General features: G+C 40.4%; 17 protein-coding genes and 2 long non-coding RNA genes across 39 annotated transcripts; 9 read left to right on the forward strand and 10 right to left on the reverse strand.

Annotated features, from left to right (window-relative positions):
* Positions 1–3,655: 3,655 nt before the first annotated feature.
* tpm4a (tropomyosin 4a) lies at positions 3,656–25,879 on the forward strand. Of its 6 annotated transcripts, XM_071487743.1 has the most exons (10): positions 3,656–3,692; positions 3,931–4,170; positions 5,767–5,892; positions 20,266–20,399; positions 20,627–20,744; positions 20,873–20,943; positions 21,047–21,122; positions 22,219–22,281; positions 22,731–22,800; positions 24,489–25,879. In XM_071487743.1, exons 2-10 carry the CDS (start codon positions 4,057–4,059, stop codon positions 24,569–24,571), a joined length of 855 nt encoding a protein of 284 aa, XP_071343844.1. In that variant the 5' UTR covers positions 3,656–3,692; positions 3,931–4,056; the 3' UTR covers positions 24,572–25,879. The 6 variants fall into 6 exon arrangements, with proteins under 6 accessions (XP_071343844.1, XP_071343843.1, XP_071343845.1 ...); XM_071487742.1 differs by lacking the exon at positions 3,656–3,692 and having other exon boundaries at positions 3,841–4,170; XM_071487744.1 differs by lacking the exons at positions 3,656–3,692; positions 24,489–25,879 and adding an exon at positions 23,532–23,768 and having other exon boundaries at positions 3,849–4,170.
* LOC139627093 (small ribosomal subunit protein eS27-like) lies at positions 25,607–27,343 on the reverse strand. The gene is made up of 4 exons (XM_071487749.1): positions 27,154–27,343; positions 26,594–26,702; positions 26,364–26,474; positions 25,607–26,270 (listed from the first exon to the last, which is right to left on the reverse strand). Exons 1-4 carry the CDS (start codon positions 27,157–27,159, stop codon positions 26,242–26,244), a joined length of 255 nt encoding a protein of 84 aa, XP_071343850.1. The 5' UTR covers positions 27,160–27,343; the 3' UTR covers positions 25,607–26,241.
* Positions 27,344–28,095: 752 nt separating this feature from the next.
* On the forward strand, positions 28,096–33,948 carry LOC139627092 (ras-related protein Rab-8A). The gene is made up of 8 exons (XM_071487748.1): positions 28,096–28,289; positions 28,838–28,898; positions 29,641–29,701; positions 30,140–30,217; positions 30,433–30,522; positions 30,639–30,704; positions 31,300–31,350; positions 31,490–33,948. The coding sequence occupies exons 1-8, from the start codon at positions 28,166–28,168 to the stop codon at positions 31,577–31,579; spliced, it is 621 nt and encodes a 206-aa protein (XP_071343849.1). The 5' UTR covers positions 28,096–28,165; the 3' UTR covers positions 31,580–33,948.
* Positions 33,949–36,179: 2,231 nt separating this feature from the next.
* hsh2d (hematopoietic SH2 domain containing) lies at positions 36,180–40,804 on the forward strand. Its single transcript, XM_071487741.1, has 6 exons — positions 36,180–36,218; positions 36,824–36,990; positions 37,561–37,650; positions 37,751–37,916; positions 38,248–38,511; positions 39,016–40,804. The coding sequence occupies exons 2-6, from the start codon at positions 36,863–36,865 to the stop codon at positions 39,445–39,447; spliced, it is 1,080 nt and encodes a 359-aa protein (XP_071343842.1). The 5' UTR covers positions 36,180–36,218; positions 36,824–36,862; the 3' UTR covers positions 39,448–40,804.
* Positions 40,805–43,290: 2,486 nt separating this feature from the next.
* On the forward strand, positions 43,291–50,807 carry tax1bp3 (Tax1 (human T-cell leukemia virus type I) binding protein 3). The gene is made up of 4 exons (XM_071487750.1): positions 43,291–43,473; positions 45,808–45,927; positions 48,327–48,404; positions 48,584–50,807. The coding sequence occupies exons 1-4, from the start codon at positions 43,435–43,437 to the stop codon at positions 48,731–48,733; spliced, it is 387 nt and encodes a 128-aa protein (XP_071343851.1). The 5' UTR covers positions 43,291–43,434; the 3' UTR covers positions 48,734–50,807.
* Positions 50,808–54,369: 3,562 nt separating this feature from the next.
* On the forward strand, positions 54,370–66,661 carry slc1a6 (solute carrier family 1 member 6). Of its 2 annotated transcripts, XM_071487751.1 has the most exons (12): positions 54,370–54,502; positions 54,639–54,707; positions 60,269–60,535; positions 60,720–60,857; positions 61,195–61,402; positions 61,966–62,008; positions 62,207–62,335; positions 62,486–62,670; positions 63,023–63,256; positions 63,495–63,689; positions 64,464–64,598; positions 64,869–66,661. In XM_071487751.1, the coding sequence occupies exons 3-12, from the start codon at positions 60,313–60,315 to the stop codon at positions 65,065–65,067; spliced, it is 1,689 nt and encodes a 562-aa protein (XP_071343852.1). In that variant the 5' UTR covers positions 54,370–54,502; positions 54,639–54,707; positions 60,269–60,312; the 3' UTR covers positions 65,068–66,661. The 2 variants fall into 2 exon arrangements, with proteins under 2 accessions (XP_071343852.1, XP_071343853.1); XM_071487752.1 differs by lacking the exons at positions 54,370–54,502; positions 54,639–54,707 and adding an exon at positions 59,308–59,493.
* Positions 66,662–67,761: 1,100 nt separating this feature from the next.
* Positions 67,762–71,527, reverse strand: ccl44 (chemokine (C-C motif) ligand 44). The gene is made up of 5 exons (XM_071487753.1): positions 71,350–71,527; positions 70,094–70,223; positions 69,191–69,338; positions 68,892–68,958; positions 67,762–68,758 (listed from the first exon to the last, which is right to left on the reverse strand). The coding sequence occupies exons 1-4, from the start codon at positions 71,411–71,413 to the stop codon at positions 68,920–68,922; spliced, it is 381 nt and encodes a 126-aa protein (XP_071343854.1). The 5' UTR covers positions 71,414–71,527; the 3' UTR covers positions 67,762–68,758; positions 68,892–68,919.
* A 6,816-nt stretch (positions 71,528–78,343) lies between these two features.
* On the reverse strand, positions 78,344–81,119 carry pole4 (polymerase (DNA-directed), epsilon 4, accessory subunit). The gene is made up of 4 exons (XM_071487756.1): positions 80,871–81,119; positions 80,002–80,086; positions 79,851–79,892; positions 78,344–78,562 (listed from the first exon to the last, which is right to left on the reverse strand). The coding sequence occupies exons 1-4, from the start codon at positions 81,117–81,119 to the stop codon at positions 78,549–78,551; spliced, it is 390 nt and encodes a 129-aa protein (XP_071343857.1). The 3' UTR covers positions 78,344–78,548.
* A 230-nt stretch (positions 81,120–81,349) lies between these two features.
* Positions 81,350–89,194, forward strand: LOC139627098 (serine/threonine-protein kinase NIM1). 2 transcript variants are annotated; one of them, XM_071487755.1, is made up of 4 exons: positions 81,350–81,457; positions 84,955–85,257; positions 85,826–86,094; positions 86,863–88,196. In XM_071487755.1, exons 1-4 carry the CDS (start codon positions 81,445–81,447, stop codon positions 87,613–87,615), a joined length of 1,338 nt encoding a protein of 445 aa, XP_071343856.1. In that variant the 5' UTR covers positions 81,350–81,444; the 3' UTR covers positions 87,616–88,196. The 2 variants fall into 2 exon arrangements, with proteins under 2 accessions (XP_071343856.1, XP_071343855.1); XM_071487754.1 differs by lacking the exon at positions 81,350–81,457 and adding an exon at positions 82,860–82,981 and having other exon boundaries at positions 86,863–89,194.
* A 4,504-nt stretch (positions 89,195–93,698) lies between these two features.
* Positions 93,699–96,656, reverse strand: ccl25b (chemokine (C-C motif) ligand 25b). The gene is made up of 5 exons (XM_071487758.1): positions 96,506–96,656; positions 96,002–96,094; positions 94,308–94,425; positions 93,957–94,059; positions 93,699–93,839 (listed from the first exon to the last, which is right to left on the reverse strand). Exons 2-4 carry the CDS (start codon positions 96,063–96,065, stop codon positions 93,957–93,959), a joined length of 285 nt encoding a protein of 94 aa, XP_071343859.1. The 5' UTR covers positions 96,066–96,094; positions 96,506–96,656; the 3' UTR covers positions 93,699–93,839.
* Positions 96,657–101,958: 5,302 nt separating this feature from the next.
* Positions 101,959–109,534, forward strand: gclm (glutamate-cysteine ligase, modifier subunit). Its single transcript, XM_071487759.1, has 8 exons — positions 101,959–102,296; positions 104,086–104,148; positions 105,430–105,514; positions 106,061–106,117; positions 106,227–106,429; positions 107,096–107,210; positions 107,940–108,894; positions 109,056–109,534. The coding sequence occupies exons 1-7, from the start codon at positions 102,159–102,161 to the stop codon at positions 108,107–108,109; spliced, it is 831 nt and encodes a 276-aa protein (XP_071343860.1). The 5' UTR covers positions 101,959–102,158; the 3' UTR covers positions 108,110–108,894; positions 109,056–109,534.
* A 965-nt stretch (positions 109,535–110,499) lies between these two features.
* On the forward strand, positions 110,500–117,862 carry dnttip2 (deoxynucleotidyltransferase, terminal, interacting protein 2). Of its 2 annotated transcripts, none has more exons than XM_071487760.1 (7): positions 110,500–110,645; positions 112,062–114,136; positions 115,364–115,502; positions 115,719–115,814; positions 115,931–116,095; positions 116,230–116,339; positions 117,308–117,862. In XM_071487760.1, the coding sequence occupies exons 1-7, from the start codon at positions 110,571–110,573 to the stop codon at positions 117,402–117,404; spliced, it is 2,757 nt and encodes a 918-aa protein (XP_071343861.1). In that variant the 5' UTR covers positions 110,500–110,570; the 3' UTR covers positions 117,405–117,862. The 2 variants fall into 2 exon arrangements, with proteins under 2 accessions (XP_071343861.1, XP_071343862.1); XM_071487761.1 differs by having other exon boundaries at positions 110,539–110,591.
* Positions 117,863–119,590: 1,728 nt separating this feature from the next.
* spata6 (spermatogenesis associated 6) lies at positions 119,591–131,656 on the reverse strand. Of its 2 annotated transcripts, none has more exons than XM_071487773.1 (11): positions 131,438–131,656; positions 130,335–130,472; positions 129,665–129,713; positions 129,495–129,536; positions 129,231–129,355; positions 127,302–127,382; positions 124,218–124,655; positions 122,710–122,812; positions 122,493–122,533; positions 122,249–122,412; positions 119,591–119,886 (listed from the first exon to the last, which is right to left on the reverse strand). In XM_071487773.1, exons 1-11 carry the CDS (start codon positions 131,519–131,521, stop codon positions 119,772–119,774), a joined length of 1,380 nt encoding a protein of 459 aa, XP_071343874.1. In that variant the 5' UTR covers positions 131,522–131,656; the 3' UTR covers positions 119,591–119,771. The 2 variants fall into 2 exon arrangements, with proteins under 2 accessions (XP_071343874.1, XP_071343875.1); XM_071487774.1 differs by lacking the exon at positions 131,438–131,656 and adding an exon at positions 131,296–131,427.
* Positions 131,657–131,911: 255 nt separating this feature from the next.
* agbl4 (AGBL carboxypeptidase 4) lies at positions 131,912–402,180 on the reverse strand. Of its 2 annotated transcripts, XM_071487762.1 has the most exons (13): positions 401,914–402,180; positions 400,536–400,658; positions 377,624–377,748; positions 296,118–296,212; positions 260,765–260,981; positions 225,942–225,981; positions 163,062–163,151; positions 161,545–161,659; positions 160,069–160,180; positions 146,551–146,703; positions 143,066–143,228; positions 132,971–133,064; positions 131,912–132,819 (listed from the first exon to the last, which is right to left on the reverse strand). In XM_071487762.1, the coding sequence occupies exons 1-13, from the start codon at positions 401,957–401,959 to the stop codon at positions 132,720–132,722; spliced, it is 1,473 nt and encodes a 490-aa protein (XP_071343863.1). In that variant the 5' UTR covers positions 401,960–402,180; the 3' UTR covers positions 131,912–132,719. The 2 variants fall into 2 exon arrangements, with proteins under 2 accessions (XP_071343863.1, XP_071343864.1); XM_071487763.1 differs by lacking the exons at positions 400,536–400,658; positions 401,914–402,180 and adding an exon at positions 333,330–333,446 and having other exon boundaries at positions 377,624–377,749.
* Positions 191,575–225,971, reverse strand: bend5 (BEN domain containing 5). 4 transcript variants are annotated; one of them, XM_071487776.1, is made up of 7 exons: positions 225,942–225,971; positions 206,019–206,077; positions 204,723–204,853; positions 203,338–203,818; positions 201,826–201,974; positions 198,254–198,467; positions 191,575–198,009 (listed from the first exon to the last, which is right to left on the reverse strand). In XM_071487776.1, the coding sequence occupies exons 3-7, from the start codon at positions 204,822–204,824 to the stop codon at positions 197,813–197,815; spliced, it is 1,143 nt and encodes a 380-aa protein (XP_071343877.1). In that variant the 5' UTR covers positions 204,825–204,853; positions 206,019–206,077; positions 225,942–225,971; the 3' UTR covers positions 191,575–197,812. The 4 variants fall into 4 exon arrangements, with proteins under 4 accessions (XP_071343877.1, XP_071343876.1, XP_071343879.1 ...); XM_071487775.1 differs by lacking the exon at positions 225,942–225,971 and having other exon boundaries at positions 206,019–209,060; XM_071487778.1 differs by lacking the exons at positions 206,019–206,077; positions 225,942–225,971 and adding an exon at positions 205,796–205,993.
* Positions 401,424–484,678, forward strand: elavl4 (ELAV like neuron-specific RNA binding protein 4). 8 transcript variants are annotated; one of them, XM_071487764.1, is made up of 13 exons: positions 401,424–401,481; positions 401,970–402,101; positions 404,883–405,016; positions 405,310–406,624; positions 407,309–407,449; positions 436,004–436,090; positions 440,093–440,339; positions 441,426–441,485; positions 453,433–453,536; positions 457,495–457,648; positions 471,558–471,783; positions 476,863–476,901; positions 480,003–484,678. In XM_071487764.1, the coding sequence occupies exons 4-13, from the start codon at positions 406,577–406,579 to the stop codon at positions 480,328–480,330; spliced, it is 1,434 nt and encodes a 477-aa protein (XP_071343865.1). In that variant the 5' UTR covers positions 401,424–401,481; positions 401,970–402,101; positions 404,883–405,016; positions 405,310–406,576; the 3' UTR covers positions 480,331–484,678. The 8 variants fall into 8 exon arrangements, with proteins under 8 accessions (XP_071343865.1, XP_071343866.1, XP_071343869.1 ...); XM_071487765.1 differs by lacking the exon at positions 407,309–407,449; XM_071487768.1 differs by lacking the exons at positions 407,309–407,449; positions 441,426–441,485.
* Positions 419,949–421,066, reverse strand: LOC139627108 (uncharacterized). Its single transcript, XR_011692500.1, has 3 exons — positions 420,872–421,066; positions 420,417–420,499; positions 419,949–420,166 (listed from the first exon to the last, which is right to left on the reverse strand). It is a non-coding gene; the product is annotated as an uncharacterized lncRNA (long non-coding RNA).
* A 41,895-nt stretch (positions 484,679–526,573) lies between the features above and the next one.
* Positions 526,574–538,605, reverse strand: LOC139626358 (uncharacterized). The gene is made up of 5 exons (XR_011692238.1): positions 538,580–538,605; positions 537,044–537,136; positions 530,337–530,394; positions 528,592–528,750; positions 526,574–526,983 (listed from the first exon to the last, which is right to left on the reverse strand). It is a non-coding gene; the product is annotated as an uncharacterized lncRNA (long non-coding RNA).
* Positions 538,606–541,946: 3,341 nt separating this feature from the next.
* On the reverse strand, positions 541,947–546,049 carry dmrta2 (DMRT-like family A2). The gene is made up of 2 exons (XM_071487779.1): positions 544,297–546,049; positions 541,947–543,835 (listed from the first exon to the last, which is right to left on the reverse strand). Exons 1-2 carry the CDS (start codon positions 544,754–544,756, stop codon positions 542,943–542,945), a joined length of 1,353 nt encoding a protein of 450 aa, XP_071343880.1. The 5' UTR covers positions 544,757–546,049; the 3' UTR covers positions 541,947–542,942.
* Between the last annotated feature and the right edge of the window lie 10,562 nt (positions 546,050–556,611).

The following is a 556,611-nucleotide window of genomic DNA, read 5'->3' on the forward strand; positions in this document are numbered from 1 at the left end:
ATGAGGTATGTTTCCACCTGAGGCTACAGGAGTTCACACATACATACACACAAAGAAGACTTCGTGTTCTACTGGAAGGACCAAAGTTTCAGCTGTGCAAATAACCATGATGATTCTCCTTTTAGCTGCATTCAGTCCACACCAGTCCACAGAGTCCTCCCTCTCTGCTCCTTCCTCATCTTCTCCACTGTGCCCTGTTCTCCATCATAAATCAAAAACATACACTGTCACTGGCTACTCAACTTGCATTTGCAAAATATCTTCATGTTTCGTCTGGGGCCCTCCACAGCATTTCTGTGGCTGAGCACCAGTAAGAGAAAGCATACTTGGAACATCAGGGGAGGATATTGAAAACACTCAATTACACTCTTGAATTACTTGCTGAGAGGCTGGGTGGAAGATGGCAACGTTCATACAGTGAGAGTGTGCAGCAGACTTAGAATTGCAGCTTCAGAGAGCAGAGCAGAGGCCTGCTGCTGGTGCAGTTCACATTAAGGATCGAGGAGATGAAAAGAAATCAACTGGTTCAGATAGAAATTTAATAACTTCACTATTACATCTACCATTCATATCTGTTGGAGATGCTGTTAGGTCAGCCCACATCTTTTGCTCCATTAAGACATGTATTTCAAATTTCAAATTAGGATTTTATTTTGAAATTTGTACTCATCCAAATCATGGCACATAGTGCCAAATGTCATGAAGCCCTTTGAAGCAAATACAGGAATAAAATTGACCTGGAAAAGTTTGTACTTAAGAGAAAACAATCAGGAAAGAATCATCATGACGGGCATCCTGACTTCATCCAAATCCATAAATATGGTTCAGTATCCCAAAGTCAAGAAAAGCTGAATAAACCACCCTACAGTTTTGTTAATTTGTACTCAGACGTCTCAGCATGACAGTAAATGACATGAAGTTTAATCACGATAATAGTTAATCTAGTCTAGATTATTATCATAGTGCATCACACCACCTTGAAGCTGTTGCTCCTGTTTTCATTGTGTAACAGGGTGAAGCCACAACGACAGTCAAACAACATCAATACATAGCCCTTCCTCCCCACTGAACCACACTGTTGTTCAAGCTGCAGTCACTTTGACGGGCTGCCAGGCACCAACCAACAATTGCTTAAGGACCAAGTTGTTCTGCACAGACCACCTGTCTGACCAGTTAACAGTAGCTGTGATATTTTCTCTTCATCCTGTGTTTTTTCCCTCCTGACTGTCTCTTCCTGTTCCACAGGAGGCGGGGCATTTCAGTTGTGGATCAGTTTTGCAGCTCCTCCACATCCACACTGCAGACAACTGTTGCTTACATCAGCAGCTGAAAACAGCAGAACTACAGAGTTCAGCAGGGTTTCTGCACATTGTACTTATTTAACAGCTTTACCCCTAATAAAACCTGATTTGAGAAATAAGTGGAGCCATTAAATTCATCTTGACTTTTGTTGTTTTTTAAGTTTTTTTTTGAAGGCAAGGGGAACATATGCTTTGAATCGAAGCCTTGTGCTTCATGTTGTATTGACACAGGATGGTGGATCGCTCAGAGGGTCTGGATTCCAATGCTCATAAATTATCTTTGTAAATAATGCTATGTCATTAAATACAGCCTTTACATCAAGAGTAAAGCCAGTAATACTTCAAACCACCTTGGTCATATAATGCCAACAATATGGATTTATTGCAGATGTTTAGTGACAGGTGATACTGTTTGATAATTCCCATTCCTGCCTGAAATTATGGCTTCAGTGGTTATGTAACAGGTAGAAGAGTAGTAGTACTAGTTGTAGTTTGGGCAGTGACACTCAAGTATTATGGCCTGCATACATCAATCCATGTGCCTGAGAAAAAGCACCAAAAAAATAAACTGATAAACATATCATATATAAATTCAATCCAGCTACTTGAAACATAAGTGTTAACTAAGTGGAGCTTTACACATCAAAAATGATGACTTCTCCCATGAAGCCATAGATTATATAATTACATCTGTATTTTACTATTTATCTGTTTATACACCAGCCTTCACTTATAGGTGCTCACAGGAGGAGTTACTATTGTCAACAAATTCATTGATAGACACCTGATTACAGCTTATATTTTATTAATGGTTATAAACCATTTATCAAATGTTTATATACTGCTCATGAACGCTAAGAGAAACTTAAAGGAAAGACAAAAAGAAGAACGTATGGAATATAGTAGCCTTATCTAACCTCTCTGATACTTGATCGAACTTTTTAATAATAACGTAAACTGGGGAAAGTTTTAAATGACATTACTCAAAAATACCTCAAATTACAAAAGACTGTGCTAATAATCGTTGTCTGGCTAAATAACTAAATTAGCATTGGTGAGGTCAGCATAATAGGACATTTCCCACTCCTTAAAGAAAACACATTTTATTATCCATGTTTGCATCAATAAATAAATAATAAAAGTCCTTAACATTTACAGTGGATTATATGTCAAAGTTTATAGTGTATAATATGGCAACCTAAGAGTGTTATATTTAGAAGTTATGTAACAACTTGTGACGCTAGTGACTGTTGGGCCAGTTGATTTCTTTGCATTAAACGGAGCCACAGATTTCCTAGAAACTGATTTAAACATCACTGAAGTCTGTAATAACTTTTTCTATGTTGCAACCTGATTTAGTGAATCATTCAGAAAGGACACCATTACACATAAACTATGAAAAGCATTTTAAAAAGCCAGTCCTGGGGAATAAATGTGTGCGTCCATTAATGTCTTTGCTTGTGTTTCTCATTGTGCGCATACATTCAAGGATCCTCTCCCTTTCTACACATCTCTCTCTCTCTATGGGCGACTGTGGCCACAGCCCTCCATTGTTCACATCGACTCTGACTCTCCATCTGGTTTAATCCAACTCAAATATCAGGTGCACTGGACTCAACTTTCACAGGGTGCTTCATGACTTGTTATAAACTTCTGATACCTTTTTCTTTCTGCTGCCACTGACAATCGCACTTGAAACAACCATGCAGAAACTGTCAGAATTACATCATATAACCATAAAACCAAAACAGCTTAGTGATGGCATGGTAGAGGTAACACAGGTACCATCACGCTACCTCGAAGAGTATTACAGCTTAGTGACATTACTCATTTCATGTAATCCCTACTTGTCTTGTTTGTGTGTGTTTTCCATGGTAGCTACATTTGTGTTTTTCTTTGAAACCACATCGTGGCCTCTGTTTAGGCTTTAACTTTGCAAGAACCAATTCAGTCTCCTTGACATAACATTTGACTTGGGCAGTGCAACACGATCAGCTTTAATGTCAAAATTTCGACTGTGTGATTACAACATGGGAACTCTTTATCGTTCTTTTTCCATCCTTCTTTATCCCCCCTCTACTTTGCATTTCACTCCCTCTCTCTCTCATCCATACTCTCTTTAAAGAGTGTGTGAGATGCTGCATGCCAGCGGGACCCTTTATCCACTGACAGGAGGTTAAATGTGGAAACAAGTCCTGCGCTCCTTTCTCTCCTGTCTGATCTCCTTCTTTCTGTCAAAACAAAGCAACCCAAATAAGGAGATTAGTGAGTGAGTGGGGTGCAGCAGCCAGACCATTCCTCCCAAAGAGCTTGGATGGGTGGTTTGATAGGGTGGAGTGTGTGTCTGAGAGAGTGATAGTCAGGGAGTCAGGATGGAGTGGACACAGAGTGGTGAGTGGAGGGATGAAAGGACAGAGAGAGAAAGGATGGATAGAAGGAGGGTGGGTGAGAACATGGGAGGAGGCGGGGGGGGGGGGGGGGGGTGATCAGGGACTGGAGGCAGGTTCTGTTGCAGTTTAAATAACTACCCATATAGGGCTCAACTCTCCATCTCTGTTCACAGCTCTTTCTGTCTCACTCCCTCTGTCTCTCCCTTTCTGTCTCTCTATCTTTCTCTGTTTCTCTGCAGCTTTGTTGGACTCCAGCTCTCACCAGCACTGAACCTACTGCATCGCAGTGCAACAAGAGACAAGACTTGGGCTTTTGAAGCTGCCTTTTATCATCTCAGAGAGGAAAATACAACCAAGCAACCACCATGGAGGCCATCAAGAAGAAGATGCAGATGCTGAAACTGGACAAAGAGAATGCCATCGACCGAGCGGAGCAGGCGGAGACGGACAAGAAGGCAGCAGAGGATAAATGCAAACAGGTGAGAATGAAAGAGCAGGACAGAAAGACATGGATGGGTCAGTAGTGAGGGCAGTTATAGTGTCAGTGTACAAGTACTGCTTGTGATCAGGCATGAATAAGCCAAATGTCAAATGCAGAGATTAAGATATTGAGCAATAAACAACACAAACACAAACCAAATTTTGATACCTCTTGGCGAAAAGGTTCACAATGACTAGGTGGACGAAATCTATTTTAAAATGAAGAATTTTCTATGTAAAAGAAATACGCGGACCCAGTGTAAGACAAGTATGTTTGCTTTCCCTTTAAGGCTTTCCTCTTTATCCATTTCTTACAACAGTGATGCCGTACCAGACATACCTTTACGGAAACAGTCTATAAACATTTTTCTCATGTATTTATACTACATTCCTCACAGCTAATTTACTGTTTGATTTGAGTAGCATCACAGTTTTGAAGGTTTTTTTGTGACAGTATGCGAAACACAAACACACACACACACCACTCCTTAAAAGGCCAGGCAACAGTCTCGGGATAAACTCTTGAAAAGATAGTCTCCATTTTGTATTAAATAAGCATGTAGTTATTTCAGTTACAGCTAAAATTCATGATCTTGTAGAAAGAACAAATCCAACCAACTTTTCATCAGTATAAGTTATTGCAGTACCAAACTGGAGTAGGTACCACCTGAGTCACCACACCACCCACAAAGCACAAATAACAAATAGTGAAAGAGATCATCAGGAACTGAATTTGGGAACAATAGGTCAGTGTGAAAGCTGTTTACAGTGAGGCCCAAAGAGAGCACAAAGAGAAAACAACACACCCTCATATGGTGCATTCTGGCCAGTTCAGGTGAGAGACCACCCATGGTCAGGATTTGGTCTTTGGGGAAGAAAAAGTGGGGACATCCCTCCCTCCAGGACCAAGAGAGTTAATGGAGCGTCTGTCTGAGCCGTCGTCTGTAGTCACATAAATAGGAGATCGAACACTTACACATACACACGCACAGACACACACATACACAGATTGGGCCCATGGTCCAGGCGCCTGTGTGTTCTGACTGATAGCAGCTGTATTTTTAGACACCAGGAGAGAATGACTGTGTGGAATTCAGTGGGATTATCAGAAGTGCTTCATGGGCTCACAGGGAAACACTGATTAGGGGGAACACTTAACCCCGTGAGTGTGTATGTATGAATGTGTGTGTGTGTGTGTGTGTGAGAGAGAGAAAGAGGAATAGGCTCTGTATACTGGGGTTCTTGTCATGAGAGACTGATAGTAAACCATTACCATTTAAACGTTCCCAAACATCATAAACAAGATTAGACTCCCAAATCAGCCACAGCTGCTTTATCAGTAACCTGAATTTAAACACCTTGGCTTTACCAATGTCCCATTAGACTGAACCATTATTTAAATGCACACTAAAAACACCAAACACACTACAAACACACTGAAAACAAGAAAATACTGAAGGTTTTGGTCCATAGAATAGAATAGGATAGAATAGAATAGGGCTGGGTAGAAACCTATAACATGTAGAATTTGGATAAAGAGACTCTCAGTAGAGACAGTGTGTGGTGTTGTGGACTAACAGTGTCTCATGTTGTAGCTGGAGGAAGAGCTGATGGACCTCCAGAAGAAGATGAAGCAGACGGAGGACGAACTGGACAAATTCTCGGAGGGCCTGAAAGATGCTCAGGAGAAACTGGAACTGTCTGAGAAGAAAGCTGCAGACGTGAGTGAAGAGCCACACACTTGTACTGTATATATATATATATATATATATACATATATATACACATGGGGGGGGGGGGGGGGGGGGGGTCAACTGAGTTTCACTTCACTGGACTGAAACTGTGACATGAAACTGTCAGGAATACAAGGTAATATAACAATAATGCAGTCATGTAGAAATGATTCCTTTTGAATTGGTAGCAAGAGTTTGGATATCAAGGAGAAGCTGCAGCTCTTGTGGTTAATTACTTACTTTTTCCGACTTACACACATACACACACACACACACACACACACACACACATGTTACCATAGCACTACTGCAAACTAGGGCCCATTATTCCACAGCTGGACAATTTCTAAGCCAGTACCAGCTGTGGGTTTACTTTGATCCACTGTGAATGGTTTGGAGCACTTCAGAGACTGGTACATTCCTGTGCAGCCACTCTAGAAAGATGAGCACACGGATAAACTGTAACCACCACCATCATCATCATGATCATCATCATCATCTCTGTTAACTACACTGTCTTCATGCCTTTTGTCCAAATTCCAGTCTGGGTTTTTGTCTTTTAGTTTTTGTACTTTTGTACACATGTAGGCTTTACTAAAATCACAAACAGCATGTCAAAAATGCAGAGGTATTATTTTGCTTCTCAGTCTCTACATATCCCCTGATGATCACCATGGAAAACATTTTACATCTCCTACAGATCCTGGTGCCTTGTGTTGGAATCTAAGCTCATTTAATCTAATATTGTACTTCATTAGTACAATTTTAAGGTACCTGGTTGTTTCATTTCAGAGGGAAATATATATAAAAAGGATCAAAATCAATGCAGCTTAACCAGCTATTTTGTCCTTTTGTTCAAGGCATTCGAGGCATTCTTCTTCCTTGTCAAAACCTGGTGTCTACATTAACCACAATGCAACTAGACTGCTGATAGTTCAGTTGGAGATGCATGTGTGTTTATGTCTGTAAATCAAATCAAATCAAATCAAGTTTTATTTATATAGTGCCAAATTACAAAAAAAGTTATCTCAAGACACTTTCCAATTAGAGGAGCTGAAGAGCTTCTCTTTAAAGTATAAGAGAGATAGAGAAATGCACTAATAGTAGTAACAGTTATAAGCAGTAACAGCAGCAACAATAATGTTAATGTTAATGATAGTAGCAGTTGATGTAGCATTGAGCCTCAAGTGGAGATGAGGAGTGAGCTCCTTCAAACTCCCCACCAACAGATTTTTTTCATTTTCCAACTTGTTGTCTTCAGCCCGAACTGATGCTGACTCAAGTGACACCACTTGAGGCAATGTATCAGATTTCGCCCAGCTATGTTTGGAGCCACGGACAGAGGCCTGAAGGCCTGAACACAGATTCAGATCTTTAAAATCTGTGGAGTTCCACTTTACGTAAACTTCTTAACACAGAACTTTACTTAAACGTTTTAATACAGAACTTTACTTGTAATGGACTTTTTTTACACTGCTGCATTGTAAATTTTACTTTCACCTGTGTAAAAGATCTGATTACTTCTTCCACCACTCTTGTATGGAATCAACTGTGTCTTCTACGTGAGACCAAAACTAATTCTCAAGCTTCTGAGAATATTTGTGTGTACATGTATAATTAATTTCAGTAAATGTAGCAGAACATTAGAAAAGACAGTTCTTCTGAGACTAATCAGCTGCCATCTGGGGAAAAAAGATCATACTTTAGATTGTTGGCAACACCGCAAACCACAGCATTATATATCTGTCAGTGGTAGCTCATCTAGCATTTGAGCATGTGTGCACAGGCATGTGTGTTTACTCATGTGTGTCTGTGTGTGTGCACGTGGGTGAGAGAGAGAGAGAAAGAGAGAGTTTATCAGTGAAATGAAGCTTTAATAGCATCAGATAAAAATCCAGCATCTCATTCCAATGAGATTACTAAACAATCCATGAGCAGAGAAAATGAAAAAAAACTCTCTCAGCTTCCACCAAGATGTGGTATTGTTTGAGTCTTGTGGAGGATATCCCCGGGAAATGCAGTGTTGTACTACACACAAAGAGAAGGGAAGTGTCTGACATACAGACACAGAGTCGAAGGCTGAGACACGCTGGATTATCCTCACACGGTGATTAAATAAACTCTGAGAATAGTTCTGAGAAACCTCACATGCAAAGTGGGTCAAGTGGGCCCCTGGAAAAAAGTAGTTGCTGAAGTTGTGAGGCTTGAGACTGCTTCCAGTCCTGGGTGTGCTGGAGTATGTAAAAAGTTTGGTTAAGAATAGACGTCCCGGACAACATATTTACAGTGAAGTCCCTCGCCTTGACACCAGCATTTCCAGCTAGTGAAGCTGTTCTGATACACGTCCATGAATTCCTCTCCACATGTCACTTATTAGAGGCAGCAGTCAAGTCATTACACATCTGAATTCACACAGAGAGCAGATTTTGGAAACCTGGAGGGGGCTGGGAAAGCAGAACAGTGAGCCAAAGACCCCAACAAGAGAGCAGTTATGATTCACAACAGCCCTACATGGACTAGTAGCGCTGATATTTAGGTCATCACAGTTCACTGCCAGCTCAAGTATTCAGACAAAGCGTCTCTCTTTGGGTCACAATATTAGCACACAGGATATAAAGGATAAAGGTGGCACCATGTAGTCTTAATGCAGATGTTGACAACAGCATTCACCACAGCAACAGTTACCGTTTCAGGGGAAAGCTGGACTGTGGTGGCTGGCTGGGTAGAGAAAGAAGGGGGGGGGGGGCTCTGGTATGCGAGGAATGCAGCCAAGGCAAACAGAAAGCCCCTCCTGTGTCTAATGAAATCAATGTTTCCAGCTTTTCCGGTGCAAGGGGCAAATCAGAGACTCGATCAACAGATGAGCAGCCGGACTGAATTTGAGCTGAACCTGAACTGAGCTGAGCTGAGCTGAGATCTGCTGGCCTGCTCATCCGTCCACCCAACCTGTTTGCTCTCAGGGCTGGACATGTGAATAGAAACAATGAGGGTAAACACAGGCAGGGCTGGCAGAGAAACATGAAAGATGGAGCATAAATCTGATTTACACCCACACAATGCACATCATCTATGGGCAGGCATAAATGATGTTTGTTTGCTTACTCCCCCAAGACAAACTCTGACATAGTTCCTTAAAAATAGAGACATTTATAATGAATATTGCACACTTCAAGATTCATTACAGCAGCTTTCCCCAGAGGTAAATAGACATCAAGTGTCTCACTCAGTGTATGGCCATGTGGTTAGCTTGCTGCATGCTGAGATATGTATATGTTTCATTCATTCACTGATAAAATGTCAAAATCTTGAACACTTGTTTAATTTCTGAAATACCACAGACACAACACTACTCAACACAATGTCCTGACAAACAAGTTCCACTAAAATATGCATCGTTACAATGCTTGAAATAACAATAACAGCACAGCAGAAGTAAACTGACCGGGACAATTAAAAAACCATATAATAATAATAATAATAATAATAATGGCAAGACAACAGATTGAGTAGCTGACAAGCTGTTCAACCATACCTTCCTTATAAAAGCATCCTTCACAGAAGAAAAGCAAACTGTTATTTTAAAAATATGGTCAAGATCACAAAGTTCCCAATAATACCTGATAAGACAGGCTGAACCGTATACGTGAAATGATGCGGAAGAGAGCTAGATTGGTTTTAACATTTCGAAAGTGTTCGAGTCCAACCGAAGAAGAATCCAAGTCAAGTCCCCATTACCTGAGTCCGAGTCCAAGTCATCAAGGTTGAGTCTGAGTCATGGTCTAAGATGGGCTCCAGAGCTGCACTCTGGCAAAGTCAAAGTGCTGAATTACAGCAATGAAATACTACATTCAACACAAATGACACAGCTGTCACCATTTTAAAAGGAGTTTATTAAGTCTGTGACACAACAGCCAAACTAATGCAATTGCAAGCGTGTTAGAAACAAAAAAGTAACAAAAAAGTCAGAGTCTCAGTCTCCAACTTCTGAGTCAGTGCTCGAGTCTGAGTCTGAGTCTGAGTCTGAGTCATGAGTGCTCACGTCCAAGTTGATTCACAAATCCGAATAATCAAAGGACTCGAGTTGGACTCAAGTCTGGACTTGAATACTACAACAGTAGTACATCAGTAGTACTGAAGTGGAGGTGGAGTTTTGTTGCTATAATATTGACATTTTAGATCTTTAAGTCTCAGATAACACTATTTCGTCATTTTGTCAACGTAAACAAATTCCCTAAGATCTGCTTGTTACAGTAGTGTGGCCAATATGCTGTGTTTACTGAGGGAGACTGGACACTTGGAAAATAAACTTTCAGAGTTCTCAAGTATGCACACTATGCAATGGGAAAACTTTCTAAATGACCTGAGTCATAGCTTTGATATTTCTGCAAAAACAGGTACATTGATACCAATACAAATCTGTTTTAAGCTAATCATGTAATATGCTGAGGTAACTCTACACGGTATTTTATATTATCCTCACACTGATTCTCAAACTGTACAATCATGAGCCCTTGTCACAGTTGTGTCCGTCACCAGTTTGCTTAACTACCGCTTGGTTTAATCAAGAAGTCGTCATTTTTAGTCATTAAGAAACACATATTTCCATTATTTAGCTTGGAAAAAGAAAAAAAAAATCTAGAAAAGGCAGAAAAAATGAACAACTCTTGTCTTGCAGCAGCACACAACACGTAGGATTTATTTTGCAACCCCTTGGGCAGCCCTGACTCCCAGGTCTGGAACAGCTGAAACAGTCTCAATGAAATGTTGGAGAGGACAGTAAACATTAATGCCACATCGTCAGCAAGCTGGAAACTTTCAACTTAAAACTGAGAAGAGAAATTTTACAATAACTGAAAGTGACACACACACACACACACACACACGCCCCGCCCTCTCTGACCTCATCGTCCCGACCATCTCTCTCCTCCCCTCACAGCCTGCCGCTCTCAGCTCTCCTCACCGCGCAGCTTTACCAAACCTCCTCCTCAAACTCAGCGCGTCCGGACCAAAGCTGCCACATTCCTGGGGACAACTTTCCACACTGCTCATCAACTTCACATTCCTCCTGAGCAGAAGAAGCACTTGGAGAGCACCTGGACACTCTTACTTCCTGGTTATATAACTTTTGTTGCACTTGAACGAATCTTTTACTTCCCAAAGACTTTTGGCTCCGGACGGACATCGACTTTTCTTTCTTTTAAAATCGACGATCGGTCATTTTTTTTCTTATCATAATATTATTCTGAATAGACCAAACAAGCAGGAGGCAGCAGCCCACGTTTTTTATTTTGTTTTTTTTTTTTTTGCACAACCCCAAAGTAGTCTTAACTGTGTGTGTGTATCTTTTTTTCTACGTGTAGTCTTAAATTAAGTAAGAAAACAGTGCAGAATGGCAGGCATGAACTCTCTGGATGCCGTGAAGAGGAAGATCCAGTGTTTGCAGCAGCAGGCCGACGAGGCAGAGGACCGGGCTCAGGTCCTACAGAGAGAGCTGGACGGTGAACGGGAGCTCCGAGAGAAAGTGAGACAATCAAACCCTCTCTTTTCGCTCTGTCACAACAGCCCCTGTCTTTTCCAGCCTGTTGTTTCACAGGCCGATTAAATGGCGTTAACTTCTTCCTGTCCACCTCTCGGGCTCTAAAAAGTCTTAGGCAGCTCATGTCATTGATTCATTCGCGGGCGTGATTGTGCCACAATGCAAGGCGTTGGTCTGTGATGAAAAAAAAAAAAAAAAAGTTTGGATTCCTGCAGGTCTTTGCGCATGCTCAGTGTTGTCTGAGTTACAGGCCGCTGCAAAACTACTGAGAATAACGTGGACCACGTAGACAGCATTGAACCTATTGCGTAAAATTGATTTTAGCTATTAGTCAGTGACCAAATGACTTCTGATGAATACGAATCGTGTTATTACATATTGATTGGGCTTTATTGTAATTGTAAGTACTTACCAGCTTTTAGAGCTGCCAGCATTTGGATTAATGGGATGATATTTTTATTCTCCGGTCAAATTCACACTCTTTTCACACTCTTAATGACCGGCACTTCAGCATGGATGGATGTGTGCCAGCCGCAGCTGTATGCTTGAGGGTCTAACCACCAGGCCACCGTGCCTCCACAGATGATAGGAAAATAGAGGGCAGAGTTAAAAGTACTGCCTACTCTGTTATTAGGGATTCAAAGGACTTTACTCTAAAAAAAAAAGTGCCCTTTTCAACTGGAGCTGAAACAATTAGTCACTGAATGGATGAATGGGTCAACAGAAAATGTATAGGCAGCAATTTTCTAACTAAAGATTTATTTTAAGCCATAATGGCAAAAAAAAAAAGACTGGTTTCAGCTTCATCTCCAGTTTTCTTAGTCTTCCTTGGTAGTAAGCTGTATATCATTGGGTTTTGGGCTGTTATGGTTTGATAAAACAAGACACGTGAAGACGTCACTGTGGGCTCTGGAATTTTTGATGGGCATTTTTTTTTTTTTTTTTGCTATTTGCTGACAGTTTATAGACCAAACTCTTAATTGGTGGATTAATCAATAATGAATCGATGAATAATCATTAGTCGCAGCCCTCTTATGTTTTTACATGTCAGTACGCAATATCAGCGGCAGTTGCACAACCTGGGCTGTATCACAAGTCATTGCTGAAGTTCCACAAATGTGTGGTTACTCAAACTACACGCATGGATGTGTTGAAAGTGACTCATCTGTTTCTTCTAAGCACTTGCCCATCTTGGTCGCCTGTCTGTCTCTTGACTCTACCCACATCCGAGTTTTACAGCTTCACACAAAAGAAAAGGTAGAGACTGCTGAGGGAAATAAAACGCTTTGCAGTACAGATAGGTAACAGTCTTGACTTGTTTCACATGTTGCTTTATAGCACACGGTGCCATGTCCTTTGCATAGGAGCTGGTTAATGACAGGACAAGTAGAAAGATTCAAGGAGAGTGGGAGGGGAAGGTGTGGCTGTAAAGATATGGCAGCTGAGATGATGAAAGGAGTGGGCCTGCTCTAGGACTAACCCCTTTTGTTACAGACTGCCTATTAGGTAACAAGGCACCTTTTTAATCTGACAACTGGGCGTTCGCTGAGCTTGTGGGTAATCATTCTGATGTCACCTCGAATATTGACATCAGTGGCATTCGTAATCATTATTTTAAAAGAATTACAGTCTATAACTTTGATGTCATAGTTGTCTGTTTGCCACTGAATGACTGGGACACTTGAAGCACAACGACTTTAACATCAAGTGTGGGATGTTCTCTTCTTCTTCACTCTTGTATAAATGTTTGTTTTGTTCAGTGAAATATTTATGTCCGACCTGCGGTCATAAACTAAATCAGGGGCGTTAAAATGAGAATAGTAAATGGGATAGTAAGCTATACACCTCATATTAATATCTGCTGGTAAATGAGGTTAGTGTGCCATTTCCTGTCACTTACAAGGGGGCAGGCATGAGTATAGTAACTGCTCAAGAGTCACAAGTGGTGTCCCTCTCATGAGCTTGTACTTAGACATTATTTCTACAATTAACTTTTAAAATATCCTCCATTTGAACAATATGATGCATCTTACACGATACAAGATTTAACATACATCACCTTTGTATTTTAGCTATTGAGTCACAAATGATAAAACTTTAACCCCTCATTTATCATTTATAAGCAGTATATACCAAATTGTTTATAACACATCGTAATGTGGTTATAAGCAGGTATGGGGACATTTTAATGTTTTTATTGCTGTGCAGTATTTTCAACAACAGTAAATGTCACTCATCATCTCTTTATATGCCGGTCTCCAGTTAAAGAGTTAAAGAGTTAAAGTTGTTGACAACTCCTTCTAGAAGCTTTTATAAAGTCTGTGTAAAGCTACATTACAGTGTGTTATAAACTTATTAAATGTGTCTGCATGTTAATCCTAAATATAGGGGTTTGAAACTGTCCTTTACCTGCAGAGTGGAAATGTTAAATTAAGTTCCTCCATTTCATCCCTGTCAGCTTTAACGTGTAAAAAGCAGTTTCAGCTGTCACACATCATGTGCACTCAGAGTCAAACAGAGCGGTGTGTTTGTGTGGCGGCGTTGCTGTGGTCCCATATGTGAACAATTAGGCCAACCTGGAGTTATTCCTTGGCACAAAAACTCTTTCATAGGATCATGGGGAGATCAAAACAGGAATCTCGCTGAGTATGTTAAGGTAATGAATCATTGTTTGAAAATGAGGAGGTAACAAAAAAAAACAAAACAAAAAACAATTGGCCACATCTCTCACTAAAAACTAAAAGTAATTGCTTTGTGTTATTTCTAATGTGGTTTTGACACCTCTTGAGACGTTACTCAATTGCTCAGTAATGCTTAAAGGTTCTGTCAGATTACACAGACATGACATAGTCTTGAAACACTCATTTGCTGCTTAGATGTGTTTTATTAACGGCCATTATTCTCAATGAGCTGTTCAGTTTTCATAGTGCTCACAGCAGTTATACAGTTATATTGTATGGTGGTTGAAGGTTCAGCATTGAGAGTCAGGCCAAAGATCATTTGTACTTCATTCACGGCCCTGAGAACTGTGTGAGCAACACAGGTCGACCAAATCAGCTGCTTTTTAAATTTGAAAGACTGAGTTTAGATCTGTGATGAACGTGTTTCAATAATTTTAATATTTTGAGACTAAATAAAGGCTTTATTAATAAAAAAGAAAAGACATTAATAAAAGATTTTTTTAAAAAGCTTAGAATTAAAAGCTTCAAAATATCTATTTCCTTTTTTCAAGTTTTAGTTTTTCTAAATATGTCCATGTTGTCATCAGAAAACATAATAGTTTCCATGGTGACATTTAGCATTACCAAATAGCATGCACAAATGCAGTTTGTGGTGTACCGAGACATGTCTAAAAGCAGATTAAAAGGGGAAGTGGGACATTTACCTCCCCCGAAGTATCTGCTTTGGGAAGACTGTCCCTCCCAGGATGTTGTCTGCCGACTGTGGTCCTGCACTTCCTGTGCTTCTACTCCAAGCACTTCCTGTCCCTGAGCTCCAGCCCCGATCAACAGGAAGATTAGTGTGTGGTGGACTTTGTGTTTCTACAGTAGTTAATGGTGACTCCAGTAAGTGGTGTACAACTAAAGAAACACCTTATCTCTCAGTCAGTCTTTTAATGCAAAACTGAGTCTGAAAGACACAATGAAGTTGTTTTTTACATGCATGACAACTGTACTCATTTTACACCACTTACATCTCACACTGAAAGGTAATTGCAGGTAGTAATGTATAAATAATGCTTACCAAGTTGTCAAAATCAACTGAAGGTATCATCCGTTTGCTGATTTATGTGCTCAGTGGGCTTGAAAGTCGAACAGATTCGGTGGAAAGAATTACTTCCTGGTGTCACTGTTTTCTTTGGACTTTCTCCCTGGGAATAGCTCAACTTTCCAGATATAACTGCCACATGTGGACACTTTTTGGCAGTCGCTGGCATTCTGGGGAACACTTCCATGTTACTGGCTTGTGGCTTAGCTGATTATGCAGGCCAAGGTTGCGGGTTGTAGCTCAACCGAGGAGTAGAATATATTTGTACAGTCTGTGCTAGCACAGCTAAATTAGCTATAATGTCATTAAGTAGCATTTAGAGAGTGGAAATGAGCAGCTTTTATATATCATCTAGCAGCGTGTGAACCTTTTCTAAACCAGCACATTTGTTTATGGATGCATGCAAGCTTCAGTGAGACACTTTTAGCATCTCTGCATCTGTTTGCAAGTCAGTGCTAGTACAGCAGAGTGGAAATGGAATTTGTTTAGCGTGAAAGCACCATCTAAACTTTTACTGGAAGGATGTTTACTTGACCTGTCGGTAGTTAAATCACCTGCTCTCTATTTGTCCAGGGACCACACAATTTAACACCTTTTCTGTTTCCCAAAAATATAATTAAGAGTTATGTAAATTCCAACAAAACCAAGAACTTTATGAATCCTAAAAAGTTTAGTTTTTGACAAATGGGTTTCAGTCAGCTCCTTTAGATACTAACCCAAACCCCAACCCTAACCCTATGGCAGTGTTTGAACTCAAGCCCCAAGCCAGTTCAAGATTTGTGTAAAAGTCTAAATAAACACTGTAGAAAAATGACGACAAACTACATTTTACACAGAGAGAGCCCATTGTGACGCTTGTCTGGAAGTTTAATGACCTTTTTTTACATATCATATCTCATAACAGGCTAGCTTATACTGCATGCAGCTGTCTTTGCATGCCAGATCTGTATAGGAAAAGATAATACACACACAGACACACATTCACATTGAGAGTACCGAGCAGCAGTGTCAGGAATAACTTCCCCTGAACCCCAACAGCATTGTGCAGCTCATTAGCCCACTGCCCTGGAATCAGCCAGTAATTAGATTCCTCTTTCACTTGTCCTTGATCCTGTCTCTAATACATATAATACACTCAGGTACTTCTTAAGTCAGTCCCTGTAGACCTGTGCTGTTTTTTCAAGTCACATTGTAGACTGTTTACTGTGTGGAGGCGAACGAACATTAGATAGTCAACCACTGACAGAGAGGTCAGTTAAAAAGCACGTTAGAGCGAGTCCTGTAGTCCGCCATGTTGTAGTGTCGCTCACTGATGCAGCTGAGAATGGCCCATGTTAAAGGAATAGCTCGACATTATTTGGAATACACCTATCTGCTTTCTTGCTGAAAGTTAGATGACAAGACTGATATCACCCTCCTGTCTTTACAGTAAATATGAAGCTACAGGCAGCAGCCAGTTAGCTTAGCTTTGCATAAGCCCTGGAAACACAGGGGAAACAGCGAGCGCCTCTCTGTCCAAAGTGACCTCTAAAGCTCACTAATTAACACATTCCAACTAGTTTGTTTAATGCATAGAAAATGTCCATTTTACACTTTTTGCACAGATGAAATAAGCGAGCTATAATATGTCCATTGGTGAGTCTTAGAGGTGCCGCTGTTTCCTCATGGCTCCAGCCTTCATGCTAACAAGCTGCTGGCTGTGGCTAAAGTTACTAAACTATCCTTGGGGAATCTTATAGCAAGGCACTAACTGGTCTACGGGAACTGTTAAGCAGCCATGAATTAATGTAATACCATTCACCTCTTAGAAAGGTCTGGTGTTACATATTAAACTGGCTTGATAACAGAACAGCTCCCATATCTTTTACCTATATATATGTGTGTGTGCGTGTGTGTGTTTGTGTGCATGTGTGCTCGCTGCCACAATCTTACTGATACTCCAACACAAACCTTCTCCATAGTTTGTTTTACCATATAAGGCGGTGTGCGTCCCTGGCAGCCGGGGAATGCAAAGTGGGTGCTAAAGGAAGGGGCATGGCCAAAGAGACAGAGGGAGAGAATACCAGCTCTGAAAGAAAGAACAATCAAAGGGAGGAAATGAAAGGATGTTGGGCTGCTGACTTCCTGTCACTTTTTTTCAAGATCCTCATTTCACGCTATTATCTATTCTTGTAGTAAAGTCGTTCGACTTAGTGCTTCTCATTCTCTGTGGCTTTTACCTTAACATTACAGTTGCGTGAATTATTTTCTGTGCAAGAGCTCAGAATACTTTTCAAACAGCTTGTGTTGCCACCCTTTTGGCTTTGGTTTAATGATGTTCTGAAACAGAGGGGAGAGTATTTTCAGCTTTACCTTCAGGATTTACAGGAAAACCTCTCGTCTTCTTTGGTCATGGCTCAGTGAATTAGAGGCATGAGAGTATGTACTGTACGCACCCAGTTTTTTTTTTTTAACTTGACACAAGGCTGTGTCTGTCGATAAGGGAATTCCCCCCTGTGACTGTGAAAATCTGGTTCCAGATAAAGCACAGGTTGCGCACATTTGATTGTGAGCATAGACATACTACCACCATAATGGTAGCTCAGACTTTAGTTTTTGTGTTTGTATGTTGCTTAACAACAAACATTTTACTGGGCAGGAAACTAGCTGGTTGCTAGCTGGTAATTATGTGAGTTTGTGTGTGTGTTTGAGGGAGGCCGGGACTGACAGAATAAGAGTGTCTGTTCGTGTGTTTGCAGAGTTTGTGTGTCCGCATCTGGAAGTGCATTACAGCATCTGATGTGCCAGTGTAGATGACCTAAAGCTCATGAATGGCATGTTTGTTTGTGTGCAGACGGTATTCTTCACATCACATTGCTTTACTCAGGACTCAGGAAGTAACTATATCTGTTATTTCAGGCTCCAGTTTAATTCTCTCCAACATTTCTCACCAGCCAGATGTAGTGTCGACAGATGCAGACCTGTGTAGAGGACATCACTGATGAGATTTCAAGCTGTTTCGACCGATTTATGACTTTTTATTCATTCCGTGTTGGGGTTAGGCTTTCCTCTGTCAAGTGCTGGTTGTTTTAAGACACGTCAACTCTAGTTCAACAGACATTTCCTGTCTCATATCAGTGGCCTCCCCTGGCAGCTTTGGGTGCAGTAGGGCAGGACCTGGGAGAGGGTGAAAAAGAACCAAGGGAGGGGGGAGAGAGAGAGAGAGAGAGGTGGAAAGACTGACTGGCCAGTCAGCAGTTTAAGATGACATGGAGAGGACATGGAGAAAATCTTAAAAATTAAAAAGAGGCCGGTGCCAGCTACCAACAAGCAGGAAACCATGCCTTCATTTCCTGAAATATTGAGTCTATGACAGAATGGAATAGTGGACTGGATGGAGGTCTATTTATTCTCAGCAAAAACAGACTTAATAACTCTTTTCCAATGAGCTTTCCGAGCTCTCTGCTTCTCTGTGCAGCGTTATCCTTCCTCCTCAATGCCAGTTCTTTCTCTTTTTGTGACTTTAGTGACTTTATAGCCAAATGTGTAGCAGAATGACTCACCTACCTGTAAAATGACTGTTGATCTGACTTCTGAACGACTAGCTAATGAGTCACTGACCTACTAACTGCTGCCTCGCAACTGTGCACAGAATAATGTCTGTTTGAAGAAATCCTCAGCTGCTTCAGTTTAGGAATAGGGAGTAAACATGCGTGAGTGCTCTGGGTTTGAATGAATGGTTCAGTATTGCAACACTTTGCTCGAAAGTGCAGTTATGTAGTGCTTTCTGGTAGTAAACTTAAGTCTCTTTGTTGTATCTTTTGTATGAAAACTGAGTTGGACTGGTTTTCAGTTTGAATGCAGCTCCCTAGGAGGTGGTGGTTGGATAAACTCCCTGGCCAGCAGAGAGGAAATGCCTGTATAGTTGTCTGTTTGCTTTCTTTTTCCTCTCTCTGCCTTTGTTTATCAAGAGTAGATGAGAAGAACCCCTATTTGTCCTCCCTACTTGCCCCAGTTCTGCATTCAGTCTCCGGAAATTGAGTTTTTGCAAGCATTTCATTGAAATCTGAAATCCAGCGATCTTCAGACATTAAGAAGGATTAAACTCTCCAGCCAGACTCAGCAGTTAGTCCTCGCATTTCATCAGAGACTGTTTATTACAGGTAGGCTCTGCTTCTATAGATCCTCCAAGGACCTCCAGCTGTCTCTGTTTCAGCTATTGATTTGTGAAACACGAGCGACCTCAGTGAGAGCATGGAATTGAATGTGCTTTAGTTTACTAGCAGTCAGACTTGTAGAGTCCTATAGAGGCTTTGCATTGAACGTTTTTTGTAGCTACCTCTTTTCCAACATATCCATTTATATCTTCTGGTAAATGTTTTTAAAAGAATTGGGTACAGTGGGTGTAACATTGTAAAACCCCAACATTACTGTTCTTCTCCATAACTAGTTTCAAATATGATGTAATAACATGTGAGTGTAGATTTTGGTATATTTATTTATGTATTAATACACTTGGGAGAAAGTCGGTATTATATAAAAAGTCTTGTAAATGTTGAGGTGATTGATTAATTTTAGGATGCTCATGAATAAAACACATAATGTTTAACCTCCTGATGGTGGCAGTGATACAGGAAATGCAGACTGTGCAGACGGGCGGACACACCTGATTCCTAGATAAAAGTTTCATTTTCCTCCAGCAGGCTCCTGCAGAGACATTAGCAGCCTTAAAAAAACAAATTAACTATATGTGAATTTAAAACTTAAACTATCCGGAAGCATTTATTTAATTCCTTCAGGTGGACTTTACTTGATGAAACAGTAACACTGTGCTGATTTGTGCACTCAAGTTTGTTTGTGCTGTGCAAACACTTAAAACAAGGCTACGGGTTGTTGTTCATCTTTTCCCAACTTTTGTTCATATTTTATGTCTGACTGTGGACTGCCCTCTTTGTGCCTTTTCTTTCTCTTCCTGTTTTAACAGGGGGATGGGAGGACCAGTTTGGATGATTTAAAGTTCAATGAATGAATGACTAAAATTCTCTCTCCTCCCCTTTTTTTTCTCCTCCCTCTCTCAGGCGGAGGGTGATGTAGCAGCTCTGAACCGTAGGATCCAGCTGGTTGAGGAGGAGTTGGACCGAGCCCAGGAGAGGTTGGCCACGGCACTGCAGAAACTGGAGGAGGCTGAGAAGGCTGCAGATGAGAGCGAGAGGTCAGTATAAACCAGCATCCACCTTGAAATTCTTTGAGTCACATGGTTTAATTCCTTGTAGAGTGGATTTAAATATTGAGTATTGCAATTTGCTACGTGTGGGATCACGTGTTTTACCTTGTTTATTGCAACCATCTGTCTTTGACAAAATAAATAATCTGAAATCTTGTTTGTATGCATGTTTGGAATCAGTGAACTCTGACCTTCTGTGTGTCTTGTCCATTCAGAGGGATGAAGGTGATCGAGAACCGAGCGATGAAGGATGAGGAGAAGATGGAGATTCAGGAGATGCAGCTGAAGGAGGCCAAACACATTGCAGAGGAGGCTGACCGTAAATATGAGGAGGTGAGCAAGGGGCTATTTGGAGAAAAACTGACATCCCTAAATTAGGATGCACTCCACTAGTCAGGCATTTTTTTAGTCCAAAAAGTCCAAAAATGTTTCCCCTCAAGATTTAATGTTTTTCGCCCCAGGTGGCTCGTAAGCTGGTGATCCTGGAGGGAGAGCTGGAGAGAGCTGAGGAGAGAGCCGAGCTCTCAGAATGGTAAACTTAATGAACACCCAGTTGCATAAATATATATAAACACAGATACACACCTGTTTGGCTACCGTTAAAACCATGCATATGTCTATGTTTATCTCTGCAGTAAAGCCAGTGACCTTGAGGAGGAGCTGAAAAATGTGACCAACAACCTTAAGTCCTTAGAAGCCCAGTCTGAGAAGGTAAGAGTGACATGTGAATGATGTGCATGGCAATTCCTGAATTTCCTAACCCAACTACATAGTCACATTTCGAGCTAATATTTCTTTTTTAGCCTCCCTCCTGGGGTTTTTCCACACAGGAAAATGCAGCAGATGCAGCAGAAAATGTAGCAAACTTTAATTTTGTGTCTAGTAATGTTGTGTAGAAGGCTAGCCACAAATTATGAGGAAAAACCACTTGCGTACAAAGTTAGGATGCATTCACTGACTCTGGCAATATTTTGTTCTGCCTAAAGCCAATTTTTCTATTCGTTGTGCATCAGTGGTAAAATATTCTCTTTATCAGAATAGCTACAGTTAAGTCAAATCTTACCTTTGGGCTGCTTTCATTCTCATTCTCTTTCATTCTTCTCAAACACACACAAACAACCTAAATATACACAACAGTATATTCTGAACACCAGGTCTGGCACCCAGCATATACTCATTTCCACTTCCTTGTAGCCTATCATTTGGGCTGTTCTCGAGGCTCAGTGGACAATAATTTGAGTGACTGTGGAGGGACACCACATCACCAAAGTATTGTTTCAATCTACCTTCATTATAGTTGTGTATCATCAGGCCCTACTTACAAACCTAACCTTTTATTTTCTCTTCAGGTTGTTTAGATGAAAACCTGAATGTATCAAGAGTGCAAGACTGGACCTCCTTTAAATACATGTTTGCAGTGTATATGACAAATTAGCCTGAAGACGCTGTTTCCGCATATGCAAAGCAGCAGCTGGTAGAGACCTGCAGTACATTCCTCCCCAGGCGCAGACAGGCAACATGACAGCATGCCAGGCTTGCCACATGACTGCTCTCCTTTGGCGAGTGTGCATTCGCTTTGTTCAGTCAGGCCTGCCATGGTTGACATCACGGCTCAACTTGTTCCCAGGCCAAGCCAACACCTCAACTCTTTCGTGCATCAGCCTCCCTTTTTACATATTCCTGAAAGGGAGTGGTTCTATTATAATAATGATAGTGTGTTGATGGGTGAAAGCATGTGCGAGCTTGTATTTGTATTTCTGCTACTAATTAGATAACATTATTTATCCGCATCTCTGTCTGTCAACAGTACTCGGAAAAAGAGGACAAGTATGAGGAGGAGATCAAAGTTCTGACTGACAAACTGAAGGAGGTGAGATCCTGATTCTAGTGATCCCAGGAAAGATTTCATGAGGAAATGTTGTACTACATGTACTGTATGTTTTTGGAGTGAAACAAGTAAGCAGTACCACACATAAATGAGGGTACTTTTTGATACAGAGGGGTGGGCATTACAATTGAATTGTAGTCTCAAATGTCAAAAAATAATCAACTGCTATCAAGTCCTATTTTGTAACACACTTCAGATTGTTTGTTTTTTTTTTGGTCTCTAAACTGATGACTTTCGCTGCTCATTATTCATTTTTTATCATCAATTATCATATGCATGCATTCAAAACCTAAATGTAAAACATTTTATGATTACTTTGGAAAGTACAGAGAGGCTCTTGAAAACCTGCCCTGAACCAGTTGTGCATGTTGCATTCATTGGTTAGAGCTTGATATGTACTGTGTGACATCCTGTGTCTGTTTTCCTGTCAGGCTGAAACCCGTGCAGAGTTTGCAGAGAGGACAGTGGCCAAACTGGAAAAATCCATCGATGACCTGGAAGGTATGAAACCAGCACTACTCATTTGATTTGCTCCACTTTGCACCAAAATGTACATTTTTTAATAGGTGATGTGAAGACATGAAGGGCCAAAGGTCACATTCATTGTCAATAAATTAGGAGATGTGTTTGTTGATGAACCACAAATAGATAGTTTAGCATAGTTTCTTGTAGGCCAGACTCTAACTCTAATCATAATAGGGCCAACATCTTATTGCACAAAAGCACAATGATATAGTTCACTTTGACATGGATCCCAGAAGGGGTGTCCTATTTCAGTGTCACTGGAAATATTGTCTGTGGAAAGGAAAGGGTTCCCTGCCAAACCTATGGGAAGTCCTTGCCTAAGATAAGCTAAGACCCTTGTTTCTGAAGGACAACTACTCCATGTCAGCCATGTGGCAGAGAGGACAGAATGCGCTCGAATGTTTTTAGGTCTGCATTATTTAGTTGTTGAACCACAGGCAGCTGAGTTTATGGAGCTATTGGAGCAGTTTTATGAGACATTCAGAGCTCTCCCAGCAAAAGAACTGCAAGCATAATTAGAAGTGCATCATTCTTTCTTTTAAGCAATTTCTGCATCTTTAAAAAGCCTGACCTATTTTTTTGTCTTCTCCTTCCTCCCTCTGCTCTTTGCCTCCATCTGTCTCTCATTCTCGTCCTGCTTTCGGCTTGTTTGTGTCGCTGCTGTCCTTGACACCTGCCTGTACTTCCTGTCGACCTCTGACCTCCAGATGAATTGTATGCTCAGAAGCTGAAGTACAAGGCCATTAGTGAGGAGCTGGACCATGCCCTCAATGACATGACATCTCTGTAGATGCTCTAACATCTCTGTTTCTCTCTGCCTCCTACTTCCCTTTTCCTGCCTTCTCTGAATGTTTGGACTCATCGTCTTCTCTCTGTGGATTATATGTGCCTTCTGTCCAGCTTACTATGCAACAAAGTTAATTAAAAAATCATTTTCTTTCCTATTTTGCAGCTTATGTCTCCATTCTTGATGATTCCACACTAGCATATAGCTTGATGTAAAGTAGAATAGTGAAACATTCAATTGATAGCCCCTGCTACATAGTTTACTATACACTCTTTATTTTTGTAATTAGGTAACCAACAGTTTGTTGTTGTACAATTGGTTGTTACTGTGCATTGTCCATCTGATTATCAGTTACACAAGGTGAGCTCTTCTGGTGAGATTTACTTTGGTTTTGGTGTGAATTAATGCAGTTTCCAATAACCTTTGACCCTTGAAAAAAACTCTGGTTTTTAAATGTAATGTCTTTTTGATAGTTTCTGATATTACACAGCCATTTGTGTCCATAAAGTACATACTGATATCAACACCATTCACACAAGGTAACATCTAACACAATGAATGACTCCATGGTGTTCCACACAAGTCCTCTAAGAAGTCCATATACAGTATTTTAACAGTCCCTTAGCAGAGAATAACAGTCAGCAGTTCATGCATGGAAGGCACTGCGGTGTGGTTGAATTTTGCATGTGGCACAACTTAACCAAAGTAGTTATGCAAAACATCTGTCCAGTAAAACGGTGCTCTGTGCAGTTTTTCAAGGGATGCTGTTTGACAAAACTATGAAGGGGAATGAATTAGCATGACAATACGGTTGTGAGAGCGGTATTATTTACTGATGGTCGAGGGTTCACCATGTCACTTTTCTTCCTCTCTCCAGAGAAATTATCACATGCCAAAGAGGAGAATCTGGGCATGCACCAAGTCCTGGACCAGACCCTGCAGGAACTGAACAGCTTATAAATACAGAGAGGAAACTGGAGAGGATGAGATCGTCATGTAACATTCCATTAAATGTTCGACTCCATTCCACATTTCGAGCTGTAAAATCTTTATTCCCCCACATAAAAGGGGGATTAACTTAATGCTTGTCCCTTGATGTTTTTTTTTCTAAGGCACAACTTTGTTTCTTTTTTTTTTTTTTTTTAAAGATGGAAAGTCATTTTGAAACCATCACTTATTTTTTTAATCTCCAGCTGTGATTGCAGAAATAATTTTTGACCACTCATTTAGAAAGAACTGGCAATTAATACACCCAAAGAAACCTCAGATTTGGTCACACAACTACTTAAAACGGCTCAATTTTACATTTTATGTGCACATACATTAAGCCTCTGTCTGATTATATTAATACATAGGCTACAGATGGTATTGGGTTTCTCTGTCTACATTAGTGTGGTTCTGAAGAGCCACCCAGTGGTGATATGAAGTTCATGCTGTAACACCTGAAGAGGCCAAAAGTCACCTAACAGTCGGCTCTAGTGTCTCAGCAGTGTCCTAAATCTGTCTTTATACAGCAAGATTGTCAAATGGACAGGTGACCTTATGGAAAGGTTTCATTCATAAATAAACAAATCAAGGCACATGCTGCTCAGTCTCAGTAGGCTTCTTTACATTTAATTAAAAAGTAATGCCTCCTCTGCCTGATCATCCTGAGGCCGACATGTTGAAGATGCGCAGAAAATTTGCAGCGCATCGTTCTTCTTCTTCTCTTTGTGGTGTGGGGGGTCTGTGCGGAAACTGAGAGCTGCGCATGTACAGTATCTAGGCCATGAGGTGAATATGTAATCTGTAGTACCTTTCCTTAAGCATAACCTGATCATCGACGCCTTCTGCATCATTGCCAACAATATGCCATAATGTAGCCAATATTTACTAGTTTTACAATATATTGTATTACATGAGTGAGCTAAACCCCAAACCACTGGAAGCTCAGTTAAGTTTGTCAACCATGGATACTTATTGTATATAGTAGAATAATGTTAGGTATGTGAGAAGTTGTATTGTTTGATTTTTTTTTTCTTTTTTGGGGGGAGGGGGGGTTTGTTTCATTTACACCACTTCTTCTTTGCCAGGGGAACTCTCAAGACCAAAGAACACACATAAGACAGACAATAAATTCTTAAAATGTTTTATTTTTGTTTGTGATGGTCATCATGGTTTCATCTGGTGCCAGGGCCATGAAGAAGGCCTCACATTTGATTGAGGCCGTTTTGAAATATTTCATTCACCACCCCCCTCTATGTCAATCTAATAAATGTTTTACAGAAATCATGACTCCTTTGAGTTTTTGAGCATTCTGATGACTACGAAACATGTTTCACTAAGTCTGGAGTAGTCTGACAGTAGTCAGAACTACTCCACATCCATCGCTTCATCGTATCATTCTGACATACAGTACATACAATACTATCTAAGCATATGGGAACGTCTGTTGTCAATCTTTACTCGCATAGCTCCTTTCCCCTGCTCTTTCTCAATTCAATCCCACAGGGGACATTAAATGTCACACCACATTATCATAATTTTGGAGGGTGTAATCAGCCACACTTAAAATCATGGAGTGTGAGGCTTGGACTCATTTATGTGTGTCCATATTACTGCCTGTCACAGGTGCACAGGTTCATTTCTCCTCAGGAATATTTCCGTCTGAAGGCGCAGCCTAGATGGTCAAAAAAATGAAACATTTTAGCATCTCCTCGTAAACAAAACGGTCAGGTAGAATCACTCATTTATATGGTTATAGTTTTCTCACCAGCAGTTAATTTGCATTTCCCCCCTCGTGGACGGCAGAGGATTAAAGAGCAGCCAGCACAAGGTACCACTGTCTGGGCATGGCTGAAGATGGTGGTGATCCTGTAGCAGCCTGATATTTAAAGATGAATGTGAACAGCCCACTTAAACACACATCATTAATCCACAGATACAATAGAAAATCAGTGAGGAAATGAATAGTGGTGGGCAGTAGGGGTCCACAGTCCTCACCTATGCATTTAACATCCATGAAGTAAGAATTGGGGCTCTGCACCAGTCTCTTCTTCTTGTGTCTTCTCCTCTCCTCTGTGAAGCTGGGCTGCAACAGATCCTTAGCCAACTACAGTGTGGCCAGTTTGTCATTTTTAATGGTTTAGCCAACTTTATTTTTCTTTGCTTATTCATTAAATGACGATGCAATTATGTTTTTTTTTTATTGTTTTGGTTGTACCCCAATGCCCCCTACAGTCTGATGGATGAATTGCTAGTTAGAGCAGGTACACTGACATGTCCAGGCAAGCCCGGGCATCATCCCTCACTGACAGCAATACCTGTTGTATCTACTGAATGCAAGCAATAATTTATCAACACGTCCAGGCAAAGTCATGCTGTTCACCCCATGTATCATCTGATTATTAAATCTTTCCCCTTCTGTTTCCATAATGTTCAGTTAATCAGTTAATTACACATCATCCCTGCATCTTTCTGTCAGCTATAACTGATCTACCATTTCTAACGTTTCTAATCAGAGAGAAAATAATATTTATAGCGATATAAACATTTTTACTTACAGGCATTTTGACTCAGATCACTCAGGGTTTTCGTCCAAGGCAATAACAATGTAGTAAAGTGCAATTCGTACAAGTGCGCCTCTCTCGACAAAGTCACCGTGTGTTGCTGCTCTGATGACCAAGGTTGATGTTTAAGTGCCGGGGGAAACCGAGGAGGTGGAGACTTTCTCCTTAGGGAGGCACAACAGAAGTGGCTGCACACTGCCCGTGATCAGAACATAATTATATCGCTTCAATAATCACTTTTATAAATATTAGAGAATAGTATAGAATAGCTATTCTCTGAAGGCCAAGTTAAAATATTTCTTATTTTTGTGAAAATGTTTCAGATGTTTTTTTCTGATCAACAGTCCAAAATTATGACATACAACTATGAAACCAGCAAATATTCACATTTTATTTTATTTATTTATTTATTTATTTTTGCGTAAAATAAACTTAAAGGCTTCATCAGCTCACTAGCTGTCATAATTTTTTGCCATCAATTTTCTGCCATTCAACTAATTGGTAAACCTCATCATTTCATCTCTGCCATATAATCCAATGAAGCCCAGGCACAAAATACTTATTTTGTTTTGATAAACTGTTATGAACTTTTTTTTTTTTTTTTTTTTAACAGACATACAATTTCCAGCAAGTAAAACTAACTTCAGCCTGGCCTGGGTGCAGTGATAATATAAGTATCACTGATAATAAATAAGAAATATTTTTGCCCCATTTCGGTTGACTTCCCTACACCGCCCGTAAAAAAAACCACTCAATATTACTCCATATCTAAAGAGAACATCCGTGTCTTCAAAAACGTATTTAGTTTGGCATTAATTAACATCAGTCCTTTTTTCCGGATGACCGTAAACATCAAAACGAGCAAACCTAACGGGGAGCATCGGACTTCCGGAGCCACGACGGCAGCGCAGAGTGGCAGTGGATTTGACCACACGGCGGCTCAGCGCAGTGACGTCGCTGTCTTCACCCCGGGCGGGATTTCCGCAGTAGTAAGCTAGCTAATAACATGGCGAAGACTTACGATTACTTGTTTAAACTTCTTTTAATCGGCGATTCAGGCGTCGGAAAGACCTGCGTGCTATTCAGATTTTCAGAAGATGCCTTCAACTCAACGTTTATCTCCACTATAGGTGAGTAAAAGTCGTAATTGTAGCAGAGTTGCACTGGCCGAGAAGTGACACAGGAGCAGCCCATCCCGTCGTGCTAATTTGTTGCTAACTTTTCTGGCTAGCATTCATGTTGTGCTAGTGGCTAGCCAGGAAGCAGCCCAGCCGGCTTGTCAGAGGTACTTTTCCCAGAACCGTTAGTGATATTTTAACTGTCAGTGATATTTGGAAAATACCTGAATTTATGGTGTCCCCCCGACTAAGCTTTTACGTGAACGTAACATTGATATTGATTATGACAAGCCTCGCTAACAAGCTACAAAGTCTGTCAGTGAGCTAGCGGTAATGGGCAGTGTCATTTTTTTTCGTATGACCAGCTGCCTGTACTTTGCACTCTCCCAGCCAACGTAACAGAAAGTATTAATGAGCTCGTCAGCCAGTCTGTCCCTGTGAGGGCAGGTGGCATTACCCTGTCAGTGGGATGCTGAGTAAAGCTTGGTACCACATCACCCTCAACGTTTTGGTTTTTTTTTTTTTTGCTCTTAATGTGGGTGAATAATGTGTTTTTGCAGGTATTGACTTCAAGATCAGAACAATAGAATTAGATGGGAAGAAGATCAAACTACAGATATGGTAAGAAAGTACAGAAATGCTTTGATTTAACACCTTGACTGAAAGACTCTGAGATTGAAGACAATTAACAGCCGGTTGCCAGTTTATTAAAACTTAAACTAATGCCGTCTCATACAACAGACCTGCTGTAATTCCTACTCTTGTGAGAGTTACAGAGAGAGGTTGCTTTACATTGGGAGAGACAGATGTAGTCTGTCCTGTTTGTAAACTTGGTGAACAATATATTAGAAACACCTCCCAGTATAACACAATACAGTTTAACAGCACTGCAAACTGTAGCTGCTAAAATGACCTCACTAAAGAGGTATTAACGAAAACCAGACACTATAGGGGGTATTGCATCATTGCAATGTTGTATTAGACTGCATTAATTTTAGCTTTTAACTTTTGTACCGCTGTGTTCTCGGCACACACTGGTATAGTAAAGGAATGATTTTAGGAATGTGCTTACTTTTTTTCTTAATACAAATTAGATGAGAAGATCAACATCTGGTCTATATCTGTGATTTCAATACGGCAATAGTCTGTGATATGTTCACCCTTGCACAAAGACTGGAATAAGGGGTAAACAGATGCTGTCAAAGGTGTATTCTTACACTCTAAACCTGACATACATAATCTATGTATACGCGTCTTTAATACTTGTGGAAGGAATAAATGAGCCAAGTGAAAAGGTGGTACTGTGGATAACTTTCGATAGATTCTGAAGGGCCAAGTTAAAAAATATGTGTTTTCTGTGTAGGGATACAGCAGGACAGGAGAGGTTCAGAACCATCACAACAGCCTACTACAGAGGAGCCATGGTAAGTTGCATCGTCAGCCTTGCAACTCATGTAGTAAGTAGTACAGATCATCTCTGCGACCTCAGTATGTGGTGGTTATCTCACGTGTTAGCACTTCTGCTTAAACCTTTACCAGAACCACACCCATCTGGAAAATCAGTGGTGCACTCAGTGTATTATTTTGGTATTTTTATTAGCCTCTCCTTTAGTTCAAGTTTAACTGGATGCCTGTGTGTTTTTTTAATCTCAGAAACCTGATTGATCAATGTTGCCTTTAGTGCTTTAAGTGCATTGCTTTCACTTGAGGCTGTACAATCATATAATCCATCACTAATAAATGTTGATATGACCAGCAGGAAAACACACGTCTCTATGAACTAGTGAGAATTAGTTGGGAATTATTTCACTGTTGTCTGGCTGCTCAGTCTTCTTAAGTCTTCTCCTCTATGCTCTCTCCAGGGCATCATGTTAGTGTATGACATTACCAACGAGAAGTCCTTTGACAACATCAAGAACTGGATACGAAATATAGAAGAGGTAAAATATTTTACATTAGATAATACGTCTGCTTGTGTGTTGGTGTGTATGCTTGCCTTTGTACAAATATTGCTATTCACCTCTTCTGTGAATACATGTCAGTGTTTTATTTTGATATTGATATTTACAAAGAGCTAAAGAGTATACATATATGTAATACATTTCATTACTGTCAATTTTCCTCTTTGTTCACCATGTCAATTTATCATCCACAGCATGCCTCAGCAGATGTGGAGAGGATGGTCCTTGGGAACAAATGTGATGTCAATGACAAGCGACAGGTGTCCAAAGAAAGAGGAGAAAAGGTGTGGTGATAAATTTGAGAAATAACTGTGCTGAGAGCACCAGAACCTTGCCTTCTTAGCCAGTCTGTTTATTATCTTTACTGACACTGATTCTGTCTCTTTTCTCCTGCTGTCAGCTGGCACTGGAGTACGGTATCAAGTTCATGGAGACCAGTGCAAAGGCGAACATCAATGTCGAAAATGTGAGTTGACACTTTTTCTGCTATTGCTCATTCACAGTTGAAAGTCTTGTTACTAAGAGTTGGGCCTTTGGTCATTTGGTCTGCATGTTTAGCAGGAATAGATTTTGAGTAATTCACTGCACAGAATGGATTAGATAAAGTTTTAACCTGTTTATATATAACAGTTCAAGGATAGACTACACAATGGCTGCAGACCATAAAGCAAAATAAAATACATGACCTCAATACACTACCAGAGTGGGACAGTATATTTCTTTAGGACTGTTATAATTTTTATCGTATCCTCGTTAGCTGAAAACTACAATAAGTTAATCAGTCAGTTTCCTGGGTTCCACTTATGACACAAAATACAATAGTCACATTATTACTTTATTACATTAAATTATGGACATAATTAAACTGTGACCACATAATTAGTTCACTGTAAACTCATAGATTGTGTGCTTATCATGTAATTTTTTTGCCCTTGCTATACAATTATTGATTGTGGTTTTGTTCAGTTTAACCCACAATCTTACTTGTCCAAAATTAGTGGTTCCACCTAGATTCACAACCGTTATTATGGTTTAATTTGCTTACCTGTTTTTGTCTGCAGGCCTTCTTAACCCTCGCCAGAGACATCAAAGCAAAAATGGACAAGAAGCTGGTAAGAATGTAGACAAGTGGAAATTTCACTGCTATAAAAACTGGCAGTATTGTATGCAGTGTGTGGTATCTGTATTATGTCATGTAATGGTGCTTTTGCTGTTCTCATATTTGTGGTTTGTCATGCTTGTATATTTTAGGAGGGCAACAACCCGCAGGGCAGCAATCAAGGAGTAAAGATTACTGAACAGCCCAAGAAGAGCAGTTTCTTCCGCTGCACGCTCCTGTGAGGAGATGGGAGCGTTGGCATCCACCTTCGCCTTAACTGTGTCCCCCACTGGACAAAACTGGACAGAGCACACCCTGATCTCTCTCTGTTTTATCCTTCTCCACTTGTCTTCCTCCTCCTCTTTCTGGTTTGTCCTGTGCTTATCTACTAGGAACAACATACGGTTATTCCTACCTTGGTTTACCAGCCTTCCTTTGGCACCTGTGGATCTAACTATTGTGGCCTCTGTTACATGCTAAATATCTTTTTTCTTTTTTCTTAACAGTTGGTCCTTAGTTCTATTGTTTCAACTTAATTCCTAAAATCTTATTGACTTTTAAAGACTGTCTCCTTGTGAGACACAAAGAGTGATCAAACTGCTTTTGTAAGTAATTGTTCCTTGCCTTTGGGGTATTATCTTACAATAATGTCAGATGCCTAGGTTGTTTTTTTCACTTGCTGTCACTCGGTGAAGTCTTATTTATTCAATCCTTATCTCCAAAAGTAGCCCAAAATATACTTCCAGAATATTCTTATTAGTCCAATGGGCTTCCTAATTTTTATATACTTAATCTGTTGAATAATGCGACCTACTGTATGTCTTCAAGGTGTTCAGAGTACAATCCCAGTTTAGTGCATTTTTTTTTTCCTACTATACTACGTGTATACAGACTGGGTGGCTGAGATTTCTATATATCCACATTAGGTAAAAGTAACATGTAAATATTTATCATTGATTATGATTCACCATATGAAACAGTGCAGTGCCAGTGCATTTTGCTCATATCAACAATGGAGTTTACATGTCCTCTGTCCACCTTTTCCACTTATGTCTTTCTCTTGATTTCTTAGGCTGACACATTCCATTCTTTCCTCTTGTGGACACTTTAATGTGCAATTTAGTGTATTTAGAGTCCAGGTTTTGTCTGTCTTAAGTATTCACATGGTTGCAGTAAGGCTGGGTTCCTGACAACAAACATTTGTTTTAAGGGCACATGGTGTAGTTGTTTTCCTCATTTTAGGTGTTGCAATGTATTCTTAGGAAAAATAAGATGTGTTTAGGATTGAGACAGACAATTATTTCATGCACTTGTACAGTTGGACTAGCAATACCTAACTCCTAACACCTGGAGGCAATGCAGTTACACAGCAGTGGCACAGAAGGAATCACCGTGATAAAATCATTGTTTTAAGCATTCATACTTCTTCTTGTTGTCAGTTCCAATGGGGGAACATGTACACAACTGTTTTTTCTGGGCCTTGGATAGGGGCTGTGCTGTAGCAGTATTTATGGAGTGAAACAAAACATAGCACCAAATGACAAAGTGCCCTTTTATGTTCTTATTGATATGCACTTTTCCTTTTGTTCTTTCTGTAAAGAAAAGTTCTTAACATTTATGGACTGTTTGTTGCAAGTCTTAACTGAAAGCAAAGAATATTCATGCACAACTTTTCCTTGTACCCTGTCTGGGATTCCTGAAAACATCTGAGCACTGACATGGCCTATGATTTAAAGATGTTTTTCTCCATTACAACATTCCCATTCATTTATATATTTTTTCATCTTTTTATACATTTGCATCCCTATTGGTGTTTTTGGGAACCCCAGATGCCCCCTACCCCACATTCCCCCAATTATTTTCCTCTTATTCCCTCCCCTCTTCCACCTCTTTCCAGATATCCCTTGTCCTCTTTTGGCCCAGTATCATGGCCGTCTGAACTATGCATTCTGGGTGCGTAGAAAACCTCAAAAAGCTTTGCACATTTGACTTGACAAGCTTTATTTGAGATTAGAAATGTGCATAGGATTCTCACTGTTGTTTTCTGCTGTCACTCCAAATTCCATTGTGTTTGGTTGGGTTGAACTGTTTAGGCTTAAGAATTGGACATTAATTGAAAGGTGGTTAAAATCACCTCAGAAATTTTCCAGTGAGAGCAAATTATTTCTAGTTCTGCTGAAATGAGTCTGCAACTGCATAAATATGAACCTGTGGATTTAAATCATCATCGTTATCTTTGATGGGTTAACTCAAAATTTGCAGCATTATTTTGGTTTAATTGGCTCTCCCAGATGTAAAAAATTTAGTTTTTAGACTTGAGTTTAAATTTAGTGTGTAAAATGAACTTGGTTCTTCTTTTGATTGGAGTCATTTGTAATTCTCTCCCATTTTAAATCTGCCAGTTCTCAGTCAACACATCTTCAGCAGTCTTTAACTAAATTTGGATTTCATTGCTGATTTTCGATGGATTTCATTGGGAATAAATTAAATAATTCAGCAATTGTAAATAAGATCTACAATGATTGTACTGTAGTTTCATAAATCGTATTGATCTACATCTTTTGTAGATAAGTGTACTTTGATGATTTATTAAAAATGAGATTCTTAAAAATGTTTAATCAACTTATTATTTTTGCACCATTTATTATTGGAGACTCATGTGTGGTGTATAAATATGTAATATGATATCGGGTTAATTTATGCATGTGTTTTGATCATGTTTGCAGCTTTTCATTCAGAAATCATAAAATGGGAAAAAAAAAAAAAGTTGTCCGTATATCCCAGTCTCATGAACACGCTATCTCAGGAATGCCTCGATGGAACTTCCTAAAATCTGCCGCAAACATTCACTTGGACTCAAGAATGAACTGATTAGATTTTTATGGTCCAAGGTTAAGGTCTCTGTGACCGCACACAATGTGGTTTTGGCCTTGTGAACACAATATCTCCTTAACGCCTTGAGGAAATTTTTTCAAATTTGGTGAAAACATTCACATGGACTCAAGGGCGAACTGTTTAGATTTTGGTGACTTAAGGTCAAGGTCACAGTGACCTCACAAAACATGATTTTTACCATGTGAATGCAATATCTCAAGAACTTCTCAAAGGAATCAAATTTGGCACAAACGTCCACTTTGACACAAGGATGAACTCGTTCAATTTTGGTGGTCGAAGGTTAAGGTCACTGTGACCTCGCTTAACACTTTTTAGCCATTACTCAAGACGTCACATAGCAATTATGGCAAAATTTGTGGTTAATATGTGGTTAATATTTTTACATGATGTAATTTGAAACTTGTCTGAGTGGCAGACACATACAATCGTGAGGGTGTAATTCTACTTTCTTTTTAAATTGAATTATTGAATTCAGACAATGGAATTGATATAAATGTCCAAACTAACTATTAGCTGTTCCTAGGACTGCGCTCTTCTGGACAGAGACCTCAGATGTTGTACCTGGAATCTGCTGCAGCCACTCTCCCAGTTTGGGGGTCACAGCCCCCAGTTCTCTGATTACCACTGGGACCACCGTTGCCTTTACTCTCCACATCTTTTCTAGCTCATCTTTCAGTCCTTAGTATTTTTCGAGCTTCTCATGTTCCTTCTTCTTGATGTTGCTGTCACTTGGGATTGCTACATATATTACCACTGCTTTCTTCTGTTGTTTGTCAACCAACATGATGTCCGGTTGGTTGCCCTCATGCCAGATCCCTCCACCAAGTTTGATGCAAATTGGTTCAGCTTTTTTGGCCTGTGATATTCAAATGTTTTGCATTTGGCTCAAAAGCAGTGCAAAGATGAAAAAGTAAACATCTTCATACTAAAGGACATCTTGAGAGTATCAGGTATTTCATTAACAACTCCTCTAACTAAATATGTTCTCCTTACATTGCAGTATCAGCTTTTGCTGGCAACTGATAGCATGATGCGTACAACTGACTCTAGTCACATACAGTACAGTCAAAAAATTGTTTTCGTGTGGTGGCGTGTGTATGGTGTTTGAATCAATGCCAGAAAGACTTTGACCTTTATTTAGTTATTTTTCATTTAGACAATCACCAAGTGGGAGGGAAACTTCCCAGCTTGGTTCTTTACTTTCCCTAAAGTGGCCTTCAAGTATTACCAGGAATTTTCAGTGACTCAATTCATCAAATAGTTAATATATCAGCGACAATAAAGATGCCAAAGACCATGAACCTTATTGTTAGGATAGTTCCTGTTTGTGAAAGGGTGACTGACTAGAACAGCAGATGGAAGTCAGACCTGCTTGTGAACATGCAAACATTTATCCAGTATTAATATGGTATTAAATTACCAGACAACCAGCAGCTTTTCTGCTCTTTCTAAAAACCCACATACATCATAGATACATCACTTAACAGAAATATGTTTGATGAACAAACATACTAACAGCCTCAGAAGTTCTAGACTAATCTGGATGCAGTGGTGAAAATGTCCCTGAATTACATAAGTATATACTGTACTTTCTGCATTATAATACAGACCAGTCAGTGGAATAAAGCTGGACAGCTGGCAAATAAAGAAGGTTAACTGCTCTTGTTGAAATATAACCACCCTCCTTTGTACAATGGACTAATATTTGAATAAATGTAATGTTATACAATGACTGAAGAAGGCAGGATTGACGCCTCTCATTTCATCTGAGTAGGCTACACTCATAGATATCACCATCTATCACCATTTGAAGGACAGTTGGATGATTGTTTACCTGCACTATATAAATTTTTTTTTTTTTTGGGATTCTTTCCAAATGTATGACTGCATAATAGGTTACAGCCTGCTTTTGACTCCACCCCGAAACAGATGTTGTCAGGTGAGTGAGCTCTGCTGTGTCATTTTATCACGTTGCTGCCAGACAAGGTGAGTAGTCTTTTCTGCGAGTTTTGTTTAAATTAGGAATTCATTTTTTAGTGATTTAAATGCTCAAACTACAGGAGTAAGATTATCGAATAAAGCTCATTAAAGGAGATTTGGTTCCTTCAAAAATCAAAAAGTATTAGAACACGTTATACTGCTACAAATATTGTGGTTAGATTCAACATCCTGTCTAGGTTGTGTTTTGTATCATAAACTGTCTTCATGATGTTGAAATTTGGAGAAAATTAGTAACGTGTATGTGATAAAAACCACTAGGAACTTATAGGGGTTTCTCTTTCTGAAAAAGTAGAAATGAGGAACAATGTACACAGTACATCACAGGGTATATATATATATATATATATATATATATATATGAAACATTTATAAAGAAGCAGGTTAATGGAGTCTTGCTCTGAGATTTGAAATATTTGGCATTTAAATGCATAATCTACCAGTTACTGCAGCGACATCAGCCTAGATATAGGAACTGGTTTACTGACAGCTCATATCTCTGTATGTGGTGTGTGCCATGTGCAGTATGTATTGAATGTACAAGTATCTTATGTATTTATGGATTCAGTAAACTGTAAATTATGTATTTGTAGGTCTTTGATAATAGAAGATTAAATGAGCTGTTCCTCAGGATGATGGAGTGGAATCAGTCGTTACAAGGACAACATGATGCTTTTACCTGGTTCACAGAGTCCCAGCTCCGGTCTGTGATCAGGAACGGTATAGTCCCAGAGTGGTTTCATGGGATAATTTCCAGGAAGTAAGAGGAATGTAACATCATTTTACTTTTATTTTATGTGAATAAAAATAAGTGAAAATAAGTTAAACTACCCTAAACAAATTCAAAATGGGGAAAAATGTTGAATGTCAAATTTTCAGGAAGTAACATAAAAAAAACTCCTTTAACCAAATGTAAAAAAAAAAAAAAAAAAATCAAAATCACAAGAAGGGAAACATGACTCTTAAATGGTGGACCCCCTTGTAATACTTTATAGCAGCATATTTATAGCTTTAATTAATTCAGCTTTCTCCACACCTGGTGTACACATTCTTACCTTTGTAATATGTTGACTGTTATTAGGCATAGCGTAATGCACAGTGTTTATCAGATCATTCTAGTTAATAGTTGAGTATTTGTTGAAGACTAAGTTGCTTCTTATAGATATTAAAATGCCTGATTCCTACAGTGATTATCAAAGAAAGTTGATTCCAGCTACAGTTTATTCATAATATTTCCCCTGTAAAATTGCCAGATCATTTACAGATGAAAGTGCATGTGTGAAAGGGGCCTTTGTCTGTGGCAATTTGAGCATGTTAATTATTTGTGCAGGACGGCAGAGGAACTGCTCATGTCTAAGCCTCCTGGCTACTTCCTCATCAGAGTCAGTGAGACCAGGATTGGATACACTCTCTCTTATCGGTTGGTATTTGCAGGATTAAAAGAGCTTTGTTTATATATTCTTTACATACTCAGTCTAATAGTTCAAAGACCTTTTCATTCTTGTGTACTGACTCCTCAGTGCTGGGGACCGCTGCAGACATTTCATGATTGATGCATTGGAGGATGGTCATTACATCATAGTGGGGGAGAACAGGCGTCATCGGTTTCTGCAGGATCTTGTGGACTTTCACCGTAGAACTCCCATAATGCCTTTCAGTGAGGTGCTGACTATTGCTTGTGGACAAGTGAGGAAATGTATTTATTACCATACCTGCATATAAATGCCTGAACTGAACAGTCATCCAGTTTATTATAGATCTGTGTGGTTTAAAGGTTATTGTACTGTATTTATTGCACTCACATTTAGCTTATTGTTAAGTTTATAGTTTGAAATAAAACTCAGTTGAGCTGTGTCAGTTATAATACATCATGTGTACGACATACATTTACTGTGCATGCATTCCATTACTTTCCAATACCTCAATATTTGCTTATTTGCTTGCCACTAGCACATCCACACAATCACAAAAAGGATCACGTTCTGTCTCTTTCTCTCTCTGTCTGATCTTATGTAAGTCCTCAAATGACAAGACAGACTACGCAGAACTTCTGTTTCCCCAAAGACTTCCAAAACCTAACGCCAGTTTGCCACAAAACAACTCCCTGCAACTCAACAGGACCCACCCAGAATCGCAAGAGGAGGGTGTCCCACCTGCCCTTCCTTATCGACCGACCAACCTTATCACCTCCACAGTCCAGTCTCCAAGCAGCCAGACAAACAGACTTTACCCGAGTTTAAAAGAAGAATTTCCACATGTCGCCTCCCCACTACCAGCCAAGGTAATAATGACTTTAGTAAACTGTTCTTAAATTCTTAAAGTAAAAGATTCTCAAACATTTTTTTTTTTTTTTATTGAGGTCAGTTTCCTATTAGTAACTAACAAGATGCTGGTTCCAGTTATTTTGAAATATACATATTGGTGTGAAGGGATTTTTCTGAATGATGGCTAGGCTTTACTTCTCTTTTGAAATCACAGAAATGTTATGCATACATTTTCTACAAAGTGAAGATTTGAAGACCCTGAAAACATTTCATCAGTCTTTAACTATGAGAGATTTCTGTATTTTGGTTATTGTCTTATTCTCTTGGTTATTGTTATTGTCTTATTGTTATGTAACTTTAATTTGAATGCTGCTTATTATTTATTTATGATCATTTAATGTTTAAGAGATACACTAAGGATCTGAAACCACATTTTCAGTGGCTTTAACATTCAAATGCAAGGAGTCCTTTTATTTTCTAACAATGTTCTATGCTGTACGTTTCCTGTTTATGACCTCAAGCCTGAGCCACTGACCAGAAAGACATATACAGCTGACAATCCTCCATCCAACCAGCCTCCTGAGGTCCCTGCTCGAAGTTGTGTACCTCCCCTGAAGCAGAACCAAGCTTGTATCAGAACAGTCTCTGCACCTCAGGGTCCCTCCTCAGCCACAGCCACTGAAGTGAAGCCGTCGGTCGTCACCAACCTAAAGAACTTTAAGAAGAAATTCCAAAAGAAGAGAAGCACATCGCAGGAGCATATGTACACAGAGATTAATGCGGAGGCGACTGACAGGGGTGGAAACACAGAAAATGAGTACCACGAGATCACACGGGAGGAGACCTTCAGTAGTCCCAGTCAGTTTTCCTACACTCACAATAATGTGCCGCTGACTGATGAGGCGTTACCTCAAGAGTACCTGCCACCTCCTCCTTTTGCACCGGGCTTCTGATACACATTTGCTCACTTAGAAAAAATAATCTGTAGATGGTAGATTGCTGGATTGTGGATTGCCTGAACCTATGTTACATAGCTGAGTCAAATCAAAGAGGCTGTATAATGGGCTCACCCAGCCCTAAGTGAACACAAGTGCAGGACAGAAAAGAAGCATACAAAAAAGGAGAGGTAATCTGCACACTGAATATCGAAACCTCAGAGAAGTTTAATAATACACAGTAATACATAGTTTCACCCTTCAAAATGTGTGTTCACGTGGACTATATCTCGGCAGGAAGCAGTGAAGTGTGTGCTGGATGCTTGGCAACATCACAGTAACAACAAGACTCCCGGAAGTGACTGGTCCCAGCCAAGAAAGCCGGTCTGGCCTTAGAGGTGTTGAGGTGTTGTTGTCAGATTTTGTTACCCTTGGACAGAGCCTGTCACCCTTTGCCAGTCTTTGTGCTAAGATAAGCTAAGCTAATTGTCTGCTGGCAATATATGTTTACCATACAGACTTGAGAGTGGCATCTTTTCTCAGCAAGGAAACAGCTGTGTTTCCCAAAATGTCAAACTATTCCTTTAAACTTTAGGGAGCTTGCAATGTACAGTGTGCAGTCTACCTCACTTTTTCCTGTCCATACCTGAATCAAAGTTGCTGATGCTTGAATACTGCTGAATATGTAATTTAATGCAGTTGCCTTTTACTCCTCAAAAAGTTATAATAACAATAGTAACAGTTATAAACATTGTTTCATAAGAAGAAGCAACGTGGCAAATACAGGCTTCTAAAGCTTCAGCTGAAGCTAATTTTCTGCTTCCTTCACTGTTCAGGCTTTTAAATTCAGGTTAAAAGTCTGTACATGTCTCCTTTCTTACGTATTAAAACATGATAAAGCTGCAAGAGGAAGTTTTATCAAAGTCCTCACTGGTTTTTATCTCCTATAACGTCACTGGTTTTATGCAGCATATGAAAATCAGAAATGAGATGGTTAATGTCAACTGCTTTGAATACAGGAGACATACACTGTAGCATCAGATGCAGATCTGTTATCAGCAAAGTGACAGGGAAACTGGTGCAGAGAGAAAATGCAGATACTGGTCAAACTTGTCTGACAAGCAGAACCTTTACTTATACACACCTTGTGGATACAGAGTGGGTATTTCCCAAAGTACATCATTTCATTGTTACTGTAAATGGCTGTGTCTTACCTTTGTCATGTACTTATAATAGTTAGATGAGGATTATGAATCACCTAGACAATGTGATGGCTACAATATTTGATATTTATGTCTATGACTTTATAATATATCTATACAAAGCATGTAAAGTTGTTATATGACCGAGTTAATAAAGCACTTTAAAATGTTCAGTCTGTATTGGTTTCCAAGGCCATTATGACTGTTTTGCGGTCCTTTGTTTCATAGCACATTGTTATCACTCATTTCACAGCAGACTGTGGCATTTCATTTTGACAGACAAACCATTTATTCATTCATACTGGGCATTTACATGTTTCCTGTTTCTGCTTTACTTCTGTGCAGTTCCTCTTTTTTCCTCCACTTCTCGCTCTGAACTTTGCATGTTATGGCTTCAGTCAAAATGTAAAAAATGGCTTCAGAGATGTCCTGATAGCTCAAAGGTCTGCCATGCATGCTGTGGTAGCCTGTGATGATGGGGGTTTGAATCCTGCCCAGGGCCTTTATCACATAGAAATCTCTCTCTGTCACAGACATCTTAAAAAACTATTTAAGATCCATATGAATGGATCTTAAATAGTTTTTTCATGTTTTTATTAACAAATGATATGTTGGTCATGTTTTCATTCATTCATTCATTCATTCATGTATTTCATTCAAACATTAATCTTAAGCAATTTCACTCTCTTGAGTCAATGGTTTGGGTCATGGTTGTTAAATCAGTTAGTAGAAAATACTTGTCTCATTATAGACTACCATCTAGTGGCAGGAAACCACATCAGCCACTCTGACAATACTACAGGGTAAAAGTAGCAGTTCCAAGTCTGCAAGTTTTACTAAAACCAGTGCATCACATTATATAATCTGATCATTTCATTTCAATATGTAATCATAACTCTGTATTATAACAATTCAAGTGGGTGTGAAAACTACATTATTTACCACAATATTACAATATAAACTGGCCTAAAATGAAAAGCTACAAGCACTTCAAACTGCAATTAAATACAGTAAATGCCAGTGCTTTCCATCACTAAGCACAAGAGTATTACACTCAAACAGACTTGCATTTGATATTGTACTTAAACAGAAGTAAAAAAAAAAAAAAATAGGCTATTTATTGGAGTCCCTTTGTTGCCAAGAAAAAAATAATATAACCATCTATGAATCATAAAAACAACACTTTCCATAATTATCTCACGATTTTTTAGATATTTAAGTCAGAATCAAGACTTACTAACTCAATATTTGAAATAACTGTGTCGTAATTATGAATGTTTATTTTGATGATTTTTAATTCTTTGACCATTTTTTCCATTTTCTTTTGCGTGGTGGTGATAGGTTTCTATAAAAGCTTGTAATTCTAAAAAATAAAAGCCTGAAAACTAAAGCAAACTGTAACTGTCCATGTGGCTTCACAGTTGTCCAGTTAACAATGTTTATTCAAAGATGACAACATACACAGTATGAATGTAATTTATAAAGTAAAATAAAATATATTCTAAAAAGTACATCTAGACAAAATTAGTCACACTTTTAATGCTTGTGTCATATGGGCTACTCATAACTTAAAGCGTCCGTTATCAATATATCTAAAATATCAAAATTAAATGACAATGTAAAAAGAACAATGTAACAATATGAAAGGGGTCACTCTCAGTGATGAACCTACAGAGAATTATCACCCTAATCTGCTGCTCCCGTCCGCTTTACAAAGCTTTAGATCCATTTTCAACTCAACTGTTTAGCTGTCTGGCCTACAACATTTATAGTTTTGGTTCATTCCCATCACTCTCATGGCAACATTTTCAGCTCTAAATACCTACACAGTGAAAACCGGCTCTGCACCAAACAGCTGACAGACACAGTGAGAGACTAGCCAGTGAACATAGTGGAGCATTTAGCATCTGCAGAGCCAGATATTTGATGTCAATTAACTACCACCTCCACAAAAAAAATGTTTTTCCTCTTGTTACTTGTTACTCTGATGCTTGACCTTTACTGTACAGAATGATGCAGGATCTAAGTTCCTCTGTGCTCACTGAAAATCTGAAAATGTACCTGTAAGCATGATTTGTTTCATCTAATTTAAACTACTTTGGGGCTAATCATTGTCCGGTATGCAACTCACACAAGTGTGATGTGGAAGCTTTAAGCCTAAAAAAAGACTTCTCAGTGGAGATGAAGACATCTTACATCCAGTCATTAAACTTTTAAAACTAAAAATATTTGCACAAATCCATTTTTTTTAAATGAAGAAGGTTTAAGTAGTTAACAGAACTATTTTGTGGAAAACAGACACAGAATATTATAGCAGTGATATAGCAGTTGTGGTATAGTATTTTGTATATATCTTTAAAATAATGTCTGGAGGAAACCTTTAGCTTAAACAAAAAAAAAAAAAAAAAAAAACTATGGCGCCCTCTATATTCTGTCAAGTAGGTTTTATGAACTATGCAGGACCACCAGCCGCTCCCTTTTATGGAAAACACCCAGCCTTGCCCAGTTTCACACTTGGACAGTTTGATTTGTAATGCGCGCATTTACAGAGTCAGCGGGGCCACGGCCGACTCTTAAACACCGCCCGCCCCGGCTGTCCCGGGTATCAAACCGCGCAGAGCCGAGCTGCGGGGAGGCGGAGTGGCATCATGTGGGAGGTAGTTGGTTGGTTTCCAGCCAGGTATCCTCCCGCTGTTCCTCATGTAGACATGTAGGAAGTTGTCCCAACGCCGAAACCCCTAATTCTGTCTTTCACAGCAGCGAGCTTCCAAGTTATTTTTAGCCCAAACACCGAAACAACACAATGGCTTTCGTCCCAGGACAACCAGTGACTGCTGTGGTGGTAAGTTTGGGAGCGGGGCTGCTGCCGTCCAGCGGGAGTCTATTGTTCAGGGAAGGGCGTTAACGAAACGTCGCTACACTGAATTAATTCGGGTTAACTTTGGTTATAATGCGCTGTCTTGTTATCTGTGTGAACATCTTTGTTCAGCCAAAGTTAGCACAGTGGGAACAGCTGACTTCACCAGCAGTCGCATAACAGCTCAGTAAAACGACGGATAACTCGTTAAACATTGCACCAGGAAATGGGGCGTTGAAATGGCATTTAAAACATATCCCTTTGTCGTTAACTGTTCATTAGGAGACATTTAAATGTCTCGACAGCCAAAGTACCCCTACAGATGGACCAACCCCTACAGATGGACGCCACCTTTGCTTCCTGGTGGACTTCCATGCAGAGTTACAAAACACATTGTTGCGCTACTTCCAGATGTTGCAGGAGTTATCAGAGCTGCAAATAGGTTTTAATGATCTCTCTCAAGTATGGTAGATTATGACTGGGAGAGCTGGGATTGTACCAGACCAGTGGGGAGCGGGTTCTGGTCTGGCCTGGTCCAATTTCCCTCTAGAGCTATTAATAATTAATTATTATTAATCAATGTGTTGGTTATTTTTCTGATTAGTTGATCAATGTTTTAGTTTATAAATGTTTTATAGAGCCCAAGATGAAATGATCAGATTGTTTTGGGGTTTTTTTTTTCCAACCAACAGTCTTAAACCCCAAGATATTGAATTTGCAAAAATGTAGAGCAGCAAATTTTCAGTATTAAGAAGTTGGAACTGAGAAGATTTGCCATTTTTGTTTGGTAGTGAAGAATAACTCAATTATCAAATATTGGTTTCAGTCTATTTTCTGATATTCAGCTAATCCATTTTTTAAAATGAATTGGTTTTGCTCATTCTTCGTTTAACTTTATAGCCGGCAAGAGGTCTGGATACATAAACTGAAGTACTACTGTATCAGCTGATCTTTGAAGTAAACAATGGTCATAAACTGTATGGTCTACATTTGTCACAGATTTCATTTTCCTAATTTCCTCTGACTAGAGACGCCTGAATATCAAAGATGACGTTCTATGTCTATTTCTACCCATTAAACCTCCAAATATTCACACTTCATAACACGCTTTAGTTTCCATGACAGATGCTTATTTTACCCTGTTGCATCTTCAGTATCTTACAGTGAGGTCACATCATACAAAGTGAAGTAGTATTAGTATTAGTAGTATAGTATCAGTCCTCATCAAGAAATACACTTAAATATTGATATGTAAGGATTTAGTTTGTCTAATTTTCAGGGTAACAGAGTTATAGAGTCAGGTTTTTAATCCTCTTTTGAATTGTGTTACAGTGCCAGCCAGTACTGACTTACTGACTATCACTCAGTAATAACAGAGCTCCGGACATCTTCAGACTTCATTGTGTCAGCCACACCACCGAGAGACTGTCTGGTTATTCATCATCACGCACACAGGCGGTCTTTGTGTTGAGGAGTGTTATGTCGAGTCCTACTTTCAGAGTCCATCTGGTTTCATGAGCCTGCAGCTGCTTGTCAGTGTCAAGGGCAGAGCTTGTACTATCAAAGACTCTGTGCTCCAGTGTGGACTTCAATTACTGGGGAACAGAATCTTAAATCCACCATTTGTCATGCACTGAAATCTAGTAAAATATGTCTGTAGTGGACATGAGAGCCTCATTGCCTCACAGGATTGTAACTTGGCTATGTACTACAGAGTTATTTTCCTGTTTTCAAATGGCTAGAAAGTAAAATGTCATTAAGAAATAAGATGACAATGTAAATGTTTTACATCTTTTCTCCTTGAACAGTATTTTCAGTAGTGCTGCACTTTTGATGGTATATGATCTTTTATATAAGTCAGTGTGCATGCATCTTTTCAATGAACAGAAATCACTAAGTAACTAATGTTACAGTCTTTAATTGCAGATAAGCTATAAGAACATCCAGAATGATGCATTTCTTGAAAAAACAAAATTTATTTTGTTTTGATCCCAATCAGTAATTTTTGAAAGAGAGTTTTACAGGTGTCATAGTGGACTATTACATAGAACCGGCCCTCTCATACAAACTGGAGAGTTTTTAATGACAATATCAGTAATGTACAGGAACTTGTCTTGGCAACAGTGTAGAGACAATATTGACTCAGTTATGCACCACTGATAGACCAGCGATTTCTGACACATGAGAATGCTGTTCGTAAACAAGAAACTAGTGCCCACTGTTTCCCTGAGCAGAGACTTGTCACTGTTGTGTGTTTTTAAATTGGCTGCGTAGTCCCTGTGAGGAGGAATCTGATTTTGTTTTTCTATTGTCGAACAGCAACGAATTGAGATCCAGAAGTTGCAACAGGGTGAACATCTCATCCTGGGCTTCAGCATTGGAGGAGGGATAGACCAGGACCCTGGGCAGAACCCTTTCTCTGAGGACAAGACTGACAAAGTAAGAGAGTGTGCATGTTTCTGTATCTTTGTTTTATTGTTTATTTTCCGAAAAGTGCTGTACAAATAGACTTTATTTTATTTTTTTCTAGTACAGCTAGGGGTGGGTGATAGGAACAAAGTTAATATTTCTATATTTATTAGGTTATTTTTGATATGTTACAAATTTGGTGCAAGGATTAAATATCACAAAATCACATGGTGAAAAGTTAAACTTGTGTTCTTTCCAGCCAAACATTTTTTTGTGTTATCCCAAACACAGTCCTATAATTAGAAAACTGTCTCATCATACTTAAAGCCACAATATGCAAGTTCTGGAGATCAAACTAACCCTAGCGCAAGCATTAGATTTATAAGCCATGCCCTCCACTCCTCCCACCCCTTCTTCCCCCTGCCCCGTGATGCCCAGCCCTTCACCTATATCCCCGCCGTGTTCCCTATACCCTAATGCAGGTATAGGGAGCTTGAACACCTGTGAGTCAGCCAGCAGCTAATACCAGCTTAAGGCCTTGGTGTGAGAGGAGTAATAGATCAAAAGCATGTTCATTTACTGACTTACAGACATGAGCTCACACCCCTGACTTTGCTCTTCTCTGATTGATTACAAGAGCGACGTTTGCTCAAAAACTTAATATATCTCTGAATATCTCTGCACTGCTGCCAGGCTGTTCAATGAGTCAATGGGTCACAGAGACCTTTAACAGCACCTGTCCACACTAATATATGTTTTGGAGCATACTTCAAGTAAATAATATCAGGACTCACCACTGTAGCTTTAATGCTATTGTGCTGATTGATTTTTTTCATGTTACAATTATATGAAAAGATGATCAAGTCCAACTTTAAATTTGTTATCAAAGGAAAATTGACATATTTGGGACACAATGACAATTCAAGAGGTAATCCAACCGTCTATTAACATGGTAAGGAAGCTGGATGGTAATACTGAATTACTGCCCTGTTTTACATATAGTATAAAGTATGGAAAGTATATTTTTGTTGATAATTAAAACTTATTTTAGTTCACACTGGGCAGAGTCAGCATGGAATGTAACTTTTCCCGGGATCTTTGCTGAATCACAGTGGTACTGGAGCAGTATTTTGATGAGCTGTACCTGAGAAACAGGCCTTGACACATTACCTGTAGCCTGAGGTGGGACCTACCTGACTGAGGTCATAGGAAGGAATACTGCAGGTTTACACAAAACTTACCTGCTGTATCTACACTGTGAGCTGGAGAGGCAGAAATGTGTCAACACATACCAGGCACTATACCACTTATCTACAGAGGAATATTAACTTTATTTTAGGTTTACACACTGGCTTCTGCCTTTTGACGTCTCCTCCTTGTCCTTAAGTATTCTTGATATAGTTCGCAACATAACTTTGCCATGGAGATCTGAGTGTAGATGTCCATATGTCATTTATCTCCTCAATACCACTTATCCTCAAAAGAATGATGGGTTTCTGTCTTATTCTGTTTAAGTGTCTGTTTCCTATAGTGCTGAAATTATTAGTTGGTTGTTCAAGTAGTTGATTAATAATTTTATTAAAAAGTAATTTATCAAGAAAAAGGCCAAACATTTTTTGGTTGCAGCTTCTCAAATGTGAGGCTTTGCTGCTTGTCTCTGTTGTATATCTTTGTAAAATGATTATACTTTGACTGCTGAACAGTTGGTTGAACAAAATAAGCAATTTTATGGCATTAGCCTTTTGGTCTAAAAAATTGTGATGGGCATCACTATTTTGTGGCATTTTATAAACAGAACAATTAATCAATTATTTACAATTGATAAATATAATTGTTAGTTGCAGTCCTAGTTCCACAGATATTGTATTTTGTATTGAATACTAGAAGCCACTTGTAGTGGTGTAATCATTAATATTAATCACTATTAGGCTACCAGGTTACAGCTTGAATGAACTCTCGACAACTGCTACCTGCTGAATTTAGCAAAGTTACTTAGCTTATGAATCGAAGCATGTTTTAATGCCATCATCTTGTCATCATCATTTTTGCTTCTTTGTTATCAGTCAGAGGTTATAGAGGGGATTTGGGTAAAGATAAGTAAATGAAAATTAAACAATTTGTTAATTTCACAATCTTGATAATACTAAGGATGTTGCCAGACATATTCCCTTTAGCATATTGTGATGGTTTTGGCAACTACCAACTGAATAAAACAGAATAGCTGTTACTATAACAGTGAAAGAAGCAGAGGGACTTCAGTATCTCTTCAGTGCTATTTATTTAGTATTTACTTTGTATGTGTTTAATAATATTTTTTCATATGGATGAGGTGTCATCTTCTATATCTTTTTCGTTTGTTTTGGATTGTCTGTATTGGATATACCGTACAGTTGTATATGAAACAGTGAAAGTGTTTGTGTTGTCCAAAGGGTATCTATGTGACCAGGATTACACCAGGAGGACCAGCAGATGTGGCAGGTTTGATGATGGGAGACAAAATAATGCAGGTGCGTAGTGAAATGCACAAATCCACAAGATGGCACTATGTGTACACTAGAGTGTCAGGTTGGGGCTGTGCATCAGGAGCAGTGCTCACCTTGCCCCACTTTTAATCATCATGGTCCTAACTTAAGTCTGAGAAAATGGCTCCACCTTTTCTCAATCAAAATTCTTTTCCTACTCCCAGGTGAACGGCTGGGATATGACCATGGTGACCCATGACCAGGCACGTAAAACACTAACCAAGAAGAAGGAAGATGTGGTGCGCCTACTGGTAACCAGAAAGTCGTTGGAGGATGCTGTCAAACACTCAAAGGGCTGTTACCCTAGAAAGTGACAGGACAATACTAATGCAATCAATAAAGACTGAACACGCTCACGTCCTGAGCTCCCGCAAATTCAGATGATGGTTGCACCGTGGCCTTTAAAACCATGTTAATGCAAAAATACTACATAGACTGCATCAGATAGTCAATTCTTACTCATTCTGATCAATCATCTGTCTCACACTCAAACTCATCTCAAAGTTATCTGCTTTATTTTTTTGTACATCTGTAAAGTGCATCCATATATATATATATATATATAATTGACAGGAGAAGTAAATTATGGGAATATGTGAGGCACCACACACAATATGCCGCATTCCAGAATTATAAGGCTCGGGTTTACGTTATCTTTGTCAAACACTTCTAGTATCCTTTTTTCCTTCAACTGACCAAAGATAGATTTGATGGACTGGAAAAATCATTTGTATCCTTAATGATCAGCATTTCATCCCATTTGAATAATAAAAAAAAAAATACATTTTTCTGTCAATCCTGTCAACATTGCAGCATCAAATGCCAAAGTAAAAACCGGGGCACTATTAAGTGATCTAAAGTATACACTATTTTGTATTGCATACTAATGTCTGTCACACTAATTATCCTTTTACTGACGCATATTTCAGTTCTGTTTATCTTGCTTGTTGTTGATGTATATTACATGTGTGGTAAACTATCACCTGTCTCTGTGTCTGCTACAACCAAGTTCAAATGCATACTTTCTTCCAAGTTCCATATAAAAAATATTCCACAAGCTGGGCCTACTTTCAGGCGAGACCTGTCACAAAATGTTCAGTGTATTCACTGTTAATCACTTTTATCAGGTTCAGCAAGAGGAAGTTGGTAACTTGCTGTTTAACAGTCAAACCCACTAGTTTCACACTGGAATCAGCTACATTCAGATTGTGTCAAGCTGTGAAATGTTTTGAACTTGTTTAATGTCAGTGACCAAAGGTCCAAGTTAAAACTGTAAACCTGAAGCCAGCAGGAATGAATGTTGTTTGCTAACTCTGGAGTGTGCACAGCAACCTTAAATGAATACTTAAAACCACTAAGTTTAATGATACTTATTTGTTTCTATTTTCCATTTAACCATTCAACTGTGGTTTCTGCAACATAACAATGTATTGCCACTGATGCAGTATGTACTTCATAACATTACAGATGACTGATTAACAATATTATGGCTTTGAATTATTACAGTGCAGTGCATTGGTATTACAATGCTAATCTATAACTGGGAGATCTTAGTGACTTTTGTTTTGTTATGCTAGTGGTATAAAATAATTAGTAAGTGTTAAATAGAACAATTTGATCTGTATAAACAGCTTAATCTTATGATCAAAATTGTGAAATTGAAGTTTTCATTCCAAAATTAAATATCCTTTTTTTAGAAATGATTTCTGGTTAAGTAGTAAAGCTATAGGGGGTACCATTATGCTGATATAAAACTAAACTAATGTTAAAAGCACAGTACAGTTACAGTTAAAGTACAGCCTAAAAGATGTCTCATAATGTATTCTAAGGAGTGAAAATATCAAATTGGTGGAGTCGATTTAACACTTTTACAGTATATGACTTTGGAATGAAACCTTTCGATGCTCTACAACTCTGGGTCCCAAACTTTTTGCCTTGTGAGTCCTTTAAATGAAACCATATCCCCTCCTCAGGGATTATGGCCTCAGTGATGACATAAATTATGAACAGATGTTTTCTTCTCGGTTGTTTAAATTCATGGACTTCTAGAGTCCTTTCAAGGTAATTTTGCAGAAGAAAAAGGAAAGATTTGAGAACAGGACATCATTTTGTTTAACTGAAATATATAATTATTGTTGGACCCATTGGGCATTCAACAATAACTACAGTGGTACAGTGGTTTTACTGCAGTGGTACATTCAGAAACAAGTGAAATTTATGACATAATTTACAGTATTTTCTACCTACAGTATTTTCTATTTGCATTATGTCTGTTTGCCTCCAGGTTTTGTACATGTAAACTGCCAGCAGAGCAAAAAACGTTCAGCATTTGACTGTACACAGTGTATCTACAAATGTTTCTCAGATATAAAAAGACTGAAAATGAAATCTGCCTCACTACCTTTTATTGATAAAGCACCAATTTCATATGATTTGAAGTATCTATTTTTTACCCCTCTTCCCTTCACCCTGCAAAGCCTTTTTTTTTTTATCCTGCAGGCCCTTCAAATAGCTTCATGTTGCCTGTTATAAAGTAATCAGCTGACATTTCAAAGCAAAGAATCTATTCCCTGACCTTTCTGTGTTTACCAAGGCATTTTGATACAGAGAGCTGTCTCTACTTTCATCTCTTAAATATGTGTGCATGGAACCAATCACTGGCCTTTGAACTGAGGACGTGGGGAATAAAACAGTCCATAAAAAAACTGGTTGCATATGGCAACTGTTAAAAAAGAGGCTTGTGAGAAAGTTTGATTTTAACGTCCTGTGCTTCTCCATGTTGATTGTGTATTTTTGGAGAATTGTGCCATAATCTTTTTCTTGAAAACATAAGAATAACATACATTTCCCAGTCTTTCACAGCCATGGCTATCAAAGCACTGGACCTGATTATCATATATTGTCTTCCTCATCACACATGACCATCTTTATTGTAGGTGTAGAGATCATTCTGGTTATTAGTAACATGATGGCAGATGGTAGGTAGTGTAGAGTAATGTACTACCAGTTTATTTTAAATTTTTTAAGGGACAAAGCCAGTTGAGATGATTTGCTGTACAATTCTTTTTTTTTTAAGTCTTAAAATAACACCTGGTTCATGTCACATCATGGGAGAGGGTCGATTTAGGGCAACACTGAGCTAAAATCCCCCCTTTGAGAAATAATTGATGAGGAAACTGTGTGTGTATGTCTGTGTGTGTGTGTGTGTGTGTGTGTGTGTGTGCGTGTGTGCGTGCATGTGTTATTTCTATCCCTGAGACAAAGGGAAGCAGGCTCCATTCCACTTGCCTGGACATCATACTATTATACCATGTTACGAGACAATAAAGTGGTTGCACAAACACAATCTCAGTCAGCGCTCAGACTCACAATGAGAGTTTACTCTCACCAATACCACAGCATTAACACATTGCATGTTGCTAGGTAACTAATGGACAGCTATAAGTGGGGGCAATGAGCAGCCAACTTCATTAAAGAAGGTATTAAAATTAAATCAGCATTTACAAATGATGGTAACTCATAATTTTGTTGCCATTGCCCTCAAACTGACTGAATTTATTTGTTTGATAACAAGGTATCCCAAATCTATTTAAACATATTGAATGTATTTCATTTTACACTTATTAAACCATTTTGTAAACTCATTAAAAACACAGCTGACTTCTAAATTCACACCAGGCTAAATCAACTGGTTGTAATGTTGTACCAAAAGAATGCAAGAGATAACACAGAGATAAATGTTCCCTCCTGCAGGCGGGTGAATAATTACGCTATCTAAACATGGATCATACATGATCCATGCCTCCCACGTTATGGCAGGATAATGTGTTGCCATAGCAATGCAATCTGTTCCTATCACTTTGGTCCTACACCAGATTGGAACCAGAGGAAAGTCCACAGCATCAGATTCATCCTCATGTTAGCAATAAACGGCTGTAGAAGATATATGGGCATGCAGAGGTTATCTGTGTGTATTTGTTCTGTTGATAACAGAATAAGTAGTTTAAAATTTTGTTCTAGGAAGATCATTGGTCATTAAGGTCATTCTCCAGACTCTGTGGTTCCTTCTTTACGAAGGCATGCTGTCTGGCCACGTAGGATCAGACCTTACAGATCAGCATCATCATTTCCATTAAAGATCTCAGAGATTCCAAAGGTGCCAGATATGCAAAACTGAATAACATGATGCAAAGACATCTTTAATTATTTTCATGTGATGGAGTGGTGAAATAGTAAAATAGTATATTGTGATTGAAACAGCTGCAATGACGTTGCTTCAACTGTACAAACTAAAGCAATGCATAAGTGGGTTTTTGGGGATGCTTTGAAAAAGGTTCTGCAGACCTGCTCTAGCATTTTAAGAATTTGATATTTGGAAATAAAAGTTATTGAATAAACCTAACAAAGCTTGAATTTCTTATTTTATCAGAGTGCATTTGCATGTTGAACAGTCAAGATATTGTAGATATTTACACTTAAATTCCTTGTAAATTTCTTCAAATTTAGACAAAAAAGATTGATGACAATATTGTGCATTTCTGAAATGTCATTCATTTGAGAGTGAAAGTTCAACCTTTGCTTTGGAAACAGTAGTTGAAAAAAGAAAAAAGAAATCTCTCCAGATCAGCATCTGACAAACAGGCAGCTGTTCTGGAGCTTTCAGTCACATCTCTGTTTAAGCTTTAATTTGTATGAGCACTTTATTGAGTTCTTGTCTATCTTGGCTTAAAATACAACTGGGCCAACTCTATCTGCTGTGGAAGGTTGTTTGATATGACATGATAGAATGATGTTTACAAGAACAACAATGAACTGTCAGTCTACACTTTTAAGCCAATATGGGTGAGAAGTCCCTAAAGTCCTTAGAGAAACTATTACATGACAAGTTGGAAATTCCCAAGGAAGACACAATGTGTGTGTGTGTTTGTGTGTGTGTGTGTGTGTGTGTGTGTGATTAAAATCAACACCAAAATCCAAATCAAAAGACTTGAGAGAGAGAGAAACAGAGAGAACAGAAAAGACTTAAGAGAGACAAAGTTAAGAGTAAATATCAGTGTATCTTGACTCTGCTCAATGTACAATTGTATTCCAAAAAAATAAAAATTCACGCCTTGTTATGTTTATTTGGCTACTTTTATTTCAAATTCAAAAATACTTGAGGAAGTCTGCAGAACTTCCTTGTTCAAGGAAATCCCCCAAACACAGAAGAACATAGCTTTAGACTTTATATAGTGATTCAGTGTTTAAGTTTTGCCGATTCCGCATTTTTACTTCTTTCCTTATCTGTGCAAACCCACTTGTTGTTTTCTGGAATCTGTAGTTTTACTACAATTTCCTGTTCATGACTATGACTGTGTGTAAGTGAAGAAAAAAAAAAAAAAGTACAATTATGGTGTTTTTTTTTTTTTTGTTTTTTTTTGTGGTAGGCTACATGCATATCAATGTACCTTTTGTGAACGTGATCTTGAGGAGTGGGTGTAAGCGCAGAGCTGGGTAGCTGGATGCCAAAGGGTTACAAATACATGAGTTCCCCAGAGTGGATCACAGCAGACCCTGGGCAATGAGCAGATGCATGTTGTCATAGCAATGACTGCTGTGTGCTTATACTGTTGGCCCCTTCAGAACCCAAATTCAGTGATTCATAATCCAAATGGATGTCATAGCCTCATCATAAATCAGGGAATGAATCACATTGTCATGAAATTTGGCTATTTCCTTCAACATGTGACGTTTATCTAATAGTGAAATCCACTGAGAGACAAGTGTGTTAATCTGAGAGTACTGCACTCAGGCTTCATTGTTGTGGACAGGCAGCAGGTGGTTTATCTTTATTATTTTTCCCCTCTCTCTCTTGAAGGGTCCTTAACCTCCTCCCACGCAGACCTCCCAGGCGCTGCGCTCCGCCGGAGGCTTCGTGGACAAGCGCAAACCGCTTGATAGTAAAAAAAAAAAAAAAACGGGAGATAATAGTGAAGATGATGAGGGGAGATACGGTGTGTGGGCAACACTAGTTCATGATCGGCTGCTTGGTGGAGAAGAAGGCATCCACATGACAGTGTGAGGAGCATCCTGGACAGACTGAGGTGGGTATAAGATTTTCTCCTGTGATTAACTTGTCTTCTTGTTGTCGGCTAATAACTGCCTGTTTTTACATAAGTCTGTCACGGTTTGAGCGAAAGTTGTGATGACGATTGTTAAGTTTTAATCCTTGTTTTGCAGCGTCTTCAGAAAAGGGATGAGAGGATCTGCCTCTTCATGACCGCTTGACACATTCAAAGGCTCAACAGGGTATCAGACTTCATCTTTTTTATTTGTTTTGCGCTCAGATACATGTAGATGATACATTTTCAAAAGAAATATATAGTAAGAAAGAATGCAATGCAATAATGTATCTAAGAAAATCTATCTATCTATCTATCTATCTATCTATCTATCTATCTATCTATCTATCTATCTATCTTATCGTTACAATAATTTTGATACTTATAGTGTATATATACTGTGATTAGTATTAATTTAAAGGTGTCCCTCAGTGATTTTGTATTACTCTTCCATATAGTTGGGCGATTTGCGAGATAGAGATTTTTAAAAAGCAATGTCCAAGTTATCTTGACTTTTACCTCCTGTTCACAAGTCTCACTTTTAATCCACAGGCGTGTTTAAAGTAATTTACACTTAATTTACATAAACCACTTTGATTGGACAGTTTTTTCTCCTGTTGCTATTCTGATGTGTGACGAATCGGTTCATTTTCTAGGTAATGTGTTTTGTATGTACAGCTTTTCAAAGACAAGTCTTGTGCGCTCACTAAAATTATTTCATAGACAGCAATGCAATGCTTTTCTTCGGTTTGAATGTAGTTGAATGGAATAGACACTGTGCTTCTAGTTCCCTCAAGGAATAGGAACAAGTGCAATTGGTTGTTGCCAGGTCGTCACTCCCACCAGCCCAGAGGACATTTGCATAAAATTGAATCTTTCTTACACAGCTGTACATCCCTCAGAAAAGGAGACTACGCCCGTGCATTTGCTGTGCTTGTTTCATTCACAGTGAAAGAAAGTGGGGATTGTAATGAGCAGAGGGTTTGGAGTTTGAGTGGTTGTGCTAGATATGTGCTACTGAAAAAGAGAATAGTGTTAAACTTCAGCGTCTGTAATGTTCACTTTACAATCTCCACTGGCAACAGAAACTTGTAGGAGATCAATCACAGTTTTTAGCGGTCCACACTCGTGTATAGTGTATAGGTACATTTAGTGCATGTCAGGCATAGTCTGACTCACTGGAAGAAGGCTATGAGTATGAGCGTGCGATTGCGCGCCAGTTTCAGGTGGCATTCTCATCCCTTTCCACTTCCCCTGCCTGTTACCATTTTCAAAATCCCCTTTGCTACCTAACCCCCTCCAACACACACACACACACACACACACACACACACCCACACACACAAACGAACACACACATATAGTGGGCTCAGCACCAACCAAGGCAGTTGTGATTGGTTTAAAGGAATGCAAACAAGCCGGAGTGTTTTTCCTCAATAGCAGGATGATAATAGGTGCAGCCAAACTATTCTCCTGGAGATAGGACTGGCTATGCAACAATAGCTAAGGTGTAGCCTTCGGTGTACCTACACGGCCTATGCACCTAGCTTAATGCTTCAACACACTCACATATATTAACCTTTATTCCTTAGTATGGATCAGACTCTAAAAGCACAACATTGTCTGTAATGGAACTCAATAGTGCCTTTCATTAGACTTTCTCTGCCTGTTTCCACCAATGTCTTACAAACTCCACACCACTGTTAAAAGTCTGAGGTCTCCAAGCCCAAGTGGAGATAACCCTGATCACATCCTCAAGGGTTATATTCTCAAACTGGATAAAAATATTATACCTACAGTTGTTTGCAAAGACTGAACACTACTCTCCGTGATGAGTAAACTGATTTTCATGTGTAAAATTGGTGGATTTTTTAGGGATTTGTCATACATGGACTGCAAAAGGTTGGCTGGACAGTGTATATTTGCGCATGTTTTGTGCACGTTTTGTGTGTGTGTGTGTGTGTGTGTGTGTGGAGGTGTGAGAAGGTCAGACCATTTGAGAGGCCTTTTCATGTCTGTATGCTTATGAGAGCCGAGCAGTGAGACGCCCTGTCATTGTGCCACTCAGCTCCGGACACTCTCTTACACTCTGAATCTCTTGTCTACTCTTGAGAAGCTGAGAGTGTTACCTGACTTTGATTGGACTGTTTGAGACACACTGTGCACCATGAGTGGTGAGTAATCAGTTGAAGTTTGCAAATCTTTCTCTGCAAAATGGACTTTTGTCTGATTAGGAGAAGAATAATGGATATTGTAATGAATAAGCACAGAAATTTTTGTATTTTTTGATTTAACTGAATTTTACTGAGATTTTTCCGATTGTGGTACATTTATGACAATATACAACATGCACCCTTTTTGTTTTTGAAGGAGCAATTCTCCAGCAGTTCTTATTGTACTGATTAAAATGCTTTGTACGTAAAATGTGCCTAAATTGGTTTAAGCAACTTTTTTTTAGAGTGATTATATTGTGTTGTAGATAAAGCAGTATTAACGAGGCACAATGAAACAGCTTGAAGTGGGATCCCTGTTTTCCATTATGTTTTAACATGTTAGTCTGAAGTGGCTTTCCACTGAGATGTGAACTATGCTCTGCCTTACAAGCTGCCTGCCCTTCTGTCAGCTGTGTAGCCAATGCTAATGACACAGAGTTCAATTTTAGAGTATTTATTAGTGTTCAGTGCTGAAATAGTTTTTGATATAATGTTAAGAATTTTTTTTATTCTCTTTGGCCATTATCTGTATAAAATGGACCCTAATCTTCTTGCTTTTAGCTTAATTTAAATGTTTCTCTCTGGTTTGCTGCTCATCTAATGGAGGATGTTTGGGTTGTCAGACAGAAGAGCACTGACTGTAGTCTGATGAGGACTGAGCAGTTTTAGCCAGAGTTGGCTGCTTTAGGCTGGAAGGTCGCTGAAACTCGGCGACAAACATAATAAAACAGTAAATAATCCTAATAGCTACATGACTCAAACACATGGTTACAAGGGTGTTGTATTCCTATTGTGTTTTGGTGTTTCAGGAATACCATTCTTTAAGCATTTATACAATTGGAAACAAACTTAAAAAAAAAAAAAACACTTAATGACATGTAGCTCAAAGTTGTTGGCCTGGTCAGTTCCATATGGTAAGGGAATGCTTCAACAAGTAAGGAAGAGACTTTACAAAGATGGGAGCAGGTGCAAGAGCATCTGTAGGCTACTGAACACAAACTGCTATTGGTGCTGTGGCTGTCCTTGAAAAATAATGCCATGCACCATTCACTATTTACAGAGCCTTGCATTGAAAAACAGATGGGTAAGTGCTTCACACTTGGCACAAGGATTATCTGTGGACACTGGTGTTTCAGTGACTGATCAGACAGAGCGAAGGACATTGCATGAAGTCAACCTCAATCAGCGTCCAAGATGAAAACCATTGCTCATAAAACTGATTACTCTGCCAAAGAACATTAAAAGAAGCCTGATGAATATTGGCAGCACATTCTTTGGTCCGATGAAACCAAAATAAAATTGTTTGGATCAGATGGGGTCCAGAGTGTTCGGTGTGGCCCTGGCCAGGACCATCACAGTGACCGCACAGTGCTGAGTGGGAGTGTGCTGAGAGGCAACCTTTATAGATGGCACTATGAATTCAAGTTTTTCTACCCAAATACTGAATGAAAAGAGGACTCCCAGTCTCAAGAAGCTTGATGATCCTAAATATGCAGAAAAAATCATACAAGGTCAAGTGAAAACTTTGGCCTGGCCTAGTATGTCCCTTGACTTGAATTCAGTAGGACACTGTTGTATTTTAAAGCGTAGAGAGCAACAAAACTCATCCAGCAAAGATCAGCTGAAAAGACTCATTTGTCAATCTGTAAATCTCTCCACAGATTTGTACGGGTATCATCCACGCCCAGGGGGAGTGATTGTACTGTAGTTGGTTCTTAAACATGTTATATAGTTTATATTAGTCATAATATAGCTTATTATATAGTCTTACATTAATTGGCTTCATTCTTCTGTATTAAATGGACAAACTTTTATAATCACTTGAGATTTTAGTGGTATTGATCAGTTTTGTTGTATGATCTTTGAGCACGGTGGTGTACTGTCTTTATGTTTAGCTCCTGATGTTTTTCAGTGTCTTTCCTTCACTGAGGATTTGTTGTCTCGCCATTGTTTTGTTTAATCTCCATTGTGATGCTGAGTTGCACTGAACACACACAGAACATGCCATAAACAGTGTGTTATCATAAGTGGTTGTTCATTTCACTGCTAATGTAGAACTGTAGACTCTGGTAGTGCCTCTTCACTCTTATCCATTCAGCACTCAGAAATGAGTGATGGTGAAACAGGACCAGCAGCACTCTCTGGCTCCTCCAGGCTTGTTGTAAAACATTGTGACTGCATGGCATATTTGATCAGATGTTTCCTCTTGTGCTTCAGTTACACACATACACACACACTCACACACACGCACACACACACGCACACACACACACACAAATACACACTTATAGGCATTAAGTGTGAGCAGTGCTTTGTGAGAGCTGATTATTCTGTATCTGACACCAAGCTAAATAATGGCCTTGATTATTCAGGGTCATCCCACAACCTGCTCAACAATGGCTCTTTTACACTGTATGTAATAGATAGATGTGCACCTCAGAACAATAGACAAAAGAAAATCAATAGATAAGAAGGATACAAACAGAATAGATTAAGTCTTTGGAGATCATATGCTTCAGTGTTTATCCCCCAGGGAAAAGTAAAAATATAAAGGCGTTGGAGCTCACAGTGATTACATTGGATGTGAAGGAGAAGCAGAGGAAGAGGTCGGCTGTATTGTTCTTTAAGTGTGGGGCTTTAAGTCTGTTTGCAGAGGGTAATTCAGAGGAAACACTGTAGCCTACATAGATAAGGAGAAGTGAGACCAACCGCCACATGCTACACACAGACTGCTTTTTGTTTTCAGCAGAGGGAAACACGGTAAGACCATAGAAGCTCAATATTTTGAAGTTTTACAGTGTTGTTAGCTTTTCTCTATTAAAATATATAAAAAAGATCACAGTAAAGATTTAGATTAATAGAGCTGAGATTTATTTATTTGCTATAGTACAAACTAGTCATTTAATACAGCCTCAGTTGTATAATTAGGGAACCAGAACTACATTACACATATTCAAGGTCAATCAAGATGTAATTTATAGTTTGGTATGTTTACATTAGCCTCGCCAGCTGTGGAGGACCACCTCTCTGTTTAGATATACACTTGTTTGCAGTTTCCTAGATCCAAAATTGATGTCTTCAACTTGCTTGTTATTGCCCAGTCAACACTTTAAAACCAAAAAAATATTTTATTTGAAGTTATATAAGACAGAAAGATTTTCAATTAGGTTTTGTCCATTTACTAATCATTTTAACACTAGATTGGAGTCATTCACATGAAAAGGGTGACATGCACTTTCTGGGCACTAAGAAGAAGAAATGAAATATTTGGGAAAAACCAAAAAAAAAAAACCAAAAAAAAACGTTGCCATGTATTAAATACCCTCCTGTGTTACATGGGATACACATTCAGTTTCATGTTATCTCTAATTATTCTGTCACTGCTGTGCTCGGTACAAATTTGCAGTCCCAAACAACTGCGGACAGCAGCTGTGGTCCATGTGATTTGACTTTCCCTCCCATTTACATTCAGCACTTTTGCATTGGACAACATAATATGTGACAAATTATTTCTCTCTATGTCTCTCTTGCCTAGTTTCCCACGAGACCTGCCTCCTGGACCAGGTGCTGGAGCTGATTATGAACGAGAAACCCCCCACCAGTGCAAGTCTTTTCCTAAACGAGGACGCGGACAAACCCCCTGTGCCAGAGAGAGGAGACTTAAGGAGGCGTTTACGCAGGGCAATGGAGAGGAGAGCGAGCAGCATGAAGGAGAGGATGAGCTCCATCAGCAGGGAAAGCGTCAAAGGTTTCCTCAAGAGAAACCTGTTTGTTCTGTTTACAGTCGCTGCTGTGGTTCTGGGTGAGTGCGAAGGAAAGCCTGCGGTTTAACATCGTCTTCTCTGCAGACAGTTGACTTTATCTGACTTTGTGTACATTTGTGCTTTTGTACTTTTTTGTGTGTGTGTGTGTGTGTGTGTGTGTGTGTGTGTGTGTGTGTGTGTGTGTAAAACCCTAACCCTATGTGTGTTTGCAAATTTATTCAGGTGTAATCCTGGGTTTTGCTTTACGCCCCCACAACCTGTCCCTGAGGGAGATCAAGTACTTTGCCTTTCCAGGGGAGCTGCTAATGAGAATGCTACAGATGCTAGTGCTGCCTCTCATCGTCTCCAGTCTGGTCACAGGTTGGCTTTGAACAAACACACTAAATGCTCCTAGAGTGTAGATTACAGTAGATAATTGGTCAGACCTTAAAATGACCACTGACTTTCATTTGGGGAAATTCCTTGACTATCAGTTAGAAAGAACTTTGCTCTATTTCAGCCATGTTTTATGATTCAAGTTGATAATAAGTATAGTTTTACACAAATATTGTTTATCTGGTTTGATTTTGAACTTGGGTTTTATGACCTCTTTCAGTAATTAATGGCCAGTTGTATATCAAATTAAATTAATGTTGATAACAATAGCTAAACTTTCAGCGAACTGATTAAATTCTGAATTGAATGTCCTGTGTTGCAGGCATTTCCTCTTTGGACAGCAAAGCATCTGGTAAAATGGGCTTTCGTGCCGTGATCTACTACATGGTGACTACCCTCATTGCTGTGTTCATTGGCATTGTCATTGTGATAATAATCCGGCCGGGGAAAGGCAGTAGAGACAGTCCTGTGGCCAACAGCGGAAACATTGAACCTGTTCAGGCTGCTGATGCTTTTCTGGATCTCATCAGGTGACAACTGCTTGGAAACTTTGCTGGTTTGTGAAATTGCACATGCATTGATATTGTATCTAGCTGTCCAGGCACAGTCACAGTTTATTATCATCCACATTTAAGGTAAAAGTCTGACATTTTCAGAAATGCTGAGAATTAGATTGAGATGATTCATACCGCTCTCATATCCAAGTTAGATATGAAGCTTAGTTTAGCAGCAACAAAGAAGCAATATGACACGTAACCCTACAAACCAAACAATCATTTTTACACTTTACAAATATAAAAGTGGTACCAATCCTCTCATCTAAGTCTTGGCAAGACAGCAAATGACAAACTCCTTTTAAAGCATTTGTATACTTACAAGAACATTTAGACACCAAAAAAACAAACAATAGATTGTTTGAGTGTGGATACGCACACCCACTCACCCACTGCATCTGTTAAAGGAAATGACAAACTCTGAGTGATTACTCTTTTTGAAGATTGTGAAATGGTTATTAATTAACATAGTGTAATATTACAGTGCAAAACTTACAACCTGCTGTGACTCATCTGGTCTTGTTTACTCTTTATCTCAGGAACATGTTTCCGCCCAATCTGGTAGAAGCTTGTTTCAAGCAGGTGAGGCCAACTTCAATTTTCATGTATTTAAGTAACAAAAAACCCTCAAATTTCATACTGTATCACCACTTCCATGTAAAAACACACTTTATCTTCGTCTCACACACACTGTGAAATCACATTTATTGCTACACATGACTTTCAGAGACTTTCAGAATCAAACAGAATCAATGTTAAATTTCACGTTCTCTCTTACAGTATAAAACTGTGTACAAGAAGATTGTTCATACAAGGAACGTGACAGTGACCCTGAACCTCACAGACTCTCTCAACGTGACAGAGTCTCGCCTGAGTGTGAACCTCAGCAGGGTGCTTCACACCATACAGGTGGGTGGCAATCAGGTCCTATGAAGAAAACAAGGACATGATTGGTCATAGACTGTATAAATCTCAGTGGGATGAAAAGGAGTTAAAATCTGTAATGTATGTCCACACTCTGGTCTGTAATCTGTACAACACTACCCTTTTCTATGACAGGAGACAGTGGAGGAGGTGGTCCCTGTGTCCGGCTCCTCAGCTGGAGTGAATGCTCTGGGTATGGTGGTCTTCTCCATGTGCTTTGGTCTCGTCATTGGCAACATGAAGCAGCAGGGCCAGGCCCTCAGGGACTTCTTTGATTGCCTGAATGAAGCCATCATGAGGCTTGTGGCCGTCATCATCTGGTCAGTAAAGACTCACCTCAAACTCACTTTTTCTATGATGTTTGGTGCCACAGGTTAAATATACTGTCATTCTCTTTAGTATTATATATTAATATAGTATATTAATAAAGTTTTACATTTTACACGACCTGTTAAAGAGATTAAAAGTGTACAATATGTTCATTAATAAAGATACTGTGTAACACTTACAGTATAGTTCCTAAATTGTTTTAGGAACAAAAAAAAATTCAAAAAGCAGTTGTATACTTCCTGAAGCATTAAGTTGGTTACAAACTTAAGATGTTCAGCAAGTCTGTATGTTTATAGCCATCATTCTTCATACTCATTTATCACCTCTGAATCACTTCTCCAGGTACGCTCCAGTGGGCATCCTCTTCCTCATTGCAGGGAAGATTGTGGAGATGAAGGATCTGGCGGAGGTGGGCAGTCAGCTGGGGATGTACACTGTGTCGGTCATTGTGGGTCTCCTCATTCATGGCCTCTGTGTCCTGCCACTGCTTTACTTCATGGTGACTAGGAGGAATCCCTATACCTTCATTGGTGGTTTGCTACAGGCACTCATCACCGCTCTGGGAACCTCATCCAGGTACGTGTCACGCTGTATCTGCTCAGACACTGGTGTTTAGGACACTCGCCTGTACTGTATGTTGTATGTGCCACTATATAACTACATAAAATAAAATATCATGAAGTGCATAATACATTAAATGTAAAATGTAATACTAAACATTTCAATCAAAAAAATAAATAAACTTCATATAATCTATTTTGTGTCTGACTAGTGTCAAATCATGATGCTTCATCTCTCTCCCTGCCTGCTCCAGCTCTGCCACCCTGCCCATCACCTTCCGCTGTCTGGAGGAGAACAACCATGTGGATAAAAGAGTGACACGCTTCGTCCTCCCTGTGGGCGCCACCATTAACATGGATGGCACTGCCCTCTATGAGGCTGTCGCAGCCATCTTTATTGCTCAAGTCAATGACATGGACCTAAACTTTGGCCAGATTCTCACCATCAGGTAACACTCGTTTTACCTCTGTTAGTTTTTATTTGTGTGGAATACAAAAACTCCTCACCCCGAAGACCTTCATCTTGTATTATACTGTTGGTGTATTACAGAGTGGTTGTCTCTTTCTTTTTTCTCTATTGTCTTTTTCATTATGTTTATACTGTTTTGTTGTTCTAAATACTTTGAAACCTTCCTTTATTATTGCTTGGCCTGCTTTTAAACTATTTCAGCAACTGGTTTAATTCCATCTTCCCTTCTTCTGCTCCTCTGCCCACGGACTTCAGATGAAAACTAGCCTTTTGGCTAACTTTGGTGCATTTAAAGCACAGCATATCACTATATCACACTTTTTAATTTATTTTATATCACACAGGTTGCTTTGACCAACATCTCTCTGTTGCATCTTTATTATCACTTAATTCCAGATGAGATCACAATTTATTCTTATACTCCATGACTCACTTGATCTAGCTTTTCATAAAGAGAGAGTTTCTCTGTGTAGATGAAAGGGTCATACATATTGCACTTCATGTAAGCATATCATACTAGAATATGTTGTTATATTACTCTTGGCGACATTTGTGTAAAACTTCCCACAGTTTATAGAACATATAATGCAGTTGTGTGACCAGCTCAGCTGGGGGTAAATTTACATGATTTTATAATTTGTTACGTGCCTTTATCACTCTACTACTACCACCAGGAGTGCACATGTGCTGTTTGTTTGTTTCCCTTTATTAAATGTCTTCACTCTCCTCTCCATCCCTCCCACCACCCACTCAGTATCACAGCAACTGCTGCCAGCATTGGAGCAGCAGGCATCCCTCAGGCTGGCCTTGTTACCATGGTGATCGTATTGACATCAGTGGGACTGCCCACAGAGGACATAACACTGATCATCGCTGTGGATTGGTTCTTGTGAGTTCCCACTAAATGTCAGCGTGATGGGGATTGGTCTGTGTACTGTTCTGTGGCTCTGCCAGCCTAAATGTCATAGTAAAGCTTCAGAGAGCCCAGAGGTCCCACCACTACAAAGGTTACTGATGCATAATGCAGAGTGACAGATTAGAAAGCCTGTAGCACATTTTCAAATTTTGAGCTGTGAGTGTTGTTCTGTGTTTTGAATTTTGTTCCCATATGTCTTAACTTGCTTTCTCATTTTTTATTTTTTTTATCTAATTACTCCAGGGACCGCTTGCGTACCACCACCAACGTGCTGGGTGACTCGCTTGGGGCTGGCATCGTGGAGCACCTTTCCCGTGGAGAGCTACAGAATCAGGATGCTGAGGGCCACAACTCTGTTATCGAGGAGAATGAGAAGCCCTACCAGCTTATCTGCCAGGAAAACGACTGTCTCAACCACCACAACAGTGAGACCACAATGTGAAAAAAATAAACCACACTTTGTGTGTGCTTTGTGTACCAAAAGCATTTTAGCTAGAAGGTTGGCTTGAAATGGTGCAGGGGTGGTTTTAAAGAAAAAATTGTTCTGGGTTGACTCAGCCAGTGCTAAGGGTTCCCAGAGTGCCCAAAACTCTCATCTTACCCTCAAGTAGAAAATATTGTCTGGTAAACAAAGCAATGCAAGGCTTGGCCTAGGGGCTGCTTGGTGACAGGAAATAAGTCCACATGCTGTTTAGGAGCTGTTAGATATCCACTGCTAACAATCTGATTCATTGCCACTTATCTGGGGTTTATGTGAAAAACTGAATATGTCAAATAAAGCTGAAAGTCTTTTTTTTTAAAACATTTAAGGTTCGATTTGTATGATTTATGATCCATACAGTCAGAGAGTCATAAACCTTCCTATTTTCTACCAGCATCAGTGTTAGAATCCACAGTATTATCACAGAGAAACTCCACCATATTTCTGATTTTGTGAATATGTAAATCTTCATCACTTGGCTATTTCTGTTGCATGACCTAACACCTCATTGCAAATACTTATTTTGTCATACTCAATAATCATGACTACCTCTAACAGGACTTTTAGATATGGACCCTCTACAGCTCTACACACAAAAACTCAATGGAACATATCAGCAGGATGTAAAAACATCAATCACTCAGTAACTTTAGGTCCCATATTTAAGTTTGAGATACTTTTTGTTTTTTAAGTTTGCTTGCACAAAACACTGGACAATGATGGGTGGGAGAGTGTATATTTATCTATTTCAAGTGATTTGATAGAATTCACTCAGTGCTTTCTTATATGTATATTCTTGTATTTCTTTGGTGCTATTTCTTTTAAACTATGGGCACAGGACTGTACCGCTACACACTAATTTTAGAATAATACCTACAGTATTACTTGTTCTGAAACTGTTAATTTTTCTTTTTTTTCTGAACTCAATTATTCAGTTTCCTAACTAGGAGAGGGAAATCAATCAAACAAGGTGGGGAAATAAAACAAGGTAATGATTCATTTTAGTTCCTTTTTTCCCCAGTAAAAAGTTCTTGTTTTTTTTGGTTTTTTTGGTTTTTTTTGGATCATTTGTTTGTAATTACTGGCAAGGGAAGTTTCAAAACCACTACAAAGCATATTGTTGTTGCTAACAACAGTGTGCTTTAACATCAGTACACCTGCCTGTCTGTTTTCTGCATTATGATATCAACTAAAACTGGATTTTGTTATATTCTGACTGTCACAATAATCACAATTTATTTTTATTGTTTTGTGAAAAGGTACTGTGAAGAAAGTTTGTGAATGTCTTGAGGAATTGAATGTACCGTTGCTTATTGCTTTTTGGTATTGGTTGTTTTAGAGGAAAGTCTTGTGAATATTTATGAAAGTGAAAAGGTATAAACTGTTATATTCAAAGCTTTGTGACTCTGTGCCACTTTTATGCTCATTAAGGTTTGACATAAAATTTTATGCTTGATGTTATTTCAGTAAAAATCTTATTTTTCAAGGAAGAGCAGCTCAACATTTTTGATGGACAGCTTATGAAATGTGATAAATAAATGGCTCAGGAATTAAACAGTGATTCTCATTATTGTGTTTGTGGCTACCCCTGGTGGATGATATTCTCCTGGCCAGAAACTGTGGTCTCACAGACAAACATGGGTCAAATGTTATGTGAGAACAGTTTGCAATAATAATTGCATGGTTTCTCCATTAAAATCATTTAATTTTAATGTAAGAAGTTGATTACTAAAAAGGATCTTTGTGAGCTTCTGCTTTTAAATTTTAAAAGTTTTTATTGTCATTGTAATGTTGATTACAAATTATTTTAAAATTGACCCAGATCACTAATGCCACTAATGCCCACAAAATTAGCTTTTTATTTTCTTCATTCACGTAGATAATACTAAATGTATTTACTTTAATTAAACAAGGTTTAGACCCTTTTGCTAAACTAAAGATATAAAGTGTATGGCATCATGGTTCCTAACAACAGTTATAAAACTAGAATTACCACCTTGTGGATGTATGCCTCTGCCAACCAGCTAAATTGAAGGAAATATGGTCACAGTCTCCCCTTCTTGAGTTGGATTGAATAATGGCTATAATGTCACAGTGAAGTTGACCTTTGATCATTTGGATATGAAATGCTATGACTTCATCATTTTATCCTATTTGTGAGTTAAGGCCAAGTTGAAGTCACAGTAAACTTGACTTTTGACCTCAGGGTGGTCTTGAGATATCACATTGAAGAGGTTAAAAATGTGTTTGAGAGGTAACAGTGACCTTAACCTTTGACCTTTGACCTTTGACCTTTGATTTGTTCATTTGTGCATGTCTCAGGTCCTGGCTGTTGCCATTACAGTGGCATAACAAAGTTTTTTTGTTTTGTTTTTTTGGCATAAGTCCACGGCAATCCTAGCAGCTCTGTGACACTGCACTGCACAGCAGCCAGTGTTTCAATCTAGACGCTAACATCATTCTGCTAGCTAGGTTGTTAGCCTGTTAACATTTGCACAAACATAAAGTACAGCAAAGGCTGGTGGCAAAGACTCATGGCGATGCATCAGTAGTTGTTGAGATTTTTCAGCATGAGCCAAAGTGTAGCATTGCAAAATGAAATGGACGTTCAGACAAACACAAGGTACCCAATAAAAGACAGTGAGGCAGTTTGAGTTATTTTGTCAGATTAATTTATAAAATTGAGATACTGTGTTTTAACATACAGTGCATTCTTCTACAATACTTGTGTGCTTCACACACTATTGAGCCCTCAAAGTTTTAACAGCCTTGCCATGTGGTGAATTGAATCATGAATACTTTGGCATAGTTTAAAGACGGACTATTGGTGAAAAAAGACAAATGTAAACTGCAAATAGATATCGAAATCACTTGTTCATGTCAGAGGGCCTAATTTTAAAAGATTGAATCAGGTTTCATATTGAATTTACAAACAGTTAATATACAAAGTGGACAAATATCAGGAACATATGCTCTTTATGTAACAGAGTTGAATTCAGGTGAAATCTTCCCTGCGATCCCATTTTGAGTTCACCTGTCTAACAGTCAGATACAGAAGGTCAAAGACTGAACAAGGATTTTTAAACTTTAAGACAACTAAGACCTGGATTGTACAAAATGAGGTGCAAATCAATATTAGTTCCCTAATATTCTGCACACTCAGTGCACTGAGACAAAACCCCATCTACTTTACTGTGTGAAGTGTCATTACACATTACGGAAGGTATACAAGTCACAAATAAGCATAGAGTATCTTGCTGATATACAATATTAATATCACTGCTCATTTATCGTTTGTTTAATTACAACTTTTTCCGTGATTTCACATCAGCCACGAGTAGTTTTGTTTTTGTAGAGGGAGACACTTCCAGGCAGACTCTGGCAAATAACAGTATGAGCCATTAGAAGAAAAAAAATCAATTCAACTTATCTTACAAGTAAATACTCCTCTGTTGAGACTGTACCAGCCACATATTTAGGAATATTTCAAGCACAGTTCATATTTAAATATCTAAAGCCATTTAAATATGTATTGCTGCCCAGGTCTGGTCCAAGGGAGACAGATAGTGTAGACAGAGAGAGACACGAGACGACTGGAGAATCAGCAAGCTTCGCCGTGTTAAGAAGACGAAATGCCGAAAGTTTACTTGGCCTGTAATAAAGTGGGAAGAATGCAAAGATAAATTATGAGACACTTGAAAGAGGCACTTTTTCACATAATATACATATTATATGCTATGTACTGAACTTGCATGATATCAATAAAGGTTTAAAGAGAACCTTACTTATGACTATGAGTTTTCCTCCATTCCATCACTCCACATTGAGAACTGCCCAGTTATCTTTCTTGTCCTGATGATCACAAGAGAAGGAGCTCTATTAATGTCTCAGGTGAAATGGAAATAAGAGGTACTCTTCTACTCTCAGTTAATGCAGACTGATACAAGAGTAGATCACAGTGTTTACTTTTGGCAAATAAATCTGACTTTATTACATTTTATTTTATTACACTCGACACACAATGTAGTGCTGCATTGCTGGGGGCTGTAACAGTCATGGAGCTGTAAAGTAGCTTGTGTCTGACCTCTGACATGACAGGCAGGTTGTCATGAGGAAGGAGCCACATGGTCCGGCGGGCCTTGGTTCTCTGTCTCTGCAGGAGTTTTCTCAGCAGCCTCTTCACCTTCCGATCTCTAGGGTCTGCACATTTCACCGCCTTCTTCGTGTAAAGACTACAAAAAGAACACAAACTTATTACATTATACAGCATGGCGGTACAAGGTTCTGCTGAACTTTCAGGCAAAAGGAAAGAAACCCGGAATCTGTATCTGTTGTATGTGGAGGCACAAGAATGACAAAAAAGGTGATTCAGCAATAATTTGGAGCGTCACTTCACTCCAAACACACCTGTCAGGTGTAACAAAGCCTCAGAGAACTTGTGCACAAAGGAATGACAAAGAAGCGATAGCATAAGATGACTGGAAATAATTGAATACATTTTTTTCTGTGGTAGAAAGAAGTCAAATTGTGATCAAAAGTTGAACAAAAGAGGTTGGTAACCACTGAAATTGAGAGGACTAAAAGAAACTCTTTTATCTATAAGAATTCCATGTTTTTGTTAACTGGACCACATGAAAAAGCAAGCTCTTCATTCCCCAGCTACATCAGATTTCTCCGACCCGCTGGAAACAATAGGTATCACAATGCAGAATGGTTTACTTAACTAAACCCTGCTGTTCTGACTGACTGGCTGCGGCAGGGCTCAGCTGGCTTGGAAGGTATTTTCAGATGACTTGTTATTCCCACATATTTCCTTTCTTACTTCCCTGGCAATTACAGCTCCGAGCCCTGCCATAACAACATGACCTGGAAAGATGACAATGCCTCTCAGCCCGGCTCTGCCCTCCTCTAACGAGAGGCATATTTTCCATGCCTGCAGATTGCTGTGTGCTCTTTAGCTCCAGGAGTGGATAGTTGAAATACTTGCATGATGGCTTGTATACTGCAGTCGGGCCCCTCCGTCTGCACCTCAAACCGCAACACATCTTTGGTACGCACCTTGCCCTGGGAGTACAACATGCAGCACTGGACATCTCTCTGCATCTGCACACCTTTACCTGGGAAACAAAAGAGGCAAACGCAGAGGAACCAAGCGAGAAAGAATTAGGAAACAGCAAACTGACAAAATGACACTGAAGTTCCTTGGTGTCAAACTCAGTTAATTATGCTGGCTTATTGCCTTCAATTTCACACCTTTTATTTTAGCTAAAAAGGTTGTATCAGAGGGACACTGGACTACTGAAGCAACAACATGACAACTACAAAAGTTTTAAACACTATACATTATTCTACATTATCAGAGAGCGCATTCAAATCACACGCAGACACATTTTAAAGCCATATTTACTTCAGTGGATTATGGTTTTTAAGGTCTCTGAAGTCAATATTCTGGTATCAGCAAAGACTGAAACAGTGTGTTTTGGCAGCTTTTATAGACAGAAAAAAATTGCTGTCTGTTCTGCAGAATGTGCACATGCCATCTGGTTACATATACACACTCACATATAAACACACATATACTCACACGAGAATGCCAGAGGAATTACAATGGCATCCCATTGTGCAGCAAAACATACTACCATGCCAGTGAAATGAAAGAGAGAGGGAAAGTGAGAGAAAGAGAGGAGGGAGTGTGTGTTTGTGTGGAGGGTGTGCCATGATGCCTTTTCATCCAAAGCAATTGGGTAAACAAATTAAAGTATGATGTGAGGCAGCAGGAGCAATAAGAGCTGTAAAATAGGACAGTGCTGCTTTGTTATGACACAGATGATCTAGAATCCATCCTCCGGCACATCACCGCACTTCCAGCGCTTTCACAACATTTCAAAAAACAGACGAGGTGACACCATCACACAGACTGAGCCCTGACACAGTTGCTGTCTTTCCGTGTGTGTGTGTTGTGGGATTTCAGATGCTCGTCCTCCTGCGTTCTGCCCCTCTGTTTACATCCATGCCTCCCTCCCTGCTGCTCCTGCTGCTGCTATCCATCTTTCCCTCTTCTCTCCTTTTTCTGTCTTCGCCATCGTTCTCCTGCTACACTGTCCACCTGCAGGGTGCATGCAAGCCATGCAACACACACACACATGCACACACGCACACACACACACACGCGCACACACGCACACACACACACACACACACACACACACACACCCATACAAAGTAAGTACGGCCATGTCCTACCTTCTACAGATGCCAGGAGGATAACAGTCAGAGAAATAACAGTCAACATCTGCAGCATGACCATGATGAGGCTGGCAGAGAGGAGGAGAGGAGAGGAGGATAATCTACTCTGTCACCTCTCCCTCTATGGCTGCCTCTCTTATATTACTCCCTCCCTCTCTTTATACCTCCCTGCCCATCTCTCACTCACTCACTTCCACCACCTCTCTTTTTCTGTCTTACCGTCTTTCCCTCCCACCCTCTGTTTTTCCATTTTCAGACATTCTCACGCTCAACTAAAGTCCCTCCCTCATTCTCTTTCTCTTTCACACTCATCTCACCTCTCAGTCATTTCTCCTTTCTCGTTGCCTCACTCAAAATACCAAGCCTCATTTGTATAATTTGTGGCTTTAAATTCCTCTTTCATCCCACCTCTTCTCTTGTCGTAAGTGCATTTTCTCTGGCAGGACTGAAACAGATTTAGTGGGTGAAACCAACAAGGAATCAGCGTGTAGCTTTCACATCAGCCCTGATTTGGCATCTGAATGGCAATTCATTTCCAAATAATATTCAATTAACCCTGGTATGCAGCTCTATAATGTAGTTGTGAAAACTCTTAGAGTGAGGAGTGGGTGTGTCTGACTTGTGCATCTGGATCAGTCTTGCAGCAGAGTTATGTTTCTGTGTTGGATTCCAGACAAAATGCCGAACACACCTAGAAACTGTGATAAACTGCATTCATTATCTTAACCCTGAAGGGCAACATGTATGTATAAATAAATTATGGTCAAAGAAATACCTATTGTACATATGCGATGTTAATGTACCATTACCTTGCACCGTTCAAACTTCACCTGTAATTCTGCTTTTGTTATTTGGAACAACCTCCAGAAAAATCTCAGAGAAGCTAAAAAAGACTCATTTGTTTTCTTCTGTTTTCTTTTGATTTTATATGTTGATTTTTGTGGGGTTTACAATTAATGGGACTCTTGTTAGCTTGTTTGTTATAGGAAATGCCCCCTCTACCTGCTCATTTTCCAGGTGGCGTTCCACAGGAGTCTGTCCTTGGCATCTTACTGCTTTCAGTTTTTATGCTCCCAATAGTTCAAGTTACTGTCAAAACAATGTTTCCTTCTAAGGCTCAAAAACAAGTAAAGACAAATCTTACTTGCTTTTGTTTGGCCCTTTTAATGGGGAATCTAATTTACAGAGCAAACTCTGGCAGCCTTTATGACATCCTTTTTCTAGCTTCTATTTCTTTCTTCGTGGCTTTGCTCATGTGAATGCTTCACTGTCACCAGGTACATGTAATATATTTGGTCAATAAAATGATTCTTATAAGTGAACCAAACTCCTCAGGCACAGCCAATATTAGCGATCAGGTGCTGGTTAGTCACAGTAACAACTTGAATTTTACTGCAAAATTAACCACCAAATCACTTTTTGTTGGCTCCAAATAAAAATCACTGTGAAGTCATTTCAATGTGTGGTAGTTAAAAGGGATTCTCATGTTTGAAAAATGAGACGTTAATATGTCTTTGTGGCCTGTCCCTGTTGGCCCATAAATCATAAGAAAATTATGACTTAGTTTCCATAACTGAATAGGACATGAATAAGTTGGATGCTTTATCTGAGAGTCAAGCATCTACATCCATTACATAGAGGCTTCAACAGAAAACAGCATCAGGGCCTGAATTTGGCAAGAGAAACCAGAGAAACTGATGTGGTTCCTTTGAACCAACCTTGTGGTGGAGAAAAATGACAAAAACAGATGCTGAAATCAAACAATGCCAACAATAATAAAAAAGAGTGTATAAAATGACTGCCGCTGACACAAATGTCGTGACATTGCATTGCTGACACATTTGATTGACAAAGTGTTTAATGTTCTGTGGAAATTATAATTGAGCCAAATTTCTTATTAATAAGGAAATACATAATTCTGTTGCTGTCTACTCTAGCAGACGTGATAGGCATCATATGATACTACATAGATAACACCACCCTGAGAGTTATCACAGTTGTGTTGTTTTATTCACACTTACTGAGGCCAGGAAATACTTGAATGTCTTTGAGTGTGTTGCCTTCTGTTTGGAGTACTGCTCATTCCCATGTCCTTAAGGTAACCCAGGTAATGTCAGTTTTTACTTTTTACTTTTTTCACGTTTTGAGGTATATCCACCAAAATTTCATTATCACGCAAACACAATGGAAGTGTTTGCGTGATAAACACCACGAATTTCATTTGTGGTGTTTAAAGCATTAAAAGAAACATGAGAAAGGCTCAGCAGCAGTGTTCAGAAACAATCTCCCTGGTACTTGTGATAATCCAAAGAATTCACCATCAGCAGGTGGAAAATATGTGTTTTACCTTGCTGCAGTAATGAAGGGTTGTACTCCAGTGCACCATGACATCACCATTAGGTGTGGTTACAGGTGCAGTAGAGCACATGTCCACCACCCAGACCTCTTCATCTTGGGTGGTAAGAACATTTCATGTCAGAAAAACCCTGCTCTTCATCAAAGTATTAAGTGATTCTTTATAGGCCAAATCCACTATTGTTTGTAGATTTTTTAGAACATTTTATGCCTTTATTGGAGGAACACACCAGAGAGATGACAGGAAATGAACAATTTACAAATGTCCCCAGGCCTCAGATAAACCTGGAACATTGCGGATCATGGTCAGCCTCATCTATTCTTTGATATCACAGAGCATAATCATTTGTCTTATTTGGTGTTTACCTAGGCTTATTTTGTTACAGCTTCAGGAACACATTACCAGTTTCTTCAAAAGCTTTTTATTTCCTCTTTGGTAACTACATTCCTGTAAATTTTCCCAGAATGACAACTAATTAGCCAACACTTGGGACTGTGAATTACTGCATCATTAAGTATCAGTAACCATGTATCATGTCCTGTGGCTGAATTCCATTCTGATCTACTTATGCTGCTGTTGCATGGTGGAGTAACTTGTATATTCCCTGAAGTTATTCCCATTGGATTGACACCAAAGTCTGACACTTACAGTTGCTGGGTAGATAACTGAGGATGTTTCCATTGTAGATATGCTGGGAAACTTCTGATACAGTGCCATATTTTTTATGTTTGGCCAGTTATCTGCAACTAGAATCAAAATACATACATCAACAACCACAAAAAAAATGAGACACAGGAATTCAACATTCATTGCTTACAGCTGTTCTTTAACGACTGACAAAACTGTGTCATTTAAAGTACTCAGGTGGTGCCGCTAAATAATCTTCCGGAAATGATGAGGGGAAAACTCCTAAATTGTTCACAAAGTTACATAGAAATATTGAAATCAATCTTATAAACTAAAACAACATATCACACGTTCATTACCCTAAATGATTTGGGCATACTGTACTTTGCAAACATAGCACAGCAGACATAGGCAGGACAGTACTGTAACCGCAAGTCACCTCTCATATAGAGAAATATTGCTTTCAACACTAATGCGCTCCATGTAATGGACACATTTTGCATGGATGAATCAATATGGGCCAGCCCGAGTTCCTGTGGTTCAACAGATATTAATGTTGAACAAATTATTCTTTGGCTCCTGAAACACTTGGTGGAAAAATGAGACATATTCAGACAACACAGAATCAATATGTTCCTTATGGGCATACATATCAGAACCCTGGATGTGAAACTATGCAGTCTGTGCACTGAGGGGTGAGGTTAGGGTAAAAATGTGTAGATACTTGTGTGTGTATGTGTTGGGGGTGGGGTTAACTTGTTGAAGAATTTGACCCAAGAAATCAGGTTGGAATCTCAGCTGCAAAAACATACCTTCCACATGACTACAGGTCTGCTTGTGATCCAGATGCATTTTCTGCATATTTTTGCAGTGATTAAAATATCTCCTGTCAAGGTGTGCAGACACACAGACATTTGGAAATCAAAACAATAAATAAATAAATAATTAAAAGCAGCAGCAGTGAACTAGAATCCCCATTGAACAGTGGCGCTGACAGGCTAACGTCTTCCTCTTTGAGGGGGCGAGGAGCCTGAGATGTGCAGTATGTGAGGATGGTATGGCCTCCTGGAGATGTTAGGGGGCTCAGTGAACTGCTCTGGACATGCAGCCTAAGAGATTTTACTGTACTTGAGAGGGATAAGTTGCAGGGGGGGGGGTAAATACTTTGTATAATCTTTGAAACATTGCAAACAGTATGAAACAGACAACAAGCTGTATGAAATGTTCTCAATTAAAGGAATAGTTCCAACTCATAACTCCCTGTGATTTCTGTATGGACTAGACAAACCAGATATACTGTATGTTGGTGGTCCTGATAGCCACACTTTTTTGTAGCCACACTACTGGCATGGCTCTATGAATGAGAAGGACATAAAGTGTTGGTTAGTTCACCAGTTTGGTCCAAAGTAAAATAAGTCTATTATTGCCATTTTTAGATTTTAGCAAAACGTCTAAACTATTGTATAGGTGGCCATGAAATCTGGTACAGACATTCATGGTGCCCAGATAATGTGTGTTGATGACTTTGATGATTCCCTGACTTTTCCTCTAGCGCCACCATGAGGTTCACATTTGTAGTTTTAGGTGACACGTCCCAAATTTTACTGAATGGACTGACATAAAATTTGGCACCAACATTCGAGTGCTCCTCAGGATGAATAGTACTAACTTTGATCACCCCTTACCTGTCAATCAGACCAAATCTTTCCTATTTAGAATACAGATGTAAGCATGCTAATGAGATTCTCATTTCAGTCAGCAACAATCAAACTAAGTGTATTATGTTAAACCACACCTTTAACTTCAAATGAAAAATGAATGAAAAGCAGCATATTCACAGTTTGTAGAAAGACCTATTTTATCTAATGGTAATATAATTTTACGATAATCTGTTCCTGTGATCTTATTATGAATGTCACTGTAATTTGTTTTACTACTTTAGTGGAAATAACTAAACAGTAAAATAATGGATTAGGACACAGAATCAACGTTTATTCTCTCAGCATGCCATTTTTCCATCAATATGAAGGAGGACCATCAGGGCAGCCAATCCCAGAATCATTGTTCATGTTCTGCCCTGGACAGAGGAGGGTTCTACATTTTCTTTTCACATGAGATTTCCTTAATGGAATGTCTTTATTGACTGTGGAAATAAAATTATGTCCAATCCTTCAATATGTGATTATGTTTTATTAGAAAAGAGCAATCCATGTTCCCTCTTGCCAGTCAGGCATTCCTCTGCAGGGAGTTGACTGGTGCTCTTTTGAAACCAAACATCTGTGCTTCTCACAGCTCTGTTTCATTACCCCTCGAAACACTAAACCCAGAAAATCAGCTTAAACACACTCAGGCATTTATTTTGAAAATCCCCACTGCAAAAACTCAAGGGGTCTTGACTGTGCCTAGAGTGTGAAACTGAACACTTTGGAAGTGTTTAACAAATGCTGCCAGGAAGAACAACACACATCTCAGGTCTGGAGAGATTTAGATACATTCCTAATGCAAACTTTAAGCTCTATGTAATTTTCTCAATGTCACTGTGTTGAGCAAGATATTTAACCTTCACTATTTCACCACTGGCTTTTTTTGTACTGGGTACATGAAATATATACTGATGCAGTGGGCAAATGGGGTGTTAAAAAATGCTAATTTGATTGACTGCTCGTGAAATCAAGAAAATAAGTGATATAACATACCATGATGTCAAATACGGAAACCATCTTGGTCCATCTGAAACCTCAAGTTTCTGTCCTCCCAAATTCAGCCCGACTTAAATTGGCCAAGTCAGTATTAGCTTAGCACGTATAGTATAGGCAAACACATCACCACATGAAACAGAGGTAGAAATAGATACATCTGTGGTCATTTGGTGTCACGCCATAGTTTGTCCACCAGTGAGCATTTAGTTTTATTTTCCAGCTGTATAATGTCCCACTCAGTACATATCATGGTCACACAGTTCTTTAATCACCAAATTTCCTGTCTGATCTCGTTGTTAACTCTCCAAGGGCTGCAAACTCCTTCGAGGCCCTGCTGTTCATCAATGCACAATATTTGAATCTTCCTACATTTTCCCTTTATTACAATTTGACCCTTTTGGTCCAATTCACATCAGGCTGGAAGTTAAAATCAGTTCATTTTGTGACGGACCCGTAGCCTGATTAAACGTGTTGACAGGTCAGTACCCTGGACAGTTCCCACAACCCTGGAGGTCCCAGCATCAGCACCACAGACAGTGGTCTTAATACACTGAAGACAGTTAGGAAGGATTCACCTGAACTATACAGGAATTCAAAAAGCTACAATAAACAACTATGAGTGCGAGTGTTGCTTGCTCTGAACCTCATTTACAAACATCTCACTTGCATTGTTTTCACATTTGCAAGCCGTTTGATTAAGCAGACACTAATTCCCTACCTCCGGTTACCATTTCTGCTAGTTTTTCCAGATTAAAATCAGCTTGAAGATATTGTCTGTTACACAATCCCATATCATTAACAAATAATAATAGGAGTATGTGACATTAAGTAGGAGAGGCTACTCCTCAGTCAGTGGGGCTCTGTGATGGTGCCTTTCCTGAGTAAGGTTGGGTCATTTTACATGCTTTTCAGTTCAGATTAGTTATTCTGAGGGTGTGGGAAGGTTGAGGCATTTAACTCACAGAAATAGTATTATAGAAAGGTTCTGCTGACAGTGATTGAGAGGTGCTAACCACAAGGAAAAAATCAAATCCCTCTAAATCCCTTTGATTAAATAAATATTTGTCCTACAATTCAACCGCAAAGTCATCAGGGCACCTCGTGGATGCAATGGATTGTTTTGTTTTTACTGTAATAGTATATACATAGTAGTCATTTTGCAGATGTGGAAAACCTCAAGGCCCTGGTGACCTTGTATTTTGACACTGATAATATGATAGAAGACAATATTTGTCTTGCAAATATCAAATTTACCAGAAATTCAGATTGTGTAAATGATGCAGATATAATGTATCATTCCGAGAGAAACTACGATGTTCAAAACTTAAATTTATTCCATTGTACAATAGTATTTCACAAATATTTACAAATAATGTACAGAGCCCCACTGATGTCTTCAAAGTTGAGTATGAAAAATCTTAATGGCACATTGTAGAAAAGCATTTATAAACATCAAATACGAATGAAAGTTTCTTGGATGGTTGCAGATATTCGATGTTCTCCTGAAGCAGCCTTTAATCTAGAGTGCCTGAAGAGAGAAAAAAGAAGAATTATTACACCGTGTGCTACTACAAACTGAAGTCAATCAAGTCAATTCCATGTGCACACATCTGAGTGAGCATGCTAAATAGGGGCAGGAATCATACTCAAAATATGATGCTATATACAGCAATTCTGTGATATTCAATACATGGCAAGACAATCATATATGATACATCAAAATATCTGTAAGTGAAGAAGAAATATACCCCTAAAATAGGCAAAAATCAGAAATCATGCATTTTTTAACTGCAACGTGGTGTCACTTCCACAGAATTTGTTAACTGAGCTGAAACAATGTACAACAAAGTGCATAAAGCTTAGTGCCTCTTTAAAACACACACACACACACACACACACACACACACACACACACACACACACACACACACACACACACACACACAGCCATAAACTGGCAAAAGGGTAAACTGCCAGAAAGCAGTGTTTAAAATAAATGAATGCTAAAATGCTTCTCTAAAAAAAAATAAACAGACAATACAGATATGAGGATGCTATTGAACACAGAAATACATATTCAGAGCTTAACAAGCATGTGTGTGTAACTGTGTGTACGTTCAGTCTCACTTGCAGTAGACTGCTGACAGCCGACCATGAAGCCTGAGTGTGTTGATGCTGAGGTGTGTGTCGGTGTGTGAAAGTCAAAGACCTGCTCTCTCCATCGGCAGAAATACTGCCTTGCAGTTGAGACATCACTAAGCAGTTGAAGTTTAAGAGTGTGTGTTTGTGTACAGGACAGCGTCTCTGGTCTGCCTGGTCTGGCAGAGTGTGTGTGTGGAGAGTTAACGTTGTATTGTCTTTATACTTATTTTATTTATTCCATGAGCATTGTAAAAGCCAGACCAGACTTTCGACTTGAAAGATAACGGTACTTCTGTGATATGTTTTCCTCCACTGTCCGCACATTCTGCTGATTGCCACTGAGGGCAGGTTCACTGTCGTTTAATTGATCAGCACCACCCTGAGGAGTCTTTAGGTACCGACTCTGGTAAGTTGAATAATCGATATTTGCCACAGGTGTATTGCAAGAGGAACTAATATAACACATCCCTGTATCAATATTCTGTCCCACCCCTAATGCTAAATGCTAAGTATTCCTCTTTTGCACATGTGGGGAATTTATCTCTGCTTGCCAAAAGTTAAAACATGAAAATTTGATCTGAGCACTGAATCAGATTTCCATGTGCTAACTCATAGTGTGAACGTAGGTATATTCATGCAGTGATGATGCCAAGTATCTTGAGGATAAGGTTTACCTTCAAGAAATGCAAATTCATCTATGGCCTCTATTGCGTTGTCTGTGGAGGCAAAAGAAAAGAGGAGGGACATGATTTAATTGGGACAGATGACAACAGAAGATAGAGTCAAAACTGATTTATAGGTATGAAGAATTTCTCAAGTGTTTACCCAAGTCTTTTCTTTGCAAAGTTTTCCTCTTCCCTTGTTGGGCGTACACCAGGGCATCTTTGGCAATCATCTCAACAAACAACTCCTGAAAGAAAGAAAAATGTTATTAATGCGTCAGTTAAAACTAAAACAAATGCACAAACAAGCTGACACTGATCGATTTTTTTTTTTTTGTAAAACCAACAGGAGAAATTTTCCTATTGATATGCACCTGAGCCCAAATGCACTCATATGAATGCATTAGCAAATGCATTTCATGATTGTGACTTCTTGTTAGTCAGTTATAACAAACCACTTACATTCACACTTAAGTTCACTCCTCTCTTCACCTGGCTTCACTTGCTACATTTATTCTGCATTAAATTAAAAAAAAAAAAGGAAATTCAAATCTCTGGTGATGAATTTAATGATTATTTTCATTACTGATTAATCCCGGGTAAGTGATGAATTGCTTGGTCTGTGAAATGTCAGAAAATAGATGAAGGTGCCCACTGAAATTTCCCCAATCCCAACATAATGTGTTCAAAATGTTTGTTTAATTAAGCTGAGAAACGACCTCATCGTTACAGCTCCACTAAACTCCAACACGCTGCTTGCATCAAACAGTTACTTGAACAGTTTATTTCATAATAAAAGATGTCTGTAGACCTGGTTTCTTATCCACTCTTTCCTTACAAAATGTATTATTGTGCAGGACATTTATTTACTCAAGAGTGGAGCCCTACTAATAAAGACGCAGGGGTGGGAGTATATGGTGGTGTGCAGCCACTGGTGGAGTTTCTACTAAGCTTCACTGGTCACACTGTGGATGAGAGATAGCAGACAGCCCCACACTGACAGACAGCGGGTTGTGCTGCTGCAGGAGTTACCGTGGCTTTAGCGATGATGAAGACAGACTCCTGGCTGGCAAGGGACACGTCTGGGTCGGTCTTCATGAGGGCCTTGATGCGGGCCAGCGGGAGTTTGGACAGTCGGTTGTGGCCCACGGCAGCAGCGGGGCCTGTCTGCTGCTGGCTGCCCTCGTCCTCCGCCTCGGCCCCGCGGCTCTCCTCTTCGCTCCCACCCCGGTCAGGGTCGAGCTCCGTGGGGGTGACAGGCGTTACCACTGTTCCAGCCATTCTCTGATTACTATTATTATTATTATTATTATTATTTTGTTTACACGATCGTTGTATTAAAGAGACGCGCACACACACAAATCACCACAGTTATCGAGCTACATGTCGCACATGACAACATCGGTAGCAGCGCGCCAGCATGTGCTTCCGGCCTCTCGGTGGAGGGACTGTGCTGATTCGTCAGCCACAGCGACGCGCGGCCTTTTCCTCTCCCGCCAACTGATCCTCGCCTCTGATTGGACAGATTGCGAATCAGGACTTGGCTATTGGCTGGAGCTCAACGCCGATCAAAGGGCGTAGCCGCCCTGGACTGTGGAGTGGTCCAATGGTGGTCACAGGTGATAGTTTTCTTTATTTTGAAAACACAACAGTGAATAAGAACTGTATCTTCTTAATTCAACTATTTGTGAGTTTGAGTTTTGGCAACCTCCTTATACAGGAAATGAAATGGACACACCTTAAAATTATTCAGTTTTAGCCATGGATGTATTATAACACATCCATGGTTTTAGTCCGCTTTGGGAGGCAGTGGAAATAAGCAATAAACACTGATATACTGTCTGACTTGGTAGCACACAGGTGACTGTTTACACACCAGTAGACATGGAGCAATGTCATCCTTAATTTGGAGTAGTGTCAAGTTGTTCTGGCCAACCAACAAATGAAAATCCAATTTTTATTACCTTTTGTTCTACCTCAGTCTTATCATGACTAGTGCCTGTCTCCCATTTGGTGCTGGCCAGCTAGTGTACAGTGGGTTTATAGACGCTGACGAGGGAGATGGGAGTAAAACCAATAAAACCATAACCAAACTTCTGCTGCGTCACTATGACTGGTTCCTGTTATTTAAGTAGTTATTTGATGTAATATGTAAAATATTAACTATGGAATAACAATATTCATTTATATTGGAGCTCTCAACGGGTTCAACTACTAAGATAAAGAAGCAGTTAAAATATCCGGGATATTGGTGCTGCCATCCTGCACAAGTGAGGTCATTTGGAGCCAGAGTCTGTGCAGTAGTGATTGGGTGGTGCAACTACAGGAGGTCCCCACCCGTACGCCCGCCCGACCCAATCGAGAGTCAATCATGATGTCACACCCACTTTTTATAGTGTCAAATAACTAATCAAAAGAAAATATGAAAGAACAATGAACACTTGAACATACAGCGTGGCTTCAGTTCTGGGGAGCTGTTCGTACATCTTTTGTACAGTCTTTGGTAAAGACCTATAAGATTATTGAGTAAAATTATTAATTTCTTTTTTCCCTCTCCTCCAACTTATGAAATGTATTTCTTTTGAATTTAAATAGCTCCCTATTCACCTAATACACAATGTTGACATGTGTTATATTTACTGTAGGCTTTCGTTAATTATAAAATGTGTAATATCTTTTAATTTCCTGGCAACTCATGCTGCTGTGTTTTGAGTTTGTGATTGTTTTCAAGGGTTAAAGAAAAACAAGATGTCAAGGAGATGCTGATTCAAGAAGACTATCAAATTTAATCTTTAGATTTTTATCTTAGTAAAGGTTGATGACATATTAGAGTTTGACATAACTGCAACAAATTTGCTGTAATCAGTCAAAAAATAGTCTATATTCATGCATTATTTATCATGAGCTTTATTATCAGTATGAAAACTAGGCCTATGTGGTGTGATTAGTTTATTCTTTAAAGTGTGTATGCAGCCTTTCCACCATTTCAGTCGGTGTCAGATAACCTAATGAGCAGTCTACTAATACACTGTGTTAATAGGATTGTGAAGAGTGATTTAGTTCTCTGAAGCTCCATTCACATGTTCAGTCACAGTCAGGTGTTACAGCCTGAGGGACGGACATGAAGGAGCCGCAGCTCCCAGGTAAAATTATATACTTACTATACGATACTTAAAAAAAAACTGTCTCTGCATTTTTGTTGTATCTTATTGTTTTGATCACTTTCTGATGAGGCATCCTTTATACAGTGTTTGTAAGTAATGGCTTTATTAATATTTAATAAATCATATGATGCTATGTAGATTAGTTATAGACCATCAATAAACTAAATCAAATTGCTAAATTCTGATTAATCCCTAATTTGTCCTTCAGAACAACACATGCTTTGTACTTTCTGTCTTTTTAAATAATCTGTAAAATTGATTATTGTAAAAGCCCTCCTGTAACAACTCATTTAAATTTATAAATGCAGATTTGGTGGCTTATTAGAAAGTGAGTATGAGCATTTTTTTTTTGTAGATTAGCATTTAAAACAGCATTTCCTATTTACAGCATCTAACTTAAATCTAAAGTATTCATAAATGATTTATTAACCATTAACAAAGGCATTATTAACCCTGACAAGTGCTGCCTAATTAGAATTTTTGTAATATATTTTTTAGCTTGTTTAAACTAAAAAATGGCTGTTTGGCTACAAGAGATACTAATTCTTTGATTTATGAATGACTAGTGTACATGGTTTGGCAACAATATCTTCTAAAATGCAGTCATGCAGAGGCATTGAATGACTGCAGATTAAGTCTTATTCAGGATTGTTTGCAAGTAAAATCTATAGAAAAGTATAATAAATAGAGTAAAAGGAAGTGAAACAAAAAAAGAGAAAAATGTTTAGTTTGTTTTGCCAATTTCAAACTGACCCAAGTGTTGAGGTTAATCATCTCCTCCGTTTGTACAGTATAAATACCCTTCTCGTTCAGAAGTGACCCACTAATACTGTATCTAAAAGAAGCAAGTAATCCTGAGCACTTTCAGAACTGAACCTACGGTCTTCTAAATTTAACCCACAATGATCAGGAGGAGGCACAGTATCATTACACTTTAAATTTACACTTGAATAATTCAGTTTAAGTTTAAAGAATTATTGCTGATGTTGGTCATTGTCTGCTTGGTTTATTTCTTTAATCCCCTTTTTCACATTTGCTTAGTGATTACACATACTCTGTAAGACGCCCACACAGCAAGCATGGATAAACAGTTTGACATCTGACCCTATCATCCGTGGCTCTTTGTGTAATGCTGGAACCATAAAATAAAGGTTTCCCACAAAAGCCAAAGACACAGGGTGTAAGGTTTACATAAAACAGTGGCAAAATACTGCCCTGCTTGGGGGAAAATGAATAGTTTGGCCAGTCTTTAAAAGAAATTTGCTGAATCTCAAAGACTGTGTCCAAAGAACAGAAAAAAACAGGAAAGGTTGACACATCCTGCTTTTGTCTTTCATAAAAAATGAAAACATGGGGTACATGTTGAAAATGATTTAACACTATCCAAAAATATATCAGCATCTGTGCAGACCTGCAAAACTAATAAGACTCTAGTCACATCAATGACGCCGTAACAGTGTAGGAGTTGTAAGTCTTTGTCAAACAGACTACACAAAGCAGACCTACCCTTGCAAGCTGTAAATAGATTTAACAGCAGCTCATTCATACAAGAGAGTGCTGCATGTCTGAAACAAAAGAATATAACATTAGCAGATATTCATATATGCAAATCAACTTACAATCTACATAATCAGTTAATGTTTGCTTCCATCTCATGCACCATGTGCATCATTTTTGCTAACAGACACCAACTACTCCCAAATTAAGATTCAGGCTAAGGGCTAAGGCCGATGTAAAAGAGGCCAGACGTTTTACCTCATTCAGGACGAAGTGAGTTAACGTGGAGGTCAATCTCATTATCAGCGTCCTATATGTGGAACAGTCACACTACGTGTCTGCACAAGAGTCAAACAGTCTAATACTGAGGAAAAAATGTAAGATAAAATACACAGGCCTTTGAAAAGAAAGTCAAATCTCTGCACTGATGTATCTTTCTTAAATTTCTCCCCAAGCCATCAAAACACGGCTATGGCCAAAGCAGAAAGCGAGCAAAAAATCCAAAGATGAGCCTCAGAAGGTGGAAAAGACGACCCAGCCATTGACCTCTGCTGCCGTAAGTGCCTTACCACAGCTGACCGAAGCAGAGAGAATGAGGCAGTCACCGTTTGAAAAGGTCATCTATGACATGGCCCACAACGAGAGGATCATCAACGACCTGGTACTTGGTCGAAGGGTTGGCTTCTATGAGCTGCGTGGAGAGATCGGGCAGGGCAACTTCTCAACGGTCAGGCTGGGCATCCATGCCTTGACAAAAGGTCAGGAACCATGAGTTGTTTAAATTTCTGTTAATATTCATGTTTTTCGGGTTAACACCCAACTTGAATATACAGCATTCCCTTCTGTCCAGTCTGGGCAACCCACACTTTATCCTTTTCTGTTATGCACATGGCCTGTAGATAAATAATATTACAGGTTTGGGGATAAACTTCATGTCAGTAGACAACAACTGAGCCCATGAATAAGACTTTTGGATCCACCTAGATCTTCCCTGACCCCTGCAGTGAATTTATTTTCTGTTGAAAAGCTGTTGTTGAAAATTAAACCCACATATGCACTCTGACTTGTTCAAGGAGGGCTCTTGATTCTCAGCCACATTTTTGTCATACCTTAGAATAACACTGCAACAATCTTCCAATTAAATTAGTTGCCGAGTAGATTCTTACAGCCTTCTTCTCATATGTTGCAGTGGCATACATCTCCCTATTGTCTTGTGTGTTTAAATCTCTGAAGCATGTCTCTGCCCTTATTTTGACCTTTCACTTCATCAGACCCTCTCTAAATCCACCACTGACATCTAAGCTTATCCCTCCCCTTCTGTCTCAGAGAGAGTAGCTGTTAAAATCATGGACAAGCTGCGTCTGGAGAAGAAGAGCCAGCCTTTGACTTTCTCAGAAATCAGCTGCATGGAGAAGATGTGTCATCCCAACATAGTGCGCCTTTACGAGGTCATTGAGACCAGCCGGAAACTGTATCTGGTGATGGAGTATGGCAGTGGTGGAGACCTGTTCTCCCGAATCACCACCAGGGGGAAGCTTAACGACCTGGAAACCAAGCTGGTCTTTGCACAAGTCATCTCTGCTGTTAAACACATGGTGAGCCGCAGAATCACCGCTAAAAGTCATCTGCTCAACAGCATGACTGCGAGCACAAGTCTGTGCCTCATGTCCATGGGGTTATCTTGTTTTGGTTTTTTTTTTAGGCCTATTCATGATTCATGTGATGGAGTTGTTTTAAAGGCTCAGTCTTAAATGTTTTGACCATATATGTTTGACTTCATTTTCATAGTGGCCAGTAGAGACTTAACAGGAGATGGAGGAAAGAAAATGTGCAACAAACATTTTTCAAGCAGCCTTACACCAGGGATGTTGTGATTATAGGATCAGTGTCTTAATCTCCATGATTGAGGACTTTGAGTTCCGAATGAAAATGTTTAGTTTTATCGGTTTTCCATCTTACTATAAACTTACAGATGCAAACAAACATTATACTAGATTGGAAAACATAACAAACAAGGATTCAGTTGGTTCGTATCAATAATAATAATAATAGTGAGAATTAGTGGTAGAGGAAATACTGAAAGTATCAAAAATAAATGTGGCCATTCTGCAGAAAAGGGCATCCTGTGAGTGACATATTATATATATATATATATATATACATATATATATATATATATATATATATATATATATATATATATATGTGTGTGTGTGTGTGTGTGTGTGTGTGTAAAACTCATTATTGTATATTGTATGTAATATTTTTTTCAGACTGTTAACACTTTCTTTCCCTAAAAGGAGATATAAAATGTCAAAACAGAACCCTTACTGAATGTTTAAAATCTTTTTGTGATATTTCAGCATGACAACAACATCGTCCACAGAGACCTGAAGGCAGAAAACATCTTCTACACCACCAGCTACTGCATCAAGGTTGGCGATTTCGGCTTCAGCACACAGAGCAGCCCTAATGAGCTCCTCACCAACTTCTGTGGCTCTCCACCTTATGCTGCTCCTGAACTGTTTAAGGAAAAAGGCTACATTGGACGCTATACTGATATTTGGGCTTTAGGTATTCTCTTGTACTTCATCGTGACAGCCACTATGCCCTTTTATGGGGACAACCTGGGGAGACTGAAGCGCTGCATCCTCCAGGGGGCTTACAGTATCCCTGCTTTTGTGCCCGAGCCGTGCCAGCTGGTCATTAAAAGCATGCTGCGGCCTGTGCCTGCTGATCGCTCCTCTCTCACACAGATTGCAGACAGCACTTGGCTGAGGGGCATTGAGTACCCTCATCCGTATGTCTTGTTGCCCATGTCCCCAGCCCACTTTGCTCAGGCCAGCCAGGCTCTGTGTGTGGAGGAGCAGGAGGTGAAGAGTTTGCTGTCAGATCTAGGTATTGTGACAGTTCATTTCCAAAACAATCCCTGTTTAGACTGTAAGAGCCCGTTAACTGGGGCCTACCGGATCCTCCTTCATCGGGTCCAGAAGAGGAGGTCAGTGGAGGCTGTCAGTTATTCAGCACTTCATCCTGATGAGTATAGAAGCCTGAAGAAGTGGTCTGCAGCACCTGTGGACAAACACACTCCCTCTGCTGTCTGTGTTATACTGTAATAAAATGCACAGGCACTTCGTCGCATGTAAATGTGTCCATTTACTAAAGTGTTCAACTTGTATTGTGCAATACTGAACTGAAATGGCACACCCACACACAGGTTAAGGGTTAAGGGTCTATCCTACATGTAGCTCACAGACTAGGGCACCTCTCTTAAGTAATTAGCTATGGCTTTCTGTTCTGATTATATCACCAACAACAAGCTTACTGACGCAAAACATTCATCAGTCGCTGTATGGCTATCAGCATCTTCCAATCCCTATTAGTCAGAGCATAAATCTACTGCACTAATCCAAGGCCACAGGTAATCCTAGTAAGGGAGACACTGAGAACATGCTTGGTTCAACAGAAATTAAACATGAGGCTATGAGGGTGAAAAAAGACACCTCCTGGGAATAAAATAAAATTAGGCATATAACAAAATTATGACCACATGAGGCCAGAACAAAATGTAAACTTCCGCCGTCTTAAGTTTTTTTGTGTTTTAACATAACTAATGCCTATAATGCCTTCATTAAATGTAGATGTTTATTTAAAAACTTTCTAAATAAAATACATATTTTATGACTGTGACAAAAAAGTCCGGAGAGCATAGATTTTGCACAATGTAATCTCATTTTGTTAATATCTATGTTGACTACTGCAATTAATGTTTTAAGGCAAGACTTTTATAAATGCTTCAAGGATAGTGGCCTGAATTTAATGCCACTCTGTATTAACAATTATAGTAATCAGTAAGGCCAAATTCATTAGTCATAATAAAAGTATGTTCAAACAATTATTTTAAACTGTTTCCTTTCAGATCTTCTTATCTGGATACTATATATCTGGCCCTATCTTTCAAGCGGAAGGCATGTTGTGACTGTCTATTCCTGCTGCATGCAAGACTCCAGACAGGATTTTAACCATTTAGAGAGAGTTCCACTGGGATGCTGTATGATTCCTTGCTTCCTTGTAAGTCCTGAAGTTTGGCTATTGAGCCAGTGTGCAGAGATTCTGGAGCCACATCAAGCCCTTTCGGTAAATAAGCTGATAGTAAAATATGATGCATCTGTGCATCTGTGAATTCTACAGAATTGTGAAATAAAACAGTGAGTTCCTCAGAGAAAGACAATTTTATTCTGATCTGTGAAGTCTAAACTCTTTCTCCACATAATGGCCCTTTAGTTACACTTCCCCTCCCTTGTGACTTCCCCTCAAGGGTATAACAGTATCTGTAAACCAGGCATTGCTGTCTACCTGTTACCGTCACCTTGCAATTTAGTGCCAATTCTGCATGCCCCTGCTGAGATTCTGATAAGCTTTATATTTTGCAATAAAATATAACAGCTTGTTCACACAGGAATGCGTACACATTGTGTGGGCAGGAGGAGACAGTGAAAGGGATAAGCAAGGTCCCTACAAGTGCCAAGGAGAAGTCTTGACTTGCTGTTTATTGAGGAATCCTGCTCTTTCTCAACACCACTGGTGTGAAAATCCCTGTTATCATTTCCACTTGTGCAAACTGATGTTAATTACTATATTAAAAATGAAAGTAAAACCACACATTGACAGGAAGATTAAAACAACATGTCTGCAGCTTCTGCTTGGAAAACTAATTTTGAAAGGGAGCTGATGCATCAAAGAAAGACCAGAGTAAATCATTTAACTTTGGGTGATCAGGTGGTATAAGGTCTATGACCATGACCTTAAAACTTACCTTTAGCTATACACGAAAAGCCTGAAACTAAAACAGCGCTTTTCAAAATTCTTCGGTCTGTTCAGATAATGAGAGTGTTGATTGTTTATTTGAGTATTTATTAACAGGGAGAGAATAACTTCTTAATCTGTGCCGAATTTGCTGTTTGTTGTCTTACTGCAACACATATAAATAAGAAAAACTAAAGATATTAAAATTAGTCTCTTTGAGCCCATCACAAACTGTTGAGTAAAATAATGTTTTAACCATCATTCATCTTTACTCATTCTCACACATTTATATAAATTACATTCTTTCTGCAACGGCACCTTTCCTTACCCTCTGGGATAATCATAACCAGCCAAGAGATCAACTGCAAACTCAGCATTTGTGAGTAATTGCATTTGGCAATGACAGAACTTCCTTGAGCTCTGGATGTAGCACAAATCAGTTCATAAAAACATAAAGGGTTGAGATGGTTGCGAAAGAGTAACTACCCTGTCATATAAAGACAACATCCTTTTATATAATATACAGCCTGGTTTTAAAGGAGTAACAGTTTCAATGCTCCTTGGCATTGATTCTGCAAGTCTCTTAACTCTAGAGGGATGAACACTGTTCTTCAAAAACACATGTCCTCCTTTGGTTGTTTTGGTGATGGTGGTGGAGAGCACTGTCCATCTAAAATCTGCAGTAGGTGTTCAGTTGGGTTGAGATCTGGTGACTGATCCGATGAGATGTCATACCTATCAGACCATTCAATAAATCCCCGTGCCTTACAGATGGGGGCATTGTCATCCTGGAAGAGACCACCCCCAACAGGATAGGCATGTTTTATCATAGGATAAAGGTAATCACTCAGAACCATTTTGTATTAATTTGCAGTGGCTCTCCCCTTTAAGCCAGCAAAATGTCCCCCACTGCATAACAGAGCCACCTGATCCCCTCCCTGTTGGGGTCAAGCATTCAGGCCTGTACCGTTCTCTTGGTCTATGCCACACATGCACTTGTCTACTTGTCGAGAATATGGTGAAGGACGACTCATCTGACCACATCACTTCATCTAACATCTCTGTAGGGCTTATGTGCTACAACCCTACTATAATGACCTCTCTATGTAACTGTCAATGGACTGTTCTTGTTGACTCAATCTGATCACGTCCTGCACTGATATTCTCAGTCACCTGAGGAAGAGTTGCTCTCCTGTTTATCCTTATGTTTCACACTAATACACAAACATAACTGTCATCAAATGTGTGCTGTTGACCACAACGTCCAAACCTCTTTCCCATAGATTTAAATGTAAATGCCTCTTTAGTCATGGTTCCTATTGAAACAGGACCTTCCTGGTTAAACAAAGGATTAATAAAGATAAATAAATAAATAGAAATAATGATAATAATTTATAATTCTGTGTAGGTTATGGCCTACCACAATGCGTACCTTCTTTTTGAATCCAAGTACCAGTGGATTAACCATGTTGCAAAGAGTTTCACTTTAATCCGAACTTAGTTAAGCGTTAGAGATGTTGCTTTAAGTTTGATAACATCAGGAACTGAGCCAGTGAGCCACTACACACTGCCCCTTTATTTACATTTATCAGTGCATGACCAGTTGTTGTTTTTTGTAGTTTCCAATCAGTATAGCTGCTGGTGCTAGAGGCCACTGTACGTGTGTAATGTTCCGTAGACAGGCAAGAAATTGAGATATGCACAACTGAAGCGAGATCTAACACATTTCTGTTATCGCTGGCATAAACGTTATGCGATAAATGTTGTAAATGTACATCTGTTTTCGGGAATTCAGCACTCAAACGCCAGATGAAGTAAGATAAACAACTGAGTCAGAGGCGAGGGCTTCCCTCAATGGCTACAGCTTATTATCTTTGTCACATATACTGGGTCATTATCAGCACTGAGACAAAAAGCGGGTCAACTTTGCCACTCTGGTAACTTATGAATGCTTCGTTAATTCTTTATGGTGTGAAGGATGACTGTAGCTCTCCTCTGGGCAACACTTGCATTTTACATTTTCTATCACGGCTTGGTTTCTGCTTCTCACAATTATCAAACACGAAGGACTTGCATCAGAAGTAATTCAGTTTCTAAATGATCAGATTGGCACAGTGCACAATCTGGAGACTTCCTGTACTTTTCTTTAATAGTGATTCATTTTATTGAATAAAGTTGAATCAGTTCTGACCAGAGTTCAGATTTTTTTTTTAAATCCAAATTTCACGTCCTAATTGCGCTGGTATAGGTTTGGTGACATGCTAACATGGTAGACTAATTATCTTACTGTGTACCAAAACCATCCCAAATACTAACAGTTCTAAGTAGGTGTTTGAGTGTTGAGTTGAGCATTGTCAAGTGTTTTCACTTGGGAAAAATTACGAAAAAACTATACTCAAAAAGGCTGGTCAGCACACTAAAAAGTGTGTGAAAAGTGTGAGTGTTTTTGAGTGTGCTGCTGATGTACCCCCTTGTCCCAAAATGCAATGTACAAAGGAAGTGGAGGACCTGCTCACATCTGGAAGAAATTAAAACGAAGAGTGAAGTGGTGAAAGGCAGCTGGGCTTGGTTTTCTTGTTTTTTTAAGATTATTATCCATGCAATTTTGCCTTTTACTGATTGAGTTTATTTGATAAAGGAAATGTGAAGAGACAGATAAGGGGATCACACACACAAAAAAAACTGACAGTTGGATTTGAACCAGGGACAATGTGGTTTAGACTGTACATGTCTTTGCCCCTAGGCCACCATGAAGCCCTGAACTTGTTGGTGACGTTTGAAGAGATTTCACAATCCATCCATTCAGTTCTATTAAATGAGGGACATCTTTGTTGAGTGATTTCAGTACATTTTCAGCTACAATCCCACAAACTGCAAGGCTGGATTCGTTTCGTGTCAAGATTATTTATGAAAGTATGTCTGTCACCTGGAACATGCATTATTATGTAATCTTGTATCATTTTCCCAGTGAAGGCGCCTATGCTCACATGGCTCATTTTTCAAAAATAAAGTTGTGTTTTGTCAGATTATCACAAACGAACTAATATTGAATATTCTGGGTATTCAAGTAGTAAAGGGGTACTGGTGCAAAATATAAAAAAGTTGCCATCTATAGTATGATGTACTGTACTGAACTTAAACAGCAATAGATCCAACAGCAATTTTCTTGCCCAAACATTGTGCCCATATGTACACAATTTTTGTTTGCTGTTGTCAGTCCTTCTTTTCGTTCTGGACGTGAAGATATCCCCTCCTAACACGATTCCAATCTAAGTGATGGTGGACAAAATTCACAGCCCTCATTCTGTGCAAGTATATTTTGAGGAGTTTAGACTTGAGCAGTCTTAGTTAATCAAACCAATTATCTTCCAAAGTCCAAGTTCTTTTAGTACGAAATTCCCTGCATCTTAGCAAGTAAGCACTGTCTGGTAAAACACAAGGAAGGAACTTTATACTAAACAAACAGGGAGATATTCACTTTATTTGATGAATTGATGTTGCTGAACCATTGTAATCACTTCAAATAAACTTTTTCATTTCTCCACAGAATGAGGGTTGTGGATTTTGTCCCTGGTTATTTACACTGGAAGCACATTATGAAGGGATCAGTTCTCAGCCAGTATGAACAGGGAGACTAAACCTGCTTCAAGGTACATATGAGAATCTGACTGGTGTTTTGAGACAGATTTGTGGATTGTGACCCTTTAATCCAGCCATGTTCAACTGGATGGTTGAGAATCTGTCAGATTTTCAACTGTCATGGAAAGTTTTTACCATCAGCCGTATCATCCACACAATGAAAACTAGCTTTGTGTTAGTGAGTTGTTGAACAACTGTTGCGAGAGCCAAGTGTTGACATCTGTATCATGTTATCATGTAATCATTGGCTCAAGTTGATGCCAAATGTAAACTAAGTGAGAGATTACTGGAATAAAGAGAGACCAGTCTGTTTCATTAGTATCCAGAAAAACATCATCTTGGGGGAATGGTACAACTAGTTCTCCCCCCAAAATCAACTTTGGGATGACCAAACTAGGACAGAAATGATTTAAAAAGAGTCTTTGTTTTATTGTTTCTTTATTTGATATAGGGAGACACAAAGTGCAATGATACAAAAATATGGAAATCTGTTCTATATATAAAAGAAAAAAACTCTCATCTTAACATCCATGTGTTTTTGACATATACATCACACTCACACTTATACAGATACAGAGTCTGCTGAAACATTTCAAAGCTGCCAAATAGTGGCTCATTCCTGGCTGGCTCAACAAAAAACAGAACAGTTAACAGTAACATAGAGATGGCTCATGTAAATGAATTTTGCAATAGTGGCTATAACTTTTAGCATATGATAAGTCCATGTTATAGTGAACTGTGTACATGATTTACATTCTCTGTCAGCAACAGGAAATACCTAATCTACTGAAACACAATCCAGCTGGTTAAAGGTGATATATATGATGCTTGAGGGGAGGTGAAACAGTCACTCTCCTCTTTCCCATTCTTCTCTTCTTTCTCTCCTTTCATTTGTCTACAAAGACAAAGGTTTAATGATGAGGAATTTACACAGTCGATGGGTCTGTAAAGCATTAAAGTAAATCATTATGTAAGTATGTTGTTTAACTTTTGGATAACTCTTTTTACCTACCTACAGCTTATTTGTAACCCTGATCAGCTCCTGGACCCAAGTATCCTGTGGATTGGCACAGACAGTCCGTGGTTTTTTACCTGGCCTCTTCTTCATCACAAACCTGCACACATCAGTGAAATTATTTAATGTTGTCAGGCTCACTGCAAACATTTTATAAGCAACCAAAGACATAGCGTATGCATAAGTGTATGCTACCGTTAGTTTGGATCAATCACTTTAGTCGTAGTGAGCAGGCTGTTTATTTTTCCACTGGTCTTTGCCAAATTATTACAGTGGGAAGTTTCAACGATGTTTAAACAAAATGCTCAGTAAGGGCCAAAAATTAAGGACAAAACATTTGTTACTTACACAACAGCTCTGATGTTGCAATCACCATCTGTTTCCTGCATCCTGTAACCTTCAATGTTTCTCTTTGCATTTCCTTTCATCCCCCGAACATAACCAAGGCAGCAGTTACCATATGAGCCTTGAGGGAGGCATAACATTCGTGAAAGTTAGAGAGAGATAAATTGCTCCACTTTAAACTATTACTCTCAGGGAGATGTGTTTACACTCTCTCTTCTTCTTTCTGACACTTGTTGAACACACACACACACACACACACACACACACACACACACACACACACATACACACACATGCATGCACATAAGTATCCACTTTCACAACTGATCCTGGCTCAGCTGGCTGCTACTCGTCTTCAACATCCCTGCCTCATTGATATTGCTGGTTGTGGTTCTTCCAGGACACCGTGCATATTTTAGTCATATCGAGATTTTTACTGTCGCTGTCTACAGAAAAGCTATTCGTAGTCATTATGATCTAAAGGTAGAACTGTCGAACTTGGCAGAGGTGTTCACCACAGCATGTTCTGCAACAGATTTTACAGAGATAAAAAAGTTATCTCACCATCAAGGCTGTGGCAATGATTGATGACACTAATGTTATGTCTTCAGTATTTTATTTCTGAGAGGTTTAAATCTGGCACAACACACAATGAGTATTTTATAGACTGATTTCACTTTTCCATGTGATTACTTTTAGGGTGATAGATAAAGGATTCATTATTTTTTCAAAAGACATTTAATCCTGGCAACATGGAGGGGGCTTTGAAACAGATTTAGACCTTCATGTTGGGAAATGAAATTTTGAGAAAATAATAAATGGATAAAAACATTAAAATATCCAGATAATTGCAATGACTTGTTGTTTTTTGACTCAGACTGGGTTTTTGTAAGGATATAGCAGTCCTGCTTACTGTAATTAGTTAATCTCTGTGGTCATTACATTGTTTGGTTTGTTATTTACCATCCATCGCATAAGGAGACAGAACCTGTTTCTGTAGCAATGATTATTGTTTCTTTAAACATCATTTCTTTAATGGTTTAATAGCCATATTTTCCTTTAACTTAACTTATGTTTTTTTCTGTTCCATTTTGGTTATCTAACTCTGAATTTGTAAACTGTGTCCCCTTCCCTTCAATGCTCAAAATTACATTACCTCTGCTACATTAAAATGCCAGCTTTCTGGGGGCCAAAAATATTTGGGGCTACGTTGAAACCCCTGATGATTGGCTGCCAATGAAATAGTGGTGAGCTATAAGGTGCAGTGATTATCCAAAAAGTAGAAATCAGCTTTAGGAATGCTATAGGAATGTTTATGCTTTGCAGTGGTGAGGTACTACTCAAAGTAGTCTCCAACAGCAAGCCTATACAATTTGTTATGAAGTGTTGTGGTGAATGGTTTTGAGCAGAAAAATTCACTTCATTAAAGGAAGGGATTTAATAAAAACACAAAAAGGAAGTGGATTATAAAATACAGCTAAAACCAAATTTGAAAAAACAAACAACAACAAAAAGATATACATTGTACACAAGTCATAATACTCTCAGTTTCACCAAAACTATATTTTTAGATTTTATCTCGCAATGTTTCCTGCACAGTATTGTAAATGACCAGTTAAAACTATGCACTCTATCTACATTTTGCAGTTACTAGATCATAACTGTGGCGTGAATCACATGCAACCTGTTCCTCTTACCTTGTGCCAGAGTCAGGTACATGCTGGTGAGGAGCAGAAGAAAGAAAAGAGCTTGAAACTTCATGGCTGCTGCTGCTGCTGTTGTGTGGTTCGCTGCACGGAAACAGATTTAATCAAAAAGCAGACCAAATCAGAAAAATGGAAGAGGAGACCCCCCACCTCCATCTGCCTTGTAAACCTTGACTGTTGATATAATGTTCTCCATCACAAACCTCACATCTGTGCTCTTCAGAGAGAAAAGGTTTTTGTCTTTGACCCCTGATTAAAAATATTCAAATCCTGGTCTCCCACTGTGTGCAGCTGTCAAGCGTTCTGAGTGCTGTTTCACCAAAACCAGGCAACTTTGGGATGAATTACAGCTGGATTCCCCTCCCTGCATTTATCTCTGATATCTTATTAAACTCAGTACTTGGAGCGTTCAGCAACATGTCTGTAAAGTCAGGATTACGAAAGCACAAAGAATAACATGAGGGAACAGTTTCCTAAGCATGCAGAGAAACGTACCTGTTCACACCTGTTCACATTCAGTTGTGAGATGTCCTGGGAGGAAACCTTTTATTATGTGCAGCTTATGGTGGCTCTGTACTCTTATAGTGGACACATGAAGTCTGCCCTCCCCCAACGCTGTCCTCACCACACCTCCTCAACACTCTGCTCTGGTCTAAGACTGATACATTGAGTAACAATGGTGTGTGTGTTACTATCATGTTCTTGTTTTGGATAAGGGATATGAGAATAATGCTGCAACTGAGACAAAGGGAAATGTCACAAAACAGCAACACGATACTTAACTGTAGCCATTTGAAAATTATAATCTTGTCATGCTAAGATATGGTGTTGCATCTCTGGACCTGGTAGAGATGTCATTGCCTTCCACAACCAGTGGAAAATTACCTCCTCACACAAGGACGGAGCTAATCTCATGGTACTGAAGCTGTCTAGATATATGAGACCCTTCCAGAGTAGGTTTATTGTCTGTCTGTTAAATATAATTTACGGCTAATGAATTGAATAAATGGACTGGTGGTTCCCTCTACAGCTTGAACCATTTTGTATGCAAGATAAGATAAGATAAAATAAGATAAGAAGTTCATTTAACTAAGTAACAGCATAGGTGAGTGATTGTGAATGACTGTGTTCAAAAGTGTAAGTAATAATTATATTACTTTTACTATATTACTATTGGGTTTTGTTGGTTAAAATGCAGTGGGGGGTTATGGGGACTAAGTGGACCCTTCAACATTAAATAACCCTTATCCAGCAATTGCAAAACTGAAAACAATCTCCAAGGAGAAAAAGCCTGAAGAATGTTAAAGAAACAATTGATTCTCGTAAAGACACTTAAGATGTTTACTGGACGTATTCTTCTTCTACATCCTTTCCAAAAATTGCTGAGTTTGAAAGGTCTTAGGAGTAATCCCATCGAGGTTTTTGATTTGAGTGGTTGAAATAGTACTTTTGCTGCTAAGAGGGGGGCTTCCAGTCCACAGAAATATGGACTTAACAGTTAGGTCAAGTTTAAGAAATACTGAAGTTATGGATATAATTCATTGCAGTGTAACAATTTCCCACATTTTCTATAGAAAAGGCAAGTCACAAAAAGTGAGTTTATAAAGTGTTTTTAATGATTTGTATTTTTCATGTTTTATTTATTTTAAACTTTTTTTATATACATATTTGATGTAAATGTTATTGTCCAACATGAATATCTTAATACTGTTTCAAAGTCCAAACTGTTAAGAAAAAAGTTTTGTTGGGGAAATATTTATTTTGTTGGACAAAACAGTCTAATTAATGTATGCTGGGTCTAAAATATTGGAATCACCCAGAGAAAGATTTTGATGTCTTTTCTTTGTCTCACGGAAATGAATAAGATCTTAGAGATAGTGGAGATCACTGAACTCTGATCTCCTGATTAGGAGAAATAAGGAGCATAAGAAGAGATCAAGATCTGAGAAATCAATCCTGTCCAATTTGAGAATAACAGGGGAAACACAAGAAAAGCAGGAGATGTCATGCAGTGCCTACAAGTCTTCATTTGATCACAGTCACAATTTCAGGTCTTGTACAGGCACATTTATAAGCCAATTCAGTTTTCTTTAAGCTTTTACTGATGTCTTAAGAGCTGATTATTTCAGACAAGTATAGATCAGAGTGAGAGAAAATCTTAGGAGTTGAGATAAAAAATAATAATAATATGGGAGAAGACTAGGCAAAGAAGAGATCTTATTCTTGTATTTTCCTTTCCTCTGGGCAGCCTATAAGATACCTCGTAGAACAAAACTACCCCCCAGTTGCTAAAATCCCCAAATTCCCGGCAAAAACACAGAGGACATAACCTCAGTGTCCTCAGTGTTGTCTGAGGAAATAGTAAACAATGGCCATATAATGAAATAAACATTAATATATAAAACATTACCAAATTTCACATAGCTCTAAAGAACATTTGGCATTTGTTAAACACACTTATTGACACTGATTTATAACACTGCTTGGATTTATCATTCAGACATCACATTAATTAACACTAATGTGAAAGCAATAAAATCGTTGCAGAAATTTCTTCTTTCTTCAGAACACATTTTTATGTACTTTACACTAAAGGCTGTCATGCTTTGTTGGACATTAATAGATTGCAATAACAGTCTCTTACTCTTCCAGTAAGGCTTTCTACAAGATTTAGAAACCTAGCTGCAGGAATTTCCTGCCATTCAGCCACGAGAACATTAGTAAGATCAAGTACTAATGTTGGGTGACAAGGTCAGGGTTGCAGTTAAAGTTCCAGTTCATCCCATAGGTGTTGAATAGAACTGAGGCCACGACTCTGTGCAGATTGGTCAAATTCTTCCACTCCAGTCTGGGAAAAACATTTCTTCACTGACCTGGCTTTGTGCACAGGGGCAATGTCATTTTGAAACAGGAAGAAAACCCCCAGTCCACTCACTTTTTTGGCACCTAAGTAGTCTTGCACTGCTTGTCGAAGAAACTCCATGTAAACGCCAAAACGTTCAGCTTGATCGGGAGATTGGCAGAATTAATTTTCTCAGAAATATGTCCCACAATCTACGAAATAGTAAACTTTTTTTCGGACATTTTTCCTGTAGAAATTAATGGAGAAAATGTCCAAATCCTAAAAAACTGTCTCCTCTTTAAAACTCAACTGCTTTGGCATACTTTTAGCTAGTGACTTCATTTTCACTTTAAATGGGTCCCAAGACTTGCTGCTATAAAACTTGTGTTCGACATTTTAATAACTTTTATAGTTTTGATTTATCACAGTTTAGGTTTTATGTTGTTTTCTGACAGTTTTTGAGTTTATAACATAGACTATATATAAAAATAGATGTAGACTCCAGGTCTGAAAAGTGAGGCCAATGCCAAAGTGCCTTAAACCTGCATTCTATCTAATGACCATCAGGGGGCAAGTCCACTGGTTGCAAAAAGAGGTCAGATTGTACTGAAGTCTATGGGAAAATGGGTGATAAGAAAAAAAAAAAAAAAAAGAATCCTCACGGCCACAAATTTCTCTCTTCACACCAATTTTTTTCCCAGGCAAATATGTCCTCTTTTGAGCAATGTGACTACCAAAGCACAGTAAATCAGAATTTGAACTATGCCCTTCAAAGTGGCAGGAGTACCATCCCACTGCCCCATTTGCTCTAATGTGTGTTGAGAGCAGAAGATCATGAGGAAAACATTTTTGACAGCACTGTGATTTTTGGTTGTGTTCAACTTTAAAATCCTTTTCACAGTTTTTAAACAGTGACAATTAAAGTTTCATGAACATTTCTGAACATTTTCAAATTTTTACATTAGTGTGTATGTGGTGGGATGTTCACAGATACAACCCTGATTCCAAAAAATCTGGGACACTGTGTAAAATGTAAATAAAAACAGAATGTGATGATGTGCAAATCATGTAAACCTATATTTAATTGAAAATAGAACAAAGACAACTTATTAAAAAAGTTGGAACAGGGGCATTTTTACCACTGTGTTGCATCACCTCTTTTTTTTAACAACAGAGAGATCAGCTGCTGTACCTCTGACAGTGAAGTGTCGCCCCATTCTTGCCTGATATAGGATTTCAACTGATCAACAGTCCGTTTCATGATGTGCCAAATGTTTTCAGTGGGCGACAGGTCTGGACGGCAGACAGGCCAGTTTAGCGTCCGGACTCTTCGACTATGGAGCCATGTGTTGTAATACGCACAGAATGTGGTTTGGCGTTGTCTTGCTGAAATATGCAAAGCCATCTCTGAAAAAGATGTTGTCTGAATGGCAGCATATGTTGCTCCAAAACCTGCATATATTGTTCAGCATTAATGGTGCCTTCCCAGATGTGCAAGCTACCCAAGCCATGGGCACTAATGCACCCCCATACCGTCATGGATGCTGGCTCTTGAACTGTGGGCTGATAACAAGCTGGATGCTCCCTCTCCTCTGTAGCCCGCTTGAGGACCTGCAGATCAGGGCCATCCAATATCAGTTTAAGGCCTCGTCCCTTGCACACAGAGACTTCTCTGGATACTCTGAATCTTTTAATGATATTACGAACCGTAGATGCTGAAATTCTCACAGAAGACACATTAAGAATTCATTTTTCAGCCTTAACTAATAACTTGTTGTCCAATAACCTGTTAGGCGCTAACCTCACATGCTGAATGCGTTGCCCCATGTTGTGGGAGAAGATGAGGATGTCGTCCAGGGGCAGACAGTAACAACATGCATTTACTTAAGTACTGTACTTAAATATATTTTGTCCAGCATCTGTGCGTTACTTGACTTTACTCCACTGCACTAGGGGACACCAGGGGCCCCCAAGTAATCAAGATATTTAAAATTGCTAATTTCTCCAAGGGCCAGTTAAAAATTGTTATTAGATATTATCCAGCAGTAGATATGCTGAGAAAATTTGAGTTTGAGGTTGACCTTTTTTGTTTCTGTCTCGAAGAACCTGAAACCATTCGTGTGCTAGTAGTAGGTAGTAAGATGGAAATTGTCCCACCTTTTGATGCACACCAAATTCTGTACAAAGATAACCTCTCCAAAGAAATATCTGATATGTTCAATATCATATATAGGTAAGTATCTTATTTATTTATAAAATGGAGAAATCAGAAACCATCAGTAACTTGGTTTGGAAATTGCTTGGTTTTGAAATTAATCAAAGAATTATTTTTCTTCTCTACAATTATAGCTGATACTCATCAGCCAATACACACAGACACCCACACACACAAAGGGTCAATTTATGTCACAATTTCTGGTGTTTTGGATTACATACCCCCGTAACAGTCTCTGCCACATGAGTTGTCTTTGTGCTAGTCTAATAGGGTGTCATAATATAAATGTTTTGTGGTACAATGTTGTGTTCAGCTGTGAACAGAAATCTAGTGGAGGGGTATTATTGACTGCTGGAATTTGAAGAAGCCTTTCCTTAAGTATCTTTACTAGTATTGGGCTTTTACAATTATCATATTTTAATTTATGTATTTTATTTGCCATTATAGCCTTGCGGTTTTGAATCTGTATGAGGAATGCAAAATCAATATTCATACTACTACTACTATTACTATTACGACTACTACTACTACTAGCATATTGAACTGTTATTAATACAGTTTAAAACAAGCTCACAGATTTTGTTTGGAAATGGTTCACAGCTTCACAAAATCATAGGCCTAATAGTAAATAAATCATAAATTAATCAGAAGCACTACGGTGCCATCTAGCGACCATAACAGGAGCTCTCTCTCTCTCTCTCTCTCTCTCTCTCTCTCTCTCTCTCTCTCTCTCTGACGCTGCAAAAATCCCTTCCACTGATCCAGTCCTGTTGTATGGATGCGGTCCATTACTCCATGTGATCCACACCAGGTTTTACGGGACTGTCGTCGACACCTCCATGTGGGCGTCTCCGGCCGGCTTGCCTTCATAACAGCCACTAAGCAACCACCAAACCAGCGGGTCAGTCAACGCTGAGTGCAAGTCATCCTGACTACATCTTTTTTTTTTTTAAATAGTTGCGGGGGTTGTACTAGCGTTTGTTATATTAGACTGTACTTACAGCAGCAGGCGGTGAAAACACCTGCTCACTGCCACATATCTCATCGCGTCAAACACTGAAGCAACTTGTGAGCTAGCGGTCGAAAACCACATGGATCCTCAAAACACCGACACCAACACCGAGGCGAAGATGTTGTTAAAACACGCCAGCACCCTCAGGCTCCACACCGGGAATTTAGTCAACCGGAGTCGCCTGAAAAAGAAGTGCCCGGGCTCTCCAAGCGAGGAGGTAAGAAAACGTAAAGCAGGGTAAACATGTCTAATTGGAAACAACGGCAGTTACTGATCATCGTAGCTTATTAGCTTAGCCAGTAAGTTAATGTTAGGCTACCTGGCTAAATATTTAACCGGCTAGCGACACCAGTGTATGTTAACTGATAATAAAGCATGCGTAACGTTGTATGAGTCGTTTATAAAGACAGAAAAAAAACCAAGAATCATTAAAAAGAAATATTTCAAGTTGCACTTCTCGATGTCCGGAGTTAGAGAGGTGTATGTTAGCTAAAGTGGACTAGCTGAACAGTGTCACTATGTCGTATCTATGTCAGAAAGTCATATAAGTAACTTTATGATCCAGCCCGAGGTGAACAGTGTATAGATGGTAGCCAGAGATGAGTGAGTGTTGAAGGCTGTTGACACAAAACTAGACCTGGAAAGCTCAAACAGGTGATGTACATCACCTGCAGGCAGAGTCTCCACTGACACTGGGTTTGTTTTCGGTTTTAACATGACGGCATCAAGGAGCCAGCACTCAAAATGCAGTCAAAATCTAATGACAGGACTAGGTTTGGGACTGGAGCCTGAAACTTTTGTCGTTATTCTCTCTTTGTTTTTCAAGTTGTTTGTTTTAAACAGTTTAAACCCCGAAGACAGAAAAGTCCCACATTTAAGGAGATGGAAACTAGTGGCTGTTGGCAAGTTGCTTAATAAATGACTCACATAATTAATGGATTATCAAAATATTTGGCAATTAGTTTTATTTTAAGATATACAAAGGCGAAGCTGCTTTTTTCTCAGATGACCTGTTAGACTTGCTTTAGAGAACATAGAATTCATTGTTTTTAAAATTAAAACATCTAATGCAGTTTTCCTCCGGCACAGTTGCAGTTTGGGTACAGTGCTACATGCTGTTCCTGTCAAATCTTAGCCCAAAGTTGAGTTTGTAGTTTTGAACAGTTGTATCGAAGGGCAAAGGTCATAGTTAGACACGGACACTGAGCTTTATTCTTAAGAGTAGATGATGGGGTCATCACAGATCCATCTCCGTTGGCATGTAGTATATGATTATGTATGTGGAAAACATGCCACAACGCTGCATATAACTGAGAAAAGTGCTTTAGATGGTCATTTAGAAACATGGTTACAACATTCATGTTCTCTTGCAGCATTACCTTCCTCTGTCTCAGGAATTTGCTGTCTCAACACTTACATGTCAAACAGGATTCTCTATGCGTTAACATGCAAGTCGTAATTATGGCCGACAAGCCTAGATTTGTCTGAATTAATAATGCTGAAAACTATATATAATATTGTCATCCAAAGTCTACTATACATGCTAATTAAACCCAGATTCATTGGAAATAGAGCTATGTTGTCCCTCCCCTCTCTCTCTACTAGGCTCCACATCTCCAGGTTTTGGTTTGTTTGTTCAACATTTCTAACTCATCAAAACAGTTCTTAAACTACCGATGAAGATGGCTCCCACACCCCATGCTTATCACTTTGTAAATAGTTAGCATGGTTTCAAAAGAAAACATTCACTGGTGTTTTAACTTGTCTTAAGTTCTTTTCTTGCTCCACACTCGCAATTTCGTTTGTGAAATTGTGACATTATTAAGTTTGTCCAACTGATTTTCTTGTTTGTAACACACCAAGGCAAACGAGCTGGCAGAGCAGCTGTCCAGATGCTAGTGTGGAGTCTGCTGAGAATAAAAAGCTTTTCAGCTTCAGTCGAGTTTCAGAGATCCTTCTTAAAAACTTTTTGATTTAATGTCATATTTTTCTATTTGATATTCCAGCTTCAGGACTGCATTCAAGCCACACTGACTGACTGGTTTTCCATGACAAAGGCACAACCCAAGGTGGGCACACATTTTAGTTTTGTTATTGTTTTCATGTAGAGCTGCATGGTTCTGATTGTGGGAGTGTAGTAGCTCACCTAATTCAATCTCTCCTTGATTGTGTAACTACTGTGTATACCAGCTCTGCGTGTATTTAGTGATTACAGTGAGAAATGAACACAATAGTATTTGCATTGACAGTTATGGGCGGTCCTGCAGTTACACAACACAGTACTACTACGCTGTCGGGCAATAGGATTCCAGTGCTTAGGAAAATAAAATAACTATAGTGGTGGACATCAAAGGATGCCTCTAGGCGTACTGAAAAGAATCTGTCATGATGAATGTTCATGCAGTGCTGGCTGCCAAAGGCGCCATTCCAAATGTGTGTCTGTCTGTTGGGCTGGGTGGTGGGTGAGGGTGGCGGTATAAAAACTTTGCTCTGGAGTTTTTGTCCATGAACTGGTGTATGTTCTCTAGAAAGTGGAAGCCATGGGATAATTTGCTTTCATCAAAATAAAATGTTCTGAAAATCTTGAACTCGAGATCGAAAAGGCTGTAGGATCCAATGTAGTGACTGGCCATTTCTGCTGAACACACCCCCGCTCTGGCTGTTTTTGCTAGGCTCAGCTAATCTGTTTCAGCTTTTATCACCACACCCTCTGGACTCAAAGGGGGATGGGGGAGGTTGAATTCAGGGGTCTTAAACACTTGAAAATACAAAGCCTATTATACACATCCCCTGTGGGGAAATGTGAAGTATGGGATATTTGAATCATAGGTTCTGAGTCCTCCTCAGGATGTGTTTGTTGGGTATTTGCTGCGAGAAAAATATAATACATTTTCAAATGCTGTGTAACATGTCCATAGAATAGTGTTTGTGTCCTGCTGACATACACCACATTATGTGAATGTGATGGAGACTTAACACGTCGGTCTAATGTCTAAATAAGCACAGCAACTTTCACATAAAAGTGACATAGCAACAATTTTACAAGCTCAGAGATGGTAACATGTTTATATTACTTACTGTAAAACATGGCACACGTTCGACAGCACCAAAGGGGAGAGTGTATCTTGATGGTCATTAATTAAGACTATGATTATCATAATGTCAAATGTCAAATATCAAGCGTTGTAGCTCTCTCCTGTCTAGATAAAGCCCTATGCAACATTTATGTAACAAAATCATGTTTGAATAATAAAACACTTTTAAATTTAGATAGCAAGAGGGAGGTGTTATATTTCTGTATTTTACATATTTGATATAACAGTAAATAAAGTCCTTTTCTTGTCCTGCAGGACTTTCCGGACACACTGGACTGCTCCATTCCCCAGGAAACAGATGCTATCACACCTGAAGAGAGGGCGGAGGTAAAGGTTTCAGGTTAGGACTGTTTTTTTTTTTTTTTTTTTTTTGTAGTCTGCAAAAAGAACATTAAATCAACAATATAAAGTAACACTTGCACATTACTTGTCCCAGTTGTCTTGATCTAAGAGAAAATTGCTATGTATTGAATAAACCTTTTTTTTTTTTTTAATTTAATGTCTAGAATTGTTAAAAATGATCTGTTAACATTAGGGTCACAGAGAAGTGTGACTGATGAGGGGCAGTGCCTATCTTTGCATTCTCCATGTCGTTGCTTCAACCTCATTTCTTTTCCTGTATGTAGTCTGTGTGTAGTGCAGTGTAGTGATTTACTATGCATTCAACAAGAGTGTAGTTTTCAGGGTTTCCATTTATTTGCCTCTCCTATTCAAAGGACCTCTGATCAAATCATTTGTAAAGAAAATCGCTGAATTCAGTGGGCGACTGATTGGTCAGAGCATCCCTACCTAACGACTGGCTGAATGAAGAAGAAGTACCAATGATTTTAAAAAATAACTACAGTACGTGGGGGACGACATGTTTATGGTTGTCTTGTTCTTGCAGTCAAGCTCTTCCTGTGTGAGTCGGTTCAGTCCTCAATCAGAGATGCGGTGGAAATGGGTGAGTTTAAAGTTAAATTTGCCTTAGAAATTTGCAACACAATTGATGTGAAGCTTCTTTTAATTTGATCTCCATGCATGCTACAGCCTTGTTTGTCTCTCATCACTAGCCTGCCAGACACTGGCAGTGTCCCAGCTCGACTCTGTTATCATAGCGCCACCTGCGCCACTGGAGGGTGACAGCCAAACTCTGGCTCACCTTCAGCCAGCCTGGGAGGAGCTGGAGACCCTGGTCAGGAGCCAGCAGATTGCTGCTATTGGCACCTCTGACCTGGACAAAGATCTGCTGGAACAGCTCTACAACTGGGCTCAGGTCAGTGGGAATCTTGTGTACAGTATGTGAGGCTTAGGCTGTGTCTGTTTCGAAAACTCTGTGGTTCCATTGTAGTCTGGAGGGGCAAAAACAGAGACCTTTGGAAACGATGATGTAAACATCCAAGGTCGCTCCCTGATTGGGTCTTTTCAGCCTCGACTACCAATGGTGAAAGCAACGTGAAGAACAAATTACAAGCGTTACTCACCTTGTTGTCTTTTCTAGCAGCAGCTCTTTAGTAGTGCCTTTGTTATTCATTGTTTGCAGTTGATTAGTTATAAAAATCACTACAGAGTAGACAGATCTTCTCCGTGTTTACACACACTCACGCATGCTCAGTGTAGGTGAATGGTCATATACTTAGGCGTTTTGAGGTGTGTTAGTATGGACGGAGATCGTTTCTGATACGGAGCTAAAACAGTCATCTGGGCAGAAATCGTTTTCGTTTCAAGATGCCGATTTGAAATGAAACATAGCACTGTCAGCGTCACCTTAGTTTGTATGATCTGCAGAGGTAACAGTGATGTTGATTATTGATAACAGGGCAAGATGGTAGTTTTTCAGTTGTGAGCATTGACCAGTGTACCACTGACAGAGCTGATCGATGGGTCATTTTCTCTATTGAATTGAGGCCATTGATAAACCATGTTTCCTCTCTTGGACCAGGTGAAGCCCAGCAGTAACCAGGTGAACCTGGCCTCTTGCTGCGTGATGCCTCCTGACCTGACAGCCTTTGCTAAGGAGTTTGACATCCAGCTGCTCACACACAACGATCCCAAAGGTGAAGGAAACTTTATTTTTTCGTCCGTCAGATGGGTTTGATTGATTTTTGTTATCAGTCCAGACCTGCACCTTATTATAATTATTAACTTATTGAGAGTATGTCCCAGATTAAGTGCTCTTAACCCTTGGTAAAACATAAAAGAATAAGATTGGTTACATTTTGTATTTATTGACCAAAGACCAAAATCAACAATGAATTGGTCCTACTAACAAGTTGTGATATGTACCTTCAGTAACATGAGCATGGGCACTGTGGTTTATCTTGAGTGAGTCTCACATACTATATGCTACTAATAATCCTTATAAGCACAATACGTGTGTATTAATCCATGGTTAGACTTGTTTGAGTAACAATAGCTAAAAACTACACTGGCCAGCTGTTCTAGGAAATTACTTAGACTCTCTAAAAAGAAGTAAGTTTATATCTGTGATCCATATTTAAAGATTTGCTTTCTACAGATGAGCTTGGAGCTGAGAGTCATAGACAGGGTAGAGAAGTCAGGAAATACTGAGAAATGTTTTTTTAGTATTTGTATTGCTTTTGTTTACAATAACAATATTATAGAAAAATACCAGCCTTATCCTTTTAAGCTTTTTCTTAAAAGAATTACTGGATTGTAGTCAGGGTCACCTGCAGCATCAGTGGTTCCTATTTTTATGTGCTTTGTATAGTGTAAGTTGCATAGTTCACTTTTTTCCTGTCTTGGCCTCATGTTTCCGCCTCCAGAGCTGATGTCAGCAGCCACCTTCCAGGAGGCGGTGCAGGAGGGAACACAGGACCTGAACATGGCTGACTGGAGGCTGGAGTGGGTCCTGCGTTACTCCATTATTGTCAAGAGCAGGGGCATCATCAAGTCTAAGGGCTACCTTGTTAGTGCAAGGAAGGCGACCCCCTAGCACACCTCATCAGAAAAGAAGACACAGGGATGAAGCCATTTTCCTCCTTTTTCATTCACATATACACACACAACATGCAAAGCAACAGCTTTGAATACTGGATGCTGCCAATCAAAATGAGTCTTGAAGTAATTGTTTTATCTTACAGATAAGGTTTCATCTTCTCCGTGTATGATTTGTTCAGTTTTCACAAATGCAGGTATTAATTGCCATCATCTCAGTGAGATCAAAAATAGGAAATGAACATGTATTACCAGTTTTGAGAGAGGACTGTGAAATTGAGAGTTTCACAGATGGTGGCTCTCACCATGACCAGTATGCTGACAGATCAGCCATTTACCAACACAGAACAGGCTGCTCTAAACTTTGATCCAATGTGAAGGTTCCTTAACCTTGTTCTGATGTGAAGTGCCTCTCATCTTTTACTCCTTCTATCCTTATACCTACTTTGTCTCCACTGTGTTTGTGTGAATCAAGCTTTAAATATATAGGTCTGAATGAAAAGATCATGATAGGCAAAGCAAAAGGTAGAAATCTGTTGTTTTTAGTACAGAATTATTCCAAACATTTCGAAAGGCGAAATGGAAAACCATCTATAATGAAAAAAGTGTGCTGTTGCTCAGTTTCAGTTGTTCCTGCTGTATGTAACAGCATTTGCATTCCACAATTGAGAAAAAGTGATGCACTACTTCAAACCCAACCACATATGAGATGTTTATTTTGTGATGCACATTGAATTAGACTTAAGCTGGTAAAGCACACAACTATGAGAGTATACTATGACAGTATATATATATATATATATATATATATATATATATATATATATATATATATATATATATATATATATATATATATATATATATATATATATATATATATATGTGTGTGTGTGTGTGTGTGTGTGTGTGTGTGTGTGTGTGTGTGTATACAACTATGAGAGTATATATATGTATATATATACTCTCATAGTTGTGTATTTTACCAGCTTAAGTCTAATTCAATGTGCATCACAAAATAAACATCTCATATGTGGTTGGGTTTGAAGTAGTGCATCACTTTTTCTCAATCATCTGGGCAGAAATCATTAACCATGAGCTCTTTTTGATGATGTATTGAAATGCCCCCAACCCAAGTTTACGAGATTAATTTGGACGTAGTGAAATATTTTGAGACTGACATAAAAACAAGGCTGATATCCTCTATATATGTTGTTATTATAATACTGAAAACTCTGTGGCAAAGATATAAGAAATATAGTTAACTCTGAGGGAGAAGTTTTTATTTATGAATCATGCTTGTTTTTCCAGATGGGGTCCAGTAACTCTCATGAAGACAAATTTTCTGTTGTACTGTAAACATATTTAATGTTGTCATATATCTGTATATCATGAATTGGGTTTATTAAAATGATGAAATGCATATTTGTACTGTCAACAGTGGTGTAAATTATTTGAAATATGGAATACTGTGTGTTTGATAATACAATCAAGACTTTGGTGTTAAGAAACCAAAAAAAAAACAAAAAACTAAATTGTAAAAATGACGACATTTTTACAAGGCTTCTGTATTCGCTGATTGGCAACTCTAGCTTTGTTGAACTTTCATGCTGTTCCTGAGCCAGCAGGCTTTTGAGCCAGCTACACTGAGCTCATCATTCCCTGATTTGAAAAGACTAAAACCTGACCTAAAGTTGTCTAAACCAGAGGTTATTAAAACATTTTTTTAGTGCCACCTAAACACTCAGCTGAGTCAATGCTGTTGTTTCATCTGTACTTTAGTTATTTTGCTCGTTCAAAAATGGTTTATTTTTTATTGTTAATTGAAAGGTTATGGTTCACAGCTGTGTTTATTAATGGATGGATTTCGCTTTGTAGTTGTTTTCTCTTTTGTGTCTTTGTGAACTTTTTGTGTCTCTTTGCAGTCATTTTCCACTGTGAGATTTCGGTGCAGCTGCAGCAGTTTTTTGAGGTCATTATTTCATAAATATTTTTCTATGAATACCCCCGTTAAAAATTATACAGTGTGGTCTAGGGTTATTTCTAGTACAGAAACCTTTACTACGTTACAATTAAGATTGAAGTATTTTACCACACTACATTTATTTGATGGCTATAGTCTTTAGCTACTTTATAAATTAAGATTTTATGTTTTTTAAATTTAATGCAGTGGTACAGATTAAATCACCTAATCGTAAACCTAAATAGCCTCCACACTGAGCAAATGACACTTGCACATTAACAACATTAATAATAATAATAAAAAAAACACAAGTATATAATAGTATAACACATAAAGTTTTATTGCATAGAGTAGTTTTCCATTTGGTACTTTTGAAGTTGGGTCGCAGCTCTGCAGTCGACTGCCCGGGACTGCGTAATTTCGGTGAGTCGATTACTCGAGTCTAGCCTTCACACCGGAAGTGGGAGAGGAGGCAGCAGCGGCAGCAGCAGACAAGATGGTGGCCACCAGGAGAGGGGTACGCGTTACTTTTCCAGCTAAAACAAATCCCGACCAGTCGTCCGAAGCCCCGGTACGTGTGACAGAGAGATGTTATTTAAACGTGTAGAAGTTGAGAGTTCGTGTCAAGGTTCAGAGGTCAGAGGTGAATGAAGCCTGTCACGTAGCGGGTACCTTGCGTGTGGACACACGTGGACAGCAGCAGTGTGTCTGCTGCCCACAGTTTGTAAACGTTTGGATGTTGTTGTTGTTGTTTTTGTTGTTGTTGTGTGGGGAAGAAGCTCCATTTTAAACATCTTTGAAGATCTTTTAACAAACATGAACCAGGGTCTAAATTCACAGACGAGAGTGCAGCAGCTAGACTCTTAATAAAGTTAATCTCAGGATCTAAACTTGACTCAGATGTGTGCGTGTGTGTGCAGTCATTGGAGGTTTCCATTGAAGTTTTAAGAACAGCCAAAGACATCAGTTGATCCATTTAGCATCTGAGAGGGTGAAAAAAACAAACAAACATTTAAATGTTTGTGGGGGGGGGGGGGGGCCTTCAGCTCTTCAGAGATCTGTTGAAGCAGTTAATGTGCTTGAACTGCAGAGATGTAAGATATCTTTGCTGTTTTTCTTTCTGCAATGGCTTTATTTATAAATATTGTCTCCCTGTGTAGTCCTAATGTCCATGAGTCCTAATGTCATCAGAGCTGTTATGATACATGAAGATGGAGGAGCATGACAGACATGATAGCTTGAAGTACTGACAGTTGAGAGAAATAAGTTTAATGTCTGTAGAGAAAGTTTAATTTCTGTTTAGGTTTTTTGTTACTTCTTCAATGTTTAGTTTGAAAGATAATTTACCATTCAAGCTGTTTAAGCTATTTTTAATCCAATCCAAGTTTGAGGTGAATAAGAACTGATCAAATGAACTTACACTGCCAGTGCGTCTTAATTACATTTTAAGAAAATCAAATCAATTGAAATTAGATTTTAAGATCCCATCCTATACATTACTGTTAAAGAAATCATGGCCTGGCCCAGATCATGAGTTACCCTGTTGCTAATCTACCTTTTTTTTTTGATATTGATAAACTGATCCTACTAAAATGTATTGTCTGTGTAACCAAATAAAGCTTATTCTTGTATGGCATGGAGCTCCATTATCCTCCATAAACTGTGAAAAACACATCAGTGAGCAACTCTGTAACATTAGGTGACATGTTCCTTCATTATCATGAAAACAGTCACTGTAGAGCACGAAATGTATTTTACTACGTGACTGAAAATAGGCCCCATTACTACTCCTGTTTGAGTAACATTTGCTTACAGTCTAAAGCTTTGCCACAGACAGGGAAGTAAAGTCAGAAAAAGTGTAACACGCTGTTGGTTTAGTCTTTGTTGATTATAAGAAAAGAATAGAAAAACGGCAGCCCCGTACTTTGGGATACATTTTGCTCTAGAGCCAGGTTTTTACTGAGTCTGTCTTCTTTCTGCCACACAGGCCACTCCTTCCGCTGGTCGGAGAACCAGGAGCGCCGCTAAAGAAGCAGAGAATACTACCCATCATGTCTTAGTGGAGAGCAGCATCCAGCTTGAGAAAAGTGATGGAGAACCTCCAACATCTCCACCGACCTCCTCGATGAAAAGATGCACCAGAGCTTCTAGACTACACAGTCCAGAGCAGCCCTGCACACCAGTGGGCTCTACCCATGAAGGGGACATGTCAGACCTGGAGTCTTGCTGCTCTGTGTTGTCCGACATCGAACCACCAGTGACACGCACCAGAGGCAGGAGGAGACAGCCCCGTGCAGTAAGTCAGGAAGACGAGGAGATATCTGAGGTGGAATCATTGTCTTCTGCAGTATCTGCATCGAAAGCTGGCCAAGCTAGTCGCCGGAGCACAAGGAGGAAGACAGCCCCTGAATCTTCTGACCCAGCTAGTGTTGGGGCGGAAGATGTCAAAGCCGACCAGATGCTGGAGACAGAGTCATGCAGCTCTGTGGTGTCTGAATCCAAGAGAGTCACCAGAAGTCAGAGAAAAACTCGCACCAGATCTTCTGCCAAACAGCAAACTGAGGACTCAGAGGTCTCAGATGCTGACAGCTACATATCCAGTGTCTCAGGAGCTGACATTTCTAAATCCACCACTCGCAGAGGCATGAAATCCAGAAGGCAAATGCATCCCATACCCATACACCTGGACGAGTCCTCTGAACGCTCTCACTCCCCCGCACCGACCGGTCGACAGACCAGGGTAACAAGAGGGAAGGCATCAGCCAATGTAGAGGGCAGCGAGCCCCCATCTTGTGACTCTGAAGGGTTTGAGTCAGGGCCCACTTACAGTATTACCACTCGTAGGCGGGGCAAGACCCGATCCACAGGTCCCAAAGCCATGGACTCAGACTCTGAGCTGACGGATGTGCATTCCCCAGTGGGCAGCCCCTGCTCCACACGCAGCAGAGGAACTCCCTGCAGCAGCCGCACAGGCTCGTGGAACAGCAGTCGAGGTGCTCCGGGGTCCAGAAGCTCAGTCAAAGACCTTTCCATTGTTCTAGAAAAAGCTGGAGAGCAAATTGAAGAGGACAGTTCATTAAATGACTCTAGGTTAGAAAGCACAGTGATTGCTGAGGACGCAGACTGCACACTGTTGGAGGAAGATAAGAATCAAACATTAGAAGAAAAAGAGGATGTTAACAGCGCTGATCTCACATCAAATGAGGCAGATGCAAAAAGAGTGGAAAAGGGAAAAGAGCAAGTAGTTGTCAGTGAGCCTGCAGTGATGGCCAAAGACCAGCAGGAGGAGCAGTCTGCTGAAAATAAAGACGGGGACACCTCAGAGATGGAAATGATGCAGGAAATGATCCAGTCTTCAGCGCCGTTAAAGCCTTGCCAATCAGTTACAATAACAATATGTGAGAAGGCCTCTGAAATCATTGAAGAGAAAGATGAAGCCATGGACGTAGCTGATGTGGACACCCACTCATCACAGGAAGGTAAGGCTGTGGATGAGGATGCAGCTACAGACACCCAGCCCAGTGTGGAGGAGAAAATGGAAGTCAGCACACTGAACACAGATGCTCAGCAGGTGGTTGACTCTGGTGAGGTCCAAGTCGAGTCCATTCAGGTGACATCTAGCCGGCAGCACAAGATTACAGTGGATTCTGCCCCTGAACAGCAACCTAAAGACGTCATTGTCCAGAAAACAAAAGTAATCAGCCTGCTGGAGAGCAGCGATGATGAAGATGAATATTCTGAAGAGGAGGAGAGGGAAGTTTCTGGAGAGGAGGAGGAGGATGAGGACGAGGATTTGGGGTGCAGAGAGGAAGAGGAGAGAGGAGGACCTTCCAAGATGTCAGAAGCAGCAGCTGCATCAGTTGAAGGACTGTTTATGATTGACACACGGCCAGGAGAAGAGGCTGATGAACTTTACTACAAAGAGAGGCCAACAGAGGAACAAGAGGCCAAAAATAAAGAGGCTGAACAGGAGGAGCAAGATGAAGAGTTTGTGGATGAGGAGGGGGATGATGATGATGACGGTGATTCAAAAATCCTCTTCTGGAGTCGAAATCCTCAGCTGTAAGTATGTGGGAAGTGACAGCCTCCGATTGGTTCATTCACTCAGGAATACACACATGTACATTAACAGACAGAGAAGTAAATGTTGAATTTTCCTTGAGGGTTCAAGATGTGACTAAAGGTTAAAACTGGCTTTATGCAATAGCATGCAATAGTTTGATATTTTGGGAAATAGATTTTATTATATTTTTATGTTTTTATTTTTATTTTTGTTGAGAGGAAGATGAGAAAATCAGTCCCACTCGCGTCTGTCAGAGAATGTAGCTCTAGCCGGTTAGCTTAAGGGGGAAACAGCTGGTGTAACAAAAATCAACCTCTTGGTAGGAAAGTGAATAAATGTATGTTCCAGAAATGTCAAACTGTTCCTTTAAAAGACTGAACTCATCAATGACAGTCAACAATATCTTCTGCCCCAGTATAGTTTCTTTTTTTTTTTTTTTTTTTTTTTTTACATTAAACTGTGTGACGAATTAAGACAAAACTGCTTTGACAGCAAAGTGGAGCCTTTGACATCCCAAAGTATAGAGCTGGTGTATTCTCTTTTTTCTTATTGTCAACAAATCCAACAAAGTAAATTACTCTGTCTGGCCTCCTTACCTTGTGTGTGGCTCTCAGCTCAAAGACCATAACTTCCTCCTGAAGACACAAGTCTTTTAAAAACAAATATGAAATTTCAATTTTAAAATAATGTCCTACTCGGTATTTTGTTTTCTTACTGAGTAAAGGTAAATGCAGCATTTGTTTGGAACCATTTTTAGCTGCGGATGAATACACATTTTGTGCTCTGGCGAGTATTTCCAGCAGCAGAAGTCAGGACAGTGTATGTAGGACTTGCTCAGTATAAACCACAGTGCCAATGTTCACAATAAGGATGTAACACAGTGCTACAGTATAGCTCACTAATGTGTTTTTAATAGTTTGTGCCCAACAATGGAGCTCTAGGGCACAAAGGAGTAAGACATATGAGACCTACAATACACTCACAAAACTTGTTAGTAGGAGCAGGTTTGTTGTGGGTTTATGGCCTCATGGGCTTTGATGGCAAAAAGAAAATTACTGAATATCACCAAACCTATCCTTAAAATACTGAGCCCATAAAGACAGTCCGGCCACACTCTTCAGACACATCATCATTATTATATTTTATTACTATTATGGTGTGCAGAGGTGAGAAATGAGACATGACTGCTCCTCCTGAGGAATTTTCTCTGTGCCAATTTGTTTCAGGAAAGAGATGTCCAGCCGCATTGACCCCGGCATCAGAGTGAAGGAGCTCGGGGGTTTATACATCAATTTTGATGGCAGCAAATCAAAACCTGTCTCCAGTTCACTGCAAAAACTAAAGGAAAAGAAGATCCAAGATGAGGTAAATATGTGATAGATTTTTTTTCCCCTTTGAAGGTGATTGGTGATGCAGAATTAATAATGAACTTCATAGTTATGCAAGGGCGAGTAAATCCAATAACACCTGACATGGTGTTATTCATGGTTTCCCTCCAATAGTTTTTGACTTTGTCCTTTTATCTCTGAGCAGTTGAGTGTGGACAGGGTAAGGTGCTGAAGTTTCTGTTGTGGTTCACAGGTGATGAAGAAGAGTGTGATAGGACCAGACTTTGAAAAGAAGGATGCGGTGCCTCCATACAGTGAATCCAAACAAGCCTTAAAACTGAAGCACAGAGTAAGTTTTACAAAGTAATGCTTTGGTTACTGGATCTTATCAGTTTATATCCCAAGTCTGTGCAATCAGTGCTTGTAAAATGCTTCAGAAGTAACTGAAGTGGTTGTGTTCCCCAGGCAGAGAGGGAGAAATCAACAGGAGATGGCTGGTTTAATATGAAAGCCCCTGAGATCTCTCAGGAGCTGAAAGGAGACCTTCAAGTCCTGAAGATGAGAGGCTCCATGGACCCCAAGAGGTTCTACAAGAAGAATGACAGAGATGGCTTTCCCAAGTATTTTCAGGTCTGTGTGTCTGTACATTGAATGAAGCTGCAGGAAGCTACACATATAGTCTGTCAAGAATTTTGCTTCTATATTATCAACATCAAGCTGTATTTTTTTTTTTTTACATGTATGTTTGTGTATATGTGATACAGGTTGGTACAGTGGTGGACAATGCAGTCGACTTTTATCATTCCCGTATTCCCAAGAAGGAGAGGAAGAGAACCATGGTGGAGGAGCTGCTGGCTGATGCCGAGTTCAGACAGTAAGTTGAGTCACACAAACACACACCATCAGTGGATGCAGCTGAATATGTCACATCTCAGACATGGTTTCTGTGTCCACCGGAAATGTTTGAAGAAACTTCTTCAGGCAGCCTTTAACTCTCTCAATTTCTCTCTCACCTCAATTGAAAGTCTCCATTTTAAGCAATAATTTACCCAGTGAAGAAAACCCACTCCCACACCAACAGCAGCAGTTTTTATATTAGCAATAGATTTTACATGTGTATTTTATACAGTTGTGCTGCCTATATTTGTACGCTGATGTTAACTGAGTATGAAGAAGATAATAAATGTCTGTATGATCAAGTATGTAGAAAAACTAGTGGACTGAAGAACACCTTGCATCTGATCTACACTAACACTTTGGTAATTGGCTTTAACAGCTAAATGTGTTCACACTGATGCTGATGATCTCGATGTGGTAGATTCCTTGAATATTATAAATCAGCAACTGAAAATGGTGCCTATTCAGATCCTGGGAGACTAGAGATGAAACTATGAAGCAGACTGAGGGTTTACAATTCAAATATTTACAGGTGAGGTGTTAGTGATGTACAGGTAGCTTTGTACAGGCCACTAGCGTCAGTGTTTAGACAGGGTTACATATTTGAAATATTTTACCATCACAGTTCTGTATTACAGCCATCAAAATACAGTGTGTAGCCTTTGTAAACTGACACTGAAGCGACACATTTGTGCTACCATTGTGTAGATAATGTGTGAAAATGTGTAGCTGTGCTGCATCATTGTTGTGGCTCATTTCAGAGAAGGACCAGGCTCTCTGTAAAATGGAGTCTTGCACTTTTATGGCAACTCTGAAGTATTATTAAGAACCCAATGTAAAGATACATTGTACAAAAGAATTAAAGTAACACTGACTGTTCCCCAAATCCTTTGCATCAACTCTGAAAAATGCAAAGATGAAATATATTTTCCTCTTCTCTTACAGCAACAACAAAAAGAAATACCAGCGCATTGTGGCAGAGAAAGCAGCACAGGGTTCTGGCAAGAGGAACAAGAAGAAGAATAAATTCCATAAGAAATAAATCTGAAGATAAGAGTGGATTTTCAGATTCTAGTATCAAATCCAACTCTTCAATAGGGGGTGGGTTGTTGTTTATGATCAGCAAGCATCAATCATACCTTGGGACATAAATATGAAGCTTTACTGAACCCCTTTCATTCACTCTTCTTCATCTCTAAAGATGGATTGAGTTTATGTCTGCATGAAGAAACTAACCGTTTCATGTTTGAAGACAAGTCAAGTGGATTCAGTAAGTGTGATGTTAAAAGCCATTACTTTGTACAGTTATCAGTAAATATGGTGTACATGCTTCTGTTGACAACTGAGACAAAGATTTTTAATGAAATTGACCTGTATTTTGCTGTGCAATGATCACTGTCATTCAAAAAAATACAAGCATCAAACATTAAGATATTTTCTTTTGACTGGCACTAATATTTGTAATGGTTCTCCTAAATTAAACAAACCACATTCTGAAAACACAGTCTGTCCTGTATGATGAAATGTCACTATGATTGTCATTTATGACAAAAACAGAAACTAGTTTCTGTTGATTGTATACCACATGTTGTAAATAGAGTCAGACACTGAGGTCACACCATGTCAAAGTCGCGTTTTTAAACATTTTAAGTTACTGTTTTTTGTAATTCTTTAAAAAAAGTACAAAAATGAGGGAGAACCAGAATGAAACATGTTTGAATGCTTAATGGCTACGAACTGAGTGTAAGGATTCCAGTATAAAGATGAAGCAGAATAAGTGGAGGATGAACTGAGGGGGCCATTAGTTACAATTAGTTCAGCACATTCAGACATGACTTCATATGAATGATTATCAAAAGCTAAGTTTAATTTTCAGTCATTTCAGTGTATACATATAATATTTAAAGGCAACCTCAATTTATACACAATTCGCAACTTTCATTAAAAATGGAATCATTTTAAATTGGCTTGTATACTGTATGAATTTTCAAGTTGAAATACAAACTGCATTTCTAATGAAAATCAAATGTAGTCTGATGATAAAGATGCCAAAGCAGATGCAGTAGGCAGAGTTATTAAAACTACCTAAGAAGAGAAATGGTATAAACAGGGCCAACTCAGAACATGCTGTACTGCCTGTGTTCAAAATTCATTGAAAAATCCATTTACCGACTGGCAGACGTTAAAGGATTCACCTTTTTATTTATTTCATTTTTTAAAGCCAGATTTAGCTGCATTTTGGACAGTGTTTGGAGTTTCTGTGAGAAAACTTGTTTTCTTTTTAAGTGAGCAGCACAATCTGACACAAGCTGACTCAGCAAGAGATAGGATGTTTTTCCTTCCAGCTCTAAGTAAAGATGGGCATTGGTCAGTGTGAGTCAAAGAGAGGAATACACAAAGGATTTAGTTTGACTGTTAATTAGATCTTGCTGCACATTTAGTTAAAATGTGAAAATCAGATGATCATTCACTGTATTACCTATTACCTCCTGTACATTTTCTTCATTTAGTATAATTTAAAATTAATCTCTCAAGAGCTAATAATGCAGCTGCACTGATTTTTAATTAGCAGTAATAAAAGATGTTAGCTACTATGCTTAAATGAAATGCTCTCTTAGAGATTAAGCGTTTATCATAAAGAGCAGACAACTTCTGCATGAAGAGCACATGCTTACAAACTACATACAGTTTTGATATTAAATGACAAAGTCATTTCAGTGTAACACTACGGATCTGAATGACTGTCTAAATGTATGTTTAAGGATAAATTTCTTTGTGTCGCCTGCTTTCATTCAGGATTTTATTTTTGTTCCTCTTCTCTCTCTTAAATCTCTTCAGTCTCTTGTAGCTTGGCTCCCAACTGTGGCTCTTGGCTACCTTCTTGTTTCTCTTTTGTGTTGTGAAAGATGAGCCCTTAACAGCTGCAGCTTACATCCACCATGTTGCTCCTTTATAGCTGAGCCAATTTCACACACAGCTTTAGAGAAATTAGACGACGTCTCAGTTTGGTGTCACCATCGGGGCGTTTTTAAAACACGGCCCAGCTGATGGGTGGGAGGAAAGCAGTGCTGCTACGCGTTTGAACATAACCCCTGCAAATTTCCTGCCTTTTCAAAGAGTAATGACGACAAACGAGGCTCAGCGGATGCCTGGGAAGGCTGTAAATGAACATCAAATTGAGATAAAGATCCATGTGTGAAATGGGTCAACTCAAAAAATGACAAAATCTTGAGGTGGGAAGAAAGTCTGTTATTGTCTGTATGTGCGTGTGCATCCATTCCTAAAGACAACATATGGCAGGTACAGTAAAAATCAATGGGTTTAGAGCAGCCTATAGTCATGAGTCTAACACTGAGAAGTCTTTGTGCTGCTATACATGAATTTATTTGGTTACATTTAGATTAGAAGGTTAAAGGTCGAAGGCCACCCGTCTGTCCCAGGTGGTTCTGTGTGTCTGCAGGATTCTCTGGACTCGTTTGTGGATCTCCTCCCAGTGGGATGGACTGGACTGACTGGTCTGGAGCCTAAGGAAAACAAATACCAAGAGATGCCACATTGCAAACCAAATGACTCAAATAAACTCACATATACCTGCATATACCACACAACTACTTTTGTTATCGATTAATCCAGTGGTTCAGAGCCCAAGGGTCAGGCATCACAACATAAAGCTGAGGCGCTGCAGGACAATTAACAGAAGATATAGCATAAATATATATAAACTTCTGCTACACAAAGTTATGCTTATTCTTTTCAATGTGTCTCTAGTCTTTGCGTTTTTTCTAGGGGATTAGTGGATAATTTAATTTCTTCAGGACAAGTAAAGTAAAGCAAGGAAACTCTTCATTTCGCAAGTAAATATGGCTTTGTTTCACCAGAAAAAAAGGTTTAGTTTATAAAATAGAGAAAAAAAATATTGAAAAATGCCCATCAAGTGGTCTCTAACACTAACTATCAGTCCAGGGCAAAGATTTATTAATTTACTATAATATAAAACACAGGGAAGCAATAAATCTGCACATAAGAGAAGCTGGGACCATTGAATGTTTGGCATGTTCTCTTGAAAAATGACCGTCAACTCAATAAATTGTTTCAGCTCTAAACCATGTTACAAACACTGCCTGCCTTCCTTTCAAGCTATTGTGTTAGGTATTCCCTTCATCCACTAGTCTGTGCTGTAACCTCACGTAAGACGCGGTGAGCCGATGCAAAGCTGAAACTACCAGGTCACTGACATAGCTCATGCTTTAGTGTGTGCTGTGCTCAACAACATCCTTTTAAAATATCTTGAAATATACATCATTGTTTCCTCAACGTAAATGTTACTCTATATTCAGACCTTTGTGCAGAACGTAATTTCACAATTGACAAAAACAACTGTCCATTTGAACTGGAGGCATAAATGTGCTTCATCAATACAATACAAATGTGTCTGCAAGTTGGCCACAGGCACTTCTGAAATAACAGATTGCACTGACAGACAGACATGGATGAGAGGCAATACTGCAATTTATTGCTGTTCACTTCTGTCTATTTGTTGGGAGTGGAGGGGTGATGACTGACTGACGGACTGACTGGTGTCTTGGCCAGGCCTGCAGTGTGGGAACAGAAGCGTTTCATCTGTAATCACATAAACTCACTACCTGCTTCAAAAAGTCATCAAGGACAAATCATCCAGAGACATGAATAGACTGAGACTTCGGGGCTTAGGGGGCAAACGTTGCCACTGGCATCTGTCATTTTCTTTATAGATCAAAGATTTGTGGTAAGACGTGCCCCTCTCCCTGTCGGAGGGAATCTACAAAGGCCCACTCTAATCTCCCACCCTGCAACTCCTGTCGCGTTTTCAATTGAGAGAAAAGTATCATTCATTTCCTACAATTTACTTTGCAATTTAAGATTGCCTATTGATTTTAATGTTTACTTATGGACCGAGCAGGAGGGAAGGCAGAAAGGAGCGCAGAAACAAACAAACAAAACAAAATATCAGTCCCATTGGCGTGTTCAACTCACAGCTGCCATGATCGATGACAAGGTTTCTCTGAATGTATTAAAGCGTGCATCGGGTCAAATGCATCAGACTCAAGCTGAAACACAAATCAATACCATTTTCCTCTTTGTTTTCCCTTCTCTCTGCCTCCTCTTAGTAATGAACAAACATGACAAGACATCACCTTCTGTAATTTAAGAGGTGGAGGGGAATTCATCCTGCCTGTCGAGTGTGATCAAAATTAAAGATTGGATGTGTATGAACGCGCACACACACGCACAGAGAGCAGCGACAGTGTATGACTAACGTCTCATGGGATTGCCATATATTTGCCGTGCACAGTAATCGGATACTCATACAGGTGTCTCTTTTGCTTTTAAGATCTTTAGAGCAAACACCAATGATTTACACAGATGGATCAGGATAAATTCAGGGCAAACACCACAAAAGAGGATTATGGTTTCTCCTTCTTTGGCGTGAGTGTGAAGAAAATCAGCTGGTTTTATGGCTAGACGACCCAAACTCAGAGCTCAGAGGTGATCCTGAAAGTGCTGAACAAATGTACATCTGAAGAGACAACTCTTTACCACAATTAGAAATACAAAGTTATAAACAAGCATGCTAATAAATGCTGCTTCTTATTTCCTATCATTTTGTCACAACATCGACAGAAAGCTTTGGAAGTTTGCGATGCAGCCAGCCTTGCTAACTTGTTTGTCAGCCTAATTAAGGAACACTACAAACAGGATCTCCCTACAAACCTTCAGGAAGTTAAGATCCAGTTTTATGATTGTTACACTGACGATGATGAACACAAACTTTCATTTTACAAACATTTAAAAGATTCAACAGATGTTCAGGTATTTTCAAGGTCAGGCTGAAGGGAAGGGTTTTACCTTTCTCTGAGGGAATGGTTGCTGAGATTCAGAGGATCTCTGGAGTTTGACAGAGACTGGGAAGATTGTGGAGGAACAGAACCTATCACAGGGCTTCTGGTCCGCACTTCATGTCTGGACCGTGTCTCTGGAGATGACTGGACCCTGACAGAACCTGATTCGACCTGGGAGAGGTCACAGGGCAAAGAGGGTTACGAAAGGTTTTATTTTATTTTATGGTTTGAAATGTTATAATTAGACTTACTCTGGCTGTTCTTGGTCTGTAACTACCCAGGAAAGACAAATCTATAACAACAAAGACAAGTTAGACTTTTATGAGAGACATTCATCTGACATTGAACAATCCAAACCTGAAACTATTCATTTTGAAAGACTTTATACGATATTATCATGAGGATACATGTGTCACATTGCCTTGGATGCATGTATTAGTTTTTTTTTTTTTTTTTTTTTGACAGTACCTGTTTGATCAGCTGAGGAGCTAAAAGAGCATCGATGTAAGCTTCCTTTGTGGGGAGAGGAGGAAGGAGTTCCCATCCCAGAGACACTACTGCAACGAGAGACCTGGCATAACAGAAAAATAATTTGGTTTGACAGTATAATTAACACTGTCCTAGTTAAAATTTCAACATTTCACAGAGGAGATTACAATAAGGGGCAGTTGGCACTGTCGCCTCACAGCAAGAAGGTTTTGGGTTTGAACCTGCCGGCTGGTTGGGGCCTTTCTTTAAGGAGTTTGCATGTTCTCCCTGTGCCTGCGTGGGTTTCCTCCATGTACTCCGGTTTCCTCCCACAATCCAAAGACATGTGTGTTAGGTTAACTGGCTCTAAATTGCCCATAGATGTGAATGTGAGTATGACTGGTTGTTTGTCTCTATGTGTCAGCCCTGTGATAGACTGGCGACCTGTCCAGGGTGTACCCTGCCCTCACCCAATGTCAGATGGGATCAGCTCCAGCACCCCCACGCCCCTAGAAGGACAAATGGTATGACTAATGAATGAATAAATGATTACAATAAGGGGTAAAGGAAACAAAGACAAGGTTTTTACAGAGTAAGTACCTACAGTATCTCAAACAACACAATTCAGGTTATCTGCAGGAATGTGCTTCCCTCTACACACAAACCACAAACCAGGAGTTGAGGCTCTGAAATGTGCACTGATAATGCATTCACCATGGGGCTAAGCTACTTCATTAGGTATCTATTTGTTAATTGCAGCTTGACTCTCAATTACCAGGGTTAATTGTCGACAGAAGATTCCCCCAGGAAAACCAGAGCAGGAAAAGCATGCTCCTCACTTTAATAAAACGCCCGTTGTATTCTAGTAAATTCCATTCATGTGTGTGACAGAAACAAACAACTCAGTACCTAATCATTTCTTTTAATAACAGCATGCGAGTGGATTTTGATATTCATACCTCAGGATTAGATTTGATGTAAATGAAGAAGCAGGGATACAGTGGGGAGCAGAGGGAGGGAGGAGCAGAGGACTAGAGGCTGTGTTGTTCCTGTCCATCGACTGTATATTATTCCCCAAGGCTGTGTGATCAGAAAATCACCCCTTTTATATGCAAATATCTCATAACAGTGATACAGTCATAATTAAAGTCTTAACAAATAACCAGCCTAAATACAGGTCGTGTGCTATTAAAGAACACTCAAGCCCCTCTGTGAGGATAATAGACCGTATTACATGCGCACATAGTGAAACATTTTCATGACGTCAAAATGCATTAACGGCTCAGGTAAAAAGATTAACTGCTCTTATTACGCCCCCCACTTAATCTGCCCAACAGATTAAGTTAAATTTTGGAAAGCTCCCACTGAGGTTTGAACTGTATCAATTCAGGATCCCATTAATGTAATAACCCCTGTCCACTAAACATGTGTATTGCTGGCATTAAACAAACTGTCACACCACTTTTTTTTTATCAGTTTCCTTCAGTTTGGAAGAATATGCTACTAACCAAGAAGGGTGGCTGACTCTCTGTCTCCTTCCTAAAGTGGTGAGGCCCCAGCTGGAGGTGGCTGAGCCTCTGCCTGGTGTCCTCTGTAAGCTGGCACATCTTGCGGTGAGTGTAAGGGGACAGGGCTCGTGATCTTGAGGAAACTGTGGGCTGCTGGTAGCCAGAGTCTACAGCCTCTCTGAAAGAAGCGCGTTTTCTTTCCTTCTTGTCTTTCCGGGGACTGCAGCCAGACGAGGATAAAGAAGGAGAGCGTCTGGATGATGATGGTGCTGAGTTTGTCATGGTAGCCTCAGTATTAAGCTTTTCTTTTCCACCTTTCAAAGTGACACAGTTCCCATCATCTATTCTGGAAAAATGCCTGCTGGATGGTGAAGACTTTTTCTGTGAACTCTGTCTGGATGGGGTTAAAGATGGCTTCACTGGAGAAAGACAGGAGCCCTGTGGATGCAAGGACAGAATATGAGAGCGATAGAGAGAGAGAGAAATGTTAATATGTAGTTCCAGCATGTCAAGTTAGTCTCACAGCTCTCCTTTTTGAGGTGACATATAACATTTGTCTCAGCAGTCTAGATTTCTCTGCAGACCACAGTGTTGCTCCTTTACAGAAGCATCAGCCATTTTAGCCATTAAGGCAGCTGCTCTCACTCTCGACACAGACTTGTTCTCCCTGGACAAAACCATTAAACCATTAGCTAAATCATCCAGCTTAAGTGTTACAACAACAACAGCTCTCACAGTCGACACTGCCATGGAGACAACCTCTGCAGAATTACTTCAATAACTCAAATGGCCACTAACATCATTCTCCGATGCAATAACCCTCTTCCTGCGGGTAATGCCAACCGGGGATAAATAAGTTAAGATAAAATGTTAATTGCATTTGATGGCCATCTCCAGTCTAATATTATAGAGAGGCATTACCTGGCTGTAAAACAAAGATAATATAAATGCTAATTAGGGAAATCACACAACATTAGAACTAGTTTTAAGAGAAACTAAATTATGAATAAATCCTCATTGAAGCTACCATTTGAGAATGGTCTGATTTAATGGAATTAAGACAAGTATGCCCTTCGCTCCACACATCCTCCACCACCTTAGACTTGCTTCAGCTCTTCTCCTGTCTTCTTCGCTGGTGGACGAACACTGACAGTGACTTTTCCTGAGTGGTTAAGGCTTAACAACTAGAAATTTAAATGAGAATGTGTCAGCTACCAGAAGACAGAAGCACATGAAATTGGGTTAAAAAGAATAAGACATTGCTAAAAACTGGGTGTATATTCATAACTAGAGTTCCAGAGGGTTTTATTCAGAAGTTTTTTAGTCTATTAAAACAGGCCATGGTTTTTCAGCTGGGTGGGCTGGCAGTCAGGGAGATGCCTATGCTGAGGAGCCATTAGGAAAAAGAAAATGGAGAAATTCTACTGACAGCCACAGTGGTGCTCTGATCCAGACATCCCCCGAGGGGCCAGGAGAACACTCTGACAATCTTCTTCGCTGTCAGTGACATCCAATTTAAACAAATAGCTTAGCTTAGGTTACTGCACCTGGGAAATGCATGGTAGTGTTTTTGGCACAACATGCCAACTGCTGTGAGACGGATCATATGTTACTAACAGGACATTCCTTCATCCTGTTCTTTTGTCTGTACAAACGTACAAAAATGAAAAATATTCAATTTACTATCAAATAAGCCACAGAAAGTCAATAATTTTCATGACTGAAAGCTAAGAGCAGTGGCTTTTAAAAAAAAAAAAATACTATTAATCATTTGTCAAAAGCATTTGTTTTTTTGTGATGATTGACTATTAGATTAATCAAAAAACTGTTTCAGCTCTGTGTTGAAAACAGCAACAGTGGATGGGAGCTGCAAAAAACTGTTTCAGTTCTGTGTTGAAAACAGCAACAGTGGATGGGAGCGTGACAAGAACAAAACTTGAAATATCCACACAAAAAGAGGCAGAGACAGACAGAGAGAAAAGAGCCAGAATGAAATAAATCCCTTAAAAACTGATATGTGATTTCATGCAGCTGAGCACAGTTACCCTTTAAAATCCACAAGGACACAGTGGGAGAAATACAAGTGACCCTCCGTCTGGATAGTTAATGTAAAAAAACTGACTGACTCACTGACTGGTTCTGTGACAAAAATTGTGTCAACTCCCAGCTAGTTGAAGATGTGAGAGAAGTCTCGCTATCAGCAACAGATATCTGCCTCCATGTAATTACATTCACAAGGAGAGAACAGATATCCTTGAAACACTGCCAGTATGGATGGATAGATGCAGTAGCCATGGCAACAACAGAAGGTGGGTATGTATGGCGGAAACAGACAAATTTGATGGTGAGCGATACCACTCATTAGAGCCCTCTAGAGAATAGTCTTCACTGCTGTAGCTGTGGTCAACAAAGATGCTGAGTACGTTGCTGTGATGTATTCAAACTCCAGACATTTTGAACTGTCAGGTAGGATGATAAACACGCTGTTTGCTTGATGTATGAGCGGCAATGCGATGGATTTGATCAGTTTAGATTTTGACAAAGCTGTTCTGAAAGGCCATTAACACACTACAAAATTTATTTATAAAAGGCAGACTTCTTCCAAAGCACTTTACAGACCAACAAGGGGCGTAGCTCAAGTAAACCAAGAGCAAACAAAAGCAAAGCAAATGTGAACTAGAATTACAGCCTTGTGGCTGTATGCCTCTGCCAACCAGCCAAGTTGCAGGAAATATGGTCACAATCTCCCCTTCCTGAGTTACAGCACTGAATAATGGCCAGAAGGGTTTTTCGGCAGAACATTATGATGTCACAGTGAAGCTGACTGTCATCACTTCATTATTTTATCTTTTTAGACATTCGTGTTAAACCTTGACCTTTGACCACCAAAATGAAATCACTTCATCCTGGAGTCCAAGTGAATGTTTGTACTAAATTTGAAGAAATTCCCTCAAGGTGTTACTAAGATATCACATTCACAAGAAAGGGACAGAAGGACAACCCAAAATGCCTCTGGCTCTGGGCTATCGCTAGGATGGAGGCATTAAGACTGTAAGTGTGTGTGTAATAAAGGGACATTCTTACAGGCGATGCAGGCCAGCTGTCTCTTCCATCACTCTCTTCTATGACTGATGTCGTGGCAAACTCCACTTTGGGAGAGATTCCCTAAAGGGAGAGAGACAATAGGACCAAACACAACACCTTGAACAGGGAGATGAGGACAAAAGGACAGATAACAGAGCTGCTTGAAACACCAATTTACAACCACAACTCTTCAATCTATGCCTGCCTTGAAAAAACAAATTGAAGAAAAGAGAAAGGCTCCAGTGATGTTTAAATAATATGGCATTTGGAGAGAGACATCTAAATTGCTATGTAGGCCTCAAACACAAACATATAAAAGCAACGGTGAGGGGAATGGTGTTTAAAGACATTTAAATATGCCAGTTAGTGCCTCGGAGGACATGGGGAGGATAGAAAAGCTACCCGCAGTCACAGAGAGATGAAGGAATGAAAGGGGGTGGAGGGAGGGAGGGAGGGAAAGAGATGATATAATAAAAGTTGGAATGATTGAAAAGAGAGGAGGTTCTCAGTTTAGTTTTTTTGGCTGTATAGTTAAGACAGATGACAGATATACAAGGAAAATGCCATCTTTTTTGAAGAAATTACTGCACTTTGTCGAAGACAAGACAGTCTTTTGAATTGGTTATCTTGGTAGTACATGTCTGTCATGTGCACAGACATGTGACATAAGAGCCACTGAGATTAGGAGAGTGACTTAGAGACAGCAACTATCTTTTCCAGTCTGTAAATGACACATGTAATATTGCCACAGGAATGCCCACACTCCTTTAACCCATTCAACAGTGCACAGTTGCTCAGGTACACTTGCAAGCATTAAATACATGTGTTAAGCCTCAATTATATACATACATACTTTGCGTTGGTGCCTTTGTAGCACAGTGGTCGTGTGGACACAACAAACTGAAGGATACACAGACGTGCACACAGAGTGTACACTCTCTGATAACAAAATTTACGTAATTCTGACCCTAGCAGACCCTTGCACACTTGCATTTGAGGAACGTATAAGACTAGACTTCCAACCGCGTCCATTTTTGATCAAATAGTTACAAGCACAATTTTAAACTTAAGTGAAAGATAAAAGTTTGAAAATCCTCTCATTTACTCCTTTACAATTTTAAGAATAGAAGTTATTCATAAAATTTAAAAATACTTTCTTAAGTTGGTTAAGACTGGATCCTTTTGTACATACTGTAACTGCAGCACAAAAACAGACGGCAGACACACCTGTTTTCACTGTAATTGTGCAAAATATCATTAATCATGATAAATAATACGTTAGCTGAGGCAGTGTAATTAAGAATAGAGTAGTTTTAGCCTATTATTTGCTTTTGAAGGATATCACCCCACTTTCCTTTTTATTTTTTGCATTTATCAGGGGGGCGAACAACAGGAATAAATCTGGAATTGATTTTGTTTACAGTCACTTTCCATGCATCTTCATTTTCTGCACTTGTCAGTGTGGCACTAAATTCTCCTTATTATACAATTTCTCTGACATACCTTATCTACCAACAGCAGAATGTCTTGCAACAGAATTGTGTGTCCATTTCAACTAGTTTCCTATAGATTGTTATGAATTTCACATATATTACAATTACTATTTTATAAAATCAAATTTTACGTGTTTTTGCAGAATGACATAACACTGAAGCAGATGTGGTGTAAATCAACAGCTCTGATTGGCTATTCCTTCTCTGAGAATACATGTGATCACTTATGTGATCACTTGAGAGTTGCTTAATAAAGTTACTTTTACACTTCACTGTGTAAAAAAGTAATAAATGTTTGTTGATAATTGTTTCTTCTCCCAAGTTGGCTCTTCAGAACATTCTTAAGTATAATTCTCAAAGGTTTGATGAATACTGGCCCAGGTGTTGGAAGGAGGATTAAGAAAGAAATAAAAGGAAGAGATGAAAAACAGCCTACAGGAAAGGAAGAAGACCTCTTCATCAGTATTTCTCTTTCTGCAACTCCTTCTCTGAAGCTCAGTCTGGGACCTGGGTACAGGAAATCTCGGCTGTTTTCCTCCATCGTGGCTAGGATCTCACCCTCTAAAAACCGTACACAAAGAGACAGCCAACAGGAACACAAACACACACACAAACCAAGTTAGAAATCCTGTTTTTGCAGTGGAATGACTGGATACAGTGGGGACTTAACAGGCCCATATGGCATCATCAGAAAGCATACCTGGAGGCACCAACTGAATCAGCTCAAAAGATGTTGTGTCAGCTAAGAGGAAGGAAAGCACAAATTGACTGTGAGCTAATGATCAGTATCACAGCTAATAGCCCATAAGCTTGCATAGCAGAGGATTCAGGACTAAGAGATGAGGAAGCAAATCCCAGACGGCCGTTTACCTTCGAGGAGGTCAGCTACATCAGCAGGGTCAACAACGCCAGGGAAAGTCTGGTAAAACAGGCCCAGTACAGACAAATCAATACTTATAACAACATGAGACAGACAGACAGACAGCCCAGTATCTAACTCTGTCATTCTCCCCAAGGAAAGCAAGGCATCTTTTATCAGGAGCTGGGGTAGTATTGTTCAAACTGGAGAGTTGCTGATTTAAATCTTTAGACTTAAAGCAAAAATCTGCTCAGTTGCTTAAGTAGCTTCTCCTTTCTCAAAAAGAGCAAAGAGCAGAGTAATTATGTTGGCAAGCTGCCCCAAGTGAATGCAAATGCAACTAAGCAACAACAAAAGGCATAAACATATGCATACGGATTCAAATAATAAAAAGAAAAAGGAAACACTGGGAAGGAGATTTTTTGTGATTAATCCACTGTAAGTAATAGTGTAGATAACAGTGCAATGAATAGATGTTACGATCCCAGAAGGGTTGCGACATGAAGGCAATGTTTTTGTTACACAAAGTATAACATGCACTCCTTTTTGATATTGTGCAAAATATGGACTAGTTATCCCAGCAAATCTGAACAAAAACAGCCACAGGCAGATGGGAGTCTTAAAGCTTGTGTCCCAGCCAGGGGAGCATCCCTTATTTCTGTAATTAACTGTTATTCTCACCTTGACAAAGACCATTTTGTGGTGGATCAGTAAAGGGAAGACAGGGGGCAAACAGGGAGTCTTCTTGTACTGGCCCATGATACACACACTGAGGTATATGTCATTTTTTTTAGACAGAAGTACTCCTGGACATGTGACCTGTATAGGAATTGTAAAACTGTTAAGACATGTCAAGCGTCCTGCTGGTCTGTTTAGTCTGTGTCCTGTGTGTCTAGAATTACTTAATGACAAAACGGCACAAGTTTAGAAAATAATTTAGTGAATTTAATGAAGAATAGATATTGTACAACATACAGTAATATAACATGAATGGGTTGCGGTAGCATAATGCTTTAAAGTTTAAAAATTCAATGATAAATAAATTTTAAAAAAAAAATCAGCTATGTGAGCCACAGGTGAGCAATCCTCTGGGATGTATTATATCAGTAAGACTTTTTTACTGCTACCAAATACACTAATAACATTTATGGTTTAAAAAACGGGTAATGGCAACAAATTAGCTATGAACACTGCACATTTAAAAAATCATGACGTTTAAAACCAGTAAACTCAAGTGGGTGTATTTTAAAGTGCTTTACAGAGATACTAACCTCTTGGCTACATATTTCTAACATATATGTCTGTTCCTTAGTGGTTTAAGAAGGAAACTGGTTACGTAAAATAAATCAGTTGGACGAGAGTGTGTCTTTGTGAAGACACAGAAACACAACAAAAACAATAAAAAGTACACTATATGCGATACATTTGCCCTCTTACTTTAACAGCAATAATACCAAATTTACAGCTGGGAGAACATTTTATTTATTTTGGGGATAGCAGATGTTAAGTAATTATGTAAGATTTATTTAAAAAGTTTGTTATGTCTTCATCGTCATCATTATCAACATCATTTCTGGTGAGCTAAATAAGTCTGTTAGTTAATTGGTTTAATCGCTTAAACCCGTTAATCTGGATGACCCACCTGAATAAACGCTAGCTACATGCTCAGACACAGAAGTTGTTTAGATGCAGTGAGAAGGGATGTAAGCTCGCTAGCTAGCTGAGTTAACTGCAGGTCAGTTCATGGGATTTGCAGCAAGGGAAAAGCACAAGGACGGACTTACTGCCTGGATGTCCAGGTATACGGTACATTTCAGAGACTTTCGATGCACTTTAGAGGAGGAAAGCGGTTTCTTCGCAGCGGCCATTCATCCAACTTTCAAAGTTCGTTGTCATAGCTGCCGCACAGCAACCGTCACTGAGCGGATGTGAGGTCATGTGACCGACGAGCAGCAAATCAAAAACTCTCTCCACACGCACGCACACAGTTTCTGCCCCAAACACTTCAACACTTCGCTTTAACACAAGTTTGGGATAAGTTTCCCTGAAATCTGTAGTTAATAGAGCAGATCAGAGCTAAAACCAACATCACAGACATCATGTGATGATGCTGTCAGCAGGGACTGATAATGAGAAAATGAGCATCTGGGCACAGACATGTAAAAGCCCCCACACGACTCCCATGAAGTAGTCTTGTGGTCTTTTGGGGGGTTGGTTTGTGTCTCTTTGTCGTCGTTGTGTTGCTTGTCACTGTAATCGTTTTTCCTGTTTATGGTCGTTTTATGTCTCTTTATGGTTATTTTCTGTATTTTCTTTTTTTTTTCATTTCTGTCTCTGAGGTCGTTTTGTGTCTCTGTGGTTATATTATGTCTCTTTGTTGTCAATATTGAGTCTTGTGGTTAATGTGTCCGCTTCTAGTCCTTTTGGGTCTCTTTTTGTCGTCGTTTTTTGTTTCTTTGCGGTGGTTTGGTATCTCTTTGTGATTTTGCATCTGCATGTGGCCATTTTTCTTTTCTTTTGTCTATTTGTGATCATTTTGCGTCACTCTATGGACACTGTTTCTTGGTGGTCATGTTTCCCCCTGACATCGCTTGGTAATCCATTTATAACTTAAGGTTTCATTTATAGCAGTCATTAACATTCCCATTATTGCCATAGGAGAGCAACAGGTACAGGCTATGATCAAGTGATTAAGTGTTTAATGACTAATTAACAATAATACCAACTGAGATAATAACATCATCCAAGTCATGCAAAGAAGCATGCATTTATTTACAACTGTATGAACACAAAGAGGGAGCTGGAATATAGATGAGTAACCAGTCTGTCTTCCCTTGCCATTCAATAGTCTACATTTTATAGTCACTTAATAACCCAGGAGGAAACTTGTTCTGATTTTAGTCCTTCAAGTACCAGTCACCCCACTGTTACAAATCTGTGAATATAAGTCTTTATAACCAAGGAGATGTGGAGCTTCTAAAGGCAATGAAGTGTGAAGGATCCTCCTGCCACGGTGCTCTGCATTTTATACATGCTCAGTCTGTGTCCGTCTGTCCATCTTTCTGTCTAGTGCCTGACACCCTGGCTCTTCTCCCTCTCTCTGTCCACTGCATCTCTGCCAGCGCCATTGCCCTTTCCGCTGCCCGTCTGTGGCATCACCTCAGAACTGGAGACAAAAACATATTAATGAGAATGACTGAGATGGTGGCATAAAGTTCAGGAAAGAGCAAAACAACGCATTCAATAATATGCAAAAGAGAGAAGTTACTTAGGTAATTGATTTAGTTTCTACTTATTCATGCACAATACTGCTTTACCTTTCGATGTGAGTTGGTCTGTTGTCCTTGATAAGGTTGTTGAGTTTGTAGTAATCCAGAAAGGTACGGGCCACGTTCCTGCCCAGTTTCATGTCTGAGCACATGGAGTTAAAGCTAATTATCTTTGGACAAGCTACAGGTAATATTGCAAAAAAAAACATTTCCTACTTCAGTGCTACCTAAACTGGGTGTGGACCACTGAAGTGGCACTGCACCATTGCATTTTATTGCAGAGTGAAACTTAAAGCTGCAAGGTGAACACTGTGTTTAGAGCTTGCTGAGCTGCCCCCAAGTGACCAAATCAGTTCTGCTCATATTGTAAGCACCCTTTTAACGGCAGAAATCTGGAGTTGCACACGTGTAACTAATAATATTGTTATCTGATACATTGTATCAGATAACAATATGATATTTGGAATGGACTCATTAGTCTCATTAGTTTAACTTGTGCTTTACCTTTTATGACAAGTTGTAATGTTTATTGTAAAGAGAGTTTATCAGCTGGATTTGGCAATGGTAAAAGAAACAAGACCAGGTCAAATCCTAGTATATGGCTGGATTGCCTATGGTGTTACACTGATTTTATAACTTATTTAATATTTTGTGAGACGTTGTCTCCTAATAACCAAACATAAATTAAAAACAAAGACTGTGCTGTGATTTTATTTATATTTGCTTATAAACTGATGCCTCAATAAGAAAGTTACACGCAGAGCACAGCCTCAATCTGGGATCCACAATAGTTAAGCCTTTATTTACCTCAACTCCAGAATGTGACTGACTTTTATTAGAGGCAGGTCCTTATTTCTTACTCCCTCTGTTTGATATGTATAATAGGTCAATAGGTTTAGTACAAAGCCTCATTTTCAGTCACTCCAGTTTGCCATGTTTAAGTTACTGCATTACGTGTTAATACAAACTCAACACTTCCTGCAACCGTTTCAAATTTAAAGCCCTGTAGTGTTTTCAGTGGGCAGAAACCCTATATTTCTGAACAGGGGTTTTATTGGTGGACTGCAGTTGGCATGTATCTCATTTCCAGTTGTTGGCATTGCTGTTGTTTACATGCTATTCAGATCTGCTAGTTTCTTCAGCAGTTAATGATTACTTCTCTCTCCTCTCTCTCTCTATTGTACGGTGTGTCGAATCTTTATTTATCCTCTGCCTTCATTAGTAATAATGGTACATACAAGGGAAGTAGTTTATTTACCGTAATGGAGGCAAAGCTCAGCATATTGGAAATGCTCCTCCGCTTCCCTGCAGTTCCAGAGCAGCTGGGGAACCTGAGTGGCTCAGTAGACTGCCTGTAACGAGAGGTGTAGCCCCTATGCTCCCAGTTGGCATAAATAGGCATTTATTTATACCAAGTGTTGTTGAAAAAAAGTCTCTAAACCTAGTGATAATGTGCTCAGTTGTCAAAACTGTAGGCTGCAAACACCACCCTAATAGAACCTGTTTACACCAGAAAGTCCAACTTAGTGATGTGGTATTTGGCTGACCAACAGTCGAAATATGATCAGTCAGTCAGTCAGTCAGTCAGTCAGTCAGTCAGTCAGACAGGGATGTTACAGATTATAGGGCCGGTCCTGCTGTTGCAGTCCAGCTAAAAAGACAAGAGTGCTGTGAGACTAGAAGCAGGAGATGTGATTAAGGTCAGGACCTGACCCATAGACGCAGCTAAGAAATCTGTAAAGGTTCCACCTATGAAGGTGAAAATTAATGAAGATTTAATACAGTCATAGTTTTTAATATTTATGCTGCATGACACATTCAAATCTCCACTCAGATATTGGGCATGTGTAACTTAACATAATATAAAACAAACCTTTACAACATCCTCTCTATCATCTCCAACACACCCACTGAGGCACAGTAAATAACTAGAGACCAGCTCCTGGAGAAATGAGCAGTGTAAATCCTCAAGGTACAACACACTGCATTCTGAATTATGTGAGGCTAAATCAACTGCATTTCACTTACATCAGCCAAATGCATGATGCTGGTATGAATCATACAAAAGCAATTACTTATATGCTGAGGCCTTATTTAAATTCAGAGATGAGCACACACATCATCCCCCTGCCCAATTGTCCCTCACTACATTAGGGACAATATCAATAACTTCAACGCTTTTGCTAAACAGCTGAGCATCTATGAGTGCTGTTGCTAAGCCTTTGATCATTAAGCTAGCAGGGCAAGTAATGATGACAATCGCGCTCAGATAATGAATACATAGAGACCCAGAATACCAACAATGTTTCCAATCTCTAAGACTGAAGATATAGTACAGTTAAACAAAAACAATGTCACTAACAGAAGGAAGTTATATCTAGTCACTGAAGCGCATAAATTGAAAAACACAGTCAATATCTGCCGAGAAGTTATCCGTCCACCCTCTCCCTTTTTTCATCATCCCTCATCTATATAGAACATCCTTATATACTGTTTATATAGATCCCAACACAAAAACAAAAAACAGGTTTTTCCGTATCTTGAGGCATTGATGTTTAGCTGCCTCCATTCTTCACCAGACTGGAGCATGATGGAGCAACACAGAGGCATAATCTGTCACTTTCCCCTGTCATTACCTTGTTGATACTCAGGTACGGCCTGTCATCTGCTGGACTATCTATCTGTCACAACTATGTAATTGAAACAACTGGCATACAGACAAAGATGGAGATTCGGCCATTTTTATTTTTCTCTTCCTATTTCTCATAATGATAAAAAATGACCTGTGCTACAAAACTTGTGATGGCTATAAAGGTGAAAAGCTGTTAAGTTGTAACCAATCCATCCTAGATTTGAACACGCTGCCTGGTCATACACTTCAGGCTCTATTGTTTGTCTTAACAGAAACAACACCCAAACGCAGATACACACGCAGACTTGTTTCACTATCCTCGTTGGGATCACACGTTGACATAATGCATTCTCTAGACCCTGGTCTAACCTTGACAATCACAACTAAATACCTGATCCTGATCCTAACCCTAACCCGAACCAAAACATAATCCTAACTTTAATCAAGTGTTAAACCTCAAACAGCAGTCTCTACCCACGGGAACCTGAATTTGTGTCCCCACAAACACGAGCCCCAATGAGTTAGTGTGTATTCAGGTTTAAGTCCCCACCAGTGCATTATAAAAGGCACACACACTAGGGCTGTCAGCATTAACGCCTTAATCACAATGAGATTAAGGACCGAGCATAATTTTTTTGTTTTTTTATCATGTTAATCACATGCCACCAAGGATTCTTTATTTTACACCGTCACTGGTGCTGTCACCAAAGATCCTAGAGCGCCACGTTGTTGCCTTACTTGTTGTCAAACTTCCACAGACACTTCCTACAAAAATTTGACATGGCGGAGCAAGATACTTCATGGCAAGTCATGTCTATGGGAGCAAAAGGGGGACGGCTCCAGTCTGCGTAAAGGGGCGTGTTGGGAGACCTGAGTTGTTTAAATCCAATGCCTCAATTGTCATTGGTGAAGATCGAATGAGTTGGGAAAAAAAAACATAACTTACCCAGAGCTCATCTACGGATAAATAAATTATCAGACATCTTCATAACTACACGTCAGACATGCTAAAGTTAGCTTCTAGTTCAGACAGACTGACAGTTATGTGTTGTCAAACAAGAGAAAACAGTTCTGAAATGCTAAATAATAGAATTTTAATCATGTGATAAAATTAATCACAATTAACTACTGAAATTCAGCGATTCATCGCGATTAAGTTTGACACCAGACACACACACACACACACACACACACACACACACACACACACACACACACACACACACACACACACCTAAGGCTACACCTCATAAGTTAGGCCTGTGAATATGCAAGAAAACCCCTTTGCAGCAAGTCTGTCACCTTAGCGTTTGAGGGTATGCTATGTTTGGGAATCTGCACAGGACTTCATTCCTCACCCGGCAGGCTGATGGCAACGCTCTCCGCATGACTCCAGAGTCTGTGTTTACACCCCATCTGGCTGTTTGTCTGTGAGTCCTGCATCAGGCCAGACTTGCTGTGAGTGTGAGTGTGTGTGTGTGTGTGTGTGTGTTGGTGGATGGGCCCCACAGTCTGCCTCATTAGACTGCTAGCTGATGATACTGATTAGACTGAGATAAAACTACAGATGGACAAAGTAAGGTTATGTCCTTAGTTTTATGCTTTTATGCTAAACTTGGTGCATAATAATTCAAAACAAGACAAGAGTCTGCTGGTGTGCTAGTGCTCAGCTGTAATTCTGCTGTGTAACATGCTGATGTTTAGCAGGTAAAATGTAAAATGGTCTTTGTTCATTATCTTAGTTTAGCATGTTACTATGCTAATGGCTAGTACAACTGAGCCTGATGGGAATGGCTTTAGTTTTTCAAGTGTGTAGCCAAAGTATTGGACATATTAAAAATTTGACCTGATGATGGTGCTAAATGTTAAGTTATTGCAGTTCATCCTAAGGAAGACATGAATGCATGTACCAAGTGTCATGACAATTCATCCAGTAGATATTGAAATATGTTACAGGGTGTGACATATTTACTTAAGTGAAAACACGACCTGTGGCCGGTGCTCAAGAGCGCCACCATTAGCATTTACCCTCTAGTAATCATGAATGTCTGAGCAAAGATTTATTGAAATCCACTTACTAGTTTGAGATATTTCAGTCTGGAGTAGGTATAGTATTCCTACAGCCATGCCGGTCACATGGCTGTAAATGACACATGATCTGAATGTAGGTTGTTACTAATCCACTGCTAGTTGTTAGAAGCTTATACACTGATGTGCAGTGCACTTACAATCATATCATATACCTGTATACTGTATAAACAGCCACTCTCCTCGTATCCTTGACATCTTCATTCTGACCTCAGGAAAGTTTTTGGTGTTTTCCTCTGTTCTCTTTCATCAGCAGAGCTCGGTGCCAGTCCTGAGCTCTTTGGCCAGGCACGCTCAGCGACAAAAATATCTCCCAGACCCCACCGTGCGCAGATGGCCTCTCAGCTTGGCTTGTCACGACTCACCGTCTATTACAGGAGGTTTTGTGATGGACGGTCAGCTTCTGAAGGAGAACTTCATCCATGGGGCGAATGGTCGGAGACACAGAGGATGCCCTGACTGCTGTCTGGCCTTTTGCCGGGGGAAACCGTAGGGTCTGGAACGAAGCTGCTGCTGCAGCAGGAAGTGATGTGTGAGTGTGAGCCAGGAAACAGCTGGTGGGCTGTAACTTACAGAGGTGGTGGTAGTGGAAATATTCTGAAAACCTTCAGGTGCGTCAGTCCTCCTCTGAATTAACACATGGACTAATTCTGATAATATTGTTGATACTGTATCATCAACTGCACTGGATCTCTAGGCTTTATCATGATCGCTGTGTAATCATTAGACAGCTTTCAAGAGCTCATGGAGGTGTGTGTATGAAGCCTGTCAGCATCCTGCCTGCCTGAGCTATGTAAGGTGTATTCTTTAACATCCCGCTACACATAACGGTCTTGTTTAATCAATAGCAGGTCATTGCCATGGCTCAAGGGCATGCCAGCTTAGGTGCTGATGAGATACGGGACACATGAGACAAAGGGGACAGGGACATGACTTGTTTACCACAGCTGTTTACTGTCAGCACGGCATTTAGCGGCTTTCACCATCATATCCCTCGTGCCTAGTCCTGGCAGACAGACAGACAAGGTGACGATCAGACAACAAGGCCCCCAGTGGTAAAATGGACAAGACGCACAGAGAATGCTGTCAAGATCGGACTGGAGTTAACAAGGAGACAAGCAAGGGGACATTCAAGCCATCAATACAGGCCACTGACAGGTCCTGTCACATAGAGGACTAATTATCAATGCTAATTAAGAGGCTAGTCAACAACAGCAATACAGAAAGGGACATTTTTGTCCCCAATAACGTTTCAACAGACTGAAGGACCTCACGTCCTGTTGCCCAAAGGGACAAACAGTGGCTGATTTAAATCTCTGACAGGAGGAACTGTCAAGGAGACACACTCTGAAAGCAATAACATTAAACAAGTGTGAGAAAGGCTTTTGTTTTCTTACCGTGTAAACTAACAGGTATACAAGACACTTTTATGCTGCTCCAAAAACAGAATACTATTTTTATATTCCAATTATTATATTTCTTTACAGGAGTTCTGCTTCCTTGTTTACGAAAGGCTTGACTTTGTAAATAAAAGTTCAAGAAAGAAAAGTGCTATAAGAAGAAGTGGATAACTATGCACACAATATAAGCTGATGTCTCATCCGCTTTAAATGCCAATTTAACTTCATTCAGTATTTCAGATATTATTGTTATTTCAAATGCTTTAACAGGCAGATTTTCAGCTGTGAGCATACTCACATTTCTACAGAAAATTGTGACTTTTCTAGTTTGCATGATTTTTCCCAACTTTCCCAGACTTTTCATGAACATCAACATTATCTGCATATGCAAAAACTACCACAGCACAACTGGAGGTGCATGTTTGTGCATCTTGGTGAGTACTCATGTGAGGACACTTGTTCATGTGAGCATAGCAACAATATTTGCGCAATCAACTGTGTGTATAAATGTGTGTGTCTGTGTGTGCACTTGCTTGCATGTGTGAGCACCTATCCATTTGTGCATGTCTGTGTGATATGATGTGTATGATGTGTGGTAGTGAAGCATATTTGCCTCCAAGCTATATCATTTGCATACTTGTCACAGCCTGTCCACTGGGTGTCAGGTTCACTGATGCATAGTGTGTTCTACTGGCAGCCCAGGTATTCGTGGAGTCCCACTGTTATGGCGAGGTGCACGCCTGGGTGTTGCTGCTTTAGCAGGCAGCCATCACACACACATGACGAGAATGAGAAGTGCGTAATTGTGTGCATGTGTATGTGAGAGTGTGTACATATGGACCTTCAGGACCAGTTGCTGACATTACACACTCCTGAAGGATGACCCAACAATGTTGCCCTTGACGAGACTGTGAGTGACTGCTTCTGATGGGAAGACCTCTGCGTGGCTCTCTCCGCTGAAGGAAAACAGCAAATTTGCAGGAATCAAGCAAGAAAGAAAATTGCACTTGTATTTCTCTACGAGTTGGAAGTTTGAAAATGCTGAAGATCTGCATGTCTGCATGTCTGGACTGTGACAGAAAAAAAACAACTGCTCAACTTAACCCAGGAAAAAGAGCAAAATCTTTCAGGGAAGCATTACAGCCTGAATGGCTTTCAAAGTTTTTGAATAATTCTTCAAAGTCACAGAGAATACTGTCTCTCCACAATGCAAAAAAGCACACAAACCTAGGTAAGTAGGCCCCTGAAGCTCACATAAATACACATACTGTACACACACATACACACAATGGAAAGTGTCAAGCTGAGTTTTGAACAACATCCCAGATTCTCTCAACCTTGATCCTTTCCACTTTCCAGTTTATACCTCACAGTGTGTACCGGAAGGTCCATCACAACAAAAAAATCGGACTATAAAAATAGAAAAACCTGTAAAAATTCTGGCCAAAATGTTTAATTACAGTTCTGGATGGTAGGACTGGAATTTATCCTCCTGAAACCAACTTTATGTACAGTGACTAAGCACAAAAAAGATATATATATATATATATATATATATAGGAGTGGGTACACACGCATGGAAATGATCAACAATCAGCAAATAAACAACAGAGAACTTTTGCATCTCCTCGCCCCCTCCCTCCAACTTTCTCACCTGACGCACACACAGACACACACACACGCACACACATGCACGCACACACACAGAGGTGTTAAATGGTTAGAGGACAAAGGGAAGACAGACACACGATAGAGGTTGTCCCTGCTGTTTCAGAGAAGAGGATTCTCAGCTTGACTAGATGATATAATGAGCTGTTATGTTCTGGGTGATGAGATGAGAGGAAAGGACAGTAAAGAGAGGAGGACATGAGATGAAGAGGAAAGGAGAGGAGAGATCAGAAAACAAATACAGGGACACACACACATACATGCAGCATTACACCTTTTCCAGAGCACTTTCAAACTGTGACAAAAGTCTCGGCTGTGAGAAAGGTTAAGGTTTCAATTTTGGTAGCTACAAGTCACAGCAGTGGAGAAGGAGAGTCAGGAAAGATGAAAGGGCAAGGGCAGCATGTTTGGAAGGTGGTGGGAGTTAGAAGCCCAGGTTATTATTTATTTGTCGTGTATTAGTTTAGAGGACTGTGCGTGTGCCCATGTGTGTGTGTGTGTGTGTGTGTGTCCGCGCGTGCGTCAGGTGAGAAAGGTGGAGGGAGGGGGTGTTGAGATGCTAAAGGTCTCTGTTGATGATTTGCACGCTCCATCGAGCTGACTGCTGGGGCGTAAAAAGCGACATGGTTGGTTCCTTCAACCTGCCTGACCCCAATCTCCACTCTACACCAAGTCCCTGTGCTGCATGCCCACCCTGCCGGGGCCCTCCTCCTTGTACCCCTCCACTTCTCACAAGGAAACACACGCACATACTCAAACACACATTTTTGAAAAACAAAACAAAAAAATGTCCTCCGACCATCCCACCAGGGCTGAGTTCTCTACCAATTTGACCTTCAGAAAAAATGTCCCCTCTACACACACCATATTGCTTATCTTGCTTCACACCCAGTGAAAACATCAGGTGGAATTTGCTATGTCCTGTTTGTTTAGCATAACAGCTAAACACTTGTCTCCCCAGTGTGAGGCTAACTACTTGTTTGTGGCTGTGGTTTATGTACACGTCTATATTTCAATGTGGGCATCACAACTGTAATGTAAAGACCTGGATTGTGTCTGAGAGAAGCATTGAAGTGATGAGAAGGTGTAGAGAACACACACACAAACACACACACACACTTATGGATATGTAGAAGTGACTTGAATGTCACAAATTTTAAATGTGGGTATGAATTGGAAATAACCACCATCTATGGCGAGTAAGGCTTTGCCAGCTCTTGGCACTAGAGGGCACTAGGGCTATGTCTATATCCACCCTCCTCTTCACCTGCAGAGGATGTGTAGGGAAGCACATACTTTTCATATGTAAGGTCCTTATCATTCTCTTTAAATCTCTCTTTTCCCCCTCTTCTCACTCACTCTATCGGTAAGATCAAACCGCCATCGGCCAGCTCTCAGGAGCTCTTCAGCCCTGAGAAGGTCAGCTGAAGGAAAACTTCCTCCCATCTGGCTCCATTAAGGCACCTGTGACCTTTGGTTCCTGTGACGAATGTCTTTTCTGTATGTGTGTGTGTGTGCACACGTGTGTGCGTGCGTGTGTGTGTGTGACTATAGTTAACAGGAATCATGTTTGTTCCATTGTTCTATTGTTTATTGCAATCAAGGCCTCAATTGCACAGACACACACACACACACACACACACACACACATCACAACATATGCCAACACAAACACCTTTCTCATCTCTCCTTTGTAAATGAAATCAATAGACACAGCTATCATATCCTATTCTGTCACTGCACATCTGTCGCAACAAGAGGCAACAAAAGAGCAACATGCTTTTCTAGAGACTACACGACCTGACATACAACACATGTGCACACACTCACAACCAAATATTAAAATAATGACTCCAATGATGACAAGATCAATTGGCTTGATTTCAGTGGGAGATTGTTTCTGCAGGACCAGTGTGTGTGTGTGTGTGTGTGTGTGTGTGTGTGTGTGTGTGTGTGTACTAAAATTCTATATATGAAAATGCTACATAGTGAGGACCAAAAAAAGTGTTTCCCTAACAGAGTGAGGACATTTTAGCCTTCTGGCTAAGGTTGGTTAGGGTTGGGGTCAATGTTAGGTTTAGGTTCAGGTTAGACATTCAGTTGTGATTTTAAGGTCAGGGTAATCTCCATGAGTGTCCTCACAAAGATAAACGTGCAAGTGTGTGTGTGTGTGTGTGTGTGTGTGTGTGTGTGTGTGTGTGAAATAAGGAGAGAGAAGAAATTAAGAAAAACAAAAGAGGCTGCTGTTGTTTACACTCCAAACCACGTCTTTTCCTTCCTGCGTGCACACACACACACACACACACACACACACACACAAACGCACACACTTAGATCACATATATTGAAGGATACATGTCTCCTCAGTGTAGGGTACAGGCGCGTTGCTGCCAGCTGTCATGTAGCTGTAGAAGGACACCTCCAGAGTGTAGCAGTAGGACGTGTCGTCAAGGAGACCACCAAGGAACCGTCTACCTGTGCCGGCCTTTACCACATCCCGGTTAAAGGACGTGTTGGACTAGAGGAATACATAGAAAAACAACTTACATGTGAGACATTGGGGTGAACTAGTGGAAAGACGAAGAACATTTGGCTCAAATCTTTGAATCAGTAAAACATTCACTCTGTTAAAGCGTCTTTGAGCAAGACATTGAAGTCTAGAAATTTTTTCCATGGAGATCATTTGCCCCAACAATATCATATAATGTTAAATACCTCCATACATCCTTAATACCACTACATAGTTTACTTTTCAAAATGTACTAGTAGCTGGCCAAAGATGCCCAGCTGAACCTTTTCCAATACAAAATGTTTGCCAAAGTCCTCAGTACTTGAAACCCTGAATGGCAGATTATTAATCAAACACAAATACTTACAGTAAAAGAGAGAAAACTGTAATTTAAAAAGTCAAAAGTCCACACTGCACAGCTGCACTTTATGGTGAAAAAGAGTCTGACACTACAAACCTATGTAAAATAACAAACTCGTGTTCAGCCTCTTCAAAATAAGAGTTGGTGAGATGTCATCTACAAAGCACAGTGAGCACATGAGAAGACAGTTTTGTTTAATAAATGATCATGTGTAGTAAATCATTTACTGCTCTGGTGTCACCAGAAGGTTTAAAGCATCTATAATCACTATCTGCATTGTATTTCAATACAATGTTTGTTATAACAATGAATCAAATGACTATCCTGTATGCAATGTGAAATGGTTGTACTGATGAAAATTATCACTAAAACCCTACAATTCCCCAAAACTGTACAGAGTGTTTTATGTCTTACAGCTCACTGTTTTGGTTTTCAGGCCCACAGTTTGATAACCTTGGTTCACTGTTTCCTTTCTAATCAGTTTTGTTTTTTCACTGAAAAACCTGATAAACCTGCTCTGCCCAGCTCCAGAAGAGCAGACAGACAATGTTACCATTTAAATGCTGATCACAGTGAAGCATTTGGTAGCTAAAGGCCCACATAGGTCCCTCAGGAGTAGTTTTGGCCAGGTGGCTAAAAACAAATAAATTAATGACGGTTTAAAGATTTCTGAAAGAATTGGTCGAAGGAAAATTTCAGTTGGGGAAATTACTCGATTGACCTTTCTGTGATGTGTTTAGACAAAGGTGAATAGGTCAAGTGTGAAAGGTTACAGGTTCAGTGTCATGTGAAGTGGACTACCATGTTAATGTCATGATTGTTTAAATACATCACAAATCACATGCAGCATTGTAGAGTCTGTCAGCATAAGTGTAATACTGGATGTCCAGTTAAGTGTGCCTGAAGTTTATTACTATTATTACCATTATTAATGGCATATACTATAGATACTGAAGCATCTTGAATCAGTCATATGAAACCCAACCATGTCATAAGTGAAATGTTTTTGACAAGCTAACTTAAAGCAAACCTCCTATTAAATTATCAATAATATATCAATTAACATCTGTCCAGAAACCATTTATATGATAAATATTCAACTCACAATTTGATTTTTGATCAGTGAAAATGCATTAATGTCCAGTGATTTGTTCCTCAGTAACTTGCAGTGGTAGGCCTCTGGAAAAGCCAGGAGAAATTAAGAAAGGTGGCTTATTTGAACAGATTCACTTTCTACAATGTCATTACGAAGCTCGGTTGTAAATGGCTATAGCAGAAAAAAATCCAGTCTATTTTGGGTTTGAGTGTGTCAGCTATACTACACAAATACAATGCTGTCTTGGGAAGATTGTGGAAAAAGTTTCCATTCACTGTCACTCCACCCTGCTGCAGTGAGAGTTGCCTTGCTGAAATGCAGACTTGGCAACCACCAGTGGGAGTTTGCTATGATTGTGTTGTGCTGCTGCTGCAGCTGCACTGGGCTTTAGGTAGTGCTGAATGGGCAGAGGGACAAAGCACAGTAAGGGAGATGACCCCTGGGCCAGCTGTCACACAAGCAATACAGAGAGAGAGAGACAGAGAGAGAGAGAGAGAGAGAGAGAGAGAGAGAACTTCTCCTGAAATAGCATTTTACTTGTCCTTTGTGACACTGGATACTGTATAGACACTGACAATCAGTGACATTTCTATACATGTGTGGGTGAACATCTACCTGTCTGGCTTCTTCCCGTGTCCAGGTTGCCACACTGGCCATTGAGTGTCAATGGGAAATAAAGGTTGCTCTTTATGGTGTGTGTAAGTGGCTCTGCTATGAAATGTCACCATCAGTGAGAAAAAGAAGGTCAGTGGAAGTGATACAAGGCTGAGGGGAAACAGTTTGGTGGATACTGTACCTGTATGAGCATTAGGTGTTAATGCAGTAGGTTATGCATGCATTGCTGCGTGGAGGTGCATCACAGTCAGTGAATGGATGTTTCCTCCCACATGCTCTTCTGTTCAGTGTTTTTCCTCCATTAATTTCCAACACTTTATTTCCCACCCACCCCGCACCCCAACCCCCCAACCCCCCAACCCCTAGTTTCAGCCAAGTAGGAGGTGCTTCAGCAGAACACCTGCATTGCTCATACAGAATCTCCTGGCCTACTTTAACAGTCGTGTGCTTCCTCATGACCAATACAATGCTTGTAATTAGTAAATTCTGCATTATATACAGAATATTACTATTTATTTTGGGGGTCGGGGGGCTTTTGCCATGGCTGCTGCTGTTTTGGCACACCAACATTTTGCATATAATACTGACATCTTGCTGTACTTTTTGCATAGTTTGCACCTTTTAACATATTTATATAACACATATAAAGTGGAAATCCCTAGATATGTGTTTTACTAATTATTCTTTCATACGTTACTTTTCTTAATTTTCCCCAAAAGTTCTCTTCTTCTACACTCCTCTCACCTCCTCTTCTCTCTTTTGTGGTCAAGGTGAGAATCTTTGTGCACAGCTGGAATGTGCCCCTTTCCTCTGCACACCTATCCCCACGAATAATTCAACACCTCTTGTGCATGTGCGTTCATGTGTTCACATTTTCACTCACACGAGTGTGTGTCTGCTGGGTGCTTAATGTGTTGCTAATTAATACACAGAGTACGATGTAGTCTGTGCTTGTTTTTTTTATAACCTAAAATTGGCTAAGCAGGTGTTTTTCTAGATCAATACCTTGCATGCAGTGACACATATGCATCCATAACCCTTACACATATTTACACCTGGGAGATGCCCAGCACAACCAAGGCCTTCACTTTTGTGGCACTAAAAGTGCAGCAGTTGGCAATTAGGTGCCCGGCTGAACACCATCTCACCAGCAGTTGCTGAGATAGGGCTATTTCATGCCTCAAGATTGAAGCTGACGACATTCTGCTCTTTAGCACGCCTGTCTGGTGTGTATGCGTGCGTCTGTTTATGTGACTTACGAAGGAGAAGTCAGGTGCATTTTGGCACAGCAGTCTGGGGAAGACAGCTTGTCTCTGGACACGCTCCTCGTCCTCAAACACATTGCCGTACATGAAGCCATTCAGCATGGTGGAGTGGGCATGAACATCAATGTAGAACTCCAAACTCACCCTCTGATGGAGGAAAAGAGGGAGGAGAGCGAAAGAGAATAGAGAGACAGAGAAACAGAGAGAGGATAAAAAAAACAACAGGTTAGAGAGGAAGATGGGATATTTTTCTGACACTTTGAGCAACAGTGCACACAACAGATTCTCCACAGGGAGTGAGGGGAGGGCCTTTCTTTGCTCTAGAGAGACTGTTCTCAGGAGAGGTCTCCACCCACGGGATGACTACAGACCCTCCAGAGAGTGCGAATTGAGAATACACTCACACCTGAAAGGAGCCAGCCACCCACACATAATTTCAATCAGACTGTCCTCCTGAAGGACACACCTACAATACATGCATGGACGCTGAGGTGAATATGGTGTACAGACATGTACACATACACACACTCATGTGATAGTCACAAATTCATCACATACCCCATATTTATATATCGGGTTAACACTGACTTCATATTGACTTGACTTATTCTGTAACGTGTAATTACAACCTCGACTAGATGTTGGACTGTCATAAATGCTCATAAAGGTCAGTTTTGGACAAATGGAAGGTGACATTTGCTTGAGAGATTTAACTGTTAAGATTGTACACTGATATATCAGTGTACAGTATATAGATGAAGGTGAAATGCATTAAGCTCATCAGAGTCCATTTAAAATCCAGATGCCATTTAACATGGGCTATCCCAAACTCACCAACTCAGTACAGCCATTTTTTTAAAAACAATTTTATACAACAGACTAATTCAAACAGGGGTCTAAGCATTTAGTGTGTTCACATAGGATATGTAGTTTAAGTAAATTAACTTTAATCAAAAATGTCACTCCAATAGTAGACTAATTTTACTTGATTTTGAGTTCCCTGACGATGGTCACCACTTTCTCACAATACAACGTACAAAGGCCCGGCCACACCATCACACCTCTGCCTCCATGCTTCATGGTGGGAACCACACATGCACATTTCTTTTTCTGCATCTCACTAAGACACAGCAGTTAGAACCAAAAATTTCAAATTTGGACGCAACAGACCGAAGCACTGATTTCCACTGGTCCAATGTCCATTCCTTGTATCTCATGGCTCAAGCAATTCTCTTCTTATTCCCTGGTTTCTTTGCAGCAATTCAACTGTGAAGGCCTGATTCACGCAGTCTCCTCCGGACAGTTGATGTTCAGATATGTCTGCTACTTGAACTCTGTGAAGCATTCATGTAGGCTCTAATCTGAGGTGCTGTTAATTGGTGATTTCTGAGGCTGGTAACTCCAATGAACTCCTTCCTCTGCAGCAGTGGTAAGTCTTGGTCTTCCTTTCCTGGGACGTTGTAGCTCCATGCAATTTAAGATTAATTTACCACACCAACACAGACCTGTTTTTATCTCGCTTTTGGTATTATCCTAGTCACCATTCATGGCTGCACACCACGTATACAGTCCAATCTTTAGTAAAAATCTGTTGTATTTCTTTGCCCCTAACCCCAACCCTAAAAACTAAACCCTAAAATTGACCTCGCTTGGCAAAAACATCCTCACTTCAACAATCTTAAACTGGTTCTGACAAGGGCAGGATACAAGTCCCCACATAACCACCTAACCCCACACACACACACACACACACACACACACACACACAAACACACACACACACACACACACACACACACACACACACACACCCTTTCACCCTTAACTCAGGAACAGTACGAACCATGACTCCATTCTTATTCTCCAGATTTCACTCTTCCCTCTTTTTTCCTCCTCTCTATCTCCTTTCCTCCCTCCTTCCCTTTCTTACTGCTCATTCCACATTCAGCACCACACCTTGTTCCCTGTGGGTTGTAAAGAGGAGGGGAGGAAGGGAAGAATGAAGGATAGAAAAGGAGAAGGAGAGATAAGGGGAGAAGAAGTGGAGGGGGAGGGAACAACAAAATCGGACAAAGACGGACAAAAGACAAAGAGAGACAACAGTGTGTATGGTTGTGTGTGTGTGTGTCTGTGTGTGTGTGTGTGTTTGTGTGTGTGTGTGAAGAGACAGACGGGCAGGGAAGAGCAAACAGAATAAAGATACGGGTGCAAAGAGAGAGAAAGGGAAGAAATAAGTACATAAAGACAAACACAGAGGGAAAAAGAGAGAAAGCGATAGATAGGTAGATAGAGAGAGACATAGAGATGTGTGTAGAGAGGTGTAGAGAGATTGACAGGAGAGAGAGAAAGAAAAAGAGAGAGAGAGAGAGGGAAGCGGTGCTTGGGCGGCCGAGGCGACGCAGTGTGCCTGTGTTTGAAATTCCGCTCACAGCCAAAGCAATTTCCTGGCGGTGGCTGTGCTGTCAGCTGCTTGGCTGGCTGGCGGTGAAATATGGTGGCTGGGAGTCGGCCGCTAGCAGCCCCCGACAACCTGATGGATGGAGCCCCAGAGGAGAGGAACAGCAGCAGGAGAAGGTGGGGGAGAGAGGGACAGTGGGAGGGAGGAGGAAGGGAGAAACAACAGAAAAACAAAACAGAAAAAAAAGAGCAAGTGGGAAAAAAGCTAAATGCAGCCAACTGAGCTGTGGTGATGATGTGAAGTAGCCACTTTGTGTGTGTCTGCGTGTCTGTGTGTGTGTGGGGGGGGGGGGGGGGGGGGGGGGGGGGGGGGTATGGGGGAGTATAGAAAAAAAAGGGATAGATCCAGCTCCATCAGGCAGAGGAAGGAGTCACAACCAACCAGCCGGGGTCTAGACGAAGGAAACCAGCCTAATAATTACCTGGGTCTCCCCCCTCTGGAGGGTGTGAAGGCTGAGACGAGGGAGAAGGATAAAAGGGGGAGGAGATAGAAGTAGTTGAAATGGAGGAAGGAGGACAAGAAGGTGATCAAAAGCGGCAGACTGAGTGTAACAGAGGTTAACTGACTGTTACATGCTCACATGGAATCGCAGTGAATAACTCAGGTGAAAGATGTGGATGACGTGTGTGAATTCAGCGGACCTCTTTAGTTCAGGTCTAACTTTATTAACTGAGTTTTTAACTAGTGACTGGAGCTGGATGCACTACACCGCCAAAAGTGTAAAAAAAAATTTACGCTCCTTTGTGATTGTTGAGCATCTCATTTCAGAAGCACTGGCATTAAAATGCTGCTGTAACAGCACTAGAGGAAAGTTTTACACAAGATGCTTGAACCTGGCTGCAGGAATTTGCTGGCTTTAAACCAGAGGAGAATATGTGAGGCCAGACACTGATTTTGGGCAACGTTTGATGGGGGTGAAGTCAGAGCTCTGTGCAGGCCAATTAAGTCCTTCCACACCAAACACAGAAACAGAGTTGAATAATTGTTTGATGTTTCATACAAGCAATGAATGGTGCAATCACAAGTTACCTAAATGGGTGGGGTGTCAAATGTAGCTACAGTTTTTATCAATGCATTTTGAGTTCACTTTGGGGCTCAACAGCAACCGTCATATTATACATACTGAGACTAAAAACAAATACAGAACAAAAACATTACAATTCAAATCAACAAAAATGTGTATATATATTTATATAAATATATTTTTAAAGCAGAATACCAAAAATCCACAAGTTCCACTTAAAATAAATGTGAAAATTTGACATGATACAAGACAACTGAAAACATTACATTGGGCTATTGGAAACTATAATGTGATATTTTTCTGACATTTTACATATACTAAATGATTACTACTTGGCCTTTGAGACAGGAAAGGACTTTTGCCAAACTTGACTTCAAAGGTGATGAAACATTAGCCTAAATTGTTTTAATGTCTTCCCTTAAATGCATAGATTCGATTGTAAATTAATACACTTTTTTTAAAATCAAAACCAGTTAATATCTCATCATGGTTTGCTAGCTGTCCATTCTATGTGGTGGTTTCCAGTGGTGGAGGCTGCACTATCGGACTGTGAAATAAATTCACACCTGGACATATCTGCTGCAAGTGGCCTGCACCTCAAATGACAGGTACACAGATATGACTGGAACCAAGACTGACAAGACCAGTATAAACTTTAAAAACTTTATGGATGTTTTGACAGTACACTGGTCGACCAATGTGGTGGTGCACTTGACACTGTCCTGCTGCTGTGGCAGCCAATTTGGAATTGTCCTGTAGACGCGATGGCCAGTACAGCTACGGTGGAGAGATCTCAGAGCGTTGAAAGCCATACGGAGTTTACTCTGTTTCTACTTGACAGGGGGGTAACAGCTTTGCCAAGAGGTCAGTATTGTTTTCTCTCATTTGCTAATGTTTGTTATAGCTAACCCCGACTGATTAGTTAGCAAGCAGGTACTAGTGTCACATTTGTGTGTTCAGTATAATTAAATTACTTCTTTTCTAGTTTGCCAAGATGTGTTGTTGGTGTGATGTTAGTTTTAGTAACACGAGAGTTGTGAGTATCGCTGTCTGCAGCTGGTGTGCTGGCTATGAGAAACTGTCTCTTCTTCTCTGCCTGTTACCTTTGCAGCAGCAACTGTAGATGCAGTTTCCTCTGTATCATGTTCTCTATCCGTATAATGTGCAAAAATTTTGTTAGTACAGTGGATTATATAATTTGAAATGCTATGACGTTACCTTCTTTGTTAGCTTAGCTACAAACCCACAGTCCTCTCTGTCACTGTAGGTTTTTAAAAAACAAACTAACACTCTCTAGTTGTTTTGTGTTATGTCATGTTTTGATTCAGCTATGAGAAAGCGTATCCACTTCTGCACTCTGAATTCCACCACTGTATCACTGCTTTGGCAATGTGTGTCCATGAATTCAGGAAGGAGAGCTTCTGAGGAGCACTGGAGGGAGGGGTATATTTCTTTTGCTGTTGAGTTCAAATATCAACAGTCTCTCTCCAGCACTGCTTACTTTTGCATTAATTGGAACTAGGATGCCTTGCCTAAACATGAAAACAGCCCATACAGTGTAGCATGTGGACAACAGACAAATCCACCAGTCTACTTAAGGGAGAACACAGATCCAGCTTAGTCTGTCCTTGTCCTGATTCTAACCCAGAAGGTTTCTCCTTCACAGCATCATGTGAAGGACAGTAGCAGCAGCAGCAGTCACAGTAAAACAGCCATGGAGCCCCCACAATGTCATGTCCAGGCTTACTACAATACTCAGTTAATGCCCTGTCAATCAGACTGAGATGGTTCTGAAGGCCCCACCACTGTGATTGATGCTTCAATTAACAACCCGCTCTGACCTCCAGAATTGTTCATTTGAAATTGTAATTAAGCAATTAGGGGCAATTAAGAAACAGAGACTGCCGAATGAAAGTCAGAAGACAATTTGAGAGAGTGAGAGAGGGAAACAGAGGGGGAGAGCGAGCTGTCCAAATTAAACCTCTCACAGAGAACCAAAAGCCCCATCTCGCTGCAGAAACTCCTGGGAACTCTCAACTTGTGGTGAACTTGCAGCGGCCGCAAACAGTTTATTGTAAAACCTAGAAGGTCAAATGAATGAATTTTGTCAGACAAGTACTTATCTCCTGCATATTAATTAGAGCAGGGTGCGGGGGTGCGGTGAGGGCCGTAAATGCCGGGCTTATCTCTACATGGAATGGAAAAGGAGCTGATAGAAGCAGGATTACAAGCTCCTGAATAAAGCTCTTGGCATCAGCAGGAGCATGCCTTTTGAGGAGAAGGGAAACTGCTGCTTGTTCAGGAGAAAAAAGTTGAACTTACAACCTGCGTGATGCATATTATTCAGCATGAAAATGTTGCCTATAATACCTGTGATAGCAGTGACATGGGTTTTTCCATGTGATAGATCCATCTGAGCTTTAAACTAAGAAGCAATATCCTATGAGTTGGAAAAGAAGGCCTGGAACTGGAGGGATGTCCTGCACCCTTAGTTACTGTTGCTACATCTTTCAAGCTTTTTTGTCCTTGCAAGGCACAAACTGTATGAAATTTACTGGAATAACAGTGTCAGATTTCCTACGGTCCTTGATTTCAGACTGAAGTTGTAAAGAGGCAGGCCTCTCAACTGTAGCTGGAGACAGGTTTGTCAGCTGAAAATGACAACTCGCTAGCTGAAGCTAGCTAACTAGCTATTACTAGCTAGCTATAACTAGCTGTTGTTGTTGAAAACACTGTCTCCAGCTGACTTTTTAAGATGTAACACTGACATAACCCATTAACCCAGTATATAATGTAGTGTGAAATGCCACTGGCCCTGAAATTAAAACTGTAGTTTTAGTGGACATGCTCATGTTTACAACTGATTTAAGTTCTTACAATTCAACTTTTGTGTTTCTGGTGGTAGAGAGGGTGAAAAAGGAAACCATCATCCCAACTCTTCATATACGGAAGTATTACTTTAACTAAGGCCCATTACCTTAACCTTGCTTGACCTGCCATGCCTAGTTACTAGGCTATGACTGGACAATCTGCCCAGAAGAGGGATTTAGTGGAAAGTCAGTTCCAACCCCAGGTCAACTGGTAAAATACGGGTAGTGAACGTGTGGAAAAATTCTCAATTCCCTACACAATGACCGATGAAGTGCCTTTGAGCAATGCATAATACTAATCTATTCCTGTCTCTATGTCTCCTATGGAGCCACCTAGGTATGAATTTGTGGAACCGAGTCAGCATCAAATATTCATACTGGGTCAAACTTTTCCTCATATCACTTATACACTGTAAAACTCCATCTAACATTTCATTAGTTAGAGAAGCCACTTCAGGTCACGGGGCCACATGGTCAATGACCCTCTAATGATGTAGCAGTGACAGAACATGGCAGATGGCATGACCTGCTTCATGGACGAGAGTAAATGACACAAAACTCTGCCTCCGTCTGTCTCTGTCTCTCTGATTTTCTCCCCCCTCCCTTGCCCTCTCCCCCCCCAGTCTGCACTGTGCTCTCAAATTGATGGCGGTATTTGTCTGTTTATGAACACAGAGGTGACTTGTAATCAGGCTGAACGGGCACAGGCAGCCCTCTGCTTCGTGCCTGTTAGTGCCACATAAGCTGCCACATCTGTTGGTGTGGCCTGCCAGGAGAAAAAGGAGAAGGAGAATAAAAGGAGGCTAATAGGTAGAGACAAAAAGAGGTGATATGAAAAGACAGAAAAAAGAGAAAGAGGGGAGGTATTGAAAAAATAATTTGAAATATGTAAAAAAAAAAAATTGAACTAAGTTGAAAAAAAAAGCATAAAAATTGCCAGTGTGAGAGCTTCATCTGTATCTTCCTGTGAAAAGCAGACAATTCAGCTTCCAACGGAGGGAGAATAAAGAGAGGGATGATGGAGGGATTGAAACGACGCAGCGATGATGGGGAAAAATTGGCCGTAAATCTCAGAAATGGATCAGAAATGGTTGGCTGACACCAAAGGACATTTTAACGCACACAGAGAGAGGAGAGAGAAGACAGGGAGGCAGAGAAAAAGACACAAATACACACAAAACACACACATGCGCACACACACAGACCCTCAGCTTCACACATAAGGCAGATCTGACTGTTGAACAAAGAAAGAGAGACAGAGAAAGAGAGAGACTTTAGTGTAGGGCTGTAGAAGTCACAGAAGGAGGGCATTAGGGAGGATTTCAAGGTGCAAAATTCATCTAGGTGCTGTGACAGGACCTAATACATTTGTTTCAGATAGAAAATTAATTTTCTAATATTAAAAAGGTCAAAAAGAAGCCAAGGCAACAATGACCTCTTTGTCATTCTTAACAAATTATCCAAAATGGCAGTGTCAAATTGGTGGGGATACGCCGACCAGTGATGAATGCTCCTGGTAATCAGCCAATCAAAAAGAATTCTTCTTCTGCTTTTGATAAATGAGCTGGAAAAGCAACACTTTAGGAAGGAGATGGGTCCATTTGTTTCTTTGGTCTCTTTTCCTTTTTTTCCCTCCCTCTCCATTTCTCTCTTTTCAAAACAAACAACAGGGTAGCTTGGGAACAGATTATAGCTCCTTGCATCACTGACTCTTTCAGCCATTTTCCCCGCTGACCAATGTTCAGCCGCAGATGGTAAATGATGGAATTTTATGAAACAGCTTGAGCAAGCTCGCCTTCAGATGGATGGAGAGGAAGGTTACAGCCAACTTATAAGCAAATGCTTAGTTGTCTTTCACACCATGGCTGTACTCGATCACACCTCTGTTTTACATTTCACATTGAATTTATGATGTGAATAATATGTTCATGGTTGCTTTAAAGCTGTATTAAGCAATGCTGGACCAAAATCACCAACAAAACTTTGATTTACTATCAGCTTAACATCTTCTCATATAGTTTACATGGTAGCAAATAATTGTCTTATTACTCACTCAGTAGCCACAGTGCAACATCGGCATCTCAGTGGATTCCTGTTTCTTGTAACCTGATGAATGTAACCCCAATATTCACTCCATCAAATTAATTTATCCTTTTAATAGCTACTATTTGTTGATTTTGACAGCCTGATACAGCTAGTCCCTCAGTGCCAAATAACTCCACTGTTGCTTAAAAACTTTTAGAAACAGCTGAAAGAGCCGTACCTTTTCATTGTTTGACATATTACGCCATAATGAGTAACACAGTGTGGTGTAGTTTATACCAAAGTGGTGTAAACATGTGTGCTTGTGCCTGAACATGACATCTGATTGACGGGGAGCTTGTCCCAGAAATTGGAAATACTGTGGTGGGGATAGTTCAAGATAAACATCTGTTGTAGTGATCAAAAAATACAGTTATTGTTGGCTGAAAAAATGGCAGAAATAACATCAGACTTACCCTTTAGATATTTTGGGCATTTTGTGCCTTTACTTGACAGGACAGTACAGAGTGACAGGAAAGGGACAGAGAGAGGGGGAATGACATGCAGGAAAGAGTCGGGCCAGTCGGGAGTCCCACTGGCGACTCGCCTGCTAAGAGCATTTGTACTCATGTGGTATGCGCCCTGACCACTCGGCTATCAGGTCAGGTTAGTGAGAGACGCTGGGATTTGACTATGCAAATCAAAAGACAAAAAGATGAGATGAAGATGGCTTCACAGACCCAATAAGAGGGTGTTGATTCTCAGTGAGCCTGGAAGAGGTGATGACCCTCTCACATGACAGGCAGTTCCATAATAAAATTTAAAAATTAATCAAAGTCTTTGAGACACTTTGACAATTTGTATTGTGCTGACATACACCAATGCATTTTGGGTACACCCTTTGAAATACCACAGTCCATTTGAAAGATTAAAGTGGCATCATTCTATAGCTTTCTTACTGTCAACAAATCCAATGAAAAGACAAAAAACCAACAATGTGAGTCTGTCTTTCTATTGTTCAGGTTCTCAGTGGAACTCACCACCAAGCCCACTGATTCCTGATTCCTGAAATTTTTTAAACTGGCCACAAATATATGTTTTTGTCTTTTGAAAAGGCCAAGTGATCGCCTCCTTTTTCCTCCTGACATTGCTCAAGCAGAAGAAGATTTAGTGGCACCAACATATACTCTATTTACTCATACAGTGCATTTGTTGGGGACTATTTTTAGCCATGGAGTAACACACTGTACATTCAGTGAGCTCCACCTCCAAACCAAGATCCACCTGTTGGCTTTGATTTCATTTCCTCTGAAGAGAGAATATTTGTTGTCATTTTCCAGTCTCTCTTTATACAGGCTGTATGTCAGCCTTGATGTCAAACTGTAACTGTACATACTCTGTATTCATATATTACTGTAACTGTTCCAAGTGGGCTGGCTGATGGGACTTTAAGTCACTGATTTTAAAACATAATTTCTGGTCTAGACCAGAGTTTACATAAACATAGGTGAGTACTAATGTTCTGAGCAGTGTTGAATTTATATACAAATATTCGTCAAATAAAAGTTTCCAGCCATCAATACCAATGCAGTGTAGATTGCAACTGCTACACACTTTGATTTAAATGGCACTTGTCTGGGAACTCACAGCCAGTTATTGAAGTTATTGCCTGAACAGAAGAAGGAAGCTATTTTCCCAGCAGAAAGAGAGTGGTGCTGAATTCACAATGATGGAGAATCACTTTCGAGGGCGTCTGTCACAAGAATGGTTGATGGAATTTCAAACTGAATGGGCTCCTTTGTGAAACGGAGGGCAATATGACTTTGAATTATGATGCCTTACGGATAGAACTGGGGATATCTAAACAAGTCATGGTGACTGACAAAAAGCCCGGGTCAGATTTCTGTACATGAGGATGCACAGAATCTTTGCGCTGCACCTCTAGCTCAATTAACGCAATCATAATCCAAACTGGAACTTGAAATTGAAAGAACCAAATGTGTAACGATAAAGTAAATACAGTGGACAACACACCATTATTACCGTTATATCAGGACATGAATTGTCAGGGATGATACCTAAATAGAGCTGCACATCCATCAAAAACATAATGCAAGTCTGTTGTTTCTGTTGTAAATTAAAATGTCTGTGTGTTTCAGTTCTCTGAGAGTTTAAACATGTTTGAAATGAAGATGTATATAAAAGATAATCTTAATGTGAATGATTGGCAGAGGCTGGATAAGAAGCCAAATTATTAGAATTCTTAAATACCACACAATGTATAACCACACCATTTGTTCAGCATGTATGACTTAATTTCCCATCAGGCAACATCTGGCCCAGACTTCAGTGGACACAGACCAACTTGTATGAGATGTATGAGGTGGTTTAGCCCTTACGCAGTTAATTATGTGATCAGTGACTGGGTTTGCCTTCAGGTTTATTCTGCCAGTGAAGGAGAGTTTACAGAGTGCAGTGGGATTTCCCTGAAATGCAGTTCAGAAAAGAAATCAAAACATACTGATGCTGAAATAACACCCAGATTTTCTGGAGAGCTTGATAATAAACTACAGGGGAAGCTACAATTACTGTGTATTTAATCTGATAAAGTCATGATCATAAGTGGAAATTTTCTCATATCAGGTTATTGTTCTCCGTGTCCTGGCCAAGTTAAATTGATTCGTTTTTTATGTTAAATGTTAAATTCAAATTCAACATGTCTCATATAAATTCAAACTATCATAAACATTCATATAAATTTATTGTGTTTCAAAGCACTGAAACACAATGCGATTCTCATGTCTACTCCACACTTTGCTTAAAGGTTCAAGCTGTAACTCCAGGAAACAAGCTATTTATTTAATGTTCTTTGAATGTTGATGTTGGGGTCTGTTGTCATGGAAAAAACAAAGAACAGCCCATTACAATTTATTATAGCCTATAGACACCATTAACATTAGTGTATGTGTCCTTTGAAAGCAACAACAAAAAATCACAAAACAGGGATTCTATTTAAGATATAATAGCAGGCTTGTTTGCTGTGAGTCTTGATTTTGCTTTGCACCTATGTGAGTGGCTTACTGAACCTCAGGGAGCTGTACACTACAGACACACAAACAATATTGCAGAAGCATGGAAAGCATGTAGTACAGACTAATGTTGGAGTAGCATTTCCATGTTTGATTCTGACTTTACAGCAACACACTGATGAATTGTACTAAATTAAAGGTAAAACCAGTAATATTTTACTGGTTCTTTGTCCAAATTTACTTTGCTATATTAGCAAGGGTTTGCTGCTGATTAATTGCAACTTCTCAACTCTTACCTCAATGGCTGATAAGATTTCAGGGTTTATTAGCATTGTGTGATTTTGTTATATACTCCTAACCCCATGGCCTCATGAGCTACCCACCTCTTACTTAGTAAAGTCACATTTTTAGGCATAACTTTAAGGTACAGTATGAAAAATTACCTGAAAATTGAAAACTACTTCCCATTCTAGCAAGCTTCCTGTCTCTTGGTTTTTCAACAAATGACCACACACAGCGAGCAGCTAGTAAAAGGGCCACATATGCTAGCTTAGCCTGACTGTTCTGCTGTGGCTGCTGCGATCTCTTGTTAATGGAGTCCTCTAGCAGAGCCCTCCAACCTTGGTAGCCTCATTAGACTCTATGCCCAGTGTGTGAGATGAGCATGAATGGAGGGCAGCAGCACAGGGCCTCCTGGCTGCAGGGTTGGCATTGAAACTGGCATCTGGGAGCCCCAGACATGAGTAGTGTGTCTGATGGGATTAACTGGCTGTGGCGAGAGGGAGACAGAAAAGGAGAGGTTGCCCAAGCCTCCAAATTAACTCTGCAAGACTGAAGGCAATCATCAGGGAGGAAGGAGCCTACAGGAGGACAAGTGGTTATCAACAGAGAGGGAGACCAACATGAGTGGTCTAAGACACATATAGCACTGTGTTGACTTGTGGCTGCAACGATTCAACGTATATGAGACTAAACATATTTGCAAATGTGCAGTGGTCCCCAGCCTTTTTGTTTTGGCTTCTGACCTCTTAGTACAAAGCAAAGTCTATTTGTGGACTCTTGTCACTTGCTTCATATATGCAATTTTTGGAGGACTGAAGAGGTAAAATTATCCAGTATTTGAAGAAAAGAAATAAGAAATAAACATTAGTGTTGCAGAATTTAGTTTTTTAAATTTAATTTGATTTATCCCATAATCCCTTTAGGGGGGCTCAACCGCCATGTTTGGAACCATTGCTCTATATAATGGTGTAAAAATTACAGTTAATTTCTAAAAGTAATCATCTGAGAGAGAGAAAATACCCATGCTGGCAGCAGAAACATGGATTCGTGCATTTGAAAACACCTGCTTGTCTATGCATTGGTACAATACTGTGGTTGTGTGATCAAGAGCCTGAACGTGTATGTCTGTTTGCTCAGGCTGTGTGTGTGTGTTTTGTGTGTGTGTGTGTATGAGTGCGTGTGTGTGTGTGTGTGTGTGTGTGAGAGAGAGCGTGTGTGAACGACAGGCATGAGTGGATCACCCTGCCATGACAGAGTCTATCGATCAGTGTGTCAGCGCCAGGGGAAAAGGTTAATCTGCCCGATGCCAGCCCCGCGCTTCACCCCATCTCTGGCCTGCCCTGCATCCCGCCCAAGCCCGCTCCCTCTCTTATCAGGATTAGAGGAGTGTACAAAAGGGCAGAGTATTCCCAGGACACACACTGACCTTCAGTAATCCCACCAACCTGCCGCTCTGCTTATAATTAACATCAGGAACAAAGAGAAAAATCCCTGGCCTGCCTGTGTAGCGTTCCTCTGACTGAAACACTGAAACTGGAGGAGGAAAAAGTTACAGTAGAGACTGAAAGCATAGGGACTTGCTTCAGTAATATGTTTTGAATGGCCAGGAGAACATAGCTGACATTCTAGTGGTGCTGACTGGCCTATCCATGCCCCCAGTGCACACACCCTAAACAAATTGGAGAAACATGCTGAGCCATACAGGGTGAAAGAAAACTGTTCTTGGGACCAGTAGACATTACTGTGGTGAAGTGAATAATGTGGAGAATGTGTGTGTGTGTGTGTGTGTGTGTGTGTGTGTGTGTGTGTGTGTGTGTGCTCGCTCACCGGGTCTTGGTTCATCTGCACTATGAGCTGTTTGACAGCGTGCAGCGTGGGGTGGGCCCAAGGAGAGGGATCCTGCCAGTGGCGATTCAAGTCGAAGCCCATCAGAGAACACCTGTACAAACACATACACACACACACACAGAAAACATATTGAAAATGAAGGTTACCTGTGGAGTGGTTGACCACTACTAACGCTATGGAACAATGTTTTTAAGAGTGGCACGTAAAAGTTCTTTCAAGAGTTTACGACTATTCCATTGATCGACAGTTGGTATTGGTAATAGCCAATATATGTAGCAACACACCAACAAAGGACTCAAGAATTATTGTTTTTTGACACATGGCATTGTGGGTTTGTTAGGTACTTTTTTGTTCCATTGTGGGAATATATAAAAGCACTATGTAAAGCATTATTATCACACTTTGAATTTGAACATTAAAATAAAATGCAGGGAGAACAGTGACAGGCAGACATAGATAGATAGATAGATAGATAGATAGATAAATAGATAGATAGATAGATAGATAGATAGATAGATAGATAGATAGATAGATAGATAGATAGATAGATAGATAGATATTTACTGAAGCCCTTGGTAATGACACAGGAGTTACTAATACTGTAGAGCAACTGAGGAAAGCAGCCAGCCATGAACAAAATACTCATCCCAGGTTAACTGTCATTGATTCTTTGCTCTGCATGTACCCTCTCCAGTCTGCTCTGCACTGGTTCCTGCTGGGATGGCTGTGTGGTACCTGTGTGCCTGTCTCTGTGTGTTTGTTTGTGTGTGAGAGACACTGGAGGAGATGGAGAGCATATGTAGGAATGAGCACATGTACTTGGTGAGGTGAGGACCATCACCATTCACCTTCTGTCAATATGCTACTCATCGCCACTCACTCTGAATGCAAGCTAATGAAAATAGCCTTTAAGCAGTCACCAATCAAAGTGAACAATATTATAGAGATTGTCAAGTGCTGGCAAGCAACTGGGATTCCCTTGAAGTATTTTTGCAGGCAGTGGAGAGGCTCCACCACTAGATGGCACTCACAAACACACTGGGGGGAAGCTGCTGATGCTTATCTCAGTGTGCATTAGTATTCCTGGGGCTGAGCCTATTAAGTAAAAGGCAATTATGAAGAAGGGAAAGGCAAGAGAGGAAAATAGAGTAGAGGAGGATGCCCACGGAGCTGCAGCAATAGTGTTAAAGACAGAGAGGAGGAGAGGATGGACAGAGAGACTGGCAAAGAGAGCAGCCCTACAGCCAAATACGATCTTCGAACAAATGCACTGCTGAGAGCTATATGAATTCATTAAGCTCCCTAAAGGTGAAGTTAAGAGGGTATAATCCCACGTAGCAGGATATAAAACCATGTAATGTGTGAATTCTATTTAATATGGCAATGCATTCAAATTAAGAATTAAAACATGTGTGTGGTATGTGTCTGTGTGTGTGTGTGTGTGTGTGTGTGTACCTGTAGTTGCCCAGGTAGACCCCATCAGGATTTAGCATAGGGACAATCTTGAAGATCACGTGATCTCTCAGGATCTGAGCCACAGGATGCTGGCTCACCAGGAAGTCAATCACACCTTTCAAACACACACACACATACACACACACACACACACACACACACACACACACACACACACACACACACACACACACAAACCCACACACACACACAGAGGGAAAGAGACATGAATAGAAAACCAAAGACAGGCTGGCAGTTAATTGAGTTTTGAGAAACAAAAGGAGGAGGAAGGACAGCGAGGGGGCATCATCAGAATCAGGGGAGGAATAGGGGACGTCAAGCCTAAATCGATACAAATGGAATGGAGCTGACGGCGCTGGAAAAACAGACAGCGCACAGCGGGCTAGAAGCCAACTCATCTGATTCATGATGATGCACACACACACTCTGAAGCACACAAACACAGTCAGACATTGTAGGTAGATTAGATAGATAGATAGATAGATAGATAGATAGATAGATAGATAGATAAATAGATAGATAGATAGATAGATAGATAGATAGATAGATAGATAGATAGATAGATAGATAGATAGATAGATAGATAGATAGATAGATAGATCCTTCCGCAAAAACACCATCTTTGCACCTCGTTAATGATAATAGACTTTCCTCCGTCCATCTTAGTGAAGACCAAAGTTTTGGACAGGGACCACTGCTAAAGGTATTTGCCATGCCCTCTGTCCCTCTATCAGACCACCCGTCCCCTTTTCAGACCTGCTACCCATAAAAAAGGAAGTGGGACCCAGAAGGAATGAACCTGCCCACTCACCTCAGTCTGAGCAGGAGGAAAGGAAGCAAAAGAGTCATTAAATCCTGCTAAAATTGTCTTTTAGGTAGTTCTACTAAACAAGGAGACAATTTCCCAAAGGTTCTCAGTTTTTCAAACTGTGTTATTAGTTTTGAGTTAGCGGAGCTCAGTAGCGAAGACAATACAACTTCTATGATATCCTCAGACTGTTTTTTCTGAGGAATTTTATAGAGACACAGGTTCTTATATCTATTCTAGTCACTTTCAGACAACTTAGGCTCAGAGCATCTGTCTTAAGAATATTTGAACAGGAGAAATTCTAAATATTAATTGATGGGTATTATACCTGAAGTTCATTTATCATGGAGCATACTCAGTCTTGTGAAAAGAGTTGGATTGTGTCACCTGTGGCTCTGGAGAAAGCCACAGTCAGAGAAGATGACTTATTTTTTTCACTTTCAGTGCTTTATACAGCAAGGATTTGTCCTTTCTTGTGAAAGTGAATACCAACTGCCTGTGTCATGTTGTCCCATGTGAGATGTTATGACACATAAATGTAATTTTTGTCTCCTCCAGATTCATTAAAAAACAACATATCATAAACTCTAACATATGGTTATCGACTACCAAACAACACACAGAGCAGAGGTGCAGCATCTAAATCGATCCAATGAAATAGGGCATTGACCCGACATTAAAACTTTACCTTGACAGATAAAGGAGGCAGGAGACTCTCCAGGGTGGACACGAGCTGTAAGAAAGACCAGCTTCTTCTCCCTCTCTGGACTCAGGTGGTCTGTGGGGTGGTGGGGGTGGGGAGTCAGAGAGAGGGGGAGGAAGGGAGAGAAAGGTAAGAGAGGAAAGGTGTAAAGAAAGGTAAAGACAGGGTGTCACAGGGAGACAGAGATGTTTTTGTTAATGTACAGAAGTTCTAGGAGACATGTGCACTATAATCCTAAAAACTCAGCCTTAGAATAAAATATTACAATTTTAAGTTGGTATCTGAGTTAGATATATAAGTAGCATAGTACAGTCCAGTGTGGGAGGCTGGGTCAAATTACACACTGACCTGGCCAGACACACATGAATCAAACATCAAACCAATACACAGCACAGAATATCTAACAAGCAAGGTGAATTATACATCTACGGAGGTTGGGGTCAGCCAGCAACAGGTGTGACCTGATAGAGGACTTCTTTGAGTTAAGTCTTCAGGTCTGGATGAAGACTTTTCTCTGGCTAGACACTCCTGTCCTTCCTCTGCTCTCACTCTGCTTTGGAGGGCATGGTGGACAGATGAATTGGACCTAGATACTTTTCTTGAGCATTTCCAGGCACTTTACGATTTTTTTTGCATAAATAAATGTTAATAAACCTTTTAACATAATTCTCAAACCTGAGGATGTTGAAATGGAGAGATTTTCTAAAACAAAGTGAGAGGCTTAGATACTCCCCTTAAAAATGATTCAGAGGTTAGATGTTATTTTCTGCATTCTGGTGATATTAATGATTCCATCTGAAACTTTGAATTACAGAAGAATGATCTCAAGTGTTTACATTTATTATTGAATCCCTGCTGTGAAATGTTTGAGGGTAAATTCCAGAGATGGCCTATGGTGTATTTGAAGCCAGGATCAAAAAGACAGAGAATGCTTTATTCTTCAACCTTCAATTGCAAGAGCTTATATGAACCTCATATGTTGAGAATCATTCTTGTTAACGTTCCTTAAGTAGAGGCCCTTAGGTACAATAGAGAGGCTAAATAACAAAAAAACAAGCAGTTTTCATTCTGCATTTCTAGCCCAGTTTAAACCCACAGAGGTCAAATTTTGCTCTTTTCTTGGCCAGTGTTTCTTCTCTAATCTGCTGTTGCTAATGGATGAAAGTGATTGTGTGCCTCATTGCTATACACAAACTTAATATCTTATCGATTCTTCCACCTTCTTCTGCTGAGCAGAGAAAATGCTAATTAGCAACAGGCTATGCACCTTTCCTTCTCCTTAATTCCAATTTAGCCTCAGAGTGGCGTGTGTGCACTTCTGTGTGAGTGTGTGTGTACACATGCGTCTGTTTGAGTGGTTAGGGGTCGTAAACAAAAAAAAAGTGTTGTTCCATTTAAGTACTCTCCCTCTGATTTTATTTCGCTTTTCTCTCCCTCTGCCCTTCACAGAGACAAATGGCTTTGCCATTCAGGTCTCTGCAGAGCGGGGCAGGCCGTTTGTTGTAAATGTGAGTGCTTGTGGTTTGGCCGGCCGCTGGGTGCTCGGTGGCTGTGAAATTCCATCACTTAGAAATTCTACTTTGGCCTCGACCCCAGGCCACCACACAGGCTCCTGATAAAACAGCACAGAACACACACTCAAAAACACACACATTGTAGAGTGCAAAGCTAAAAGCAAAAGGCATAGGCAGACTTATACACACAACTGTTCTCCCTACAGTCAAACCAAGAACCCAGAAAGTCGTAAGCCAAACCAGAGGCAGCTGCCAAGGTCCCGACTGTTGGGGAATTCAACCATCGTGGCCATGCTACATTTAGTCTCAGTGCTAGTGTGCCCTTGCTGCTTCATCAAAACAATCTCTTCCAGCAGGCTCCTGGAGCTTACAATGGATCCACTGTTTATCCCACATCATTCTCTCTCTCTCTCTCTCTCTCTCTCTCTCTCTCTCTCTCTCTCTGTGTGTGTGTGTGTGTGTGTGTGTGTGTGTGACTATGTCTCCTCAGGGCTCCCACAAATGCTCCCCAAGTAGTTGTTGTGTTTATGTGTCTGTATCTCTGCAGTCCTCTGTATCTGGCTGTGCCCAGCCAAGCATTGTAGCACAAAATTAAGTTCTGCTATTCCATAGGCACTCTAACACCCAGAGGGAACCTGAGGGAGAAAAATACCATAGCTAGGCTATATGTAAAAGATAATCACATTTTGGCTAGGGTGTGGGTGACATAAAACATGAAGGTTAGGGTCAAGTTTTGGTTGAGCCTCTAGAAGGCAGCCCTGCAGCAGCATCTCCCGACCTCAAGGTGTCAGTAGAGATCAGCAGGAGGGGGGAGGGAGGAGGGTGGTGGTGGGGTGGAACAAGAGACAGAAGTATAAGAGATAAGAGAAGACAAGGGATTAGACTGAAATGTAGCTTTCTACGGCAACACAAATGATCTAACTGTCTTTCCTGGTAAAGCTTTTTTAGAAATTGTTGGAGGAGGGAAGAACAACAGAGAACAGCAGTGTTTCAGCTATAAATGCCTCCCATGTCGAACGCTGAGCTGAATGTCAAACCAACATCACTGACAGTTAATTTATGAATACTGGGTTTGCATTACATTTGTGTACATTAGGCTTGCAACTAACAATTATTTAAATTATTGATTATCTGCTGATTATATTTTTGATTAGTTGATTAATTATTTAGTGTTTGAAAATACAGAAAATGGTAAAGTATGCTCAGCACAGTTTCCCAAATCACATGGTGATATGTCTAAATGCCTTATTTGTGCTGTGCTGAGCATATTACTAAAGTAGTCCAAAACGCAAAGATGTTCCATTTTACATTGACATAAAAAAGAAAAACACACTTAAGGGAGGCTGGAACCAGCAAATTTTTTATATTTGTACTTGATAAATGACTAATGATTATTCATTATTATCAAAATAGTTCGATTAATCAATTGCTTAACTAACCTATCTTCTTCTCTGTTCTCAAACGCACAGTTAACATATACTATTTTATTACAAGCTATTACAAATAATGAATTATACACAATATAATCCGTCCTTTAAAGTATTCATATGCCAGGCATCTAAATATATTCATTACAATCAAGCTGGTGTGGTAGTAACTGCTTCTGAGAGGTCATTTAAGATCCTCTTTGACTTGACTCCATCACAGGCCTCTCTGGGCCTGTTACAGAACATGACTGAAAACACATAAGAATTAGGAAGAGAGGGATAGAGAGAAAGAAATGAAGTGAGAGAGAGAACGTGTTTATAACAGAACTGAGGTGTATGTTACAGTAAGTGGGCGGAGGCCTGAGCGGGTGGGGTGGGGGTTGGGTTTGTGGGTGGATGTGACAATGAGTGAGTGAAAGCAGCAGAGGCAAAATTTATGCCCACACTTCCAAATCAAAGTGCTCCCTCAGCATATTTCTCACCTGCCAAAGTCACGCGCTGCACTGTACCGCACATTACTGCACATTCTCTTGCAGCTTGCCAGGAGGAAATAAAAAATTAAAGGATGTCAAACTACGATCAGCTCTGATAAATATGTAAATTACTGGAGAGAAGAAAAGTGCCTGCAAAAAACAACATAAATCTAATGGATTCTGAAGGTCAGTCCTGATTGTGCTGGTCAGCTCTTTCTGTGACAGCAGTACCGGGAACTTTCGGCTCAGTCTCATAAGTTGTGACATGATGTAATTACCTGAGATCTTCTTCATCATTCTTCTTCAGCAGGTACAAAGAAAGCCGTGTCAAGACCTTCTTGAAGGCTCATGGAATATATTTAAATACATTTCCCCACTTTAACAGTAAATGTGATTTGAGAAGAGGCACATTTTGCTTACTTTTTTAATCTCATTGTTGTCCAAACTTTCTGAGATGGAAGGCTGAAGGACAATTTTAAGACTGGCACTAAACTGCATGACTACAGTAATCTTACTGGACACTAAATAGTGTCTTAGATTTTATATAAAACCAGATGAAATATGGGTATCTAAAATCTTTGGCACACTATAGAGAGGGTATATACTGCACAGTGATACAATAAAAAAAAAAACAATGTCACACTGGCCACAGCTTTATACCACATTATACCAGAACTCTCAAACCAAGGCCTCTCTATATCTCTGTCTCCCCCTTCTCTCTGCTCTGTGGGTTTTACACTGTAATAAATTAGCCTCACTTTGGTGAGATGGCAACAAGACACGCTTGGCGCCCTGCTCAGTGCGTCATATCGAGGATGGGCGCGAGCTGTAAATTGTCACTGGCGTTGAATTTATACAGAGCCTTGGGACGAGATGCAGTACCGTGTACTGCCCAGCTGAGTGAGCCCCAACAAGCGTCAAAGCTCTGCACCTCTTCACACCCCCCTCGCCCCACCCGCTGACACCACCCACTCTGCCCACCTCAAGGACAAATGAAGAGAGAGGAAGAAAGAAGGAAGAAAAAGAGAGACAGAGAGGGATGGGGATATGCGCTGAAGTGCGGAGGGCTCTAAAGTGATAAGAGTTTTATGATGCTGTTTTCTTCCCCAGGAATTGACCAGGTCCCTGACTTAAAAATTTGTGCATGAGCATGTGTGTGTGTGTGTGTGTGTGTGTGTGTGTCTGTAGGTGCTGCAGAGCCTGTGGCGTGTCGCAGATTTATTCAGCTCATCTTATTGTGGGAAGGCAGGGGCACTGCCAAGGCCTCCTCACACATTCATAAAACATCCCCCGTCACTTAACACATTACACAGCTAAACTCTCAGGGTGGGAGGGGGAATTGAGCCCCTGCGCAAACATTGCTAATTCTCATGAAATGGTGCCATGGTGTTTTCTCTGAACACCTGAAATTACTGAGAAATAAGGCCGCTGAGGAAAGGATATTTACACAGACAGGTAGACGGACAAAGATACAGAGGATGACTGATTAAAAGACAGAGGACAGTGAAGGGGCGACAGAGAGAGCAAACAGTGAGACAGACCTGAATAAAGAAGGAAGGGAAGCAGAAAAACCTTGTCTTTCATTCTAGTATAGTAATGAACAGAGCCACAGACAGAATGTAAAAGTTCCTTAACCTACCAAATAGTCTATATTTTCATTTTATTAATTTTGCTCACTGTTCAGTTATACTTTCTATATACTGGTTGTGTAACTGTTTTGACATACTGGAGTAAAAATCTGGTAGGGAAATACTGAATACTACTATTTTTGTTGGCTAAAGCTTAGTTTTTCTTTCAAAAACACAGACAGATACTACAGCCCTGGTAATGTAGCTGTGTAGTATAGTTTATAGTATACTATTTTGTATGGTATATAGTCGTAAATCATTGGTTTCATCTTTTTTGTTCATTATTAATTATTGTAATTCAAGTGCAAAACTTGCTCAACCTGCTGTAGCAATATGTACATACTGTATATGTACCATAATTATAATAATAGTCATGCCAATAAAGCAACACTGAGCTGGACAGATGGAAAGTAGAGAAGGAGAAAGATGCAAGTGAGACAAAGGTGAGCGGATAGACATTGTGGATGATACCACTCCATAGCATCTGTTGGGTCAAGTCACCTCACCCTGTCCTCTACTCATATCCTTCACTTCTGCTCTGTCTCCTTGGCCATCATAGCTATCTAGGATGTGGATGTAACTGAAGAGAGAAATCAGAAGCAGATGTGTGATGGTTAGAGGTGTTTCTGAGCATGTGTGTGTGTGTCTGTGTTTGTTTGTGTGCGTGTGTGAGCGTGAGATAGAGAGAGAGAGAAAGAAAGAGAGAGAAAGAGCAGGCCGATGTAAAGGACTACAATGACCATGTTGATTGGCATCACGTCCACACAGAAAGGGGAGGGACAGAAAGAAGGAGAGAAAAGAAAATTGGGAGAGTCACAGAGGGAATGAAGGATAGAAAGAGACAGAGAAATACAGAAAAAAATGAGAGAGAGAGTAAAAAAAAAGAGACAGAAAGAAGAGCACGAGCAGAGGAAACCCTTGAGAAGACAGCATGTAAATACGCCAACGGCAGGCCTCTTAAGTGGAGATGAAGAGGCGGCAGGATAAAAAGCTCTGAGCGCTGTGTGATTATGGATCAATTTGCCGCAATCAAGCCCCCTTATGGCTGGTCCCTGTGAAATGGAGAGATTTCTGCTCCTCAAGGGCAGCTGTGATGACAGTGGAGGTCACAGACGACAGAAGTGACAGAGTGACAAAGGGAGACACGCTGATGGAGGGAAGGAGGGGAAACGTTTTGTCCTAAACAAGGTGCTAGCCAGACATCAGCATTCAAGCCTGAGCTGAAGGGCTTTCTAATTATGTTAATAGGGAGAAGTGGTGGTGAGATGCAGGCCTTTGGCCATCATTGACCATGGAGCAGACTGCTATTATTGTCAGCTCTGGTCCTGTTAGTGTCACAAATGAGTACTCATGTGGATACACCAGGACAATAATAAACTAAATGAGGATTACCCTATTTTTCGTAGGGTATTAAAATTTCTGTCATAAAATTGAATTTAAGCAGCAGAGTCATGTACTAGTATAAACACAGCAAAGCACTAAAGTAACTTAACACCAGGCTGAAGAGCAGTGTGCCACTGACGTCTCAACCTCTATTTCACCTCTAATGGCCGTGGTCAGAAGTGTGCTTCGTTGCACCTGTAACCACATCCAGCAGTGATGTCACAGCACACCGGCAGATTCTGGAGTACACGTCTACATCACAGCAGCAAGGTGAGAGGTTAAGTTCAAAGTTCAATGCATCTTTTTTGCCCCTTACAGGGAAACTGATATGCAGCCAGTCTATACAAAAACACACATACAAAGACAAACATCGCACAAAAAACATTAATGGACATCAAGACAGTATGACATGATGGCCACACTGATATGGATGAGTTCATTTTTTAGGGTGAAAGTACAAAAGTCAAGTAAGCAGTCTGTGCCACAGTAAAATATTATCTGCCATTTAACAATTAACTAGCAATGGGAACAAAGGAAAAGTTATGTGAGTTAAACCACTGGAGGTCAGCAAAAACCAGATTTTCAGGGTTGTCAAGTCGCTTGTTAGCTAAACAACGAGTTAAATAGCCTAAGGAATGGAAAAGCAATCAAATATTGTGTTTTTTTTTATCAATATACTACTGAAAGTGAATGATATTAAGACATAAATGTTTAATTACCACTAGGGATTTAGCTGCTATTCACTGAATAAAAAGCTAAAACAGCCAAGGTTGAATGAATGAATGAATGACTGAACGATGCTCTTGAGTGTGTCAGTTCATTATTATTCATAACCTTGTCAGACATAGTCCACATGTTATTAAGGTAAATATATTTGTTTCATATATTTATCCAAAAAATAATCTTTATCGCTCTGAAATATAGTGTAATTTGGAGTTACATTGAAGCTCTGATAAGCAGAATCACATGCTCATTACAGTGTTACTCTAGAAGCTGGGGTCAAAAAAAAAAAAAGTGGTTACAGGCAAGAAAAGGTTTAGAAATCCTGGCTTTTCACCACTGTCCATTGTGTGTATGCGAACCTTTATTCTTTGTCTAGTCTTAAGGGCCGACAACAACTTCAAGCGTTTCTCTATGCCTTTCAGAAACAGCCCATATCTCTTACAGTCACACACTGTTTTATGGAGCCCTGTAACTGTTGAGAACGAGTGTGATAGACAGTTGGCATAGAGGGGGAGACAGAGATTCACAGAGGGAGAGACAAAGGGGAGCTCTGTCAAGTATCAAAAGCAATAGGTCCTTTTAGCGATATGATGCGGACGTCTGGTGCAAAGTCAGAGACGGGGACTGCTTAGGGTTTCAAGGTATTGGTCACAGGCCCCTCTGAAACCCTGACTTCTCCTCTCTTGCCTTCAGAAAATGATGACAGGAGGAGAGGAACATAAAAAGGAGGGATGGCTGGTCTGCGCGCGGCATGATACAGAATCAGAGGCGGCCAGTAATAGCCTTTTTTGAAGAATGCGCCACTGAACTTTAAGGGCTGTCTTGCTTGAAAGGACAAGTTACAAATAGGAAGAAAGGATAGGGAGAAATGATTTCCCAGGGATATACCCCCAACTGTGCTGCCCTATCGCCACACCACAGTGTAGGAGTGTGTTTGTGCATATGTGTGTACTGTACATGACTGTGTATTTGGGGAGCGTAACATACTACAGGCAAAATGGCCATATGTACACAAGTAAGACATGAACACCTCTATCTGAACTGGAGCCCTATGTAGACAAAGAAGACACAGTTTGTTCTTAAATGTCATCCACACCAGTGTTGCTTTTCAGAGAGAAGCTGTAACTGAAGCCCATCTGACAAGCAGAGCAGTACAGACAGATGTACAGACAGAAGTGATCTGTAGTTCTTTATTACTCTGTCTCCTCCTACCTATCAATAATTTCTGAGCCACAACAATAGAGCCAGGAAGAGGTAAAAAAAAAAAAAAAAACATAGTGCATCCCAGCTTTAATAACTACCATCATGCCTCCCAGCTATGTCTTTCTGTCAATTCTTTCTTCCTTTCTGATCTGCTTTCTTGTCTCTCATCTCTTTTTCTTCTCCTCACATATCTACAGCAACTTAAGGTTACTGTAGATATCATCAGTCTACCTCTCTGCTCACCAGTTGATATACATATACAGTATACAAACCGCTTGCATGTACTTATATGCTTGTGCTTGGGAGAACTATGTGTGTGTGTGGGCGTGTATGTGTGGCCATGTGTGCATTGCGAGCATCAGCACGGCTCAACAGCAGCGACAATGTCATTCAGCAGTTTAGTAACAGGCCATTACCTTGTTAATACCAGCCTAATGGGTGGTCGGCTATTTTAAAACCACAGTCATGTTTGTGCCATTAACAACCACTTAGTGCTCCACTCAAATCAACAGGCCACCGGGACACACCAAAAACAATAACAAAATAAGAACGACAATGTGATATTATGCCCTGTCTCTTAATTAACAGCAGAAACACAAGAGCAAACTACATTTAGCGCTAAATCGTTTTCCAATTTACTAAAAGTTTCAAGATGTGAGAATAGAAAAACTTGTACACATACCAAAAATAATTATTTTAGATCGCTTTTAATGATTATATGATGTTATACCAATTTTTAATTTTAGGTTGCAAAGGGTAAATCTACACTCACAATCAGCCAAGACAAGGCCAGTTCTCTACACAGTCAAGAGCTGTTTTATTTTCTATTAAACCAAGCATTTACTGCAATTGCTGCTTTTACAGAACGTTGCAAGGCCATGAGACGAACAGCTAGGGAGGCCCATTGGCAGTGACGGAATGTAACTAATTATATTTACTCAAGTACTTTACTTGTACTTTACTTGAGTATTTCTCTTTTCTACTGCTTCCTTCTCATGTCCCACTGTGTATTAGAGGCAAATATTACACTTTTTACTCAACAGCATGTTTTGACAGCTTTTGTTATTAGTTACTTTGCACATTCAAATTACATAACAAAATATATTCAACTAATATTATGATGTATTATTAAAAGTTAAGATACAGATCAGAATATAAAATAGTTGAATCATTAATTATAATCCAATATTTTATATTATTCTAAGAAGGGTCACTCTGCATGAGTAGTGAGTGAGCAGTGAGTAATGAATAACTTAACTTTTGATACTTAAGGTATATTTTTATGCTAATACCTACATACTTTTACTTGAGTGAAATTTTGAAAGCAGGACTTTTGCTGTATTTTTACACTGTGGTATTGTTACTTCATTTAAGTAACAAATCTGAGTTGTTCTTCCACCACTGTTATTGGGCTAATATTTAAGTATCAACACTGAAATTGTTGTGTTGAAACAAGCATTACTTTGCCTTACACATGTACAACCAGATAATGACATATATCATCAGTAGCAACGTGCATTGATGACTGCTACAGTTTCTGTCTTGATGCTATTACCGGAGGGTGTCAACTCAGAGATTTTCTTATTGGATTTCTTGAGTTTCTTTTGAGAGGTAAACTTGCCTAATAGTTGTAACAACAATTAATCCTTCCCTGCCCTGTATTTACTGTATGTACAGCATCTCTGCTGGTTGCTTGGCAACTTCAGTCACAAATTGTTGTTTTTACACTTCTGTTTGTGTACAGCTCAAACAAATGAGCTACAATGCCATAATTTCTGAGCTTTCAAAGTGCTAGCAGGTATATTTTTTAACTCTAGATAGAGGCAGGTTACATTTTGTCCTCTGCTTCCAGTCTTCAACTAAGATAAGCCAAGTCAATCACCTCCCGCCTCTAGCTCCTTACTTAACCCACAGAGTGGAACTGAACTTGTTATCTAACTCTCAGCAAGAAAACGAATAAGGTTATTCCCCAAAATGTTTCTCTATTGTTTAAGAACACCTTTTGACCTACAACAGGTACAGGGTTCGGTTGCTTCTGTTTGCTCCCAACACCAGTCTTTATTGTCGCCACTATTTCTGGCCTTTCTATCCTTGAACTTTGTCCCATTTTAAGAGCTCCACTCTTTTCATCTCTGTTCTTTTCAGCTCTTACATCAGAAAATACTGTGTGACATGCAGTGAGGGGCACTGTTTTAAACAGTGTGCTGTCCAGAGGACAGTAACAGGTACTGAAGACTTGTCAGCTGGGTTAGCTGGTGCTGCCAGATCACTGATAAAAGACTGACCAAAGTAGAGGAAAAGCAAAGGAGTGTACTCAGTGTTTACTCTGAGTTATTAAACCATGCTAACACTGAATATGCAAGCTATTGTAAATATTTTAGCAACAACCATTTAAAACACCTAAGTTTGCATAAAAACTGAGGTAAGAGTAAAGGAAAAGATATGGCAGATATGCAATATTCAATTAAATAAAAAATACAAACTAAAGTATACTGTATATCAATAAGAATTTTATATGATGATCCCATTTTCAGTTGAGTAATTTAAATAAATACAGAAAACATGGCAAAATATAGCCTGCAGGTCTTTCTAATTCAATTTTACTATCTCAAAGAGAATCAGCTTTCTTTGAGAATCAGTAGCTTCTCTCTGAAGTCTGAGAGGAAGCGTTGGGCAAGAAGTCCTGCATTGGAGGCACAGTCCATTTCGGTGCATCAATCATTTACACAGGCTTTGAACTCGGTTGTGGGTATGTTCAACTCTTTAGTGATTTCTAAAGCTTTCAGCCAAATATCAGCTCTAGTAATAGGCATTTAGTTTTTCACACAGATAGTCATACACTCTCCTGTCAAGCTTTTGGGCAACAGCCCATTTTGGCATGCTGGAAAGATTTTTTAGCCCTGTCACCTTGGACTCGCTGCCTTGACAGTTATTTGATGACTCTCGCTCATTGATCACCATCGTCTTAAACTGGCATCATGATGCCTTCAAGTCTTGGTTATCTTTAACTACTTTTAAGACAGTTCTGAGATGTTATCACTACATTTTTTCCCAAAGATAATCACTGTTTTCCTGTGTCAAATAAATGTACTTTGCTAATGTTAAAATACACACTGTCTGTTGTAATAACAGTAAAACCTTGTCCATAAATGTATGACAATGCCACTTTTACAAATGTCACTTTAAGAAATAACACAACAAAACTTCTAATTCTGAATTTTGAATTTCTGAACTTCTGAATTTGAAAATGTTCCATGTGAGTATTTTGCTGATCTTGTACCCCCATCAGTAGGACGAGGAGACACCCTAATCGTGTCTATCCAAATCCAGAAGTTAGAACCAGGTCATGTTCGTTCAACCACCTACAGTGTAGTAATGCATCATGACTGATCTGACCAAGCTGAAGGGAGAATGTTCAAATCTGGGCCTGATGGCAAAGTGTGGTGTATGCATACTGGCTGCCATTGTGAGAATTTATATAATATATTGATCAATACTGCCACCATTGCACATAAGGCTAAACATTTTTTTTATTAATTCATTTTCTTTTAATTGAATATGAAAAGTGAACACTTTTTGCTTTCGCCATTAATGTGAGAATTCACAACAAAATAATCAAGAGACCATCATTGTACAATAGAAATCCATCTCCTTCCCAAACTGAATATTACCTCAGCTGATTGATATTGATGGTGAATGTTGAATTCATAGATTAAGTAACTAAATTGTAAGATAAAGAATATTTCATTCCACCCATGAGGTAAATTGATAGTTTTTTGGCTTTGTTTCTGTCATTCAAAATGGTTAAAAAAAAGAAAAAAGTAATTAATCTCCTCATCTCTCTGTAAGTTAACTTGAAAGGATTTGAACGCGGCATAACACCTGCTGTTAATACAGCTTCCTGATAAAGCTGACATCAAATGTCTCAGATAACATTACAGCTTATCGTCGGAAATTAAATGACTTCTGGAATATCTCAAAAAATGAATTTTTTGATTGTTGTATAACTGCTGAAAGAAAAAAAAAAAGATGTAGGTAAGATGGGGAGTAGGAGAATTGTGAGAAGCCTAATGAATTTCAATGAAGATCCTCATTTTTAATGATACAAATAGTATTGTGAACACAGACATTCAAACTTTTGAGGAGCTATATCACTGCATTCAAAGCATATACAGGCTACAATGAAAATAACTTCTACACTTGAAATTAAATGAGCATTGAAATGGTAATTGAGCTCATGACTCCTGTTTGCGTCTTTCTCCTCCCTCTCCTGATTGGCTCACCTGATGCAACAACTGCATGCTGGTTGGTTTAGGATTAACGTGGTTGCCATGACAACATGTCTTGGAATGGATGTGTGTATATCTGTACGTGTATGTGAGTGTGTGTGTGTATGCTTTGTTTGAAGTGGCAGGCCTTTTCAACAGCTTTGATCAGGGAAATGTTTGTAGTGGGGGCAAACCTGGAGAACAAACAGGACTTCAGAGAGATTAGCAATCTGAGGAACACACACACACACACACACACACACACACACACACACACACACACACGTGCATACACACATACACACAGGCTGTCGAGAAGTCAGCTTCCCGAATAAAATCAGCCACGCATAAGACAAACAGCTCCTCAGCTGAAAATTACACTCTTCCTATCTTTCTCACGTGATGAAGCACGAACAAGGAGGAGGCAAGTGGGATATAAGGAGTAGTTGTATGTGCTGGCTGACATTCCTCTGTTCTTTCCCTCTCCTTCACACCCTCTAGGCTGATGATTTTGAAAAAGCACACCAAGAACAAGTGATCTGGAGTACAATCTATGTGTGTATGTGTGTGCTTGTGCCACCCCTGCAGGGCCAGTGTAAATTCATCAGTGCTGAGGAGAGGCCAGGTGAGTTTCTTTAGCAGCCAAGGTGTGACACATGGCCCCTACGCTCCTCCATCATGCCATACCCAGCAGTAGCATGTGTGTCTGCACGTCAGTGTGCTGTATGTGTGTGTGTATGTTTGATAGGACGAGTCAAATGTGTGAGCAAGGAGCTCACACAAATACACCACATCGCCTGGGCCACTCCTGACCCCAACGCAGACGGACAGCATTGTAGCTATTCTCAGAGCCACCAGCACATTACTCAGTCCCCAAGGTAGGATGATAAGTCATCCACTAAGGTCGCAGGAGGTGTTATGTCTCACACTGCAAGTAGTTCAGAGTTTGAAGAATGGAGGTACAAGACTGAAACAAATGGTGATGTGCTCCTCATCTCAGTTTGCAATGGAACAGAGTAGTAAGTCACGTTCCCAACTCTGAAACCAACACTGGACATTAGGATGATAAAACATGTGAAACATTGTGAAAGAAATCCATAAAATAATTTCCCTCTGATTGGTCTGTCCTAAGATTCACATTCTAGAAAGAGATGGATAGTGTTCACTTTCAGTAAAAACTCAGTTGCACAGTATGTTAAAACATTTAGTAACATTTCAAACTTGTCCCTCTAGAGATGACAGGACTAATTCTTTTGAGATGGCACTGGTAAATTTGTTGGCTCTTTATCAAACATATAATATAAAAAATAAAATAATAAATATCTATAAATTAAGGAAAAGCTAGGGGGTCACCAAAAACAGAAATTGTCATCCTCTGGGGCCTGAACTGTCTGTGCAAGATATCATGTTAATCCATCTAATAATTGTTGAGATATTTCATTCAGGACCTAAGTGGTGAACCAACTGACTGACTGTCATTGTCAGCCTTACAGTAATTTTAGATAAATATTTAGTTAAATATAACCTTAAAACATAAGTACAGCACCAGCTACCCTTTATCTCTGAAATACCAAGAGATACTGCAAAATGAATTCCCTTTGCACAAAAAACAATGAAAAAGCTACTCTAAATCTCTGCACAGTGATGTCTGGTCACGCCTAACTCTAAAGCAGTTTAGTTTAGTTTCATTTAAAACACATAAAAATAATTAATTTATGCAGGACTTTTGCAAAAAAAAAAACAAAAAAAACAACAAAACTCAAAAGAGAATAGATCAAGACCATAAAATTAAGACAAATAACTACAACACACAATAATCAGAAAGCCAAGTGCCACATGTACTATAACTTGTTTTTTAACCAATCCTTTCCCTGTTATTGAAGGAGGAAGGTTGCTTGAGGTCGAGAGGCGGGGAAGCGAGGTGGCCTGATCACACCCTGAGAAGTAGGCCCTGAGGAGCAGATTAGAAAATGGTGATGCAATATTAATTGGTGATGGTGCGTGCCAGGGAGTACAGGGTTGTCCGAGGTTTGTCTCCCTAAGGACAAGCTGTCAGGAGCTTAGAGAGACAGTTGGGATGAGCCCCTGACCTTGTCTGTCAGTTAGTGGACAAGAGGAAGGCTGGGAAAGGAGACCCCCAGTCCCACTGACACTCAGATCAACACTCTGCCAGTCTACGGCAAGCCTGCTGGGACACAAATTTGGATATCTTCCTTTCATGGTGTGAAAACTGTTTTTTCAGACAGTGGCAATGGTTGAAGAGAGGGAGTGAATGAGGCAACATGAGCATATGGGCGAGAGCCATGTGTCATCTGGGGACACACAAACACTGGACACATGTCAGCTTCAATTAACCCTCTCCCATCTGTCTGTCTCTTTTTCTGTTACTCTTCCTTCTGCTACCAAGATCTACTAGGTCAGGCAGTGCAGTACACCCGTATATACAGGGTGCAACATAAAAAAGAAAAAAACCTTACCTGCACAGGCAAAAGAAACTTTTTTCCCTTGTATCACACCAAACGCCAAGTCCGATTCAGTTTCCTATTTCTATTCACTTAAACCATCCCCCGTCAAAACAGATCTAACATATTAAATTATCAATGCCATGGACTTCAATAATTCAAGCTACCCAGCAGTGTTATGCTGACAGTGTCATGGAGTTCCCTGACATACTACTGAGTGTCCCTCCAGAGAGCTTGTCTAAGTTTCCCTGCTCTGCAGTCGGTGGAAAACTCACCACTGCTGCCAAAAGGTTAACAACAGCCAATGAATGTAGAATAAGGAAATGCATAATGGTATTTGCAGCAACATATTATCTTCTGACAACACCTTAAATATAAAGTCTTAAGCAACAGTATGCCAACAGAGAAGCTGATGAGATATAAATAGACAAAAAGATAGGTCACAGACACACACAGATGAAACAGAAAAGTAAACATATTATTCTTCCCTGCCTCAAAACCTCTTTTTGTCCTTTTAACCCTTATTAAATTCAACACCAGATTACAGTAGCATCAATACCACACATCCTCCCAAGCGGAGGAATATGGCTGTTGATGTGTGTGCCAGAGACAGAGTGAAACGTCACGCTGTAACGCTATTTCCCTGAGTCTGACAAATGAGGCCCCGGCTGCGCTCTGGTGTTGGCAGTTACCTATGAAAGAATGCATCAATCCAATTGGCTCTCCTGTCCCACCTGTCACACAGATGCACATTTTCCTTCCACTTGTGGCGTGTACACACACACACACACACACACACACACACAAACAAACACACGCACACACACATGTGCACACACATACAAAAAACATATAAACAGGAATTATATGTCACTGACATGCCACCTCTCAGAGTTCCTATCCTCTGTCTTTTCTCATCCACCCCCAACACCTCGTGTCAGATCCCTTCCTCTCCTTCTCCCTCTGACTGTCCTCCCCTCTTCATCCCCCCACCCCCAACCCCCCATCTCAGATCAACACCTAGCTGTGTGCAGGTGCAAGGCTGCTGGCAAACTGTCAGCTTGAGTCTCCTTTACTTAAACACACACACATACACACACACACACGCTCACAGCTTGGCTCCAACAGAGGCGCTTCCCACTCTGTGAATTGGTCTCCACACAGCAAGCTATATCACACTCTCACTGTCAACACATAAAGGAAGACTAACAGTGAGTGTGCTAAAGGTTGGAAAACACTGGCTGGGGACATGGAAGGAAAATAACACAAGCAAAAAAAAAGAGGAAATTGATTCTCTTTGGGAAAAACTTGAAAAAACCTGCATTCCTACTGCAAAAATCTAACAGTTTAAAATGAGAATTTAAAAGGTCCCATATTGTAGAAAGATTTCCATGTCTTTTTTTTATTGTAAAGCAGGTCTACATTCTATAGAAATACTGTGAAATTATCAAAGTGCTCAATCCATGGCTGATCTGTGGCCTGAAAACGTGCCGCCAGAGCTTCTGTAAGTTTGTGATGTCACAATGAAGCAGTCACCCCATCGGCTATCCCCCCAGCACAATCCACTGTTTTATTCGATCTCTATTAAATACTACCATTGTTTTGTTCGGCCTCTCCAGTGAACCTTTTACCAGCTTTTAACCTTTTAAACACTATTCTCCTACCAATCATTGGATTATTTTTTAAGTTCTTTTATGAGTTACATTTGGACTGAAAACCAGCTTTTATTGTGGCTGTGTGTGTGGACTGCTAACTTGCTTATTCAGACTTAAGGGACGAGCTGCTGGAGGGCTTTGTCTCTGTAGCTGTTCCCCAAGCAAAGCATATTTCTGTTATAATTTCCCCATATATGCCCTTGTCAAGCTGTCGTTGGTAGAAATTCCTTTCATGCACTGGCGGCAACAGAAGGGTTGACTGCTCCTTCTCCATCTCCTGGTAATCCAGTCACCATTTTCCACTCTTGCTGTCCCAGCTGCCCAATCACCCTCGTAATGTCCCTGATGGTCTCATATTCTGCAGCCACGCATGCTCTCCTGGCTGGTCTTGGTGCACACTGGCACTGTACTGGTCCACCCAGATGGTGTGACAGTGGGTTTCCACCACTGTTGCCTATGACTACGATGCTGCAACACCACGGACAGTCACCCCAATGTCACCAGATGATTTAGTGGTTTGCACCGAAACCTCAATGCTCCGGTGTATAGCTCCACACAAAATCTAGATGGAGCATTTCAACACTGTCATTTAGCTCATTCGGCTAATTTCAACTCTTACTCATGATCAACATTATGGGCAAGTTTTGCCAAGCTGCAGTAGTAGGGTACAATCCTTTACCTGTGGTTGGCCTTGCCGTGCATCACTCAGAAAAGCCTGAGTGACTGTTATTGACTGTTATTGTGAGAGCTCAACAGAGAAGCCTGAGAGAGAAGACATAAGACTATAGTGAGATGGTTTGTGGTACTTAAAGGTTCTGTAAACAATTGTCAGTGCTATAGATGTTGCACTAGACCACCAGCGTCTCAGACCCAAAAAAGTGTTTCATCAGCCACTCCTCTGGCCTTCTTTTGGAGCTGGTAAAGACACTGACAGAACCAGTAAAGACACAGACAGAGCTGGCTAAACTTAAAGAACTTTCTGGATGAACAGGATCTGACTGCAGTCCGACTGGGAAAGAAATACATGGATTTATCTGCTGGGATCGTGGTCACACAAATGACACTGAAAAAGCCAATAAACACATTGGCAGGGCCGGTAGGTAAAGACACTAACATTGCTGGCAAAAACCAAGATTTGAGCCAGTAGTCTCCATGGCCAGTCTGCCTGTCCTCTGGTCTAGTCTCTTTCTTTGGTTTCTTCAGTGGTAGGAATTCTGGAAGGTCACTTTTACCTGAACGCTGTTGCTTTCACCTGAAGGCTGCATACTGTACTGTGTCAGCTCGCTGGTGGGTGATGCCCGTGTGTTTACACAGAAGGAACTAAAATGCACGAACATGCACATGTATGTGCACTAACATGCACGTGACACCAGAGCAGTTATCAAAACAAAGAACAGAGAAACTCATCATCACAAAGGGGGTGGGACTTCAATCTATGCTAAGGGACGCCATTGCTCCACTCCATCTTTACATAGAAAATTGTTGTTTACTGATATATTATTGTTGAAAATCTCATTTACAGAATCTTTAAAACCACAAAAATATCTTCTTATGGATATCAGACCTTCAAATAAAACACTATCAAAGTGTGAAAAATCGGACATTTAAAATATTAACATACTCATGTACTTCAGCCACACAGATATTCTGATTAGGGGGCTGTAAACTCATTTCACAGTCACAGAGCACAGCATCAAACACAGTGAACTGTTGTGTGACAGCCTGTAAGGAAGGTAGGTGTCAGTAGGTGTTATGTTTCTTCCATTCTGTGATCCTTCGCCATCCCTCTAGCAATTCTGGAGAAAGATTGATGATATTTGATATATTGCCAAAACAACTAAAAATGGTGGAATCCAAAATATTTTATACAGCCGAATAAATCCACTGTGCTAGCAAACTTTTGTTTTTAGGTCTACATGGCTATAAAACTTTTCACACATTGTTTGGATAAATACTATGGAGAAAATAACAAGACAGCAAACTGTCTGCTATAATTGCTGCTGTAAAACTAATATGCAGAAAGGACAAGGTTCCCATAGTCGGCATAGTTATAGTTTTTTCTCAAAAAAAAAAAAAACAATTACCAACTAGATAGGACAAACAAAAACTACACTGCTGATATATATAGTTATAAGTAGACTGGGAGGGAAATTATATCAAGCACTTTCAAATGTGCAGCAGGGACTTGCCAGGGAAAGGGATGGTCCACTGTTCTATGGCTAGGACTGAATCCGCCAGGCCTGAAAGGTCTCTTTCTTCAGCTTGACGGCTTCCCTCACCACTGGTGTCCACCAGTGGGTTCTTGGGCTGCCACTACAACTGGCACTGCAGACCCTTTGGGCACAACTCCTGTCTATGTGTTTGTTATGGCCAGCTCAGAAGTCCAACAACAAAACACCTCTCTGGTTCTGATCGGGGAGGCCTTTCCTCCCAAGCACCCCACTCCATGTTTCTCCATCTTTGCCAGAAAACAGTAGATTGCTCTCTTTGAGTTTTTGCCCCAGGTGAAAGAGTTCAAGTATCTCAGGGTCATGTTCATGAGTGAGGGTAGGCTGGAGTGGGAGATTGACAGGCAAATCAGTGTGGCGTAAGCAGTAAGCCGGGCATTGTACCAGGGTGTTATGGTGAAGAGGGAGCTGAGCCAGAAGGAGTAGCTCTTAATTTACCATTCCATTCAGGGTAAGGAGCTCTGACATCTGGGGGGAACTAAAAGTAGAGCCACAGCTCCTTTACATCTAAAGGGGCCAGATGAGGTGGTTCAGGCATCTCGTTAGGATGCCTTCTGGGCGCCTCCCATTGGAGGTCTTCCAGGCATGTCTATCTGGTAGAAGGCCTCAGGGTAGACCCAGAACATGCTGGAGAGATTATATATCTCATCTGGCCTGGGAACACCTCAGGATCCCCCAGGAGGAGCTGGAGAGCATTGCTGGGGACAGGGACATCTGGACTATTTTACTTGACCTACTACCACTGTGACCCCTGGATAAGTGGCAGAAAATGGATGAATGGATGGATGGAAAGTTGAAGTGGAAAAACAGAGTTAATGTTTTGCAATGTGTTATGAAGCAACTGTGGATTCAGTACAAACTAATCATAAATACTCAACATAACTAGTACCCAATACGTCTCCAATAGTGCTTAAAGTAATGTGTTGTGTATCTACGCAAATCTAAGCACAGATGGAAGACCATGTAATCTATTAATAAACTTTATAGCTTCATTGGATAATACTGCAGATTTCTTGGAAATCAATTCTTCTTCAGCACTCTAAAGCAGTACTCTACAAAGAAAGTCACACTGTGCAACCAATAGCAACTGTTTGTCAAAGAAATATTGATTTCTGTTAAATAGTGTGATGTTAGCCATATCAAAATGTCAGCAATTTAGCAAAATTTTGCTGGAATGCCCCACCAGTAAAAAGACAATGTATACAGTATGCAAATTAGACAATAAAAGAAAGATTATATGGCATTCATGTGCTGTTTATGTTCTTCAGCCATGTCATACAACATTGATAGCATATCATGTCCATACAGGTTTAGTAGTATACAGCTGTTAATTTTTTTTTTTAATGCAATGGTATTGGATTGATACTCAGTATTGGCAAGTGCACAAGTTCAGGTATCGGAATCTGTATTGGTAAGGAAAAAATGCTATATTTTAAGTCCACCTCAGTATCAAAAATTGGATTGAATAAATTGCTATTAATTAAAATATTTGAAAACTTAAATGGCCAAATGATATGTGTAATACTGTGTAAGAGGAAAGTTGTTATATATTATTATGTTTGTGCTGTGTAATTAAATTGAAATTTGTGACTGTGAGAATAGACTGAATAGATAGATTTATTGAGATTAATATTAACATTAATGTAACCACCAAACATTAAGGATATGCTGACACAGTGTTAATGTACTGGCTGGAAAGGTAATTAGGTTTAATAAATGATTCTCTTTGTAGAACCAACACACACAAACAAACTATTACATGTACACAAATACATAGACCTCGTGGTGACCTCTAGAGCTGTGAACATGGAGTTGGTGTCAGTCTGCATGGCCCAGGGTCATCTGACAGCTCTGAACAAGACTCTCATTAACACCAGGCCATTAAGAGCACCTGCTGGCAGCGTGCTTCTATGTGTGTGTGTGTGTGTGTGTGTGTGTGTGTGTGTGTTTGTGTGTCTTAGCCATGAACTTGGGGTCCAGGTTGACACTGACGAAAGCAGACAAGTGTCAATTTGGTCTTCAGCCATGAACACCATGATCAGCACTCAGAAATACAGTGATGTCAGATGTTAAGAAATACACAGTGCTGATATCAGAAGAACTAGTGGATAGTGATACTTCGCAGCATCTTACTACAGATATAGTAAAACTTACTGCTATGCTTTCATCACACTGATGGTATATATTCATTTATTTTTTTTCACATCAAGGTCACTCATTTTAAAGTAGTTAGTTTTGGGGAGGTGTAATGGGAATCACTGAGTAGAAAGATTTTGTGTTAAAGCTTAAGATGTGTCTTATTTTCTATTGAATGAATTTAAATGGCCGCTTTTGCTTGTAAAAATGGTTTAAGTGCAGGTTGTGTTTACAGCACCTCATCAACAGCCTTTATACTTCCCAGTTAATAGTTATATTTATGTTTGTGAAGAAACAAGAGGTCAATACAAAAACCATGTGTGTATTCATTAGTTGTTCTGTTGATCCATGTTTTACTTTGATTAAGCACTTGGATATGTTATTTCAAAATTAAATGTAGCTAGTTCATCTTATCCACTTTCTGTTGAAAGGTAGAGAGGACTAGGTATACACCAGGTATAAGGGTGGACTTTGTATGGGTGTGCACAGGAAAAAAACAACTAGTCCAGGCAGAATCTTTCTTCTTTCCCGCTCAGACCATGTGCCTTGTCCTTTCAAGCTGACATATGGTTGCAACAAAAGGCAAAATGCTAAATTAATCTGCCAGAATTTAACTCCCCTTTTACTACCATGATTAGCGCCAGTCAGGCAGGCATGCCAAAACACTTATTTATAAACTTCAATATTTAATAGAAAATAATTGCAAAATGCAATAGCACAATGTGCTGTCAACATAAAAATAAATAGGCTGTCACAGAATCGCAAGCACTGACAGTGAAAGTTGAAAGTTGAAACTCCTGTTGGGCTGCCGGTCAAAAAATCAAAAACACCAGCAGCCCGAAATGAGACAATAACCTTCCATTTGCACATCAACACACTAATAAAAGCCCTTTTAAGAAATAAAGGGTTTCTGTCAACTGAAATTCTAGAAGGCTTTTAATTTGAAACAAATTACAGCAAGTGTTGAATTTACATTAACGCGTGTAATAACTTTAACAAGGCAATAGAGAGCAGATCAAAATGAGGCATCTTAGTAAAATACAAAAAATAGGTAAGCAGCTGAAAACTGTTGTGGACCCACTGTAAATTCTCCCAATGACATAATAGAAACTGTTTGTCCCAAATAATTTTGAAAGAGCAGATGTGTGGGAAAAGTCCAACACTCTGCCAGCCGACCAGTGGCGTAACTCTCACTCACTCTCTTGATCACTCAGTCACAGATATTTGCAGATGTAGCACTAGCCAGCGGCCGGTCCAGCCAAAGACTACAATTCTTTTTCTTAGAAAGTTATTCAACAAACTTTACGTTCAAATGACTGAACAGTCAACTTCTTACACTACAGGAAAAGTAATACAGTGAACTCCATCACAAAATTATTACATTTTCATATATTTGGACTATGCTGTTGATTGTTGTGACGTGTTTAAAGTTCTTTGTACATTTGGCCTTTTGCTCACACGCCACTCAAAGGAATCTAACAGGCAGCTAATCTCCACCTCTACAATGCTATTTACTTTTCATGATAATATTATACTACTGTGTTTAGGTATATTTGATTCTGGCAGAAGACACAATTAAACAACTAACCTTTGAAAATGTCAAGGTGTTTCTACTAATTCAAATGAGAATATAATAATAATAATAATAGTATTATTGTGAACTCCAGACAAAGTTGAGGACATTGTTTCTTATTACAGTATGAAGTTCTGAGTGGTGGGAGAGGGAGAAAGCACTATACACGTCATTACCAGGAGTGCTCCGTCAGCAACTAACAGCTACTGACACCAGACAGTTAATCCATGTTTCATGTTGTTGTTGTTTATTCTCAGTTTCGAGTACACAACAAAGTAAGTACTAAGGTTCATCTAATGGGAATACTGATGCATGTTTAGGCATATGCGTGTGTATGAGCATGTCTAGATGAGGAAAGACAGACAGAGAGAGAGACATACGTTTTTTTTTGCATGTGTGTGTGTGTGTGTGTTAGAGGGTGCGTGAGCCAGTGCTGTCAGGGTTTGCTAGAAATGGTATAATTTATCACACCTAATTAATTATAATCCAACACAGAGAAGAGTTATCCTTGTCGCTCAATCGGCTCCCCACTCTGCCTCCCTCTGTCAGACGACAGGAGGAAAGAGACCCAGATAAACTCCCAGGGCCTGAAACACCACAGCCTTTCTGAAGTCTCCCTCTCTTCTCAGGCTGATTCGCCATGCCCGTTTAGCTGGCTTCACATTACCATTTAAATAAAGAGGCTAGCTAAATGACCACTGGTAGAGCATAAGAAGAAAAATTAAATTGTTTTTCTTTCTCACGGCACTTTATTCTTCTCTCTTTCTAGCTCAAGCTCCTCATCATTTTTAATTTGTTTAGTCTGGGGGGGATGGTTGATAAAAATGTGCAGAAGAAATCCAAATGCAAAATGAACCATTTATCTTTGATTACAAGGTAAATCTAATCTCTTTAATGGATAACACCGAGTCACAAAAGTAAGCAGATGTGAAACAACACAGGTATGTTAATTTCTCGAGGAGAATTGATTACGATAAACCAAACAAACAGGAAAATGACATGAACAACCACTGGGCATAAAGTTTGTTTCAAGACAGACCATATGATTAAAAGGGGTAATGTCAAACGACAGAGCCGTATTGAAAACTGCAAAAGACCAACGCAAAGACCACTGAGGCCTACACTGTATGTAAATGTGATTGTAACACTGACGATCCACTGTTTCTAGTGCACACAAATGTAGCATGTTTACAGAATGTGCACTAAGTAACATTAGTATAGAACAGTGAAGAGTTAAAACCGAATGTGACTCCACAGATCTTGTGTTTTAAACTCAGTACTGCCCATTACTTCAGTGTGCTGGTTGTAAATGATCAATGAATGGGTGCAGGCTAGATGTTATTTTTGTTTCCAGATTCTTTGCTTTTTCAAGTAAATGATATTTACTTTTTTTTAAGAGTGGGGTCTAATAGTTTAAAAACACATGGCTTGGTTAGTATTTTGATGATGGGTTGTGCAGTGATATCTCTGCCTATTTTTGTGGATCTATATATGTTGACATAAATGTAGTTAGATGTGTCGGTTGCTTGAGTGAACACACACTTCTGACATCCCACACCCATCATCAAGGAGGTGAGCAGATTGTATCGGACACAGATTGATTGCCCTTGAAATCCAACAGAATTGCTTAGCTTGTAACAAGCTTTATTTACTACATTAAATTATCATTAAAATGCTATTAGCGCAATTAGCTGATTTCCATTTTAAACAACACATCTATGGTGAGAGAGGCACCAAGCAAGAGGGGGAATGTGTGAGACAGAGAGAGAGAGAGAGAGAGAGAGAGGGGGAGAGAGAGAAGGGACTGATGCATGGAGGACAGTGGAGAGAGGAGAAAAGTTAAAGTTACGAGAGGAAAGGAGAGAGAAGCAAGACAAGCAGAGTGAGGAGAAAAGAAGAGAGGATATGGGAGGAGAGGTGAGGTGAGTCAGTAAGGAGAGAGGTGACGAGAGAGCAATGGGAGATGAATATTAAGCAGCTGTAGTGATTAGGGTGGTGGTGCAGAGTGGCACTGTGACAGTGACATTGGCTGCCAACGGCAGCCCCTTCCACGGTGATTCACTGGAACCTGCTTCATTTGGGCCATAATTAGTTTAAATGTTCAGAGAATGAAAAATTCATCATCCCTTTGAATCTTGTTAATTGGGGGAGCCGTCTGCATTAATAGAGGCCATTTGGAAGCTCTGTGTTTAAGTATGCGTGTGTGCATGCATACGCAGGTATGTATGTGTGCATCTGTGTGTAGTAGAGCTCAGTTTTGCATCTACTTACCGGAGGGGCTGATGGATTCCAAACTTAACTGGTTTTTATCGTTGGAGCAGCCAAATAAGCTTCTTAAAAATGATAAGGACCTCTGAATACCGCTGACAGCAGAGAGAAATTTAACAGCTACAGTCTGCATATCTTATCATACAAACAGATAACTGACAATGTATGGACATGCAGCTGGATGACACTATAGGTGGAAAAAAAATTAAGGTATGTAAGGAGTAGAGGAAGCAGAGTCACTGTGAGCATGATTGGTATCTCATCAAAGTGTGTGAAGAGCAAAGGCAGAATAAATCAGTGCTGTTTTATTGTCTGTTAACCCTGCTTTCACTTTTCAGATACAGAGTGGCAGAGATGGGGGTATAAGAACAGATATCTTACTGTATGATTCAACATTATTACTGGCAGCAGAGATAGTGTAATGAACACACGTCTTGCATATTTTGCATACAGATGTGTGCTCCATGCTGTAAATGAATGCTGTGTAAATTATGTGGAACTGCTTAAAATGGAAAACTAAAACAAATCTCGAACAGTACGAATGAGATTCAATTAGAAGCGAGTAAGCTCAACTCTGTTGTTACTTTCTAATTATTTACAGTAATGAGAAAGCTTTCCATGCCCATAGGGGAGACATAGTGCAGGATGAGCAAACTGAGAGAGTCAAATGGCAATAAAGTCAGTGAAATGTTTCAGTCAGTGATGGACAAACTAGACAAAACATTGCCCTAGAGCAAAGAGCAAAGACAGACTCTTCAATAGTGTTGTTCAACCAGTTCATGTCTTTGCATTTGATGCTGAATATCCGGTGTACTTGCCTGATACATATTGTATGTTGCACTTGTGTGCGCTGATAAACCAAGCCACCATGTTCTGGGGTGAGAAACATGACTAGAGAAGTTAACAGCAGCAGTGATGATGGCCGGTCGCTGCTGCAAGCAGTAAGACATTACGACTAATGTCCATTTATTTTCCTGCAGCGAGGCTGGAGCCAGATCACTGTGACAGTGGACAACAGTCAGCCAGCTGTGAGAGACTGAAAAGGCTGCGAGCAAGAGCTGAGTGTTGTGTTTGGACTTTTAGCACAGGGCCAGCGAGCCATTTAGTTTAGGGTCAGCCTGGGTGGCTGTGTTATATGGAGTGTGTTTAATATTCAGTAATAAAACATGCCACTGTGTGTTCTTCCTCTAAACCCAGTGTATGTGCTCCTGGAAGCATCAAACCTTGTTACCACCGAGGTAACATAAGCACCCAGTGCACCCTCTCTGAACTTCCCCTTCCAGGAGTCAACAAAAGCTGTTATGTTTTCACATTCAAAACTGTAACAAAGTCATAAAGAGAATGCATTACTGCGACATATTATGCAGCGCTGCTGTGTACACTGTGCCTGCATGAAAAGCAAAAGGTGGACACAATGAATTGTACAATTTTCCGAGAAGCTCCATAAAAGCACTGAAATGACCATATTCATTAGGTTGGGTGTGTGACATAAATACAGTATGTCTCCCTCCATACTGCAGTGTGCGAGGAGGACACAGTGTTTATGCGACAGACAGCGAGGCTGCAGAGCCCAGCCCAGTCTGGACCAGCTCAGCCCAGCCCAGCTCGACCCAGCCAGCACTAATCCATCATCACCACCACTGAATCATCATGCTGCCAATAAAGCCAGGCAGCAATACATTACAGGCATGTGGCAGGCCTTAGCGATAATGATATTGAGAAGTCCCCTTGGGCTGTAGGAAAAGCCTGGGCACACGACACACTTGCTTACAGAGGCAATAATATATGGAAATGCATTAGTGTGCCAGACAGGGGAGAGGACTGGTGAGATGAGGGAGTGAGTAGAGCTCAGTCTTTTTCAAAGGGAAACGGGGAGGAAATGGCTTTCATAGTGACCACTTCCTATCGGTTACCAATGTGGACTCAACCAAATCCCACACTTGGTGATGGGGCTCATTTTAAATACAAGCCTCTCCAAACAAGCCATCTTACAAGCAATCTGATATGTCAACACCCCATTTCTGTCTTATCTCGCTCTCATGCAGCTGAGTTGACATTGCAGTATGGTTTGGTCATGGGACATGTTAGATACAGCGCTGCCAATCATTGTCATGTTGTGTTGCACAGAGGCAGGCCAGCAGCATGGGAACTGAATGAATATAGTGCAGTGATCTGTTGGTCTCTGCCATGCTGTTATGTTGTGGCTGACATTGAGAAATCTCTACTTTTAATCCCCCACCTCCACTGCAGATGGTTGCACACGTATGCTCTCCAAAACAAGCCAAACTACAGCCACAGGGTTGGGTACTGATCTTTGTGGGGACAGAAGGGAACTACAGTCTACACACAGATCTGTGTATGGTGGAGTGAGTTGACAGAGAAATAAGACTGGAGCTCATCTGTCTGACTCCTGGGTGACATGTTTAAAAAAGAACATCTCTACCATTGTGTGGCAAGCTCAAACTCAAATTTTCATTTTTGCATTGAAATTAAAAGTGTACCGGGTCACCGTGTGCTGAGAAATTGGCATTAGCCTAGGGGTCATTAAGGTTTAATGAAACCCATTCAGCACGCTTGACCATCAATTTGAAAATAAAAAATCTTTTGACATCAGTTAAGTGGTATCCTAGTGTAAAAACAACACCTTTAAAACTCAAAGCAGGTTTGTGCACCAAGTTATTGGCTAGATTTAACCCCGATTTGGTGGTTTTAAAATATACAAATCGGGGTGAAGATACCACCTTTGGAAATAAAGTTACCACTCACTCAGAGCCCCTGTAATTTCCTAAAATGTCCCATTACAGCGAACAATAGGGTACGGCAACACCGATTTGTCAGAAACTTGATAGAAAAAGTTGCTCTCCGCCTCAGTTTGTTCTGGAATTCCTTTGAGGTACAACTGAAGCAATAGTTTGGCATTTTGGGTTAGAGTTATAGCCAGTTGCCAGTTAGCTTAGCATAATGAAAACTGCAGACAGGGGCAGCAGCTACAGTACAGCTCCAGGGACTTACTGTTCCCAGTCCAAAAAAAAAAAAAAGAAAAAAAAATCTGGCACTGAACTCTCCCATTAATTCACTGTTTTTATGCTTCAGTTTTTATCTGGATTAAACAAACAATATAGAACATGTTAACTAGCAAGGTTGAGAAATGCTAGTTTTTGAGCTACCTGGGGGCTGGCTGTAGCTTCATATTTTCTATTAAGATATGACAATGGTATTGAGCTTCTCAAATAAGAAAATATTGAACGATTCCGTTAAGAAAGCAGCAAAACAAATTGCAAAAAAATCTTTGTTTCTTGATACAATTTATATGTGATTGTATTCACTGGGTCCACAACCTTCAACTTCGCTCAACTTTTCCAAGACAAACGGCAGGCAAAGGCATCATCAGTGCTGTATGGAAAGAATAATTTCCACACTGAAAAATGATTAAAAATAAAAACACAGGTCCAGTGTGGTTTTAACCTTGGCTTTTAGTTTCCAACATAAGTTTCATCTTTTAGTTTATTTTGACAAAAGAACATGAGGCAAGAAATGACAAAAGGGACAACAAGAGGTTTGTGCTGATAGAATAAAAGTCTGGATTTATTTCCGTTTATCTATACATTAGACAGGTGTTCCTGAATGCAGCAAGAGAAAACACAGAACAGGATGCTAAGCGTCAAAGAGTTTGCTCGCATAGCAGAGGTGTGGCCGGTTTAGCAAAGACATGTACACTCTCTATCGCATATACTTATAACATTTTCTGTAAATGTAGGGTTGTGCCTCTGGGAGGCTGAAGTAGGTTGAGGGAGTTTTTACTGCAATAGTCTTTAAATTCTTTTCACATTATCATACCAGCTGGAAATACTCCATACAGTAATAACCCTGTCTTTCCCTAATGATCATTGCAATGCAGTTACAACTATTACAGACAGGTATATACCCAAGCAGCCCTGTATAGCTCAGTTTAGTTCAACTCCATGAGTGTGAAAATGTAATAGTTGTGTACAGATTTGTCATGTCGCCATTCTCCCCTTTGACTCAATCTCAAGGCTGTGCAGAAACATTCAAAGGTTTGAACACTCTCCAGTCATCTCTCTCCCTGGCTGGCCCCCCACCCAACAGTGATGTGGTACCAGGTGATTACTACTCAACACCTGCATAGGAATTCAATTACACACAAAACTCTGTGGGTCAATTCCCTGGACCAGAGCAAAGCTTACAATTGAACCATTATGAAACAGTCCAATGAATGGCTTAAGTGCTTCCATTAAACCAAATTCTGTGTATTTGAACACACACTGCTCACAGTAGAGAGGAATTCCCCAGAAACATTTCATGTTCACAGACATGATCAGAGTAAAAAAAAAAAACACAAGAAAACAAATACATACATACTGACAGTTACAGAAAACCACCCCCCAAAAAAACTCAACATACTGCAAACACTTTGGCGCAGAAAAGATTCCATTGGTATGACTTCACAGGGTAAAAGAAAATATAATGCACTTTTTTGTATAATTAAGCCAGTCCAGACACTGTATGATGCCGTATCTATGACTCTAGCTCACAGTAAGTCAATCATGCACAAATTGCTAGATTCATATATAAATTCATTTTTAACACAGAAAAGTACATTTAAATTATTTTAACTACAGTGAGAGACAAAGAGATACAAGTGGGGAATCACAGATTAAAATGGTAACTAGATAAAATTAATCATCCAAAACAGACAGGCTGAAACTCCCAACAGTCTTCGTGAATGTACCCTGAGGACTCTCAGTGATTTCCATGATATTTTTGACAATTTTCATTTTCAACCAGACGGGGCACTAGTTTGTTTATTCCCAAAATTACTTGTAATAACTTCTGTTTTTCCACCATAAACTAGAATTACCAATGGAATCCATCTTCTGTAAAAAACAAAAACTGGACTTAACTTTGACTTAAAAGAAAAAAAAAAAAAATCTTTTTTTCTTTTTATGTTAAGCCGAGGACCTCTTCTACTGTAACATGCACTACCCAGTCCAACTGAGATTTCCTTTATGACAACCTGGCATGCAACCAGTGAACAGTGGTATCCTTTAAATTTAAATGGTCATCTGAGTGTGGGCTAATATCCATGTACTATACATAGTGTAACCTGATCTAACCAGTAAAAATGCATATTTCTGAAAATACACTGCAACAACGTAATATTGGTAGACAACAGGTCCTAGAAGCGGATGCATCCATTGAAAATCAGTAAGTTCTGAGGTACTTCTGAAACTCACAGCTGAGGATATAATCACTATCTACAATATTTGGATGGATAGCATATAGTTGATACAGTAATAGCAGGGTTATCAGTTTTGCGAAATATTTTGGCTTAAAATTTGATTAGCTGAGGGGATAGTGGCGGTTGACACACCTGAATAAAACATAGCTGTATGAGGATAAAAACATAGAAAAACAGCACCATTTGAGGTCCAATAGATCAGTTTTTGAACTGTTTGCTGGTAGCACCGTCAACCAGTAAAAATCTCAGAATGCAATACGGAGACAGAACACAACCACTGATCAACTGCACAACATAGCAAAGAGCAAAGATAGATATATTCAGAGACGACCCCTCACGCAGACACCCCTTTACAGCAGCATCTTTAAGCAGGTAATAAAACTGATTTCTCCTAAGAATGATATTTGTGTACTGAGGTGTTTTACAAGTTTTATATGCTATACATATTGAGAGTAACCAGGTATACCTTTTCCTATAGATTTTTTTAATATACACACATAGTTTACAGTCACTGACAAACAAACACCAGAGTAACAATGAGGTAGGACGGTGAAGTTAGATGAAGTAGAACCGGTTTGTGGATTGTATACAAAGTTACTGATACCTTAAGAAAAATATAGGCCTAACAATGTGTTCCTCCCATTTGACTCATTTTGAAGTAAGTCTGACATTGTATCTGAGGCTCAAATAGTAATGTATCTTGTGTACACTTACAAAAACTGTGAGATGAAGCCATTTATCTTGTTCCACAAAGTGAAGAGAAACTGATCTCTTTTTCCCCAATCAAACTGTCAAAAAGCAACATAAAGCTCCCTCACTTCTGAAGCTTTGACAAGTTTTCACAACATACGTCAAAACAGCAAGCAAGGAGGACAGGATTTGCTATTATCTTGATACATGTGAATTTTTAAATCCAATCCATATAAATGTCAGGAAACTAATGACCTAGAGGTGGCACAAGAAGAGGATCGCAGAGCGAGCAAAATTACTTTCCCTATCGCTACTTGAGTGTGACAGTGAGAGTACTAGAAGGTCTGGTGTTGTAACAGAGCCAAACTAACCTATAGTATCCATTAATGGCTCTGCCAGGTTATGTATTTGTGTATGTTACTAGTATGCTGCAAAATCCCAAACTGCGCCTCTGCAAATGACTTGGTACATTTGATAGAGATTGACTTTGCCATCACAGATTAAGCCAAATTTGGGTTAAAAACAGTACTTCCATACAGCTTTCATCCACTAAAGATGGTTTTAGTTAAAGGATTAGGCTTAATCACGCTCTAGGAAACCAGCCTTTAAACCACACCCCTTTTGGCATCAAACAACAAAGAAACAAATACAAACACAATACACGACAATGTGTCAGAATTTCAGCAAGGTTGCTTTGCACAACAGAAATCTTTTCTTTCTTTTAAATGGCATGTATTTTCAACACATGCTAGCGCATGTAAACCTCACATGTTGCTTTGTACAGGGAAAAACAAAACAAAAAACTGTTTTTAGGAACTCAAAAAAATATATCAATAATATGTCACCATTCTGGTGGCTTAAGATTCACTAAGCTCTGTTACCTTGGCATGGGCCATTTTCTTTGTGCAAACCTGCTGATTCATAAGTCAGCATCATCCCCCTTCTTTACCTTGATCTCAGCATTCAATACTTTGGCTTACAATTACCACTCATTTGCAAAAATACACAATTATCTTTATATAAGTCATATCTATACATAACCAGCATCTTGACACATCAAGTTAAAGCACATATTCCAGTCATCTTGCACATTTCATAGGTAAAAATCTCCAGATTGGTGAATCATGTTTTGGGCTTGAAAACCAAGCAAGTTGATAGAACAGTTGCTGACTTTTGCTTGTCAGTTTGTGAAGTAAGCCATTTATTGTTCATTAGGGCCATGATGGAGATATAGAATCCAGTTTCAACATAGCTTAACATGTGGAAATCTGGTTTTCTGAGCCCAGCAAATAACTCTCCAAAGATTCAAATATTAATTTTCGAAGTATTAAATCTATAAAGCTTGTTGTGGACCATTGCCATGTCAGGGGCAGATCTGACTGGCAAAAACAAACTAATTCTTGCCATAAAAAAACAATAAACCAAAACCATGTTCTAAGGTGCTTCATGATAATACAATGATTGTTAGGCCTTAATCTATATAGACATTTAAAAAAGGACAAATACCACAAATACATTTCTTTAAGATTGAAGAAATTGCCCAGAAGTTTAAAGTGCATTCAATGTAAATGATTTGTGTCGATCTAACTACTGCTTCTCAATTGCTGGAGTACAATGGTTCAACAATACAGATTTTCAACTTACTGTGGCAGGTAATTAGAAGGTAGACTCTAAGTGAGGCTTATCAAATATCAAGTTGTGAATGTAGCTTGATGTATGGGCTCTGTCAAAATATTATTTTAAGGAAAGTCTTGTCTCTGCTGTTCCATAGAGATCACTTTGGCTAAGAAAGGGAGAAATCTTTTTCATTTGTAGATTTCACTGATCTACGTTTGGATACAATACCAAGCTTAAAGCCAACAATTCATATGAAACAAATAAAAATATGGAAGTGTAAAAAGAAACAACAAATTGTCAGGTAACACGGAATTACAACATTAATTAGTAATTAAATCAAAACTTGACCAGAACCTTTAAAACTGTAACATGTAACATGACAGGAAACTGAAATATCCATGTTTGGTGGAAAAAATAAAAAGATGTGTTTTATGTACACTAAAATATCTCCAAAACATAAGGTAGCTGAAAAGGCTGATCTGAACTTTGAAATAATAAAAACCAAGAAAGACAAAATGATAGAGAGAAATAAACCACCCAACAAACAAACAAACAAGAACCTAGAGTGTGAAGAGGAGAAAGGCTTGATAGGCAGCTCTGCAGCAGATTCACAGTTAGCCACAGCTAGGTCACAGTTGAGATTTCAATCTGCAGCATTTAGGTTCCAGCCTGCAGACAGCCACACAAACCATTTTGGATCAAAACAATAAAACAACTGGAGAGAAAAAAACATTTAAAAAAAAACATACAAGAAAAAGAGGACAGTTTTCAAAGTTCTGATGGCATAGCTCAGAGGAAGCTGTCACTGGAGCGACCTTACTTTATTCCCCAGTGGCATGGCTTAAAAAAGAGGGGGTTATTATAGGGTTCACCAGGCCCAGACAACTTCAACAGCTCAACAGTTTTTTCAGACAGCTTTACCCACAGCTAACACTGCTTCCACATGAAGATGACCTGAACCGTGCAGAGCTGCGCTCTGATTTTCCTGCCCACATTGTCCTGTGCAGCCCAGCATCTTTTAACAGGAGAGGGGGTAGAAAGTAGCCCGGCCCAGCTCAACTTAATGGTGTGAATCACACAGATAATAGTACCTAGCCACCTCTTACATTCTCACAGCAAAGTGCAGGGTGAAGCTTCATCACTTCAGCTTACTATACATTTACAATCACAGCTTACTAGAAAACCCAGGGGCATAACAGTCCCTGGTGATTGCCAAATCCATTTAAGGCCTTTCTAGGCATCAACATGCCTGTACCACTACAACTCATTAAACAGTCAAATTGTCTGAAAGTGACATGTTAGATTAAGAGTAACTCAGGAACATGCCATCAAAACCTTTCCTCGTGCTCTCTCAGTGATGGCAAACGTTCATAACTAAAAGGTCAACATAAAAAACAAAACAGATATATCACTATAGACTCTACATTAGAGTCATACTTCCCATTAAACCCAGTAAGCCCTCTTTTTAATAAAACAATGTGTTGTGATTGACCTACAGTTAAGGGGAGCACATACTCATAGTTAATCTCTTGGAGCAACAGAATCTGTTGCAAAATGCAATATTGCTGGTACTAATTAAGACTTGTGCATTTGAGACACTAATGTCCCATTCAATGCAGTAAGTACAAACAGCAAACACCAAGAACCTACAGTTATTGGGTAGTCACCAAAACATCTAACCATCCACGTGTCTAAGATCGAATGCAAGCTAGCATCATCATCATCATCATCTTTATAGCATCAGAAGACTTTGTCTAGGGAAATAACCTCTTACTTTTTAAAAGTTTAATGACTTAAAATTATGTTCTGACACAGAACAATAAATTAATTTAACAATCACATCTAATCTCTCCTTTGACACAAATGCACACACCTCAATAAACCATGTCTCTGTACCAATTCCACTGTAAAGCTTATAAAAACACTCATACCAGCTCATATCAAAGTAGTTCACGTGAGCTCACATCAGCTTCCGACTGGTGGGTAAAGCTGTCTGACAGCCAATGATGAAACTGGGCACTGAGGAAGGTGATGGTTGTTCTGTAGGGACCTGGGAAGGGTACTATTTGTTTAAACATTTCACATAATAACCAATCCAATGTGTCAAAGGAATACAAGTGCTCCTGAAACTGTGACAAACATCCCCCAACTCATATCAAGTCCCCTTAACATCCTGCAGACCATGGGGGGGGGGGGGCAGAAGGCGCTGGTGTGACAACAGTTGATCACTACATGCCATCGTAGGTGAAGTTCTCCATCTTGACTGTCTGTCTGATGAGCAGCTTGGACTCCCGCCGCTCCTCGTTCTTGATGGACTTGTTGATGTCCATTATCTTTTCACAAATGTATTTGTTCACTTTGGATAATCTCTGTGTAATCTCTGCACTGTCGGCTGTTTCTTGAGACACTCTGTCGTAGAGACACTCTGGGGAAGGAGTTAGTGTTAGCTGTCAGACTACACTGAATTAAAAATTGCTGATCTTATCTTCATCTGGTGTCTAATGAATATTTTTCAATGATTGAAAGGCAACATGAGCAAAGAAAATCATTTGTTCTGTACCTGATGTTTTCCAACTTGTCTCAGCTTACAAGAGGTCATTCAGAACACAGATTGATCTCTCTCACAATTTTGATTTTATGGGTTTAAACCTGAAGTCTAAGAACCTTACCTCTGACGATTTTCAGCTTGCTGGGTGACAGTGGAGGTTTGGGCAGGGCATCTTTCTTCTTTTTGGTGGCCACTCCTGTGACACTACGGTTTTTGAGGGTTTCTGTGCCCCAGATCATTACAGCCAGGTTCTTTGTGAACTTGGAGTCACCCTGGGTCCGCTGCAGCTGGTGCCACTTTTCCTCCTCTACCCAAATTCCACCACCGAGGTGCACCTGCAGAGAGGAGAGGTGTAAATACCACTGTGAGCACCATTCAACATTTTAAAATCTATAGTCTGCTAAAGATACAAATATTTATCCAGACAAAATAAAAACTGTCTATGATCAGCACAGTTTAAAAAAAAAACAATTAAATTAACATGTTGATACACTTTAGCAGACAAAGCACTACTCTGCATGTGACAGTCTCATCTACTCAACACTTGGTCAGATTCGAACCCCAGGCTGCTGCGGTAAGGATTATTTAAAATAAAACATTAAAAAAAACTAAATTAATGAAAGTAAATTTTAAAAATTAAAAACCCATGAGAGACTTGGAAATGAAAAAAATGGATCTTGTCCTTCTCTTCTGGATCTTATTATCAGAACAGATGCTAGAATATCAGCCTTCAGATCGGTTGATCAGATCTGGAGTGGGGGTAGCAATTTCATTTTATGCCACTGATGTTAAAATAAAATGTATGTAATTGTCCATCAAACAAGAGAGAAGTTAGTTGGCAAGAGACAGAAACAAACTCAACTTAATGAATTTATTATTAATTTATTATTTGTTGCCATACTTTGAGGCATCGGTTTTTACTGGAAAACAATACATTTACAGGGCAAAATCAATAATACATTTTATCCCTCTGTTATGATGCAGACCACCCACTTGTATAGGAGATTTGTGTTAGGTGCTGTTGGATCCATATCTGGTTTCATCAATCTGAAATGCTCCATGCATGTGTAAAACCCTCTAAATCTAAATGGACAAGGCAGATCATAGAGAGTGATGGAAGAACACATCTTAACGAGCTCCCGCTTAGACCAAATTGCAAATCCCAAGAAGCACCACTTTCACCAACTAGGATACATAAATAAGCTCAGGCCACTGGCTGCTTGTAGCCTGGATTACCTCCACTATGAACTTAGCCTGTAGCTCTCTACACACTGTCGCTGCATGTTGCATAAGCCTGCACCAAACACTCCAAGCCGATTGCCAGCCTAGGCAGACTGCCCTGGTCTTCTAGGTGAGCTAATGCAGCAGGGGGCATATGTGACTCCCTTTCCCTTCTCTGCTCTCTTATCACTGTAAAGTCTTTAGGCTAGCATCCAAAAGGCTTTTCCCTGTGCAGCTAATGTGCTTTAGGCCCCCAGCCAGCAGACAAGCTTTTTACTGCCCTCAAGTTAGACAAGATTGTTTTCATCCTCCCTCCCTGTTGCTCTCGTTTATCTCACTCTCTCTATCTCTCGTCCTCCTTTTCTGCTTCTTCCCCCTCTTGCGCTCTCACTAGGGCTAACCTGTCAGTCACTTTAAATTCCTCTCGTGCAAATAATTAATATTGGGTCCCTGATGTAGGAGAGTTCTAATTTGCAAGTGTTCTTCACGCTTCAAGTGGCTGCAGGCCCCAGAGCTTGTAGTACCAATTCCCCCCCTGTCATCAGAGACAGGACGCCAGTTGAGTTACAGCAGTGGGGGGAGTAAAGAACCCTAACAGGCTAATAAACACTGATGATGCTGGCTGGGCTTGCAGGAACAATAATAATCTTCTCAACCTTGTTTACCTGCTAGGATAGGGCAGCCAGGGGGAAAGGACTGATCAGCTATGACGGCATGTTCCCAGGTCCACTGGTGTTAGGAGGAAATATAGCATTTCCTACAGAATTAGACTGCTTCCCATGGCCACCCACAGTCAGAGAGCCAGATTTACAGAGAGAAGGAACTGAAGGGTTTAGGACTCTCAAATGGTGACAGGGGTTATTGGGATTATCTACAAGTGAAGGTTTAAAGGCCATATATGTAATGTAAAGTTTGACAATATAAATTGAAGGGATATTGAAATATATAACCGAACAATATAACTTTGTCAGAGCCGGGCAGGCCGACACGCTCACTAAGCAAGTTGTGTATGGGCTCTGCAAATTACACAAGGACCCCACCTCCCCCTTGCGTTGAAGTGGTTGTCAATGTTTACAACTGCTGAGAGGATGAAGCCGAAGTATCCCGGTCACAAAAAGAGGAAAAACGCCATGAGAGTGAATTGTTGGAACAGCAATCAGATAAACTTGTTCTTTCCTCTCCAAGTTTGATTTCAACAAATAACAGTAGCGCTAAGTGTTAGCTTGCAGTACATCGCTCTCTAGTCTGTCTGTCTCTCTAACAGATGGGCAGTTCATCTCTTGCTCTGTCTGTGTCTTGCTCACCAGCCACTTGCAGGGTTGTTGTTTGACTTTGGGCCTGATAAGTAAAAGTAAAAGTAAAATACAACTATTTATTATGCTTGTAAACACCAACGTGTTTATAAACTGTAGCTTGGAAAAGATAACTGTGTCGCACTTGACCACACGTCCGTATGTGCATGCACCAAATGAAATTTGTGCTTTCCAGCAGCAACCTCTGCAGGGACCAATCCTGACAATATATGGCCATGTTATTTTAAAACAAGACATCTAGTCTCTCAGTCAAGGTTTAGTTACAACTCAGGACTAATGCAAGATGGATTGACACTGACTATTGATTAAATATTGAATTTAAAATGTTGAGCAGCTGGGCATACTGGGCAATATGGATGCACATCCCTAAGAAAATAACAACTATCGTGTATTCAGCCAAGCTATAGTATAAATAGTATCTTATACTTGAAACTTTCCTTAAAGGAAATCTGTGGAAGCCCGTTTGAATGGGCCCTGATAAAATGAATAATAAAGTTTCAGTCATAGCCTATAGGCTTATTGCTTGGTCAAAGCTAAGTCAAGTGTGAAGGTGTGGCAAAAACCTGTGTAGGGCCACTTTTTCTACACAGAAAAGTGATCGGAAAATCATTAAGGGAATCACTAAAGAACTGGACAGATAAGCAAAATCTATAATGGCCTTGGTATCAATAACATCTTATCAAATCCCATCCCTAATAAAAATTAAACATACAAGATGTTTCTGCATTGATCCTAACTGAAAATGCAGGCCTATTTTACTGCTGACAGATGAGTGGCTTAACATCACTAACAAGCCTTGAACAGCATCAGAAAACATCTGATTAATTTGTTTTCTGATGGACTAGGTTAAAAGCCTGTCAATCAATGTTTGAGTGATGGCATCTTTCATTCCTGTGTTTTGAATTCAAGCACTGGGGCTACATTTTTGTTTACATTTGGATGGATGATTTTGCCTTCAAGAATACACATCAAAAAAAAAAAAAAAAAGATGAAGGAGATGAGAACAGACAGGGAACATCACAAAGACCACATGGAAGGCTTGGTAGCAGATAGACAGACATGTTATCGCACTATGAAAAATGGAACAAAGCAGTTGAAAAGGTGGAAATCACATGCCAGCTGGAGAGGATCATGAAAATCTAACTGAAGTGTCTCTTACCTTTCCATCATTGCAGGTGTATACTGTTCGAGGTGAGGGTGAGTAGCTGGAACTGGTGTTGGCTTCTTCTCTGCATGTCTCCTGGGCCTCAACAATGGGTTCAACCACTTCAGCTTTGATTGTCTGAGTACCATTGTCATGCATAGGCTCTGAAAATACAATCAAGACATTACAGAGATACAAGCAATAAATCCACACTTTAAACTGAGCTGAGGTCAAAGGCCATCCATCGACTGCTAGTCAACTTTAGTAAACAATAGAGGATGACACTAAAGCAGAGCAGAGTCCAATAACACTGAACACTGTGCCAGGTGTAAACAGCCAGTTGCATCTTAATGCACCTGTACCCATTTGGAACAGTGCCTACCTGCTTACTTCCTTGCTTCCTGCCTTAGGCTCAGTTATGTGCCTCAAGGCAGGAGGTTATTTTAGCCCAGTAACTAAGCTGGCTTGGTGACTGGCCACTCTAAGCTCCAATGTCGCTGATGAGTTTTAATATCGGTTAGAGCACTCCATCCCCTACCAGACAGCACCCCAGGGTGCTCTAATCTTTAGCCTGTCCATTAGATGGTCTAGCCAGTAGCCAGGCGCCTCTGTCCAGATCTATAGTGGGGCTGAGGTTAACACCAGCATCTGGCAAAGCTCTTCTTTGTACCCTGCTGTGCACTGCGATGACACCACTTTTAATCACACTTCATCAATCACCAACTATGGCGCCTTTCATTCAACTTCCTGCATAGAATTTAGTGGGTTGGACCCATTAAAATCCTACTGATGGATTATAATCTCAGTGTTGTGTGTCTAACTGTTAAAACTTTATTTTTGCTAATTGTAATCTACAGAAACTACAGACTAATGAGAATTTTACCCCTATTCAGAGCAAGTGGCTTAGTTAGCATTACTGTCTATATCAATTCTTAGATCATATTAGAGGACTTGGTCACTCAAATCTCTAGTCCACCCGTCCACCTAACATGCAAATATCAGCCACACTATGTGGGCATCTAAACTCAACTTTGATGTAGTTTAGTTCCACTTAGAACTGTGTGTGTATCTAGATTTCCAAGGACAAGAATAAACTTTGAACCTCAGCGCAGCAAGCCAAAATGAAGCAAGAAATCCTTAAAATGAAAATCTGAGCACCTACAATGAAGACTATGTGATGTAATCCAAAGGACCAGAAGAGATACTAAATAGACCTTGTGGTCACTTTGCTATCTCAGAAAAAAGAAAGGACTTACAGTTAACACTGACTATAATGTGTCGACACACGTCCTCTTACTCTAGCAATTCCTGGGTACACAGATGTTACAGTCCAGCACTGACTTTCTAAGATTAAATGTTGTGTGCCTTTGGATTGCAGTTTTACTTCTACAGAAGCATTCATACTTAGAGTACATACCCACTGACTTAGCTTTGATAGACTGTGACATTTTCTCAAAGTGACTAGTGACGGGTTAAAGGTTACTATTAAACATAATGGTTTGTATGTTGGTATACATGCTCTCTCACCGCTGCCTAATCTCATAAGAAGTACGTCTTGCAGCCTCCTGTTGAAGTCCCTCAGTTCTTTGACTTCTGTCAGCAAGCTGCCATATTCCTTCAGCTTCTTGGCCTGCTGTACCAGCTGCCTGCGGGTTCTCTCCAATTCCTGCTGCAGCCTCCTCATCTCCTCCTCCTGTTGCCTGTAGCTGTGTACTAGCTCCTCGTACAAGACTCTAGGAACCACGGCTGCAGCTACCTCAGACACACAATCCGTATCCACCTCCAAATGCTGTTGATGCTGCTGCTGGTGATGATGTTGCTGATGGTCTGCATCCATATCTTCCTCTTCATCTTCTGCATCCTCTCCTTCCTCAGCCAGCCGGTCATCATCCAGGTCCTCTTCGCCCTCCATACAGGTGCTGGCTGCATTTCTCTCTAAGCGAGCCACTACTGCTGCCAGGCTCTTGGAGGAGTTGGAAAGGGGGCGTCCATGGTCCTGAGACAGGGCCTGAGGAAATAATTAAATTAGGGAATGGATAGGCTGGTTGAATGTAATTTGAATTGTAATAACTAGAAAGTTGAGAATATGAACATGATAAAGAGTTACCATGTGTGGAGGAGAGTCCGTAAAATATTTTACAGAATTTTGCAAATCTCTTTGCTGCATCAGTAAGAAAATGTACTAAATATCTGACTCAATATGATTCCATCCAACACTCTGAAGGTAGACCAGATGTAAAAACCCACACATGAATCTAAAAATGAAATGACAGACTGCAAACAGTTTGCTTTGACTGTGTGGATCTCAGTAGGAACTGGGAGGAGAGGAGTCACTGAGTTTCTTGATGAGCCGCTCAGAGGATTTGTCTGTGAAAGGGCAGCTGTCCAGAGTGCTGAATTTGTGTTAATCCAGCATATGGTAAAAATAGCGTGGGGGATTTTGGGTGTCATCCAAGTTTATGGAAATGTGACATTGAATCATTAATAGAAATATTTAAATATAAGACCACTGATGTGTACACATCAACAAGACACATGCCGCCATACTTACAGAGTGTTGATAAAAGGAGAAAATTACTTTCTCACTGACAAGTAGAAAAGTAGAATAAGTAATTTAAGTGGGATACTTTATTATGATACTTAATTGAAAGTAATCCTTGCACCCACAGGTACAAACATGGCTGACTGTAATTAGTTATTATAGAATCATACAATTTTAAACCATGCCATCAATAGATAAGCATCATTTAAACATGATCAAGGGGCAGTGTGAATGTATGGTATGATACTGGTGTCACTGTCAGTATATTCACAACCTGATGAGAAAGAGTCCTTTACAGAGAGCTTTCAATTAAATTGTACAAACTGCTTCCCTCCAAAATAACACAACTACTGTCTTACTTTGAGCCTACCTTTTTATGTCTGAGTGGCATTCTCTCCTCTCCAAAATTGTTCTCAATAGAGTTTCCTGAATTCTCGATGGACATCTTGGGAATTTTCATCTTCTTTTGCATTATACTGTCTTCAAATTCATCTACTGTATCTGTGAAATGCAGAAATACAAACAGGCACAAACCCATGAAGCTTCCAAAAAGTTAAACAGATTTTCAAAAATCTGACAGTGGATACAGTACTATTTCACCAATTTGTCCTAGTCAGGCCGAGGGCGTATCGCCTCTCCATTCTGCTAGGTTCGACTAACTTTAGCACTCTTAGCCTAAACTAAAGCCTAAACTACAAAAATAAGCGTTACAGAGAACTGAAATACAAATCGTCCTGGCTATACGATGCTCTAACGTAACCGATGCTGTGAGGGTGTTAGTCAGGTCGGACCGATCCTGCAGCCCAGATTCTGGGATTAGTGATGTAGCTTGTTAAAGATCGAACACAGAAAGCGACAGTGAGCAAACATGAGTGTAACTGCAGCTAATGTCAAGAAAATCATTTCACTTGCACACTTATGCACATTAACATTGTGCCCGGTCGTGAAACAGCCATGACGCTGACATGTTTCTGACGGACAAGTTGCTATTTGTTGTGTGCACGGATGTCTGACACACGGCGATGACTGCAGCGCTGCATCCCCTCTGTGACACAAACCATCAAGTAATCCGGCTAACAAGCTAACCGCAACCCTAAATGCCCTCGGGATACCGTCCCAACTACATTCGCAAAACCCCTACATATACGATAAGACACCAACCACAGGCTGTCGGACGTGTTTTTACTGTAGTGACATCTCTGCGTCTGCACGCAATTAACTAGCGCGTCAACGCTAACATGCTAACGCCGAACGAATACACACCAAGCTAGCAAGCGTTAGCTCCATGTTGTAAACAACCGTTGAGACTGGTTAAGATTGCATGCCACGTATTTATCGAAACAACCAGCACCACTCTATCGAAACAAAAGAGTTAACTCCTGGAACACGACACCGTGAATGTAAAAATCTGCAAAGCACTGACGAAGAGGTATAACTACCTACCAAACTTATCTTAGCATATCTAACTAGCATATCCAGCTAGCCACAGCCGAGGACGTTGTTGTGGCTATCAGTGTCAGACTCCAGCTGATCACGTCTTGACAGATCGGACAAAGGGATTTACTTTGACATATCTCCGAGTTCCGCGCACAGCGACGTTACTTGGTTCGACAGAGAAAAACAGCATTAAAATGAGCAAATCTGATGTGTTAGGAGGGCAACTTACCTGCAAGGGCAAGGATCTGTGCTTCGCACGGCTGGCCTGCGCTGCCATTCTCTTCAGTTCTGTGAACCAGATACACCTTCTGATTATCAAAATCTGTTTTGTGCAGAGGTCTGAAATCTTCCACATTTGAAACGGGTAACGCGTAGCACATATCGTCTTCAAAGAATCTAACAAAAGCATACATTATTTACTTCTCTTTGGTCCTACACTTTGGATATGGTTGACAGTTTTTCCTCACAAAGTATTAAAAAAAATATATACACATAGGGGGGGTTGGGGATGGTGTCTGCGCTCGGCTACTCTTGCCTGGTCCACATCACCAGGGTTGATGATCAAGGCATGAGTAATAGACATGCCATTAAGTTAATTGTTAAAAGATGGTCAGATGCCCGAGTATTCAAAAATAATTTAGACTTATTTGGAAAATTGAAACACAATGTTCACTTGCACCCGTGTTTAATTATAATATTAACGAGGTTTCCTCATTTCTGTCCGATTTTAATATAATTAACAAATGCCAATAAAAACGTCAACATGTTTAAAAACAAAACGGCAGATGTTTTTAAACATCACTTTACGCGATTAGACGGGACATTTCAGTCACTCCACATTGTTGCCTTTATAAATTTAGACAGCCCTTACTTCTCAGGCTGTCTTCTCAGGGATTGTCACAGGCAACTATAGCGAGAAAAGCCACCAAGATGATTACCTGCTTGGTCAGATCTCATTGGTCTCTGTGTGCTTTTATGTGTTTCCTGGTTTGCACTTCTCATCTGTTTCTTGTATCACACCAAAAAGACTTAAGACCAGCTGACAGACATGAACTCTTTGTTATTGTAAGACAGCCAGGTGGTTATACAACAGGATGGATTTCTCTCAGTTGTTACTCTAATGGAGAGCACCACAGTCGATAAATGACACTAACAATTTCGTTCTGCTTGGGCTGCTGTAATTGAAAAGTAACTGATGCAGAACTATATAGAGCCCCTTTTCTTCTCTGATATTTTGTTTCATAGTTTCAGGCATTTAGTTAGTTATGATTAGGCCTGTTTCAAATGCCATCTTCCTCATGATGTTTGTTCACTGTACTGTATGACCGCTCCCAGAGTCTGTATACAAGACAATTTAAAAACAAACAGAGAGATGGAAATAACTCTCAGAACATAATGCCGTCCATTATATTTCAGCTACTGTGTTTTAGGCTGTTTTCAGGAACAGGAAGTGAACAGGAAGTCTTCCAGCTATGCTTTTGATTTGGGAGACTAGCTCAGTTCACGCTTCTGTCAGTAATAGCTAAGTTGAACTGTCAAAATTTAACACATTTGTTAACACATTTGCACAAATTTTGCAACATTTTAAAATAAATTATAATATAGAAATGAAGTTTAATTGAATTTGTATTTGTTTGGAGGCTGAGTCATGGTCATTCCATACATCTATGCACAGCTACTTTCGCAGACCCCACAAACTATAACAGGAGTGAGAGTGACAGACGAGATTTGAGCAGCTTCTGAACAAGTCGAACAGAGGATTACTGTTAATCTAAGCTTCTGTTCAATGGCTCTCCTGTCCTCAAGGCTGGACTTGTCAATATAAGGCTGCTCAGTTTCTGGAGCTTTCTGTCTTTGAAGAGGCCTGCGTTTAAAGGGGGACACCATTTCATTAGAAAGTCCCACATGATGTTATTCACTCCTGCAACGTGGAGAAGTTCAATCAAAGTTTGAACAACAACTTTCTCGTAAAGATAGAGTTCACAGAGGTGCACCAAAGTTTGGAGTCTGCCTAGAGACACAATAAAAGTTGATCTACCCAGATATATTTAATTTTACAGTACTTCTATCATTTCTAAATATTACCTCCCAAAAAGCCCTCTGAACACATTTAAGTAATATTTCTTCATTTTTTTTTCACACCAACTTTTGATTAAGTGGTATGTTTCTTGTAAAATCACCTTTCCATTTGCTTATTACCTCTGTTGTCATTACTCTATGCATCATGTTATTCCTGAAAGCACAATCTATAGAGCTGTTTGCAGAAACATTGCTTTCACAAATTAATATCCTTACAGTCGCAGTCTTTATATGCACTATACACAATGTCAGCTTCTGTCAGAACTATTTCCAAGCTCTGAAAAGTCTGACAGCTTAACTCATGGACTCCGGCTTCCTCACTGTAATTATTTCATGCCATGTTGCTCCCCTGAACTGCTGGACTCTCTTGTTCGGCCTCAACCAGGCCACATTGCTTGAATGAACACACCATTTTGTGTACGTGTTTTATAGGTTTGCAACTTCATTTATGAACTGTAAAGCTGATTGGTCCCTGCTCCATCAATGTGAGCTGTTATTATAATGTTCTCTTGATTGCCTAAAAAATGATTAGTAATATACTACATACATATGCAACGAGGGCATACTATATACTGTAGTATATTCTTGGTTTAATAAATGTATTTATGACCCGACACACTCATGTGTAAAAGCTGTGCTTGAGCGACATCTCTCTCAGCCCCTTAGTCCCTTCAGGCCTTTTTCACAGGAGACATTTTGACTGGGCTGTGGTCAAAAAAGTCAAAAATAATCTCCTTTCCTAACCACTATTCCTTGACCTCGATGGAAAACGTCATGAGGTCAAGGAAAGATGTGAAGGAGAATTCATAAGGACTCAGGAAAAAACACCACGGTGCAGAGAGAATTCAGCTGTACTTACAACAAGCTTTTAAAACCAACTTTATTTATAACACATGGATGATAAATATGCCTTTTCTAACCATAAACACAAAACGAACAGGATTGAAATGTTGAAATAAGATAACATGAATGGAACATACATGTAGAGGAAGTCCTTCGAGGTAACTTCTAACTGAATTTCAAAAAGAAGAAATCTATATTTCTGGATTTGGAGCTCAGCCTTCCATGTAAGGATTTCCATAAGTTTTACATCATGTCACAAGCTTCATGTTGAACAGAGGTCCAGTCAGGCTGAACAAATGAAAACGCCTGTGTGCATGTAACAGTGTAACTGCGCTGTTTGTCTTAATGACTTTGAAACCTGTATCTATTTTATCTATTTAACGCGCTTAAGTTTTTGACCTCAGTTTCATTGCTTTGCATTGTGGGGTCCAAGTATAGTTCAGTACCTCCAGTTTTACAGATGTTTTCGGGCCCTGCAAAGAATATGATTCTGTCATAATCTGTTAACCTGTATAATTATTCTAAAAAAGTTTTTTTTCTTTTTTACAAATCATGGTTTCCCTACAGTAGCTCCAAATGTGTAGCTTTTAGGAATGACATGCAGCTTTCTGAGAGTGATGTCCCAACAAAGCAAAGGTCTGTAAAGTTATGACAAATTCAGTCAATTTTGGCAATACATAAATATGAGATATTAAACGTATTGTTTTTTTTGGGTTTTTTTTACATAAAACACCTGTGAGGATGTGAACTTTTTTTATTGTTTCAGTGTTTTCAGTATTTGCTACCATTAAAAATACTTTCATACGTTTGAATGTAATGTCTCCTGGAGTCTGCAACAATAAGAAATAAAAGCAAAAACAGGAAGTCTACCAAAGACAAACTTGTACAGTTTCATACTTTCTGACTTTGGTTCATTAGAGTATGAGAACTGGGGAAGGTCAAAACGATCTGTTCAAATTATACAAAGGACAGAAAGAATGGGATATTTATCAAAAGAATGAAAAAATACTTTCAATTCACAGGAAAAAAAACAAAACATATATAATTATGTGATTGTGCAAGTCCCCCCCCCCCCCCCACACACACACACACACACACACACCCACACCCACACCCACACCCACACCCACACCCACACACTCTTTAGGACTATCTATAGCACTATACATATGTAATTACAGAGGGGATGGCACCACATTCATTAAGTCTGAAATGACCTTTCCACATCCAAAATGCTCTTAAATTTGAGCACTTTAAATATCAGTTAAATGCTGTCTGCTCATAGTTGTGTGTTGACTTTTCACCATTTTGACAATTAAAAGCAAAGCTGCTATTTATTTAATACATCCAATCAGCTCTGTTTTTTGTTTGTTTGTTTTTTTTAATTGTTACTCAAATACACAAAATCTGCTTTAATTTGAACCAAACTATTAGCATGCTAATCATCTGACGGGACAATGATTCTTTAAAGCTGAGAGAATAACTCTAGATAATATTTTAGCTACGTTTTATCTGTGGGGGCAGTTGATCGGGTAAAGACTGGAGTCAGGACAGAAGCCAGACATCATGTCCTGCCTATTAGCTCCACACTGCCAGGCTCATCTATCTTTATTGGTCATCCATTAGCCTGCATTAAAGGGAGACACGGGATAATAGCAGTAATGATGCTGATGATGGAATTAGACTGCGGGCACACACGTCATCATTGCAGCGTTGGGCTTGGAATCATAAAGAGTTCCCACTGACAGATGGACAGATGGACGGACAGATATAGAATAAACAACTCCTTTCTGTTTCTGATCAGCGTATGTGTTTGTGTGTGTGTGTGTGTGTGTTTATGTGTGACAAACAAACACAAAGAGAGAATGAGATGAGGTCTTGCAATTTAGCTGGAAAAATTACTATAGTGCTTGGAAGTGTGTACATTAACTTTACGGCACATTGACAGCCAATCTGAAGGCAGCACCTGTGCCAATCTGCAGAATGGACAGATGCTGGTACAGGTGTGCGTGTGATGATGGTTGGCAGGGACGATTGCCAGCCTGAGCAGCAGCATTCAGACACCAGACCCAGCAAAGTAATGATGCCAGGCATTAGACAGCCGGGACAGAGGGATCATTAAGGCAACTTTCTGGAAAGATGCTCTAAGATCAGGAAAGCACCGAGCAAAATGAAGATATGGGTGTTTGGTTCCAAGATGACGGACTCAGAGAGGCGTAAACATCTTTTATAGGCAGCACGTTACAACAATCAATCACAACTGTTTACAGTCCAGGTTAATGCTGTTATCCTATCATTTTTTGAGGCATCTCACCAGTCTTTCTCTTATTATGCCTCATAATTAGCTCCGCATGAATTACTAATCAACCATGAAGAAGGCATTCACCAATTTAAAAAGTGATAGCCCATGAAATGAACAGCACAGCCTCATACAAGCACATCAGTTACTAATGCTGAAGGCCTAAAAAAAAGACCTTAGACTAGAAGAGAAAGACAGAAGAAAAAAAGACGCACGCACACACACACACACACACACACACACACACACACACACACACACACACACACACACACACACACACACACACACACACACACACACAGGCAAGCCTTATTGTGAATAAATCCTTCATTAAGTATTTAGAATGGTATCAGTGCTGGCCCTGCCATCATGCTGTGTATACTCTGTGATCCACCCAGGAGACATTGATCTTCTTCATAAGAAACATAATGACCACCAGAGAAATACTGATCATATTTCAGCACCAGTCAATTCAGTTCATTAGGGCCGCTCTACCTCCTGCTGCGGACCTGTATTGATCTTGCCAGTGTCACCAGCCTGTTATTCTCTGCTAACTAGATAGGGAACTCACAAAACTGTAATTTATACAGTGGCAACAGCAACAATAGAGAACAAACAAGTAAAAAATACATAAAAGAGTGCATATTGCCCCGTCTGTGTAAGAGCAGCGTGGACTGTCTGTCTCTGTGCCCTTTCTGCGTTGGCATCAAATGTCAGACACGACACAAGAAATCCTAAAAGTATCAAGGCTGTCCCCAGGTTTCAGAGAGAATTTTTCTAATGCCTCTAATACCTTTTCCACCGTCTCCTCTCCTCTAATCTCCACTTATCTGGCAGCCAGGTGAGCCGCAGCACATGGCTGGTGGGCAGGCTTTGGTCTGTGGGAATACAGCTCATCTTAATGGTATTTCTCCCCCTTTTCCTTCTCTTCCCTTTGCTTCTCTTACCCTTTCCTCCAGGGCGGCTGTCAGACAGAGACGGAGGCAGCCAGAGAACCTCTCATTGCTGCTGTAGTTGACAGCAGGGAGCCGCTGGGATTGGACGAAAGACCACAGTCGCCCGTCATGCAGAGGGGCAGCCAGGCTCACAGGTGCACAGCATCTGACAGATAATAGCCGATAAAACCCAGGCGAACCAGTAGCTCGTTTCTCGCTCGGGGATGGGGGGACCCATGGTGGTGGGGTGTGGGGTCAGATGTGGGGTGACATGGGCATGTTGAGGGGCAAAGTGCTCTGATAACTAGCGGCCTTTACTTAACCGCCAGACAGACAGACACAGACCCCCACCCACACATACACATACACACACACACACAGAGTAGTCAAGGATAGCCAAGGTCACAGATATCAAATACCTCCACAGAATCATTCCTTCAGCTTACTGTACACTTGGCGGAGGTTAAGATTGATTTGGAGCTTAATACAGAGTGTTGGTGCAGCTGCTGCATCTGAATAAGCCCATCAAAACCCAGGAGTCATCTGATTAGTTTTTATTTTTTGCAATTACTTGCTGCTCTTTTATTACTCTTGTTCTAATTTCTGTTGAAAGATCTGTGAGTCTCCAAAGTACAATAAAATGTATTTATGTCACGCAGCTTTTCCCCTTGTACCCTGATTCTGTTTCATGTTTTTATTCATATCAAAAACAGCTTTTTATCTTAGTGCAAATCAAAACTCTAGTGCACAAAATGCAAACACGTTTTCATCTTTGAAAGCTGAAATAATGCTGACCCCAAATATTTAAATCTGTGATAAAACAAAATAATTGCTTGCAATCATGTTCACTTATGTTGACTTTCAAGTCTACCTGCCACTTGAACCATGGTTCACTCTGCTCGAACAAGAAAAAAAAGCACAGTATCTCACGAGCCATATTCCTCAGCCAGGACAAACACTTCCAAGGATTCCTGGTTTCACTGTATGTCACATGTCGTGCATCTCCTCTGCCATCCACATGCAGGATGCCAGCTGATGTGACAATGGGAAACACAGTCTATCTCAAATTTAGTTCTGTGAGGAAGAAAACAGTCAAGACAGATCTAGCTATCAGTTGGCCTGAGAAACATAGCCTGACAACAGTCCACCTCTGTCCTCACTGGGCTGCTGCCACTGAGAGACAGGTAGATTTTAAAGGTGCAAAAATACAGTTTTTACCATCCCATAAACCAAATGACTATATCTGCATGGGTTTGACACGATTGTTGATCAATACCCCTACATCAGCAATTATTTTCAAGCACTGATATTTCTTTCAAAACCGACTTCCTGTCCATACTATGTTTTGGTGACATATTTCTTTTTCAATGCAAATTAGACATTAGACACTTTTATGATGTGCACTACGAAATACATTAGCACTTTACTAAGCATTTCTGTTGAAAGTCAGTTGGCTTGCTGACTGGAATTTGTCTGTGGAAACCTATCTGTATCATTCCTTGGTCTCCAATAGAGGTCAGTACAAAGTCACACACTCATGCACAGGACAGCAGGGTGGCATAATGAGCAGGAGAATGTCCTGAGTTTAAAGGGCTTGGGTTGAAGTGTCTGCTGTGTGGAAGTTTCCTGGAGAAAGACTGGGGCTGCTGTTCTATAGGTGAACCTAATGGCTGACCTGCCTGTGAAAGCAGGGCAATTAAAAATACAATTTCCCTACAGAAATCAGTAATGTATAAAATCTGTATTTATACATGCAGCACTCTACATACACACATTGGGTACACATACTTCGCACATAGATCTGACAGAGCAACTTGAGCACAGACTGAGAAACGGCTGATAATGACCTTGACCATGGAAGCGAGGTATCTCCTGGCAACGTACCTACGCCTCAGGGATTGAAGTTCATAATTTTTCCCAAGGCTCAAGTTGAGAAATTTAGGAGCGCAAGAAATTTAGGGGCAAAATGAAAATTTTCTAATAATGTGTTTTTCCTTTATAAAGGGACACAAGGGATATTTACAAAAAAGATTATTTCATTTTTTTGAATACAAAAAGTACACAAGGTTTTTCATTATTGCTAGCTAAAACTATATTTATTTAATAATTATGTAATAATTTACTTTAAACGTCTTTAAACTGTATAAATAGTGTAGATACCTCAATAATAGTTCTTCTTAGCTCAAAATGACAAAAAAAAGTTTGCTCAGTCTGTTTAGACAAAAAGGTCCAGCAGATTGTGTAAGCAGGTTGTTTAGACCACTTTGAGCTCAGCCAACAGTCCACAGCAGGGCTGCACCAACAAGAGCAGTGACCACATCATGGTCATTGTTGTTGTGTTATCAACAAAGAAAAAAAATAGAGGCTACCTGGGCTGTATTTAATAATACTTAAATACATTTTACAGTTGCCACACATGATCATTGAGCCCTGCCAACAGACAAGATGTAATTAACCATAAACTAAAGCATGACAATATATAGTTTGATTAGCCCATGTTCAAATTAAGAAAGAATCTGCAAGATGAAGAAAGGAGAACTTATAGAAGAATTAGGCCATCAGTTTTTATATCAGTGAAGAAGAAAAACAGCAACTAGTGCAGGATAAGGAATATATGCCATGGTTAGGTTGGAAAAGATGCAAAGTCGAAAACCATGAGCATATGTGGAAATGTTAATCCTTGCTCAGTATGTTTACATGCACACTAATATTGCACTATTATTCCTAATTTCATATAGATCATCAGTTCAGCAGTTTGCAAAGCTGGGCTAGAAATGTATTCCAGAAAGAAACGTCCACATTTCTGGATGGAAGGAAAAACAGACCTATTTCTTAACATTATGAAATACTTCTAAAGGTTTTTGTTTATATATCACAAATACTGCAACGCCAGCCTCTTCAGTAAGGTTAGTTGAAGTTAAATCAGATTTTGCACAGCTGCATGAAAATAGGAATATTCACTTTCAGCTATGTTAACAACCTAGTAAGAATATTGTCTTATTTATTGTCTTATTATCTCATCAGAACTCTGCTCTGATACCAAAATTACCCTCATATATTCATACTCTTTACAAATTAATATAGAATTGCTGTAATTTATTTTGCTAGAGAGTTGTGAAATGCGAGGAGACACTGGCTCACGTGTTTGTCCCTGTTCTGTATTTCAATTTACATTTTTTTCTCAAAGATATCCTAAGTATTACTGTACATTGAATTCATGAGCACGTCACTATAGTTACTGAATTGACCCAGAATCCAAAAGTGAACTAGAATTTCACTCAGTAGAGCGCATATGTCCATCAAGGCCAAACAATCCAGCCACATTGTACAATCTCATAGATCTCAACACCATAAATATGTCTGATCCAAACATTATTTCCTAAGGAATTGAACAAAGTGTCGAAAAATGTCCTGTCCTTTTAACTGGATCCACACCAAAATTTAATGGAATCTTCCCTAGCCCATGCACCATCACACCACCAAGTTTGGTACAAATTGGTTCAGTACTTTTTGTGTAATCCTGCTGACAAACAAACAAACAAACAACTAAACCAACATACATGGATGAAAAAATAACCTTCTTGGCAGAGGTAATTCCTTTAAGATACAGATTTTAAAATCAGTAGTACTAACAGTGTAATCTTCAACTTGCCATCATTGGTCTACGTAACAAATGTTATGTTTACAGTTAATTACTTTTAAACTATAATCACAAGCAGTCAAGTGGAGAAAACAGTTTCAGCTTCAGCCTGCAACTTGTAATTCCGAGTAGGAGATATGGTGAATTTCTGTCAGCACTAATATCTTCCACTTGGTGGAAAGAACTACAGACATGTCAACACATTTACATCCAAATGAAATCCAACATTGACACTAATACAATTGATTCAGCTCGTTTACAGGTGCAATACTGTTTGCACCTGTTATTTGTCTGCTGTGACTACAAGGTTAACAGTCGGGCTAATCACCCTGGAATAATGTGTGAACACTCCCTCATGGCCACAATGGGCCCTTTTTTCTGTTTAGTGATTGAAAGTCGCATACACAGTTGTTTACCTTTTGTATTGATTCAACCAGGAGAGTTTCATGTAGATCCATACTGTAAAGTCATCTAACATTGTCTATAAATAAATGGGACTTTTATTACTGGAACAAGGGGCATCTGAGCCCATAACAAAGGTCACAGAGCACAAAAACCAGCAGGAGATGGGCATGGTGAAAGCAGCTTCACCACAGGGAAAATAAAATCCTGCAACTCAAGAGGTAAAATCTCACTGAAAGGCTCACACAGACCACAAACCAGCTGAGGAGCACAGGAAATGCAAAACCTCCTGAATGAGGGAGCTTGGCAGACACAATGCTCTGAAGAAGAAGTTCAGAACGCAGCTTGCAGAGAAAGAGAATAGTGCTGGGAGACAAAAGCACGAAGCAGAAGAGGAGAAGGAAGAGATGGAAAAGGAAGAATGACGTCTGAAAATGCAAAAGAAGATGAGAAATATCTAGTCTTGCAAGGTGAGGACCAAGGTTGGAAAGGCAAAAGTAGAGAAAAAGAAGAATAAAAGAGAAAGGAAGAAGATGGAAATTGAAGAAAAGGAGGATAATGAGACACTAAAAAATAAGGAGAAAAATGAGCAGGAGGATAATTAAAAATAAACAATAGGAGACAAAGGAGGAGAACACTAAACATGCTCATGTTTTTGGTGAACAGTGAACTGATTATAGTTTGCAATGCACTAACACCAACTTGAACCCACCGGAAGGTGACGGTAATACACCGAATAGCTGTTTGACAACCACGAAAAAAAAAACTGCATTTTACCATGGTACCTGCCATGCAAACTGAAATCATAGCACAGCTTTCAGCTAGCAGCTGTCATAAAGCCAGTGGTGGAGCCTCTATCAACCTGTAATGTACTTTATGATTTTGAACTGATGCATAATTTGGTTCATGCAGGCCAAGTAAAATATCCATAGCTTATAGCACCTATTTTTTTCATTCTCTGCATAATAAACAAATGTACAAAGAGCTGAATTGGATTTGTAAACTGAAACTGAGCTGTTTTGAGTTGTCCCGCTTTATGACACAATGTGTAAGGGTGCCATACTTTACACTTTTACCATTTTTTATTTGAAGTTTTGATATCCACTAAAAGATATTTTTGTGATTTTAAGTACCAAAAACCATCTCAATGTAGTTTTACATCCCCTCTCTCAGGCTTCCCTCTGAAGCTCTAGCAACAGGACGGCTCGTTTTAAGGGCCATTTTCTGAATACGGACTGTGTGCATTTCTCTGTGGACTGAGCACTTTAATACTTTGACAATATCAATATAGCACCTAGGCCTGCTTTATAATTAAAAAAGACATGGAATCTCCCTTTATACTTTCTATACTTTATACCTTATATTTTATTATATATGGGAGCTTTAAAAGTAATCTGTAACGTCTGTGATTCTGTAGTAATATCATGACAATATTTGGGGGCTGGGGATGGATGGAGGTTCTACTGAAAACAAAAAGCTCAGAGCAGCTCCCATTTTCAATAATGAAAGAAATGACTGTGAACTAGTTTATCTGTGTGAACAGAACTTTGCTCTTATGAACTATGAACCCCCCCCCCCCCCCCACACACACCCCCACCCCCTTCCCTCCCCTCTCCCCCATCCCCACCCTCTCCTTCTCTTGAAGATATACTGTATAACTACCTGCACTGCAGTTTGTGTAGCATGTGAGAGTGAATATTCTGTTATAAACAATTTAGCAGAGTGACAGGTTTTCATATTAAAAATGTATCTTAGAGTTAAAAACTTAATATTAGTAACAGGTATCCATATTGGCGGCAGATTGTCCATGCACACCTATATTTAGCATCTTTTAGGGTCTAAAGCAAACAAGAAGCAATAGGTTGTGAATAACAGTGGTATATGGTTTGTTAAAAGAGACAGACAGACAGACAGACAGACAGACAGACAGACAGACACACACACACACACACACACACACACACAGCAAAACTCAATCCACCAGCCATAACACAGAGACAGAGTGGCATCAACCTCTATTATCTAGTCCCTATGCTGCTAACACAAAAGGCTCCCTGGAACAAAAATCCAATCAGTCCTCTCTAGGAGGATTTGCTCCACAGCAGTGCTCAGCAACACTGGTGGCTCTGCTGGTGACAAAGAAATAATCTCAGAGCCCACAGCCTGTTCACAGCCTGTTTACTGCCTTCGTCACATCGCCCTTTTAGAAAGAGGACAGAGTCTACGCTTCCTCTGTTGTCATTTACTGTCCTCTGAATTTAGCACTCTCTCTCCTTTTCTGCATGCAGAAACATGAAACACCTGGTTGACTGTGTGTACAGTGCGTGAAATTACCGTATTTGCAACACAGGGAATATTTACTCTAAGCATTAGTAATATAGGCTTGACAAAAAATGAACCTTCAGGCATATAGGTGACAGACAGGTTTTAAATAATTGTTTGATGACAAATATTTTCAAAAATGTTCCATATTGTGTTGCTCCTTACCCACTCACCCCCCTTCAGGCTCCTATCTCTCACAGTGCTCCATTCTTTGTCTGGTAAATTATCATACTCGTTCTCCATTCATTAGCATGCTGCTGCTTATTTAGCTACGCTGCTGAGAAGCCTTCAACAAAATCAACTGGAAAATACGCAATATGAGGCGGCCAGCGTACCCCTCTCCATTCCTCCCTTCCATCCTTCATCTCCTTCTTTGTTTGTTTTATGTGTTTTTTTAACCACATCAAAATGGAAGCATAGTCCCCCATAATGAAGAGGAGGGAGATAAAATATGCAAATTCATAGAGAAAGGATATAATTAGGGCAATAATAGGAAGTGTTGTTTTCACAGCTGCTCATTTACACAAAAGCCTGATAGTATTTTTTTTTTAATAATGTTCTTCTCTGTTTTTTCACTGTCCTTTGCATTCCCTCCCTCCCTCTCTTAAGGTGCTCACTAAAAACAAATCTCAGACCTACAGCATGAAAGCCAGTCAACCTTGCAGTCCCTACCCAGAAATTTCTGTCAGATCAGGTATGTACCACAGGTCTAGATAGTGAGCAGGAGGTTGCATTCAGGTTGCTTCATAGCTGTCTTTCGACCGTCTTTCAACCCAGGCTGTACAGAAACACAGTCTCCTGGCCTGCAGTCTGCAGAAGGGACTTTTCTCAGTGTGGAGACTACAAGCCTAAAAGAATGTACAAGAATAGCTCACACTTGCTTGAAGTATTAAGGACAGCACAAGAGCTCCAAAAGCAATGCCTTCCTCTCTTTTTGCTATACATACTGTAGACATATTGCTGCCGCTGGCTATTTTCTTTGCGGCATTATAGGAGTCCTGCTGCAGTGTTACCAATTGGAAAAGAAAATGGAATTAAAACATTTTTCTGTATTTTGAAGGGGTAATAAGGTCATCATTAGCATTTCAGAGAAATTCAGCAAGCATGGCTAAAAGGTGCATGAGACGCAAAAACTTTGTTGGCTGGATCTTTGTTCCTTAACTCTAAGATGTGTGGTTATAAAACGCTGTGAGTAAATGAGTGAGGAAATGAGAGCTTAATGAATGAATGCAGGTTTCTTAACTCAAAGGGGGACTGGTCCGGCAGATAAAGATCAACTGATTAAAGTCTGCACAGCTGAACAAAAAGGAAATTGGTACACACAAGGGGGTTAACTTTCATTTCTCTGCAAGAATAAAAAAAAAAAAAAAGAAAAAGAAAGATTAATGTTCTGACAGAAAATGTGTTTTCTTCAAAGTAAAATAGAAATGGTATCGGTACAAAGAGTTTAAAAATCGTCCTGTGTTTCATGAAGCAAGTGTTTCATAGGATTTTGAGGTAGGAGGGAAACTCTCACTACACCAAGACCACAACAGCACTCCATGAGTGCAATTTGCAAAAGGGCCAAGAGAAATACATCATATTCAAAACAATAGCGTCACCACAACAAAGACATAAATACATGATATATCACTACATTGTTTGGATGACTGCCCAGACACTTTCATCTGAAGAAATGGAAGCTATTAAATGGCTGAGAGAAAGCCAGGCTGGTGCATTGTGTGAATTAGAGGAAACTCTGTTGACCCCACTTTCACACTTCAGACAATTTAGTTCGAAGTAATCCTCAACTTATTCTGCTGTTTTCTGACATGTTACGTAAATGTTGAGACACTAGATGCTGGTGCTTTATTGGAAAGAAGGAAAGGCTCCTGGGAGTCGACAACTTAATTCTCCCTACTAATAAAATATGAGAACTAAAAATTGTACTTCCTTTTAGTTTTACAAGCAATAAAGGTTTTACTTCAGTTACAGTTTCCTTCCTCACAAAGTTTACTTTTTGTTTTTATTTCTGTTTATGAGGGCTCATGCTTGGCTTGTTTTAGTTGACCATAATAAGTTTTTGTAGACAGACAACAAGGTTGCTGCCCATGACTGAGTTTTTTTATTTTGCAATAACTGGCAAACAACAGCTGAACCAATTTCCACACCTCCTTATTTTTCTAATGGCATGTTTGTTTTATTAACTGCTGCTCCTCCTGGCAAGTGGAATTTAAGCAAATGTAAGCGCAATACTGGAAACCTCATTTTCAAGTCTACTGTATGGGTGAAAATGTGAAATACAGTAAGTCTGAAATTTCACAGTTTTATTCATTAGTCTATTTTAAGAATAAAAAGTCATTTTTGACTCTAAATCATGGCTGATTACCTGGATTTGTAAGACATACTGTAGCCAGTAAACACATTTGCTGCTTGGTGAGGGATTCCATTGAACCTTCCTTCAATTTAATTACATTTCTTTTCATCACTGACTACTAATTGGGTATATCAGTTACTGTACTACTGGCAAAAATCTACTTGCACATTAATTTTTGTAGGCTATGTTATTTGATACATACTGGTAGCAAAGAGTGGTGATTTGAGAAGCTATTTAGGATTGTGCAATGTAGCTGTGTATGTACTTCTGAATAAAACCAAAAAGACACAACCCTTTTATCCAAAAATACAAATATAATTTGAAATTTGTTGATGTGATTTGATGTTGCTCCTGCTTTGATGTCTGTGATTTTGTTTAGAAAATATACCCTGACCAGGTTGTTTCCATGGAAACAATAAGGGTATAATAATTACGGTTTTCATCATGTAGAGACCATCAGCTCCATACCTCATAATTTTGTCCATGCTGTTGGTAATCTCATGCCTTTATTATGTTAAATTTACTTACTTCAATTTCCACAATACCACTATGACAAATGAAAGATTCAGACACTGCTTTTGAATATGAGAACCTGGCTGTGCAAAACCTAACCTCTGACCTCAGAGATATGTACAGTGATTTTGTCTGGAGAGAGCAAAGCAGGAAACACATAGAATAACTGCACGAAGAGATTCTCTAATGAATAACATTTCTATTCTGCTCTGACAGAAACAGCAGGGAAATGGAGATACAAAGAGAGAAGTGATAGAGTGAAAAAGAAGAAAGTGAGAGGAGAGATCTGAGAACTGCCTATTATCTCCATGCTGCTTCATTGCTTCAGACGCACACACACATACACACACATGCTGCACGTGTCTGTGCACAAACCTAAGTGTGTGCACAAGTATGCACACACTGACACACAACCATCCTCTCAAATCTGCCCAGATCTCATGAATATGATTGACCTTTTTTCCACTGTAATGCTGAGAGCGCATAAAGGGGAAAGGAGAAACTAAACAGAGGCAAGCAGAGTTAATTTAGAACAACACATTATTGGGTGCCGACTGCAGATATGGAAAAGGACAACCTAATCGATAAGCCAAAAGAATGACAATGGCCTCTCAAATCAATGTCTGCACCCCATTTTCTCACTGTGAAAAGACAAAGCCTTCAATGCAGGTGTTTTTTGTTGTTCTGTTTTGTGTTGTTTGCACCTGTGTGTGTGTGTGTGTGTGTGTGTGTGTGTGTGTATGTGTTTGTGCTCATGTGCATGTGTGTGTACCTGGCTGCTGCTGTGGTGGAACAGTTGCCAGGACTAATCATTATTTAGTTGTGGCGGGGCTGGAAAGGTCAGCAGTCTGAAATGTCAGGCTGTGTTCAACAGGAGCCAGATGCAGCCGTGCGCTGCTCAAGTGTCCAATTAAAGAGGGCCGAGTGAGGTTTGAGTGGGTCTGTGTGTGGGAGTGAGTGTGCATGTGTGTGAAATAAGAAAGAGGGAGAATAAAGACATACCGCGTTTCCGTGTGTATATACATATACATATAGTACATCACTTCTATAAATTACATCAGCGTGTGTGAATACATGTGTAGGTGTGAATCATTCTGCAGAGCAGCTAATGAACGCCATTAGAAACCAAGACCAACAGAGCAGCAGGGGCAGAATCCTCATCAAATCTCTCTCTCTCTCTCTGACACACAGCACGTTATGAAGCCACTTGAGCCTATTAGTTTGTTCACACCCATTGATTCCCCCTGCTGTCCATGCTATGAAGACGAAACAAAGGAGGGAATAATACAACAGAAAAGGGCAGGAGAAACAAGAGGACAAGGCAATGTGATAAAATAAGATCACTAATAAATAACAGCAGATAACGGGTGTTGCTCAAATGAGTAGAGGAGGAAGTGCCAACAGCAGAGTGGGAGGCAGTTGAGAGGGCGACAAGGAGAAAGGCAGCGAAGGAGCGGAAACTCCTTTAATCTGCAGGGAGAAGGAGAGGGTGTCCTGCCTGTGTTTCCCTATCAGAGTCATTCATCTGAACGCCTCACCTGCTCTTCATACAGCCATCATAATAACCTTCACCATGATCAGTGTGTGTGTGTGTGCATGTCCGCTCACCTACTGTGAATAGTAATAAGCAGCAGGGCAGAATAAAATATGTCTGCCAAGTTAAGAATATAATAGACTTCCCTTCAAGGCCACACGTAACAACAGCCTGAATAATGACCTGCAATAATTTACACAGCACACTGAGCCCTGCACTGGTCAGAGGAAGAAACCTTTCAGTGAAATATCATCGAAAGCTATTTCAGTCTATCTAGGGCCTCTCCATGGGTGCAAACTAAGCCCTAAGAGAGGGTTGTTCTACAGCACCAACGGCTGTAAGCTTATCCAAAGAGACTGATGCAAAGTCATAAAAAAATTAAGTTTTAAGCTATTTTAAGGTTAATTCAATTGGATGTTATAGTGACTGTTAACAGGACATCTCTAAGTAAAACCTCTGTAGTTGTGCTATTTTACCTCACTTATGAGACCATGGGGTCCTTAAGTTTGATGCTGCTTCCTGGCTAACCAAGAAAAAAGAGTGGAGAAAATTAAAATAACCTTGGACGGTATAGCGGCTTAGCACAACACTCAGTTCTCTTTTTTTTTTTTTCTCTCATTTTGTTGTGTGAGATTTCAATTTTCATTTCTTTTTCTCACAGATTATATTTATAATGAGGCACTACACAGACCTCTAAAGAGGTGGCTGCTTTCATAAAAGAAACAGTTTTTGTGACTGTCCTCTGTGTGCATGATTCTAAAACTCTGTGGGACTATTTGTCACTTCAAATCTATTCATAACCTGAGTTTGGTGGATAGTTAGTAAGAAATGTATTAGTGTTTCTTGAGCAAATTCGAGTATCAAGGACGAAGAGCTGTAATAGCATAGCGAGTAGTGTGTTCACCCAAACAGGTATGAAGCTTTGATTTGTGAATGAAACGGCACTGTGAATCACCAGTATTAACTTTAAGTGCTCCTATTGAGTCATACCCAAACAGAATAAAGTGAAAATAGCTGCCAGAAAGATGATAAAAATGGCTATAGAGCTCCGTCATTTGGACAAAGTTTGGCAACACATCTATAAGAGGTTCATGGCTCCTTTAGCGAGATGGGTGGACACATCCATATAGTCTAGTAATCTAAACTCCTAGCTCTAAACCTCAATTTAAATTATTTATATATATATATATATATATATATCATATCTCTAGATGAACAGCCCAGGAACATGCCCAGTAAGCAAACACTGTGATGTCACATTGGTTGCATCATTTGTTTCATACACACAGAATTGTATGATAATATAATCCTTCCCCCTTTTCCCCCCTCACATGGCTGAAGAAGGTGTTTGTATATAATCTTTCTCACATCCTCTCCCTTCTTCACCCTGTCTCTCTCACTGGTTGCCCTCTGTCAAACTGTGAAGGCCAAGGGCGAGTCCTGCCTCTGCCTAGGGCCTGAGGAACAGCTGCAATGTAAACCTGCTAAATTAACCCGGTCTCCATGAGCCTCACATACGCATTATTCTAATCAAAGCATATTAGATCATCCAGATACTTTAGACATATGGGTCTCTGTATCTTCCTCGCCGTCCCCATCTGTTTCTCCTCCCCAGTTTTTCAAATTTCTCCTTGCTCTTCATCTCAGTGGATCCCACGTTCTCACAGCTGCCTCTCTAAGACACTGGAATAAATTTCAAACACTGCAACTACTTTCTGACATGTTTTCACATCCAGTCAATCTCTGAGCACCATATGCGTGCCTGACGAATGCTGTACATGTTATGAGTTTGAGGTCCAAACTGAATACAATTCAAAGTCCTCTGCACAAACTTTACGCATATTTTACCTCCCATATGCAAAACAAAACCAAACCTTAAAGGATCTACCACTACAATATGCTCATAAACAATAATTCAACATCTAAATGCCTGCTTGCTACATATGTTTCAATAGTAGTCAAGTGTTTCTTGTAAAAGGCATTCAAGATTATATTTGACAGCATCTTAGAGCATAATAAATCATTGTAGTTGTGTTGATAGCATTTGGTACTGTTTGCAGTATGTGTTAAGGTTGCAGTGTTGTTTACTGTATCTGCATGGTTCAGTAGTGTGCATGAGCATCTGGGTGCTGTTCAGATTTCTTTGTACTAGATTTATAAAGTGTATTTATGATCGTATTAGTTCAGTCTATGAAAAATAAAGGAGTGAAAAACAACACAAACATAACTTCCCAAAGAGACTGCTTAGCACCAACAGTTTAAAACTGAAACATATCTCACTTACTGTCATATACTGTATGAGAAAGACAAGCAGCAAACTCTCATATATGAGAAACCAGCTAATATTTGGCATCGTCACATGAAAATGACTGAAACATTCAGCATTTCAATGACTATATCAATACATTCCATTTAGAAACTTTTACACACATTCACACAAACAAACAAACCCCCATACACACACTAACAAAGACACCTGTAGAGACATACAGTACATACACTATATACATAATGCATATATAGTCACAGTTTGTCAGTCAAGTGGACATAAACACAGCACAAATGAGAACACACCTAAACACACAGACTGTGATCATGTGTCACATAAAGGCTCACACATTATAAGAGTGGCTATGATAGGAAACTTAATAAAACTAATAATCTAATAAGAAGTCCAAGATGTGGACTGATGTCTTAACAAGTGCACATGAGCGCAAAGGGATGCATGCATACTTCCTGATGACTGATGACTTCTTATGACTACAACTGAATTCATGAGTTCCATGTTATCCTATAATAAAAGCGTCAAAGCAGTCTTTTTTTGACATTTAACACATCACATCATGAAAGAACATTCTTTAACACATGCTCAAGCAACTGACCAGCAACCAATAGTTCTGCTCCACGGTTTTCTACAGCACAGTTTTATCTGTGCTTGCCCCACTATTCAACTATGCAGTTATGTGTTTGTGTAGGAAATTGGCATCCACAAAACAGCATGTAACACTTTCAGCATTTAGGATTGGGTTAGAGAAAAATACTTGGGTGCTATAATGGCATGTTTCTGTCAAATCAACATCAAACCAAATTAGAAAACACATAAGGTACACTGATACTGAGCCTCCAATGGGAGCATCACAGCACAGTTTCATTTGAGTGGTGGTGGAGGGGGGTTGAATAGGTGGAATGTGGGTGAGAGTGAAGTCATAAGATCTCAGAGACTTACCGGAGTTGGTAATGGTTAACAGGTCTAGGCGCCGTTGTTGCTGGAAGAAAAAGAGAAAAGAAATTATCATGATCGATACTCAATATAACTATATAACTATAATTATCATACTTCTTCCAAATAACTTGACAATGCTATACTTCTGTTAAGGTTAAATCTTAATTAGTTCAAATTCCAATTTTCAAAGTGGTTTCCCCAACGCTCTCTCTCTTTCTCACTCTCCCTCTCTCGCTCTCTCTCTTTCTCTGTGTGTGTGTGTGTGTGTGTGTGTGTCCTCGTGGGTTTTGATGGAGTGTGTTTGAAAGAGTGTGCAATTTTACACTTGATGTCTCCAGCAGCTGAGAGGGAGTCTAGAGGAGGTGCTAGGTGGCTACCCCTCTCTTTAACCTGCTGCTTTTCTACACACACGCCCTTACAGACACACACACACACACACTCACTTGACTGTTGAGCACTGCAGTAATCAACACCCCAGCCCTACTCATCTATCAGTCCCTCAGGAAAGAAGATCTTCACATCCACGGAAAGGATGAAGGGTCTGAGTGTATGTGTGTGTGTGTGTGTGTGTTAGAGAAAGAGAGAGACACACACACAGTATGGCTAGGTCACAGTCAAAGCCAGCTTTTAGGACCAGACTTCATTAATATTCAAGCACCATACTAACCAGTCGCTGAGAGGGATAAGCAAAGTGACTCTCAACATACTCGGAGTCCTTCTCTATCCACCTACAGTGCTGCTTGGAGTGGAGCTCTCTGATAGGCTACTAAACACTTATTTTAGTATTTAGCAGATGCTCTTACTCAGAGTGACTTATAATATACAACATAAGTGGAAAGGGGTCCACTAGGTGCAGAGATACAGGAATAACTTTAGCCACGAGTTCACCAATACTGAGGTGTTGGTGAACTTGAGTAAGAGTAAAGGATGTAATGTTAAGAGTCACAGTACTCATGTCATTCAAAATAATCTCGTGACGACAAGTGTTAGAATGAAGATAAAGATAAGAAGGAGAATGTCTTTTTAGGTCATATAAGGCTACAGCCTACAGAATTTGACTTCTCCCTGTACGTGATGTTAAAAGAGTAATAGTGATTTAGTGTTGCATTTCCATAAATCTGAGGAACTTGGGAGAGACAAATTTTTTAAAAAGTGGTCAAATCCTAGAGGCTAGGAGTCGTGACTTTTGCAATTCTGATGTTAGAAAGGCGTTGGGGGGGGGGGGGGGGGGGGGGGGGTGTTCTGATGGAGTATAGAAGCACCTTAAGATACCCTGACATTTAACCCTTTGTGTGGGTAATATGTACAAATAATGTTTTATCAACGGAGGCCATTTTTTTAAATACATGCATACCTATTCAATGATTTCGTATTTTTATTCAATTTTAAATGGTGTATTTTAAAATTATAAAGTGTATTTATAAATTTAGGCATTAAAAGATACATACTGTTGTTTTTTCCCTGAGTCAAGCACTGTCTGCCAGTACAAAAAACTTTGAGTGAAGGTAAAGCTTAGGAGGACAGACGAAATGCTTTTATGAAGCAAATTATTACAAGTTAATGAGAAATGTGTGGGAGTGGTGCAAATTCTCAAAGTGGAGAGGGTGTCATGAGGGGCTTTATAGGGAGCTGAGATTTCAGTCAAGTACTAAAGAGAGTGAAAGATGCTTGTGCTTGGACTGAAGAGAGAAGGTCATCCCAGCAAACGGAATCCGGAAAAAGAAAAGTAGTCTTAGAAGACATATGCTCCACGAACATGCAAGAATTTTTGAGGTTGAAGCCAAAGGTGTGTTATAAGTAGGTTTATTTACTTATTTAGCCTTGAGTAAAGTGTGATTCTTTATCACACTGACATGATGTTCCCATTTACAAGCTCTGTACAGACTCTAGGTTACCTGGGAATATATGCCTCTGGTGCATTGTGTGTGTGGTGGTATGGATGCTGGAGTGGGTGACCATGTAAGCAGTAGAGGTCACTGTGACAACATGAGACACAAACAAGCTGTGATTATACACTCCACCATTACACACACACACACACACACACACACACAGACTCACACACAGATTTTCACACACATACAGTCCACCAACACTCAACTCTCTCTCTCTCTCTCTCTCTCTTTCTCACACACACACACACACACACACACACTGTTTCTACCACCTGTGGACACTGCTGACTCTCTACAGTCAGTCAGATATGGAGCCACAGCAGGAATCACTAACAACAGAGAAACATTTACACCTCTAGTTCTTCTTACTGTCTCTGAACGAGGGATAAGGCCTTGATTAGAACAACTAGACCTCAACCACACCCTTTAATACACCAGAAATTACAACATTACATTTGTTTTTGTATCGTAAAAACCCTACATCGAGATTTCTTTAGCAAATCCTATTATGTCTGTACAGCAGTAACTAACTTAAAAAAAACCTAAATACACATATTTTTCAACTTGGTTTCACTTGGATTTATTATTCATTCTTGTCATTATTTGGTTTCTGATTCTGTACTGAAATAGGCATGCAAAAAGGATACTGTCTGCCACATGGACAAATAATAGTAACTAATAAAAACAGATGCAAATCTGTTCTGGCCAGATTTTTCTGAAATGGTAGTCTGTGTAAGTAGGGAGGTTGTAGGGCTGTGGAGCACCCTCTATTGGTTCTCCAGGTTTCTACAAGTGAAACTATGGTAAACTGAATATTAATGCATAATTTGAAAATGACTCCTCATTTAAGATTATGGAAGAGTATGAGTGAGTGCACATGTATGGAATCAGGAAAACACATGTATATACAGATAACATACCAAGGATCAGGTAACTTCTAAACCTGATGGCATTTTAAAATCTATTCTCAAAATCTTCATGTCCTTTTTATATAGGTCTACACACATGTAAACTCAGTCAATCTGTAACGAGCAGATGAAAAGTGTGAGTGTTGTTGAGTGTTGTTCAGTCTGCCAGTACTTATACACAGATAATGAATCTGTAGTAGAGAATTACAACACACTACCACTGCTCTCTCTTCCTGCTGCTTTTGTTAGTCCTTAACATGGATAAGGTGCTTAGTGTTCTTTAGACGGGAGAGCGAGACAGACAGACACACAAAGAGGGAGAGAGGGGGGATCTGCCACCAAGAGAATTACATTAGCAAAAGCATTTCAGGGCAGAAAATAGGATTGAATTAATCTTCATCAAACATAGCCAAGAGCTGAGGGATCACACCCTGGTTGAAGCCAGCCCAGCCTCCGAGAGGCTGGCCACTGCCCTCTCACTGCTATAATGACAAACACACAACAGCTTAAAACCAACTGCAGTGAGTATTTGTTACTAATTGATTGACTGATTTCACCCTTCTTAATTCTACTCTGCATACTCACTACCCACTTGCTGGCATTCACTATGCAGGACAATAAAGTGATTGTCAGTATCTTTTGATATCTGAGTGCCAAAAACATATATATACTTTTTTATGGTTGACACCTTATCAGATACTAATTGAACAAACCTGATGTGAGGTTATACCTGCACATAACTCCATGAAGGTTAAATCATTATTTGCAAAAAAAAAAACAAAAAAAACCTGGCTCAAGTCCACAGATGTTTACCACAGGTGAATCTGAACTGGACCTGCCAGTTAAAGTGTTATTAGGTCAGAAAACAAGGAAGCAATTGGGAGCCAGAGGTGATGGCCGCTCCAGCTGTCACAGTAGTGGAGCCAGCGAGCGTGGACTCTGGGGCTCTGTGGCTAGAAGCACAGTAAACAATACTGATATAGTTCAAGGGACTGGAGTTCCGAATTATCTTAAAATAGCGACAGTGGTATATGAGAGCATAATGAAGTTTTATTTTTCTGGGCATGTAACCTGACCAGAGAGCTCACATCAGTGCTTCTATTCTTGGATGTTTTATGAATGCAGGCCCTGTTACAGATATTTACCTCCATAAGTGAAAAGATGCAATTTTTGCAAGGGCTTCAAATCAATGTAAACTTTGTATTCTGACTAAAAGACTAAAAAACTGCTCAGTTTCTCTATAAATGTCTCTTGATTCTGATTGCTGATTCTCTTGTTATTAGGTTCTTATAGGTTATTTCTCTCTGAAATATTCCTACAGTATTTTTTGAAATTTAATAAACAGGATTCTAATATTTTGATAACCACCACCCCCCCAAGGAAATCTATAATGTTTTAATCAGTATAAATACAGTCATTAACAGAACCAATCAGCAGACCAGATAGCAGACTGTGCCACCATCAAATGGAGTGACAGCAGTGGAAAAACCATTAATGTGCTAAACCCCTACTTTATGACTAAATTAAATATTCATGCACAATCTACCCAAAACCCATTTGCCAACATTTCCTCCAGAATTTACTTTTCATATTTGCTGATTGTTATCACACAGAAAAGAGAGTGTGAGGAAGTAGAAGGAGAGAAGGGGCAGAGGAGACATTGAGGAAGGGAGGGGGGAGTAACTAAAATCCCAACCATCATTTTGTAGCTCATTTCAAATTAATTTAAAGTCAATATGGCTAAATTACACTGCCACAGCCACCATCCAATGCAGTTTCCATTTAAAAAAAAAAGAATTTGATGTAGCTGTGGATGAGAGTACTATTAAAGTGAACCTCCATTAACAGGGAAATATTATATTGTGTGGGATGTTTTATTTCTGGAAAATGCACTATTAGTTTCATTAGGCTTATTTTTATTGTCACTATTAAGTTATTATATTAATTGCACAGACAGCTATCACCATAATCTACTACAAAATACGTACATGGAATCCAGAAGTGAAAGTTTGTATGAAGTCCTTTAAGTTTAAACCTGCAATAACTGACATGTCATCACTTTTTAAAGTAATGTGGCAAAATTTTTGGCAAGCAGTTGCCTCTTTGCATAACCTGTTGATACGCTGCAACGTTAGTATTTTGTGTGTGTGTTTTTTAAATTTGTGTTTCTGGCCACCTGTTCATTACCCACTCATCTTTTAGCTCTGTTTTTGGTCTCAACTCCTGAGGGAAATGTCTGGCTTTTCAGCTGCTAAATGCTCTATTATGTTCACCAGCTAGTCTCTAACTGTGTCTGTTTTTGTAGTGTACAATGGGTTTTTAGAGTTTTTGTGCTGAAAGCTATGCTGATAAGAGCAGTGAGAGTCAATCCAAAAAGCTGCATACCAGAAAACCAAAACAATGAACTGACAAATACTAAAACCTTCCGTAGAGTTGAGGGAGACTGTCCTGTTGTAAAAAAAAAAAACCCTTTGACAGGAGCAAAGACCTTAGGTGACGTATTGTATAGAGCGACAAAGTCTGTGTTATGAGGACGTTGGGGTGAATTGATGGTAGACAGGACTCACAGGACTTTCACATAGGATACCACTGTACATTTTCCATGTGAAGCTGATAGTCAACACTGTTTCTTTTATCCATTAATGTTTCACAACCTTAACTGCGTGTTAGTTATTCTAACTATGACGACAAAGGTCCCTTAACCTTAAAGAGATACTTATTTTAACCCTTTTCCTTTTCCTTTTCTAACCAAGCTGTTACACCTGTCACTGGTCCACTCCTTTGGCTCACATCCAGGGGTACGGACAAGGGACCTATATGGATTTATAGGTTGGAAGACTTGTTGAGCTCAGGGGAATGGCAGAGTCAGGTGGTAATTCTCTAAGGGTTCATCACTATAAATGACCCCTTTAACATACAAGTAGTAATGTGATCCATTGTTAATATAAAAATAATGATAATATCCCCATTAATGAATGAACATTGCTTAATATGTGCATGTTGGGTAATTGGCCTTTTGTCTAAATGCAATGTTGACATTACAGCTTGCTTAGTGCATTAATTATTGCTGTGCGCTGTGATCCCAGGTTTATGCCGTTGCTCTGTTGATGAGGTCACATGCAGGAAACAGACATCTGCAGCCAGTCGCACTGCAGTCCCCTGTGACCCATAAACGCACACACACACACGCTCACTCACTCACTCACAATCACATATACACCAGCACACATACAAACATCCCCTTATCATGTACTCAGGGTCAGGGCAGGGGTCGATGGTTGATGGTGTTGTGAGTGAGAAAATGGTTGTCAACAACCTGACTCATCTTCCATCTTCCCCTGGTCCTCTCTTCTCATCCCTGCTGTCCACCTCATCTGGAAAAACAGCCCAATCACCTCATCTGAATCACTTCCCTACTTCTGTGTAAGCTCACACAGTTGAAACCACACGACCACCATGGACACACATACACCCACAATGCCTGGACCGATCTGTAGCACTCCAGAGGTAAAAGGGGAACCAGCTTTATATGCCCATCTTTGTGTCTAGCTGCATCTTAGTCATCATCCTTTGGTAACAAAGAGGGGAGGTGAGGTAAGAATGAGCTAATGGGATGAGCCTTTTAAGATACTGGGTGTGGCTGTCTGGATCACTACATTTGAACACACCATAATGCAAGAGTATTACAGGTGTTCATGATGTAAGTCTTCCTAAAACTGCAAAATGTAAGTAAGTTCCACACTGACACATTTTCATATGAATGCAGGTTTTTAATTAGTATGTGTAAAAATCTAGCGCATTTAGCACACAACAAAGACTGGGACCAGAGATATTAGTATTGACAAAAATGTAGCAAATCATATTTTTCACTAAAAGTAGAAACTATCGCTATCTATCATTTCTGAAGGAAAATGGGTACTTGCCAGTAGAAATATGACTCGCATGACAGTGTTAGGTAATGTGTGTTGTGGCACTGAGATGAGGAGGGAGAGGATGGAGCAGAGGGGATGGAGAGTGGGGCTTTGTTGCGTGACCAAGAGCCCTTAGTTAAAAATACAACAAGCCAAATAAAAGATTTATTCCCTCTGAGAGCGGAGAGCAGCTTCCTTTTGAGCGATGGGAGAGGATAGCTGCGGCCACATGCACAGGGCACACAGTCCTCCCTGCTGCTGCCGTTATTACACACCCTCTGACACTGTGGACTGCAGTAATCTGATAACGTGCACAACAGCAGGCATGAACAGATAGAACATGTAGCTGATGCTGACACATGAATATGCAAGCATGCAGTCAAACACACACGTTCTGTATGCATATGGTCATATCGACACAAATGCACCAAGTCATTTCACGCCACGCCACTGCCTTTTCTCATAGCAGTTAAAAAACATGATTCAATTCCATCTTGATTTCATTAAATATTCATTAAGACCAATTAAAAGAGCAGATAAGCTGGCGGTGAGGTTTCCCTTTCCTCCATCTTTCTGTCATAGGCAGTCTGTCAGGTCACCTGCTTTTTGAACAAGGACCCCATGGGTCTTGGCTGTATGACCATGGTGCTCCACTTGTCTCTTTTTAAATACCCAGACTTTTACTTTGAAAGCAATAACTTGGTGCAGCTGGCTAATGAAAGCCCAGCAGAATGTCGTCAACCAGATGATAACAAAATGTCCCCTTAGCACTATACTCTAGGGCTAGGGTGACCTTGGGTGTGGCCACACTAATGTGGGTGTGTTACCGATATTCGACTAGTGCATTACCATCTGTTACAGCCTACAGGAGAGTAAATCTTTTCCTCGTTATTTAGGCAAGCTCTGAACAAGGTGTAAATTTGTTTTGGCTAAACAAAAAGCAATAAATGGAGATGCCGCCTGTATGAGGTCCTCTAGTGCAGAGATAACTACTAACTGGTAAGCTCTCTGTGACACATGGGGAGGAAACACCACAGCACAGCTACACTACATAAAATGCTTGTTGAAAAAAAATGTGCTCACCATGAGAGTGTGGTGTTTTTTCAACAAGCCCTCAGTCACCTCAGATCTAAAAGACCTGCTGTATGATTACCAAAGCCTTGTAAAAAAGGAGAAAGGGAAGTGTGAGTCACATTTAAGGGGCACAAAACACATCCCTGGATACAAAGCAGGCAGTGTGAGGTGGACCTGCAAGAGTCAGGATTTTCTTGAGCTGACCGAGTCCTAACTGCCCCTCTCTTCAGCCTGATGGTGGTCAGCTGACACCTCTCTGTCTTACTGTCTAAAACAACAGCTAGACCTCTGATGGTATGAGTACAAAACTGATTATTGCCCCATGGCTTGACTTATTCTAATACCAAGTATAATTATGAACAACCTTTTACTGGCTGTTTCCAGACATTCACAGATCCCCATAAAGAGTTCAGGAGAAGACTAGATGATCTTAACACACTCACACCACTGCTCAGCTGGGAACTTGTGAGCATCTCCATGCTATTATCTGGTATCTTGTGCCTCTCACCATGAAAAACTTGAAAGAAGGGGACAGTCTAATCCCTGGCAAGGTGTTGTGCTTCAGAGACATCACTGTGTGTACAATTTAGCTCAATTTCTCTTTGTCTTTTAATGTTTGTTCAATTAAACATTGCATTCCCCCAATGATTTGACATTTCACATAACAAAAGCCAGATTACATAACCTTTGTCCAACCCGAGAAGGCCTCTGCCGTCAAGGGGACTTGAGGCCTATGCATCTCAATAAGGTCACTATGTTGTTTTTGGGGTCCAGCTGTGTGTCCTGTGTCTGTCTGGTCAACCAGCCAGACATGACAGAAGATTAGAACAGTGATAGAGACACCGGTCACCCAGCATCAATGATTGGGATGGTATGTGGTTAACTGCAACTGTGCATCTGTACTTTTACTCTAGTGTTCTTGTTTTACCATCACTTTGCACATTGTCATGTCTCCTGATGATCATGTCTATCAGATATTTATAAAAATAAAAATAAAAACTAATCTGTGTGTGTGTGTACCTGTGTATGACTCTGTGTACATGTGCGCAGTAATGGGTAACCTAAGAGTCCCTGCTGAGCCAAGAGTTTCCTCTGTGACCTGGAAAAGAATCAATGACAGCATCTTGACACTTGGGACCAATCAATGACTTCAGGACACTGATAGCATACTTGATACCTCAACACACAATTTCTCTCATACACACACATAGAAGGACTCTGTCCTAACATCATTTCCCCATTGGGCTGTGATTGACCCCTGCCTGATGGAGTGCAGGTGTAGTGACCTGGTATTTACCAGAGAACGCTGAATCAATGCTCAGTGGCAGGCACACAGTCAGGACAACCCCACAGCATTAGTGAGCAGAGATCAAGGCTTGGCTGCTCCAACACTACTGGGTCTGATTACTGGGCAAGAGTATTACTCATTTAAACACAGAATACTGCTGTTTTCTGAACTTGATTACTTTTTATAATTGTACAAGGCAGTTGAAGGTTCTTTAGGATTGTTCTTTTTCCCTAAACAGTCTACTGTGAAATTAAAGTGACAGAAAAAAAGTAACTCACCTGAAATTATGTGTCTTTGATCATGGTATTGCATTGTCAGTGTGGGGTGAATGTTGGTTTATTACAGGATCACAGTAAAAAAAAATACAAGTCAATTTGTCTTTCATCAACAAGTTTAACACAGCAGGCTTTCCATTATATTACAGTGTGTGGTCTGTCCCGCTGTGTGTTACTTTTTTTCATCTTTAGGAAACACTTCATTGTCAGTAGTATAGTGGAAAATCCACCTTGGTTATAAAGTCTTATATATTTCTATCATTTTCTGTTAGGGTTCTTAAATGAACTGTGAGAGATGGAAAATGAAACTGAGATTCTTCCATATGGGGCTTGGAGCTCTTTCCAGAGTTGTCAGCAAACTTTTACAAGGTTTTTGCGACAGAAACTGAAACTTATGCTTCTGCACAACAGTGAACTTGAGTACTGACTTGTCGATCTCCCTGTCTTCAGACCAACCCTACTGGAGTATCAATTGACAAGACGTAAGGCTGAAAAGTTCACCCATCTCTCCTCGGGGCCTAATTGGAGCTGAAGGTCAGGAGACGTGTATGTTCCTATTGGTTTATTGCCTTTATGGATCCAACAAGACTGGTGAATGTGTATGTGTGGAGGCCATGAAACAATTCTCCCCTCTTGTGTCTTGCTGCCTTTTTCCATTTCAAAACCTGTTATTTTTATTTTTTTATGATATCCCCCAAAACAAATTCAAATGTCTGTTATCTTCAAGTAACCAGACAGCGGGAGACATATTAGAAAAGAAATGAAACAAAATGTTGTGTGACTAAAGCGTTTTCTCCAGCACAACTTTTCCATTTAGCTGAGTTCAATCAGGTATCGGAATGGAGTGCTGAATAGTTCTTTAAAGCTGAAGCAGGCTGGACTGCTGTGCTACTGGTAATTAAGCGGGACAATAATTAGCTGCTACTGGAGGAGAGAAAGGGAGGGTAAAAAAAGAGTTTGAGGGATGCACTGAAACACAAATGCAAGCAAAGAAAAACAACACACATACACACATACAATTAAACTGCAAGATGCAAGAGATGTGTGTGTCCCTTCTCCATGTCAAAACAGCTAACACCCTCTCCAGATGTTGATGTGTGGACCAGATGGATGCACTGTTTGGTGTCTGGTAACTTCTAATCACAGCTTAGAATGAGAGTGGGATCAAGAAAAAACATGGAGGATGATAAGCAAAGTGGGAGAAGAAATGATAAAATGAAGAAGATTGATCAGGACGACAACTTATTTGAAGAGGACAAACCCACAAGAGGAAACTGTGCTCACAAGCACCACTAAGTGTGTATGGGAAGGAGTGAGAGGGAGTTATGCTGTATGCCGTTATGCTGCTCCTCTCTCTCTTTCTCTTCCCCTCTCTGTCAGGAAAGGGTCGGTTTTCTGCCAATGCTGTGGGACTTGGAACCTAAAAATCAATTTAACATCGGAGCTAAACAAAGCTGCATTGACCATCACAAGTACCTGGCTTATGGCCAGTTCCATTAGCCTTGCGAGTATGTGTGTGTTTGCGCACGGGGCTGGTCAAGAGGTTGAGTAGTGCCGTTGTGGAGCATGTCTGGTCTACTTGTGTATAACCTGTCTGTGTAGACATTGAGCAAGACAGGGATAGCAGCCAGAATGAGATCTTATACAGTACGTTGTCTTTCTGCTGATTGCTGGGAATCTTGAGGCCTGAGTGTTTCCCAAGGCAGCAACTGAGCTATCAGTTTCATTTGAACAAGAAAGCAGGCAGGCAGAATGAAGACAGGTAGAAAGCATATAGAGGAGAAGACACACAAAATAAAAGCAGCAGATTCAAAAGATAAGAATGTTATAACATTCGTTGAAAAAAAAAAAATTGTTAGAATGAGAATGTTAGAATCACATTAGCTAAGATTATAACTTCATGAAGGGATTCATGTAATGTAACAAATACACTGACTAATAAGGTAATAACCTAATGACTGACAAATTTTGAATTATTGCACAATCTTATTATGCCCTTAGCTCTACTTTATGAGAAAAATCTTTTTTTTTTAGCACTTACCTGCTTAGGGGTCATGGTGGGAGCAAACTAAATAAAGACATCCTTCTCTACAGCCCAAGGCATTCCCAGACTAGATGAGATGGGTTAACCCTTCCAAATACTGTCTGCCCCGGGGTCTCTTCCCAGTCGGATATACCCAGATAACTGAGGCCTCTAAAAGATATCCTGATCATGTAACTGAACTGGCTACTTTCAGCACAAAGCTCCATTTGAATATCTCTCACCCTGTCCCAACACTGTCTGGGTTCAGCAGTAAAGTAAACTAATGTCTGCTCTTTGTTTCCATGATCTTTCTCTTAAGGTTACTATCTAGGACTTATGACTTAAAGGTTGGAAAGTAAAGTAAATGGTTAACTAAACTTGAAGATGCTGCCCACCATTCTAGCTGCTTCCCAGTCAGCTTCTCAAGTACTCGGTAGAAATCATTGCCCAGTCAAGCCAGCAGGACTACTGCTGAGTTACCAGTCATTTACAAAGAGCAGGCATGCAATATTTTGGGCAACGAACTCAACACTTTCAACTCCTTGGCTGCACATCGAGAGTGTGTGGCTCACTTTTCTGTGACTAGGACAGAATCCATGTTGCTCTTCCAAAACTGAATATTTAAAATCTGGCCATAATCTTTGGGGTTTCTGTGGGGGCTGAGCAGTGTGATAACTGGATAAGTGAAGCGCACCCTCAAATCCACTTTCTTTTTTTTTTTTTTTTTTTTTTTTATAAATAAGAAACCAACAGTGTCATCTGTCAGTCCACTGCAGCATCCCCAGTCTGCACACTGAGGGAGAGAAAGAGGAGAAGGAGCCATGTGCCTTCAGCATTTCAGCCAGATCTCATTCATTCCACTGCCACTGTGGAGCTTTTTAACTACCTCAGTTACTTCATATAACAAAGGAGAGTCTGACTATGGGAAAAATATTTTCCATCTACTCCTCTATAAGGGCATGTAATTTGGCCAACCCCTCCACAACGTATGGTGGCTCCCTCTCTGTGGGCTTACCACTTGCAAAGATGGATTAAGGGTTTGAGGTGTTGCTTGCCTGACAGAGGCAGTAATATTTTTCATATAATATAACAATTTATTGTAGCATTATCCAGAATTTTACGACATTAATATGCTGTACATTTTCTGTGAAAAGCTGTTTATCCACTCTGACAGAACCCTTGTTGTTAATAGGTAGTGGGGCCTCCCTGTGGCAAAGGCTGCACCAACACTAACCTTGCCCCAGCCCCTCCCCACCTCCATCTTGCCACGCCTAGTTTCCTCTCCCTTGCAGTTCTAGATCTTACACAGCCCTGGCACCTCAGTCAAGGTCTCCCCTCCTCTCAGGAGTCTCTTTTCCTCTCCTGAGATAAAACAAACAAGAAAACAGTCGTTTGACGCATCTGTAATCACCTTAGCTATATCCGCTGGAACTGAGGGCTTTTAATTTGCCGTGCTTTTAATTTGTTTTCACAGCAGTTTTGAGCAAATTGAATTTGTTAATTAAAGCAGCAAAATGAAATGCTGAGCATTATTGACGAGATGCTAATTGGGTTAGTGTGAAAATTGGAAGAGGGGATGAAGTGGTGTGGGTGGGGGCTAACAAGAGGGTTGTGGGGGAGAGCAGGGCATTTTGGGGTATCAATAGTCAGGACAAATCACATTATGGTACAGCACAAGAAAGGCTACATGCCAAGAGGCCCCATGGCGGCTCCGTTATGATCTGTGTGTGTGTGTGTGTGTGTGCATGCACACTATACATCTCCCCAGGCCTTTTTTGGCAGTCATACACAAACACAGATAGACAGCTGTACTTCCTCCTGATATCTTTCCAACACAAATAAACATAACCCTATGTATACACACATGCATGCAATACACTAGCACAAACAGGCAGACAGACACACACAGACACAGAGTAGCAGATGTCTTATTTCTAGGGATGCACAATGTTATCGGCATGAAATCGGCCGATAAAAATTTTAAATTGTAATGCTTGTAAAGGACCAGTGATGCTAGCCCTCTTAGCATGTTTAGCCTGACTTCCCAGTGGACTAATGTAGACTTCACCCTTAAAAAAGCTGTCCTCCACTAGGGAAATAGGGAAATGGAAAATAGCAAAAGAGAGTGTGCACGGAGTGCTCCATGACAATGCGGGCAACATAGAGTCCGGTTCTACCATGAATGGGCACACATTGCAGTTGGCTGTGCATGAAGGTGTCCTGTCCTAGTGCAGGGTTGCAGATGTTGTGGATGTGGGAAGGAGAATAAGTGGGACACTTCAAGCACTCACAACTTGCATGCAGTCGCCTACAAGCTGTACGGAAGGGGCACATTTGACCACTGGAAATGGAAATGCAACCTGGCCGATTTCCCTGCGCTTGCTCATGCAGCATGCAAATACCCGTGTGTGCCTAGTACAAGTGTTGACAGTTAACAGTTGTTAAGCACTGCCTCTGATGTGAGAGACGAAAAGAGAAATCGACTAGACTGTGAAAAAGCAGAGATGCCGATTCTTCTGCAGAAAAACCTAACTGCTATTAGAAAAGCTAAGGACCACCCTACCAGTCAGCAGAAGTTTGTTTGTCTCAGTTGTTACAGTCATATAAGTGGCTCACAGGTCTGGACTACAGCTGCTTTTATATCGAGAACATAAAAACAATGTTTAGAAGATTTACTCTTTTAATTGAAAATGTATTTTACTTTAAAAACATATGGCATATCTTTGTGCACTATAGAGCTCACTGGGTTTTTACAGTGATGTTAGTGGCTCACAAAGAAAGTTCACCGTCATGGGGCTGTTACAGTGCTGTTTGTGACTTACAAAAAAGGCAAAATGATCCTCAGTTTTACTGCTACCCTTTTAAGCCAAAAATAAATGTGGCATATAATTTACAGCTCATCCACATTGAAATGATTTCCCTCTTTATTTTACTTGTGTGGATTTCTATATTTGTAAAAGGATACATTTAGGGTATAATCAAATGTTGTTTGTCTTGTTTTATGTCTGTATATACAGGTTTGTCATCACAATCAGAGTCATAGGCTAATTCTAGTGCAGGAGAGACTTAGTGTTATTCTCTCAAATTAGATTAAAAAAATGTGTGTGTATATATTGGTATTCGTATCTGCAATCGGCCAAATCATGTTTGATAATATCGGCATATTGAATATTGGCAAAAATCCAATATTGTGCATCCCTACTTATTTCATTAACAGAGGCTTAAGAAATACAGTAATATATGTCTATTTCACATATGATACATGTTTAAAAATAGATCCATAATAAACCAAACAAGGACAGAACTATGTGGTAAGTAGTTAAGGGCTTTTAAAGGCTCTGTTTTTCTCAAACCACACCTACGTGCATCTGATATCACACATGCACATAGGTGTGGCAAATGTATTTGTAAAACTTTGCTGACCAAAGATGCAATCACAATCCTGCTCTGTATAGTACAGTCTCAAAAAGGGGCTGGCGCAGCAAAGATATGTAGTTAAGTGAAAAAATATCTTATTATCAGGTGTAGTTAGGACAAGCTTCAATAATGGCAAATCAAATAAGCTGCTCTCCTCCTTAAAAGCAGCACACTCCCAGACATGATGTAGATAATGGGCTGGAGGGAGAGTCCACTCTGACTGATGGATTTGTCTGGGAGATGCTGAGTTCAGAAGTACAAATATACTACAGTATGACAAGCACAATGTAAATAAACAGCGATCCAGACAGGATCCAGGCTGTCAGGGGCAGATGATGTTCCTCTTTGAGCAGAACTTACATGTCAGGAGAGATTGATATCCCTGCCACTATACTTTTACCACAAAACTGTATAGGAGACATGTTGTTACAACTACCTAATAACACAAGTGTTGCATTTAATTCGTCATGTTTGGATACTGGGAGTTCACTAATAGTCTGTGAAAGCTGTTTATACGATTGCATAAACAGCCTTCATGACAGACAATAGCATCCTCTTGCCTGGTTCATTTTTAAACACAAGTATTTTCCTGTTAGTTTTTAGCATATCTGCTGTGTGGTTATGTGGTTAGGCTGTCCTGCTTAGCAGCACAGCTTGTTATTTTTACTTTGTGGAGTGCTTGTTTGGCAGTGGCATCATTATAAAAACTGAAAAAGTATTCCATCCCCCATCTGGTCTTTGCACTTAAGCATGCCTCAAGCATTGTTATACTATTGCAAATAAACAAAAAAAATACTTCATAAAAACTTCATAAAGAAGGAATCACAGTGTTATAATTAATATGTTATTAAAGTCTTTTTGTATAAGGATACTGACTGGGGACTCTAAAGTACTATTTACCCTGTTGAGAATTGCTTAACTTTGTTTGCAAAAGTACTATTACAATCAAGTCGGTGATATAATTTAATGCTTGGACAACCTTTTCTGAGGTTTGTATGTATGTGTGTTTGAATACATTCCCACTTGCATATACACATGTAGTTAAGAGAATTTGCACAAGTGAAGGAAACTATGAACCTCCCCACCCCCTGCCTAACAGTCTAGTATTAAACATCACTCCTTAACCAGCTCATTGACCCCTCAGAGCTCTGCTGAGCTGTTCAGTGCTAAGATCACTCGGTCTCCCTCTGGGCATGTTGGCCCAATGCACTACTAATGAGAAGAATTCACTCATTTGGCTAGAGATCCACACCGATGAAGGAGAGAGTTGACGGGCTGGGGAGAAGAAAGTAATGGAGGAAGAAAGGGATAGAAACTGAACCAGAGACGGAAAAAAAGAGACATTAAGGAAGAGATGGAAGCACAATAAGGGAGGAGCGTTGTTTGGAAACAAAAAATGGGAGGAAGGAAAAAGAAGGGAGAGAGGACTGGGAGAGGAGCAGCGAGCTGGGTGAGACGGTTAACAGTGGCTGAATTAGGGAGGTGATTATAGCTCTAATTACAGGCTGAGTCGCTTCATTGATAAGGTCCCAGCCCACACTTGACAACGCTCACTGCCCTTGTTCTCTCTGATGCTGGAAATACTCAAATGCACACATATACAAAAAGGGTGGGAGTGGGGAGAATACATAATGGCATTCATAAAGGTTGTGGTAGTAACAGGCGTATAAACCTTGTTTAATCAACATACAGCTTCAGATTCCAGCTATAAAATACAAGTTGCATGGTATTTCACATATAAAACAAAAAGAAAATTATATATGCAATGCTATAACCTCTTCGGTCCCTGAGATTTCCTGCTTAAACCATGCAGGTTCAGTAATTTGTTATTGGATTAACTGTGAGGTTCACACATTACAGTATTTCCATTTGCAAAGGGGCAGCATATGCATTGTGATTATGAGGTGTAAATTAAATCTGAATAGAGTCTAGACAGAAAATGCAAGCCACATAGTTTTCACGTCTTGTATCACTGACAGCACCAGTTCTGTCTGACTCTCCACTTGTACGTTGGACTGGTCATTAACACAGTAAAGTGTTTTTGTGGTGGTTTTTGTATTGATATTTATTATTTGTTTTTTAAGCAATTGATTTCATCCAACACAGCCAAGCCTTTCCTAAGGTTAGGGCTCTGTCCTTGACCAGGGTGGTCCAGGACAAACAGACTGAATACACTGTACACCGTTTCGACAAGGTCTGTATTTCTATCAATTCTATCACATAATACCCCATTTGGAGAGGGTGAATTTGAATGCTATTCATGGTCCCTATTACCAAATGTCCTCATCTAAGAGAGTGCACTCAGCAATACGAATCAACCTGAAAGGGATTGAATTGTTGGGCGCCACTGTATTTTAGGCTGCCAGTAAATATATCTATCTTGTTCACAACAATTTGCGGCTCTGTGTTTTGTAATCATAAAAAGGATAAGTTTGGGGGAGATATGAGAGCTGTTCTTTAGAGAGTGCTGAGTACAGCAGGCACCATCTGTGGTGGAGCACACAGCTGCCTCATCAGAATACCTAATATTCCAATGGAGGGGCTCTAAGTACCTGGCAAATCCAAGTAGATAGATAACAAAGAGCCTATTAAATAACAGACAAAGTGGACTGTGAAGGTAGGGGTGGGGGATGTGGGATTGTGCGGTGGGAATTAGTCTTTTAGCTCCACATACACTCGTAGATGAGATAGCCCCAAGTTCTAATTAAAATTCTCATTCCCATCTAAGGTGGTAATTTTGATCTGAGGAAGAGTGGGAAGTTTGATGTCTTGCAAACAGCCTGCTCCTGTTCCTCTGTCTCTCTCTCCCTCTCTCTCTCTGTATTTCTCTTTCGTCAATCTTGATCAAAATCAATGACATCTGCTCAACCTGGTAACTCTTCCATGCCCTTGCTTGCCCTCAATGTCATGTTGGAGCCACCTAATTAAAAAAAAAAAAGAAAAACCTGCTGTAGAATAATATAGACGTGAAACCTGAAAGCATATGATATGCAGACACACACTCACACATATACACACATATACTTCCAATAATGTCCTATTCCTTCCCAGTCAGATAAGGATTTCCCCTCAAGCTTACTTTTCTCCCACCATCTTGACTGCAAACCTACGGCTGGTCAAAGCAAGAACTGACTGACTTAACCAAATTATTTAACAATCCTGTGACATAATGGACAGTATGGCAGTATGCTAATTCCCATTCAATGGATTTATGCTATTTAAGTCATAACTTGATAAATTGGGGTGTAGGATAGTTACAAAATAATTACAAAACATTAGTATAGTTCTGATTCGCATACAGGGGGACGTAAACTAAAATGACTATGTTTACAAACAGGAAGCAGCACAGAAAGCAGATGAATTGTCAGGATAGTCTAGGCTGGGGGAAACTATGGGAAAAGAGATTTAAAGAGGAATCTCACTTTTTTCCTTTCTTTTTTGCCAATTAGTCATCAACAACATGTTGTTTCCATACCCTGTTGCAGTGTTGTGACCGGACCACACCTGACCACACAAAGCTGTGATCATGGGTGTGTCTGTGAGTCATAAAAACCACTGTGCTGTGTTTTGACATTGAATAATCTTTAAAACACACAAATGTGATCCTCCAACTGGGCTCCCAGGGTTGTATCTCATTGTCATGCCCACACAAACACAGCTCAATGCTTTCTTCAGCGTGAGCGTGGCCTTTCATATTTCAGGCCAGCAAAGTTCCTCCATACAAGATTTAGAGTGAAGTCACTCTTGTACGCTATTTTTACCGGACATATATTGGCAAGAGGATGCGACATCTAAACTGTCAGGGCTCATGTGCATGATGAGGGTGTGTTTTAATAGCACATGTTAGTAACTGACAGTTGATGTCCACACAATCCCAATTTGAGATGTGTGTTAATTGCAGATGTAAAAGGGGAACATTATTGACAGACCGTTAGACAGACAGAGGTAGTGGAAGGAGTGAAGCCATAATTACATATATGCTTCCAAATTGCAGCTTGTTTTGTCATGTTTACTGTGGTGCGTTAAATTTTTTACTCACTCTCCAAGCTCTCTTCTTGCTTTTCCCCTTTTCTCTGTCCTTTTTTCCAGCTCATTACTCCTAAACAATTATATATATCTTATATATATTATAAGACGATGGATCACAGTGTCAACGCCAAAGTTATCATCACCTTGCTTGATTTATATTTCTTCTGTGCTTTTTTTCACATGCACACAAACACACACAGACACACACGGGAAGTTTTCTCAGATGAGCATGCTGCCTGGGGTGGTATTAGGGGGTTAACTGAATGGCCATCATTCTGATAGAGCGCCTTCATTGAGGTTGTAAAATTAAACAGCCAATTTCACCTGGTAATTGGATAGTGAAATATTCATGGTCAAACTCCCTGCCGTGAGACAGTAGCATAATGCAGTGAACACAGTGAAAACACAGGTCAGACATTGAATTTAACTGTCACAATGGTGTAAAACCGCCAACTTTCTATGATGCCATATTAAGTCTATATCCACTTTTAGATCGACCTCCACACTGCATTCCCTCCTTGCTGTTGCAGAGTGGAAACAGCAGAGCAGTAGTTCATTTGAGTGAACAGTTACACTTCTTTAAAATATGGTTTGAACTGAGGACAGTGTTAGTATTCAAAGTAGCATGTGTTTCACTTAGTCTCTCCCAGGCCGCAAAAGCAGAAGCCTTAATTGCCATAAATACACTCTAATTAACAGGCTAGAGTTCCTGTGATGTTTTTCACCCTGCCCACACATTAATGCAAAAATAGCATTTACAGTACAGCGTAATATTTGTTAATTACCAGCGTATGAAAGAGGGAATAAGGAGGCTATATACAAGCAGATGGCAATACCTTAGGGGTTAAGCTTCCTCTTTCTCACCATGCTGTGTTTGCCAATATAAGCTACGGATACGCCACCCTTGGGTAGCATGAACTCTGCATCCAGGAATGAGTGCCTGGGATCAAACACTCAAATGAGCCGTGATGATAGGCCTGGTGATACATGCTGCTGTCTTCAAGCCCCATCCACAGAGGGCTTCCTGCATCAACTCGTTCCTCTATTGCCCTTAACCTCAGGCTCAACCGTTTGAACTTAACTTCAGAGGACCTTTATATTTTTTTTTTATGAAAATTTTCAGTGAACCACATGCTGCTGCTTAATTTGTCTGGGAGAGTGTTTTGTATGGATGAGACTATCCACACAAGAAACAACAGAACTGGTAATTTTCTCAAATGTCTAAAACAATCTGTGTTCAGACAGCACAGTTCCCCTCTTGTGGCTGTTAAACAAGAAAAGTATTTTTCATGCCTAAACCCAAAAAAAAAACTGTAACCATGACACTTGCAGATCAGGAAACTGTCATATGAACCATCTTTGTAAACAGAGTAAATTTTTGAAGTGTAACGTTTTTGGAAGGCATTGATTGATTGAATGTGTATGCTCATATGGGTCAACAGACATGTTGGTATAGAGAGAGTGAGAAGCACAGCTGGCATTGGAGCATTGCTTCAGTTCAGGTAGAGCACTTAAGTTGCGTTTGCATCAACTGATCAGCTGGTTCATTCATGCCTCATTGGCTACTTGGCTACCAGCTGACCAGTAACGTCCAATCATATTAATTCAGGTATTTTAGCATGGCCGTAATAATCTCACACCTCTAATACTACATCACCATCCCAACCATCTCCTTACACACTTAGGTTGGTATTTAATGATTTAACTAACACCTATTTTTTATGCATCTGTTTGTTCAGGGAGGATTGGTATTCTTGGCAGAATTCTTGTTCCATACTGTATAACTAATTTTTTAAAAGCTCAGTTCCTTTGCCTTTAACTATTCACTGTACAATCAATATGACAGTACTAGTAAAAGGGCTATTTTTACAGGCAGAGTTAGACACATGTAGGTGGTTTACTGTAATAGAGAAAAAGCCATTTATTTGGGTATCGCAGACCTTGTTCAGCATACAGAAACACCCATGCAGTAAACACTAAGCATTATGCGAAAAACACCAGCCAATAACAATTGAAGCTGTTTAACTTGTGCATCAACAGTCTAGTCAGCCAGCCAGCCAAACAGTCAGTGTCAGGGATGAGACAAGGCCATAATCCAATTCTGGTTTTTACACGGCGTCATGCCTTTACCTTTGACAACGTGATTGATGTGTATGTAAATGTGTTTTGAGGAGGGCTGTGAGCAGCTTGTTAAAGCAGACATTTAGGGCTGCCCTGTCAAAGACGAATGGAGGGAAGGAGAGAGAGGAGAAGAAGAAGGAGAAATCCAAAATAAAGACAACTATTGATCCATGAATGAAAGAAGATGGACACTGGAGGAGCCCTAGACAAGGCGTTATGTACCTCTCGAGCGTCTCTCTGAATTCATAGAGAGGCAGTTTGACAGGTCCACAATAGCATACTATGGGGAGTATCTATCGGACACACACCAAGCAGAAAAAGGTTACTGCCTTTTCAAGTGCCCTCTCCATTGTCCTCTTTCACCCAGGTCCTTCTTTTCCCGTCACCATTCCTTAAGTCAATAGAGAGAAGGCACTGAACATTGAGGTCAAGACACTAAATAGATGGCAGATTTCTCTCAAGACACTGTCAGTGTGTGTGTGTGTGTGTGTTGTGTGTAGAAGTGTAGGTCTTGACGTTCATGTGTGTGTTGCTGTGAGCATGGCTGTGCTTGCATGCGTGCTTTCTCTTTTCATGCTCTCACACGTCCCTGTGAGACTGTCATGTGGGCACTAAAGTTTAACAACTTCAAGGGGAACAATAGGTGACAGGAACCTCAAATCTCCCCGCCCGTTTCCACAGCAACAAAGAAAGGAGGAGGAAAAAGGAGGGAAAAGCTAAGGAGTCTTGTCTCCATCACTCATGCACACATCCACTGCTATTTGAAGCCATCAGTCATTGGAGTCAAGTCTTTCCCTTGGAAATTAGCATGCAGGTACTAGCCTGTGTAACTGGCGGCAGTAATCCGTCTGGATATTGTCGATCTATTATCCTAAACAGTGGGGTTAACGCATTCATTTTCTGTCCTTCATGATGGACAACTGAGCTGAAGTAAACTTCAATTGATCAGACAGAAATGATCGATTATTTTGAGCTATCTGACAAATGTGTGATACCGGCCACTGCTAACTCCTGAAGCAGAATGATTCGGGAAACTTAGACACTGATTTAATTAGCTCACACTAGAGGAAATTGATTTGATGTGATGACACTGTAATTGGGCCATAATAGCAGCAGGTTGTAACAGGATACAGCTACAGAGGAGAGGGATATAACAACCAAAATAAGGTTTTACTTAAAATGTTCACAAAGGTATGTGTGCAGAATACACTCAGCCTCAGAAAACACCACTGGGAACTTCACTTGCAGATATTGACTCTAATGAGCAGTGCCTTAATGGTATTAATGAGATTTAGTTCATTCCTTTTTGACATGATTAGCATATCAGCTTCATCAGAATTATTACTATTATCTGTAGTTATGTTTTGGAATGAGCTGCAATTTCTCTGCTATTCTTTTGATATCATGGCTGCATATTTGCATGTCTGCCTGCCACTCCGCTGACATAACAAACTGAAAGTATATGTAAGTGTTGCTTACTCATTAAAGCACACAGAAGAATTTTTCATTAGGGAGATGGGTCCTTTCAAATTCTGTCTTCCAAAAAAGAATTGACGATGCAAACTTGAAAAGAGAAGGCACACGTATATGACATGTCTCAAAAGTATGAGACAAACAAAAGGAAAATGAAGACATTTTTCTTTGAGACTGCTGTTGATTTTCTTTCTCCCTCACTATCAAGAGGAACTCCAGCATGGAAATGCAGAAATGGATTGATGGGAAACAGAATACTCATTTCCCACAAAATGTCTCCACAGCCATCAGATGGCATAAAACACTGAAGCAAAAAAAAGAAGAGAAAAAGAGAGAGTAGAGGAGGGTGAGAAAAAAAGCAGAAAAAGAGACCCCCACATAGCTCCTCCATGCCCCTTTGTGCCCCATGGACCCTGCACCCTGCTCTGCTGTGACTCTGATGAAAAGCAGGCCGCAATCCCTTTCAATTTGGCCAGTGTGCCCCAGTCCTGTTAAAGGCAATCGACTGGCTGAACAGAGGCACTATATCACAATATGCAGGTGCAGACGAGCCCGGCAGAGGAGAGAGCAGAGACATGGCGCCTTAGGAGAGAGAAAGGGACTCTGGCATCCATCTCTCTCACACTTAGGCTGACGCTCAACCATGGGGGAGAAACACACACTCACCCACACACACGCGCAGACTGGGGCTGGGCAGCAGAAGGAGAGCAAGAAAATGAGAGGTGAGAGAGAATAGAAAAGTGGAGGAAAAATGGGACCCGTCACCTCCTTCACTTGAAGTAAAAAAAAAAAAAAGGGACAGAATAAAAGAGAAAATGTATTTTGCGCAACAGGGATGGTGAAGAAAAGGGGGGAAAAAAAGGAGCTGCCTGGAATAAGAGCAAGGTGTTTGTTTGTGGTGGGTAAATGCCTGTGTAGGTGTGCAGAGGCCAGTGGCTTGGCTAGACCTGTTTGTTATCGGGGGTCTCCAGGCCCCCCAGGCGTGCTGAGCTGCTGGCCCGAGTCAGAAGGGCTGTGCCCGGGGGAGGGTGAAGAGTCAGAGCCTTTGCCCAAGGATGGGTGAGAGGCCAGTAGACTGGAGAGAGCAGCAAAGGCCTGAAAAGGGCTGGAAAAACCACATGAAAGAAGATCTGATTTATCCTACTAATATCCAGTTTATTGACATCCCCTGTCATTTCCTACGTAGAGTATAATTAAACATCTTGTGCCCAAGTGCTCCAAATAAGTCATGTAGCGTATACTATACTAGACCTCTTATAAATCTTCTAGGCATCAGAGAGGACGTCAGTGATTGCTGTACATTGAGATTGAGGATCATACCCTCTCATCCACTTGAGGGGCTGTGCTGGGGAACTCTGAGGAAATTGAAGCTGAGAGCTCATAGTACAGGCTCGGGTCAAGGATTTGATGTCATGTGACGTCTGATCTGCTTCATAGAGAATTCCTATCACACACAATTGTTGAGTGGTGAGGTCTATAACTGTAGGCCAGGATAAAACTGGAGCAAGTCTGCAATCATATCGGTTAACCATGACCTGTCAGTCATCCTTGGCCTTCGGCCCCAGCTTATCACAAAACATATTGGATTGGATCAATCCTCTGTATCTAGGATTCAGACTTAATCTATCCCTGCAGAAATACCAACCTATATACATGCAACATACAAATTAGCTTGCAGCCACACATTAGTGCGTTGTATACTACAGTGTAAATGCAGATACATAAAGAGCAAATTGAAGGTTTATACTTTGTAGTGAATTTATACATTAAGTTTCATGGAAAATGTGCTTTGAAAAGTTTATATATGATTTTATGTTTTAGATCAACTGCACACATACCACATGTACCAACATCATCACTAACAGTGCAGACTGATAAAAACTCATTTCAACAATTAAAAACTGTGAAAAGAAGAAAATAAAGTTTGCCACAGAAAATCTACCTCCTGCTGCTGTTTAATAATCAGCTGATAGAGATTCAGCATCATACCTGTTGCTCATAGGCCACCTGCACTCCATTTGAACTGGTTTCCCAACACTTGCCACTAACAAGCGGCACACCAGCATGACCACATGCAACACAGCCTCTCCCTCTATGTCCTTTGGGGTGAACAACAATTAAGGTAACGGGGAGCTCTGTCTAGAAATTGAAGATAGGCTGACCTCACATGTTGGTTTCTGTTGTGGATAAGCATCATTACTCTTGCCAGTACGGGATGATCTCTACTACTTTTTGCATTGCCTGACATGTGATAGCAACGTTCACTTCTCCACTGGTTCTATTCACAGCTCAACAACTCAATTTATTCCCTCTGGTTGTTATTTCTTCCCATTCTTGAATGTTCTTAAATGTAGGCTGTGGTCTGTCATATGCATATGAATATCACTCAGCCTCATCGATGTCAATACTAGAATCAGGATCTATATTTACTTTTGTTAAAATCAACCCAGCTTGATTGCTTCCCCTTATGTGACATCATGTCCAGTTTCTCAACTTTGAAGTGGACATAAAAATGGCTTTAAACAAGTTCAGATGTTACAGTAGTGTATTGTGTAAAGAGTATAGTGTATTGAACACTACTTGATTTCACTAACTCAGACCACTAAAACCTCACACTGGTTTCCGTCGTACATTGTTCTGCATCTTTTCAGAAACAACAACTATGGATTATGTCCCCAACAGCTCTTCTAATGCACCTGAGGGCGTGTCAGTTTTTAGACGTTTTAAGACAGACTTCAAAACCGATCCTTTAATGCCAACTGTGCCACACACAAAATGAAGTATCCACATGTACATATGTATGTGCTCACACACACACACAAACATGCACACACCTGAATTGAACAGGCTAAACTTTATTCCTTGCAAGTAACTTTTGACAAGTTCCCCTCCACATCCTGGAGTTGTATTCAGACGTGCTAGAAGGGAGTGCTGGAGAGCAGTCATGTAGAAAGAGAATGCTGTTACTGGAGTTATTAACAGGCTCCTGTGTTTCCCTCCTCTCAGCTGAGCTATTCAGAGCATAGCGTCCTCATCTGCCACAAACACATGCCGACAGACAGACGCAGCAGACGGACACACAGCGCAGCCGCTCTACACGCTGCACAGTAATATGTTTTTTGCCCATTTACAACAAATTAAGTTTCCCTCAAAGTGAATTTCAAGCTTGGCTGCCTTTGGAGGGCGAGCAACTCTCTTTTCATTAATTTTCATTCTTTTCCCCTGAACAAATGATCTACTGTACAGCCCGCTCTGCGTTGCACTCCTTTCCCTGTCTTTTTTCTTTCTCTTGTTTTCTCCCCTCTTTGTCTTCTTTTTCTTGCTTGCTGGTAAATTTGGGCCAGGCAATGGAAAGCAATTACACTGTCAGAAAGGTGTATTCTGATTTATTAAAAGCCTTGAATGCTATCTGTTTTGTTCCCTCTTTTGTTCCCCCTGGGGATCTGAGTCCTGACACCCAAATGAGACAGAGTGAGTGCTCCCTGCTCAGCTCTCCATCCTGAGAGTCATCTATGAAGCCGGGAGAGTAAATATCCATTGGCACAGGAGGGCAGATAGACGGCTATAGACGCAGCTGTGAGGATGGGAATAGATTTGCCTCTGAAGCCCAAGAGGTGGGGGACACAAAAAGACAAAGAGAGGCAGAGAGAGGGAAAGATATGTGTCTGTTGGGTGTTACACAAGCTTAGCTTGAGATGACATTCTTCTTCCTTTTTAATTTCATAAACCAGGTAATCAACTATCCACAACCACAGAACTCTGCTTCACAGCACTTAAGGCCCACAGACAGCAACCACTGCAGAAAACTTTTCACTAGCTTAATTCCTGTTCAGTGAAAGACAGGAGAGATGAGCAAAGGAGAGAGACAGAGGGAGAGAAAAGAGGCAGAGAGACAGAGCGGTAAGCCATAAAGGTGTGAATAAGATCCAATTTCCAAAATAAATATTATCTCTGTCTGAGTAACCCAAACTCTTTTGTGCCAACATCATAATAAGGATCAACAAGAGGTCAGCGCTGCGTGAACATCACACCATCACATCCAGAGAGCTTCACCTGTGATACTTTAGTCTATTTATCTCCCATATTTTTTTTTCCACACACAGTCAACCTGCTCTGCGTAAAACTATGAAGTTAAACACACCACTAACACAGGCACCTGATCCACACTCCCTCCCTTTCATAGTAGGCTACGCATTAACAACCATGCCTAATGCACTCCCCACCTCCTCCCAAATCCTCACCAGCAATCCCTCATTACTGTGTTCTTGATAGCCAGAGAGATGGGAGAGATGCAGGGGTGGGGGATGTGTAATAAAGCATCTAGTATCCTGAGGGAACCATTGTAGGAGATAAGAGGCCATACAGCACTATAATGTAAGGACATAGATCATAAACCTGCTTATCTTCTGCTCCCTCTGGACCAGCCTTCTTGGTCAACTGTCTGGGACAAAGGACAGTCACAGCTCAACCTTCATCTCAGATTCCTACGTTTGGTGAGAAGCATCTGAGAAAAAAATGGGTCACTCACTAATGAAGTGAAATAGAAAGCAGCACAAAAACAAGAATTGTTGCCAAGAAACCTGCAATGATATAATGATGACCTTTCCATCTTTGAGGAATTTCCACACCATTCTGACACTGATGTTCTGTAGGCAGTGATTAACATATTATTAGACAATAAACAGCCTAGCTCTTTCATCCAGATACCTGTTAGCTGCTGCCAAAGAAAATACAAAACTTCCCGAGGACAACAGAGAACAATTTATGACAAATGCAAAAACAGGGAAACAAAATGGCAAAGAGGTAATGCAAGGACCCATAAAGTTCACATAAAGCAGAAGACAAACACAAAGAGAAATTTCATCAGAACTAAGTTGAAGAAGTAAAAAATATGGAGTGAAAAATTAAATTTCCACCTGCTGATATAGCGGTATGCCGTTTTCTTTTGCATTTTCCTTTTTTAAAAATATGCTTTTTTCCTGTTTGATGTTTAGGCCACAGCTAATGCATTCATGAACAGTCTGCCACTAAATAAAAAAAAAACAACTTTGTTATCTTGAGCTGTTTACCTCTCAGCTTGGGGAAAGGCAGTTTACTTATTTGAGTGGTGCCAGCTTGCTTGACTGGTGAAGTGCTCGTGTCTGTCTTGAATATATGCTAACAAAGCTACAAAACTGTTAGGGGGAATGCATAGCTAATATTTCTAATCATCTGCCTGACTCCATCTGTCTCATTTGTATGTGGTACTGAAGAGAAAAATACTGACACTGCTGTGAATATGTTATTTTTTCCTTCCTTACATACACACTGTATGATTGAACCCCTGTGTCTTCCCAGGATTCATACCACTTTCCTTTCATTACTAAAACACAAAATAGATGTTCACATCTATCATGTGGTTTCACTTCGCAGTAAAACCTCATCCACATGATAAAGTGCTGATTGGCTATTCAGGTGTTGGCCTTTGAAGGAGGCAGTCAGTTGTTGGAGGACTCTCTTCATTACAAACCAATCACAGAGCCATTCACAGAACAGTCAACAACTCAGCTCTCAGAGTCTGCTTTCAGACAAAGTTGGCATTAATTAGTTAGTGTAATTAAAACTGGCACTTTGTCACAATGGATGCTGTTATATTACATGACAATGTATGATGTGCAAAATCCTTGCTACAAAGATATGAATGGTGTCAATCATTCAGCTTCACACAAAAGACAGAATTAGCCAGCTCAATTATGTAAAACTGTAGAAGGCTATCGTTAAAATTTCTATTTTATTACATTCGAAAAAATACTAGTTTTAAGCCTAAAACAAATTTTCTCAGGTACAAACATAAAAGTCACATTTTTATACCTAAACACACATTTTAATTGGCGCATTTTACAGTGCAACAAGAAATCTTAAGATCTCTCATTAACACCAGAGAAGTCCGTGTTGCCTGATCTCCTCCGGTTATGTCCTGTGGAACTGTGCCAGGCCTGGGGTGTGTTTCCTGTGTTTTCTGTGTCTCCATCAGTTTTCCTAGCCTGACTCCTCCAGTGTGGCTGCTGACCTTCTCCTCTCTCCACGGCTGGAGTGGCTATTGATTGGATCTTGGCACAAAGTGTACAAACAGAGATAAGACGAGAGAGAGAGAGAGGCAGCCAGGCAGATATAGCTGCAGTGCCCACTCCACTCCCCTCCTCTTGGTTGAGTCGCAAAAAAAAAAAAAAACCCTGTTCTTCGAGACTCCACTCCCACTGAGCAGACACCCCAGACATGGCACCTGAGCACTGATAGCAGGCAGGATTAGGTCTAAAATTCAATCACAACAGTCTAAGTAATGTTAAGTCACTGCAGCTGACAGTGACCACTGCTCATCTTCAACACAGTACAAGTGATCTATCATAATCTTGCTTTGATTTGTCAAAAAAAAAAAAAGAGTGGATGTGACATCTCTGCACTGTGGTTCTGAGATCAATAGTTTTACTTGATGTGGATATGTGAACAGAATCACAGTATAATAATGAGCCAGGATTCAGGCCTGTTAGGTTGCATGCAGACTAGGTCTCAGACAACCTTAAGGCTGGTCAGTGGCCTGTCCACTCCCCCACCCTGAGGTCCCTCATTCACACTTTCTTCCCATCTTGGCTACAGGCAGAGGCTGTGCTGTGTCAGAGGTGACAAATAGTGTCATAGCCCTGCTCTTCCCTCAGGGCCCAGCAGAAGAAGAAACTCAAACTGCTGTCTCTGCAACTCCCATGCAGACACTGCCTACTGGTGAAAAAAAGAAAAGAAAAGAAAAACGCTTTGTCAACACGCGAGGTGGGCAAATAAGTTGCTTTCAATTCCAGATAGCCGGGGGACACTTGAGGACCATACAGAAATGAGGAATTAGTTTGAAAGGAGGGAGCAGTTGGCATCTTTTCAAAGAGGCTTGTTAGTATTGTAGCAGGTCAAACATGTGTTGTCTCTTTCTCTGTGTCTCTGTGGACATGGATGCCTCAGGGGGAGAAAGAGAGAGGTTTACTCAGATACTGTCAGGATGGTCTACAAAAGGAAATATTCAGACAGACAAGGACCAGAGGAACAGACGCAGGGCCATGAACCTAGCAGAGCAGGAACAGGAAGAATCCACAACCCTCTCCTCTGGGGAATAAGAGAAACTCTTCTGGTAGTAGTCTCTGTGCGTAATGTATGTGTGCCTGTGTGTACGTGTGTGTGCCTGAGTACAGTACAAGTGTATGTGCACGGGTGTTTTATGGCTGTGCCAGTTTTAGGCATGATTGGAAATCACCACCAGCACATACAAACATACATGTTTCACACATACTGTTTAGTGTACAATTCTGTGCCAACAGTTGTTGCAGTGATATGGGGGATCCGACAATGCTTTGCACAGATATAATCTGTGCTTTCAAACAATTTATAATTTATCAGTGTTGTGTGATAATTGAGTCCAGTAGGGACCAAAACCTAAAGTAGGTCAAAGTGTCCCACGGGTGGGACAGTGTAAGTGAAAGGGTTAGAGGAGGATGCTGAGTTGATCAGGCTGAGTTCAGATGCCCCAAGAGCAAAGACTGTCCTCTTGTCTTACGGTATTCCCTGACATGGGAACAGCCTCAGGTTGTTTCCTGAGGACCTCAGATGACATGTAGGTTGATAGGGGTACAGTGATTCAGTGATATAGTGTGGGGCCAAGACATAAATCTGTAATAAACTGGTTTCCAATGTAAAGACATTAAAAGTGGAGTCATATAATCAATGTGTTTGTTGTTTTGTTAGTAGTTTAGCTGCTGCATTCCGTACAGTTTGGAGTGAATTGTTTTTTTCAATTATGCCAGTTAGGAGGCCAATACTGTAAGCTAAACATGAGGAAATGAAAGCATGTACAATGGATTCAGTGTTTCTGAAGCTAAGAAGTAAACACATTTTGTAAGTATTCCTTAGATGACAAAACAAGATTGGACAACCTTGCTGATTCGCAATTCAAAATTAGGGTCAGAATTCAACAACACACTGTTTTTTTTTTTTTTTTGACAAAATGTTGGAAAAAAGGTCCAAGAGGACTATAAATGTGTATGCAGGTTGTCAGGGTAAACGATAACAATGATATGTTTTTATCTGAATTTAAATGAAAAAAAGTTTGCAGACATCCAGTTTTAAAGTCTGCTAGACAGTCTTTTATGTTGGAAATACTAATAGGGCTCTCAAGCTATTCTAGGAAGTGTAGCTGTGAAGAATCAGAAAATTCCACCTAACTTAACAATGAATAATCATTGTTCTTGTTTCTCTTTCTCTTAGATATCATCATGCCAGATGACAATAAATAAAAAACTGAGAGTTATACGGAGAATCAGGGAGTTACCATTCATTGTAAAATGTCGTGTAGAAAGGAATTTAGTTTCCTGAGCAGGTGGATTCCACACTGATTGTAAAGTCTCAGCTGGCAGGGGAAAGGTGAAGTGAAAGTGAAGAATATGTGAATTGAGAGGCTGATCTGAAAATTGTATTGAAATCCTCCTGGCTTGCCCTTTTCATTCATCGCAGAACTGTTACATCTCTCTCCCCATCTCTGTCCCTCTGTCTGCCTCTCTCAATTAAACAGACTTCCCCCAATGCAACTCAGCTGAAGTGAATTCAGTCTGTTTAAATGTAATCTAATGTAACTGAATTCAATTCACTCTGCTTTAGTGAATCTTAGTTAGAGTATGACAATGGAAACACCTGCTTTAGAAATCAGCAAAAACTACCTTGGTCATTATGATGTTGAGAGCTAAAGAGGTAAAAATTAAGAAGAGCCGACATTTTTCACAGTGTCTGCATCTGCTAGTGCAGGCTGGATAGCAGAGATTTTGTTCAGAGGAATAGATAACTCCACCCATCTCAACTCAGCTCAACTCAGCTCAACTCATTTTATACAAACCTTCAGCCCAAAATAATTAACAGAGCAAGATTACAAAAGCACAGATAAAAAGGTAAAATAACAAAATATTCAGCCATAAATAATTTTGCAAGTCTTAAAAATAAATGAACTTAAGGGATAAAAGATGAAAACCAATGATTAAGACTTAAAACTAGGGTGAGGCACCTGAAATGAAAGCAAGATATGTCTTGAAGTTCTTTTTAAAAATGTCCACAGAGGTGGAGTCCCTCAGAGTCTCAGGCCAACTGTTGCAGAGACTCGGGCCACAGTGGCTACAGGCTGACTTCCCATGCGTTTTTGTTGTAATAGTTGGGACGACTGCAGAGGTTCTGAGGGATCTGTGAGGTAAATCTCTAAAAAGCATATCTGAGAGATATGTTTGTGCCAGGTCATACAGTGATTTAAATCTTTACATGTGCTCTATGCCTGGTCTTGATCAGTACTCTGGCTGCTGCGTTCTGAACAAGTTGTAGGCACCCAACAGATTTTTTAAGGTACAAACAAGAGAGTATTGCATTTGTCAAGCCTATAGGTTAAAAAAGCATGAACTGGTTTTTCTCTGTCAGCCTGAGTAAAATTTCTAAGTTGATAAAATGACACTTATAATTTATATATATATATATATATATATATATATATATATATATATATATATATATATATATATATATATATATATATATATATATATATATATATATATATAATGTTTATAATATACCATAATTGAAGGTACACACATAGTTGCTCTCTCTGGGCTTTTGTCCCATATATTATGATTTCTGTCTTGTCTTGATTCAGCTGTAGGAAGTTGTGTGACATCCATACATTTATGTCATATACACATTGCACTAACCTATCAATGGGGCTAAAATCATCTGGGGATACAGAAATGTATAGCTAGGTGTCATCTGTATAACTATGAAACTCAATCTCATGCCCCCTGATAACATCACCAAGTGGTAGCATACAGAGGCTATAAAGGACTGGACCTAAAGCAGAGCCTTGTGGGACACCATAGATTATGTCTGTTTTCTTTGAGGACAAGTCACCCAGTGAAACAAAGAACACCCAGCCAGACAGATATGATCCAAACCACCTTAGAACTATTTCTGAGAGACCAACCCCGTTTTCAAGACTGTGCAGTAGAATTGCATGGTTGAAAGTATCAAATGGCTGCACTGAGATCTAGGAGAAAACAAATTAGTCAGCATGATAGAAGAATGCCAGTGAAAATGGCGCTGGCTCTTATTTCCATCCTTATGAGATAACGGCACCCATTAGAAGGTTAAAGCTATTGTGGTGTCCCTGCAAAGACTCTGCCTCAGAAACGGCAGCAATCTGTCTTTAAACTTTGATGCAGACAGAAAGCTCTCCTCATCCCTTCTCATCCCTTCCCCTCTGACCTGTGTGTGTAAGTGCGTGTGGAGTTGCATATGTGCATGAGATATAAAGGGGGGAGAGGGTAACAGCAAGAGAGGGAGCAGACAGAGAAAGAGATATGAGAGGGTGGGGCTGGGCTGTCTGCCACCCAGGCCCAGAGAACATAAAGAGAAAAATACGACCATAAAACCTCTATATGACTATGAATACTAATACTGACTCTGAGAGCCAAACCAGCTGAGTCTGTCCTCTTTCTGTTCCCCTCTGTCTCACTCAGAGAAATGATGTGGATTAAAAAAGAAAGTGAAAATAGCGCTTTGTATAACTAGCTTATACTATGTAAATACACAGCACAACAGTAGCACAGATACAGAGGGAAGGTTAGTTAGCAGCAATGATGGTACAAACCCTTAACAAAACCTGAACTGCTCTTTGAATTATAAATTCAATTCTATTTTATTTATCTTATTTTATTTTACTATGTTGCGATATTTCCCATGCTGAATGTTTGTTAATTTCATTGTCTAGTGTCAACAGGTTGCATAGCTGTAAGAATTTACTACAGAAGTGGCATACTGATTGGTAGCACTGACAGTGAATGAATATATTGCCGTGGCTGCAACCTTGGGGATCCATTTCTGTGGTTGGATATCTCACCAGACTTTAAGTTATAATTCTCAAGATTTTAGACAGTTGGACAGATTAATAGCTAGATAAACGCATTACTTTATTATTCACAATGGGAAATTGCAGGGTCATAGCAGCAAAGTCAAACATAAATCACAAAACAAAACATAAGGTCATAGTGGTAAATAAGAAAATAGAATATACTGTAAATAGAAACTGAACTAAAAACAAGACCAACCCTAACCCCAACAATTTATTATGCAATGTTATTATGTGTAAATATACTGTACTTGTACTGTGACTGTTTCACATTATCACATCACAGTTGCTCACAGCATGGTGGCAGGATGGAAGACCAATTTCTGATTTTCCTCTATTTAAATACATCATAGTGTTGTGCAGACAACATTTTGGTTGGCTGCATGGGAAACAGATATGCCAGTTGCTCTCTTTCTGATGTATTTCTGACAGAGTAGCTATGCTAGGCATGTTTGCAGCTCAAGCGGTTGATACTTTCCAACTGGATTTTGGTTAGGTTTAGTAAAACACATTTGTTGTTACAACCAGAAACCACAGATGTTACCAACTCAACAAAAACTCAACCCTTAAGGATTATAACTTTAACAAATATAATATAATATAATATAATATAATATAATATAATATAATATAAGTGAATGTTTTCAATATTGAATTAGCAGTGAAGAACCTGGTCTTTAAATATGAGCAGTATTATAAACTGAAGTGTTCAATTTAATAATGTAATTATCCCTGTATGTCATCACATTTTTTTCATTTAGATATTTTCTTTTAATTTTCTTTCAACAGTATCATCAGCTGTTTCCATGCTATGGTTTCTGAATTTAGTAGTACTTTCTGTATTTTATGGTCAGGTGCTCCCTACAAATACCTGTACTTTCATGGTGCCCCCCTTGCAGCAAGCTTTCCCTGACAAATGTTGGAGGACAGAAGAAAAAGTGGTAATCTCTCAAGCATTTCTAATGAGTTTTTCTCCTACAATTATTTGATAAGAGCAGACAAGACTGGAGGCAGCGTGTATGATACACTAGCTCCTACTGCTGAGGTGAGAGCTCTGCTGATTACACACACAGCCATTTATACACACAAACACACAAAAAAATGCATGCGCGCACACACACACCCGCACACACACACACACACACACACACACACACACACACACACACAGACACACACCCAGAGGCTTATATAGTCCGTCATCTCAGAGTGCAACAATCCTAATAATAACATGAGAGGCTGAAGTTATGACCAGCAGGCACACCTAAGTTACCAATCTGGGTCTCCTTACCCTGGGTACACATATGCACACGTACACACACGCACACACATACTCCCACTACACTTTCTAACCTTTCTGCCCCTAATCTTCATGACTGTTCAACGTCTCTGCTCCACCCATAAGCACTACCGCACTTCTGTCTCCATCTCCACCTGCTCACTTTCCACTTCCTGACTCACCACACTGAGTCCAAGTTGCTCCCTCTGCAGGTAGGGCAGGTTCCTGCGCTCCAGGCTGGCCAGGTAGTGCTGCAGTCTGGAGTAGGTGTATGGGTAGCAGTAAGCAAATTGGTATACATCGTCCTCTCGGTCGAAACAGAAGGCGAAGGACATCACATAGTTGCGGCGGTGGTCAGGGCAACGGTAGTAGTACACGTTTTTGGCTGGAAGCCTCTGCCTGCAACAGCAAAGACAAACATATTATAGAGACATTAGAGGGGTCATTTACAGGACAAGTCTTTTAATGTGAGGGTATGAGGTCTAGAAGGTTTAAGACAGCATCAGGTAAAGATGTGAGGAACACTGAGTGCACAGCAGCATTGCAAGAGGAGGAAAAAAGTGAGAGAACTGAGAAATCGTAATAACAAAGTTGCATCAACTTGTCAGTTTGCCTTTGAGATGACACGTTCAGCAGACAAAGGAGAACAAGGACTGAGGGAAAGAAGGGGATGTCACTTGGTAATCATCTGATGGGATTCTTATATAATACATAATGGATGGGTGAATGTTGAAGAAAAAAAGAACAAAAAAAAAATTTTTTTTCATTTGTTTGTTTGAACATTCACCCGCCCATTATATGTAAAATCATCAATTCTCTGATTAACTATCAAAATATTTCACATTTTAAAAAGTAGATATGATTTAATACAAACAGTGCCATTTCTGATGATTAATCACCACTTTGTGATTTATCATTTTTCAGATTAACACCACAGTTTCCATTTATCATTTAAGGCAAAGCCAAGAAACACAAACATATCAAAACATAACTAATAGATTTGGAATGAAATGGATGTGAAAAGCAAAACAATGAAATTAAATTACAAAGAGTGAAAAATTGCCAACTAACATGATAAATTGAAAGGCAAATTTACTTAATTTCTTGATGTTTTAAATATCACTTCCATCCGGAACTGCTCTGTATCCTCAAGGTGGTTTAGCATTTGGTTGGACTATTCTGGTCCTGTAATTACTGTCACCAAAAGTTGATACTAACGCTGAAAGATCCTTTACATCAAATGATAATTAACCTAAATGTCAATTTTGATGAATGGAAGAACAGCAGCCATGTCTCTACGTCATGGTTGACCAAAATGGTTCATGTCATTCATTTGCTCTCCTTTCTCTTTCTTTTAACCCTGTGACATTCAGGTTTGTACCTGTACTAAATGTGGCCAACTGCTGTTTTCAGCTTTACATTTTAAATGGCACCACTTTCCATGTGAACACAAGAGATTTTAATTATGAGGACAACAGTACCATTGTAATATATGTGATCTTTTGGATAATGTGTTTTGAATTGCAGTCTGAGCGAAAAGCAGAAAATGTGATTGCATGTTTGCAAAAAATAGTTTATGGGCTTAGAGCATGACTTTCATGTTTTATTCATTACATCTCAAGTTGTGGTGTAAGCGTGTGAGCAATTTAGAGAAATTAAATGGAGTGAGGAATGGGTAAGCATCTGATTTGTGTGTGTATCAGTATGTCATGTGTCTTGTTGTGCTGAGGGGTGTGTGTTGTTTGTAATATGATGCATGTTTAGTGTTGTGTCTTCCACGTCTCCTTTTTTGTGTGTGCTGGTTATGTACTTTTCGTTGTGTGTTGTATGCTGGGCCTAGGGCTATATAAAGCTGGCTGATTCTTGCACCTCATGGACAATCGATGGGGTTTAGGACAGTACTGCTGCAGTCCACAGAACGTCTTTTCACACTTTTCATCTGTCTGTCTTCCTCTTCCTCTCTTTCCTTGTTTAGCCCTCATCCACTGAGACATGGTGAGAAGGGTGTTGTATGCGTGCAAGTGACTGTATTTCCCCCCCTTCCCTCTTCCTCTTTTTCCACCTTTGCTATTTCCTGTCTTTCTCTAAATCTCTCTTGTCTTGTCCTGTCACTCACTGACTCCACCTTGACAGTTTACATGAAGAAGACCAAGCATGGGGAACAACACTGCTGCCATAGTAGCTCTGGAAGATGCTCTGAGAGAGGTGGATAAAAGGAGGAAGAAGATGAGGACGATGAGTGATTGGTGGGTTTGGGGTGTTGGGAGCTGGGAGAAAGGTGGAATAAGGAGATAAGGAGAAGATGAGAGAGCAGGGCGATGGCAGATCTGGGCCTGATACGGATATATACGGGAAGCGGTGGCGGCTAGCAGTGTAGCGGCTGTGTGATGGTGGAGCTGGCTAGTGAGCTAGCGTCTCTGGCAACAGATCAGATGAAGATGCTATCAGGGCTGTGATAGGAACAGGACCTGATAATCAACAAACAGGACAGACTGCTCTCCGCTAACTCCGACAGAGTGAACTTCTTTCTCTGATTCACCTCTAAAGAGGGAGGACAGGAGAGAGACACATAAGAGTTTTATGTGTTGGCTCAGACACCGAATACATCAGGTTTGGCTACTGTCTTGCATAGAAATGCATAGTGAACACACATGCATGCATTTTCAAACACTTGAATATGTCCCTGTAGGTACCTAGTAAAACAAAAAGCTAAATCACCCCGCCTCACTCAGACAGAGGGGGAGAAGGGGCAGATTATTCCTTTAGAGGAGGAGAAAAGAGAATGCATCTGCATGTGGCTATCTCAGCAGAATACTAATGCAGCCAGTGGCTAGCTATACCACACCCTGCCTGCCCACTGGAGCCAGTTTACCAGCCTGGTTTTACAGCCTGTTCACGTGGACAAAGAAGTGGGAAAAAAAACAACAAAAATTTGATAATCTTGGAAAAAAATTAGAGCAAATTCTTTTATTTTTTCCTACAAATGGAGCATGAATATTGTTCAATATTGTTTAAAATAGAGCATACTGTGAATAAAACTGACTGGCAAGGACAAAATACACCTTCACATGACACACTCACAAATGCATGTACACTCATACAAACCCACACAAACACACTGGTGTATTACTGTGGTGCCAGCCCTCTGCGGTGCAGGTTAATTAAAATAAGATGACACCCCACCTCTTTACATATTTCCCTGTTTGGCTCTGCCCATCCATGCAATCCCACTTCTCTCTCTCTTTCTCTCTACTGGGCAGTGTGCGACCTTGCCAGAGACTGGAAAAGTCCTAGCTATTGATTTTAATTACTGCTGCTTGTCCCATCACAGCATTATAGTCATAGGCCAGAGAAAATAGCTCAGACTTCTTATGGAAAAAGACTGCCTGTAAGGCCCAGACCACAAGGTAAGGAACGGGCTGTACCTGCTTTAGGTACCACAGTCACGCACACAAATATTTTTTAAAAAGCACAAAATCTTCAGGACATGCACACTAATGCACACAGTCCCTTTGGTTTTTATCTAAGCGGTGGCTGCTCCTGCTTGGCAGCTGGCAATTTGTTTTATCTAAATGGTACCTCCCTGTGCCTCTCCCCTGCCCATCTCTTGACGTGGTACAGTGCCGTCGTTCCCAAACAGAATTATCACTGCATGGGATGAGGGAAAAAAATGGAGAAGCTTCTCCCAGATGATAACGCACTCACACATGGTTTTACAATTCAGTGATTACAGAGACACTGACAAACACACACACAGGCGGGAATATGCAGAGTCCCACACTGAAACAACACAGTAAACTCAAACCATTTGTGAGCTACATCAAGGTCATTCCTTTGACACTGAGCTGAGGGACAGGTTCACTTCCACAGCGTCTCATCACAGCTTTACAGACAGAGATAGAAGTAGAGCAAAGAGAAACAGAGAGACTCAAACACTACACAAAGACGGGCAGTAGCTGACAAATAGAAAAAGAGACGAGTAAAGAGACAAAGTCAGAGACAAGGGGAGAATGACAAGGGAGAGGGTTTTATCAAGATAGCAGGCAGCCTTTAGTGAGGTGTCACTTTGCTTGCCTGGGCTTTTCTACTTCTGAACCATTGGTAGCTACAAACTCCCGCTCTGATTTTGATGGCGCCGGCATCTCTCTGAAGTTACGAGATGAAGGCTTATAAATTGGTAGCTTTCATACAGGCGACATCTTGTCTATATTTTCAAATCAATCAAGCGTAGAGGACACGCCAATCACAGTTGCTCTGAGCACTCTCACAGACAAAGGCAAAAACATACAGGACAAAACTCACAGGGCCTGGATGCACACACACACACACACACACACACACACACACACACACACACACACACACACACACACTCATCCACTCCTTTTTATTTGCTGTCTCACTGTTGTCTCTTTCAGCTTGTCAAATGTTCATCCTGTCAACTGTTAGGAAGGTTAAATGTCCAATATGCCTGTATAGCTGTCAAGCTCCACAGATCCCGACCAGCTCATTTAAGGCAAATAGTTAGTCCGTTTGGCAAACATTTCACATTGAATGACATATTTCTTTACTCCCTCTGTGTTACTACGCCAATAATTGAAGAGGCAATATTTCTTGGCACTCTAAAACGATGCCAGATGTTAGATAAGCTCATTGTTTTTAAAACACGGTCCTGTGTTCTTGTTTTGCATACTAAGTCAAGCAGAAAACAGCCTCTGAATCATCTGAGGAGTATCAACCGTGTGGCTATGTATATTCATGCGCGTGAGGAGGTGTATATGAGCGTGTGTGCACATGTGTGTAAACATGATGGCATGCATATATATCTATATATATATATATATATATATATATATATATATATATATATACATACACACACACACACACATATATACACACACACACACACACACATATATATATATATATATATATATATATATATATATATATATATATATATATATATATATATATATATTCTTGAGGCATCCATCTATCTTTTTTGGATGCAAATCGAGTTGCAACAAAGCTTTCTGGAGATACTGTTACTAGGCAACCTGTGCTTGCTTTATAATTTGGTTGGCCTGCTGTATATTAAATGTGGTGGTACAGTATATTTATTAGACTGCAGCTTCATGAGAACAAGCCGTCGACTAGGACTTACACGACCAGTGAAGAGAGAGACTCAGTACAGCAGGAAGTCATGGACAGTGATTCGCCCTCAAAAAAGTGGCAGTGGCGAGGAGATACTTAGTGTAACATTCGTTTCACCAGTTTCAGAGGTTAATCATAACTTTCTGCAGCAGGCTGTGAGTAGGCATAAAGTTGAGAAGGAGCACATTAAGACCGGGGCTGATGATGTGAAATAGCTGGGATTAATGCTGCTGGTAGAGTCTTCTGGCTAGCAGCAGTAAGGTTTTGTAGGAAGCAATAACAGTTGTGAAATATGGACTTTTCTGTAACGAGAGAGCTGAGAGTTGCACACCTGTGGAGACAACAAGCTGTTAGCGGCCTTCCCAAGTCAGAAACAGCCCTCTGATGAGGTTGAAACATGACGGCATAAGACACTCTTCCCTGGTAGGTGCATCAAAACACCCAGAAGGTTTACTTCCATCAGATGGCCCTGCACACTGCTTCCTGCTTGAGGCATTGTCCAAGGCAGTTACATCGCCAGGCTTCAGTGTTAGCTCTGATATTCACATATTACTGGTGAATTTAATAAGTTAAAGTGTGGCAGGATTTGAAGCTTTAAACCCTCAATGAAGTTCAAGGTGAGTTCCCCAAATCAAGTCAGTCAATATCAGATCACACTCAGTGCTTCACCTGAGTCCAGATTATGCAGCGGACATAAAATGTGAAGGTATTTCCATAAAAATCTGAATGCAGTCATAAATCTTGGAGTCTCATCTAAATAAAACATGTTTGCTGCTTATGGAAGAAACCCTGTTTGTTCTGCTGATATGTTTAATACAGGAGAGGTTGTGTGTGATTATGTGTTAGTTTGACTGTGTGTTTGTCTCTCCTTAAAATAGTGTCTCTCCGTGTAAAAGTGGATCTCTTCCAGTAATTCATCTCTTTGTCATGTCACTCTCAACATATATCTCCTTCTACTTCTCAGTCTAATTTAAATTTTTTTTTTTTTTGGAATAAATATTCTATTGTCACAGGAATACGGCAAGGACTCTTTTACTCGGACTCAGATGTCCTGTTGGTGATCCAGAGATGGAAACACTCTACTGTCGTGCTCCAGATAAGAGTATCAACTAAATTCTTATCATGTAAATGTCTAGCCAGTACCTCTATCTCATACTCCTAAACTTTTTCATGTAAAATCTGATAGAAATGTGCGAGATGGACCGCACTAATACATTCACATGGGATGCTTTTATCACCCCTGAGGTGGCACACAGAGATGAAAATACTGGAGGATTTGCAGTAGTTGCTCTAACTCATAGGCTACTCTAAGATATTGAAAATGGGGTAAACATTTAAAGACTACATATATTATTTCATTTAACTTGTTTTTCAATTGAATTTTGCTGTCATAAAGTCTCTGATGCAGTTGCTCAGTTGCTTGTCATCCTAAAACTTCTGCATGATCACTTCCTGTAGAAATACGATTTAAAAAGCTCATTGTTCGAAGCTCACGTTTTAATCCCAACTGCACAATATGTTTCAGTAATTTTTAAAATATGTACTGACAGGTAAATGAACATAAAATGAAATCTTCAGGTTGTTTTCTCATTTCTTTCCAATAAACAGTAACATTACTTCATCACTGAGCATTGTGACAGTGCCTGGATGGACCAGTAGAGGGCTACACCTTTGAGGTAATGGTGACCTGTTGAGAAGTAAAAGCAGAGAACTCATTGCATGTTCCACATAAACTTAAGAGATTACATTGCACATTTACTACTTTATTTGTCCGTAAGCAAACTACAGATACAGAAATGTGACTTGAGGGGAAAAAGATCTGCCGAATTATGTGGTTTGGGTGTATAAGGGGAAAAACTGTGATACATGTATCTGGTAATTAAAGGCTACATTATATCTCTAACGAAATAATTTAATTTCAAAACAAAGACCGAGCCAAACTGGCAGTTTGGTGCATCTCTCAAATAATGCTCCACTGGACTGTGCTGTCGGTTTTTCCAAATCCATCCTCAATTGCACTAAAAAAGTAAAACATGCCACATATATCTCCCAGAGGGGTCTTGACTAGATTGAGCACGCTGGGTTTTGCAAGTAGCTAGCTCCCCTGCGTCTTGTGGGGCAGCAGGGCAATTAGCAGAAAGCAGATGATCAGTGTGCCCTCGCCACTGTGGCGCCACTGGTCCCCTATGGGGCAACAGGGCAGGTGCACATTTGTCTGGAATAATGGGGGGCACAAAGAAAATACACACAGGCAATCATAAAAAAAAAAAGGAAAAAAAAAATCTCTCTCTCTCTCTCTCACACACACACACACACACACACACACACACACACACAGAGCTAATAAAATGATGATGTCAGCGTAAAGCCCCTGGTGAGCGGTGATGGTGGGAGTGGGAGGGCAGGAGTGGGCGTGTGTATGTGTGTGTGTGTGTTTCAAAGAGGAGAGAGAAGAAACCGGCCGTCTATAATTGTGTGATGCAGCATTTCCCAGAGTGCAACATTATACTCCCATCACATTATCTGTATGTGTGTGTGTGTGTGTGTGTGTGTGTGTGTGTGTGTGTCTATGATTACAAGTGTGGACCAAATAGACAGACTGGCGCCAGACTAAGTCATAATAATAATGTTCCAAGAGACCAGACATGAGCGCAGACAAAGACAACAGATACACACACACACACACACACACACACACACACACACACACACACACACACACACACACACACACACATACAGCCAAGGTATATGATGTGCATATATTGAACATAGCAGGGTGGGCATCATGAGATAGAAGATGTTCCTCTATTTGCATGAGTGATGTTTTCTATACAATGTAACCACAACTGACCAGGCCCGACAAACCCACTGACTCTTCTGTCTTTCATTTTCTTTTTTGAATTCAATCTATTGAATGATTGAATTCAATTTCAGTTCTTGTGTCAACCTGAAACATGTCTGAGAACACATCCACTGTGGTTATTGTACTCTGCCCATACTGTTTTTATCATCCAAGTACATAATTAATAAAGTCATCACTTTATTTACGACTGAAACTCAAGTGGATGCGAGAATATCTTCTGATCTCACTGTGTCTGACTCGCACAGTGAGTCAAGCCAGTAACAGTGGGACAAGTGATCTCAGATCAAGCACCAGCATCACTGCTCCTGTATCCCCGGAACAGTTGTGTGTATGTGTGCATGCTTTTGTGTGTGCGTCTATGTGTGTGAGTGAGTGTGTGTGTGTGTGTGTGTGTGTGTGTGTGTGTGTGTGTGTGTGTGTGTGTAATAAGGTCATAGAGAGTGATGAGATCATTTTCTCTTTAAATTTACCCAGTGAAAGGCAATGCAACACACATGACACATTCTGAAATCACTTTTATTAAATTCCACATAGAGATGAGCTCACCTCCTGTAGTCCATTACACTGATCAGACTGACTTGCTGTTGTGGAAGAATAACCAGCAGCTGGAATAATGCAATGACGACCAAAATGAATAAGAAATCCTACTTTTGTTTTTTATGTTTAATTTATGTAGGTTTATGAACATCTGATCTAATTTTTTATATATATATGAAATCAGGTACAGTATTGAATGAAACACCTGGGCTTTATTGACAGTGAATGTTGTCCCTACCTCTTGGAATAGAGAACATTAGAAGACTGTATAGAAATCTCATACATACAGGGGCTCAGGAGGAAAAAGACCTACATGATACTAAAAGTGGGCAGGTAGCGAGAAACAAATGACGAACAGAAATACTCTGAGGTTATGGAGGTCCTCGACTAATTCACTGACCACAGGATGAGGTAAGTTCACTGGGTCGCCTTTCCTGCAGGGAAGCTACATGGAAAACATCTGCAGCAGAATTAGTGTAAATGAAAGGTGTCCTGATGGCCTTGTATGAAACTACAGGTGAACATGAGACTTCAGAGAGATGTCGGGAGGGTGAACTGTAACGGTTAACATTGTAACATTGTGAACAAGCAAACAAAGCAAATGCAAAAAGCAAATAACACATTTTATGGCTCCAATTAAATATTTCCTTGTATGATAATAATTTCTCTTCACAAAAAGAATTTATGTACTTGTAAAAAAAAAAAAATAATAATTTTCTGTACTCAAAACCAATTGTGTACTCAGTATTAAGGCACAAACCCATTGCCTTAACCTCATGGTCAAGGCGCAAAAAAAAACAAAACAACCACAACATCCCCTGTTCAATTTCGCCAGCAACATTTAAGGCATATCATAGTCCTCTCTCTCTCTCTCTCTCTCTCTCTCTCTCTCTTTCTCTCTACATGTTTCCTTCCTGTCAGTACCAAATAAAAGCAAAATCTGAAAAATCTTAAGAATGTATATGTACACATATATATTTATGTTTTGTTCAAACAAAACTGACTGAACAAAACTGGGAAGTCAATTGTGAGAGCGCTGTGCAGCAACCAGATGGTGTTTACTGTGCACTACACATATGCTATTTTGTGGTTCCTCTTCAAAGAAGGCAATTGAGACTACACTCCAGTAAAAAAACGAGCCCATAGGTCGTTCGTGCAGCAGATTATTATGACCCATAGTTACATTTTGTTGTTAGGCTACATCTAGCGGGCAAAGTCATTATGACAGGAGCGAAAGGGGAAGTGCAGTGACATAGGATATAGAGCGACAAAGTCCATGTCAGGAGGAGGTTGGGGTGGATGGATGAGTCAATAAAACACAGGACTATGATACAGAAGAGTGGTGTTCAATTCCCTTGAGGAAGTAGCAGTTTATGTTTTTTCTATTATGGATGACTGTTCAACAAAGTTAACCATGTTGTTATCATTGTAACCATAACAACAAAGATTGTCTAATGTTGAGGAGGTACTTAATTTAACCTTTTCCTAAGTCTAACCAAGTAGTTTTTGTGCCTAAACAACCTACATGGTTGTTCAGGTTGAATTACTTTAATAAAACTTCATCCTCCTACTCCAGGTGATCAAAGAGTTATGCTTTACAAAAGATTTTAGCCATTAATATCGGACAGTAAATTACACCTTTAATTGCATTATTGTCATATAAGCCGAAGACTGTATGATGCTTCCAAATAAATGCAAAAATACTGGTTAGGTTTCATATTGCAATTAAGTGGAATAAGAACATGAGTGAATGGTTTGACACCATGAACTGAAACAAGAACCTAAAACTAGAGTCCCATTTTCTATTTTCTGAATCAAGAATCAGGTTTTTGATTCAAGTTTTGAATCAGGAATTGATTGTGAATCAAATCACGATTAGATTCAGAATATATATATATATATATACACACACACAAACACACACACACACACACACACGTGTATATATATATATATATATATATATATATATATATATATATATATATGTACACAAATTTTTTTTGTTTTGTTTTTTTTTTGTTTTTGTTTTGGTCTTTGTTTTTTTTGGTTAATGGCCAGCTGCCATGTGTCGCCCACCACAGTTGCTTATAGTATGATCAGCACGCAAACCTCATGTTGCGTCTGTCATGAGATCAGCAGAATTGTATTCATCTAAAATCTCTATTTGTTCCTCTGTGCTCTCCCTCCTCCTTCCATCCTGCCTCTGCCTCCCTCTCTCCCTCTCCATCCTCCCTGAGGGCCCTGATGGCCTTGGCACAAAGATGCCAGCCTGTCTGCCCACATTTCCCTTGGCACAACGGTGGCAGCTGGAGGCCTGGATGCCCTGTCTGCCTCTATACTCCCCAGTATATCACACATACACACAGACCCACACATACACGCACTCCACATTTACAGCCTGCAGCCAGACGGGTGTCACCATGTGTGTGCCAGGGGTAACAGCACCCACAGCAGGGGAGAGCTGGAGGGGGGGGGCAGGGTGGGGTGAAAGAAGGGGGTGGGAGGATGGGCGCTTGGTTTCTCAGACAGCCAGATGCTGCCAATTAACTTCTCCGGCCACCACAGGGCTGTAGGGGGAGAGTCTGGCACCTGTACCAGCCAACTCCCCCACCCAACCCCAAAACAAACACACTTTCTTGTGGCTGTTGGTAGTAGCACCATTGTGTGTGGCTTGTGTGGGAGATAAGGCAAACACACACACACACACACACACACACACACCTGAGTTACTGTAGCTGCACTCTCCTGGCCTTTGCCTAAATAATCTCTTGCCTTCTCAACAGGTGTGGCACAGGTCAATCTACAGTGCACCAGTGCACAGTCAGCTGTATACAAGTGTCTGCAACCTCCTACATGAGAATCTAAACCATGGCTAGATAGATAGATAGATGGATAGTGAGGACACACACACACGCAGACGCAATCATATATATATACATATATACATATGTGTGTGTGTGTGTGTGTGTGTGTGTGTGTGTGTGTGTGTGTGTGTGTGTGTGTGTGTCTGTGTGTGTGTGTGCTGTCAGGCTGTGTTGGTGATTATACTAGACAGAAGGAATTACAGGCTATTACAGAGGAGAGCCTGTGGCTGCAGCAGCCAGAGCTGTACTGCCCTTAAAGGCTTATGGCTCTCAAAAAGCCTGCCTATTATTCCCACCACAGCACACAGCTGCTTGCTGAGCGTCAAAGATATAAATATAGAAAACAAACATGAATCTACTCTGTGATATAGTAGTTGTATTTTATAGTTTGATTTGAAGGCAAAGTATTACAGATTTGGAAGAAAAAATAGGAAACCAAGCGTGGCGTTTGCCGGCAGGAGAGTAGGCTGCCACTCACGCTGGACTATTGAACTATTTGATAAACATACATGACAATGACAACATGAACAAGTCTGGGAGTCAGGTGATATTATAAATTGTCCTTATTGTCTCTAGCATAGACTCAACAAAGAACAAAGGTAGGATTCAAAGCAGAAATACTATATTTGAATGCATTAAAGTTTCTCCTCACCTTCTGTGCTTTTTAACCATCTGCTACTTTGTCAAGTGCACAGATAACCCTGAACAACAGTGTTACAGCTGGTTTCAAATACCTTGATCCTGAAATGGCTTTCTGGGCTTTGAAAAGTCAAATGTTTTTAGTTTAAAAGAATAGTAACCTATGATGAAAATGCTTTAGGCGGAAATATGTAGTTACATTTATATCAAAACAGATATTTTCCTCTGTGGCAGCAACATCAGTGAGAGTGAATTTTAGTCATGTGTGCTGCAGAACAGCCAACTTCTGCTTATCTGCTCTGATTTGAATGAAGACATGATTAGGTCTTAAAGCAAAAGCGTGTTACATATAGCTGCTCTATCACAGCATTTAATCTTAAGAAAACAGGATATGGTGGACTGGTCAGCCTAAGCTGTATGGCTCCAGTGTCTGCACACTCAGAAAATTTGTTTCTTTCCCAAAGTTAATTCACAAAAGTAAGAAAGAAAGAGGCCAACTGCTCTTGGGAGGAGGACAGAGCCTAGTTCGAAACATTTGTCAATATGAGGTTCACAGTCTGACAGAGGATAAGTATTCTGCTCATGAAAGTATTTCTGCGAGCTTGTGAGAGAAGTCAGTGTCACGCAAACCGCAATTTTGCATCCTTCACTTTGCAATAACGGGTTTAGTTAGGTGTAAGCTAAATATGTTTACAATCAAATTAAACAACAACAACAATGGCCTCATAATTCGCTGTATACTCACAAACGCGCGCACGCATACACACACACACGCATATATATGGCCCTGTCCATCAGATGAGCCTGTTCCCTCGCCGTTCTGAGTGACAGATGACTTGTCACAGAGCTAAAAGGGAGAATATTTTACTGCAGATTGAAAGAGGAGGAAAAGGAGAGATGGGGAATAGAGAAAAAAAAAGAGAGAAATTGCTCCATTACACCAGAGAGGTAAATCATTCAATGTGCTGGAGATCACAGAATGGCATTTACATTTACACACGTTCACATGGGCACATATATGAACATGATTCACCCAGTCTCTTCGTGGCGACACTCTCTCTCTCTCTCTCTCTCCATTTCAAACATACACTGAAGTACGCACATACATATGCGCATGCACACATGCGCGTGCGCACACACACACACACACACACACACACACACACACAGAGATCATCAGAATCCAGGCATGAGAAAAGCTGAGAGGCTGGATCAATGTTGGGCTCTGGTGATTAGCCTTAATTGAGGAAAAAGAGCTATGGGAACAAAGAAACATTATGACCTTTTCCCTGTCTGCACAGACCACACGCTAATAAGACACATTCACATAATATCATACTGACCAGAATCGTCTAACTACATCAAAAGCACTTTCTCATAGGAACAGTATGCAAATGGACAGCACAGAGAGAAAAACAAACCCCACAGATAATTGACTATCCTTGCCATGTTTTTGTGCGTGAATGGCAATTTCCACTCTCCTGTCGAGTGCATGCTGATTATTCTATCAGACAAAAAGAGGTCCGTCTGTGATGAAAAGATTGGCAGTGTTTCACATCCTGGTGCTGTGGAATGGCCTCTCTCTCTCTCTCTCTCTCTGTCTCTCAGGCTCTCTTAGTTCTCTTTCTTCCTACATCCTCTCTGTCGCTCTCTCTCTGCGCGTGTCAGTTCATGACTGAGTCAAATACCACTTGTCAGGAGAGCGCTGTTTGGACTGACATGAGATAAGAACAGTTATATGTTATTCCTCACGGCTGCTGGACAAGGGAATAAGACTGTGATGTGCAAGTAATGCGTGGACCAGTGGCAATCATAATACTAAGGCCTGCAGTGTGGAGGGACAGACCTACTACAGACACCAACCAGGTTCATGATGAAATATATTTCAGGTATACAAATTCTGGATACACTTAATAATAAAGCCCACAATTTAGAGTGTATTGTTATATGAATCAGGTACCAATAAAATACATATAGGTTTCTACTGGTACTGCAGCTATTCTCCCCTTATTGTTCTTTAAATGCACATTGGGAGCAAGGTTTTTTCCATCATTTTTAATTGTATATATTACTTAATCTAGATTCTGGCTTATTTGCTTCCAGTTTGAAGTTGGGTGGAGCTAAGCTGGAGCTGAGTTTGCTGAGGTCACCAACTAACTCCATATATTTAAAGAATAACTGTATCCAGGCTACAAATCCTGTTTGTGCTGCTTGCTTCGTCCACGCCCTGTGCAGCACGGCACATCAGAATGCACAGTACTGCAATGCTACATCACAGTCAGGTGTGGTCAGAAGTGCAACAAACCTGAACGTGTTCAACCCATAGAGGTCAGTGCAGCAATGCAGAGCTTTCATAGGCAGGTGTGTGCCTTTCCAATCCATGTCTAATCAACTGAACTGAGCACAGGTAGACTGAAGTCAAGGTGAGGAAGATGGTCAAGTGAAACGGCACCTGAGCTAAATTTCCAGTCCTAGCAAAGGGTCTGAATACTTGTGTCAATGTGATATTTCGTTTTTTTTCTTCTTTTCAATGAATATGCAAAATATTCTAAAATTCTGTTTTCAGTTGTCATTACAGGATATTGAGTGTAGATTGAGAGAGAAAAAAAATATTTTTGTGATTTTAGCATAAGACTGCATGATAACAAAATGTAAAAGGATGAAGGGGTCTGAATACTTTCTGATGCACTGTAGGTGTATCTGGACCACAAAATGAAAGCAGCTGATTTTTTTTTTTTTACCACAATAGTGGTAGGCTCATGTTAATACAGGATCTATTTAAGGTGTTGGCTTATTGAAAAAAACGCACAAGGATAGGGGCTGAATTGATACTCTTTGAAGATGAGATTCCCAAGAAATTGGTTCCTGCTTTAATCAGATGGGCACCTCTGAGAAATGAAAAGGGTTAATGTGAATACACCCCCACTCCACCCATCTATACATACACTTAAACACAGACACACACACACACACACACACACATTCAAACACACACGACAATGTAAAAACTTGCATTTATTAGGTTTGTTGCCCAGTTTTCATTTTGCTCTCTCACGTACATACTGAAATACACGCACACACACACACACAAACACAGAGAGCGATTATCACCAAAGGTGCGTATGCCTGCTTGTAGCTGTTCCCACAGGGAAACTAGCTGTACAGCTTCTCCACTATCATTTTTCATTGTCTGCTTATGATGCCCCATGTGAGCACACTGACTTTCATTTAACCCCTCACAGCACACACGCAAACACACACTCACATGCATGTATGACGCCGACCCCTCCTTTCTGTCTCCATCTCTTTCTTTCTCACACTTACACCCCCCCCCCCCCCCCCCCACACACACACACACACACACACACGCAGACAGCTTCTCCCTGCACTCCTGTGTTTCATTGCAGTGGCTAAAATGAAGCTGTATAGGCGTGTCCACCACACTCTGCAGCCACACAGTGAGGCTACTGTGACTTTTCACAACCGCTGCTTTTTTTCCCAACCAGACACAGGTCGATGATATAAGAGAACAAAAATATTATCATATCCATGGTTGGGTCAATTCAGCTATGGATATATTAAAACACTATATAGGCATGATAGAGCATTTAATCCCCCATTAATTTTTTTGTGCTAAAATGCCCCAGGGTGAAAGAAATGTTTCCACTTGACTGGAAAAAGGGCAGGGTCACCTGCACAGGCCACCCATGAGACTTGTGGGGAGTCAGTGTCTTGCTCAAGGACACTACAGCAAAATAAATGCTGGACAGAAGGAGGGTCTTAGCTGAAGGTCTCCTCACTCACTGGACCACACTGCTGGTCCAAATACTGCACATACTGTAAATCCACCTACGTATATCACGAAAGACTGTGTACAAGAATGTTTTGTGTTGCAAATATTAAATAAATTGAGAAACGTAGACCCCACCCATTTTTCTCACAGCGGGTGGAGTTTCTGGATAGCACTTGTCTAATTTAACTTCACTGTTGTTGTTGAGTTTTTCTGTTATAATAATTTATAAATTTGCTCTGAAGTTGACTAAGGGCCATCTATACAGATATAGTCACATTAGCGGTAATGATATGATAAGGTGTGATATGGTGTAGTGAACATACATTGAAGTTCCGTGCATATATTGATGGTACTTGAAGGATCAACCTCCTGACTTTAATGATCCCCTGATTTTTATATATAGATTGACATTTTTTGTTTTAGTGACATTTTTGACAACTGATAGTTTGCCATGAAATTTGGTACAGGCATGTCACCGTCAGGATGAACTGAAATAACTGGTGACCCCTCATTTTTTCCTCCAGCAACATCAAACTGACACAAATACTTCCAAAACATGAGGCTATGTACTTTGCACTAATTAGGAAATGTGCTAATGTGCTAATTAGCAAATGTGAAAAAAAATGCTGTATTAATGTGCTGATAATGCAAATCGAACATTTCCTACTGCAGCAGCTTCACATTAAAAGTATTTAACTGGATAAACACGAGCTGGCTTTTATTATGAAGCAGCCATTGGAAATGAAATGTGTTTGTCAGTGCAAGCTCAGCACTTGTTGCTGTTGTTCATCAAAAATGCATCTACAAAACAAGCAGCTACAGTGAGCTGTTAGATAATGGCTGCAGATGGGAAGCTGCACACCTTTAACTTCTCAGCCAGGTAACCAACTCCTTTCACCATGCCCTGTGGTTGATAGATTCATGCCATGTGCAGCATTAAAATCAGATACCCATCACTCACAGAATAATGGAAAAATCCCCATTATTGTCTGGCTTCTTTATTAAAACAACAATAGTTTGTTTCGCTGCCTCCACAATTCAGTGACCAGTAGTACTAAACTGCATTTGATGTTATCACCTGTAACTATATGTGTTGACAAATTTACCAGGACTTCAAGACTGCCCCTTTAACATGTTAACCTGAGGTGGTGGCCATGGTAAACAGCCTGTTAGCATTGTCACTGTGAACATATTTCCATGCTAGCATATATATTAAACTCCACACACTGCCATGCCTATGAACAGCCTCAAAGTGCAGCTAGCATGGCTGTAGGCTCTTAGTCGTGTTTGTAAAAGTAGAGTACTGCAAAGTTGTTCAGTGAGGTCAAGCCTGGTCTCGTCTTATCACACCAGTGAGCAATATTTTAATGTCATTCACTACAGTATGTAGCACAGGCATGGTAGCAGACAACGTTGGCTATTCTAAAAATAACTTAACTATTTTAACTATTTTATTTTGGTAATGATTCCTCCACTTTCACAGCAAGAGCGTTGTTTCTATACTCGCGTGAATCAGAAGCACAGAAGGTAGAAAAATTGGACACTTTTTTTGAGGGGAGAACATTGTTACTTTCTCTGCATGCAGCTTTTCACTTTTTAAGACTGGATTAAGGGACGCAACACATCCTATCTCCTGTGAAGAAAGAACTATCCTACAATTCTGTTCATTAATAGCTAGATCAGTAACATGCTGTTAAAAAGTTAAAAACAGGATTTACTGAAACATGTTCACTGAAAGCCCTTTAGGAAAAAATTAATAAATCAGGCTACTAATTTCAGGGTCATAGACAGACTAATGATGCAGTTATTTAATAATTGGTACCTTAATGTTACACATTGCATTGTTCACCTTTTGAGTTGATATGATCACGAGAGTGGGGAAAGGTAAAAGAAGTAATTTATGAAATCTGCAAGTTAATTTTTAAGTTGTGTTTTTCATATGTTTTTGCATCTTTCTAATTTCACTTTCCATGTAGTTAAATGAATAGAAATACCTCCTCCAATAATCAATCAAGTAAAAAGTACAAATAATATACTCTATATATTATATTTGACTTGAAGTTTAATATTATGTGCCTGCAGCAGGACTGCACTTATACTACAACTGCTCTGCTACCCTTTCCCCGTCATCATGAAGGGAATGTGTTAACATGTACTGGTGTGTTTGTAGCGTGTGTGTTTGTTGGCGTGTGTGTGTGTGTGTCTGCATGTGTGTATTGATTGATGCCTTCCAGGGCAGTAGCGTGATTGAAACACCTCCTCACTATAAAGCTGTCGTGCGTGTGATGGAGTCGCAGGGTCATTTTATGCATCACACCTGTCCCCCTTCCTCGCCACGCTGACACGCAATCAAATAGGAAAATGGGCGTATTTGTTTTCCTGGCCTTGAGAGGGCTTGTGCGGAGGGCTGTATATTTCTGTGTGTGCATGTGTGGTTTTGTGCTTTAATGTGTGAGTCCTTCTCACTCACACGTAAAGTCAGAGAAAGACAGAGAGACAGAGAAAGCGTGACCGAAAGAAAGAACAAGAGAGAGACCCGACAAATACAGACCAGTGATGGCTGACCATTAAAGATGGACAACTTAACAATTATTGGACTCAAACACTCATATTCAATTAACCAATTTTTTTGAGGTACTTGCTTATGTATCCCCATTTTAATCTCATTTGTTCCACTACTCCAAATACGCCAACTTGTAAAAACAATCAACAAAAGCTTGCTTACCAGAAGATAAATAAGTACCTCCAGTTCTCTGAGTACATGTTTGCTCTAATGAGCTTTGCTCTTGGTCAACCCCCAGCTTGAACTTGAACACATCAGTGCACTCGCTGTTGAATCAGGTAGTAGCAATTTATTATAAAACACTGGTGTGACACTTGTTTTATTCCCCTTGAACTAAACTAACCAAGAACATGGCGTGCTGAGAATGTGGTTTGTGGGCTATGTACTGTACTGTGTACTAACAGTGTTAGTGTTAGTAAAAACTGAAGGCAAAGGTTCCTCGGGATGTGATTTACTATAACAGAAGCTGGGCTTGAATATCCAATAACATTCCAATGCCCAGCCCTTAACTACCCACCATAAGCTGTCACTCTAAGCAACAGAAATCCCCATGCATGATGCAGAGAGTTCAGTGGTTTACAGAGCATGTCTAGAATCTATATCGTCTTCCTTATAGATTAACTTAACACATTTAGATTTGTGGGTTAATGATGGTCAGCATGCACCCCTTCCTACAGAGGAAAGTACTCTACATAAATGTGGAGGTTATTCGGTCTCAAAACACTATGTAAATGTGGTTATGACACAGGCTTTGGGAACAGTTATTGTACTGTTTCTGTTCAACTTCCACAGTCCTGATGTGAAACTGCTGATTAACTCGTTAGCATTCCTAGCTCATTACGTGAATCCCAAAACATAGATGTCTGAAACACGTGTTGCTGTGAAAGTGGAATGTCAAGCTAGCAAGAAATACGCGGGTTGGGAGCTACAAACCTTTGGCCTCACAAAGAATAGAAGTGGTTCTGGTTGGTCCTCTAGAAACATGTAATACTGTAATACAGCAGAATATCTAATGGAGACCAAGAAGAGGTGAAATTAGGGTTACTGTTTTTGCTTCCTGATTTTTCCTCTCAGTCTCACTTTTTTGTTGGGACAGCTGATAACAGCACAACCCAGAAAAAGACATAGTCTGTTTAAACAGGACAACTTTTTTTTTTAGATTATAACCTTTGTTTAATGTTACTCAGAAACTATATTTTCAACATGTACAGTAACATATTCAAAAGGGTTTTCTCTACAGATGTCTTAGTGGTTAAAAATTGCCATCCTTTCCATACATTACGGTGCAGGCTTACAAATGAGGTGCCACCACAGTAATGACAACTTGTTTACTTACACCTATAACCCGGATTTGTTTATATTTGGAGTAGCCAAAGTCACTTCTTCAGTAAAATATAAACAAATAGAGATTTACAGGAATGTATGAAAAATTACATATGCAGTGTCTGTTTGACGTGCTATTTATCTGAAAAAGAGGACTGATAGAGTCTACAGAGAGTTATATTGTATATGACTGGATTAAATTCTGACTGCATTTATTCCAGTGCAACTCCAAAATGACCTTTGAATCACAATACACATCTTTGAATGTAACCTGCGTACTGACATATCTTGAATTTCAGTTCATAAGTGCGTGTGTGTGTTTCCATATTTGCATTGAGAGTACAGAACTGGTGGAAAAATCAGGATCCATTAATTTCTATCCTCCTTACTGCAACAGGTTTTTTTGAGTCTTACTGACTCACTGTAAAACAGAGAAAACCTGTGTGCTGAGAAACATTTGGGAAACCAGCCCCAGATCTAAAAATAGCCCAGAAAGCCCCTAAAATAATGACCCTGGCTGGCTGCCGTAGTGTCTAAGGCTGGCAAGACAAACGACTTCCATTCCCGCTCGGTGTCTTTAATCAGCTTGTGATAATTAACGCCACACTCCATTGGCCAAACAAATATCTTTGTCAAGGTGCTCATTGCTGTACAAGTTCTTCTCCTGTTCGCTTAGACAAGATAACAAGCAGTCTTTAATTGCCTTAATTTTGTGTAGTAGCATTATAGACTTTACCCTGTGCTGTTAGTGGCTCTCATCCCCCTCTGTTTCCCTTCCTTCTTCCCCCTCTTTCCCTCCTTCCCAACAAGTACATAAAATATTTCATCATGTTAGGCTGGTGGGAAGTAGTAGTGGCATCAGACTTTAATAAAGTGAATGACCTTGTGGGATTGCAGAGGGGATAGATTAAGTTTGCCTTCCCTACTGGCAGAAGCAGCCACCTCTGTGGGGTTTCTTATCTGGAGCTTTACTTAATTACCTGCTTTAATTCTAACATTCTCTAAAATGACCCCTCACCACGATGAGACAAGCTGTTTTAATTAAACAAATGAATATGTCGCTTATCGGGCGGGATCAGAGCTCTCGTTTGTCACAGTAACAGTTAAGGATGCCGCTGATGATCACGTTATCAGCGACTGGGCCTGGGTTTCACCACACACAGAGGATGGAGGCAGCCGATGCTATCTAGTTACTGTATGTGGTGCGACGGTAAAGATATGAAAGATTACAAAAGGCCCATTAGACATAGCAGACATGTCCACTTAGTCACATTGTAATCAGATGAGTTTCATAATGTAGCTATCCCTCTCTTATTATGGTGGTAAAAAGGTTTATAGCCCAAAGGCAAAGAAATCGGGGAAAGGAGAGGAGTCGTAAGAAAGATAAACATGAGGGAAAAGGACAAATACAACTAACCAAAAGAAAAACAAAAATAGTTTAGCAGCTACTTCCAAAGTCACTGACACTGGCCAGCTTGTTTATGGTAGTTATATAACAATATTTTAGAGTGTGCAGAGGGTTCCTGTGCAGCGCCGCCTGACCAAATTTAATGGGAGAAGTGTCAGAGAAACCATTATACCAGCAGGGGCACGCACAGCCCTATTACATATGGCTGCTGGCTGCTAATGTGTATTAGCAGGAGACAGAGGAAGCAAGGTGAAGATAAGTGATTTTGCAGTTGCTGGATAAGTAGGACAAAGGAGGGAGGGAGTGTGTTAGGGAGGATGAGACAGAAAGCAGATCAGGAGTGGACTGGACACTACGAGGAGTGAGAACAATTTTGGAGTTGTTTGGAGTTTGGAGTTATTTGTGGTGTAAAGATGTGAGGAAACACAGGCTGTAAAACCTTGAGGTCACAGGTACAGTCTTCATGCTATACTGTGCCCATAAATAGCTATAGATAATGTTCCTGAGTAAGACATTAGCTGGAACAGCTTGATCAGTGTAGGAGTTTAAAAAGACTAAAGGCAATCTAAACATTAGAAATCAAAACAGGACTGCTGGAGCATCTCAAAACAACAACCACTAAAACAAGGTGACGGTGGTATTTTCTGTCTTTTAATAATTTAGTGAGGATTGAAGGCTGCTCTTGGCAAGAAAGTGTGAGTTTGCTGTGTTTGTGTCTGTCAGCAGCAAAATTCCAAACACTGTGTTTTTTTGACTAGAACGGGGCACCTTGCCCAGCCCAGGAATCCCAAATGCACAGAAAAATATAGAGCGGCGTGCCTTACTGCCAAACACATTAGCTTTCGTTCTTTATTTAAGCCTTTGTCAAACTATCTGTGGTACTTCGCTCACACAACCACTTTTTTATCAAGGGCTCACTGGCCAAATTTTGCCACTCGACACCAGTGGTACAAGATCAGGTGGTATTAAAGGAATGAGGAGGCTCCTCAGCTTGGTCTTTGACAGCCCCCTTGAACTCTGTGGGCCTGGTGATAAAGTGGCTTGATGAGTGGGCAATCTCTGTCTGCCAGCTGCTGGTCTAGCCAGGGGAGCTGGGAAGGTGCCAGAGTGAGTGAAGACCCACTCCATACAACAAACACACCCACAGTGAAATGTGAATGTGAATCAGTGTGAAACATGAATGTATGCTGGACCATGTTTGGCCCATATCTGTACAAACACACTCACCAGATACATACTCACAAACTAGGCGTACATACTAACACAAATGGCTTTTAGTTTCATACATTGTACACTGGTATGTAAAGACAAACGTACTAAAATCCACATATAAAGAAGGCAAGCATAGCTGAAATATAGCTATTGAATGAGCTGATCAAATGCAAATCTGCAAATCACTTAAGTGCTTATTCCCTTTGAAGTAGTCGTAGAGTGTGTGTGTCATCATGTGTATGTGCTTTTCAATATTTAAATCCAGGTCCCACAACAAATTCATAACAAATTTGAACCCTGACCTGTCCACTGAATGCATCAAAAACATTTTATTTATATATTCATTCATTTTTACAGATGGCTGAACAGAATGCATCACTGGGCCCCCATACTTTGACTCTATAGACTCTGATGATCTCTATCTCCATCTCTTATACTGGCTTACTTGTGTGCCTCTGACACACACATGCCAAGCACCCACAGCCCAGAGATTACTACTCCTCAAAAAACGGAACACCGACTGAAATCTTTTAAAAAATTAAATTAATTAAAAAAAGCTTTTGTGTTGTGCTTTGTTTCATTTGTATCAGCATTGCACAGATTTAGGGATTCCAATGATGATCCCTTCAATTCTTCTTCTAGCTCCACCATCAGGTCAAAATTTAAATTTTACCAAATCTTGGGTTCATAACAAAATACTTGCAAAACTAATGACATTCCCATCAGCCTCAGTTGTACTTTGTGTTTGGTGATAATCAGAAAATGGCAGCATGCTAGAACCCCACATTAAGATAGCGAACATGGTAAACATCAAACCATGCCTGATAATCATCAGCATGTTCATGTGGTCATTGTCAGCACGCTGTCATAAGAAATCAGGGATATAGACTCTTAATAATGTTAACATTTCTCAGTTATTTTACAGATACAACCAGTGCTCGTTCACATACATGGGTCATGTACTGCTGCATGCCTATTTTTATACTTCATGTGTATTTATTCAATTTTTTTATTCCATTTTATTTTGTTATATTTATAACAATATATGTTATGATATGTTATCATAAATTGTAAATTATGATCCTCATGATAAACAAAACACATACATGCCAGAAAAAGTAAATCTAATTTATTATGTCATATATTACAAAAATAAATAGGGGACATTTCAATCACACTTCTCTTTGACAGACTGCTGATGACCAGGCGGTGATATTTTTGAGAGATAACAGCACCATGAACCCTACTCTTTGCTCCATGCATATTCAGATGTCATCAGCTTGTGGATCTTAACTAGATTAGAGGTTTGTGTGTTGACAATCATGGTTTTCAAACGAAGCAAGAAGCTTTCTGGCTGATTGCGCCGACATGTCAGCCGATAATTCAGGAAGTAGAATACACATGAGTAGATTGGACGGCATTGTTCACTAAATGACAAGATCTGTCTTCCTCCCCGCCTCCTTAATTATCTTCCTCGGTTATAATTACACGTGTGAAGGTCCAGAGGACAATCACTGTTGTGTTGTACTGTCTGCTAGCAGAAGTTAGATGAGATAGGCAGGAGATACTGTAGAGAGCGACACCGGCTGTTAATGAAGGTTACTGTCTGCTGTTTCAAAATCACAAGCATTCATTACAAGAATAATGCAACATTTACATAAATTGTTTTGTGTCATTACATTTGATTAGCAGTACTACTGTATACATCTGCTGCTGCACTGATATACATTGTAAAACGACACATAGCAATAGAAAAACAGCAGAATATGATTAACTTGAAATGAAATGGTGTAAATGCCATGAAGTTGTCCTTTATTTGACAGTAATTGTTCCTCAAAATCCACAATATTACCAGCCATAAACAGCTGACAGTTAGGACACACTGGAGGCTTTCATTAAGAATAGTGATGACTGAGAACAGTGAGTGACCTGGGGGTCCTTAAGCAGCCTTGTAATTCTCTCTTAATGAAGCCGATGAATAAATGATTTGAGGCGCTGTGCATGAGGAGTCTGATCCCCCGTCAGCATGTCTCCGCGGGGTTAGTAGGAACCTCAAGAGAGTCCTCCTCCTTCCTCCTCCCCTCCACTTCCTCCTTTATCCTTTAGCCCTCACTTTTTTTTCTGCAGCTACTTCCTCTCTTCCATTCGTCTTTCTCACCTTGCTCTCTCCACCCCCCCCACCCCCCCACCCCCTCCCACCCCCTCCCACCCACCCCCCCCCCACCCCCCCACCCCCGTCTGTGATCCTAATCTCCTCTAAAACATCTTTTCCTGGACTGTGGGAGTTGGCAGATAGCGAAGGCCACCGTCAGACTCTGACTGACTCATCCCGTCATAAACAACTGGTGGGTGTCGGCATGTTGGCGGCCCTCCAGTTTCAGACACGCTTATTTTGACAGGTCATTTTTTTATGATGCTGATTGTTATTTTCCCTGTTATTGTTTTTCTTCACCATGACTTCAGATGGGGGGGTAAAAGTACAACTCTCTGAGATCAGGCAATCTTACTCTCTGGGCCAGAAAACAAAGATGACAGTAATAAAAAGGAGAACCAATTGCTCTTTCATTTCATTTCCACTGGGAAATCAGGCTGAGGGAGGAATAAAGGAGCTATAATAATAAAGTTTAAGAAAAAGGGCCTATGGCTTTCTATTCCCTACACAAACCACAAGGAGAAGCCACTGTGGACAGTACAGTTGCTCAGGGTCATCCACGTTATTGGCGGGAAGACCAGAGGATGTGAAGCAAGTGGTGGGAGCAGTGGGGGGAAAAACAGAAAGACATTAAACCCTTTCCCCCATTCACTTCTTTAAAAAGACGAAGGCCTTTCCTTTCCATTTTCTTCAGTTTCATGCAGAGGAAAAGAAAATAAATTCTTGAAAAATGACAGATGAGAGAAGATCCTGCTGGGTTGTACTTATAGGCCAGATACAAATTTCAGGTAAGTTATTTGGATCTGAAACTGCTCTCAAAAGCTGATGCTAGTAGTTAACGTAATTCTACTTAACCAGAGTGTTTTTTAACAGTGCATCATTCTATGCTGTGACATCGTTATATTGCTCATTACAGTGGCACATAGTGCAGCTATCTCCGCATGAACATCCGAGTTAATGGGCCACAATAAAGACACCACTGTCTTCATTTTATGGCTGAGTTTTCTAATGGCCTACTTGGCTTTCTTGCCTGCTCTCTCAAAGGAGCCATCTAGGTCTCTTTAAGACCCCCGATATTCTCAGTGCACTTTTTCCTCCTGGCCTATGTCTCCCCCCATCCATTCTTGCACTCTTTCTCATTCCTATCCCCCCTCCCTCCATTCCTGACAGCTACAGGCAGCCTGCGGTAGCCCACGGCCTTTTCCTGTGCCTTTAGTTTCATTAGCGGGCCCCAGATGCTTAGCTGCTTACAAAATTATGAAGGGCCAAAGCCAACCGCCTCCAGATGGGACCCATCTATATTCAGATGAGCTGTTTCCTCACATTCAGAGCAATCCCACCCTGATGTCCTACAGTGTCGTCAACAAACATGCTGACAAACACAAACACAAGCAAGTACAAACAGATGCACACATTCACAGAGGAAGCCATGTGCACATGTTGTGCACACACCCGGGGCCACCCGGGCAAAACACACACACACACACACACACACACACACACACACACACACACACACACACACACACACACACACACACTCACACACACTGCTTGGCTGGGTGGCATCACTCTCTCTGTAGGAAAACAATAGCTTAGCTGCAGCACCGTGGCTTGTGCTGTCTGCTTGAGCTGTTATCCTGTATTGTGCAGTGGACAGTGACACACAGAGATTTTTACAAATGGACCGAGAGACTGAAAATTCAACCGTGGACTCTTTCAGATGATTTCAGTGTTTGGGGAAACAATTTGATACATCACCACAAGAAGCCACTCTAACAAAGGCTATAGCTAGTTTGATGCAAAAATCTAAGCTGTTTATAACGTGTTGAGAACTTGATTGATGGATACTTTAATTTTGACAATCTATCTCTTGCTAACTAACTTCCTCTAATTCTTGCTTTTAACTCAACAGTGGTTTCTCTGAGCACAAACATATGCCCAAAATGATCAGATGGCAGGTGAAGCGATATAAAAATATTGTATAAACAATAATATGATAGCTTTTTGATCAAGCATTGGTGCAATAAGGGCCAATGCATAACAATGCGCCCCTGATGTTATCGTGGGATGCATATGATGTGGACACATGACTAGGCTCGCATTTTATGAGAGGGAGAGTAAATAAATCATTATTCTATCAACTTGTCATCTTTCTACCGTCTTCTCTCTCTTTTTGTCTATACATCTTTTCCTCTTGTCACTTTAACTGTGCTGCAGTAATTAAATCACAGTTGTGAGTTTTGAGACAGTCCAATCCCCCAAACTTCACACTCCATTTCACCGCTCACATCTCTGACACCCAGGCGCATTCGAGCAACACAGAGAGAAGACCCATTTCAATACAATCATACAAGCATCACAACCACGGAAATGTCTTGACACCAAAAAAAAAAAAACCAAACAAACAGTGAAAGCACAGATTTAGATGTGGGGACAAAGTAAGAGAGGGGGATGCTCAAATGACAGCTAGCTAAGACAAAGGACTGGTTGAGAGCTAATGGAGGTTGTTTGTGTGTCCACATGTCTTTCCGTGTCTCTACACACTCGTGCTGACATGCATCTACACAAAGAGAGTTTATGTGTCAGTGAGAGCACAGCCACAAAGTTGCTGAGGAGGATGAGAGGCAAATGCAAATAGGGGACAAGAAGGATTTCTTCAAGGATCTATTTTCAAACGACAGAGCAGAACAGTTTTGTGGGCCTGCCAACCACAGATACTGGCTGCGCTGAAGCATCTGTGAAGCTGGAACCTGCTCCACACCACTGTTGACTTAGTTGAGCCATCTGAATTCATTACAGTGTCTGACAGACACAGACACACAAACACACAGACACACAGACACACACACACACACACACACACACACAGACTCCTGTCTTGTGCAGAATGTAGATATCAACCAGTCCTACAGAGTGTCCTAATATGTCCCATAAACACCTGACAGCACGGCTTTGTGCAATCGCTGAGATACCCATAATCCTTTAGTTGGAGTCAGGGGGTCAACTCGCCATCGTGTTGAGCACAGTCAATAAACTACAAACAGCCTACAGCCAAGCATCAACACCCAAAGCCCCTCACAATATATATATATATATATATATATATATATATATATATATATATATATATATATATATAAATATGCAATGTAAGTCCAGCATGTGGTGAAGAGCGTATAAAAATACTTACACTATTAACACTGAGAATTTTGTCTTGCGTCACATTGGCCTTAGGATGACAAAACATTTTGCAGTGTTCATGAGAACAGGCTGCCTGAACAAAGAGGGGTGAAGGTGAGGTCTTCAGCCTACAATACTAAAAGCAGCCGCTGACTTACAGTACAGTAATCATGGGACTGTTGGCTGCAGAAAAACTGCAACGCCTCACCTAGTTCATTATAAGATGACACAACCAATTTGTACCTCTGCCTGCTGCAATCTACCAAATCTCCCCTGACAAAAGCATTTAGATTAGAGCACTTTCAGGGAGGGCTGCGCTGACATGCGTACCCAGCCTGTAAAAGGGGAAATGAAGTGCCTTTTTAATTCTCCTCCAGGCAAACATAAAACTGTCCAGGTAAGTCATTTGTGGGTTGAATGGAGAGCCAGAAGCAAGTTGCCTCTCTGTTGCAATACCTCTCACTCTTTCTGTTTTTATCTACCCTTTCGCTGTAGGAAACTGTGTACACGTTATAACTCACATAAATCCTTATCCTCATCTAGAAGATTATTAATCTATTTGTTACATTTTGTCCCATTATTTCTCCCACATAATCCTCTTTCACTTCCTCTGGCAGCATGTTAATGAGTTTCTGTGAACAAGGAAGCTGCACGTGTTGATTGTTCTGATTGGCGGTTCTCCCTCTCTCTCATTCTCTCTTCCTCACTGTCATCCTCTCCGCTTTGACCTATCCAAAAGAATAAAGGCTCCCAGATGGAAAAGAAAACTGGAAATGAAGTGAGGTGCCATTTCATCTATTAAAAACAGAACTTTGTGATCATCTTCCTCTTTCTTAAGTCTTTGAAGACAACTGGAGCGAGGTGGAATGGGAGGTCATTGCCCAGGAACATGAACACCCCTCCAGAATTTGGCTAGACTTACCAAACCCCTTTCACATCTGCAGTGCATCAGGTATTCCCTTCTTCTTCTTCTTCCAAATGTTCACTCAGATTCATACATTACTCCATTTCCTCTCGGCGGTCAAACCAGTGACAGATAATTAGGTGTGTGTTCATCTGTGTCTCACTTTCTCCTGCGCTTGGTTTTTATTAAAAGATTTTGTCCGTCTCCCTTATCGCACAGACAATGTTGACGGAGAGGAGACATCATATATAACATTTTTTTTTAATCTAAGAATCTTATATGAAACCCATAAAGCTGTTGAATGATTGCTACAGTTCCCACTCCAAAATGGGACTTTGAGGGAAGGAGCCAGCACAAAACATAGTCTGTGTTTTAAATCAAATATAAACGCACCCACGCAGAGATACAGGCCGCAGGCACAGTATACGTGTAGTAAAAATTATGTTACAGTAAAAGATCCCAGTAAAGCTGTGAAATTGAGAAACATGGATGTGAAACGACAGTAAAGCTACTCTGGTCTCTTGAGGAAGAGAGTGGATGTGTAAAGCCTTGGCTGACAATCCATTTCTTTCCTTTAGCCTCACATCTAACAAGTATGACCACGGGGAGATGAGCAAAGAGGGAAATATGTGAGGTGGAACACTCCAGTACTAAATATCAACATGAATTGGTTGCAATATAAGTCAACAACTACAAAGAGAATTTATTCATTCCAATACATTGTGTTTTAATACTAAACAAGCAACTCAGACATGGTATCATACCACTGAGACTCTTGCTGTGGAAAATAATCCTTGTTATTATGTACATGAAGACACTATATAATTGTGATTTGTCTTGTTCCATCACATCTGTAGGGAGTCGTACATTGGAAGCCAGAACATTCCCGTTTACATGTCCTCTGCGTATACGCCCGTTATGGATGCGTGTCTATGTGACTCTGGTCTGGGGATATAATGGTAACGGCAAAGGTGGACTGCAAGTGTTCTAAAACAGCAAACAAGGGGTCGCTTGATGTTTTTATGAAGCGAGTCTGTTTGGAAATGAATCGTTAGTCCCGGTTTTATTGCTCAAATTACCCGAGCCGGTCCTTGTCCTGTTTGCCCTTAATTAACAAGCGTTCAATTCCCCTATTAATTAGCACACGCTGTTAGCTATTTTACATCACTCTTCATTTGTCTACAATTGAGAGGTCTATTATTAAAAGGCAAGCCACATGGTTAATTGTGCAAGTGGCTCAGCGGCAGGGGAGGAGAGCACCAACTCGCTGAGCGTAGGGAGGAGTCCGCGAGCTCTCCTGTGGTTCTGACAAAACCTTTACAGTCTGTCTTCAGTTCACTGCCTGACACTTCTTCCTCAAGACTTCCTCTATTCTTCTAAGACTTCCATGTCCCTCACTACTGCCACACACTTGCTGTGTTCAGACCCAGATGGCCAGCATGGCAGTGTAGCAGCAAGATAATGGGTGGTTCTAGATAAGGTATTTCTTTATAAGGCTGATCAGTGCAATTTCCTTCTGTGGGATGTATGGGTACAAATTATGAACTGGTCTACATCCCTTGTGCTGTAGCATTTTTCTGTAATTTCATTTGTATCTTTGTCTAAATTTCTAAACAGACTTCAGTTATTTGTTTCCATACATCCTCTTCATGATGGAGCATAACAAGACTAAAATTCAGGTGTCATTTTTGCTGCTAAGAGTTTGACAACAAATTGACTTGTAGTGACAAACACACAGCTAATTATCACCGGACTCTGTAGTTTCCCACAACTCTCTGGAATTTGTTTTGTTTTTCTAGTCTGCGACTCATTTTGGTTCATGCTCACCATTCTCATAGAGTCTGACAAACAACAGCAGACAGACAAAGTTAGTGACTAGCTGCTGTCGAGTATTGAACAGAAGGAAAATAATAGTTAACATCAATATGACCTTTTGCCACCAAGTTTCCCATATCAACTTTTTGGCTGGACCACAAAAGCGGGGCCAGCCTTATAAATGCAAATGTCTGTCGCTGAGTGAGTGATGGAATTACACCATTGGTCATCCAGCCGAGTGTTGGACTTTCCCCGTTGGTCATTGTTCTTTCAAACTTAATTTGTGCTAACAATCTCTATTATGTCATGTTTACAGGTAATGTTGCTAATGTACTGCCTTTGCCACAAAATTTGCAGACTTTACCAAGAGCCGCTAGTTTTCAACTATGTCCTCAATTTCACACATTGATTATTCACAGTCCAGCCATATACTAAGTTCTGACCTAGTCTTGTTAAAGTTATAATAGGTTAATGTTGTTTTCTAAGCTTGTTTCTGCTGCCCCAAAGCAGCCAAAAATAAATTATTGCAGGTTTATCGATGGAGCTGAAGGTATGAAAATTTTACCAATAATGCATAACACTTAATATACGGATAAATAGGAGATAACAGTAAAGTAAGCAGAAATAAACCAAAGAAACATATACAGAGTTACTAGTTACAGATTTAATCTTTGTTTATCTAGAATCATACAAAATATAAACCATTTGTGTGAAATTTTGTCCTAATTGCTGCGTGAAGTCTTGATTTATGGCTGTTTTGTGGGGTCACACTGACATTGACCTTCAACTACCAAAGTCTAATCAGTTCATCCTTGAGTCCTAGTGAATGTTTGTGCCAGATTCCATCAAGCCGTTACTGAGATACCATGTCCATGAGAATGGGACAGACAGACAACCCAAAAATAATATGCCTCTGGCTCTAGCTGTCACCAGCGCGGAGGCATCAAAATGAGAATGAGAACACACAAGAGCACAAACAGGCAGGAAGTGAGTCTGCCTGAAAACACTGTAAAGACAAGCAAAGGTGAGCAACGAGAGACACACAGAGCAGTGGAGATATCCTTTCTCTTTCCCTCTCCCCGCCTCACCTCTTCTCACCTCTAGACCTTGGCCGGGGCTTAACAAGTGGCAAGGGAAGCAGGCAGGCCGGAGCTGTACTGATTGACAGAACAATTACTGCTAACATGCACCCCAATGGAGAGGCAGACATCTCCAAATAGAATTTCACTATGTTGTTGCATCACACGCTTACAGGAAGGATTTTGGTAGAAAAGCAAAATTGCCTGACGGACTGACTGACTGTTCGTCTGCCTGTCTGACCGACTTGAAGCTGAGTACAACTGCTTGAAAAGCATTCCTCTGTTTTTTTGTTGCCTCCTGTAAATAGAGGAGGAAAAAGCATTTACCCTTGATCAAGGTTGACTGGTTCTAACTTTAGAAGCAACGTTTGGCAAACCATTTCCTCCAACTCTGACTGTTCATCTGTTAGCTCAGTTAGACGTGTAGCTATTTTTATCCACACACCTACTGACTGACGAAAAAGTGGAAACTTAATTAGAAGAGACACCACACATCAGAACTATTCTAATATATTATGCATCACAGACTTAATAAGGTAGAAGTGATGCAAAGACAGCATTTGAGATTGTGACATTGAAGCATTTGTAAGTTTTGTTTTGCTATATAGCCAACGTTAGCATCAACATCTGTTTACATACCATTCTTGGCAAGAGCTTCAGCTGCCATTGCATTTGCAAGTGATAAAATGCCCTCTGGGCAGCGCTATTCTTCAGGACAGCCTGGGCACTACAGTGATTTGGTATAGATGGCCTAACAGGGCCAGAGCTAGATGGTTAGCATGCTAACTTCAGTAGAAGAACAGAAGTGATAGAAATAGTAGTAAAACAAGAGTTAACATTGCCATTGCTTTCCACCACTGGAGACAGCTCTTGGCATGTAAAGGAATACGTTTTGCTAAACTTGCAATGTTTCTTTTTCACTCTCTTGACATCACATAGACTGAACAACTGATTTAGAAAATAATTTGCAGATTAATCAATATTAAAACAACTGATGGTAGAAGCCCTAATATCTAGTGTCTATTCAATACCTTCCACTCCACTCCACACAGGGCTCTGTTGGTTGATGCAGCCGGTCTCATGCAGCCATCCTGGCCATTACCCCACCCTGTGGCATTCTGGCCTCCAACAGCTGCATTACACCACGCTCTCTGACTTTCTAATTAGCTTATCTCAGAAAATAAGGATGCTGGGCAATTCTTTGCTCTAGCAGTCTAACAACAAGCAGACTGCAGGGAATGTGGTTGGCACCTTGTGTCACCAAGGGGGCTGTTGTCTTCGACAGACTAGTACAAAAAATATGGTTCACACTCTTTCCTCTCGCTCACAAACACTTGACTCCTTTTCTCAGTTTCTTGGCATTTTTTCCACTTCCAACTTTGCGTCAATTACCGATCACAAGAGACAATTTAATTTCACAGATTTAATATTTTTGGAAGTCACAGTGATTAATGAATGTGACGCTAACATTTGAAAGAAGAAACCAGTTTGTTTGAATTCAACAGCTTCTCAACTACACAGACCTAGCTACAAGAGATTGTTAATTAATTGTGAAGTCCATAAAATAAGATGCTATTTTGCTATCCCTTTAATGATGCCCACACCAAAAAAAAAAAACAGTATAAAAAATACAAAGCTCCGCATGTACAGTGGATAGTATTTAAGGAAACTGACATTTTTTGTGCCTCTGCTCATGTTTGAATTAATTTTTAGGAGTCAGATTGCTGACAGAATCAAAGCCATTACCCTCAGTCTCACCTTTCACAAAGCAAAGTAGTCCCTTTTAATTAGTTTATCCGTTTTTCATTATTTATTTTCATGTGACCTGTAGCTGTGTTTAAATGCCAAATGATACAGTAAATGCAGAACCCTGTCAGCTCTGATGTCTCCTGGCTGGAGGAGACATGGAGTGAGGGATGTAAGAGAAGGGAATGGAGAAAGGAAGAGAGGATAGATCCTTCCACCTGTAGCAGTGAACGTCCTGCAGGACTGTAATCTGCCAGTTGTCTCTCACTGAGACGTCCAGCTTAGCCGAGGCCAGCCAAGCCCTGCAGCCTCCAGCACCGAAGGATGCTGGGACCCCAGGACATAAGGCACCTGCACAGGGAGATAAAGGCTTCAACTCCTGAGCTAATACTGACGATTCTTTTGATAAATACAGACACGGGGTGGAGGGTGGAGGGTGATGGGGAGTGGGGGAGCAATCATTTCCAGCTCACTCTCTCTCATTCTCTCCTCCCTGTCTACCTGTCTCAGTAATCTCTCTTTCTTGCACTTTGTACATTTTTCTTCCTCCACCCTCTCGCTGTCTGTTTCTCTGCAAGTCTCCCTCTCTCTCTATCTCTCCCTCTCTCTGTACCTTCTTTATCCTGTCCTGTGTGAGTTTGGATCAGACAGGCAAAGCTCTCCACGCTCTGCCTTTTTATTTATTCCATATCTGTAACTGTCAAAAAGAAGATTGCTACTTTAGGAGCTGTCGGTGCTTTGTTGTGCTCATGGAAAGTCAAATGGAGGTGGTTGTGTTAAAAGCATCTTGACCACTTTGTGGGGACACAAACAATGTCAGCTGTGGTCTTGGAAGCCCCAGACAGTTGAAAATGGCTCTACAAGTGCATGAGACATGATGCCTCTTAGATGGCACAGTGCTGAGAGGAGCGGTTAAAACAGTATTAGCCTGGGGAGGTAAATGAAGTCGGGCCTCAGCAACATTACCTCCCACTGTGTCTGTCACTTAAATACCTATTTATGAGAGCTTATTTAAATATAAACATGCCCAGTGTTGCATGATTAGTGTATTCAGAAAAGCTTTGGGACCTAAATGACCCAACAAGGCTTCTGTACAGATTAACACCTCAGACATTCACCATTATGTCAAATGAGAAGTCAAGACCATTCAGAAAGTGGCATTTTTTGTAACCTGGGACAATAATTACCTGGCAGCAAATGTCAGTTAAATTACCACTGCTTCAAACTGTCACTGTATGTAAAGAAACTGGGATATAACTTTGCTGTATACTGTAGCGCTATCTGCACAGTAACTTAACTGACAGAGTAACTACACTCACCTGAGAAATAACACCAATTTTGAAGCAAGCACTTGCCAGCTTCACTGTAAATAAATGGCAGGATGAGACAGCAGTGGCTCTGACACTGTGAAAAAGCCACAAGCACAACAAACAAACTCTGAGTGCAAAGTTGCAACTACACCACATGGAGTCAAAACAGTGAAAGCGAGGCAACTGTGCTGAGCTGCTTCGTGTTGCACTGTGCGGCATCGTAGACAGCAGTTCATCTTTCCGGTCTACGGTGTCGTGCCCATTGTCTCTTCCCATTAGCCTGCGACCGGCGTGCTATGATATGGTCGGTGCAAGCGCTTGGCTAGCAGACGCAGACAGCTCAGGGTGGCAGATGCCTGGCGTTTCTGCGGATGCCCTCCATCAACTGATGACAGATGTCAGGGCTCCTCTTGGATGGCAACACTTCATCACGCTACCCTGTTCTCCCTTCTCGCCCCACTGGATACACCAGCCTGCTTGGCAGACGCCATGCCCAACCCCACTGCACCAACCCCTTTCCCTCCTGCCACACCTATTCATTCCCACACACACTCACACACATTTCTGCATCCATCAGTCAAGCGTTATTACATCAGACAGCCGTCATACTGGCAACCAATGGATCACATGCTAATGTGCCCAGACGCATCCACTCTGGAAATCTAAAGTATCAGTCTTTAGCGTGCGTGCTCGTGTATGTGTGTGTTTGTGTGTGTGTGTGTGTGTGTGTGTGTGTGTGTGTGGGAAAGAGAGAGCGAATGTGTGCATCTACTGATGGGCAGAGAAGGAAAGTTTTTCAAAGTTGTAGGTGGACTGAAATTTTGGAGATGAATTTTAGAGATTTTAGAAATGAAATAATATTATATTATATATTATATTGCAAGTACACCTTGCAAAGTAAGGTACAAAAGATTTTCCATAAAATAACCTTTAAATAAAGCTAATAAAATCTTGCTAATGTTGTTTTTGCCTACTTACCATTTTGGCCTGCTGGTAGATTTCACCACAGGAGACATGCCATCTCTGTACAGGCTCTTGGTCTTGGAGAAGTTGACCACATTGAAAATGACTCTCTGAAAGACATTGAAAAAGACAGAAACCACATTAAAGCCACCAAAGATTCGACCACTACTAGCTCTGTGGAGAGTTTGTTTGCATTGTACATTGCACTTAGCAGCAGTTAGCTGTTGTAATGTGCAAAGAAATGCAGCATGCTCCAACAACGCTGGGTGTCAGACACTTTTTTGCACTTTGCAAATGTTTTATAAGGAAGAAAATACATAAGATATGTTTGTCAGGCCTCAGCAATATACAGAATGCCTTTAAATGAGTAACACTGAACATAAACATAACTTTGACATGTTCATGTAATGTTATATTGTTAGAAAATCTTATGCAGTGTGCATATGATTAAAAAGCCACAGACTGACTCATACTTTACAACCATTTTGTTCTCATGTGACTTGGGAGTGGTCGAGAAACACAAATTCCTGTCGTGGAAGAAGCTCAGAGAAAGGTAAAAGTTGCCACAACCACCATGGATAACACCAACAACACACAAAATCACAGTACATTAACATGACAGAGGGGAGATAAGGCAGCTTTAATGTCCTGCAGATGATCCCATGTTGAAGTAACAAGGTTCCTGATAAAAAGGCAGCAGCTCTGAGGAGCGCCAGCCTCTAATCTGGGAGGACATTATGGTTCTCCCCATAGGGATGCTGCCTGGCCCAAAACATTAAGCTTTGCCTGGGGTGATGGTGTCTGGCTTAACACCTGCGCTGGACCACAGACTTTCTTTCTTAGCTTAAATATTGCGGAATAGCCCTCCCCTCCTTCCTCCCACCTCCAGTATGCGTGATTAGGATCAGAACGAGTGGGAAAATGTCGAGAAATGAATACATTTTTTTTTTTAAAGTCAAATGAATGGCAATGGTAATACTGCGGTGAGGTAAATGAATCCTATTGATGGGGCATATCAAATTACCAACTAAGTCCAGGTGGTGGAAGTTAACTGGGTGCTACTGAAATCCTATTACAGACTCCCCACCCTCCCCTCCCTCCTTTTCTTTCTCCTTCCCCTCCCCCTTATCCATTTCTCCCTTTTTCTCCTGCCTAGCATCAGAGGAATGGGGATTGCGGATTGTGGCAGGCTGATTCAGACTTAGGTAAAATGACATCTAACTGATGTTGAGACTGGCAGCAGGCTCCTGTAGCAGGGAGATAAGACCATTGCTGCTGGCATTTCAATTACACTTTACTGCCCCGCACATCTGTTGCGAGAGCTACTTTTCAGCCTTTTCCCCTCAGGCAAATACAGCCTTACTCTGACTCCACTGGCTTTCTTTGACTGCACAGCCTCCTCCCTCATTCTTTATCCACAACAAATTCAGATTGTCTTCCTCCTTAGCTTCACTCTACCCACTGTTTGTAATCTATTTGTTCGGCCTGTTTAACTCAGAGGGAGCTGAGACTGGACAGATGACTGAGACACAGTCAAGGGGAAGAAAAAGAAGACTGAATCGCAGGCAGAATGACACACAATACAAGGGTGGGAGACAGTCAAGCAGAGAAAAAGCTGCTGTTGCAAGGTAAGACATAGGGACAGACTCGGAGAAACAAAGGCAGAATGACAATTGCACAACAGAGACAAATATGGGCAGTTGAGAGTTACTGAAGGTAATTAAAGAAAATAAAGGAAGGAAGGGCTTGCTGGGCGGACAGATGTAGAGGACACAGACAGGTGGGCTGGAAGGTAGGGAGGAAGCCACATAGCATGTCAAAGTCTCAATCTCCCCCTGTGGCCCTCTGGTTTTACCGCAGCTAAACAGATTAAAAGAGAATTTCTTCGTCTTGTGAGTAAACATCAGATCAGGAAGACTTCAACCTGAAAGACAAGTTTAATAAAGAAACATAGGACAGTATTATCCTTCTGGGTGTACAAGACAAGTGTGTATGTATTACCGCTTTAAAGCTACACGAGTGTGGTATTATTCCTTTAGAGCAGTATCTGCCATCTGATCTAGTGCAGTAACGGGTTCATTAGGTGTCTGTTTTCTGCAGGAGCCTATAACTGACAGATACTGCATTCTACAGGTACAGAGTTAAAACCCTTCTCTGGTATATTTATATCATACACCATCTCATTCATCTAGCTATACAGTCCATTTCAAGTACACACTCACATACACATTTGCAAATGTTTACTTTATCAAATGTACACACACATGCGTCCCTGCACACATTAAAGATGCATTTGTAGGTAACTGGCAAAAAGGGAGTAGAGAAAAGGAGCCAGTTATTTAGCATTTGGCAGCGTGTGTCTCTCCATGTGTTTCAGTTTTTCCTAAAGACAGCAGTGTTTCAGTGACTTTTGTGGGCCATTCGTGAGAATTAAAATTACAAAGCTTCAATTCTATGGGTATAACAGCCTATGAGCTCAAGCCTGTGGCTCATTTGTACACTCTGCCATTTTTGTCAGGAAAAACTTCACCCTGGTGCTTGGAATGATGCAACTGAGGTTAAATAGATCAAGAGGACCAGTGCAATTTTGGTATTCGTTTTTGCATGAAATTGTGCTTGGGTTTCCATCTGCTAAGAACACCTCTTATCACAAGCGGAAGCACAAAGATCAATTTTTGTGGCCTTGGTTGACAGAAGCTACTTCTGCTTTTAACTTTTACATTTTTTATCTAGTTCAGATTAAATGCACATTAAAATACAACTATCAATGCAACTGTAAAGGACTCTGTTCTGGGTCACTATGGGTGATACTTACCAATATTATCACACATAGCTGTTTGGGAAAAGTATAAGGTGTGGACTTTACAGAGCATTGGATTGAAATGAGCTTCCTATGTGCAGTCTCTAACTTGAAAAATATGCTGTGTGCAGATGGCCTACAGTACTGTACATACAGGGAGCTCTCACAGAAAGTAGTGTGATTTTTTTTTTATATACAAGACACAAAGTAAAAGAACAACTCTGTTGCTCTTCTCAGTTAGCGCTGCATCTACAAATTCTACTGATGACAGGATTAAAATTCTCTGTTTGCAAGCATACTTGACCAATCAGCTTGATTGTCTCTCTCTCCTGCTGTCTCTCTCTCTCACACACACATACACACACACACACACACACACACACAGACACACATACACACACAATTACACACCCAAAATTTCACTGAACGAGAATCAAGCAAACTGCTGCGGGGCCAATTCTCCAGATCGTTAAAACTTAGGCACAACCAGGACCAATTTAGGAGCCTCTACATGTGTGTGCGTGTGTGCACGCATGTGTCTACACATGTGTGCTGCCCTGGAAGATTTAATTAGGCTGGGAGCAGTTAGAAGAGATTAACATCCATGCTGTCTGAGCTGTCATGTCGTCGAAGCGTGTCAAAGCCCCTGCGCTGTCCCCATCACTGCTGAATGGCAGGCTGGAACAGGTGTCTCCGTGATGTCACAACAGACACACACAACATTTCAAAGTCACATTATACAGATGACAATACAGATCCTTAAATATTGCATCCAAGTGTAAAACTAAGTGATACATTTCTGACAATTCAAAATGAGATATTGTCAAAGGAAGACATATTTTCAAACTTGCATAAAGGCAATTTGTGCATATTACACCAGCTGAACCTTCTCTGTCTGACAAAATCTTACAACATGCAAAACTCAAATGAACCTTAATGGTGCAGTAAGTAAGATTTTCACTCTCTCAAAGCAGCAAATAACTATTACAGTATGTATCTTCAGAGACCTAATGAGATAGTTTATCAAAATCAAAACCAATGATCCCACAAATACCTCTTTGCAATTTCAAAAGGAATCAAAATCCAGGAATAAAGCTTTGCTTAAATGTAGCTATTTTTTCTTTTGAAACATACAGTACTGAGCACAGGGTCACTGGAATGTGTGCTGTGAGTATGATCTGTACATCAAGGTTAAAGGAAGAACAGACGCCTCATTCAAAATGTTTTGGGTGAGAGTCTAAATGACAAATTTCTAATCCCAACCTTTTTGTTAACCTCTAAACAGACTCGCCAGCCAGACACAGGGCTTGGCACTAAAATAGAATTGGTGGTGCCGCTTCAGGATAGGATTGTGTTTAGGACCAAATGCTGTCTTTTGATCTCCATTGATCCAGCGTGTGGTGAGATAGCGTTGCTTCCTGGAAGAAGCCTGGATAAATTATTAAAGAAACCATTCTAAATGCGTAGACCAAGACCTCTACAGAGAGACTGAGCACTTTGTCCTTTCGGTAGTGATGGCTGAGCAGACTTTATTATGAATGATTGGAAAAATAATAACGTTTCCAGAATGTGAAAAGGGTTACTGAAACCACTAAAGACCAGATAAATTACAACTATTTTCACTTGGTCCTGAGGAGTTTTATTTAAGATTTTAAAAATAAGCATTTTCTGGTTCTTCAATGACAACAGAAACAATAGGCCTGTTTCACTGTTGTTTACTACCTTTAACATGATAACAGGTGTCTGACTTTTTTATTAACAACTGCTGAAATCATGTCAACATATGTCCTTAAAGAGTTGGTGCTGTACAGAAACCAAAACTGAAATTACATGTTATACATAATTAGATTGTATTACACACAATCTACAAAAAATATCAAGATGTGAGTGCAGATAATAATGTAAAATGTGTGTATATGTGGTTATCATAGGTGGTCCTCAGTTTAGGGAGACTGTCCTATCATAGGTTTGGCAAGAGTCCACTGTGCTGATGGGTCTATAGGAAAGAAACAAAAAATTCTCAAGGGATTCACTCCTGTTGCTGACCACCAGGCTCAGATGGGAGCAAAAATTTGATTTTTACTTTAATATCAGTTCATCATAGAAACACTATTAATCCCACAAAACTGCATTTGAAATGTTGCCCAGTGGTTTAAACAAGCCAACAACTATGTATCTGTGACAAATTGTCCCATTAGGTATTTGGTGAGGTTACCTGTACATATCACCAAACTGCGGTTCCATGAATCACCTTGGCAACACTGTGACTCCTCGGTAAAGCACAGGCAAGCAGAGCAGATCTGTGAGCCCTGTCCATAGCCATCAGAGTCAGGCAGGCTGATAGCTGCTGGCAGCTCTGCCTGTTCCTCTCTTGTTGTCTTTGATCAATCTGATCACTGACGCACAGCGTGCCAACTACCCACAGTAGTGGGGACTACCTGACACCGCCAGGAGCACAGTACACACATCCAGAGACCAGCATGAGCACACACAGACACACACGCAGATATAAACACAGTACACTTCGGCACATTCTGTACATCTGTACAAATACATTTCTGTTATGTGAAACACACAAACACACACACACACACACACACACACACATGCACACACACTATTAATAGAGGCAGGGTAATTAATCAAAGAGTATGACACACATTACAGTGATATGATTGCTTTGATTCAGTTCTGACAGCAGAGTCTCTGTGCTCAAATTTACAAAATAGCAACAAGTGTATTACAGAAGGTAATATATATTATGTTTCAAGTTTCAGATTGTCAGAGCAATTTCAATAAAATGGTCATAATGAAATGTTGCTTTCAAATGACCACCCATTCCAATAGAGTATGCAGTGGTCATTTTCTGATATCTACATTAGACATAAAACTATGAGAAACAGATTTGCATTTTGCAGCACATAGATAAATGTGAAATGATGAAGAAAAATCATTTAGCAAAGTGGTGACTAATTACGTAACATTGCTTCTCACCTCAACAATGTTGTTAAAGTAATGTGACATGTCTGCAAACACATGTTGAGTTGATGTCATGTATGTGCATCTGTTTGTCTACTAATAAGCACCTGAACTTTGCCTCAACTATGGTGGAATCAGTTATTTGTCAGTTATTAGTTTGACAAAAAGCAGGCAGCCTTTTCAGTGGGTTTGTGGTGACTCCCCAGGGTGGCATCATGGTGAGGGGCAGCTCAGCTGTGGCTAAGCCCCTGTAAAGCGTGGTGAGAGTGAGAAAGGTCACAAGGTAGCAATGAGTGGGAATAACACTATGACTGGGGAACACTGACAGACAGCCTGAGCCCCCGTGGGAGAGGATGGAGGTCACAGTCTCATACGTGAAGGGTGGGACACGTGTGTGGGAGTGTTTGCATGTGAGAGAAACAGGGGGACAAGGATGTGACTCCTTCGGGAGCACATGCAAGACCTTGAGTAGGTCTGCCATACATAACCTGTCAGACTGTTCACAAAGTCACATGCTGACAATGTCAACCAGTACAACTAAATGTCAGCAATGTCACCAACAAAAGTAAACCCCTGGTCACACACAAACAACCCACACACACTTTACTATGCCTGCTCTCTTTTACCTTCTCACCTTCCCTTTGTTCCTGCAGTGTGATGTTGTGGCTGACAGTTTAAGTCCCCTATGACCAATGTCAACTCAAGGTGCTGACACAAGGAAGAGGAGGATGGGACCCTTTAAACACATAACAGACACACAAACACACACTGAGACAGAGACAGACACATATACCCCGCCCCATCTGCTACTCGACCGACTCACACCCCCAAACACACACACCTAAAGGTAAACTGACAAAACAACACAGTAATATTCCTACAGTAGTTTTGGTTTGTTTGTACTTAGTCTGAGATGCCCTGTGGAAAAGTGAGCTAATATGCGGAGGAAGTTGTGAGATACCTAGCTATTGATCCTGGGGGCCATGAGTCCCAGCAGCAGCCTTTTAAATGTCAGCTTTTAATTTCCTTCTCCCTCCTTCACTGAAAAAGATTTATTCAAAGCAGAGCTGTTCCAGGAGATATCAGATAGCACGGTGACAGTCTTTTAAAGAGCTTTTGTTTGGCTTAGGCATTCATGGCTTTTTGTATCAGACTCTTTTATTCAACCAAAGAGGAGGAAGTTTCTGCACTGGGCACTGAGTTGCAAGGCAATCTCTGCCTTCCATTGTGAGGCGATGTACAACTGGAACTTCTTTAATTAGGGCTTCTCTTGTACTGAGTGACAGCAATGGTCAGTACCCTCCAGACACTGATGGAGGTCACACATACAGACACCACATATCCACAGATACTTAAACACACATAAACAAACAGTGGAATTGTAAAACATTAACCTTTTGCATTATGGAGGAGTATTCTGCAGGTCACACAGTCAGCTTTCTGAAAGACTAGAGATAAACATTAGTTAACCTCAATGAAAGTCTTCTCATTGCTTTCATTTAATTACCCAGCCACATACTGTACATGATATAGAGACACTGCGGCACTATAATAAGATCACACATTCATGTTGTGGTTTAATAATGAGGGTCTTTGTGTGTGTTTTGGCCTTGTGTGTGTTCTTTTTGCAGTTGATGTGTGTAGAATGGTTCATGGTCAGCTACCCACAGATTGTCAGACATGTAGGGACTGTCTGTATAATTGACAGGGTGTTTGGACAGCTCCTTGGCAATAAGACCCTATGTTATTTCAACACACAGTTCCCCTTTTATTACCACCCTTCCCACACCTAAGTATGAAACATACCCCATATGTCCAGTTGACACAGAATAGCACAGTATATGTGTTCTTCTACTCTTATTCAGTGATTTATTGTGTCACTTAGAAGGCTTTAATAAAAAAGGAATAGTTATTTTACCAGAGGCACATATCTCTGCAGCTTACTCACTCTACATTCAAGTGAGAAAGTACTATCAGTTATAAAATAGGCCTGCTTTCATTAGTTCCAGACAAACTCTCTCTCTTTATATACTATTAATTTGTTTTGGAAATTACATTTTTAATGAAAACGTAATTCCTGCCTGGATTATGTTCAGGGGAAACTTGTTTTCAAGTGAGGGAAGGGCTCAGGACTTTGATACTGGAGACTAGAGTCTGCATCCCTCTGCGTAAAGATTTCAGTTCCAGTTAAATGTTAAAAATAAATATTAAGTGAAAACATCCTGGGGCACCTTGGTGGCTCACCTGGTAGAGCACGTACCATTAAGGCTTTGTCCTAACTGCAGCAGCCCGGGGTTTGAATCCCACCTGTGGCCCTTTGCTGCATGTCATCCCAACTTTCCTGTCACTCTCTCACTAAAAACCATGCTTCAAATCTGTTTTTCAATATTAAAACAAGATCACAATATTTCCTTAACCAAGTGCTGTGAGTGTCTAAGCATAAGCATAAAAAAGTTTAATCGTACTTTACTTGTCATGAGTGGATCTAGTTTTGCAAGAGCAGATTTTGTGAGTAAAAAACAAGAAAAATATTGTCAGAGCATCTTTTTCAAATCTGTTCAGTATCAACAATTTCCAGCATTTGGCAAATACATTCATCAAATATGTTTCCACATAATTTTGATAAAACTGTAACCCAGGCAGCATTTTGTTCCTTTCACAATCCATTTGCTGTTGCAAATTAGTAGAATATAAATGTAATTTCTTGGAGAAATGTTTTTAATGTTCACCAGTCTCAACACAGATCTGAAGCTGACATGGAGAGGCATGCGGACATGGCCTGCCAAGTGAACACAATATAATTCAAAGAAAATGGAAATTTTCATAGTAATTCTCGGAAATTTACTCATGTGCGTCGGTTCACGTATGAAATGCAAACATGCCTAATCACTATCTTTCTGACACTTTCTGAGACGGCAAGCAACATGTTCTTGCTCTACAGCTGTGACGAGTACAGAGCTAGTTCCAGCCAGTCCACCTCCACTCCCTCAGCAGCAGCACTGCCGCTGCCACAGGCACACACTGAGGGATGAACAGAGTGGCTGTAACAGCAAACCGCTGCACTTCTCTTCTTCCCTCCTTCCCTTTCCCTCAGCACATTTGTCTTCTCACCTTCTTCACCCTCTGCCTTCTGTTTTAAACATGGAAGAGTTAATTTGCTCATTCTGCAGGCAGCATCCTTTTCTATTTATCTTTCTTCTTGTGTTTTTTCCCTCTCTCTCTCTCTCTCTCTCTCTCTCCCTCTCTCTCAGGCAGGGCTGTGCTGTCAGGCCCTTCCAGAGCAGTGGGGTTGTCAGGAGTGATGGATGACTATCAACCTTCTGCTGTCTTCCACTACGCTCCTGGGAGATTTACAGGCTCGCTGACTACCAGGCATGAAAACCAATCTCTCTCTCATTCTTCCCTCCCTTCCTCCAACCATGCCTGCCTCGCTCCTTCCATCTCACTCTCTCTATTTCAACATCTCCTCCGTTACCAAAAAAAGCTTTCATAATGGAGAGATGTGTGCAAAACAACACTGAAATCTGTGCTTGAACAGAGGGGAGCAATTGCTCCTCTTGAGGGTTATTGTTGATGTGTCAGAGGGGAATAACATCCTCAGAGTGATACGCCTGGTCTTTGACAGCTTATCTCGCCTATCTTCATCTTCATCTTCTCCATTGCTTCCAGCTCCTTTACAGACTTGCAACACATGAGCATCCATCCATGTTCCTCTTGCTGGTGGTAATTATGCCACCGGAAAAAGGTGCTGGGCTAATTGCTGTCTCAAAATAGTAATTGCTTTATTATCGTGACCATTTTTGGTAATGATAGTTCAAAGGCATTATGTTAATGCAATTAAATGGTTTCATTATGATACTTGCTTGCACTAATTGATGGTATTTTCTAAGGCTGGACCGCTAAATGAAGTTATACTGTATACAACTCTTCTGCGATGAGCAGTCAGCACAAAAACAAAGTCAGAGACCAACAAAGTATTACAATTATATGACATAACAATTATGTCAGCTGTTTACAAGTCTACAATCTGTGTTGTCAACATTATCTTCATAGATAGAAAGAGACTTTAAGTGTCATGAGACAAATGACAACAGACTATAGTCAGACAATAAACATGTAGTTTAGTGATATTTGCTTGTACAAAGACCCAAATCAACTAAGACATCATATCCATGCATTATCAGATATTGCACTACAGATTTCATAACCATTCCCGATAACCACTACCTTTCAAAAATTGTCTGGGGAGGAAACCCGTATTTGCATTAATTTGCAAATTCGGCAAGGGAACCATGCTGGCTAGTGGAATAAATATGAGCCTTAATATGCACACAGTGCTGACACCACTCTTCAAAAAGAAGGTAATAGACGTAAATGACATGTAAATGTTATTTAGATTGCCATCTAATAGCATGCAAAGCGGTGCTGTGTCTCGCCTTATCAAATATTTGAATTAGAAGATGTGGCCCCACCTCGAACTTGGGCTGCGTATAGTAATGATACCTGTGTGTGTGTGTGTGTGTGTGTGTGTGTGTGTGTGTGTGTGTGTGTGTGTGTGTACTGTCTCTGTCTGTCTGTCTGTGTATGCAAGACTTTGCATGCATGAATGCGTGTGATCTCCACACCACAACAATCTCTGGTCCTATCAGTCATCACACTACATAGTAAGAGGTAAACACATGCTATGCTTTCATTGACGTTTGGTGGGCTCATTAAAATCAGATCATATCTCAGGAGGGCAACTCGAGGAGAATTCTCATTCTCTTCCCTGTGCTTAGACAACATAAGCACAACGTGATGTTTAATTTTTGCTTATATGGGTCTAGCTCTGTACCAGTCAGGTCTTTCCTCATGCTGAGTGACAAAGCTGGGTTGACATCAGATACAGAAAGGCAGGTACACAGCTTCAGGTAAATTACAACCACTGGCCTGAGATGCCAGTCTGATCTTAGGTTTGCCCACCTGAGAACATTATGCATACTTGTGTAGTTGGATTTACCTTTGTTGTAAAACTTGATAGAACATAAAAAGAAATCCCACCACACAAATAGAAAGGATAACAGTGTGAGTAGCTTAGCTCATCTGTTTCCTGAAAGCAAGCTACAGTTTTAAGTGTGCAGGGTGATAATAGGTCAAAGACTAGATTTTGCCACCAGCAGTGTTTCATGCCTGCACTCGTATAATATCAGGCGTCAGAGTAAATATGTTATTTTTGTTTTCTTGCACAATCTGCATTAATTAGAAAAAGCACCCCCCTTGGTCAGGCGCCACACTACTGCCAGGAGCCACAGGGCGAAAAATGAGTCATTTTGGAATGAATAATGGATTTGTGTCTGCAGGGAGAGTCGAGGATTCACACAAGTGTGTGTGTGTGTGTGTGTGTGTGAGTGTGTGTGTGTGTGTGTGTAAGTGTGTGTGTGTGTGTGCGCGCATCTGTGTAAGCTAGTGAGAATGTGTGAACCCTGCAATGAATCTAGAAAAATACGTCCTTGCTGGTCATTTCACTCCAGCCCAGCCCCATACTCCTCCAGATGCGCTCTCTCTCTTCCTCAGTCATTTCACAACCAGACGGGAATATGTAGATGTGAGAGCAGGACAGTGCAGAGGGAGGGGTGGAGCAATAAAATCATAAATAAACAGGCGCTTTGGGGGTTTTCCTGCCACAGTAACTGCTGCCATTTGACCTCAGGCGGTCTGTGGAGGGCAGGGATGATAGATCTGCCCTTCTCCGTCCTACAGCTGTTCACACATCAACAGCAGAAGTTCCAATTAAAATGCTGAAATGGCGGCATCTTTATCGCTACTGACACTCTAGAGGCTCATGTGTCACTTCAGGCCTGGATGAGCTGATGAAGGAGACTTGGTGAAGAGAGAGGAGGTAGGGAGGTTAATGAGAGTCCAGTACTACTTGCAGCCCATATTCTCAGTCTCTTCTCTCTGCACTGCTGCTTCAGGCCTTCACTCTGACACACTGATGTAACACATTCAGACTAATTTAAAGGCTTGCTGAAAACAGAGAACGAAACAGAGGTCAAAGGCTGTGTGAACGCTGTGTGTGTTTGTGTCTCTTTTCACAGAAGCTACATTACTGGGAAAGGATGGAGGTTAAAGGACACTGAGGCTCATCTCTGACAGCCATGCTGTGTCAGCAGGAAGTGATGTCATGGGTCAGTGTTGAGAATTGTGAGGTGGGTCTACAAGGGCGCTAACCCCACAGCCCTGCCAGATAAGCACAGAGTGCTGAGACTCTGAATTCAGTATGAATGGCAGATACTCCAGAAGAATATCAATCACTTTCTACACTCACACTCTTCTTCTCTTTCTTCTAAGACACGTCATGAGTATAATTTACAAGTTGCCAGTGTTACATCCAATCTGTTTTAGTTAAATGTGACATAATATACGGAACTGGATCATAACTCAGTCACACACTCACACATTTATGTTTAACAGAGGGCAGATTGTCAAAAAGGGGGAGCTGTCATTATTAGATTAGTTCAACACCTGCTAATCTGTGCAGCATCAGTAATGACAGTCGCAGTTTTAACACTAACACCACCTTTTTTGGTCTTTATTAGAAGTGTCATGGTCACAGGTTATCATTTTTCATTGAGGGCAGATATGGACGCATGAAAGTGGCATGCAGCAGATGAATGCAAAGACTCAACAAAAAGGTGATGGACAATAAATGATAACTCTCGTCCCTGAAGTATGTTGTTTTAGTTTCTGTCTGCATCTATTTGTTAACCTTAATGATGGCAACAGTGGCAAGTTAGTCAAGGTTAGGCCTCTATCTATTTCTTGTTGATTGGCAACTGGAGGCATTTAGGGTGTGTGGTACAGCCATAAGGCTAAATGGAAACTAAATCCCACAAGTTTTACAGTTATCATTTAACATTGAAATTTAACAAACATTTGACAAAAATCCCAATCTTTCACAAACCTTAGTCAAAATTTCTAACCACAGAGAGGACTCTGGATATGAATCCCAATCTCTGGTGTGACAGTCATTCATTAAAAAAAACTGCTGAACTGTTCCTTGACATTAAACTTTTTCAGGGATGTAACGTCAAACAAGCTCTAAACTAAAGATGACATGTTCAGCAGAAAATATTCTCCAGTTAACCAAAAAAAATAATTTGACAGATTCAAATTGTAAAATCTGTAAAACCTCAAGCACTCAACACTCAGAGTAGCAACATCAACAAGTCCACATAAGCAGGTCTAAAATGCTGCTTCTGGGACTTCTGTTGCCTATAGGTGGCACAGGTTGGACTGAAGGTTTAGCATTGTGTGTCTGAAAGTGCTGGTGCTGCAACTCTGCAACTGGATTATATTGACTGTGCCTGGTTTCAGGTGCTGATACCCCTGCATACCCCTGACATTGCTTGTCCTTGCTCCTGTAAGTATTACAAGATCATTTATGCCTAGACATTTTTACAACTTGCTGTGAGTAAAGGAGCATAAATCAAAAAGCCGACATGACCATCATCATGACAGGGGAACACAGAGGACGTAGGATTTGGATGATCCTAACAGATGCAGTTTAAATCCATAAATTACAGAGAGGGGAAATAGGAACACTGCTTTGCTGTTCAGTCTACACACAACCCATCTCTTTTCTGTCTCCACATTCAACAAGCACTTTTTGTAAAAGACTTAATCGAAGAGGATATTTTTCTGGCCTTCTATAACCACCAGTTACACAACAGCTTAACAGCCAATGATTTTAAGTCTAGAAATGTCCTACCATGCTTTTGCTTCTGTGTACCTTTTGGTTGGCTCTTTGTGATCGAGAGGCTGTAAAAAAGCAATCTTCTCTACCTCTACCTCATCAACATGCACGGGTGCACATGCATACACACACATAAGCAGATGCCTCTCTCCATGAGAGACCGTTAAAACATGGCATGGCATTCTTTTTTAGCCACCATGCTTTCTGTCTGTCTGGAAACAGCTCCTAGTCTCTTTCTGCAAGTCTGCAAATGTTGAAAAATGGATCAAAATGGACAACACCACTGCAGTTGCTGCTTCATGACACCCCAGACAAGCACAAGCATAAATTAAGGAAGGGGAGAAGTAATAGGATCATAGCTTGGAGACACTGGATAAATAAAGGGATCAGTACTGTGGCTATTTCTACAAGGAAATGCATCATCACTAAGAGGGATAAAAGAAAAAAAATGTGTCCAATATCTACTGAATGCATGATGGAATTAAGGAAGTAACCTTTGGAACATCACACGTAACAAAAGTGATAGTTTTCCTTCAGTTGACTGATTACAGTCTGATAAGCATGGAAAACACCACACCCATCATCGATTGGCAGCAAAACAGATCAATAAAGCACCACCAGCACACATGCCAGATAGACTTACACTGATCCAAATAATAAAGCACATAGCATACTTAAAAACAAACAAATTCTCCCGAAATTAGGTGGAGCCTAGTTAACAGGTGAAGCTTAATTTAGCTAACTGACAGAATTCTGGATCACTGTATTGACTGTGCATTTGCTGAGAAATCAGAACAGAATAAAACATTTAATGCAAGAACAGAGAGGTCACAAGAGAGACAGGAGAGACAGCTAGGATAGATAGAGTAACTGGCTCCCTCAGTTTGAACATTGGTAAGATTTTCTCATATAAAAGCTGTCCACCATCAATTTTTAAAATGTGGACTTGAGGGATGAAGCCCTCAATGTCTGTCTGATGTGTTACACTGGCCGTCTGAAAACAGTTCAACCAATTATGCTGCTGTGTACAATTGAACGAGTCCTATCAACTTGGTTTCATAAATAAGAGCTCAGTGGGGTGGAAGTGTCCTTACAAAACCAAGCAACAACTCCACCACAAAGCCAGTGGTTAAGGTCAGTTTAGTTTACATCAGTTGAGTTTAGCTGACTACAGCTCACACCAGGTGACAGAAATTAAAGGAAGTGACAGGAAGTGACAAGTTTGACAGCTGATCTGTCAGAGAATGAGAAACTTGAGGCTTGGGGCCCTGACAAACCAAACCAACCTCAACGACAAAGACTGACTGATGCGTTGCTTCACAGCTTCTGTTCAAGCTGTACTTTGAAAACACTGCACACTGACAATACCCATCAACTAGCTGACAACATGCATGGAGGTTCTGCAGTTTCGAGCGGCAACAACTATTGAGACTACTGCTGTATTTTAAAAAAAAAACGAAAAAAACGAAGAAAAAAAAAACAGAGATCAGCAAACAGCTTATTACGACCCATAGACCCATAGCTTTATTGTTAGGTAACCTCTAGTGGTTGTAGTAATTATGGAGGAAGTTAGGCGTAGTATATAGAACAACAAAGTCTGTGCTGGGAGGAGGTTGGGTCAACAAAACACACATCTCTGTCTGAGGAGATGTTCATTTCCCATTTGTTTCTTTTATCTATGGCTGTTCCTTAACCTTAACTTAGGCTACTTAAAATAATATGTTTTGTGCCTAAATCTAACCAGCTTTTCACCTACAATCCTGTCTCAAATAAATTATGTACTATATTCAAATGTAAATAAGCCATTGAGTTTAAAGTCCCTGTGAATTTTTTCTGCATTACACCAGATCACAATCTTTCCCTAACCTTAACCAAGTAACATGACTGCCGAAACATAACCATAAAAAGTGAAATTATGCTGCAGTCACAACAAGTAGATAGTATACTGCGAGATTGGATGTTTTGGCTGAAAAAAAAAATGTTGCTGGTGAACATTCTACTACTATCAACATGCCAAATACATAAATCAACAACATTTCCTCTTTATGTTAATAGAAACTGTAATCTAGTTGCAATTATGCTTCATACAGAACATTTGTCGTTGCATTTTACTGGTATAGAAATGTCATTTTTAGGAGACAAGGTTGAAAACCTCTCCAAACCAACTCACACCACGACCATTTCCTAAACCTAACCAAGTTCTTTGAGTCTAAACCTAACTAAGCTGTTTTTGTATCTAACCTAAAATGAGATTAACTTCAGGAGACAATCCTGTGGACTATTTTGATCTTCAAAAAAAATCATCAAAAAAAAAATAAAAAATAGAAATAAATAAATAAAATAAAATAAAGTAATCGGATTTATACACTATTACAATATTTTATGCCTCTGCACTGGCAACAGCCAGAGCCGGAGGCATATTGCTTTCAGGTTGTTAAGGTAACGGTGACCTCACAAAACATGGTTTTGGTCTTGTGAATGCAACATCTCTGTAACGTCTTGAGGGATTTTTTTTTTTTTAATTTGGTACAAACGTTCAGTTGGAATTAAGAACAAACTGATTAGATTTTGGTCATCAAAGGTCAAAGGTCAAGGTCACTGTAACCTCATAAAATACTTTTTAGCTATTACTCAAGACTTCACACAGCAATTATGACAAAATTTCACACAAATGGTTAAACATGACTCTGGATAAACAGGGGTTTAATCTGAAACTAGTCCGAGTGGCGGAAGCATACAACTGCAAGACAATAATTCTAGTGTAAACTATTTTCCATTTGTGCGAAATTTTCACATTTGAATAGGCCTCTTCAATGGCAGATTTTTTGACCTGTCATAGCAAGAAAAGTAACAAATGATGTCTCTGTTGTAATCAAGTGTCTCAGTAAATTATGACAGTATGACAGTGAGGCAGCATGAACAATACCGTCAGCTTAATGGAATTTAGTCATTATTAATTTAATTATTTACACCTGTACTCTTCTTGCTGCGACATCTCTATCTTCATTTAAAAAGGCCTATTTCATCAGGATAAACTGATTTTTCTAATTACATTATGGTAATAGAAAACACTACAGATACAGATTAAAAATGATCTTAAACATCTAATAAATTGGTTGAATGATTATGACATTTCCTAATGCATAACCAACACAGTTTCACAAAAAAGCATTGTTTTGTTTCCTCCTACCAATCAGACATCAACATAAACCTTGTTTATAGTTGATTTGACAAATGTACCACTCACTGGGCTGTCACTGGCTTTTGTTTCTGATTTCTAATTTGAAAAAACATGTCAGCTGTTCTGGAAATGTCAGATTTCTTCTACACCATCAAAATTGGGTTCTGAATAATCCAAGACAAGAAATAGGCCATTCAGTTGCAAAACCAGGACTGTCAAGTCATCATCTAAATCGTTTGCTGGATGGTGTGATTTCCAGCTGCTCCAGCCAGTTGATTCTCTGTGTCCGTTTTCTAAACTGAAATCTTGAACTTGACAACTCAGCTCATGAGCTCACTTTTTGGGGTTGTGTAAATAATTAGTAACACCAGAATAAAGCTACTTTAAAACCAAACAGATACATTTCCCAAAATTACCCCAAAATTTGATGGGCTCTTCACTGCCCCATGCCACATTCCTCCACCAAAGTTTGGCACAAATTGGTTCAGTACTTTTTGTGTAATGATGCTGACCAACAAACCAACAAACAAACAGAGATGTGAATATATAACCTCCTTGGTGGACGCAAAATAAAATAAAACACACTTGATCAGTTAAGTCATACTGCTTCTCCTCAACACCAACAACAACTTCTCCTTGTTCTGTACACAACTGTCACTGCCACCAGCTGTCACACCACACCACCAGCATTTCAGACCAAAACAAATGCTTCAAAGAACATAAACTCAGATTACAACACATACAGAGGTTATGTGACTTTATTCTCTGTTCAGGATGCTATATCTTCACATAGAAAATAGTTGTTTGCTGCTATATTATTGTTCAAAATCTAATTTACAGAACCTTTAAAGACTCTGCACACCTGCATACCTGCATACCTGCACACCTGCACACGCTTTCACTCATCCTCACTGATTAAACCTCTGCTCAGGTTGAACTAGGCCAAGCTATGCTAGAAATAATAATGGGAGCAAATCAAACTAAAGTACATGCACCAATAAGGATGATAAGGACTGCTGATAAGAATCTCAATTTGGTTAAAATTGGGAATCATATAATGTTTTGAGTTGGATATTTTGTAGTTGACAAATAAATTGGTTAGTGCTCTCTGGAGGAAAATTATATAATGGTGACACTGTTTCAAATAGCCTTAAACATACATTATGTCTGTTAATTTTGTAATCCAGATTTCTGTTACTCCATGAAAGGCTAAATTTGGTCGATAACATAGGCCCCGATATGTATTATACTATTAAAAACGTACTATTCTGAAGTGTAGCAGCAACACTGAATGATAAAATCATTGTCAGTCTGTATTAGGAAACACTGTGTCTGATTCCAACAGCTTGAAGAAATACTTTAATGGTGTACAGACACTATCTCTATCATCTTCTGGACTATTTTACATCAGTCCCACAAAGTGATTCACAGTAGGTGGCTAAACTGAACAGAAGCTTCCAAGTCACTGAAAGAAAGTTGTCCAAACTAGCAGTATCACTCAAGTGCAGAAGTGTATTGGATGGGTCAATTGAATGCCCCTGATTGGGTTCTGCTGGCAAAGATCAATCATTTTCAACCAACTTGGGACTTGAGTACCTCAAAATACTAAAGTCATACAAAACATTCGGTGAAGGACTGTATCTGCTGGGGTCAGGGGCAAGCAGAAGTATTTCAGGTGAGGCCATGGGGCTATACGGGACACTCAGTCAAGCTCTAAATCCCTGGGAATTGGTGTAAGTCACCCAGTTCACCTCTAAAGCTTTGGTAGGAATGGGATTCGGAGGGCCGAGGCCACCGACTTCACCTCTGAGCCCCAGGAAGAAAAGGTGGTCTGAAAAGAGTGGCGGCGAAATGGACCTCGGCTTGATTAAATGGTCACTCAGTCGGAAAGCAGCTCTGATGTGATCTGTGACCTCGTACTGCCCTGGAAAAAAAAATCTTTTTTAAAGAAATGATTAAATGAAAGCACCTTCAAAAGGATCCTGGAGGGGCCGCAGTGAAGCGGATGGACGAGTGGGAGGGTGTAAGGTCCCCACTTAGCACAAACACTGAAGAAGGGAGAAATGGGTTTGAGGGAGGGATAGGAGTAGGACCAGACCTAAAAACCACCTGCTTCGAACTAAGAGAAAGAAAGAAGGAGAGAAAGAGCGAGAGAAATAGGCACACAGAGAGTGAATGATACAGTGCCAGTGGGGCAGTAAGGCTGTGTACTAGGTCTGTTAGCTGGTAGCCTAGGGCAGGACAGCAGACCTGAGAAACAGAGTGTGTTGGGGGCAGAATCTCAGGCAACTTGATTCTACCTTTTTCTCTCTCTCTCCTTTCTCTTGCTCCTCTCAAAACATTCTGACGAGGAGTTCAGATAGCTTCTCAGGGGAAGGAACACATCTGAAATTGAAAGGGCCATGGAGAGCTACTGGGAAGTCTTCAGAGAGAAATAGGGAGGCCTTAGAGGAAAACTCACTGAGCTTTTGTTGTACTAGATTGAAAGACAACAGCCAGCTTTACTAATGACTGTGGTGGGAAAGGGAAAAGATATTTAGGCTATGAAGAAGATTGAAGAGTGACAAACAGTTTTGTTTGGTTTAAAAAAGAAGGCCAAATCCTACAGGATTTCAGGTTATTATCAGTCACCCATTGGTTTGTGAACTGTTGTTTTGAATTCTCGATGCAGTTTGCATTTTGGCCGTCACCTTGTTTTTTTTAAGCAACAAGAAACTTTAATTTGGACAAGAGAGCATCTTTTGGTACAACCAAATGCTGAACAAGACATTTTTAAGGCAAACAAAATTATACCACTAAATCATTTTCATGAACTGAAAACACAATGACATGTCAAAACTCTGACGCATCACTCCATCCTCTATGCTGACTGACCGAGAGTTTGTTGTGTGTGGTCTGGTCTGGCAGTCACAAGGTAGCCACGCCCTAATGCATACCCTGCTTTATTATCTATTTTCGTCTAAATGAGACCATAATTTACAAAATAATCATATCGTTTTGAAAAAGACTTGAAACTAGCAATTGAGACCATAAAGTCATTAGGATAACATTTACTGAGGTAATAGATCAAATGAAAAGTTGAGTCATTTTCCCATAGATTTCTATACAATTAGACTTCTTTTTGCAATCAGTGGAGTCTGTTGGTCATTAAAAAGAATGACAAATATGTGACACCATCAACCATCACATTATTCAGCTTTCACGCTTGGTGAAGACACCACCACACTGCACTTGCAGTTTACTAGAAGCGAAACCTACATAAACTTTGTGTGGACCCAAGATTTTTTTCTGGAGCCCTCAAGTTCAACAGCGGCTTGCTTATTTCTGTGAATGTAACAGATTCTCAGAGAAAGCAGCCTCACTTCAAGAACTTCTCCAAAATCTCAAGTTTAAGGATTAGCTAGAGATTTACTATACTGTGCTTCAACTGTTTTTAAAACCCAAGAGTGCCTAAAATAAGGTATGCCACAATTCTTTCAAATTGTACTCTGAAATAAAGTGGTAGTTTATTTAGTATCTGTAGGCAAAGGCAGTAATTAAAGCTTTCTAGCCAGCTTTCTGTCTGAACAGAAAATGTCTGTAGTCCAGTTGTGCATTTACGTTAATTAAAACTTCACAAAAATGTACTCTCACAAATGCAATGATTTGTCATATTTGGCTTCAGTTATATATAGATAATGACTGAAACCAAAAGACATAAAAAATTTCATTAGATTATCATATTTTGCTGTGCCCCAGCTTCCTGTTCCCTCTCCTTACACTGGTTTATCACCAACAGAGAGAGAAACGTAGGGGAGGCTTTCTCATTACTACAGTAACATTCATTTACTAATCTCACAGCGGTAATATTATCATTCCGCAAATATTGTTATGGAGCTTAACACAGTTCATATTTATATTTCAACAGAGACTAATACAATTATACAAAATTCAATTATACAATACTAAAGTATTTGTTGTTCACATATGCCACACAAACTCTCTCTGTTTTTCTGCCCAGGCATGACATCAAAACCCACTGCAGCAAGATTTGGCAGTTATATCAAAGAAATTACATGACTTACCATTTAGACTAACAAATTATTCAACAATGATAAGAGTATAAATGTGTTCTTCCAGTCATCTAATACTTTAGTTTGTTAGTCTCACCACTGTTCAGAATTAGTTTCAATTCAAAACTCAAGCAATTTAATATTTAACATCCATACCAATATCTTTTGAGTGTACTTAATTTAGTCACTTTTCTAATGTAACCACACTACATATTTACAACCCAGTTAGAATTAGTGCGTAATATAGAGTTGGAACAGGGCTTTATTTTGTTTTTCTCATTCTCTTGCTGTCTCTCTCTCTCTCGCTCGCACACACACACGCACGCACACACAATATCAGCTTGATTGTCTCCTCTTGGGGAGAGTACAAGTAACAGGAATGGTCAGTGATAACACTTGTTTAAAGCCAAGTCATTCGTTCTGTTGCATTGTTCTGCAGAGACTGACACTTTTACTGAGCCACAGCATCCCAATCAGAGCGAGTGTAATCACATAGACATTTTTACAGCAATCAGACAGCGCAGAGGAGGGGGCTGAGACTTCAGAAAGAGAGCAGACAAAGCCTCTGAACCAGATACTCAACTTATGTCTCTATAAAGCCTTGATTAAAACAAATTTAGAGAGTCAAATAGCCGTGCCATGACAAACCACAGCACTCTGAGTGTAGTAAAAGAAAAAAAAAACAAGCTGAGATGTCAAAGTGTTTTGTCTGTGAGGGATTATCCTGAGGAATTCTCAGCTCTCACGATAATCCATCCTTATCACTTGTCACATTCAAAGAGGTAGAAATTGGAATGGACTCTGGGACAGAGTTTGGTGAAGGGGGAGCTTTGTGACCAAGGAGTGAAACAAAGTGAGCTTCATGCGTCTCTCTCCCTGGCTGAGTGAGCTGTCTTCACAGCGCTTGTACCTTTGAGAATATTTGTGCTGCTTTGTTGCAAATTAGGCTTCCTCTTATGAGCTTTTATTCACAGAAAAATATCAAAGTAATCACTGGAGCAATGGTGATTATTCCATGTAGGAAAATATGAGACAAATAACAAGACTTTGTTTACAGTTTATTCTATTTGTCTGTCTGAGATCTGTTGTACACTGGAGGATGAAACAGCTGTTTTGTCAAGGTTATAGAAGAGGAACAGCAGCCCCCCTGCCAAGGATTGTGGTGTCCACATTTAATTGCTGTACAGAGCTCCTGACCTCAACTTGGACATCTCCATCATTATCAAAAATGCTTTTATGGAATGAGACGTCAGACAAGCCAAATTTTGAGTTTGGTATTGTGGGATGTCTCCTGACAAAACATCCTCTTAGTTGAAGAGCTGTGGATCTAAGGTCTGCAGTTTATCGGTGACTCCTGCAATCCTTGATCAACCATTAGAAGAACAGAAACTCCATACCACCCGCATATCAGGTTGGTAAGTAGGGAATAGAGCCAGGGACTGATTAGCTCATCATAGCATAAAAATTGGAAGCAACTTACCTGTCTCACTCCAAAGTTCAAAATGTACCAACTCAGTACACAGACAGAAACAACAATTTGTGGTTTACAAGGAGTTACTTGCTGTTCATGCTAAGATAAGCTAATCAGCCAGATTGATAGTCAATACACAGGAGTGGTATCAATCTTCTCATCTAACTCTTGGCAAGAAAATAAGTGTAATTCCCAAAATAATGAACCTTGTCACACTTGCAAACTTTTGTTTGTATGGAAACACTCACACGTATGCTAAAGGTTTGTCAACTGGGGAGGCGTTTCAGCCACATTTTTCAGTCTTGTGTCTCACATGCATCTGACGGAGTAAATATGCTTCTGTTGTAATCAATACAACTGTCTATAAAAAGCTGTGAGGAGCTCATGTTTTTATGCCTCAAGGCTAATTTTCTTTGTTACAAAACAACACTAATTGTGCATTGAGCCCTAAACGCTGCCATAACACAGGTGACCTACACTCAATATTGTGCTTGAACACATTCTGTATAGACACTGATGGAGGACGAGAGCTGTTACTGCTGCGGCTGCTCTACTAATGTGCTCTTTTCGCTACACAGCCTGTGTAGACAATGTGTAATGCACAGATACGGAGAAACAGATGTACAGTCTCTCACACAAAATCCATCCAGCCTGATTCTTGTGGTGGAGCTAGAAACCATGAAGTGGGAGAAGAGGAATACGATGTCCCTGTGGAGGAGAGTAGGGCAGGAGCAAAGAAACAGGAAAGGTGACTTTCATGGAACAGCGGAGGGCTGACACAAGCAGTCCTAGGCTTAGGTGGGCCACAGAAGTCTCATGCTAACAGAATGTACAATTCCTTTAGCAGCACTTTCTGTCTGTCTCCCTGCCTGTTGGTCCGTCTGGAGGCTGTTCTGGGCCAGCTAGCAGCCAGATATCATTATCTCCTTGACTCAGGGCGAAGTAATCTGCCTGCCTGCTCCTGCTTTATTGAGTTGGATAAATATAATATGTGACTCACAGCCATTATCTACTACAGAACAGCCCTATTTATCCAGCAGGCAGAGGCCTTGGCGCATTCGAACTGGCCTCTCTCTCTTTGATGGAGCTACGTTACACTACACTGAAGTGATGGAAGCCTTCGAGGGACCACTGATGGGATTTGAACCAATGGAGAAATTAACAACATGAATTAAATCTTTCATGTGGACAAACAACAAATGTAAAACAGAGTTGTTACTGCTATTTAAAAAGTAATGACAGTTCAGAAAGAATACTGGTGAAAGTGCTATACAAAGAGGCACTTTAACTGCACCTTGGAGACTGTCCTCCCAAGAAAAATTACAGCATCACTCATTTTAGCAAATGCCCAATAACAATGCGTTTATGTCCGAGTGACAATGCCATCTAGGGGCCATAGAAATTATGACTTTTGTACATCACAAAAAAACAAATGTCAGACTTTGACACAGGAGACGCCCGTTTCTGATCCAAAGCCAGTGTTGGTTTGTTTAACGTTGACCACCAATGTTCCCTAACCAGGCTGTTATTGTTTCAACCATCATGATGACGATGCCTTAATCTGAAGGCTGACATAACATATGATGGGGCCCTGGGGCAAAAATATGCTACTGGGCCCCTATTGCCCTGCACACCAAATAATTTAGGAATATGCACTGTATGAGCCAATATAAGATAAATTAATTTAAATAACCATGAAAGATAATTCTCAACCTTACACACATTTCAACTCAATGTTCACCTACCAGATTCCTCTTGTGCTTTTAACTGTATCACACTGTGCACAACAATGAATTGAGTTACAAATTAAAATGACATGAACTCATAATGGCCACTGAGTTTGCAACTAAACAGGCATCATATGCTGTAAGATAATGGTTGAAAGCTCTGGAAATAAGTTTGTAAGTGGAACTTGGGGTAGGATTGTTTTGTTAGTAAATAAATAGTATAAACAGTAAATAGACCCCTCTATAAATGACCAAACACAAGTGAGTTGCTCCTTTTTCCCAGGTGATAATCCAGTTTTGCTCAACCTTAACAACATACTTATTCTAACCCAAACTGTAATATAATCTAATCTAATCTAACTCTTCCTAACCAATTATTTTACACCTAAAACAAATCAAACCATAACAATATCTGTGTAAAATCAGAAAATGTTTATTTTTGCATAAATGATTTGTAACAATTTGGGAAGGTCCTACTAAATTATACTGTGTAACTGATAGGGGTGTTAGATCAAAAAATCCTTGCTGTTCCAAATGATGTATTTGTTTTTAATAAGATCATTGCACACAGTTTTATCTCATACTACATTTTACATTGGTCTGGACTTCTAAAAAAAATGGATGCACTCTCATATCTCACTCATTTTATGTTTAAAGCTGTTTTTGGAGGCACATCTCTGCTAAAGACAGCAGTTTGCCTGCTGTCATGACATTCGACGCTGAAAGGCTTGCGGATGCAGGAAAAGTGAGAGACAGAGAGAGAGAGAGGGAGAGAGAGGTGAGGGAAAGGCTACCCTCTCTTGTCTCAGTCTCTCTGAGGGGTTGACAGGTAGAGAAATAGATCATTGGTCCATGACAGCTCAGTATGACCCCACGCTATCATGCAGTATGCTGTCTGTGGAATGAGCTCCCTGATGCAAGTCATAGCCAGCCCATTCATGGCCCAGCTACTTAACTGCAAATCCTCTGTTCTCTCCTGACAGATTCACATACATTTTACCCCTGATGTCTGTGTACCGTCCTTGACTGCTGTTAATGTTAATGAGAGGATATTACATGAAGAGTTATTTCAGCAGCTTAATCACAGGACGAGCATTGGTGCAAAAGATGTTTGTTGGCCATGTGAAGGACTGAGCCGCCTTCTGTCCAATTTATGTTGGGATAGGCTCCAGTCCAGCTACCCCAGTGTCCCTGAACTGGAATAAACAGGTCAAGACAACGAATGAATGGACTGAATAATTGTTTTAGATGAAGAGTGAGGGTAAAGGGAGGAGACTGGCGGCTTGGTCCTGGCAGTATGCTGGTCTCAGCTGCCATGTAACTGCCAGATCAGTAAAACAGGGATTAACCACAGGGCACATACTCTCTCTCTTCTCATCTCCTGTCTCCATTGTTCTTCATTCTCCTCTATTCTCATCTCATATATTCTCTCCGTTTTTATGTCCTTGTCTTTCCTCATTTTTTCTTCTGGTGTCTCCTCTCATCTTTTCTCCTCTGCAATGCTCTTCACTCTGTCCTCCACTGTTCGCCAACCTCTCTTATTTATCCTCTCCTCCAACAAAGTGACCTAGTGTAGCCACCACCTGAAAAAAATCTACTGTATGTTCAGATAAAAAAGTAATGCTATTAAAATTTTACTACTTAGTTTCTCTTGAGTCCTCTAGTGTCTTCCACCCACAAAAGGACAGCTCCAAGAAGACAAACGCTAATTGACTAGTATCATCCACTATCCTGAATTTGCAATCCTGAAGTTTTACCCAGATGCCGGAGGTAGAAGTCAAATGAAAGAGAGAAAGAGGAGGAGAATGTGGAAAAAAGACAGTGTCTCCTTTTTAAGTGTCCCCGCTGTCAATGCAATGCATTACAGGGATACAAAGAAAGCCATTACTGCTTAGCATTTGTTGAATCTTCGAGTGCCCAAATAGTGACAGGTCTATTTCTCTACCGTTAGTGAGAGAGGCAGGCAGAGCAGAGGACACCTAATTACCCAGTATTGTGAGGCACAGTAAAACTCTTGATAAGCCCGGCGAGAGAACAAGCTGTGTGTGTGTGTGTGTGGGGGGGTGTGTGTGTGTGTGTGTGTGTGTGTGTGGTAGTGTATGCATGTCTGCACTAGTATATGTAACCATGCATGCATATGCCCGTTGTTTTTATGTGTGTTAGTTTTTTCACTTTGCCTGTGTTTGCTGCCGCACCACTGTCTCACTGAGTCCAATGATGGAGAGGCCTGTCTCTGTGTCTCAGATCATGTACCTACGAAGCTGTAGTGCCAACAGACAGCGGCAAGAGCCGACTTGATGACTAATGTATTCACTGAAGAAAAATTAATGATTTTTCTGGCCGGGGTTAATGGACATGTTAACACACAGAAATGATTTGTTTAAGAGGAAATGACCGCAATCTATATTTGGTCATCTCTGTAGCACTGTCCCAGAATGAGAAGACAGTCTCTCTCTCTCTCTCTCTCTCTCTCTCTCTCTGTGTGCAGTTTCATTGGCAGTAATTTTATTCATTTATGCATTTAATTTCACCTAATCCATAGATAACTTTTCTTTTAGGCTCAAACAAATAACATAAATACACCATATCATGTGAGTTTATACACACAAATCCACACACACACAGAAATCATTTGGAGAAGACTCTGTGTGAAATAAAGGGACTCAGTAGTAATCAAAGTGGCAGCTGAGGGAGGAGGGGTGACAAGGGATGGATAGGGGAGGACACCAATAACGAAGCGAAAGATAGACCAATAAATTCTGCCTCTGGTGAAGTTAGCCATAAAATACATAGCGGTTTCATCCATTTAAGGGCATAGCTGTCTGTCTGAAAATAATGTAGAATTAATTAGTAGAGCTGTAGGAAAAGAAATTCACAACAGTCAGCCAACCAGGCTTATAAATCAAACAGTCTGGGGGAAAAACACAAAGTTAATGATAGATGTCTGACAGTACAGTTACAGAATACTCCATAAGAAGAAACAAAGCTGTAAATATCAGCACTGAGTCTAGATGAGTCAATGCAGTGTCATTTCCATATGAGTCAAGACAGCGAGGAATAAGTTGTGAGGAAAATAACGTAAAGATAGACATTATTACTGCAGATCAGACCAGGTCTATATAATTTCAAAAGTTAAGATTCAAGTACTCTGCAGTTCCCACTATACTACAGCTCCGGGTATGGAGGACAGATTCAAACAGCAGCAGCTTTCAAGTGGCCACAGGGGGAGCTATTGATGTTTCAGCACTCATTCTTCACTACTATAAAGGTGTGTGTGGGTGTGTGCGTGTTCATGTCCTTTTTTGGTTGTGTGGATAAATATTGGTTTAAAGCCAAAGAGGGCATTTTGGCCGGCCTTCACAAATTTAAAAAGCCATTTGATGGTTAAGACTTGGTTATAGGTCAGGGTCATGGTTGGGCATTTATTTGTAATGGTTAATGTAAGGGAAAGCTAGAGATGTTAGCCAGAGGTTATTTGGCAAAAACCGCAGGATGTTTAACAGGAAGCATGCCATTCAGCCCAGCCACATGAAATGAAAGAACTTGGATACATGCACACAGCAAATTATCCAGTATATTTAAAATTTTCTGTGCAGGACGTGGATGTCAGAGTAATGGCATAATTACAACTAAAATGCCAGTTGCCAATGTGATGGCAAAATGTGAACACACTAATAGTTGGGCTAAACACAACTGATCAGTAAGATGCTAATATTTATGAATGAAAGAGGCATTAGGAGACTATGCATTCAGCAATTAATTGAATTTCTGGTGGCTTTTAGGGGTATTTTAAACATCTCAAGTTCATTTCAATTATCCTAACCATTTATTACATGGGCATCCTAAAACATATGTCATAATTATCCACAGTTGCATTCTAAAAATGCTTACACACCTAATTACAGTCGAGTACGTACAACAGGTCATACCCGAGCCAGGAGGTATTTCTCCAAACAATAATGAACATTTACAACAGATAACAGATAGATTTAAAGTTTTGAATGAATCAGAGATTTGGGAGGACCAAGTGAGCTGATTGGGGGATTGAGGAGGTTAAGAGTGCAAATATAAATGTCAACCCCCAAACCCTAACCCTAACCCTAACCCCACTTAGTCTTAGTAATAAGCAATAGTTGGCCTACTCTAATAAGTTTACTGCTTGCTCCACCAGCCTTAGCCTAAGATGAGACTGACACAAATTAAGAGTAAGATATGTTGATGTGATGTTAGGGAATGCAGTAGGAGGGAACAATACATACAAGAGGGAAACATGGATGTGTAATACATCTACTTTTCTGGTGTATCAATGCATGTCAACACTGGCAAATATTGTAGTATAGCAATGTATGTCTTGATGCTGTCGGTTTTTGGGTTTACATTGAAAACAACAGGAACAGGTGATTTGATCGTAAATCATCACTTTGTTGTCCTTAAGAATGAAAGTCGAGCAAGAGGCTATTTGGCTGGCTCACCTGCAGACTGACCACTCAGGTGTAGGTTCTGAATATTCCAGACATACAATGGGATCTGCATAACTGTGGCCTTAGAGATCACTAAACAAAGGCTCACACTGTCTGCAGAAAGACTAATGAGACACACCACAGAAGTAGAGACCAAAGAGGTAAATGCCCTCTGCAAAGAACCAACTCCCAGCTGCTGTGCAGTAACGTACCAAGAGCGAACCCACCAAGAGCCAAAAATGTACAATACTGGGAGAGCAATAGGAGATAGAGACAAGTTACCGGTGCTCAATGGCTAATAGTGCCACGGGCAGACCACCACAGTTTTCCACAGAAGGATCCAGGCACCATCAAAGCAGCAGACCCCTAAAACTGGGTCACAAACATGAGCAGCTTGACAGCACCATGTTCTGACAGTGTCCACGCCTCTTAGATGGAAAAAAAAATAATATAAAAACCTTTATTATAAATTAACCATCTTCCGACATGCAGTCCAAAAATACCTGTATTGTTAGGGTAACGAGAACAGTAACTACTGCGCAGTGACCTGATCTAGGCCTACAAGAGAAGAAACTCCTCGGGCAAACCAGTATCCAGTACAGAGAATTTTAAAAACTTTAAAATCTTCGAAAGTGGGTCTCATGGGACAAAATCAAAAATCTGGGCCTATGATTTATGATATCTATATGGAGGTCCTTGACATGTTAAGTATGTAATCCACTCATTAAAACAAGTATAGTGAAGCAATTTATCTTCAAACTTCAGACAGACCTAGCCCAGTCCTATTAATAAATATATCGTATTCGCTCTGTCATTAATACCACACTTTGAAACAAATAAGGCTGAACATCAGCTCTTTGCACGTCTGTTTTCTTGTGAGGTTTGTCTTGTCCTCTGTCTTTGACTCCATCAGAATCTTCTTCCGTTCACACCCTTACACTGACTTATTGCCTGCTGTAATAAAGGCGCTAGCTACTGATGTTGACTGACAGACGGCTAACACAACCAGCTGTGTGTGTGTGAGGGTGTGTGTGGGTGTGTGTGTGTGTGTGAGAGAGAGAGAGAGAGAGAGAGAGAGAGATACCTAAGGGCACAAACAACAACCTAAGGTGCAGGTTGTGCTAGCCAGACGTCTGTTGTTAGTGGTGAAAGGTAAGTGAGTTTGACAGAGCTGAGATTGAACAGGAGGCATTCTGCCAGCCAGGTGAACACAGTAGCTTCACCCCACCCCCAACACCAAAGACACAAACAAACACACACACATACTGACACACACACACATGTATAAACACACTGTCTAATATAATCATCATAAACTTATACAGTAGTGAGTAGCCAGGGCACAGTTAAGACAAGGCATGCCCCCATGTGGCAGCAGCCCTGAGCTGGAAACTAAGGTCTGTCTGTCACTCCATCCACTATAATTTTCATCAGCACAGACATACAGTACTGTATGATTGACCATCTGTCCAGTGGGAGAATAAGACAAAATGTGTGTATGCAAATTTTTCAGTTACTCACTTAAAATAGAAATTTTTAAAAAATGAAATTTTACTACTTTTATATTTAGTTTTCCAGAGAAACATACAGTAAGTTGAAAATGTCTGTCAAAAGCAATTAGATAATTAAAAACATGTCATTTTTACTTTGGGGAAGACAATCATAGTGTATTTATCATACAAAGTATCATCTCTACATGTACATAAACATGCGGTGGTAGAATTTTAACGGACAAGTTATATTTCACTACCAAATCACTCAAAGGAAATATAATAAAACTACTAAAATGAAAAACAAAATTACTGAAAACTGCTTACAAACCATTACTGTAAATCATCCATACACTTTCAACTTTATTATGTATTATGGTGCATGTTGTTTCACAGGATACATGGGACATATGTGTGTTTATGTGTGTGTGTGTGTGTGTGTGTGTGTGTGTGTGTGTGTGTGTGTGTGTGGATGCTTTCTGGCCTGGGCTTCAGGCATGTCTATTAAAACCATCAACTCACTGGCCTATAATATCAGTCACTGCATTACAAACCATAAACTGGATCCTTACATATTCAGCGGCAGCCAGAAAGAGGCTTACATAAGCAAAGCAATTCTCCGAATACTGTACCTTCTCTGTGTAAAGATAAGGTCTGTCTGACAAATGTGTGACAAATGCTTTTGAGTTCCAAGACTAAAAATTTTTCACTGATACTATTGTCTTGACTAGTCTGATGTTTGTTACTGTAGTAGAAACCTGATGTGCTGCTGCTAGAGCATGTTGGCCATATCTCTCATGTCAAGCTGGATAAAAAGATTTCACATCCCAAAACCTACAGCTTATCATCTAAAACGACAAAACGATCTGGCAGTAAATCCGTTTTTCTCTGTATTTCATACAGTCAGGGACAATAAGAGACTGCTGGTTGCCTAGTAGAAAGTGTGTTGTGTGGAGCAGCCAGTGATGTGTTCCCTGTGTGGTGGCCACCGCTGCTATCTGCTGCGTGCCTGCAGCTACAGTGTGTTCCCTGTTTTATCACTCTCATCTAAATGAACCACACTCACAGCTGGAGAAAGGTGACCCGACTGCTAATCAACCACCAGAGCCACAGTGCACCAAGTGTGTGTGTGTGTGTGTGTCCCTGTGTGTGCATTTGTACTGCGGGACAGTTATCCACTCAGGCAGATGCTCATATGTTCTGCTGTATGCAGGGCCTTACAATCTGTCTCTGAAGTGATCTCAAAAATCCACTCTAAAAGGAGGGAAAATTCCACCGCTCACTTTTCTGCCAGTCCTCTCCTCCTTTTTTTCCTGCCTCTCTCCAGCTGAGTATTAAATTCAGCAACTGAGAAGGTGACCTGTGTGCTCTGCCATAAAGAGCAGGGGAGCGGAGGAGTGGAAGGGGGGAGGAGGGAAGGGGAGCTGAGCAGAGGCTGCTGGATCAGCAGAATCTGAGCGTTTAGAGACACACAGATGTGTATGTGTGTGCACCCGCTTTCTCAGTCTCTTTTACACACACACACACCCACCCACACCGCACCCTCCTCCTCAGTGGTGAGGCGTCTGGGGAGCCCAAGGGCGAGCGTTCGGCTGTCACCCTCCCCCTCCCACTCCTCTCACCACCCCTCATGTGAGCCGCACCCCAGAGCCACCACACTGCAAGACACAGACCTGCTGCCAACTATCACTTCCACACTATAACACACACATGTACACAGGCATATGAACACACAAGCCCACACTCTCTAACACACACACACACACGAACACACCAACTCCCCGTTTCACACAAAGCACTTTAATTCTAACACATAAATGTGCAAAAGCCCTCAGTCTCTCTCTCTCTCTGCCTCCACTCTGTCAAATCTCTGCCTTCACACTAAACAGCTCCGTGGGGATCGGCAGGCAGGCGGGCAAAAAGGAAATAAATATGTTTCCTGATGACAGCACAGTTTTCTGACAGTACTCTGGCATTGGGCTGGGCTGCTGTGCTCAGACGGAGGCAGAGGGGAGCGTGAGCTGTAAGTGGATGTTTGTTCTAACAATCTTCTACTCGGGCAGCTCACTGACGATCCGAGCTGAGACTTTAATGTCTGTGCATCTGTAAGGCCTGTTTTACCTCCAGAGGAGAGTCCTCTGGCTATGGAACCACTGATGAACTGATTCATTACCACTACAAACATCCCCAGGCAGTACAGACTATGTACTGACTATGGAACCAATGCATACTTTAAAAAACTGAAGAGCTTACAGAGACTTTATCATATTCAAAAACCATGAGGGTAATAAAACATTTTACTGAATGATAATGAAATTTCTTTTGTTTTGTTTTCATGCATAGTTCACAAAATAACAGAGGGTAAACAACATGGAGGTTAAGACCTATAGTTTTTGGTATATTAAAAAATAAATTTTAATACTCACAAATTGATAATCCCAGCCAAACTTTTCTAAGTATTCCCCATATGATTCCCCAACGCAGTGGGACCCAAAGGCAAAACACTAAAACTGTAAGTGGTAGGTAAAATAATGCATTTCCACATGGGAATACATAGTGATACTAACAGCCTATGTTCTTCACCTATCTGAGATGACTGTCTCCGTGGTAAATGGCCTACAGTGGTCTGTATTTATGGTCCTAAAATGTTGGCCATAGCCCCATCTCACCCAAATACTCCCTGGCCTGACAGCTAGCAATGATCAACAGCAGGGCGAATAGCCAATGAGCATGTGGTTCTGCATATACTACATTGGATGTCAGTATAAAGATGTGTACACATGTGTACACATGTCTAAACTTTGCGTAAGCCACACGGTCAGCACAGTCATAAATTCTGGCCTACACTCAGACATCTTTAAAAACGTTCACATGGAAACTCGTGGAGATGGGAAGATGATGTTGCACAGACCTTTGTTGCTACACAGATGTGGAAAGCGTAATTTGAGCTCAGTGTCTGTCTAGAGAAATGGTCTTGGCTGTTCTCCTATCTACTGTGGTAATGTAGCTAGTAACCTAGTACGTACCCAGCTGATTAAGTAGCTAACAACTGACTCATACTGTTATACAAGAACTAACTTTGTGTTATAAATATTTGCCATGTTGACAAATATTTATAACGACTCCCCAAATGAAAAGGAATTCCACACCATTGCCTACCAGCCGAATCCCCACAGAATGTGACAAACTAAACAATTTATCACCTCCATATTTTGCTCTTTGTATTTTCCACCATGAATAACCACAACACACAACCGCAACTGTTAGCTATGAGTGAAGTCATAAATATACTCCCTTTGTTCTGACGTCAGATCTCCGGATTTTCTTCAGAACTCCAATGTGACAAATAAACAAATTCAAATAGTTGTGGGGCAACCAAGGAAGCCATGTTGATAAGTTTGATGAAAGTCTATTTCTATCTATTTCTACATAATTTAATGCATAGCATGAATTTATTCCCATTATCCCAACCTCAAAAGATGGTTTTACACAACACTACATCCATGTGTCAGTGCAACTGCAAAAGAAGAGGTAAACTGAGGGCTGTTCTTGTGGCTGAAGAACGGTGGAGATGAGCAGTTTGACTGAGTCTGCTAATCTCTCCAATGTAGATGACTCACTGAGACTGACATGGGCTGAAAGAAGGAGAGATGGAAAAAGGGGCGGAGATGGCAGATGGGTCATGGAACGTATGGGACAAGACAGCCGTATCAAGGTTAGTGTGTATGTATATTTGTGTATGTGTGTGTCTGTGTGTGTGTTTGGGTGTCATACAGGAAGGAAGCCCAAACAGCCAGTCCCAGTTTTACCATGTAATCAGATCACTGAGAGAGAGAGAGGGGGGGTGGGGGGGGCAAAGAAAGAGAGAGCCCTCTGATGAACAGATGTAATTTCAGAGCACCAAAAAAACAGCTTAAAATGCTCCTGATCACATTAGCTAGCCATCACAAAATAGGATTTCTGCACTGCCACAGTGAATGCCCATTACAAATTACTTAGGCACTGCAGACCCGTAACTCAATAGGCAGGGAAGGGCGGGGAGGGCGAGGAGGGCAAACAGAGGGGCAGAGATGGGGGATCGATACTTATCAGTAATAATTATATCCTTCCTCCCACTTCTCCATTCCTGCCTCCGCTCCTCACCCTCCACCCTTAGTAAAGCACATATCTTACATCAATCATTGGGCGATTTCTCTGCTCGATAAGATAATTAACATTATAGGGGGTGTAGGAAGTCCTGATGATGTGAGGCAGTGGTCCAGCATCAAGGCTGCCAGGAATGTCCCAGGCTGGAAAGTGCTGAAGGCAGCACACGCAGGCATAAAGTAGGTGGAATGACTATGCTTTACAGTAGTAGCCTACTGAATTAAAAGGCCGCAGTATGGGAACAGGGGAAAAACTGAGGAGAAAGGACAATAAAACAATAAAACGTTTTTTTCACAGTCATAAGCTGCCTATCAAAGACAAACAAAAGTCCTGACAAATTTATCATAGTAGTCTATTTGGACCGTAGAAATCAAAATTATGTAAAGTGGCTGGGAGCACAGCAGGTAGATGGATGGAATGTAAAACAAATAAATAAACAAGGAGAAAAACAACACTGTATGTCCTTTATCTGTATCTTTATACCCTCTGCCTTGTTCTTGATATTTTTATATTAACTGTAGTTGTTTGTGACAAGCTTCGGGTTGTGTGTTCACTCAATCAGCCCAATGTGCTTGGGTCTGCACAAATAATTAGATTTCAGGATATTAAAAGAGTATTGTAAGCCAAGATCAAGTAAAAGTTGCCGCAGGACTGAGGCACAGGCAGTCCACAAAGTGTACTGAAAGGCTATTGATGGTACACTAGAGCCTTTACAACAGGCACAGCCTTGCTTTAAATGTGATGCCACTAGCCACAAAATATTTCTGGGTATTTTGGAAAGCAGTAATACCACTTTGTCCCCCACTTTGTAATTGAACTTAAGCTACTCCACAAATGTCACTGCAATTTAAATATATATATATATATATATATATATATATATATATATATATATATATATATATATATATATATATATATATATATGATGTATAATTTATTAATATGATGTATAATAGCCTGACATTATGCCCCCACAAATCCAAAAGTTGCATTTCCTGCTGCAGGAAGACACCATTCACTGCAATTTACACTAAACAAGAGCTCTTATGACAGCATAGAATATGCCTCCACTAACTAAATGAAAAAAAGTAAAAAATGAGGAGAAAATGCAAATGAGCTGCTGAGCCCCACAAAGTAATAACAAAAACAATAAATGGCACAAATGACCGCAAATTATATCTTCATATCACTTTCATCTGTATCGTTATATTATTGATTTTTCTTCCCTTACAAATTTCCCTAATTAATAAATATTCAAATTGAACAAATTGAACTCATCTTTTTACATAAAACCTTGAAAATAATGTGTGCGGGCTTTATACATGGACTCAGTTTCACTTTTGTGAGATTGTAAATTTTCCATAAGGTCGTATTAAGTATTCAAAGTGAAGATAAAACATACAGAAATGTACTTCTTTATTATTGATGTAGTGTTGAAACAGAAAAATTCCATTGACAATACAACAATATAAAATAACACTATATTATGAATTAAAAGTAATATAATGTATGTGTCATGTGGCCTCACTGTTGGGTGTGGTTACAGGTGTAAAAGAGCACCCAGCAATGATGCTGGGTGTGGTCAGACATGAAACTGGCTTGAATATTTCAACCAGAGAGGGCAGTGAAGCACTGCCATTTGTGTGTGAATGTATGTTTGAGTACCCGTGTAAGTACATACTTGCTAGTTCATTAGCTGAGAAGGCTCAAAAAGAGAGCTCTGAAGTCTAAGCTGACAAAAGACTGAAGGGATATTCACCTGGAGTCAGAGAGTCACAACTTAGGCTGTTTGGAGACAAACAGATCCTACAATTTGTCAGTGAGAGAGGTAAGAGAGAGGGGAGACTGGCATGGAAGGAGAGATTATGAAAGGATAGGGAACGCAAAAAGGACAGATACAGAGAAAGAGAAAGAGCAGTACAAGGAGAGAGAATGTCTCAAACTCCGAACTGCATTTAAGCCTGACAGAGTCTTTTCTTCTCTAGTGGCACGTGCAGCCCACACACACACACACACACACACACACACACACACACACACACACACACACACACACACACAAACCTCCTAAACCCACGCAACCAAAAAAGTAAGCATTTCTGCAACATTAACACTGGACTTATTTGAGGTTAATTAGGAGAAGTGGTTTGAAACTAAATTTCTGGTGTTAAGCACTCTGGAGCACTGAGTGTCTGCTGAATGGCCCTGAGGTTGGAATTTAAATCTTACTGAAGCCAAAACTGCCCCTCAGAGTTTTTTTTTTCAGAATTGCTTTTAATGACATGCACATACACGACTAAGGACGTGATACTGGAAGGTCACTGGTTCAAACACTGTGACTGGCTGGGAAGAGCTGGCTGAGAGAGGAAATTAAGACCACCCTGCTCTGGCAACTGCTGTCAATTTGCCCTTGAGCAAGGCTTTGTCTGAGCTTTCTGAATGTGTGAAGGGATCATTTCAATTTGGAGAGGAGAGGAGAGGAGAGGAGAGGATATGGGAGGAAGAAGAGGTAAAGAAGAAGAAGAACAAAGTAGAGAACAGGACATAAAACAGGAAGAGAGTGGGATTTGGTGGACAGAATAGCCTGGAGAAATGAAGGCAGAGCAGACATAAAGTATGAGGAGAGACAGAAGAAGGAGTAAGACCATATTTTGGGAGGAGGAGCTCTCAGGGGTCCCTGGGTGGTTCAACTCTTTAACAACTCCCTAATGGCCAAGTGGTCAGATAAGCAGCTAGTTGCGAAGCCAGAGTACAGCCAGGCCAGGAAGGCCACCGTTTTGACTGACAGCACACAGACATATTCCACCATTGATCTTCAAGTCAGATTGGGACTTGGGCTCCCAAGGCTAAATGATAGTGACAGGGAAACCATCCATTATATATGATCACTCCCTGTGGAGGATTAGCCTTCACATAATTCTGAAGATAAAAGGGAACATTGGCTAGAAGCAGTTCTAATTGTTCTGTTTGATGTAGACAAAGACAGACAATGGAGAGAAGCGGACTGTCGATAAAGCAACACTTATGACATTTAGAGGTCATGACCTGTGGTTGGTGTGAACAATAAATAATGACAAGGTAATGATAAATGAGCCCTTCAAACATCCTGCCTACTGCACACATTCATATACTTGGACATTTACACACACACACAACCTCACCCACATACACAGAGGAACTCACAAGAGAAGGTGTATCCAATAGGTTCATTAGTCAGTGTGTTGTGTGGTAATAGCGTGGGACAGGTGATGGAGCAGGGTGTGATGATGCATCAACAACATCAGCCCTGGGTGGCGCCACCTGCAGAGGTAGCAGATGGCACACATGACTGGAGGGGAGCCATACACTCACACAAACACACCCTCACACACTTACAAGCACACACACACATTTAAACACACAACTATGTACAAATTACATCCGCAAAATTGGCATTTTATAGTGAATACATGATTTACAGTAAATAAATACATAAACTAAAGCATATACTGTAAATGTACACTCAGCCATATATACACACAAACACACACAGGATACACAGTCATTGTACCCACAAGTAAAACAAGTTCATGATCTTCCAGAATCTACATTATAATCGCTTATTTGGATTCATTTGCATTTGTCTTTGGAGAAGACATAGGTGGCAGTGGTCACCCCCACCACAGCGCCTACCACGGTATCACAGTCCTTCTAGGATCTTTTAACAGTGCCCTGTGCTGTCATGTTGCAGTCTTTCAAGCACTCAGTTCTGTTTTTTACAAAGAATCTCAAAAGGTCTACAAGTTAAATAGGCTTCTGTGTCATTTCATACACACCATTAATGTCACTGTGAAATTGCTATTACATAAGTTATCAATAGTTTTGTTCAAATGCACCACCATACATAGAGAGAGACATGACAGAGAAATCCCATATGGTCTATGTTTTGCACAAAGAATGAAGGATAATTGCTGAAAATCTCAATCAATTCTCCCAGCCTGCCTCTCTTTCATTCCTGCTGGCTAAACGCTATCTTCAGCCATTCTTCCTCAGAACTAGTAATTTCATGTAATCACTGAAGTGATCAGAAGAAGGTATGCCAGTGCTCAGTCAAATATCAGCTATCTCAATCACAGCAACCACATTGCCTTTGGGAGAGTGGCAAAGGTGTGCCTGGAGGCTGGACGTGACATTTGGTTGGCTGAAATTAGCATAATCACTCTGATGGTGAGCCAATCACGGCAATTGCTGTAACAATAAAACTGATTAATGCTGTGGGAAAAACCTCATCGTTATAATCAAGTCTCTGAGAGCTACTGTACTTTCTGGTTTAAAGCAAACACACACTTCTCCCTTTGGACTCCTGTTGTGAGGGTCTGAGCTAATCATGTGTTAGGGTTACAAGCTACCGTGGACCCATTTATATATTAATCACAGGCAGAGAACATGGACTGTTTAACTAAAAGCAAATTGTACATTGACACTACATGCAAAACACAAACACCAGCCACTGGCCTGCTGATCCATAGTCACATATCCATTTGTGTTTTTCACATTAACTAAAATAGGATTAAAGATTGTGACTCTGAATAAAAAATATGATTGGATAATAAGAATAACATTTGTGCAGTGAAAATATCATACCAAAAAGAAACAAAAAATGGAAGCAAACCTATGAGGGGTAATGAGAGGGCACGACATTTTCAGTCATAATGATACAATGACCTTCACACTCCTAAGTGCCAGATCAAAGCCGCGAGCAGCTCATCAGAAATGTATACTGCAGCAACTGGAGCTTAACCAACCACAGTGGTAGAGAGAGCGAGAGAGGCAGTCAGCAGAGCAGACCACTTCATTTCTCCAGCACCTTCCCTTTGTTGTAAATAAAACATTATTTCAGATGTTCAATTAAGATAAGTACCCTTAATTTAAGACCTCAGTCAATGTGCTGCCATCATTATTCAGCCCACAGAGCGCCTGGGCCTCGGCTCTAGCTCTGGCCTAGCACACAATCACTCAGGGGCCTCAGCAAGCAGGGGAAATCGCAGTCAATTTCTGGAGCACTCATTTGCTTAACAAGGGGGAAATCAGAGGGAGCTGAGGTGAAGCGGAGCAGAGAGGAGAGGAGAGGAGAGGAGAGGAGAGGAGAGAAGAGAGGAGACTTTTGAGACAGTAAGCTACTACCGCACCATGACCACTTTCTGCAATTGCCAAAATCCAACCGCATAAACAACTTCCAGGGAAGATACATCAAGTCCTTGACGGTGTAAAAAGCTTCCGAGCTCTCATCTGATTGTGAGAGGACTTTGTTTGTACTTCGATACAAGATTAGATAAACAATGTGCTATCTGTACCCTGCATCTGTTTGACTCTGCAAAGTGCACTTTCCAATTCCACTGATGACCTTCACAGACGGCCTGGTTGGCAGACACTAGAATTCAGGAGGAAGTAAAGACAAGGACAAACCTATAGGAGAATACATGCATAAAGACATATCTGCATATATTCACCTGCCAGACATTATCACCTAATGTCAAAAAGACATCAGACCCCACATAGAAAATTCTATACATAAAAACAGCCAAGCAAGAGGAAATTCACCTCTTCAAGTGAAAAGGGTGGGAATAAATAAAAAAGGTTAAATGGGCAGAATTATTCAACAGGGCTCTGGAATAAACAGAAAATATATAATTAATGATAGACAGCAAGACAAAACAGGCCAAGCCAGGCCACCACAACAGAAAGGTATACATGAGTATACAGAATCAGCTACTGTGTTTCATGAAATAAATGTAGGAGTGTCTGTTTCTCATTGAGATGCAGTATCCATCAGTTTAATACCTCCCTGAGGGGTAACAGTGAGCGCTTGTACCACCGGAGGTTGAACAAAAGTGAATGCTCTGAGGGGCTGTAGTGGATCTAAGAGCCATGGTCACCGGAACCAAAGTGTCCTAAATATAGCTCTGCTCTGCTTCACTCTGCATGGCTCTGCTCCATCATATTAGTCTACCATCAGAGATATAAGGGCTTGCGGTCTCCTATTCTCCTGCCACCACACTGACACACAGATAGATGACCTTGAGCAGTAAAAACTGCAGCAGAACAAGGGGTTGGGTTTACTTTATTTTGGTTTGACTCTGACTGTGAGTGTAGCTGTGTAACATGCTCATCTTGTTTTTAAGTTGGCTCTGCTGTTAAAAATCCTCCTCAAACAAATCAACCATTTTAGTTTCCACCATCTGGTCAAATTAAAACAAATAACATCCACAGCAAGCTGGCACATCAGAGTGCACTGTTGCACTGCAAAAGAGATCGAGAAACTTGCAAGACCTCGCACATCTATTCCTAGCCAGAGCTTCTCACCTTCTCTACTCCAGCTAGTGTTAATTAACAACCTCATTAACAAGAAGTCATGTGAACGTACTTTGTGCATTTATCTTCCACTAGTTCTCATTTTGGTGAGGGGGAAGATGAACAGAGTGGTGGCTAGGCGAAACATAAATAAAAACAATGTCCTAAATATTTTGAACTCACAGAGGAAGGAAAGTAATTAACTCAGGCCATGCTTGTGGAATCCATCCAGGTGTCCATGCTGCACAGATTTGTATTTAATATGGGATGATATTAGGGTGGGATCCGAGTTAGTTATCTCAACTACATCAGATATCAAACACTGGCTCTGTTTACAACATTTTTTTTCCTTCAAAGTCTTGAAACAAAACAACAACAAGAGGGAATTTTAGTGTGAGAGAAAGATGTGAAAGAGAAAGAGACAAGAACATGGAGAGAGAGAAAGACAGATGCAAAGAGAGAGCGAGGGCATTGACAGTGATAGAAACTGCCCTGGCCTCTCCCCTGGTCTCCTGAGTGGCAGGGTCTGTGCCAGCCTGTCAGCCTGTCTGTCATCACCATTGCTTAGTATTCTCCTTAAGACCATCTGCCTGCTCATTATACACAGGCTCTTGTTCTGGACTGACATGTTTTCTTTACATCGATATTTTCATTGCAGCTCAAACGTCCCCTTTTCCCCCAAAGAATGGGAGGGCAGTAAGCTTGCCCATGAGGCATACTTTGAGATGGAATAATATTTCATAAGAAACTTTCTCTATCCTGGGTGATGCTGTGATATGATATGGACAAAGAAAACAAATGACCACAAAGCGTTTTATCACAGTGACAAAAAAAAAAAAAAAAAAAAAAAAATAGATACAGTAACAGCTCTACCTGCTAGCCGGGGCCATTCTTCTCATATCTCAATTGCTTTCACAACCAACTTTAATTTCCTCTAAAAGACGACATTATCAGAAGCCAAGGTTAAAGGAACGAGCCAATTTAATAATGATCTTAGCTGTGCTATCTACTGGCTGGAGGATGAAGCCGCCAGCCAAAACAATATCAAGAAAAAGTGCTATTAGTACTGCAGTGTCATTGTGTCTTTGGTGAGGTATGGGGACTAAGAGGGATGCATAGCCATAGAAATCACCACAACTAACAACAAGCCATTACTGGGGAAGACATTAAGTTAAAATTGAAGAAAAAAAATATAACTGCTTTATATCTGGGAGAAAGGGGAAAGAAAGGTTGATGTGAATAACAGCAAAAATGTAGACGTATGCAGTTCTGTCATAAAAGCAAAGTCAAGACAGCCCAACAGAATTTCAACATTTACACAAAGGGTCACCAACCAAAGATGGATGTAATATTTTGAACACACCTATATCCACCTGGATTGCCCAAGCCCATTATACAAAAACCCACTCTCAATAAAGTAGCCTGAACAGATATTCTTCTCCTGTAATTGGGTGTGAACATTGTTTTCCATAATAATACACTGTTGGGTGGAAATATTCCCACAGCGCATGTGCTTTCATGTATCCTATTCCATGTTATCTGTCAACTTTTCAAAGAGAGGAGGGCTGTCAGTGGTGTGAAAGACCCCTGTGCTCACTGTGTCACTCTCATTATAAGCCTAAAAAACAAGACAGATATTCAATTTAGATAAGTCCCTCGAACATGCTTGCCTAGCCTATATGAGACAATGCTCTATTTCTCTTGACCATGCTCCACAGAACATGGATGCCGCATTGTCCCTCACTCCGACAGGGCTAAGCTGAGGAAATTTCCAATTATGGATCGAAAGGACAGTGTGGAGAAAAGCGATAGAGAGAGAGAGAGAGAGAGAGAGAGAGAGAGAGAGAGAGTAAGAGTGAGAAAAAAAAGACTATGGAGGTACCACTAAAAGCAGTCTCTCATTTTGTCTCTCCTTTTGTTGGGTGGCCTTATAGTTTTTATATTTATCTAAACTCTGACAGAAAAGTTGATTTCCTTAGAGTGTTGGGCTACTCACAGCACCAAAGGAGGACGTGAGAGAGAGAAAGAGATAGAAAGCCATGAGATAAAAAGTCTGCAAAACGAAAGGTATCGACAGCCAGAAATAGAGAGGAATGCATCACTGAGAATTTTGAATGCTTTCTCCATACCTCCTGTGGGGAAGGATAATGATTAGACATGAGGAGAAACCCTGACTGTTTGTGTTCAAAAAATTCAGCAATATGCCAGTAACTTCCCAGCTGATACAGAAACAATAACCATTCATTACTCTTCATGTGTTTATCATCTTATGAGAACATGACAACAGACGTTTAATTTACGATTCTGTTCTGGATCCGTTTCAGTTCATCTGTATAGGATAAATAGTGATTTAACGTGTGATATAAAAGCTTATTGCCTTTTTTATATAATACTTTTATGACAGCATGACTACACCTCTGTATATTGTCAGAATATACAACGTCTTACTGCTTTATAAAACATTTTTGCAAAACCATAGATCATCTATCTGAATTTGTCTACTTTGATAACAGCCTGTTCTCCAATTGTGCAAACACACATACACACAAAACATATCTTTCCCACAACAAGCTGTTCGGCTTGCAGTAATGAAAAGGGAGTCAACTGCCTTCAGGTGCCGCTGTGCTGATGTGTGTTGGCAGGCGCTGCCTTCACCAGTGTAGAAAAACACAGAGAAATCTGCTCTGCTGTCCTGCCTCTCTCAACCATGGAGGACAGCAGAGACTGACTGACAGGATTTGGAGCAGCGTCTGGGACCCACAGCCAAGACCCAGACCAAAGCAGCCTGTGTCTCTCTGAGAGAGAGATAGAGACAGAAAGAGATAGAGACAGAGAGAGAGAGAGAGAGAGAGAGAGAGAGAGAGACAGAGAGAGAGAGAGAGGGAGAGAGAGAGAGAGAGAGAGAGAGAGAGAGAGGCTCTTCACCCTCCACCAGGCCCAGATGAGAAACTGGATCTGTCAGCACAAGATGCAAAGTTTCTGTAAATGTGATGTGCAGGTGTGTGTATATGTGTGTACACTTGCCCTTTAAAGTTGTAATGTTTTTGTTCTATATAACTTCAACTATTATGAAACTGATTACATATTCCTACTGCTTATTTAATATAGAGTTAGGCTACACAGCAAAGGGTTATACTATAATCTCACTACATAAATAGAGGAACCATGTGGACAGGTGTTAGCAGCAGATCATATTACTCAATGACTCTTTGGTGTGGCTCAGAACACTGGAACAGCCATGAATATTTCCTCAAGCTAATGGAGGTGCCTGCCAGCATTAATATTCACGGAGTGTGCTGTGATTTACAATGGGGCAGACCATCACAATATTCATCAGGGGTTGCCCACCATTCCCGCAGTAGACAAGATGGGGCCTCCATTTCAGCACCTTCGACAGTTCAAAGGGCACAATCATGCCAGGACTAGCCCTGAATATTAAAAGCACCTACAGAAACAGTATGCAATAAGTGGCTATTCCACCTGCTGTCATAAACCTCATGAATAGGCCCTTGTTATGCAAGGTTCAGGTAGCCCACTGACACAGGAGGGGGTTCTGATTATAGGGCACCAAACCAATGTGGAGATTTCGGAGGCTCATGAGGGACCCTTCATCAATATTCATGAAGGATTCCTGGGCTTCCCTACTGTATGGCAAAGCCTGTGTTAATATTCATGGATTGTGATCTGCCTGGGTATGGAGAGCAACCCGGGAAAGCCCTTGTTATTAAGCAATGACAGAGAGCGAGAGACTGAAGTTTCAGAACCATAGACAGTTCTCTGTGGTTCAGTGTGATACAGGCCTAACAGAAGCACAAATCACAGACAGTATGTAAACATGAAAACATGCTTTAGGAAGGTGAGGCAAAAATATTTTTCCCACACTCTTGCAGCTGTCAACTTCCAACTCTGCCCCTTCCTATGTAAATCATTAACACAAAGGCAAAACTAACTTATCAAACTACACACACGATACATTTCTTCTGCCAGTCTGCTTTGTTGTTTTAAATTCTCAAACTAATATTTAACTAATATTTGTCCCAATATTTAACATACCATTTTTTTCTATTTCATTTAATTCTGAACCTCATTTGCACAGAAGTTACTGTAAGACATTACACAGTAAAAAAGGTATATAAATTGTGCAGGAGAGGAAGGAAGGCCAGAGGGCTGATACAAAGTCCTCCCCTTCAGTTCAACCAGTCATTAAAAACATACTAATTAAAGCAAAACAACATCAAATAAACAAAAAACATGTAGAGAAGAAAAGAAAAAATATCTAAAAATAAATCTAACATTGGTGGACATTCATTCAAATAACTTAAAGCTGCAATAAGCAAGTTTTGGAAGTCAAGCTATCACTAACATGAGGGCAAACCACTCCACAGCAGCTAATTCCAGCTTTAAGACTTGGAGTGAGAGCTAAAGTATTGACTGACTAAGCTCCCACCCCTGCTTTTGGCCTCTGTGAGTGGTTAGAAGAGTGAAGTTACCTCAGAAACTGCACTGCTGCCAGGCTGTTCAATGAGTCTGGGTCACAGGCGCCTTTGACAGCGCCTCTTCACATTTAGGTATGTCATGGAACATATTTCAACTAAAAACATTACATACTGTAAAAAAAATAAAAAATAAAAAAGTTACATACTGTAGCTTTAAGATCTAACAGCTGGCTGACTTTTGGCAGTCTTGAACAAAAGCTATGGTTTGTGCTGCTGTTCAAACAAATGGGAAAATTAAACATTACCTTTAATAACCTTTTTTTTTTCTTTGCTCAGTTTCAAAGAACAACATGAAAATAACTCAACTTTTGAGGAGAAATCACACAAGCTGACAGTGCAATGGGCTAGAATGCAATTAAAATAATTACATTGTTTTTAATCTTTATTTCTTTTTATATTAGGTTTAAATAATAACTGAATTCCCTGACAAAAAAGAGAAAATTGGTCTGCAAGATAGTACAATAGCATAGGCGACTTAACTGTAGGACATACAATAGTTTTCCTGAACTAATGTTTCTTGTAGGAGTGTCCCATAGATACAAGCAACTAAGTAAGTGGTCACAAACCAGAGAGCAGTGTGTGAGACTATTGTGCAAGTCACCATAGGGTGATCAGTGTCATCTGTAAGCTGTTCTTAATGAAAACACAAAAATGAAACTATGCTCAAATGTTGAAAGATGCCACAGAAGAAAAGTACCAGACTTAGCTCGATTTTGAGAAAAGTAGACAGTCAACAAACTGTAGATCTGTTCTTTAATAAAGGTGCAGTGGTCAAGAGAGAGAAAGGCAGCAGTGCTAATTCCTTGTGGAATCAGTTGAAAATACACTGTGAAGTTTATTGTTACTTTTCTTCCAAAATGAGCCCTCACCCTGGATTGGCTGCAGGCCCACTGCAACCCTATTACGATAAGTGGTATGGCTAATGGATGGATGGATGGATAAGTGGTGAATCAAACAAAAATCTAAACTGAAACTAAACTTTATATAAAGTGAATCCTGAAACACCACAGAAAGAAAAACTTTCTAAGGACTACAATAAGTCTCATACTGGTGCACAGCAGGTCCCAAACCAGCACATATGCAAAGAACCAGAGACAGACTGTTTTCCTCTGAGCGAATGCAGCAGTTTTACAAACTGTAAAATAAAAGCAGTTAAAGTGCAGTACCAGCAACAGCAGCAGCAACAAAGGCTCAGTAGAGGGCAGATGTCCCAGCACATTGCAGAACACAGATAGCTTTATCAGGACATTAACAGAGCAGCGTATAGCACAGAAGCCAACAATATCAAGTCAGCTAACAAGTGGGCCAACTGGCCAGCAAGCCAGCCAGAAAAGCAGAGACATAAACTGTAGAGGGAGCCAATCAAGCCTTAAGTTTGGAGAAGCTTCCTCCTGTAAACACTGAGTGAATATACAACTAGAACAGGACTAACTGTCAGTCAAGTAGATAAAACGATAAAAGGCAGAAACATAGCAGTTACAAACTATTGACTGCTGTAGACATAAAAACAAATTTTGCTTTGACTTAAGAGTTAACCTAAGCACAGCTGACTGCCCCATGTTCTGGCCTGAACTTGTTGGCTCAGTTATTTTTGCTCCAAGAACCTATTCCGGCCGGGTGCTCTGGCTCCCTCCTCTCCTGTTAACACACACACACACACACACACACACACACACACACACACACACACACACACACACACACACAGTACATGCAAACCAGCCCACACAGTCCCACCCCCTCACATACACACATTCATATGTAAACATCCAGAGACAGGCTGTTCCCCTCTGAGTGAGTGCAGCAGAGCGCAAGCTGCTTAATAACTGGCAATGATGGGCTGCTCGGTCCCAGTCGGAGACCAACCTGAAGCGCTCTGCTCAGGATGTCAACTCTACTCACATCAATTACCACTGACTGCTAGCCTGCCTGCACCACAGCACTGACTGACAACTAGATAGCACTGTCACTACTGTGGGCTATGGTGACTTTGGATTTAGGTTTGCGGTCATCACAATGTCAAACACCTGCTCCCACAAGTGTCATGTAGCCACTCAGCTTCAGAGGCAACTCTCCAGAGCCTGTTTACTGTGGGTAAGGTGTACAGGGAAAAATGGCTTTGAGGGCACAAAGGGAGGCTGAACTTAGACAGGTGGACATGTGGTGGTTTAACCAAGAAACAAGTGGAGGAGAGGAGAGGAGAGAAATGATGCATTGGATAATTCTGAAGTTATAACAGATGTTTTGGGGTATTTCTCTTTCAAATCAGAACTGATGTACTGATAGGTCAGCAGTGTGGTATCAAAAGTATGCTATTAAATTCACATGCCAAGCTTAGTAACCCAGCGCTTACTGCCAAGTCAATTATAAGTCTTGTGGGTTGCTAGGCAAGACATGTGAGTTACGAATCTAAGAATGCTAGTAATGAGCCCAGTCAGTAACTGTGTAAATCCAGTGGGTTGCTAAGCTTGACATCAGCAAATATCAAAACATTTCTTCTACTTAAAACTCCTGAATATTTGGTAAGACAGTAGCAAGCCTCTCAAAAACAACAACCACAACTTAAGAGAGATTTGCTGCCAAACCAATTTAGCCCCAACATACAAACATTAGCAATTACATTTTCATTCACATGACAACCAATAGCATGAGAGACTCATAATGCATGTTTCAAAAGCCTTACCAATTCACAAAGACAACCCAAAGAAGTATAAGCTCCACTAGCCACATGTAATAATTTACAAAAGCAAATAACTAGGTGGATATAGGTGGATATGCTGGAGCTTGTCTGATGTACATTTGGGGCACCAAGACTAATGCATCACCCACAAGATTATCTGTCAGACTGCAATAAACCTGCCCAAAGGAAATTCCTGCTTGTAACCAACTGTCTCCAACTGTTGTCAAACTCGTGCTCGAAAAGCTGCACAGCAATGAGTCAAGCTTTAACTTGACTGTTTTTAAAGGGCAGAGCACACACTCAGAACTGGAGCTACATCCAGGTAACATTACATGAAATACCTATGAAAACGTTCTTTAATGATAAATTCAATATACCTCAACACAGGAGCACAAGAGCATTGTAGTAAATTTAACATTACTTTGTTTCTGAGATTCAAATCAAGTTTTGTTGGACAGCTCAGAGTTTCAGATTGCTCTGAATACTGAATTACTCTGCCAGTAGCTGTGGCCGTAGACAGGATGCTAGCCAGCAGCACAAGCCACTGTAGCATTTAAAAAAAAAAAAAAAACTTGCAATGAGTGACCAAAAAAACAAATAGAAAAAAAAACACATCCAAGATACCAACTTGATTAAAATGATGTGGTCAATGTATTCATGCCAGTCAACCTCAAACTTAGTGCTGCAGCGTGGGCAAACTTTACTTAACGCATTTGACCTTTTCTTCTGTAAACCACTTTTATTATTACCAATACACAAAACTAACTAACTACACACAATTTAAATTATGGTTTAACAGAAGCATGTTATGTTTACCCAAGCCTTGGAAATGCTCGAACTGCCAGTCACCTTAAATTACCTTTGCTATCTCACTTTGCTATTCTGTTGCCCAGAATGGATCACTCTGATTTAGGGCTGTGAAGTAGCTTATCTTGTCAGTAATATTAACACAAGTCCAACCAGTTAGAGTGGACAGCTGTCAACCTTCTAATTTAGGGGGGTGTCAGAGATTGTTAACTTTATCACTGTCAGACCTGACTTACCAGTAGATTGCCATTATTACCATAAGTCAGAAATAATGTAGGTAACTTGAATAAATATTGTTATTTATTTGTTATTTATTCAATATTGTTGTTATCCATCATTATCAAGAAATCTCCACAAAGACAGTGACTCTATCAGACTTTAGCAAGTATGGCCTGTGTAGCCACAAACTACGATAGCTTATCCTCCTTTAGCCACTGTTATCCAAAATCTATTAAAAGCACATGAAAGAGTTATAGATGTGTGTTGGGAGATATATTTCTTCATTGTATTGAATATGACCAGGGTATACCGAAATAACTCCACACCTACATTTTCAATCTCTGTGTTGGGCAGAAATGACAGGACATGCTCAGGCGTACAGTTCTGTGTTTACACTGCTTTGCTGGTTTGACAAGCTGACAGAATTATAGCTCTATGTTTGCTATATAGTACAGCTGTATGTTATTAAACACATCCAATGTAATGTTGAAGTTTAGATAAATCCAGTTCTTCTATTAGCATACAAACCCACAGGAATCCCTTTCATAAGCTTATGAAAGGGATTCCTGTGGGTTTGTAAATAGTGATTAAAAACCCCAGGCCTTGGTCTGTATGTTCTGCTGCTATTGTTCTGGCAACCCCTCAATAAGACAGTTCAGTTGAGTAGGGATTTCCACAAGGTCCATGTTGATCACATCTGGCCCTGCACTTGCACGGGCCCATTATGATAGAGAGCAGGAGGGTCTCCCATCTCTCCAGACTCTAATATACAAGACCTGCTCCTTTTGAAATTGACTGTGACCTCTGCCACACTTGCAATGGACTAGTGCTCTCCACTGTATGGGATTTCTGATCTCCCTCCGCCGTTCTCTCTGCTCTCTTATCAGCCATGTTCTATTTTTCTGCTAGGATATTAAACTGTGCACAGTGACACTGGCACACTCATGAACACTTAATGCTTACACAGACACGCACATGCACACACATGCACGTAGACACTCACACTGGTGCCAACAGATACACAGACACAAGACTCTAATGCACACATGCTGTGCGCAGACATGAAGTTGTGAAAAATTAGACAAGCTTCTTCATGGAGTGTCAGAATTTAATAACTTTTTTCTATTCTGTTTGTTTTCCTCATCAGCAAAATATTTGAATCTGCTAAGGACCTCTACTGTCATAAAGTCTACTGTACTGCTGTTCCTCAAATGGAAGTTTAGGGTGCTTGGCAAGTTAACTTCATATTCTAAACTGAAAATCATTCACACATGGAGACACATATTTAGTCTGTGATTAATTCTAGTGCTCACACAAATGCCCACATGTGGCGGCTCACATTTGAGCATATGGATTCATGCATTGCACATTCACTGGTGTCATATTCTATTCCAGCCTTTGGTGTTTCTGTGTGTTCACCTAAATGCCACATTGTGTGTTTGTGTGTGCGCGTTTAGCTTGTGTCAGTATCTTTGTTGCTAAAGGTGTGGTGTGAGTGTGTTTGTGAGTGTGTGTGGTAAGGGGGTAATAAATCATGATCTGAATGTGGACGTGGCTGGGTATGAAACCTCACGCTCTTGCTGCCACCTCAGGCAACTGCTGCCCTATACCAGCCAACCACTGTCACATTTCACATGCGCTCTAATCAACAGGGGAAAGTGCAAATGGATTAATATAGTTTGACGGTTAATGCCACAGATTACGGTGAACACCAGCCTAATATAAAATGTATGTGTTGCTTCGGGAGCACGATTGGAAAAAAAAGCTGATAGATAGAATGTTCTATTAAAAAGCAGGGAATGCTATCAGGGTTTACAGGCTGACATTGGCCTAAAATATGACTACACTAGACATGGGCTAGGGAACAGGTATTTCTGTAACTGAGCATACACTATGTACAAATGTCAAGCAGTGGTTAGTTTCTAAATCAAACTCTATGGCCGTCAAAGATCTCCTTGATTTGTGGTTACAGCTGCTTTTATAACTGCTCTGTGCATTTGAGTGGCTTTCCTCTTCAAATGCAACAGGCAACAGAGAAAGGAGCACTCCGTTGTGTACCTGTTCTGCTTCTAGGAGACATGCAGATGCTTTGTATAAAGAGCTGAGCAGATTAGCACTTCATTACCATGGTAGATTGTTTAACGAAGACACTCAGGGAACAGAGAGGCAGCTGGATTATGACCAAGCCATGTTTTCCATTTAGACAGGATTATTACTTCAGACTGCACACTTCGCATAGGGAATATGACTTAAAACTGAGGAAAACACCTATCAGCCAATCATCACATATTACCATAACTCCCTTATCTTATGAGGCCTGAACTGACAGAAAACTTTGGCATCTGCCAACAACAAAGTTTAACAACTCTTCTATACTTTGAATAGTATGTATGTTTGGCAACTACATTAATTATGTCACCATTCTCATTGGAGAATACCTAGCTAGCAAGAATAATAGTTCTCCAAAAGTGACATGGCAAAAAATTTGGATTTTACGCAGATGTGCACTGTAATTTTGCGAAAAATAAAAGGACATCTCAAACGAAATACAGACTTGACTTTCTTTGTTTGACTTTCTCTGTCTTTGTTTTGTAGACTTTATGACCACTGGAAGGAAAACATGCAAAACTCAATTTGAAAATAAAAAAATCTTGCAATCCAGCAATCACAAAATGTATGCATACTATATGTCTTCAAAGCCTTAATATAGTTGTACATCTATTCCTCCACTGGATTAAGAGTCATACAATGCCTATTTAAAGATAAAACACAAAAACAAACTGAGCTGACATGACATACATTTTCTGTTTATATGCATATTGGTCCTCGTCCAGACAATGCACATTCTACACCTACTTACAGTACATATCATACAATTTAGTGACAGCTCCAAACAATCTGTACATTCTGCTGTCACAGACTTTTGCAGTGTTGAAGGCTGGAGTTGTGCCACCCACTGAAAAGAGCCCGTGAGCAAAAATACATTAAGCAACAACATGCCTCTCTGGATACACCAAGTGGCATTATTGTATTCTGAGCAATGGGAGGAAATGAGAATAGAGAAGAGGTCCAAAGACAGTGACAGGAAATGAGTTCTGTTTGTCCTCTGTGGCACCAGGTACTTCATCAAACCTGTGTATAGAAATATACTGTATATGTTACAGGGCCTCTGAGCCCTCAGGAAGCATGTGCATAAGTATGAGAAGACAACCTGACATGACAGCAAAAGGCATGTAATTATCCTCTTTCTCACTGGGGCCCCATCACAGACACAACAGATCAGACATATTGAAACAGATGTGAACACATGTGAACAGAGATATGCATAGGAAATAAAATAAATGGCCAAATAAATGCATACATTCCATGTGCTCATAACAATACAGGCGCAGACACTCAAATACATATAATAAACTCCTAGTACACAGTTTGCATCTTGTAACCTTCAAGGGGTATTCTTTATCAATGATTTTCTCAAACAAATCAGTGGTTTCTAGAACACCCAGCACCTGCTCACCCTGATGTTTTTCAACAAAAACCACAAGGCCCCACACATTTCTTCACTTTTTTTATGTGTGAGTGTATGTTTTTACTCTCCTTCCCATTTTCCTTTCATCCTCTGTGTCTCAGAGGACAGAAATGGGAGAGGGAGACTGCAGTGTTTAAAGTGGGCCGTCAGTCAGTCTCCCTGGAGTTTCCCATCCTGTAGGAATCTCATTATCAACAACCGCTGGCACATCAGAGGCAAGGGATGCAAGTGTGTTTTGTGTGTGTGCACACAAAAGGATGTGTATATAGTATAAGATAGAAAGTAACAAAAAGAACGCAAGAGAGGAACAGGGAAAGAGTACGTGCAAACAAGAGGCTATCATTTTGTAGAATTTTAAGCACTAAAATGTCTGCAAGGAGCCATTTTACTCATAATGAACACTGCCCTGTCTCCAATCTCCTACCAGACCATATTGCTTTATATGTAGCCAACTCACTGTACTGCGCAAAAGCAGGCCAAAACATAGCAGGTAGAGAAATGTACTGCTTCATTGACTGCAGGACACACATGCCATGCTATTTCTTCCTCATCAGATTCATGGTAGATAATCAGTCCACAATAGACCATAAAAAAAATCAGGTTTTTAAATTGTTTGCCCTCTGGTCACATGCAATATCCCACTGATGATTATATTCTTCTGATTCAAGTTTTATGAAACTATTAGACAGATATGTATAATTTCAAAATAATACTGAATGGGCCATGGAATGGCAATCACATCTCAATCACATCTCAAACCAACACAAGCTGTTTGTCAGTGACTGGGCAAGAAAGGAACTGCAGTATTTTTAATGGTAGGGATGTTTACTGTTACTTTAACTGGAAGTAAAATTTGATTATTCTCTGAAAAGGGTCCTTAACGGCACTTTAATGTACAACCCTGTTTCCAAAAAAGTTGGGACACTGTGTAAAATGTAAATAAAAACAGAATGTGATGATTTGCAAATCATGTAAACCTATATTTAATTGAAAATAGAACAAAGACAACTTTTTATTGTTTTATGAAAAATATATGCTCAATTTGAATTAGATGCCAGCAACACGTTGTTGGGACAGGGGCATGTTTACCACCGTGTCGAATCGCCTCTTCTTGGAGAGCTGAGGAGATCAGTTGCTGGAGTTTTGAAAGTGAAATGTTGTCCCATTCTTGCCTGATATAAGATTGCAACTGCTCAACTGTTCGGAGTCTCCTTTGTCGTATTTTTCGCTTCATGATGCACCAAATGTTTTCAGTGGGCGAGAGGTCTGGACGGCAGACAGGCCAGTTTAGCGTCCGAACTCTTCTACTATGGAGCCATGCTGTTGTAATATGCACAGAATGTGGTTTGGCGTTGTCTTGCTGAAATATGCAAAGCCTTCTCTGAAAAAGATGTTGTCTGAATGGCAGCATATGTTGCTCCAAAACCTGCATATATTGTTCAGCATTAATGGTGCCTTCCCAGATGTGCAAGCTACCCAAGCCATGGGCACTAATGCACCCCCATACCGTCATGGATGCTGGCTTTTGAACTGTGCGCTGATAACAAGCTGGATGCTCCCTCTCATCTGTAGCCCAGAGGACCCAGCTTCCATGATTTCCAAAAATAATTTGAAATTTTGATTGGTTAGACCACAGGACAGTTTTCCATTTCACCTCAGATACATCCTAAATGAGCTTGGGCCCAGAGAACTTGGCAACGTGTCTGGATCATGTTTGGATATGGTTTCTTCTTTGCATGGTAGTTTCAACCTGCATTTGTGGATGAAGTGAAGAACTGTGTTACCAGACAATGGTTTTCGGATGTGTTCCTGAGCCCACGCAGTGATTTCCACAATAGAATTGTGTCTGTTTTTAATGCAGTGCTGCCTGAGGACCCGAAGATCATGGCCATCCAATATTGGTTTTAAGCCTTGTCCCTTGCATAAAGAGATTTCTCCAGATTCTCTTAATGATATTAAGAACCGTAGATGCTGAAATTCCCAAATTCTTTGCAATTTTACATTGAGGAACATTATTCTTAAACTGTTGCACTGCTTGCCCACACAGTCTTTCACAGAGTGGTGAACCTCTCCCCATCTTCACTGCACAGAGACTCTCTTTATACCCCATCATCTTATTGACCTGTTGCCAATTAACCTAATTAGTTGTGATATATTCAACCAGGTGTTTTTTTTTTAGCATACACAACTTTTCCAGTTTTTTGCCCCTGTCCCAACTTTTTTGAAACATATTGCTAGCATTAAATTAAAATTAAGCATCTATTTTTTATAAAACAAAAAAAATGTCAGCATTTCAACATTTGATATGTTGTCTTTGTTCTATTTCCAATTAAATATAGGTTTACATGATTTGCACATCATTGTATTCTCTTTTTATTTACATACAGATTTTCGGTCACTTTACTTTGTGTGTGTTTTTAACAAAAAAGAAACAACATAAAGTACAAAGTTAAAGACAAATAAAAAAACATCAAAAAACTTTCTAAGGAGTGATATAGGTATTCACATCTATGCAACTAAAGAATATTAATTAAACATGTTCATCTTCTCAGCCTTGTCTGATGAGTGTTTGTTTTCCTCATTTCAACCCAACCCCTTTTTATTACATCATCATTTGAAGCAGGGCTGCAGAAGCTAATAATTTAGCTAACTTAGCGAGCTAGCATCAAGCCTTTTACTTGTGTCTGCTTTAAGTACAACACATGAGCTAGAATGAGCAGGCACAGTATCCAATAAATCTTTTTGATTGCCTCAGTTATTTGTCTTGAGTTGATTAAATACAGCTTCCCTTTTGTATCTTAGGTAAGTGGGTTAACAGCGATAATGTCATCCGAAGTCTTTTGATACAGGAAAACAATGTACTCCGTGAAGATTGCTTTTATTTCATCTTCGAAATCTCTGTCTCTGGCTCATCTATTATTTTCCTATATCAAGACACCCCATTCTGTGTTACAACTTTTTTCACCAGCAAATTGTCTTTCAGTGTTAAATAAAATGTAAATTTAGTACTGACTGTTCCCTGTAAACTTGCTTACCTCACAGGCTAAACCAGCCGCAGAAAATGACATAAGAACAGCTGTCAAAAGCTGTGAGTGAGCATTAGTAAGTTAGCAGTGACAAATGCTCCTTCTCCTCATTTTATTGTTCTTCTTTTGCTTAATCTCAACATTAGTCACTGATTCACTGTTTGTCTAATCGTCAACTTGATCTGACCCAGCTGCTTCCACAGACAGTTAGTATTGCCTCCCACTGGAAAGCTAAGCTACTAGTTAGTTCACCCCATGCTGCAGCTGTACCATGTAATGTTTTCTCTCTTCCATGAATGGATTATTGGACTTCCAGTCAATAGTAAGCAGATTAGACTGAGCTACGTGTGTTAGCAGACACCACACGAATAGACCAGCAGCTCTAATCCCACTAAATACACACTCCCTGTCACATGACAGAAATATAGAAGCAAGACTTTTGATTTATGTGCAACAAAGTGCAACAAACAAAAATATCTATTTTATCGTTGTTACATCTTACAGTCTTACAATATTACTGCAAGTGTCATGGTTATTGGTAAGGTTAATATGTATGCCTTTCAGAAAAGTCCTTACATTTGTGCTCACATTGATAATAAATAAAGTGCTCCTGTAAAAAATGTTTTGGATGCGAAGTTACATATCTTCCTCTGTTTATTTATTGTGTCTGAACATAATTCCGCCACAGTCACATTGGTTTAACTAATGGTGTGTGATAACGGTGAAGAATAAATGGCTGAACATTACAATCACATCACAATAATTCTGTCCCGGTCTGGATTTTATTGCTTTGCTTAAAAACTGTACAGTCAGTAAATTTAAATCTGGGAACATTTTGTCAAAGATGTCATTGTGTTTTGTAAATTGTGCTGCTTCGCTTATATTACAAGCAACACAGGTAATTTCTCAGCAAATTACCCCAGATGGTTTTGTACACTGAGTGAAACGCAGAACTGAAATGTGCCCAAAAAAATATCACAACAGCAATGATTTTGGCTATGGGCTGGAAAAAAATGAATCCTGCTATAATTGGTAAATTTATTAAAATGACCCATGCACCAACACCATTAAGGCTGCCAACTTACCGCTACCTGCATGCATACACATTTCATGTACAAACAGTCAAGCCAACCACCAATGGAGATGCTTCTGAGCGATGTTAATTGAAAGGTTAAAAGTAGTTGCAGGTTTAATGTGTAAGTTAATGGTTGCAAAATTCTGATTAACTCTGGTATTAAGATGGAAATGACCTTTTTGAGCCAAATGAGGAAAAAAGAAATGGCCACCACTGCTGAACAGGCTGACAAAACCACCTTAGTGTCTCTCCATCCAACCATCCCCCGTTCGTACTTTCAAGCCCTTATTGCAATTCTTGATATTAGTCTGAAAGGTAAAGACAGCAGGCGTTGTCTTTCCAGTACCGTAAACCCATTAGGTTGCTATCATGCCAGGAGCAGGTATGTGAGCATATGATATATGAAAACATTTTCTCCTCTGAGATACAGGTCTGCACAGATGGGGGAGCATTTTGACGGAAGTCAGCTTATCAGGCCTGCCTTATCTCCCTCAGACAGTTTGTAAAGAGCAAAGAAGCAAAAGAGAGAGAGAGAGAGAGAGAGAGAGAGGGAGGGAGAGAGAGAGAGAGAGAGAGAGAGACGGGGGCACAGGGAAACAGAGTGAAGGAGAAAGAGAGAGAGATTGGGGAACAGCCACGGGTCAAAAAGCCACAGGACTGTTGGTTGTGTCAGATTCGTAGCCCTGCCGGGGTCATGTTGTCATGAAACAGCTGGGGGACTCACCTTGATCAGGAGAACCAAATTTGACTGAAATTGTCTGCTCCCTTTTCACCTGACCTCAAAGTAGTATCCTTAAGTCGTTTTTTAATGTATTTTACATATTTTGGCAATCACCACATAGGTTTGGATTTCATATAAAAATAACACGCAGCATTCCTTGAAATCATTTACATTCTGCCCTAGTAATATCTTTTTCAGGTAAAACATAAAAGCAGAGGCATCTTTTTCACTAGATTACTGCTCTGTTGTAGATGGCCATAATGCAAGTCATCTTTAACAGTTTATCACATGCCTGCTCATTACACTATAATTAAAATGCAGTATCAGTGGAACTTTATGATGAGAAGTCAAAATTATAAAAACAAATGACCCTGACAGTAAGAATGACTTCTAAAATTGCTGACTCTAGCTATAATATTGCAGCCATATTTGGTTCATTAAGCTGGGAAGGTGAGAGCTCGAGTTCAGGACTGGCACACTGATCTCAATGAGCAAGCTGCCAAAGGTCACTCTCATAAAGCCGCTGTGGGAGCTCATCCATTCTAGTGTGCTAGTGGGAGCAAAATGTCTTGCCACTATTATTAAGTATAAACATGGAGCCCCCAGAAACTTTCAAGGAAATAATAAAACAAGCCTCAGACAAGAGGAGCACTGTCAAGCTACTACTACAGCAGAGACAAAAAAGTGTAACTGCTGATAAGATTAATTTTATGACAGAGAAGCAGATATTAAAAACAACGATTCAGATCATATGAAATATATACTCTCTCGGTCTCTTACATTTGTCCAATGAACACTTGGTATGTCTGCTAACATGTATTAAAAGTGAAATGTGAACTACTGTAGGACTGGCGGCAGACGTAAGACTATGGATATCCATCATTACAGGAAAGCTAGAGGGGCACAGAGTGTGTGTGAGGGGTCTAGGTTGGACATCAACTAGCCTAAACTAATCATCATCACCTGTGACTCGAGACAAGGTTAGGGACTCAGTTCGGCAGGTAACTAGTCACCTAAGGGCTGATTTATTTTCCAGAGGGCTGATTTATTTTGTGCTTATATCTGTAAAGAACCTTCCATCTGGCAGAGCACAAAACCATCAACACTGTAATTAAAACGCAATTACCACCTCTCTCCTCTTCCAGTTACACAGTAATCCCTGAGAAGTCTTTCCATCTGTGCCATACATACACACTCTCAAACACATGCATGCACACCCATTTACACACAGAAACACATACATAAATACACACACACACACACACACACACACACTCAGACACATTTCTTTTTCCTCATTCCTCAGCACACTTTCTGCTCACCACCCCTGTCAGCGCTCTACGACAACACAACACTGTCTTACAGCTTCCAAATCTGCTCTTCAACTCAGCTTACAGTGCAAAGCCTATCTGTTTCTGCACAAATCACCTTCTCATCCTTTTGCACAGTCTCTTCCTTCTCACCACGGTTCCTTCAATACTACATATCTTAGTCAAAACCCCCGTCATGCGGGGGGTTGTCACTTTTGATACTGGATTGTGAATTCTGTTACCCAGCTGCAGTTAGAGGCTATAACTCATAATACGATAAAATATGTACCAAACAAATTTTGGCTACAATACAGGGTATTGAGCGCCAAGTACTAGAAACTGGCAACAAATGTTTGGTCACATTTTTAGTCTTGTTTACTTAAGTTGTTATCTGATACTGCATAAATAAATCATAATTTTGTTCATTTCAATTCATTTACTGCTCTTTTAATCCAATCCTTGGTCAGATGTTACAGCTGTATTAAAAACTGATGTATTTCAGAAGACCTTGCTTATTTTGCAAAAGAAAGAACAGTTTTTACTCAGCAAAGGTATCAAAAGAAATTGTGCAGGTATCTGTACTAAAATGCAAGTATGGTACTGGAAAGCGTACTGACAATGTTCAAATGATAGCCAGCCTTTGTGAGACACTTTTGCAGCACCACTTAACATGAACTTTTTGGCTATGAACTAATGTAATGATGTGCTGTACGCCTTCAAACTTGTACTTTTTTCTTGCAAGTAAAACAAAACCAAACTTTAGCGTACAGAGAGAAAGGCAGTTAACAGAAAAAGACAAATCTCACAGAAATGGAGGAACAAAGACATGATAATAGATGTGTTTTCTGTATGTGTGTCAGTGAATGTGTGGGTGTCTGTGAAAATATACTTGTGTGTGTGTTGGGGGGATGGGTATTGAGCTGTCCCTCTAGATATAAAACCTTAATTACTTCTGACTAAAAATGTAATTAAAATATATCACAGCTGCAGCCGTACCTGTGTGCGTGCGTGTGTATTTGGTATGTCTGTGCACGTGTAGGTGCTTGGTTTGTGTGTGTGTGTGTGTGTGTGTGTGTGTGTGTGTGTGTGTGTGTGTGTGTGTGCATCTGACTGTGTGTGCCACTGCAATGGGACTCTGTGAGTGCCACAGATAAATCACCTCCACATGCAGCTCGCCAGCACAGGGACATGGGGAGAGGGGGTGGAAGGGAGATCAGAGAGGGGTGCAAAGAAAGAGAGATGTGGTAAAAGGAATAAAAGCGAGAACTATGGAGGGACAGACACATAACAGAACTTGCATTTTCATTCACACCCTAATAAGAGGAAAACCACTACAGTTTGCAGAAAGAAAGTTAGTACACACAAGAGTTTTCAATTTCATAGAATATCAAAAGTAAATCCTGATTCTTCATATTGTTATGTAGAACAAAACTCCTCATTCAGAAAACTTAAAGATTTATCTGAGACTTTTTTCTGCTCACCAAAATCCATTGAGGCATAATCAAAGGCACTGAACACTATAATTCTAGAGCTATACCATACAAAAGAGAAGGCTGTTCGACTTTTTTCCTGTTGTTTCTTCAAACAGAATCAGCAGTGTGAGTCAGACGATGCATGCACCATGCAGTCATGAACCATACTTTCAGTGCTATTGCCTGTGTACGTATGTGAAGGCATGGAGGGAGGTGAGGGAGGAAGAGGTGGGATGACAAATAGCGGGCAGCTGAAGCCACTGGGGTTAAACACAATTGTTGTTGCAGAAAGAGGACATTATTGGAAATGGCTTTGCCACCGTGGGCGCCCCTGTTGAATAGGTTTTTCCCTTCTCCCAGGCTAGCAATGATTTCTCACTGCTTCCTGTCTGCACACATGTATGCACACACACACACGCAGAGACACACATACACATGCACACCTAAGTGGAGAGGGATCTGCAATAACCCATGGGAATTAAGTAGGTGTCAACACAGACAGAGCTCAGTGAATCAAGGTGCAGCAGGTGATGTAGCTTAAGGGTGAGGTGCTGGTCACAATGCAATGCAGTACAATGAGTATGCATAACTACAATGCTGATCGTGGCGAGGAAGTCTGTTAAAAGACAACCTAGTAATCACCCTTCAGCATGCCCCAGCCCACCCTATCAGTGCATCCTCAATAACAAGACAGGAAGAGCTATTTGTTTCCTGAGTCCATTCTACACCTGGCTCCGGGGACATGCTCCCCTCTGTTGCTGGTGAATGAGATAGCCTTTCACTGGGCTGTATAACCTTTATGAGCTTCCCTCACAGACAACACAATGTGTGCAATCAAATCTGACTCGCTCAAATAAAAGACACTTCTGAAATGAAAGAATGTTCTGGTATTACACAAGCCAGATGTGCTTGTGGCACAGGGTCTAGAGAAAGCAGGTGAATTTCACGAATTACATAAATAAAACAAAATAATGAAACATTTTGCAATTTTGTGACATCTGCTCTGTTTGCTTTGATTTTACACAACACACAAAGCTTTTATCTGAGAGCAGAGAGGAGGAAAAAAGGCTTTGATTTTGGGAGGGGGCAGACATATTGATTTTCTTGACATTGGGCTGTCCTTGGCATTAGAGGTGTTCTTTCCTCTCAGCTCTGATTACCTATGTGCAGTGTAAGCTGGGCTTTTTTAATCTTATCTGTAAAGATAAAAATAATGGTAAGAAGCCATCTGCTCCTATAATAGGAGAGCACCTCTAGCTAGCTATCAAGTTCTTATCAGGGTCCATGGAGAGTGCTGTAGAACGTACTGGAATGTCAAGCGGTCAATAGAACAACACAATACGCAAACTATTTTCCCTTAAACAAAGACAGATGAATGGTGGACTTTTTTTTTTCTCTCTAGATCTATATCCCTAACAGGTTAATATCAGGTAGTGGAGCGTTTCAAAAAAGACAATTCAAAGAGAGGGACAGAGAGCTCATGTATAACAATACAGAAATGTAAAAACAAGAAGAAACAGGGATTAAAATAAAAGAGCAAAAAATAAATGTCAGGACATTTGGAGATAAAGGGCTTAGAGTTATCTGCCAGTTAAACACTATTTTGTTAGTCAACATACATACACAACTCCTTGCACCTTGTGCTTCAGTTTTCTGGCCTCATCCATCACAGTGAACTGTGGCAGTGGTTGCTACAGCTGTGGCATTAACCATCTCTCTTCAGGCTACTACCTCCATCAGGGTGGAGCTATCATTGGTGGGCTGCACCCATGAGGATGAAAATCTCCATACACTCTACTGTAGAACCATTTGTCAACACTGCTGAGGGTGTATGAAAGTGCTGTTCATCAAATGCAGTCATGTACTTCATAGTGCTCATCAGAGGTGTCTCAGCAGGCTTTATTATTCACAGCTTTGTCACATGGACTCAACAACATACAACTATATGTTTATATCTGAAGGTAAATGTCGTATTAAGGACTGTGCAGCATGTTTGAGGCATTGTGTGAGGGCTTATACTCTATGTCACATGTATTTCATACAATCAGATGGATAAAAATCAAGCTGCAGCTTCTTTCCTCCAAGCTCTGCTTCCCTCAGCATGGCTCCTGCTTGGCTTTCTAAATCAAGACAGAGCTGTTGTCAACCATGTGGAGGGGACAGGGAGCGTGTTAGCTCCACCAGATTGAATTAAGCTGAATCCCCCAAAGATCCACATTCAGGCAGGATTCAGGTCAACGTTGAGATGACGAGCAGTGCTGTATTGATTTCTCCCAGTTCCCAATCATATTACTCTTCTTCTGCCAGCTAATTCAATTCCCTTACAGACAGTTCACAATTCAGTTCATAATTACAGTGATACCAAATTACAATGTATCTTGCCAAAGAAATTGGATTAGGGGCTTCAAACTGCGCTGTTTGATTACATCAAATACCTATCGTTGGGTGGGTCATGACAAATTCAGGAGTGTCTGCTCACAGAGACATAATGTGTCAAACCAACCCAGTTGGGGTAGTAATGTAACTACAACTGTTCTCACAAATTAGATTGATGTCATGAATAAATTAAGTGTCGTTCTCACAGAGGAAACCTGTTTGTGCATTGAGATTCCTGCATAAGTCTTTTCAGCTCAATAACTTAATGAAAATCCCTCATAACCAACTTTTATTTTCCTATCTACATGCTTCTTTTTTTATCCTCAAGAGGCAGTATCATGTCTCATGTAGGTCCATTTCTGGCTTTCACTTGAAAGTCATGGCAAAGGGCAGATGGCTCTCTACTGACAAGGAGCTCAGCCTGCAGCATTGATTTGTTTACTAATAGCTGATGGAAACCCTAGAGCACCTCTCCTCTTTACCACCAGCCATGGGGAGATGAATAATTAATGGCTTTTTAGCTCTTTTTTTAGCTATAAAAGGATTACTGAGAGTCCATTCAGTAATGTAATACAATCACTTAAAAAAGCCATTTTATGCCTGCTCCAGCCCTAGTTTTGGAAATCAGCCTCTCCTTGTGCAGATTTTGGAGTTGTGGCTGTGATAAGGTAGCACATGCGGGATCTGTTGATGACATTGGTATGTTAATCTACTACTTGAAATATGGTAAACATACTTAATTGTTTGCTCAATGGGTCTCTAAAATCTGCCTTTTTCTAAGGATGCATTTGATGTAGAATAATAACATACTAATACAATACACAGCATGCAAAGCTGAGCAAATGGTAAGCCAGTTTTATGAAACTGAAGGCAAACAAATGAAAATTGTTATTGCGTCTCTCACTATTATTTGGAGTTTAATATTAGCCACCATGCTCAATAATGTCTGCCAAACATCACTTTGCTAACACGCACTAAAGGACAGACAACGGTGGGGAGATAATTCAATCTTTGGATAAATCCAAAGAGCAGAGACAAAGATCTTGCACAGAAAACAGAACACTTAAATTTTTTTTCCCCCCAAGGCGAGAGTGAGAAAGAGAGACGGACAAGGAGATAGAGACCCAGAGAAAGAGAGAGACCGAGAACAAACAGACTGATAGAGACATTCTTATAATTGAATGTGACTTATTCCCAGGACCCACCCAGCCCTATGTCCATCTGTAGGCAGTCTTGGAGCCACCACGAGAGCCCACAACAACAGCCCAACTCTCTCCCCTCCTCTCGCCTACTGCACCCACAAACACGCGCGCATGCACAAAAAGAGAACATCTGGAGTGTGCACCAGTGGACCTCGCCTAGTGCCAACCTGCCTAATAGCCTATGGAGTCAATTATAAGAGGGGAGAAATGTTCTGGCTTAATCGCTAATGGTGCCATCTGGATAATGGCAGATTTCAAAGAGGAACTTTTGCTTCTTCTTCTTACCTGGTCATCTGCGGATGTCTCATCTGATCATTGGCCTTTTGTTGGAGCAACAGAGTAGAACCGAAGAGACAAAACAGTTTTTCATATTTTAATGAAGCTCCTTTTTTCAGAGCCCAACTAGCTAGCTACATAAACATGGGACTCTTCTTCTGTGGTTATTTAAGACGACATTTCATTTCTATTTCTATATTAAAAAACAACTTCAGTTGGGGAGCAGGGGAATTTTCTTGAATTCAGTGTGTCATCGCATTTAATGGAAATTTAACAAATATTATCTTTCTGTTTGTTTTTGTACTTGTAGAGTAATTAACTGTCTGACCCAGCATTTCGTTGCAGCTTTTCAACAAGAGAGTAGTTGCAGCTGTTCTTTTTTAAAAACAACTGACAGAACAACTGAATAGTTTTTTTCTTTTTTGTTAAAATTCTGAACTTTCCTACAACTGTCGGTGTTGTGGCATTTTAAGCCAACACAAAACTCTATTGCCCAGAGCACATTGCAGCAGTATCAATTTCCCCTCTACAGCAGGTGATATTTTAACAAATGTGCTCCAGCAACAGCCAGTAGAGCTGAGGGCCAGAGAGGTGCAGGGTTATTTATCGAGACCTGGGAGGAATGATGGCAGGGGCAATGGGCAGCCAGGTAGGAAGGCATGCAGGCAGGCAAGAGATGAGACGACACAGAGATTGTCCTAAAAACACTGGGGACTGGAGGGAGTCCAGAGGCAGAGGGAGAAAGGCGAGAGTGGGATGGTTAAGGAGCAGATAGATTGAAAAACACATTTACTTAGCGTCTGGCATACCACCGCTCACAAATCCAGCTTGGCATGAAGGACAATTTGGAACCAAAACAGGCGGCCCTCTAAATGAAGGACATCGAAGGGAATGAAATAGAGAATGAAAGAGAATTATCTAGCTGTGGAGGTGTAACTACAGTTTAGAGTAAAAAATATGAAGATTTCTTATTTGATATTTACAATAAATATAAAACCCTGCTTATGTAGCCTCCAACGTTAAAGGCCAGCAAAACTGTATTTGAGGCACAGATACAATAGCCCTACAATAAATCCTGGGTGTGTGAAGCTGGTTGTGTTAAATTGTGGTTGTTTAATGTGCTATTTTTGAGGCCATGGTTACAACTACTTTATATTGAGAGGTGTTTTGATAGTCTGTCCCCTCATGTATTAACTGTAAATGAAGGAAGAAAAAATTTAAACTTCAATATAAATTGAAAATCTCGAAAATGCGAAAACCAAATAGACTCAAGACTACTAGTAGAACATTAGTCACTTAAAAAATGCTCATTTCTTTGGGTCTCTTGCTCCCACAGGACAAGTCAAGGAGTGTCATGCTACTTTCACATTTAAAAGAGCACACGACCATGATTACGGAACATGAAATGCTTAATGGCATATAGTCAAGACTCCTTAACATCAACGTTGTTTTTTTCTTTTTCTTTTAAAACAGCCATATATGCGGAGGAGGTTCTCATGGAAACTGGAAACCTAACATGGCCAGATGGAGGCTGCAGACAAGCTTACATATGTTGTGATGACTGTGGTGATTTTGTATGGGAAATGACTGAACAAGCATGTTCCCAAGAAGGGGGGCTTGAATATAGCACATTGCCTTGTATCACACACACCACAAACAAGAACGCACAAAGTTAAAAGAGCAACATACACTAATTAGGCTTCAGAAAACAACACAGAACCACAAAATGACAGAGCAAAAAGTCAGACATCTGAAACTCTGTGCAACATGTTCTGCACCCAACTCAACTCAACACATAACGCATGCCACCGTCTTAATTGAAAGCCTGACAGTTCCAGGAAAGCTACGACTGTGAGGTGAAACAAATGTGCATTTGATTTGTTATTATTTGTAAGGGAAGGGGTTAAAGAAATAAGCGTGGGGGCTAACGGCACTCTGACAAATGGAGAACGGGGTATATGAACCATGAAATGAACACTCTGGCAATTGGAAGGCAGGAGGCTTTCAGCACTGTGGTCAGCAACAAAGTGCCTGCAACAGCTCACTGCTTGAGCGATGGTATTCACAAGGCTAAAGGAAGCTGGGGAGAACAACAGAGGACGACAGAAAAGGCAGAGGATTGTAGGAAAGAAGGAACGGTGAAGAATCAAACCAGGTGAAAAGCATGGGGATAGGGTGGCGTTCTCGAGACATAAAAGGTGCATTTTCAGTTTCATGTTTTTCATTGGCCGTGTTTGAAAAACAACAAGAGAAGTACACAGTGAGCAAGATCAATAACTTTATTTGAACAGGGACACACAGCAACTGGGTGGTTTATATCAAGCCAGAATAGAATAAAATAGAATAGAATGGATTTTGTTGGAAAATAAGGTCAATCCAAGGTATGTATTTTTTTCTCCCAGAGTGTGTAAAAGTAGCTGTCCTCGCGGCTGTCAGCCTGTCTGTCTCCAGGTAAGGTGTGCAGGAGTTTATCAGAGTAGAGCAGAAGGCAGAGCTCAGATAAAGTTAGAAGGAGAAAATAACCTCCACCACCTGGCTCCCCCATTGCTTGTGAATGTGGCTTTTTCTCATTAATTGTTGTTGTGGTGCGGTATACAGCCATTAAACAGTAAATAAGTCATTAACTATGCTGGCTGCCAGGGTGCCCCAGGCCAGGACCTGTATTTGTTGCAGAGAAAATGGAAGTGGTGGGTCCTGCAGGTACAGAGGCCGAGGTTAATGCAGTTGGGTTGATGACGGACAGCCGGGGCTCTACTGCACCAGCCACACACACACATACACACACACATACATACATATGTATGCACTATGACTATTTGTCTACATCAGATATAGAAAATAAGACATCCAAATAATAATTTTAATGCATAAATTACTATAATATTAAATATTGCTAGGTTAGAAGGTTACCCACTGTGGTTAATACCTGTAAACCTATAACAACAAACAGCAAAGCACTGTAAACACTAAGGTGTACCAAGCCCCACTTTCCAAGAAAATTAAATTTTGAATATTCAACTACTGCAGCCAAAATAAGATGGAATAAACCAGCGTTATGCATCAACTGAGCTGCAACAAAAGACCTACAATTGTCTCAAAGGTCTGAGAGAATTAACATTTCTTTCCCTTTGTCTTACTGCTTCTAGAAAAAAAATTTACATTTACTTCATCCTCCTCCAGCTCCTCAGTGGCAGATTAGTGATTATCGTTTGTATCCATTTACAGTTTCATCCTAACAACTTTCTCATGTGGAAGCACATCAGGCCAGGAAAGAAAACTGTAATCTCAACCTCAACTGTTAACATTGTTAACAATAACAACAATATAAATTAACATTTGAAAATGATGATGAGAGTATAAGTGCTGAATAGATTCAATTTCTGTATGATTTAATTTTATATTTTCAATAAAAAATATTTTACATTGTGGCCAAAAAGAGCCCAACAGACTTAATAAACAAGAAAATACACAAATGATATGACACAATCAAACTATTGCCATGGACATCAGTGACTGAAAACATGCAATTTCATGTAGAGGGAGACCTAAAGCCAGTGCAATCAATTATTTAAAATAATTTAGAACCAATTCTGGTATGCAGCTCTAACTGTATAAAGGCTGACTAGGGCTCATTAATTCATTCAATTCAATTCAGTTTTATTTGTATAGTGCCAAGTCATAATATACACTATCTCAAGTTACTTAACAGGGTATGGTCGAGACCTTACTTCTTTACAGTGAAAAAACAGTTCCCACAAAGAGCAAGCACCTGGCGACGGGGGGAGGAAAAACTCCCTTTTAACAGGAAGAGCCCTTCTAACGGAACCGGGCTCAGGGTGGGCGGCCGTCTGCCTTGACCAGCTGGGCTTGGATTATGTTTGGTTATTTTAAAAAACCTTGGAATTTTATTGGTAATTACTTTGACAATTAAAAAGACAATACTGTCATTGAAGCATTTATGGTAAAACATGAGGAGGAAATAAAAACATATAACATGGTGAGCTTTCATGAGTTATTTTGGTCCACACCCCTTCACAACTCTTGAAATCCAAACAGATGCCAACTGAACTTTGCCAGACCACAGTGAGTAAAATTTGTAGGCAGGTTTTTCAAAGATAGTGATCAAAAATCTTTGCCAGGAGTCAAAATAAATATCTTGTGTGTTTGGGCTGAAAAAACAATCTTTAAAAGTTTTGTTTGTTTTTTTTGTTTTTTTTTGTCCAATACTGCAATCTTTAAAAGTGACATATTCTGGCTGAAAAAAATATGGTGTCAAATCTGAAAGACAAAAAAGGCAAGATGCCAAAATAAAAACATCCCATTCTATCACTCAGAATCAGTGCGCAATCGGGACTGGTGTTATTCTAATAGGACTGTAATTACAGTCTCCGTCTCATCTCACTCTTGTACTTGCACGCTCTCTCCCCTCAAAAACACAAACACACACCCATAGACATATGCAGGGAAACACAAAAATGCTTTGTTCCTCCCACCCCCCTTAAGTCTATCAAGGGGTGTGTGTGTGTGTGTGTGTGTGTGTGTGTGTGTGTGCATGTGGTGTGGGGGAGTGGGGGAGTGGGGTGATGGTGGTGGTGGGCTGTTATAAAATCATTCTTAATTACACATTTGTCACATGAAAAGCATTCTGTCTACTCTGTATGAGCTCTAGCAGTCTGATTAATTCAGCAATCCTCACATTCCAACTGCTCATTATAGACCAAACTTCCACTCCTCTCTGTCTTTTTTATCTATGTCTTCCCCCATTTCATTTTTTTCCCTCATTCCTTTGGTCCTCAACATTTCAGGCTTTTCTTTTGAGTGTACTGATGTACGGTTGCCAGATCCAGTAGCCACAGAGGCAAGCTTTTCCTCAGGGATTCAGGGTTTGACAGCACACATTGGCTGTCAGTGTTCTATGCTGGCTAACAATGATATGACAATTAAAGTGGAGGGGAACACTCTGTTTCTTGCTGTTTATGTATCATTCCAGCTCTCATCTATACCAGCGTCCTCCCCACTGTATCAGAAAGAATAATCAAATTCATAATGTAGAACTATCTTTACTCATTGGGCTTTGGTGCTATGGGTGAGTTTACCCTCAAACAACCATTCATTATAGTCCATTAATACCTGAGCCAATTTTACAATCATGCCATAACAGCTGACATGAAATTAATTATACAATATGTTTAACATACTGTATAATTAAATTTAAGGGCTCTTGAAATAACTCATTTAATGTAGATTGAAGTGTTAGTAAGCTAAAGAAAAATTTTAAATGATAAATATGACAAGCATAATCTAAACAGAGCATAAATGTGAAAACTATATCTTCATCCAACTAAAGAGGAAAGACCATCCCTTAAACCATATGTATTTTATTTCAACAAGCAACATAACCACAAGACCATATTGTCCATGAGCATGGCAGTGTAAAAAACTCTCGTCTCACTTTCGTTGTGAAACAGTGTTCATCTGTTTGAGCTATTTCCATCTCTGATTCCTATGTGAGCTTAAAGGAAAGCACAGGTCCGCTGCATCCCTGGAGATGCTAAATCTCGACATCAGAAAGACAAACAACATCTGTTTACTCTCAAAGACTCTCTAGCAGAGCTGCTGCCATGGTGGAGATATCACACATGCAGGCTGAACAAAGCAGTGAGGTGTCTCTATCACACTGTGATCCCCAATCTCCAGTCATGTTTTAGAGAGAATCCCTGGAATACCCTGCAATGTTTTTTTTTTCAAGTGTCAGGGTATCTTTGACAGGGAGAGTCATCTGAGTAGAACCAAGCTGTGCATTTACACTACAAATTCTAACATATAGAGCCCTGTTTTCATGCCAGTCTAGATCAACCTTTTAACAACCAAAACCTTATTTTTTTGTTGGGCAAAGGTTGATTTTGTTCCACTTGCTTCCATTTGGTAATATTTTGGCTTGCCATGAAATTGCTTTTACTGGAAAGTACAGGGAGCACTTTAGAGAGAAGTGTCAATACAAATCAGGTGTGGCAGTGCAGTTTTGATGTCAAAGATAAATTATCCTCAGCCTAGTCTGACCAAGTTTTAGAGCCGCTTCAGGCATTCTGTTTTTACTGTATGTCTTCCAAAGGCTGGGGCATACCCCCATGAACCAACCAGGCTTCACAGTCCCATTTCATTCTTAAATCTACTTTATACCTGCCTTTTGAATGTTTTAACCCATCTGCAAGTTGACATAGATATCAAAAATGTAAGATACATTCTGTCAATGCAATAATCATGTGATTGTTATTTGACAAACTCCATTTTAAATCTGGGTTTCATGTTATTATTCACTTTTACAACACACTAACTGTGTGTGTGTGTGTGTGTGTGTGTGTGTGTGTGTGTGTGTGTGTGTGTGTTTCTATGTGTGAGGCAGTGTGCCTACCAAAAAGCAGGTTACCAATGAGACATGAAACATTCATAGCAGATGTGACCAAGGCGTCACAGAACAGGAAGTTTGATCCCCTAGGGGCTCTGACACACACACACACACACACACACACACACAGACTTGAGCCAACCAGCCTGAATAATCGGTTTTGTTTTATTGACAGTCAACTTCCGAATGTATACCTGCAGGCACCAAAGATGGACAGAACACGCACACACATTTGAGACCACAGTCTTGATTTATGGTGGTGCACAGTGCTGACACCACCTATCCCAGGTGCAGCCAGGAGATAGAGCTCTGCATGAGCCACAACCCACCACACATACACGCACACACCGACACACACACAAACACATACTGATACTGCACTCTTGCTCCAAGCCCAACACATTATATCATACTAAGTGAGTGTATTAGTGACTGAGCATGTACGCAGTTGCCACTAGAGTGGCTATAAATGTCTCACCTCACAGCATGCTCTTTGGGCCAGCATGCTACCAGCAGCTAGTCCCCCACCCAGTGTCACTGACAGCACATAGAGTAAATTAGCCCAACTGGCTTGGCCTAACCACATGGTGTGTGAGCACAGTCTGAAAGTGTCCCCCTCCAAAAAACTCCACCATCAAATCAGCAATGAAACAACCTCAACAGCCAACATGTCACCACTCCTTGCTTCTCAGCTTCAGGCCTCACACATTCAAAGAACCTTAATAACAGCATCACCAGTGAGATGCACTACTATACCTAATCATCATTACAGGACTGTATAATATATTTACAACAGGGAAGGCTAAACCTTTGCATAAATTGCCAAATATTTTTTACAATATAAACAAACAAACACAATATTCATTAACTGAAGTGCATCTTGCTTTTTTGCGTTCCTAGAATCACAGGGAGTTTTGCATTTTGAATTTCAGCTTCAGTACAACAACACGTTTAAGTGTACCATCATTTAAATGACAAATAACAAATAAAAAAACAACAAATAAATAAAGTGGCAAAAGCCTGGCATATAGTGCCAAAGAGCAGAACAGTTCAAAGGTTAACTGTCTGCAGGATAGGAAAAATATATTAACTCAGAAATACATGAACTCAGCAGCCATATTATTCCAGCAGCTAAAAGAGCAACTCAGGAAATGAGATTATAGTTCCTGAGGTCGAGGATGGCCCTCCATGATGCAACACTGCCCCTCCTGGACCAACAGTATCTCCATGCAGGAGCAGGTCCTGAGACATATACTATGGCACAGTATACCATCAGCTCAGGATGGACGCAGGCTTCTGCTTTGGGCCCACCAATCATGCTCTCCTGCTTTAATCTGAAAACTTCAACATGGAGGTGAGATGTGACCAGGGCGATGTGCCAGCAAGGTAAGATGGAGCAGGGGCCTCTTGCTCCACACAGATGAATGCGGTAACCTTTTTAATTGTGACCCATGTATAATTTAGAAAGATATTAGCCCCAGCAATGTCTAATCTTTCAAATCTAGATCTCTGTGTCCTCTTGGTTAAGAGTGCAACAGCCACTTAGAAGTACTGTAGGTCTGTCATGATTCCCCAAGCTAATACATGCACATTTCTGAGCACAGCTCTACAGCTCCGGGTAAGACTGTAGCACCGTTAGAGCCCATGCTCACAGAGCCGGGAGTGAAATGCAGCAAGCCCCAACACATGGGTAGCCCAGCTCATACCGCGCCACAATAAGTTTCAAACACATGCACAATTCATTTCTGACGAGGATGTATTCATCCTCTGTAGAGCATGTAACATTGTACAGTACAGTTGTACATTATCTAGTCTGCCTGTTGATTTGATTACATGAACACTAATTAGAGCCAGCAGCAATGAAATCTAATCAGTTACAACATTTGGCCTAGTTCTAGATGTGGGATGGTATCTTCAAGACTATGACAGAACGGTCAGTTGTTATTGCTGATTAAAGACAGCAACAGGCAGTTTGAATGAACCATGATGTAGGAGTTCGGATTTACAGGGGGATTCTCTGTTAGTGAAACACAGATCATAGACATAGTTAAATATGTGGTTTTTAGGTTTAACTCTCTCTACTTTCTCTAGGATCCCTGGTGTATATCTTGTCTTATTAAAATTTCACTAGCAACAGAAGAGAATGTTATAGCAGTGCACTGAAAACTAAAAGAAAGCTGAAGCTCTGATCTTTTCATTGATGTGGTGTGTCAGTCATAAAGTACATTGGAATGGATGAAGCCCCCAGCTTGAATGGCAGGCACTGTGATACTAGTGCCATCAACTGGGAAAAGTAGATTGTACTGACTATTAATCAAAATATGGTATCAATCATGAAAGATCCTGTGAAGATTTATAAGCAATTTAAGCTATTTATCAATAGCAAACATTTATTTGTTTAATAGGTGTTTCTCTTTCAGTTTCATGGCATATTTGTAAAAATAATAATACCTCCTATTGCAATATCATTCATCTTATTTAATCTCATTCCATATTTATTTTGTCCCAGTAAACTTTAATACTCCTTTAGCAACTTAGCTAGGATTAGAGTTGTTGCTCTCAACAACCACACATACATTTAAATATGTCCTTATCTAATGGTACTTAAACAGAGATAGATAGATAGATAGATAGATAGATAGATAGATAGATAGATAGATAGATAGATAGATAGATAGATAGAGAAAGGAAAAGAAAGACAATGACTACATTGCAGGCATTCTCATCAGATGGTGCACATTAGAATAGTAGCTCGTCAGCAGCCTCCCAAAACAATAAAACAGCAGTCGACAGACAGCTTAGCCCATCAGCACACTGTTAAATTACAGCCAACAGCACCCCCTCCCCCCTCTAGATCTAAACTCTCATCTCTAGCACCAGGAGAACAATCTGCAGAGTAATTAGCCTCCACCAACAGACAGTTACAGAGAGAAGGAGGACGTTTGGCTTGATTAAATTATTAAACCACACAAACAAAAAACAAAAGCAGCATCAAAGAGGCACTGCGGCTCTCCTTCAAAGCTCCTCGCTGTTCCCTAAATACAGAATACAGAGAACGTGTTCTCCCAAGCCACTAGTTGGCATAATTAGCTAAATGTGTGCATTTGTGCATGAGTGTGTGTGTGTGTGTGTGTGTGTGTGTGTGTGTGCATGTGTGTGCGTGTGTGTGTGTGTGTGTGTGTGTGTGTGTGTGTGTGTGTGTGTGTGTGTGTGTGTGTGTGTGTGCGTGTGTTTGCTGTGATTGGAACCATTCCTCCAACTGCTATCTAAAATAACCAAGTGGTTAACGACAACATGATGCCAGGGAGGCCCCCCTACACCCCCACACCAACATACACACACATCATGTCGACACACATACACATTAAACAATACTCTAATTACAACATTTATAACTCCCCCTTGCCTCCTGCATCTCTCCAACCCCCAACCCACAAATCTGTGAATCTGGAATTGAATTTAGCCCAAGTTGAGGGCTGCGCTGGCATGAAAAGACTATTTGATTAGAACGGCAGTTGTTTCATTTGTGGTGCAGCAGATTGCAGAGCCTCTCTATCCGGTATGCAATCTGTATTCATTACTCGGTGTAAAAGGATGATCCATGTCCTGACACCAGGCTCATCATTTCATGCAGATGCACAGCAGCTCCACAAGGCCCTTGGTGAGCCGCCATACCATGCATCCCCCTGAAACCTCAGCAATTCTCCTCTGCTTTCTTCCCTGCTCACCACCTTCTACTTGCTACTCTCTCCTTCCTGGTTTCTTTGCATAATATAGGCAAAGCTGTGACAAATGTAAGACTCATTGGTATGTTAGATATTTACACAAAACCTTTTTTTTTTCTAAATCTAGTTAGTACTAAATAAATTGCAGCATGTTAGCAATTGCCATACTAAAATATACTATACTCCATTTAACATATTTGTACATATACTAACAACACCCTCTTTCACACAGCCAGACCAGTTAACAGCACCTCATGCCTCTTATTTCTCTCTCGCTCTTTCTCTTCTTCTTCTTCTTCTTCTCTGCCTGCTATTCATGCTGTGGCTTAAAACCCTGCTCTTTCTATTCAAGGGCTACAAAGGCCTGCTGGCCCTCTGCCACCACCAGCCTCCATGTCAGATCTACCAGAAGTACAACATTTACAACTTCAAGGTATTTGGGCCCTCGATTGTAGTATGTTTTGTTTTTGGATTTGCAGTTTAACAGTTTTCCTATGAGTGTTTATAAGTATGTTGATGCATTATTGTAAGCAGATTTTGTTGTGAGGACTAGAGGTAAGGAAAGACAGCTCTGTTTTCATGCAGGAGGTGTTTTCCTCAAGTAGTGTTTTTTTGTTTTTTGTTTTTTGTTTTTTTGCTTGTTTGTTTGTTTGTTTTTTTTTCACCTGCACTTGATGATGGTGATACAAGATGCACTGTAGTGGGCAAAGAGACCTTTAAGGGTAAGTGTCACTGTCTGTCCAGCAATGGATTGCAATTTTATGACAGGCTGCAGTTTTAAGACTGTCTGCATTTACACACAATTTGGAGCAAGTTTACTCATAAGACAAGTAATAAAAATGATTTTTTTTTCAAATGCTGTTCTGTTTCCAAGTGTAACCCAAGGTACAAAAAATACCAAAAGTTCACTAACACTTATTTTGAGCACCTGACTGCTCTTTGCACTCTTCGCTTTGATTCACGAAATTAGTGTTCAGAGTCCACTTTGGCAGCATCTCACTGTGCCACACTGCCAGACTCTGAATGGATGGCCCAGTGATGACTGTCCTGATGGGCACACACACACCAACCTATCTACAGAAGCAAACTAAAAGCTGTTTCATGACATATAACACATAAACAAAAACAGAGGTCCCAAATGTTCATATGCTAGCTCAATTATAGATGTTTTAGTATTTTGTATTTTGTGAAAATGCATGTAGATATCATTGTGACAATTTAAGGGAAAAAAGGAAACTTTAGTATTAGGCATTTGTATTGTGTTTTTATTTTTAACCCTACAAGTCCCTGTAAACTGAAAGAGCTATGTATGAGTGTCTGCTGTTTCCATGCAGACAATCCAAATGCGTAATATAGAGTGTGTCTGCTTTATTTCAAAACATACCCTTAAGCTCTGAGCCTCCTTTTTAAAGTGTATCAAGCTAAAAATAAGGCAATGAATTTTGATAAGGAACCTTGCGTCAGCTGAGATAACCCAGGGAAAACTCATTTTGCTATCAGGGAGACAATTTGAAATTCATTTTGTGCTGTTGTCATATCCTTTTGTCCATGTCATTATGAAGTGATCCAGGGAGCATCAGCCTTGCCAATAAAAAAGGATGCCTTAGTTCCCCTTAACAGAACAAGGTCACTTACGATACCCTACGCTCCCTGACACAACTGTCTGATGTCTTGTATGTCTTTCAAAACCACCAAAACCAAGTCTTTCCATAATTTCCTTCCGGGGTTTGAAAAGAGGATCCTAAAGTTTCTGGGCCTATTTAGTGTGTTTGAAGTGAAATAATCCCTTTGGCAGAGTCACACAGAAGCCAATGTCTCTTCTTTGGAGACTGTAGAGAGGGGAAGCTTAAAAAATGAACTTCCAAAGAAGAAGAAGACCACAAGCCCAGGATACATGACTATCTACCTTGTGCCATATGCTGCAGAGGCAGAAGGAAAAGAAAAGGCAATGAAAAGTACTAAAAATGACATGGCCAGCCTGTGTGTGGAGTCTTTTCGACAGACAGGGCAAGAAGACAAGCAGACCTGTTGACAAGCATGTAAGTGAGTTTGTGTTTTTGTGTGTGTGTGTGTGTGTGTGTGTGTGTGTGTGTGTGAGTTTTAGAGTGTGCATCTTTGTCACAAGCCCTTGCCTGTGTATGTTTTTGACAGCATGGGTCGACCTGATAAAAGTGCCTATGGATGAGTAGGAGTCTAATCCTGGAGCTGCGTATCCAGCAAGCTATCCCATAGGCAGACCAAATGTGGTGCCACAAATAACCACCATCAACTAGTTGTCTGCAACGCATGCTCATGGGCTACGCCGCGCCACATATGATTAGCACATGTTCATCTAGTGTTGCTCACTAGAGACCTGTCTGTCATCCTCTCCCTGTCACTGCTGAAGGACATCACAACACAGAACTGATGGTAGCGCAATACAAGGAGCACAGAGGGAAGTTAGGAGGAGGAGAAAGAGGTGGAATGGACAAAAGGGAGTGAAGTGTCACTACACACTTCTGCAAACCTGAGAGAAGAGGGGGGAGCAGCGGTGAACATTGTCCAGAGCTGATGAAGCAGCAAGCTCAGATAAGTACCTGTACTATACAGGCTGGCATTGATGTTACACACCACAACCAGCAGCTGACTTCCCAGAACTGCTGCCAGTCTGCTCTATTTAGGATGGGAGGGAAATGTATTGCTTACATGAATGAGTCATTTCTCGTTAATACACCACTCCTCCTCCTCCTCCTATATCCTGTCTTCCTGCTTCTGTCTCTTCTGTATGGAAAAGAAATTCAATGTGCACACATCACATCTATTACCCTGCTCTTGCGCTGCTCTCTCCCTATCTCTCCTTCTCTCTGTCTCTCACTCATTCTCCTTTACTTTATTCTTTTTTCTCAGCTTCAGCACAAGACATCAGGATATTAATGGTGTATCTTTCAAACTGATAAGAAAATTACACATTTAGAAAATTACACATTTAAGAGGCTGTTTGAAGGCATTTTAAACCTAATTAGGCACTATGACGTGATATCTGACTCATGTAATATTGAACTGATCTATAGAGCTGGTTGTTGCCCACAACAGCTCTATAGATACACATTCTGTGAAAAATAGTAGCTGCATAGAAGTAGGACTGGTTGATTACCCTCACCAAGACATGATCCATAATGGTCCTGTGATAGTTTTAACATCCTGCTTAATATTTAACTTAATGTGCCATCCAACTCATCCCTCCACGACAAATTGCATAACATCGCTGATGATGAATTTAAATAGGTGGGCATTGTCTGAAAGAGTAAAGTGATGATGGCTCTTTAGGGATTCTAGTTAACACATGGCCTATTCTGCTTCAGTTCATCCTCTTTCCTGATTATGGAGAGTAACCGCCCTGCACTGTGCTTTCCCTGGACAAGTGAGGCTTACAAATCACCCTTGCAGCAGCTAGAGGAGTTGAAGGCGCACGGTGCAAGGTTTTACTGCCTGTCTTCTATGAATGGCTCCCTGAAGGCTCCTACGATAATAGCTCACAGCCGTGCCCTTCACGGAGCCTGACATCAAGCACACCCCTACAGCAGAATGGAATGGCATATCAACTTACCCAATGGGGTATCATATCAACTCATCCACTGGTTCCTGGTCATAACATAGGCAGAAGCTGAAATGAAATACTGGTAGCTGGAACTTACATGACAAGTTGAAATTCACTCAATTGGGACATATGACACAGAACTTTTTTAAAGGTCCCAAGATACTGAGGCAGGTTCTTGTAATATTAATGAAAGTAAATGAGATGAGAGTAGATGAGAGTCCTGGCCCTCTGCTCTGAAATTCATGGTGTAGCAAAAAATGTGGGTTAGTACATGAATGTTGACTAAGTGAACAATGGCCAAACTTAAACATGCTGGAGTTCAGATTTGTTTTACCCCATTGGACGCAACAGCAGTGCCAGCCCTACAATCAGGAGTGTCGAATGCCACATCACTGAGTTGGAGTTTCTGGTGTGAACACGTTCTATCAGGGTGGTGTTTACAGACTGCAGTGTTGCCAAATTAGCGCATTATCACTAGGTTTAGAGTCTTTTTTCAAACAAGACTGAGTATAAACCTAGTAAATGACTGGACTGTGTATGAATGCCATACAGCTGCATTCTCAGTTTTGGAATGATGATGAAGTGAGGGACGAAAGGTCATGTCGTAGGCATCCACAATAAAAATCCTGGTAGGTAATTAAGCATTTTTTTTAAGCTTGTTTTCTGTTCTATTTTATTTATTATTTTGTTCTCACATTTATTTCACCCATTCCCTGCTCATATGTAGTTTATCTCTACCTGTGCACAGCAGTGAATTTATGTAAATATATTTTAACCAGCGGGTACCGAACACTGGACTCTGCTCTAGACTCACACTCCCCTCTCCATAAAACAGGAAAACACTATAGAAAAAAGCATAGTGACAAAATGACTTGATGATTAATAAATTAATCAGTGGTACTGAATGTGTATAATTAGTCAAGTAACAAGACTGAGCCTACAGCTACACTGGCAGCTATGTGAGACTGTACTAAGTCATAGTGATGTTTTTAGCTAAATGCTAATGTCAGCAAGCTAACATGTACACCATGTTCACAATCTTAGTTTAGTATGTCAGCGGGCTAATATTTGCTAATTAGCAATAAACACAAAGTAAAGCTGAGGCTGATGAGAATGCCGTTTATTATTAACCTGATAAAGGTGCTAGATGACAAGTCAGGGGATCACCAAAGTTATTATAAATCACCCGGAGAAGAACACAAATGTGTTTACCAAATGTCATGATGATCCATCTAATAACTCTATGCTGAAAATATATCTTCCTAAATATAATAATAAAAAATGGTCTGGTGTGAAAAAAGCTTCACTGACAATGAATTATCAACCAAGTAAATCAGAGTGAAACACAGACTTTCTCCTGTGTAAGCCATGGTACAAACAGGCCATACAAAACACTGACATGGTGGATGGGTGTACATTCGTGCCAAAACAAACACTGAAACTTCACTGTGCCACCAGATCTGTTTCCCCTTGTGGCTCAGTCAGAACTCAGAGCAATTACTGAGCACAAGCATTCTTTTGCAGGATATTTTCCTAAACAAAATAAGCAAAACCAAGCAAAACCTCAAGTAGTGTCACATGGCCCCGGTCATTGCAACCAACGTAACTACAATTGGTCTGGGCTTTTGAGGTAAGTGCGTGGTTGAAAAAACACAAAAAAAGAAAGGGCATATAAAAAAGAGACATTCATCCATCCAGCCATCCATCATAACCAGTGCTACGGTGAAGCCAATTTCCACAAAGCTGCTAAGCTGATTGAGGCAGACCAAATCTGTTTCACCAGCTTACATTCCTTCAAAATGGCCATCTCACTTCCAATATCACGGGCTTTTACTGTTCCCCATTCCCCTGGCTCAGGCTGAGAGTTAGCAAGGCTTAGCTGGATGAAACACTCCAACAGCCCAGTTCTCCCCTGGAACCCACTGATATCTCTATAGCACAGCCTTTCCCCACATAGCTACACTTAGTCGGTTTATTTACTCATGCTATTATTCTTTGTTTAATTTCTCTGTTTTACTTTTTGTTTCATATCAGAACAGTATTACAACCATTAGGATTTAAACTAAAGATTTACGTGAATTCTGATGATTCTAGGCACAAAGACGCAATCTAATCACAGTGTCTGTATACACACATACCCTGGCAAAATGCACAGGCAGCACTTAACCACAACACCTCCTACTGGAGTAGATTAAATTCACACGAGGCCTCTTTGAAGAAGGAAATTGGACAGATAAGGAACAGATTTCTATGAAAGAAGCTTGTGAGGGGTCCTATAGAGAGAACGTGGAAGTATGCAATGGAAATGGTTGCTCACCTGTTTCTGTTACATGTAGGCTTGCTCTTATATGTACCACTGCACAAACTGTGTTCATACACCTGATATTTATCATTCTTTTGTCATTTACAGCATCATGTTCCACTCCCTAGTCACTTTCTCTCTGTCTCTCTCTCACACTTTCTCTGTCATTTTGCCACACCAGCAAATATCCTGTTGGCCCAGGCTGCAGGCTGCTGGTGCTGGTCTATCTGGCCCTGGGATCGATCCGGCTCCACGCCGAGGCCTCCCATTCATCTCAGAGCCATAAAATGTGATTAGTGCTGACTACAGCACTGCAGGGAGATGGGCTGATAGACCTGATAGACTCAGATAGGCAGGGCTGGACACTCTACAGGAAGACAGCAGCAACAGCATGCTGTGGATTCATCCTCCCCCTTTTCAGCCTTTTTTTTCTCTATGGCTCTCTATTTGCTTTTTTCATTCTCATCTTTGTCAATCACTTTCTCCCTCGCTCTCTATCTTACTCCCTCTGTCTTAATATTTGGCTGTCTTCAGACTGTCTCTTTCTATACTTTATCCCTTATTTTTTGTTTGCTTCATATCTAAGCCTGACAAGCTTGTATGCACACAAATTATATAGCAGCAGTCAAACTTAAAAGCCTATGCTTTCAGTTTTACCTTCTTCTGATCTTGCAAAGTTATATTTAAATGGTAAAACAAGCCTCCATCCCCCTGAAGCCACACTCACTGTACCCACATACAGTGTATCTCTGTGGCATGTGACCACGTCTGTCAACCAATCACAGAGCTCAGAGTTTGCTAGTGGCAGAATCAAGCTCAGAGACTGTGACAAGAAGTGAGGTAGGAAGTAGACGTCTTCCTCAGCTTTACGGGGAAACAACTTAGATGGTGTTTTGGGCACAATTTTGAGATGAGATGTATTAGAGGGCATTTGGTGAGGTATCATTACAGTATCTATGTGCCATAATAAAAGGCATTTCAGGCTATCTAAATGGCCATTCATTGATAATGTCGACACTGATAATGTTTACATTGCTTATGGATAGTTTGATACAAGGTTGGATCAAAAAAGGTTAAATGAAAATAAACATCTGTGATGGTATGTCTGTGTGTACTAGCCATGACTACTGACATCATGAAACTGTACAAATATAACACTGAGCATCCTTTGTTCACCATAGTTTTCTTGAGATCCAGTGCCATAATCGATCCAGTGCAACAAACACAGAAGGGGTATCTCCTTAAAAATGAGAAACTTGAAATGTTCCTGCTGCATCTTTGTAGTGGCTCAATTACTATTTCATTTAGTTCTAAAGTGGTCAGTATCAACAAATGCAAAGTTTCTTGTGATCAAGAGATGACAATTAAGCAAAATTACAAATTACAAATCACTTTACGTTTAGTCCTATGAAGGCACCAAGTTGTTGCCTTGCCCTCATTGTGTTGTGATAGACCATCAGAAAGCCCCACCAAAAACTTGTGATTTTTCTGTGAACCAATACTGACTATTTACCTACATCTACATGCCTATGTCAAACTTCATCCAACAACAACATTACATGTATGTAAGACCTACAACATACATCTCTGCATAAGATATCTGTATATCCATTAGTGTAAGGATTGTTTGATTGGTACAGTAATGTATTCTTCAGATTTTTGTTTATGTAAATAAATAAATAAATATAAGAATCTAATTAAATATAAATTATTTATATTTCTGATAAGACATCTACACCAGTAGGGCCACACCAGAGGCACTAGGTAGAGGCTTTAGAGTACATTCATTTTAACAGCACTGGTATAAGAAAATGCCAAACGTGATAGTTTTCATATAATTGCAGCTATTCAACAGCCTCAAACTAAAGTCTTTGTGTGATATTGCATGGAATTGGGAGAGAAGCCTTCTCTATGATTATTACACTATACATGACCACAGCATGCTGACCTGTGTCTCACGGACGTTCTCCACTGTGAAGTTGAACCAGACTCTAAAGCGGGGGTTGCAGGTGTCAGGCCGGATGAAGAGGTCAAACTCAAACTCACTGATGTAGTCAACACGGCCAAGGTTCCCTGCAGAGTCAGTGAGACAGCTTACATTAGCATTAAGTAGAACTGAGCAATCCACAATACACAATCACAGTGAATCGTAATCAGCATTCCTAAAGGTTCTCAGTCAATCGACTCAAAACATTACAAACAGACATGCAATCGCACGACAAAACAAAGTGATAACACAACATGGTCTTACTTTAAATTTAGGATCTGCTTTCAAAGGCAGATGTGTTAAATCAATATGTCACAGTCAAGTGTCTACAAATGGTGCATCACTGTCATTGTGGCCTCCTGCCTGTTTTATCAGTGAATGTAGCTGCACATTTTTATACATTGGTAGGTCTCTCAAACCAAATCAATGCCCAGAGAGAGCAGTAAGTATGAGGAGCAGAAAGACCAACAGACAGGGCTGTTCCAGCCATCCATAACTGACACACAATGTACTACTCACAGCAAAAAGATCCAGATGATCAGTGGAAGTATAATTAATCCAATGGGAGCTATTTCCCCGCTTCCAACTCTCAGAGCTGTCTATAAGATGACTGGGTAGTAGATGATTACATGACAAGCATTCTAAATATAGGTTCTGTCTGTATCTTCTGATTTATATGTGGAGACAGATGTAGTGGAGACTCTTGCCGTGCATGTATGGATTAGTGATTGTCAGGGTCAATGCAAAGAGATTGGGGAAAAGTGAGATAAGAGTGTGTCCGCCTTCTCGTTGGAGCTGCAGGGAAAAATGACGCATTGACAGCTTCGCCCAATACATGAGACCAGTCAACTCTGTCATTTTAAAAGCTGTGCTGAGATGCGGTATAAGGCTAGCAGCTGTTCAAGAGTTAAATTTGCTGGCAAAGAGGGCGGACCACGAGGCTCAAAGTCCCTCAGAACTCTACATCAGGGTACTGCTGACCACCTGGTGGCAGGTAGTGCCATAGGAGCAGCATGATCACACACACGCACACACACACAGACACAGCTGATTATAGACAGATGGGCTAACTACCACACTGTCAAAGTAGATCCCTCTCCTTCTGCCATCGGACAGAGCTAATCCACTAGTCAGCTTGTAACACACCGACACACACACACATTCACTTATCTCTGCTCCACTGAAGCTATCCACAGAAGTGCAATCATTAGTTTATACACCACTGCAGAAAACTACCATGTGTTCTGAAATGTAAACAACAACAACAGTATTTTAGTTTTAATTTTCATATGTAGGGTGGTAAACTAAGTGTTTTTCATTTACAACACAGCATCCAATGGCAACGCACAGGCAGTGAGAAATGAATTGCAAGAGGTTATTGTGTAACAATAAACTGACAACAGATCTGTATATTTACATTTGAGGCCAATGCACTAACAGCTTCCACAGCTAGCACTAATGGTGAGTGGCGTCTCATTCCAGCAAACTGGCGCCTGGAAAAAAAATCCCTCTCTGTATATCGCTTCTCCAAATGATTATGGAGTTGATGGGCAATGCTGAAATATATAAATGTTGTAGTTCATCTATTCATTCATCCAGAGTCTGCTTATTATATATTCAAAAGACATATCATAAGAAAGTAAGGCTAGACAGGGAATGACAGAAAGGTACAGGTCTGGGGCAAGGGGAGAAAGGCAAGAAATCTACATGTTGATAAATGACCTTTACCAAGTATAAATTACATGTGCTGTGGAAATGTTAAGCATGACTGTCTTCTGTGTATATGTGTGCACGTTCCAGTAAAAACATGTCAGAAGAAGCTCTCTTCTGTCAGTTCGGGACACAACGGCATAAAAATAATTTTACAATAAAGCTGTGAACTCAACTACATGACCATAGCTATCTCTCGTGAGTAGAAAGTCACTCTAGAATTTTACATGTGAAAAAAAAAAACATTATAGATTGATCACAGATGGATGTGCATTTACCCCTTAGATTATATAGTATTTAAGTGTGGTAAATATGCAAAAAATATTATCTGTCATAACTATCACAATATTATCTTCATATCATTCTTACCATACCAAAGTATTCATAATCACAATGTGAATTTAAAGTCTCACATTAGACCTGTTGAGACAACTGTTTTTTAGCGTTTTACAGAAAAAAACAATATGATTTCCAAATAAAATTGTGATGTGAAGTATTTATGATCTCATATTCTGTCATTTATTTGGCCATGACTACAGTGAAGCACAATATCTTGATAAGAGGACTTGTAATGATATGACAAAGACAATGAAGTTAAATGATAATACTGAATTATCATCCAGCCTTTGTTTGTTTTTCATAGTGGCTGGCTAGCTAAGAAGCAGGCAGGCATGCATGGTCTAGCTTTTTGGCTGGATGGAAATGCAATCCTGAGCCATTGAAAGCAGATAAAGCCAAGAGCAGGCAGAGGGTTGAACCAGACCCAGCTGCAGCTAGCAAGCACTGACAAAGAGAGGAGATAGACAGCAGAGCAGCACCTGTTCCAGGCAGATGTGTAATCAAATCGATCATCTCTCATACCAACATCACAGCTATTCACAGAGCTGACACTGCCAAATACAGCCTATTAGACCAAGTTGATAATGGTCTCCAAAGGTCATCCTTCCTATCTGAGTCTTTATAATTCTATGCAGTAATGGAAGCATATCCACTCTCTGAGGGCACCATGGTTATTTATTTGGGGCATTATTTTTTAAAAAGATTTAAGTAGAGTAAATGATTTCAAACTATTATCATAAATCAATACATTGATTTGTGAATCTCCACTGTGAAAATCGCCCTCACATCATTATAAAATGTCACTACACAGTTAATTGGAAATAAACGGAAAATGATGCTAATCAATTTTGCTCCCTTTCAGAGGTAGGTTGCATGAAATTCTGTCAGAAACAACATAGAGGAACAAATAAACAAAGAGTCCACCATTTTCTAAGCTTAAAAACTATAACTATAATTAGCTTATTTCTTTTTAGTGCATTGCATTATAAATCATCAGCTATCTTCTTATGATGGACAGATTTAAAGAGACATCACAAAAATTACAAATAGAAAACAAAAGATATGCAATACATGCTTAGTATTATTTATAGATAAAGAATGACTGGATTATAAATAAAGTCAATATATCATGTTTTTTGGGTTTTTTTTGTCACCTGGCACGAATTCATCCTCAATAAAACGTATAGTCAGAAAAGACTACGAGAGGCTTTTTGTGTGGTCAGAGCCACTGACTGACTGTATTTATGCTCACTGACACAGTGAATACTGACGCTACCGTCAAGCAGAAGCTGCTTGTGTGTAAGTGTATGTGCACAAGGTGATAGTTTATATTTTGGTTTGCAATAAACTATGCTGTTATATTACATTCTTTAAAAAGAGAAAAAATAAATGATTTAAAGAGCTGTTCATGTGAGTGATTTCCGTGGTATCTCCTCTTATACTGAGAGAAAGTAAACATAAACAGCGCTGTGCTCATGGAGCAGGTTCCATCACACATAGGTCTACAGGCAGGTTAGTAAACCTCACTTACACTCTCCTCACAAGAACCAAACTTTTGACTGATAGAAAAAATCTTCACTTTAAGGTGCGTTACTTTCAATTCAAACATGATTGTGTAGTAGCGTGCTAACAGTGATAACTAGGGGTGTCGTGATACAACTTTACTGACGATATTTAAAAAATGAAATACTGATATCATGTTAATGAAAAATATATATTAATATTGTGGCAGATGTTAGGCCTTGTGGATCTTGTTTGTGAGTTTATCTGGTTGCCTTTTCATGATCCATTAAGTGCAATTGTTCTTTTTGTATGCTTTTGTATAGATATGGTTACAGACTCTCTTCACTTCCATACACTCATGTTTGAGTTGAATTCACTCTAATTCTAAGTCTAATTCACAAAACACACCATAAACAATAAAGTTAAAGATGAATTTGACAGATTTTTTTTCCCCAAATTTTGTACACATATCACAATGATATGCTTATTGTTAATTCTTTTGGCCATAATCATTTAGTGAAAATCTGATATCATGACAGCTATAGTGATTACCCTTTGATTTTTTGTTTGAAATTCCTACTGTGAGCCACTATACAACAACCCGTGTACCTCTACTGAAGAAGACCCCAAAAAAACTAATGGCTACATACAATCATGGTACCAATGTCTGGCAAAACTTTTGTAGAAGAGACATAAGATAGAGACCACACTAATATCTGTCTGCTCCTGTTTGTGAATACTGTAGCATGGGCACTAAAAGACAGCAGCCATGGGCGGCTGGGTTATTGAGCCTGATGCTGGAAGGTCTGACGTGATGGCTGCAGCCTCAAGGTTAGAATTACATGTTCAGCCCATGGAGCAGTAGGGATATGACACGCCATTGATCCCAGTTTTAATTTTATGGTGGCTAGCTCCAGATTCAAACACTTTGGTAGGCTGCTAGCTTGACCCTTTTAATCAATCCCATATCATTTAGTATTTAACTAAAATAAACGGCTAACTGATTTTTCTGAAATGCCCTCCGAAAGCATTAAAGATAAACTAGATAAAGCAAAGATAAGTTATGTTGAGTCTGTATGATGTTGAAAAGCGATTCACAGTACACCACAATTGTCAAGAATTATCTTAGATTCTTTAAGGAACAGACAGACTGTATTAGTGTAAGTGAAGCTAATGAACTACAGACTGAGAGAAGATGAGGAAGAGCAAAAAAGACACAATTTCTAGTCTTTGAGATTTCTTGCATAATTCCTCTTGAGTATCATCTCTCTCCATATTCTTCTTCAGTAGTGTCTTGGCAGGTTACGTTGAATATCAATCTTTGTCCTTGAGGGAAAACTAGTGCAGCGTTTAAGACATTAACAAATTGGTTTTCAACGAACAGCTTAGCCCTGCTGGTGCAGCCCAACAAAACACAATTGCTGGTTCTGAACAAGATTTTACACATGACAGACTCTCCTTGAGGAAAACCCCAAACAAAACCCTCTGTCTCTGTCTATCTTTGTCTGTCTTTCGCTGATTCTTCCTCTCCTTCTGTCTCAACCTCTCTCACACAACCATGAAAACAAACAGGAAAAAACAGCAAAAGAAAAGAGGAACTCACATAATATTATATGTTGCTGCTTAAAACAAAAGTAGGCCTATATGTAAAATGGGTATTAAACCTGCATCATTACACAGGGCCATAGGCAAGTAAACAGGGTGCAAATATGAGGTGGCCAAGTGGACAGTCAGTCATTCACACATAGGCTCCTAAAGTGTATGAGTGTGTGTGTGTGTGTGTGTGTGTGTGTGTGTGTGTGTGTGTGTGTGTGTGTGTGTGTGTGTGTGCATGTGCGTGTGTGTTTCTATATGTGTGTGTGTGTGTGTGTATGAGACAGAGAAAGAGAGAGCTGGAGTGAGAGCAGAAGAACCTGGCTAATGTAATCCCATTACGGAGGTACAAGAGGGAGCAGTCACAGTGCTCAGCCCACACAAAGGGCCGGCCTGAAGCCTGTAGCTATCCACTGGATGGATGGTTTCTGCCATGCAGATGGATCATTGTACAGCAGCAGCAGGCCTGCCTGCCTCAGGCCCGAGGTGGAACTCACTCACACAGCCAGCCATTAGAATGCTAATAGGCAGTTGTTTCAAAATGAAACAGACTGCGTGGTTACAGTGCTTCCACAATAGCAGACGTGTGGGCTGTCATCTCTTGCATATTTTCACACACAAGTTTGATCACATAAATTCTCTCTAATATGTATAACATTAATGTTTTTACAGCATTTAGTGTTGCTCGAGCACAATTAACAAACCTTGCTGTAGATGTCAGCAGTGTATAGCTGACCAAAAAAATCTCTGGTTACTACAATTCTGAATTTCCACAAGAAAATACCAAACTTTAAAGATTACACCCTTCAATCCAACTGCCCAAATCCACACATACACACGCACCCACACCAGATAATACATTCAATTTCTTTTGGCGGGCATAGGCAAGGCCACAACTGTGTTTAAACACTAGACTGAAGATTAAAAGAGTGCTGTACTGCTGAGGGAGACCAGCCAGGCACCTTTTTAAAGTTATTTTTTGCTGTGTTCCATTTCATTATTGGAAAACACATCAGTTTTCCCCCCGGCTGCTCTGCGGTGTGAGGAGGATTCCTGGACACAGAAGAGGGGGACTGATAAAGATAGAATTGATTCCAGCCAGCAGCAGCGGCAGCTATAGTGAAGGGGTCTGAGTTTAGACCTGGAGCTAAATGTCTGGTTTTTCTCTGTCTCTCTCTCACTGTCTCTCTCTCCCTCTTGTCTAAAGGCAAGTTGTCACTGAGGCAACATCAATCTCCTGCCTCATGACTTCTTAAAGCCTCCCTTCTCCCCTGATGCCTTATCACTTTATCTGCAGGCAAGATTAAAGAGGTCACCTCCAAGTTTCCACAATCTAACTACCTAACAGGTGTACTAAACTGCAGTCTATCTTTTAAAACTGTTTCAGGGATGGGTTAAGATTTTTTCGAGTCTATTTCAAGGAACACCTATTTTTTTTTTAAAAATAGCCTTATTTGCTTTCTTGCTGAGAGTCAGGTAAGAAGATTTATGCTATTATCTTGTCATTATAGTAAATACAGCCAGCAGCCAGTTAGCTTAGCATAGCATATGGACTGGAGACAGCAGGAAACTAGATTTACTGCCTCATGGTTGTATGCCTACCGGCCGAGTTGTAGGAAGAAATGGTCACAATCTCCCCTTCCTGAGTTACAGCATTGGATAATGGCCAGAAGTGTTTTTACACAACATTATAATGTCACAGTGAAGTTGACCTTTGACCAACTATATATGAAATGTCATCACGTCATCATTGTATCCTATTAGACATTTGTGTTAAATTGTGTCATAATTAGCGTATGAATTTTTGAGTCATGGCCAAAAATGTGTTTTGTTAGGGCAGTGTCCTTGACCGTTGACCGCCAAATTACAGTTAGTTCATCCTTGAGTCCAAGTGAATGTTTGTGTCAGATACTGTATACTGAAATTCCCTCTGGGCATTCCTGATGTATCACATTCACAAGAACATGAGGTCACTATGACCTTGAACTTTGATATTTTCTCACCATTCTCAAACAAGTGAATGTTTGTGCCAAATCTGACAAAATTCCCTAAGGTGGTCGTGACGTATCACATTCAAGGGCTAAAAACGTGCTTTGTGAGGTCGCTGTGACTTTGACTTTTGAACACCAAAATCAAATCAGTTCATCCTTGAGTCTAAGTGAATATTTGTGCCAAATTTGAAGACATTCCCTCAAGGCGTTACAGAGATAACGCGTTCATGAGAACGGGATTGACAGACGGACAGGCAACCCGAAAACCCTGGCTGTGGCCGGCACAGAGGCATAAAAATTAGCATGGTTCTGTTAAAGTGCAACAAAATCCACCTATTGGCACCTCTACAAATTCCTCTAAAAACACAATATATCTTGTTTGTTAATCCATGTGAAAACAGTAATGTGTAAAAACCACATGTTGTGGTTCACAGGGAGTTATGTGCCAGGCTATTGTCCCATAAACAACCCCACATGCTAGGAAGTATCCCTCAGCGACGGCTCAGCAAGTAAACACAGCTTGTGGAAATGAAATGAGGGAAATTTGTACAAATATGCCATAACCTAGGGAGATACTAGGGCTGAGCAACATCAATGTAAACATCACTGATCGCAACAGAAAATATCCTTGACAAGAAAATCTTAAATAACCAGTAATATACCAGTAATAGGTTACTGGCATGTCACTGCTTGACAACATACTAGAAACAAATCACATCACAGAAATGAACCTATTGAATGTCCTTAGGAACGGACAACCCATTTCCCCAAATGTGCACATCAGGGTTGGTAGAGCTAAAAACACCACATGCTACTGTTCAATATTTGGCACAAGTGATAGCTCAATAGTCACACGTCAAGTAAACTAAGGAGCTATTACAGATAAACAAGGTATCTGGATGTCAGGGGTGTGGAGATGAGTCTTGCTACTTAAAGCCCTGTTTCAGCACAACGTGGCTGACACAGTCCTGAAAGGGGCTAGGCTAATGTAAGTGTGACACAAAACAGATAGGTGATGTATACTGTTAAGTAAGCCAAACATCTATGCTTGCAAACTAAGCTCATCACCTGAAATATCACCATCTATTAAAGAATACAACACGCAAGCACTTACACTCCCACCACTGACAGCAAGGTTTTCAGAGAAACACGTCAGCAACAAATAGTAAGATTAGTATTTTAATAAGTTTTGAATCTTTTAAATGCATACCACTTTAATAAGAACATGTTCTATTTAAAAACCATAGTCCTGACGGGACACTCTACTGCCCTTTGTCTGTTTATAAAGAAGCATTTTCATTTAAATCTAATATTTAAGAGTCTTGTCTGATGTCTTACACAGCCACACACACATAATAGGTGATTGTGTATTTGTAAACATTATGTGGAAACTGTTGTGAAAATAATCTTAATATACAACAAAATCAGGATAAGAGCAGACAATAAGAGGGGACAATAAGGGAAAAATCATATTGTTATGAGTCCATCTATGCTCCAGTGAGCTCCTCGTTTCAATATAGATGAAAAAAGCTGGGCCCGAGGACAGCAGTGAGATATGCAGGCAGCCCGCACATATCTGATGATGTACAGGCCTGCCTGCACATTCTAAAGAGAACACATTTTCTAGCTAGCCTTTTATAATTGTATTTTTTCCTTCCAAAAGGCCCTAGAGCTAGACTGGTATGCTCCATCTGAAGCGGTTGGTGTAGTAATGGGTCATAGTGATGCATTCATACTGGGACTGGCTTAATTGTATTATCAATCTCATCCAGACAGTGCTTTAGCCCCACAGCTCTGGACATGGTACTGTCAGACACTCTGCATTAGTATTGGGGAGTGAACCATGAGGAATTGCAATCTTCACTTTCATCTGTTTCTCAAGCCTTAAAACGGTGGGTTAGCTGGTTGGATGATGTTTTTATCAGAGTTTGGCCATGTGATCCCTCGGTTCTCACCCTCTCTCTGTCACTTTCTTTCTGTCTACCCATCTGTCTGTCACTCCACCTCTCTCTTTATCTTTTGCTTTTGGTGTGTCCTGCGCGTTGGTGGCCACTGAGTAAATACAAGTCTGTTCCAATTTCATGCTATCTTTTAACAAGTTAATTATGTTGAGCCCTACAAAGACTGAAGACAGACAGAGGAGATGGCAGCACTGGCAAAGGGACAACTGCCCAGGTCAGCTCTTTGTTGTTCTATCTTGTTTTCTGTCCTCTTCTCCAAACACTCTCCCTCATCTCTTTTCTCTTCTTCTCTTCTATATTCTCTTGGTGTAAGTCTCTCCTTCCTTCCCTCTCTTCCTCAGTAGTAATCTTTCCAGCAGCTCCAGTGGTGGAGGAGAGTTTGGAGATAAAAGCGCAGGGAGCTGAGGAGTCCTTGGCAAGCCTAAGGCAAGGAGAAGGTCAACAGGCCTGCTAAGAAGGGCTGTTATCATCTTGGTAACATGTTATCGGAGAGCCTGCAGTAGTGTTTATTTACAGTTATTGCTCCCTCTGGGTGCACACTTCAACGCCTGGGGCTGATTGCTCTGTAATGAGTTCAGGAACACAGGGAGCCGATGCAAGAAAAGAAGAGAAACAAGGGAGGCAAGAAATCACTGGCCAATAACCAATAGGTCAGCGAGAAAAAAATCAAGGAAGAACAGAAAATGCCGGTCATTGAAAATGCAGGAGAAACAGATAAAAAGAAAGTGTATTCTTTTAGCCAAGACCGTTTTTCTTTCCAGCGCCTATGTCCTGCCAGTTGAGAGCAAACAAATCACCCCAAATTGGACAGCAGTTTCTCAAATGAGGAACAACCCAGTTCATCCAGCATGGCAGTAAATGGCTCTTAACCTGGAGTCAGCTGTATTTGTTCTAAGGAAGGACCACTTCTTAGACTTAAAATACTTGATTTCCATCTCTAATGTCCAGAATCTCTCCTATAATTTACTTTCTCAGTGGTGCTTGTCCTGTATTTTTTTGGTTGACCAGTCCAGTACTGGCTGTGCTAATCTGATTGGTATATATTTAATGGACTAAAAGGTGAAATGGCAACAGTCAATCCAGGAGTTGGGCAAGTCAAGAGAGAGGATATCTGTTAATCCCAGGGTTGGTTTTTCAACAGTTAGGAGCAATGCATAGGAAATCTCTCATTGTGTGACACCTTTTCAATCCAGGGAATTACACCAAGTGCTGCTACTGTCAATGCAATGCCAGCTTTTCAGAAAGGAAAAAAGAAAATGAAAGAGCAGGAAAAGGCAGTGCTGAATGCCATTCAAAAGGCTTGGCAGAAGATCAAGGAGTTTTTTCAGCAATCACGTTGCCAGACGATGCACCAAAGCATCGTGCATTTAAGAAAAATTAAGATATGGCACAATAAACATGTGCATATATGTTGTATATATATATATATGACAAAGTCACAAAGTACAAATGTGAATTATATTTTTTTCTAGAATATACCATAAAAGCAAATCCATTCTATGACAAGCTAATCCCTTTTTATACCATCGGATATGGGAGATTAAGAGACATAATTTGGTAATTCAATTAAGACATAATTCATCAGAGAAGAAGAGCACAGGGAGCTTTTTGGGATGAAGTTTTTACATCACTGCAGGAAGTTCCAGGTGATGCCAAGTTCACAATGCATAGATAACTGCAATGACTTAATTTAGAAAGAAAGGACTCCAAATATCATCTTTCCATTAGATTGTGGTTACAGTCATGATATGAATGGGAAGGGACAGTGTCCTCAAAAACTAAGTACTACGAGATAATCGCAGCCATCGACAGTTATGCAATCAATGATGTGGTGAGCAGCTGGTGAACACAGTGAAGTATTTAGCAGCCAAAGAGCCGACGGAGACCAACACAGAGCAAAAAGCAGAGTGAATATTGGGCTTTCAGTGAATATTGGACATTCATCAGACACAACTTAGAATTAATGCTTATGTTGTTCCATATCTACACAATGTGGAAATAAGCAATTCTAAGCTGACACATTTGCCATATCAACTTTATAAGTTCATAATATTTAATGGTGCATTTACTACTTATTGTATTGCCCCCAAACATATCAATTATTTCAGGTTTAATGTAACACTCTGTCTGAATTGAAGTTCAGTTGTCATCACATCTGCAAGGGTTTGTATCTTTAGCAGTTTTTCCAGAAAACATTTCTAATGTTATTTGTATATACTTCCGATTCAGGATATTCTTGTCTAAACTGTATCGAGTGCTTCTTCACTATGTTATAACTTTCTCATGTCTCATTACAGGTTCAGATAACTCTCCTGCAAATGCAACATATATACATGAATGCTCGCCAATAAGTTTTATTAAGAACCACCATAAATTAATACAAAAGCTATTAAAAGAAAAATAAATATTAATTAATAATAACAAAATTAATAATAACCATACTGCATATGGATGCATTTAAATAAGAATCAGCGTGCCTACACAAACTATAAAAGATGCTGTTTTAGTCTCTCTAAAAACTAGAGATCATTCCAGCGTGTTCACTATTAAGAGCTGTTTAAAATGTCCACGAAAAAAAAATCCTGATAACAGCATTTGCCCCCAAGGAGTGAATTTCAATACTGTTTACTTTGAGCAGTAGACCTACAAGATAGCTGCCTGGCTTCAGACCAAAATGTATTCTATCAAAATTCTGCTCCTGTCAGTATTTCACCCTTCACTGTATAAGCATATTCTGTATATGAATTTGTGTTATCAAACAAACCTTGGCACATCAATGTAGCTCATCTCAGAGAGAGGTTTTCTAAATAAATCAACAGAATAAACACAGGCAGCTTGAAAAACATGAACTGGTAAAGCATTACAAATCCTCGCCATTTTCCCAAACTGTACAGTCTTGCCTGGGATGAAAAATGAGACGTCTGCTCTGAAACTGTGTTTATGGCGTCAGGAATTGCTTGGAAATGAATTACTGGATGAATCACTAGAGTCTTGTGTGCAAGCACCACTTGTGCAACACAGAAATCTAGTTGCAGTAATTTTCACTTATGACACACTTGTATCACAATGCTAGAGGCAGGCCCAGAGCCAATGAACAGTGATGTTCCAAAGTACATTTAGAAGACAAAATAGCCTGAAGCTGGAATTAAAAAAAAAAACAACAACAAAGATAAACCTGTTTCTGTCACACCGCATCCTCCAATACCAATGAAATAACAACAATGCCAATTTTTATGTTACAAATAGGCTATTTTTTAATATCATCCAGTATCTGAGCATTCCTCCCCCAACCTTTCCAAATCTTACAGTCACACCGTGTATATAGTTGATAATCAAATCCTTTCATTTCTCAAAATTTCCAAAACAGCTTGCTGCTGCTAACATTTGGTGACATTTTGAGATGATGAGGTGCTGGCTGGGTCTCCTATGTATAGCTCATATCAGAGCCATCAACAATTAACTTACAAAACACTGAGGGTGTTTGTACTACTTCCTGGCAGAGGAAGCATCTCCGACCAGCGCAACTGAGCCAATGTGTTCACTCAGTGATTAGACGTGACCACATGCAACAGGCCCGAATGTCAGACAGGATTATCACACCGTTTCATTTGCGCTGCATTTTATACAACCCAACTGATATTACTTCTCACCTCCCATGGAAAAACACCCTGTCAAGCCCCCATGAAGCCATGTGATAGAGGCAGATAGCTGCTGCCTGTAGTTATTATGACTCTCAGATTGACCACCTCTGGAGTGCAATGCAAATCAAGTTATATGGGGAAAGGCTGGGAAAATTAATTAATTCATAACCAGGTTTTTAGAAACACTGCAAAGAGACACTTTTGTTCCTGGCAACACCCCTGGGAAGTTCTTCTCAGGGTCAAGCCAATATATGACACCCCAACTCACGTGACATGATATGACATGAAAAGGGAAATAAAACTGAAAAATAAGCCTGAAGACAGCGAGAGATAGAAGATGGTGATAATAAAAACACAATAATAACAAAGAGTAATCTCTTATGGATACAAATGGCCAATAAATAGCATAAATCAAAAGCAATGGTCTTGCCAACAGTCCCCAGACAACTCAAATTTATCTCCATACTCTCCTCCTGACTTAAAAGAAAGAGAGAGAAGAGAAAACTGCTAAAAGGGAAAACTGGAGAGGCCATTTAGTGATTTGAGCAGTGAAGCTTCTCCGCTGCCAAGGACATGTAAGAGAGACAGAGAGACTGGGAGTGCCTCTCAATACATCAGATGTCAGGAGTGCTCCCTCCCACTCAGACGATCTTCTTTTGGAAAGCCCATAAGAGCTAGAGCAATCTAAGGTCAGTGAGCTATACAAAGACTACAGTAAAAGTCAAAAATTGAACCATCAAAAGGCCACATGACTGCAAAACACAGTTACATCTTCATGTCTCAGGCGATGAGTGTCATAAAATTTCTCGAAAATGTTCATTTAAAGAAAAAAATGACCATGACAAAACATATGTATTTTTATCCTTGTGCTGCCTCTCCTGGGTTGTTCCATCAGAGAGGGAGGTGAGGCGAAGCAGAGAGCAGTATACTGCGGCAAGCTCAGGCCTCTCCAAGCCACTCATTCTGAGCATCTGGCTTGATTGTAAAAACGTTTCCCTCTTCTTTAATCAATGGAAACTCAACTATCCTGATTCATGGGCACTCTGGAGTATATAAATATCTTCTGACAAGCCTGACTGTGTTATCCCCCCACCATCACCAGACCACCAGCCACCCCACCCCCCAGTGTTCATAATATTCTTTTTCTTTGTACTTCCTTTTCCTCTTCTCAACCATCTCTCTCTTGATCTCAGTTTCTATCTTTCTGTCTTTGCTCTGTAAATTTTGCTTTGGCTCTAACTCTAATCAGTCATTCTTTACAGAATCTGTGCAACTGCAACATGACAATCTCTGGGAGAAGATAAGGCTGGACAGATTAAATACACTGTTCAATGTTAGAGGAAAGAAATAAGAAAGGAAAATGGGGAAAACAATAAAACCCTCATCAGCAGTAGTGTAAATATTTTCTTCTACATTTATCCTCATTACTTATTTCCTGACAGCCTTTTTTCCCTTGTTTACTTTTTTTCTTTATCAGAACAATAGAGTAAATATTTCTTCATCAATTATCATTACTGAGGGGTGATTTAAAATCTTCAGAGCAAATCCATGAAGTGCTTGAGAGATTCCATACTTTGTATAATATCAGAGGTGGAAACCTTAATTTAAAGTGTCATAAAGAATAAACGCAAGTATTGCCCTGTTTTTGACCTACATGTATACTGTCTGGCCAGTTGCAAGAATTTAGTCTTTTCACTAACTAGTTTACTAGTTCCCTAAATAGTTGTTATGGTGACACAAGAGGGTTAGATAAGATATCCATAAACTGTGAATTAGTGAACAGTGTTCCTCCATATCTATTGCCATAATGTGCAACCAACTTATTCTTCATTCAATGTATATACAGTCCAAACACTAAGTATTTGAACAGTTACACATTTTTTGTTCTTCAGGCTCTGTGCATCAGCACATTCAGTTTGAAATACAATAATGGATACTAGATTAAAGTGCCAAGTTCCAGCTTTACACCAGTATACAAAGAACTGTGTGGGAGATATAGCCCTTTTCACACACAGCATCCAAATTTCAAGTTTATCAAGTCTTAGACATATAGACATCAGCAGACCCTTTGTATCTTCCCTGGTGATGCTCTTCCAGGCTTTCCCTGCTGCCTCCTTCATCTCTCAGGGTCTCTCTTTAGTCTGGGGTCGTGTGACTGACTTGAAAAGCTAAATATATTCCACCTTTTCACCCTGAAAACCTTTTTTTGCTGAAAAAATGGTTGCTGCGTCAGGCGCACTTGAGCCTTGGCGGATTGCTATTATGATGGTCCAGTATTTAACACAGAATTAGGTTTGGTTTGTGGTGACTTGATTACATATTGTGACTGGCCAGTGAGCCCAGTCCTGGCATATGCACACAGCACGCACTGTGTGCACTGAGGGGAAAGGAAGGGCCGAATCAATGCGCTGCGCACAGATCTACAGAGAAGCAAATAAACAAACAACAAACAAATAACAACTTTAGACATCTTTAATGTTTTATTATGAGAAGTGTAAATACATTTTTGGTTTATTATTAAACTGTGGTGGCACAAATTTACTTGAGGTGATGAATGGGAAACAGTGTGGCATCTGCTTGTGCGTAGCAGGCAAAGTGTAAGCACGTCGCCTATGTAGGCGCATATTATTCTCTAGACAATGTGCCCTTAAAATAACATTGAAATACTATGCCACTGAATTAAGACCAGGTTTTTGTTGGTAAATCACACAATCACTTTAAGCCGTGTCAAGATAGCAATGCGCCTACAATGCAGCTGACCACACCTCATATTAAGACCAAAATGCCCATGGGCACTCAGATGGGCGCAAATGTATTTGCTACTTATATAAGGTGGGCACTGGATGGGAAAATGACAACTGCATCAGTCTGAAACAAGCAAAGACACCTGCATTGCGCTTTGTACTGCTTTGTGCCGCTTTGTGCCAGTTGTAAGATAGGGCCCTTGATTCATTTCACTGATTCTGAGCCCAGAATGCTCCAGTATACCTCTGCATTCATTTTTTTCATTCTCTTTCCATCATGTCAATGTTTGTTTCACCAGTCCACAGAACTTTGATCCAGACCAGTATTTTTGTGAACTGTTCCTCTAAGGTTAAGGAAACGAAGTCTTCTCTTGAGTATCGATAAGGAAACATGTATACCTACATCCTGGAGAACATTCTTGACTTGCTATGTGGTCATAAAGGGGACTTTCTTCACCATGCAAATGGTTTTCCAATCATCCACAAGATTTTAGCTTTTTTGAGCATCATCATTATCTCCTTCTCTTGCAAGTTCAGCTCTTTAATCCTCTTTTGACAGGCAACTCCACCTCAATCAGAATATGTCAACTCTACATTCTAAATCAGCTCGGAGACATGTGTGATCTCTTTTGTACATGAACCATTGTTGAAACAAGACAGCTACCTAAGAAACATTAGTAGCCAAGTGTCCAATTACATTTGAACCCTTGCAATTAGGGCTATATTGCCCAAACAGTTCTTTCTATATTGATGTAAACTCAAATTTAAGCTGGAACTTGGCACATTAATCTAGTATCAATTATTTTATTTCAAATTAACCGTGCTGAAGCACAAAACCTGCAAAACAAAAAATGTCTAACTGGTCAAAAAACTCTGGACTGTATTTTCTGCATCCTTATCTAATGCCTGATTTTCTCAGTTTAACAAGCAAGACAAGTAAGATTAATAACTCAAATAAACAAAAATACGTGAGTCTCAAAAGGTTTTAATTATTTGGGTCCTAACTGACAAAAATAGCTGTAGGTGCATATCTGTTCTCCAGTCTGTCACATAGGTTGAATTGTTCTGAGTGAATTGATTGTAAAGCCAGATGAGTCTATGAGTTGTGCTTATCAATGGACCCCATTAAACACTTGTCACCCCTGGGGAATTTCTTTGACCATGCAAGTCATTGTCAGCAGACAGCAGTCTGACAAATCAATGAGTGCTTAATTACATCTGGTGTACGGTCCAGAGGTGCAGTAAAACAATATGTACACACTGCCAGTGTCATCCTTTTGTAGAGACAGATGGTACTTTAGTCTGCGACATTGTGAGGATGTATTCACAAAAGAATTTGGGACTTAGCTGAAAATGTCAACAGTTGGGATGTGTGACGAAACAAATGTGACAAGACAAGATAAGAATGTCATTTGGATTTCTCACTAAAAAAACAATTAGACTTCTCTTATCACTTTCATGAATCTCTGCCTCTTGACACAATACACAACAATAGGACTGAATGTTTACAGATTAACAAAATCTTCTATTCTCTACTGTAATTTTTCATTGTCCTAAGTAGCATAAAACGATGATCTCAATAAGTAAAAAATGTGCATACTGGTCTTTACATAGTCAACTAAAATAATCAGCAAGGTTTCAAATGAAGTCTTGAGAAAACAGTCATAATGTTGAAGTCCTACAGAACCAAACACAGCATAGTCAAGGTCATCGACATACTGTGTTTTATCTTCAAGCATCGTGTTGAAAAATGCTTTTAATGGTTTAGAATGACTCTGTGTCAGAGGACCTGTTGGCCGAGACACCTACTGTATGTAAATCTGTAGGCCATCACTGACTTGAACAGCACAGGTCTGACAACAAAGTGAATTAAGCCTCATCTAAATGTAAATTAGGTTTTATACCTTTGGCAAACAGCTTACATAACCAGTGTCTATTTTAATAAACCAATTAGATTTTATTCTCTGCTATACTAACACAACAAAATAAAATCTGCGCTTTATGAAAATGTACATAGGATGCAGACAGCTGTCAACCAAGGGAAGGAAAAAGAGCCAGGCACAAAACCTCACTGAGTTATAGGTCTGCATAAATTTCAGATGAAAACGTCTGCTTGAAATACTGTGTTTTGGATATTCAATCTAGTTTAAGAGAAGTAAAATAGACATAGGCTGTCATGAAAAGCCATTTTAATAGCTTTGAGAAATATACATGCCTGTGCAACATGCAATACATGTGGCAGGAGCTTACACACTCGTCTCCAATTTCCTTGTTGTCATTGCTATCACAGATAGCAGACTGCATGTACGAGAAACAACAGCTCATTTTATAAGCTTTACTGATAGTTTGCTTATACATACTGTGTTATCAACTGTATATGGGCACTAAATCTACTATAAACACAATATGGCAGGCTCCTGGTAAGGTGAACCAAGAAATCTTATGTAGTTTAAAATCCAGTGAACAGACCCAGTTTTCTTCTACAATTTAAGTGCAGCTAATGTCTCTGGCACAACATACTTGAGGTTCAAAGTTTTTATCAAATGACTGTCTTGAAAACTTAACTCAGTAAAGATGTATTCTACCATTTTGGAGTATTTCTGTGCAAAGGCAACATTTCAACAGTTTCACCAATGTCAAGTCATTCACAATATTTACCTCAAAATGATTAAAACATGTTGTTTGTTTGAATAATACAAAATAACTCAACTAAAGTTTTTTAGGGGAACTGAAATGTAAAAAATCTTGTTTATCTCATGTCTTCAATACTTATTCCACTGATTTTTTTTTCATTAGATCCCCATATATCATATAAATCATCATATGTTGTTTTATGAAGCTACCACTAATTTACACAAAGCCAGTGGGGTTGTTATGATCCCAATGTATTTTCAGCATCTTATTTCATTTTAACATGTTGTAAAACAACAAAATACAAACAACAACATAACAATTTACAGTATAATTACCTTTAAAGAGAGCAGTGTTATTCCGTATGTTTTACAGAAGCAGTGCATTTAATCATATTATTTGAGACATTGATTAAACATACTATAACGTATAACGTTTTTAGTTGTTTGTACACACTTTTGTATACTTTTTTTATCAGCTGTAAAATATGTAATCATCACAAGTCGGAAATCACAAACCTTTTACAACCACTTTTTAAGTGGTCTGGAGTGTGTGTGTGTGTGTGTGTGTGTGTGTGTATGTGTGTGTGTGTGTGTGTGTGTGTGTGTGTGTGTGTGTGTGTGTGTGTGTGTGTGTGTGTGTGTGTGTGTGTGTGTGTGTTCCTACAGAAAAAAAATTTTGGTGGAGTATCACTTAAAAGAACAGGTTTCCAATAATTAATTAACTATCAGAGGATAATAACTGCTGGTAGAAGTTAACCCAGAATATGTGTAGTGTATACTTTGAAAGAACTATTGCTGTATAAACTGACATCAAGGCTCACTCTTAAGTAAGGCAGACAAAATCAGTGATGCTTAAATGAAACAGCAACAGGGCATTAATTTGACATTAGCTGGCAAACATCAATTTATCCCCCATTCTAACTTTAGTAATGCAGTTACTGGAAAGAGATTAATATCAATTCCATAAATCATTCAGGAGATGCATCCGGAGCCAGAGACACTGGTATGTTAGCTGATCTCGGTGTGGGAGCTCAGCACCCATTAATCAATGTCTGAGCTCCTCTGGCCATGTCATCAGGGAAAAAAGGTAAATTTATACAAAAAAAGGGCCATCACCATACTGATATCAGCACAATCCTTCTAAAGTAACATGTTTACATCTTTACGCATCAGTATTATATTTATGCTCTCACCGTTGTATGTCTCTTGTCTACAGTGTACAAAACTGGGCGATTAGGTTTCCTATTTCTTTATGTATTCATTTACATCCCCTTATATTTCTGAATGAATTAGCAATAGGCATAGGATACATGTCAACTATGAATTTGTTCGCACTTGTTCACACGTGATCGGCTGACCTCTAACTCTGCAAAACTTGGGAGAACAACACTGACAGTGACACCAAGACATCACAAGACATCAGAAAGTAAACAGGGTGAAGTTCAAGCTGCAGAAACCAAAATGGGCTTGTCTGTGGAAATATGAAATCTGAGTGCCATCTGAACCTAATCTCCACACACAAATTCAGTCCCAGAGAGACCTGCTGATTCGCAGATTTACTCTGCCTACTTGTGTGCTTGAGTGTGTGTTTGTGAGGGTCTAACTAACTGACCTTGTCTGTGGTGAGAAAGTGCTTTATTTTCATTGTCGCATCATTCAGCTGTCACAAAAAGGCAAACAAAAGCCATTAACGAAGGACTCTGGAGCATATTAACTTAATCCTTTTATATGCCAAGCTCCAACAAAAGAGATGGACAAGGTAGCAGGTCGATCAACCTTTCAAGTATACTTAATTTATGTCTTCTTAGTCAGCCTCTTCTTAGCAGTCCACCAAACAACCAACGCGGCTCTAGTGAGCAGGTATGTGTACAGATAGACCTCAGGTGGTGCTGAAGCCCCTGCCCTTTTGGCCTTTGACTATTTGTGCCCTTTTTATAATTGTATATTTTAGTTTTAAATTTGGCCAATGGCATCAATTCTCAACTAAAGGCATGTTGTGATGTCCGACAACCACATCTGAGTTGTAATTCTGCAAGACGTACAAGCCCTTGCCCCTCTGTTTCTTGTCACAGCCACCACAGTTGACCTACAAAATAAAGAGCCCTGCGAAGCAGCATCAACATTTCACTGACCTGTCCTTATTGGTGACAACCAGGTAATAACCAGGTAACAACAGTGTTTGCCCTAAGCCTTGGTACTGTTTTTCACTGTTGTGAGATTAAACTACTCTTAAAATATCTCAATACAGCCAGCCTTACTTAGGCAATAGACAAAAAAAAATATTACATGGTTAATAGGCTATGGAATCATATTTGGATATCAGAAACGTAAGCTGACCTGTCACCCATCACAAGGAAATGTCCAAATATATGATTCGTCCACTGTTTACATGCTCATGCTGATAAGCAAAAGTTTTAAGATATAGCCTAGTAATGCATGATTTTTTTTACTCTGTCAACACAAAATTTACTGACAGTTGTAGTCAAGCAAAATTATGGCAATTTCAGTACAACAGTTCAGGGCCTTCACAAGCTCAGATTTGAAAGTTTAATAAGTTTAATTCATCTAATTTTACTGAAAACTTGCTATAGATCCACAATTTATTTTAACTACACAATCTGCCCTAAATCAGACATAAAGGTACTTTAGCTGAATATTAGTATTTTGTTAGCATCTTAGTTTAACTAACCTTATATAAGTTAGGTCCACATTACAACACTTGCAGTAACCTATATCATGTATTTACCTTAAATATTATCAAAGCATTCCCAAGTGACAAAAACCCATTAAAATTTGGCTTCAGAAAAAATAGCTGTATGGTAGGGCACTTGAAGTTGGTGGGGCTAACAGTTGTAATGCATCAACTATGTAGTCTTTGACAAATGAACATCATGTTGGTATATTTTTGGGAGAGTAACCCTGAATTATGATGTAAAAAAAAAATGCTCATTTACCAACTGCAGCATTCTCCCTTCACCTCAATATACAGAATGCACTTAGCCTAATTGTTGCAAAAGGACATAGGTGTGCATTGCAGTTTGGAGAGTAGATTGGTTGGTTTATTATTTTTATTTAGAGAATGAGTATTAAAATTAATAAATATGTAAGTAACTTTATTTATGTAATGCATCTTAACTAACGTAACTAAAAACTCAATGCCTATATCAAATGTGTCACAGAGTGTGTAATATATGTATAATATATGTATATATTCATATATAGACAATGAGTAAAAGAACACCATCACTATACCCTGTTCATTCCCAGAGACAGACACATGCATACCAGTACATGCATTTATGTAAATATGCACATACACTACATACAGTACTTTAAGTATACATGTGAACAGCATATGATAGCATAATGATCTCAAAAGCACAACAATTTGTTTATAAGATCTGATTAGACCATAGTACAGTTGGAATAGAGGTAGAAACCTGCTGCTCTGTTGTCTCTATGTTGTCTCTGAAAATACTCTTGCCAAGATATGTCCTTGAAAGACTCACAGGTTGCACTAGCAAAAACATAAATTCATATATCCTGAAGCTGTCCTCTGATTTTTTATCTGAACCTTGGAATAGTCTAATAGTATAATAAGCCTTGCTGCAGATTCCGCTGCAGATTCAGTAAATCTGTTGTTCAACTGTTCACCTGTAATTGTTCTCTTCTTTTAATATAAAACACTTTGATCTGAATGTCTTCTATTAAAGTTGATATCCCCACAATTAAAGCTATTATTATTATTAGAAGTAGTAGTAGTACCACCAATGCTGATGGTGGTAGTAATATTGGTTGGGGCTTACGTCTTAAAGAAAAACTTTATGGAGTTAGTGGTTCTGACGGCTTGTGAAAGTTGGAGATAATGTCAAAGATACAAAGCTCTACTTCCAGCCTATTTCTTTTTTTTTCCTCAGACTATGTAAATATGCCATATTTAATAAAAAAGAGATTGTGACCTGGAACATATAGCCTGATAAGGTTGGATAAACAAGATGGTGCTAATCCATGCAAGATTTAAAATTCAAAATGACCCTAATGTCAGATCTAGTTTGAATAGGCAACCAATTTATGTACTGCAGGCAAATTTATTTGATTTACTTATAATGAGAATTTTAGCTGCAGTATTTTGAACAGCATGGAGGTGTTTGATGGAACGTTTAGGCTGGAAAAGGTGGCATTAAAATAATCCAGTTTTGATGAAACTATACAATGTGTCAGAATTTCTCTGGATCAGGTATTAATAGGATGGGATGGATTCTAGTTGTGAGGTTTTATAATATGAGATGAAAAACAAAGATAAAACTGGTGTTCGACTAAAAGATCAGTTAAGGTATAAGCCTTATTTGATCTATTTGCATTTGGTTCAAATATATGTCACGTGTCATGCATATCACTAAACATCCATCCATTAGCTATACAACTTAACCTCATAGGGTTGCGGGGGGGGCAATCCCAGCTGAGACTGGGCGAGGGTGGGGTACACCAGGTCAGGACACAGGCATATAGAGACAAACAACCACTAACATTCAGAGACAAACCAGTCATGCTCACATTCACACCTATGGGCACTTTAGTATCACCAGTTAACCTAATGTGCATGTCTTTGGACTGTGGGGGTGCTAACATGCAAAATATGGATATCTCCGAAATGAAAAGAGCAACATAAAAAACTTGGGTGTCATGGCTAACCCATAACTTTTTTTTAATAGTGGTAACAAAGACACGGATACTATGTCTTTCCATTTAACTACTCACCACTCTCAAAGCAAGCATCAAAAACCAGATGTCCTTTTCGCAGAGTTCCTGAGTATCCTGGTGGGCTCACCGTCAGTTTGTTCACATTCCCGACCAAGGCATCCTCTCCTCCAGTTTCACTGCCTGAAGAACAAGTGCAATATAAATCTCACGTCATTCATAGTTGTTGTGTGAAAATGTGTTTTTTCTAACTTGATTTTAAAAGGATGTAGCCAGTAGCTTGCAGATAATGCCTCAATGAGTCTCTACAGAATAACAGTTGTAGATAATTGACCTTAAAGTAAAAACAGATGCTGCCTTGCAGGACCTCCTGTCATGGTTAAAAATGTTAACTTAAGTTAATTAACTTCATGGATACAAATTATCTAAATGTCACTCCTTAGAAACAGTGTAAACATATCACTAGTGCAGTGAAATGATACCATAATTCTGTGTTGTTATGATTTTTCTTTAAATTATATTTGCATCTTTATGTATTTGTGCCATAGTTTGTTATTTCTAAAACAAGTTACTATATACCTAAAAAAAAATGCTTCACTGTCAAGTACGCGCAGCTTGTCACTGGCAGCTATGTGTGTATGCATAAAAAAGACAAAATTACTGCAGAGTTAGCACAATGTGGATTACAGCCGACACTGAACCGAAAACGCACGTTTTGTTTCATCCTAAAACTATCAGTATTTGAAATGTAGGTTGATTTACTGTTTACAAACACGATAAACATTACAAATATTGTGCCACAACAAACATCACAAACTTTTGATAGTATTAACGTAATCCTTGTATTTAAAGCCATGCTCGTTAATTTGGGGTTCAAATCCGTTATGTTTTTCTTTTTGTTTTGTTTTGGGTTTTTTTTTTTGCAGTGGTGCTTAACTGCATTGTTGTCATCTGTTCACGGATTATGGCTTTAATGTAGGAGGGCAACGGACAAAGACCGTTTCAGGTAAGCATGAATCTAGAGCTAGCTAATTGGCTTCACAGCAGTTCACTGGAGGAGCAATCCTGTGTAATCCAGGTAACACGGTTAGCTAGCAGGTAGACATAGCCACTGCACCTGCACTCGCTACAGCTCAAGTGTTTCACGTCGCAATGGCAGCAGCTATCCAGAGTCCCTCCGTGAGGTTCAACGCCCGCATACACTTAGTTATACGGTGTGTAGCAGCAAAGCTAGCTCATAACAAGCTGGTGACATGACTGTTGTTTACATCCTTGTACCTGCTAGCTAGGAGGTTAGCACGCTTCACGTTACGTTAATACGGACACGCAGCGAGAACGAGACATGCACATGTTATTTGTCAGGTAACAGGGTATCATGCGCTTCCTTTTGCTCGTATAGCAACGAAGAGGAAGCCAGGTAAGGCTCGTTTTTACACACCAGTCTCGACGTCTCTCACAGTGTTCTCCTCCATCTTCCTCTCCATCCTGTCACAGGGCAGCCGACGCTCTCTTTGTGTTGCCCCGGCAACGGAGCAGGCGGAAGAGGGAGAGGCGCTGTCATCCCCATCAGCGCATCGCTGCACGCACACAAAACATCAGTCTACACATGAAGTGCATATGCAGCAGGTAAAATAAGCCAGTCTTCAGTTTCAGAATTATATCCACTAAAACAGCAGGCTAGCAACAGACGTTCATACTAATGATTTCTGTACTTAGAGCAAAAAAAAAAAAAACCTATTAAATGCAGCAAACAAATACTATTTGGCATTATATATGATCCAATTAGCAAATACAGAGAAATTAAGATAAAAAATGCTGATCAAGGTATCTGAATAAGGTTCATCTGAATAAACCTTTCTAAAAATATTCCAAAAGTATATTGAATTAATAATTCATTTTTTGTAATATAGTTATTACAATGAAGGGAAAACTTCATATACAAGGCAATATGGTATACCGTTGACATTTACATTCTGCGGGCACCAGTAAACTAGAAATGACTGATTCACCAACACACTGCCTGTAAACTGTAATAAGTAAATTGTACACAACTCAGTTTTATTGCAGCCATACCTGCATTTTTAATGGTATTTTCAGAGAAAAAAGCCAATCTGTGCTGACAGCAGCCAGAGACTCTGAATTATACTGCAGATCGATTAAAGCTGGAGGTTTTCTAGACAATTGGAGCATAGATGTCATCAAGGCCAATCAAGCCTGGCCCTATTCCTTTCCCATTACAAAGGCTGCACCTGATTAAGTACATCAAATGAACAGCCGCACAACTCCTGGAGCAAGAGGCATACAGACTGCTGCTAATTTTCAGGTTATAAGCTGTGTGTAACAGGACCAAATGAATGAGACCAGGGAGAGGGCAATGGTTTTTCTCCCCGTGTGTGATCTGTATTTGATGGCAAGCATCAACAGGCTGCTGAGTGGATAGGTCGGACTGATTATTTCTCAGATGACAGGAAGAGAATACAGAGCCGCTGTGTAATATTTTGTTAAAATTGAAAATTGAATAGCTGTCCTCCATGCTATGTCATTCCTTTAACACTATGCCAACTAAAGAGGTCTATGGTGGGACAATCATTCATTTCAAGAGGGAGATTGAAATTGAATTATGAAGCACGAGAGGAATGAATTAGATACGCTACATGTTTCTCTTGTTTCTCAGCTCTTATCAAACACAAAGACTGCAAAGAGTAGTTGAATGTACCGCAAGATCCTGGCTTGTCTCTGCCAGATTTGGAGCACTTTAGATACCTGCGTGTAACTTCATCTAATAGATAATACTCACATTTGGTAGTTAAATCTAATAATTACTCACAATTATAGTGATAGTGATGTGGCTGTGATGTGATAACACGGGGTGTCCCATGTTGGAACTAGAATAGCTGATGATGTTATAGCAAAGTGTTGAGCTGCCTGAAGTGTTTTTCTTGATGGTTTCCCTTTTCTTTCAAAGCTTCATGTTCTATATTCCATATCCTTGCTCCTTAAAATATGTTTGAAGAGGGATGAAGAAAATAGCAACACTTTCAACAGTAACCCCTTTTCTCTCTGCCCAAGTAACACTCTGCATGCATGCGGTATGTTTCTTGTCATGATGTTCGCAAAGCACAGCGATTTAATGAACACATCCATCAGTGGAAAACAGAATAACATGAAAGAGAAGTACAATCCACACTATGGCCTGTCAAATTTTAATTATCTCTCAGGAGAGTGTATTTTTACATGCTTATCAAAACATTTTTGACCTCTGGTGATTTCTGCACATACGAATGTGCTTCGCATGTAGACATGCCCGTCATGGTTAAATACAGAATCTACAGTAACTTTAAGAAATTGTGGCTATTTTAAGCATGGCTTGCTAGTGACTGGAGGACACACCACAGCATCACAATCCTGTGCAGAACATATCAGAAACCCCTCGGGGCAACAATAGCTTTGACACAGCAAAGATATTTTCAAGCCTTGCCTTTCAGTCTTTGAGAGAGATAGTCTTTCTTCTAAACTATAAAATGATCAGATAAGTCAGTGCTTGTAGCTCAGTACCACCACCGACAGAAAAAAAAAACTGACACAAAGAATTTCTTGTTTATATTTCCAGCCTGAAGCCCGATGCATGTGCGACCCGTGTGTGCCAATCTATGTTTTTGTATTTGTACTCCAGCAAGTACAGGGAAATTCTTTTTGCTCTGGTCAGCTAAGGACTTCCACACGTAACGTCCATCATCAATGAAGAAGGAAGTCATGCTGCAAGTGGCAGCAAGTTGGAAACGGGTCGTTGTGAGAGGCAGGTTGGGGGGTTGGGGTGTGGGCTTTAGGGGGAGCGATGCAGAGACCAGCCGGCAGTACACAGAGAATCACTATGGTGACAGCAATCAGGGGGCTCAGGGGAGTGAGGCTAGGTCAGAGAGGAAGGCTTGAGAGGCAGCTGACTGAGGAATCAGCCCTCACTCTGGATGATTCAACTGACAGCTCCCCCCAGGGCTCTGCCGGACCAGCCATCCCCAGAGATTGTGGGCTTTACAGAACAGGGATGTGGCTAGCAGTCCTTTTCCAAGGGAAAAAATTAAATGGGATTGAAGCCAAGACAGTACAACAGTGCCATAACACAGTGATGTTGTTGATGATACCTTCACATATCTTGTTAGTGATGAAAATGTGAAACGAGAAAATGTGCTAATTTAAAACATGTAAACAATATTGTGTGCCACATCCTTGCTGTCTCTACATATTTTTTCCCTCCCTGCCTGACATAAACATCTGTTAAAACAAATTGTTTCCTAACACTTCCTCTGCTTTGTACCTTTACCGTTACCCCTCTCTCTCATTGATTTGTCATCACCCACTCTCCTCTCTGTCCCTCGCTCTCTCCCTCCCTCTCTTCACTGTGCTGGACAGTGTCCACCTGAACAGATGGCCCGGTGTCAATAGGCTGCTATTAACTGGCCGCTCTCCCCACTCTGGTCCAAGACAGCAAAAAGCACAATCAAAGCACTCGGAATAAATCCTTTGCCTCACTGATGGAGCTGCAAGTAAGACACCACCAAGATTAGTATTCCTGAAAATGATGACAATTCCAATCACTCTAACAGCATTACTTTCATAAAATATTTTGTCTTCCTTTATTCTCCTAAAACAGAGCCCAAAAATTTCACAAACATTTGGACTTTTTTATGTTTCACAAGATGCAGATACAGTACACTATGAGTCATTACCCTGAAATGTCTCAGGTGTTATCAACCGACTCCAAGAATCTAGTGAATCATATTCTTGGCTCACATCTCCCTTATTTTTTTTTTTTTTTGCTTGGTTGTTTGTTCCATAGTTGGGATCTCCTGCCGTGCCTGTGACTGGCTGCTTCGTCATCGCTGTGCCACACCCTGCTGAGGAAAAGGACAACCACCTGACCTTGATGCTCACATCAGCCCAACCCTCACGTTTTCCTCTGGTAGTTATTACTCAGAGGTACCCTTCATTTCCACTCTCTTAAGGTTTCTCGATAGTGTACAGGTTTTATTACATTCCATTACTTTTCCTCCCACCGGTCACTAAAACACCTCCAAAGAAGTGCTGAATGCTTTCCTTCCCAAAGTCTTTCCCTTTTCCACATTTAAACCCACATCCTGTTTTTGTAAAAGCCATAATTAGATAACAGAACCAAACAATATTAGTCCTCACACGCCTCGCAAATTCATTTATCCCAGGCTGTACATTTGATCCGGTCAGGGAGAGAGAGCTACTATAAAGGCAAACACGCCTTCATCATCTATACTTGTGTGTTATAGACACACATGAAAAGAGGAGAAGAGAGGAAAATCTGAAAGATAGGAGTGGCACGGAGAGGAAGGGATGTGGCGGCGATGGTGTCGCTGTTGCTAGAACAGTCTTCCCACCTTGTGGTAGCACAGTGAACTGTAGCTGCATCAATGCGTGAGCAATGGGGGAAGAGAGAGAGAGAGAGTGATGCAGAGAGAGATAGAGTGAGAGAGGGAGGGAGAGCAAAGGAGAGAGCCAGAGGGAGTGATACACAGAGAGAGAGAGAGAGAGAGAGAGCAAAAGGGAGGGGAGTTTAAACTAAGTGCTATGTTTTGGGACAGGCTAATCTGCTAGCGAGCAGTGTGAGGATCGGAGCGTATTGTGTGAGCCAGTGTGTGGGGGACAGATAAGGGAGCCAGCCAGCCCACCAGCTCGACCCACCAACCTACCGACTGCCTGACTGCCTGTTTTAATGTGCTGACTCTTGGGAGATTTAAAAAAAAAAAAAAAAAAACAGCTTATTGACTCCTTAGACGTGTGCGGAGACCCTGGGCACAAACGCCACCACTACAGCCACAGCCAGCAGAGGTGCATCAACAGACAGGGGAGAGAGAGAAAAAATAGAGGACTGAAAAATCGTAACTCCAAAACCAGAAAATTAAAGAGGATTTTTTATCCCCCTCTTTTTTTCAATTGATTTCATTTTTTCTTTCTTTCTTTTTTGTGTTCCCGGGACTGACTCCCAACCGTATAGACAAGAAAAAAGAGGAGCAAAGAACTGAAGAGAATCTGAAAATAAAAGGACAGAACGAAAAAAAAAAGCACCGACTCTGAACATGTTCGAAATAAGCCGAACACTCAACGCCGCTTTGTTGAGCAATGAGGTAAAGAGATTTGGATTTGCTTCTTTCTCCACACCTCACCTGTGTATGTCTGCTGCCAACCATTCTGTCATGTGTGTTCTCCTATGTAAGTGCGTGTGCGTGTCTGTACACTTCTGTATGCTTATAGCCAGAAGGCAGAGGGGATGATTGATAACAGCTGCTGTTTATTATATTTCCCCGGCACGATGGTCGGTACGAAGCAAAAGGGACTGCTACGCTTCTCACACTCATCCTGGCTTGTAATAATAAACGAGAGCTAGTGTCTCGACTTTCTATCCCCTTACTGTAACGAAACCAAGGTAGCTATCAAACCCATCAAACATAGGCTTGCTTGTGAAATTGCCCACCTGGGGCTAAAATAGTATAGTGTGCCTTCATGTGCACGTACAGTATGTCTGTAAGTGCGAGTGTATGTGTATGTGTGTATGTTCACACATGCATTTGTGTGAGAGCAAAGTGTTCTGTAATCCCCCTCTACCTCCTCTTTCTTCATGTTTTCCCCTCCACTCCCTCTTCTGTCCTTTACCATTCTTACCGTCCTTCCTACCTGCTGTTACCTCCTTCCCTCCTCTCACACCCCTTCCCTCTCTCTTTTCTCTCTCTCTCTCTCTCTCTCTCTCTCTCTCTCTCTCTCCTCCCCTCTCCTCCTGTGTCTGTGTATGAGTGTGTGTGTTCTGTGAGCAGCGTCTCAAGATGATGGCGAGGTACGGGCAGCTCTCGGGACTAGCAGCCAGTGGCGTGGGCTCCGTCCCCGAGACGCACTCGCCGCTATTTCCCAGGGATCTCCTGTCATCGCCAGCCCAGATGGGCTACAGGTCACCCCTGGTAAGAGGATAGACAGACAAATATGTCTCCATCTCTTTACTGAACACAGACAAACGTGATACCAAGAAAAGAGAATAGGAAAAAAAAAAGGAGAGCAGTAGTTAGAACAAGTGTGAATCTGTGTGTGTTGTGTGTGTCTGTGTGTGACGAAGAGAGCAGAAAGAGAGCAAATCAATTGTTGGATTCTGCCTGTATCCCCAATGGATAGTATTAGTAAATATTTACATTGTTATGTTTGTTCAATTACGGACGCCTACTCCGTCTTTAGCCTCTGCCAGTCAGACTGTTATCAAGGGAATTTGAGGTGTTTGTATGTGTGTATGTGTGTGTGTGTGTGTATGTGTCTGCTTGCATGCATGTGTGAGTGTATGTTAGTGAGGGTAATATATTTTATGTTTGTTGTATTTTGTGAATTCTGTTTGCATCTGTGAGATTTGCTTTCGGTGTATTTGCCTCTTGATAATCAATTAACTTTCATAGTAAATTAGTAAACAGACATTAGCAGCACACCCACAATTCTAATATGTTGAAACTTTATATAAAAACCTTCAGAAGGATAGATTATTTTTCAACACCCTTAGGAGATGCAGAGTTGTGTAAGATGATAGATTTCAAATGACATTTGATCGTAACTATCAATCCAGTTCAATTCCAATCAACATCTGACAAGTCACATTAGCAAAGGAAGCAGGAAGGCTGTAGATAGACGGGATATTTTGCACTGGAATCAACACTACTTTGCCATTTACATAGAAAAGATTACTTCAAGGGGAAGGGAATGAGAGAGAAAAAGGGGCATGAGAAAACCCTGAGCGTTTAGGCAAAAGCGTTGTAAGAAAATCCCTGACTCGCCGCATTAAAGCGACATGAAGCTGTGGGTGTCTAATCCGCTGTGGGCTCTTCATTGGTTCGGCTCCCCTTTAAACTGGCTCAGATCCACACCCCAGAGCCTCCCGGAAGCCTTCATAACCCACTGTCATGCTGCTGACTGTACCCAGGGGTTTCCGTCAACTGTATGCAAATGCACGGCGAGGATAAGCGTTGAAATGCGTCCGTGAGGAGTTGGGCTTCAAAAATGTTTTTCAGTTTTTTCCTTTGAATTCTTACACGAGTTCAAAGACGTCTGCCAGTGTTTTGTTGTTATTATACAGCACACAAAATTACTGTTTTTCCCACTGCCCCTTTTTTGACTCACAACAGTGTTATCTGCTGTTTGCATAAAGCTGCTGGACCATAAATTATTTGTTGAAACCAGTGGAACTAATTAGCTGAATTTATTATATAAATATGATTGACGTGCTAACATATTTTGATGCATCTTATCGGCATCTTATTAGATGGAATTTGAGGTGATTACTTAACCAGCCAATTCCAGGGTGGAACATGATGATGAGATGACTAGTTGCACATTACGTTAAATTTAACAACACAGGGTATAAATGAAGTAAGAAAGATGAAGTGCAGACTAAACGAATTCAAATGAATTCACTCTGAGGTCTGCATCATACACAGTTGAATTTCTGGTAAAATGGTTTGGTAATGGTTTGTTTTTGTGATTTTGCACATTTGTCATCAATGTGTTGCTGGTGATGAGGCGTGTTCCTGTGTGTGTGTGAGCGAGTGAGCGCATGTGCTTGTGTATGCATTTGAAAGAGTGCTTATGTGTGTGTGTGTGTGTGTGTGTGTGTGTGTATGTGAGTGTGCGCGCATGATTTCCCTGGTTAAAAAAGCCATCGTTATAGTGATTAATGGTGCCTTCATTAAGCACAGCATGATCATTTGCATACATTAGATAAATGTGCTGGAAGATTATGGTGGCTTTGGTGTGTAAAGCCTGAAAAGCAGCATCACATTTTTTACGTTGGTACAATCAAAAGGAAATACAATTCTGTACTGTAGCGGTGGCGAAACACTGTAGAGTATATCGGGGAAATTAATTGTTTCATAAAAGATTCACAGATATTTTATCTATTAATCACTGAAACCTTTGTCTAATATTACCATTCAAAAATAAGCTGCTACAGTGCATTTCCATGAAATGCACAACTGCATTAAATGAGTGCGTTGATAAAGGAATTAACAGCTTAACGGTTTCGTCCTCCAACACACTATTTGGCTGCATCAAAGTTTACCGTTACTTCCCCTGGCAACACTGTGTGTTCAGTTTGTTTAGAGTATTTGTGTGTGTGTGTGTTTGTGTGTGCACATGTTCTCAGTTGTGTTTCAAGCTGTAGGACGGTATGTTTAAAAGGGCATTCAAAGAATTAAATTCTGAACCCATTAGGAGTTAGAATTAGAGATTCAGCATGCAATTAATGAAATTTAAACTGATATTCCTGTGCTCAAAATGAGCAGTCAGTTTTACAGCATTAAGATGAGTCACCTTAGATAAAGCTGATAAAATTAAAAGAACACGTAAGGAAAAACTGAACTGTAAGTCATTCTTATTGCTGTTATTCCGTATTTCAGTCACTGAGATCTAATTTTCAAAGCCGACATCTAAAAACCTGCAGTGCGCCGTGCTTCAGAGCTGAATGTTGTTAATTTGTAGAAAGCTCCACTGATTACCCACTGCAGGCAGCTGCCGTTCTCTATGTGACACTAGGCTTTGTTTGACAACTCCAATCTTTTCTGTTTCAACATTTAAAAAAGACGGTTGCATTTCAGAACCTGCCTGAGAGGTTCATCATCACCACAACAACAAATAGGCAAAGAAGGAAGAAGGTGAGATGGGGTACATGGCACAGTGGCTGGCAAACGTGTGTAGCTACGGTATATTAGCAGCTAGGAGATAGTTAGAGGTCATCTCTATTTCATAACAATGATTAGCTTCTTCCATCTGCCGCTCGCTGCATTTCCGCTTTCCTTGATTGCAGTGTTCTCTATATCCAGGAAATTAGTTCATTTATGCTCCACAACCTTGTTGTCAGTGAGGCAAAACAGGTGCAGCAGACTGAACAACACAAAGGAAAAAGATACTCGTCGAGAAAGAAACAGAAACAGATAGATAGATAGATAGATAGATAGATAGATAGATAGATAGATAGATAGATAGATAGATAGATAGATAGATAGATAGATAGATAGATAGATAGATGTGCAAAATACAACACAGACAATAAAAATCATGCCACAATGGTCCTACAGTGGTGGCTAATTAATACAGGACGGCCAAAAAAATGTGGTTGGTGTATTATATGTTACTAACATTAACCATTAAATGATCTCCCAAAAAGCTAAAAAATAACTATCTTAGGGATACGAATGTGTTAATGTGATTCTTCTTTTTCTTTTTCACTGAAATTGCAGTATCATGTAATATAGAGGTTTAATGCGGTGCTCTGTTCAGTTAAGTTTTTTAGCCATAGGGGAGTAGGAAAAAAAAAACATGCTATTCAACCATATCATCCCTATAGCATATATCAAACTGGAGCGGGTTATGACTGCACCGTGTCATAGAATTTACATGCAACATCATATGAACGCACACTGTGCAGCTTTGTGTGCGTTTGTACATCATGTCATGTTTGATACGAGCACATGTGGTGTGTCAGTTATGGGGAGGACAGAGAGGCTGAGAGACACTGTGAGGGGGGCCTGAAGGGTTCAGATTTGTTGGAAGAGCTGCGTGTGTGTGTATGCTGGCCACCAGTGCTGCAGGGAGGGCCTAGTGATCAGCAGCTGAGCCTGTGTCCCGCTGGGAGCCATCACTGCAGAATGGAGCAGGTGTCTGCAGGCTCATGCACAGAGACACACACACTCACACACGCACACACTGTAAAGCTAAGTGAGCGCTCTTTCTTTTTCCTCTGTCACTGTCTTTTTTTTTTTTTTTTTTTGTGCACACCCAACCCGGCAATTTAATCTGTCCGCAGGGTGCCTTTTAGTGTGTATTTCATCACACATTACCATGTTTTTGATCATTACCTATTTTTCATACCCATCGACTCTGTTGCCGAGACATAAAAAAGGCTGGAGATGTTGATGTGATCCGTAAACAATAGAATATCCCCAGAACAGCCAGCTGCATCAACACGTGTGCCCACGCCCAGCCAAAGGTCACCTTTCTGTGTTCAGGTACTTTGACCTGGAAGTAATGACCTGTAATTTCCCCTATATAATGGCACAAGGCAAGGCTCAGATGTTCTGGAGACTCTGTACACTCCTGAATGTGTCTGCCTTGACATTCATGACAAAACAGCAGTAACACACTGATTATATCGCTTCAAAAAAAACACACAGTAATTATTATAGAGGTGGGCGAAGAGCACAACCCATAATCCAGCTGTAAACAAAAAGGGTCGCCCCCACCACCAAAACACCAAAGCAGAAGCTCTGAACCTGCTATTATGCCCACACTTATTGATTGACGGGTCTTTTAATACTCGGATTAATATAACTAAATATGAGATATTCAAGTTTCCTGATTAACATAATGTTTGTAAACGCAGCAATAAAACAGGCTGAGGATTTCAATTATAATCTGTTAAAAATAAACAAAATGCAAATGTTTCCTTAAAGTCTCCAATGATATAAGTTTCTACAAAATAGTCCATAATCCATAATGCAAAAGCATGCAGGCACACATAATTATCAGTTTATGTAGTTGTGGATTATATATATTTGTGTTGGGCCTGTGGATTCTGCTGGGGATTTACCTCAAGTCAGTGGCTACATTCGTGCTGTTCAATAAACAAAATAATCTCACTTCCTGCTGATCATTTTTCTTTTTTAATTCAAAAAAAAAAAAAAAAAAAATCCCAGTGTTGCTCTTTTGCTTGGTACAAAAAGCATTTAATTTCAGGGACAAATTTGTTGCCTCTCTTGGACAATGTTTTCACATCCAGTAGCAGTTATTTCACTCGGCTTAAAAGGATAAATAGAGAGAGAATAATGAAACAGACAGCACTGGAGAGAAAGCGGTATTGTGTTCTGGTGACTTCTTTATATTTTGTTATTTGCAAACAAACATTAACATGGAAAATTATGGAAAAGAAAAAAAATATCTCTATTTGACAGTGAGGTGAAAATCACAGGTTTTTGACTGAACCTAACGTCATTTCAGGTCAGCATAACGTCTGCTTTAAGGAGCACTCTGAGGTGTATGCACTGGATGATGCAGATTTACTGAATTAATTATAAAACTGACAGTGACATCAACATGTAGATATGTCAGCCGTGTAAACCTTTACAAAAGAGGTATTAGCCAGTGCAAGCCCTTTGCTGACCTGTCTGCGTCTGCGATAATCTCACTCAAATGGCTTCAGCTTAGTCATCTCCTTCACAATAGACACGAATTCATAATGCAAACAAAATCTGCTGACAGAAAGAACACTAAATCACCTCTTTTCAAAAAATTTAATTTATAGCTTATGCCCTTTGTCGACCCAAATTTGACATATTATATGGAAGAGACCACGCCCATTTTGTGGGTGATGATTCCTGACCAGGCGATACCTGGCAGTCATTTTAAGAGCAGTGACGTGAGGAAATGCGCCTTATTGTTGACAGCTCAGCGCCTGTTGATGCTGAGCTGTCAAAACACTGCCGATACTTGAGTGATTGTCTGCGTTTGGGATCCTGGCATGTTGATGAACAACACTATTTTTTTCTCCTCTCAGAACTGATAGTTTCAAAGTCAATGCGTTTTTATTGATTCACTAATTGCCAGGGATGAGGCAAAGTATCTGCTGTCATCATGAATAAATGATGTATGGCTGACTTGTGCATTAGCGCTGGAGAGTGACCATTGAAGTTACAGTAGCAGGCCACTGGTTCCACTGGGAGGTGTCTAGTCTGTGTGTACTGTGTGTTCAGAGAGTAGTTTTAAATGTGCGATAGATTTTTCTTTTTAATTGATAAGCTTAAGCAGGAGAGCTGTTCATGAAAGGGAAGCTAAATCAGGATAAGATATTGGGAATTGATTAAAACACTACTGATATTTTTGTCCAAGGGAAGGCCAGCACTAAGTGATTTCCTCTACACAAGCCAGAGATGCAACAACAGCATCATCATTATCTGCTAACCCCTCACTCCCATTAATAATAAATGTATTCTAAGAGCAGCATTCAGTTTTACCATAGAGTCGGTCTTGAGCTAAAACATTAGTGACTAGACTACAGTCTAGTGAGCTAATTTACAGGAAGACACGAATTTATTTCGACTAGGACTTACTCCTGCTAGAGAAATATAGTGTATGTTTATGTATTTGTCTTGGCTTAATTGAATGTAAGATGATGCAGCGTACATTTACTCATAACATGACTGATGCCTTTTATAGCCCACACAATATCTTGGCATTTTCTTCGTGGAAAATCATTTCTGCAGTGTTTTTCCCTCTTCAATCAGCTAAATGTTTCAACAACACAAAATAATTGAAACATGTCTCTAAGCATGTAGGCATTTACACTAAAACCCGGTGGAGTTTTTCCCTGTTGTGCATTGCCCACTTGCTTTTCTTCAAGCATGAGAAAGGGCGGTTAAGCATGAAGTGACATTTGGAGAGCTGGATTTGTGCAGCGTGGGCATGTTTTGGTCCACACTGCCGCAGGCCAGCCCTGTGAAGGACTCTGGATGCGTCTCATTTCTAAAAGGTTATTCTTTATCAAAAGCCACGGTGCTACCATTTATGCAGATCTGATAGTGTGAGATTTCTGATGAGGTTTTAAACATCATTATTACAGATGGCAGGTGGCACTTTTTTGGCAACTCACATTTTTCCACCTGAGGTCGGAATAGGAGATTCTTTGAAAGAAGAAAACAGGGCTCGTTTCTGAGATTCGTGACTACAGAAATAACTAAAATAAATAATGGAAATAAAAAGGTCCGACTGTGAGCAGCAGTCCAAAGAACCTCGCGTGGGATGCTCTGTGTGCTACTGTAGTGTATGTTAGTGTGTGTGTGTGTGTGTGTGTCTAAGTGGGGGGAGTTGTGATTAAAGCCTCTACCAGATGGACCACAGCAGTCACCCTGTGAGCATGGATGTACCCCGACCGGGATCAAATGCAAAACGTGCTGCTGTCCCCCCAGCCCCAAAGCCCTGCGCTATACCCCATGATCAACTGACCCACCACACTGTAGCGTGACCACTGCTCATTTCACGCTTTCATGTTTAGATAGGAGACAGTCTGACAAAAGAAAATAAAACGCTGTTTGAGTTCCAAGTCCTCGTGCCTCAATAAATTCCAAATATAATAAAGAGACGCCATAACATTTACTACACATCAATGACAGTTAACAGCCAGACTAAACTTCATGATCGGTGTGTGAGCCGCTGGCCTGCTGAAGTTGAATGTCAACCCATGCTGTGGACCACTCTGTTGTCCAAATGGACACTAATCCACCAGAGTCCTGTTGAGAATACACTTTTAGTGCCAGAACACATGCCAGACACAACAGCCAATGCATAGCTAAGCCTCTCTGGGCACCTCCACAAGCCTCAAAGACCCAACACTGTCTCCTCAATTTAAAAAAATACAAATTTAAAAATCAGCATGTTTGCTTCATAGAAAAGTGTGAACTAAACCAATGTGTTCCGGTTTACACCTTCATTTTTTATTTTCATTTATTTATTTATTTATTTATTTTTTGTGTTTTCTAGTGTGTTTCCTGAAAACACAGACAAAGCAGCTGTCTAAGACTTATTTTGAATTAAATCTACAAAAGAGGAGTGTGTTTCTGCAGAGTTTACACAGAGACTGAACAAGCGTTCGCTCCCTATTCCACAGATAGAGACAGAGCGTTCAGCCTGAGCTTTCAAACAGCCCCCTGTCACATCTCTGCAGTCTGCAAAGCTCCAGCCATACTAAACAGCTTTGAGTTAAAGTGGAAGAAAGTGGCTGTGACAAATGCAGCGCAGCCTTGTTCCGGGATCAGCATGAAGAATTCATTTCTGATCTGAGGAGTTTCTGCCAGGGAGAGTGACACAGGCAGGGGTTAAGCTGACGGTGTATCATGCTCACTGACACAGAGGGAAGAGGGTGTAGGAGGAAAGCTTCAACTAGATTACTTAAATTCTACCAAAATACTTGTCTTTAATATACTGTATATTTAAGTAACATACCATTCAAGGAATCCACTTCCCGTGTCTGGGTACCCTGAATTCACACATTTGTAGAATGGCAGGCCTGTGTAGGATTTAGTTGCTAGTTAAAGATTATCCATAGCAAAATGTCAGCTTTTTATTTGCTCACAATCAACATCAGGAATAATAACCCCAAAGCATTAAACTATAGCTCAGTAATTAATGTCGCATTTTCAGTCTTCATCTTAATATTTTGTTTTCACGGGTTTCAGTTAGTTTGTTAGCAGGATGTCTCGAAAATGTAGAAATGAATATCTATGTCTTTAAAGTAATGAGCAAATTATCAGATATTCTTGCCGAACTGTAGGATTTTAGATAATTAGCATATTGAACCATAGCTACAAAAATTGTGCAGACAGATATTTCATTACAAATCCAAAGGGCAAACTTTCAGGTTTTTTTTGGTTTTTTTTGCGCACAAAGGCTTTTTTTCTCATCTTCACCCATTTAGTATTTCAGTGACTGGCTGTGAACTTGTCTGGGCTCCCATGATAATTTAACATCACTTACTCTCAGCAGTTTAAATAAGGTGCCGTTGTGGTGATTCTGCTGCTCCTACTTAAGGACATCAGTTTTCTCTTAGGATAAGCTTTTTGTAGCTGAACCACTCCCGACTGCTTCCCTCCATTACTAAATAGTCAGAGCACCATGACACAGTGCGCCTTGCTTTTGAGGAGAAAGAAAAGAGGTGATTTGATTGAACATACAACAGCAATGCAGGTGCACTGTGCGCCTCTGACCATGAAATTACCAAAAATCAGATCCACACTGTTCGCGCCATTGATTCATGAAATAAAGCCCCTAGTCTCAACACTGAAAGCAAACAACAAAAGTCAACTGAGTCCAAACCGCCCATTGTTGTCCAGATACAGCCGCGTCGTGTTAATAGCTGTCTGCTGTCTGGGACTCAGTGATGCTGAGTTTGTCGCCGGGCAGGGAGACAGGCAAGTTGAAGGCTGTGATTCTCATTTGTTGATTGTTACCGGCAGAGGGTGGACACCTGCCAGGAAAGAGGCGATCATCAGTCTGAGTAGCGCAGCAAGATGCTACTACTGCCAGAACTTCAATAGAGCAACTAAATCTATCCTTCAAGGGCAAATCAAAAAGAGCCTAAGTAAGCCGCGGCATACAGAGGAGTGTGTTCTTGTCTATTAAATGTATTAGGCTGTTCGACTGCATAGACTGCTGTGATATTTTGCACTGAAAACAACCGGGCCTAAAAAGTAATGCATTGTTCTCCATAGCTTTGTTACACTATTGTTTTCATTGTCAGTTACAGTGCTGTAGCCATACACAGCGGATAATTCAGTTTCACATTGTGTTTTCTGTCTTATGTCCTTGGTTGCAATAATTTGCTCTGAACCTGGGAAGATCAGTTTTGTTGCAAAACACGAGTTTTCCTTCTCTTGTTAATAATCAAGGTATTTTCTTCCAGCACTTTGAGGTAACACCTCTGCTGGCATCCTCACTTCTCCTCCTTTAAATAGAAGTCTTATTATGCAGAGTGAAACATAAGACAGGTGTTGAAACACTGCGCCTGACAGTTAACAAGACTCAAACTGAGAGCACCCACAATTATCAGTGTCTGCACACTGCATATTCAAACTTGCTATACTGTGTACGCTATTCTTTACCTGCTCTTTCACACTTTTTATCAGAATACTATGTGTTGGCTTCTACCAGAGTATATTGTCTATGTGCATTACTTTGCGACCAGTATATTAAATGTTTTGAGCCTGGATCCAAACTGTGATTTTTTTTTTAAGGGCGTGGCAGAGCAACAGTATCATGAGCTTGTGTAAAAGAACCAGATTGAGTAAGAGAGAGTAAGAGGGACAACACAGCCTGCAGTTAATCCATTAAGGTCTGTGACGAGGAGGGGTTTAGGGTGGAGAGGCAGGGCAGAATGGAGGGCAGGAGGAGTTCATGTCAATTAGCCAGCTCTCTGCTTTCTGAATTAGCAGGCTGGAAACACAGGCTGAAGCACACTTCTGGGGTCCAGCCCTTTAAATCTCCTGCTATACGCCAGTCACCGTTGAGGACTGTGACGCACTTCATGAACCAATAGCCCGTGTGTTTTTGTCCGTGTGGTGTCGGTTCTGAAAGTCTGTGCATGCATGAGTGTGTGTGTGTGCAGTTTTGCACGAGTGTGGGTTTATGGATGTGAGCCAGAGGCAATCGGTGAGATGGGGCTTCACATTGCTGACATTATGGCTGGCCTTCCTGGGTTAAAGCCACAAAAGCTTTTTAACTTTCAAAACTTTTGCAGAGGAAAGAAATATCATTTACCTCCTCAAAAGCTATTTAGCATCAGTCATCATCTAAACGGCCAAATAACGCATCCAATCAATGCTATGTACTTTTTTACTGCAATGTCATTACAAAAGAGTCGTCATTACCCCTGATTACTTTTTTGACAGTTTTTTTTATTTATTCAGTGCTATATTTCACTTTATTCTCACATAGACATAAACTATACAGTACAGAGAGGCCAAATCCACAAGATAATAAGCTACAGTACAATATCTCAGCATGGATGCCCATGATTAAATATCTCAACCACTCCCTCCATCTGTCTATACGCATTATTGTAATACACAGTGTGTTCCCTTAACTAGGACATGGCAGCGACATGGTTCCATCTTCAGTATGTGTCTGTATATCATAACTACACACACAGACACTCACACTCCATAACACAACGTGCTGCAAAGAGCAGATTGTGTTTTTAGCTAATTTACTGAGAGGTGGCAGTCACTTTCATTGCTTTGTAAAACCATGGTCCTGTAGAGCAATTTAGTAAAATGACACGCCGAGCAAGACACTGTGAGAGACTATTTTCACTTTCAAATCATATTCTCATTTAGAGAAAAGGTTATTTGGATTACATTACGGAGGGAGAAAGCAACCTCAAAACACTGTCTTTTACGAAATAAGAAAATGATCTCCCTCTGTTTTCACCCCATAATTTAAATGCCTCTGCCCATCAACAGCTAAAAGTTGACAGAATACAAAAAACAAAAAAACAGGCGTGATTTGTGATTCAGGAAAGGCCATTGATCTGACTGCCAGTTCTTTATAGTGAGAAATTAAAACGCAACAAAAAAAAGCATGACGGGGGGGGGGGATATTAGAGGCAGTGAGATGGAGAGTGTTTTTTCCTAGGTCCAACCCAAAGCCTTTATTAAACTCAAAAGGTCAGAGCAAGAGGATAAAAGATGGACAGGAAACTGCGGGTTTGTTGATGGTACTATTCAGCTGCAAATGATGCTTCTTTCTGCTCTTTGGCAGTAAAGATACAGTACGGGGGCACACAACAGAGGAAAAGAGACAAAGATGCACTTCTATTTTAATCCGTTTTCTTTGTGTTTCATTCTGCATTACTCTCCCTCTGTTGTGTTATATACAGTATATGATCGGGACAAATCTCCAGACTGTGAGTGCCATCATATTCTATTCTCTCTGAAACAATGGCAAGCTTGTTCAGCTCATCTTCCCCTGTGTGTGTGTGTGTGTGCATGTGTACTGCTCAGGCCTAATTGAAGGCGTAGTGAGGATTCTCATTAGTATGTGAGGCACATGGTTCCGCTAGGCTAGCTAGCTAGATTTAGCTAACCAGACAGGTGGAGAGGTCAGAGGTGAAGTGGAGAGACTGGGGAGCTTTAGTTCGCTGCTCCCTTTTTGTCTTTGTCTTTTTCCTGTTTTCCCACTTTACTAACAGGATTTTTCAGTGTGTTCATTTGGGAGCTAATTTGTGCAGCTACTTGAGTATGTGGTTGTAATTCACAATTCGTATTCGTATAAATATACCTACTATAAATGTTACTGTGGAGTCCACATGTGGTATGTGCTGTATAGCGCATCAAACCCTTTGTTCATGTCTTCGGTGAGTTACTGAGGACATCATTTAATTCCACTACCAAGACCCTAGCAAGTCAAACTTTATTATTTGCAGTAGGTGGTCTGCCTGAAACTTGAATACCAGTTTGCTGTTTTGCAAAACTGCGTGAGGAGGTGACAAAAAGTAAATGTTTTACAAAGTGTAACTCGGCAGCTAATGACTATTTTCATTATTGATTAATCTATCTCGTTTCCATACTATAATCTGATTGCTCATTTAGTCTATGAAATGTCATAATATAGTGAAAAGTGTCATCACTATTCCCCAGATCCCAAGGTGTTTTTTTTGTCTGACCAATAGTTCAAAACTTACTATTAAGTGACTAATTGTTTCAGCTCTACATGTTGGATTTGTGCATCAACAGATCATGTAACTACCCATGACTCTATTTTTGAATAATAAAAAATACAATCTGTAAAATGTAACCACATCCAGTTTTTTTACAGGCTTTAAAACAATTGTAAATATGCTAAAAATGTGCTAAACCTTTTAGTGATAGATTGCACTCACCTGCTAGTTAGCTGGAGGGACAGAAGAAATCTCTCTGAGCTTAACGGATGGCCACTAGTTACATGAGCTCTGCCAGGCCACACACAGCTGAATGCTAATTGAAACAAACCAGCATGAGCATGAGAGGAGGGGCTGATTTGCTGGCTGCCTCTTATGCTGTGTTGAATGCAAAGGCAGCAGTATGATCATGTGTTGGGAAACTGGTGATGTTTTCATCTCCTGCCTGGACATATAAAGATAATACCAGAGTCACATATAAAATGGGACAATGTGCTTATAGCAACAGCATAAGGTGCTTGAATTTGTCAGTATTTGCCAGATAGAGAATTGGTGTGTGTGTGTGTGTGTGTGTGTGCACATGAATGTGCTTAACCGTGCTTATCAAGTAGGGTGAGGGGCATCATATGTTTCAGTATGTGCATTCTGAGTGTATGAATGTGTGTATGTGTGAAGGTGCAGCCAAGCACTGCTACCTGCCAGGTAACTGTGTTAAAGGAAGCAAGAGCTCCCTCTTCTTGTCTGCCTGAGATAGAGGCCAGCTGGACAGGTTTGCAGCCTGTGATAGAGAATTTCTTTTTCAAAAATATTCATCTTTTTTTTTTTTTTTTTTTTTTAAAAACATAAACTGTGGTGGAGATTATTATTTGTCAGAATAATCGGCAACAACATCAAACAACTCATAATTTGATAGTAGCATTTGATTAAATAGACCGTAATTACTACTCAAAACAACAGACAGAACGCTTTGTGCCCTGCCGCCCATGGTGCATGAGCATAAAATGAACAGTTGCTTTGAAAGGTGCGTAAGTGCTTCATGACATAAAAAGAGACATACAGGAACACAAGCCTCCTCTGTATGCCGATCTCATGCGTCATCATTAATAGTCAGGTGAGGGATAATCATGTGCGTACACGGACATAAAGTCACCTTTAACTGCTTTCTGGCGTCCTCCTCTGCTCACGATGCCTCCCTGCTCCCCACGTCGTGGACCACAAGAGCCTGCCTGCTCCACTCGCATCCCCGAGTGCCCCGCCCCGTCCGCACCTCCCCAGCCAATGGGAGACCGAGAGAGAGGTGACTGGACGTGCCATAAACGGCTTTTTTTTTTTTTTTTTTTTTTTAGGGGAAAGATAGCAGGGTCGCTTGCGCCGGATCGCTTCCTCTGAGTGGATTCTCTCTGCTCGTCCGGTTGTTTTTGTTTCACTTCCCTCCTCTCGCACGGGACAGGGCTGCAGGTTCCCCACACCCACGGGTTTGCTCTGCTTAGTTCTGGGCTCCGCTAGACTCACTACACGGTCCATTCATCCTGTGAAGCACGCCGCTGCTGCTCCGCCTCCATCCCTCACTTCGCCGGCTTTTTTTTTTTTTTTTTTGTTGTTGTTAGTTTTTTACAGTTTGTCCGCCGTGGACACCTTTACCGTCCGTCACACCGACACAAGAATGGTCATGGTGAGTAGATGTCGGGGGGCACACATTTTCTGTCGCACTTTGTTTCTTTCTTTATTGTGCCTGCAGTCTGCCGCCATCTGGGTTTGATTTTAATGGAGCCATATAGCTCACTGCAGCAGGCAGACAGGTAGCGCCGGACTGATTTTTATTATTATTTTTTTTAGCATACCTATTGACAGCCGCTTTCTGTGGATCACCTTCCCTTTACGATTCATGATTTACTACAGATTGATCATTTTTAAAAGAGCTGACTATATCGCATCCATGGCTACACCTGTGTGGCCAGGTGTGCGCCGACTGCCCGAGGCTTTGTGTGCGTAAAATTCCTTCTGATATCACATTTAAAACCTCCACGCATGCAAATCGTGAACTATCAAAGAAGCAGACATTTCTGTCGTAGTCAAATTCTGCTCGTCTGTGTTTCATTTCGGAACGATGCATTAAGGCACAGTTGGAGAAAAATAAAGGAAAGAAATAATCTAATCTACAATTCCTTAAAGACCTCAGTCATTATTTTGGAAGGCAAAACTGTTGGATGGCCCCTTAAGTGTTTGTAAAAGTGTGTGTGTGTGTGTGTGTGTGTGTGTGTGTGTGTGTGTGTAAGGGAGAGAGACAGGGAGTAAGGGAGAATGAGCTGGTCTGCATACACAGTCATGTAAATGTACAGGGGATTTTAACATGTACCCAGTAATAGCTAATTTATACACAGTGCTGCGCAGGCATCCTATTACCATAGTGCCTGAGGCTGCAATCACTCTCCAAGAGCTCTGCTCCGCGCTCCTCTGCCCGGCTCACTCAAGCACAGACCTCAGCAGCGATTGATTGCTTTGCTGGGACTCTGAAAGCCTTTTCTCTGCCAAACCAGGCTGAGGCTGGCGTGTGCCGACGAGGGCTCAGAGCCAGCCAGAGAGCGAAGGCGTTAACACTGAGGGAAGCGGAGGTGAGGCCAAGGGCTGACAGGCAAGCCAGGAAGCCAATCACAGACTCTAAAAGAGAGGCGGGGGAGAGGGGTGGGGGGTGGGGGAGACGGGAGGAGTGGGCGGGCTCTGACCTTCCAGCTGAGCAGGCGACTGGGCGGGTGGCTGTGGGAAGGAGGGAGGGAGCAAGGAGGGAGGGAGGGAGGGAGGCTTGCTGCAGCCTAGCACTCTCATCCAGGCTCACCATTCTCCTCTCAGCATCTGTGGAAGAAGGCGATGCTTGCTCCTCACGCCTCCAGTACGCTGCTCTCTGCTCGCTGCTAAGACTCCGGCAGACACGGGAGGAGAGGCAGAGTGAGAAGGAGAGGGAAAAATAAAGAGACAGTGTCAGAGGAGACTGAGACAGGAAGAGAGTAAGAGAGAGTAGGGAATTTTCTTTGCCAAGGCGTTGCTGTAGCTGTTGTGTGAGGAGAGAGAGAGAGAGAGAGAGCGTGAGACAACGGCCGGCGTCTCCCAAATGGAGTGGAATGGGTTTAAGATGGTAAGGAAGAAGCTTACAGGCAGCCTGCCACTACACTACGCTGTACATTGTTAACCATCGTTTCATTTTGGGCAGCATGCAGTGACTAGAGCAGGTTGTAGATGTACTATCACCTACAACCAGCATACGTTACATTCTCCGAGCACAGGCAATGCAGCGATACTGCTGAACTATTTGTTGTGCAGAATGTTAAGTTTCTTCTTACAGCAGATGTATACAGCAGGGGGTTAGTCCGGCGAGGTTTTGTGGGCAGGTTGAGAAATGAAGGGAGACAGATGGAGGGACGGAGCCAGATATCATGCTAATAGGAGAGGTGTGGAGGCAGGAGTGGAGGTAAGGGAAAGATGGGGAGAGGAACAGAGGGAGGGAAGGGTTAAATCGGGGAACAGCACCCATTTTATGTTCAAGCTAGAGCTGGAGGTGTCCCCCCCTTTTCCTGCCTTTGCACCACTCTGAAATATTTACCTGCGTATAGTACCGCAGCAGAGGTGGGATGCACATTATTGATGCTGAACGCACCGTAAGATGGTAGGAAAACTGGACTTTTGTGGATTTGATATTCATGTATGCAAAGTAGTGCTTGTTAATTATGTGAGTAGACATGTTATCCGTCATGCTGCTTGTGCACACAGTGGGAGTGTGTGTTGTCCATGTGTTGTGCCAGAGCTGGGGAAAGATGGAGTAGGTGTGTTGGAGTTATGCGCATGCCTGGATTACAATATATTGTAATGCTGTAGTGCATTTTCTAAGTTTTAAGCCCACTGCTCCTGTGTGTGTGTGTGTGTGCGTGTGTGTGCGTGTGTTTGGCTGTGTGAATGTACGTGTCGACATGAGAGAAACCACTATAAGCTATCTAATTATTCTGCTTTGCTCAGCTTCCTCAGACTCACTTTAAGCTTGCGTCCATTAATCCATTCATCCATCACATCCAAGTGACACAGCGAGAGCTTGAGTAATAAAACTAGCTGCCATATTTTTTCCCCCCTGTCGTTTACATACAGTAAGACAGAGTTTTATTTCCTATTCATCGCCGATACTGCGTCACCATTGTGACGACAGAGTTAATAGCATTAGTTTGCATTGTCGGCGCATCCATCTGTTTTCAAAATGGTTCTCTTACCATCCCCAAAGTGGACTGACTCACTTTTGTGCTGGCATGAAGAACAGTGGAAGCATTATTCATTTGTGGGCAAGTAAATGTTTGATTGTTTGCGTGCTGGCTGCCTTCCATTGGACGCCATCAAAATGCTAATTGAAATGAAGGCGACTCCCCTGTTTGGTGATGCGGCTAGTGGCGCTAGCTGGTACGCTGGTCTCACTGGACAGTCAGGACCAGCAGCGCGGTGTAGCATAGATGGAGGGACCTAGCAGGAGCACATGACTGACAGCGAAGGAGAGAATGAGTGTATATTGTTTATAATGTATACGCAGATACGGCTAGTATTATTATGTACAGAGGGTGAAAGAAATGGAATAAGGAACAGAGAGGGAGGGAGTGAAACAGCTGAATGTTCACCAGCATTGGAAGTATAAGATATGAGTGTGCATCATGAAACCTCCTGATGGGAGCCAGTGGGGGACCAGGACTACACAAGCCATTTCTTTAACACACACATACACTCACACACTCACTCACTCACTCACACACACACACACACACACACACACACACACACACACACACACACAAACATGCAGTGGCTCTATTACCCTCAGGCAGAACACCATGAGCTCCAAGGTTACACATCAATGCTAATAGGGTGGGGTGTGTGAGGAATTTATTAGCTACAGCACACCAACCGAATGTGTGCTTGGTGATTTAAATGTAACTGAAGATCAGGGAAACATAAGATAGGGAGAGGTGCTTGGGTATGTACCGCTGAGGTGATTATACGTCTGACTGTTCACAGACATCACATAAGAAATGACTGATGATGAACTAACCAATAAAAGAAAAAAAAAAAGCTGAAGTAACAGGACAATACAGGAATATTGCCTCAGTAATTATGTGGTAGCCTGTGCTGTGTTGTATATATCTGTGTTATCGGTTCTGTGTGTTTGTGTCTGCGTGAGTGTGTATATCAGGGGAGCGACTGACGTGTGTCCAGATTCAGAGTGACATGGTTAACTAGAGCCTGATTAAAAACCAAGCAAATGGATAGAGCAACAAATAGAGAGGAGAAGTGGTTCAGGCAGAGAAACAATTGCCTCTTAATCTTCTTTCCTATGTTCCTGTGCTGAAACATTAGCTCTCTAGGATTTACTGAAGATGGGTGTGCCGCATTTTATTTGTAGATAAACAGACCTTTAGTTGTTCTGCACGGCGCATGTGGAACTATCGGACTATTCTTAGCACAATAGAGGAATTTAAGCTTAACCCTGTACCACCATCAAACGCATAGAAATTTATATAATATTTCTGACTGTCTACAGATAGTAATATACCCTCACTTGGCAGTTTAGCATAAAGACCTGGCTAAAACTAATGCAGTCTAATACAACACTCCTGCAATAAGTCCTTCCTTCATAAAGGTTATTGTGTGCAGTTTTAAAAAGGTGTTGATTTAACTGTATGATCATTTTGGAGAATGTTATCTGTAGTGCTGTTGAACATTATTGCATTTTGTGTGTGTGTGTGTGTGTGTGATTCAGCAGACTTGCATTTATAATAAATGGGTTAGACTAAATAATAGAAACACATTTGTATAACGCAATACAAACTAACTGCATCCTCCAAAAGGAGCATCAAGTTGAATCAACACCTCTCTGAAACAGTTTCAATGCAAACTGAACTTTATAACATTCATGAATGGAGGATCTGTTACAGGACTGCTGTGTCAGGTTGCATTAGTTTTAGCTATGTGTACCTAATGAACTGCCAACTGAGTGTAAAAAAAAAAAAAAAAACTTCACATATGTACGTTTTCATTGCTGTGAAATACATCGCTTTAACATTTGAGACCTCCTGTGATAAACTAACATGTCACAAACTGAGACACGCCACCCAGGCCAGCGCTGTCCTGTAATATCCATCACAGACATTTTTTAGCTTCCTTTGAGCTGTTCCCCCAGACTCAGTGTGTCTATTTGTTTGTAGGAAGAGTCTTCAAAATGGTGTATGACCAACTGGATATTTTGCAAATGTTTTACTGAGCAGCAGAAAAACTGTCATTTAGGTGGAAATGATTTATGCATGTTGTGGGTGTGCCTTGCTGGTTGTGCATTGTTTCTCCGCACGTAGTGAATGTCTGAAACTGACTTTCATAAAATACACTTTGTAGAAGGACAAGAGGTAAACAGAAGCAAAGCAGAGGGCCTTTAGCAATCTTCAGCTTTGTGTTAAGAATGCAAAGTCATGGTTGCGCTGCTACTAATGTTGTTGATTCAGTTCTTCACAAGAAGAGATTACATCATTGCATCCACAGTAATCAGCTACAGAGAGCTCAACATCAAATGGTCACAGTGTGTGTGTGTGTGTGTGTGTGTGTTCATGTATTTGTAGTATAGCTCATGTATATAGTTGTTAATGTGTATGATACACACCACGCAGTGTTTGCACATGTGCGAGGTGTGTATCATACTGGTCGTGTCCCCTCTCTAGGTTTTGGTAAATGACAAGCTCCAGTCAGGTGTGTGCACATAGATCCGAGCAGAGATACAGAGACACCAGTCAGTTTAGAGTGAGGCACTAGACAGAGGTGTCAGTGATATGTGAGGCAGAGATGTGAGTCTAAGGAGCATTTAGTTGGATTACAATTGTTCAGTAGGAGTTCTTCCTCCACTTGTACCAAGGAAAACACAACTAGAAAATTCCTGCAAGACTGTAGAGAGGACTCTTCCTCATTTTTTTTTTTTTGCTTGGTGGTGATAGTTAACCTGTAAAGTGAACTCAGGAAAATAGAAATTCCCCACAATGACATTAATACAAGTCTGTCAATTCATCTGATAACAAAAAAAAGTAAAACACATTTTTAATAAAAATAACTATTGTTCTCATGGAAAACATCTACATGCAGAATTGCATGATACTAATATGATAGACTCCCATCTATGATTAAAACAATGTGGTCGACTGGCGGTTAAAGATATTACGAAGTAAAGATTTGATTTGTGTATGAGATGACACTACTAAGACACTGAAGAAGGCAAAGTCATTTCTTTTCACTTGAGGGAAGAGGTTCTGCCATTGCCTTTGCATATTTGTTTGAGCACATTATGTCTATCATTATTTTGGTGGTACAGTGCTTGTATAAATATCACAAAATATTTTATTGTCTTTAAATGTCTTTTCCACTTTCCTTTAAACAAAAGCTGGATGGAAGCAGTTAATGAGCCAAAAGCCTGTTTGAATAAGAAGCTGCTGTAACAATCTCTGTCCCAATTAGCACGCTTTGGTTTTTAAATATTCCTTTTGTGTGAAGCCTAAACACACATGAAGACTCACAAAACGGTCACGTTGAAAATTTAATAGGCTTCCACAGCGATTTCCTTCATTTATTTAAAATGTTTTTTTTTCCCTCTCTTTAAAAAGCTAGAAATCCGAGAGGCATGGCAAGGCATTCTGCTGTGAGGGGAGCAGCATTCACAAATACTAGACCTAATTCCTTTGGCAGCAGCTCAAACTGCTACAGACAGACACATAATCAGCTGGGGAGTTTTAGCGCCTCAGCCCACTAGCAAACACAGGACCGAGCCCTTGTTGTGCATCGCTGCTTTTCAGAATAAATATCCCGATGGAAAATACAGTGGGAGGAAAGAGGTATTCATGTGTATATAGCTCTTTGTTCAGTCAAAGATACAGACGGAGAGAGGAACACTGGCTTTCTTAGCTACTTTACTGCTCATTCTTTCTTTCTCTGTCGTCTTCTTTCCCCCTCTCTCTCCCTTCCCTTCTCCCTCTCTTTCTCTCATCCTCCACTGTACCCTGTGTGTTTTGGTATTCATACAGATGTTTGGATTTGAGTGGCAGTTTCTCCTGAGACTGTGTGCAAGCGGCTGACTCGTCTCATCTGCATTTTGCATCCCAGGAAAAAAGAGATCAGAAAGCAGCGGAAAGCATCAGCAGGCAGACAGGCTGTGTGTGTGTGTGTGTGTGTGTGTGTGTGTGTGTGTGTGCGAGAGAGAGAGCGTGTGTGCGCATGTTGCCTGTTGTTTGGCTTTGGCAGCTTAAGTGGCCCCAGTGCTGTTGCTTTGTGATGTTTAAAGGACATTTCAAGGTCATGCTTTCGACAGGCCTCACCGCCTCTGACATATTAAACATTTATATATTTCTGTAACCAGATAAATTATAGATTGAACATGCAACTGAACATGCTACAAAATGGCATCATTGTGCTTGGTAATAGACACTTTAGGGCCTACAAATACAGCCTCCCTCACGTCATCCTTTAGCCTGCCTTATCGCATCAATAGCAACACTAACTGAGGATAAAAAAAAAACAAAAAAGAAAAAGGCTGATCTTGCTCTGTGCAGTGTACAAAGACACTGGAAAATCTCACAGAAGCAGGAGAGGGGATATGGAAGGTCCATCTGCAGATCGGTTGTGGTCAGTGACTCCTAGAGGTAGGGGTCACTGTATGTAAAGATCTCAATGCCAGAGCTGACAGACTCCATCTAAAAAAGCCACATCCTCAGGAATGATTAGAGAATATGCAGGCGAGGAGGTAGATAATACCTCACTACTTTCTGTTGTCAGTCTGTGGTTTGGTTTGCCTTTTATGTAGTACAGGTAAGACCACAGATAGCAAACCAGCAACACTCAGTGGTAGTTAGAGGACCACAGTTTGAGGTAGTAATTCTGATAATGGAGGTGTTTGTCACAACAGGTATATGGAATCCACACAGTCAATGCATATTCCCTTCCAATGGACAGAAAAGCTGTTCTTCCCACACAGCATATAACTAGGTGGAATTGGAAGGAACGTGATATCCAGTGCTTATCGGGACTGATTAACGTCAGCAGCAGGGGATGAACAGCACCTGTCAAGTCGGAGAAAAAGAAGGGGTTAAAAAAAAAAACGAGAACAGTAGAGAGATAGATGTGCGTTATCTCGTAGATCCACGGCTCTCCGGCACACGCTGTCAAACTAAAACGCCATTGCAGAATTTTCTATGGCAATCAGCCACCACCTTCTATATGTTGCCTCCCTGGCACATGCTACAGTATGTGAGCAGAGATAGTCTCCTGTGGGCATTTTCAATTACTCTGCACTGTATAGCAGTGGGGGGGGGGATTAATCTGCTCGTTTGAATGCACGCCACTCTTAATGGTTTAGCTGGTGTGCCATGGGGCTCGTCTGTTAGCTGTGCTGCTATACATTTAGGGTTTTGTGTCTTGCTCTCCTCTCCTGCTGCAGTAGGAGCCATTTCTGATTGCACCACTCTCACATCAAGTTACACTGAGATTTGATTTTCACAGAACATTGCCTACCTATAAATTTTAAAGTCAAACTCCAAATTGATTGGTTAATGGGTAGTAGAAAGAAACTTTATAGCATTTAGGAATGACTGAAGTAGTTTAACTACTGGAATGACAGAAGATTCAAAAACAAGTTTTCCAAGCACAAAGAAATCTGGTTTAAACACTGATTGATATAGCAAATGATTCAAATGACACCTGGCTTACAACTGTACTAAGGACCGGAGAGAATACTTGTCGTATGAAAAAAAGAAATGAGATAATTTGATATCTCATCATGTCACTCAGCATAGGAAGGAGGTTGTCAAGAGATTTCCTAGAGGAGAAAGTTTCAGCTCGTGTCTCTATCAGCGTTGTAGCAGCCTCTTCTACATCTACATGTAGTTTCCAGTTATTCATTGCCTCCATCAAACTGTTTACTCATTAAGACAGATGACGGACGGCTGTCCTTTTCCCTCGCAGCTATTTGATTATATGAGCTCCGGTTCAGAGCTGAATCAATAACCAGATTAGCTAGGCACAAGCATAGACACACACACACACACACACACACACACACTAACATACACTCAGACACACCCTTACACAGTACCCAGGGCTGTGGAATGAATTCATGAGTACAACGGTCGGTTGGTGTCTATATGATTTAGCTCTGTGCCTTTGCTGCAAGGCTGACACACACACACACACACACACACACACACACACACACACACACACACACACACACACACACACACACAGTCAGGCTGTGTCTGAGATGCAGCTGATGGGGGAAACAGTGATTAGATTAGGAAGAGCTCTGCCTCTGCTTAGCAGCTGGGCCAGTGTTCCTCTCTGTCCCTTGTTCTCTGTGTTAGTGCTGTGCTGTAGGTTTTGTTCTTATCGTACACCTCCAGGCTGTTTATAGCCTTTTAAATACCCGCTCAACAAAGCCAATATTACCACTTCCATCTTTAAATCAGTTTTAATCAGAACTCCTGCTGTGAATTATACTGAAAATTGAGTTCAATCAGAGGAGTTTACAAGTTTCATATTCTGCTGCTCTCCTCTTTTGGGAAGGTTTCTTTAGCCAGTTATCTTGTTCTTCAAGGACTTTTTTTTTAATGCATAAAGCAAGTATGACTGTAGGCTTGAGCAAGTGAGGAATACACGGTTGTTTTTAGTTGGTTGCAATAGCATGGCACTGCTGAATTGCTTATTTCTGGCTTGATACATGCAGGTGGGCACAGTAACCGTGCAGAGTTGAGCAGCTGAGTGAATCTGTGTGCATTTCTGCATGTTTGTTTATGTGTGCGCGAGTGTATTTTAGGGTGTTGTAGTGTATTGTAGTGTATTTTGCTAAAGATAGGAGCCAGCATCACTAAAATGGCCGGTTGCCTGCACAGGTGCATGGTCGCATTCACCTGCCAGCTACTTGTGGAGGTGGTGTCCTCGCTCATGACACATGGTGCTGACTCAGATGGATCAGCCTGCCTGCTCTCCGTGTCTCACTGTCTGTTTCTGCGTCCTCTATCCCCCATCCCGGCCCAGCTAAAAGCTACTTGAGCTCGACACGGAAATGAACACTGCACAGAAACACAAGCTATTCCCCAAACTGCAGTCCAGCGTAGTGCAGTTTTTTGTCAGTGCTTTACACTCTGTTGCAGTGTCACTTATATTTACTCAGAGAAGAGTCACAGTGAGTAAATGTAACCAGGTAGTCCTTGCAAACATGATATTTGTGTTATGAAAAAAGGAAGACATGGAGAAACAAAAGGCCTCTATTGGGAAGGATCGTCCTTCAAGTTAAATGACAGGCATGATGTAGGCTCACTGTTGGCTGACAGCGTTCCTCCTGTCTCTCCTTTGTTTTTACCCCTTCACTCTTATTCTCAAAGTGTCTTTTGAGCTCAGCAACCACAGAAACATGGCTAATACTTCCTGAATAGGCCCTACATGTCAGATAGATATCAACTCAGCTAAAACCTTTAAGCACACTAATGACATTTAATTAAGGACGGGATCCCATGTAGCGGATGAGACGACGATTTAGCCTCTTTAATCCACCAAAATGTCCTAGCTAAGGGCCTCGACACTGATCACTCCCATCCATCACACCCAGGGATTACAGCAGGACAGACAGCGTGGCACAGCAGAGACATCTTGCTGATTTGACTGAGCTGGAAGCCGAGGTGCTGGCTGCAGCAGCTAGAACTGGAACAAAGGCTGGCAAGCTGTTGATGGGGATTTGATGCTGTTCAAGGAAAGACTGCTGTTGGGATGATGGCACTGCATTGATTTGCAGTTGAGGATTGGATGGAGAAATAGGGGTCAGGGGCATCAAGCAAGGGACTGTTTCTGGCACAGGAGTGAAACTAGGGGAAGCGTGATGAGGACCTGAGAGGCCAGGCCAGGGCTGGGGCCGAGGGACAGGGACTTGGGCTGACAGGCAAGGCCAGGCCTTCAATTCCAAGGCCCAGTCCCCGTGCTCCAGGCTTCAGCCAAACAGCTAGGCAGGTGTCCAGCTGATCTCACACCCCCACAAGGGAGGGACTGCAGAGCACCAGTCACTAGAGCTGCACAAATTGAAGTGTCATCTCCAGAGTCAAGATGCTCACCAATTTTCTGCATGCGTTGGTGCAGAGTTGGGATTCAGCCAGTGGACAAATGGCTCCAGTTCCGCCTACAGTTTGGCTGAGCAAAGGAGACTGTGGTGTGTGTGTGTGTGTGTGTCTGCCTGTGTGTATTATGTCTGTGTGTGTGAGAGAGAAAGTGACTATGTATGTGCGGAGCACTGCAGGACTTCAGTGTCATTGTCCTTGAATGATGCAGCACCGCAGCATGTAAAAAGCAGTTTTAGAGAAAAGTTTTCCGATTAAAATAATTAAACCAAATCTGAATAAAGTAGAGCAAGTTTCATCACTTCAGTTATGAACATTTAAATACAAAATATGGCAAAACCGTTGTTGTGTCAGACTCCTCAGCCTTCAGAAACAAACGAAACTCAACAATTTATCAGATATTTAACATTTGGATTTTATTTTATTTTTTTAATTCCCATAATTATATTCCCTAAAATTCCCTAAAATTAAATCTTGATATTATTTTATAGATCCTGTCTTCTCCTGACCTCTCACCTTGCACAAGCGTATGCCGATTAGCCAAGGGCTGCAAGGAAGTGTGTGGGAAAGCTGCATCGATCTCACTGAAGACTGAAACATCACAAAAGCGAAAGAAGAGAAGGGGAAAAAAAAGTCAAGCCAAAGTTAAATGAAAAATTGCTTACATACACGTCTTGTGCGGTCTGGAACATTTATTATTCCGAGTCACGCAGAGAGAAAAGAGGTGGAGGAGGATAGAAGAAGAGAAGAATCCATTTGGTAAAGTAGATGCAGATCGATGAGACTGGAGGCAGGCAGGCCGGAGTGCAACAGAGGAGGGGTGTGTGTGTGTGTGTGTGTGTGTGTGTGTGTGTGTGTGTGTGTGTGTTGGCAAATATACGTGTGTGTTTCTGCTTGCGTGCATGAGGCGTCCCAGATTACTTTCCCTGATTGATCCGGCCCAGCATCCGTCTGACCTGTAGGACATTTCAGAGCTCGGAAGATGCTGGTGGAGGTGGAGAGATGGCAAGAGAGAGACAGCAAAGAATAAAGGGAGAGGAGAGAGAGAAAAATAAAAATCAATAGCGCAGAGAGCATTACAGGGAACTTGACTGGCCGAGAAGCTGAGATAGTAAAGTCGTATTAATCTCTGTGTGTCTCAGTCAGTTTGATAGGAACTCCAATTCAGTATCACTATGGGGGACTGAGAGGGAGTTTTAGTCGAGTTTAGTTTAGTAGAGTTTAATAGTTTCTGGTGTGGCCGCTTTGTGGTAGCAAGAATGGCACCAATTGTCAGTTTATTTAAAGTATCTGTGTCCGACAATAAGCTAGAATTAGGTGATGTTTTCTGTCATATCATTTAATGTCCTTTCTTTAATCATTTTACCAAGCCCAATAATGCCCAATAAAGTAAAAATTAGATGTGTAATAGGATGTGCATAAGTAAACCACAAATAACATCTGAAGCAAGATGGTGAGGCGAAGTCTTAACAAGTCAGATGGTTGCATGCTGGCTCCATTTTGTAGCTGCCAGGCAGTGTGTCTATCAGTGGAGAGATCCTGCAGCATACTGTCTACTCCGCAGTCTCTTCAGCCTCCATCTATTCTGGCCAAGTCAGGGTAAATTGATTGTCTAAGCTTTGTAAGAGAAGGGGGAGGGAAGCCTGTGCCAGGACAGCAATATAAAGTGGTGGTTTTATGGCGTAAAAGCAGCAGAGGAGTGACTAAGGTGGAAAAGGACAGGAAAGGAAGACAAAACCTCATTGGTCATCTAAATTTTAGTTCATACCCAATAGGTGGGTATGGGCTGTGAAGACGGAGAGACAGGGACAGTCTGGAAGAATGCCTCACAAAATGGAATCAGGTGCAGTAAATCTAAATGAAAGCTGTCTGCGCCTTTGGTATTTTCAACTGTTACAGGAAAACAAATGTACACTCCCCTTCCTTGCTGTAGGCGGATAAGGCTCGTCCTATTTGACTGCAGTACCCAGACACCACTGGCCGGGAGCTCAAGGAGACAGGAAGCACTTTTGTGGCATCAAATATTAATGGCGTTATAGAGTGTATTGATTATATAATAAGTTTTCCCAGCATCTGAGCACCAACTGAAATGTATTCCCTGAATAATTGAAAATGTATCCATGAGCGGTTTTTCATCTCAATGGTTGGTGAATGTAATTGCATTGCACCCTTATTCCAGTGTTATTTGAGATTTTATCAGAAGACGCACGTGTGTGTTCATGTGATAAACGCAAGGACAGCGGGAATATGAGGAAAGATGAAATTGTGCGTGCGTGCGTGCGTGCGTGCGTGCGTGCGTGCGTGCGTGCGTGCTGCGCCTGAGACTGTATTTGTTTTACCGAATGGTTGAGCATTGAATATTGAGCACTGAGTAGTGTTTTGAAAATGGGATGCAGAAGCTTAAACTCACATCTAAGAAATGTAATATTCCTTTCTGCCGACATTTGCACTATACGTTAGCTGTTGAAATGAAGATCATATGCATCTGCTTGCTGCTTCTTACATTCCTGTCACCACATTTGCTACAATAACGCTGCCCTGTCTGCTTGCTGCGGCACACCATCCACTTCCGCACTGACACAGTATGTAAAATGATGGCTTTGCAGGATGGGTGAAAAATGCTTTTGATGTTTCACCTCTGCCTAACATTTCCTTTTTTCAGGCTAGCTTTTCAACTTTATATTTAATGGATGGGAAAAGTCGTTTTAACATGCAGGGTATACAGTATGTTGTCCTCTACCCTCTTGATGAGATGAATGTTGGTTCACTATACTGTAAGTGGTGGCTTTAAATTGTAACTTGCGTGGGCACCTTAGCCCTGGGGGTGTAGCTGTCCCCGGCACTGTCCACTCTTGGCTTTTACAAATGGTTAGAAATACACCTCACTAGCTTTGGCACATTTACATGAGGTTGACCTAACACAGCTAAAACCTCGAAAATGTTAGCATGCAGTAGATTTTGAATTCAAACAAAAAATGAAATGCTTCTCACCAATTTGTCCCAGTCCGATTTACACAATAGTAGAGTGTTTTCATATTTTACACCACCACTATTCAACAGTAACCCTTTTGTCTACACCAGACTAAAACAAAGGTGGCTCTCAACTTCAACTTTCTATATGATCATCCCAAAAATATCCACCATTACCTATCACCGAGTACAAGCAATATTCCTCGTCCTCTTTTCCACCCTGACCTCTCTGCCCCTCTGTATCTTCTCTCTCCCTTTCAAGCTGACAGTTCACTCTCATTTAGACCTCCATTATGCATTCCTGCCTAAGTTTACAAGACACATTGACAACAGAACATGTACAGGCTCTCTTTCCTCCCCCACCTCTGTCTCTGCCTTTCTTTGAAGTATTGATAGTGTCTTCCCCATTACTCAGCCCTTGCCTTTTCTTCCTCCTCCCATCTGATCCCTCACTCCCTCTCCTCATCTCTCTGAAGGAGTAAATGAAGGCAGAGGTCATCCCTCCTCTCTTCCTCCTCTCCTGCTAAATTGGCTGCTTGTAGTATCTGTGGATAGCTGTAGGCATATAAGCCCCTTGCTCTGGAGAGCTAGTGAACAGACTTCCTGTTCATTTGTGGCATTTCTGTCTCTTCAACCACAGGCTTGTTTACCCACAGAGAGCAAGAGGGAAACCCTCATTATAAACTCTGCCAAGGTCATTGCAGTCACCACACCAATCTGCTGCCTTCAACACAGACATGCAGTCTTATTCAGTCCTCTGTGAAGGTACTCGGATATTAAAATAGGCCGAAAAAAATGGAATAAATATCTTTACCCCCATTTCTGTCGTAGCCATTTCAAGTAGAAATATTCCAACAATTTGAGCCACACAGTTTTCCAAATCTTAATAATTCCAATTTATTCATACCCAGTGACAAACCACTCATCTCAATCAGTCATAATTTCCAAAACAAAACTGGAAATCCTGAGCCACCTGTCTTTGTTTTAGTTTGACTGGTGGAATGACTATAAAGGTGTAACTGTATTTTTCTACTGAGCCGCCACCCCTCCCCCCCAACTCCCCTTTCCACACCCTAAATCCCACTACAACCCTAACCTTGTAAAGTGAGTGTATGATGTTGACGGTGGGCTGTGCGTCCCTCCCTCCCTGTGCTCCATAGGGGTCGACAGAGACACAGTGGCGTCAGGCAGAGCTCCCACAGCTCCAGGGCTGGGCAGAGAAGGGATTGCTGACACAGCCAAAGATGGTAAGGAGACTACCGCTGCCAAATGGATGGCCCAGCCATTTTACACACCCATGAAGTAATATGATCTGATATTGTATTGTGTTTACATAAATAAGCGCTGGTGGTGATGCTGCTGACTGAGACAGTCTGAACTGGAGCAGAGAGTCATGGATGGGGAAATAGATGGAGGGCGGGAGGGGGGACTGGGGTTGCAAGGGTAGAGGAAGTTGTGCAGAGATGAGTGATGATGTTCAACCTTTGCTGGAGGAAGTCAATAAATAATGTTGCACTCTTCTGTCTAGTGTTTTCTCAATATATATGTATATATTGATGTTTTGGTATTTAAAATGCATCCGTTATAAATCAATCATGCTGTTTAGCCTTCATTAGGCAGCAGTGGGCATTTCTAATGGGCCTCTGCATCCCTGCAGACTTTACTCAAGTTGCTTCCTGCTATCCTGCTTCCAATTTCTCTTTCTCTACCTTATGAAGCACTCAAGCACCCTTTTTCAAAGTAATAGGTTTCTCTCATACACTTTGCTTTAGAGCAACTCTAGCTTCAGCATTTTTTTTTCCAAGAGCAATTCATCATTCTTAAGATGAGATGAGTATCTCTCTACTTATAACAGCAGCCAGTTATTCTATCAAACACCCTCTTGCACATGTGTATCATACGTGTCCAACAGCTGCACACTGTCTACATGTATTACTTTAGGATAGAAGCCCAGGCTCTGTGTCCCACACAAGTAGCATTTTAACTTGTGAGTAGAAGAAGCTGCATCTTGAGGCTGAGAGCCAGCGTGTCAGTGTGTGTTGTACCCAGTCAGCAGGACATGCAGTGAGTTCTGTCCACAGCACCAGGCTCCACAGTGGGAGAGCAGGGACAGCTAGAGTGCTCACAACCAACATGAAGTGGACTGCTGAGCAGCTCAAGTGCTGGTGGGCACGGACAAGGAGAGGAATATAATTGGCCACCGGGACTCGGCAGGTCCCTGTTAATTAGAGGCAGCCATTTTGGTGCAAAAACTCCTCAGAAAACGTCCCATGGAGTTGAAAGTCTCTCTGACAGAATGGAGCCCAGCAGGGAATGTAAACAGATTTAATAAGGCCCTCTCCAATCAACTCTGTTATGGCTAGATACTATTCTCTCATTTCACTCGGCTCTCTTTCTCTCTCTGCCCCTCTGTCTGTCTCGGTTTGTCTCTGTATCTATGTTGTGGTAGCGTGGTGAGTGATTAGGGAAGGATACTGTCAAAAGAACAATTTGCATGCAGCTCTCATCTTGAGAGCTTTTAGACATCTCCCTGTCTGTTTGTTTTCTGCTGTAAGATTGGGCCATTGTTCTGTCTCTGTATGTGCGTGTGTGTGTGTTTGAGTACGTGCGCTTCCACTCACTACAAATTTCACAGAATGTGATTGCATGGAAGTGTGTGTGTGTAAAATGAGAGGATGGAAGCCGATTCAAGACTGACATTTTGTTGGTGCAGCTCCTAAACACGTAGATCGAGGAAAAGAAGAACACTAAATAATAAGAGCTACGGCCTCATTTTAAAGGTCTTCCCGAGGCCAGACAAACACGGATGCTTCAACTCCTGCAAGGCCCCAATTTGCCATCCCATGACATTTTGTTATAGTTATGAAGTAAACTTACACTTAGTTAACAATTTAGTAATCGAATCGAATGTTCTCTAAACAATCTCATATTTATGTGTACTAGAGATAAATTGTGCTGCATCACACTGATATCATGTAGATATCAGTAATACATAAATAATAGTTACTATTCTGAATAAATAACACATTAGCATATTTATCTTAGTATTAACATATCTGCAGTGGTGGTTTGGTAACTAAAGCAGTATTTGTTTGCCTCTGTTTCATTTATCACTTCACGCAGGTAACAGTTAAAAGTGAAGTGATTAAAGCCAAGAAGTACACACATTGTAAATGGTGTCTAAAACGGTTTTGAAAACTATTTCTGGACAAACTGGGAAATTTTTAAATTCTGCTTTGAGATATATTATTAGAACACAGGTCTGGGCTTTTGATAATCCAGAAATAGAGTGAAACACGACTCTTGTGCCGCTTTCTCCTTTGCTAAAACCAGCACTGCTTCCAAGTGCAGCCTGTCTGCGTATACTTTAGGATAGTTAAAAATAGACCAAGAGAGCTGAATGGTTGAACAGGGGGAAAGGGAGAGATCTGAGTGATGACTTTAAAAATTTGATTGAATCAGATGAAAGTATATTTGCATCTTAATTTGGATTTCAGCATGTTAGGTCATTACATTCCTCGTGTAGCAGCATAATTGGAGCTGCTCAAACGGGCACGGACATGGACAGACCAGAAACACAGATGGTGCTAACACTAAGATAACACAATATATACACAGGGATGTAATATCAGTGCAAGATAATAAACCAAGTTGACAAACATTATGTCAGTTTACAGTCTCCTGGTTAGTCAAGCATGAGTCGAGACAGAATGATGCTCCCTATGCCTTTATAACAGCAACTCCATCTTCGTTCTTCTGTTATTTTTTGACACCACTTAGTGATTAGATGAGTTGTGTCTACTCTTTCCATTATACCCCCTCACACACAGACACACACACGCACGCACATACGTACACATACAAGCAAGCAACAAAAGCCATTCATTTGATAAAACACATGTTTTTTTATGCAGATGTCTGAATAATTTCACCTCGCACAGTGCTTTTGTTGGAGAATAATGTTCACTCCGAGTTAGCATTTGTATTAAATATGTATCAGAGTGCTGTGGTAGAAAAGCAAAGTGCAACCTACGTCCCTCCTCCTCCGACTTCTGACTCTCACTCCTTCACACCTTTTTTTTTTCCACTGTGTTTTCTCTCACTTACACCAAGCTCAGTTCCTTTTTTTGAGCGCTTTGATCCTGAGATGCTCTACAAAACCAGATATGAAAACGCAAACTTTTCTCTGTCACAGCAGCAGCAGCATCAGCAGTCAGATAGGTAGCTGAAGGGCTGGCCCTGTTGCTGTCCCCTCCCACAAACCTCAGCAGCTATCACCGAACTATTCAGAGTCGCCTCTTACCGTCTTCATGAATATTTAACCGTTTGTCCTCTGTGTGTCTACTGTGACTTGTAGCTCTCAGTGTTTAGAGATGTGGCATGTAGTGTGTACAGTGTGTTCACTATATGTTTAGTTTGTTACTCCATATTAGACTTTAGCAATGTCTTGATTACATGTTGATAATGCATGGCATCCTGAGAAAGGAGCTAATTTATTTTCTACCTATTTAATAACTTTGTGACAGTGTGACTCTCACCAAACACTGTCATTCCTGAAAACTACTTTTCAGCTCTTTCAGCACTAGGTATTTATCTCTGGTTTCATTCGGAAAATTAAACATAACATAAAAGAAAGTAATGAAATACCTGAAAAATCAAGGTACTTCATCACACAGATGAAAAAGTAAATACAGCTAATCTTGATATAAAGAATTCCTGCTCACTGATTTACAGCATTGGCCTCATGCAACCAACATCTGACTCTGATGGTTGACAAATGTCTGTCATCTTTTATTATATATAGTCATATCACCCAAACCTACAAATCAAAAATGGTTTGAGACAGAGACATTGTGAAATTTCATTGTTCTTCTCTGCTGCTATAAGATTTGAATCCCTCTCAGCTAGAATGGCAACAATTGACTGTATAGAAATCAGTGACATATACAACTAAATATACAAAGCTGATTTAAAACCTTTCAAATGTATTTCTTCAGTATCTGGAAACAGGCTTTTAAAGGCCCTCTTCTGACTTAATGCAACAAAATTCATGCTTTTTAGAAAAGTAATTTTAGAAGAGTCTTGCATGCCTTGCTACATATTCAGTGTTCCACATTGTTAAATACAGTACAGACCCTTTTGCTAATGAATGCTACCTCTCCTCTTCTTCCTCCCTGCCCTTTCTTTCCACGGTTCCTCTCCTCGCCTCTCCCTCTTTCCTCCTCCTCCTCCTCCTCGCCCTGCTGCAGATCATCAGTAACATGGAGGCTCCAGTGACAAATGGCCCCAGCGGAGGAGGCACCACAGCCAACGGGCCGACCACCAACAGCCGCGGCTGCCCCTCGCCCATGCAGACTGGCCCAACAAACGATGACAGCAAGACCAACCTCATTGTCAACTACCTGCCCCAAAACATGACCCAGGAGGAGTTCCGCAGCCTGTTTGGTAGCATTGGGGAGATCGAGTCCTGCAAGCTGGTTCGCGACAAGATCACAGGTAAAGAATGGAAACTGTTTATATGCTGTAGTGTGTTATGAACTTTTCATGAACTAAGAAAATAATCTGCTCAGCCACCATATAATTTGAGGTGTATCCAGTGGGTCTTGAAGACATTTCTTAAATTCAGAGTCTTAGCCCATACAGGAGTATGCTTTTCACTAAAGTAAAAACATGAAAATCAAGTCAATGAAGTCAATGCTATAATATGGGAAGATTTGGAGGTGCCCAAAGATAATTCCTCCAAAGGGAAGACGAAAGCAAAAAGCACAAGGTGAGCTACTATACTGAGCTCCCGTAGAGCTGGATGGGATTGAGATGCTTGCTTTCTGTTCTCACAGTTTTAACTGCCTTGATCCTGGGACTTCCTTTTCACTACAGCATCCTTCTTTTGAAGTATAAATCTCTATCCATACACATGTAAACATAGTTATTCATTCTCAACAAATCACACAGGCAAAGAGTGTTTGCAAACAAGATGTTAAATAATTGTATGCACTTTTATGCTCATCTGTCAGAATCTTTAGTTTCACATATGCTTTTATAATCTTATAACAGGAAAATGGTAAGAATGATAAAACAGTTGACAGCTTACGTGCCTGTTTACATACTGCTAAAAGCTCAGAGGTAGGTGTAGACTCAACCGTCTGGCCATACGTTGTGTGTGGTGAATGCAGGCACACATGTAAAGAATTAATGACATGACATGAATAGTTCACATATGTGCACAAGGACACGTTCCAGCATCATTCCAAACAAATCAAGTTTTTCAGTGGAATCACTGCATGTGTTGTCTTCCACAAGGAGAAAAAATCCATCTCTGCCCTCTGTGTGTGTTCAAGCACTACGACTCAGCAATGCAGCAAAGTGCCACATGTTCTCCAGAGGTGTTTAAATTAAGCAGCACTTTGCGGTGCTAATCGTGGCTGTAATCTGGGCGTAGTGGCTGTGTGGGTGGCCATACAGCAGATGGATTGGGGGGGGGGGGGGGGGGTTGGGGTGGTGTAGCTCTGTGATAATGCTCCATAATGGCTTTCATTTTAGATCCTACTTACTGACACTCTTCTCCTGATAATCTCATTAAAGAGCACCAGGCAGGCAGGCAGTCGAGATCACCAAGCCCTTCTCGGGTAGCAGGCAGGCAAGGCAAGTAAACGCACACACACATACACAGATATACAATCACAGAATTAGATTTCCTGTAATAGATTAAGTACAACCAAAAGGCCAATAGTGATGACTGTAAACCAGCAATGGCCACTGGCCCAGCTACGCCTGTCTCCTTCTGCTCTCGTTCTTTGAAGCATATTTCTGCAGCTCTATAATTCCTCTTTAGAACCATCTTCCTCTTCCTCCGTAATGGGCCACAAAATGGAGCCTGAGAGTGAGATACACAAGGATAATGGAGGATGGTGTGTACAAAAATAACACTGGGATACCACATGCTATCATCATCACCATCACCATGTTCTCTCTCTCTCTCGCCGCCAGATTTTCCCCTTAAGTGTGATTTGCCAAGCAGCAGTGAGGAACCAAGCTAACAGCAGATATTTGGAGAGACTTTAAAAACGAACAGAATTGCTATAAACCTGCTCAGGTCCTAAATGGGGGCTGTGAGAGAGGTAGAAATGTTTGCTTGCTCACTTCTAAACCATTTAGGATAGTTCTCTGCTCTGCACTACAAGGTCTCTCTGATGACTTAGCGTCAACGCAAAAAGTTATAAATAAATCCTGCCCTCGCTCCATCTCCCCCTGTGGTGTATACCTGTTTCGCTCTCCCATGGGTGCAGTTTCCTCGCACAAACTTTTAGGCTAACGAAGCACAGACCCCCCCGCCCCACCCCCCCACCCCCCTCCTCCAGCAGGGAATGCCAAGAGTCTTCATACTCTCTAACAGTCATCCAAATCATTAACAGACTATCCTAGGTTTTACGAGAGGGAGGGGTAAAGAACACTTCCCTGTCTGTCTTTGTGTGTAAGAGGGATCCATTACCGCTCTTTCTTAAATCAGGTTTTCTGATCAAGTCAAGATAGACAGAGGGAAATATATTTTTTACTATGCTGAAAATTCTGATTCAAATGTTTGAATATGTCTGGAGGGCAATTTGTGTTCTATAGACACATATTATTTATATTGATGGGAGTAATGAGACCCTACTGCCTTCATGCCTTCAATTTCTATTACGCAGTGTGAAGAGCATGTGTATAGAACAAAGTTTAAGAATATAAATATAAATAATGAAACTGAATTTTGCAAAAATATACTTGGAAAATAGTTTCAATATTTTATCACTGCAAGACTGAAGTATTCCGCCAGTGAATTCCTTGATTCGAGCTATTTTTTGGTGCTCTAACCACAACTAAGAGTGGTTACATTTCATGTTTTACTGTACTTCTGTTTCAACTTTATTTTTTCAAATGCAGATCAATCCACTCACATTTTGCAGACATTCATCACTGTCTGTTTGCTTGCATCTCACGATCTGTTTCCCATCGGTGTTTGCGTCTTGACGAACCTGTGATCATTTGCTGACAAGGTGTGAGCACTCCAGCCTTTCAGAGGTAGGAGAGACAGACAGGTCCTCAGCCTCCTCTCAGCTTCCTGTGCACTCGCTCCTTGTCAGCTCCAATGACGCCAGCGTGGCGTGAGGCTCGGGCGGGTGCGGGCAGGCGTAGACACTCCAGCTCCTTCTGTCACCCTGGCTGACTTCAGCTGGTACTAAAGCTACCTCTGGGTGTCTTTCTTGCTCCCCACATTGCCTGCCTGCCTGCCTGCCTGCTTGCCTGCCTTCCCGTCTGCCTGCTTGCACAACTACTCTCAGAACACGCCAGGGACATGCAGGTTAATCTTTTATTTAAGGCTAGCTTACACGCACCTAGCTGCAGCCCACACACACTTGCACATAAGCCTGAGGCCTGCACCTGTGAATGTACTGTCTCTTAAAGAGGAGATATATCTTAAGCATTTAAACAGTTGTTTGATGTGTATATGCTGTAACAGCTCTTACCTTTGTCATCCTGCATTCTAGGCAGAGAGAACACACAGGGGCAGCTTTGAGATATTGTGTGCCATAGATGGTCCCTTTTACAGTGCTTTCTGTTGGTGGTTATTCTTTCTTTAAAGGAAGCAAAACGTATATTTGAGCTGAAAATTGCTGGTATTAGAGCTCACATCTTGAGCAACTGTGAAATCAACCGCTCCTAACTGAGATGTTAGTAGAAATACACATACCCTTGTGGAGAGCTTGGAGAAATTAATGTGGACCTTGCAATATACTGTATCAGCGCTCATGAACATCTACACATGCCCATGCACACGGGCACACACACACACACACACACACACACACACACACACACACAGAAATGGAATTGACTGATCCTTGTCAGTAAGTCATTTTTCGGGATCATTTTTCTGCATCAGCTGCATTTCTGCTGGAGAAATGAATGCATTTGTTTTCATAATGACATGGAGGAGAAGAAAATAGCTTTTCATGCTGGAACAAGAATTGATTGCATTGGGGAGGGAAGTGGTGAAACGGGGAGGGAGGGGTTATATTCATATGGACAACTTTTTTTTTTTTTTCCTGCATTCTCATGTAGTGCAAATGATTACAATAGCCAAAATCTCAGTGGCCTTATTTTCTGGAGATAGATAGGATATTTCACTCACTTGTTGAGTAAATGGTTCACATCTTTACTAGCTGCTATGTGCTTGCCCTGGTCTAGCTGCCTGTATTACCTTTCCCCTCTGGTAGTCACAGCATTCGCTGATGCCAGCCTTCAGCAGCAAAGTGTGCTCACGTCTGAAGAAAAGAAACGTTTTATTTTGTTTATGCAGATGAAATACTTCTTATCTCTATATCAAAGCCTGTGAAGACATCATCCTAAAGCACACTGACTGAAGACTTGTGCACACTACTCTAGTCACCTTCCATGTGTTGGTTTTTATACATGGAATCTGGGGAGCTGATGCAAATCATAGTGACAATGTAGCAAGCCAAGCAGATGTTGGCTATGAAAAATAGATGGACTGTGATGTCAGCTGTGGAGTAGTTCAAGCTGGTGCACCTTGACAGACAGCAGCTTCAGTGCCATGTGAAAGCTTGCAGCGGACCCAGTCCTTACATAAGGACAGGTACACCTTAGTCATATACTATAGGCGCAAAAAACATCTCAGGTTTGCTGGATTGGGCTTGCTTTGCACGCACTTCCCTGCAGTTCAGCCAACACACTTCCATTAGTTTCATTGTCGCTCCATTTCTGTTATGGAACAGCAAGTGCACCCACAAGTATTGCAAACATAAAATATGCATCTAACCCTAATCTGCAAGGATAGATGGGTGGGGCTTAGCTCCTGCGCAAGGTCTGTCAGTCTTATGTGCAGAAGATCAAATATTCATCATTTAAACCTCAGTTTACCCACATTTCATTGTTCCTACTGAAATATACATTGACAACACGCTCACGAGTAAAGCTGATTCTTTTTTCACATCATTACTAGAGTTAAGGGAACAAAACTTGCTATCATTCCTCTGAGTGTCTTACAGTGAGACCCATTTACACCAACAACATAAATGCAATGTTATTGTGTGTGCTGACAAAACATTACATACTTTTAAAATCCTTACTGAAATCACGCTGAGGGAGATCTGGTGCAGTGTTTGTATCTCACATACAGGCTACATTTATCTGAACCTGAAATGGTCTGAAGGCTGAAGATAGCGTGAACAAAGCTGACAGTGAAAGAGATGAAAAAAGGATGTGACATCTCCAAAGCCAGGTATTAAGAGAGCTGCCAGGCTCAGAAGTGCAGACACAAGCAGGCAGACACACATTAAAGTTTTAGAGTCCCAGGTCCCAATAATGTCCTGTCTCTCTCCTCATAGCACCTCCCGTAAATCTCCTCCTCCTCCCCCTGCTTAGGACCCACAATTGGACATACTGAGAGCTTGCTTGGATGCACGGCTCCTCCCGTGGCCCTCACCTCACACTGCCTCTGTCCCCTCTCATTCCATTCTCTATGCCCTTTACATAGAACACAGAGGTTGTTATTGTCCCCCGTGTTAGCCTCAGATTCAGAGGCTGAAACTGCCTCGGGGCTGGTTCCTCACCCTTCCTCTCTGAGTGCACTGTACCTGGGCAGGACAGAGCCAGACAGTCCCTTTGTCCCCAGCATGTGTGCTGCAGAGCTGAGGGTGGATGGCTGAGGTCTTGTGGGCCTGTTCGCTCTGTGTGCTCCCAGAAGGCGCCCAAGCAGGAGCAGCAGGGTAAGCTCTGCAATCCTGACGTGACAGTCAAATCTTAAAGGGGCTTCTCTGTCTGTCAGCTTGCCTTGTATTTCTCAGCTGCACAGCCAGCCAACCAGCCCACACACTGCAGGCTGCAGTCCACTGGCCCCAAGGCTCAGGGAGCCACCACGAGGGGGTGGTTTACGTATATTTGTGTGTGTGTGTGTGTGTGTGTGTGCATGCTTGTCCCTGAGCTTTTACGTGGGCAAGTATGTGCCTATGTGTGTGTGTTGGTGGAAGCAGGGCCTTGGGAACTGAGAGTGGGAGCCTCCTGACTGCAACAGTGGCTGCTACCTTGGCAACCCAGGAGGGAAAGATGTGTTGAATGAGTGAGTGGGAGAGGGATCTACAGTAGATGCGTGTGTGCGGGGGACGTGGCTCTGTTTATGAATTTAGTTATTTAAACAGGTTCAATACATGCCATATGATAGGCTCTAACTGTACTGCTAGTATCTGAGGCACTGTAGTCTTTTGTTCTCTTAGTGTTTATCTTTTTTGCAAACTCACTCAAACTCCCTCACCCCACTTCTGTGGATTTGACCCTCTTTAAGGTAAGTGAAGTGTATTTTGACATGAAGCTGGTGACAGGGCACCTTTTCAAATGTTGGGGAGCAAAAACAGCACTACCTCAAGTTGCTGCAGCAGCAAGGGGCAAAACGTCAGAGGATGGGAAAGGATGGAAGCAGTGAGTGTGACACATTTATTTTGACAAATTGAAATGTTTTTTTTTCTCCCCTCCGCCTCATCTTAAAATGTCGCTAAATTTAAGACTGACCGAATGGATTTGCCTCTTTCTGGGGAGAGGAACCTGGTCCTCTCAAGGTGTGTTAACATCACCAGCTCATAGCTCTGATGATCCCTGCATGTTGCAACCCCCCCCCCCCATCCCTCACCCCTTTTGATACTTCTGTCCTCCCATGACTTCCAAATGACAGACTCCACTGCTGACAGGGTGTGGGACTGTGGGAACAAGGAGACATTTTTTATAGATAGCCTTTAAAGGTCCATTTATACTGATAATTATATTTTTATTATATTTTTCATTTTGTTAGACTGCCTCAAAATTGATGCGGAGCTTTTTCCATTTACTACATAAAGTTCTTATTTCTATGGAAATATATAAACTACACAGGAACAGAAGACAATGAAATAAATTATTTAAAATAAGAATTCGAACAAGTTGGCACTTATGTCACCAGAACAGAACGCCTCTGCTCCAACTATAATATTATAATATCTGTTTTGACAGCATACTTTCAGCAGTTCAAATTACTTTTTTCACTAACAGCTGCACACTTTCAGGGAACAGTATGAAGGACAATAGATTGCAGCGAGGTACGAGGTAAAATAGAAGGTTCTTGCACTATGTGTTTCATTTGGTAGCTACCACTCTAGATCAAAGCGCCTATAGTGTGTTGTGTGAGCCTTGTCTGATGATAGCAGGAGACGAAGATGCTTTCATGTCTGCAGTACAGTGCTCTTAGTCACATGATACAACAAAAAGGCATAAAATAATGACAGGCAATATGCAACTGGAGTCTCTTACTCTGTGTACCTTATAGCATATGATTACTGTGCTCCTCACATAGTTGCATATACTTGATTATTTGCCTGTAAATTCAGTGTAGCCATGCATACATCTATTATGCTTTTGTTTGTGCCTATTTATGTGGCTGTATGTAATTTGCATAGGTATATAGTGTTTGAATTTTCACTTGCATCTTCTGGTGTGTGTGTGTGCGTGCGTGCGTGCGTGCGTGCGTGCGTGCGTGCGTGCGTGCGTGCGTACAGAAGGGGGAAAGGAAAGGTGAAATTATATAGTGGGGCCAGAAGGCAGGACACCCGCTCGAAGTACACTCATTTTCTCATCTCACACGCTGGGCAACCTGCTGTTCCTAAGAACACAAATAATGGCTTAGTCATAACACCACACTAACACGCCAAAGAGCTACTCACTAGAAAAAGCAGTGACCAGCTCTCTATACAATTTATGTCAGATTGTACAAAAGGTCTGAGGCGGGTCCAGATTAGCCTCCACTGTCACACTCCCCCACCCTACATGGTTAATCTATTAGTAACACTGGACATGTGTCACAATATGATAAAGTACTGCAGTGCTTTAGTGGTACCTAAACCCATACAATATTTCATGACTGCTTTTGGCAGACGTACAAGTGCATACACATACTACCCTCGCAGTTTAATATCATTAACAAACCCTAGATCTTAGATTTATACTTACAGTGCATTCAGAAAGTATTCAGACCCCTTCACTTTTTTATGCCTCTTGTAATCTTTACTCATCAATATCCCATAATGAAATTGTAAAACTAAAATTTTAGAAATTTTTTTAAAAGGAAAAACTGAAATATCTCGTTGACATATGTATTCAGACCCTTTACTCAGTATTTAGTTGAAGCACCTTTTGCAGCGATTTGGGGATTTTCTGCCATTCGTCTCTGCAGATCCTCTCAATCTCTGTCAGGGTGGAGGAAGATCGTTGGTGATTTTCAGGTCTCTCCAGAGATGCATGATTGGGTTCATTGCAGAGTAGTCCTTAAGCCACTCCTGCTTTGTCTTGGCCATGTGCCATGTTGTAAAGTGAATCTTCAGCCCAGTCTGAGGTCCTGAGCACTCTGGACCAGGTTTTCATTAAGAGTATCTCTGTACTTCACTCTGTTCAACTTTACCTCAACTCTGACCAGTCTCCGGTATCCCTGCCACTGAAAAACACCCCCACAGCATGATGCTGGCAGCACCATGCATCACCATTGGGATGGTACTAGGCAGATGATGAGCAGTGCTTGGTTTTCCTCCAGACATTACGCTTAGAATTGAGGCCAAACAGTTCAATCTTGCTTTCATCAGACCAGATAATGATGTTTCTCACAGTCTGAGTGTCCTTGAGATGCTTTCTTGCAAACTTTCACTGAGGAGAGGCTTCTGTGTGGCCACTCCGCCCTAAAGCCCAGATCATTGGAGTGCTGCAGTGACGATCCTTCTAGAAGTTTCTCCCATCTCTAAACAGGATCTCTGAAGCTCAGCCAAGGCCTCTAGGAAGCTCTTGGAAAAGTTCTGGTTGTTCCAAACTTCGTCTATTTAAGAATTATGGAGGCCACTGCGCTCTTGGGAACCTTTAGTGCAGCAGGATTTTTTTTGTAGCCCTCCCCAGATCTGTGCCTTAACACAATCCTGTCTTTGAGCTCAGCAGGCTGTTCCTTCCTTCTCATGACTGAGGTTTTTGGTATAATATACATTGTGAGTTGTGAGACCTTACGTAGACAGGTGTGTGTCTTTTCAAATCATGTCAAATCAATTCAATGTACCATAGGAGGACTCCAGGCAAGGTGTAGAAACATCTCAAAGATGGTCAAGAGCAATGGGAGGCACCTGAGCTTAACTTCATAGCAAAGGGTCTGAATAATCATGTGATGTGATGATGTCAATTTTTTATTTTGTAAAAAAATTTGCAATCATTTCTAAAATGTTTTTTTTTTACTTTGTCATTGTGGAGTACTGCGTGTAGATTGATGAACGATGAACAGTTTTAGCATAAGGCTGCAACATGATAGAATGAAAAAAAGTAAAAGGGTCTGAATACTTTCTGACTGCACTGTACTTCACATAAATCACATTTGGTGATTGTCTTTATTACAAGACCTCTGCCATCATTAAATTTGCATATTTATTTATGAAGAAGCCCCTTTTCATTGCTGCTGAGCATTTCCTTGAGTCGTTACAACTGTTGTAGAATTTGCAGGACTGACACTGTAAGCAGCTGACAAATCAAAGACAAATGAATATCTAACCTCATTAAAAGGCCATTATGTAGAGCAATGCATCATTTGGATTCTTGGTTTTAATTGACAATTAAAATATATAAGTTAATGTATCCATTAAACTAATTGATCAGCACAACGCAGATTTTTCTGTTAGCTACAACCTCATTAGAGGCTATTTATCATGCATTTTTAATGGCTTCTCTGTATTGCTTCAGATGCAGTACTTTCTCAAGTTATTTTTCTGTCATAAAATACCAGTAGGCAGTCTCTGTCTATAAAATCTTCTTTTCAGACTTTTCTTATGCAAACTGTCTTTTTAAAGGACCGGTTGCTGTGACAAAGTTTGGAATACGTACAGCATTTAGCATTGTCCTCTGTACTCCCCCATGCAGTAATTCTATTACCTTATGTTAAATTGTTATGAAAAGCAGCATAACAACTTTGATAGATGATATGACATTGAAAATTACTTTTACAGTAGACTTGGTCTTGAAAAACACTTACATTTGCAGCTAGAATTTACAGACAGCTTTAGCAGTATCAAGTTTTGCTTCGTCTTTACTTCATGGTTATAAATGTTGTCTGGTGGTTTAATCATGTGAAGCAGTCTGAGCTGGCCTTGTCCTCGCATTCCAAAAAGGCACAATACTAGGCATTTTAAACCACATCTGAACCGTGCTCAACCGTGGTATGATGAGCCAGGACAGAGCAGGGAACTGTGATGATGTGATCCAAATGCAAGCATCATGCAGGACTATATGTTGTATCTGCATGCATACTTTATGCTAAAGTGGCACCTTTACCTGTTGTTCTCAGTGTTGACATTCACTAAACAGTTTAGGAACTACAATCACACCCTGCACCCACCCACCCACCAACACGAACAATGATGCATTTACTATTTAGCCGCCGGCAACTCCTCTCCTCACTGTCCTGCTGCGAGGACATACTTTGCTGCGTGTGTTTGTTTGTGTGTGCCTCTCTGATTGAGTGATTACATGTTTACTTGCATGCATATGCACATGTGTGTACATCTGCCAGTGTGGTGCGTTGGCGTTGCGTCTCCCACCCATCCCTGCTGATTCCAGGCAGCCAGGCAGTCTGCCGGTGGCTCCCTGCTGTTAGCTGCTCCTTAGCAGGCTGGATGTGGTGGGTGGAATCCCCTCACGGAGCTTTCCTGGTGCTCCAGGCAGATGTCTCCCTCTGTCTCCCCTCATCTCCCCGCTCACCTGGGGACTGATACCAGCCTGCAAGCCTCGTCCCCCATTCTCCTCTTCCCTCCAGCCCTGGAGGCCCTCAGCCTCGCCAAAGAAGGAGTGAAGACGGGAGTGGGGGTGGGCAGATACGCCAATACCAGCTTAAGCTCCATGCATACAATATACACATGCAATAAAAGTGCACACACAAACATCATGTACATATAGCTGCTGAATACCCCATTCACCTGGGCTGTAATCAAAGTTAACACATTGTTATCTATGTTAACTGTAAACTGTATTCCATTACTGACTCACATGTACTGTATATGTGCCCACACTTGCATACTAACGTGTACACGCCCCCACACACATATAGACACCTCCTACACTGAGGCTGCCCCCCCTTACAGCAATAGCATCCATGGCTGCCAGTTTGGCTGCCTGGACGGCTCCATGAGTGTTAAGTGTCTCGGTACCATGAAGCACCAGTCAGCCCATTTCGATTGCCCTGCATGAGTGCTCTTCACCAGCACACTTCACTTTCAGCTAACCTTCGGGCAGCAGCTCTTGTCGAACCTCACTTTTCTTGTTGAAGATGAGGATGAGGGGTGAGGAAGGTGATTGTAAAGTGGGAGGCAAGGGTAGGAGAAACAGTGAACGTCGGAGAGGAGTATGACAAGCAGGCAGCAGGCTCTCAGCTGTTGCACCCATCTGGAATTTTGGTGTAAATTGAATACATGCACATATGAACAGAAACAGGAACATTTTTTTTTTCTATTTAACATATTTATTTGTGTGAAAATAGTCAATTTATCTGCATACTGTACACTACTGGGTAATTTAGAAAACCAATTAAGGGCCATCTCAGTTTATTGGCAAGCTAAAGTTACATGCATGTTTTATTTCAACAACTTGATTTAATTTCTTTTGCCACATGTTTACTTTCTCCTTATTATTCATAGTCTCTTTTCTGTATAGACCACGTGATAAAGAGGAGATCCTGCAAACAATGATTTTGTGAGTTATATTTTAACTGCCAAACTTAACACCTGATGTCAGCTTGGAGTCAGAGAGGAGGGGGAGAGGGAAGAGAGGAGGGTTAGTTATATATAGCAGTAGTCTCTCCAGGATGGCAGGTTTTTAATTAACAATAGAGAACGTCTGATAATCCACAGTTAATCCAGAGGAGAAAAGGGAGGAGAGGAAAGAAGAAGAGAAAATCATCAGCTGTTTGATGTTAGGACTACAAGTCCCTCCTGGCCCTTCCGCAGCTCGCTGCTGAGCTGTTCTGCGCTGTGATACCCATAGCCCAAATGTATTTATTTTGTGAAACAGCCATGCTCCATATTTTGTGATTCACTTTGTTTCTGACTAACCGCTGTCTGTTCCCATTAGAGTGAATATGTGCATGCCGCTCCACTTAAACTGACTGGGATTCTTTGTGCCTGTGTGTGGTGTTAGTGGATAGGGGCTGTTTGTCGAAAACTAGCCGACTGAAGGCCCTGATGGCTGGAGGCATCCGCTTAAAGTCCTACGCCTGTTGAAAGGCTTGATCTGTCGGGGAAACACTGGGAGATGTCAGGCCTGCTTCACACTCAAAGGGAGTCTGCTATCTGAGACACTTTGAGCTTAGAGGGAAATGGGGGTGGTATTTTCTCTCTCTCTCTCTCTCTCTCTCTCTCTCTCTCTCTCTCTCTCTCTCTCTCTCTCTCTCTCTCTCTCTCTCTCTCTCTCTCTCTCTCTCTCTCTCTCTCTCTCTCTCTCTCTCTCTCTCTCTCTCTCTCTCTCTCTCTCTCTCTCTCTGCACAGCCAGACAGTAACAAATGTGTTGTTTGTTCTAACTGTGATACTTTATTTGCTAGGTTGAGTTACACTCTCGTAATTTGGAAAGAACTTGAGTTTAATTTATGACTGTCTATATTTTAGGCATTCGGACATTGACACTTCTGTCTTGAGCATCTTAAAATAAATGAATAAATAAATAAATTCCCTCAAGCTCCAAGATCACCAATATAACAAGCAACCAGGACGACAAATGCAAAGATCAGAGTCTAGACACATTTCCTACTCAATAAGATTATAGGTATGACAGGAAACTTCAGGCGGAGATGTTGTCTTTCAATTGGTATTTTTTTTTAACCATTATTTGACCAGAATTATCTCTTGAACAATCTTTTTCCGATCGTTTTACACACTAACTGAATAGAGTATGAAAATAGCCCCTTAAAGGCTACATGTTGTAGTGTGCGATATTGCAGGACTGTGGCAGCAGAGCAGACTTCACGTGACACTTGGTTGACAAAAGTCACACCAACACTCTTGCCGCTTGGGGCAGGAGTCACTGCGATCTTGTCAGTAGGGATGAAGAGATGTTGTAAAGGATTTTCCAGAGAATTTGTATGATATCTAAAAAGCTGTGTGTACAGACGGGACCATGGGCTGCCTTTTATTTAGTAGTTTTACAAGGGACAAGGTACCAGGGATCAAAACCTGATCAACAAATCACAAGTGTTATATTACTGACCAGTCTTAATGTAACTTAAGCTTTTTCCCTCTGACTATCAGCAATTTCAGTGAACAGACTGAACATATAGAAGGGAAAGCAAACGTATTTGTCAGTGTGAAATATGGGACCCCTTTAAAAATTTAAACCTTCAAAGTGTTTATCCCCCTCCTAATAATAATGATAATTTCTCTCCTCAAATCCTTAGGTGTGACTGATGAGTAAAAATTGAGATGCTTTCTTGTTGTCAGTGAGAAAACTAAAAGAGCAAAATAACATTTTTAAAGCTTTTTTTTTTTCCTCTTTCTGCCATTTCAGGACAGAGTCTGGGCTACGGCTTTGTCAACTACATCGATCCAAAGGACGCAGAGAAAGCCATCAACACGTTAAATGGACTCAGACTTCAGACAAAAACGATCAAGGTAACTGACACCACACGCAGTTCAAACAAGTCTAATTATAACACACCGTAATAATTTTTGTTGCATACACAGTTAAGTTAGTTGTAGATAAGTCATTGAAAATGTGAAAGTAATTACTGCAAAATGTAAAAATGAATTGCTAGATAACTGATCAAAAATTACAGTGCATTTTATAAAGTTGTGGAGGTTGTGGTAAACTTAAATTATAAGGTTTCTTTCTTCTTTCACAAAGCCCTTTTTAGATAGTGATGCTGTTAGTGAATGAGCTGGAGGGCAAGATGGGATTAACATGCATGAGCCTCAGATATAAAAGACCATCTAAATCAAAGAGACACATTTTAAAGCTTGTGACTTGGCTGATATGCTAATTACTTTCTAAATGTCAAAATGTAAAGGTGAAATTATATAGATATCGCTGAGTGAAAGGGAAGAAACACGTCAATCATCACATGTTTTCCAAAATAATTAAGGGGTCTGTTATTGCATTTTAATGGCATGACTAATGTGCAGGCTTGGTGGTGGTTGTCACAGAGGTAAGACAGATAAATCAATGCCAACGCTGCACTGTCCCTCCTCCAAACGTGTCTTGCAGACTAAAAATGAAACCGTGCAAGCAGTGGTTTTTGCAGATGTTTTACGTCAACATATCAATCGTCTCACTGGTCTCGTTTTTTCCCTTTCTCATATCCTCTGCTATCTGTCCCTCTGCTCTGTGCCTCCTGATATGCTGTTGCTTTTAAGCTGGGCAGTAATCTGTTGCTCCGTGGTAATCCTTGGATTCTCGCTTTCTGTCATCTGATCTAATCTAATCTAATCTAATCTAATCTAATAGGGTGGGATTAGCCTGTAGTTGTGAATGGGGAATCTCACTGAGAGTTCCTCCATTCCCTGGACAGTGTACGCTGTCTAGTGTGGGCTTGGTTCAGCACAGTGTCCTGGCCGTGGTCTAACTAATGCCAGAGAAAGAAAAAGACTAACATTTGTTTTCTGCATGTGCTGTATTAGTGAATATGTCAGTGCTTTTCTCTTTGTTTGAGGTGTGATCCGTGGCAGTATGAGGTATTTATGGCGGGCAGATCGGTGTCTGTATTTGTGTGTTTGTCATACATATGTATATATGTGATAGGGTCCATTGTGACCTACAGATTGATCAAGGCAGGGCTGTCATTGATCCAAGATTACAAATGTTTGGATGAGCCAAAAGGTGGAAACTGGTTGTGCTTGCTTGTGCACAGGCATGTGAGTGCTTGCGTGTGGACATTACAGGAGCAGTGCTCCTCATTCATTAAATCGACAAGTTCTACACAGTGTCCGAACAGCTTCAGTTTCATATTCTAAATTATTGCTTCATCGAAAGTCTGTATAATTATAATCTTCACAAATACATACATTCACTTTATTTTTTTCACATTTAGCTTTCTTCACTAATTTGTTTTCACTAAGTTGTCTCAGCAATACTCTCTGCATCTTGGTATTAATAAATATTGGAATATTAATTAGCTAAGTGATCCTTTTAGAAAGGCATATAAATGTCAACCTGTGGCCAGGATATCCAAGATAAGTTTAGAAATAAAGAAATGTGCCAATGGTAAGAAGACTACAGTTCTCAGATCTGGTATTTGGTATTCATATACAAGTGTTTTTGTGATGCAAGAACTAAAACTTGTATATGAACAATACGATACAAAGCATATCTGTTGAAATGGAGACTTAAGTGAAAATAGGCTTTTTCAATATGTAGATTGGACTGTAGCAGTCTGAGGTCACAGATTTTCGCTCTCACACTCTCATGTCACAAGAGGTTGCCTTGAGTTGTTCCTGAGATAAAGGCTGTCTTTGTAATGACAGAAGACAACTCTGCATCTCCGTCTGGCACTATCACTCTTTCACACTTCATTTTCTCCCTCCCACTACCCCCTTTCCCTGCTTTCTCTCTGCACAACAGACTGAAATACCCTAAAGGTAACAAGGTAAATTAAAAGGCAGCACGGTAATTCTAAAATTAAGTTTGTCGCTCTTTCATGTCACACCCTTCCCACTCTCTACCACTACACTTGTGAGGAAACGCTTGGCCCAGAGATTCACATGCTCTCAGGCGATGTGTGTCTCTCCGTAGTGTCTTTAAGTTGGTTTCGCTGCTGTGGTTTCCTCCACCATGACACCTCAGATTTTGTCAGCGATGGCTGCGATGCTGCTTTCCTACTGAGGTGTGAGGAGAAGCAGCGTGCCAAAGGTGAGAGGAGCTCACAGTGACACGCATGCACATAATCTCAGACACATTTATACAGTGTGTGCTTGTGAACACTTTAATCTTCACACTTGCGGTTTTTCTAACTTTCCTGCGCGCGCACACACACAAACACACACGCACTCCTGTTTCACACATGCACCACACCACACTTGTACACAATACCGCTCACAGCTTGAGGAGGTGTTGATGGATTAGACATCTGGAGTTGGCTGACAAGGAGAGAAAATGAGGGAGAGCTACACAGAGAAGAAAAAAAAGAGGGGGAAAAAAGAGGCAGAATCTGGAAGAGAGAGAAAGGTTTGGTGAGGCAACACGCAGGAAGGAAGGAGAGAAGCAGGAGGAAACGATCCAGGCAGCAAAAAGGGGAGAGATGTTGAGAGGAAGAGGAAGACAGAGGAGCTGAACAGAGAGGCCAAAGAGGAAGCTGTGTGAAAGGGAAGCGAGACGTGGGGAAAGCCAGCTGTTCCCAATCCCATTCTCCCACTGTTAGAGTTCAGCAGGATTTCCATGCTGTTGCTCAAGGATATGACAGTATATCCACCATATTTGCCTGAATTTAACCTCATTTGATGACTTATGTCTCCGCATGTCAGAGGTAATGAAAGTACTGCGAGGGAAAGCTGCTCCAGTCAGCAGCAGTAGTAATGGGATTTATGCAACTTTCGCTGGAGCAAAATGAAGTCTGCTCATGAAGATGTTGGGGAGAACATGTGACAAGTGAAAGTTCACTGGTAGAGAGCAAGTGCTGGGAGCAGTACAGCACAGTAAAACCGGTTATTCAGTTCCAGACATTTGCACCATTAGAGATTCACACTGTAATTTCTAGGCTGATAGCATTCAAATTTGTGTGTCCCAGCAAGTTTACGGACATGTGTTTGTGTGTCTTGTACATATGTTGAAATGAGGAGGAGGAGCAGCGTGTGACAATGTGGAACTGAGTGAAACTGTGTGGGTTGTTGGTAACATGCTGTTTAGGAGAGTGTTGCAACGGTAAAAATGTTATGGATTGTGTGTGTGTGTGTGTGTGTGTGTGTGTGTGCTTGTGAATATGTATATGGTTCCATGTGTTTTTGCAGCACACTGTGTGTAAGAATTGTCTGAGAGGTTACAATCACAAACAGTTTACTCCAATAGCAGCTTCTCTAAAATTGAGAGTATGTTTAAAGTTTTTACACATATTGCATCTCAGCTTAATAAAACTAAACTGTGAAATCCACTCTTCAGAGTTCGCCAGGTTAAATGGCGCTTGGTTAAAAGCTTAAAGGTTTTTGGTTACTTACTATTAGGGTCATTGCTAATGTGTAAATTAATTTACCTACTGAAAACACAACACAGTTGCTCTCACATTTTTAATTCATTCAAATTTTGTCTCAGAATAGCACTTGAAATCAATAGTGTGAATGAACAGAGTTTTTAGACAAAGTCCTAAAAACATTAATCCTGTTCCCCTGGCTACCTGAGCTGTCCTTTCAAAGTAAAACACCTGTGGTTTCTACTCAAGGGAGCAAAGTTTCCTCTGCCTCCCCCAGCAAACGACTTTTATCTCTCCAGTGTTCTAAGCAGCTAAATCTTTTCCTGACAACAACAATCCCCAAGGCAAGGTGTACTAAGAAAATACAGTCACATTTTCCTCCCTGTGGAAGTAATAAAGTATAGGAGCACTAATTCATTCATACAAGCCCTAAAATTCTGTCTCATTTTCCACAGGTGTCATATGCACGACCCAGCTCAGCCTCCATCCGTGATGCCAACCTTTACGTGAGCGGCCTGCCCAAGACTATGACCCAGAAGGAGCTGGAGCAGCTCTTCTCCCAGTACGGACGCATCATCACCTCCCGCATCCTCGTCGACCAGGTCACAGGTATCCATGGGGCAGCACCTCCTCTCTCTTTACACTTTCATAGTGAAGGCTTATGCACATACCATATGTATGCATTGATACACTGTGTGCCCCTGATTCTGTTTAATGTAAATGTCCTCCAGCCATTCACAAGCAGTTAGATGGATCATTTTACACATTTTGTAAACAATTATGGGTTGTTAAATGCCTGTGTGCATTTTGTGTGTGTTGTTTGTATGGTCATGGGAGAATGTTGATGTTTGGACACATGGGTAATATTAGCCCAGTTTGTGTCTTTTATGTCTGAGCAACTGCTTTTCAGAAAATAAATTAAACCACTTCACTCAATTTTGAAAGTATATCCAGAATTACGTAAGCCCTGAGAGGCAAGTGAGAAAAAATTAAATTCAGGTGATCCATTATCTCTCCTGTGTTCATGACATAAGAATAGATGAAAAAAAAAGTTTTGCTATGATAATCTTTCCAGAGTTTCTTAATTTGTTTTTTCCATCTGTGAAAACTGTTGGGGGAAAAAATTTGCCAGGTGAAAAAAAAAAAAGTTTTGCCAGGATGATTTTGCTATGTCATTTTTCTCCATCTGTGAAAATCTGAAAGAAAAATGATTGTGCTAGGTGAAAAAGTGTTTTGCCAAGTGTCTGTACCCATTTTGGACACAAGAAGCTTAAGTGCCCCACTACCCGAGTCTAAATAGGACTAAAAGCATTCATGTTTTCTTCCAGGTGTTTATTAATCTCTCCATGAACGATAAGCTTTTCACTCACTAGCTAATGGCTAATGTTAGTATTTCTAACACTAATGGCTGATTAATGCCAATGAAAATACATTTCTAGCCAAAAGAAAGACATGACAGTAATATTAGATTATTTGCTACCGCATAATATGTGTACCTTGTGCTTAGCATACATGGAGGAATTTTAAAAATCACCTGGAAGAAAATATGAATGCTTTTAGTCCTATTTAGACTGGGTGAGTAGTGCACTTCAGCTGCTTGTTGCAGAAATGAATATTATAACAACAAATCCTGACAAAAAAAAATTCTCACCTGCCAACACTTTTTTTTTCATCAGTTTTCACAGATGAAAAAAAAAGCAACTTAGAAAAATTATAGTGGTAGACCATTTTTTCTTTCACCTGGCAAAACCTTTTCTCTCACATTTGGGAAAAAATTGGAATTTAGAGATTATCCTGGTAAAAAACCTTAAACACAGGTGAGAAAACAATTTAGATCAGACTTAGAAAATGGATCAGTGAAATTTGTTTTTCTCTCTTGCCTCTCAGGGCTTCCGTATTAAATACTTTTACATCCATCAAGATTTTTTACCTGCTGCTCAAGTTGCAACATATTTCCTTCAGCCAAACAAAAACAGCAGCTGGAAGTGACATATTTCTACACACTTGTCTCTGCTGAAACTGTAAAAAAGTAAACTCAAGTGTGACAGTAAAATAGTTCTCCAGTGGTATACTGAAAACATTTGCTGTGTGTGTTAATACCCAGTGATGCAGAGAAGGAAAGCAGTATTAGCTGAACAAAAGGAAAAACAAAAGGAGAAAGAATCGTGGTCGACCATAGTAAGGCGAAAGAAAAACAATGAAGTAAAAAATCTGTGGTGACAGAAAACGTGCAATAATAATTTAATTAATTGAATTTCATTTAAATTATATTGTGATAATATGATCATGTGATATAATTTTACAAACTGAACAGTTCCCTGAAAATTGTTGCTATACAGGTTAATATAGTGCAAAAAAATTGATTCCCATTATAATTGCAATTCTATCTCTACCTCAAACTCATTAATTAGTAAAGATGAAAGGGCAGAAAACATCCTTTCTTTCATCATACACTCTTCTGACTGTTTCTTTATTTGTGATACATTAAACAGAAATATTAAATCCAGCTTGTTAAACTTGGACAGCTTGTGCTTCTGGAAATGAAAGCTAGCTTTGCTACATTTTCATAGCCTGCTAATTACAACCTACTACATCCACGGTATCATCTGATACTACTGCGCTGGATGTTGGTCTGACTGCTGCGTCATATTCTCAACATGATGAAACTGTTCATGAAGTCAGTCCAACAGTTGATCATATGCTTATAGTTGACTGATCTATGTAAACTTGCCACTGTTAGAACAGGGGTTACATACAGGCCACAACTTAACCGTGCGTGTGCATGCATGTGCGTACGTCATAGATGCACTCTGGTACTTAAACAAATTGCACTACACCTCTGACCACTATACATATGAAATATGTACCGTCATATACTACATCACCTATTACCATCAAGAATCATAGTTTGAATTCTTGAATCAAGTTTGAATTGAATCTTGAGCCCAACAATCCAAATTGAATCATGAGAGTTTCTGAATCGTGCACCCCTGCAGGTTACAGACAGTTTTATTTTATATGAGGTTTGATGAAATGACAACAAGCGTGATACAGTTCATTGCACTGAACTGTGATTAGATTGTGTTTTATGCTTTCACCACACCATGATATATTGTATATATTATCAGAAAATGTTCTTGTCAGTATCATACGGAACTGATTTGAATCATATCCATCAAGCATTGACTAGTGAGTGAGTGACCTCAATAGGCACTTTTTTCAGACCATGACCCCAGCTGAGGCTGCCATGGTAAAAACAGTCATTATTGTGAGAGGCACAAGCTGCGTAATATACATGCTCAATTACACATTCCACTACATCCAAAACACAAGAATGAATCACATCAGCCCATTGTATTGCAGAAGAACCCCTCCAGCGTGTCTCTTAGATCCATTTCAGGGGTTGTGTGTGTGCCTACAGGCTGCAACCTGCTCCAGTGTTATGTGCAATGTGTACTGATGAAGCAGAAAGGGAGCAGCATGCTGTAAGCCACACTCATTTGCCTAAGCAGAATAAATCACTGCTGGCAGTGAAGCGCACGCCTGTCTGTACACACTGAGCAGAGGAGGAGAGAGTGTGAGAAGAGAGGGGAAAGCAGAGGAAAGGAAAACAAAGGAGAGGAGAAAAGGAGACAGAGGGGAATGCAGACAAGCAGGGAGGAAGCAGAGAAAATGGGAAGAAAAGCAAGTAACAGAGAGCGTAGATAAGCAGCTACGTGGGAAGGAAAGGAAATGAGAAGAGGGAGGAAGTGAAGGGAGAGCCAGGGAGGGGGGCAAGGGAAGGGGAACGTGAAAAAAACCCCCCCAAAAAAAACAGATATGACCATTTCTACCCTCATCAGCACACATTTAGATGAAGTGGGCACATCTCCTGCATATCTGTTTTAACTAACAGACCTGTCATACTGCCATGCTACTAAGACCCAGGGGACTCCCTATAAAACAACACAGCCACACAACCCAGAGCCAGGCTACAGAAAACATATCCGTTCAACCACAGCCACAGAAACATCTCCGATTTCTAGCTTCTCAGCTTGGGCCACACACACCAGGAATAAAATAAATCTCAACACAGGCAGTAGTGGTCACAGGAAGCCATGGTTTTGATGCATTTCGTATAGGTTGCATTCACAAGAGACTGAATAATTCATTGTGTTAACTCTTGACTGGCGCGAGGTCAATTTTAAAGTGGAGTGTTCTCACGAGCGTGTCTAGATAAAGTGCTGCAGCAGTTCATTTCCACCACTGGGAATAATATGAACACCCAGATCAAAGGAAGATGCTCAATTGAGAAAATAAATGAGTTTCACATAATCGTTCCTTTCACATCCTGCAATTTACAGCTGAAACCTGAAGGTTTAATATTCTCACATCTCTCTTTGGAGACGGCATTAGATGCACTAAAATAAAAATAAGAATAATTTTGCTCACAACATGCTAATATTGCAGTGTATGTTTTATTTTATATATATATATATATATATATATATATATATATATATATATATATATATATATATATATATATATATATATATATATATATATATATATATATATATATATATATATATATATATATATATATATATATATATATATATATATACATATACATATACACACACACACCCAACAGCTTTGCCCTATTCTTAGTCTTATTTATTTCCAACAACAAGAGAGAGACAAAGACAAACAAGGTAGAATCATTAAATTAAGGGCAATTAACTTGTGTTGTAACAACAAGCAAATGCTAATTATTCTATATAACACCAGTATGGTGCACTTTTAAAAGGTAATCTGTCTGCAATGTTATAAACATTTAATAAATCACTTTTAAGATTAAGCAGCTTTGGTTGCAAATTATTTTTTCAAATCTTCATGCATTAGTTTGATCAATTTTCAGAATACCCCATTACTTTCTACTACACACTGTCTATTTTTTGAGTTTCGGAAATAAATTAAACTAAATTAAATGAATCACCAAATTCAACTTCTTTCCAACCTTTGATCTAATTGTGCTTGGAAAATCTGCTGTTGGCCACCTGTTATATTTCACACACAGTGCTGTTAACATCGCTTTGCTCCAAGAGGATATCAAAGCTAATGGAATAGTTCACAGCAGAAGAAATATTATTTGATTTCTGACACTACAAGAACCATTACCACTCTCACTTTTTTTTTTTTTTTTACTTTGTATTATTTAGAAGGTGGTTATACTGTGTCATTGGCAGGCAAACAATTCTTACATGCAGCAGTGTAAAAAGGTGTATTGGTCAGTACGCTTTTATGTATCTCAAGCAGGAGGCGTTTTCACACTGTGAACCCGCTGACACCCTCGACTACACTAATTGCTATCCTAACTACCGCCCTACCCACCTGCCACAAACCTGAAGTACACAGTGATTCACACATATACTGTATGCACACACACACCGAAACAAAGATAATGTGAGAGAGAGATGTTCTGCAAGGTGTCCCCAGAGAACTAAGGATCAGCAGGAGAAATGTTAATGATTAATTAGATGTTAGAGTTGCTGGTGATTAAAAACATGGAGGACTTTAGAAGGGCCCTGAGAGTAGTATGCTGGCATCATTGACTTGACTTTTTCTCCGTTCTGTTACTGTACAGGCGTACGCACACAACACACGCACACAACACACACACACACACACACGCTTCTATGAAGAGAAAAATGGGCTACAAATGAAAACTCTCCTGTGAGTGCCCAAAATATAAGTACAGAACATGAAAGGAGAGACAGGGTAAGAGGGACAGACAGATTTGAGGTCTCTGTCAAAACCCGTTCCTGGTTCTGTGAGTAATGTACTGCTCAGGGGGTCAGCTATAGGAATGGATGTCCTTATGGCAACATTGTTCCAGTCACTTCTCCTTGAGAAGAAAATGTACTCATTGCCACAGCTATATGAACAGTTTGTGTAGTTTATTTTTAATTTCAGAGTTTAATTTTTTAGACGTCGTGACTTCACTGTACAGACACACTGTTAGTTGTTGATGTGATGTTGTTGTGGTGCCTTAAAGTCTTGTTGTCGGTCATCAGTGACTCATCCCCATATTTATTGAATCAGTGACTAAAATCCAATCCACTTAGTGATTCACTCTTCCCCCTGAACTAGCGACTGATTTGAGACACACCCTTACATCGTCCACACAAATGAAATAGGCTGTGATTTGTGGGAGTGATGCACAGACAGAAATACAAAGAAGCAGCAATGCTACATAAAGTTGTTGGAGTAACGGATGTTCTCCAGTGACCATTGGCAGATGGGCTGATGATCCCCAGCTCCTGCTCTGCTAAATTGGGAACATGAAGTCTGTTCTCTAAATGACCTCCTCATCAACAAGATGCACCCTGCAGTCACTCTCATGTTCATAAGGACAAGAAGGAACTTTCAAAACATCACTGTTAGCATCATTCACAGTCACAGGCACCCGAAACAAAATCCACTGAAACTGCCAAATTGCCCCAGAGACTCAAAGAGCGAACACAACATCGACTTGACAAGGATATTGCTCCATCTGTCCATCTCTTCCACTGTCCCCTCACCCTCTATTGATTCCTTCTGAATGGATAAGCATATTCTGTCTCTTTATCAGTGCAAATAGTGCTGGCTGGATTCCCACTGGCCTTCCTTTCTAACCTTCAGGGAAGGCAGCCAGGCCGTGATCCTGTGCTCTGGCAGATGGTTTCGACTAGCCTCAATTTGAAACAGATAACAGATATAATATCAGAGACAGCTTTGGATCGATAGTTGGCTATTCCTAGTTCTTCGTCCCGGACCTGTATGCAAGCAGAGGTCAGTACTTACCTGATCAATGACTGCAAATACAATTGATCCACAGACTTGGCTTCTATAAACGGTGGCTCAGATGTGAAAGTAAATTGCTGCTCAGTGTGTGTAAGGATTGGCTGTGAAAAGGCTGATGCCATGTTCCCTTCATGTGGGATTAGAGGGTAGCAATGGGAAAGATTCCCACGGTAACAAGTTGTTCATGCCATCACACTACTCGAGATGGTGACTGCCAGTGTTATTAATAAAAAGTGTATTGAATAATTATCTGGGATTGAGCTGCAGTTGTATGATTTGCGGAGTTGTTCCTGATCAAAATAGCATTAAATTAAGGTTTAGTTACCTTGAAATTTGGCTGGCATGAGGCGTCCATGTTTGAAAGCTTTTCAGACATTGTAATAGAATTTACTGCCAAGTTGTCGTGTGTATATTGGAGCTTTCAGAAAAAGTCTCAGACTAGCTCCACCAAGACAAAAAGCATAACGTTGTTTAAAGGAGTTCATTGCACAAACATGCGGCATTACAAATATGCTGCCACACGCACAGGTTGAATCGTTTATGAGGGTATTGAAAGTCCAGTCATGTACTGTTTGGCGTGCATAACGTTGCACATTTTTATTGGAACTCAGTGATCAACACAAGAGCTGTGCAGTCACCGTCTCTGTTTGAGGCTATAAAGAATTTAATTATGTTTACATGCAACAATAATGGCACTGCTCATAAAACTGTCTGACGATTACCTGCTTCGTGACTCACCCCAGGAAAATTTAACCAAAGCTATTTTTGCTTTAACAGAAACACCTTTTTTTACCTGCCTTTGTAACCTGGAAAGAAATGCCAGAAAGTACACAGTTGCCATCCCCTGTAATCTGGTATTTTTAGATGAGAAGTGTGAGTGAGAGAGACATGAACAGAGGATTGGAGAGATAATGAGAGATGAGAACGAGAGAGGAGCATTACTTTTTATTGACTCGCTATTTGTGATCAAACTGTGTTAACTGAGTCCAAAGTGTCCCCAGGAAGTTATAACTGCATAGATGCATTGATATTTATGGCATTATTCTGCAGTAGCTTGGTATTGGTTGCACATGATTTAAATATAGACCATTTAATGCATCACTGTGCACACTAACACTGCTCTCTGATCTTTGGCTTATTTTAATTAAGAGCCTGCAGAGAAAGCTTTCATACATTCACATATACATATATATACACATGCTGAAACTGTGGATGATAGGAAAAAGTCATTCAATAATGTTCATTACACATGGCTTTAAAGGCCTTCTCTCCAGTCACATTAGACTTTTTAGTTACTGTTGTTTATGTTGTACAGTCTTATTCTGTGGCAGCACTTTTCCATTCTTGTTGTTCTTACTGGTGCAATCAAATCAAAAATATGTCTGTGATGTAGCAACAGATCAGGCCCTCAAATCTCAGTGCGCAATCAAAGCCAATTTTCAAAAAAACTCCAACAGCCTTGCTGTGCTGCCTAATCTGCATGGAGCTCATGTCTCTTTTTGCCTCTTCTTTCACCTTAGCGCCATGCCTGCTGCGCTGGGTACACAAATACCAAAAACAACATGCATTTCAAGGTCAGGGAAATGCCATTTCACAGTGCTGCTTGTGCTAGTCTTTCCAAAATACTATGAAAAAAGGGGCCTCAGAAGTCTCCTCACAAACACGCATGGTTCTATAGTTTGATTTTTGGTTTCTTCTTGTATTCAGACTATTTGTGGTTGTACTTGGTGTACTTGTGAATTTCAGTAATACTGTCTTTTCGCAAAGGAGCTACCCTTCCTCTGTACAGTTGGTATGTTCTCTCCTCTCTTGACTTGAATAATGGATGCTTCCCTTCAGACTGACACCACACTGACTCCCTGTTCTCCACCTGTCCAGTAGTAGAGAACAGAACGGTCAAGGTAATGCGAGCGGAGAGGTGCACCCTCTAGGTGGGATGACTGCAGCCTTGACTCGAGCTATCGTCTCCTGTCTCTCTGCCTTTACTTATTTTTTTCCCCTCTAATCTTTAGAGTGCATACCATCTCTGTGGTGGCTGACACACGTACACACAGCCACATGCAGATATGCACATCGATACATGCGCGCACACACCAGACAGATGGTTGAAACTCTGCTCTGACAGAGGCTAAAGCACAGGGCACCTCCACTCTTCAAAGTATCTGCATCGCTCCCCTTGCTGCTTTTTCAAACACCATCTGTACCCAGGCACACTAATGTTACTTAAAACAAGGACATTGCATTTTTTTTCTGCCTCTAATTAGAAGACAGCAGGAAGAGTGTTTCTTTCTGCCTCTGCCATATTATAAATCTTTTGGAAAGGCAAGTCTAATCATTTCATACAGTTGGCACAATACAGCTCCAGAAATTAAAGATAAAAGGATGGGAGATGGAACCTGAAAACATTTCAAGATTTTGCTTATGCATGCGTGCATTGGTGCGTGCATCTTTCTCAGAGAACATATGGGCCAGCTTACAAGGATACAGTGCACTAGATGGATCAACTGTGTGTGTGTGTGTGTGTGTGTGTGTGTGTGTGTGTGTGTGTGTGTGTGTGTGTGTGTGTGTGTTTTATTACCCAGCAGCCAGGTTTCTTACCTCTCTCCCCTCCTGGTCTCTCAGAGGAGCAGTCATTTCTCTCTGTCAGTCAGTCAGTGTTTGGGGAAATGATAGTGGGTTTTAGAGAAAGAGCGGCTTTGTTTGGGCAGGAGCAGGCAAGAATAGCACCGTTTCCTTTCATCATCATCCTTTTACTGTCACCTCCTAACACTCTCCCCATCACCTTCTCTCCTTTTGTCCTTTCCTTCCGCACTCCTCATTCCCACTCTTTCCTTTTCTCCTTTTCGCTCCTGCCTTGCCTGTCCCCACCCACTGCACACTACTCGTTTCTCGTCCCCAAACTCTCCCCCCACCAACCACCACCACCCATTCCCCCTCCCCAGATTGAGGTAGCGTGTTATTAGTAAGGCAGCCAGTGCGCCTGTCGGTGTGTGTCAGAGAGAGATAAGCACAGGTAGAGAGAGTTACATAAGCCTCTGTTGATTACTGTGGAGGAGAGGGAGAGCAGAGAAGGAGAGTGAGAAGACGAGAGAGAGAGAGAGTGAGAAAGACAGATTGCTGTACCTTAGTAAGTACATTGTGCTCTAATGTTGCCTGTATGGCTGGCTGGCAGTTGATAAGTAGCCTAGGCTTCTGGGGCTGGTTGAAAGGACAGTCATTAGGTTGGACTCCCTAGACTGGCAGCTTGCTTCATAGATTGCAATTTTGTTTTTTGTTATAACGTTTAACAGGAGAAAAATAAAACCTTCTCAAGGTTTATTACGTTAATATGGCATGACAGAGAGGTGATAAAAAACAGCTGAATACACTTGTGTGTGTCATGTGGATTCGTGGAGCAGATTTTTCACCTAAAACTGGTTTCATAACTTAATCTGCAAGTAGTGTGTTTTTTTTTTATTTAGATAAATACCTGGTTAATATTTATAGACATATTCCTTCATTATAACCAACATGGGCCCTGTTGAGTTGAGTCAATCCCCCACACTCTGTCCTGCTGCCAAAAATACTCCCTAGTTTGTGTATTACTCTGCAGCTGAAAACAGTCTCCATAAATTAATCCTGTATCTTAAAACAAAGTACTGAGAGGCAGACTAACAGTAGTTACATGGGATTTTTTTTTAAATAAATAAACCACAGAATGATGCCAAACTTATCCCTTAACAAAATAATTCCGCAAACAATGTTAAAAGTAGAGATAATATACAATCCTGTTCTGCCCTCCAGTTGTTTTATAGTGTGTCAGTGATTTGATTTGATGTGACAACTTCAGAACACATTAAACCGAAATGGAGTATCTGACACACTGATATGATGCCAGCTGAACATGATATAAAGATAAATTCAGTTTTAGTTGTGATGTGAGGGATTATGAGGATAATGAGAATTATGAGGCTCATCTCCATCCTGCAGGTTGATAATTTTAATAAGCTAAATAATAATAATTATTGTTATTATTAAGTTCTTACAGGGTTGTAAAGAAAACCAACCAAAAATAAAACAACAAAACAATATGGACTTGTGGATAATCAGGTCAAATTGGCAGAACAATATTGATGAGCGCTGTTTAGTATCACAAACGTACACCTTCAAATAAATTCATGTTTCACACTACTATTAGGTATTTCTCCTGTAAAGTCCCATCGATCCCTTCTGGCTCTCTAGCGATAATGAACAGAGTGCAGCATGAGTGTTTCACGGCACAGCCTAGAACTGGCCGAGGGTCGGCCTCACTCAGCTGTACCTGAGCCAAAGAATATCCGTTCTCTTTCGCCACCTGGATTTGTTAGTGCTCTCAGTAATGGCTAACTCCCATTCAAAGTTTGAGTTCTTGAACAAGTGTATTACATTATTGCCCTAGACTACACTTGTTACAATAGCCTGTGGACACAAGTAGACACAGCAGACAAATAGGAGATACTCACACTGGTGCGTGCACACCTACATTTATTGTATCTGCCAGAAATATGGGTGATGGGGTCAACTGCCACCTCACCTGTCTCACCTGCTTGCAGTGTTATTGTACAAAGTCAATGACACAAGCAGCTGGTGTCAAACTGAGACAAAACTGCGCACTACTCTCTCAAACATACTCGCGCCTACACTGCAATTGGTCATGGATGATCGCAAACGGTCATGGACATCTCTACTCCGCTTTTCACACTTCATTCTCAATAGCACCTCTTCAAGTCATTACTTAAGAATGTGTATGTGTGTGTTTGCCTTCATCTGTATGCCAAGCATTCGTCTAGAGGCCCTCCAGCCAGAACCAGCTTAGGAGCAGCTCAAGGCCAAACAAGTGTGAGGATTAAAGGAGAGATACAGTCCTCTCTTCTCCTCTCTTGCCTCGGCCAAGGAAGTGAATGAGCAATGCTCTCCCCTTCCTTAACTACCGCTGAGGTGCCCTTGAGCAAGGCTATTGGAGTTGCTAAGTGCCTTTCAGCAGAAGACTGTTGTGAAATTGGGCAGGTTCCAATTATCAAGTTGAAGCATGGGGAGTTTTAGTGCTTACTAGATTTATGCCCATTACCAATTACAGTTAGTGACTGTAGCTCAAATACAGCCCTCCCCGAGCAGTGACTGCCATTTTACCTCACACACAGCACATTCATGACAACTACAGTAATAAATGAGGAAAGCCGTAGGAACAGCATTGGTTGTTGTTTGCACTGTGTAGATCCCATTAGAATTGTTATTTTTCTGCATCTGACAAGCTAATTAAAATGTACAGGTACAGAGCTGGCATAAGAGGAAGTTGGGGGGGCTGTGAAAGCCTGTCAGGGGAGAGGGAGCCAGAGAGGTAAAAAAAAAAGTGAGACTAAAACAGAATAATTTACACTGAATACGAGTTAATGAGATCATCCAACAGGCATAAGGAAAACGCTGTGGTTCGGGTCTGTGGACGGCAGTATTTGTGCGGTCAGTGAAGATGATGAGTTAAAGTACATTCTTTGTGTCAAAACCCTCTTCATTAGACACATGTTTTTAGTTTTTATCAATTTTCACAAGAACATTTTTTTTTTTTGGAAAAAAAGTTGACAGGGAAGAAAATGTTTCCAGTGTTTGAAAGGTGAGAAAATTGCAGAGAAAGTGCAAATTAGCTACTTAGTCTCTCTAAGTAAGTAAAAAAAAAAAAGAAGATAAACTACAGTGTTTGTGCTGCAAATTGTTGATATGACTTTCAGCCAGATTTGTGTATCATTTTAAAATCCACAGTTTTTTTTACAATGCAGATAAAATCAGATTATATTTTTACTTTATATTTTTTGGAAAAATAAGCTTGACTTAAAATCCTCTTAATAGTATGCCCCAATACTAGAGCTGTAAGGCAATTTAAAACATTTTTCATTAATCATTGGTTTTCAAAAAGCATCTTTTTATGTTGCAGCTTGGCTGGAAAGTAAATAACCTTGTGGTGCCTGTGTCTGGGAGAGAAAAAGAGAACAAAAGGGGAAGTGAGATGGTCAAGGTGCTTCTCCGAACAAGAATTCAAGAGAGTGAGTGCAATGAGATGAGCCAAAAGGAAGTATAAAAAAGAGATGGGGAGAGAGATGGCTTGTACAAAAATGTGGAATAACAATAAGGAGGGCTTTTTATGTGTGAGACAGAGACTGCACACAATGATGCTCAAACACAAAATTCCCCTCTTTCTCACTGCCTCTCTTTTATTCAGTCTCAGTCACACAGACATGCCTGTGTGCACACACAGTGTTATGTAAATAGTCTCTTCGGCAGAGTGCTGCTGTCACTGAGCAAGCATCCTCTGGGCCATCTAGGCAGCCTCATTAAAAACAAGGCACAGCATCCATTAATAGATAACAGTGCACGCGTGTACACACACACACACACACACATATATACAGTTAGTAACACACACAGAGCATTCACAGACACCAATAAAGGACCTCCCAGGAAGCACATCTCTAAATGTTCCTCTCAGGTGGCAGTCAAAAAATATCTCCAAGGAAACGGCTCAAATGTCACTGAGAACAATGCATGAGGAGTGTGTGTGGCTGACTGTGACTGGAGCTAGCATGAAGGAAGAATGGACTGTGTGTCTTTAAACGGACTCGTGGCCAATACATTTGCTCAATCTACAGCTGCTGTGTGTGTGTGTGTGTGTGTGTGTGTGTGTGTGTGTGTGTGTGTGTGTGTGCACGTGTGTTTCTGTTACTGTTATTTATCTCCATCTTCTTTATCTCTCCGAATTTACGTTAAATCCCTATGTTTAATGCAGCACATTAGGTTTAGAGGGTGGGGTGGATGAGGTCAAAGAAGTCACCTTGGTAAAATAAAATGAAATAAAATTATGGGGCGCCCTGGTGGCTATCATGGTAGAGCATGTACTTTTTGTACTTTCCCTGACTTTCCTGTCTCTCTCTCACTGTAGCTACCTGTATAAAGGCAAAAAATAAGTAAATCAAATAAGATTATATCAGGCAAAAAATTAAAAATAAATAATGATAAAATATGAAATATTAAAATAAGAGCAGTTTGAATGCTCCTTGTAGCAGCTATCTCTGCATTAGTTAAATTTATCCATGAACTCTCAGTGAGATCAAGGTCTCTTTTACGAGAGAGACCTGAGAACAAGTGATACACACACACACACACACACACACGCACACACACACACAGCATCATAACAAGGTGATTCAGTTACACAAGGATATCACAAAGCCTCGTGATTAAATTGGTTTGCTTTGACTTGTTTTGCAGGAAAAGGTATGAGAGAAAAACATCTTAGATTGTTGGAGAATGATGTTCAATTTTAGCAATCACCCACGATTGATTATTTTATCAAGTTGCCTCATTGCTTCAGCTTTTTTGTGTTTAATCTTTGTGTCTTTTTTACATTGTGAAACACAGTCACCTTAAATTCCTTTTTGTCAAAATATAATCATTTCTAATTTGTTAGTTCATTTTTTAAATGAGTTCCTTTATAGCCAAAAACAGTGTCTGGTTTCAGATCCATGTGTAAAAGTATAAAAACTATTTGGGAAAATTGTGTTTAACATTGGTTGACTGGGAAAACATACAGTACATAAGGTATTTATAGATTGGATATGTTCCATTTAAACCCTGTAAAGTAAAAGGGGCCCTGTTTGTTTGTGACCTGCTGGCCCCGCAGGTGGCTCCCGAGGTGTGGGCTTCATTCGCTTTGATAAGAGGATAGAGGCTGAGGAGGCCATCAAGGGCCTGAATGGACAGAAGCCATCGGGTGCTGCCGAGCCCATCACAGTCAAATTCGCCAACAACCCCAGCCAGAAGACCAGCCAAGCCCTTCTGTCACAACTCTACCAGTCCCCCAATCGCCGATACCCAGGGCCCCTCCACCACCAGGCTCAGAGGTTCAGGTGAGTACTGTGGTGGGACATGGAGATGACCATGGAGGAGGCGGCGGAACAGGGGAAAGACAGGATGGGGTAGGAAAGTGTAGTACTGTAGTCAGAGCATGAAAATTTATATCAGGATATATTATTTTGAAGGTGTTGATACAACAGAGTTTCCCAACCTTGGCAGCTGGCCCACTCTTAAGGTCTTTTGATATGAATTCGGTGACCCCACCAAAATTCCTGAGTAATGTGAAGTGATTGGCTGCTCTGTGGAGTAATATTGAAAGCAGTCCTGCTTGACCGTAAGTTGTAACTGAGCAGTCAAAAGAAGATTATTAAAAGAAAACTTTTAAGTAGGAATTCAGAATGGGAAATATACTTCTCATAACCAGCAGCTCCTCCTATTTCCCAACTCTCTTCAAAAGAGATTATGAACAGACAAAATGAACCAAAGTGCCTTAGACACAAGAAGATTAAGAATGGGGTCACAAGGTCAATCTGCTCAAAAGGCTGGGAATCTCGAGGTTAATGTGTCCAAGCTAAGAGTAATGGAAAGTAAGTATATGTATTTACCAGCAAACTTAACAAACAGAAGTAGTTTATGCAAAATAACTTAAATTCAAGAAAACAAGTATGTCATCTAATGTGTGTCTCGTATCATTGAATGACAAACACAATTGCTATTTCATATGTGGATATGAGAGATTAAATGTCGAGGTGGTAAAACCTACGGATACGAGTCATCAGTCTTAGTTAATAGCAATTATTCTTGGTTGACAATACTTGACAATAAATGCATTTAATCAAGGAAACATGTCTATTCTAAACAATCTGACTTGGAAAACATTTGCACCAAATGCAATTTACAGTGTTGGAACAGGGGATGTAACGCCTACACATAGAGAGCATGACTCACACCAATGTATCAGCAATGATGCAACTTTTCTCCTGTGAACATTCATATTCGATAAATACGTCCTCTTTTAGAACAACAGGTGTGAGCTCTGCGCCTGGTGCAGGTGTCAGTAAATCAGGCCCTGTGAGCACTCTGTGTGGGTCCACCCAGATCAGAGAGGAACTGTTCATAAGAGACTGTGGGGTTCTGTCGTTCACAACTACGTATTTCCCCCCATTTCATCATGCTGCCATCATGCCAACACGTCCCAGAATATTCCCTGTGAGGCCTGGGCAAAAAACATGTGTTTGGATTGTAAATATTGTAAATGTTTATCAAACGAAAAAGATTCATTTAATATGCTTTCTTTGTCATTCTGCCTTTCAAGGCCTAATCCTGCATGATATGGTCATATTGATACAATGAGCCATAATGTTGTAGTACAATGTTGTAGTTTAACTGACTTTAAATATATTCGCCAGATGCAAGACATGATTTATGGCATTAAATACTGCATAAGTCCCTGTATTAAAACCTTAAGTTATTTAAGAGAGACTTATGCCTTAAATCCAGTGAACAAAGGGCAAATCAAAACAGATGACGCCAAAAATTAATATAAGGATTTGCATTTTAACCTGGTTTCAACTTAATTAAATTGAGTACATATGAGAGGAGAATGTTTTTTGCCCAGGTCGGTAAGCTCTACACTAAGCCATCACTTAACTTTATATATACAGTATTCAGCTGACATACTGTATATATGGCATCCTACCTGTTCATTTCCTGTCGCTCACTAATGCACAAACAGTTCTTTTTTCCAGTTTAAATGTTTCACAACACTAGAGATGGTTAGGGCTTATTCCTTGGAGTCTTGTTACCTTTCACCTCAACTACAAAACCAAGACAGAAACAGGTGAGGTGATATGATATTATGCTCTATCATCCAATTCAACGAGGATGTTTCAAAATTGGACACAGAATGCATACTTATACAATTTCCTCTCTCTTTCAATAACAGTAAGCCGGTCGCGCTGTTTACTCTCCATCAAAGTCAGAGCTTGGAAGGTATTTTTCTTCTGTAGCGGCTTCCCTGGTGTGACACCTGAGCGATGTAGCGTGGCTGTGTGTCTGTGATACGCCAAGCCAATTTACAGGCTCTGCAGGAGAGCTGTCGCTTCTCATCACAACTCACAACCACAGGACACTTCCTCACTGTGTCCCTGTGCTCCTGCTCTCTGCTCCCAAGCCCTCCACTAAAACCTCAACACTTCAGAAGTTATAAATGTGCTCGATGTGCACAGTCTCCCTTTTTTAACTCAATCTTTTAAGGACAACAGTGCAAAAGGGCATTTTCTATTTTCTTATATGTAACAAGGGACTCTGGCAAGGCAAAATTAAAGTAATTAAAGTTAAAGCTAAAATATATATCTCTCGTGAATATGTTTCAAGCTAATGATGCATAAATCTACTTTAAATGCCAGTTAGCATTGATAATAAAATCTACCCATTAGATATTAGATTAATACTTCCCTCACATTCTTAACAAGTTGCTGCACATATGTAAAACCAAAGTTAAAAAAAGAGACTTGGCAGTATACAGTACAATCCAACTACACTTGTAATTACATCCATCCTGTGTGACTAAATTATGTGGGCCTGCTGTAATACAAGTTAATGTATAATGAGCTTGTATGGTCCCTCTCCAAGACAGCAAACATAATCGACTGAAGCACAATACACCTAGCACGAGATCCCTGCTCGTTTCCGATCCTCTGTCGTTAACTAATGGTACTAATTAGCAAATTAGCCTTATTATTTCCAGGGCAGGAGCCAATTTTAATTGAACAGATTTTTGTTTCAAAAAAGAAAAGACAAAAACGCCCATTCCTCCATTAACATGCATTGAGAGAAAGCACAAAAGCCCTATTGTTTATATCGAGCTTGGAGAGGCAGTGTGAAAAGCTGGCAGAGTGTTTGCGTGGTGAGCATGCATCAGTGTGCATTCGTACATGTGTGTGAGCGAGAGAGAGGGACTGAGAGGGAGAGAGACTGTGTTAGCAGCAGGTTGTTTTGTTGAGGCCCAACGGCCCGGCGGCCAGCAGATGTCTTAGTGCTCCCAGGTCTGGAGCGTCTCTCCTCTGAGCATCCTCTCCAATTGACTCATTTACCCACAAAGCAGTCTGCTTGTTCCCTTCCCACGTAATGGGCTAATTACGGCTTTAATGATTCTGTATATCCTTTCCTCCACATTTTTCTTTGTTTTAGGGCTTTTTGGTATTGTTAACGGGGAAAAGTTCCACAATGCAGATGTACTTTGACCCTAGTAGACCTACAATGTACTCGAAATTTGACTTAAATGTAGAGGAAGTCAAACAGATGTGTGGGGATTTCAGTGTTGTACTAACTACAATGTGACTTCATTTACACATCTTAAACATTTAAATACATCTTAAATATTTAGAATTAAAAAAGATCAAGTGATCTAAAGTAACTTGTGAGCAAGTGTTAAAATACTTTTTTTCTAAATCACAGGTTATTGCAGCGCTCTTTAGTCAGGATGCTCAATACCCAGAGTTCTGCAGGATTCATAATTTATAAGGTGCTTAACTAAAATTACTTGGCATCCCGGTGTTAAATTGTCCCTGATTAGACGACTACTGATCTGTTATCTCTAATGTGTAATGTAAATTAAATTTAAAGTGATTAATATAAATAATATTAAAGTTATTGTTATGAAAGTAATTTATTATAAGTCTACAAAACCCTAATTGCTGCCTTAATTGCAATTAAATAAAAATGAAGTTGTGTTTATATATCAAGTAAGAAAATAATGTTACATTTAAACGGTGCTAATAGTACAACAGAGATCTGGATTATAATGTGGTAAAAACAATTACATTTTCAATAAGATGTTAATTCTCACTTGAAAGTTTTGGCAAATACAGTGAAGCAGTCTAGTTGCAAGAAAGCAAAGGCTTGTTGACTGAAAGAGACAAGGAGAAACAACCCTGATAGTCGGGTCAAAGTCAGAGAGTTTGTAGTGTTTTCAAGAGGAACAAGGCGTCACCAGCCAGCTGTTGCTCAATAAGCCGTGGCCCCTGTCCATTAGGCCAGAGGAGTTAATAAGACATGAGACAGGCCAGACCCAAGTGAGGAATGAAGGTCATTGAGTCACCAAGCAGACTGCATCCATCCAAGAGGGCCAACGTTTCATACAGCCCACAGCGTTCTGTAGCCTGGCTCACAAACACACACATGCACACACACTGTAGTTAACCCTGACTGACTGCAGTGTCTGTAGCTCACAGGCTGAAATTATTGTGAAACCAGAGCATTTCCCAAAAACTAACCCTTTGAGGACACCCTGTAACTCAGCCATTCCACCTGACCTGTCAGCACTTAACAGATTGACCCCAACCACAAAGACAGACATTCACAATTTCATGGCTAGTTTAATGTTCAGTTGTGATTTTTGTTGGTCTACCTCATAGAAAACATACTAATCATCACCGCCTCTCTCGCTCACCATCATTCAAATACCAAACCATTACACTGACAGAACTCTGGATCATTTCTTGTCATCTCAGGTGTTCTCTCAATTGAGTTAACACAAATTAAAGATCGTAGTTTATGGAAAGAAATGTTCATTAACCTCCATCTTTTAATTAACCATCAATGCGGTGGCAATTATGAATACCCACATGCAATTTCCTGTAACACAAACTATGGCAATGATTTGCCATTGCGTAGCACTATGGCTAGCCTAGCATCCTAGTATAGCTAAGTGCAACGCCATGCTCCAGTCCTGCTACCATTAGTGCTCTGCATGTGACTGTAATACTGAACTATGACCAGTCCACTGCTGTAGTCTTATGTAACAATTAAACCATTGCACCTACAGTAATGATGATGTGCTCACAGCACTCTGCTCTAGCATTAGCTAGTGCAGGGCTACACTGAAACCTGTGAAATAGCGCAGTGGCCGACTGAGCAAGTGCCGACCATACTGATGGTACTGTAGATTCATTAACTGATGATAGCATTTTCTGGTGGGGCTCCTCAGTGTAATGGGCCAACTGTAGATGGGTTTGTTTGTTCTTGAGTGAGGAGGACCATGCAGTTCCTACAGGGACTTAACATTAGTTCCATTGAGTGAGTCGACCATCTGCCCACCATTAACCCCAGAACCCTCCTTCTCTTTACAGGCTGGACAATTTGCTTAATATGGCCTATGGCGTAAAGAGGTAATTAAAAACTTCACCCAATGCCAGATGTCCATGTTGACTCAATGATTTTTCAATATCCTTTTTTCTGTTCTTTTTTTAGTTTATGTTTCCTTGTATTTTTGCAGTCACTTTGCGTTTGACAATTGGTTCAAGGTCAACTGCATTTTTGGTTCTTTAATTTGTTTGGTTTTTTTCCTCGTCAACTTGAGTTGGTTTTAAAACCCTACCAACCACTTAGGGTGTTAAAAAAAGAAAAGAAAGAAAACAATCAGTCTTTGTTTTCAGTGGTGATGAATTTGCTTTGTTTTGATTATGACAAGTGCTGGTGTTGTTTGGATTGTTTTGGGTTGTTATTGTGTATTGAATGGATTTTGTTCTCTGGTGTTAAACTCCTAATTTCTAGGTGTGTTGTTTTCTACCGGATTCAGGTTCTCCTACCTTGTCACTCTACAGCTATATTCTCACTTTGGAAGCAAAATTTTAATCTGTCACACTGATTATGGAGATTTCCTTACTTCATCATTTGAGTAAGACCTTTGTACATCCACTATCACCTATGTGCACACTCCTCTGTGTGATATATCTGTACAGTGGAATGTATATTGCCTTAATTTCTTGGCAGCACTAGCTGAGGTAAGGCGGTGTTTAGCTAGGACATGGGATGAGGCTGGATGAACCTGGATCCCTGCTGGAAACAGGAAATGCTGTTTCACTGCAGACAGCTCCAGCTTTGGCACTGCTCTGCTCGAATTCCTTCCTTTCGCCTCCATTTCATTTTGCTTTCTCGCTACCATAGGTGTTACATAACCCAGAGCAGCAGCCACCGTGGTGATAGATGTTTCATGTGCTGACAGTGGCATCCTGCATGTTGCGAGCACAGGGGACACCATCTGAAGTCAGCTTAACTACTCAAACACAAACAAAGTTTTGGCACGAGAGAAATGTTCTCTTAGCAAGCTCTCTAAAAACCAGTACTTCTGTCAAATGCAGGAATTCAGAATCTAGTTACAGAATAACACACTGATATGATACAATGTGGCATTCACAGGTTTAACCCTAGTGCCCCCGTGCCCAATAAGTACTTTGCCCCTCACCTGAGTCTTTACATGATTTTCTAAAGATGAAAACAATGTCTGATTCAGCTATCCTGATTGCACAGCATGTCATCAAGTTAGAGGTGCTTTTCAGCGATCTGAGGTTATTATATGAAAAGAAAGAGCAGAAGGGTGTTAAGAGCTGGAAATGGTTGGCTTTAGAAAGGACAGAATAGATATCTGGTCAGCTACACTGTTGCTATGCAACCCTTGGTCTCGTCTGTAACATTGGTTAGTGTTTGGTCCCGCTCTGATGGGTACGCTCGCATGCACATTTACACACACACACACACACACACTCAAACTCACACACAGACACACACACACACACACACATATGTACATACTTACACACTAATCTGCTCATCCTCGCAGTGGCGGTTTGAGCTAGCCTCCAAACCGTCACCCTCACACTCTCACAAACCTCCTCACACACTCCAGCTTCCGCATACAAATCACCACAACTCTTTTTTTCAAGCCCAGCAGGAGAGGCCTGAAGAGCCTGGCAAGTCAGACAAGGCCTCCATATGTTTGATGCTGGAGAAAATATTAAAATAGTCTCAACAAGACACTGAGGTCACATAGAGATATGAGAGACAAAGGATTTTAGCCTATTATAATATAGTTTGCTGCTGCACCATCCCTATGTTGACTACAAAAATGTTTTTGTATGTCAGTCATGTAGATTTATAATATATTTCATCAGCTATAACCTTTTTCTCATATACTACTACAATATTTAACACATGTAATCAAAAAAATGAAATTGGTGCAGAGAGCTCTTTGCAGTAAATGAGCTGACCACCCTAGGAGTTTGTATTAGTGTCCACACCAACCACAAAAGCCAGAAGCACTGCATGACCAAAGTCATGCAGGAAGGTCGTAGTGATTGCTGGCCATATATAGTTGCCGGAGAGAGAGAGGGTAGGGGCCCCGAGCAGCAAGCCATGCTATCGATCAGTGCCACGAGCTCTGGAATAGACCAGAACAGAACACCCTGCCGACTGCGGGAGGAGTGGGAGGAATACACTTTGTACCTTAATGCCACTGGGCTGTAAAGTGCTTCCATTTTCCATCTAGTTTGTTCCCTCTTTCCTCCCTCCTTTTTCTTAAGGAAGCAGCCTTCTCTGAGACAGCTGCAGCAAAGCGGAAATCTCAATTAAAGCACACCCAATAATGCCTATCGTCGTTTCTTGGAGGGAGGTGGCATAAGAAATGAACCTTTTTATCTCATTTACCTTTTATTTAAAAGTAGGGGTATTTTTTTCTCCTTTCCCTTTCCTTTGAGCGGAAAGGCAATTAAGTGAAGTCAACTGAGGATTCAAATCTCTTGCATCACAAGAAAAAGGAGAAGATTATGAGGCGTATGAGAACAGATTTAGCAGGCTGGTGCATGATCTTTGATGAATTTCCAGCAACGGTTTAATTCAACAACTTCCTGCAATTTAGCTCCTGAAGGAGCCACTCAAGGACACAAAGACAGAACCTTCATCCGCATCTCCTTCAGCAGAAATATAGCCCCGCATGCAGCACTGTCGTCACTCCTGACAGGAGGCCTTTCAGAACTGTGGAGCTCAGGGAGGCTTTAGTGGTACAGTGCAGACTCACATACAAACTCATGCATTTAGACATACACAATCAGTACATGCACATACAATAAGCATCCGTGTATATGTTTCCTAATTTATCTGAATTGTCTCGGAGATCAGCGTCTTTGTGATTGGTAAACTGCAAATATTAAGCAGATTAAGCCCTCAAGCTTGTTATTTTAAATGGTTGTAGATAGTAGTGTATTACACAGATGCTTTTAGATTTTTAGGGAGGATTCAGTTTTTTAAAAATAGTTGTGAGGTAAAAGCAAAATGGAGATTGGTTTTTCACCAGTTTATGGCCACTTCATGTACTGCAGATAGAGACATTGACTTTCACTCTATGCCTCAACCTGTTCAATTAAAACTTGCTTTCTTCTCTCCCCCTTTCTTTCTGCTCTTCCTCCATGTTTCCCCACTCTGCCTCTTCTCTCAGGTTTTCGCCGATCACCATTGACAGCATGACCAGCCTGGTTGGCATGAACATCCCTGGGCACACGGGCACCGGTTGGTGCATCTTCGTGTACAACCTGTCCCCAGATTCTGATGAGAGTGTGCTCTGGCAGCTGTTCGGGCCGTTTGGTGCCGTCAACAATGTCAAGGTGATCCGTGACTTCAACACCAACAAGTGCAAAGGCTTCGGCTTCGTCACCATGACGAATTATGACGAGGCGGCCATGGCCATCGCCAGTCTCAACGGCTACAGGTTGGGCGACCGTGTCTTGCAAGTCTCCTTCAAGACTAACAAGACACACAAGTCCTGAACTTTAAAAGGTAGAAGCAGTTGCCCCGCGACTTTGTCTGCTCCAAAATTGCCCCCAACCTCCCCCCTCACCTCCACCCGTCCCTTAGCCCCTTCAGTCACTACCACTACCACCCTACTACAGCCATCCAACACAGCAAACTCAAACTCCAACCGGAACACAAAGCAACCAACAAACCATCAAACAAATTGAACTAGAAATGGCTTATATTATAACTTTGGACCTATAAGCCAATGTTGCCTAAGTATTACAAAAATGAAATGATGAAAATGTTCATGAGTTTTTGGAAGGTCCTGTGATAATGCAGGCTTCTCTTTGTTGTATATTCTTTCTGTTTGTTGTGGTTGTTTAAATGATTTTTCTCTTCTGTGTAAACAGTAGCAAATCCCTGTATCCCCTTATTTCAGAGAAGAGAATGTCCTTTTTAGATTGAAACCTTTTCTCTGTCTTGATTCAGGATTTGTTTTCCTTTTGTAAATCCGGATCCACTGTCGTTAGTATTATATACCTCCCTGTCGGTGAAAGGGAGGGGGCTCTTTTTTAAATTGGTGAACCATTCATTCATTTTTAGTGTGTATTAAAAACTTCCCCTAATCAATTATAAATGGGATTTCACAATCCCAGTAACTCTTATGTAGAAAAAAAATGAATTTCTAACATTGTTTTTGTTTTGTATCGCAAACAAAACATAATGTCTTTCCTCACAGGGGTTCAGGGAGATGGGGCGAGGGAGGGGATGGGTTAGCTTTCCTGATGACACGTTCAGTAATTTAAGAAAAAAAAAAAATAACACTGTTGCCAAAGAGAAGATCTCTTTGCTTGAAAAAAAATGCGTTTAGAAAAAGATAAAAATAAAGAGAAAGAAGATCTATTTTTATAAATGATAATTAAAATAATAATTATTGAAGAATTTTTACAAGAATCTGGATTTGAAAAAAGAGAAAAATATTTTGACTGGCTAACTAGGGGGGGCCGGGGCGGGAGGGAGGGGGCACCACCTTGTCTTGTCGTTCTGCCGTGGTACTTTATAGGATCAAAGGTTGTTTGTTTTTTGGGGAATCCAAGTTGGCAGTGATTTTGTAGATGGAAGGTTTTGTGAAAAGGGATGCAAACTGAGGTAGGTGATTTTGGTAATTTTTCACATATGTACTAGTGCGTAATTATTCAACAGCGATACCCAAAAGGGAAGGGAGAGGGGTCTTTCCAAGGCCTAACCATCCTTATAGTCCAGAGCCCAAAGCAAGAAGACCCTTTGTCCACTTGTTTTCCTGTTTTTGTCATCAGTCAATATGGGATATCAGTAAATAGATATATACACATCTATCCATTTAGAGAGCATACTATACATTATCTATATCATTTTCTTCGCTCTGCGTTGGTGAACTTACATTTGAAAAGAACTTCCTTTTAGCGATCAAACGTAGGTGCTATACTACATTATTCACATATCTTAAATATCCAAGTTTGTTGTTCTATGTGTTGTTTAAAGAAAAAAAAATACTTCGATGTTGGCATTGAATTGAGCTGCTGTTCTTTGTTTAATATTTGTTTATTGTTGGCCCACAAAAATCTGGTGAGACTATTTCTTTGCTGAATAACCAGATAAACGACTTTGGGCCTTGTAAGAATCACTGAACAAATTTTTATTTTGTTTTTTTTTTTTTTTGGCTTGCTGACTTTTAGGTTACTTGCTGAGCGTGAAACGTTTGTCAAAACTTAATGATGATTAGCTAGTTCTGTTAGTCTAGATATTTGTTTCCTTAAAAAGGATCTATGACAACTGTGTCTTTATTTGCTGTGTACAAATAGATGATATATATATATATATATAGTCTACATTTGTTTTACAATATCTACTGTACTATCTGAGTTGTCACTGTTCTTTTGTTTGAGCTTGTCTTTTTCATATGACAACTTATTATGAAGTGGTGGTTCAGTTACTTAGAAAAACTTGTGAGGAAACTGTTCAATTGTTGTCATGTTGCTTGTGGAGAAAAAAAAAAAAAGATTTGGATTAACTTTCAGTTAACTACCGCGGCAAAAGAAACCGAACAAAAGCTTAGAATATAACTGTATTTGTTTAGCAGTTTGTTTACTTACCTATTTTTTAAACTATTTATTTTTATATTTATTTTATTTATTATATATTTATTTATTAATTAATTTATCTGTGTATTTATGTATTTATTTGTTTCATTGTCTGTGTATTTGCGTGATTCTGGTACAGGGAGGGGGGCGTTTCTGAGCAAAAGGGAACAAAGCGACTAGTGGAGAGACTCTTCCAGTAGTCCACTGCACTGAGAGAACTTTTAGTACGTTTGTGCTTTGTACCAATATATCAAAATTACAATATAAAAAAATCTAAAAGTCAAGAAAACTGAAAAAAATGTCTGGAGGGTTGGGGGACGCTCTTCCCTTATTACTAGAAACAGTTACTCGCTATGCATAACCTAGTTAATAGTTAAATTTGCTATTGCTTTTTTCTTGTCTTGTTAAAATGAAATCTTTAGATCTTTTTCAATAAAGTTTAGTCTTAATAGAATGTTATAAACAGTCGTTCTGGTTCAATATAACCTGTGATAAGTTTGTGTAGTTCTAAAAAGCCACTCCGTCCACACCCTCCCTCCACTTACTACCGCTTTGTGATGAAACCTTATGCAAAAATGTGGGTCTGAAAGCATAGTTTTCAGTTTTCAGTAAACATTTTATATAACATTCAGCTCTTGGAGGCTTGGGCAGAAACATTTTAAAAGGAGCAAATGCCCATTGTTGTTTGAGGGTCATTCATTGCACTGGACTAAATCGGTCAAAAACACTTAAGAGTCAAAACTTATTTTTAAAAATATTCATCATGTTTTCAAATGACATACCAACAAATCTTTAAAAATGAGAAATTGTTACCATTGCACACCAACTGTTATTTACAGCAGTTGTTGCTAGACTACTCTGGAGGTATGAAAAGGGATTGTACCGATTCTATATTTTATATACTCTAATATGATATATATTATATATTTTGAAAGGTGAAAGGTAAGGGAATGGTTCCAGAAGTATAAATATAAGGAATTGGATTTTTTTGTTTGTTGTTAAGACTTGAAAACATGAAGGAGGTGTGTGGAGAGCATTTTAAACACTCAGACGCATGCTCGCATAGTACATCCTTCTCTCTCACACCTCAGTCATCTGACAGGCCGGGTCATCTGATATCATCACCATTATCCAATCATCATCTGCTCCATCCAATCACATAAGTGTTCTAGTGTCATAACGGCAACAAACCAACCCACCAACCCACCAGACCCCGTCATGCTCCCCACTGCCGTCGGGAGCTTGAATTATGCAACGACCCCAGTAGAATGTTGTTCTGATGTGTGAACTAATTTCCTACACTGTATGACTTTTGAACTCTTACGATGCGTGCCTGTGTTCCGCCTAGACCCTGTGTGCACATGGGTGCGTGTGTGTGTGTGGGTGTGTGTGTGTGTGTGCGTGCGCGCATGTGTGCATGTTTGTATGCATGTTCCTTTATGTAACTGTGTGCGTGTTGTGTGTTTGTCCTCATATGTTTGTTAGTGTGGAGTACATCCAGGTGTGTGTATGTACAGTATATACATATGTTAAGTGTTTATTATTATGTGTGTGTGATTGTGCATTTGGGTCTGTTCAGTGCACATATATACAAACGTATGTGTGTGTCTCCCTGAGTGCATGTGCGCGCGGGTGTGACAGAGATAGCAAGCAAGTGCGGCTGTTTAAAATGTGTGTGTGTGTGTTTGATTGTGTGTGCATGTCAGGGTGTTTGAAACATGGGGCTGTGTCACCTCGCTCTATGCCCAACCCCTATGGCTCACACCATCCCCTGTAGCGCCTTATAGTGGCAGCCTGCCAGTAGGAACAACGCAGCCAGTAGTGGAGGAGGGAAGGTGAACAGAGGAACTAGGCTCTTCTTGTCAGTTTTCATTTTCCTCCTGAGACGTGTTTGTTTACTATCTGAAAAATCTATAAACGAAATCTTTAAAGACAAAAAAGACGAAAAAATGTTCACAGGGCCCCATGACCGCGGCTCTCTCTACTCTCTCCTGCTTATGTTATTACTTAACAATTATCAATGATGATTATTATGATTATTATTGCTATTATTCTTAGTATTCTTATTCTTATTATTAATCCAATTACTGCGATGAATGACTTCATGTTATCCTTGCTAGTTTAGGTCATTTCTGAAACTGGAAACAAAATAAAAATCTTGCTGTAAATGTTTGTTTTTTCTTTTTCATAAAACTGTTGTGTTTGAATTATTTGTACTTTTGAATGTTGGGACAATAAAATGAGGTGTTAAGAGCTTGGATGTTTCTTGTCATGCTGGATGAAGTATTCAAACATTTCACTCTTTACACACTGCAGACTATAAGTAACATCTTCCTGATGGGGCTTAAAAGTCCCTCTCTAAGTAGTTTGCTTCTCTTTATCCAAGTTTCTTTTGTTATTGGTTAGATTTAATAAGGTAAATCAATCGTGCATAATAGACAGTTCGTCTCATCAGTGTGAAAAGTGCTCCTGATATATTGTGTAGTCAGTGAACATTACAGGAGTGTAAACTGGTAATTAAGTAAGTCATTTATCAAGGAAACAATGAAATATTTGACAGTTCCAGCCTCTCAAACATGAAGATTTGCTGCTTTTAACAGTTTTTTTTAAATCACTGAAAATGTTGATCACTTTGAGTCTTGAAAAAAAAAAAAGTCATCTGAGGCTCAGAGAGGTTGTGAAGAGCATTTTTCATTATCTTATTATATTTTATTAAGTGATAATGTGATTATAATGATAAATCAGTTAGTTTAAAAAAAGACACTACACCACTACTATTAGTTGCAGCCCTTGTATATTATTCATATAAATGTCTTTCAATAGGCAAAGGTCTCACACTGGTAATACAACACAACAGAACTGCAACAGTAAATCAGAGATTTAATCTGCATTCACTGTGACCTTTCAACTACTGGGGGACATTCACAACTGTGAGGCAGTAACACTGCAGACGTGAAGCACAGTGCTGATCTCCGTCAGCCCTCAAAGGTGTAGCGATATGACAGGAGGGAGGAATCAGGTGTAGCTACATCAGTGAGATAACACTGCCCCCTGTATCTTCACCAGAGTATCCAGGACCTTTGTGGCACAATACTGCTTCTCACTGAGTAGGAATGTATGTGTGGTTAATGTGTTCTTTTCATCTCCTTCTGATCTGTCTGCATTACAATAAACAAATCATCAAACGTCAGCCCAGAAAAAAAAAGGTATAAGGTCTTAGGGGAGAAAGAAATGCCACTGCTGCAAACCACATGTGCTCATCAATAACGATGCCTTCACTGTACTCTGTAATGTGCAGTGATGTGAGCCCTTTATAACTGCAGTCCCACCGGAGAGTATTTCAGTCACTCTTGTCTTTCCTCTCCTGTTGTTGGCAGTTAATGACTCTTCAGTCTCATCAAGGCCAAAGTAGAAGGATGTGGGGGCACAAGTCAGGAGGGTGTTATCAAACGAGTCACTGTTTTCCTCTGCTGTTGCTCAGCTGTGGAGAAAACTAAACATGTATGACTTAAAGATAAAAAAAAAATATCTGATGCAAACATGATGTTTAAATTCCAAAGGAAGTGAAAGTGCTTTCCTTACCGAGAGTTGTTGGGTATAATATTGCTTAGTTCTCACCATATTCTGTCACCAAGTGGAACCATATGATACTCCCTCTCAGTTTCTATATAAACCACTTTTCATCTGCCTGGGTGAGAGCTGATCACACTCACTCCATGGTGTGAATGTCAGCATCCTGCCGTGGTGTGATGTAGAAGGCAGTTCTGCCAAAGCATGAGCCTCACAGTCGGAAGTACATTTTTTCATAAGGAGCTACTTGTCTTTGATAAATGTTCCATAGTCCAAAAAGTGCAGTGGATGAGCTGTTGTTGCCCTCTAGCCCTTCTTGGTGCACACTCTGACATTAATGGGATACCCCACCTTAACCCTATGTCCAATTTAGAGATTTCATTCTGTAAAATCAGAGGACACTCAGCTTCAATGCACTTATTCTCTGTTTTGGGCCAATTATAATGGGCCACATACATGTAAATCTATAGTAGCTCCTATAGCTCTGTTCTCAATGCTTTTGCTTTCATTTTCTAAAGCTGACTCAGTTAAAACAAACCATAGGATTTCTGTGTAGTGCCTGTTTTCATAAAGAATCTCTGATCTCTGGCCAGGTCAACTCCACAAACTTTCTGTTTCTACCTGAACCCATACATCTCCCAAAAGAGGTACTAGAAATAGTCTTATTTATTTCCTGTGAATTTAAAGTTAATCAAGTGTAAAATGAAGAAAATCTCTCCTGCTAGGTTTTATAAAAGAGGAAATGAATATAATACACAAAGCTGACTTAGTTGATCTCTGTTTCTGAAAACACACTATATGTTTGGACAGGAAATTGTCTAGCAGAGGTGATAAGCTCCACGGATACTGACACAAATTCCCTTATGATCAATTTTGTAAAAAAAAAAAAAAATAGGCCTAAACAACAGCCAAACATACTGAACATTTGCTGTGTGAAATGGTGCCTGCAGTTTCTTTCCCTGACTTTCTTTCATCCTATAAATATACAATTTTTTTAAATGATGTCAGAGAAGGTGGATAATAAGACACAATAGGCCCATCTCCTTTCTAAAATGCTGTTGAATTGTTAAAAAAATAAAAAACCTGTATTGTTGTTTTTGGTCAAGTTATGAAAACTATAATGACTTTTTGTTTGTTTGCTGAGACAGTGGAGTATAAGTTTGATTACAAGCTGACATTTCATGAGGAGTTCTACATTCAGGGTTTTTTATTTAACATTTGTAGCTACTGTCAAACATAACTCCATTCTTACAGCCCACACTTGCAGCCTTTTTACCTTTTCTTTATTTCATACAGTAAGCAGTTCTAACAAAAAACTTCAATGAAAGTGAGTGACCTTTTTGCTCTGAGTTGAGCTCCTCAGGCAGTAGTTCCAGCATACAAATACAGGTCCATACAAATCCTCCCTGCAGTTCACTATAACTCACAACTCAAGATTTCCTAATTCCAAATAAGAACATTTTCTTGCCCATTTAACTTGTTTCTACTCTGGAGGTCACTTGATGCTGTGTTCAGATGCTAAACAAAAGCTCTGGCAGATTTGTATCTCTCAGTTTAACAGCTTTCTTTGTGCCAGGTTTTTTCAACATGAGTTGTGTGAACAGTGCTGGTACTTCCTTGGAGAAGTGTGACACTCACAAGGGCCTAATAAAGCACTGGATCTCATTCAGGAAGTTTCAGTCCTTGAGGGCCCTGCTTGCAATCTGCTCCCCTGTGAAGTCTCTTAATTTCAATGCAATATTTCCAGCTCCATGGGAATCGCACTGTTCTTGCTCGGGGGCAGCGTTTTCTTGTGCACACAATCTGTTGCCATGTTGTGACGTATGTCATGGCATCACAGCAATGCACGTCTCAACAATGTGATGCTATATGAGATGCTTAGCTATGGCTGATCACAGTGGGAACCACACACAGAATTTACTGAAGCAAACCAATATGAGAGAAGAGTTGGGACTCAAAGCTTCTAATCTGTGATGACCCGTGCCTGGTTATATATTCACATGTACATTTTGATTAAATGCAGGCTTCTGTTGTACATATGGTGAGGAGAGAGACTCGTTCCCAGCCATGCTCTCAGCTCAAGTGCTGTAGAGGAGCTGCAGCGAGGGGCTTGCCAAACTATAAGCCGCGAATGAGAGTTAGTGTCACTGCAGAGAAAGCAGCCATGCTGTGGTCTATTCTGCTGTGAAGCATCATAAAAGGTCGACGCAAAGTTCAAGATTTATTAAAAAGTGTTTGGTGGTCCTCTTTGATGTGAACTTATTCTGATATGTTGTGACGTTTAAATAAGGGACACATATTTGCCTAAAACTAAGGCTATATTGTTTGAATAGCTGCTCTTACATGGTTCCACTAATGAGTCAATTGTTATGTGGTCCTTGAAGTCTCGCAACATCAGTGTTTATTTATAATTTATTAATATGTATTCATGCCCTAACTATGGAAATTGAATTCCAAAGCTCTGTAATACTATGGGTTAATCACTGACTGTGGGGAGCTAAGTTTAATGAAGCAGAGTGTTACACATTGTTTACAGTGACAGTGACCTCTAAAGATAGGTTGACAGAGAGCTGAAAGGAAGAGCTACTTTCTAAAATATCATTACTGAAATATTCATCAGTTCATCCACACATTGTGTCTAATAATGGAGAGTAATAATAGCAATATGCATGGTATAATGGACTGTAAAAGTTGTGGTGATCCATGATTCATACAACTAGACAGTTTAAGACTAAGTTTGTTACAGTCAGTGTGGGGTGTGTGTGTGTGTGTGTGTGTGTGTGTGTGTGTGTGTGTGTGTGAGATGAAACAAGACAAAATTACAGGTAGCTATTATATCGCTGTAATTTTAAATATTAGGTTGCAGAGTGTGTGCCCATTGTAGGTCAGGGTACTTGAAAAGAGAAACGAGGGAAACAAAATTAATTAAGATGTGAATGCCAACGTAACAAACAAAAATTCCAGTATTTCAGACCTGCCTTACTTCCCCTCCTCATTTGCATTCGCAAAACGGTAACGTCAAATTAACTAAGCTGTTTTGTACATTATGCAGCAGAGACAAACAGGACAGGACTTCATCCGCTGATGACTGAACCAGCAGATGGTGTGTAAATAATGTACGTGGTCTCGTGGGAACATCGAAGCCTGACTCAGTTTGGTTTGATGGACCAGCCACTTCTCCCTCACAAAACGTGACCCCTGTAACATAGCGGTCCTTTTACTGAAGGCCCGATTTACAGGATAGAATAGTTTCTGAAAGAATAAGTATCATGTGGTAAATGTTTTCTGCCCAACATTATTTTTTACCCTGCAAACTCACAAAAACACTGAGAAAACATCATATCTACTGTTATTTTTGTCATTTTTGCATGCAGAGGGCATTTCAGTTTCAATTTTTCTAACACCGTTTTTATTTATATTTCAGCTTTCCATTGTTTGTGCCGTTTTATTGACATGATAACATCTGGTAGAAATATTCCCTTTTCACTTGCTTCATTCCAAAGGGAAGTCAGGGAACAGACTCACAGTTGCAGAACAGCACTCCTGCTGCCTAATGCTGGTGGGGATTCAATGTCTCTCTCAAGGGCACTTCATCTTGGTGGATTCTTGTCATCACAAGGGCATTCTCCAGTCACAGCATGGTTTCCCAATAAAGCAAACTGCCAGGAAAGATACTGGAAGTCATAATGACATCCTCAACTCTTCCCTGCTCATGCTCTCACTGTTTTTCCTGGTAACTAGACACCACCAGCTCACTACACACTGTAGCTGCAGTAGTTAGGCTCTCCTTTTTGACTGTGACTTCTGGCGAATGTGAAGACCCTGAAGTTGGTGAATCCAGCGATCCTTCCTTTCAGAAGTCTCAGCTCTGACAGTGTTCAGACCTTAGATGTATGTTGGAGCCAAAAATTACAACAGATTCCACATCAGTAATGATGATTGCAGTTACTGGCAGTGTGCAAATACAAAGGTATTGTTTGTGGGGAGTTTGCTGATTGTTCTGGCAAATGCAGTGTTATTTTTGCCCTAACGATGATGGCTGTGATAATGGTGGCGATGGCAGTGGCTGCAAAGATTAGATGATGACACATTGGCCACTTTTCTGAGGCATGAGGAGCCATATTGTCTTCAGCAGAGACGGTGATTGGCAAACAGACTAAAATTACACTTGATAGCAGGCTTACTGACTGTAAAGCAGACACAAGAGCATAAAGCGCAAGAGCGTAATAAGAAGGAACAACTGGGTACAATTGATATTTTTGATTTATGTATATTTTCGTCAAAGCAGGGTGTATAGAAAATAGCATCTATTTGGTTGCAGCCACTGCTCCTTTCCAGTCTTTGGCTTAAGTGTCTCTTCAGGCCAGTTAATAAACAATTCATATCATCATTAATACTAGTTTTATTGTTGTTGCCACTCCCACTGTTGTTTCTGTAAGGTCAAGAAAATGTGTTAAGCTCCCATTCAACAAGCGATCGCATTGTCTTTACCACTGGCTTTCATTTCTCTGTGTCCGAGTTCAGGGAGAACTCTACAACAGTTTTCCCGTACATGTAGCGTACTGTAGATTTTATTCTTAAATGTTCTCAATTTGTCAATTAAGCTACATTGCAGTAAAAAGTTTAGTAATGGTCTGACTCATGGGATATGATGATTCCTGGGATACAGAGCAGGGAGACAGACTCCAGAAGACCACCGTTGGCTTCCCATTTTATTCCATTTCTACTGATGGACAACACTGGTGTCTTTTAACCATGATCATTACTGTACCCCAACTTTGACCACATATTTTTTTGAAATCCCAAGTCATGATCTTTCCCCCACCAAGTAATTTTTCTGCCTAAACCTAACCAAATCTTAACTGTACTGATCTCACACACAACACATTTTTTTATGTCTGGAAAGTACTTGTGTCATTCACTTGTTGCTGAATGCAACTGGCATTGCAGACTTCTGTGGAGGAGGTCACAGAGGGTGGCCTCCACAGAGCTTGAGGCTGTGGACACGGTTGGGTTGTCGTGGCTTGAAAAGGTCATAGATAGTGCCCATGTACTATAGCAGAGGGGAGTTTTTTTGTTTTTGTTTTTTAACTCTGATTAAAAAAAGAAAGAGCAATGTGGATTCCATTGTGATTGTGAATCAGTGGTCAAACGGCTTTTCTCCCTTCTGAAAAAACCAGAGGGGCCATTAGGAATTTGTCTATCAAGTTTACATGTGCTTTGTATATCTTGCATGACTCCTACAAATTACAGTTATAAAGCCTACTACTGACTTGCTAAATATTATTTCAAAGAAATGTAACATTGCTAATGAGGACATGTATGAGTGTTCATATTGCAAAACATTTCATTTCTCTCTACAATATCAGCTTGTGATGAGCATGATGAGCTATTTAACGGTTATGTTTAGGTAGGTTGGTGAGGTAAATGGAATATCAATACCATCATCAAGTACTGAAAAAGTCACTAACTTCAAGGAAAACAGCACATGTTTGCTTTTTCAATGTTTTTGAAGCATATTCATTTTTAACCACGTGCTGTACAAAAGACAGAGGAGTACAGTGGGAATATGGCGTCCTGGGGCCACTGCTCTGAGCTGGACATTGTAAGGAACAGATGTGTCTGCATTCTTGTAAGTCAAGCATGTTCACATATATTGAAATATACACCTTCCCTATACCATACGTCCACAGTATATATCATGACTAGACATGCCTGTGGCTGTTCTGTCTCCTTCTCACCATTTTACCAGGATCTGCCTGGATGTTTGGTTTTGGCATTGGTAATGGTACGCACTTCTATGGCAAGCACAGTGGTGTTATTTGTTGCTACGACGCTGATGGCTGTGATGATGGTGGCGGTGACAGTGAGAGCAGTATTGGCTAGCAGAAGCAGCAGGCACCAGATCCCCTCCTGTTTGTTCAGAGAGACACACAGCAAAGCTTTACTGTGTTCAACCCAGTGCTGCAAACCCCCAGTAAAACCAAAACACTGGCACTGGTTAGAACACATATTGTTTTCATGCCATTTTCTAAATTCATGCCCGTCTGCCTGAGTGTTTGTCCATGCATCTGTCTTACTCTCGGGCTGTGTGTCTATATATTTGTCTGTCTCTTTGAGTGTCACCATTGTATTGACACTCAATTGTATATGTATTTGAAGGCATCTGTAAATAGACAATGTCACTAATTGGCTTTTCCTGTTGTTATTACAAAGATAATTGTATAGTAAAGACCGCAAACTCTCTTTGCACATTTTTTCACATGCATACATGTAAGTCAGTGCATGTGTTGACATTTTGCATGCCTTCCTGAATGTGTGTGTCTGTGTGTTCAGGCTTATGCGAGCCCACATATGTGAGAGTGGGTGATTTCAGCTCTGCAAGCCCAGCACCCAACCATCTGTCACAAAGGGGCCACCGTGTTCTGAAGCCAATCATGTCCTTCCAACAGCTTCTAGGATCCTCGCTGTGCTTTCCAACGATGGTCCGGCACGCCAAATACACATTCACACACAAACAATGACAACGTCTGCCACATGCTCCTATCAGCAGGCGCACACACACACACACACACACACACACACACACACACACACACACACACACACACACAAACTTAACAATCACACAGACGCTTGCCTTGAAAACTGTTAAGGCCCTTTTCCTCATTGGAGAAAATCTGGCTTTCATCACAGATCCAAATAGTCGCTTGTTTGGTAGTTCAGAGTCATTCTGATTGGTTACTGCCATCAGCTCAATAGTTTTGCAGCAGAACTAACAGAGATTGCATGTAAGTAATCCATATACTGAATTTAACTTCTGTCTGCCAATACCTCTAAAGCTCATTAATTAACACATTATATCTCATTCTTGTAATCTGTGTAGAGTCAAAACTAAACAACACTTTGGACAGAGCCAAGCTAGCCGTTTCCACCTGCTTCCAGTCTTTACGCTAAGCTAAGATAAGCTAAGCTAACTAGCTGCTGGCTGTAGCGTCATATTTCACAGACAATCACGAGAGTGGTATCAATCCTCTCGTCCAATTTGTGTTTTTTCTGGGCATCATTTTAATCAGTTAGCACTGCACCACCAGAGTTACTGCTGAGCATTGCAAGTCTAATGCATGTCAGCATGGCTTTTTTTAGTTGTGAGCTCAGCTTCAGTTTCTACTGAATTTTTATCTGATGAGGTTAGAAAAATGTTCACCTTGTTTTATGTTTTCTTATGGTTCACTTGACAAGTTCAAGTGTGAACTGACAGGAATTTTCGATATATGCAGCACGTCAAAACACACAGCCACAGAATAGAACAGCAGCAGCTTGTGATATGGATAGACTTGACCAGAAATGGCAGCAGCTGACAAAAGCTGCTGGCGGGAAAGGAAGCAAAACCACCTACGACCTTCAATGAAATAAAATGTTGACAATGTGTGTGTGTGTAATGTGTATACACACAGTACATACACAGGACAAAAACTCACTCTTCTACAGACAATTCAAGTAAACATCGAGTGCCCACAAATTCAACATAGATTTTAGATTTCCACTTTTTTTCTGTCAAGCTATTTTTATTGCCGTGCATGCAATGTTGGCTCTGCTTACAAATCACTTCAAAGACAGAAATGTGCGGGCGGTACATTATTTTGTCAACATCCTTGCTGATAGCTCATTGAGGGAAAATTATGTGTTGGTGTGTTTGAAATCATTTGTGGAAGGTTTCTTGAGCGTTATCACCACTTGGGAAATGATTGGCATTGTCCTGAAATATTTTTTTTTCTATGGGATTATTTGTCCTGGAAACAATAGTAGACACAATGGTCTCAGTTTTTCAGAAGCATGTGTTTTTATTTCGCATGCTGTCGAATATCTCAACTCTTAAACTCTTATCCACAGATGCTGTCTGGACCTGAACACTTAAAAATATTTGTATTTTGTAATAAGTGAGAAGTGTTGCAGGGTTCACTATCAGCTCTTCACAAATCATTTCACAATTTAAAACATGATAGGCAGCTGGTTCATAAAAAAATGTATTCTGATCATTTGGTTAGTAGCATCAAAGCTGTTCGGGCTTCTAAGGCCTTCACTCCATGAAGACCTCAGGTGCTGCTTTGCTGAGCATCCATTCCTTTCTACAGCCTTGAGCTTTCATTTTGTCAATCCTCACCTCATATTCTTCATCTTTTACCCCTCATAGTAACCACCACATCCTCTTGAATAATTTATTCCTTTCTCTATAGAGCATTAAGCTGTTTAGAAAACACAGCCTGACAGAAAGATGTGTATATTACATGTTGTGCCTCTAAGGTCCTGGATATCATAATCTTACTTAATAACATAGACTTGCCTAAGTTGGCAAAGCATCCATTCATTGCCTTTATCCAGGTGGTAAAGAAACACAAGGCTATATACTGTATGTCCACAAGTGACTGCACATCAAACTGAAATACATTTTTCAGATATTTACAAAGAATTTCATTCAGTCACAAAACCAAAAACTACTGCAAAGACAAAATGGGCTAATGTTTAAGAGTCTTCAAGCCTAATCACCAAATTCACCACAGTGAATCACTTCGACTCACAGATGAGGGACAAAGGTGGACAAAAATTCTGCTCCCTGTAGTATTTCCTTTGAGGAGAAATAAGGCATCCACTGCGTGCATATTTCTTTTAAAGGTGAACTGCCTGTCCACTCTCCACTCCCCTTGGAGAGCAGGCAGGTTACTCCCATCACTGTTACTATTTAAAGGACACTGACACTGAATAGTCCAGGATGGGACACAGAATAGGGAAGATATGACAGTTTGATCCAAGTAACTCCCACAGATCATAAATTTGATCCCTACGGTGCGGTAGCTGACGTGTCCTTTCATAATGTCCTTAAGCATGAAACATAAAACATACAGTAACTCTCTGCTCATTGCAAATTCCTCTAAGTCTCAGCATAATGTCTTTGATGTTCTGTTAAAGAAAAAAATACTGAAAATAATAAGAAAAAATGTACACATAGTTGACAGAGATAATTCAGCAGATAACATCATTCTAGGGGGTCATTTATGTAAACAAAAAAAGGCTTAGTGGTCCATTAGATTGGACAAAAGCTCAAATCATAGACCACTGTGACTTTGACAGGCAGCTGAATTGGTGGAGTTGTGGAGACACAAGTTACTTGTGTTTCATGAGTAACAGAGCTTGTGCTGAGATCAATATAGAAATGTGACGGAAGGACATAACTCAAGGAGCACCTGTTGTGAAGTGGTTAGAAAAGTTGGTACAACTATTCAGGCCAAGAAGCCATTTTTTGAAGCATCAATTAAAACTCTTGCAAGAGCCTCCCTCCAGAAGACATAATTTAATAGTGAAGTCAGTGAGAAGTCAGGCTGATGTATATGAAAAAAAGTTTATTGTCTTTTCTCCTGAGGTCGTAACCACGCACTGCATTTAAAACAGACACCTCTGGACCACAGCATGGCTTTATGGCCGGACATTTCAGTGTTTCTTTCTTGAACAAAGACTAAAGCAGCTTGAGAAGTGTTTTTGAAAATGTTAGCAGAGGAGATTTCTCTGAATTCACAGATAAAAGATAAAGATCAAAATGCAAAGGAAACTTATGTACATAATATGCGTAACTCAAGTCTGCAATCGTGTGTGAGAATGAGTAAGAGTATTTGAGAGAGGCTTGATATACAGGTCCTGTTGGAAAGATAATGGGCTCTATTTTACACCCAGCGCAAAGTGGCACAAACATAACGCAAGTGACTTTACTAATGTCAGACTAGTGATGTCACAAAACCAGTAATTTTGCAGTCGAAACCAATACCAGTAAAATCTCAATACCCAATGCAAAACCACAGTAAAAAAAAAGACCAAATAAAAATAAAAACCCACAATTATCCCATGTACTACTTTTGAACTTTACAAAAAGAAAAACAGTTGATAAAAATCAACTTTTTATGGCACAGCGTTTCCAACTGCAGTACCTGGCTGAGACATGAAAAAAGAAATATAATCAATAATAGAAAAATAATCAATAAAATTGGACAAAAAAAGAAGAACAGTGACTTGTAGCCTTCCAGTATTTAAAACAATACTGTGAAATACTGTGCTTCAATTACAATTAACTTTTTATGCCACATACATAAAAATAGCAAAAGTAATGCAATAGTATGATCATGTACAGCCATTTTATGGAGATTCCAGATTCCTATTCAAAAAATGGCATCACTTTCATGGCTTCTTTAACTTTGTCACTTCAAGGTTAGGAAAGGAACACCAACACATCACTGCTCTCTTGGGTCCATCTTGACCATCTTGGATTGACAATAATCCCTGAAGCACTTAATACTCTGTCAGACGCACAGCTTGATGCAGCAATACACAGATACCTTCTGGCAAAGTTGGACTGCTGAGGTAATGTACTGTAAATTTAATGTAAAGGTTGTACCTGTACAATCTTTTTGAACCATTGTTTCCACAGTTAAAACAACAAAAGTGGATATGGACACGCCCTAAATGCACTTGCACCATGCCCTTTAGACCATGCACCTTGGACTGTTAAACTAGCGCCCAATGTTGTGTAGTTTGTGGTGCACTATTATTTTCTGATCTTGCAGTGAGGTTGTGATTTAAGAGCAAAATTTTCCTTGTGTGTGATGCAACATGATTTCATCATCTCTCAAAATGTAATCTGAGCACAACCTGACCTGTTTTGAGAACCACTGTTTTGTTTTGAATCTGAGAGCTGAAAAATGAACTTGATGAGTAAAATGTTAACATATGGAAACCAAAGTTTTAAAAAAGCAATAATTCTTCTTTATAAACTTCAGCGTTCTCTTGCAAGTGAAGTGGTCTAACAGCACAGACTGTGGCCTTCTACACAAGAAAAGAGGAAAAGTTCTGTGGTCATCCTTGACTCTGTTCTCAACAAGCAGAAAATTTGGGTAGGCTGCATTTTCCTCTCATGGTTTATGCCCACTGCTCTGCTTAAAGGACAAAAAAGATGTGACTAAATACAAAACCAGTTTGAGTGGTCACAGTGGTCCAATCTGCAGGGCATGAGTGCTCACTGAAAAAGCCTGATGAGCATCAACATCCCCAGAGATTTGTCGGTCCAGACACTTTATAATCTACAGACGCATGCTAAAGCTAATCCAGTGAACTCTGCTGGAACCCTCTCCTCTTAAACAGTGTCATCATTTAAACTTTCCAAATCACTGCTGAGCGAAAGTACTATTCATTATCTTAGTATTTTTTAATTTACATCTGAAGAAGAGAATGTTCAGAAAGCCGGATTTGCAAGTCAATCACAATCAAAATCAATCACAGGAAACACAGTCCAAGTGCAATGCTACTCTAGCAGTATGTAAAATGTAAGAATTTGACTGATACCCAGCCACACCCATAGAATCTAAGTAGCAAAGCAAGTGACGTGATGTGATTAGGGCTGGGAAATATGGTAACATATTTGATAAGTATAATACACTGTAGGCTACAACAGGTCAATCAATTACCCAGCCCATGCACTCATGGTGTCCACTCCAGATTCAGGGCTCTGTTGTAACGGTCCTAGTTCATGGTCTAAAGTGCATTGCGCAAGTGCATTTAGGGTGAGTACGAATCACTTTTGCTATTATAACAGCAGAAAAAACGATCTCTGCACCAGGTGCATGGTTCAAAAGGGTTGTATATGTATGTTGCTATATTTGTGATGACATTTTTTTTTTAAATAGCCTTAGATTCATTTCACAAAGTAATACAACCCTTGATATGGAATACCATACATATCGGTTTTTAAGTTTAAAACCATATGGCCAGGGTCAGTCAGTAATATGAGAGTAGTTCTGTACAGCAAGACTGCACAGGGAAATACTTTTCAAATCTTATGTTAAAGTCACACTCCCCAAAATGATCAGTTTATAAAAATGTATATGACTTTTTTGCAACAATTTATTTAGCTCTGTAAATGCCTTGTGAATTTTATTCTGTTTTTGTTAAGTCCACCTGCATTGAAACTATATATATAATATTATTGTACATAATTTTCTCTCTGTTTTTTATGTATTTGTGCTGCATCTTTTCATTTTCATCTGTTTTCATCTCTTCTTGTAAACATTTATGAATGATTTGGACTTCTGAGACAAAAATGACTATAGATGAAATATAGTTTCCCCCAGTGGCAGATTTAACAATTAGTGGTTATTACTTTTCACTGGGAGAGGTCTAGCTTGTCCACTCCTTTTACAGCAGGTCAATTAGAATCCAACTGAGTAGTGCACTTCACTGATGGAGCACACTAAAATCTTTGACCCTCCTGATTGCACTGTGTGTCCACTAACAGTATAATGGGCTAAGAGTGCTGAACTACTTATCTACTGTAAGTGCCAGCTATTAAAAGTTAGAGGGACCATATCTAAGTCAATATGATCTATGAGAGACTTAATAGCCACTCAAAATTTAGATTCGTTCACAGCATGACTCTCGGGTAGATGTAGTGGTGAATGATTTTTATAAATTGCAGAGCAGCAAAAATGTGCAGGATTTACCATAGGTGAGATTTTGCTTTGATATTGTAATTTATCAAATTTGAGCTGTTCATGTTTTTCATGAAGGCTATATTCATCTTCCAAGATCAGCAAAATACGGCACACATTACTGTACGTACCGTAGTTGTATAGAAACACAGATGTATGCAGGTGTAATTTGTTTTATGTAAAAACCCAGTGGGAAACAGCAGACTTTTTAAAATACAGCTCTTCTTCTGGATTGTCAATAGATATCTACTCAGCAACAAAGTCCCCCCTCCCTCACGTAATGAAATGGACGTGCTGCCATTTTCGGGAGTCAGCTCTTCTGTCTGCTCTCAGCTTGGTCAAATTCCTTAAACACGTTCGCAAAGACAATACTTCCTCAGCAATCTGCTTGGATAGCAGACCAGCTCAGCTCCTGCCCTCCAAGTTGTGATGCTATATCGAACCAGTATCTGATTCACTGACCTTCTCGCTGCCTCATGCCTTGCTAATGTAATCTAGTGCTGCTGCTGTTGCTGCTGGCTCATGTCTCTATGCCTGCAGCTCTCCATCCCTCTCTCTCTACTTCTGTTTTTCTTCTCACGCATGTAAGCACAGCCAGGCACACACTGTCACGCACTGACACACACACTTGCTGACGTTCAGCTGCTCTCAGGTTGTGTATGTGTATCTGCCTTTTTGGTTTGTTGTTTTAACCTTTAACCTCTCACCCCTACTAGGCCTGGCTATTGTTGGATTTTTTTCTGTACTAGTTGTACTACTAGTGTACTGTTTTCAGTGAGCGTATTTGCTGCTTTCTACATTTTATATAATTGTAAACACAGTTTCTTTGGATTTTGGACTGTCAGCTGACACTTAAAGTCATCACCTTGACATGTAAGAAATGTTTCAGAAACCCAAACAATGAATTGATTTACTGTAAAATAAACGATGAATTAAAGACATTTTAATTGATAATGAAAATAACTTGCAGCCTCAGTGGCATTACAATACTAGAGTATTAGTACTGACACAAAAAACATTTTTTAATACCTGACTTTGAGAAATAAACATGTTTTTCAACAAAAACCTTATTCATTTAACAAAAAAGCTGTTTGTTTTGATTGTGAAAATTAAAAAAAAAGTAAGGTTAAATAAGAATATTGTGGTCTGCTTTTGTTGTTTTATAAGCTTTTATGTTTCTTTTCTCCTCTGTAAGATTTTCAGAAAGGTCTCCAGTGTTTAAGCAAATCCTACTTGAAATAAGACATCCCATCTGCTTTATACTGAAGTAGGTTACCAGCTAGTTTGTGGTTTTAATGCTAAATCTCTCACTTTCCTGCTCTCTCTAATTCATTGTGCTATCCAGGGAATATGCATCACCATTTTGCCTCCAGCTAACCAGCAGTCCAATCTATAAGTCAGGCTAAGGTTCATACTGGGTTCCACATAGCAGAGATCCAAACCATGCAGGCCAGAGAGCATTTGCTGCTACGCAACCACAAAGCACCAAGCCTAACCTCTCAGCAGCTCCGGCTGGCCTCCCTGGAGAGCCATGCTGAATATGGACATTGAGGGGATGAGGGAAGAGAGTGTGTGGGGTCAAAATAACAGGGAAGGAGGATAGGGGATGGGAGTGTATAGGTGGAAGAAAAAGACAATTGGAGAGACAGGGAATTTTTGTTTTAATTTTTGTTTTGTTTTTTGTCATATATGACCATTTTCTCTCAAATACATCAAAGCAGCCACATGGTCAAAAAGGTGCAATGTACAGCAACTAGGAATGAAACTGTTTCCAGTTTCACACTAATGCCAGATGGTTAGTATTAGTGTTTAAATTTTAATTATCACTATTACTGTTTATTACAATGGTTAATTACTATGGTTACTTTGACTCACGTTAGGTTCTGCACAGCAAGCAACGTGGGTTTGTTACGCATCAGTCCAAACATAACGGAAGGCAGTGACAGCACTGCTCCAGAGATTTTTCAGCCTTCTAATACAAGTAAGCCCGCTAAAAAGGTGATTGACTCCTTTTACCTTTACCTTTCTTTTTTGAGCGATGTGATCACCTGCACACAGAGCACACACACAGACGTAGGAGAGAAAGAGTGAGCTTTGAACCCCTGTGTGAGACGCTTTCATGGGTGATTGTGTGTTTTTAAAACTTATTTCTGGCTGCAGCTCACTCTGTCATCCATGAGCACAGTGTAGCTGCGGTGTTTCTGGTTTAACAGCACCATGCTGGACAGGTGACAGGTTTGTCTACAATGTCTGTGCTGTGAAAGACATTAACAGCACAATAATATTATTAATAATAATAATAATACAGTTGTTTTTCCCTTGTTCACAGAGTTGGCATAATCGTGATATTACATTTTTATATTGTGTCATCTCTAACGAGAACACACAAAACTGGACAGAAGCATAGACATACACAAACACACACACACACACACACACACACACACACACACACACCTAGGCAGGTGGAATTTTGCATGCATGGCCGCGCTTCCCTTAGCTGTGGCCACGGTTGCTAGGCTACGGGTGATTCCAGCCTTTGGAGGGGACCTGACATTAGGGAGAGCAAATTGACCACAGGAGGCTTTAATCTGCCGTGAAACAGCAGCTGGAGCACGCACACACACACACACACACACACACACACACACATACACACACATCAGTAGTACTGTATTTTAGCATTTACTCTTAATGGTAAACAAACAATATTAACTATCCCCCCCTAATTCTTTATGTCTACACATTTCCTCCTTTCTCTGTCCCTCATACACATTCATACACTGTTAGCTAACAACTAGTGTCCTCTATGGGTTAGCAACCTGACTGTAATGGGACATACTATTTTCCCTAGGCTCAATAGAAATGAACCTGTTGGGGGGCCATAGAGTTTACTGTACCTTTGTTAGTGTATGTCCATGTCCATGCCTGCACGCCTAAGATGTAGACCAAACAATTCAGTAAAACCTTTTGAAATTAAGTCTGCACGTTGAACACCGAAAACATTGGCACTGTGCAAACAGAAAAGCCTCGCACCATTACAATGCACACCTTTAAGTGCACAGCATTCAGTATACAGCACTGGATTTAACTATTTTGGTGCTGTTCAAAGCATCCAGGACAGGGTCAGTCTCTACATTCATCTTAAAGTGAATCTAATTAAAATGGATGAAATGTCAACAAAGTTGCAGGGCTCTGTCCTGCTCCCACTCCAGACAGACACACCACTTTGATAATCTCTTTAACGTATTCTTGCTCAAACTCTTAAATTTGTTGCAATTACCATGTATTTGACCATTTTCTCTATGTCCGCATTATCTAAAAGTCTCCTTAATGAACCTGTAATGCTATCTGATTTAATTGCCAGTGCAGATGATTCTGCTTTATGAGCAATAACCCATTCACCCCAGGGGTATATCAATCCTAATGCATCTATTAAAGCCTGCCTATGACATTATTATGATTAGTCACTTTGTTTTTCCTGGGCTGGAACAGTACAAAATCTGAATATGAATAGAGAAATATTGACATGATTATCTGCTGTCACCGCACATTAATCAACACTAATCTCCATGACTGTGATATTAAATGTATTCATGTGTCCTTTTTGGGCATTTTCACCTTGTTTTTGAGAAACAGATGGTATCAAACCCTGTCAAATAATTATTCCTGAGAGGATGTCACAGTTGTTTCTTTGATGCAAAAGCCTAATATACATAAACTGATGTCATTTGGCTTTCATGTCTGGGGATTTGCTGTAACAAAACAATTGAACACGAACAGTCAGCTAGTTGGCTATGGCCCACCTTTGGAGACTACAACCAGTGCTGAAGGACCGGGATTGTGTGGTTACAGAAAGTTTCACATTTGCACTTAAATAAGAGTTTACCTTCTTTAATAACAACCATGTTATATTCACAAACTTGGCAACTGCTATCCAAAAGTCCCATATTGCCCTTTCACCTGCCACAAGATAGCTGGACTAACAACCCCACCAAGTGGTCAGGTGTGTCATATCTCTATCCAGACATCGGCTCATGCCTCATTTACCCTCCAAATAAATCAGCAGCAATTCAGAAATATTAGAGATTTATAATGTGGATGAGAAACTGAAAGTACATAATTATTCATCAGTCTATAGTAGGCAATGATGGATAGCTAACTAGTTTTGGTACTAAGGCTGACATTGAGGCTTACATTTTGTTCATAGTCATATCATCTTATCTGAAGTGAATGAGTTAATTCTTACTAATGTCTTTAGTTTTTAACTCAATCATACTGTAAAGCATACATTTTTATTATATTTTAAAACTAAACTTACTTTACACCTGGCAGATCTCTTTCAAAGTTTGTGAACTAGCCTAAAAGAATTATATCTACAATAAGTATGACAGAGACGCCCTATTTCCAGTCCTTGGGGAAAGGGAGAACATTTTTACCAGTATCACATTCCCATTTTAATCTCTCACATCTTCTCCTACAAAGAGTAATAGATTCTGATGTCTTCTCGTGAATTATTCATTCTGATGGTTATTCTGTTCACTCATATTTTGTGATTTACTTTAGATGCTCATCTCACAGAGAATCTATACTCCCAGCAGACTGCAGCGCTGCCGTACTCTCTTTGGAAGCATACAGGTGATTTACTGTACCATACTGAAGGATCTGTCTGTGCCATCATGAAGGCAAAGTTAAGGCAAATTATTGGTTTTGCTGCGTCAGAATGTGGCATTCATAATGCAAAAGGTGCGTTTAACATGTGAAATTCAAAGTATTACAGTATCATGGTTGTCTTGGGATTATTTCTGTTCATAGCAGAGGTTAACCTCGGGTTTTACAACATTACAAACAGTATATGAAATTGTGTTTGTGTCTACAAAAAAAAAGCCTTAAAATCAAATGAGAAAATTTAATTTGGAAAAGTATGCAGCTGAACTCCTGTGAGCTCTACACCAGATCTGACAGTAACCTCACTAACTGCGCACTGAGCTCCACACATAAACCACAGGCATCTTCAAGACTCCCTAAACCACCTTAAAACATAACTGTTTATGAGCTGGCACACAAGTGCTCTTAAAAATAATATTTCACTTCCACAAAGTCAGAGACTCACAAGAGACTCATTAAAAAAAATGTCAAAATCAAAGTAGTTTAGGACAAATGACTTTTAGTCCTTTGTATGAATCAAGTTGCAAAAATGCTGGAGCTTTCATTTCCCAAAATGCAACAAATGGCATTGTTTCTCTTGATCCTCGCTGTCTGGCAAATATTAACACATCCAGTTTGTAATGCAGATTTTTTTTTTTTTTTGTTGTTGTTGTTGTTGTTGTTGAAAATCTGCTGTCTCCAAGGCCAAATCCAGACTATTCTGACATTATCAGCAGTTGCTTCTGCTGACTTTGGAAAATGCAAAGAAGCCACAGAAGAAAATGTATAACTGTATTCACAGGCTGAGTAGTACTCCCCCTGACAAGTAAATTGATCTTTATGTTTGAAACTGGTGGCATTTCGCTTTAACACATGCACTGTACAGCACAGAGTTTGTATGCTCTGCTTTGGGATTGAGCAGCGCCACGGCACATATCTCCATATTGGTAGAAAGAGTACATGTATCTCACAGTTGAATCAGTACAGTTTATAAACATTTAAGTATTTACTAACAGAAAATGATAGTGGCTGTATAATGTTGTTTTAGATTGTATTTAGAGGACTCATTTTGTTAGTCACTTTCACTATCTTTTGTTGCTTTTTCATACACAAAACTACCATAAAAATTCCCATCATTGTGTTATCAGCCACTCTCTCTCCTCTCTATTCTCTCAAGACTGGAACAAAAAAAAAAAAAAAAAGGCAAAGGACGCTTTTAATATTTTTCATAAAACTTGATCAAATCTTAATGAAAAAATGTGCAGTTATTTTAACAGATGCCCACAGGCCTGGATTTACACAATTTTCAGTACAATTCAATTTTATTTGCATAGCGCCAAATCATAATATACATTATCTCAAGGTACTTTACAGGGTTAGATCAAGACCTTATTTTATTATAGAGAGAAACCTAACAGTTCCCACAAAGAGCAAGCATTTGGTGCCGGGGGGGGGCCTTTTAACAGGAAGAAACCTCCAACAGAACTGGGCATTGGGTGGGGGGCTGTCTGCCTTGACCAGTTGGATTGAGAGGAGAAAGAGGTGGTGGGTAATTAGAAAGTGTGGCGAACACACAATGTACAACATTTTTAAAGGACAAATAAATAAAATTAGCATTATAGCCACAACAACTAATACATTATGTACCATATACATAACACAGTTACTCTAGAGAGAAGCTTTACTTTGTTTGCTTACACACCACAGTAACAAGCCCTGTTAACTGTCGCTGCCTATTCACACTGTGCACAAAGACGTAAGACACAATAGTGTCACACTATGGTTAATGTTAGGGCTAATGTGAAATTGCTACAGAGAAAGCTATAGTTCTCCTATCTACTGCAGCCCACCACTGCTTCAGCACCTTGAAAAGTGCCACTCCACTCAGCATCTTAACACACACTTATCAAAGAGCAATCACACCAACCACTGACAGAACGAACAAAACAAGATGATGTGACAGTATGTAAACGGCAGTTTATGAAAAGAAAATCACATAGAAGAGACGAATGCATACCCCAAGTAAGTATAAATATATATTTTTTTAAATGTATCACAAGCTGTGGAATCAGGGCAAACACAAAACCCTGCCGGTATGAGCAAACGTAGAGTCAGCAAACTGCACAGGGTTACGGGAACGGAGCACAGGTTTTACTTTCCCAGTGTAAACACACCACATACTAAAGAGCTGCACAGAATCAAGGTGTAGTGTGGATTTGGGACACAGCTGTAGCCTCTTTGCTTAACAGGTTATATCATATACTGCCTATGTTGGCACCTGAGCAGCAAACATTTATACTTTGTGCTGTATGAAAATACCACAACTTGCTTTCCTGAAGCAGATACTGTGTGTGCAACACACCTTAACCACCACGTGATCATGTCTCGCTGTAATATTACTGAAATCCCAGTATACAAGCTGCTGTGGACGAGAGTCCTGCAGGTTATTGACCCTCCTCCCTGTGAGTTCAGTCCACATGCTCTGGCACGATCTCTCCTGCTGGTCCCCCCATCTGAATGAGACCAGCATCTTCATGACCTTATTAAAGGCAGAGAAGAGAAACAGTTTGTGTTTGTTTTGTGACCATATGGCCCCATTAGTAGGGTAACGACCCCACAGTCCCTCCAGTACACACACTCATTTCTGAATTTGTGTGTGTGGTGACCTTGGAGACCCTCCAGGACACTTAACACTGCCCCCAGTGGCCACTTACACAGATGAGGCTTCTCCATGCGCCAGTTGGGCTGCAAGCAATTCTTGGATTGTGAAGCTCTCACCACATGCTTACGTGATCGAACACACACAGACACACTGCACAAAGCTTTATACGGGTCATTTTATCAATGTACTTGTATATAGTATACTTGTTAAAACACACAAAAAAGTTGTAAAGTCTGACAGAGGTCAAACAGGCAGGGGTCAAAGTAAAAAAGATATTTCCAGCATTCGAAAACTGTGTGGGGCTAGGTCAGCAGAAAACAAACTGTCAGCTGTGGAGATATTACTGCTTGTCAGACGATTCATTCTGAGCTGTACTCACACACAGAGGCAGAGGTCGACCTACCACGAGCACCTCCTGCTGTTGATACTGATCACTCAAGCACATGATATGGATTTGTCCTTCTCAGATAAGCTTAGTGGAAACTTTACTCAGCTGAGTTGTGTGACATTTGCATCACATGACTGTGTGCATGTATTCACTAAAGGTTCAACCTATACAACAACACAGAAATCACATGGTATGTAAGAAAATCTGTATTGGGGTGTACTGGTTTATTCCTGGTGAGGACAATTGCTGGCATTCAGAGGTTCATTCATTTATGTCAGGTGTAGACTAATGTAAATCCAGAGTATATGTCCTGCAGCTCTGTTGTCTTGTCTCCCATCATATCTTCTGTTCAATTAGCATCTAACTCAGTTGGTTTTCATCATTGAGTGCTTCTTTCATTGCTGAAAAAGTTCATGACGAGCATAAATGTTCATTCCTGACCTTGGAAACAATAGATTGACAGCAAAAAAAGACACCTACACTTATGAGCTTTTTCTTCTATTTCTTTTCTCATTTATTTACAGTTTTGGAAACAGAAAATAAGATTTATTTGCTTTCTGCCACAATAAAATTACTTTTTTAAGCAGGTAACACTAACCTGACATCACATGAATCTCAGCCACTGTTATGCTGAGGACAAGACTACACTCCTAATTATGAGCCATCTTGGACTGTACTTTCGTTGTATTGAGCTCAGTGGAATAAGCTCAATAGGATAAGTTCTGCTGTAGGAACATTTCACAAGGCTGACGTCAACATGAATTCTCTTGAACTGTGACTGAAAAGTTCAACTGCCTCCTGAGGGGAAATTTCTATTTTGTAAATGAAAACACTGGGACAGTGGAAACCACCTAATACAGATTACCAGCAACAAGTTCTGTTGTCATTATGTTGACTCCTTTTTTTTGTATCACTTAACTTATTTTTAGCATCAGACATAACTTTACCAGAGTGGTTTGGTTATATCTTTCAAGTCTTTCCCTGAAACAACCTCCCTCCCAACCTCTCACCCATGAACAAACTGCCATCAGCATTTATGAAAATAATAATGGTGGTTTACATGATGATGATTTACTCATACACATATACCAACATGCATACCTATATATCTGTATATTAGGTCTTCAAGTACTGATTCCAACAGTGTAAGAAATCCTGTATTTTACGAAAAATATGTCTTTTGTTTGAATGTGTGTGTGTGTGTGTGTGTGTGTGTGTGTGTGTGTGTGTGTGTGTGTGTGTGTGTGTGTGTGTGTGTGTAGGCCTGTATTGTTGACTTCTTGCATACTAATTGCAAGGAGAAGCTAAAACATAGGTAATCTGACAATCAAGACAAACACTACCCAACCTTACACAATCCTATGTCAAACTCCTGGAGTGACACCACTGAACAAAAAGAAGGGATGGAAACTACCTTCTTGTTGTAATAACAGGTAACTTTATAAAATATTTACATGTGTCATTATCACTGACATGCAATGAGGAAGAAGCGGCTTCAAGTTAAGTCGTGGCAAAAAAAAATGGCTTTGGGGTTCTGTGATAGGTAGGTAGATAGGTGTGTGTAATACAATACCGACGCTCACATTAGTGCAGATGCATGTTTCTTAACAGTAAGGTTACAGTATGCGTCTGTGATAACTGCCACATCCACACCGTTCCCCTGGAAAAATCCTCTGCCACAAACAAACTGGTGCATTCTCAGATTTCCACCAGCAACACAATGTTTGCAAAACACGTGGATCGTTAGCTTGAGCAGCGAAAGCCACCATAATGAGGTACAGAGAAGAGCGACCCTGCTGATGCGCAAGGAAAAAAAACATGCTGCAATACTGTCTCCTCTTTCTGACTGACAAGCTGCTTCGCATGAACACACCATGGGAACACCACAGTAATATCCAATTATCACCAAGAATGTCACAAAACAAAATTAACAATGAATTTGTCAGTTATCACTTTGATGAAGAGATTGAAGACATTGAAAAAAAAAAAAAAATGTTTTACAGACAACAAGATATCCTGTGATTCTATGACAGCTGTTGACACAAAAAAAGGCTTCTGTTGTTGTCTTAATATCTCAGTGGCACCAACTAATATTTTACAGAGCAATTCACATATTTGCTTCCTTCATTAATTTCATTTAGCTCATTTTTCATTCAGTAAAATTCAACATTAAATGGGAGTTATTTCCTTCAGTGCTTTGGAGGTAAATAGTTGACCAGCTGGTCTGCTTTTTTGATGTTCATTTCCTCTTTCATACCAGTCTCCCTCTCTCTCCCCCTCCATCTTTCTCTCTCTCCATCAAACCCTTCTGGGTACCAATTAGGGCTCAAAGCTGCTTCGGTGTGTGTGCATAGGTGTGTGTTTTTGCGTGCGTCTTGCTGCAAGTGTGATAGCGCCAGCTCAGACAACAAGCTATAGGCTACCTGTCAACAGGCACTTCAATGCTCACCATCTGCTCACACTGCAAAATGGTCTTCATTTACCCACTGTTCACAAATCAACACTACTCTCCACAAGAAAAAAGAAAAAAAAAATGCCTAGTGATGTTCAGTGAGGCTGGGAGGAATCTTTTTAAGAGTGTAATCGCCATCACCATGTGTGTTACTGCATGCGTGCATGAGGTAGGGGGGACGCAGAGGTTTTCATGTGCATAATGAGTGTTTGAATGTTACATGATTGTTTCTTTCATGATCTTTGTATGGGTGTGTGCTGCAGCTGTGCACATCTGGGTGCAACTCCACTGCTAAACAACAGGTTCTTGTATACGGGCTTCTGATACTGACCCTTTGAAAACATGTTTAACCGTAAAAATCCCAGTTGTGATCAATAATCAATTGTCTTCCAATATGAATTTCAATCTAATTTTAATTAGAACCCTTGGCAAAGTGTGACAAAATATGCACCAAACAAACTGAACTATAGTTTTCCAGTTGAGCTGAAATGATGAAACCACTGTTTCCCCTCTCTCCCCTCATTCTACCTTTCTCCCTCAAACATACACACATTTTCCACCTCCCTTGCTCTCTTTCTGTGTAATGTCATGCAGACATACATTGCCGCCAGCCTTCAGGCCATGGGGATTTAATACAGCCTATATTTATAGAGGGGGCGATCTGTTCAAACATATGTTCCCCTTAACAAAGTCATCAATGTCAAACCCTGCTCTCTAGGGCTCCACTAATGCTACAATTTAGCTTTGTATGCATAACATTAAAGGCAGCTGGACAGAAAGTCTTGGAGTGAAAGCTAATAAGCTACACCATTGACCTTCCTGGGTCCCAATAATTACTTCAGTTATAGGTGAAGTATACTTGGAGAACGTCTGTTTGTGTTGATGTGGTGAAGTGGGACAGAACGTAGCCCAGAGACTTTAACAACCATCAGCCTGGATGAAATATTATTACCCCGGTGTTGTTTAATTTTAATCTTGATATGCTGTGAATAAAAAAAAAATATTTTTGAGATGTCATGTTTAACTGTTAATACTTCAGTACTTCACAGTTTACTGATGTTTAACAAGGTAAATATATTTGTAAATAAACTGTAGGTATGAGGAATCCAGCACAAAGTTCAATGAGGACAAAGAAATGGTTCAGTGCGGTGTTCAAGGATGTGCCAACATTGCATTGAGAATAAAGTAAAATATATTCAATTTATAGTATAGTCTAGCTGGTTTAGCTGTCAGAGCCATGAAATGTACAGCACTGTGAGAAGAGTCTTCACTCAAAGGCTATGCTCAAGGCAAAGGAGTTGGGAAAACTCTCTTAATCCTCTTGGAAAAACTGGAAAACTCTCTTAAGTCCCAAAAGGTGGGAAGGGGAAATTTCCCAGATGGCTTGGCAGAAGGGGTGGATTGGATCAAGGCTGCCCTGAGCCACACTGAACAGCAGATGAGCAGAGAGACCTTCCACACTAGTACAAGGAGAAAGGGTTTCTCGTCAGGGCCACAGCTGACACAAAGGGCCCTGCTCTGGCCTGGTAACACCTTCAGCAGGTCAATCTCAGCCACACAGAGACCTGAGAGAGGTGGGAAACTCTGCTGAGCCAGTGGACATAGGAGTTGGTGGATAATCTACAGAACCAGATAAACTTTTAACCATGCACGGAGGAAAAACCGAGAAGTAGGTCCACATTTACTGATGCAGAAATGGAAATTAGACAACACAGTTGCAGACAAAACAGAGGTAGACAGAGACACATAAACAGATGGAGACAGCCATGCAGACTAATTAAAAAGCTAGGCACAGTTTTACTTGAGTGTGTTGAACCTCTACATAAATTTCCTAATGGTGCACCTGAAAGTGTTTTCTTTTTTCAGATGACAACACCAGGAAGTAACACATGCTGAGTAGAATCATCACAGCCGTGACAATGAGGGGAATAAGGATCATACAGAAATCATATGGTAAAGATGAAAAAGAGAATGATGGTCTCCAAGACCAACTGTGCTTCAAATTGTTTCCTGAAGGCCTTCAACCAAAGAAACTAAGCATGTTACCACCTGCCGAATCTGTAACCCATCGCCCAAAATGTTTAAATTCTTCCATATCCTTTCACAAGTCATCAAAACCATACAAATACTCAGATTTCCTGCTATAACACTAACAAAGTGATACTTCCAGGAGATTAAATATCTTCAGTTACTTAATTGTAAGTGGCACTCCAGGACTCACAGGATTGTAGTTATTATTCTAAGTGTTGCAGTAGTGACTTTAAAGTGCATCAGACATAGGGTTGGATTTTAAATAGTCATAGTTATTCTGTCGATTTTTTTTGACAGCAGATGGCTTTTCATATCACTAAATGACAGATGAAGTTGATGGGGAAAATCTTTACTTAGGTGCACAGTTTTTATCAGCACACACCTTATTCCCTGCTAATAGCACTCTGGCTCACTCTTGTCTCTTTTAGTTCAAGCACTTAAGTGAAACTATTTACATATTCCCACAGGAGGACTCTGTTAAAGAGCTGATGCTTTCACTCTGTCTATCCATCTCTCTTTTTTCGTCCGACGCTCCATTTTCCCCCCATTAATACGGCTCCCCTCAATATTGTATGAAAAAGTATGGAGTAAATTATTCCTGCACACTTTGCAGCCAGTACCCGCTGCCTCTACTACAGAGTACAGCTTTGGAGAGGACACGGTGGCTAGTTGCTCTTTCTGAGCAGATTTAAAGAAAGTTTGGCAATGGAGTTTCTTTTACATTCTCCTTTCTCCTTCTCTGAGGCCACACAGAGAAATAATATAAAACCTCACAACTTTGAAAGCTCTGTATATCAACATGACATCCACAGCCCACGGGCCTTGCTTTAACTTATAGAACAGCATCCCGACACTTGATGACCAGATTCTCTCCAAGGACTCTCGCTCAGTCTCTTATTCTTTCTTCCAAGCCTCAGTTCAGCTACCCAAGCAAGATCACGCTGAGCAGGGGCCACTTTCTGCCTCACGCGCCCCATGGCAGCACTATGCATTATGTACGCATCTCTCTGTGGATAGTGTGCTCAAAATAATGCCCCCTGCCTGACCTTGTTATTGGAAAACCTCTCACAATGAATAATGACAGACATCATGGTGCCAAATGTCCCGTGCAGGACATTGTAGGCATTTTTCTATTAACAGGAGGGGAACAACATCTGTTTGGCTGCTGAAAGCAACGCTGATTAATCAGTCTCACAAACACACCTCATCTTAAAGTCACAGTCAGCCATTTCAGAAACAAACACAGGGTGAGTTCAATACAATGTTGATCAAATGCCATAAACACTGGCACTAATGGCTAATCCGATAATAAATAAACAAAAATAACAGCAAAAGTATGGTGGTGAATGACAGGGGGAAACGATCTTGTTCTTATCACGCTGTTCGATTGATGACTGTACCTTTAATCATGGTTTGGCTCTGAAGCAGGGCGCTGGTCTATGACTACTCTGAAGGACACTCAGCCTGATGCAAATTCCCCATGAGGGGAGAAAATTGCAGACATTTCATTTTAATGCCCCAACATTCATCAAACTTGCTCAAAGATTGCAGTGACGCTGAGAGTAGAGGTGGAGAGGGTCCATCTGACTCTTAAAGGTCCCATATTTTATATTTTCAGGTGTTTTATATCCATCCACAGTTTTCTCTCCATAACAAGACATATTTGTGGCTTTAAGAACCAAAAACCCTCTCAATATGGTTTTACATCTCCACTCTCATGTTTTCATGGAGCTCTAGCAAGAACAGGGCTTTTTGTGTTGGTCAGTGACCCTCTCTTCTGATTTGCTGTTTTCCGAGTGATGCATGACTCTCCTGTAAATGCAAATGCAAGTGGTGAAAAAAAATGGTGATTTAAAAAAAAAAAAAAAAAAAAAAAAAAAAAAAAATTAGGCCACTGGTTTCTAATGTTACTATCCAGCAATTACACAGCATTTCCTCAGGATTTTTCTGTCTTGTAGCGTGCTAGCTCAGCGACGGAATGACAGCTTGGTGTTGTGTTGTTAATAAAGTTAACCTGACAGGTCAGGTCATATCACCTGTGTCAGAGAGAGGGGCTAAGTCGACTGTACAGCCTGCATGTTAACAGACTCCGTGCCCTGACACCTCCTCTGTAGAAGTCGTTTTCACAAGCCTTATTTTGAATGAAGGCGTTTAATACAAGTCAAAAATGTGAGAGGATTTCATTTCGTATTCCTGAATAAATCTGCGGGGGAAGGATTGTGGGGGGAGGAACTGACATATGAATGGAGAGGAGAAAATGTATGCCCGGAGGAAGTAGACTGGAGAGAGAGAGTGAGAGCAGAGAAAGAGACAGAGGAACGGAGGGATATGTGGGTGCAAATAAGCATAAGTCATTTGGAGTAGCCTTCCCGCTTTCAAAGGAACAATCTCTTCCATCTGACAGGTAATGATAGTACTGCTTTCAGCACAGTTTCCCTCTCACCAGAAACACCCTTACTTTCTAGTTTTTTTGTTATGTCTAACCAGGCTCCACTACAGTAGAAACCAGTAAAGCTTTTGTGTAAGATCAAACAACAATGTAGCTACTACATAAGGGAGGGAAAGGGAACTTTTAAAGTTATCCAACTGTGAAACTCCAAAAGGCAGAAACTGTTTTCAAAATATAAATCCACGATAAAGGACCCACCATCAGCTTAATAACACAGACCAGAATTACGAAGAAAACAATGCAGTGCAAATGTGCGCACTTCCAGAAGCCTTTTTTGCTGCATTTAAGCCCTATCATTTTTTTTTTAGATAAGTAAACACTATGCTCTTATGCCTGCTTTGTAGAAGAAGAGAATTTTCCATGCAAAACTGAATATTACATGTCTTTGATAAACCTAGCGAAATATATAATCAACCTCTGTTAACATGTCTTATTTCTGTGCCTTGTGGAGTATTCTTTTCTTTTTTTTTAAATTATGTTTAAATTCAGTGTTTCTCACCAAAACACATTGTATGTATCCTTGAGGCCCACCGAAAGTGTTGAATGCATTGTCCTCATCAGCCAGTTTGTAGAACAATTGAAATTGTGCAATGTTGGCATCTATGTTTTGCTAGTTTGCAATCTTCTTCTTCACTGACCTTGCAGGGGCATAGATGTGATTGTTGGTGTGTTATTGCCACCATCTGAGGATCAGTGGAATAGCATGAAATTAATGTCAAGATGTAAACAGCACCATTTCACTACTAGTGGTGAAAAACGGGTACCTTTAAAAGCATTTGCAAAAGGAGAGACGCACCTTGCAAAAAGTTACTAAAATGACATGCTAACTATACGCCGGTCCACTTACAAACAACATACCTGAGTACCTGCATGTAGAGATGCAACAGGGAGTTCCCATCCATTTTCTCCTTCAGTCAGGAGGCTGTGCTGGGGTTATATCCTCCCTGTGCCCCAGAGGACACAAAGCATCAAATATAACATCCCCCTCAGGTGAGAAGGCCAGTTAAGTGACACAAAAGGGGGAGGACAGGTGGGATCAGAAATTCCACCAACAGCACTTACATGTGTTGTTATGAAGTCATTCAAAACCTCAAAGCAGCGGGAAACACACAGGATGTTTTGGTTTTTTTGGGCAACAAACAAGGTCGCAGCCTGGAAGATGCAGCTGTCACTCTACACAGCTCATCTCCAAACTCCTCAACAAACCTAAAGCTTACTTAGCCCTATGTCTTTTGCTGGACTCTTCATCTGCATTTAATACATTTCAGTCTGTTTGTCTCCTAAAATGCTTCAATTACAGTTCAACCCAAACCTCATATTGAATTGAATGGTGTGACAAAAGGTCTTTATTATAAGCACAAAAAAGATTTTTTTTAAATGGCTTTCCTTCTTAATGTCAGCTGCCTCCAGTGACCATTCACAATGAAGAAATTAAACTAGTCTATGTACAAATACCTAGGTGTTATGATTGATGCCTCTCTATGGTGGATTTCTCATATAGAGTTTCTTTCTTGCTTTCGTCTCTACTTTCTTCATAAGCTTAGATCTTTTGAAGCCAGTAGCGAGATCGTTCCTCTGTTGTTTAATTCAGTTATTCAGGGCGTCATGCTGTATTGCAGCCTGTCTGTGAAACTTGAAACTTCAAATTAACTATATAATCAGTTCAAGGACTACTGGTCAACCTTTGGAACACTCTTTTTAACAGAATTTCCTCCGACTCCTCGCATGTCGTAAATGAGGAATACCAACCTGTACCCCCCAGCAGGTGATTTAAAGTCCTCCAATTTAAATGTAAAAGGCTGAGGAACTCTATTATGCTTCAGTCTGCACGGTTGCTTAAGCAAGATCAGATATGTATGACTGGGGAAAGTGTCATATGTCTAACTGTACAATTAATCTGTGTGTCAGCCTCATAGATGGAACTGCCTTAGATAGGACAGGTAAGACAGGTTGGTTTACAAGTGTAAATGACAGGAACTGGTGGATGTAAATTCAGTTATGGTCTCACTCCTGAATCTTAACTATTATCGCTAATTAACTGCAACGACGCCATCTTAAGAGTGCCATCATTTAAATGTCGTATTTGCAAGTTTAATACTGTATCCTTGATATATTACATCACTCACTGGAGCTCACATTAAAACTAAAAAGAAACAAGATTTGGTCGAGACCTTCTAGGAGTGCCCAGTGGTCTGTACCCCATGTTACCTTCATGGCTGAGCTACAGTGCCAAGTCACTTGGCCTAAAAACTGTGGTTCTAGTTGCTCAAACCACAGAGAGGTGGCTCAGCTAATGAGTTTATCTAAGCCCCTGGAGGTGGCTCTACTTCTGAGAAATATTACTGTGAAAGGCCACTGCTGCCTCTCTTCTGCATTTAATCCCAGCAAACACTTTGACGATGGATAGATAGGTAGATAGATACGGAGAAGATGATCAGCATCAAATTGGAAATCCTGTGAAACTACGTTTTCTGTTTCCTTGTCTCCAGCTCCTTCAATCATAAATTCATAATGCTCCCTTCTCTCTGTCTCCCTCCATCTCTCTGTCCCCCCAACCCCCACCACCACTCCACAGCCCCCCCCCCCCCCTCCAGGCCAAGATGCCTCTGTCCAGGGAACAGGCTGTTTATGAGCATCCCCACTGGAAACCCACTGATAAATGTCACTGTCTGCAGCAAAATTAAACATTTAGTGAGAGTCCTTGGAAAGGGCTCAGGGACAACAGTAAACTAGCATATCCGTCGGTTCTCTGCTTTCTTGTTGTCTTTTCATGTTTTTTAATTAAGACAGGGTTTAACAGAGCATCAGCGTCCACCAGCGCTGGCTTGCATTTCCTCGTCCTCCTCCTGAGTTTTGTCGCGTTCAAGGAGAGAGCAAGGTGGAGACCGGCTGGTGAGGGACTGCGAGCCAACTGCTTCCTACTTTTGAACGAAACTCATTAACGACACAGTTAGTTATTTCAGATTTGTGCATATTTTCCCCATTCATCCCAGAAATGGCTTTTGTTGAGTATCTCTCACCCACGCCCTTTCATTTACTGCATTTGCATCACAAAGGGTAGAACACATTTTCATAGGCAGCTCCTTTCCTGTTGTCTACAGATCTGAGTGTTAGACTAATGGTCCAGGAACGCTTCCTTGCTACAGATGCATCCCAGCACCCACAGCAGCCATTTAATGGCTCAGTCTGCGCCTGGCTTTTATGGCCACAAATCTTAAAGAGGCCCTTTTCCAGAATTACTGCACATTGAGGTGTGGCAGAGAGGCAGGATGAGAGCTCTCGGGCGTTTTAGGGGGACAGGTGTTTTATGTTCTGTGTGTGCATGTGCACGCGCACAAGTTTGCCAAGGAGTGTGTATGTGCGTCTGCCTGTTTGTGTGTCTTGCCTGGTCTGTTGAAGGCCTGACAGAGGTAATCACTCAGTGAGATGGAGGGATGAAGCAGCTTTAAACGCAGACTCTGTTTTAGGCTTCACTGCATAACCAAATAACGCTCTGTGTGTCGCAGAGGCTAATAAGGCGTATTCCTTTTCTGAACAGCTCAAGGGGAAAATAGCCTTCCTGCTTTGAAAAAAAAAAACAAAAAACTTTTACGAGATAAAGACTTTTTTTCTTTTTTTTCTTCTAAGCTGACAAATAAATTGCATGCAATTTTGATGGTTTTTCTTCCTTTGCGTGCTGTTGGGAGTGGAAGTGACACATTTCACTGCCCCTGCAATGTCTTCATATGGGTATTTATCAGCCCCAGTGACTCCTGGCTGTGTTAATAATCCCATAGCACTGGTGTAATGGATTCAGCCAAACCCCTGCTTTATCCCAGGTATCCTCCCTTTCTCCCACTAAATCCACAGATTATTACAGAAAATACTTTTTCCCTCTTATACTTGTTCTGTCAAATTAGCTGTTTTAGCATCCCGGCCCTTTGGAGGAATTACAGGACTTACTTGGTTTTTGCTGAATGCAGGATAATCACTGGTTCACTGTGGGGTTTTAGACTTGGGGTTTTAGAAACGAAGCTCAATCAATCTCCCTTCTTTTCTTTTTCTGTCTGTCTCACTGAGCTTAAAGTCTCCTATTTTTACAGATAGATCCTATGAGTAACGGCTACATAAGATACAGTTGAAATGTTCAACTTCATATTTTTTGCATGTATATTTTTGTTAAATATTTAGTGAGGATATTGTGTAGTTAATGGACAGCAACACAAACTGCTGTGAATTTCATTTGTGTGTTAAACTGTTCAATTGACCTTCAATAGGCTGACATAATATAATTAACAAAAGTTAAGAGCATCCTGAAATAAAATTATATTATTTATGATAAGTTCTAGTAGACAGTAGCAGTGTGCACAACTCCAAAGCATTCAAGTAATGTATGGAGTTCATGGTCATTGCAATCCAAACAGAACAAACAGAATGCTGGCGCTCACAGATAAATAGTCTTCTTGTTTAATATGGTGCAAAGAATGAATACATTTCAGCAATAAGCCATCATCAGTGTATTTATCATTAGTTATATAAACCTACCAATATATATTCTCTTTTTAATATCTGTGTTTAAACATATTTTTTTTATTTATTGTATAATCCTATTTTTTTTTCTTTCTGTTGAAGTTCCTTTACTGATCTAACTTTACAAACTTTTTTACATTGTCATATTGTTATTTTTACTTTTTTATTAGATTCTTGTCGTTCTCTAGATACTGTAAATAGGGCAATCTGTCTGTCTGCTGTTTGTCTGTTCATATATCTTTCCACTCACTTTCACATAAACTTGCTCGTTCTTTTTTGGTGCCTTTCTATCTTTTCCGCCCCTATCTATCCATCAATGCATTCATTTATCTCTGTATAGCAGTTTCTGATGACTAGCATCCAGCACAATGCCTTGCTCAGGCAGGCAAGGTCTATGGATGCGTGATGGAGTGCTCTGCTCAGCAACCTGGCAGCGTCGTGAACAAATTGATTTTCTGACAGATTAAAAAAGATTAAACCAGCCATAAAAACAAGCAGGAAAGTGCTTAATGGACCATATGTGCACAATAAGCTTTCATATGTATTCTTTTCCCGCTTCTCCTCAGGCCATCCATCTTCTTTACACTGACAGGTCACCAGCCATGCTAACGTGACTGTCATGACAGCTGGACTATGTCCTTCATGATATTTTGGGGGGGGGAAACAAACAAAAAACAGGCATATTCTCTGATATCAACAGTACACAAAGCTGCAGGTAAATCCATATTTGATATGTCTTTTACAGCCTGAGTTCAGTTGTATTCATGTACCGAGGTTTAAATAAATCAATCTGACTAGTCAACAACACATTTTAAAACTGCTGGTCCCATAAACCACAATCAAGCTGCTTTACCAGTTCCTTCATAAATAAAGTTATCTTCTTACTTACAGTATGCAGACAACACAAATCTTTAAACACAGACTCTAAACTGGATGAACTATACTGAACCACCATCATTACTGAGCGAATCAGAAGCTTTTAGCAGTGGAGCTGCACTTACTGGTGACTGAGAGCACCATTGTCAGCTTAGCTATAATGCACAGTACGTTACTTCCTCGTTAAAAACTTATCAAAAGACTTCCACAGAAATATTGACAATAAATGGCTGCAGAGGTATTAACCTCACAGTGCTGTATAGGCCGATACTGAGCAGAGCATAACAGCTTGAACCAGCAAAAGTCTGAATGGACTCTACTACTGTATTGAAGCTACAGCATAGCAATTTGTAATTTACACTAATGCAAACCTCATAGTACAATTCTAAGAGCATTTTTGAGTCTGCTAGACCTTAGTACTGGTTAATATTAATGTTTCAAAATGATAATGAAATGAGAAGTGAAAGCAAAGAGTCTCTCATATCTCTCATGTCAGAGACAATGTGCTGTTAGGATGCAGAAATGTGGCATCAACCTCCATGCCATTAAACATCCATGACACAGGGTTACATGCAAGTTTTTTCACAGAAGCAAAATTATGAAAATAATATGTTTGTATATATGTATAGATATAGATATAATTTGTTTTCAGTTATCTCTAAGAAAAAAAAAAACAGCAACTGATCCTGGAATTAAATATGACTGATTCTAATGGCGTCTTTATAGGTCACTAACATGCAAGTCACACTGTCACTGCTACCCAGTTAATTATCTACTCACCAAAAAAAGTGGTAAACAAATGTAGTAAACAAATATGAAGTAATCCCATTCATAAACCAAAATGTTGAACCAAGATAAAATGTGTACTCAATAATACAGTATATTAATAGACAAGGCATTATGAATATTGGCATTTCTTCGGCTAACTGGCATTGCCAACACATCTAGAAAAGGGAAAAGGTGGGGTGGCCCGCTCTAGCGACACTTTTTTTTTTTTCAAAGCTTTATTTACAGACAACACTTTACTAGGTGCGGACCATCTTCAGCCCCAAGTGGTAATAGCCAGTGGTGTGTTTCAGGGACCATAGTCAGCATACAGACAACTGACAACTGACCCCCCCCCCCCAGTATCCCGGATGTTGACCTGATTTTTGGCCTGTTGAATATATATATACACACAAGTTGAATTTTTTTAACTTAAATTTTGGGATCTGAATTTGGCCTATCTATATATTATTTGAGTGTATTTGGTTTTGTTGTGAGTATTAGCATGCAAATTTTTGTTTCATTTTTGCCTGTTTGCATGTGTTTTCTTAAGTGGCATTGCACTGAGCTCTCAGGGCCACTGTACTGACTGCATGAGACAGGAGACCATAAAACAGTAAAGCCGCTATATGGTGCATGGTGAGCTATAAGGATAAATATATAGAAGTGCTCTCATGTTCAGGCTTGATAAAGTCTATCATAAAAGAAACAACCATTTGAGGATATTTTAGGATGAAGAAAAACCACTGATGTAAAAATACACAATACAACAGTCCAACTTAAATCAACTCAAACTCCTCTGATGTAGTTAAAAAAATATCCAAGTTGTGGTTGGGTTCAGTTTCTGTCAGAAAAGATGAGGTAATGTTAATATCTGGCTCTGGCTCTGACTATGACCTGTGTCTAAAGACGTAATTAACCAGTAATTAGCCAGACCCAGAGTCAGAGTCCCTCATAATTGAGTTCACTTTAAGTTTATAGAAGTCAGAGGGATTCTGGAGTTCAGCTTGAATACATTCATATTTGGGGTCAGAAGAAAAATGAAAGAATAACATATCCTTTTCAAACAAATGTCTTAAAATTCCCCAGTTTCCTTGACACTACCCGTCATGTGCATTACACTCAAAGGCAACACATGGATTATTCCAAAGCTTTCCTCCTGAATGGAAATTCATGTTTCATATTCAGTGATCTCTTCAACCTCTTGAGCTGATTTGAATTTAGGACAGAACGGACACAAATATCAGCAGGAGGTGTTAAACCACACAATTTATGCACTATTATCTGTTCCTGTTTAATCTGTGGATTTACTTTGAAAACACACTGGATAAACAGCTCTCTTGGCCATTTTCTGTAATTGGACCATCAAACATCAGCACCGCCACAACAGCAGACACATGAAGCACAGTTTCTTTGACAAAGTAAACTGGGCAGCACAACGTGTGACTGTTTGCCTCGAAGTTGAGGCTTATGAGCACTTTGGGTGAAAATATTGTGTATAAAGGGTCTTTCCAGTAAATGCACAAAGACAAAAAAAATGAAGAGCCCAGTTAAGGGGGAAATTGGGTTGGGTTTTTTTTTCGGTAAATTTACAGCCTTTTAAGCAAAAAAAGCAAGACTTTAACATCATACATCTGTACCTAGTCAACAAACACTCTGCCGCTCAATGCCAGCACTTCAGAATCTGAGTAATAGTAACTAGCATCTCACAAGTGGAAAAGTAAAAAACATGCAGCTGCTTTACAGTTAATCTGCAATAAAACATCTTTGCAATTATAGGTTATCTTGAGCTTACCGTGCGCTCCATCTGAAGCACAAAACACTTATCCAATGTAGACTTGAAAGATGAGCTGAAAATAAAAATTTCAGGGGGACCATTGCACCATTTGGAAATGCTGTGCACATATAGTGTCTATTATAACTTGTCAGTAGTACCAGCTATATGCTCTATAAGATAAACCACTACTTAAAGTGTTTAGTTAAGAGTTTAAGACTGTTTATAAAGATGGTCATAGCTTCTGTGAAGTCACCAATAGGTTTCTGAGGAGCGGTTTTGGAGCTCAAAGTGGACTGCTCCGCCATCCCCCATCTTGGCAGTGCCTGACTCCACCTAATCTCCAGCTGATACAATAATAGGCAAAGGCGTGGTGCAAGTGTGGAGCTTGTTTGAGGCAAGGATACCTTCACCTACCTGTCACTCCGTCTACAGATGTGATGAAGGGGGATTGTAAGATGGACCACAATTACGGTTGGATGATACAGCACTAAAATGACTCACAGGCAGGTTTGGCAGGTGTAACAGATGAGGCCTTTAGTCATCCCTCTTCAGGAGCAAGCATCACCCAGCATCAGACCAACAACACACAAGTTGTTAAAATGGCACCTTTTTATACTGGGTATTGGCTAATTACCTCGGGAGACTCCACTCACAGGGATCCAGTGCCTGCTCACATATTAACACACCTTTTTCTTACAACCACACACACACGCATACATATCCTCACACCCCCAGACACACATTCACCTCCTCGCTACCAAACAAAACAAAACCCCACATTTCATCTACTACAATAAAATACACATCTCTGAACCACCCCACACCAATTTACACTTGGTTTACCCCGGAACTATAAAACATGGGGTCCGTTGTCTGGGGAAGCCTTTTGCCCGAACACCCTACAGACAAAGATACTGGTGAGTAGTTAACACACTTATGCTCCCTCATTGCATCTTCATACACTTATTGCACATACTACACATTACATCAACCATTACATTCTTTTGGCTCAACTCTAAGCTCATTGTTTTATTCCTTAAAACATGGCTGCACATTTACTCCCATGTCCCTCTCTTCCAGGTGGAGCTGCGTGGCCTACACAGCACCTGCCATCCAATCCCAATTAAAAAGGACAATAACTATGGAGACAAATATTCCAATCATCAATCGTGCAAAGTCTAGCCATACCAATGTGCAAAATGCAATGTTATCAAATGTATTGTGCAAATCTTCAATAAAGTGCTGTTGCTCCTATTAAAGTGCTTGTGCAATTATTGAAGTGCATGTGTTTCCATATCCCTAACAGTCAAAAGTGCATGGTGCCATATTTACAACATCAGGTGATGAAGCGCTCTTCGTCACAGGGATATTAGGTACAGAGACCAAAACCGTTTTTTTTGTACCAGGCTGTAAACATCTTTATTTCTGCTGTAAAGTTCCTCAAGGCTCAAGTGGCCATTTGAGGAACTGCAGTTTTTGGCACTTCGGTGTTGGCTTCATTTTTCAACCATGGAGGTTGTTGCTCGGAAGCAACAAGGGCAACATTGGCTCTAAATACAGAAAACTTGGACTTTTCACATTATGGATTAATGACCACTTAACATGTGCAGTGTCTGATCTGCTGACAAGACAGGAGGGAAAAGAGAGAGGGCAACTAGAAGAGAGGTGAGGTATGACAGGAACTGGAGGGTTGCAAAAGACAGGGAGCAGAGTCTGAGGCTGAAGATGGGGATGACAGAGGTATCACTTATGTCACCATATCAAAGTCTCTAATGATGCATAAAAAATATTAAGTAACCAACAGAGCAGAGGAAATTCTGTACTGTAAGGCGTTTCTGGCTGATTCTCAAAGCTGAAAACTCTAGCTCAGTTCTTCAGCTGAGCTAATGTTTGTGTGTATAAAACATAATGATGTGGACTACCTTTAAACTTTAACCCTGCTTGACATATTAATAGCACAACAAAAACTGAGATTAATAGTTAGAATCATCTTGAATGTTTACCCAGCCAGTAAAAGCAGCAAGGACCATGGCAGAGGGATTTATTTCTGTAAAATCTAGGAAGAGTTAATAACTAGTATCAGCAGAATATAAAGGATGTTAAGGAGTATTCCAAATATTAAGAAAACATGTCAAGCCTTGTATATGACAGCAGTATTTTGAAATTGGCAGCTGTTTGACTAGTAAAAAGGATTTTAGCATGTGTAACTGATAAAATGGGAGGGATCCTCCTGATGTTATGTAAATGAAAATGACAAGGTTTTTTTTTTTTAAAGATTTTTTCTTTTAGATGTATCATCTTTTTAGAATTTAAAATGTCTTTTTCAAAACACCAGTGGGTCTTTTTGTTGAAATGAGCCAAAGATTACATCCCATCTACAATAGGTTCCACAAAGAATGGGATGGGCATGTATGCACCGATTCAGATCCTACCACATCAGCTTAGAGCAGCACTGCTGACCAGACAGGAGGGCAAGAAAGATTAGAAGACCCCAGTCTAGCGTACATTAAGTGTACAGACTGGGACTGTAGCCACAGGATGATCTTTCAGCCAGTCTTCCTCTTTGAAATTTTGGCTTTTCACAGTCTTTTGCCTTTTCTACCCCTCCTCTCTCTCCATCCTTCTTTCTCCATTCTCTGGGACCTTCTTCCTGACACAAGCCCCAGCAGCTGCAGCCGGCAGAGCAGCCCGGCTTGCTTCTCGATTCAGTCGCATCTCCACAGATGCCTCCCTGGAACGCTGCAAAACAGCTATTACATAAAAGCTGAGTGACTTACAGGCAAATCCTCTCTACCCCAAAACTGCCAGAGCATACTGCCAAACCACAGTGAGAGAGAGAGGACGAGAGAGAGTGAGAGAGAGATGGTGTATTTTTGGGCGCTGAGAACTGCAGAATGTCAGCATTTAATCCCTCCCCAGCTCCCCATTTTTTCTTTTTACTCCTTTCTTTCTTTTTCACTCTTCAGTCCTCAAGCCCCCCTCCCCACCCACAGTAACTCCCAGTAACACACACACACACATCTTCATGCAGCATAAACACACATCCTTGTTCCTTTTTGTTGTCGTTACACAATGCTGAAAAAGCAACTTGTCAGAACTGCTTCATCATCATCAAACTAAGGGTGTAAACACGTCATAAAAGGTATGTGCTTGTGTGTGTGTGTGTGTGTGTGTGTATCTGTGTGTAGTGTCAATGGGCCTGCTTTAAAATCTGGCTTCCCAACAGACACCAAATCTGTATTTGTTGCTTTGGCTTCTGTGTTTTTCTGGATCTCTCTCCAATACTCACCAGTTCTGGGCAAATAGCTAAAAGTGCCGCATTTAAGTATGAAGTTGTGTTTGAACTGCATTAGATGTGTGTGTGTGTGTGTGTGTGTGTGTGTGTGTGTGTGTGTGTGTACATACAGTATGTGCAAGTGTTGTGAATTGTGAGTTTGTGTACTTATTCCAGTATAACTCCACAGGAAACACACACACACACAAAAACACAGCCAGATACTTCCAACAAGGAGCACGCACTGACGTACACAAATGCACATTCACACAAATCCATGCAGACATAAACTTACATACACATACACACTTATTTTGTCTACACACCTGCTACATGCACAGAAAGTAGCCTGTAAGAGCACACACACACACACAGACACACACACACACACACACTGTGTCAGTGATCCCACAGCATCTCTGGCTGGGCTACAGTGTCATCACAGTGTGTGAGCGCCACACTCTGTCACTCTGCTTTGCTGGCAACCGGCCTATCAAAACACAGCAGCCCACACTTCCTGGTGTGATGGAATTGAGCCCGTTCCTCTTTTTTCTTCTTTTTTTTTCCAACTTCCACAAGATCCAGCAGTTGTTGTCAGGAATAATGGTGTTGGGCATTTTTTTTCTCACAGAAGATGCTAATATTCCTAAACACCTTGGTGGCTATTGACTCAGATGGATTAAAAGTCATTAGAACATGTGGGCTTTTGTGTGTTGAGCTCATTTCTGGCAGGCCCACATCAAAACAATGTAATAGGATTTTCAGACAGTGAAATGCAAATTTTAAATCTTTTCCCTTTGAAGTGTTAATTAGTATAGGTAAATACAATCCATATCACCTACAGTACAAGGAGCTATAACAGTTATACGCAATCAGCCTTGCTCTTGTATCTTAACCCTGCCATCCACCGACAGGATACCTTTTGTGCATGCAAAACCAATTTGTGGTTGATAATGTAAATGTTGTGGTTGCAGGTTTGATTCCCAAAGCAGCTCATCTGTCCAGTGTCAATGGGACACAGGACAGTCTCCTTGAACAGGTCATTTAACTGCCCCCCTACTATAAGGCACTCTAGATAATAACATCAGCAGTTCCTAAAATGTAAAACACAATTTGTCTCTGATGATTTCATTAATTTCTCAGTGCTGGAGATTAAATTGAATTAAGTTAAAAACAGGTGCAGGTTTTTACTGTAAGTGGTCCCTGAAGGTAGCAATGCCATTACCAGCTAATTCTGCTGGGACAGTAACACTGTTTACCTTCATCCTGGCTCAGCCCACAAGACCAAAAAAACTTAAGGAGCATTGCTGTCCCTGTCCTTCAGTCTTAAATTCTCTTTAATTTTTATCACTCCCGGGCGCTTCCAGCTTGTCTGGGAGCTTCATCGAAGACAATTAGCAGTGTAGCTGTGAAGCCACTGAGGGATCATCTTCTTGTCACTGCATTAGCGGCTCCTACTGGTTGGTCAGGGCACTTGTGCAGAGGCTGGTGGGATCTGGATGTGGCATTTCATCTACACCTGTACTACAACTTCTGGTAAAGCCCTCGGTGTTGTGCATGTGTCAGATGAGACATGTGGCTGCATACAATCAAGTGGGCATTGGCAGGGACAAGGATCAGAATATATGGAGGATGAGTGATCAAACATAGGGGAAAAAATAACTATTCTATCTTTAATTTTAAAAGTTTAGTGCAGAAACACAACAGAACTTAAAATAGTAATGTTGCTCTGACCAGTTGCACCCCTGTTGCCCTATCTGTAAACGAGGACTTTTATATATTTTCATGAGTACAATAAAAGGGAAAAAAAACTAGTGAGACATGCTGAACGGCTAATCGGGACAGCAAACCATTTGAGATGTTGAAGCATAGATTGAAATTTTGTAGATAAAAGTAATGCTGTTTGTTGTCTGTTAAAAAAGCAGCTGTGTGCAGGAACATTACCATGACACCAAATCTGACGTCCCTGCTTGCATGTCACTCGGTGAGACAGCAGAGGCACCTCGATTTAACGGAACATCAATTCTAATTCTAATCCTACATCCAGACCAGATTACACGGGTAATTCCACGTATTATGCCAGAGCTCTCTGACCAGAATTAATACAGATTTTTTTATATTTACCCATCATGATCATGATACTGTAAACAAATATCTTAATTGCACTATTCTGACTATACCTGCACCATACTGTGCATACAATAATTACATAAATACTGATAATGAATGTAATCTGGGGTTTTGCTCAGTTGGTTTGGAATCTTCCATTTAAATGGGAGAGAAAACGGGATTAATAAAGACAAATACACAGGGGAAAAAATGTCATTAATTAGCTGTCAGCAGTCAAAGGTAGGTTGCAATACAGAGAGGCCCATAGTAACATTTGTAGCCTTCACTCTAAACAACACACATATACTATACTGTTCTCTATAGGTACGCATTCAGATGCATTTATTGACACACACCCACAAACATAGTTACAGGCATAAATTCATGAACACACTCGAGCACACAAACACCCACACTCTTTGTCAATTACACACATGCAATACACACGCCAGGCGTTCAGCAGTCATGCCTTTCTGTAGGATTCTCCTCTGGGTGCTGCGTCCAAGGTGAGTGCACTGGCTGGCAGCTCCTGAGGAGTTGGTAGGAAGAGATAGCTGAGCGAAGCTATTAAAATACGGGCAGGAATTTCCCTTATCTCTCCCACCAAGGCAGCTCGCGCCGCTTTGTGCTATTATGGAGATAAAATGCACAGAGGCTTGGAATGAAGGAGGGAAGGAGGGAGGATGAGGAGGGGAGGGCGAGGTTGGGGAGGGAAGGCGTAGGAACGTCAGATTTATGGAGCTAGGGAAGCTTAAGGTTATTAAATCGGAAGATTACTCGACTGCGAAATTGTTGAAGTTTTTACGAGAAGTTGAGGGATTTAGGCCGGTATTAAACAGCAAATCGTTAGGAGGCCAGCAATATACATTATTCACAATCTATTTTTACCCCTTTTCTTCTTTTTTGTTTGCCCTTTTCTCTATTCCTCCCAGTCTTTCTTCTCCCTCTTTTCATCAAACTCACAGACAATATCGAGCTCCTCCTAAATTCTTATTCAGAGGAGCATCTGCACCTCCCATTTCTACCCTCTCTCCCTCTAAGGCAGCGATGTGTAGACAGAGGAGAAAGAGAGAGGGAAAAGAGCAAGAGTCAAAGAGAAAGACAGACATACAGCAAAAAAGAGAGCAGGAGGGAGGCAAAGATGCTCTGACTGAGAGGATAGGCTTGTTAGGATAGGCTGCGTTTCAGTGTTGACACCACTCACAGTGTGAAGCAAAGCATACTTCTATCAAGGACATTCATCTCTGCCAACTTTTTAGAGATGGAGTGTGAGGGAGAGGTGACTGTAAAAGCAGGCGAGTCTGATATTTTACATTAGAATCTGAATACTGTTGGCTGAACTTACACCTACACCCACATGTTTGTCGAGACTAAGGAGCCTCTAATGCATCGTGCAACACAGGTAAATCACTTTCATGGTGGTGCGAACATTAACTGTGGTGACATTGGGTGTATCTTTGGAGCAGATGAATAGCAACACTTCTCCAACAATTTGTTGTGTAGGGCAGTAACCAGAAAGGTTTTATTCTATTGGAAAAAGATTGATAAAAGGGAGGTGTACTCCTTCAAATATGTTCTTACACTCTAAGAAGATAATATGTCTTAATACGTTTAGCTGTGTTTGTTGTTTGCTGTTGACTCTTATAAATATTAACGGAAATATTAACCTGAGTCCTTGGTTTGCAAAACAAAGACACTTTTACTGGAGGGATCATCTATATTTTAAGTTTGTTGAATGATGAGATACAGAGTGATTTTTTTTTTTTACTTCAAAATGGATGCATGGATGGATGAGTTTTGCATGAATTTATTTGTAAATCACTGTTTGTATTTCTAACAGTGAGCATAGAGTGTGCTTGTGTTTCCTTCAGTTTTCCCTGAAAAGTGAAAAAGCATTTGTCTTTCTCAGAGGCGCAGTTACAACAGCGAGTCATATATATATATATATATATATATATATATATACGTTCCTACGCCATGATACACATCACACAAGGGTGAATAATTTGTCTCCCCTCAGCCTTACACACACACACACACACTCTCTCAATCCACCCCCTGCAAGCACCAAAAAGGAATGTGTCACGTCAGATTCACGACAACAGTTTTATATATACACACACACAAACATACACACCTCGCTTGGCTGGTGGAGTCACAGTTCTTCCATGTTGTCTATCATCATGTGTTCGGCTTCAAATGTTTACCAAGCCTCTCTCTCTCTCTCTCTCTCCTCTCTCTCTCACTCTCTCTCTCTGTCTCTCTGCTCGTCTCATCCAGGTCAGGCTTGCTGTCTCTAAGTAAACAGAAAAAAACAGTTTCTCAGAAAGGAGCATCAGTAGGGAAAAGTGAATAAAACATTTCCTTCACAACAAACTCTTTTGATAGCATGCATATATCCATATATACACACATACACACAACATCCCTGGAAGAGCATCGTCCCTCTAGCAGTGTCTCTCAACACATTCCTGAATTTCTTTCTATGGAAATTATACAATTTCCATATACATTTAAAGCAAAGGAAACTGTATCCATTTTAAATGGAAGATGGAAGAGAGATTTCCTCGACGATTATCTATGTGTATGTGTTTGTGTTTCTGTGTTTCTGTGTGTGTGTGTGTGTGTGTGTGTGTGTTGTTGATGCAGGTAAGCTGGTAAACACACAGCTGGTTGTGCTTTTTGATACACCAGGAGGCCTTGAGGATATTTCACACCTCTTTCATACTTGTATTCTGTAGCGCACTTACTCATCCTTTTCTTCTCTTCACCTAATTTGCACAATTTCCCTCCATCCTTCATTGAGTGCAGCGACTTGGGAAGAATCTACACACCCCCAACTGTGATCTGAGGGATGGGGAATGTTTTCATAAGCCGGCCAGCTAAGTTATTTGTCTGCATTTATGAGTATGTTTGCGCATGTTCATGGGTGTGTATGTGTATCCCGATGAAACTCTTTCATGGATGTTTATGCGTGAATGTGCGTTTGCACACACGTTCTTTCTCATTTTCTGCACTCATTTGCTTGTGTGGTGAGACTGATTGCATTTTCCCCAAATACTGGTGAGACGACAGCATAATAAAGCTAAATATGGCCGGCTACGTCTTGTCATTTATGGAGGACTCCCCCACTGTTTGTTGACACTCAGAAAGAGAGCCAGCCATCTCCCGCTTCACTAGATATTTCTCCTCTGTGGCGTAGCGGAGAGAAACTTCATTAACCCCAATGCCACACAGCCCAATCTTAGAGATGTGCATGTGTAATGTGGCTGAAAGCAGCCTTTTAACGCTGTAAACACTAACTTGCTAAACGTCAGGATGTATTACACACTCCAGCTAAATCGTAAAGGGCTGGTCTACCAGCTTGTGTTTCATGGGCTGTGGATAAGTGCAAAATATATGTAATAAATATTATATGACTACAGATATGTAATTTCAGCAACAATGCATGCACATTACACAGTCTCATGACACATTTGTACATTGAATTTATGTTGACATGACACTGCACCCAGCAAGTGAAAGTTAACTGTTATCATCTTATGAACCTGGGAATCTTTCTCTTGTCAGTTCAAATCAATTTCTCAATCTGTTTGAAATCATTTTTAAATCAAATTTTGGCCACATGGGGGCAGCAGAAACAAGTTGGAAATACTGACACAGTATATGACTTTTTACAAGTTGATATGGTAATCTTCTTAGTGAATAATGGCTTCTTTACACATCACGCAGGAGCAGAGCTACATTAGCATTCCCCTGGAATCTCATTTATAGCCAACCTACGAATACAAATTCAGTTCATTTGCTCCCCTTTAAGCTCTGTTTTGGTCTCCACTAACTGCTGAAGGAGACATGACTCTATAGATGCTAAACAATGTTTACCAGCTAGTTGCTGTCTTTGTCTGTCTACAGTTTGGTAGAGTAGAGGGAGTTTTTCTTCCTGAAAACAACATGGCAGACATGATGAGAGCAGACAGAGTATATCAAAACAGTACATTTGTGGACCCCAAAAGCCAAAACAATGAGACGACAGATGCTAAAAGGCTCTGTTGACCTGAAGGGAACTGCAGTGTTAGGTGATCATTTCCAGCCATTGTCATTACAAAAATGTTGAATAGAGCAGCTTTGAGGAAATTTTTTTCTTCTTTAAAATATCATGTTGGAAAAGCTTGTTTTGGAGATACAGTAGGCTACGTGTTATAATCAAAACTTCTTACATGAAAATAGACATGTACACACGCAATTCCTAATTTAGCAGTTCTCCCTCAGGCTGTAAGTGGCTAAATAAAGCCTCCAGGGGCAAACTGAGCCACTCCATCCTGCACCCATCCAGTCTTCCCACTCTGAAGCCCACAGAGATGCCTCCTCCTGGGACGCTACTCCCACTATGCCTGGGGGGTGGAGCACATATGGAAGTCATGTACCTGGAATATCCAGAGAGGAGAAGAACAAAGATGAAATGAAGAACACACTTAAAATCAGAGTATTTAGAAAACTGTGTGTTTCTCGAGTATTTGTGAGCACTCTGGTAATTATTGGAAGATGAATGTAATCATTTTAAGTTGAATAATGACTTTAGGAGGACACACAGTCAGGAACTGCCATCAGTGATGGCACCCAGTGTAAACCCTGAGCTGGGCAGCTGCCTGCATGTCGTTTATTTCCTCCATTATCTGCCTCCAGCACACTCACACGTACCAGCCAACAGGCTCCTTCTGTTCCTTTATCACACACACTGATATTCACACATAGGAATGCAAAGGGAGTAAACGAGCACACACACACACACACACACACACACACACACACACACACAGAGAGAGAGAGAGAGAGAAGATGAAAGGTATGGCAAGAGAAGGGAAAAATAAGAGACAGTGGAGATTGCAGCTTAACCTCTTGGCTCCACTGTAAAGCAGCACTCACTCTCTGGAGCCTTGCTGATAGCCATCTGTCTGGCAAGGAGAGGCAGCTTCACCTTCCCAACACATCAGCATGCTCACAAACACTCATGCCACAAACACAAGGGCAGGCACTCATACACAACTAGTCTATACTCACAGGTGATGCGTAGAAAATGTAAAAAAAAGAGATTTTGAGTGTGACTTTGTTGCTGTAGTTTTCATTTATCCAACAGAAATGAAAGCTTAGGCGATTCTTTATCTGCAAAATGAATCCTGTGACCCCTTAAATTCAAATTGCATGCCCCCAAGTCTCAACATAAAGCTTTCCTTCATTCATAAAAAGTTTTCTTTTTAGCTATACAGTCTGTGCACTCATTGCAATGATTAACATCTATTTAAAGGAAGTGTGGGACAGTCATTGACGAAGAATGAGCTATAACTTGGGAAACCTGAAGAGAATCCAAAACACTTCAGATTTTGGCTATAAATCTGAAGCTTAGTCAATAGCTCTCTCTTGAGGTGATGGCTGAGCTAAAGAAAACCTTTGCCGAGCCCACACCCTCCCCCTTCTCCCCCCACCATGCCTCCTCTCCTCATCCTGCCATCCTTTAGCTCCTCTCTTAAAACATAAATTCCTTGAAATCCTCCCACTTCTCCACCTCCGCCTCCCCTCCACAGCCCTCTCTCCGCTCCTCGGTGTCCTCTCCACCCCTCGATCCATCTCTGTCCTCCTGATCAATAATCAATCTGCAGGGGCCGAGGCCAGGGGCCCCGCGCCATCTGTCTCCATCGGCAAACCTGAGAGTGAGAGAGGAAGCTGACCATGTGAGAGAGGGAGAGAAAGAGAGGGAAGAGGGAGGAGACAGAGTTCAATCTATCTCCATCCGTGGTCAGGTCCACTCTGCCGGTATAGATCATAATTTGGAGAGGTGTAATTGCTGGTCAGAGACTAAGGGTGGATGCTAGAGGGGGGGAGAGGGGGACAAAAGGTGGTGTCAGTAATGTTTGCCCCACCTCCCTTCTCTCCTGCCTGACCCAGTTTCCCTCTTCTCCTCTTCAGCTCTTCCTCTCTCTGTCTCTGTCTTCTTCTCACTTCTCCTGCTATCTTCACTTTTCTCAATTCAATTTACAAAGATCCACAGACCAAAACAACATCACTCTTCCTGCTCGCTGTGTGTCTATTTATGTGTGTGTAGTTCTGTGTGGTGTGTGTGTGTGTGTGTTTGTTTTCCAGCCTAATCCTGGAGGACAAGCACCAACAACGCCTACCTTCGCCGTCTGTGCAGCAATTGACATCCTTTTGAGCATTTATATGTCAGAGGAGGATGTCGCCTCTTTGATAATGGTCTACCTAGTAACACCTGCCTCAGAAAAATAACTCTTGGCTCGATAAATGAATTGTCAAATGCACTTCACAATGTTGCACTGAGCTTGCCAAGACCCTGAGGAGATTTAACGCCCTAATTTGATCACACTATTACCTACAAGTACAAGCCATGTGATAGCAGCTGTGAAAGAAGCCTTTCCAGAAGCATAGTGTGCTCTGCTCATCATGTTTGTTTAAACCCACCATAAAACTGTTTTTCTTGTCTTTGATCCCAATGGTAATTATGAAAAAAAGATCCATACATTTTGTTTCATTTTTGTCAATTTGGTAGAAAGCCAGTTACCTCATTTGTAACTGCAGGATATTTTCACTGAGCCAGAAGCAGGTTTTCTATGATAAATGCCATGACTCATATACACTAACAAGACTAAGAGTCTGCAGCCATGCTTGTAGTACTATGAGCTGTGCAGCATCATATTAATATGCTCATCAGTGCAATGCTAAAATTAGATAAAGCAGGTATACTGTTTAGCATGTTAGCATGCTATCATTTGCAAATCAGCAACAAACACAAAGTACAGCCAAGGCTCTTGAGTGTCACCAGTTTTGCAGGTATTAGATCATAAATCCAAGTATTAGACAAACTAAAATGTTCACCCAATAATAGAGGAAAAGTGAAGGGATCACCAAAGTAATCCTGGGGAAATGAATTTGTGCATCAAAATCCAGTAGTTACCAAGACATTTCATTAGATTTCAGTATGCCAGAAACCTTTGTAGTTCCCGTTTTCGCCCGCTTGAGGGACGCATTCACCACATCATGCATGCTACAGCATTACAATCAGTTAATTAGTAAGTGACAAACAGTGACAAATAGTAACCTTGTTTTAAAAGCCTCTCCTGTGGTCCCGAATATCTGGGTGAACCGTTTAGAGTGTGTCACAGTTCGATTTTCCTTGAATTGCATCATCATGTGTCTAAAGCCGGGGTCTCCAGTATAAATCAATGTAAATCCCCAGTGCAAGCTTCAAGGTTCACTCAGGTCCTACAGGTCTCACACTGAGTGGGTGTCGAAGGTAAAAACTAACACATGCTCTCACTTGCTGTACAACATGAATTCTTTCACCTGCAGGAGAGCAAACTCTCCCCTTCTGCTCCACCAAGCTGTGCTAACAATGCTGTTAACCTACCCCATCTCCCATCCTCAATTAAAACACCAGTAAGAAAGAATGTGCTAATTTGAGACTGAGTGACTCATCAGTGCAGTGTGTGTGTGTGTGTGTGTGTGTGTGCACCTGTTTTTGTGTGTATAGAGAGAGCGAGAGAAAGAGTCAGCCCACCACTTGAGAGACCACATTTCTGCTCTTTGTCACAGCTCATCCAAGAAGGGTGTGTCATGAGGCATATTCTCAACACTTGCATGCACACACACACACACACACACACACACACACACACACACAACACACACAGATGCGTGGGCACTGACTGAGCTGCTGTGAGTCAGAGTAACTGGTCTGTGAAGGATAACCCAAAGGGGAAACAAAGAACCAATGAAACTTTAATGAGCTGGTCACGTATCAGCTGAAGCCTGCTGCAGCTGCACCTCTGCACCACATCGCAAACTTCTCTCCACAGTCCAACCGATAAGGAGAGCCTAAGCCTCTCAACCAAGATCACAGAAAGAAACACACCCAAAGATGAAGATATATTTAGCTTTTCCTCTTCAGGTCCTGCACTTGTCTTCCTAACTGCTCTCAAGAGATCTAGTATTTGTTATGCAAGGACATGTAGTAGTTAAATCACCAACAGGCTGGTACTCAGAGTATGCAGAGCCGGACAAAGAAGCCTGGAAATAATTTTCTATGTTTACATTAGCCTTTTTAATCCTTACATTGGTGGGGTTTGCCTGACAAATCAGTGCCAGAAAGTGTCTACAACTGCATTAAATTTATTGTATACTTTATGCCTATGCATATCTATTTATTATATACTGTATGCATTTGAATATAGCAGCTTATCGGTATTGTCATAAATTCTACCTAACAGCAATTTCATGCAGATTTAAAAAGGCTCAACATTTTCGCATATCTGACCTGTAGGTCCTACTGTATGCTTAACTAAACAGTTCCTCCTCTGTCCCTCCGTATATAACATACATACAGCGTACTATATGTAATATGCTAATAGATTCTGAACACACGTCAAAATGATGCCGACCTCTCCCAAAGCCCCCGTTCTCACTGTTCCTCATCAATGCTTTCTGCTGAAACGTACAATTTGCAATATGCAGTTAATGAGTTGTTGAAGACTCAGAATGAATCCCATTCTAGCCATAATTGTGTAAGGTTTCCCGAAGGGGTCCATGTGTGTCTCTGTGTGTGTGTGTGTGTGTGTGTGTGTGTGTGTGTGTGTGTTCCTGTTGTGTGTGAAAGTAACTATATGTGTGTGCATGTGAGTGTGAGTCAGTGTGTGTGTGTGCTTGCCAGTGGAAACAGAGGCATCTTTAATCCTCAATCTTCATTTGATTACTCTCAGTCAGAGACAGAAGGAAAGAAAGAAAGAAAGAAAGAAAGAAAGAAAGAAAGAAAGAAAGAAAGAAAGAAAGAAAGAAAGAAAGAAAGAAAGAACAAGAGATAACACATTGTGGACGGCAGAGTGAGAAGAAATACAGAGGGAAGAGGAAGAGGAGTGGAAAAGCTCTCCAAAAGTGTGAGGAAGAAGATGTTGAGGAGGAGATCTCACCAGGAACAGAGCCAGAGAGGGAAGAGCTCTTTTCACACAGACCTACTTCTGTCAGTCAGTCGGATGTCGCTTAAAATTTAGCGAGGAGCTGCTAAGACACACACGTGCTCCGCTAATATTTGACAAACAACAATAAGAAGAAAGAAAAACTTAAAATTATGAGCTTTGTGTGTGTGAGAGTGGGGATCAAACAATTCCTGTAGAAAGTCTCTAAATTTGTATTTTATATTTTAACGATGACATACAGCATGACAGTTTGTGTCTGTGTGTGTCTGTGTGTGTCTGTGTTTTGAGGTTCGTATGACAGTGAAGGGTTGGGAGCTCATCGTGCCTTTATGCACACACACATACACGTACTCACTGTACACATACAGCAAAACATATTTACACACAACATTCAAACAGAAATCACACACAACCCCATCCACGTACACACACACACACACACACACACACACACACACACACTGTCACATTCCAGCACACCTTATCTGCCCCAGCAGTGTTGACTGACACTCTCCACTTGAGGAGATTAAGTGTGCTCATGCTGTGTCGGCACAGCTTGACGTCCATTTATCCTTAAAACTCATATGAAGAGCTCTGTGAGCTCCGTGCCAACCACGTGCACACACCACCCACCACGTGCACGTTCCCCAGCTTCACTGTGCACACCTGCTACTTCATTAGCACTGCTGTAACTTGAGAAAAGAGACCTGGTAGCTGCGGTTTTGCTTTTCTTCCCACTTGAATCAGGTGTTTACATGGTCACTTGTGTGCTGAGTTGATTTTGTGACCACTGGGATTGTGAAACTGGGTAAAAACCCCTGGTGTAGATTTTCACATTTCCTTTGCTCTTAAAAACATTTTGTACGTATGTGTTTTTCATCCTGCATCAGCTTTATGCTGTTAATTGCCACGCAGAGAGCAGGAGCCCATGGCGTCTGAGGTTCCAACAGCAGCAGATTTAACCAACTCACTATAAATACACACAGGCCATCTGGGTACTTGCAGGGTACAGATAACTCACTGGCAACTGCTGCTGCTCTCTCTTTATGCCTGTTAACATTACATTATTAATTTTAACCATTGTGCACTTAGGGCCAAATTTGCTTATATATATATAACACCTTCCTTTTTGTACTAATTGGTTTCTGGTTTTAAAATGTGATGTCCCAGGTAGCCAGTCAGTCTTTAATAAATTTAGTTGACATTGTTTTCATGTTAAATGAACTTAAACCAGACTAACAACCTGGGGCCTGGTGGGTTTTCAGGAGAGGAATATTGGTTGGTTTCTGGGTCTCTGAACAAAATATAACAAAGCTTCCATCTATAGTGTGCTGTGTGCCCTGTGCATGATGGGAACTTGGAGGCAACAGGGGCACAAGAAAATTTTGCCCCAAGGCCCCCAAACAAATTAATCCAACCAGAGAACTGGCCAATATATGGACACACACACAGATTTCGCTGGGATTAACAGTTGCTAATTTGGGCCAATTTGAGCTAAGAACCAGCTCCAGTGAGCAGAAGGGCCTGTGTCATTCATCACAAGCCACTGTTGTGCTGAACATATTTTGCTACCCAGGATGTCTTTACAGTTGCCAACTGAATTCTTGCTACCTTATAAACTGTGCACAGGTCCTTCCTCCCTCCTCTGCCTCACTGGAGCATCACACATAGTAGAGGAACGTTGGGTCATGTCAGTTCCAGACTCTGAGGACAAAACATAAAAATTTGTTTATCTTAAAACATGAGTGTGTACATTTACAAAAATAATGGGCTTGGTGTGTTGTTTTGATCAGTGTATTCCACCTGTGATGGAAAGAATGTTTGAAAGAATGTGGGGAAGGGGCCAAAACATGATGATTAAAAAATGGGGTTAAGGGTGCTCCCGGGCCAGAATGATGAAGGGACCCTTCAAAGGACAGATGGGAATGAGATTCCCAAATCAATACCATCCAAGGGTGTTTTGTTATCAACACATACAGAATGAAGTCCAGGTTCAATACTCCTCACCTGACTGCTCAGGCACAAGGCAACGCACACACGCAAACACACTCATACTTGTACTTCTATCTTTTTGAGGACACTCATTGACATAATGCATTCCTGTGCCCCTTACCCTAACCTTAACCATCACAACTGAGTGCCTAACCCTAACCCTGACCCTAACCTTAACCTAAACCTAATTCTAACCATAACTCTAAAACCAAGTCTTAACCCTCAAAATGTGATTTGAAGGTGTCTCAAAAAGTGAGGACCGGCCAAAATGTCCTCACTTTCCCAAAATGTCCTCACTCTGTTAGTAAAATACTTTTTTTGGTCCTTACTATGTAGCAAGTACAAGTACAAATACACACACACACACACACACCCTTTTGCCCGAGCTTTTATCACCCTGTCTCTCAGTCACACTTCCTCACACTTGTGAGAAATGGGAAGCACCATACTTCTCAAAACTGTTCATGAAGAGTGAAGAACAAAGTGCGAAGAGGCAAACTGTGAGGGACCCCACACTGCTAGGGGCCCCAAAGGCTGCAGGTTAATTAGTCAGTTTGCTTGTGCACATATATTAACAAAGTCATCTATTTGGAATATGTACCATTTAGGCACCACAGCAGCTGAAATGACAGGCATCTTAAAAGAGGCCTTATATTTTGATTTATATTGTTAGGAAGAAAAGCCCCACAGTCATAAGGTCCCTTTCATTTCAGTTTGTACTGAGTCCACATGGTGCCTAACACAGGAGAAACACATCTTCAATCAAATTACTATGTTCTGGAAATCGTGTAATTTATTTAGAGGAACAGACCTGAACGTTAGGCTTAAGTTTAGGCTACAATGCTGGTTCATGAGGTTCATTCATACTCATGTGTTTTTCATATTGTAAACCTACAATGAAGGTGGCGTTGGCTCACTGAACATCTGATGTGGAGTGAAGTAAATCAAGCTGACATTACTTTCACTTGATTCATTTATGCATCCACCATCTCTGCATTGCCTTCGCCTTCATCATATTAAACACAGGAATCTGATGCAACGTAATACAGATAAACATTCAAAATCTATGCAACAATAAAATGCTAATCAAACAACAGCTACAATATGAACTAAATAAAATAACATAAGATTTGAAAAGTCCAGTCTTCGACTCACAGTGGTTCTCTTTGTTCTCTGCAGGGTTTGGAGGGAAGGGGCTTTTCAGGTCAAAGGGGTGGGGTTATATAACTTCCTGGGCGTGGCTAATAGGATGGCAGGTGATTTCAGGTGAGGCAGGGTATTAAACTTGTGATTGAACATGTATGATATGGATCAGTGGATGTTAGTATAGATACAAGCAAGGTTTTTAGTTATTTCCAACACTTGTATTTTTATGATTGAGAAAACACTATTGTTGGTGAAATAGCACAGGTGTAAAATGTTGGTAGTAGAGTGTTTATTTATGTATCTACTTTACTGTGACTGTACCGAGCCGTAAGAGGCAAGACCCTAAATCCAGACCTGAATGTGCTCAATTGTTTTTGTCTCAGTGTTGGTTTGTTTTGCTGTTATCTATTTGTTATTCTGACAGTAAACCAAACAGCGGCTCTGAAAATGAAAATGGGTTTTATGTATGGAGTAATAACCTAAATGGATTTCTCTCTCTCTCTGCATCGCTCTGGGAGCCTGTGGCTATTTATCTGCTTGTGTCTAATTATTCATTAGTGAACACAGAGAAAGGAGCATGGAAAACATAGTTGTGCATTCACTGTGACAGACCAGCATTCCTCTCCAAACTGATGCTCCTGCCTCCTTTCCTTATGTCTCAAATTAATTTCACAGAGGTCAAGAGTCTAACATCTGTAATAATACTCTATGTTGTGGATGCAGTATCTGCAAATATAATGGCTAACACACATATACTGCAAACCAGGGTGTTTACCTTTAGGTGTTGCTGCCTGCTGCTGAAAACACTGTTTTCAACACACACACACACAAACACACACACACACACACACACACACACACACACACACACACACACACACACACACATACACACACACGTGTAAGTGACTGGTAACTGAGCAGAAAAGACAAACACTGCTGAATCTGTGTAATTAGGCTGCAACCAGGCTAATCCTGTTCAGGTTTGGCAGAGGGGCTGGGATGCTCTCATTTGGTGCGTTGCACACAAGTGGGCAGCAGAGGGCACTGTAGCATGCAAAACACAATCCAAGCTGGCACATTAAGTGTGTTATGTAGGCCACACACACACACACACACCAATAAAATGTGGTCCTGTTTATCAGGCTTTTGTCAAAATGCATTGAATTCAAACAAAAAGGAAACACACGAAAACATCTGGGACAGTACACTGTATGTTTTAAATAAGGTATGTAACCTGCACAGATGCTGGTTTAGATTAGGAATTCAGTTTGTGTTAAAACCTCCATACTTTGTAACAATGACCCATTAATCCATGTGAGCTGTGTACTGGGTCTTACAGATGCCTGTCATATTTCATAACAGTACTACAGCCACCATTTGTTAGACAAGACTGTCATCTAGTGGAGCTGATGCTGTGTTACGTACAACATCGTGAAGATGTCAGGAGTCATCACCTTCCACATTGAGTAGCCTTTACAGAAGCAGGAGCTGTTTGTCATGATGACAGCTCTGTTGGCTGTCCGGACTCTACGAGACCTTATCCAGCCTAATGAGCCATCAAAAGAAACCAGCGAGTCGTTTCAAATGTGGCAGAAAGAAACATTTTAATGCATGAATGTCTGTTCACTCTATAGATCTACTGTAGGCCGTGTGTATTCAATTTAACCTGACAGGATATTTTTTAATATAAATTCTATATTTTACGCAAGTTTTAAGCAGGAAACCTTTCAATTCTTTTTAATACATTTAAAGAATAACCCGTTAAGTGCACTGTGGGTTTGTATTCCCAAACCCAGCCCCCAGCTTCTCTCTGTCCTGCAGGTGAAGTAAAGGGTAAAGGGTTACAAAGATTGCAGTTTGCCTTGTTCAGGCAACCAATCAGTTTTAAACCTTTTAGTGAGCTCTGGACCACATATGGAAACTGCGTGGTACTGACACGCGTTGACCGGAAGGTGGCGCCGTTGTTCTTTTAGAAATGCCCAGCTGTCCGTGGAGGCAGTGAAACCCCAGGGTGGGTGGAGAAAGTGCCAGAGGTGTTTCAACTCAGTGGGTCATCTATACACCAGTGTAACCAGCGGCAAAGCTGTGGCGTAGGAAATGAGTAGACTACAGAATAATGTTATTTAAAAAATTTTATTAGAGGGACGAAGAAAGTTTATTTTCTTCTCCACCATAACCCTGTAAGATCTGAACATTTGCCGTCCATGCAAGTTTTCAGATTTGGCAATAATAATAATAATAATAATAATAATAATAATAATAATACATTCGTTCTAAACGAAAAATAGACCTGATTTTGAATTCATTCACCAAATATTCTTATAAGCTACTGATATGATTGAGCTCGACTTCACACCTTTTTACTGAACGTCCTCGTGTTTTTACAAGATTTCTTGTAACAGTTATATTGGATTTGACTGGTAATTGGTTGATTTGAATCCACCACTTTATGAAATAGTCCAGTTTATTTATTCTAGTCTAATAATTAGGAGTTCATCTAATAATTGGATTTAATGACAAACAAACCGTAAATAAGAGGCTTTCGGGGTGTCCGCCAGCTGGGGGTGGTCTGCTGGCTCGGTATAAAAGTGTAAATGCTCCAAATAAAAAGTCAATATTTTCTTACTCTTTCACAGCCACACCTGCCACCGTCACTGTCTATACTTACCCCTAGGTTAGAACATCAGGCATGTTGTGAAAAAAAAAGCATACTGTCCGTCTGAGTCTGTCCATCAGCCTTAAAAAGACATTTCAAAAACTCAGCTCCACTCATGAGCGTGGACTCTTCTTTTCTGAAAGGTTTTGGCACCAAAACAAAAACAAACACACTTTATGAAATGTGTGTAACGTGATGCGTCACTGCGGGTTCGTGTCATACGTGTGTGTGTGTGTGTGTGTGTGTGTGTGTGTGTGTGTGTGTGTGTGTGTGTGTGTGTGTGTGTGTGTGTGTGTGTGTGTGTGTGTGTGTGTGTGTGTGTGCCCGCAATCAACCACTTTATTTACACTAAATTACAAAAAAAGAAATATATCAGGGCGTTTTGTGTGAGTGGTCTATGTTTATATATTTTATTTAAATTCTGCTGAATGCAGCTTCTCTCCATTTTTCTTATCCATCCGTCATTTTTTTTTTTTTTCATCCGTTCTTATTTTAGTCTCAGCGGTTTTTATTTGAAACGCAGGCTCCCATCTCTGTCAGTGAACACCTGCCTCATTCTGCTGATCTCTTCAGGAGGCGTTCAGGTGCAAAAACAAGACTTTCACCTGCCAGGGGTTTAAATATCTGACACATTTGGAAGATGTTCAGCTTTTGCATCAGGGCGGGTAACAACGCCTTTTTGAAGTGGCCTTCACAAATGAAAGGCTTTCACACGTTGATGGTGCCTCATATTCTTATTGCAGCCCCAACACTCAATAATGCTACTTATCCCGTTTCTTTAAAATAACATTTATTTCCAGCATATTCATACAATGTGACAGCACAGCTTGTAACATTTGAAGAGGAACTGACTTGATCCAGCACTTTGTCACAAAATATTTGAGCTGACTAACAGATAAATGAAAAGTCAAATATAGCATAGTATTTCATATTACCAAATGCAATATATAATACAGGCAGTTGGAAACAAACTAAAACAAAAAAAAAAAAAAAAAGGTGAGATAAGTGAAGTAATACATAAGAAAAGGATGGCATTTAGGCTACACATCATTAGTTAAACTTTTACAACAGGACATAGGGTTAACATCCGTAAGCTACATGTTTTAATAACTTAATTTTGCCTCGTTTATTATTCGATGTGTGTGAGAGAAATGCATACTTTTGAAAATTATATTTTAACTTCAGTTTCAACAACCAGCTGAAAAAATCGGTGGGCTTTAAAATAGTCATAACTCTCTAATAAATCATTTCTTCGTTACTTCATTTTATTTTAAATCCTGCAGAGGTGACGTATAAATCAGTGATAAAAGCATGTATATGTAGATTTAGCTTTTTGTGCATCTGGGTTTACTTTTTTTTTTTCTTTCTTTTTTTTTTTTTTTTTACTTCCCCAGCTTGGTCGTGATTTATTTTGAGATCCATAAATATCTTTTCAGCTTCACCTTATTTTATCGATGGCATAGTCAGGCTTATAAATTGGGAACGTCATCCAAACCTTTGTAGTCTAACATATAAAATTATTTTTGAAAATTACACATAAGTGGGTTTAGTCCCCCCCCCCCCCCCCCCCCCCCCCCCAAACCATTTGACTACAAGCCAGATAATCCTATTATGTACAGTAGCCTGTAGCCAAAACACATCACAGATTTAGAACATTCAACACTTGTGGCTACAAATACAATGGGATGTGTCTCTGTGGTCAGTCCACCCGCCTCACTGTTTGTCCGGCGTGTTGTTGACCAAAGGCCCGTACAGGCCGCTAGCGTAGCCTTGCTCTTTATGTAACATTGTCCTGTCCCTTATCAGGTCGCTAAAGGCATAGTCCATCGGGGGTCTGAAGCCCAGAGTCGGCATCAACCCGGTGGTGGAATAGGGCGTCATGAAAGCCAGTCCCCGGCTGTGCGCAGAGTAGGCCAGCCGCAGTGGGTTCAGTCCCAGGTGGGTGCCCAGAGGATAGGTGGTGGGGTCGGCGCCGAAGTGAGGGGCGTTTGGCTGGAGGGGAGAAAACGCAGAGCGGTTACTCAGCGTCATGGCCCCCGGTAACATTGGCCTCGTCGGGGCTGTTGTGGATGTGGAGGACGGCGGTGGCTGCTGCGCGTTTTGGAGCATCCTCTCTGCCGTCCACGTCTCCTCTGGCCCGGCCTTGTCGTGGCCCTGATGGGCGCTGCTGTTGTTGAGGATCTGCTCGATGGCCTGCACCACATCTTTACCGCAGCCCTGCAGGACGAGCTCCAGGACGCTGCGCTTGTGGCTGGGGAACACTCGGGTCAGGATGTCGATGGCGTTCATGTGCCGGGAGGCCGCAGAGGAAGGGGAGGGCTCTTGCTCGTCTTTGTCGGTCTCAGAGCCGGAATCAGAGGCCAGGGAGCTGACGGACCCGGGAGTGTCCTCTCCGTCTTTTAAGGGCTTGGACACCGGCGAGTTGATGAAAGACTCGCTGTCTCCATTCTCTGAACCTGAGCCTCCATGACGGCCGTCTGGGGACGAAATGCCCGGGGCCGAGTCACTCTCGGTGGACGTCGGTTTCCCCACAGACTGCTGAGGGGTGGCGGACCCGGAGTGCTGGCTCTTTGCGAACAGCTCGTACTTCTGGATAGAACTTGAATCTGTTGACACAAGCAGAACATCGCAGTTTATAAGACACAAAGTATGAATGGTACAGTAGGCCAGTGTCAGCCAGGGGTCAGTTTGTGATAGTCAGGGAATAAAAACTAAATCACGAGTGACATCTGTGAGGCTCACAGATGTCACCGGGTCAGTCACAATCTAAAATACCCTTTTAAACGCACCCTGTTTTAATATTAAAAGATCAACCAAACATCACTATTCTCAGTAGCCTGCAGCCGGTTGTGTCACTTTACCACCGCCCTGCAATCTCACCAGAATCTGCCTGTAACAAGTTTAACATAAATGGGTGGAATGACACACGGGCTAATTTTCGGGCCTTTCTTACTGAGATGGCGAGGTTCAACTTTACTGCTCTCTGACGCTCCTGTTAAGTCACAAACATCCACCTGCACTGAACCAACCAAGAGCTAAACTTCTGAACTCCAGCTGCCGCCCTCACCTGAGTTGCTCTCGCTGCTGACAGAGCCAAACACCTCGTAGTTTGGACGCGGGGGGATGATGCCGTTGGCGGCGGCCAGGGCGAGTCCCTCCGCCGTGCCGTAGAGCAGCTGCAGCTCCCGGGCTTCGTTCTCCTCCTGCGCCTGCTGCCGCCGCAGCGCCACTTGCGCCGCCATCACCCGCTGTCTCTCTGCGATCAAGGTGCACTTGGCGCACATACAGTCCTTCCAGCGGCAGTAGCGCTTGTGGCCCTTCAGCGCGGAAACGACGCCGTGGTTCCTGCAGCGGGCGCACTTCGGGGTGCGTGGGTACTTGTCCGTGGCGCGCAGTAGGAGCGGAGGGCCGCGCAGCAGGTTGCTGGCCATGGACACCGGGATGGAGGCTGCCGCGGCCGCTGCTGCCGCTCCTGGGTGGACTTGAGAGGCAGAGGAGACTGTGGGGAGCTCCGGTCTCAGATCCATGCCCGTGTTCCTCACTGATGTGACTAAAGCTTAAACAAGAAACCGACGTTGCTCTGAACGATGTGTGTTGGTTAGACTAATGTCGAGCCGATCACATCTGCTCGGCGGTTCTCAACATCTCTGGTTCAACGATGTCTGTCTACAGACGAGATTACCATGCAAAAAAAAAAAAAGAAAAAAAAGGAAAAAAGATCTATGGTCGAAAATCTAATGGAAACTGTCCGGGAGTCTGTCGAAGAAGCAAAAATATGAGTAGATACAATCGACTTTATATCCGAAAAGAGCAGGAGCCGAGAGGAGCGATCATTCCTCCCCGACATAAAGTTAAAACTGTCCAGGAGGAGCTGAGGTTGTTACTCGCCGCAGCCTGAGACACTAACTTCCTCCTGAGATTGTCAGTGGATACAGATCCCTCTCTCCCCTCTCTATTGTTGCTCCTACGTTTTCATTAGACAAATTTGACAACAATGTGGCGTCTGTCATTGGCCAAAGGGGGAAGGAGCAATCTGATTGGCTTGCCTCTTTTTTCAACTGTGTCCACCTGAGTTCTTTTTCCAAATATCAAGTGTTAAGAATCTGAAGGGAGTTCCCGGAAAGCTCAAATCGATGCAGTGTATGTCTAAAAAAGATTTTTTTTTTTTAAAAATAGATTTTAAACAATAGCCTATGTTATTCCATTTAATGGGGTAAATCAGCTTTATCATAGCGTGGCCTTTTTTTTTTTTTCTTTTCTTTTTCCTTTTTCTTTTAAAATCAAACAGGACACTAAAATTACTCAAATTTTCATCCCTTCCAAGTACTTCCTTTCTTAAGAAATATTCTGTATCATTTGGCCATGATAGTCAGTGCATAACATCGTCATCCTTGCGCCCAGATGTGTTTCATTAGACCAATTTAAGCCTTATGTGTCCCCCAAAATAAAGATGATGCCTGGCTGTAATATCGTCCGTCTGGAGGGTAAGTATCATTTATTTTATCGATTCAAGAAGAGGCTAAATTTGCCCTTTCTGGGAAAAAGGCTGTATTTGCAGCAGGTTATTGACTGCAGAAAGCAAAGCTATTGACGATGCTAAACGGTTAACTTGTGTAAATGATTTATAATCTCGCCTGGTCATCGTTACATTACCTGGAGCGAAATCTGTGTGACAGTTTGATTTATGTAGCAGTTCAAATGTCTGTTTCATCTGTTTAGAGAAAAAAAAAAAAAAAAAGAAAGAAATCGAAGTATTCAGCAGACGCCTGGAAGACTGAATGAATGAATGAAATGATGGAGTCATGGATTAAACGCGCATGGCACACCACTGGTTTTTTTCTGTCTTTATTTCGTTTCCCCCCCCACTGCATTTCTTCCTCATCACGTTGAAACTGTAACATAAATATCTCTCAGTGTAAAATGACTTTTGCAATAACGATGAATCACTTCATATTGTGTGCTGTATTTTTTTTTTTTTTGCTTTGTTTTTGTGCCTGCAGCGCCGAACATCAAAATGTTGCCCTTTATTCAGTTTTCCTCCAGCGCTCCACGTCGTTTCATGAAGAAAACGATATTTAACTTTAATTGTTTCATCCGCGTTTGTGCACGAATATACCACATGTTCACTTAGTGAGCCCATGACAGCAGTTTTAAAAATCATTTCACATTTTTCAGTGATTGACTTTGGTTCCACGAAATAATGATTGTTTTTGTGAAGGGTTATATTGTTAACATGACTTCATTTATTTCCAGATAATCATTCGGTGTTATTTATTTTCAGCACGTAATCTGAACGTGCACCATAAATTAATATGTGAAACAAATATATTTTCATTAAATAGTTCATGCGTTCATGGAATATTGCGCATAAAAATAGCGAATAATAATAATAATAATAATAATAATAATAATGCCTGAAGAAAATAAGATACACGCAGTCTAATTAATTAAATTTAGCTGTCAGCATGAATCGCCTTTAACACTATTATAGTAATAATAATATAGGCCAATAATAAGTATTATTAATGCTGGAAAGTTCATAGGCGGCTGAAGACAAAGAGGTTTCTTTTTGTTTGGGCTCAAATTTCTCATCTTCATTCTTAATGTGAAATTCATCTGTTTCTAACTTTATCAGACTGAAAGAGAGAAAACAAAAAAAAAAAAAAACAGGATTTAGAATTGATTTTCCACCATCTCCTCGATAAAGTGTAAAGTGAGCGTTTCGCGCTGACTGGGGACTCGTCCTCCCACTGCCCCCACTCCCTGACTAACCATAACACCGTGACGCCTGCAGAGATTTGAGAAGTCCGCGGCGCGGAGCGACAAAAGGGCAAGGCGCGCAAACCACCTGCTTCCTCACCTGTTCACTCAGGAGATGATTCACGCAGCCTTTTCAGTTCAGATCAAAAAGATATACTTTTTTTTTTTTTTTTTTTTATATCAACAATTGTCAGTCCCTCGGAGGAGGATAACAACAGTCTTGGTGAACAACTATTACTACTACTACTACTTGAGGCAGATGAAGGGAGAAATGGCTGCTCGGTGTGCAGCCCTGCCTCTCTCCCCTCCCAGGCTCATTGTTTACTTTCTGAATCACTGTAAGCAAATGCCATCTGTTTCCCCCGCCGCTGTCATCTGCACCTTAATTACCTAGCCAACGGGCTAATAGAGACGATATTAAAACTACATCTTTTTGACATTCAAAGTAATTATCTGCATATAGGCGACGATCCGACTCAGATGAAAATTGCCCGGCGCCCTGCTTGGTGAAGTGATAGTTGCAAACTGCAGAGAAGGCCCGGCGCCCACTGGAGACACTGAGGTGTACGGGCTGCTGTATACTGTCACCTGCAGCAGGAGCAGCTTTAAAAAAAATAAATAAAAAGAAAAAAGACATCGGCCTGCATTTCACCACAAACAGTCTGCTCGCTCACAGTGTGTTGTTGCGTTGGCGTCGTCTCTTCCCATTACGCACAATTTCCACTGTTGACACGAGTGGATTTCGAGTGACAATGACTTGGACTGGACACGTGTTTATTGAGCTATATTTGTCCAAACGGAGCTGATAAAAGCCCCTGAGTTGTTTAATATTATCACAAGTGAATTAATTGTGGGGGTCCACTTAAATTAACAGCGGCTCCACGATCACTCATTTCATCCACGGCGTGTAAACCTGGCCGGTTCGGGGGTTATCCCGGGCTATATTTATCACTTTTAGTTTGGCTGAGCCCAACGGAAAGTTCATTTTTCCAAGGATATGCTTTATGATAGGGATTAAGTTCACTTTTATTCCTCCTGGCCCAATTAAAAATGCCCCCCGCGCAATTAAAAGTGACTGTGAGCACTTAGAAAATCCAACATTCTTTTAACCACTTCATTAGGCCTATGCGTCCAAAAAAAAAAAAAAAAAAAAAAACCATGCGATGCTTTCATTTCTTTCAGGAAGGGTACAGACGAGTGGGTTTTTAACACCCTTTTAAGATCACAACAAAGGCCATGCTTGACCCAACATATGTAGCAGCATGTTTCCGCTGCCCCCCGCACCCCGGTGCGGCTTTCTAGCGGCCTCTCCCACTGCCGCTGCCCCGCCCGCAGCCCGGCTTTGCTCGGATCCCCTCCCGCGCTCTCCCGCCGCAGCAGCCGGCTCTGTCACACAGAGGCAGAGGTTAGAGTAGCAGTTAGACAAGGGGCCGCGGAGAAAAGAAACGCACGGGGTTTTTCACACAAGTATTTACACGCTTGACGGGCACACCGAGTAGGCCCGGGCTTATAGACAAGAGGCTGTTAACCTGCCACTTCACACCAGATCCACTGCGCCGGGGAAATGGATCAGGCTTAATGCATTCCTTTAAAGGCAGAGTCAGGGGAGCAGTGAGGGCTGGACACACATTTAACACATTGTTGGGCCGGTTTATAACCTGCTTTTCTATGCTGACACACAACAGTAGCATGTAAATTCAGCATTTGAAATATAGAATATAGACATGTGTCCAAGCCTGACACACTAAAGAAAAAAGAAAAATACAGTAAGTTTCTAAATATACTGGGTGGTGATGAGGTCTCTAATTGCTCATTATAAATATTCATATTAATCCCGAGTATGAAAATAACAGTGGTGGAAGAAATGTTCAGGATACGCATAGTACAGCCCACTCCAGTAGCACGTAAAATAGGCTACTACTTATACGCCAAGTAAATTCGTAAGTATTAGCAGCAAAATCCAGGTAAAGTATCAAAAGTAAAAGTACTCATTAGGGCATAAACATGGCGCCTGTGAGAGTAGCCTATATTATTATATATCAGGACTGTTAATACTGATGTGTTAGAGGCATTATGATGATGCCTTTTGGTTGAGATTAAACTACCCTTTATTGCACTGTTGGCTGATTTGATCTATAATAATTCATCATTTTGTATATAACATTCACTAAAGCAAAATAGGCCGGAGTGGAGCAGTAGCATTGAATGGAATCACTCAAGTAAAGTAAGTCCGTCAAAAGTGGATTTAGGTGGAGCGCTTCAGTAAATATAACCTAGTTCATTACATTCCACCACTGGAGGAAAAAAAAAAAAAAAAAAAAAATCTGGTTAGTTTGCAGCATGAGCAGCCTCGCAAAGGTCACAAACAAAGACAAACATGTAGGCGGAATTTCAGCAGGGCCGTGTGCTGAAGAGGCACTTGAGCTGCAGAGAGGCAGAGAGAGCATCACTCCTCACCCGCTAGAATAACACTTATTTGTAAATGGGGGATCACCCTGCCATGGCGTATGAATATTTCAAAGATTTGAAGGGTCCCTCTCTGCCAGAGCTGTTGGCCAGGACTCAGGCAATCTCTCTCTCTCACACACACACACACACACACACACACACACACACACACAAATACCGTTTTTGTGCCCCCGAGGTAGGTTGGCAGGGATTATCTTTGTTTAATGAATGGGCTACAAGTATTCATCAACACGGCGAGATTATTGGGCAATCTCGCTCTCCCTTCTGTAAGGCCTATAGTGGCGTATAACGTGTGTGTGTGTGTGTGTGTGTGTGTGTATGAGTGAGAGAAAGAGAGAGAGAGAGAGAGAGAGACCTACACACACACACGCAGCCAATTAAAATGCACTCTCCCCTGCTCTATCCCTCCACATCTGCCTCCTTTTCTCCACCAACGAATGGCGCAGAAAAGAAGGAAGCTCATGAATAGGTGCTCATTGAGATCACAGATGGAGTATGGCTTTCTCTTTGCTAGAAATTTGAGAAACACCATTGTCCCCAATCAAAACTCAATGTGTTCGCCTACAATGGTGCCGGCTTTGAGCTCCGCCGCTTCAATTGGCCTTGTTTTTGAAACTTGAAGTGTTCGGCACAAAGACTTGGCCCTCCTAGATGTCACCACCGCTTCGCTCCAGCAGGCTATGAGTGTGAGTGTGTGTGTGTGTGTGCGCTCAGAAAGAGGGGAAAAAAAAAACACAATTAATATGAAGCAGTAATTACTCGCCTTCACGCCACTGCACCCATTCAGGACCCCACTGGCCCATTTATTGCTTTATCCCATGCGGCTGATAATCCGAATACCACAGGTTTTTCTGAGGCCTCCGCGGCGTCGTAAGGAGACAGGTCCGGAGGAGCAGGACTATAAATAAACTGAGCAACAAGCGAGCGGCCGAGCGCCGCATTTTACGCCGCAAAAGACGCACCAATTCAGCACACAGCCTGTAGAGGCTATTTTTGGTCCCTTCTGTTTTTTTTTTTAAATCAGTAGTATTGCCTGTACATTTAATAAAAACCTGACTGGTCACAGCTGTGCAGGTATTATAGTGTAATGAATTGATTTTAATTCATTAAAGGTAATAAGCTTTAATCAACATGTTAACTTCTAGGCTATATCAAATTGGCCTTTACCGATAGGCTAACAACATTTTTCATATTAAGAGGTGAAGAATGAAAATAACTCTTAGAGAACAATTGATAAAATATTTGTGAAAATGTTTGTTCGATGGGTCAATTCGTAAATAAGATCATCTTTTTTTAAAAAAAAAAAAAAAGATAATTTAATTTATGCTACATTGCTTAAAATTGTCATGTGATATATTTTTAAAGTCGTTTTTGCATTGCATTGATTTTGCTTTTATATTTCTCATCTCAAACGAACTTGATTGTCCCCGAGCCTGCATGCTTCAGAACTGCTGTATTTCACGCAGCTCCTGGGTGAGATCAGGTGCCAGCAGAGATGCTGCAGCGCGGACGCTGCGTGAGGAGCGCCCCCTGGCACAAGCCTGCCGGGACCAGGCGGCGAGCGGCCGCTGCCCTGGAGCAGAGGTGGTGTTTCGTGGTCCTGCAGTTTGCTACTTTCAAGTCAAAACTACTGAATGTGTTTATATGAAGACAAATGAACGTGACCCGTAGCCTACATCTTCTTGCTGATGCCTTTTCCCTTCAGCATCATATGATCGGTACTGACAGATGCGTTCATCACGCCGTCACATTATTATGATATGAAGTTATTTTTTCCCCGCACAAACTCTCCACTGTAAATTCAGATAAATTCATCCTCTGACCTCGTCAACGAAAATAAAGGTCACATTTTGTTTGGTCTGCTATGAATGACGAGGAGAGTTGTTAACCTACCCCACGGCAAGTTAAGCTTACCCTAAACAACAACAACAATAATAATAATAAATGAATGAAAGTTTTAATGTGATTTTTTTTTTTTTTTTTTTTTTTTTTTTTGCGTAACTATGAAAATGTGATTTCTAATGGAAAAACAAACAACAAGGGAAGAAAAAAAAATCGTGGCTTCATTAAAATGATGCTTCATGAACTGAGGAGGAAGTGGCTGCATATAGTCAATATTTTCAGGTTGCCTCTAAGATTTGACCCAATGAAACTGGTTACCTGAACTGACCCACACAGGCTGAAATCTGGCAGCTACGTGGATCTTCTTAATTTATAAGGAAACACAAAGCTTCACAATAACAAGTAATTAATAATATCAACTTAGGTTCCTGCCTACTTGTTCAGCGCCTTTTTTCCTCCTAGTTATTAGATAATTGACTGATTAAATTAGATCTGTATATTTTCTCCAAACAGCCACTGAATATTAGAAATTTAAGAGTTGTTTAAAAAAACAAAACAAAACAGTTGTCTTGAAATAAGTGCAAATGTCAAAGAACTGAAAAAGGATCCAGGCCTATATATTTTAGACCCATTTCAAAGCTAGATTTCTTTTTAATCAGCTTGGATACATGGCTGCAAGGGAAATGGGTTTTGTTTTTTTTAGATGAAAATCAAAGTCTTGTGTCTATTGTGTGACTAACAAACAGTACTGTGAACAGAGAGAGACAGAGAGGGAGAGATGACCCTCCTTTTGTGCCCATCAAACAGTTTAAGCTGCATAGATTCTGTTTCTTTGGGCAGGGCCTGCTTCTCTGAGAAAGTAAACTTGGGGTGACCCTCCAGGTTAGGCCAGTCTGGGATACGAGCGGAGATCCTGTGATTCAGGGAGCCGCCGTGCTCTGGGATCTCAGTGGGTCCAACTTCAAAAGGACGAGGGCCAGATCACTTGTGTCAGGAATTTTGTTCCCTCGCCAGTGGGCTGCATTCTTGACCCCGGCGGAGCTGGTTAAACATCATGGACGCTTTCCTCTTTTGTCACCAGAGAATCAAGACAGCAACCTGATGTTGCCACCACTGAATCTGTGGCGGGGGAAGCCAGCAGAGTAAGCTCATTACCACGCAGACACTTTCTCATCCCGCCTGTGCCAGATTTAAGGGGTGCAGACACTGATTGAGACATCCAAGTTTGACTGACATGTCAAAGAACAGCTGATTTTACACAGAGTCCAAACACACTCATGTTGTCCCCAATGCAAAGTCAAAAGTGTATTACCTTTTTAAAGTGTACAATATCTATGGGCTGTGGAGGCCAAATAGGGATTATTTTCATGATATAATAATTTGTCAATAATTTTCTGATTAATTTAGTCTATAAAATGTTTTTAAAAAGTGAAAAAATGCCATTTACAGTTTCTCCAAGCTTAAAGGAGTGTCTTCAATGTGCTTGTTATGAGTCCAAAAGCTAAAGATATTCAATTTACTGTCACATACAAGAAAGAAAAGCATGGCATTTCTGCTTGAAAAACAACTAATCGATTACTTGACTAATCGTTGCAGCTCTACAATGTGTAGAGTGGGTAGTGGTGCACATTTTTGAGAGGATTTGAATGGCAGTCAAAAAAAGTTTTACCCTCATGAAGACAGTGAAAGTATGAAAGCTGTTCATTTTAATAAATAACTTGCTGTGCTCCACTACCTCCTTGTGTGAGGAGGCCCAGAGGCTCTTATCTATCCAAAAACAAATCAGGTGTTTCTATTGTGAAAGAAATGACCAAAAAAAAAAAAAAAAAAAAAAAAAAAGCATTTTATACTTAATTAATGTTTTAGCCAAATTCTCCGTCATACTTCTTCCCTTCACACAGTTTAAAAAACCTGATGACCCCCCCCAGTGAAACAAAAACAACTAATGACAAGTTTGGTCAGGAATAAAAGAGGAATATCATTATGTCTCACTGGCATTTCCGACCCCATCACCATCACTGCCTGCCGCAGCGCAGAGGAACATGCCCGTGCACATCACACTCAAAGCGCTGCGTGATAGAAACTGTAATCTCGCACTTGAGAGGAGCTGCACTATGTACACTGTTCCCCGAGGAAGACGCACTCTGACAGACGAGCAGAGGTGCACCTGTCTGTCTCTTTGCAGAAACGCGCCCGGTTTTTCACGCTCACTGAGCTCCCGGCCCTGCCCTGACCTCTCCCTCGCCCCGAGCTGCACATGTCGGCTGCACGGCCAACTCAGTGATCTATGTGCACCTTAAACCTAAGGAACACAAAGGTCATATCCGTAGACATTTCACATTAGCATTTCAGAGCTTCTATAAAGTTCAACATTACCCTTGAATGGAACATTTAATAATCAGCTCTCGCTGGTCAAATTCAAGGACTCCTCACTTACTTTCAGTTGTCTTAGGTAGAACTAAGGCACATAACATTGCTGCATGTTTGGGGACTACTGTCTAACTTTCGTCAGGTTAGGACATCAGGGCCAAATAACCTTTTAAAAACCATCTTAGAAACACAAACACTCAGCAGCCTGGTATAGAGATACCTCTCTAGAGGTGAATATTAGATTTGGACTGCTGTAAAAGTACTTTCTTGACCCCTCATGTGAAACTTTTAGCAGAAGTCCAAGCAGGAATATTTGTGTGATTTCCTCATAAACTCCAGTCAGCCAGTGAACAGTGCAGCTGAAATGAACTACGTCACCTGTTGTGTCTTCTTCACTGAGTGCAGCTTCATCCTTCCATCACTCCACAGAGTCGAGGCCATGTCGAGGGGTTCCCACGCGAGATCTCTCAAAAGGCTGCAATTTGCCACAATACACTGATATCATGGACTGGGTCGACATCTAAAATATTAAAATCTATGTCTGCATTTTGCTCACTTTCTTCACTGAGGTACTTTCAAAAACCATCACAGCTCCACAAAAATAAAGTTTTAGCTTCGATGTAGCAAATGGTTTTCCTTCACATTTCCTATAAACACATATGACATCTCGTAACAAATATCAGTGGTTGAAAATCAGGGTGTTTCTGTTGTAAGATTTTGATATGTCTTGTTTCACAATGTCAGGTAAACATTACCAGCTGGACAGTTTTTACAGAGACACAAAAAGTCTGAGGACTTGTCCTGCAGTGTTTCTTTCTCACTCTCTCACACCGCCCTCAGCAACATCTCATGTCTGGTCAAACCTGGGGAAGTGTGGCTGGCTGAGCACATTAGGGTCGACTCATTCCTCGCGTGAGAAACAAGACAGCCGCAGAGAAGCCAACAAACGCACACTCACATTCAAGGATGCTTGTGTAACACACTGACTGCGTGCATCACACAAGCAGTCCCAGTTTTTAAAGCAGTGGAACTGGCATTACCAGAGGTGACTATATGGAGTTCTGGGTGACCTTACATAGCATTTTAAGACTCATAATTTCCACCAATGAGACATCACAGGACCCGATGACAATTCACAAAGTAAGATTCATGAGATAATTGTCTATTTCACCCACAAGGATTAAGATGAAGCCTGCAGAATTCCCATTTGAAACCAGACTCACAACAGACTTTTTCTCAGTTTCTTTCACTGATTTAGTCTAGATTAATCTAATCCAGTTCATAAAGAGGATTTAAAGTAGGCAGGAACTAAATAGGGTCTTATGTTGTTCTCCTAAAAACAGAGTTCAGTTTTACTGTGGGGTGAAATGTCCTGTGCAGTAAAAAGCTTTGTCCTGTGTAAGAGACTATAGTTTTACAGTGATTTTGCAAAGGCAGATTGATTCATGTCACCATAATAGTTGCTTATGATCTATTCCAATATCTATTCTTTTCTCACATTAACTTTGCTCTGTATGTAGCTGTTTTTGTCAGCTGTCATCCGTGAAGTAGCTACAATGATTTGCTGCAGTGTACAGTCAGTATTTATAATGTCAGCATTTTTTTTTTTTTTTTTGCACTGTCCTCAAAAGAAAAAATATATATACTGTGTAATAATTATTCTATTCGGTTTTTTTTGTTTGTTTTTTTTACTAGAGGATTCAGACACACAATCCTGACGCAATAGCAGCTAAAAGGATCTTCAGTCTGCTATCCACTTTTCAACACTGTATGACTGGTTCATGTTTAACGTGAGAAGAAAACAAGTTTTCCACCAAAATGTCAGGAACTTGAAATATTTCATAAAATCCCTCCCTCTCTGCCGCCTCCTGTCAGTGTCCACTGTCAACTGTAGAAGAAAGTAACATGACAAATATAATCTATGAAATGGCATCTTGACATCACTGAGGCCCCGTCTGAGTCTGCTCCTGTCCCACCTCACTGTGTATGGGTCGGCTTAGACCGGGCCACAGTGATCTGCCTACCTGTTTATTGACGAAGGAGAAGCAGATTGTTTATGGCGCGTCGCTCTGCTGGGGTTCTCAAACTTTGTCTTTAGCTGACAGAGGAGCCCTGCTACAGATGGAGGGCTAAGCCTGTGTGATCTCTCCTCGCTGGAGGCAGGAAATTAGCTGCGATGAGGCTGATATTACCAGGTGGCATGTGAGGGAGAATATTAAAACATTTGTTAAGAGAACTATGTAAAAGGTCTGCCAGTGGCGACAGGGATGTGATGATGCATAAGCACACTGTAAGTGTAAAAGCTGAAGCTGGACAGTCAGGATCGTCGTCGTGTTCAGGTTATCTTGACTGAAATCACCATATAGATACCGATATTGATTTAAAAGTTTGATATAAAATCATGTGTTTTTCCAGCTACTCTGGCTCCCCTTTAATAAAGATTTATATGCCTTTCATCCCAAACCTTTACGTAGCTGAAGAGAATCTAAGTAAAATGGATCACATGTTAAATCATCTGAACGGGGAAAAGACTTGTGTGTGCGTGTCATGATGTATTTTAACAGATTTCCGGGCGAGACAAATTGATGTTCATATTCATATATTTTATATAATGTATATCAAACTAAAACTAATACAGCATCAAACTTAAAAAGGATCAAGAGAAAAAAAAGAAAAGAAAAACCTGAAAACTGAGCAATCCATTGGCTTGTGGAGCAGTGGATGTTAAAACCAGGGGGAGCAGAGACTGAAGGGGCGCAGCAGATGCTGTGGGTGTCCCATCACGTCATGATCCCCGCGGCAGACAGCGGATGGAGGGGTGCAGGGGTGGAGGGTGAGGCAAAGGAGGGGGTGGGGAGTGGAGGTGGGGAAGGGTTAAGGGGGTAAGTACAGGTGGAGATGAGAGAGCCCAGACTTCTGCAGGGCAACATCTCTTCTTGCT

Source organism: Trachinotus anak, unplaced genomic scaffold (assembly GCF_046630095.1).
Source record: "Trachinotus anak isolate AG129_WGS33_773 ecotype Australia unplaced genomic scaffold, CSIRO_AGI_Tana_v1 ptg000010l, whole genome shotgun sequence".
Classification (NCBI taxonomy): Eukaryota; Metazoa; Chordata; class Actinopteri; order Carangiformes; family Carangidae; genus Trachinotus; species Trachinotus anak.

Coding starts and splice junctions, on each gene's coding strand:
- LOC139627093 (XM_071487749.1), bottom strand. Junction 26,475..26,593: donor CATGGATGTTAAATGCATAG/GTGAGGACTGTG, acceptor TTTAAATATCAG/GCTGCTACAGGATCACCACC. Junction 26,271..26,363: donor GAAATGCAAATTAACTGCTG/GTGAGAAAACTA, acceptor TTGACCATCTAG/GCTGCGCCTTCAGACGGAAA.
- tpm4a (XM_071487743.1), top strand. CDS start 4,057: ATGGAGGCCATCAAGAAGAAGATGCAGATGCTGAAACTGGACAAAGAG. Junction 20,400..20,626: donor GCTGCAGATGAGAGCGAGAG/GTCAGTATAAAC, acceptor TTGTCCATTCAG/AGGGATGAAGGTGATCGAGA. Junction 22,801..24,488: donor ATCCATCGATGACCTGGAAG/GTATGAAACCAG, acceptor TCCTCTCTCCAG/AGAAATTATCACATGCCAAA.
- LOC139627098 (XM_071487754.1), top strand. CDS start 82,960: ATGAAGGAGCCGCAGCTCCCAG. Junction 82,982..84,954: donor GAAGGAGCCGCAGCTCCCAG/GTAAAATTATAT, acceptor TTTCTCCCCAAG/CCATCAAAACACGGCTATGG. Junction 86,095..86,862: donor TCTCTGCTGTTAAACACATG/GTGAGCCGCAGA, acceptor GTGATATTTCAG/CATGACAACAACATCGTCCA.
- gclm (XM_071487759.1), top strand. CDS start 102,159: ATGGATCCTCAAAACACCGACACCAACACCGAGGCGAAGATGTTGTTA. Junction 102,297..104,085: donor CGGGCTCTCCAAGCGAGGAG/GTAAGAAAACGT, acceptor TTGATATTCCAG/CTTCAGGACTGCATTCAAGC. Junction 105,515..106,060: donor GGCGGAGGTAAAGGTTTCAG/GTTAGGACTGTT, acceptor TTGTTCTTGCAG/TCAAGCTCTTCCTGTGTGAG.
- pole4 (XM_071487756.1), bottom strand. CDS start 81,119: ATGGCTGGAACAGTGGTAACGCCTGTCACCCCCACGGAGCTCGACCCT. Junction 80,087..80,870: donor TCATCATCGCTAAAGCCACG/GTAACTCCTGCA, acceptor TCTTTCTTTCAG/GAGTTGTTTGTTGAGATGAT. Junction 79,893..80,001: donor TTTGCAAAGAAAAGACTTGG/GTAAACACTTGA, acceptor TTGCCTCCACAG/ACAACGCAATAGAGGCCATA.
- hsh2d (XM_071487741.1), top strand. CDS start 36,863: ATGATGGAGTGGAATCAGTCGTTACAAGGACAACATGATGCTTTTACC. Junction 36,991..37,560: donor CATGGGATAATTTCCAGGAA/GTAAGAGGAATG, acceptor TTATTTGTGCAG/GACGGCAGAGGAACTGCTCA. Junction 37,651..37,750: donor GGATACACTCTCTCTTATCG/GTTGGTATTTGC, acceptor CTGACTCCTCAG/TGCTGGGGACCGCTGCAGAC.
- bend5 (XM_071487775.1), bottom strand. CDS start 206,202: ATGTATGCTTTTGTTAGATTCTTTGAAGACGATATGTGCTACGCGTTA. Junction 198,468..201,825: donor ACACCTGCAATGATGGAAAG/GTAAGAGACACT, acceptor TCCTCTCTGCAG/GTGCACCTCGGTGGTGGAAT. Junction 198,010..198,253: donor CAAGCTGAAAATCGTCAGAG/GTAAGGTTCTTA, acceptor CTCCTTCCCCAG/AGTGTCTCTACGACAGAGTG.
- dmrta2 (XM_071487779.1), bottom strand. CDS start 544,756: ATGGATCTGAGACCGGAGCTCCCCACAGTCTCCTCTGCCTCTCAAGTC. Junction 543,836..544,296: donor CAGCAGCGAGAGCAACTCAG/GTGAGGGCGGCA, acceptor TTGTGTCAACAG/ATTCAAGTTCTATCCAGAAG.
- tax1bp3 (XM_071487750.1), top strand. CDS start 43,435: ATGGCTTTCGTCCCAGGACAACCAGTGACTGCTGTGGTG. Junction 43,474..45,807: donor AACCAGTGACTGCTGTGGTG/GTAAGTTTGGGA, acceptor ATTGTCGAACAG/CAACGAATTGAGATCCAGAA. Junction 45,928..48,326: donor CTGAGGACAAGACTGACAAA/GTAAGAGAGTGT, acceptor TGTTGTCCAAAG/GGTATCTATGTGACCAGGAT.
- slc1a6 (XM_071487751.1), top strand. CDS start 60,313: ATGAACGAGAAACCCCCCACCAGTGCAAGTCTTTTCCTAAACGAGGAC. Junction 60,536..60,719: donor AGTCGCTGCTGTGGTTCTGG/GTGAGTGCGAAG, acceptor AAATTTATTCAG/GTGTAATCCTGGGTTTTGCT. Junction 60,858..61,194: donor CGTCTCCAGTCTGGTCACAG/GTTGGCTTTGAA, acceptor CCTGTGTTGCAG/GCATTTCCTCTTTGGACAGC.
- ccl25b (XM_071487758.1), bottom strand. CDS start 96,065: ATGAAGTTTCAAGCTCTTTTCTTTCTTCTGCTCCTCACCAGCATGTAC. Junction 94,426..96,001: donor GTACCTGACTCTGGCACAAG/GTAAGAGGAACA, acceptor GCCTCCCTCAAG/GCTCATATGGTAACTGCTGC. Junction 94,060..94,307: donor TGCAACATCAGAGCTGTTGT/GTAAGTAACAAA, acceptor TGATGTGTGCAG/GTTTGTGATGAAGAAGAGGC.
- elavl4 (XM_071487764.1), top strand. CDS start 406,577: ATGTTCGAAATAAGCCGAACACTCAACGCCGCTTTGTTGAGCAATGAG. Junction 440,340..441,425: donor GGTTCGCGACAAGATCACAG/GTAAAGAATGGA, acceptor ATCTCATTAAAG/AGCACCAGGCAGGCAGGCAG. Junction 471,784..476,862: donor CACCAGGCTCAGAGGTTCAG/GTGAGTACTGTG, acceptor TTCTCTTTACAG/GCTGGACAATTTGCTTAATA.
- spata6 (XM_071487773.1), bottom strand. CDS start 131,521: ATGGCCGCTGCGAAGAAACCGCTTTCCTCCTCTAAAGTGCATCGAAAG. Junction 122,813..124,217: donor AGAGTCAGCCACCCTTCTTG/GTTAGTAGCATA, acceptor CTGTTATGCCAG/GTCTCTCGTTGCAGTAGTGT. Junction 119,887..122,248: donor AACCATTCCCTCAGAGAAAG/GTAAAACCCTTC, acceptor TGTTTTCCTTAG/GCTCCAGACCAGTCAGTCCA.
- LOC139627092 (XM_071487748.1), top strand. CDS start 28,166: ATGGCGAAGACTTACGATTACTTGTTTAAACTTCTTTTAATCGGCGAT. Junction 28,899..29,640: donor AAGATCAAACTACAGATATG/GTAAGAAAGTAC, acceptor TTTTCTGTGTAG/GGATACAGCAGGACAGGAGA. Junction 30,523..30,638: donor CCAAAGAAAGAGGAGAAAAG/GTGTGGTGATAA, acceptor TCCTGCTGTCAG/CTGGCACTGGAGTACGGTAT.
- ccl44 (XM_071487753.1), bottom strand. CDS start 71,413: ATGGTCATGCTGCAGATGTTGACTGTTATTTCTCTGACTGTTATCCTC. Junction 70,224..71,349: donor CCTCCTGGCATCTGTAGAAG/GTAGGACATGGC, acceptor TTTGTTTCCCAG/GTAAAGGTGTGCAGATGCAG. Junction 68,959..69,190: donor ACCTGCCTGTCATGTCAGAG/GTCAGACACAAG, acceptor TGTGATCATCAG/GACAAGAAAGATAACTGGGC.
- dnttip2 (XM_071487760.1), top strand. CDS start 110,571: ATGGTGGCCACCAGGAGAGGGGTACGCGTTACTTTTCCAGCTAAAACA. Junction 116,096..116,229: donor GCTTTCCCAAGTATTTTCAG/GTCTGTGTGTCT, acceptor TATGTGATACAG/GTTGGTACAGTGGTGGACAA. Junction 116,340..117,307: donor GCTGATGCCGAGTTCAGACA/GTAAGTTGAGTC, acceptor CTTCTCTTACAG/CAACAACAAAAAGAAATACC.
- agbl4 (XM_071487762.1), bottom strand. CDS start 401,959: ATGGAGAGGAAGATGGAGGAGAACACTGTGAGAGACGTCGAGACTG. Junction 146,704..160,068: donor TGCAGATGAACCAAGACCCG/GTGAGCGAGCAC, acceptor TTCCTCCATCAG/AGGGTGAGTTTGGAGTTCTA. Junction 143,229..146,550: donor ATGCACCTGACTTCTCCTTC/GTAAGTCACATA, acceptor GTATTCCTCTAG/TCCAACACGTCCTTTAACCG.